Source organism: Emys orbicularis, chromosome 2 (genome assembly GCF_028017835.1).
Source record: "Emys orbicularis isolate rEmyOrb1 chromosome 2, rEmyOrb1.hap1, whole genome shotgun sequence".
In the NCBI taxonomy this organism is placed as follows: Eukaryota; Metazoa; Chordata; order Testudines; family Emydidae; genus Emys; species Emys orbicularis.
In genome coordinates this window covers 4,344,894-4,921,609 of record NC_088684.1, presented here as the reverse complement: position 1 = coordinate 4,921,609, position 576,716 = coordinate 4,344,894, and the positions used below count along the sequence as shown (strand labels likewise).

At 49.0% G+C, this 576,716-nt stretch overlaps 2 protein-coding genes across 2 annotated transcripts; both read right to left on the bottom strand.

Moving 5' to 3' along the window:
- Positions 1–170,756: 170,756 nt before the first annotated feature.
- On the bottom strand, positions 170,757–171,642 carry MAFA (MAF bZIP transcription factor A). Its single transcript, XM_065399567.1, is given in 2 exon segments — positions 170,757–170,802; positions 170,804–171,642. Coding segments are annotated over 2 exon segments (885 nt in total).
- A 42,547-nt stretch (positions 171,643–214,189) lies between these two features.
- Positions 214,190–572,926, bottom strand: ZC3H3 (zinc finger CCCH-type containing 3). Its single transcript, XM_065398821.1, has 12 exons — positions 572,859–572,926; positions 569,227–570,664; positions 565,858–566,051; positions 428,959–429,115; positions 349,299–349,492; positions 326,613–326,697; positions 322,358–322,513; positions 314,072–314,141; positions 302,359–302,490; positions 259,080–259,264; positions 252,649–252,851; positions 214,190–214,461 (listed from the first exon to the last, which is right to left on the bottom strand). The coding sequence occupies exons 1-12, from the start codon at positions 572,902–572,904 to the stop codon at positions 214,430–214,432; spliced, it is 2,892 nt and encodes a 963-aa protein (XP_065254893.1). The 5' UTR covers positions 572,905–572,926; the 3' UTR covers positions 214,190–214,429.
- Between the last annotated feature and the right edge of the window lie 3,790 nt (positions 572,927–576,716).

Here is a 576,716-nt window from a genome sequence, read left to right as displayed (position 1 = left end):
AATGGAATCCTTCCATACGGGACCTGGGTTAAGCAGAAGGCAAAGTCTGCGGAAAGAGGGCCCGGTGTCTCTCACTCCTCGATGGCACATTCTGCCTGCCATGCACCCAGGCCATAGCATGGTTCCCCATGGACAATACATCACTTTACTCAAATGCACACGGATCCTGCATGTTGTATCCATGCCCCAGGTGTAAAATCCCATATGTGGCTAGGCGCTAGGCTGCCTACGCGTAACATGTACTATCTGCGCACCTAAGGAACCAGTCCTGCATTCGGTGCTCACCCACTGCTCCCAAGATTGTCAGCTTGAGCCCTAAAGATACACATCGAATGTACCACAGGTCAGATCCTGCACCCATATAAGACAGTGAGTGGACTGGACTGCATATCTACAGCATGGTGTATTGCCCGCAAGTGCCCCCCCGCCCATTATTAAGGTTGCCAACACTTCCCATGAAATGACCCTGTTTCCACTTGCTTGTAACTTTGCCAGACTTTAACTGTCGTGGCTGAAATTTTTCAGGCCGGGTGTCTCTATGATGACCAGACAGCAAATGTGAAAAATTGGGGCGGGGATCGGGGATAATAGGAGACTATATAAGAAAAAGACACAAAAATCAGGACTGTCCCTACAAAATTGGGACATCTGGTCACCCTAGGTGTCTTCCTCAAGCGGCACGATTTGGGGAAATTTCAGACAAAATGGTCCAGCCCTTTCCCAGAACAAGCCTAGGGGGAAAGACTTTCTTTTGCCCATGTTCAAAAATTCTGGCAACCGTTTCTTTGACCGGCTCTAGTGCCCCTATGCTGTGGAGAGGGAGCTGCAAAATGGGCAGGCGGGTGGCTTTTTGATTAGGGGTGGGTGTTTTGCTGTCCCCAGGAAAATCCACCCTGATCTGGACAAAGTCTTTGAAAAATCGCAGTTCACACCTGCTCAGTAGAAATTTCTTCGATTTTTAGCAGCCAAAAATCTCTGAAGAGCCCTTCCACACTGAACATGGCCCTGCCTTCCACAGCTCCTAGTGCTGACCAGACGGCCTGTGTGCCATCATCACAGCATGTCTGAGCATGCTCCAGCCCCAGGTTATGGGGGCTTTCCCTGTAAAGGCTGCTCCAGGCGGGGCACAAAACTCACAGGAGGGAGCCTGTCTCACCTGTGTGCTCACTGATGTCCCCTGTTTGGAGGAGGAAGCTGCCTGATTCAAACGCAGAGGAGACAAAAGCTGGACCGGGGAGGGATGGGAAAGGAATGGACTGGGACAAGGAGTTGGGTGAGACATCTGGGACTGCAGGGCAGGGAGAGAAACGTTGACTGGGAATTGGTGAGGGGAGGCTGGGACTGGGATCCAGTTAGCCGGAAGGGACACTAACGGGGGTGCAGGGTTAGAACCGGGATTAATCAAGCAAAGAGCCTGGGACAAGTAGCCAGGGAAGAACGAGGCTGTGGCAAGGAACCCGAGATGGGGTAGCGGGAGACTGAGATTGGTCAAGGAGCCCAGAAATGGAGACTAGGACTGAGAGCCAGTGGATGGAAAGGAGAGAGAGATTGGACAAGGAGCTGAAGAGGGCAAAAGGGGACTGTCTGGGCAAAGGAATAAGAAGTTCGAGAAGCAGAGACTGGGAGTGGCTAGGAAAGGAAAATGGGAGGGCCCAAAGAGCCTGGGAAGAGACAGGACTGAGACAGGGAAACGTTGGAGGGGAGGGGACAGAAAAGTCTGCGCCCACTAGAGCACACTCCCCTCCAGAGCATGGAACCCACGGTTCCTGAGTGTCACCATCCCTCTGCTATCAGCAAATATCTGTGAGTCCCACTGGCAAAATGTGTGTCTCACTCCCTCGAATGCTGGCCAGCAAAGGGGTTAACAACCTACTACTGCTATCAGTGACTTCATTCGTTTAAGTGGCAGAGGTCTGTGGGGTGAATCTAAAGGTTCCAAGCCTGCTGACGAACCATGGGGGTGATGCAAATTCTATTTTTTCACTTTGCTTTTTTTTTTTAAAAAAACCTAGAAATTACACACAAAAGCTACATTCAAAGAACATTATTGTGGTTGCCAGGGTCATGCCTTCAAAAGTTAGGAAAAGCCAGAGTTAAGGTTGCCTGTGCAACCTCATTTGAGCCACCTTGTGCGTATGCATTATAATATCATCTTTAATTACATAATGTGACAGACCCAGACCAGTGGGGTACAGGAGTCTGGTAGAGGGCAAATATACTGGTCACTGGATGAGTAGTTTTCTGTTCCCTGAGTGACCAGAGAAAGGGGCTGCACTAGAGTAATCAGGAACCTGCTAGAACCAGTTAAGGCAGGCAGGCTAATTAGGACACCTGGAGCCAATTAAGAAGAAGCTGCTAGAATCAATTAAGGCAAGCTAATCAGGGCACCTGGGTTTTAAAAGGAGCTCACTTCAGTTTGGGGTGCGAGTGTGAGGAGCTGGGAGCAAGAGGCGCAAGGAGCTGAGAGTGAGAGGGTGTGCTGCTGGAGGACTGAGGAGCACAAACATTATCAGACATCAGGAGGAAGGTCCTGTGGTGAGAATAAGGAAGGTGTTTGGAGGAGGCCATGGGGAAGTAGCCCAGGGAGTCATGCAGCTGTTACAGGAGGCACTATAGACGGCTGCAGTCCACTGGGCCCTGGGCTGGAACCTGGAGTAGAGGGCGGGCCCGGGTTCCCCCCAAACCGCCCAATTGATCTGGACTGTGGGTTCTTCCAGAGGGGAAGGTCTCTGGGCTGTTCCCCAACCCACATGGTGAATCTCTGAGGCAAGAAAATCCGCCAATAAGCACAGGACCCACCAAGATAGAGGAGGAACTTTGTCACAATAACCACAGACTATTTTTCCACAAAACCCCTCCCCACCAAGCCTGGCCCTTTCAGCCCATCCACTCCAGCCAATCCCAGCTCCCGGCTCCCCCCACTCCTCATCCTACTCCCGATCCCACAACTGGCCAGACCCAGGGGCAGGTCTACACTTAAAAAGCTGCACTGGCACAGGGGAGGGCTTAATCCACCTCCCTGAGAGGCGGGAGCGGTGTCTATGGGAGACGCTCTCCCGGAACAGAGTGCTGTCTACACCGGGGGTTAGGTCGATATAACTATGTCGGGGGAGGGGGTAGTTGTACCGATATAGGTCTGTAGTGTACACCTGGCCCCGGTCTCCACTCCTGAGGTGCTCAGCACAGTCGCAGGGCTTGTCTACATGGGGGCATAGTGTGCAGAAAGGGAGTGAATTTAAAGCCCCCTCGCTATGTCACACTGACTTCCCATGTGGACTCTGTAAGAGTGCCCTCGGGTGGTTTAGCTTAATACAGGCGAGTAGCATCTTACGCGGGGGTTAGGTTCTAAAGTCAGGATGTAAGGCGAAAATCACATATAGTCAAAATTACCCTTGAAAATCCCTTAAATTGCCCATAAAGTACAGTATACTGTGCATGGTTTTGTGTATACTATACAACCCTGTACAGCAGGGGTCGGCAACCTGCAGCACGCAAGCTGATTTTTGGTGGCACTCTGCTGCCAACCGGTGTCCCGGCCACCGGCCCCACTCAGCCCGCTGCCAGCCTGGGGATCCAGCCACCGGCCTCTGTAAATGTAAAATGTATTATTGGCATGCCAAACCTTAAATTAATGAAGACTTGGCAAGCCACTTCTCAAAGGTTGCCCACCCCTGCACTAGAATCACACTCAGCGCGGCAAGATGCTCACACTATGGGTATGTCTACACTACCCGCCGGATCGGCAGGCAGCGAGCGATCCAGCTGGGATTGATTTATTGCGTCTAATCTAGACGCGATAAATCGATCCCTGAGCGCTCTCCCGTTGACTCCTGTACGCCGCGAGAGGCACGCGGGAACTGAGACCGACTGAGGGAACAGCAGATTCACATCTAAAAAAATTAAATTAAATTAATGGAGATATCCCATCTCCTAGAACTGGAAGGGACCTTGAAAGGTGATCAAGTCCAGCCCCCTGCCTTCACTAGCAGGACCAAGTACTGATTTTGCCCCAGATCCCTAAGTGGCCCCCTCAAGGACTGAACTCACAACCCTGGGTTTAGCAGGCCAATGCTCAAACCACTGAGCTATCCCTCCCATCTCATACTTACTCCGGGGCATACGCTTATTGAGTGGAATGGTGGGTGAAATCGTTATTTTTCCTTTTTTTTTTTTGCCGAGCGCGTATAGTTGAAGTCGCATAAGTTAAATGCGCGTATGATGCAACTCGCCTGTACACTTCCAAAGTGCATTGTGGAGTAACTAGTGCTCACTAGCTCCCAGGCCCTGTGAACCCCAGGCTCCTTGTCCCAGTTCTCTTGCCCAGTGAGTCCAAGTTCCCCCACATCTTATCCCTTTCCCACTGGCTCCCAGTCCCCCCCACACATACATTTCTCCAACCCCCAATGGCTCCCAGTCCCAGTCTACTTGCCCAGCCAGTCCCAGTTCCTGCCTCCACCTGCTTCCAGACCCAGTTCCCCTGCCTTCCCACAGGCTCCTGGTCCCAATCTATTCCCTCCTTCCCCAGGTCTGGGTCTTGTCCCTTCTGCTGCTTCCTCCTCCATGCTGCCTGGGTGCCAGTAGGGGGAGCACTCGGCGCAAGAGACAGGCTCCCTGATCTTGGTTGCTGTATCTGGCTCCCAGTGGAGCAACAGCAGAGAAAGCCCTACTGAGCCTGATTAGCCTTGGGATTGAGCATGCTCAGACACTCTGTGGGGGGTGGAGCATGTGACAGGTACGAGCTCTGAGGGGCTGGAGCATGCTCAGTGAAGACAGAATATTTGGAGAATTTAGCTGCCAAACTCTAACAAGCCTCTACTGAGCATGTCCAAACTGAGATTTGTTGAGGGAGGAGAGAGGCGAGGTTACAGCCTTACGCACACTGGCTGCTACGTGCAATCTGGGGGACTTGACAGACTACCTAATCCAGGCTGGGATAGTCTCCGGCATGTGGGCTCACCCCGGTGGGAGCGACGGCTCCAGGAAGGCGATCTCACGCTAGACAGCTGCTTAGACGTGGTGCGTGCAGTGGTAGCCTCAGGAGAAAGGAGGAAAGCCCGAGGAGGCGCAACACCCCCAAAAGTACATGCAGTGAGACACCAGCAAAGGAGAGCAGGTGCCCAGGGTTCATCTGCCCTGCAGTTAAACAGCCCCTTAGCCTGAGCGCCACAAGCCTGAATCAGCAGCACGGGCCAGCCGCGGGTTTTTAACTGCAGTGTAGACGTGCCCTTAGTGAGAGGCATTTACTGTGGGACAGAGCATGAGCGGCCCCACTGGGACAGCACTGCAAGGAGTGTGGCCAGTTGAACCAATTTAGCAGTGTGTGGGTCCCAGAACAATTCAGTCAGACTTGCACTAATGGGGGAGGGCCCATCAGACAGCGGTGTGACATCACGGCACTCTCCCTGACAGCAAGTGCACATCAGGTTGTTGGGACAGGACGGCAGCAAGGGACGATACCGACCTCCGTGCAGGCGCCGGTGTTAATAGGGAAATTCGGCTGCAATTCCAGCTGGATCGCGGGGCCTCCTGCAATGCGGTTCCTCGGGGTGAACTGGACTTGAGCCCACCCGTAACCAAAAGCAGGTGAAATCTAACAATACACAATGGGCACACAACGCAGCTCAGAGGAAAATGGGACATCCGAGTAACTAACCCAAAACAGAACAGGCGGCCCCAAGTCTGTGGTGATGGATGGCAAGCATCACAGACCCCTGATGGGGAGTGCAGCCAGACAAGCCAGGGAGCTGATCGGGGAGCAGCGTTGGAATGTTATAGCTGCAGTGCCAGAAGTCAAAGGGGAAGTATGAAGGAATAAGGATAACATTCCCCCGGGCTCCGGAGGCTGGAGCTGGCCTGGTTGCCTGATTAGCCCACCCCCTGCACCAGAGGAAAGAGGTGGAAGTTAATTAGCTGAGCTGTACAAAATAGGGCAGCAGGGATGAGGGTGAGGAGACAGCAACATCCTCCAGGAAGCAAGTGCCCAGGCGGTGCTCCCAATGGACTGCCACTGGAGTTGCTGTGGAATGGAGCTGCTGCAAGAGATGGGAGACTCTTGGGGAAGCCCCGGAGGGCTGTGGCTATGAGGTAAGAACCAGGAAACCTTGTTCTGGGACTAACTGATGTGAGAGATTGATTTGGGGAAGGGACTGTTGTGTTAGCACAGACTCTGAAGCAAGACCCTGCGGGGGGGTGGGATTGTATTTGTTAAGGAGAATCAATTAAAGAAACTACCCCCAGCTGAAAATAGTTTCCCTGGATTCCTTGAGAAGCACAACCAGGGGTTATCCCCAGGGAGTGATCTGACCCAGCAGAATACAGCTAGGTCCAACAGGTGGAGGGTGAGTCCCAATCTATTGCAAAAGAAGCGAACATCATTCTGGGCTGTATTAGCGGGAGCGTTGTAAGCAAGGCATGAGAAGGCATTCTTTCTCCCTACTCAGCACTGATAAGGCCTCAGCTGGAGTATTGTGTCCAGTTCTGGCCACCACGCTTTGGGAAAGATGTGGACAAATTTGAGAAAGTCCAGAGGAGAGCAACAAAAATGACTGAAGGTCTAGAAAACATGACCTATGAGGAAAGATTGAAAAAAAACCTGGATTTGTTTAGTCTGGAAAAGAGAAGACTGAGAGGGGACATGCTAACAGTTTTCAAGTACGTAGAAGGTTGTTATAAAGAGGAATGTGATACACCAGGGGTAGGCAACCTATGGCACGTGTGCCGAAGGCGGCACGCGAGCTGATTTTCAGTGGCACTCACACTGCCCGGGTCCTGACCACCAGTCCGGGGGGCTCTGCATTTTAATTTAATTTTAAATGAAGTTTCTTAAACATTTTAAAAATCTTATTTACTTTACATACAACAATAGTTTAGTTATATATTATAGACTTATAGAAAGAGACCTTCTAAAAACGTTAACATGTATGACTGGCACGCGAAACCTTAAATTAGAGTGAATAAATGAAGACTCAGCACACCACTTCTGAAAGGTTGCCGACCCCTGTGATACACTATTCTCCTTATCCACTGAGGACAAGATAAGAAGTAATGGTCTTAAATTGCAGCAAGGGAGATGTAGGTTAGACATTAGGAAACACTTCCTAACTATAAGGGTAGTTAAAAAATGGAACAAATTACCAAGGGAGGTTGTGGAATCTCCATCACTGTTGGTTTTTAAGAACAGGTTAGAGAAACATCTGTCAGGGATGGTCTAGATAATACTTAATACTGCCTCTGTGCAGTTCACTAGACTAGATGACCTATCGAGGTCCCTTCCAGTCATACATTTCTATCATTCTATAATTCTATTCCAGGGCGGCACACAGACAATGGAGACAATTTTAAACGCATATGGAGATGGGTGCCTCAAAGGAAAGCTGCAATTGGAAGAAGACCCCACAGTGGAAGTTGTGTGCTTACCATGAAGGAAAATTCCAGTGGCACTATGTAATCTAGTATGCCAGGAGCTCAAAAGTCTGCAGAGCAGGGATATCACAGCATCTGAAGAGACCAGTACAACCTGGGCAAGCATCATGATGATGGTAAAGAACCTTTAGGCAAATGATGCATCTGCATAGACCCAAAGTAACTGACAAAGGCATTTAAAAGATGCCACTATCCACTGCCTACAATTGATGACATCGTGCCAGAACTTTCCAAAGCCAGAATCGTTATGGTCTGTGATGTGAGGAATAGGTTTTGGCGCATAAGCCTGGATAAAGAGTCCAGCATGCTGACAACCTTTACAACAGCATTTGGTGGCTACAGATGGCTGTGCATGCAGTGGGCACAAGACCAGCACCAGAGCTGTTCCAGAGAAAACTCACCCAAGCACTAGGAGGACTGCCTGGGTCAGGAATCAGGGCCTGCAGCGGAGCTAGTCTCCAGATAGCCTCCTCACTGCAGCGGCTGCCTGATTAGCCAGGCAACCTGAGCAGCTGCCAAGGCCAGCAGGCTGGCTCTTAAGCCAGTAGCAGCAGCATCTTGCTGGCTTCTCAACCTTCACTGTGCTTGCTCCAGCGCTACCTTGTTCCTGCTGCACCCGCCTTGCACCCAGCCTTGCCTCTGTCCTGCCCCTGCCTTGAGCCCCTCCTTGCCTGCTACCCTGCTCGGTCTAGTTCCTGACCTCCGGCTTTGACCCCTGGCTCTGGCTTCTGACCGTGGCTTGACCCCCTGGTTCTGGTATTCAGTTCCTGATCCCTGGTTTTGACCCTTGGCTCTGGTGACTGACCACAGCTCTGACTCTCGCCACTAGGCCTGCTGCCCTCATCCCTGTCGGCTGGCAGCCTGGGATGAAAATAACGGCAGATGATATCCTCACTGTAGCTGAAGGGAGCAATGATACAGATGCTGAATGAGACTATGACAGAAAACTACACGCTATTCTACAGTGATGTAGGGAAACGAGCATAAAACTCAACCCAGAAAAAAAATACGACTCAAAGAGCGCGAATTGACAGACATTGGACAGCTGCTTGCAATAGAGGGACAGAAAGCAGATCCCAACAAGACCAAGGCACTCAGAGACATGCCTGCTCCAGGGGATGTGAAAGGGGTACAGCGATACATTGTCTGTCCACACCTGGCTGCAGTTGGGGAACCCATATGGCAGCTCACAAGGTAGGACGTTGGGCGGAACTGGCCAGGTTCCCAACAGCAACCATTGGACACACTGACACAAATCATAATGGATGCCCCTGTCCTGGAGCACCAACAGCCAGCAGAACCAGTGTGATGCAGCGGAGGGACGACTGGGCATTGCTCTTCGGCAGCAGCAGCTAGTGGCTTCTGCCAGGAGAGCCCTGTCAGAGACTGAACAGGGGTCGCCCAAACAGAAAAGGACCTTTGGCTGTGGTATTTGGAGTGGAGGGAGTCATCAGTGAAACTAGGCTTACCCACTAAGGTCTGGTCGATGCTACAGACCTAAATCGGTATCACTGCAGCACTCAGGGGTGTGAAAAATCCACACTCCTGAGCGACGTAGTTATACTGACTTACCCCCCGTGTAGACAGCACTGTGTCAGCAGAAGAGCTTCTCCCGTCAACGTAGCTCCGCCTCTCAGGAAGGTGGATTAACGACACCGATGGGGGAGCTCTCTCCCATCAGCTTAGAGCGTCTTCATTAAAGCGCCGCGGCGTCGCAGCTCCATGCCAAAGCAGCGTTTTAAGTGTTGACCTGCCCACAGTCATGGCAAAGCCCCTTCGTAGGCACTGTCTACACAAACATTTAGCTCGCAGCTGGGTTGTGAAACTACCCTGCACTAGCCCGACTGTCCCTGTCCACCTGCTGACACCTATTAACGTTCCGTTAATGTGCTTTGATCTAGTCTTCTCAGAACTTCTTCTGTTTCCTTGTCACACCCCAGCTTGGCATGAACCAATTGTTTGGGTAGACAAGCCCGTAGTTCTCCAAAGAGATTGCAGGGCATGTTGATCCCCCTAAGCACTACCAGACAGAGATCAGATATTCTCCTGGATGATTGCTAGTGTTAGCTGACACCTAAGCTGGACATATATATCCAGCATCAGCAAATTGGGGGAAGGGGATCAGGACACGGAATCCATTAACATGTTGCACTGTCTCCTAGTTTCAACAGCGAAGCTGATGGATATCAAAGAGGCTGGGGGAAAGTACATCCAGCTCTAGGCTGTCAAGAGATCAATCTTACCAGGGTGGCCAGAAGACAAAAGCCAAGGACCGGTAGGAGCAGAACCATACTTTCAAATTAAAGATGAACTGAGTGTGCAAGAATGGAATCATATTTCCAGGCCAGGGAGCTGTTGTCCCCACCTCGTTACGTAAGGATGTCATGCAAAAAAGACATGCCTCACACCTGGGCATTGACAGCTATCTGACACCTGCCAGCTGTGTGAAAACCACCAGCAAAAAGAGACACTGTTTTCACATGAGCTGCCTACCCGACCATACAACAAGGTGGGAGTGGACTTATTTACCTTCAAGGAAAAGCAGTACTTGACCACAGTGGACGACTATTCACATTTTTGGGAGGTTTATGCCCTGCGTGAGTGATTGGCAAACTGAAGTCCATTTTGCAAGATACAGCATTCCAGGCACTGTATTCATTGATAAGGCTACGCTTTAGTCACGGGTATTTTTAATAAAGGTCATGGACAGGTCACGGGCAGTAAACAAAAATTCATGGCCCGTGACCTGTCCATGACTTGTACTATATACCCCTGACTAAATCTTGTGGGGGAGGCAGCCCAGGGATGCCGTGGGTACTCTCGGGGGAGCAGGTGGTGGCACACGGAGGGGGACCCCCACTGATGCTGGGGGAGGGGGGTTGGTGGGGCTGGCAGGCTCCCTACCCAGCTCCCAGAAGCGGCGACATGTCCATCCCTCAGCTCCTAGACGGAGGCATGGCCGGACGGCTCCGTGCGCTGCCTCTGCCCCGAGCGCCAGCTCTGCAGCTCCCATTGGCAAGGAACCATGGCCAATGGGAGCTGTGGGGGCAGTGCCTGCGGGTGGAGGCAACACGCGGAGCCGTCTGGCTGCGGCTCTGCCTAGGAGCTGAGGGATGGGGATGTCACTGCTACCAGGGAGCCCCCCCACTGAGGTAAGCGCTGCCCAGACCCCTCACCCCTTCCCACGCCCCAGCCCTGAGCCCCCCGCCCAAACTCCTGCTGCTGCTGGGGGGGCGGCACAGTGGCCCAAGTCTGCCCCAGCAGTGGCCGGTGCGGCTAGCCCAGGGGTTCCTTGGCCCGCCGAACCGGCTGCTGCAGAAGTCACAAAGGTCCCAGAAAGTCACAGAGTCCATGACCTCCATGACAACCTCACAGAATAGAATAGAATCTCAGGGTTGGAAGGGACCTCAGGAGGTCATCTAGTCCAACCCCCTGCTCAAAGCAGGACCAATTCCCAACTAAATCATCCCAGCCAGGGCTTTGTCAAGCCGGGCCTTAAAAACCTCCAAGGAAGGAGACTCCACCACCTCCCTAGGGAACCCATTCCAGTGCTTCACCACCCTCCTAGTGAAATAGTGTTTCCTAATATCCAACCTAAACCTCCCCCACTGCAACTTGAGACCATTGCTCCTTGTTCTGTCATCTGCCACCACTGAGAACAGCCGAGTTCCATCCTCTTTGGAACCCCCCTTCAGGTAGCCTTATTCATCGACAACAGACCCCGATTTGCTTGGAAAAATTCAAGGAACTTGCATGCAAATGGGAGTTTGGGCACCACACTTCCTCCCCAGCATGCCCAGAGAAACGGGAAGGTGGAATCAGCTGTGAAAACAGCCAAGAGACTGTTACAAAAGGCTGTTTCTTCTGCTTCAGACCCCGGTTTGACATTTTCGGCCCATGGGAATACCCCATCACAAGGGTGCCAAACAGTCCTGCACTGACACTGGTAGGGTGAAGGATCAAAACCCTGCTACCAATGGGGGAGATGTGTTGCACCCAGAAGGATGGAGATACCACCAAGGGGACGTGGCCAACAGTCAGCGAAAGCAGGTATTACAGGTCAGCCAAGGACCTGCCGGCCCTGGAGACAGGCGCTCCAGGGAGGATCCAGCCATTAGAGAGACACAAGATGGAGTGGACTATAGGAGCCATGAGAGGTGCAGGGGCACCCAGGTCATATAAGGTGACTATGCAAGAGGAACGCATGCTGTGGAGGAACAGGAAGCTCTTACGAGCCAGCAGATACAACATCCAGAGAGATCCTGCGGCAATACAGAGATCATCCCAGACCAGAGAGACAGAACCACCCAGAGGCCAACCCCAGAGGGCTGGAAGAGACTCCACAGAGAGATCATTTGCTAGACTCAGACACAGGGGACAGGGAGACAGAGATAGGTCACTCCCGGTGTGGTCGCCTGTTGAGGAGCTCAAACCATCTCAAAGCCTGTGTAACCAACTGAGTCTGTGGTAAAAACGAGTCCAACTGGGCTACCTTCTAGCAATCTCTGGCCGAAGGGACCTGGGGTGGGGCTCTGGACATCACTTATTTGTTTTTAATGCTTATACTAAACTGTTTGCAAAATAGAGAAGATGTCTCATGCTCAACGGAACTAGAGTCGGGTGGCCCATGTTTCCTTGCAGGGCTGTTATGGATGGGACACCGGGGGAGCAGGGTCCGCAGGGAACAGGGCTGGAAGCACTGCAGCCATATGGACAGAGCTGTGGACGGGGTTTAATACAGTCCCACTTGTTCAACGTAACCATCTTTCAGCATCACTCTTGGTGAATGAAACAGTGCTTGGGCGTGCAGCCAGCTCAGGAATGCTGAGTCCAGGGCTCTGCCACACCGGACATCTGCCACTATGGGTCCTGGGGCTGGTCGGGGCTTCTCAGTAGCTCCCCCACCCTGATGGTGGTGGTACCCCAGCCCGGTCCCTGGGCTGATCTCCTGCTGCGTCTCAGGCTGTGTTGGTGCCAGCTCATAGACTCATAGACTTTAAGGCCAGAAGGGACCATCGTGATCATCTAGTCTGACCTCCTGCACATTGCAGGCTACAGGACCTCACCCACCCACTCCTGGAATAGACCCCTAACCTCTAACTGAGTTACTGATGTCCTCAAATCTTGGTTTAAAGACTTCAAGTCACAGAGAATCCACCATTTACACTAGTTTAAACCTGCAAGTGACCCGTGCCCCATGCAGAAGATGAAGGTGAAAACCCTCCAGGGTCTCTGCCAATCTGACCCAGGGAAAAATTCCTTCCGACCCCAAATATGGTGATCAGTTAGACCCTGAGCATGTGGGTGAGACCCACCAGCTGGACACCTGGGAAAGAATTCTCTGGAGTGACTCAGAGCCCTCCCCATCTAGTGTCCCATCACTGGCCATCGGAGGTATTTGCTGCTAGTAGTCGGAGCCCCGATTTAGTCCCATTAAGCTGTTTTAGTTTAACCTCCACCTCGGATGTGGTAATTTCTACTTCCATATCCACGTTCCCATTAGCCTCCCTGCCACTCACTAAGCTCTTCATTAGCCTTATTAAAAACCGAGGCAAAGTATTTGTCTAGGTGTTGGGCCATGCCTAGATTATCTTTAATCTCAACTTCCATCCTCAGCATTTAGCAGCCCCTCTTCTTCTTTCCTTGGTTTCTTTTTATTTATATGGCTGTAAAACCTTTTACCTTTTACATCTCTTTCCTGCAGTAGCAGCACCTCCCCAAAACCACACAGGGTCCCAATCAGTCCTGTCTTTTGCTGTCTCTAGACCCGCCCCTGTGCCCTCCAAATGGCCCAGAACCAGTCAAATGGCCTGAAGCCAATCCCCCATGCCCAAGTGGCCAGGGCTCCAGACTCCTGCTCTGGAGTGAAATTCCTTCCTTTCAACAAGAGGCCAGCAGGATGCTGGGGTGGGATTTCCTCCCAGGGCTCTGGGGCTGGTCCCCTAATCAATCAGAACCCTTTGAGGCAGGGCTCTCCTTTTAACCTTGTTCCTGTTCTGGGCTGTGGCGGCCCCTTGAGTGTCTCAAATCAAGCACCCAAAAATCACTGGTCGCTTTGAGAATCTTGGCTACAAAGACTGGTTGACAATGATTCGTGAATGGAGAACAGGACTCAGTCAGCAAGTTAATTCCTTCCCAGCTCCTCGTTTGGCCCGGCGATCGTTGACGTCTTGCATGGCGTGTGTGCTACACTGGGTGCATGAAGGATGGACTGTTGTGTATTTGGTTGTCGTGGTAATAGAACCTTGTTGTTGCTATGGCAACCGGGTTCGATTATTAGGGGATAGCCCAGCCAGTTTTGGCTGGTTTGGTTAGTTCAGTGTGTGGCAATCAATGGCTGCTTTTAAGGTTTACAGCTCTCTGTGTCTCAAGTGATTTCTTCCTAAAACTGCTGCCCCCAAGGACACAACATGGACCATGGCAGCCTATCTCCCCACGCTGAGAGCAGCTGGGTACGTCTGGGCACAGAGCAGCGTGATCTCGGTGCAAGGCCTTGGACTCTGGCTTGTCTGTTGGCCAACTAAGCCCGAGTGTTTACACTCCAGGGCATGTTGCAGGACCTGCAGGCTTTTCAGTGGAGGGATCCTGGGAGTGGAGAGTTGAATCTCTCTGGCTGGTGAATTCTTTTTGAGGTCACGTCACCTGACATTGGGTCAGCATCGTTACAGTTCCATGTGCATGGGTTTTAATTAGGGCTACCATATGTCCGGATTTCCCCGGACATGTCCGGCTTTTCGGTCTATAAATAGCCGTCCGGGGGGGATTTTTAAAAATCTAAAAATGTCCGGGATTTCCCCCCGGTCGGCTATTTATAGATAGAAAAGCGGCGGCCAAGCGCTGCTGGGCACCCAAAGCCCCTTCCCGGCTCCCCCCATCCCCTGCAGCCTTACCATGCTCCGGGGAGGCGCGGCCCTGGCCGAGCGGCTCCCTCCGGCCCGGGCCGAGCGGCGCCCGGCTGCCCCAGCGGCTCCGGCCCAGCTCGGGCCCCAGCACCCCCAGCCCGGACCCGGCCCGGCTCGGGCCCCAGCAGCGCCGGCCCGGCTCGGGCCCCAGCACCCCCAGCACCCCCAGCCCGGACCCGGCCCGGCTCGGGCCCCAGCAGCGCCGGCCCGGCTCGGGCCCCAGCACCCCCGGCCCGGACCCGGCCCGGCTCGGGCCCCAGCAGCGCCAGCCGAGCACCTCCGGCCCGGCCCCAAGCCCCGCAACCCCGGCCGGAGCGCAGCCCGATTCCTGGGCTCTTTAAAGCCGGCCCTGGTCAGGGGACAGGGAGGGGGGGGTTGGATGGGTCGGGAGTTTGGGGGGGGGCTGTCAGGGGGGCAAGGGTGTGGAGAGGGGTTGGGACAGTCAGGGACAGGGAGCGGGGGGGTTAGATGGGTCTGGGGGGGCTGTCAGGGGGGCAGGGGTGTGGAGAGAGGTTGGGACAGTCAGGGACAGGGAGCAGGGGGGGTTAGATGGGTCTGGGGTTCTGGGGGGGCTGTCAGGGGGCAGGGGTGTGGAGAGGGGTCGAGGCAGGCAGGTAGCAGAGGGGGTTGGATGGGTCAGGAGTTCTGGGGGTCCTGTTGGGGGCGGGGAGCAGTTGGATAGGGCATGGGAGTCCCCGGGGGTCTGTCTGGGGGCAGGGGTGTGAATATGGGGTGGGGGTGTGGATAAGGGTCGGGGCAGTCAGGGGACAGGTAGGGTCGTAGGGCGTTCTCAGGAGGGGGCAGTCAGGGGACAAGAAGCAGGGCGGCTTAGATAAGCGGTGGGGTCCTAGGGGGCAGTTAGTGGCAGGGGTCCCAGGAGGGGGCAGTCAGGGGACAAGGAGCGGGGGGGGTTGGGGATTCTGAGGGGGGCAATCAGGGGGTGGGAAGTGGGAGGGAGTGGATGGGGGTGGGGCAGGGGCGGGGCTAGAGCAGGGCTCCTTCCCCCCCCCCCCCCCCCCCAGTGTCCTCTTTTTTGCTTGTGGAAATATGGTAACCCTAGTTTTAATATGACGGCTTCTAAAGCCTGCTAGATTTGGCGGAACAGGCAAGGAGACTCCCTGTCCACAGGGGAGGAAAATGGGCCAAATTCTACCCTTGTTTACACTGAGGCAACTCCAACTGAATGTGATGGGTCTGCTCAAAACCGGAAACCATCCAACAGGCGTCGACCCCACTGATTTAACAGGCCACTCCGGCCCTGGGGAATTAGGGAGAGTGGCTATTTCCCAGCAGCGCCCCTTCTGGCAGACTCAGGAGCAGCACCGCCAAAAGGCTCTGAACAGAAGCCCCACCTTGCCTCCCCTTCCCCTCTCATAGCAGGGCTGTATTGAGTGGCCGGGCCGGAATGGATCACCAGCATGCGGCACCAGCCTCTCTCGGCAGCCAGGAACACAGGAGAGCCACAAAGAAAGACAGTGCAAAGATCCTGGGGGAGAAGCCAGTGCATAGAGGGGAAAGGCAGGGGAAGATGGAGGGAGAGGACAGAGGTGAGAGCAGGTAGAGCGGCAAGTTGTAGATTGTCATGAAGATTTTGTTGCCAAAGGAAATTGGTGGAACTTGGGGGTTTTAATGACATTTCCCTTGGAGGATGAAGGTCTTTCCTTTCACTAGCTATCCTAGTGCTTCGTCTCCACGAGGCCCTTCTCCCTCACATCTCCCCACCTCCAGCTTCAGACCTCACAGCCTCACTGATGGGAGCAAGAGCCAACCACCAGTATCTACTGGCATTTGAAGCCCCTTTCCTCCAGACCTGCCCAGATCAAGGTTAGACAACCATGTGGCTAGACAGCACTCAGCCCCGTCTACACTAGCGCCACTAGTTGGTGTTGGTCCTGCTTTGAGCACGGGGTTGGACTAGATACCTCCTGAGGTCTCTTCCAACCCTAATCTTCTATGATTCTATGATTTACTGGGAAATTGCAACACATAGTAACAGTGGGAAACTGAAGAGGAAAGGGCTCAGTGGAGACCCAGCCAAGCAGCATAAGGAGCAAGACTTCCTCCTCTGTGTGTAGGTATCTGATACGGTCACCGGTACAGAGGGGAAGTGCAGAAGCCTGGATGGACTCAAGGCTTGGCAGGTATTTCAGTTCAGCCTTAAAGGCTGGTTCTCTTCCGAAAAAGGGTCCTGTAGAAATGGCCTTGGAGGGCCTTGCACGGATTCCCGAGCAAATCTGATCGCTGTAGAAGTAAAAGGATGGTTTTCCTAACTGCCAGCCCCATAAACTCCCCCTGGGATCTGAGAGTCAAGCTGGCCTGTTTCTGGCTCCTGCCAGTAGTAAAGATCCTGTGGGCTGAATTCTGCCCTCTGTTACACCTGTGAATCCCAATGAACTGGGGCCAGCACAGCTAAGGAGAGCTGCGGGAAAGGTGGCCCCCCTCCATCCTGGCCAGGCCAGAGCCTAAAGGCTGCTCTAAGTTATGCCAGCGGCAGTTGTCCCATAGGGACCACTGAAGCAGCTGAGGATCACGTGCTCTGTTCTGTTTCCTCCTGCCACTAGAACGTCTTACTCCTCCCTCCTACGTTGGTGGGGAGAAATGTGTGGCAGGGGACAGGCTACACCAGCTTGCGGGAGAGTCTTATGCAACCCCTCTAGGGCAGCTTTCCAGCCTCCAAAGCAGCTCCAAGTGGCCGGCATCAGGGCTCACCCAAGTTAGCGCTGGTGTTGCCAGGGGTAAAATTTGGCCGGTGGGTTTGGAAGCCAGTTAGCAATGCTGTTAGTGATGCACGGGCCAGAATGAACCTCAGCTCCCTTCCCCAGAGCTCCTGGAGAGCAGTAAAAGCCAGGTGACACCAAACAGGTCCCCGAAGAGAGACGCACCCCCTCTGAATAGCAGGGCCACTGAGCGAGAAGCAGCCACAACATGCCCAAAACCATCGAAAGGGGCGAGGTTTGGTTCTGCCTTTTCCCTGCAAAACTAGCAGAAAAGTGGCTTTTTGGTCAGGTCCGTGCATTCCAGGAGCGCCTCGAGGCCGCAGCTGAGATCAAGGCCCCCAGGTGCTAGGCCCTGTACATCACATGCTAAGAGACCCACCCCTTCAAGAGCTTACGCCCTAAATAGGAGAACCAGAGGTGAAGTGACTTGACCCAGGGTGCCCGGAAGGGCTGAGAAGGAACCCAAGGAGTCCCCTGCCTCCCCATAGCTCAGCGACTGCACCCCACTTTCCTCACCCCTTCCTTCCGTGTCTGCTTCCTCTCTCTAGTGCCCTGTCTCAATCCCGCCTTTTCTCTGGTTATTTAAACAAAATGAGGAGTTTCCCAACCTCGGGGTTTTGTCTGGGACAGTCAAAAATTGAATCCCTCCCCACCAAAGGCATCCCCGAGGAGCTCAGCCTGGCACCCATAAGGGGCACGGGGGGGGGGGGGGGTGAATTCTCATTGTTTGCTTTCCTGTGTCTCTCTCCTGCAAAAACAAGCAGAGGGGAGGGTGAGAGAAGCCAACGAATAGAGACAAGGGAGATGTTTAAATCCTCCCCTAGCTTCATTTGACAACCCGGGGCCCTGATCCTCCAGACCAGTGGTTCTCAACCTGTGGTCCATGGGCCACTCGCAGCCCAATCAGCACACAGCTACGGCCCGTGTGAGATCTTCAGGGCCATACACGTAGTATTGGATGCGGCCCACATAACACCTTGTGGGCTGCAACAGTAAATAGGTTGAGAACCACTGCTCCAGACACTCAACACATGCCCAGTGTTAATGGCAAGAATAGCCCCTTAAAATTGGTGGCACTGCGCACATGCTGAAGGTCATAGATGCAGACTTTTACTTTTCCCCAGGGGTGCTGCACCCCGAGGCCCTGCCCTAGCTCTGCCCTCCTCCCCGAGGTCCTGCCCCCTGCTCCACCCCACCCAAGAGGCCCCACCCCCCATGAGGCCCCCTCCCCCAAGGCCCTGCCCTCGCTCCGCCTCTTCCTGCCCCCACTCCGCCCCCCTCCCCGAGCACCCAGCCCCGGAGCACCCACGGAGTCGGCGCCTATGCTGAAGGCTCCGCACAGGTGCGCTGGCAGGAGTCTGAAGCAGCCACAGGTGCTGCAGCATTAGCCACCCACCCAGCTGCCTTCTTACTTCTTTCTTTCAGGCTATTGACGCTAGAAGGAATGAAGCCCAGCTCCGGAGAGAGGCTGGGGGAAGGCAGGGGAGAAACACAGAGGAAGGGAGAGGGCCCTATTTCGGAACGCCCACTGAAGCCAGTGGGTGCTCTGCACGCCCCGCAGGCTAGTCCTCAATGCCCACCGGTAAGCACAATTCCAGACAGCAGCGCGAGATCAGGCACCTGCTTCTTGCGAGGTCATTTGCTTGCTTTGCTGTTCTCTCATCTCCCTCGCCACGTATCTCGTCGGCTCCTGGAGCGTGAGTCTCCATCGCCTCGTGCACTTGCTTACGTTGCTGCCGCACGGGGGTTAAAGCGCCACTGCTGGGTAGCAGTTTGCACCCGGTTTGACGCAGCGCGGCGAGTGGTTGCAATGAATTATTGGGCCCATTGTGTTTTATCATAACCCAGAGGGCAGGGAGTGGAATTCTCCCGCATGACTGTACAGAATCCAGTGCCCCGATTGGTGCCCCAGGGGGCTATTGTCGTACAAACAATACAAGAGCAATCATAATTCTGCCGCTTGTCGGCATGCAGCTCTCACCAAATTCAATGGGCTGGCTGCTCCATGGGCCTGCCCCTTTCACCATCGCAAAGGGAGGCTCAACTGTTCCCGTGCTGGGGGTTAGACTACCTGACCCTTGTGGTCCCTTCTAACCCAGTTTGCACTGGGTTTGCACTAGTGTAAATGACAATGCAGGACAATGGAGCCTTGTGCCCAGTAAGGAATCGTTTGCACGTACAGGAGGGCAGAATTTGGCCGTGTGTAAGACAGAGAGGAGGCTCCGGGGAGGGGTAGGGTAGATGGCTAGGGTAGAACGAACAGGCTTAGAGAGGAAGAGACATTGAGCCAAATTCCGCCGAGGCCTGGGAGCTGCGTAAGTGGGAGAAGAAAGAATTTGATCTACTGAATGTTGGAGAGGGGAGAGGGAGCTGGGACATTGTCTCACTGTCTGTCTCTCTCTTTGTCACGCTTCCTCTCGCTCGCCGGCTCCCGCGGCCCCCCTCTCAGACAAAGGAGCGCATTACGTTGGCAGAGTTGCGACGGCGGCATTGGGTGTCCGATACAATTACTCACCCGCTGCATCATAATTACAGCAAATGGCCCATTAAAGGAAAATTATCATCACTATGATATTATCAGACAGCGGGTAAATGAATAAAGGAAAGTGCTTAGTCTTCCATTGTGCTGTTAATAGAGACGTCTGAGATTGATAAAGTGAAGCGCGCCGTTATCGCCGGGGTCAGCGCTGACATGCAGGGCAGCTGGGGTGACGGCACCTAAGGGGGCTCTTCTGGGGAAGGGAGGGGGGGCTATGTGCACAGTCGTGCATCTGATGGAGGGTGCAAAGGTGCACCCCATGCACCCAATGCACCCCCGCTCTGCCCTGCAGCCCTGCCCCCATTCCACTCCCTCCCCCAAAGCCCCGCCCTCGCTCCGCCTCTTCCCACCCCTGCTTTGCCCCTCCCGCAAGGCCCTGCCCTCACTCTGACTCTTCCCACCCCTGCTCTGCCCCCTCCCCCAAGGCCCCGCCCCCACTCCGCCTCTTCCCGCCCCTGCTCTGCCCTCTCCCCCAAGGCCCAGCCCTCACTCCACCTCTTCCCACCCCTGCTCTGCCCCCTCCCCCAAGGCCCTGCCCCGCCCCCTCCCCAAGCCCCCCCCCCCGCTTGCTGCTCTCCACCCGCCCCCAAACCCCTCAGTCCCAGCTGCTAAACAGCTATTTGGCGGCGCCTCTAACTAGCTAATGGGTGTGCCGCCAAACAGCTGCGGCTGGTGGGTGCTGAGCACTCACTATTTTTTTTCCCCATGGGTGCTCCAGCCCCGGAGCACCCTGGGAGTCGGCGCCTGTGAACCGAAGCCTTGCGCATCACGCCGACCTCCCGTTTCTGCAGCGCGCTGGGCTCTCAAACCGTGACGCACTCACCAGGCGCAGGGGTGACTCTTTCATCATGCCCGGTTGTCGCCTAGCTGCGGACGTGGCTTCGCACGTCAAGCAAGCCTGACGCCGAATGGCCACAAGGTCGCCAGCTATCTGTGCAAACGTGGGCTCCGATTCAACCCAACTCGCTTGTGGCACAATTTGGCCTAAGCTGGAGGGTAGCTACCAAGGTGTTCAAATATTATGATGAGGACAGGAGGACCATATGAAAGCCTAGGTAGATACGGATGGGTGCATTGGGGATAGATGGATGGAGAGAGAGAGAGAGAAAGAAAGTGGGTGAGTAAAGGGCTGTTACATCCACCAAGTAGGGACAGGATGGGGAGCAGAGAAAGTTTCCTCCACCATTCCCAGCCTTTGTGCCTCAAACCTGAGCTGGAAGGGATGCATCTAGCAGGTCCAGCCTCAATGGCTCCTGTCCTCGAGGAACCGGACTGAGATACAACCACTCTCTGAAGGCAACAATGCTACAGACTTGGGCTAGGCCAGTCCTGTATAAGGGAGTGGGTGTGACAACCTCGTGTGCATTCGTTGCCATACCTCCTGCACGGGTTCCCAGAGGGGTGACGCTGCTTTCACTGAGATGCTACACGCGTGCGAGGAGGAATGAGCCGACGAAACCAAGCTAAGGCAAAGGCAGAGGGAATCCCCAAGCGCAACTTCCTCTTGGCGTGATCAGTTCTACGGTGGCCCAGTCTCTCGAAGAGAGGTGGTGGAAGCCCCATGGTAAAGGGGACCTCCAGTAATAGCTCTTTCTCTGACCTGTAGGTGGCCAGATGCCGTGGTGATGGGCACCCATGTAAGATTGCAACGAGATTGCCCAGTTCCGATGGGACCCAGCATTCCTCTCCAGATCCCCGGTCTCCTCTGAGAGCCTCGTTTCTTCGGGAGGCCTGGGATATGAAGTCTTCTGCGAGGAATGAGCTTCGGAATTCAGGAGGAATAAGCCCCGGTGGGCCAGGTCTGGCATCGGTCTCAAGTGTAAAATAGGCAGTTAGGGGAGTAAAGAGGATCTGCTGCTATTCATTTCACAGCTGTAGTGGGATTAGTGGAGCGAGCGCGCGGGGGTAAGCTGCCCCTTTTATCTCATTCAAACATGCTGCTAATTCAGCAGAGCACCGCGGCCAGGAGCGGCTCCCAGCCTAATGGCTGTGTCATTCTCACCCAGCGTGAAGAAACGAGAATTTTAATCCGCTCCCCCCCCCCCGCCTGCCCAATCAGCTGCTCCAGCAGGGCTCCTCCTGGCCTAACCATGCAGAGGGACCCCTGGCGCACCGGGCACTGCCTCGCCCGGTCCCTCCATTTGCGGGACCTTCAGTAGCCAGGAGAGGAAAAGCCCAACTCCTCCTGTCCCTGCCCAGTGTCTCGAATGGGTCTTTGCTTTGTCCCATCTGATCCCTGGCTACTGGGCCGTCAGCACGAGGCTCAACTGGCGAAAGCTTTACTGATGGCAATAAAGTTTTGCTGATTTACAGCAGCTGGGAATCTGGCCCAGCCTCAGCAAACGTTGGAGATCGGTGGGGCTCTTCAGTGATTTTAAACGGGACGGGACAAAGCAGTGGGGAACCGTCCTGCCGTGGTGACCACAGCAGGGACCAAATAGGACCTAACTCCTCTGGGTGGATATATGAGCCGTTGAAGGAAGCAGATAAGAAAGGGGAGGAGAATTTGAAAGGGGCATCTAGGAGTCGCCGTGACACCCTGCAGCTCTCATGGCTCCCTGTGGATGTGTTCTAGCTACACTTTGATACTAAGGTTAATAAGCCTGACTCAGGGCTTAATTTGTGCCACCTCTAGACTTGGCAGTTCCTATCCCCGGCATCTCTGAGCTTGGCAGTTACTAGCCCTGGCATCTCTGGGCCTGGCAGTTCACGGCACCTCTGGGCCTGGCAGTTCAGAGCCCCGGCACCTCCGGGCCTGGCAGTTCAGAGCCCCGGCACCGCTGGGCCTGGCAGTTCTGAGCCCCGGCAGCTCCGGGCCTGGCAGTTCAGAGCCCCGGCACCTCCGGGCCTGGCAATTCCAAGGCCCGGCACCTCTGGGCCTGGCAGTTCCTAGCCCCGGCACCTCCGGGCCTGGCAGTTTCCGAGCCCTGGCATCTCTGGGCCTGGCAGTTCAGAGCCCCGGCATCTCCGGGCCTGGAAGTTCCGAGCCCCGGCACCGCTGGGCCTGGCAGTTCAGAGCCCCGGCAGCTCCGGGCCTGGCAGTTCAGAGCCCCGGCAGCTCCGGGCCTGGCAATTCCAAGGCCCGGCACCTCTGGGCCTGGCAGTTCAGAGCCCCGACATCTCCGGGCCTGGCAGTTCCGAGCCCCGGCACCTCTGGGCCTGGCAGTTCCGAGCCCTGGCATGTCCGGGCCTGGCAGTTCAGAGCCCCGGCACCTCCGGCCCTGGCAGTTCCTACCCCCGGCACCTTTGGGCCTGGCAGTTCCTAGCCCCAGCACCTAATTGCTTGAGCCCTGGCACCTCCTTCATTACAAATTAAGCACTGGCCTGACTTATCCTCTAGCGAGGATTGCACAACGCGCAGTTAGCCCCTGATTTTCAGAAGGTCCCGAGCGCATCCTTCGACCTGGCACGCACTTCTGTGTGCCCCAGCGCGTATTCAGACACTAACGGGATCACCGTGTCCATTGTAACCTGACCTCTAACTCAGAGCAAGGGCTTGTCCCTGCCGCGCCCAGCCTGGACTCGCAGCAGACAATACACCAGACACAAACGTACGTACGTACCTGTGCGTACACACGGCACACCCAGTCAGATGACTGGCTGCCCAAGTACTGCAAAATGGACCCTCGATGATTTGCAATCACAATTTTTTGTGGGTGCAAAAATGAGGGTGGAAACTCAGAGGTCGCCTCTGAAAACTAGGTCTTTAAAAGGCGTGCAGAACGCACCCAATTGCATGCATGGCCGGTTCCCCAAAATAATGCTTTCCCCTTAGCCTTTCTATTGTCTTTTCATCTGTGGATCTCAAAACACTGTACAAAAGAAGGTTAAGAATCCCCTTTTACAGATGAGTAAACTGAGGCACAAAGCAGGGACAGGACTTGCCCAAGGTCACAGACTTGAGTCCCTGGCAGAGCTGGGAGTGGTATAAAACCCTAGGACAATATAGAACCCAGGAGTCCTGATTCTCTGTCCTATGGCATACATCTACTCAAACATGATTTGTAAATTCTACTGTAGACCCTACGCAAACGTTTGCTCCAGGACGCAAATGTTTGTTCCTACTTGTGTTTAACCCTAAACAGCAGGAATTCAGCTAGAAGCAAATGTGTCTTTGCTACACTGGCGTGGGCATGTGTTAATTAACCTGTGATTAAACCATGGCTCCAAACTAAAATATAGACATATCCACGTTCTTGCAACGACTGCTTCCCTAGGTGTGGCGCTCCCCCCAAGTGAGAGCTGTACACGCAGCTCAATAAAACTGAGTCCAGCCGGGGCTAGTGACGTGGGAATAACATCATAAGAAGGACGCTTTGCTGCTATCAGCAGGAGCAGCTATCAGTCAGAACCAGGACTGCGGAGAAGCTGCTGCAAGTCTAAGGGTCAGATTTTTTAAAGGTATGCCAGTGTCTAACTCCCATTGACTTCAGTGGGTGTTGGCAGGGACGGATTAGCCATTGGGCCAGTGGGGCCCATGCCCAGGGACCCTGGCCAATTGGGGGACGCCTGGAAAAATGGGTGCCCCCGTGCCCCAACCCGCTCCACCTGCCCAGCGCTCCTGCCAGGGAGCGGGGGGAGCCCCTCTACTCCGACCCTGCTCCCCGGCAGGAATGCCAGGTGAGGGGGTGGGCCAAGCTCCGGTACCGGGGTGGGCCAAGCCCCGGTGCCCTGACCCCATTTCCCTGACAGGAGCACCTGGGGGGGGTACAGGAGGCTGTAGGCGGAAGGGGTGGGGGGGCCCTCACTTGCTCTGGCCCAGGGCCCCACAAACCCCTAATCCGTCTGTAGGTGTTGGGTGCCTAAATACCTTTAAAAAATCTGACCGGAAATAAGTTAGATTAGGTGCCACCCACCTACCAATGGGTGACCTGTACAACATGCTCCACTAATCCCCATGGCCCAATTCAGAGGTAACAGTAAATGTAAACACACTGCCAACCCCGAGCATTCAAACGTCACAGGTCAGGCCCACAAAGATCTTGAGGATGGCTTGAAAATCACAGGATTTTTTTTAACATCGTATATTTGGAGATCTTTTATTTACCTTTCAGTTTTGGAGCCATCAGAGTGCGATCGCGTCACATTTTCTATGCCAGCAGGAAGGCTGGAAACATACTTTTCATTTTCTTAATGAAGCTGAGATTCTTATGTAATCAGAGGATTCTGAGAGCTGGGGCTTTAAGCAGAAACCAGAATTCTGGTGCTGCCATTGGCCTGCTGGGTGACCTTGGACAAGTCACCTTTCCATGTGCTTCTGCTTCTCCATCTGTGAAATGGGTATATTTGCCTCCTTTGTGAATTTCTTAGAGAGCTACTAATAAAAATTACTAGCTAACAGGTTTTTTGTTAGCTTCTATAAAATTTAACAGAAAATGATCACTTTGTATAGATTTTATAGACGATTCCTTATTGATCAATAGAAAATTCTCTCCCCATTACAAAATTATATGGTTGTTTCTAGAAGCTTATGGAAAGGATCCTTGTTCTCTGTTAAAGTCTATAGGCTTCTAAAGCAAGGTTGGTACAGTTTTATTAAACATCTATAGAATGCTATTGGTTTAATCCAGTAATTCTACAGGGCTTTTCCATATGAGCTTTCAAGATGGGCAGATTAATTCATCTTCATTATTCACCTCACTTTCCTGACACACAACAGGACCATGTTTCACTGTAAAGTCGCTGGTTCGTTTCTAGGGTAAGTTTACATCAGTCACTTCCAGCCTCTCCCTTAGGAAAAGCGTTGGGTGAGTGTGTTGTCACTTCTCCCAAGGTCGCCTGCTCAGTGGCTTGTGACGCTGCCCCTCCCCAGGATCGCGGTTTCACATCAAGACCTTATTGCACGTCCTCCGGTTGGCGGCTCTCACCCGACAGCGCCCACGCCTAATCTGGTGCTGAGGCAGCAAAGCCTCTCGCCGCACGCCCGTGAGTTAATTCGTTCAGACAGATGTGGGAAATTATGTCAGATCTTCTGAGCGTTAAAGTTTGGACTGGATTATTGCCTCTTCGAGAGAGATGGGAGCTACTGTGAAATGGGCACAACATACAGTGGCCTGGGGCTTGTCTAGACTAGGGAAATTTGACCTGGTGTTAAGTGCATCCATATAACCCAAGCCCAAATGTAGACACATTGCGCCCATACAAAACGGGGACCGTGCCATTTACCAGAGCAGGCCCTGTCTCACGCTACGGCTACACCTCCACCCTGGAGGCCTGCACTATGCCAGTGCAGGAAACACCAGTGTGGACAGGACCCTGATCCACATTTTCACGCAGCATGTGCCTGTAGGATCAATCACGGAGCGGGACGTGTGACACACACGGACCAGCAGGTCGCCTCCATCTTGAACACAGGTGCTAGGTGGCAACATCTTGCGTGTGGCACAGATGCAGTGTGATTCCTGGAGCTGTGCATTCCAGCTGCCAGCCGTACCGCTCCGTTCACTGTTGTTCCCCGGCACGGTCCCACCTGCTGAGAGACGCGGTGTGTTTCACCTCCCACGTTGTGCCCGCAGGGGGGAGTTCTGCCTGGCTCTCCAAGCGAAAGCCTGCCGTGCGTCTCCAGGATCCTCTGCAGCACCACGAAGCCGTCGCCATAGGGCGCCATGCAGGCTTGCTTGAGTACGCACGCTCCGAAGCGAACCAATAGCCTCGGACGAGACTGGGCCCTTATGTTACTCAATCAAGAAGGGGAGTGGGAGGCAGCTGAACCCTCCCTGCTCAGCCAAGTGAGCCCCCATCTCAGGACACTCCCCACTGCAAGCCAGTGGGGCAGGGGTTGGAGAGAGGTGGGGAGTTCCAGTCCCAGTCTCCAGCCCCCGTCGGCGTCACACCCCAGTCCCAGTCTCCACCCTTGGCTCCCTATCCCAGTCCCCCCAGCCCTAAACACACACTCCCTTTGGTTACTCATCCCAGCTTCCCTCCACCCCGGCTCTTCATCCCAGTCTCCTGCCCACTCTCTTTGTCCCTGTCTCTCCCCCCAGCCCCAGGCCCAGCTCCTCACCCTTCTGCATTTCAGTCGGGATTCCTTCACTTCTTCCATGCAGGTGAAACATTGAGAGTGCAATGGAGAATCTTGCTCTCCGTTTCTGTGCCGGACGCCACCCTGGCCAGCCTCAGCTGCGGGCAGCAATCGCAGGGGAAGTCCACCTCAGGCCCTGCATCCCTGGGACACAGCATGCTCAGTGTGAGTAGACCCTGCTGGGACTTTAGCAGCCAAACTCTAACAACTCTCTACTGAGAGAGTGCAAACTAAGATTTTCAGAGGCTCCTAACTTGGATACATTTGGGCGTTTTTTTCCGGGAACAGCCAAATGCACCTGCCTGCCACTAAGGCACCCGCCTGCCACATTTCAGATCCCTGCTTCCAAGTACGGAGGCTCCAGAGCGTCTCACCAAAACGGTTGTAAGAGTTTTTAACAGGGGCAGAACAATCTCTTTTTTCCCTGCCCTCGTTCTGAACCGCTTTTGAGGAAACTTTCCAGAGCAATTCAGCCTGCGGCAGACACCCAGCAGGGGAAATTTCAGTCTCAGTGGTTTAAGCTTGGCAAAGTTATACACAAAGGAAAAGAAGGACTTATAAATGGAAAGTTTCACGAAACCTTAACTAGGACATTGCTACCTGGGCTGCCTGGCATGAGAGCCAAGAGGTAACTCTTGGTGCTGGGGGATCAGCAACAGACACATAACCAGTTAACCTGTGGAACTCCTTGCCAGAGGATGTTGTGAAGGCCAAGACTATAACAGGGCTCAAAAAAAGAACTAGATAAGTTCTTAGAGGATAGATCCTTCCAGCTGATTGCCAGGCCGGAGGTGCGAGGAGGGAGGGGGAGGTGCTGATCAGTGGGGCCTGCCAGCGGGCGGCAAACACTGAGGGGCAGGGGAGGAGCTGATGGGGGGCTGCCGGTGGGTGCTCAGCACCCACCATTTTTCCCCTGTGGGTGCTTCAGCCCCGGAGCACCCACAGAGTCGGCGCCTGTGCACTCAGCCGTCTCACACACAAGGCCAAGTGGAATTTTATCACATTTCTCTCCCTTCAATATAAAAGGGAGGCTGAGAACAAGCACGAGAAATTTCAACCCCAAGTGTTTGATTCTCCTCCCCCTCCCCCCACCCCCCAAAAAACCCTTATAAACGCTTTATGACAGGGGCTAAGGAGGAAACGCTTCCTCCTTGGCCATGACAGCACCATCAACTGCTATCATACCCAAGGGCCTGCTCTAATGTGTACCTACGCCGAGGAAAAGACTCCCCTGAACTTTAATGGGGGTTGAAGCTGGCCTATAGGGAGGACATACTGATGGGGTGGTGGGTGATGGACCTGTTGCATAGCTGGCCCAGGTGGAAGGGTGTGGACAACATCCCATGCAGCTATAATCTGGAGCTTAGTTGAGGCACAGCGCGGTCACTCTGGAGAGCGCGGGTCTCTTCCCCTCTCCGCCACCGTCTCACTTTGTGAGCTGGGCAAGTCACCGCCCCTCCTCCCTGTGCCTCACTCTCACCTACCTGTGTCCCGTTGTGTGGGTGCAGCCGATCAAAATGCGTATGGGCGCCGATGCGTTTTCCCCTCACCTTGGGCTGAAACTTCCCCAGCGTGGCTTCTTTCAAGAGAGTCTGGCTGCGTCTGAGCCAAATGGAGGAGCAGGCCCCTGCTCTTTTGGGATCCCGGGTCCCGTTCAGCTCCGAGCACCTCCCTGGCCCAAAAATGTCAATTGACCAACTCCTAACCACATAGAAGTCAGCAGAGAAACCTGCCCCTGGGCTGGGGGTAAGTTACAGAAAGCACCAACACCTCCAGGGCCTGTAACTTCCTACCTGACAGAGGGGCATTGATAACACTGCTCTACAGCCAAAATGCTTCTGAAATAAATGTAGTCAAACTTTACTAATTCTGGGTCACTGAGAACGAACATGATGCTTAAAATTGTTGATTGGCTCTAGTTTTCAAGATATGCTATTGGGTCAGTATATACAACCCTTGACTTGGGAATGGCGGAGGATACGTGAGTTATAAAGGGAAGGGATCTCAATTTAAACCAGAAATGACTAAAATACATCTTTGACTGGATCTATGAATAAATCTATGACTGGGTTTGGACAGTACTTGCTTTTTAGGCAAAACAATGAATGATGCAATCTGAAGCTGGTATTGCGTCAGTCATGATATGAATTGCATCATGTTATTCCTAGAAGTCATGGATGATGCAATCCTAACGAAGCTTACATCACTCTGCTGAACAAATTGCCCTATATCAGCTCTAGAAATCATACAGTGTCGTGCTCTCTTATTTGTCAGTGTTTGATTTTGCAAAGGGACACATTTCTGTTTAGCCAAAGTGAGCAGAGATGCCCTGTACTTGTGTGAACAGTGCAGATAACTTCTGCTATGTTTGTGGTGAAGTGACTTTTGCATCACAAAAGCGCAGTATAACCACTATGGTTAAGAAAGCCTATCACCTTTATTTTGGCTGCAAAATTGGAGAGCAGGACAAGAGGTGGGCCCCACACATATGCTGCAACACTTGTGCAACAAATCTTCGCCAGTGGTTGAACAGGAAAAGGAAATCTATGCCTTTTGCAGTGCCAATGATTTGGAGAGAGCCAACAGATCATACCAGCAATTGTTACTTCTGCATGGTGCCTCCAGTTGGGAAAGGTGTGTCAAAGAAGAAAAAGTGGACTGTGCATTATCCAAACATTCCATCAGCTATACGCCCAGTACCCCACGGAGAAGGACTGCCGGTTCCTGATGCACCAGAATCATTCTCACTTGAGTCAGACGAGGAAGAGGATGAAACTTCTGGTCCCGAACCATCAATGTCACAGGACCCACATTTTCTCCCATCCTCCTCCTCTGAACCACACCTCATAACACAAGGTGAACTGAATGACCTTGTCAGGGATTTGGAACTACCCAAGAGTAAGGCAGAGCTGTTGGGCTCCAGACTACAGCAGTGGAATCTCCTGGCAGGTGATGTTAGGGTTTCCATGTTCCGTGACCGTCAAAAGGATCTTGTCCCATTCTTCTTCATGGAAGGTGATCTTGTAGCCTGCAACAACATCGATGGTGTGATGGCAGCCCTCAACATCGTTCACCATCCAGATGAGTGGAGACTGTTCATTGATTCATCGAAGACGAGTCTTAAAGCTGTTTTACTGCATAATGGCAATGTTTTGCCATCAATTCCAGTTGGTCATGCAGTCCATATGAAGGAAACCTATGACAACATGAAACAACTTTTGAGGTGCATAAACTATGACCAACATCAGTGGCAGCTTTGTGGCGATTTGAAGGTTGTTGCTCTTTTGCTTGGTCTGCAGACTGGATACACAAAGTACTACTGTTTTCTCTGCGAATGGGATAGTCATGCAAGAGATTCCCACTACATCAAGAAAGATTGGCCACTCCGACAGTCATTGGAGCCTGGGAGGAAAAGTGTTCAGCATCCACCACTTGTTGAATCAAGGAAGATTTTGTTACCACCCTTACACATCAAGCTGGGTCTGATGAAGAACTTTGTCAAGGCCATTGACAAAACACAAGCAGCTTTCAAGTACCTCCGTGGAAAATGTCCAAGGTTAAGTGAAGCTAAGATAAAGGAAGGTGTCTTTGTTGGTCCTCAGATTCGTGAACTTCTTTGAGATGATGCATTTGACCATGCACTGCGTGGCAAGGAAAAGACAGCATGGAAAGCCTTCCAGTTAGTGGCAATAAATTTTCTCGGAAACAACAAGGCAGACAACTACAGGTTGTTGGTGGAAAACCTCCTCAAGGCATACAAAAGCCTTGGTTGCAACATGTCACTAAAGATACATTTTTTGCACTCTCATCTAGATTTTTTTCCCACCGAACTGCGGAGCAGTGAGCGACGAGCACGGCGAGCGATTTCACCAGGACATTGCAACAATGGGGAAACACTATCAGGGCAAATGGAGCCCATCAATGCTTGCAGACTATTGCTGGACAGTGACAAGAGATGCTCCATTTAATTAATAAAAGAGACAAGCCAAGAAGCGCCGAGTAGACATTGAATAGGACTAAACTATGTACATAATAGTTTTTTGCCTTTTGTTTCATAATAAATTTTATTTATATAACCCTTTTGCTGATTTTTAAAGTGTTACATAAACAGGACATGTGAAATATTATCATGTAAAGCAACCATAAACACATGAAAAGACCTAGGTTTACAATTTATGATTAAAACTCTACTATCTACACAATATACATAGACATAAAATGTAAAAACTTAAATATCTTAGAAACAGTAGCCAATCAGTTGTTTTAATTGTCATATTTGAATTCAGCACATCAAAATACATAATAAATAGCACATTTTATCTCTGAAGCAGATGACTTCTCAAAAATTGTAGACCAGTGTAATACAGTAACGGGGACATGCTCGCAACTATAATGCCCAATCTAGGCGCTTATCAGAGAGAAGGCCCTGGGCTGGGACTCAGGAGATCTGGGTTCAGTTCCCAGCTCAGCCACAGCCTCCCTGTGTGACCCTGGGCAAGTCACTTAGTTCCTCAGTGCCTCAGTTTCCCCATCTGTCAAATGGGGATAATGATACTTCCTTTGTCACGGTGAGTAATGTGGGCTATAAGCAATTCCCAGCTGGGATGTTGTTATCCATACTTGTTAAATGATTCGTATTGTCGTAGCACCTAGGGGTCCTAGTCACGGGGCAGGACCCTGCTGCGCTAGGTGACATACAAACACAGAACAAAAGGACAGCGTGTACAGCGCAATGGAGCCCCAATCTTGGCCAGGGCCTGCTGGCATTTCTGCAGTAGAAATCAACACGAACCATCATATCTTGAGCCTCAGCGAGATGCACCACTCAGGCAGTAAATCTGGATCTTCCGTCTCATTCACTAGCTCTGCTGCAGGGAAGATTCACAGCATAAAGCAGCATTTGCCCAGCAGATCCAAAGATACTGTCTGGGTCACCGGATGGCATGCAAGGAGCAATAGGCCATGTTCAGGAGCCTCTATTGGATTCAGAAGTCATCTTTGCAGAGAAAGCACCCACGGCTACAGTTGTGCTCAACAGATAGGCCAGTGCCCCCCGTGGGGAAGTTGTCAAAGCCCTGAGGAACTCGCTGGAAGAGTTTTTGGCTCCATTGCCTGCCAGCACCAGGCCAGATCCTCACGTGCACAGAGCCACACCAAGTTACTCCAGCTGCAGATCTGGTCCAGTAGGACTGAGCTGCGAGGAGGATGCTTCCATCTGATTGCAACACCCCAGCGCAGCCCGTGGCCTTAGAATCATAGAATATCAGGGTTGGAAGGGACCTCAGGAGGTCATCTAGTCCAACCCCCTGCTCAAAGCAGGACCAATCCCCAGACAGATTTTTACCCCAGTTCCCTATATGGCCCCCCAGGATTGAACTCACAACCGTGGGTTTAGCAGGCCAATGCTCAAACCACTGAGCTATCCCTCCCCCCTACTCAGCTGGATTGCTGGGATGCAACGGGGTGAGTGCCAACCAGCCAGAGAGAGGCACCGCTCTCAACCCAGGCAGGGGGAAGCACCTGGCAGATTTATACTCGGCTGGATTTATCTGTCTCAGGGAGGCAGAGGCGGATTAAGATTTCCTGGGGCCCTGAGCCAGAGCAAGTGGGGGGGGCCCTCCCCACACCTTCTGCCTGTGGTCCTGCCACCATTCCACCCCTTCCGCATGCGGTCCCGCCCGCAACCCCACCCACCCACCCCTGTTCCACCCAAGGTCCCGCCCCATTCCGCCCCCCCAAGGAGGGCTCGCAACCCATTTGCCTCTTTTCTCCCCCCAAGCCTGGAGAAGCTCTGTCCCCCCTGCCAGGGCCCCAGGGCTGCAGTGGGGAGTGGGACCTCCCCCAGTCCCGGGGCCACAGCAGGTGTCTGGGTGCTGGGGCTTCCCCGGTCCACCCCGCCCGGCGCTTCTGCCAGGGACTGGGGTCGGGGCACGGGGACTTCCCCTGCCACCCCACGCCTTCTGACGGGGACAGGGACAGGGCACTGGGGCTTCCCCCCCCCCCCCCCGACTTCCGCCACCCAGCAGCGGATTTCTGCTGGGATGCCTATTTTTCCGGGGGGCCCCAATTGGCTGCGGGGCCCTGGGCACAGGCCCGTTATATAATCCGCCACTGCTTGGAGGCATGGCTTGTACTGCAGTGCCCAGCCGGCCAGCCCCACCGAGCTGAGAAACATTCTTCTTCTCCCAATCTGCCCAATGATCCTTTGCTTGCAGACCCCCATCCCCACCCCACACTGGATGGGATCAAGCTCTCTCTGGCACGGATAAACACACACCCAGCATGCAGCCCAAACAAACCCATGCAGACATTGCCCTTACACACACACACACACACACACACTCAGAGTACCCCCGCCTCATGCAAACAACACTGACCTGGTGACCTGTCCCACCCAGTCTAACGCATGCCCGCTGTCTCTGTCTATTCCCAACGGGCACCTCCCCTCCCCCTGGAGCCCGCAGCTTTGGCATCGAGAACATTATGGGCTGGGGCCGGGGTGCCTGGCACCCCGGGGGCCTGGTCGAAACCCGTTTCCGGCGGTGTTTTCCTTCCCTCAAATCCCCTGAAACTACTTCAATTGCACACCAATAAAAAGTGCATTATTAATACCCCTCTGTCTCCCGCTCCCTCACGCTCTCTGATGGGCAATGAAATCTCTCTGAATTATGCCACTCGGCACTCTTACAATTTAATTACATTTAAAGTCAATCAGGAGCTCCTGGAGCTGAGAGATGCTATTAAGGGGGTGGGCAACAGAGGGGATGGAAAAGGCCCTATTAGCTGCCTTGCTGGGTTCACTAAACCAGTCCCTGGCCTTTGTCTCCTACCTGCCTGGGACGTGGGGAGAGGAGGGGGAGGGGACAATGGGGTCTGCCCTGATGATAAATCCACAGCATGACCGCCCCCCCATCCATTCAGCAGCCCCACCCACACATCCATTTCCCTCCCATGGTGCCCCCTGCATCATCACCACCACATTGGCACGAGGCTATTCCCCAAGCCCCACGCCGCCCCCCACCCTCCAGCCTGCCCCTTTGGGTGGCGGCATCCCCCTAATCAAACCATGGCAAGGGAGGATCCTCCAGCAAGAACTGGGGGGGCTGCTGCTTGCAGGGCGGGGGAGCCCTGCTGGTGGGGCCGGGCAGCCAGCGAACCTTCCCTCCCCCCTTGTCATTGAGGGATGGCACGCGTCTCGGTTTTAATTAGATGGAGGTAATTGCCTCGGTGGAGAATAACATTGTTCATGCCAGTGGGAACCAACGGGGCGTCAGGCTTGGCTGCCCCGCGGAGCCGGAGGAGGGCTGGGCTCTGCTCCCGGGGGAGTACAGCCTTCACTGAGCGATCATATTCATTCATTACTCCAGGAGGGCAAGGGCAACCTGGCGAGCGCTTAACCCTTTCACCCCCAGCCCGCACAGAGCCCGCTCATCTCACTGCAGAGAGGGACGGAGCCCAAGGGAACTGGGTGAGGGAGGTTTGCAGCCTCAGTAGCCATCGGGTAGAGTCTCTGGGGTCCCCCTTTAAGAGCAGAGGACATGCCTCGCCGGATCAGCACGTTGCCCCTCAAGTCCTCGTGTTCTACCCTTACCTGCAGCTTTAGAGGACGGATGTGGGAGGGCCCCATTCGGTGAGCCAGCCCCCGATGGCCTAGGCACCGTCCAGACAAATAACACAGAGTCCCTGCCACAGAGAGACCTAGCTAAGACAACTATTAGCATCCCCATGGTATAAAGGGGGAATGGGGATACAGAGTGGGCACGGAACTTACCTAAATTCATGTAGGGAGCTGGTGGCTGCACTGAGACTAGAAGCCAGATGTCCCAAGTGCCTTAACCTCCAGGCCAGCCTTCCTCTCTTCCTGTACATGGGGGTACATTCCTTCCTGACCCTTGCAAGGAAGCAGGGTGTGCCCTGAAGCCTCATATTCGATGACCCTTGTCTTTGTCTGCGTAACAGCAAGAACACCTAGGGCTAAATTCTGCTCTCACTTACACCCAGGTAACAGCATGAAAGCCAAGAGCATTAGTCCAGATTTACACTGCTGTAACCAAGAGTAGAGTCTGGCCCTTGTACAGCAATACTTCATGTAGCTTCAATGAGCAGTGCTGTCATTAATGAATCAACCCTCACAGCGTCTCGTGGGGTAGGCTTATTAGCCCCATTTTGCAGGCAGGGAAACCAGTACACAGAGAGACAGACCCAGAGCCGTCCGCTGGGTCCGTGGCAGAACCCCACGCGTGACTTGCCGGCTCAGGTTCCCATGTGCATTGCCACTCCCGAATGACCTGAAACGGGGGATGTTATAGTGACAGATTTTAGAACTGATAAAAGAAGAAACGCTTGTTAGCCTGGGAGACTCACTGCCACTAGATATCACTGAGGCCAAGAGTTTAGTGGGATGGCAATAAAAATATCGTCGGCAGCTCCACTAGCTGGATAAATATTTATAAGGAATCTCAGCCCTTCTGTTTCAGGATACAAGCAAAGCACTAACCACCATTGGGAAGAAACTGCCCCCCCCCTCCCCGGCATGTTATCGGCTAAGTGTCCATTACAGGGTTTTTATACTACTCTCGGAGACAAGATATTGGACAAGATGCCGTTGGTCTGAGACACTGGGGTGATTCCTGTGGTCCTGTATCATTGCTCATAAAATTATCCATCCCTTTGAAAAAAATCCATCGACTGTATTTAACTCTGTCCTGCCCTGCTGTGCTGGTGCATTTCTCAGGCAGCATCACTGGCTGGCAGTAACTGGTGCTGATCATGTTCTTGTTGAGACACTGCAATCTCTCCAGCAGTGCAGCCTAGGGACAGAGCACTAGATTGGGACTCAAAAGATGTGGATTCTGCTCCCGGTCCTCCAATTGGCCTGCTAGGTGACCTTGGGCAAGACACGTCCCCTCCTTGTGCTTCAATTTCCCCACCTGTAAAGTAGGGATAATGAAACTGTAAAGTGGTTGGCGAGCCACTGGTAAGAGCTAGGCAGGGTGGGTATTGTCTCACCTCTTGCACTGTAAGCGCTTTGAAGCAAGGATCGGTTTTTCATCCTGTATTTGTACAGCCCCTAGCACAACAGGCCAGGGGGCTTCTAGGCACTGATCCAATACAAATAACACACACGAATATTAAGAGCAACATGAAGATTCTCAGACTGAACTGGCCAATTTCACCTGACATACCTGATCAGTTTCATGGTCCAGCTGCCTACGGTGCAGGTGTGTTGCAGTCACATTTCTAACAGGGCAGCAAATGTTTTATGTCCAGAGGAATGCTTTCAGTGGGGGCTCGGCCCACAAGAACAAGGGGATGGTCATTGAAATCGAACAGCGGCAAATTCAAAAGTGATCAAAGGAAATATTTTTTTCCATCCCCACTCTGTCCCCAGCTCTGCTCCGGCCCTACCCCCAGCCACGGCCCCAGTTCCTGGCCACAGCTCTGCTCCCGGCTCCACCCCCAGCTTTGGCCCTGGCCTTGGCCCCTGGTTTCTGACTGCAGCCCTGGCTACCAGCCCTAACCCTGGCCCAGCCATGATCCCCAGCCACGGCTCCGCTCCCAGCCCCAGACCCACCCCCAGCTGTGGCCACTGGCTCCCAGCCTAGCCGCAGATCCGGCTCCAGCCTCAGCCCAGGGTTGCCAGGCGTCTGGTTTTCGACCAGAATACCCAGTTGAAAAGGGACCCGGGCGGCTCTGGTCGGCACCGCCCACCGGGCTGTTAAAAGTCCAGTTGGCGGCACAGCAGGGACCCGGGGCTAAGGCAGGCTCCCGGCCTGCCCTAGCTCCACACAGCTCCTGGAAACAGCCGCTGGGTCCTTGGCGGCCAGGGACTGGGAGGCTCTGCGCGCAGCCCCTGCCCCGAGTACCGGCTCTGCAGCTCCCATTGGCCAAGAACCTTAGTCCCCTCCTGCACCCCAAATCCCTCATCCCCTGCCCCACCCCAGAGCCCACACCCCCAGCCAGAGCCCTCACCCCCTCCCGCACCCCAAACTCCTCATCCATAGCCCTACACCCATCCAGAGCCCTCACCCCCCCACACGCCCCAACCCCCTGGCCCAGCCTGGAGCCCCCTTCTGCACACCAAACCCCTCATCCCCAGTCCCACCCCAGAGTCTGCACCCCCAGCCCAAAGCCCATACCCCCTCCTGCACCCCAACCCCCCGCCCCAGCCCAGTGAAAGTGAGTGAGGGTGGGGAAGAGTGAGTGACAGAAGGAGGGGGGGATGAAGCAAGTGAGGGCGTGGCCTCAGAGAAGGGGCAGGGCAGGGGTGTTCGGTTTTGTATGATTAGAAAGTTGGCAACCCTACCTCAGCCTCTGGCCCTGACTGGAGCTCTGCTTCCAGCTGCGGCCCCACTCCTGGCCCCGGCTCCCAACCGCGGCTCTGGGGGGCGGGGGCCGGACAGGGGTAAGGGAAGACAGCGACGTCAAAAGTTTGGGGACCGCTGCTCAAGATGGACTAGCCCCCGGAAGGGACATGATACAAGCTTCACAAGAGCATTACGTGTGCATGCAGTCATGTGTGTGCCTGGTACCTTGCAGACACGTAACATATTATGGTGCCTCCCTCAAGGCATTTGCGGTCTAAAAATGCCCAGAGAGCTACCTTATGATGGTGGATGGGTGGGGGGGCAGAAAGTGGGGGGAGGTGGGGAGATGCCAGAAGACTCAGGGTGGAAGTGCTGTCCTCAGGAGATGAGGTGAAGGTGTAGGGAGCAGATAACTTTAGGGAACGCTTTGGTTTGTATGTGTCGGGCTTGTTGTGATTTTAACAGTCTTGAGGGGCTTACGTGGCCGTTCCCTGTCACTGATTGAAACGTCTTCCCTTAGCGGATCATCAGCGGCGGCTCATAGACATACAACCAGCTATTCATTAGTAATGATACAAAATTGTGCAACTCGGCTGCTCCAGCCGTCCCCTGTAGCAGCAGAGAGGCATCAATTGGCACTCCAGAAATGGATGGCTGGCAGGGCCGGTGCAAGGAAGTTGCGCGCCCTAGGCGAAACGTCCAGCTTGCGCCGCCCCCCCCCCCCCCGCCCTGCGGCAGCTCCCCGCCCCCCCCCTCCGCCCTGAGGCGTCCCCCCCCCCCCCGCGGCAACTCCCCCCCCGCCGGGGAGCCGTGCGGCAGCTCCCCACCCCAGCTCACCTCTGCTCCGCCTCCTCCCCGAGCACACCGCCCCCGCTCTAATTCTCCTCCCCTCCCAGTCTTGCGGCGCCAAACAGCTGTTTGGCGCCGCAAGCCTGGGAGGCGGGAGAAGTGGAGCGGCGACTGCGTGCTCGGGGAGGGGGCGTAGGAACGCTGTAAAAAAAAATTGGGGGCACCGCTTTTTGGCGCCCCCAAATCTTGGCGCCCTAGGCAACTGCCTAGTTTGCCTAAATGGTAGCACCGGCCCTGATGGCTGGATAAATGGAGAGAGAGACTGGGTCCAGTGCTACCTGCCTGCCCTCTACCTGTCCAGCTTACTGGCTGGGAACTACACCTAGGCTGCCTTCGAACCGGAACTCTAGCGGCTCCCATAGGATGATGTCAGATGCCTCTAAAGGACATAACTCCTCCAGTTCTCCTTGGGGACCCACGTGTAGCCAGCATTGTAAGGAACCATTAAGATACATTAGTGCTGTGCCTTAAGCAGCGACTGCCTAAGTGAAGCGTCAGTCAAGAGCTCTGATCGCTGAGCGGAGCAGACACGCGCAGCACTTACAGACATCCACTCACTGTCTAGTTAGATTGCAAACTCTCGGAGATAGGGACTGGCTCCTGCGCTGGGTCCATGTGGCACCTGGCACAACGGAGCCTGGTCCTGCCTGGGGCTTCTGGGCACCCCCGCCATACAAGGAATAAGGAGCAGTGATTATTAAATAAAGGATTTCTCGGCTGTAAAGAGCCTGAACTGTCCATTTCACTCATCTGCTGTCAATCAGGGGAAGCCACACAGCTGGGATCAGACTTAGCTATTTGTCCCCTTGCAGTACAGCTCACCTGGGCATCAACTGAAGCTAGGAACAAGCTTGTACATCTTCCATGGAGATGTCATCTTACACTTACAATGCATCTCATCCCAAAGCACGTTACATGCGATGCGATACAGGAATCACTTTCCCTCCCTCTGAAATGCAGCCATCTCTGGGGTAGATCGCAGCAGCTGTTTAACAGCACACAGTAATGCCACCCAGCACCTAAGAGCAGGATGCAAACACTGTATCCTGTAGGGGAGCCATACAAAACTGGCATTTGGAGGAAAATACTGGCATTTACAGCCCTGTGCTCTAGGAATTATTTGGGGGAAGTTTGATGGACTGTGTTATACAGGAGGTTAGGTTGATCACAATGGTCCCATATGGCCTTGGAATCTCTGAAGCTATTCTTGAGATATTTAACTTGCCTAAGAGAGAGAAGGATCTAGTGATTTGATCAGTGTCTGGAGACTACGTTCATTTCCTGCCACTGACTCGCTGGGTGACCTTGGGCAAGTCACTTAATTATTGTGTGACTTAGTTTCCCCATTGTAAAATGAAGATAAATGTGATCTATGTACTATGCAGAGGGATAGAGTAGAAGCATGGTCTTGTGGGTAAGGCACTAAAGTGAGATGCTGGGGCTCTGGATTCAGACATCCCTGCATGACCTTGGGAGAATCACATCCTCTCATTTCCCCATCTGTACAATGGGGCTAATAACATGTTCTTTGTCGGCCTTGCCTATTGCGATCGAAAGCTCTTTGGGACGTGTCTGTGCAGCGCCCGGTCCAATGGGGTCTGATCTCAGTCGGAGCCTCTAGGCGCTGCTGCAACACAAGGCACAAACAGCTGGGAAGCGCTTTGAGATCCCCCGGAGGAAGGTGCTATCAGCGTTCGCATCCAGTGTACCTGGACAGCACTGCCGAGCAGCTGGCGCTGGGCTCCGTCCCCTGCATCCGCCCGCGGCTGTAATATCGTAAGTGCTGTTTCATGTTGTGTTTCTCCGGCTTTCCGGGATCCGAGGGGGGACTCTGACATGCAGCATTTATCTCAAACGGTTATTGATCCCCAGCTCTATAAAAATGATTACACTTGACCCCGGCCTGCACTCCCTTCACTGTCTCTCCGACTGATAGAGAGCAGCACACAGTCCGTGCGCGGGTGTGAGCCGTGGGGGAGGGCATGAGAGCCAACAAGACACTGGGTGATTTATCCACAGATGAAAGGCTAAAAGCTGCTGGATTCCCCTCCCTTCTCCTCCTTCCCCAGGCCATATGCTCACCTGATAGAGCCCATCTCCTCTGAAGCTCCAGGAGCCTGTGGATTTGCCCTGTGGCACCTTATAGACTAACAGACGTATAGGAGCATGAGCTTTCGTGGGTGAATACCCACTTCTTCCGATGCATTCACCCACGAAAGCTCATGCGCCAATACGTCTGTTAGTCTATAAGGTGCCACAGGATTCTTTGCTGCTTTTACAGATCCAGACTAACACGGCTGCCCCTCTGATACTGGATTTGCCCTGACAGCTCATATTCGATTACATCCAAAGAGCCGTCGGGTTTCTAAGTCAGGCTTGCACCAGTTTGGAAATGCCAGGATTCAGGTGGCCAGGCAGCCCCTGATACACTATGATCCAGTCGTTAATTCCATGCTCACAGCCTATATTTTCTTTCCTGCAGGACTCTTGCCTCATTCAGCAGACGGGTTCAATACTTCTCTTCCTCCTCATTCGACATGGAGCCGTGGCTTCGTTTACCCCACACTGGGCAAACCTTGCACTGACTCCAGAATTCTTCATTTCCTCCCGGTAGGGGCAATGGAGAGTTCCGAATAGTGGTGGGGGGGCACGAGGCCCCACCTCCTCTGTGGCCCCGCTCTGCCCCACCTCCTCTGTGGCCCCGCTCTGCCCCACCTCATCCCCGAGGCCCCGCCCCCTGGAAGCTAGAGCCGAGTGGGGTAAGAGCCATGCGGGCAGCTGTGGGCTCCTTCACCTACCGTGGGCACCTGCCCAGGGACATGGGCCGGGGGCTGCTCTCAAGTCCCCCTACCCCGGGCAGGTGGAGTGTCTGCAGCTCCCCACAGCTGCCTGGGATCCCCGGACTAGACTCCAGCTTCCAGCCTGGCCAGGGGGTGGGGTTTGGCGGGAAGAGGAGGGGCAGGGGACCGGGCCCATGGTGAAAAGTGGATGGGCCAGGCCCATCCACTTTCAAAAGTAGGAGGGCCGTGGCCCCCTTGCCCTCCCCTGTTCTAGCGCCCCTGCCTCCTGGGCATTTCTATGGTGCTCTCCTCCTGGGATCGGAGGGTTTCCTGACCATTAATGAATTTAGCCTCACAACAGGCCTGGGAAATCAGGCGGTATTATTCTACGGATGGAGAACTGAGGCCCAGAGAGACTAAGGCCAAAATGTCAAAAGCATTCCGTGATTTTGGGTTCCCAACCTGCGACATCTAGGACCTGGATGTTTCCAGAGTCTGCAGCATCTTTAGCGCACGGCATCCGTTCAACAAACAGCTCCCCCTGGCTTCCGCTGTCCCCGGGAGTGCTCAGCCCGTCTGCAAATCTGGCAACAGGTGTCTCCCGGTGGTTACCAAACAAAATGAGGAATTAGGAGCTGCAGAAGTGCCCTAAAAGTTGGGGGGCTACTGGCACCCAAACCACGGCCCCATCCCTTCCCCATGCCGCGCTGCCCCCCACAAAGCCCCAACCTCGCACCACTCAATCCCCCCAACACCCCACCCCCTGCTCGCTCCTCTTCCCCCCACTCCCCCAGTGCTCGCCCTGACCCCCCCCCATTCCAGCATCCCTGCGAGGAACACCCCTGCCCCAGGTCAGAACCCCCTCCTGCACCCAAACTCCCTCCCAGAACCTGCACCCCACACCTCCTCTTACACCCCAACCCCCTGCCCCAGCTCTGAGCCCCCTCCTGCACCCCAAACCCCTCATCCTCGGTCCCATCCCAGAGCCCGCACCCCCACCCAGAGCCCTCATCCCCTCCTGCACCTCAGCCCCCTGCCTCATCCCAGTGAAAGTGAGTGAGGGTGGGGGAGAGTGTGCGATAGAGGGAGAGGGGATGGAGTGAGTGGGGGCGGAGCCTTGGGGAAGGGGTGGGGCTTCAGGGAAGGGGCAAGGGTGTTCAGTTTTGTGCGATTGGAAAGTTGGCAACCCTACACCCCAGTGTTCTTTTAACATAGGAATTTTTATGTAATTTCCTAATTTTTTAAAACACAAACTGGAAAACAGAAATTCCATCATGTGGAAACATATTGACCCTCAGCCTGGGTCATTAGCAGCGTCTGGACCTTTAGATTCATCGCACAGACCTTTGCCGCTTGAGCTAGTAGCAGTAGAAGGCTGTTACGGTGTGGATCAGCTATTGGAGGAGGATGAGACATGGAGTGTTCTCTAGTGGTTATAAACTCTCCTGCACCTGTGACCCCAGGCTCTTCCTGTCCCCCTCTGCTCCTATCCACCCACTATCCTGTCCTATCCCTCCAGCTCCTATCCACCTCCTTCCATCCACACCCACCCGCCCCACACCTATCAGCCCCCTCAATCCCTGGCTTTTCCCCCTGCCCCCAACATTCTTGGAATTTCTCAATATTAGCGAAGACAATTTCCTAACTCACAAACTGTTGCATCCAACATGGGGGAATTCGATATCAGACTTTCTCTTCACAGATAAAGAGGAACTGATCACAGAACCAACAATTAATGGTAGCTTAGGCACAAGTGATCACGACTTGATCGCATTTATAATGTGAAAACAGAATAAAGTCCAGACCAGTAATATATATAGCTGGTGCTTTAAAAGAGCCAGTGTCACAAAGCTGAAAACAATTATGAGCCAGAAGAATTTAATCAGAAAAAGGGGAATGATAATTGGGAATTGTTTAAGAACACTTTACTAGGTGCCCAAAAAGCCACAATCCAACAATTGAACAAGAAAGCCGTATTGGTTAAAAAACCAACCTGATTTAGAGATGAAGCAAAGACAGCTATAAAAAATAAAAATATATAAGAAATGGAAGAAAGGGGAAGTTGACAGTAATGAATGTAAATCAGAAGCTAGGAATTGTAGAAAATTGATAAGGGAAGTAAAGGGACACAAAGACAAATCTATGGCTAGCAGAATTTAGGGCAATGAGGAGGAGTTCTTTAAGTTGTGACAGCCCCAGACCAGTGGGGTACAGGAGTCTGGTAGAGGGCAAATATACTGGTCACTGGATGAGTAGTTTTCTGTTCCCTGAGTGACCAGAGAAGGGGTTGCACTAGAGTAATCAGGAACCTGCTAGAACCAGTTAAGGCAGGCAGGCTAATTAGGACACCTGGAGCCAATTAAGAAGAAGCTGCTAGAATCAATTAAAGCAGGCTAATCAAGGCACCTGGGTTTTAAAAGGAGCTCACTTCAGTTTGTGGTGTGAGTGTGAGGAGCTGGGAGCAAGAGGCGCAAGGAGCTGAGAGTGAGAGGGTGTGCTGCTGGAGGACTGAGGAGCACAAGCGTTATCAGACACCAGGAGGAAGAGGGGAAGGTCTCTGGGCTGTTCCCCAACCCACATGGTGAATCTCTGCGGCAAGAAAATCCGCCAATAAGCGCAGGACCCACCAAGATAGAGGAGGAACTTTGTCACACTGGTGTCAGGGGGGGATCTTGGGGTGCACAGCGCGGCAGAAGAAGGAGGGTGATTTAAAAAAACAAAACAACAACAAAACAAAAAAAGGGAGAGGGTTTATTTTTTTTCACCACAATGGATGACGTAGTGCGGGCACTGATACAAGCTACGGCAGCCCAGCAGGAGGCTACCCATGTCCAGGCAGCCGCCCAACAGGAGGCAGTGTGGCTGCAGCAAGAGACTAATCGCCTGCTGATGGACCAGGCTGCTCAAGACCGAGCTATGTTGCGGGAACTGGTAAACCAGCTAAAGTCCCTTACAGAGCTGAATCGCGGCCATGATGGGACGCGGCTCATACGGGCCAGCCATTGGCTGCAGAAAATGACACGGGAGGATGATGTAGAGGCATACCTTCTGGCCTTTGAGAGGACAGCCCTACGGGAGGCCTGGCCTCGAGATCAGTGGTCTGGCATCCTTGCCCCATTCCTGTGTGGGGAGGCCCAGAAGGCCTACCATGATCTGCCTGAAGAGGCTGGGGCAGACTACCCACAGCTGAAAGCAGAGATCCTGGCCAGATCTGGGGTAACGACAGCAGTGCGGGCCCAGCAGTATCACGGTTGGAGGTACCAGGAAGACAAAACCCCGCGGTCCCAATTGTATGACCTCATCCATCTCGCACGAAAGTGGTTGCAAACAGAGTCCCGGAGTCTGGAAGAGATACTAGCGGTTCTGGTCATCAACTGATACATGAGGGGACTACCACCAGACCTTCGTGCCTGGGTAAGCCAGAACGAACCCTCCACCTATGACGAGATTGTCGCCCTGGTAGAGAGGCGAAGGACAGCGAGGGAGCTGACCCGACCAGTTAAGGAAGAGGCACCCCGGGTTAAACTAGCAGCACCAAGCCCTAAAGTTCGGGTGACTGGGCCACCAGGAGGGCCCAGGTGGAAAAAGAGAGAGGCTGAAGGCCCATCAGAGGCCACAAAGAGTCGGAGCACTGAGGGAGAAGAGGATCGTGATGTTAGACTGCCCAAACCAAGAGACCGGGGAACGCCTAGGGCTCCATACAGATGTTATGCCTGCGGGGAGTGGGGACACATAGCTGCACAGTGTCCCAGTGCTGAGGAGCCTATGCAGTGTAACCTGGGGAACTGGGTAGATCCATGCTCCCTAATCCACCTTGTGGGGGTCTCACTAACCCCACATATGTATACCAGACCAGTGAAACTAAATGGGGTAGGGACCACGGCACTGGTTGATTCGGGGAGTGCTATCACGCTTATCTCAGGGAAGCTCGTGAAGTGTAGTCAGCTGCTACAGGCTAAACGTACGGGGATAACATGTGTCCATGGGCCAGTTAGTTACTACCCCACCATCCCAGTAAAAATTGAGATCCAAGGGAACACTACTGAGGTAGCAGCAGGTGTAGTCCCTAAACTCCCATACCCAGTGCTCATAGGGAGGGACTTCCCAGGGTTTGGAAACTTACTCCCAGTAGGGGGATTGGAGAAAGATGGGGACCCTAAAATTGGTGAGGCATCCACAGCAGACTGTCAACCCCCAATCTTCTCTGAAATATCCCCAGATTTGTTCTCCACTCCCAGACAGGGTAGAAAGACAAAAAGGGAAAGAAGAGCAGCTAAGGCCTTGGGAACCCGAATACTGACCCAAAGCCAGAGGATCGCTCTTGTAGGTAGGCGGACCCGCGCAGCTGAAAAGGAGGCCACGCAGGAGGGAGAAGCACCTGAGTCTGATGCTTCTGAACCAGTAGAGGCAACAGAGACTGGGCCCCTAGATCTTGGGCAGATTAGCCCCGGGAGAGGAAATTTTGGACGGGACCAGGCAGAAGACCCAAGGTATGACAACATTAGGAAGGAGGTGACTGAAATAGATGGGGTCCCCGTGGAAGGGAAAACCCAGGGACCAGGACCCTACTTCATAATGAAGAAGGATCTCTTATACCGGGTTGCACCAGTACAGGGGCAGAAGGTACAGCAGATCCTAGTACCTCAAAAACACCAGAACGCTGTATTAAGTCTTGCTCATAGTCATCTTTTTGGGGGGCATTTGGGGGTAGAGAAGACCCTGGCACGAGTCCTACGACGGTTCTCCTGGCCCGGAGTACATGAAGAAGTGCGGAGGTACTGTGCCTCCTGCCCAGAGTGTCAGCTGCACAGTCCCCGTCCCCACTTGAGGGCACCTTTAGTACCCCTTCCCATCATAGAGGTCCCCTTCAAGCGAATAGCCATGGACCTAGTGGGACCCCTGGAGAAGACAGCTCGGGGCCACCAATATATACTTGTTGTTTCGGACTATGCTACTCGCTACCCAGAAGCCGTCCCCCTGCGGAACACGGCCTCTAAAACTATAGCCAAAGAGCTGGTGGGGATCTTTGCCCGAATGGGGCTACCGAAGGAGATATTAACTGACCAAGGAACCCCATTTATGTCGAAGCTAATGGAGGACCTCTGTACGCTGCTCCATATACATACCCTGAGAACTTCGGTCTACCATCCGCAGACTGATGGGTTGGTAGAAAGGTTTAACCGAACCCTCAAGGCTATGATAAGGAAGGTGGTAAGTCGGGACGGGAAGGATTGGGACACCCTACTACCCTACCTTATGTTCGCTATCCGGGAGGTACCTCAGGCCTCAACTGGGTTTTCCCCCTTCGAGTTATTATACGGGCGTCACCCCCGTGGCATACTACATATCGCCAAAGAGATCTGGGAAGAGGAATCCAATGAGGGGAGAAATATAATAGAGCATGTAATGCAGATGCGAGACCGGATAGCCCGGGTTACCCCTATTGTACGGGAACATTTGGAGAAGGCACAGGAGGCCCAGCGAACCCATTACAATCGCCAGGCAAAAGTGCAACAGTTCCAACCAGGGGATCGGGTTATGGTGTTGGTACCCACGGCAGAAAGCAAGCTTCTGGCCCAATGGCAGGGGCCCTATGAGGTGGTTGAACCCGTGGGGGAAGTAACCTACAAGGTGCGGCAGCCAGGACGCAGAAAACAAGAACAGATTTATCACGTTAACCTTCTGAAACCCTGGCATGCACAAGAGGCATGCACAACGGTCCAAAAAGACCTAACCCAGGAAAACAAGCCTTCCAAACAGGTGAGAGTGTCTCCCGATTTAACACCAGACCAGAAGAATGAGGTATCTGAGATGATCTTCTGGAACCAAGATGTGTTCTCGACAAAACCGGGTCGAACAACCGAGACATATCACCACATCGTCACGAGCCCTGGGGCCAGAGTAACAATGAGGCCCTATCGGGTGCCAGCGGCAAAAAGGGAGGAAATAAAAGCAGAAGTAAAAAAAATGCTGGAGTTGGGGATCATCGAAGAATCCCACAGTCAGTGGTCCAGCCCAATCGTGCTGGTGCCCAAACCTGATGGCACCACAAGATTTTGCAACAACTTCCGGTGACTAAATGAAGTATCCCAGTTCGACGCGTACCCCATACCTTGCATAGATGAGCTAGTGGACCGTCTGGGTAATGCCCGGTACTTGACTACCCTAGACTTGACAAAGGGGTACTGGCAGATTCCCCTTGCAGAAGACGCAAAGGAAAAGACTGCGTTCTCTACACCAGAGGGTCTTTTTCAATATACTGTCCTCCCTTTTGGACTACATGGGGCCACAGCTACCTTCCCGCGCCTCATGGACAAGCTATTACGCCCGCATAACAGTTATGCTGCTGCCTACTTGGACGATGTGGTCATTCATACCCCAGACTGGGAAACCCACCTGGAGAAGGTGGAGGCAGTCCTCGCTACCTTCAGGCGAGCTGGCCTTACAGCAAACCCTGCCAAGTGTGCTGTAGGGTTTACAGAGGCCAAATATCTTGGCTACATTGTGGGAAAAGGTTTGGTAAAACCCCAAGTGAACAAGTTAGAGGCCATCCAAAATTGGCCCCGACCAAGTCGCAAGAAACAAGTCCGGACGTTCCTAGGTGTGGTGGGGTATTACCGACGATTTATCCCCCACTTTGCCACAAGGGCAAGCCCCCTGACAGACCTAGTGAAAGCCCGTGGACCTGATCTGGTGAGATGGTCTGACGCAGCAGAGGAAGTATTCACAGACCTATGGACTGCCCTCTGCAGTAACCCCGTACTGATAGCCCCTGATTTCACCAAGGAGTTTATCCTGCAGACGGATGCATCGGAAGTAGGGTTGGGGGCCGTTCTATCACAGATGGTCGGGGAGGAGGAACACCCAATTCTATACCTCAGTCGGAAACTCCTTCCAAGGGAACAAAAATATGCAGTGGTAGAGAGAGAGTGCCTCGCTGTAAAATGGGCCATGGAAACATTGCGCTACTACCTGCTCGGGCGCAGATTTGTCCTCGTGACCAACCATGCCCCTCTTCAATGGATGCAGCGGAACAAGGAGAAGAACACAAGGGTGACCAGATGGTTCTTATCCCTCCAACCTTTTCAGTTCCGTGTGCAACACAGAGCAGGGAGCCGTCATGGCAACGCCGATGGCTTGTCGCATGTGCACTGTCTGGCGTCCCAAGCTGCCCAACCCCTTGGCGTTGAGCAGGGGGGAGGGATATGTGACAGACCCAGACCAGTGGGGTACAGGAGTCTGGTAGAGGGCAAATATACTGGTCACTGGATGAGTAGTTTTCTGTTCCCTGAGTGACCAGAGAAGGGGTTGCACTAGAGTAATCAGGAACCTGCTAGAACCAGTTAAGGCAGGCAGGCTAATTAGGACACCTGGAGCCAATTAAGAAGAAGCTGCTAGAATCAATTAAGGCAGGCTAATCAGGGCACCTGGGTTTTAAAAAGGAGCTCACTTCAGTTTGTGGGGCGAGTGTGAGGAGCTGGGAGCAAGAGGCGCAAGGAGCTGAGAGTGAGAGGGTGTGCTGCTGGAGGACTGAGGAGCACAAGCGTTATCAGACACCAGGAGGAAGAGGGGAAGGTCTCTGGGCTGTTCCCCAACCCACATGGTGAATCTCTGCAGCAAGAAAATCCGCCAATAAGCGCAGGACCCACCAAGATAGAGGAGGAACTTTGTCACAAAGTATATTAAGAAAAAAAGGAATCCTAACAATGGTATTGGTCCATTACTAGATGGAAATGGTAGAATTATCAATAATAATGCAGAAAAGGCAAAAGTGTTCAATAAATATTTCTGTTCTGTATTTGGAGAAAAAACAGATGAGGTAGTCTTATCATAACAAGACTCTTTCCATTCTGTTAGTATCTCAAGAGGATGTTAAACAGCAGCTTCTAAAGTTAGACATTTTTAAATCAGCAGGTTCAGATAATTTATATCCAAGAGTTTTAGAAGAGCTGACTGAGGAGTTTGCTGGACTGTTAACGTTGATTTTCAATAAGTCTTGGAACACTAGGAAAGTTCTAGAAGACTGGAAGAAAGCGAATGTTGTGCCAATATTTAAAAGAGCTAAATGGGTTGACCTGGGTAATTTTAGACCTGTCAGCCTGGCGTTGATCCGGGGCAAGACAATGGACCAGCTGATATGGGACTCGATTAATAAAGAATTATAGGAGGGTAATATAATTAATTCCACTCAACATGGGTTTATGGAAAATAGATCCTGTCAAACTAACTTAATATCTTTTTTGATGAGATTACAAATTTGGTTGATAAAGGTAATAGTGTCGATATAGTCAGACTTTCGATTTACAAGCATTTGACAACATTTTGATTAAAAAACTAGAATGATATAAAATTAACATGGCTCATGTTGATAAACTGGAGAAGGGTCAAAGAAGAGCTATGAGAATAATTAAAGGATTAGAAAACCTGCCTTATAGATAGACTCAAGGAGCTCAATTTATTTTGCTTAACAAAGGGAAGGTTAAGGGGTGACTTGATTACACTCTAGAAGTATCTACACGAGGAACAAAATTTTAATCATGGCCTTTTCAGTCTAGCAGAGGAAGATCTAACATGATCCAATGGCCAGAAGTTGAAGCTAAATACATTCAGACTGGAAATAAGGTGTAAATTGTTATCAGTGAGTAGTTAACTATTGGAACAATTTACCAAAGATCATGGTGGATTCTCCGTCACTGGCAACTTTTAAATCCAGATTGGATGTTTTTCTAAAAGGAATTATTGGGGGGCAGTTCTCTGGCCTATGCCATACAGGAGGTCAGACTGGATGATCACAATGGTCCCTTCTGGCCTTGGAATCTCTGAAAAGCCCCACAGCATCGGCAAAGCCACCAGCTCCACACTGAAAGTGAGTGATATGGAGTTTCCACTTTTCAGAAGAAGCAGGAGGCGCTGAGAGAGACCAAGGAACCAACTCCAAAATCTCTGTCAAAGCCCCACCTCCAGGTAGCTCCATAGTGACGTCTGGAGCCTTTCCCTTCCTGTATGCCAAGCAGAGAGGGAGACAGTGACTCCTCATGGCAGCTCATGCTCAGTGACCTGGCCCAGTCAAGGCAAAGCACAGGTTCCCCCAGGGCATCGCAGGCCATATCTCCCAACCTGCCCGTGAGAGTCAGGGGGTTGGGGTGGCTACACTCATAGTGCCATGCCCCGGGTCCCTGAGCCATGGAACTGGCAAGCTGTGCTTTAGAAACAGGAGCCAATTCTGCCTCACAAACTCCCGGTGAGCTGAATAACTGTTATCACCCACATTTCATAAAGAGGGAAACTGAGGCTCGGAAAGGGGGAGGGACTGGCCTGAGAGCAACACAATTAGCTCCGCCCCCTCCGGCCCTGAGCCAAGTCTCTCGCCTGCACTCCCAGGCACCAGGTGGGGATGGTCAGGAATTGAACGGCACCTGCAGAGAAGGGACGTGCAGACCAGCCACCTGGGGTCCCGGGGCCGGCAGGCGCCCGCTCCCCATCCCCTCAGCAGGAAGCTCCTTCTGAACCAAAACTTCCCAGAGCTTTTAGGAAAACATCCCATCTGGATTTAAAAATCGCTGATGATCCCAGTGGTCCCCGCTGGCTTTATAATCATCGAACCTATAACCTACGTTGTGGACCAGAGGGCGTCCAATTGAATGGGAAGCAGGGAGCAGGGGCTGGATCTGGGAAGCTGGATCAGCTGTGAAGCAGTGACCTAGACTAAGACCAAGTCTGCCAATATACCCAGCCCCTCTCACGTTAACGGGCCCCATCCTGTAAGGTGCTGAGCCCTGTCAACGCCCCCTGACTGCACTGGGAGCTGAGAGCACTCAGCATCCCACAGAATCAGGCCCACTGTCTGGTACGGGCCTAGGGAACCTCATTTCCCCATCGCTTGGCTGCTTCTCGGCAAGGCAGAGACCAACCCCCTCGGGGCTCCGGGCTGGAGAGGCCACGGCCAGGCTTGATGCAGGGTGGGGGATGAGGAGGTGTCACTCCAGGGGACAGGTCTGTCTCTGTCTGGGACACCCCGGCTTCCCTCACAGGGAGAAGCTCCCTGCAGCCCCCCCAAGCTGGGTGAAAAAGGATCTTGTCCTTGGTGGCTCTTTGACATTTCTCAGCGCTAGGCCACCTGCTCCGGTTCCCCAGGGCGGCGACCCTCCCCCTCCCCCGCACACCCGCTGGTCATGGAGCACTAGGCTCGGCCCTGCGTAGGGTTACCACACGGCCGGATTATCCCGGACATGTCCGGATTTGGGGGGGGGGTTAAATAGCCGTGTGGGAGGACATTGTAAAAATCTCAAAAGGGCCGGGATTTCCCTCCCAATGCAGAGTGCGGCGCGGCTGACAGAGCGGCCGGGCCGGATTGAGCCACTCGCATCAGGGCCTCCAGCAGCCAGAGCCACGCCCCTGCTCCCCCTCCCCACAGCCAGAGCCACGCCCCTGCTCCCCCTCCCCACAGCCAGATCCACGCCCCTGCTTCCCCCTCCCCCGCAGCCAGAGCCACGCCCCTGCTCCCTCCTCCCCCGCAGCCAGAGCCCCGCCCCTGCTCCCCCCTCCCCCACAGCCAGAGCCCCTCCCCTGCTCCCCCCTCCCCCGCAGCCAGAGCCACGCCCCTGCTCCTCCCTCCCCCGCAGCCAGAGCCCCGCCCCTGCTCCCCCCTCCCCCGCAGCCAGAGCCACGCCTCTGCTCCCTCCTCCCCCGCAGCCAGAGCCACGCCCCTGCTTCCCCCTCCCCCGCAGCCAGAGCCCCTCCCCTGCTCCCCCCTCCCCCGCAGCCAGAGCCACGCCCCTGCTCCTCCCTCCCCCGCAGCCAGAGCCCCGCCCCTGCTCCTCCCTCCCCCACAGCCAGAGCCCCGCCCCTGCGGCTACAGGCCTCCAGCACATGCGCGCGTGCACACACACACACACACACACCACAGGTACACACCGAGTGCACACACACGTATACCACAGATACACAATGCGCACACACATACATCATAAACACCAGACACAACACCTCACACACCAGACACACACACAACATATGCACAGAGCGCAGACACACACCATAAACCCCACACACAAACATAACATGCAGCCCCATAAATACAGACACAAACGCCACAGGCTGACACACAGACAGCACCCTGGCATGCACATATGCACACTACTCTCAGGCACAGAGACCCACACAAGTAGTTCCTATGCACACCCTCATCATATAGACACACCCATACAGCTAAAATACACACGGTCTCACACAAAGAGTCCCCACTGTGCACACAATAGGATGCAGCCAATCACACCCCACAAACAATACAAATGTGGTGACATATACACACACTGCCCTGGCTCACAAACCCACAAGCACCTCCAAACACAACCAGTCACATACACAGAAACATCACACCCAGTAACACACACAAACACTTCCTATCCATAACATCCACTACTCCCACAGACATATCCGTGTCCCCAAATACACACGGAATCACAGTCGATTTCAAACAGCCATGCACACTCACCCTCAGGCCCACCACCAAGCACACCCGTATCCACGCAAACACATTTCAACCTGTGCAGAAACACACCCACACAGTGCGGTCTCACAAACAGCCCTCTGCACACCGCACATGCCCAAACACACACCCTTGCACAGACAGACCCATGCATATCCATAGGCCCCACACACACACACACACAACCCCCCCCACACACACACAGGCAGAGCCTCCTAGCAGATAACTTGTGAGACTTCTACATTCTCTCCCTTAGAAAACTTGCTCTCCCAGACCAACGCTCAGTCATGTCCCCCTTTTGCTCGTGTGGATGTTTGACCCCATCATGCATTTCTCCTTTGCTCTGTCACTTTAAGGGAATCCCCTCTGTTCTGGAATTGAAATCACAGGGGAAAGTGTCACCACCTCAAACCACTTTTGCGAAGGCAAGAGTTCATCTGGAAGGTTGCCAGACTTTGGCAAGTTTCCCTAACCCTGCATTAGAGTATTTGCAGCCCAGGGCAAAGCATGCTCATTCTAGGAACAAAGGGGCTAATTTTGCAAACCTTACTCATGCAAGTAAATCTCCCTATTCCTGGGAATAGCCCCTTCAGAATCAATGGGACCCGTCATAGGAGGCAGGACTGCTTGTGAGCGAGCAAAGGGCAGGATTGGGCCCCGCATGAGCAGCTAAAATAATAGAAAGGCAGTGTGGTTTACTGGTTAGAGCAGCCAACTGGGAGTTGAGAAACCTGGGTTCTATTCTGGACACTGACACTAGCTCACTTTAGGATCTTTGGGCAAGTCACTTCCTGGCTCTGTGCCTCGGTTTCCCATCTATGCAAGAGGGATAAGGACCTTCGCAAAGCCCTTAGGATGCTCAGGGAAAGGTTGTGTTGGAGAAGTGCCCAGTAGGGGGCAGGAGAAGAAAGATGCTCTGCCAACCCAGTGCGGGACAGCTGGGGGGGAAGAGGGCATGTCTTACCCCTAACATCATGGCTCTGTGCAGTTAGTGCTGGTGAAAGGTGCCAGGTTGCCATATGTGGGGGGCTGGTGGCACCATTTGGGCAAGCTCACAGCTTTTAACAAAGGGCTAGCCAGCGCCAAACGGCGTCACCTGAATGCTTGGAGCAGCCGGAGGCAGTGAGAAGCTGCTGTCCACCAGCCCTGCAAGGGCACCGGCCATATACATCCAGTTCTGCTTGGCTTTATATCCCCTTCGTGTCACTGCAACCAAGCCAGGAACTCACAGGCTGGTGAGAGCCAGAGCTAGGGGCCCTGAGCTGCCGGGGTTGTTTGGGGGTGTCCGTTAGCACACAGTGTCCAGGAGAAGAGGGGTATGCACAGTACAGACACACAATACACAGCCCCGGCCGCTCTCTTCTCAACCTCCACAGGGGGCATGTGACTTCTCCCCCCCCCCCCCCCCCCATCACAACTGGACCCAATATGGTTCTGCTCCTCATTTCTGTTTCTTTGGCAATGGTGGGCAAGTCCTTTATTCCTCAAAAACAATCACTTTGGTGAGGGGAAGAAAACAAGTCTAGCACCTGTGAGCGACCCTGCCACAACCACCCAACTGGTTCTCAGAGCAACCCTCCCCCAACAAACCTCCTTCCCCCTATAACACCCTCCCACAGCAAAGCAGCCGGCACTGGGAGCCTGCCACCTGGCCAACACAAAGTCACCAGCATCCAGCAGCAGCCCGGCCAGAACAACCCAGACGGTGCTCAAGAGCAGCCTTCAGCAACAAGCGCCTAGGGGGAGCCCGAATCTCACAAGCCAGCCGCACAGTCATAAATCAGGGCATACAGCTCAGTGTTCATGGACGACCTGACAAGCGTGTCTGCCCAGGCCTCAGGAGCAGCCCTGCAATCAGGGCCGGCTCGAACTTTTTGGCCGCCCCAAGCAAAAAAAAAAGAGTGCCGCCCTCCATAGCGCCGCCATAACACACACCCTCAGCACCCTTGCTGTAGGTTTTATCGGCTGAGTGCTACGTAAAATGCCTTGGCCGCGTCCTGTCTATCTGAACCGGCTTCTATACAATATACAGGGGAAACACCGATCTTTTTGCTCCCGAGAGCTCCCCCCGCCCCGATGGGCTGTCTCCATCTCCGAATTCCTGGAGGTACAGGCTGCCCAGCACACACTTGTGCTAGGAAAGGTCAAAAGCAACAGGGAGCAGAGATCCATTTACACTGCCCGGAGTGGGGAACTCACGGCAGGGAGCCGGGGACAGCTGCAGCAGGTACAGGTTCATTAGGGGACAAAGGGTATCAGACTCCAACTTGGTATGAACGGGCCTGCCCCACCAGAGGGGGAGCATGTGCCAAAGAACCAAAGGTTAAAGTAACAGGTGGATCAGGTGCTGGAGTGTCCGCTAGCCCAGTCATTGCGGGAGGGAGATCAGTACTGACAACTGAGGAGCAGTCCCATGGGCTGGCCTTTGGGAATCAGGAGGTTGATCGATCTATCTATCCTGTTGCAGTGCCACAATGGCTGGTCTTGCTGCACTGCAACACTGTATGTCCCCACTGCAACGTGCTGTTCCTTTACCCTGCCCCAATGAGACGTCGCCCAGGCCAGTTGCAGTGCACACAGCGCTGCGTGGCCCTGCCGTGACGTGATGTCGCAAAGTTGTGGTGTATGGGCTCCCTGGAATGCAGCATCCCTGGGCCAGCTGCAATGCGGATTCACGTCGAGAGCAGGGCCGGTGTAACCACTAGACGAACTAGGGCGCCAAGATTTGGGGGCGCCAAAAAGCGGTGTCCGGCGTCATGGGAGTCAGCTGAGCGGGGCAAGGTGGGGAGCGAGGCCTCCATAACAAACCCGCCCCCGCAGCGAGGGGCGCCGCGCAGGATGGTCAGTGGGAGCCTGCGGCGGAGCAAGGAGGAGACAGCCGGCCGGACGCGGCGACCAGTGCGGCCGAGGGACGGAGCCATTGGGGGAGGTAGGACGCGGTCCTGAGCTCAGGTGAGCTTCACCCTCCAACGCGCCGCGCCTGGGGCCGGGCGCAGCCCTCTCCTGGGGCGAGGGAAAGTGAAACTAAACCCCGCAGCACGACGGAGGGGAAAGCACTGGCGCAGGTGCCACTTCCAAACACCGACCCCCCCCCCCCGTGGCACTGTGCCAATGCGGGGAGCCGACCCTGAATCCCCAGGGAGATCCTCACCTGCTCCCTGGGAGAGCCCGGCTCTGCCCTCCTTGCCCCTGGGTCCCGCCCGGAGGGCGAAGTACTGTACTCAGAGCCTGGGAACGTTTAGAGACCCTGCGAGCTCCTCCTTCTCAGCCTCCTCCTTGCTCATCGGTTCCCACAGGCCAGAAAGGACCTTTGTGATCATCTCCTCTGACCCCCTTGTATTAATTCTAATGAACAATGCCACATTATGCAGTATTCATTTATAATAAGCGATGCTCCGGGCGGGGGGGGCACGCAAGGTGGAAGTTTCGCCTAGGGCGCAAAATATCCTTGCACCGGCCCTGGTCGCGAGCCATGGCAATGCACTGCACTGCAGCACGGTCCCATCGCGCTGCACTGTCCCATCTGCACTGCAGTGTTGCGTGGCTCCAGTGCACGGCAGCACTGCATGGTCCTGCTGTGACGTGATGCTCCACCCTCCCACCGCAACACACTGCAATCCTGCTATGATGCAACCACCATGGTGCTGCGGCACCAGCCCAGGAGATATTTCAGGATGCCTTTCCCTCACGCCGGGACATGGACCGGCCTTGCCGGAATCAGGACTGGCCCGTGAAAACAGGGGGCAACCCCACAGCTGGGACCGAATGTCCTGGAACTACCCCCTCCCCAGCTCGGTTTTCCCTGCAGCTGCAAACGGAGGCAGGGAGGTGGCTACCGTTAATGTGCTCAGATCCACCGCCGGCTCTGCCACTTAATGGAGTCCAATTGTCTATTTTTCATTATTGAACAATTTCCTTTATTGGGCTTTTTGGCTCGTCCAGGAAATTAAATCAATAGAGTTCTCAGAGGGAAGTGAGCGAGAGAGAGAGAGGCGTGCGGCTCGTAATGGGCTCCTGAGACAAAGGCTTGTATTATCATTCCTGTCCCCACTAACGTAATGACTCAAGTGCCTTTTCTGCCCCCCGTATGACACAGGCTGGGTGCTGCCCGGCAGACCAGGCCTTCCCCAGAACCAGCCGCAGCTCCAGCAAGGAGGGGAAGTGTCCAGCTTGCACTGGCTGGAGGGCAGCATTGAGATGCAGTGGGTGGGAAGAGCTGGGCGAGATCTCCTGACTCCAGCTGGGACAACCCCTACTGTCCCATCCCGCTGCATCCGAGATTCGCCCTCACTCAGTGGCGTAGGCTTAGACCACCTCTACCCTGGGCATGAGGCTCTGCCACCCACATCCCCCACCACACCCTGCTGGTGACACTCACTGGCCTAGCTGACCTCTGGCGATGGGAGGGTGGTCCCCAAAATGGCTTCCCCCCCTCAGGAACGCCAATGGCCGCCCTCACAAAAAAGAAACCAAGGTCAGCTAAATGTGGGGGACAAACGGATGGGGCCACAGGTGGAATGGGGACACTGAGCAGAGAACCCCTGGCAGTGCCCACCGCTCTGAGAAGGGGGGGGCTCATCGGCCGACCCCCCACAGATCTGGATGCGTGAGTGAGGGCAAAGGGACCAGCCCTGTGGTCACGGTGACAGCTGCTGGCGACAGGACCACGGTGCGTTGTGGGAGAGCTAGCTGAACGGTCTTGGCTAGTCCGCACGGAAAGGCCTGAGGCTGGGACAACTGAAATGCCATCACAGTTAGCCCAGGCTGTGGGGAGACGTGAAGAGGGCCCAGCTGGTTACAAAGGGGACACAGGCTATGGGGCATAGTACATTTTTCCAGTGTGGACAAGGACAGGATGGGAAGCAGTGTTAAGAAAGGACTAGAGCAGTGGTCCCCAAACTTTTCAGGGTCACGCCACCTGTTACCTCTGTCTGCACCCCCCTCCTTCCGGAGCCAGGAATACAGACAGCGGTAAGGGGGTCAAGGCTGGGGCCGCAGATGGGGGCAGATCTGGGGCCAGGAGCGGGGCCAGGACTGGGTACAGAGCTGCAGCTGGACCACAGTCAGGAGCCGAGGCTGGGAGCGGGGCCAGAGCACAGCTGGGAGCAGAGTTTGCAGATGATACTAAACTGCAAACCAAACTAAACTAAACTGCAAACCAAAGTTTGCAGATGATACTAAACTGCTCACGATAGTTAAGACCAAAGCAGACTGTGAAGAACTTCAAAAAGATCTCACAAAACTAAGTGATTGGGCAACAAAATGGCAAATGAAATTTAATGTGGATAAATGCAAAATAATGCACATTGGAAAAAATTACCCCAACTATACATACAATATGATGGGGGCTAATTTAGCTACAACTAATCAGGAAAGAGATCTTGGAGTCATCGTGGATAGCTCTCTGAAGACGTCCAGGCAGTGTGCAACGGCAGTCAAAAAAGCAAACAGGATGTTAGGAATCATTCAAAAAGGGATAGAGAATAAGACGGAGAATATCTTGTTGCCCTTATATAAATCCATGGAACGCCCACATCTTGAATACTGCGTACAGATGTGGTCTCCTCATCTCAAAAAAGATATACTGGCATTAGAAAAGGTTCAGAGAAGGGCAACTAAAATGATTAGGGGTTTGGAACGGATCCCATATGAGGAGAGATTAAAGAAACTAGGAGTTTTCAGCTTGGAAAGAGGAGACTAAGGGGGGATATGATAGAGGTATATAAAAGAATGAGTGGTGTGGATAAAGTGAATAAGGAAAAGTTATTTACTTGTTCCCATAATATAAGAACTAAGGGTCACCAAATGAAATTAATGGGCAGCAGGTTTAAAACAAATAAAAGGAAGTTCTTCTTCACACAGCACACAGTCAACCTGTGGAACTCCTTGCCTGAGGAGGTTGTGAAGGCTAGGACTATAACAAGGTTTAAAAGAGAACTGGATAAATTCATGGAGGTTAAGTCCATTAATGGCTATTAGCCAGGATGGGTAAGGAATGGTGTTCCTAGACTCTGTTTGTCAGAGGGTGGAGATGGATGGCAGGAGAGAGATCACTTGATGATTACCTGTTAGGTTCACTCTCTCTGGGGCACCTGGCACTGGCCACTGTCAGTAGACAGGATACTGGGCTGGATGGACCTTTGGTCTGACCCAGTATGGCCGTTCTTATGTTCTTATAGCAGGACTGGGTGGCGCTCCCTCCCCGCACCCCCGTGGGAGCCAGGCCCCGCCGCGCCCCCCTCAAATGTTCCTCCGTGCCCCCTAAGAGGGACGCATCTCACAGTTTGGAGACCTCTGGACTAGAGGTTAATATTGAATAGCTGACACTGCCATTATAGACACAGACGATGCCCCATACTGTATTTGGGTGTCTGTATGCTGGCAGCGTGTGTGCGTCCTGTCCAGTTCTGGCCAATGGAGAGGCAGAAAGAGGTGGCAAAATTTGCAGATGATACAAAATTACTCAAGATACGTAAGTCCCAGGCAGACTGCAAAGAGCTACAAAAGGAACTCACAAAACTGGGTGACTGGGCAACAAAATGGCAGATGAAATTGAATGTTGATAAATGCAAAGTAATGCATATTGGAAAACATAATCCCAACTATACATATAAAAGGATGGGGTCTAAATTAGCTGTTACCACTCCAGAGAGAGATCTTGGCGTCATTGTCAATAGTTCTCTGAAAACATCCACTCAATGTGCAGTGGTAGTCAAAAAAAAGTGAACAGAATGTTGGGAATCATTAAGAAAGGGATAGATAATAAGACAGAAAATATCCTATTGCCTCTATATAAATCCATGGTACACCCACATCTTGAATACTGTGTGCAGATGTGGTCTCCTCATCTCAAAAAAGATTTATTGGAATTGGAAAAGGTTCAGAAAAGAGCAACAAAAATTATTAGGGGTCTGGAACAGCTTCCGTATGAGGAGAGATTAATAAGACTGGGACTTTTCAGTTCGGAAAAGAGACAACTAAGGGGGATATATATGATAGAGGTGTGGAGAAAGTAAATAAGGAAATGTTATTTACTCTCTCTCATAACACAAGAACTAGGGGTCACTAAATGAAATTAATAGGCAGCAGGTTTAAAACAAACAAAAGGAAGTATTTCTTCACACAACGCACAGTCAACCTGTGGAACTCTCTATCAAAGGACGTTGTGAAGGCCAAGACTATAACAGAGTTCAAAAAAGAACTAGATAAGTTCATGGAGGATAGGTCCATCAATGGCTATGAGCCAGGATGGGCAGGGATGCTGTCCCTAGCCTATGTTTGCCGGGGGAGGGATAGCTCAGTGGTTTGAGCATTGGCCTGCTAATTCAGGGTTGTGAGTTCAATCCTTGAGGGGGGCCACTTAGGGATCTGGGGCAAAATCAGTACTTGGTCCTGCTAGTGAAGGCAGGGGGCTGGACTTGATGACCTTTTAAGGTCCCTTCCAGTTCTAGGAGATAGGATATCTCCATTAAAAAAGAAGTGGGAATAGAGCGACAGGGGATGGATCACTTGACGATTACCTGTTCTGTTCATTCCTTCTGGGGCACCTGGCATTGGCCACTGTTGGAAGACAGGATACTGGGCTAGATGGACCTTTGGTCTGACCCAGTATGGCCGTTCTCATGTTCTTCAATGGACAATGGTCAGCAGCTTGGGAAATACTTCCAGATTGGAAAGATCATTAGGACCTGGTTGTTAGGGTACTGTACATTATTAGGACCTCATGTGGCGCTCAGTGGTGATTTTATCACAAGTCTCCTGATTGTGGGTGGTTTTCTTAAAGCCCCCATATCAGGAGTCAGGTGATGACATGAGAACTGAAGCCGATGATGTGCCATGATTTTGACGCCATTCATAATTTTTCAGCGCCCGACTCGTGATTTTTGAATGCTTGCGGGTGGCGATGCTGACACTCTTTCATGTCCATCCGAGTTCAGAATGTGCCCATGTGAGCGAAGCATATGCCTCTCTGAGTTTGTGTGTGTGTTTGGGGATGGGGTGATACCATCCCGCATATGGGGGTAGTGGTGTGTGAGAGGTGCAGGTACACACCTGTCCGAGGCTGGGGGTCAGTGTGCATGTTCTGGAGAGTGTCTGGCTGGTTGTTGTGAGACTGCGTATACGCTGAGCATTTGCCTGTGCGGGGAGGCTTCTGCTGGTTTGGGAAACAGGCATGTGTGTGTGTGTGTGTGTGTGTGTGTGTGTGCTGTACAGTGCTTGTGGGGGTTGGGGTGAGTGGACATACTGTACAGGAGTTGAGTGGGTGTACACTGTATAGCACTGTACAATGGGGGTGTTTGTACTGTATAACATGGGGGGTACTGCACAGTGTTTGGGGGGATGTTGAGTACAGCATTAGAATGTGGGGGTGTATACTGTACAATATCTGAATAGGGGCTTTGGGGGATTTACAGTGTTTGCAGGGGGGGGTGTATACTGTACAGTGTCTGGATGGGAGTGTACTTTACAATGCCTGAAAGGGGGCATTGAGGGATGTTCAGTGTTTGCGTGAGGGGGTGTATGCTGTACAGTGTCTGATGGGAGCATAGGGCACAATGTCTGGATGGGGATGTTGGGGTGTACCGTACAGTGTGTGGGTGCGAGGGTGTTTACTGTACAATGTCCAGCTGAGGATTGTACTGTACAGTGTCTGGATGGGAGTGTATTGTACGATGTCTGGATGGGATGCTGGGGAGTACTTTACAAGGTTTGGGTGTGGGGGTGTATACGGTACAATGTCTGGATGGGGGTGGAATGTACAATGTCCAGCTGGGGATTGTACTGCACAGTGTCTGGGTGATGTATACTGTATCTGTGTGGGTGGTACTGCACAGTGTTCTGGGTGGGTGTTTAGGGGCTGTGTATACGCTGTGCTTTGCCCATGCAGGGCGGCGGGTGCCAGTCCCCCCCGCCCGTTGCTGAACGGGAGCCTTCTGCCTAATGAGTTGTGCGTGTGTTTTGTTTTGCAGGCAGCATGGCAGAGGCGCGTGACGCTGCGAAGCTGCCACATAACGAGGTCCCTGTCACCGGCTCACTCCTGACAGGGCTTTGTAATTACCGTACAGGCCTCTGCGCTGTGCTGGCAAACGTGTGTCGAGCTGTCAGCCTCCCCCGTCGCCCTCTCTCTGCCTTGGCTTCCCCTCCCATTGCTTCCCTGCTGCCCAGACCCACCACCCAGCATTGCCTGGGGGGAGCAGGGCAGGGGAAGGGAGCGAACCCTGCCTGGGTCTCTGCTGCTTCTCCCCCTGCACACCCCTTTGGCAAAAGGCACTTCCCCATGCACAGGGCACAGCATTCACAGCCGGCACTGGTCGCAAACAACGGCACTTCAACGAGACGTGGTGTTGTCATCATCAAACACCCTGACTTCCAGCACCTTCCGGAGAGACCGCCCTCCCACCTGGGTTTGGGACACACACGCACGCGCGCACACACACACACAGCAGCTCAAGTTCTCATACAAACATCTACACACACACACACACACACACACACACAGAGCAGCACACATTCTCACACAAACATCTACACACACACACACACAGCAGCGCACGTTCTCACACAAACATCTACACACACACACACACACAGCAGCGCACGTTCTCACACAAACATCTACACACACACACACACAGCAGCGCACGTTCTCACACAAACATCTACACACACACACACACACAGCAGCGCACGTTCTCACACAAACATCTACACACACACACAGCAGCGCGCGTTCTCACACAAACATCTGCACACACACACACACACACAGCAGCGCACGTTCTCACACAAACATCTGCATACACACACACATACAGCAGCGCATGTTCTCACACAAACATCTACACACACACACACACACACACACAGAGCAGCGCACGTTCTCACACAATCTACACACACACACCCCTCACAAACGCTCTCCCACGCAGCCTGACACAACCAAGCACAGCATCACCCCAAATCCATCCCACCGCCTCCCACCCAAAAATACAAACGCACCATCTCACAAACTCCCTCACCCACAGTCTCACACCCACAGATGAGGTGAAAGGCAGTAGCTACCGTACATAAATGGAAGATATTAGCGCTGCGTGCTGCTCCGAGTGACACCAATGCAACACCGTCGATACAGAGGGGACTGGATTAGGGGAGCAAGAGCAAAATTTGGCCGTGTGTTGAAAATGCTCTAACATGAAGCGCTAAAGCAGAGTGTGATTATTTACCAGCCACACACGGTTTCACCCCAGCTGGCAGGCAATGATATCACAGCATCCATGCTACTCCTATCGCAGGGAGCCATTCCATGTAGAACACCCCCGCCACACACACACAGAGGCACCCTATTCAAATGCTAATACTTTTCCCTTCCCTGACCTTTTCCATCTGAGACTATCAAAGCACTTTACAAACACTAACGAATTAAGCCTCACCACCTCCTTTCAGGTATCACTATCCCCATTTTAATGAGGGGAAACTGAGTCACAGAACGAGGGAAGTGACTTGGCCAAAGTCACACAGCAAGTCAGTGGCAGAGCTGGGAATAGAAACACCACCCCCCCCCCATCTGCCAGGCCTCTACCCCCAGAACGCAGCTAGAGCATTTAGAGCATTTCACCGTTTAAAAAGGATACAGAAAACAGAGGGGAAATGGAATAAAAGAAAAAGGACAAACAAGCAGGGAGGTGGCTTAAATTTGTGGACCAAAATGATGCTCTTACTGATATGTTCTAGGTTCCTAAACACCCTGGTGATGGGCGTATTGTAAATGCCTTGTGTTAGCAGGTGCCTTTCCCCCCCTGCCCTGAACAGAATCAGCACACGCTGTCTTTAGTTCCAATTCACCCCCTTTCCCACGGGTTAGTTAGTGGTAACTCAATTAAAATACTAACCTCAAACTAAGCATGGCTATCCCCGCAGAGACCTCCCTGTGCCAAACCCTGCTTCCGAGTGACCAAAGAGCCAGGCCCAACTCCCTTATATACACGGTGGAGTTAACAGGCTCCGCCCAGTGCCTACCACAGCCAATCAGCAGGAGTCAGTTCCCCCTCTGTCAGACTCCAGCAAAGGGGGGAGAGTCAACACAAGAGCATCCAACGGGACACAGTAAATGCTCAGCCAATGCAGTAGCCAGCATAGAAAGAGCAGCTACTGCAGCTAGATGGACTTTGCGCTTTATAGCCAGGTTTCCCCTTGAGTGGGTCTCACACAGGAGGTTGCCTGGGGTCTCTCTCTTTCTTCTCCAGACCTGGCTTGATCAGCCTCTGTCACCCTCGGCCCTCTTTTTCCTTCCCTTCCAGAACAGAGTCCTTGTCTGAACAGCACGGTCACGTTCTCCTCACCTCCCCAGATGAACGCTGTCACGAGGCACTGACGGGATGAAGCAGGCCGTGCAGTAGCCCTGAGAAAGGGCATTGTGGGGACAGACAACACAGCTCAGCAGAGGCCCGCCATGAGCGTCAGCAAGACAGCCCTGTCCGGCGTCCTCCCTTTGCATGGAATTTCCTCCCAGCTGGTTCTCGACTCCGAAGGAGGTGGCATTTCTGCTGCTGCTTGTCTGGGTGCTAAGGCATCCAAGTCTGCTCTGGCTGGGGACGCAGCTGATAAACCCCATGGGAAAGCAGAGCAAAAAACCAGACACCTACAACCTTCTGGCTAGAACCAACACATAGCCCAATAAACCCAGTCGGAGCTGTAGCCTTGGAACTGAGGAAAAGATGACAGCCCATGGTAGTCACAGCTTGGCCTGCCTTCATGTTCTGGGACTGACAACAGAGTCTTTCCTGGTTAGGGGCTTAGTGCCATCTTTTCCCAATCAGTTCCGGGTGCCTCAGGGCTTGGAGGCCCACCTTTAAGACCCCTTGAGCCCGACAATCTGAAGTGCTGAGGACCCACACCTCCCATTAACTGTCACTACAGTTATAGACGTGCAAGGCCCCTGAGGATCAGGCCCAAAGTGTCTCCCAACTGGACACCGGAAAACACAAGGCACCCCACACCGGAGGCTGCGTTTGACAAGTCACTCTTTGTCCTTAACTGGGCCCTTTATGGCCCACTCGCCAGAGCGGACTGGGATTTTGCATCTGATCTCTTCAAAGACTAGTGCTGCTGGCCCCACAGCCAGGATCCCGGCTGTCAGCCCTGCACCCAGAGCTCCACTCTCGGCCACAGCTGCTGACTCCCCACCCAGGGTCCTGGCTGCTGGCCTTGGCCCCCGGCCTCCGCTGTGCTCCTACCTCCACCCCCAGCTGTGGCCCCAGCCTCGGCCCCCTTACCTCTGTCCCTGTCCTCCCCCTCCCGGAGCCACAGCCCCACTCCAAGTCTGCGGGGGGGGTGAGGAGCACGGACAGGGGTAAGAGGGGGCGTGAGGTAAAAAGTTTGGGGACTACTGGGTGTACAGCCACAAAATGCTCCATCCCACCTGCCCAGTGAGCCTTGTGAGGATACCCCAGGATTTCCTTTCCTTTCCACCATCACTAGCAGACTCCCGATCGGCCTGTCAAATTCTCCTCCTTCAGGAGGAGACGACAGCTCTAGTAGCAACAAGGAGACCTGTGCCAACATCTCTGCTGCTCAGCGCTCCCACCAACCCTGACACCTGTCAGACACACCTTTGGAGGCCAGCAGAGAGGAGGAAGAGAGGGTGACATGTCAGGAGAATGGGGTGGTTTCATTGCAGAGCTGTTCTGAGTCCCAGCCAGACACTCCAAGTGAAAAATTGCAGTGGGTTTCAGTCAGCCAGCTAGATTCTAGACAGCAGAGGTCCACCGGTTTGGGCAGAGCAATGGTGCAGTCATCTATCGGTTCCTGAGCCTACTGGACTGCCAGTGACATCAGAGCTGCTGTGGAAATGACGGGCCTGCCAAATGATTCCAATGGAGTCGACTGGGGTTTCCACTAGGGAGGCATTAGTGCATCTTAGACCTTCCATCCTGTGCTTGACACTTATCCTGATCTAGGGGTGCCCAAACAGTGACCAGTGTGCTTGCTAGGAGCCCAAGTGTCAGTGCTAATTTGCATTTTTTTAAAAAGCACAAATTGCAGCCACTCTCCTTTTGAATAAGAACATAAGAACGGCCCTACTGGGTCAGACCAAAGGTCCATCTAGCCCAGTATCCTGTCTGCCGACAGTGGCCAGTGCCAGGTGCCCTAGAGGGAATAAACAGAACAGGTAACATCCAGTGATCCATCCCCTGTTGCCCATTCCCAGCTTCTGGCAAACAGAGGCTAGGGACACCAAACCTGCTCATACTAGCTAATAGCCATTGATGGACCTATCCTCCATGAATTTATCTAGCTTTTTTTTGAACCCTGTTATGGTCTTGGCCTTCACAACATCCTCTGGCAAGGCGTTCCACAGGTCGACTGTGCGTTGTGTGAAGAAATACTTCCTTTTGTTTGTTTTAAACCTGATGCCTATTAATTTCATTTGGTGACCCCTAGTTCTTGTGTTATGAAAAGTAGTAAGCAACACTTCCTTTTCTACTTTCTCTACACCAGTCATGATTTTATAGACCTCTATCATATCATATCATATAATAAGAAGGTGCAGTCCTCCGGGACTACAGCTCCCAGCAGGCAATGCTCCACCTTGATGTGATCTGGAGTGGCCTGCAAACAGAACTGGCTGGAGCATTGCATGCTGGGACCTGTAGTCTCTGCAGATACCGCCTCCTCCATATCGAACCTCGTGATAGTGGCTGTGCCAGAGGATCCGATGGAAGCATTTTAACCATCCCTCTTGTAACGAGTTGCTGGGGTTTTCAGGCCACGTTGCCATTCCAGGTAATTATGCTGCTTGTTCGTAGACAACCTACCCTGCTGGATTTCCTGGGTTAGATGCGCTGTGCCAGTGAACTGCAACAATTTTTCCCAACAACCAACCTGGGGGGAAAATCCCCCAGGAAATTAACGGTCCCCATAGAAAAGGTGCGACGCACAGGTGGGCTGGGACTGTTACGTTAGGGGACGGCAGCACCAGCTCTGGAGAACAAACCTCTTGCACCAACAGGGCGAGATCCCGGGAAGGAACAAAGCGGAAGCTGAGCCGAAGGAGCAGGACAGACCCTTCCCTCTGGAGCTACCCTTCACTGGAGCATCACTAGGGCCTGACACAATTCAGCAGCCCCCCAGGCCCTGCTCACATCTGCCCCCACTCCCCCACACGCAGGGCCGCCCAGAGGATTCAGAGGGCCTGGGCCAAAGCGGGGGAGCTGCAGCTCTTGTACTCACCGGCGGCGGTCCGGGTCTTTGGCGGCGGGGGGCCCTTCAGTCGCTCCGCGTCTTCGGCAGCACTGAAGGGCCCCCCACCGCCGAAATGCTGCTGAAGACCCGGACCGCCGCCGGGCCAGGGCTCACGGGGCCCCTGCGGGGCCCGGGGCAAATTGCCCCACTTGCCCCCCCCTCTGGGCGGCCCTGCCCACATGCACACACACACTCTCCCTCCCCAGGAGATGCGAAGGCCCCGCAGTTCAATCTATTTATTTGTGTCTCTGAAAGGAATTGCTACTTACGGCTGATGCACAGCTTGTGTCTGAGCCAGAGGCTGGCAGGAGAAGGGCCCAGGCACTTTGAGGATTAAATACACTCAGGTTTATTGCATGGAGGAGGGGAAGGAGAGGGCCACTGACTTCCTGCATATCAGCGCTGTCTATAGGTGGTGTTTCTGCCCCTGCGCCCTGGGAATGGGGGTGGCCCTACTGGAATACGTCTCTTGCCTCTTGACGCTTCACGTTCCGGTCACGTGCCAGAATGGGTCCTGGCCTCCGGGTGCCTGGAAATGGGCAGCATTTCCTACAGGGACAGGAAGCCCCTGGAGGGTTAGACTTCGTTGAATGTGGTATTATTCACAGGGGGAATGGGAGCAGCTTTCCCAACCCCAAGCGGTCAAAAAACCCTCAAACCACGGCCACAAAAATCACGGGACTGGCTTAGCAATCCTGAGGGGTTTTTCTTTAAAAATGTGTTTGTCCAGCACCTAGCGCCACAGGGCCCTGGTCCATGACTGGGCTCCCAGGTGCGACTGCAATACCCATGATAATAAATAATGATCCATCTTGGGTTCTTTTTATTTTTCTTCTAGTTTCGGAGCCTTTGAGGGGCCACTCGGGTCCCATTTTCAAGATTCTCTCTGCAGCATAGCTCACTTACTCAGTTCCCGGTCACTGTAGGGGCCTCATGCATCGGTGCACCTTGTGCTCTGCCAGCGGCACACAATAGGTCAGTCTCCCGAGGGTGTAATACTTTGGTCTAATTCTGGTCGTTGGGTTTGGTGAGTGGGTGCCGGGTGGGGTTGGTGGCCTGTGATATACAGGAGGTCAAGCTAGATGACTTTTGGCCTAAAAATCCAGGGATCTAACCAGGAACGCTAGAAACTTCCTCTGTTTAAATGACATTCTCCCCGTATGATATGACTCCAGCTACTGGGGCTTCTAGAAAGACACCAAACTTTACGAGGCTGGTGCAAAAACCTGCACGGTGGCAACACGAACCAGATTGCGTTAGCTAGCTCGAGTGAGCGGACGCTTTCCAGAACGCTAGACAAGGTAAGTTGTACTTCAGCACCTGCTAAGCTGAGCCGTTTGAAAGCATAGGGGCACCCGCTAACTCAACCAGCATTGCACCTGGTACAACTTGCCTCGTCTAGAACACAGGAGAGCGTTAGATCAAGCTAGCTAACGCAATCCCCAAAGGCACCTTTAAATCCTAGTCTAGACAATGCCTTGGGGAGGACATTTTCCCTGTGATGCCTTTAAAATGATCAGAACATAGAGAGCTAGTTTAGAAACAAGGCAACAATAAACATCCTACTCCACCTGCCAGAAAATATAAACTCTCAGCAACAAGGGTAACTGTTTATTTAGGACTTACACAGAAACACTGGACTAGTTCTCCTCTCTCTCATGCCCGTGTCAAGCGGGTGCTAAATGCTACTAGCCCACAATTCACCATTCACACCAGTTGTGCCATTTACTGACTCCCAGTTCCCTCCTCTAACCATTAGACCACACTCCTAACCGGGCAGCTGCTGCATTCAATATCAGTCCCCCTGGGCAGGCAGCAATTTTAGGGACACATGTTCAAAGGTAGGTGCTCCAAGCTGTGGATGCACAACACACACACACACACACACACCCGAGAGGGTTAGGGCATGGCAAGGAGGTGTTTCTAACCTGTCCTAATTTATTTTAAATGTGTCTCTAAGGCAGGGGCTCTCAAACTTCACTGCACTGCGACCCCCTTCTGACAACAAAAATTACTACACAACCCCAGGAGGGGGGACCGAGGCCTGAGCCTGCCCAAACGCTGCCACCCGGGGTGGGGGTCCAAAACTGAAGCCCAGGGGCTTCATCCCTGGGCGTGGGGCCTGTAACCTGAGCCCCACCACCCCCGGCTGAAACCAAAGGCTGAGCCCCAAGTGGTGGGGGTCGGGCTTGGGCTTTGGCCTTGGCCCTGGGCTCCAGCCAGTCTAACACCAGCCCTGGCGACTCCATTAAAACGGGGTCGTGACCCACTTTGGGGTCCCAACCCTCAGTTTGAGAACCGCTGCTCTAAGGCAAAAACCAGCTCCTGGGAACTCAATGCCTTATGGGGCAGTATAAGGCGCTCAAGCTGTTTAACTTAACAAAGAGAAGGTTAAGGGGTGATTTGATCACAGTCTATAAGTACCTACATGGAGACATTCAATAAAAGGGCTCCTCAGTCTTTTAGACAAAGGCTTAACAAGATCCAATGGCTGGAAGTTGAAGCTAGACCAATTCAGACTAGAAATAAGGCAAACATTTTTAACAGTGAGGGTCATTAACCATTGGAACAAGGTCATGGTGGATTCTCCATCACTGCTAATGTGACCAGACAGCAAATGTGAAAAATTGGGACAGGGGTGGAGGGTAATAGGAGCCTATATAAGAAAAAGACCCAAAAATCGGGACTGTCCCTGTAAAATCGGGACATCTGATCACCGTAATCACTGGCCATGTTTAAATCAAGGTGGGATGTTTTTCTGAAAGCTCTGCTCTACTGCATGCAGGAATGAATTCAGAGACGTCCTGTGGCCTGCTTTGGGAAGGAGATCAGATGAGACCATCACAATGGACCCTTCTGGCTTTAGAATCTCGGAATAGATCTGTCCCCGGTGTTTACTTAGGGCGAAACTGTGACTTGGACTACGTGACTCCCCATTCCCTACATGCCCTAGGCCGACCACATGGGATCCAGGCACATAAAAAGCAGAGCTGTGAACCCTAGCCCACCTCCTCAAAAGTATTTCTACCTTTGAAGATCCAAGAAGGATCTGAGCCCCTTCCTCAGCTGGACCGACCACTCACCAGTCACCCGGTGGAGCCCTGTACAGACTGACAGACTCGTGGGTGGGCAAACGGACTGAAAAACAGAAGGTCAGGCAGACAGACGAGGTGGTAGACAGAAGCGTGGGCTGGGAGATAGGTCGGTAGATAGCAAGAAGGCTGAGCAAATATAAGATAGATACCATCGTTGGATGATTGGTAGCTAGCTACATACAGCCGGCAAATGGATGCAATAGAGAGATAGTGTACAGCAAAAGAAACGTGTCAGATGAACAGGCAAATAGATACATGTTGTAGGTGGATAGAGGAGTGATAGATACATGCTGTAGACAGGCGAATGATAGATCCTGTAGGTAGAGGGATACTGTACATAGATGGAAATGTGTGTCAACCGCAGGAGTGGTGTATAATCGCCTTTCCCGTGTGCACTTCACTTTCAGATTCACTTGCCTGCAGTACCCTAGGGTCCTCTTTAAAAGAGCACTTCCAGAACCTGCTTCATAAACAGAACGGAGGGGGTTCATTCCCAACGTGCCAGGTTGTCTTCAACAGAAAATGATCCTTAAACAAATCAAGTGCAGTTTATCTGGGCTTCAAACGCATACGCCAAAAAAAAAAAAAAAAAAAAATTCTAAAAACAAAAAATCAAAAGTAAAAAGAAGAAGGGGGGGAACAGCCCCACATTTCAGAGTCAGCTGAGAAGTGACAAAGTAATTTGCTCTTGGCAGTCTATCACGGCTGTCTAATTCCCAGTGACACCATTCAGCTGCTGACTGCACTAACTGTCAGAGTCAATTAGCCGGGAGCCAGCAGCGCAAACTGTTTACGGGTGCTAAAATTCACTCCACACGCTGTGCGGAAGTGAGAAAAAATTACTTTGAGGGAAGGGGGGAAATTCAAGCGGCTGGTTTAATGGTACAGCTGCCTCTGCCGAGCCCGGAGAAAACAACGGGGACGCGAGGAAACAATGAAAGCAACTCAGTAGCGCCCCAGCCATGGCGAAGAAGAAGGGGTAGGAGCTGGGGGGGGGGGGGGGAGTTTGGTTGGTTTCATTAATGCAATGTATAAATTAACCTGCAGAACTCACCGCCACTGCATAGGAAAAGACCTCAGGCCCGGCTGAGCCCCCTGAGATCAAGTATGGAGGGGACAGCCTGTCTGAAGAAGGGAGTGGTCTTATGGCCCTGTGGCAACTCTGCTCCCTTTCTTAGACTGTGTGAACATGGCGTAAGCAGGTGGGCGCCAGGCAGGCCATAAGAGAAACAGGTATCACCCCACAGCGGCCGCTCAGAGATGTCCTACCCCTAGAGCTCTCCTCTCTGTGGTGAGGAAGGACCTGCCCTTCTGGTCTCTCCCTGTGACACACAACAGCTCATTCTCCTGAGGACCGTGATACTTTGGTCTAATTCTGGTGGTTGGGCTTGGTGTGCGGGCGCTGGGTGGTGTTGATGGCCTGTGATCTACAGGGAACAGACTGGATCTGGTGGTTCCTTCCGACCTTAAACGCTGACTCTTTAAGGGCGGGGCACATGGCAGCTACTGGCCGCAGGAGCCCCAATCAGTACAGATCCGCCGCGTCGGTGCCAGCCAGGGAATGGGTGTCAGACACAGAGCTGGCGCGGGGGTAGGTGCTGGGTGCAGGTGCAGGCAGGGGAGGCAACCGGGCAGCCTGTACCTTGGGAGGGGGAGAAGTCAGATTTCTCCTCCATCACTGCTTTTCCTTGGGGTGGGGGAGGCAATCATGGTGCGACAGAAACCACCAGATTGGTAATACATGCAGTTCCAAGGGCACTTGTATGAATGAGAGGAGCATCTGCTGTGACTCCAGAGAAAAAGGCCTGTCAACCTGTAGGCTCCAGGGCACCGATGAGAAACTGAGGTCAGGAAGACCCTCCATGACATAACCCAGCACAACAAGGAACACTTGGCAGCAGGAGACGGGATGGGTACCCCACTCTCTGATGCACCCAGCACTGGCCACCGTTGGAGACGGAAGCCCAAACTCACGGACCATTGGTCTTTCCCCAGTTCCTACATTCTTAAAAGGAAAAGTCAGTTATGGCCGGAGGCAGAGGGGTGGCGGGGCTGAGGTGGGGCTGCACTGGGTCAGTGAGGAGAGCCACAGTGCAGTATGGTACATCGGGCTGGCACAAAACTGGAATTTCACTAAGGAGGCTGGAGTCAGTTCTGGCAATAGGACCCAGCCCCGTCACTTGGCAGCTCTGCATACAGCATCACCATGCAGGCAGGAACTGATACGGTCCCAGGGCAGATCACTGCAGCCCTAGCTGGGGCAGTGAGGAGGCCATGGGCTCATGCCCTACAGAGGGGATGGCTCAGGCCAGAGCCACAGGACTACAAGCAGAAGAGAATTGGGAGCTCCCCTGAACTTTCCCTTCTTCTCCAAGTAAACCCGCCCACCCCTGCAATAAAACAACATTGAAACAATACAGGGACCATTACCCTGTCAATCTTAAAGCTGAGGTCCCTCCCACCTGTGTGTGGCCATTAAAGAGATCGCAAGGCTATCCCAACAGCCCCAGTGTCTTGACTGCATTACATTGGAGGCACAGTACGTATATTCCACCATCTTAAACTGCCCACTGCAGGTTTGGCTGGATACAGGGTTCTTCCTCACTCCCCATCCTAAACTGCGACATGGTGTTGCTGTGTGCCGTTCAACAGCTGCTGCCTTCCACCCCAGAGGCAGCTGCCTTTGGGTGACTGGTGGAGCTGAATATTAGAGCTGAGCAGGCAACGGTTTTCTAAGCTGAAAATGTGAAATGTGAACGCACACAGGAAAATGATGAAAGACAAAAACACCACATGACATCACCTGTCGGGGAGCACTTTTTCCAAAGCGATCACTCTATATCTGACCTATCCGTCCTCATCCTCAAAGGAAACCTGCACAACACTTTCAAAAGATGAGCCCAGGAGCTTAAATTCATAACTTTGCTAGACACTAAAAATCATGGACTGACCAGAGACACTGGATTTATGGCTCTATAACCCACTCATAGCCACCCCCAGCTGCCTCTTTTTTCCCCCTCTCTCCTTCTTTTCCTCCCTTCCTTCCTTTTCTTCCCCTTCCTTTCCTCCCTATGACTGGAGGGGTGTTAATGGGCCATTTCACCTTGAACCGTCCCTTGAAATATGTTAACCCTTATGCTAAAGAATCTGTTCCATCTTGTATTTAGCGGTGACGCTCTGAGTACGTTTCCCAGATCTGAAGAGCTCTGTGCGGCTCGGAAGCTTGTCTCTCTCGCCACTAGATAAAGATCTGACCTCACCCACCTTGTCTCTCTAATATCCTGGGACCCACACGGCTACCCCAACACTACAAACAACTTATTTCAGTTTTGACCTTTTAAAACTGTTTTAAATTTTTTTTTCTAAAAATGACTTCCATTTCGAAATAAAACACTATTTTGAACAACATACCCCTGAATTTTTTTCATTTTGAAAATGTCAAACTGGGACATTGCAGCCATTTCAAAACGAGAAATGCGTCAGAACTGACCTTTTGCCACAAAAAGTTTCCATTTAGAAAAATCTGCCTTTTTTTGAGAGAGAAAGAGAGAAAAACATGTTATCAAAAAAATGCTGACCAGCTCTGCTGTATATATATTTGGCGGACCCACAGAAAAATAGTGTTATTAATCCTCAGCCTTCCCCCTTTGAGCGGAGGATCTCAGATCAAGACTGGCTGTTTTTTCTATAAGATATGGTCTAAGAATGATTTGGGGGCTGTTCTCTGGGCTGTGTTATGCAGGAGGTCAGACTAGTTGACCACAGTGGTCCCTTCTGGCCTTGGGATCTAAGAAATCACCTGCAGCTATTAAGGAATCTAAACCAGAAAACTAGGTCAGAGCAAATCATTGCTTCTCCAGTTTCACCCGTTTGTCACGCTGAGAATCACCCGCTAACAGTTTGCAACGTTCTGAAATATTCCGAATGGGGCCGGAGAGCATGAGGACGGTTAAGATTTTGTCATGGTTATTTTTAGTAAAAGTCACAGTCAGGTCACGGGCAATAAACAAAAATTAATGGAAGCTCATGATCTGTCCCGGACTTTTACTAAAAATAACCCGGACAAAAACGAAGAGGGGAGGTTCCAGCACCGATCCCATGTCCCCCCACTGCCCACAGTGGCTGAGAGTGCCGGGGTGCCCCCCGCTACCCATGGCAGCTCAGAGCTGTAGGGGCCCCCTGCCACGGCTTGGAGCTCTGGGGCCAACAGCTGGGAGCTGCGGGGTCCCCCCATCAGCCGTGATGGCTGAGAGCTGTGGGGCCCAGCCAGCTGCCAGCTCCAGCCCCATCGCCCCGGGGACTGAAGTGGAAAATGTCACAGAGGTCTCTGGAAGTCACTGAATCTGTGACTTCTGTGACATAATCTTAGCCTTAAGCCTGAGTGAGCCCCGAGCTGATGGGTAATACAAAGAAACTTTCCCAGGGCAGGTTATCCCATAACTGCAGGGTTTTATGTGCTTTCCTCTGATATCTCTGGTGCCGGCCACTGCCAGAGACAGGACACTCAACTACATGGACCCGGGGTTTGATCCAGTCTGGCAGTTCCTATGTTCCTAACTTCTGCAAATGAATGTTGGCCTGGGGCTTGCTGAGTGCCCTATTCAGGGCCGGCTCTGGCTTTTTTGCCGCCCCAGGCAAAAAAGCCTCCGGCCGCCCCCCCCCCCCGCCCCCCCGCGGGGGGGGGGGGGCGGAGCCGGGGGGGCGGCGCTCTCCCGCCGGGGGGAGGGCATCTGGAGCCCCGGGGTGAGGGTGGCGAGCCCCGGCGGGGGCTCCGCTCTCCCCACGGCGGCCGGGGGCAGGGCGCCGGGGGGGGCTCCGCTCTCCCCCCGGCGGCCGGGGGGAGGGCGCCGGAGGGGAGGGCGGCCGGAGCCCTGGGAGGAGGGCGGCGAGCCCCGGTGGGGGCTCGGCTCTCCCCCCGCGGCCAGAGCGCCGGGGGCAGGGCGGCGAGCCGCGGCGGGGGCAGAGCGCCGGGGGGGGAGGGCGGCGAGCCCCGGCGGCCGGGGGGAGGGCGCCGGAGGGGAGGGCGGCCGGAGCCCTGGGAGGAGGGCGGCGAGCCCCGGTGGGGGCTCGGCTCTCCCCCCGCGGCCAGAGCGCCGGGGGCAGGGTGGCGAGCCGCGGCGGGGGCAGAGCGCCGGGGGGGGAGGGCGGCGAGCCCCGGCGGCCGGGGGGAGGGCGCCGGAGGGGAGGGCGGCCGGAGCCCTGGGAGGAGGGCGGCGAGCCCCGGCGGGGGCAGAGCGCCGGGGGGGAGGGCGGCGAGCCCCAGCGGCCGGGGGGAGGGCGCCGGAGGGGAGGGCGGCCGGAGCCCTGGGAGGAGGGCGGCGAGCCCCGGCGGGGGCTCGGCTCTCCCTCCCCCCCCCGCGGCCAGAGCGCCGGGGGCAGGGCGGCGAGCCGCGGCGGGGGCAGGGCGGCGAGCCCCGGTGGGGGCTCGGCTCTCCCCCCGGCGGCCAGAGCGCCGGGGGCAGGGCGGCGAGAGGGCAGCGAGCCCCGGCTGGGGCTCGGCTCTCCCCCCGGCGGCCAGAGCGCCGGGGGCAGGGCGGCGAGAGGGCAGCGAGCCCCGGCTGGGGCTCGGCTCTCCCCCCGGCGGCCAGAGCGCAGGGGGCAGGGCGGCAAGCCCGGCTGTGGCCCCGCTCTCCCCGGCAGCCCGAGCGCCGCGCCGCCCCCCTCCAGGTGCCGCCCCAAGCACCAGCTTGGTTGCCTGGTGCCTGGAGCCGGCCCTGGCCCTATTCAAAATTAGAGAACAGTTTGTTCTGCCTGGATGTGGAGCTCACGTGGGTATTTGCCCTGCTCTGCTCATAAAACCCCTGTGTCATAGGAAAGTATAAACCAGGGTAGGCAACCTATGGCATGATCTATGGCACGCATGCCAAAGCCGGCACGCGAGCTGATTTTCAGTGGCACTCCCACTGCCCGGGTCCTGGCCACCGGTCCGGGGGGCTCTGCATTTTAATTTAATTTTAAATGAAGCTTCTTAAACATTTTAAAAACCTTATTTACTTTACAGACAACAATAGTTTAGTTATATATTATAGACTTATAGAAAGAGACCTTCTAAAAACGTTAACATGTATTACTGGCACGCGAAACCTTAAATTAGAGTGAATAAATGAAGACTCGGCACACCACTTCTGAAAGGTTGCCGACCCCTGGTATAAACCATCCCCGGGATCCACAAAGCAGCCAATTTACCATCCCCCTGCCGGAGCTGATCAGGTGTAGAAGAGCCGTTCCACAGGCCCAGCCCACAGACCTGGCCCTGTAAAACTGCACCTTTCCTCTGGGCAGTTTCTGGGTCCAGCTGGGTGAATTGCATTGCACAGCGCTGAGTTCCTAGAATAAAAGAGAGATTTCCCCCTTCCCGCAGGAGGCATTGTAACAAGTCAGGACTGAGTACCACTTTGTAACGTACATGGCACAGTTCACCCCAAGATCGCAAATCACCTTACTACTGCTGCTTTAGTAGGCTTCTCAGCCCACCTGGGAATATCCCCATTTTACAGATGGGCAAAGTGCAGCACGGGGAAGGGAAATGTCCTGACACAAGGAGTTGAGCAGCAAAGGCAGGGCTAGAATCCCAGCTTCCAGTCCAGTCCCCTGCTGCAATGCTAGCCCAGGAACAAAACCGTGCATTGTACCAACTCAACCCTGCTCTACATCTAGGGTGACCAGATGTCCTGATTTTAGGGACAGTCCTGATATTTGGGGCTTTTTCCTATATAGGCTCCTATTACCCCCCACCTGCTGTCCTGATTTTTCACACTTGCTGTCTGGTCACCCTATCTACGTCACAGACGGGAGACTGGCAACAAGGGAGCACATGCCGAGCAGACTCGGGTGTTTGGGGGGGAAATCTGAATGTTTATAGATTCATAGAGTTTAAGACCAGAAGGGGGAATTAGCTCTAGGCCGACCTCCAGTGTATCACAGGTTGTTTTTAAAAGCTCAGGTTCCCATTTGTTCCCATTCCTCTCGTTAAACCTTTATTTTAAATCTTTTTATTCATTTCAGAAAGCAAAGAGCAAATGCTCCCCACAGACAAGGGCAGTCAAATACCAACTCACCAAAGATCCTTATCTGGCCCCCTCACCATCACCCCGGAGCCCCTCACCGCCTTGAATGGAGAGCTGGTACCAAGTTTGTTTGTTTTCCTCGGCAGAAATTTTTTGACTGAAAACCAAAAGTTTTTGTCCGAAAAGCAATATATTTCAGTTACCGACGTTCTGTGTTCAGCCAGATTGACAAAAAACCTGACATTTTTCACAAAGAGCAGACACTTTTCACCACAAAAAAAAAAAAAAAAGTTGATTTGAAAACCCAGTTTTCCATCGAAGAAGAGTTTTGACAGAGTTTCTTCAACCAGCCCTACTTTGATGTCTGTCTCCTCACAACCCCCCGGCCAGGTACGGTATTGTACAGATGGGGAGCTGAGGCAGAGAGGCAAAGTGACTTGCCCATGTTCAAACAGGATGTCTGTGGCAGAGCAGCAACTCCAAGTCCTAGGACAACGCCCTGTCCATGAGCCCATCCTCCTCTCTTACCCATACGCACGACATACCAAGAACCAGAGCCAAGTGAATAATTTCGAGTCAATAATCCACCTGGCAAAGCATGTCCTGGTTCTGCTCATAGAACCTCCACCAGCCGATTGACCCCCATGGCCTCAAATTTATTCCTTTGGTTATTTAATGATTTGGGACGGGAAGAGGACTTTGCAGTTGACACTATTTAAGCGGCCTTGGTTAGCAGTGATTGGTCAGTTATGCGGCACGGTCCTGATTGGGCGAGCCTGAGGCATTAGTAGTCATGTGTACCAATCGAACGCTCGGTCCGCGTGAATCCTCACGCATGGGCCTGTGGAATTCACTTTCCACCAGCCTCCGGGCAAGGGCAACTCAGCCGCAGGGAGATGGGAGGGGACAGAATTTGTATCATCGTAGCACTGCAAAGCCCCGGCTGAGATCAGGGCCTCATTGGGCGGGGTGCTGCGCACACGCATCGTGCGAGACAACCCCAGCGTGAACGGCTCACGACTGATGTTCACAAAGAGCCACCGCCGACGTGGATCACTGCCAGCGCCCATCCGTGTAAAGCCCCATGGCAGCAAAGAGTGGAGTCCTGGCCCCATTGACGTCAGTGGCCAATTGGATTGGGATTTCACCTGTCGCTTTTACAGCCACATCCCCTGCTCTGTCAATAAATGGGCCAGTAGACACCACCTAACCCAAAGCAGTGACACACTGAGACCCCCAATTAGGGGGACTAGAGAGCAGGTGTGAAAATTCAGGACAGGGGTGGGGGGAAATAGGCATCTGTATAAGACAAAGCCCCGAATATTGGGACTGTCCCTATCAAATCGGGACATCTGGTCACCCTACCCCCAGCGAACAGCTGGCAGGGAGGAAGGGAATTGGAACAGCCAGCAAACCCCACCGCTCCACAGACCCAGTGACAATGGTGTCATCCAGACCTTGGTGCACATCAGAAGGAAAATTCAGACCCAGGCGCTGCTTGCCTGGAGCAGATCCCCTCCTCCTGTTGTTTTCTGCTGTCTCGCTGCCCCCATCTGTTTATGATTCGCTGTCTTGTTTAGCTAGGAAGTTAGTGTACTTAGATTTCCAGAAAGCTTTTGACAAGATCCCTCACCAAAGGCTCTTCCGTAAATTAAGCTGTCATGGGATAAAAGGGAAGGTCCTTTCATGGACTGAGAACTGGTTAAAAGACAGGGAACAAAGGATAGGAATAAATGGTAAATTTTCAAAATGGAGAGGGGTAACTAGTGGTGTTCCCCAAGGGTCAGTCCTAGGACCAATCCTATTCAACTTATTCATAAATGATCTGGAGAAAGGGGTAAACAGTGAAGTGGCAAAGTTTGCAGATGATACTAAACTGCACAAGATAGTTAAGACCAAAGCAGACTGTGAAGAACTTTAAAAAAATCTCACAAAACTAAGTGATTGGGCAACAAAATCGCAAATTTAATTTAATGTGGATAAATGTAAAGTAATGCACATTGGAAAAAATAACCCCAACTAAACACACAATATGATGGGGGCTAATTTAGCTACAACTAATCAGGAAAGAGATCTTGGAGTCATTGTGGATAGTTCTCTGAAGATGTCCACGCAATGTGCAGCGGCAGTCAAAAAAGCAAACAGGATGTTAGGAATCATTAAAAAGGGGATAGAGAATAAGACAGAGAATATCTTATTGCCCTTATATAAATCCATGGTACGCCCACATCTTGAATACTGCATACAGATGTGGTCTCCTCATCTCAAAAAAGATATACTGGCCTTAGAAAAGGTTCAGAGAAGGGCAACTAAAATGATTAGGGGTTTGGAACGGGTCCCATATGAGGAGAGATTAAGGAGGCTAGGACTTTTCAGCTTGGAAAAGAGGTGACTAAGGGGGGATATGATAGAGGTATATAAAATCATGAGTGATGTGGAGAAAGTGAATAAGGAAAAGTTATTTACTTGTTCCCATAATATAAGAACTGGGGCCACCAAATGAAATTAATGGGCAGCAGGTTTAAAACAAATAAAAGGAAGTTCTTCTTCACACAGCACACAGTCAACCTGTGGAACTCCTTTCCTTGAGGAGGTTGTGAAGACTAGGACTATAACAAGGTTTAAAAGAGAACTGGATAAATTCATGGAGGTTAAGTCCATTAATGGCTATTAGCCAGGATGGGTAAGGAATGGTGTCCCTAGCCTCTGTTTGTCAGAGGGTGGAGATGGATGGCAGGAGAGAGATCACTTGATCATTGCCTGTTAGGTTCACTCCCTCTGGGGCACGTGGCATTGGCCACTGTCGGAAGACAGGATACTGGGCTGGATGGACCTTTGGTCTGACCCAGTATGGCTGTTCTTATGAAGTCCCTTGGGGCAGGGCCCTTGTTCTCTGTATTGTACCACGCTCACCGACAGTCCTATCTAAATAATACATCATAACCACAGCACCACGTCACATCTGAGCCAGATGGAAACCACCCTCTTGGAGAACAATGTTTCCGCTGCTTTATTCGGCACGGAGGTGCTGGGTTCCAAACGAACAGGCGGGTGTTCGCCAGGGAGACTTTCCCTGTCTGCCTGTGAATGCACCTCGAGCTATATCTGCAGCCCTCCCTCACCTGCGGTCCCAGCCCGGGGCTCACCATACAGTCCAACACACAAGCCCAGGCTCCCCATACACACAGCTCTGCTGATGCCCCTCAATCCTGACCCACAGCCCCCTCTGCTACTCCGACCCCGGCTTTCTAAGCAATGCTCTGCCCACACGTGGCACTCTTAACCTGCTACAGCCACGCACAGTCTCAGCTTTCATGCAGCTGCACCTCACAGCTGACTTTCAATCCCCCCCTCCCCGCCCCCATTTCCAGTCCTGCCTTCCCACTCCACAGTTTTCCCAGCCACCACAAGCTCTAACCTGCCCTTCCCTTTCCAGACCTCCTCTGGCTCCAGGTCTCGGGTGGCGTTATAAAACAGGCCCATGAGAACAGGGGCCAGCCCCTTGTCGTCACACTGAGCCCAGATTTAAACCCAAGTGTAGACAGGAGAATGGACACCCACATCGCCACTCTACCCCCCCCCCCCCGTGCATTCAACCCCACCAGCCGTACACCCCTGGCATTGCCCAGCCCCGTCCTGGTGACATCCTCCGACCGCACGGGAGCCTCACCCAGCTCCTGGTCCCCCTCAGGCAGTGTGGCCATGACTGCGTGGCAGGGACAGGAAAGCGACCCATCCTGGGGGGGAAACCAATGAGGACAGGTGGGCAGAGAGAACAGAGTCGCCGGTCGCCCACCCCCTGCGTGATCCTGGACCCTTCACCACTGGCTGGGTCTTTGGGGCACCAAGTATTTATTGCGTTTGGGTGATTTCTCCTCCTGAGGACATCGGCCTGCTGGGTCCACCTCCCTTTTCGGGGCCTTGGGCCATGTTTTGGGGGTCCCCACCACTGGATATTAGGCTGGTGGGTGGATACGCTTTTGGATCCCCTCCCCTTAGATAACTGCATCCTTCCCTGGCTTTGGGGCAAACGGGGGCTGGTACCAAGGCCCCTGCGGCGGGCATGTGCAAAGGGGGCTGGGGCAGTGCAGGCAGGGGCATCCTGCCCCCCAGGAGAGCTGCAGCATAGGGCTCTGTGCCAGGTCCTAAAGGCACGTGCAGGAGGGAGTCAGAAGGGACGAACTACAGGGTCACAGATCCAGTGGCTCAAAATCCCCACATGGGGGGCCATGGCGGGACAGCAGCTGCTATCTCTGCCCCTAAGCTGTAATAGTGTCTGTGGAGAGGATGGATTGCAATCCCCTGGCTTGCCCACAGGTTGGGGAGTAGATTCCATCCCCCCCACTCCCTCCGAATTTCCTATGCAATGTTCTGGAAGGTAGCATAGCTATAGCGCACAGGGCTGGGAGTCAGGAGACTCGATGGAAACATTTGGATAAGGCACGGGGCTGGGATTCAGGAGACTTGCATTCTATTTCTGACTGCCACTGACCTGGTGTGTGACCTTGGGCAAGTGACTTTGCCTCTCTGTGCCTCAGTTTCCCCTCCCAGCCTTTGCCTGTCTTGTCTCCCTGGACTGTGAGTTCTTCAGGGCAGGGACAGTCTCTTACTATGTCTATGTACCGCACCTAGCACAACAGGGCAGTGATCTTCAAAATGCTACCATAATAAAAACAAGAGTATTGTGATGCAGTTTGGTGTGTGTTACACAACCCCCTCTAGTGCCTGGTCCACAGAATATAAGCGTCCCCCACCCAGCTTTTGAAAACAGCATTAAAGGGCAGTACTCTGTTAGGCCTATGATATTATAATGATCTGCCTGATCTAGCCATCCTTGCATGTCTGTCTCCATTGCTGGGTGCAGGTCCACAATTCTGATTTTTATTATTCATTTTGCAGGAGTGTTTAGAAGCCCCAACCAAGCTCTGGGCCCCATTGTGCCAGGCTCTGCTCAAACACACGGCGAGAGACAGTGCCTGCCCTGAAGAGCGTCCAATTTAATAGACAAGACAAAGGAAGGATCATTATCCCATTTTACAGATGGGGAAACTGAGGCATCGAGAGACTATGTGATCAAGGTCACACAGGCAGTCTGTGATAGAGCTGGGACTTGAACCTAGATCTCCTGAATCCCTGCCCGGTGCCGTCACATAGGGCTATGGCCACATGGCACCGTCTCATATAAAGGACATTTAAAAGTCCTCAAACATGTTCAAATTGGCTAAGTGTCAACATGAGACATAAACAAATGTAAAATTATTGTACTGGACCCCAAAGGGACCTTCCCCAGGGACTGCACTTGACATGGGCGGCCATCTTGCCTGTTCCCATGAGCCCGAGGGCTATGCTGGCAGGAGTATAAGTGATAGGGCCACCCGTGCCAGACAGCTCGAAGGGTAAGAGTCAGATTAAAGGCAATCCACTGGTCTTCCTCATACGGGATTGGGAGGGTGCCAACAACCCGCTCCTTTAAAAAACAAAGTGGTTATGGAAACCTACCATACTGCTCAGATGAACACACTGAGCTCAGCGCAGTTGGCCGTAGAAGAGAGATGATGAAATGAAGTGGCCGAACTCGCAAAGAAGCTGTTCCCCTGAAGAATTTGCTCTCTCCTCAACGCTGTAACTAAACTCGGCACACGGACGGTGCAGACACAAGTCTGGTACAACGGTCCCAGTAACACCAACGTGCACTAGGCAACTCACAGGACAGCTAAACCGCACATGGGCCTTGCCTTGTGGAGCTCACAGGCTGGGATCTCTCAGAGAGGAATGAGTAAAGACAGCTTTTCACAACCATGCTGGGTCCCACAGGCAAGCCAACAGCACCATAACCTCATGGCTGCCCACCGACCCCAGCAATACCAGCAAGGATGACTAACCCTTTTCCATAGCCCTGTGGAGATCATCCGTCGGCTCAACTATTCACATTTCTGCACCTTATCCAGGTCTGAGCCAGGGTCTAAGATGCTGAATCATAGAGTTAAAAGAGACCACCAGGGTCATCTCGTCTAACCCCCTGCCAAGATGCAGGATTTGTTGCATCTAAACCAACAGACAGGTTGGCCTAACGTCACCTTCTTAAGAAGGAGACATTTCAGACAGGGCAGTAGTTGGAAAAGCCATTGCTCGGTGGCATTGGCCAGTACTTTCCTGAGTGCCGACCAGATGCGGAGAGTATCTGACGACACAGACTTTCAGGAGCTCTTCCAGCAAGAATGGCCCAAATTCCACCCACGTGGAAGTTTATTTATCAACTTTTTTGGACACAAAACCCTTTTTGAACCATACAAAAATGTTCACGTTGTTCAAGGTTTTTTAATTTCTGCCAAAGCAACATTTTTCATTTTGATTCAGTGCGAAAATTTTCATTTCAAATCAGTATGAAATGAACAAATGAATTTCTATTGGAATTAAAATGAACATTTTGTTGTTTAGGAATTGGAGGGGGGTGGTTCCCCTTTACAATTTCTTGTTCCTTTCCCACCCCAACTCCTTTTCTAATGGAAAAAGAGGGTAAAAAGGGAGAGCAGGATGGGGAGGAGAAACAAACCAAACAAGAAAGATTCATGTTGACAATATATATAGGCTTGGAAAGATTCAAGTTTTATTGGTAAACGGCGGTAAACATAGATTTCACCGGACACACACGAATCAATGAAAAAATATTTACATCGATAATAAAAATTTACAGATGGGCGACATAAGAAAAATGCTGCTTGAGAACTTGTTAGAGTTTGATGTAAGGACATTTACTTTGTATATTTTGACATGGGTTGTTGACAGTTTGTGTTTTAATGGTTATAAAGCTTTAACTTTCTGAATCTCCGCTTCTCCCGTCATTAGATAATGATTGTCTGGCCTCCCCATTAGCTGGTCCCCCCATAATTTCCTGCAGTTGTGAAAATGTAGATCAATAAAAAAATTAAAATGCTTAAAAATAAACATTGATATTTTCCATCGAAATTATAAAAAAAAAAAAAATTGAGCTCTGCCAAGCCTAGATATGAATAAATCAGTAGAAAGTTTCAAATGAAAGAAAATGTCTCTCTCTTTTTCCCGCTCCAAACATACTTCTTTTTTTTAACCCACGCCCATCCCCATGGAGTTTGGTTGGCTTCTTGCTTCAATCCCGCCTCTGAATCCTTCGCTCTGGACAGAACGCCCTGGATTCAACTGCCCTTTTCCACAAAGTCAAATGCTACCTGCTCAGAACAGGAGGCAATCAGGGGGCATTGACTGGCCCCACTATCCCAAAATAGGCCTTTTGGACTAGACTTCGCAGAGGCGGTGGCAGGAGAGAAGGACCCCTTGGTACATTGCACTCGGGTAGCATAGCATTGCCACCTGCTTGGTTCTCATGCCCTCCTGTTTAAGTTGTCAGAGCTCACCAGTGAACCTGTGGGCAAGAGGGCATCCATGTCTACAGACATATGAACCGGTGCATTCTCACCAGCCCCGGAGGGGTCAGCAGACGATCACGAAGGTGACTTGACCCTCCAAATCCCACAGCTCCAAATATCACCGAGCTATTGCCTGGTGGGGAAGGATGACCCGACCGCCACGGAAAGGGGGGTGGGCACCAGAGGGAATTATAAAAGGGGTGTAGCAGTGTTCAGTTTATCAACACCCCACGTTTTTAGTCCCATTTCCCTGTAAACTCTCTGACCTCTCAGACAAGTCCACGGATCACCCCCAACTCTGCCCAAACTCGGAACCTTTCCCCCAAGGTGATTGTCTCTCCTTCTGCCCGTTTCTGGAGCTGGTTTTCCCCTTGGCACTCCTTCAGCATGCAGTTTTCTTGGGTCTGAGTATTGCTCCCATTTAGGGTGACCAGATGTCCCGATTTTATAGGGACAGTCCCGATATTTGGAGCTTTTTCTTACAATAGGCACCTATTACCCCCCCACACACACACACCCCACACCCATCCCAATTTTTCACACTTGCTATCTGGTCACCCTACTCCTGTTCCTCCCTGGAATGAGCTGGGTCTGGTGTATATAGACCCCAGTCCCGTTCCACTCCCAGCAGCCTCTGAGAGGATTGGTTACTTGGAGTCAGCTGCTTGGGATTCTTTTCCCCCCATGCGACAGTTCACATTGTCACAGCTCAGTATCTCGTTGTATAGTCCGACAATCTACTACCAGCCCGGTCCAGGGCATGGCAGAGAATTTTGGGGAACCGATAGGATCTATTCAGCTCATCTGGCCAATTAGCAAGGGAACATTTAACTACTAATTGGGATCTTTGACATGCTAGCATTTGCAAGCATAGGCAACGTAAGGGCGGTTTTCTCTTTTTAAAAAAACAAGGAAATGAAATGCAAAAAAACGATGTCAATGCAGCATTAAGAGTAGACAGTTAAAAGAAGACAGAAATGCAAAAATTAAAGTTCCTACAGGAACGTGGCTATGTTGCACATGCTGTATATTTTATGGTGTTCATTTTATAGAAGACAAAGTCCTAACAAGATCCATGTCTGGAAGCTGAAGCTGGATGAATTCAAACCAGGAATAAGGAGCAAAATTTTAACAGCAAGGACAATTAATCACTGGGATGACGTACCTAGGGATGTGGTGGATTTTCCTGCACTTGGAGGCTTTAAATCAAGGCTATATCCCTTTCTAAACCATGCATCCTAGCTCAGCTAGCACATATAGGCTTGATGCAGGAATCACTGGGTGAGGTTTTTCTGCCTGTGTTATGCAGGTCAGATTAGACTATCATAATGGCCCCTTCTTGGCCTTAAGAATGATGCATAATGTATTGAACAACAAGAAAAACAGGAAAAGGAAAAACTGCATAAAGTAGATGGGTGAAATTCACCCCAGTGCAGGGGGCAGCGCAAGGCCCAGGAAGCACTGAATTCCCCCAGGGTGTAAGTGGGGCCCACACTTGGTGCCTGCCCTCGGCACTGGGGTGAGTTTCATGAAAAGCCATCAGCTAAGTTCTGGGAGCACAAATTATTCATCAAACAGTGACAGACAAACGTGTCAAAGTCACCGACTGTTCCCAGGTGATTTGTAAGCTGAAATAAAGGGGCTAGGGTCCTGAGATAAATTAGCTGCAACTAATAACTCAGTCAGCTCCGCCCAAGGGAAATACTTTAACCACAAATGGAAATCGTTTCATTATTACACATGCTTGAGTTCTCTTGTGATGGGGAGGGAGCAGGCGACTGGATTCTATTCCCTGCTTTGCGACCTTGGGCGAGTCACTTGACCGCTCTGTGCCTCAGTTTCCCCTCTGTGAAATGGCAGTGATAATGCCTCACCGGGGACTGTGAGGATTGGTCAGCAAATGCTTGGGGTTGTTACATGTATGGTGCCGTACAGTACAAAGAATCCACAGCGCCGTAGGGCCTCACAGCCGTCACTGTGTTGCATGCCACAGCTACTCACAACTTCATGGTGGCAGGGGGATTAGAACTCAGACCCTCATGATGCAAAATGCTCTGACCACTTCAGCTAAAGGAGAATCTCTGTTAGCAGTACGGGGCTTATGAGGCACAACTGAGCAGTTCTAATTGCATCCAGTAGAGGGCAGTGGAGACAAGTTACATACCAGCCAGCTCATTAGGGTGGAGCGAGAGGCGACATACTATGCTCAGATACCAAAGTGGTGGGCCTGGGAGAGGATGGACGGAGAGGTGGATGGGCGGACGGATGGACAAATGGGTGGGTGGATGGCCAGACAACTTGATCCTGCAAGATCATACTCACAAGGATAGTCTCATTGAAGCCAGAGAGTAAATTACCCAGGTGAAAGGGCAGGAGGGAGCAATGTTTTGGAACAAGTAGCAGCTTGTCCCATGGAGGAAACCCGCTCACATCCACCCTCCCAGGAAAACAAAGAGCACAGCATTTGGTGGGCTGCCTAACCAGCCACGTCCAGCTGCTTCCGTGTACCTCATCCATCTCCAGTTTGCGCTGCTGATGGCCACCTGTGCATCTAAAAGAGGAGCCCCCCCCCAGAACGTTGTGCCGCGTGAGTCCAGGTCTCCTGCCCGCCGTAGGGAGCTGGGGAGGAAAGCCTCCCCCGGCACTGCCAACAGCAACAGGGGACGAGATTCAAACAGCAGCTCTTCATGGCTGCCTGAACCGTCCAGCGACAGTGCCCAGAAATCAGTGCCACGGAGAGCTGAGTCCCTGGGGTCTGGCTGCCACGGGCCCTCGGTTGATGCATTAACTTCCACTGAAACGATGGAGTCTGCCCAGAAGGTGGAAGGTGAACATGACGCTGACGCGGCTGCTGATCTGACACCGGCTGCCCCCCCACAGGCCTAGTTAAACATGGTGGCCCCTCCGACATGGGATGGGAACGAGGTGGTGAAGATCAGGGGCGGTCCTGAGGGGGCCCTGTTGGTACATTGCCAGGTTCCTGATTTGCGTCAAATGGAGCAGATTGCAGACTTCCTCGCTATTAATAGAGAGGTGAGGCCCAGGGAGACGACCACTCCCAGCATGCAACACTCCATCTCGATCCCGGCAGCTAAGGATGTAACATGCCGTCTGGATCCGCTCAGCTCCCGTGGCAGCACTGCTGGACACACTGGAAAGTTATCCAGGTGCCCGAGTGGCAGCTGAGCCCCGAAGAAAACCTGGCCGTGCTGGCGGGTGCGGAGTTGTTCTGAACATCTGGCCCCACCTGCGCAGGTATAGGAGAATTGCACGTTCCGAAAAACCCACCAGCAGGTATCACGTCTGCATTCTCACGGAAGCGTTTCACAACTCGCACGTTCCCCAGAGCCGCAGCCCCAACCAACGTCATCCTCGCTGCTGTTTTACAGTCACACGGTTTCCTTTGCCATCCCAAGCTGGAACAGGTCTGGCTTGGCTGAAAGCCCAGCTCACACAGAACAGGTCATGACGCCACCCCAGAGAAGGCTTCACAACCCTCCCCGGGAACACTGATCTAGTGGTTGGAGCACAGGAAGGAGGCGACTTGCCAGTGGTCTGTCACCGACTCACTGTTCAACCTTGGGCAAGTCACTGCCCCGCTCTGTGCCTCAGTTTCCCTTTCTGTGAATGGTGATAATGATACAGACTCGCCTGTGCAGGTGTCCCGTCATCCGTCAGCTAGAGCGGGTATGTCTACCTGAGCTGGCAGTTACACTTCCAGCTCCAGTGTGTAGCCATACCCTAAACGACATGCCCAAGATCATGCAGAGGAATCCACAGCAGAACAGGCAGTGGGACCCAGAACTGCCCAGTCCCGCTCCCGTGCCCTGACTATGCACCCGCCCGTCCTCTCTTTAATGCTAATAAGACAAGAGACAGTGGCAGAACCAGCCCGGGTGAAGGCGGGCGAGAACGCTCCCAGAATGATTCCCGACTAGGCCCGTGACGGGGGTTAAGAGGAGGAGGGGGAGGTAAGGCGAGAAAACACACACGACAAGCTTGTCAGTTGACTTCTTAAGTAAAAGCCAGCAAGCCAGGCAGGCAGACGCCGAGTCGGGTTTCTCCCAATTAAATTTAACAAGAGACGCCCCTGAATCTTTCATGAGCGTTCAGAAATTTTAGTCCATCTGGCTTCCTCTCCCCCCTCACTCTTCTAAACGGCACAACACTTTGTCTATCAGCCGTGGCTTTTTGTAGCAGCATAAATAATTTCCGAGGGATTTTAAGCCTCTAGAAGACACGGGGAGGTGGGCCCGGAGGTAGGAATATGACGGGCTCCGGTCCTCTCACTCCACCCAGCAGCCTGGACAGGCAGCCCCCTTCTGGGCTGTTTTGACTTCATCATCAGCCTTACCGTCATCTTCCTCCTCCTCTTTTCCCCCCTCGGTTCCTGCCTGATCGATTGTCACTTTAATTATCTATCGGCCCCTCAACGTGCCGGCAGGTAACCCAGCCCTAGTCAAGCTTCAAAGTGGCTCCTGGGTCTCTGTGTGTTTGTGTGCAGTCTACGCACAGCATCAGTTGCTTTCAATTAGGCTCTGAGCTAACCTGAAAGAGAATCCGTGGCTGCTGCCAGAGACAAGCAGAGCAGGTGGGGGAGCAGGAGGAAGGGAGGAGCATGTCATTGGGTTAACATTTTAGGACTACAGCAGAGAGTGGTTGGCTTAAAGAGGGTGAAAGAGCTGATGGAGGCGTCCTACCCACACAGGGCAGACGCCTCCAGGCGGTGCTGTATGTTACATCCACGTCATACACACAGAGACATTAGATAAAAACATCAAATACACTTGCTGGACGGTTGCAACATGACACTATTTGATTTGTTAGAATTCAGAGCGACCCCAAAACAGAGAGAGACAAAGCAGGCTGCTCCCTGAAACAGAGTGGCACAACTCACCACCCATCTTACTCTAGACGGTTTCTCTGCAGACTGATTGCTGAAAGACCCAGATTGCATGTTTGCCTACAGAGCCCCCTAGCCTACAGGCAGGGCCAGGAACCTCTGAGGTTTTGAAGTGGCAACCCTGCAAATCCATCACACCACATCATACACTTGGACAGGCGGCCCGCTTCCGGGCTTTAGAAAAAAAGGTGCATCCTGCGATTCTTCTAGCGCTGCCTTCCAAAGTGCTAAGAGTGGACAGGCGGTCACTCACATGCTCAGCCTGATCATACCCTCTTGGGGGCATCAATCACCATCAGTAGGGCTAGCTGCCTTGCTCTCAGTGGGCGAAAGAGAGCCAGCACGTGACCTAAGTACCACCTCAGCCCTTTGGCTGATACGGTGAGGGATTTTACACTGAGGCTGCTGCCACAATGCAAGCCACTAATGTCAACATGCTGCACTCGGGTAGCAAAGCCGGGCACGTTGTACACGTCTAGGGGTTTGCACACTGGTGTAACTACCCAGATACGAAGATCCCCAGCGGAAACAAGCCCTTGATCCCTCAATTGGTCACCTCAGTGGGTTATGAGCCATCAGCTGCTAGAGTTAGGTGAGAATGGACGTAAGGTGGTAATCAGAATGACGTGATTTTTTAAGGTCTTCTGTCTTGTGACCTGCCAGGACTAGGGTAACTTTGATGGATCAGTAAACTCTTCCAACCACTGGTCCTGGATCAGTGATCAGAGCTAAAAATGCTGATTTCCCTGAGGGATGGATGAGAAAATCAGTTTGGAAGTGTGATACAGGAGGGCCAGGGAGCAGTGGGAAGTGGTAGAAGGGAAGTATATAAACCCTAGGTTAATTAAGGCGTGGTTCCCTGTAGACTAGGGAGGGTTGCTACAGGTTAATTGGAGCACCTGTAATCAATTAAGGCCCTGTTAGAAACCTAATAAAACCCCCTGCTTCAGGCAGTCAGGGGGAAGGAGAGAGGACTGGAGCTTGGAGGTGTGCTGTGAGACTTGGAGGAACAGAAAACCGGAGTAAGGGAGACCCTGCCCCAGCAGGGGAGGGACATTCCCTCCCCCAGCGTTTAAGGACTGAAGTTACCCCACCCAAGGGGGAAGAGGGTAAGAACCTGCAAGGGTTGAGAGGGGCTGGGACTCAGAGTAAGGAGCAAACCCAGACCCCTCCCCCGCTTCCCTCCTTTACCACCTTCCTGGGCTGCTAGTGGGGCCCTCGGTGCCCCAAGAGCAGGGGTAAGGGGTGGTATTTTAGCCCCCCTCCCACCAAGAAAAGCGCAGGACCCACCATACTATATTGACCATCTTGTCACAGAAGAAATAACAAGTCTACCCAGAGCTAAAACAGAACCTTATTTCTTGTGTAAGAAGTTTGTCGCTCTTGCCTTTAGTTTGTTTATTTCTTGCTGCAATGCAGGCACCCCTCTGCATTTCACGTTCCACCAGAACAGGAGCCGAAGCACTGAAAGATTTTGAGCAAGGCCATTGTAGCTGCTTTCCTGCCCCAAACAAGACCTGTCTAGGAATCACCAGGAAAATTGGTCCCCATAAGGCTCCCGGACAAATGAAGCTCAGAAAAACTGGAGATGAATTCCTGAAGCTTTGCCTGTCGCTCTGGACAGCAAAGTACGCTGACTCAGCCTTTTCCTTCCTTCCCCTTTCCCTTCCTTCCTAACCACACCCCCACGCACTCGAAGGAGGCTGGAATCACCAACATTAGGGATAGAAAACAGCTATCTACTGTGTCGTTTAGTCCATCCCTTGCGACCATCTGCAAGGAGGCAACACACTTTGCAATCATGATGATAGATGTCAGCCACCCTTGGGAGCCACTGCTAGATCCATTGCCCCCGTTCTTTGGATAGTCTAGTTGCAAAGGTCTCTTTCCTAAGCAGCCCGCTCCACAGTCCAGGAGATCTTCCCCGCAGGAAGTTTTTCCCAGTATCAGGTCCGCTCCTCAGATCAGCATTAGCTGCATGGAAGTTAATGGAGAGACACTGATACCAGCAGACAGTCTGCTTCATTCAGACAAAATGTCCCTTTTCTTAATTCCATCCCACTCGCCCTAGTAACAGCCTGTCCTACTAGCCTAAACCATCCCTCTCGGAAGCGAGGACAATCCAGATCTCTCGGGTTGTACTTTCACAGCTCTGCTGCTGTCTTGGGCAAGTCACGTCCGCTCCTTGGGCGTCTGCTCTGCCCCGTGGGTCAGTCGAAGTGATTGCAGCGGCTCCATTGTCAGGTGGCGAATTTCACTTCTTTTTCTGCTGGAGAACAGACCATAAAATTCGCAACTCTGTTGCCTGAAATTGCTCATCAATTTCTTTATCAGCAGTAAAGTAGCACTGGGAGGCCTTCACTGCAATCCAGGCCCCATTGTGCTGGGTGCCGTACAAACAGGGCCGGCTCCAGGCACCAGCCTGGCAAGCAGGTGCTTGGGGCGGCTGCTCGGGACAGGGGCGGCACGTCCAGCTATTCGGCGGCAATTCGGCGGACGGTCCCTCACTCCCGCTCGGAGAGAAGGACCTCCCACCGAATTGCCGCCACAGATAGCGATCGCGGCTTTTTTTTTTTTTTTTTTTGGCTGCTTGGGGCGGCCAAAACCCTGGAGCCGGCCCTGGGTACAAATGCATAGTAAGAACAGTCCCTGCCCCTGGAGCTTACAATCTAAGTAGAAATCTACAGGCTTTACAATCCAAATAGACCTAAGGGTCTTCCCTCCTTACTCATAATGAATAGCTCACAAACTCTTCAGAGCTCAGAGATTGAAATCTACACTGTGCTGGCTAGCTGGATGAATCACATGGCTTTATTTCCATTCTCTGATTGGGCAGCATATGTGACTAATCAAAATAGGGAAAATTGCAAATGTTGAATATTGCAGGCAAGTGCACAGTGTGGCTAATTTTTGAGCATTTGAACTCAAGCCTTCCCTGTCGCCCTTGAGGCAGGTCAGTATTATCCCCATTTCATAGATGAGGAAACTGGGACACAGGGGTTTCATAAACATCTATAACAGAGCTTGGATCAGAACCCAGAGGGCTTGTTTCTGAATGATCTAACCACCAGTGAAACTGCCCCCACCTCAACATACCACTTGAAACAAGTTGCAACCCAGGAGGAAACGTCCATTTTGCATACCAGAAAATAGACACAAAATTGAACATACCCATAGAGAAAACAGAAAGGATATGGCAAGATTTCTTCATTAATACCTATGCTAAGTAGTCTTAGCAGTGAATTAGCCAATGATTCATAAGAAGCCAAGAGAAATTTGGGGCTGAATATCAGGAATAACTTTTCGATAGCAAGATCTACTGAAGTTAGACATTTTTAAATCAGAAAGTCCAGATAACTGGCATCCAAGAGTTTTAAAAGAGCTGCCCGAGGAGCTTACTGGACTGTTAATGTTGATGTTGATTTTCAATAAATCTTGGAACACTGGGGAAGTTCCAGAAGAATGGAAGAAAACCTAATGCTGTGCCAACATTTTAAAAGGATAAACAGGAATACCTGGATAATTATAGGCTTGTCAGTCTCACATCGATCCTGGGCAAGATAATGGAGCATCTGACACAGGACTAGATTAATAAAGAATTAAATTAAGATAATCTAATTAATGCCAATAACCATGGGTTCATGGAAAATAGATCCTGACAAACTAACAACATCTTTTTTGCTGAGATTGCAAGTTTGATTGATAAAGGTAATAACAGCGACATAATAAACTAAAATTTCTGTAAGGTGTTCAGCTTGGCACTGCATGACATTGTGATTAAAAAACTAGAAAGATATAAGGTCAACATGGCACCCAATAAATGGATTAAAAACTGGCTAACTGATAGATCTCAAAATGTAATTGTAAACAGGGAATGATCATTGAGTGCACGTTTCTCTAGTGGAGTCCTGCAGGGATCAGTTCTTGGCCCTGTACTATTCAATTTTTTTTTATCAATGTCCTTGAAGAAACCATAAAACCATGACTGATCAAGATTGCAGCTGACACAAAAATTGGGAGAGTGGTAAACAAGGAGGAGGACAGGTCACTGATATGGAGCAATCTGGATCACTTGGTAAGCTTGGCAAAAACAAACAATATGCGTTTTAATACAGCTCAATGTAAATATATACAGCTAGGAACAAAGAATGGAGGCTGTACTCACAGCATGGGGGGCTCTACCCTGGGAAGCAGCGACTGAAAAAGCTTTGCGGGTTGTGGTGGATAATCAGCTGAACATGAGCTCCCACTGCAACGCTCTGCCCCAAAGAGCTAATGCCATCCTGGGATGCAAAAACAGGAATCTCGAGTATAGCAGAGAGGTTATTTTACCTCTGTTTCTGGCACTGGTGCGACCGTGGCTGGAATCCTGTTCTGGTGTCCACAATTAAGGAAGGAGGTTGATACATTGCAGAGGGTTCACAGAAGAGCCACAAGAATGATTAAAGGATTAAAAAACCTGCCTTATAGTCACAGGCGCCAACTTTCTCCAGCGCCGGTGGGTGCTCGCGCCCCCCCACCCCTGGCCCCGCCCCGACTCCACCCTTTCCCTGCCCCTGGCCCCTCCCCCATTCCAACCCCTTCCCCAAAGTCCCTGCCCCAACTCCGCCCCCTCCCTGCCCCTATTGGATCCCTTCCCCAAATCCCCGCCCCAGCCCCGCCTCTTCCCCCAGCACGCCGCGTTCCCCCTCCTCCCCCTCCCTCCCTGCCCTGCGAAACAGCTGTTTCGCGGCACAAGCGCTGGGAGGGAGGCAGGAGAAGCAGGACGTGGCGGCGCGCTCGCGGAGGAGGCGGAGGCGGATATTCAAGCTGTTGGAACTCGGAACTTTAGGATGATATTAAAAAGGTTAAATACAGAGGAAATCTTCCCACCAGGGAGCTGTATCGAGTCACGGGACAGTCCTCCCAAGGGATGCAATGCCCGGCCACCTTTCAAACTCAGCCGCCGTGTGCTTGCCTTAACAGAATGGGTTCTTTAATAAGGTCGCCATCTCAGTTTTCACTTTGCATCCGAAAGAATGTAACTTCAGCAGTAAGGTGCCCCTTGGTGCCATGCCTTAGAATTGGCTCCAGACTGTCCCCTAGGGAGATACTGGCCCCACTTGCAGACTGAAATGCGTTACTTGTGTACTGTGCTGGAGAGGGGTGGACTTAAACACTTGCTTGAAGTGAACCTTGCGCTTTGGTGTTTGGCTGAATCGACGCCTAGAGCATTCATGTTTGTAAAGAAGTGCAAGGCCCTATTATGAATTCACTCCTTCCTCCCCATCATTCATAAATACACCGAGTGGCAGCTGCCCTCCGGCAGATCTCGGGCGCATCCCACTCGTCCCACAGTGAGCACCGGTTGTTTGTTCTGCCTCGGCTGCTTCTCTCTTCACCAGCTTTTAACCCAGGAATGTACATCTACACTCCAGAGCTACCACGTTTCCTTCACCGCCCCTTGGGAGGGGCTCGATCCAAACCCTTTTGAAAGGCTGAAGGAAGGGCACCCGCTTTTTCTCTTCTAGCCTCTAATTCCTTGGAATTCCTGGCCTTGGCATGCAAATGGCCTCTCTAAAGAAATCTCTCCCCAAACATTCCAGCGGGGTCAGAGGTCCAAGGCTGGGGCTGCAGCTGGGGGCAAGTCTGGGTCAGGAACGGAGCTGCAGCCAGGGGCTGAGGCTGGGGGCCAGGCCGGGGCTCAGGGCGGGGCTGGGAGTTGGGCCTGGAGTGGGGGCCGCGGCTGGACCAGAGCTGGGGGCGTAGCGGGGCAGGGTGGCGTTCTCTCCCCACTGCCCAGGGGTGCTGGCACAGGCACACTGCACACCCCCCCCCCCGGAGGTTCCTCCACTCCCTTCTCGGGGTGTATGCCCACAGTTTGGGGACCACTGCTGTTGAGAGATGATATTCAAACATGGCCTATTGGCTTCCTTTCAAGCATTTGACCTTGACATAAGCAAAGCCTGAAGGGTCAGCAGCTAGTTATATGCTCATGAGGATAGACAAGAGGTCAGAAAAATGGACCAGAATGCAAGAGCAGTCTCAAGAGAATATATGAAAGGAAGGACGGGAGACCAGACAGGTCAGGGAATTGTCAAGAGGAGGCAGAAGCTCTTGCCACTGGTTCAAGTCCAGCCCCAGTTTGGTGCTAGGGAGCAAAAGCCAATATCAGCGGGTGCGCAGTGGCCACGTGGGACGAATTGGCAGGGTCTCCGTTCAGTTCCGAGACAAAGCGCGTGGGAGTCTTTCCATCCATGTTTGGCTCAGGCCATGGAGCAAAAATCAGCATCCCAAAACCAACTGCCAGCGGAGCGGCCGGGGGCTGGATGAGAACAGAACTGGACCTACATACGCTCCCTCCAAGCCCTCAGCATGTTTGTGGGGAAGCTCGCACCTGCCGGTGCCTGGGCTGTATCTCCTGTGCGAATGGCTAGAGAGGTCCTGCCTCCAGCGACTGTCAATCTGGCACCTTTCACCCACGCTCCGTTCACTTACGTTCCCTCCCGGCTGCCTCTGCAAACCCAGCGCTGGCTTGAAACAAAATAATAAAGAATTAATCAAGACAAAGCTCTTAGCAGCATCCCTGCTTCCCAGCTCTGTAGCCACCCTGCGGAAGCATTTTGAATGCTTGCATCGCCTGATGAAATAATCAGGATGGAGCGGCAGCTCGCACGGACGCCTCATCCTCGCACGCTGCAGCGGTCGTGCCTTTGAGTGTGCTACTGCACGGGGCTTTCAAAGACATCGCTCCATCATTTCATCAGTAAACAGCTCATGATGCTTCCCACCCCCCGACCCTCCCAAACCTTCCTTTCCCCCATGTCACGGCTGGTGAGACGCCATCTGGGAATGGCCCATTCCTTACCTGCCTTAGCACATGACCTTGACATCCTCCTCACCTGCCAAAGGCCTGATCACCTCCAGTCCAGGATCCAGCTACGCTGACACTAGTTATTCTGGTGCCCTCCTCGTGTAGATTCTATGTCACCCAGCAGGACAGACTGCAGCGGACTTGCTGACTGTCACTTTACGTCCCCAGGAAGCGCGCCGGAGAGCACGAAATCTTGTCTCTTGCACCTTGCACTAAAAGATATTACACCTCCCCCATCTTGGCCATGTGGTCCCAGACACTGTGACATTTCCATAATGTCACGGCTGAAGAACTGCTAACAGTGATCAACCACAGGGCAATACGACCTGCAGGCAGACCCCAAGTGTCATTAACATCGATGGAGCATCAAACAACCTATCGTCAAAACGGCAACCATGGAACTTTAGCCTCAGAAGACGCCCGTGGAGATCTCAGCTGGCCTGTTCTGACCAAACAACAACATCTACAGCAGAGGTTAACTCTCTATCCAGCCAGCCATCCTAGCATTTATATGGCCCCATTGCCACAGTATCAGAGAATCTCCCCATCTTTAATGAATCCCTGGAGGAGTGCAACTCAGAGGAAAACATGCCTGATTTAACAAGCTGGGCCACAGATGTACCATAGTACGCTACAAAATTCAGAACTGATAAAAAAAATCTTTTTCATACAACATGTAACTAGACTGTGGAACTCACTGCCAGAGGATGTTGTTGAGGCCAAGAATTTAGCAGGATTCAAACGGGAACTGGACATTTCTATGGATAACAAGGATACCTGGAGTTATCAGAGTCAATGCTAACACACATTTTGGAAAGGATTAAACCTCCTGTTTCAGGGTTTAAGCCAATCTCTACCTCTCAGAGACCAGATGGAGACCCAGCACTGGGGGCATCAGCTACTGCAGGATTCTGACACCTTCCTCTGAAGCATTTGGTGCCGATCACTGACAGAGACAGGATACTGGATTAGCTGGACCTGAGTTGTGATCCAGTCTGGCAACTCCTATGTGGACACACATGGGTGTCCACCATATGGACAAACACAGTGATCTACATATATGACCGATGCATAGGGCAATGTATATTACCACCCTATGGACATGTAGCCTGGGCTTTGCAAGGGAATACAAAGGAGCTTAGATATGCAGATCTCACTGAGAGTCCATGGGAGTTGGGCACCTCCATCGCCCCAGACAGCACATAAGGCTATTACGTCTTTTGGGGGTTGAAACACACGGGCTACACGGGAAGATGTTGTATCCAATGAGGCTGTTCACAGTCCAGCTAGACAGAGCTACGTCATCAGAAACTAGCCCATGCAGAAGGGAAGTATTTTCTGATTGGGACCAACTGCCTATATAGGTGGAGGGATAGCTCAGTGGTTTGAGCATTGGCCTGCTAAACCCAGGGTTGGGAGTTCAATCCTTGAGGGGGCCACTTAGGACTCTGGGGCAAAATCAGTACTTGGTCCTGCTAGTGAAGGCAGGGGGCTGGACTTGATAGCCTTTCGGGGTCCCTTCCAGCTCTATGAGATAGATAGGGCCAGTTTCTGATTTGACCCCTCCAGGCTCAGGAAGGGAAGAGGGCAAATCAATGGGAGATTTTATTTCTCACTTTAAAAAAAAAAAGGAGCAAATATTCTTCCCCTAAAACAGGCTCCGACCGGCTCTGCCTATGAGATGTTCAGTGATCATAAACACTCCGCTTCCAGAGAGAGAACTCTAAGTAGACAGCTGACCAGACAGGACTGGGAAAACCTCCATTTGGATAAGCTTTCCTAAGAGGACACTGATGAGGGATCTTCCATAAGGTTTACAGTCATTTTGTCCTCTCTGGGTACATCTGCACTGCAAAAAACAAAAAAAACCCACGTAACCCTTCTGGCAGGTGGAGCCGGCAACAACCAAGGCCGCGTTCAATATCTAGGGGTTCCTTTCCATTGATACAACACAGAACCAGCTCGGGCCCCACCCAGCATCCCTGGGCGCCTCGGAGAGGCAATACTTCCCCCTCGCAAGCACAGAGTCTGAGTGTAGAAAAGAAACTTTTAATAGAAGGAGGGAAGTAACTGGGCGTTAATTCGGGAACACACCGCAAACAGGGCTCATAAGCATAAACCGTGAGTAAAAGACCCACCCCCAAGTAAGCTGGGCAGTGTCCTTTTCCCCTTCAGTCCAGCAACCCACAAGTCCCTTTCACGTGCCTGTCCCTTCTCTGCACCCCACTCTCAGTTGCTGCCCTTGGTCAGTGCAGCCCCAGAGTTCAGAAGTGCATCTGAAGAGTTCACCTCCCCCCTGGGTGGGATAAAGAGCTACCTTACTTGCTCCGCTGCTCGGGCACTTGCTCGCACCCCGCTCTGCCGGCCACGCTGCTGGCCGCTCACCGGCAGCCTGCTCACCGCTCCCGCCACACCTCTCCACCAGCCGCCCTGCTGGCCACTCATCACGCCTCTCTGCCCCACCAGCCACTCGTTCACCAGCTGATTGTCAGTCGCCTTCTGCTGCCACCTGCCTCTCGGCTGGGACCTCCGCACCTCAGTCTCTTTGCAGGTTGGGCTGAAACACTGCCCCATCTCAGGTGACTGCAGCTCTCAGTGACTTTTAGCTCTTAGCAGGCAGGGCAGAAGCACAGTCCTACCACAACTGATTTCAGCTCTGATTGGGCATTTACATGACAAAGAGGTTCCTAATGAAGCCTATTTAGCTTTATTCTTCGAACAGCAGAGAAGAACAGGTTACACTCATCTAGAAAGAACCCTGAAGACCCTGAAACCTCCAGGCTGAGGCTATCACTCCCCACGCCTTTTATTTTCACAGGCCTCTGACATTCGAGCCCCTACTTAACATTACCACTACAAACAGTGCTTTTTCTCTCCTGCTGATAATATCTCACCTTAACTGATCACTCTCCTTATAGTGTGTATGGTAACACCCATTGTTTCACGCTCTCTGTGTGTGTGTGTATATATATATCTTCCTACTGTATTTTCCACTACATGCATCCGATGAAGTGGGCTGTAGCCCACGAAAGCTTATGCTCAAATAAATTTGTTAGTCTCTAAAGTGCCACAAGTCCTCCTGTTCTTTTTGCGGATACAGACTAACACGGCTGCTACTCTGATACTTAACAAGGTTCTTTCAACTGAGGGTGGCCCCCCTCATTTGGGCCAGGTTAAGCACAGTCCTGCTTTCCTGTATTCCTACAATAATTACAACATTGGGAACCATATTTCACGACCCCTGCATTCAGTACTAAGGTCATTTGTACCCAACACCAGCCAAAGTTGATCCTTGGACACAGCTGTATCTGATGACTATGTAAACAGAACAGGAGCAAACTGTATTTACATAAACACACCCCTAGTCTCTTCCCCTCCCGGCTAGCTGTCAGGGAACCATTCATTCAGACCCTGCTTACAAACAAAAAAACCTGCAGCAATGAATCTCAGAGCCAAGGTCTACAGATTCGGGTTCCCCCTACAGTCACATAGACGATCCTGCTCAGGCTCTGAGACGCACCGCTCTCACCGGGTATCAGCACCCAAGAGCTCCAGCCCGAGAGGGAATGTCTACGCTGCTCTTTTGAGTGCCGTAGCATGAGCCCCACTCTGAGGTCGGGCTCTGAGATTGGCTGCCCCGGGTCTGTTTTTGCAATGTCGACGTACCCTCTGTTCCTTATCAGTTCCCTTGGAATACTTGAAATTAAGGTGTGTTCACTTGCTGAAATTTGGTTCCCTTCATTGCACACTGCTTTCTTACTGCTGCGTGGAACACACGGGTCTGTTCATGAAGGCTAGGCCTGCATGCGCCAGATTGTTACTGTAGGGTTGCGGAGGCTGCTATTCTGCTGACTGTGACAACTTTCAAGTGCATCAGAGAATTACATTCTCTTTAGAAAGAACCTGCAAAAACATTGCACGGACTTTGCAATGGGATCTAAGGAGCAGGGAAAAGGCAGGTTAGAGTCCGGGGCCTTCGCTTCCGCCAGCTCAGCGTTTATTGTCCCTTGAAAGCAAGCTGGGTTTGGAAAGGCAAGAAAGTTTGGCTCGTCAGGCTTCTCCATTTAATTTCTGTTTGGTTTGGTTTGTTTGCCTCCCGATTGTCAGCCGGTGTGTGTGTGTCACTGGAAATAAGAGAAAGACCCCTGAAGCCTTCTGGAGACGATAATGCAGACAGATTGTTTTCAAGTCTCACTCCCTCTCTATAGGAGATACCGTCTCTCTCGCCTGCTTCATGAAATAACCTGTATGAAGATGCAACCCTGTTACAATAAGCAGCTTCCCGATGGATTTTAATAGAGCTCGCTGACTCGGGCTCTTTCATTTCTAAACGCCTCACTCTTAACAGCTGGTGAGAGCCTTGACAGGGCTTCATTTGGGCGAGGGAAGGGGGAGGCTGTGAAGCGGCAGATAAGAGGGCTTGGAGAAAACATCAAGAACAATGTTAATTATTTGATGGAGGCGGGCGGGGAACAATACTGCAGCCGGGGATTGACAAGCTGCTGCGCTGTCGCACCAACCCCCAGAGACGCTCCCTGGAAACCTCCTTCCAAGAGTCCTGCAGGAGCTGGGGGCCAATCAAGCACTCTCGAGTTAAGCCTTGTCTATACACACACACACACACACACACTTGCACCCTCCAGGCAGAAGATCCTTTTCTGGGAATGAGGGGTGCTGGGCTTCCAGAAGGAGTCACTCAGTCCCACCCAGGATCGGGCCCATGGTTTTGCCACAGGAGCGCTCCACTAGCCACTCCCAAAGCGGCTCCGGTATCGCCCAGCAGCCGAGATCTGACGCCGAAAGCAGTCGCCAGAAACGGACCCCAGCCAGGCAGTTTTGATCTGGATCCAAGTCCAATCATCCCCGAGGTTTGCGTGCATTCGATCCAGGGCTTCGGCTCAGCCCTGCGTGGATCTAATAGAGGACCCTGCCACGTAGCTGGGTGAGGGGGGCCAAAACCCACCAAACTTTGCCCCCAAAATCCACCCAGTAGCATCCACTCCACATGAACCAGACTCTGCATTTCCCGGACGTCAGTTTCCTCAGCTGTTAAGTGGCAATTAGGAGGGGGACAGAAAACAACAGGGAAACTTGCTGCGTAAGTCATTTTCTACACCAGCGCAGCATCTGTCTAGCTTAGGTACTTGTCTGGCCTCCATTAGCACAGAACCATGAGCACGTCACAATCTTTAACGTATTCATCCTCACAACGCCCCTGTGAGGCAGGACAGTGCTTTTAGCCCCACCATCCAGGCACAGAGAGACTAAAGGACTGGCCCAAGTTCACCCAGGAAGTCTCTGGCAGAGCAGAGAATTGTATCTGCATCTCCCAACACCATGCTAATGCCCCCACCACTGGACCATCCTTCCTCTCCATGCCTACAGTTGGGGGTTGTTCCCATCAGTGCAAAAAACAATTACAAATGGCCAAATTTGGGCAAACCCCGAGCTGAAGCACCGTATATAACCAGCTGAGCGCTATTACGAAATGTTCACCGTGACGTGAAATTGGCCTGATTTGGGTTTCCAAAACGGGCTCCACAAAAGAGGGGCATGTAACAAAACTAAACCTACTCCTGGACACTGGGCATGGTACACGAATAGGAGTTGCATCAAGTTCATTTCAAAGAAATCTTGACAGGCAACAGATTTGACCTCCCTTGACAGCTGCCCCATTTGCTTAGCTCTTCGCTTTATGGACCCAGGCCAATTTTTGCTTTGTTTGCTTAAATAGCTCTTTTCTTAAAGTGAATTTAGAGCTGGCGAAAGATGCCTGATTGACAGTCCTGGAGACGCTTTAGCCACAGAACACATATAAGCAGATGCTTCATGGACAGGATGGGGTGAAATAGAAGGCTGTGTTTGAAAACACAGGCTGCGATGGGTCGTAAGAACCGGTCTCCGCCTTTAGTTGCGTCTTTATTATGTATAAAATAGCCTGAAAGATTTGTTGTTGTTGTTGCTGATGGGGTTTTTTTCAAACGATTATTTCTTCTGTTCGTTTATTACACCAAATGTTCAGGCCTTCTCTACACAGATCTTCCTGGACGATTCTATGGTTGACTGGAGAACTGGCCCGGTAATAGCATCCGAGTTGCTAAGCCATGGAAACCTTATTGAAAGGGGCAATGATTTTTATTCACTCCATTTCAGAGTCTTTTTTGTTGTTGTTTTTGGTCAACCCCTATTTAACACAAACACCCAACAGACAGCTGGGAGAAAAAATCTCGCAGTTAAAGATTCAAAACGCTCACCCCTTCCGTTCAGAGTCAATTCACTTTTCTGGGACCTCCAATGAGTTCTCCAGAAAAATCAGGAAGGGCCAGATTTGACATTCCTGACAGTCTAGGGGCTTGTCTACCCAGGGGGTTTAAACCAGATCAAGTCAAGTTAATCTGGTTTGAGAATGCACACGTACCCATGATGCAATCCATCCCAGCGCACTAGCTCCACATTTGCTGCGAACTCTGGAGCCCTCTTGCAAAGCGGACTAAGTTTGCTGTGAACTGAAATGGTTCGGTGTATTGTTGGAGTGCACGCAAGTGCTCTGCCAGGAGCGGCGCCAGGGTTTTTGCCACCCTAGGCGGCAGCACTCCTCCTCTGAGTATTCAGGGGGCCTGGGGTCTTCGGTGGCGGGGGTCCTTCCACTCCGCGTCTTCGGGACACTTCGGCGGCGGTTCCCAGAGCGAGTGAAGGACCCGTCGCCGAAGACCCGGAGCAGAAGGACCCCCCGCAGCCGAATTTCCGCCGAGAACGGCAAAATGCCACCCCCCAAATCCTGCCGCCCTAGGCGACCGCCTAGGGTCGCCTAGTGGAAGCGCCGGCCCTGTGCTCTGCACCACTTTTTGCACATCTCCAGTGGCTACCCCCGCTGCGTTGCAGGTGACTGTTCCCGACCTGTCTGCCCTCCCCTGCTCTGGTGTCAAGTTCCCAGGACGACCCCGCCCCTATTTAAAACCTGGCACAAGGCGAGATTTTGACCATTTGCTCCTGGATTGGAGCGTACCGGCAGGCTTGTGATACTGCTGCAGTAGCAGTTCAGAATCCCCACAACAGGCCTCATGCAGCCACCTAGAGCTAGCCAGTGCTGAGACCCTGGACCTCATTGTCATCTGGGGAGTGCATCAGTGTAGGAAGTTCTTGTGGCCTGCTCCGAGCACGAAGCTCTGTTTGTGGACATGGCAAAGCAGATGTCCACGAGGGGTCATGACCCGGAGGGCGAGTAGAGTCAGAGAAAGAGCAAGCAGGATCTATATTAAAACGAGGGATGCAAGGTAAACAGCCAGCAGGGGACATGGGACCTGTCCATTTTTTGAGGAACTGGACAGCATTGTGCACAAGTACATAACCCAGAAAGCTTGTGTAACCTGCTGTCTGCTCTCTTCCCTCACCGCCCCCCAAAATATCCGGCAAGACCCATCAGAGGATGAGCAGGACAAAGCCGGAGACGAACTGTCCCCTGACAGTCAGGATCTCTGGGTCTCAGGACCTGGAACTGGCCAGGATGAAATCCAGCCCGATTCCTGGCCTGCAACTATGGTGCCCGATTCCTGCCCTGCATCAGCCAAGCCCAAGTCCCAGCCATCAACCCCTGCTGGGACCAAAAAGGCAGATCCTCTGATGGATGTAAGTACCTGTCTCCATTCCTCCCTCGGCCCACACTGTCTGCTCGGCCCACACTGTCCATTCCCAAGATGGCCCACACCCTGGCACGCTCATGCCCAGCCACCTATTTTCCTTTCCCCTTCCCTAATCTGTCCTATCCAGTAAACAACCCTCCCTCCCAGCACCCCTTTGCCATCTCCAATTGGTGGCCGGCAGCCCAGCTCTCACCGCAGATTTGACTGATGAAAACATCCATTTGTGCAAAATTCAGCAGTTTATCGAGACAGCAGTTGCAGGCAAAAGAGTTTGGTTAGCAGCATGGCATGCCCATAGAGGTACAACCACTACTGCTCCCCACTGGGGTGAAAATGCCTCGTAACTCACATTCTTACAGGAAAAGAGCTGACAATCACTGCAGAAGCCGACAATCACTCTGCCTTTTCACCACGTCTGCAGGGGAGATAAAGCAGAACTGAAGACCAAGAAATGGCTCGATTTTGCTTCACACATTATAGGGCATGACGGTGTGGTCATTGCCCCTGGAACGGCTCGCACTCCTGCAGCACTCCGGGGGGACCACCCTGGGAATCGATTCAGAGTATCTCTGCCCTTTGCCTTTTTGAATAAGGCCGTTCTCTGCCTCCTGGGCACACTGCCTCTTCAGTGTAACGTCGCCGAGAGTCAGGACAGCCTGAAGGGGGTGGAGATGGGATTACTAACCCCCTCTCCCCGATATCCCCCTTACTCCTCCAACCGACAGCACAGAAGTGCCTCAGGGAATACCAGGAACATAATTCCACCCCCCACGGCACAGCAGGAAGACCAAACAGCAATGCAACCAGCACCTTTCCCATGCACACCCCACTTACCGGCTCTGAGTTCCCCAGGACTGGGAAGACTTCCAGGGAGGTAAAGTCAGAACTGCGCACGCACTAACACACACACACACACAAATGCTATCATGCCCTGTCTGGAATACAAACGATAACAGACTGTTTTTCCCACACTCCCCCAGCCACACCACCTGCAGCAGCCAGACCATCGAGGGCAGGGGCTCTGCCAGTCGCAGAGCAGCTGCCTACCCCGAGGGGGCCAAAACGTAAGACTCGCGATGAGCTGTTCTCGGAGCTCACCACAGGGTCCCAAAGGAAAACCAAGGGAGCTCTGGCGGAGGCACCATACGAGGACGCAGAGGAAACAGAAATGGCGCTCTCCATGGAGATTGTGGAAGGGGCCAAGGACAGTATGGAAGCTGCCACAGAAAGCATGGCCATGCCGAGATGTGCCACACGGTGGGAGATGCAGAGGCCATCCTAAGCCAAAATGCTCTGCTCCAAAATGCTGGGCAGCAGGTGCTGCAGTCCTGTACGCCAGGCCCCACCCGTGTTCTTCAGACCCTGGACAATACGGGTTACTGGGGACGCCAGCGACTCCTCCCTGCTCTAACAGTGCTCCCTATACTATCCCCTTGCAGAGCCAACCTCGGGGCACAAACAAAATTTGCACCAGGAGCCCAGCTCTTTTTGAGCCCACCGTGATCCTAAGGGCAGAAAGTCCCTTCTCCATTAATGCAAATACAACTGAGCTCTGAAAGATCTTAGTGTCGTGAACCCTGCCAGAGCGCCCTGCAGTGAACTGATCCCGGTGGTTAGCCAGCCCTTGGAGCACCATGGAGAAATACCCCTTTGTGTTTTCAAATCCTGCATCTTACTGGGGTGGGAGCGGATGATAGGCACATGGGTTCCAGCAGGTGGCCCAGTACAGTCTGAGAACCCCCCCAGTGTGCAAAGACATTTGAGCCCTGATACATTCAAGCCACGCCACTCAGCCCCAGAAGCCCCGCAAACAAAAAGAGACAGAGCCAAGCTGTATCCTGGCCCCCCACCCAACACCATTGTGCCCTGTACGCTTGCACTTTAAGTAAAACATCAGTGAAGCCAAAACTGAAAGGTTTCTTTTACAGCTCTTACTTAATAGGCTTTTTTTCCCCAATGTATTTCCCAATAAACTATTGTTGGTTTAGCGTTGGCTCACATAAACCTTTATTTTTGGTCTGTTACTTAATTGATTGCTGTTTCCTAATAAAACCCCCCGACGAGGCCTCAAACCGGCATTTCATGCAGAAAAAATCTGTCAGGCTAGTCTAGGCTACTGGGCTGCCTCGGCACAGCTGCCCCGGTGAAGACTGCGCTATGCCCACGGGAGAGCGTCTCCTGCCGACATAACGCAGTGTGGACACCACTTCAAGTCGATGTAACTTGTGTTGCTCGGGGGGAGGGGGGCTTTTTCACACCCTTGAGCGACGTGCGTTGCATCGACATAAGCAGTAGCGTAGACAAGCCCTCTAATCCCAAGGAAATAATTCATGGGGTTTTACCATCCCATCGCCACGGCCCTCCCAGCCCCTTCTCCACGCACATTCGCAGGCAGGAGACTCACTCTCAGAACAAGAAGCAGCCCTGAGACTCCTCCCTCAGCTGTTTCCGTTTCCTTTGCGACACCTTCCCGGCTGCTCAAACCACTGAGCAAGTCTACACCTCAGCCTTCCGCCCAGCGGCGAGGTTTTCTCCCTTACCCACACAAGGAGAATGGTTGAAGTTTCCTCCTGCTGCCGCCGACCTAGTCCGCAAACAGCACCGCTTTCCTTTGAAATGGCCCAACGCACATGCCACTGCCGCTCTGCCCTAGCCGAGGCGGGAGTTAAAGAATTCCTGTCTTCTGTCCAAGTGGCCTGTGAATGGCTGCATTAGCCAGGGAAGCAGGGCACAAGCTGGGTCCTCCCAGAATAACCAGAGCAATCTTCACACACCATTAGTGTCCACCCCATCCTGGGGACAGAAAGTCCCTTCTCCAGTAATGCAACTACAACTGAGCTCTGAAAGATCATAGCACTGTGAACCCTTCCAGAGCACTCTCCAGTGAACTGATCCCGGTGGTCAGTCTGCCCTCGGAGCACCATGGAGAAATACCCCTTTGTTTTTATAAATCCTGCGTCTGGCACTCTGGGGCTGGGGGCACTGGGAACACTTGGGGCTGGGGGGGGGGGGGTTGGCAACCATGGAGGGGGGTGGTCTGGTCTCCGGTGGGGGCGGGAGGGCAGAAGGGGAGGGAGAGGAAAGGGGCCTCGAGCAGAAGGGGAGGGGCTGGGGCTAGCCTCCCTCAATGACCGGTTCACCCACCGCCCGTGCCGGTAAGACAGTATCTGCTCCATGGCATCACACACCAGTATGGCAATGACCCCAACAGTTGGCCTCCCCCTGCTGAATCAGTTGTCTGTGGACCGGTAGCTTGCCGGGGTGGCCAGTGTGGGGACCTGCTTCTCCAATGGGCATGGGGCACCACATGTTGGTACGTTGCCGCTGCAGCTCCAGGGTCAGTTCAGCACATATCTCCAAAAAGGCAGCCCCCCCCCGTGCTAAATTTCTCTCTCTGCTGGCCCAGGTCCAGAGAATGACCCTTTCCCATCAGTCCATGCTGCTCTGCCGAACCCAGAAACGGCGCTGCACCCTGGGAAGTTGCTCCCGGAACCGGCCCTCTAAAACCAACTGGTCAGTGCCCTCCTCTTCTTCATTGTCCTCATTCTGCTTCCATCACCGCTGAATCTCTGCCGGCTGCTGATGCCGCAGCATCTGCTCGGTGGTGCGACGGGCAAAGTCGAAAGCCGAATTCGTCCGGATCTGAGTGCTGAAATACAGCCCAAGCAGCCTTTGTGTCTTGGTGGGTATGGAGCGGAGCATTGCTGGTAGGGTGACCAGACAGCAAATGTGAAACATCAGGACGGGGGTGGGGGGTAATAGGAGCCTATATAAGAAAAAGACGCAAAAATCGGGACTGTCCCTATAAAATCGACATCTAGTCACTGTAATTGCTGGCCAATAGCAATTCGAAAATAGCACTGTCTCCACCCACAAATGAAGCGTGGGGCGGAGCGAGAGGGAACATGGGATGTTTTTTTTTTAAAGCTTGAACCTGACTGGTTTCTGCTTTGCATCCCACAACTCCTAGTAAAGGAAGCAAAGGACCATGGGACACCCTCCAAGAACGCCGCATGCCTAGCACGCAGCAAGGCACTGCTGTGTAGACACACAGCGCACACTGAAAGACAGACCAGGCGCGGCGCGTGCATGCTATTTGCATGCTGCACATTACCCGAGGCATGTCAAAAAGCTTCGCAATAAATCCCCCCTGTAGACAAGCCCTAAAGTGAAAAATAAGGGGGGGGGGAGGGACCTTAACAATTATTGGAAGAACATTCAGACTTTCTTTATAGTTATTACATTTCTTTTCTTTTGCAAGGCCACCTCAATATCCCACTGGAGTTCTATACATCCAAGCGCTTTCACAACGGCCTAGCCCTTATTAATATTACTATTTGATTCCCAGTGCCCTGCCCACTCGCTCACACGGCCTCTCCGCTTAACTGGGCAGGGGCTCTTCTAACAGGTCTAGCCTTGTCTGCCACTCTGCATTTCTTAGAGGGGCCCAAGTCCCCCGGATAGCAGATTGACAGCTCTCCCCGATTCCTTTCTCCTCTCCCCTTCAGCTTTATCCCGCCTGGTGTCTCTCACCACGCAGCGTCCCGCTGCCTCTTACACTGTTAATACCAGGGAGCTGAAGCTGAATAGTGAATAATCGCAGGGGGGGGGGGGTGAGAGAAATCAACACAGTGCTGCCAACACTTGCAACGTTGTTGTGATTTCAGGCGGCTCTCGCAAGCAAACAGGCATCTTGGGACTACTGCCTCAACCCCCTGCAGTTTTCCCCTCTGGCCCCGAGAGACGGGCAGCTGGGGCAGCGGGCAGGAGACCAGAGACAGCCCCCACCTGCACGCTGGGGACAGCTGCAGGATCCTTATATACCAGGGGACTGGCGGCTGGGGGAGCTGCTAGGAAGTGTGGAGAGCTGGGGAGCGCTCTGGGCAGCGCGAGGGAGCAGCTGCAGAGGAGGCTGGGCCCATCGGTGTGTGCACATCTTGTGTTTATTTTGGTTGTAATTTACACACACACAGAGGGGGTGCCGGGAAAGTTCATAAACCAGAAGACAAACCCAAACCACCTGATTCCTTTCCCCCCACCCCATAGCTCACAATTTTTCAGCCAGTCTCGTGATTACTGGGGTCCCGGCCCAGGGTTTGTGGACGAGGACAGAGAAATGTGCCTGCTGAGATCTGGAATATGAGGGAGGCTCCATGAGGCCAGGAAAAGCTGATCCAGACAGCAGGAGCTGCAGAGGAGAAGGCTCCCACACCAACCCCTGGTGTAGAGGGGCAGAGAGGGGACGGGGGCTAGAAGAGCAGAGGGAGTGGGGATGACAACAGAGGGAAAAGAGGACAGGCTTTTCTCGCTCCACATTCTGGTCATATCCCCATTGACTCCAGGGGTGTAGTGTCAGTATTCGGGATGAACGCCTGGCCCCATTGAAGTCAATGGCAACACTCTGGGGGCCTGATCCAAAGCCCCATTGATTGAAAGGCCCCATATGCCCTGTACAAGTCAAAGAAAGCACAGTGCGAACCCAGTCTCTGCAATGGCCTATAGCTGCATTTGACTAAATGACCAGCAATTCCGTACACCCCCACCCACTCTGCCTGAGCGACTACAGCCCGACACTGGGAGCCAGGACTCCTGGGTTCTTTTCTAGACTCTGCCAGTGTCTCAGTCACTTAGGCCCACTGAGTCAGTCACTTAGGCCCAGTTCCTCAAAGGGGTTAGTTGCCTAACTCCTGTTGGGCCTAACCCAAGGTCTCCTCTCTAAAATGAGGACAATAATAATCCTCTGCCTCACAGCGGGGAATTAATGCACTAAGGCTTGTGAAACTCTCTCCTAGGGTGACCAGACAGCAAGTGTGCAAAATCGGAACGAGGGTGGGGGGTAATAGGTGCCTATATAAGAAAAAGCCCCCCAAATCGGGACTATCCCTATAAAATCGGGACATCTGGTCACCCTACCCTCTCCCCAAGATGACTGGATTGGAAGGTGCCACAGAAACGGAATGGGTCGTCACTGGGAGACTGGTCAGAAAAGCTAAGCGCTGACCTGTCCAAAAGATGGAGCTGCCACGAGCCGGTATCCCATTTCCAGAGGGGACAGACAGCTGCTTCTCTCATCTAGCTGTGGAAGCACTGGAACGAGAGCGGAAGATGTAGCAGGACCCATCCCTCCTGCACACCACCCTGTGCACTATCAGGAGATGGCACAACACAGGTTTTACACTTTATAGTAACAAGGCTGGGCAAGGGCACAACTAGAGTCTGTACTAGACATGATCCCCAGCAGAAGGGAAAACAGTAGTATTCCCCTCAGGAATGCCGCCAGCTTTTCTGCTGCCCTAGACGGCGGAAGGTCCCGCCCCGAAATGACACCCCCCACAGAGGCGGCGGAAGGTCCCGCCGCCGAAATACCGCCGTGGCCCCGCCCCCCCAAATTGTAGCGCTCTAGGCAACCGCCTAGGTCGCCTAATGGGTTGCGCCGGCCCTGGTTCCCCTGCAGTGATAGAACCAAGATGGAGATTTCCCCCAAACCTCCTCCCAGAATGCCACAGTGCTCGGAATTCTGCCCCCAACCCACTCCCAGAATGCTGCAGTGCTCAAAATTCTGCCCCCAACCTCCTCCCAGAATGCCGCAGTGCTCCGAATTCTGCCCCCAACCTCCTCCCAGAATGCTGCAGTGCTCAAAATTCTGCCCCCAACCTCCTCCCAGAATGCCGCAGTGCTCCGAATTCTGCCCCCAACCTCCTCCCAGAATGCTGCAGTGCTCAAAATTCTGCCCCCAACCTCCTCCCAGAATGCCGCAGTGCTCCGAATTCTGCCCCCAACCTCCTCCCAGAATGCTGCAGTGCTCAAAATTCTGCCCCCAACCTCCTCCCAGAATGCCGCAGTGCTCCGAATTCTGCCCCCAACCTCCTCCCAGAATGCTGCAGTGCTCAAAATTCTGCCCCCAACCTCCTCCCAGAATGCCGCAGTGCTCCGAATTCTGCCCCCAACCTCCTCCCAGAATGCTGCAGTGCTCAAAATTCTGCCCCCAACCTCCTCCCAGAATGCCACACTGCTCCGAATTACACACAGCGCCTGCCCCAGAAATGCCAGAATTCCATTAGCCCCTTGCCTGCCATTTAGAAGCAAGCCCCAGGCCCCCAGAGGTTGGTTGTCCATCCTTTGCCTTTACGCGGAGGGATTTAAAAATAATGAATTTACAAAAGCAAGGGGACAGCGCAGGGGGGAGAGGGGGGGTTATACGTTGTCCAGCATGGAGCCCAGGAATGTCCCAAGCCTATTGCTAGCAAGGCCATTGTGTGTGTGTGTGTGTGTGTGTGTGTGTGTGTGTGTGTGTGTGTGTGTGTGTGTGTGTGTGTGTGTGTGTGTGTGTGTGTGTGTAGGGGTCGCTGCGGGAAGAGGGGACAGTTAATAACTCTGCGTTAGTCTCTGGAGGATGCCACAGAGCAGGCGGCTGGAGGGAACGACCCACTAAAGGTCCTTTGCAACCCAAACGATTCCTGGTTTCAGGTTGCTATTGTAACGCAAGGGGAGGGGGGGCATGAGAAAACTGCCGACACTGGGGAAACATGAAAAATAGCAACAACAAAAAGAGCAAAATCAAAGAGAATAAGTGAGTGCTGCTTACTCCACAACACAGCGCGGGACTGGGACCGCTCCCCCCGCACTCACCCCCTCCTCGGCCCCCCTGCACGAGCCAGTGTCCACAGGAAAAGGCACAACACAAAACCAAAACGCCACAGTCCTGCCACAGTAGCACAGGGATTAGAACAACAGAGAGGCCTAGACAGCCTTATGAGGCAATGCCAGGCCTCATGCAGGATACCTCCCTCCTACTATCGCCCCGTGCTGTATCAGCCACGCCTGCCCCAATACCAGATCCATTCCTCCTGTGCATCACTCTGCACTGTATCAGTCACCCCCACCCCCTGGCAGGCTCCATCCTTCCTGCGCATCTTCACTCGGTGTTGTCTCCTGACCCAAATTCAGTGACCCACACACCGGGGCGTCCGCTATTTCACTCAGGAGACTATTCCGCGGCCCCACAGATCCCACTACTGGGATGCTTGTTTGGGGATAGGAGGCCGGAGGTCTGGGTTCTGACTGTTAGTGCTATAAACCCCCTAGGAGACTCAAACAGAGACAGGGGGCCTCCTTGTGCTAGCTCCCCCTCACACACACACACGGTGGTTCCTGCCCCAACAAGCCCTTTAGAAAGATTCAGTTGTCAATACATTGGGGGGGGGTTACCCCATGGATCTCAAAGCACTTTACAGAGGTTGGGCTGTGCTATCGTCCTCATATTACAAATAGGGAAACTGAGGCACAGAGCGGGGAAATAACTTATGCAGCATCCCATGCTGAGCCAGTGGCAGAGCTGGGACTAGAAACCAGATCTCCCATGCACGGGTCCTGGCCCTGGCCCCCCACTGCCTCTGCCAGGAATACTGCCTCACCCTGCAGGGCTCTTGTGAGGCGAACTACTTCAGTGCTTGTAAAGAGCGCGGTGATCCTCAGCTGGATGGTGCTGTCTTAGCACAGTGGGTTATTGTAATTATTTACTCTGTGCACTGGCCACATCCAGCTTCCAACTAATTCCTTCACTCGCCTGCTGCAGCCTTGGCCGAGGGTGGCGGCCACCCTAAGGACGAACAATAAATCAGCATCAACTAGAGACCCCCCCAGGGCCACGTGTGAGCCCCACACCCACTTAATTAGGGCAGCAGCCAGAGGACAGACTCGTGCAGCGACCGGTGCTCGCCTGGTTCAGCAGCACGCCCTGCACCGCCCGCTTGCTTGGCGCCCGATTTCCTGCTCCTGCTAATACAGGTTGGGGAAGGGCTTTGTGCCCCTGGCTCTGCCAACCACTCAATCAGCTCGTGCAATAACAGGGAATCTCTCCTGGCATCATTCAGTGAATCCCCAAAGCAGAGGACGCCATCTCCATCGGTGTCGGGGTCTGGGCCCACCTGAACCTCAGATTCAACAGAGTCCAGCTCCGCTGAGATTTCTCCGCACCCGCCAGGAGCTGGGTCAACAGAAGCCCCTGAATGGGGAATTCACTGAGGCACACCTGTACCCCACATCCCCCCCCCGCTGGCGCACTGAAGCTGAGGGCTCCCAGGGATAGGTCACAGCAACCTGACCGCTGGAGAGGGTAGTGCTTAGCCCAGTGGGGCTGCTCTCAATCTCCTGACTTAGCAAGGCTCTCCCCGAGCTGCAGCAGTGGCAATGGGCGACCCTAGGGGTCTTGCCATTGGGGATTAAGCTAGTTTAAGCCACTGGATCAGTTTCAGGGTAGAGCCACCAATGACCTCCGGAGTGGCGATCAATGCCAGGCGGTGCTAGAGTGGATGGAAAGCAGGGCACGGGGGAGAGACGCAACAAGCAAAGTTCTTCTCTCCAGATTCAGCCTGCTTGCAAATCGGGGGTGCTGGGAACAGCTGGGAGTCTGCAATGCGCCTGCAGGGTTTTTTTTTGGGGGGGGGGGGAGGTGTAGAGATTAGGGACGGAGGGGGTGGAGTTTGCTGACTGCACGGCTGGAGCTTATTTCCCAGGATGCAGCCACAGCTGCGAGCATCGGGAGCCTGCCAAAGTTGGATAGAAAAACACTGATTAATATCATCGTACCATGGATCCTTCGCTGCAGATGTGCGGGCTGCTGACTCTGCAACTCCCGGCCTCTCCTCGCAACAAGGCGACCTCGAGCCAACAATGCCTGTGTGTGTGTGTGTGTGTGTGTGTGTGTGTGTGTATCACAGAGGTGCCTGGACCAGAACCCCACACCCCAACACCACCCAGAGTTGGAGGGATGTGAAATCTAACTGTAACTCTGAGTCTACACCCTTTCTCTAGCATGTGTGTCTGTGTATGGCAGGGGGGCAGGGCCGGTGTAACCACTAGATGAACTAGGGCGCCAAGATTTGGAGGCGCCAAAAAGCGGTGTCTGGTGTCATGGGAGTCAGCTGAGTGGGGCAAGGTGGGGAGCGAGGCCTCCATAACAAACCCGCCCCCGCAGCGAGGGGCGCCGCGCAGGACGGTCAGTGGGAGCCTGCGGCGGAGCAAGGAGGAGACAGCCGGCCGGGCGCGGCGACCAGCGCGGACAAGGGACGGAGCCGTTGGGGGAGGTAGGACGCGGTCCTGAGCTCAGGTGAGCTTCGCCCTCCAACGCGCTGCACCTGGGGCCGGGCGCAGCCCTCTCCTGGGGCGAGGGAAAGTGAAACTAAACCCCGCAGCACGACGGAGGGGAACGCACTGGCGCAGGTGCCACTTCCAAACACCGAACCCTCCCCCCCCGTGGCACTGTGCCAATGCGGGGAGCCGGCCCTGATCCCCAGGGAGATCCTCACCTGCTCCCTGGGAGAGCCCGGCTCTGCCCTCCTTGCCCCTGGGTCCCGCCCGGAGGGCGAAGTACTGTACTCAGAGCCTGGGAACGTTTAGAGACCCTGCGAGCTGGGGGCATTCTCAACCTCCTCCTTGCTCATCGGTGCCCCTGGGCCAGAAAGGACCTTTGTGATCATCTCCTCTGACCCCCTTGAATTAATTCTAATGAACAATGCCACATTATGCAGTATTCATTTTTGAAAGTTTATAATAAGCGATGCTCCGGAGGGAGGGGAGGGGGTGCAAGGTGGAAGTTCCGCCTAGGGCGCAAAATATCCTTGTACCGGCCCTGGGGGGGGGGGGGGCAGTATGCCCACGTGTGTTTGGGTTTGTAAGCATGCATCCATGTCTACAGGCTGCGTGCATGCAGAAATACCTGTCCATAAGGCTGACACGTGTGTGTGCACCCACATGTCTATCGCATGTGCGTGCATGTGTTTTGTGCATATGTGCACACCTGCATTCTTGTGTCTATAGCATGTGAATGCATGTATATACGAATCCATGACTATGGTGGGTGCAGCCATGTATGTCCATCGTGTGTGTTCATGTCCGTGTATGTACCTGTGCTGTGTGTGTGTGTGCATGGATGCATGTCTTTAGTGTGTGTGTCAGCATGCGTGTGCATGTATACAGCGTATACTGTTTTTTACACTAGCTTGTCCTGCCCATTGTTTCACTGGATTTGTGTTTGCATTGCATTTCTATGGCTGCAAGTACGCCATGTGCATTTGTGTTTGTGCATGCAGCTCTGTAATATGTGGGGGGCACGAGCAAAGTCCCTCGGGTGCCACGAGCAAGCTGGAGGTGCATCAAACTTCAAAGGCGAAGCAGATGCCGCCACAAGTTGGCTAGGCAGCTGGCATGTCGCAACTGCTGCATATTACACTAGTCGGCTCACGTCTACTGTGGGCTCCCTGCTTCTGTTTGCCGCAGACCCCTGTTTGTTGTGTCCAGCGCTAGTGCAATGAGGGGCCTCAGTCAGGGATCAGGGCCCAAGTGCTACTGTCACAGAATAGGGCAAAGGACTGGCCTAAGATCAGCAACACATTCTGCTTTCCACGGTCCCCAGAGATGTGGGCTCAGCCTAGTTAATCATCCACATGATAGCCACAGTTCTTTCGCAAAAGTCAGAGCACCATGTGGCTTAGCAAAGTGTGGCTTGATCACAGGCTAGGAGTACCTACTTGGGGAACAAAAACATGATAACAGACGGTTCTTCAGTCTAGCACACCAAGTATAATGAGAACCAATGGCTGAACACATTCAGACTGGAAATAAGGTGCACTTCTTTAACAGTAAGGGTACCTGACCACTGGAACAATGTACCAAGGGTCGTGGTGGAGGCTCCATCACTGGAAATTTTTAAATCAAGCTTGGCTGTTTTTCTAAAAGATCTGCTGTAGGTCAAACAGGAATTAATTCATGGAAGTCCCACGGCATGTGTTATACGGGAGGTCAGACTAGATGACCACAATGGCCCCGTCTTGCCTTATACTATATTCAAGTGTAGTCATTATGATTCAGAGTTAACATCTCATTGAGCTGGATGGGGCTGTTCACACCTATCAGAGAGGGCGGCAGGCTCAGGCACGTGACACTTTTCATTCAGTTCACGTTTTGGCGGCACTATTTGTAACCACAAAGACTGGAGACTTCTTTTTTTAAAAGGAAAGCCGGGATCCCAGAGCACAATTCTGAGACAATTTAAAAATAATCCACCATTGTGCATCCTTATAATAACAAGCATCATTATTATTATTCCATTCTAATTAAATCAGAGACACACCCCTCCCCCCCCCCAAACGAAATAACCAACTGGAAATTCATCAGCTGTGAACAACGCCAGAATGAAAATGAGAGAAAAAAGTTTCCATCCGCTGAACCCTGGTCCGATTAGCCCTGAAAATAAAGTTGCCTGGCAAAGAAAAATTGCCTCCCTTCCTTTTGACCTAGAGTAAATTGATTTCGGAATGATAATTAGCTCAGATACAAGACGAAGGGAAATCATTTGCATAGGAAAATACAAGGAGCAGTCCTCATCAGCTCATTATCTTGATGAAGAGCTGGTTTTTAATATACACCATCTGTGAAAGCCCGTCACTAAGGGGGTCTTCTCCTCTTCGTCGTCCCTGGGGAAGGAGGGATTCCCATCAACCAGGAAGGACACACACAGGGGATTTGAACACAGCTAGCAAAGATCTGAGCTCACCCAGCCCACTTCCACGACCACAGCGGGAGTGGTCCTAGCTGTACGTTCTCCAGTGTGCCAGGACACCCTCTGGGGAAACCACTGTACATCCTAACACATCTCACTGGCAGGAAGCTTGCCCCGGTTCTCTTACATTTCCACCTTTCCAAATCCTCTCCCCAGAGCTGTAACGAAGTATTTTAGTGCCCCGGGGCGAGCAATCCTCTTTGCACCTCCTAGAGGCAATGAATGGAAGGGACGCGCTGGGTCACGTGTCCCCCCAGATTTCTGCCTCCCATTCAACACAGAGCTTTTCAAACTGTGAGGCGCGCCTCCCTAGGGCACGGTGAGAGCCAGGGCGCTGGTTGGCTGCCTGGCAGTCCCCCCTGCCCTGCTCCCCGAGCCACCTGCCTCTGCATGGCCGGGCGCTCCCCACGATGCGCTCTTGCCTGTGCCCCAAAGGAGCTCAGTGCCTGCCTCTCAGGGGACCTGCTATTGCAGCGGGGTCGCTCTCCCCACCCTCAGAGGGGAACCGCCCCTTGCTCCGCTTGCCTGCCCTGCTCCAGCCCCGTGGCTGCCGGGCTCGCGGTCACATAGCCCGAGCTCTGAGCTCGGCGCCCAGCCCAGGCACTGGGGGCAGGAGGCTGCTGGCAGGGCGGACTCGCTCCTGCCAGCTCCAGAAACCAAGGCTGTCAGAACGGAGCAAAGCCCTAGGGTTACCGTATTTCAAGCTCCCAAATAGAGGACACTGCCGGGGGGGTGGGAAAGGGGAGCTGAACAGGGTGCTGGATGGGGTGTCTGTGTACTGGGAGTGATATTTGGGGGGCGCTGGAGGGGGTATTAGGAGTGCAGTGGAGGGGGTGCCTGTGTCAGGGGCAGGGGTAGCCACTGGAGGTGGGCTGCCAGTGCTGGCAGGGAATGGGCCGGCTTAACGGGGCAGCCCCAGCTGCTGCTGCCAAGGGGATGCTGCACGTGGGGCTCCCGCTTCCCCCCACCCCATTCCCTTCTCTTCCCCATCGTCCCCTCCCCCTCTTCCTTCCCCACCGCCTCTTCCCCCCACCTCATCCCCCTTCCCCCATAACCCACCCCAGCCCCTACCCCCCGACCGGCACTCACCATTGTACAGACAACAGGATGCTGATCAGGCACAACCCTAATCAACTTCACTGGATAACTTTGCCCAAAATGTGCACAACACTTAACGGCTTTCAATCAATGGGCCAAATTCCCCAGAAGTCAGCCAGGAGCTCCGACTGACTCTTTTCTCATGGAGCTAAAACTAGAGAACACCTGGTGAAATTTGAGGACAGCACCATTCAAGATAAATGAAGAAAATCCATCGTTGTTTTTTTAAACCCAAACATCACTGGCCTGTGGAACTCTCTGCCACATGATATTGTCAAGGCCAAGAGCTTAGCAGAATTCCGAAAAGGAGCAGTCATTTATATGCATGATGAGATCATCAAGGGTTACCTTTAGACAGGATACCAATGGAAAAGGGATTTAAACTCTCATGCTTCAGGGCAAAAGCCAAGCACTAACTGATGGGGTTTAGGCAGAAAGTTCCCCCGTGAGTTGGCGACTCCATTATTATCCATGATGGGGCTGCCTGCAGCTTCCATTGAAGTACGTGGCACTAGAGTTAGGTGGACAAAGGTCATTTGGATTCCTGGAGGATTTTGATATTTCCAAATTTGGTTTTGCTCCAATTCAGAATGAAAAACCAAACATTTCAAAATTCTCGGTGAAAGGGAATGGAGCCCCAGCTCTGGCACAGTCTGCCTAGTGGGCTGACCTGGTGCCATGGACCCAGGGGTCCGCCGTGACCCCAGGGCAGTCCTCGTGGCAGACTGCCGAGGAGGCGGGGCGGGGGGTGGGGGCTGTGAACTGGCAGGAAACCTGCCTGTCTTCTATGGGAACTTGGTCACGATCATCTCTGCAAAACACGCCCATTTCAATGAATCGCCAGAGTCTGACAAAAACGTGTTTCATTGGGATGCTCCCAACCAGCCCCTCTCACCTGGAGGAGGTCGTACCCGTGAGCTGGACCACCGGCAGTTCCCCTCATCCTGTCAGTCACACCCATCAAACCCGTTGACTTCGATGGAGGAGGTCACACGAGGGGGGATTCGGTCATAGCTGAGCAGTAGCATCTCTGCAAGCTACGAAACGTCCCCCCAGCTCCCCTCCTCATCGTCTCCTGCAGGTTTCGACGGGGAGAGAGATGCGGCGACAGATGGATCTGGGTGTTACAAAAATAGGATCATGCATCTTTAACTACAGCCCCAACTTTGTCAGGCTGTGCATTTTTGATGGCCGGGGGAGCTCGAGTGCTGTGCCGGGGAGGTGCTGGCTCACCAGGGCCCCCACACTTGCCTTCCAGAGCGGCAGCAGCATGATGGGGATGAATATTTCATGCCTGCCCTTGTGTTTTTGGCAGCCTTTGGCTTGTTTATTGTAGCAGCTTTCGCTCTTTCCCCTCTGCTGCCTGTCCAGTGCTACTTCAGCCTGAGCTAATGCCCCGTCCCCCAGAGACGAGCCACTTCAACTCCTGAAATATTGATGGGGCAAGCAGGCAACACAGGCACTGGCCTGGTGGGCTTCGGGAAGAATGTGACACAGGGTGGTCCCGCTGGATGTGCATGCCCACACCCGACTCTGCCAGGGGGGGCTCATGTGGAGGGGAGAGGGAAATAGGGCAGGAAGGGAAGCAGGGGGTAAGGTAAGGAGGGTATGAGAAAAGGTAAATGGAGGAATAGCCTGGAAGGAAGAGGGAGGGATAGCTCAGTGGTTTGAGCATTGGCCTGCTAAACCCAGGGTTGGGAGCTCAATCCTTGAGGGGGCCACTTAGGGATCTGGGGCAAAATCAGTACTTGGTCCTGCTAGTGAAGGCAGGGGGCTGGACTTGATGACCTTTCAGAGTCCCTTCCAGCTCTATGAGATAGGTATATCTCCATACAAGAAAGAAAGGTGTAGGGAGGAAGCAGAACAAGGACAAATAAAGATGGGATGAGGGAATTTAAAAAAGAAGGGAAGTGTATTCTACCGGAATGCCAGGTGACCTCGCTCCTAGCTCACCACCCTGAAGCCCTCTCCTGTAGAAGGTTTTTGAGGCCGGCTCTTGCCTCCATCACAACCCAAGGCTTAGATACTGCTCCTCAGTGTAACGTGCCAAACAGTGGTACCCCGCTACCCTGCTCCCTGCAGACTTCTCCTCCTCCTCTGCTCCTCAGAAGCCAGGGAGAAAGGAGAGCTCTTGCTACAGAGCAGGGCACCATGTACCAGGCAAAGGAGGACCCTGTTGCCCCGCAGTTGGCCAGGCCCCTCGCTCTCATGAGAGGTTGTTGCTTCACCTCAGCGCAAGGCCAGCTTCAGGTCTCGTACTTCTCCCGAGTCGGAGGCATGCTGTGGGTCACAGTGCTGAGAGCTTGCTCTGACACCCTTTAAAGGGGCTATCTCGGATTTTATATGGCCGCTCACCACTGTGGTAGCTGGGCACCTAGATCCCACTTTTGTGAATGGATAACAGGAAGCGCGCCTTCATGCAACATAGCTAACCCGTGGAACTCACTGCTGCAGGAAAACACCTCAGCAAGTTTCCAACAAAAGACTAGCTATTTCTGTGACAAACAACAACATCTACAATAATACCAGCTAGGGTAATAAAATACCATCCTCCTCCTCCTCCTCCTCTGTCATTCACTGGCAACCTGTATGCAGGGAGCTCAAGGCATGTCACAAACAACAACAAAAATCAAGACTTGAGCCTCACAACAGCCTTGGGAGGCAGGGAGATGTTCCCCATGTGGGGAAACCGAGGCACAGAGCGAGGAGGTGACTTGCCCAAGACAGCATCGGGGGCAAGAATAGAATTCAGGAGTCCTGGCTCCCAGTCTTGTGAATTAGGACAGAAAGGGTAAGCTTGTGCACAAGACTGGGTGCAATTTAGGGACAAGTCCTGTTCCCCATCTCTTCCCCTGGGGCATTCCCAATTGGCTTGTTCCAGCCCCTGGGCTGAATGTGGCGACCCCTGCTGGCAGGAACCAGGCTTTGCAAAGTGTCAATCCCAGTTTCCCAAAGGAGCTCCATGGGGCCCAGCCATGCCCCTTCCTCAATTGCCTGACTAGCCACAGGCCACGTTGCAGGCAGCAGCCTACTCCCTAGCATCACTTAATATGCCCCTTACTCCACACCACACAAGACCCCTTCCCTCCAGGCCTCACCCCTTCCCCGCCCCCTTCCCTGAGGCCCCACCTCTGCCCTGCCTCTTCTCCTGAGAACACGCCCCTTCCCTCCAGGCCTCACCCCTTCCCCGTCCCTTCCCTTCCCTGAGGCCCCACCCCTGCCCTGCCCCTTCTCCTGAGAATACGCCCCTTCCCCCAGGCCTCACCCCTTCCCCTCCCTTTCCCCGAGACCCCCGCCCCTGTCCCGCCCCTTCTCCTGAGAACGTGCCCCTTCCCTCCAGGCCTCACCCCTTATCCTCCCTTCCCCCGAGGCCCCACTCCTGCCCCGCCACTTCCCCCAGAGGCCCTGACCTCCTTTCGCTCCTCTATTCCCCTCCCCCCATAGCTCGCTGCTCTTTCCCTGCGTGGGTCAGGAGGGACTCGCCTGCGGAGCCGGGGCTGGGCGCTGCAGCCCCCCGATGCAGGGAGGAGGCGGCCCCGGCTGATTAGGGACTGCTGCGGGTGATGACTCAGCACCTCCCGGCCTGCCCCACCTGCAGTAACCAGACTTTGGGTGTCCGGTCAGTAGTTCTGACCGGACCCTGTCAGGTCCCCTTTTCGACCGGAAAGTCCAGTTGAAAACCGGGCAGCTGGTCACCCTGGAGTCCAGGGAGTGCCCGACCTGCCAGGCGCTCGGTATCTCGCCGGATCGGGGCCATAGGCCGCCCAGGGTTTTTAATTGTCATGGAGACCAGCACCCTCACCTGTGACTGAGCTACTGCGGCATGCCTCACCTCTGGAGCAGCACTGTGAAAGGACCAGCCCCTCTGCCACGCTACCATCTGGCCTGTTAACTCCAACCCAGGCACTCTCGGTGTCCCGGGGAGCCTCGGTAAAACCCCGGGCTATGGATCTCAGCTGCCTGCTGTCCCTACTGAAACTTTTCCCCTGGACCGTCCTTTCCTTCCTGCTCTGAGCAGCGAGACTTGCAAACCCCCACGACTCCCCCAGGGTCAGACCCCCGCCGGTTCAGAGGCACAGGCCGCTCTCATCCAACTGTGTGATGCTCTCTCCAAGGGGAACGGCAGCCTTGCCCCTTCTGCATGGGAACATGGCGAGCCAGTGGCACTTTTGGTAAGAATCGGGGCATTCACCCCCGCTTTGGAGCATGTCTTTGTATAAGCCCTTAGCACAACGGGGCTTCGCTCCTGCGTGGGACCGCTGGGCGCTACCGCCCTCTCAATATTAAATCATAATAATCGCACTGATATTAGGAAGACAGACAGCGCTGCAAGAAGCAATAAGAGCTCCTTAATCGCTCATTTGCTGCATTGCAGGGCAGTGGGCTGGGTCTTTTCCTCACTGATGCAAAGATCAATCCCAGGCTGCCAGGCAAAGGGGAAATGTTTCAAAAGTGCCCTAAGTCCCACTTGAGGTGCTTGTCACTGGGACCCGGGCCAGTGGTCTTTAGGTGCCTAATGACTATTGAAAGCAATCAGTCATTGGCTGTGGACGCCTACGGAGCTCTGAGAATGCGGCCCTGGGGCACTTTTGAAAATTGTACCCAGAGTGACTTTTATTCTATACTGAACAAGACTTGTGACGGGAAAAAGAATCGGGGTTGGGTCATTTTTGGACTGTGTGGTGGGTTAAAAAGGCCAGACCGGCCTGTTTGGGGGTGAATTAAAGGGTTGCAAAGTAGGGTTGTCAATTTTGGTTGGACGTATTCCTGGAGGTTTCATCACATGACAGAATCGTTAATTCAAGATTAACTTTAATTCCTGGAGACTGCAGGACAATCCTGGAAAGTTGGCAACCCTATTGGGGGGGGCTTCCACTCTGCTTGTTTTTTCACATCAGCAATTCAGGTCTTGTCTACCCTCCTCCTGGGAAACTCTCTGGAGCACGGGAGATTGGCTGAGATAGAGGCCTAGCGTTTAAGGCCTGAAGAGACTCCCCAGCATAGGCGCCGACTTTTACTTTTCCCTAGTGGTGCTTCACCCCCGCTCTGCCTGAGGTCCCGCCCCCACTCCACCCCTTCTCCCATGGCCACACCTTTGCTCCGCCTCTTCCTGCTCCTGTTCCGCCCCCTACCCCGAGACTCCACCCCCTTCCCAAGGCCCCCACCCTGCCTGCTGCTCACCGGTCTCCACTCTCCCCCAAGCCCCTCTCCCCAACAGCTATTCGGCAGCCTTCTGGATCAGCTGTTTGCCGGCGCCCCAAAATAGCTGATCAGCAGCACCACAGAACAGCTGTGGGTGCTGAGCACCCACTATTTTTTTTCCCATGGGTGCTCCAGCCCTGGAGCACCCCCAGAGTCAGCGCCTATGCTCCCCAATTATCTGGTCTGACCTCCTGTGTAGCACAGGCCACTAACTTACACCCAGCCCAACAACCAGAATTAGACCAACGTATTACAGCCCTCACGAGGCAGAATTGTTGGGTGCGGCAGGCAGAGCACATCACCGGCACCCGAGCGAGTGAAACACGGCAGCGTGACAGGGCTGGCGATCGTTAGTCAGATTGTTTGAGGGGGGTTTGTCCCATTAACCCCTATTTCACGTAAACGCCTGAGCAGCACTTGCCAGTAAAGCTCTCTCGTTTCAGGCTTCAGCACCCTCCTCTCCTTGCTGAGCCACCAGGGAGCCCGCCCCAAAACCAGGGCTGACCACAATCGACCTTCCCCATAGGGCCAAGATCGCAAACCACCAACTGCAAAACCAGGCTCTCTCTACCCACCAGGACAGAGCGAGAGAGGCGGGGCACAGGCCCATGTTCCCATCCTCAGCGTCTCACCTGCGAGAGCGCCCGGTGGCAGAGCCAGAAACAGCCCTGCGCCCACTCCCTTCCCTCCGCTCGCTCGCTCCCCTGGCAGGCTGTGACTCCGGCTGGCGGAATTAGCAGCCAGGGTCAGGCCATGGCTTGGTGGTAGCAGAAGCTGCCTGGAGACATGCCAGAGTGTTTGTTCCCGACAATCTAAGCAGGTCGGGGAGGGACGGATGGAAACACCCCCTCAACCAGCACGGAGATGGGACTCGAGTCTATAAACTTGAGGGTGCAGCAGCCTACCCAATATCCCCTGCATTGGACCCCAGGGGGGCTTACAGCAGAAGGGGAGGTGGGGGGGTCAGACGTGACGGGGAGAGACTCCATGGGCCATCTCTTTCCTAGCAGCTGGAGCCCAGCAGCACACCTGGACGGCTGGACCCTTACTTAAAACTTAATCAGCAGCCAATGAATATTTCACAAAGACAAACAGGCCAGGTACATAAGGCGAATCTTTTATTTATGACCCTCCGGCGGGAGGGAGAGAGACACACACAGAGGGCACCAGACGAACACAGGCTCCACAGGCCCGAGCGTGCTTCACTACCAGAGCTGGCAAAGCCAAGAGACTGGGACTGACGGGCCCGACTCCCCCCTCGCTTACGCTGGTTTCACACTGGCCTCAGGGGAGCTATTCCTGATCAACATCAGCGGGAGCCAGCGAAGAATCGCACCGAGGGTCTGTTATAAGCACCCATCCACTGGAGCTCACCCTTGGCTTTAGGAACAGAGACCCTGACTCAATGTAATAAACAGCAGTGGCTGCACCACAGTTCTTAGGGAGATTCCCAGTCCCCGCAGCCCATGGGACGTACGTACACACACACATGTCGTATTTGGGAATTGCTGCTTATGAGGTGTGGCTCCTTTAAGAAACCAGGAAGTGGAGCCAGGAGGGGGGGCCCCGGTGGCAGTCATAAGAACAGAAGAACGGCCATAATGGGTCAGACAATGGTCCATCTACCTGGTATCCTGTCTTCCGACTATGGTCAGTGCCAGGTGCCCCAGAGGGAATTAACAGAACAGGCCATCGTGAGTGATGCGTGTCATCCACTCCCAGCGTCTGGCAATCAGGGGTTGCATCTCTGAGCATCCTGGCTAATAGCCATTGATGGATCTATCCTCCATGAACTTAGCTAGTTCTTTTTTGAACCCTGCATTAGTCTTGGCCTTCACAACATCCTCTGGCAACGAGTTCCACAGGCCGATTGTGTTTTGCGTGAAGAAATACTCCCTTGTGTTTGTTTTAAACCTGCTGCCTATTCATTTCATTAAGTGACCCCTAGTTCTTGTGTTATGTGAAGGGGTAAATAACACTTCCTTGGTCAATTTCTCCAGCAGCATTCGTGATTTTACAGACCTCTGTCATATCCCCCCTTACATCCCTGGAATAAAGTTTGTTCTTCTTTGCATTTAAACCTAAGCGGTCTTCAAGTTATTGGGATACCACAGTGGCGAGAGGATGTCGGACCCACGTGTGCCACTGCCTGCCGTGCAATTCCCAGCTTCTGTGCCTGCATCTGCCCCGTTCCTGATGCTACCACGGGACCCACCCTTGCCATGGACTGGATGGATCGCAGCATTCGATGTGTCCTTGATGGTGGCTGGTCTGGAAGAGGCACCTGAAGTGTGCCGACGCACGCCACATGCTAGGTACCAAAGGCTTTTGGATCTTCTCCACTCTGGAGACAGGCGCAGCGTACCAGGGGCGGTAAGGGCACTAGCAGGACACTTTCACCCCACGCCCAAGGCTGCACTCAAACGTCTTATGTTTCGGTGGCAAGCGCAACTCCCCGGGGAATCAGTCTGTCAGTTTGTAGCCAGCCTCTGGGAACTGGCAGTTATGTGAAAATTTGCAACCCTGACTGATGAGATGACTCAGGATCAGTTTCTGGAGTGGATTTCGTCCCCTTTCCCCCCCACCCCACACCACCCCACCCCCGCTTGCAGGAGCGCCTCCTACTGGAACCAGATTCCCAGATGCTCCACAGGGCGGTGGAGATGGGCTGTCAATTTGAACATGTGTAACCCTTCTGCCAGGCCAAGTTGATAACAGCAAGGGCCAGGTTCAGTACATAGGGATCCCCTCCCAACAACGAAACGCAAAACCAGCTCGAGCCCCCACCCAGTGACCTGGGAAAATCTTACACACATCCCTGGGCGCCTCGAAGAGGCAATACTTCCCCTCTCGCAAGCACAGAGTCTCAGTGTAGCAGAAAATGTTTAACATGAGGTAAACGACATAGCATTAAATTGGGAAAACACCACCACTAGAGCTCATAGACCAAACCATGAGAGAAGACCCACCCCAGCAAATTGGGCCGTGTCCTTTCCCTTTGGTTCTGGAATCCAGCAACCCAAAAATCACCCAAAGTCCCCAAAGTCCAACAACCCAAAAGTCTCTGTCCCTGGTCAGTGCAGCCCCAGAGTTCAAAAGTTTATCTGCAGGGTTTTACCCCCCAGCCTGGGTGGAAATGGAGGGGGGGAAAGGGGGCACGCAGAGCGTTAAGGGGCACCTTACGTGGTCCGAGGCTGACTGCCCGCTCTCTCCGTGGGGTTCTGCTGCAGCCTTCACCACGAGCCACTCCACTCCACCAGCCTCCCACGAACCACTCCGCTCTACCAGCCGCTCCACTCCACTCTACTCCTCCAGCTCACCGTTCCATGGGCCGCTCCAACCATCCCACAAACTGCTCCGCTCTGCCAGCCACCCCGCAAACTGCTCCACTCTGCTCCGCCAGCCACTTAGCAATACAGCTTCAGGCTTCTCCACTAGTTAACACAGCACTCAGTGATCTCAGCTCTTAGTAACCTTAGCTCTTTAGTGATTTCAGCTTGTAGTAGGGGAGCCCCAATGCTGGTGCACCATTGGCCCAAAGTGAATTCAACTCAGCAGCCTATAACTAGTCTCCTAATGGAATTAAAATTAGCTCTGACATTCAACAGTGGAGAGAGGCAGAGGTACAATTGGTGTTGCAGGCTCACGGGGGGGACCACCAGATACAAATACCTGCCCCCAGCCTCTCTCTCAATTCACTGGGTTTTGGAACCCATGTCCCTTCTCTAGCAAGTGCTACATAGTTGATGGTGAGACCCTCTGTCATAGAACAGTTTCATTGTCCTTGATTCACATAATCAGGGTAACAACACTTTATTCCTCTTGCCCCAATAACAGAGAAACTGGGGATCCCACAGCAGCCAAAGTGACCATTTTGGACTGCTCTGGGCTCATGCTAAGCAGGGTGGGTGTGCCTATGCAAACATGACCAACCCCTGAAGTTCTTTTCCACACTCGCCACAACTCACCACCAGATGTCAGGGTAGAGCTCATCCTGACTCTGCTTACACATGCAACCTAAGAGCCAAACTCTGACAGGTTCTTCTTCTTCAGGGGCGTCCATCCACTACCGCAGCCACCCCAGTTCAGCATAGTGACCAAGTTCAGGTACCCACGTGGGTGACAGAGGGGATCGTCTCAATCAGCAGCTGCGGCAACTCTGGCTGAGCCCCTCACCATCAGGGGCTCCAAGAGTGTCCAGTCCAGGGACAAATGCACCAGCAATGTGGAAAACTTCACCATTTTGCCAGACGGTGGATAGAAAGCTGGCTAGATCATCGGGCTCAACGGGTAGTGATCAACGGCTCCATGTCTAGTTGGCAGCTGGTATCAAGCGGAGTGCCCCAGGGGTCGGTTCTGGAGCCGGTTTTGTTCAACATCTTTATTAATGATCAGGATGATGGGATGGATTGCACCCTCAGCAAGTTCGAAGATGACACTAAGCTGGGGGGAGAGGTAGATACGCTGGAGGGTGGGGATAGGGTCCAAAGTGACCTAGACAAATTGGAGGATTGGGCCAAAAGAAATCTGATGAGGTTCAAGAAGGACAAGTGCAGAATCCTGCACTTAGGACTGATTAATCCCATGCACCGCTACAGGCTGGGGACCGACTGGCTAAGCAGCAGTTCTGCAGAAAAGGACCTGGGGATTACAGTGGATGAGAAGCTGGATATGAGTCAACAGTGTGCCCGTGTTGCCAAGAAGGCTAACGGCATATTGGGCTGCATTAGTAGGAGCATTGCCAGCAGATCGAGTGAAGTGATTATTCCCCTCTATTCGGCACTGGGGAGGCCACATCTGGAGTATTGCATCCAGTTTTGGGGCCCGCACTACAGAAAGGATGTGGACAAATTGGAAAGAGTCCAGCGGAGGACAACGAAAATGATCAGGGGGTGGGGCACATGACTTATGAGGAGAGGCTGAGAGAACTGGGCTTGTTTAGTCTGCAGAAGAGAAGAGTGAGGGGAGGATTTGATAGCAGCCTTCAACTACCTGAAGGGGGCTTCCAAAGAGGATGGAGCTAGGCTGTTCTTAGTGGTGGCAGATGACAGAACAAGGAGCAAAGGTCTCAAGTTGCAGTGGGGGAGGTCTAGGTTGGATATTAGGAAACACTATTTCACTAGGAGGGTGGTGAAGCACTGGAATGGGTTACCTAGGGAGATGGTGGAATCTCCATCCATAGAGGTTTTTAAGGCCCGCCTTGACAAAGCCCTGGCTGGGATGATTTAGTTGGGGTTGGTCCTGCTTTGAGCAGAGGGTTGGACTAGTTGACCTCCTGAGGTCTCTTCCAACCCTAATCTTCTATGATTCTATGGTGCCACTCTGCCCCAGCCGTCACCTACCCGAAAGACCAGGGGATGGAGGAAGATTCCATGCCTGAGGGGATCAACTCGGTGACATGGCACCAGGAGAGTTTTAAAATCTGCCCATGCCATATAGCAGGTGTGGAGATACCACTACTGGTGGACACTGGAGCACAAGTCTCACTCATAAACTAGACCGAATACCATAGATATTTTGCCTATTTCACCTTGCGGCCAGTGCAGTCCAACCGATCCAGATACGGCAATGCCAACTTCGCTTTGCTGGGGATGGTGGATCTCCCCATGACGTATCATCAACAAGACGTGGGAGAGTTCCCATTTTACGTGGCCCATTCTGGGGCCAACCTTCTTGGGCAGGATCTGTTCCAGGCACTGGGCTTTAAAGTATTAGGCTCACAGAATACAGAAATCCACCTTGTGGGGAATGATTGGAGAGACGTACTCCCTGAGGTCTCCTCTGGACTCAACTGTTGCCGTCGCTATAAGCATCATCCATGGGTGGATTCACTGGCCAGCCCAATTATACAGCCATTCTGCAGCCCTGCCCTGGCATTCAAGTATGCCATAGTCACAGAGATTTCTCGCTTGCTCAAGGAGGACATGATAGAAGCGACTGACTCCCCACCGTGGGTGTCGAACCTTGTTGTTGCAAAAAAGATAGAAGGGGAACTACGCTTTTGTGTGGGCTTGCGCCAAGTGAACAAGGCCATCAGACCCGACTTCTATCCTCTACCGATTGTAGAAGAACCGGCAGCACAATGTCTTGGTTCAACTGTGTTCACTAAATTGGATCTACACCAGGGATATCTCCAGATACCGTTAGCCCCTTACTCATAGAACCTCATAGAACCTCAGCCACATGGGCTCTTTCAGTTTCAAAGGATGCCTTTTGGTTTATCTTTGGCCCCTGGCTGTTTCCAAAAAGTCTTCACCTCACTGTTAGCAGGCATTCCTGGGGTGGCCATCTAGCCAGATGACATTTGGTTCACAGGTCATCTTCTTCTGACCACGATGCTTTCCCCCATGCAGGACTAACCCGATTTAAGGACCATCATCTCAGCTGAACATGGAGACGTATGTTTTTCATCTGGATTTTGTGGGTCATCATTGATTGATTTTTCCTTCCTGACCCTTTACTGATGAGCACATTACACCTTGATGCATGCGATCTGGTTGCGGTCATGGTCTTAGCAGGGCTAAACAAAAATAAAGAAATGAGTTGTTTCCAAGGATTGGTGTTTGGGTTCTGCAGGAAGCCGGAACACACCCGGACACCTCAGTGTTTGAACCTGCGTTTCGATTTATGCCATGGGAGGCTATTTCTGGGCCTGAAATAAGCTCTAAACTAATGGTGTGGTGAGGCCAGAGAGGTCAGAAACACGGGCAAGGAAGAGAACGCGCCTGGGGGAAACACAGCTATTGGATGGGGAGGGGAAAGCTGGGGCATAGTCATGGTGAAAGATTAAACAAACTAAGGTCCTGCTCCAATGCCCATACAAGTAAGTGAGTCTTTCCATTGGCTTCCAGGGGGTCTGGTTCAGGCCCTAAACTGCATAGTACAGCTAACACAACGACTAGCTGTGCGACATGAGAGCCCATCTCCAAACAGTGGGATGGTCCAGAGACAGAGGGATCATTTAGGCAGGAGGAACGGGATGAATATCGGGGGTACCCTTTGACTGTCAGACCTCTGCCTGGGAAGGGAAGTGATGGAATCCCAGCTCTGGGAGCACTGGGAACAAGACACACTCTAGGTCATATACTGGCAGTCCTGTGTGCGCTGGCCGTGGCAGGATGGCGGGCCAGCCAGGGGCCACAGGGACTTTGCCTGAGGCCGGAGAAGAGGATTGAGATGGGGATTTGTCCTGTCTCTAATTCCTGTGGGGCTGATCCTGAGAGGTGCTGAACCCCACAGTTCCCAGTCAAGTTCGTTTCTACGCGTTGCTATTAATGTGACAAAACCGAATTAACTTAAACAAATCATTTGAATAGTCAGGAACGATGATGTTGCGGTTAAAGCGCGGACTGGGTTTCAGGGCTGCGTTCTAGTCCCAGACTTCCTGGGCGAGACTCTTAATCTACCCCCTGTCCCAGGGCAGGTCTACACTTAAAACGCCGCACAGCTGCTTCAGTGAAGATGCTACTACGTCAGCGTCGTTAATCCACCTCCACGAAAGGGGGGCGCTACGTGGATGGGAGACGCCCTCCTTGTCGTCCAGGATTGGCCTGGAGTCTCCAGGAATTAAAGCTTAATCTTTAATTCCTGATTATGTCATAAACAGAAACCTCCAGGAATACGTCCGACCAAAATCGGTAACGCTACCTACGACCAGGGGTTAGGTCAGCATAACTGCGTCACTCTGGGCTGTGGATTTTTCACACCCCTGAGCAACGGAGTTATACCGCTGGAGGTCTGTGGTGTAGACCTGGCCCATCTGTAAAATAGGGATAATAAATCTGGATTGCCCGTTTAGATTGTAAACTCTTCAGGGTGCCAGCTGCCTCTTTGGTCTGATCTACCCGACAGACCTCTATCGGAATAATTACGTTGCTCAGCGGTGTGAAAAGTCCACACCCCTGAGCGATGCAGTTGCACCGACCAAACCCCGCATGTAGACAGCTTCTCCCACCGACATAGCTACTGCCTCTCGGGGAGGTGACTTAACTACGCCAACAGGAGAGCTCTCCCATCGGCATAGAGCGTCTTCATTAAAGCTCTATAGTAGTGCAGCTACGCCGATGCCGCGATTTCAGTGCTAGCGTGCCCTTAGTATGCATAAGTACAATGCCTAGCACAATGGCGCCCTGGCTGTAGCAGGGCATCTAGGCATTCTTAAATAATACCCTGGATGCTTTTTATTACACCAAAACCTAAGCAGAACATATATCGGAGGCTTATTCACCTGCTGCTGAAATGCAGCCCCCTGTGAGAGGAAACATGGCAACTGTTTATAAAGAGATCACGCACCTATCACTGAAGTGCAGCCACCTCTGAGATGGAGCATGGCAGCTGTTTATACAGGGATCACTCAGGTATGACAAGCCTGTGAATGTAGTTATCATGTAACAAACAAATCCGTCTGTAATACACATGTAATTAAAGCCAGCATGGCCCCAAAGACAGGGCCGACATTTAACTGGCATCAGGGAAGATGCTAACTAGAAAGACGTTAATTACCCAGCTTATCAGATGTCCGCATTGTTAACATAACCCTGACGTAATTAACTTGATACAAACTAGCCCACAAATATTAATTGCCTAAAACTTCCTTGTAACTCGACTTGTATTAATAAGACCGTCATTATGTATGGATTGCATAGCGGTGGCAATTTGATTTGTCTCGCAGAAACACGATAAACCCAAGGAAGTGTTCTCCGAACAATCAATTGATATTTAATGAACGGACACAACCTGTCGGAGTAAATCTAAATTACACGCCCGCGACATCTCACTTAAAGTGTTATGACAAAGGCTTCCGAGCGCGCGGCAGGTGGCGCCCAGACCTGGGTGATGGGAGGCTGCAGAGAGAGACAGCAGGGCAGGATCCTGGGAGGCACAACAATTGCTGCTCGCTCTTCAGTGATCACAGGAAAAACCCGTTCAGTGACCTGCCGAGGCAGCGCCAAGAAGATTCCACTTTTTCCAGGGGTGGAAGGCAAAGGCTAAGGGAAGCTAAGGAATCCAAGTTACCCGCTGTGCAAACTCACCTGCTCCCATCACCTCTTCCCCCCACCCCACCCCACACTTCCGCTTCTCATGTTCATTCATCAGCCCACTGTACCTCAAATTTTAGGCCCCATTGCAGGACCGAGACCTTCGCTCGTAGGGATCTGTCTCAAAGTGAGCTATATGTACAGCTCCTAGCACCCCGGGGCACTGATCCCTCGGGGAGCTACAGCCAAAGTTACAGTAGTAATACGCTTCCTTCTGGTGCGATGGTCCAGTCCCCTCCCCCATCACCGATGCTGATGAATGGCACCAAACGGCCCTATTAGTACTTGGCAGCCTGGGCTCCTGGAGCAATGGCCATTGGCTCCGGCTCTGCATTAGGCTGAGCTCCAAAGCCTTCTGCAAATCCACTAATACGCTTGCTGGCCGGTAACTGGCTGGGGAGTGGGGGAGGGGGCCGGCGAGGTGAGGACGGGACAAGCTTCGGAGGGTATTTTCCTTCAACAGGCCCAGGGAATCAGTCTCCCCCTGAGGCGCTGGGCTCGGCCCCCAGCCCCACAGCTGAGGGATGCTGCGCCAGCGGCCGTGGGGGGCAGGAATACAGCATGGCCTCGCCCCGAAGCTCGGAGCGGGGCGGGAAGTGTGTCCCCCTTGCGAGCTCTCCCAGTGTCCTGCGAGCTATCATGAGTGGGTAGGTGCCCCTGGCAGCGAGGCCATGGGCAAGGAAGGGGTTCCCGGGCATAGGAGCCCTGGAGATACCAGAAGCCAGCAGGGGGCGCCCTGCCTCCCTCGTGGCTGGTGGCCACTGCCGCCGGGTGTCTGTAGGCAGCTGTTTCAGGGCCCATCTTGCCAAGGGGACCCTGAGCAGCTCCAGGTGGCTGCTTCTTTCCCTGGAACCCGAAGAAGGAGGGAGGAATTTTAGAGGACCCAGAGCAAGTCACTGGAGAGCGGGAAAAGGGCTAGCCACCCTTTAGACACCCCAGCACCCCTCCTCCTGCCACTTCCCCATGGCCTGCCCAGCCCCCCCAGCTCCGCCAGGAGCATGATCCCAGAGCACCCTTGATGCCCATTCTGCGTCCCCCTGCCCTCCCACCCACTCCCACTGCAGAGTCTGCCCCCGCCTGCCACAGGCTCGCACCCCTACTTCACCTTCTGACGTTCCTGTCGGTGAATCCTGCCACTCGGTCCCGGCCCCAGCGGGGCTGGAGAGACGCTGCCCATCCACTGCCAGCAGCAGGCCAATAAATGGCCATGAATAGAGACTGACGCAGCCTGCCCAGTGTCCGGGGCGTAGGGATCCAGGGAGGTTGGTCAGCGCCGGATCCCGGTTTTACAGGTCGGTGCTCAACAGCGACACAGTCAATCGACAAGAATGTCCATGGCTGGCTGTGCCCATCGCCAAGCTGCCATTCCAGGCCTCAGGCACCGAGGAAAGACGCAGATCACTGGGCCAGACTGTCCATTGTTATGGCCCCATCACCAGGCACCTCCCAAGCAATTAAAACAAGAAACAACAATGACAATTTCCCTCTGTCTTGTCCAAAAAACATTGGCTTGGTTAATGGCGTGCAAGAGGGTGGGCATGTGTCTACAGGGGGGCGGGTGAGAGGTGGACGTGGATAGCATGTCTACAGGGAGGAGGGCAGCACATGTCTCTGGATGGGCATCAGGGCCGGCTTTAGGCCGATTCGCCCGATTCCCCGGAATTGGGCCCCGCGCCTAAGAGGGCCCCACACCAGGGCCCTGCGCCTTAGGCGCCTTTTTAATGTTTTTTTTTTTTTACTTACCCGGCAGCGATCCGCTCCGGGGCTTCGGCGGCATTTCGGCAGCGGGGGAGGGGGGGTCCGCTCCAGGGCTTCGGCGGCATTTCGGCAGCGGGGGTGGGGGTCCGCTCCGGGGCTTCGGCGGCATTTCGGCGGCAGGGGGTCCTTCGGTGCCGCCGAAGCCCCGGGGCGGACCCCCCACCACCGAAGTGCCGCCGAAGCCCTGGACGGCCGCCGGGTATTCAAATCGGGCCCCGCAGTTAGTAAAGCCGGCCCTGATGGGCATGCAAGAGGGTGAACGTACGGAGCGCGAGGCAGGAGTGCAAGACAGTGAGCACATAGCGTGAAGAACTCATTGAGGAAAGGCTGCGTCTCAGAGCTGGGTTTTGCATTTGGTCCTGACTGCGGCGAGGCCCGTGGTCTCTTGTGGCCATGAGTTCCTCAGTCTCCTTGGAAAGTTCTTTCTCCTGCACTCAGCCCCTCCCCATGGGCCAACGGTTCCACTGTCCCAGTGGAGCGTAGCTGTACAGGGAACTCATGGTCATGAAGGGAAGGAGACAGGGTCACTAGGACCAGTCCACAGAGGGCTTTGAATAGCAGTACTGAGACCTGGAACTGTTCTCTGTCCAGTGGGGATCCAATGGGGATCCAAAGGGCAGAGCCCTGGGTGATGCATTCATGGGCCCCGTATGCCTGAGCTTTGCACCACTTGCAGTTGTGATTTGCACCAGTTGGTGCATCTTCAGGGCATGTGGCTTCGTTCCTAACTCTGATGTGAGCTGCAGCCTGGAGGCCACGGACACATGGTGCGCTGTGGCCAGGTCTGAGGCTGATAGGACGGGGGCAGCCATCTCAGTGACTGGCACAGGGTGTTTGCTGTTTGGTCACCCAACAGTGGGGGGGGGAGTCCAAAGGGCTGAACACTGGGCAGGCAGACAGACAGGGAACAGCATTGCAGCGCTGGGAGGCAAAGAACATTGGGATCCCATGGATGAAAGAGGCTGTGTAAATCCTCAACTAGCTTGGGGCCTTCTACGGCCCCCATCAGGCATCTGGGGCACAGAGCCACTAAGTGACTTGCCCAAGGAGTCTTTGATGAAGCTGAGAATTGAATCGGGGTCTCTTAAGTGCTAGGCTAGCCACCAAACGACTGGGCCGATCTGTCTCTGGCTGAGCTAAACGCCGTTCTCCTGCTACCAGTGGATTTAAACCGGCTTGCAGAGAGCCGAACAGGGTATTCGGTATCTGCTCATAGCCAGGAGCTTTTGATAGTAACTATTTGCTACAGTCGCTGTGACACACGGCAGGCTTCCTGCTAAACACAGCTCTGCCGATCTCTGGTCCAGATCCTCCCATCCTCCCAGGCTGTACGTGCCTTGCTCCCGTGCCTTGATTTCTGTTTGGGTTTGCTTGGATTCAGTGCGGGTCCGAAGCTGCTCCTTGGAACACAAGGGAATCTCTCAAACCCATCTCCGGTAGGCAGGCTGGGCCTGGCTTTGCTTTATGATGTCATTATTGATGTCTTCTTTGGTGGGGGGGGAGATCTGTCCATTTGATTCTGTCAAATGCATGGCGGATGGCTGTATATCCACTGCTAATCGCAGCCCAGAAAGCCCCCAAGTCCAGCTATCCACCAGCCACTGGATTCAACAGCCAGAAATATATTTTAAAGGCAGATGGGGGGATCAAAATACAAATCTATCTCCGGCTTTTCCTCCCCAATTCCTTATTTCCTGATGAGAGCTGACGGGATTTGCTGGGGTTGGGTTTCCCCCCACCCTCCACATCTCATTTCTTTTCCATTAAAGGTTTTTTGCCTCAATTTGAATCCCTATCAATAACATTTAATTGTTGGCCACAATTAAATCTATCAATACGGAATAAGCCAAAAAGCTGACGTGCTGCTTCCTGCCTTCGTTCGCTGGGAATAGAGAGTTGGGGGGGGGGGTTAAGTGAAATGCTAATAAAAGGACTGATCCGATTCTTTGTCAAAGCGTATTGAGCCGCTAGCACAAACAGAGCCCTGAGACGATAGACAGACGCCCCCAGCCCGGCCGGCTTACGTCAGTCTTAATGTACCCGGAGTATCAGATTGGTAATTGCTTCTGCTGTTGTCCCCTTCCCTGGCGGATCTCAAAGCACTTCACAGACATTGGGTCAGACTCCCAGCCTGACAAGGCAGGGTAGTGTTTTAGGGGGTGGGACTGGCCCTCAGAGACCCAGGTTCCTGGATTCCTAGGGATCATTCTGATCAGCTAGTCTGGCCACCGGCATAAACAGGGGTCCCAGCGTTCTGTTTCTGGCTCTGCCACTGACTTGCTGTGTGACCCTGGGAAAGTCTCACGTCTGCGTCCCCTCTCATCCTGCACCTGCCTGGCCTATTTAGACTGTAAGCTCCCTGGGGTCGGGGGTGTCTCTCACTCCATGTCTGCACAGCACCTAGAACAATGGGGACCTGGTCTTCAGATGCTACTGGAACACCAATAAAACAGCAGCCACATCCCTGGGAAGGGGCTCAGTGCTGTTATCCCCATTATCTAGACAGGGAAACTGAGGTATGGAACTAAGCCAGGAAGAGAACCCAGGAGTCTTGGCTCCTACTCCCCTAAATGTGGGAGGCCTTCTCTACAAATTCTCACAGCTCCCTGCTTAGCATATGGGAAGATGAAGTTGAATGTGAACCTTATTATTCATTCAGCACCATGTGCTCACAGTGCCTCAGTATGTGAGCCCCTCTCTCCGCCCCAGGGAGGTGCTGTTATCCCCATATTACAGATGAGGACACTGAGAATATGTGATGCACCCAAGACCATGCAGCAAACCTGTGGCAGAGCCAGGAACCAAGCCCAGATCTTCTGAGCCAGTGCTCCCTCCACCCTGTAGGCCTTGTCTACATGAGACATTTTTACCAGTTACACTGCTATAGCTGTACTGGTTAACACCTGGGTGGGCACTTTTATTCCAGTATAAGAGTGTCCACACTGGGGCAATACCCGTGTACCTACGCTGGTTTAAATTCCTAGCCAGGCTTCCGCACAAGATATGGTCCCCGTGTGACCTAGAGACCGGTTGGTGCCAACTGGCAGAGGGCACAGGGCATGCACAGGGATTTACAGGGATCTCCTGGGTTGGACGCATGCATGATAGTTCACCAAAAGGTGGCACGTGAGGTCTCTACTGAGACAAGTAGTCTCTACCATGGGTCGATATAATCATTGCCAAATGTACATGTGGATACTATATAAGGAGTCCTGTGTCTATACCAAAAATTATGTTCTTAAGGTCTTGGAATTAAAGCCGGTCACCAGGAGGGGACATACCTGGGAACTGTTCCTTTCAGGTGGGAGGCAGCCACCACCCAGCCCCCGGTCTGGCAGTTGATTGCACGCTGAGGCAGCTACCGATTAAGAGATTGCCAAATTGCAGGCGAGCAAATCTACTGGAAGCAAGTCAGCAGGATGGTGCCCTGCGCATGAATAAAGCCAGAGGATTGTTCTGGGAGAACAAAGTGACACACTAGATCTTTCACCTAGCAGCATGTGTGTCTCATGAAAGGAGGGTCGCAGCCAAGGCTGGCTGTAAACCGCTGCAGGGATCTTGGGTGAGCGATACGTTATTAGACACGAGAGCATCTTGTTAAGCAAGTCTAGGCTCTAGCATGCAGGTTATGATTTTATTTTATATGGAACCGTTTGTTTCCAACACTTGTACTTGCTACTGCTTGAATCTCTTGTGCTTTGTTAAATAAACGTATGTGTGCTTTCACTATAAACATACCTAAGTGCTGCGTGGTAAGAAGAGCGAGAAGCTGAGCTGGAACTGGTAGGCTGGGCAGCCCCGTTTGTTTGGAAGCAGCAGAGCTGTGAATGCTGTGAATGCCCAGTGCACCGGAGCCAGACACTCCAGGCCGACGTTCAGAGGGGCCGAGGGTGGGAGCGTGCCTATCACTGACCTGCATAGTAGCAGCACGGCCTGTGAGTGCTTGTATTGCCCGTGGCCAGAGGGAGCTGGTGAGTAAGGGCTGGTGAAAGTGAGGGGCCTCCCAACACTGGGTACCCCGGGAAGCATCACAGCCTGCCCTAATGAGGCCCCAGTCTCAACAGACAGACACAGCCCAAGCCAAATGCACTGGGAGACCCAGAGGAAGCCTCTAACTGAGCCCGTCTCCCTACCAGCCTCATTCTCTCTGAGGGTGGGGAGTGTTTGCGAACAGTGCTAGAGGGTGAGCTTGGAAGTGGGATCTGAATGAGAGAGAAGGTGCCCAGACAACTGGGCTGGGGAGGGACTGCCAGACACACCTGGGGGTGCAGTGTGAACAAAAGCACTGAGACGGGAAGGACAGAAAGGGGAGCAGTGAGAGAAGCAGTGAGAAATGAGAGCACTGGGGTAGATGGGAGTGTAGGTTCCCCAGAGCTCGAGTCTCCGCTTTGTCTCCTTTGTTTACCAGTGACCACACCTTGTCTGGAGCTCTCTACAGCACACAGAGACCTCTAGTGGTCAAATAAGATATTACAAATAAACACCCCAGCCACCATACGGGCTCTTAATTCTAGGCACTCCCATCTTCCACCAGGCATGGGGTAGGGGAGAGAAGTTGCAGCCTCTGCTCAGAGGTGAATGTAAAGATCCCTGCCCACCTCTCCCTTCTTTCCAATGACAGGGGGGTGAACATGCTGGTGTCCCTGACACTTTGACACCCTCCCCGCCGCCTCCAGACCCCCTAAATACAGCCAGCTCCAGACCCAATCTTTGTTCCTATTGATGTCTTCAGGTTGTGAGCCCCGCGGAAATCAGAAGGGAAAGTCACTGCAGCTGTGCAGGCTCAGGGTAGATGTGTTCAGGGGCAGCCAAGCAGGGCCAGGGGAAATCACGGGGCTGCTTGCAAACCCAGGAACAGACCCGCAGGCAGTTGGCAAGCAACTCAGCTGATGCGGGGCAGGCAGCCTGTGTGATCTAGCGCAGGAAACTGCCCACCCCCGCTTAGGTGAGGCTAACGGCTTGGGGAGCCTGCTCATTTAGTGTCTGGGGGCGAGGGCAGACGAGGTCCTCTACAGAAAATCCCCATGGCCCCTGCCAACACAGGTGAACTGTGGGGCGGGAAGAGAGCAGGCCAAAGCTGCCCTGGTGGAAAGGGAGAGGATGGGGGAAGGGATTGCACTTCTACAGACTAGGGACCGAGTGGCTAGGCAGCAGTTCTGCAGAACAGGACTTAGGGGTTACAGTGGACGAGAAACTGGATATGAGTCAATAGTGTGCCCTTGTTGCCAAGAAGGCTAACGGCATATTGGGCTGTATAAGTAGGGGCATTACCAGCAGATCGAGGGACATGAGCATTCCCCTCTATTCGACATTGGTGAGGCCTCATCTGGAGTATTGTGTCCAGTTTTGGGCCCCATGCTACAAGGATGTCGAAAAATTGGAAAGAGTCCAGCGGAGGGCAACGAAAATGATTAAGGGGCTGGAGCACGATGACTTATGAGGAGAGGCTGAGGGAAATGGGATTGTTTTGTCTGCAGAAGAGGAGGATGAGGGAGAATTTGATAGCTGCTTTCAACTACCTGAAAGGGGGTTCCAAAAAGGATGGATCTAGACAGTTCTCAGTGGTACCAGGTGACAGAACAAGGAGCAATGGTCTCAAGTTGCAGTGGGGGAGGTTTAGGTTGGATATTAGGAAACACTATTTCACTAGGAGGGTGGTGAAGCACCGGAATGGGTTACCTAGGGAGGTGGTGGAATCTCCATCCTTAGAGGTTTTTAAGGTCAGGCTTGACAAAGCCCTGGCTGGGATGATTTAGTTGGGGATTGGTCCTGCTTTGAGCAGGGGGTTGGACTAGATGACCTCCTGAGGTCCCTTCCAACCCTGATATTCTATGATTCTATGATTGGGGCAGGAGGAGGTGGATCTCAGGCTGCATTGGTTGGGACCCAGATCAATGGAGTGGGGCCTGCGGTGACGGGGGAGCAGGAGGGCAAAGCTCAGAGAGGCCGCAGGGGACTCCGAGCTCCCAGGAGGATACCCTATGGGATCTAGACTGACCAGCGCTCTAATGGCCAAACCAGTCGCTAACTGTGACCCTCTGAACACAGAGGGGTTTGCTGTGGATGTGAGCACATGCTAGCTGTGAGCCCCCCAGTTGCAGCGGCAGGGAAGAGAAGCAGCAAACCTCTCCTCTGCCCCGTGGTACATGCCAACACCCGCGCAGGCATGCCTGACTTTGCAAAGCTAGGACCCAGCGAGCTAATTCCCTGATCTGCTGTTTCTGGACACTAGGGCTGTGAAATGAGTTTTCAGGTCTCAGCCTAGTCCCTATGAGACGTTGGCTCCCATCCCAGAAGTCTGCACTCAGTGCAATATGCTGAGCTGTCTCTGTTCACCAGAAGCCCCATGCTGGAGGAGCCCAGCGCTGGAAGAGCAGGGGGGCTGCGAGTCAGGGCTGAGGTGCATCAGCAGAACTATCTATGGGGGGAGAGAGGAGGAGAGAAGATTACAGAGGGCCTGCCTGACGCTAGCCTGCACCATCCACCCCCTTCCAACCTTTCGTGAGCACTCAGTCCAGGGTGGAAGCCAAACCCTTGGTCCTTGGACAGGAAGCCACCACTCCCAAAGCATCTGTCAGAGAGGAGGCACCATTGTCTAGTGGTTACAGCAGGAGGTGTAGCTTCTAACCCTGGTTCTATAAGTGACACCCCTCCGTGCCTCAGTTTCCCCCTCTGCAAAAGAGGGAGTGAGTTTATCTCCCTACAGCTGAGGGAGGCTGTGAAGTGCTCAGAGCTGCGTATTAACGCCAGGATCTCGCTAGGCACACGCCACAGGTTTGTTAACAGTCTATTAAACAGGGCTTGTGCATTAAAACTCCGCCCTTAACCCCTCATGCTGTGCAGACGATTGCATATTGTCTTGGCGGGGGCGGGGGAGAAGGGTAGACAGGCCATTAGCACTGGGGAGGGCGGGAGGAGCAGGGGGTGCTCAGGGTGGGTTTATTTATATTATTCGCCTCTCAAGGACTGACAGTCATGCTGGGCTTTTTTTCTTTTATGTAAATTGAACATGACAATTAGTTTATTTTGGTTTGTGTAAATTACAACTGGCTGCTCCCAGAGAGCTGCCAAGGCTGCGCTGAGCTACTGAATACGCTACTGCTCGCTGAATAAACCGGGGGGAGGGGAAATGCGACAGACTCCCCCCTTTTCCCAACTCCCTCCCCCTTGGGGCTCAACAACAGCGCACAGCTCCTGCTGGGAGCAGTGACCACCAGGCACGGAGGGCATCCGAGGTGCTCAGATACCTCGGTGATGGACAGTACAACAAACCCCAAGAGATTCAGAGATTTTTAAGGCCAGGAGAGATCATTCCATCCTCTGCTCTGACCTCCTGTATCACACCAGCCCTTACACTCCACCCAGCTGCCCCTGTATGGAGGCCAATACAAACCAGTTATGTGATGCTCAGGTCCATTCCAAGGACAGCCGCCGGAAGGTTTTTCCCCTAGCGGTCCCCATCAGGCCGATCCAGGCGCCCCCTGGGGTCGTGCCTTTATGGCGCTGCTTATAGGGCCCTGCCAATCCACCACCTCTTCGGTTCCTTCTTACCGGCTTTGTTCTGACAGAGGGGGCGGCGGGTGGGTCTTGGAATGGACATGAGCAACACATCTCAAAGAACCACAGTTACGAGCGGTAGGTAACCGGTTTTTCTTCTTCGAGTGATTGCTCGTGTCTATTCCAAGTAAGTGACTCCCAAGCAGTTCCCAAGAGGAGGGGTCAGAGCGCCCGGATTCGTGGATTGACGCACCGCTCTGCCGAATGCATCCTCCTGGAGTATGCTGTCAGCGCGGGGGCTGGCACCTTTGCCAAGTCAGAGCAAGTTCGGATGCAAGACGTGATCCACGAAGAAATTCTTTAGGCGACACCAGAAGGCCCTTCAGTCTGGTTTGTTGGGTTTTTAATAGGTTTCTGGCAAACCCCACCCAGCTTAAACCCTTGAGACCGAGGCATGCCCGGTCTCAGGGAAAAGAAGGGGAACGGGGTAGGGAACCCCGGGATGGGGATTGTAATTAAGAACTAGACTACCATTTAAAAACTACTGACAACCGTTTGAACTATTTACAGATTAAAACTAAGAGTCCACTAGAGGATCGCTCGAGAGAGAGAGAGCGCCAACGATCGTCATGGGCAGTAAGAAGGAACTGAAGAGGCAGGGGGTCGGCAGGGCCCTATATGCAGCGCCATGAAGGTGCAACCCCAGGGGACGCCTGGACCGACCCAAATGGTACCACTAGGGGAAAAACCTTTCAGCAACTGTCCACGCGGGGTACACACGCCTCCTTGGAATGGACCTGAGCAAGCACCCGAAGAAGAACTTGTGTTTGGCTAATGCATCACTTCCAGAAAGGCAGCCATTGGGGTCTGAATCATAGAATCATAGAATCATAGAATATCAGGGTTGGAAGGGACCTCAAGAGGTCATCTAGTCCAACCCCCTGCTCAAAGCAGGACCAATTCCCAACTAAATCATCCCAGCCAGGGCTTTGTCAAGCCGGGCCTTAAAAACCTCCAAGGAAGGAGACTCCACCACCTCCCTAGGTAACGCATTCCAGTGCTTCACCACCCTCCTAGTGAAATAGTGTTTCCTAATATCCAACCTGGACCTCCCCCACTGCAACTTGAGACCATTGCTCCTTGTTCTGTCATCTGCCACCACTGAGAACAGCCGAGCTCCATCCTCTTTGGAACCCCCCTTCAGGTAGTTGAAGGCTGCTATCAAATCCCCCCTCATTCTTCTCTTCTGGAGACTAAACAATCCCAGTTCCCTCAGCCTCTCCTCATAAGTCATGTGCTCCAGACCCCTAATCATTTTTGTTGCCCTCCGCTGGACTCTTTCCAATTTTTCCACATCCTTCTTGTAGTGTGGGGCCCAAAATTGGACACAGTATTCCAGATGAGGCCTCACCAATGTCGAATAAAGGGGAACGATCACGTTCCTCGATCTGCTGGCAATGCCCCTACTTATACAGCCCAAAATGCCGTTAGCCTTCTTGGCAACAAGAGCACACTGTTGACTCATATCCAGCTTCTCGTCCACTGTGACCCCTAGGTCCTTTTCTGCAGAACTGCTACCTAGCCATTCGGTCCCTAGTCTGTAGCAGTGCATGGGATTCTTCTGTCCTAAGTGCAGGACTCTGCACTTATCCTTGTTGAACCTCATCAGGTTTTTTTTGGCCCAATCCTCTAATTTGTCTAGGTCCCTCTGTATCCGATCCCTACCCTGTAGTGTATCTACCACGCCTCCTAGTTTAGTGTCATCTGCAAACTTGCTGAGAGTGCAGTCCACACCATCCTCCAGATCATTAATAAAGATATTAAACAAAACCGGCCCCAGGACCGACCCTTGGGGCACTCCGCTTGAAACCGGCTGCCAACTAGACATGGAGCCATTGATCACTACCCGTTGAGCCCGACGATCTAGCCAGCTTTCTATCCACCTTACAGTCCATTCATCCAGCCCATACTTCTTTAACTTGGCGGCAAGAATACTGTGGGAGACTGTATCAAAAGCTTTGCTAAAGTCAAGGAATAACACATCCACTGCTTTCCCCTCATCCACAGAGCCAGTTATCTCATCATAGAAGGCAATTAGGTTAGTCAGGCACGACTTCCCCTTGGTGAATCCATGCTGACTGTTCCTGATCACTTTCCTCTCCTCTAAGTGTTTCATAATTGATTCCTTGAGGACCTGTTCCATGATTTTTCCAGGGACTGAGGTGAGGCTGACTGGCCTGTAGTTCCCCGGATCCTCCTTCTTCCCTTTTTTAAAGATGGGCACTACATTAGCCTTTTTCCAGTCATCCGGGACCTCCCCCGATCGCCATGAGTTTTCAAAAATAATGGCTAATGGCTCTGCAATCTCATCCGCCAACTCCTTTAGCACCCTCGGATGCAGCGCATCCGGCCCCATGGACTTGTGCACGTCCAGTTTTTCTAAATAGTCCCGAACCACTTCTTTCTCCACATAGGGCTGGTCACCTTCTCCCCATATTGTGCTGCCCAGTGCAGCAGTCTGGGAGCTGACCTTGTTCGTGAAGACAGAGGCAAAAAAAGCATTGAGTACATTAGCTTTTTCCACATCCTCGGTCACTAGGTTGCCTCCCTCATTCAGTAAGGGGCCCACACTTTCCTTGACTTTCTTCTTCTTGCTAACATACCTGAAGAAACCTTTCTTGTTACTCTTAACATCTCTTGCTAGCTGCAACTCCAAGTGTGATTTGGCCTTCCTGATTTCATTCCTGCATGCCTGAGCAATAGTTTTATACTCCTCCCTGGTCATTTGTCCAATCTTCCACTTCTTGTAAGCTTCTTTTTTGCGTTTAAGATCAGCAAGGATTTCACTGTTTAGCCAAGCTGGTCGCCTGCCATATTTACTATTCTTTCTACACATTGGGATGGTTTGTTCCTGCAACCGCAATAAGGACTCTTTAAAATACAGCCAGCTCTCCTGGACCCCTTTGCCCTTCATGTTATTCTCCCAGGGGATCCTGCCCATCTGTTCCCTGAGGGAGTCAAAGTCTGCTTTTCTGAAGTCCAGGGTCCGTATTCTGCTGCTCTCCTTTCTTCCTTGTGTCAGGATCCTGAACTCGACCATCTCATGGTCACTGCCTCCCAGGTTCCCATCCACTTTTGCTTCCCCTACTAATTCTTCCCTGTTTGTGAGCAGCAGGTCAAGAAAAGCTCTGCCCCTAGTTGGTTCCTCCAGCACTTGCACCAGGAAATTGTCCCCTACACTTTCCAAAAACTTCCTGGATTGTCTGTGCACCGCTGTATTGCTCTCCCAGCAGATATCAGGGTGATTAAAGTCTCCCATGAGAACCAGGGCCTGCGATCTAGCAACTTCTGCTAGTTGCCAGAAGAAAGCCTCATCCACCTCATCCCCCTGGTCTGGTGGTCTATAGCAGACTCCAACCACGACATCACCCTTGTTGCTCACACTTCTCAACTTTATCCAGAGACTCTCAGGTTTTTCTGCAGTTTCATACCGGAGCTCTGAGCAGTCATACTCCTCTCTTACATACAACGCAACTCCCCCACCTTTTCTGCCCTGCCTGTCCTTCCTGAACAGTTTATATCCATCCATGACAGTACTCCAGTCATGTGAGTTATCCCACCAAGTCTCTGTTATTCCAATCGCATCATAGTTCCCTGATTGTGCCAGGACTTCCAGTTCTCCCTACTTGTTTCCCAGGCTTCTTGCATTTGTGTATAGGCACTTAAGATAACTCATCGATCGTCCCTCTTTCTCAGCATGAGACAGGAGTCCTCCCCTCTTGCGCTCTCCTGCTTGTGCTTCCTCCCAGGATCCCATTTCCCCACTTACCTCAGGGCTTAGGTCTCCTTCCCCCGGTGAACCTAGTTTAAAGCCCTCCTCACTAGGTTAGCCAGCCTGCTGGCGAAGATGCTCTTCCCTCTCTTCGTTAGGTGGAGCCCGTCTCTGCCTAGCACTCCTCCTTCTTGGAACACCATCCCATGGTCGAAGAATCCAAAGCCTTCTCTCCGACACCACCTGCGTAGCCATTCATTGACTTCCACGATTCGACGGTCTCTACCCAGGCCTTTTCCTTGCACAGGGAGGATGGACGAGAACACCACTTGCGCCTCAAACTCCTTTATCCTTCTTCCCAGAGCCACGTAGTCTGCAGTGATCCGCTCAAGGTCATTCTTGGCAGTATCATTGGTGCCCACATGGAGAAGCAGGAAGGGGTAGCGATCCGAGGGCTTGATGAGTCTCGGCAGTCTCTCCGTCACATCGTGTATCCTAGCTCCTGGCAAGCAGCAGACCTCTCGGTTTTCCCGGTCGGGGCGGCAGATAGATGACTCAGTCCCCCTGAGGAGGGAGTCCCCGACCACCACCACCCTCCTCCTTCTCTTGGGAGTGGTGGTCGTGGAACCCCCATCCCTAGGACAGTGCATCTTTTGCCTTCCAATCGGTGGAGTCTCCTTCTGCTCCCTTCCCTCAGATGGGTCATCTAGTCCACTCTCCGCATTAGTACCTGTGGAGAGAACATGGAAACGATTGCTCACCTGTATCTCCATTGCTGGTGCATGGACGCTCCTCTTTCTCCTTCTGGAAGTCACATGCTGCCAAACCTCTTCACAATCCTTCTGTCCCTGCTGTGCCTGCTCTGAATCTTCAGAACATTGTGGCCGTAGAAGCATCTCCTGACGTCTGTCCAGGAAATCTTCATTTTCCCTTATGCAACGCAGTGTTGATACTCGTTTCTCCAGCCCTCGAACCTTCTCTTCCAATATGGAGACCAGCTTGCACTTTGTACAGACAAAGTCGCTTCTGTCCTGTGGAAGAAAGACAAACATGGCACAATCTGTGCAGGTTACAACAGCTGATCGCTCACCTTCCATATCCCTGTCCTCTTAAGAGCTTCCTCAGCTGTTGCAGGAACTACTCAGAGAAACCTGCAGATGAAAGCCTCAGTGAGCTCTCTCCAGGCGAGCTCCCAGGCAAACTCCCTCTGTTAGCCTCTGCTGTTCGCCGCTCAGTGACACCAAGAGAAAGACAATCCACCACTGCCCTCGGAGGTTTGTTCCAACGGTGAATCACCCGCACTGGTAAAACACTGGGCCTTATTTCGAATGTGATTTGCCTGGCTCCCACTCATGGTTCTCGTTATGCCTTTCTCCACTAGACTGAAGAGTGCTTTGATACCCAGTTTTTTCTGCCCAAGAAGGGACTTATACGCCATAATCGAGGCACTTCTCTGGCCTTTCGATAAGTTCAACATCTTTAAGTCTCTCGCCGTCAGACGTTTTCTCCAGCCCTCGAATCATTTTTGTGGCTCTTCTCTGCACCCTCACCAATTGCCCGTCCTCCTTTTTCAGAGGCAGACATGATGATAAGGTTGCGAGGAGCTAGCTAGGGTGCATCACTGCCCTCTCCTGGATGGAATCAGAACTGCTCAACTGTGTGTCATAGGCCCTACAGTGCTAGTGCCAAATGGAGATGGTTCCTCTAGCTCCGGGAGAAGGGAGCTGTTCTTTTGACACAGGGGAGTTGAGTTCTAGTCCTGCTGTTGCCATGTAGGGGAAGGTGAGGGGTTTAGGTGGCTAAGGGCAGGCTAGTGTAGTACACAAAAGGTCCCGTTTATGTAAGGGGAGCACATACCGTTCTATAGTGTCTTGCATCCGAAAAGATCCTGCCCGGGCTTTGTTATCTATCCATATACGTCACATCGTCCATCCTTAGGGTGGGATGGGGCAGCTGCTTATCAGGGCTACCCAGCCCTTTAGGACAGGAAGTGAAGGTCAGGTGATCCAATGGAGGACGGTCACCAGAGCTAACACTGAACACTTGCCAAAGGCCCATGGGATCCTTACTACTCATCACCGGTCTAGACCTGGCCTTTCCATCTTGCCTCAACCCCTCCAGCACCGCAGCCCCCCTTAATAAATAAATTAATTAATTAATTAATGGAGATATCCTATCTCCTAGAACTGGAAGGGACCTTGAAAGGTCATCGAGACCAGCCCCCTGCCTTCACTAGCAGGACCAAGTTCTGATTTTGCCCCAGATCCCTAAGTGGCCCCCTCAAGGATTGAACTCACAACCCTGGGTTTAACAGGCCAATGCTCCAACCACTGAGCTATCCCTCCCCCCCCTTGTGCCATGCCCAGGCAATGGGTCCAGGCCTGGATGCGAGCAGAGCAGAGAAAGCACCTGGAGCTGCAGCAGGAGTCACTCCAGAGCCGGCCCTAGCGGGGAAATGCCGTTTGCTTTCAAACCACCTCACCCCAAGAACCGGCTGAGGATCACTCAGCTCGTTTACCGCTCCCCTACAAGACCCCGATCTCTGTCATTCCCAGAACTGTCCGAATGGAGCTGGGGCCGACGGGAGGGAATGAGCAACGGGAAACATGGGCTGAATGGCAGGGGAAAGCTCTTGCCGGGAAGACGTTGATGCTCCCAGATTCTCGTGGTGAGCGAGGTTGCCCGAGACCCAACCTAAATTCCCCTTTGTTCATTCTCACCCCCTTGCTCCTGGTCCTGCCTTCTCCCCTTGCTGATGCTGGGCCCAGCCAGCCCAACCGCGCTCTCTCTCTCCCCCCTGCAGCCAGGCCCTCCAGCCCCTGCACCAGCGTGGATCATCTTCCCCCAGTTCCCGCTGGATCTCTGGCCCCCGGGCAGGTGGAGGCTCTTCCACCGATGGCACTGCAGGGAGGCAACATCATGGGTCAGCGGTGTCAGCAGCAAACCCCCCGAGATTGAGAGAGACACCCCCCCATCCCTGCCCTGCCCTCACCCCCTGCTTCCCTGCCTCCAGCACCAGGGCAGTCCCTGGCACCTGACCAGCAGCTCCTCCTCTCCTTTGCAAAGCACACAGACGTCACATGCCTTTTCCTGCAGCCACCATCAGCACCTTGAGGCAGGTGCAACCTTCCCCGCTGCTGCACGTGAACCTGGCTCCCCTCTCGGGGTCTGCAGGGACGGGGGCCCTGGATCTGAGCAGGCACAATTCTGGCTTGGGTCAAACGCCACGTGCATGGGGGAGGATCATGTGACCAAGCCTAGGCAGGCGGTGAGCCTTGTGATGCACATGACCTCAGCCAGCCTGGTGGGAGTTTCAGCACCTCACTGGGTGGAGGCTACTTGGGGGGGTCTCAGAGAATGGGCAGTTGAACGCCACCCCCAACCCCCTTAGCAGGAGCCACTGGCATGGGGCAGTTGAACGCCAGCGATGTACCTGGCATTCCACCCCGCTCCCCTGGCCCCACGGTGGAAATCACAGAAAATAAAGCTCCCCCGTGAGGAATGCGCCAGGAGAGCGACACGGCCGCTGGAATCCAAGCCCCAGTTCTTTTCACTTGTGCTCGAGTCATCCTGGATCCAGGCCTGGAACAAGCTGCTGCGTAATAGGCAGACTGGGCATAGGAGAGAAATCGGTTTGCCTATAAAACCCAGTCAAAACCGCCAGCAAAGTATTGCCTGGTTTGTAGGAAAGCCTCAGGGAACCATTGGCGCCTGGCTGGCGTGTTCCAATTCTCCCCTTCCAGCTCACCCCAGCAGCAGTCGCACCTAGCAGCAGCTGCAGCTTGCGTGTGTGCAGCACTCACCCCCCGGCACTAAGAACCTTTTAGCCTTTGTAACGTGCATCATCCCAGGAGTCAAACACAGACCGTGATCAGCAGGAGGAAGGCCCAGGCCCCTCCCCTGAGCTGGCACAAATACAGCTGGTTTGTTTGTTACCTTCAGCCCTTCCTAATGAACCCAGAGACTCACCTTTCCACAGCAGTGGGGCAGGTTCTGTCCAAAGTTACGCTGGTGTAAATCGGGCAGATCCCACTAAAGTCGACGTGGCTCCTGTGGATTTACACCAGTGCAACCAAGATTGGGCTCCCGGGTCAGCATCTCTCAGCCTCTTCAGTCACTGGAGATCCTGGTGCAGCCCCCTCCCCCCCCTAATCGCCCAGAGGCAAAGCCACACCTACCTTGCGGCCAGGGTGCCACATGAGAAACAGACACCAGAGGAGAACGGATGTGGGGCAGCAGCCTCGTTTAAGTCCCTCCCATCAGTGTCTGGGCTGTTGATTTCCTCTTAGTGGAGTGGAGGGTTTTACATGTCTAGGTACTGAGTTTCCCCTTGCTGATCTCAGCTCTCCAGGTCACTTTGATCCCCTTGGAGGAGAGGCTGGAAATCCTAAGAGAGAGTACCGGGCAGGGCTACAACAACCACGTTACCAACCCCATACATTCAGAAATCATTAGACAGGCCCCCAAAATTGCGAGATTGGCTTCAAAATCATGAGATTTTTAAAAGAATAATAAATGTCGGGGTCTTTTTTTGGACCTTCCAGGGGCACCGGGGTCACAGTTTCAAGCTCTCCTCTGCAACAATGGCTTGAAACAGACTTCGTTTTTTCCCCAGTGAAAGCCCAGATTCTCATTCCTCCAGGAGCTGGGGCTTTAAGAAAGACACCGGATCTCATGAGACGAACGATAAAGTCGCGAGAGCTGGCGACACTGCAGTGACATGCCAGTGGGATAGGCGCCAGATTGGATTAGATCACGTGGGTCTTGCACCCAGCATCAGACAGATGCTGCCCTGCGGAGTGACAAGACTCGGGCGCTTAGGGGAGCTGTAACAATAGATTCCTCCTAGCAAGCTGCTGTTGCCCCTGGAGAGTACAAAGCCCCATGGCAGAGCGTCCCCATCAGCAATCAGCAGCCTGTCCTGTTCCGCTCTTCCTCGGCCACACTGCCCGGGGAACCTTGCATCTCCGGAGATCACATGCAGGTTTCTTGGGTCCCCTTGACCCACCAGCTCAGTAGAGATTCAAGCAAGGTTCTGCCACAGGGACACTTGTTGGTTTGGAGCTCAGCAAATCCCACGGCCGTAGTCACGGGGAACGTAGGGCAGGAAACGGCCTCGGGCATTTAAAGCAGCTGGTGGGAATGTGTAAAACGGCCCCTTACCCATAGCAAGATAAACACGTTTGACACATTCCTTCAAGGAACCCAAAGATGTTTGCTGGAGATGAACCGGTAACAAAAATGCTACTCTGTGGTCACCTCAGGCTTCACTAGCTCACTCTGATGCAGTCCGGGGTCATTCAGAACAGCATGCCAGCAGAGACAGGAGTCAGATCCTCCCGTCCCAAAAGCACAGGAGGCCCTTAGTAGGTGATCTAAAGGAAAATCCCCCTTAACTGTTAGCAGTATAGGGCTTATGACATATGAATTGCCAGACCGGATCAGACTGATAGCCCATCTAGTCCAGTCTTCAGTCTCTGACAGTGGCCTACACCAGCTGCTTCACAGGAAGGAATACCCCATAGTAGCAGATATGGGGTAATCTGCCCCCCACATTAGGTCTCCTCATCCTAATACAGAGATTGGCTTAAGCCCTGAAACAGGAGGGTTAATATCTCTTCTATGATATTTTATCATAAATAATTATAATTCTGAATATTCCTGATCTCCATATAAATGTCCAATCCCTTCTTGCATCTTGTTAAATTCTTGGCTTTAATGACTTCCAGTGGCAGTGAGTTCCATAGTTTAATCACACATTGTGTGGAAAAGTATTTCCATTTTTTTGTTTTGAATTTCCCACTTTTTAATTTCATTGAGTGTCTCTTGTTCTTGTGTTATGAGCCAAGGAGAACCAAACTTCCCCGTCTCCCTTCTCTAGACCATTCAGGATTTCATAGACTCTTTTGTCCCCCCTTATTAGTCTCCTTTCTAAGGTAACAATTTCAACCTTTCCAATCTCTCTTCACGGGAGTTTTTTTCCAGGCCCTGGATCATTCTCATTGCTCTTCTCTGAATGCCTTCTAGTGCATGAGTGGTGTGGAGAAAGTAAATAAGGAAGTGTTATTTACTCCTTCTCATAACACAAGAACTAGGGGTCACCAAATGAAATTAATAGGCAGCAGATTTAAAACAAATAAAAGGGAGAGTTTCTTCACACAACGCAGTCAACCTGTGGAACTCCTTGCCAGAGGATGTTGTGAAGGCCAAGACACTAACAGGGTTCAAAAAGGAACTAGGTAAGTTCATGGAGGATAGGTCCATCAATGGCTATTAGCCAGGATGGGCAGGGATGGTGACCCTAGCCTCTGTTTGCCAGAAGCTGGGAATGGACAACAGGGAATGGATCACTTGATGATTCCCTGTTCTGTTCATTCCCTCTGGGGCATCTGGCACTGGCCACTGTTGGCAGACAGGGTACTGGGCTAGATGGACCTTTGGCCTGACCCAGTGTGTCTGCTCTTATGCTGTAATATCCCTTGAGATGGGGTGCCCAGTACTGAGAGGCAGTGTGGTCTAGTGGACAGAGCACTGGCCTGGAACTCAGTATTTCCAGCTGTGCCACTAGCCTGCTGGATGACCGTGAACAAGTCACTACCACCCCGTGCCTCAGTTTCCCCAACTGTACAATGGAGATAAGGCTACTTACCTCCTGTGTAAAGGGCTCTGAGAGCTACTGATGCAGCTAATCTCTTATCTACTGCTAAGCGGTAGGTATTATTATTACTGCACACACTAAAGCCATTGCTTTACATAAAGGCATTAAAATATTCTTCACCATCCCATTCTTTATGCCCCTCACATCCTGGTTCGCTTTGTGGGCCGCAGGTGCACACTGAGCAGAGGTCCTGGATGGGCTCTCTATAGTGACATCCAGCCCCCTTTCATGGGTTGATACCTGCTCGTTAGAACCCTGCAAAGTATAGGAGTGGTGTGATGGGCTGCACCTGGCCGAGACCCCCCGCTGGAGGCCCCATGGTCCTACCACATCCCACCCAGGAAAGGAGCCGTGAAGGTGGGTCCAGCAGTCCTGCCTGGAGAGGCTGCATAGAAGCAGCCAATCAGAGCCCAGCAGGCTCAGATAAAAGGAGCTGCGGGGGCTGAGCAGGTCAGTTCGTGACCACGATCAGAGCTGCTAGGAAGGGTGGTTGTGGCTGGTCACAGGCGCTCAAGGAGAGAGCCAGAGGACGGGTTCCGGTGGTACTTGCAAGTTGCATTCAACAGGGAGGAGGAAGATTTGAGAACTTCAGGGTGAGGAGAAAGAGGCGACATGGGAAAAGACCCAGGGAACAGCAGGGTGAGGAGAAAGAGGCGACATGGGAAAAGACCCAGGGAACAGCAGCAGCGAACGGAAGGAAGCAGCATGCGGCTGCAATGTACAGGATCCCTGGGTTGGGACCCGGAGTACTGGGCGGGCCCAGGTTCCCCCACCGGCCACTGGCAAAGTGCCCTAAGCCACAAGAAGGGGACAAAGCTTGGTGAGACGCCTGAGTGTTAAAGGGCCCAGAGACAGGGCTGAAGACCCTGGCAAGGGCCCTGTGTTGAACCCTGTGATACTGAACTTGCTGGCCGGAGAGCTGGGGCAGGGAGAACCTGGGAAGAGGAAGTATCTCCAGGGACAGAGCCCTGGGAGCAGTGCTCAGCAAAGGAGCTAAGGAGAACTCTGCAGGGCCCAGGAGAAGGAGCAAAGCGCCGGGAACTTCAGCGAGTGGCGGACTGTGGGCGGGAGGGACTCCCAGGAACACAGCCTCGGCTCAGTTGCTCTGTAACAGGGCAGGAAAGGACTCAAAGTTAGCCTGGAAGGGACTGAGACCTGAGCCCAGAAAGCAGGCTGAAAACTACGCCAAAAGGAAGAGACGAATCCTTTGTCTGGATGTTTGTTTAGACTTTCAGCTGGGCTTTTATTACCCCGGAAAGGGATCATCCATTTTAGTCTCTGTGACTTGGCCGGAGCGAGGACTGAGCCACTGAAGACCCATCTAGTAAGGTCAAGAACCTACCGGGGGTGCCTGAGGCAGGACAGACTGCAGCACCACACCCAGACTCCAGGAGGCACTCACAAGAGGCGACGTGTCCCGTCACACGTAATTTACGTTTTTTCCTCCGACGTGCATTACTTTGCCTTTCCCAACATTGAATTTCCTTTGCTGGCATGTTGCTAAGGTCTCTCTGCAGTTCTCTCAGGTCCTGACCTAAATAACTTTGTATCATCTCCAGATTTTGCTACCTCGCTGCAGACGCCCCCTTTCCAGATCATTACTAAATACATTAACCAACACCGGACCACCTGGAGGCCTCTGCTGTTAACCTTTTGCCATGATAAAAACTGACCATTTAATCCTATTCTTTATTTTCTGTCTCTTAACCAGTTCTTCATCCAGGACAATACTTTGCCTCTCACCCCATGACTACTTAGGATACTTCTTTAGTAGCCTCTTCCCTGGGACCTTCTCAAAGGTGTTTTTTTTTTTTTTTTTTTTAATATATGGAGATATCCTATCTCCTAGAACTGGAAGGGACCCTGAAGGGTCATCGAGTCCAGCCCCCTGCCTTCACTAGCAGGACCAAGTACTGATTTTGCCCCAGATCCCTAAGTGGCCCCCTCAAGGATTGAACTCACAACCCTGGGTTTAGTAGGCTAATGCTCAAACCACTGAGCTATCCCCTTTTGGAGGGCTCAATAAATTACTTCATCCAGTTTGCCTTTATCCACCATTTTATTGAGATGTTCAAGGAATTCTAAGAGATCAGTGAGACATGATTCTCTTTGCAGAAACTATCCTGGTTAGGCCCTATCATGCCATGATCTTCCAGGTGTTTTGTTATTCTGAATTTTATTATAGTTTCAACCAGTTTGCCAGGTATAGCTGTAATGCTTACTGGTCTAGAATTCCCTAGCCTTTTTTCCCCAATATGGGTACAACAGACACTACTCTCCAGAAGAGAAGGATGAGGGGGGATTTGATAGCTGCTTTCAACTACCTGAAGGGGGGTTCCAAAGAGGATGGAGCTCGGCTGTTCTCAGTGGTGGCAGATGACAGAACAAGGAGTAATGGTCTCAAGTTGCAGTGGGAGAGGTCTAGGTTGGATATTAGGAAACACTATTTCATGAGGAGGGTGGTGAAGCACTGGAATGGGTTACCTAGGGAGGTGGTGGAATCTCCTTCCTTAGAGGTTTTTAAGGTCCGGCTTGACAAAGCCCTGGCTGGGATGATTTAGTTGGGAATTGGCCCTGCTTTGAGCAGGGGGTTGGACTAGATGACCTCCCGAGGTCCCTTCCAACCCGGATCTTCTATGATTCTCTGACTCTCCACACTTCAGGAACAGTGGCTGTTTTTAAAGAGTGGGTGCATATTTTTGTTAGCAGCTCAGCTGTTTCATATTTAAGCTCCCTCAGAACTCTTGAGCAGACCATGTGGGCCTGGTGACTTACTGGTTTTTAAATTATAAATTTGCTCCAACAAATTCTTTTGCTTCTGATACCTCCATCTCTGAGAGGCTCTCATGTTTATTATCAGGAAAGAGCAAATCGGGGTAGATATCTCCTCCACATCCTCTGCAGTGAAGCCTGATGCAAAGAAATCATTGACTTTCTCAGCGATGTCCCTATTTTTCTTAATTGGTCCCTTTGACCCCATGATGTAATGGACCCACGGATTCTTTCACAGGCTTCCTGGTTTTGATATACCTAAAGAATTGCTTGTTTGTTTTTACATCTTTAGCTATTAGCTCTTCGAAATCCATTTTTAACCCTTCTAATTTCCCTCTAATACACCGGCTTATTGACTTCGATAGGGTCACATGTAGTTGAGCAGTTCTGATTCCATCCAGGAGTGGGAGGTAGCATGCACATACACAAGATCATTCAGTAAAGCATTTTTATTTTTTTACATTAGCTGGGATGGGGCGAGAGAGATCATTTTAAATTACTGGTGTGATAATATTCTGCTCCTGTAGGATTTGGGAAGTTTTTCTTTGTTTTCTAAGGAAAGGGAGAGACCTTAAAGTTTGCTACTAAAAAGTAACCAGTTTTATTCCTCCCAGCTGCAAATATACACCCCCCTCCCCAGATCTTTCCACTATGGATTCCAGATAAATAAGTTAGAAAAGGCCATTTCCTATACCGAGAAATGTATAAATAATATTACCACTAGAGGGCATTCAAAACACCATGTGCATGTGTCGCATACTGGATTCACACAGGACAAACGCAAACTCGGATTCCCTCTGTTAAAAATACCAGATTCCTTTTCAAGAGCTGCCTAGCAAGACTTTATACTATTTAAAGACAAACCCCTATCTACATTGGGGCATTTTAGGAAACAGAAAATAGACTTGCAAGGCCTTCAGGGCAGGGACCCTGTATTCATGGTCAGTAAAGCACCTCACTTGCTTTGGGCGATATAGTAATAGCAGCTCTGACCACACAGTTATCAAATGTAGATGGCTAACGTTAGGCACGTAAATTCGTACTCAGGCACATTAGTCATGATTTGTATTGCAGCCGTGCCTAGAAGCCACGGCACAGAGTGCGACCCGATTACACTGAGCACTGCACACACAAAGGAAGGCTACGTCTACCCCACACACCACTTCCGGTGGCGTGTAGGATACGTGTAGCTACACATGGCAGTGAAAAGCAGGCTGCATCCACGCTGCGGTGTGTACTAACGTGTCAGCGACAGGCTCTTCCCCACTGTTGAAGCCTGTCCCTGCTGCCGGAGGCTTTTTCTGCAGCAGGGAGGCAGCAGGACACCAACCAGCTAAAAACAGCAGTGTAGACGGGAAGTGGGCTGGTAGAGCCTGTTCTCTACTCAGCCAGGCCTCACCATACACAGAGCTACTTAAACCTATACTGGGGGGGCCACCCGAGTACGTACTCTCCTGCCCGCTGCCGAAAGAAGTGTGCCGTGTAGACATGGCTTAAGAGCCAGTCCTTGCAATCTAAACAGAGGAAGGAAGTCATTCCAGGCACTTACCTTTGAAAATTTTGGTCTCCACGTTTATCTTCCATTTTCACATGTGGCCTCTTCTTCCTTGTTCAGGATCACCCAACTGGACAAGATGCTGAAATATTGTACCACGACAATGGGTGCAGAATAGATTGGACAGATAGATTATTATAAACAAATGGAACCACTACAGTGCTGCAAGCCCCAGCTGCTGGAGTCATGGGAATATATGGGAGTTTCATTTTTTAAGGAAGGAAAAATGTGACTCAAGTGCTTCTTAAGGGTTTCAAAACAAGAAGGTAAATGAAAACAACTCAGAATGTGAGTTTTTTAATTTCATGCTTTTTTAGCCAATGCCATGATTTTGCAGGGCCAGGCTCATGATTGTTTAGTGTCTGGGGTTGGAAACAGTGCACTTATTTGTGTTTATTGTGTGCATAAAGCAACAATAAAATAAAAGGGCTTTCCAGGAAAATTCCCTATTGGTTACTAAACTCAGCTGAGATTATTAAAACAGAAAGAAGCTTACAAAAAAGCCCATTAGAGTTGTATTTTGTTCACCCTTTGTTCTTCACTCAGTATGGACAGAAAAGCTAGCCTGGCCAACTTCATGGTCAGTTTCTGGTCAGTTTCACTTTCTGATTCACATGACACCTGGGTCCAAGGGATGATCCAGGTTACAGGACAGCTAAAGAAGGCTCAGTTCTCGCCCCATCTACAAATAACTTCACTTACTCTCAAACGACCATTTTTTAAAAAAAGTCAAGAGTTTTTTTATTCTTTAAAAACTGTTTAGGTGTCAAACTTTTGTTTTCATTTAGACTCCTTGAGAGTTTCCCTCGAAGGCTGATGAAAAAAAAAAAGAACTTTGGACCAAGTATCTTCTACCATTTGCATTTACTTTATGGCCCCTTTTCTCCATAAATATCTTTACTTTCACTCTATGCATCCGAAGAAGTGGGTTTTTACCCACGAAAGCTTATGCCCAAATAAATCTGTTAGTCTTTAAGGTGCCACCAGACTCCTTGTTGTTTTTGTAGATACAGACTAACATGGCTACACCCTGTTTCTTGAAGGGGGGTTGCCTGTTTGTGGATTTACAACTTATTGGGTTAGTGCAGCAGAACTGGTCCTAACTGCAAGTCTGCTTGATGCCTTCCTCCTTGGACACACAGTGGTGCGCTTTGCTAAACATTGGTTTGCATGTAGTGAGAGACAGACAGACAGACAGACCGACCTGCAGACTGCCACAGGTCCGTTTGAAAACTGATGAAACGAACACCTCTCAAACCCACGATCAATCAAAATCAAATTAACTCTGTTTCTCGACAGGCCACAAAGCAACATGTCTCACGTGTCTGACAGTTTGTTTTTTAGGTATAAATAATGGGGGGGCGGGGGGTAGGAGGCAGGCATGCTGTGGGGAGGTGTAAAAACAATATCTAAACAAAAACAGAATTCAAAGAACTGGAGAAAATTAAAAAAGTGTGTAGGGCAAAATACATAATCAAAACAGCATCTCAGGGTTATATACACAAATACATACTCTCTCATTGGCCAGCTCCTGGTCTCAGTTATGCTGGTTTAAATCCAGAGTAACTCCACTGAAGCCAATGGAGTTATACTCCAGATTTACATCAGTATAACTCCGTTCGTAAACAACCCCATCACCGTTAGCAGTTAAAATAATTTTATAATATACGATCAAACTTCGTTAGTGTTTATTCAGTCTTCTCGAGTTCACAAGTTCCATAATCCACGTATCCCAAACAGTCTCCTCGCCCTGCTTCTCGGCAACAATTTAATAGCCGAGTGTCGTAGGATGCTCTCATTTTACTAAGACGTCATGACTTCTGCAAAATACACTGCAGTACATTCAGTCGTATAACTAGGGAATATTAGTATCAATAATTAAAACTGAAGCTACACTTGGCAAATGAACGAGCAAAGTGTATTTTGTGGTGCATCATCGATTGTTTTATCTTGGTTGTCCGCTTATTTGCAAAATCTGGGTATCTACAATGATTTGTCTAATCATTCGTGCGAGATGACATGTGTTTTGCACACAGAGAACAATATATTTAGCGCACGCTCACGATGCACCGTCTCAGAGCATCACGGACATTTGAGATGGGAAAGCTCAGTTAGGTCATTTAGTCAGATCCAATAGGCAAGGCTGGGTTGCTCTTGTGGTTAAAGTACAGGAGTGGAAGTCATAAGAGCTGGGTCTACTCCTCGCTCTATCACTGACCTACCTACAGCCTGACCTTGGAGACGTCACTTCACCTCTCCAAGTCCCAGTTCCTCCATGTGCAACAATTTAATTTTGTACTACAATCTAGGACCAGCCCAAAGGTTTCCACACCTCAGCACAGATCTGAAAGCAGTTGTTTAAACCAATAAACTGCAGGACTCCCAACCAGAACGTGAAACTGATCGTAAACCAGCGTGAAACTGACGTCACTGCTCTCCCTTGTCCAAAGGCGGAGACGTGCAAAGGGCAGACACAGTGAAAAATAAAACTGAACGTTTAGAGTCTTTTCCACTTCAGTAATACAAGGTGATGCCCGTTATGCAGGGGCAACAATCCATTTATTCACAGTCTGGGGGGCCAGATCCGTAGCTGGCGTGAGGGAGCATCACTGGATTGACTTCGGTAGAGCTATGTCCCTTTACACCAGCTGGGGATCTGGCCTGTGATTTTAAGCTGACAGTGGCCCTTTAAAATTGCTCTCCACACCTCTGGTGAGGCTTAATGAAAGCTTGGAAAGCCCTAGAAAAGCCTCCCATGGAAGAAGCCACGTTCGTCATCAGTCATCCGCAGGAGTTCCCTACGGCACTTTCTCCGGTGCTTCGTCCATCCTAGTTTGAAATGACCCAGCCGCTGGGATGAGTCTCTAAGGCCTGATCTCGCTCCCATTGACGCCAGGCGTTCAAAGCCCTAAGGAGCATCCTTCAGAGTTGCAGCCCGAGGGAGGATGAAAACAGGCCCGGCCTACACAACAGCCTGATGCAAACATGCAGGGAAAGCTGGAGAGCGCTCCTGTCAGCTGTAAGACGTCTTAGTCCTCCACGCTGACTCCAACATGCGGAGGGGCTAATGTCCTAGCCTCAGTCCACTCGAGTCCTCAGCTCAACGAGGGAGCGTGGCTGCCAGTGGGAATGACTTATGGGGCCACCCCATCTGGGCCCCAGGGGATTTTTGGCCAGCCCCTAAGAGACACCATCAAGTCACCATGCCTGGCAGTCTCTCTCCAACAAAGCCTCCAGGACTGGAGGAGCAGGGGGTGGGCTGCAGAGTTGGGGGAGCCCTGGGCTGGTATAGCAGGTGATGGTGCAGGGTAGGTTCAGGAAGTATTGGCAGAGTAGGGAGGGGAGCCCGGGACTGGAAGGGCAGGCTGGCTCCGCTGGAAGAATTTGCACAGGCCCTGTCTGCGTGTGGCCCTCTAGTTCACCAGTTTCAGGGTGTCTTGTCCACTGTGCACATTTTACTCTTCAACTGAGGTACCCGGGTTCAGGGGCCTGAGGCCCTGAGAGTTTCCTGTGCTGTGTTCAATGCCCAATAAACCCTCCTGTTTTACGCTGGCTGAGAGTCACTCCGGGCTAGAGAACAGGGTTGCATCAACCCCTTTAGGGGGTGGAGGCCTCGGGGGTCCAGAGTGAGTGGACTCCCTGAGGGGGCCCACAGCGAGAGACAGACGTGCTACGGCTCAGAGAGGTGCGGCTCCAGGAGGTGGAGGGGCCTGATCCCAAGAGAGAGTGGACCCCCTCACTGAAAAGGGCACCCCTCACGGACCGCACGGGGCCAAGAGTGGGCATGATCTGTGAGTCCGTGACAGGTGTCTCCTGCATTACCATCACAGCCATGGCGTGCTCACTCCACTCTCTCTGCAACAAGACAGAGCCACATTCACGGGGTGCAGGTCAGAGAGATGCCCCCAACTCATTGCTCCACCAACACCACTCACCCCGTGCTCCGCCTGCTCCCCAGCAGACGGACGTGCAACGCACAAGAACGCTGCAAACTCCAAAGTCCCCTAGGGCTCTTCCAAAGCGAAGCACGAGATGAAGGGAAACCAGAGGGGCTACTGCCCCTTCCACATGATGGCTTCGCTCGGGGGAAACTGAGGCCCCCTTTGGCATGGGTGACATTGCAGGTGATGCTGTTCCTGCAGCACTACCCCTGTGCGGACAGTGCCGGGGGCTAGTGATTAGCTAGGGAGGGTGAGGGAAGAGCTGGGGAAGAAGACACTGCCCAAGGCGGGGTTAGGTGGCAGGAGGCACGTGATCCAGGGCAATGAGAAAGGTCACAGCTCCTCTTAGCCCTGCCAAAAGCATGGACACTGCAGGCTAATATCCAGGGAGAGGATTCCCGAGGGAACTTACAAGCCAGCAGCAAGGAGCCCTTGGGAACCGAGCTCTGAAGGGCAACTGCTGCTCGCAGCCCCTTGCTCAGACCCAGCCTGGGGAGAGCGACCTGATGGGAACCTCACACGCCGGCCTGGAATTGGGCTCAAACTCGGGGGCATTGTCATTCGCCTGCCCCATCCCCGCCCGAAGCGGATAAAGGCCCCGGGAGCATCTGAACGCTCGCCTTCCCGCCGGCGCTCAGAGCCCAGGGGTCAACGTGGCCTCTGTGAATCGTGCCCACTCTGGCCGTTGCTTCTACAGCGCCTTTCCGCCCGCAGCCACGGGCCACCGGGGAGCTGGGAAATGCAGCCACCCCGCATGTGGCATGGAGCAGCCAGGTGGCCAGCATTCTGAGCGGGAGGGGAAATCCAGACCAGGACACGGGGAAAGCCCTCGAACGCCCACACTCAGAGCCATGGATCCCCAGGATGCTGGTTTTTAAGGTCTCGTCTGACCGATCCAGACAGTGGCGCTCCAAGGGTTAAACGGAGTGCTTCCCCTCCCCACCCCCAACGGGGCCCAGAATCTGCTCTCTGCCTGGGGCGAGTGCGCGGAGAGCAGGATCCCAGCCTCGCTTGTTCAGGCCAGAAGAATTCCCCCGGCCCGTCAGGACTCCAGCAGCTGCCAAAGGCTGTGCGGCCTGCCAAGGAGGCTGCAAAACTCACCCAGCCTGTCCCCCTCCACGGAGGGGGCAGGGGACACAGACAGCAGGAGAATTCTCTGCAAACTGGAGCGCAGCCTGCCCTGCATTGGGGCTGAGCCAGGCCAGGATCTTGGCTGGCCCCTGTCGACAGCCAGGAGAGCTTAAAATAATATTGTTCCATTCCAAGAGCCGGAGTCAGGGCTGGATTATTAAGGGGGCTATTTTCAACGGGGAGGCTGGCCAAACCCCCAGGAGCTGACTCGGGCAGGATTTCGAGGGGGAAGAAGGAAGCGAAGCCGCAGCGAGAGCTGGGTGCATGGCCAGAGGAAGGGAGGGGCTGGTAACTCGCTGCAGCCTGTTACACGACTGGACCCCATCAGGGGAGTTCCACACAATCTATAGGGGAGGATAAATCACACTCCGCGCGCGGCCTGCACCAAACTCCCAGGCAGCGGCACTCTGGGGAACCAGCGGCTGTTGGTGGATTAAGCAGGAGGCGCTCAAACCAATTCCCCTCTGCTCCGGGTGGACAGATGTGTGCGCACCAGCTCGCTAGCCGCTCTCAAGCTTGTGGGCATGTGTGTTCGGGGAGGGCGGGGGGCGGGAAACCCAGGCCTAGGGGAGCAAGCTGAGAATGCACATACCGTTGTGTGCCTGGAAAATCGCTCACATAGTTGGGGTGTTTTCCAAGGACAATTTGCACAAGCAGTTTTGTGCATTGAACACAAGGCTCTTTTTACACATGGAAAACTTGGCGATAGATGGGGGGGGGAGGGGGGAGAAGAGAAGAAAGCCTAATGACCCAAGAGACTTCTTCCAGCATATTGTCTGTGTGCAGGCGTATACAATACTGTATGATAGTCATAATATTGTAGCTAGGGAGAAAATGCTGAAGGGGGATGATCTTACAGGCAAAATACACAACTAATATCGGGGGAGGGGGGAGCTCAGCAGATTTCAGCAAGGGAGGGGGGAAACTAGCACAGTGCCTTTAGTTGGGGGGGGGGGGGGAGAATTGGAGAAGGCAGCGGAAACCCCTGCATTTTTCTAACCCCCAAATGAGATTTACATCCCTTAAGAGAGGCATCCAGTGTGGTTTGGGACTTTCTAGCTTGTCGTGAGAGGGAGGGGGACACACGCTTTATAGATGTGATTTCACCCTCACCTCCATTTATTATTGGCATTACACAGCGGAGGAAAGAAGAATCTGTTGTCTACGAAGGAGAGAGAAATTGAAGAGGTGGATCCGAATCTGCCATCTGTAATACACTGACCCAACTCGGGCAAAAAGAATTTTTAGCTGAACTGTTCCACTCCCGGGGGTTAGGGTGGGGGAAGTGGTGGCTATTCATTCTACTGGGTCATTTGTTGGCGTCGCTCCGTGCATTGGGAGATTCAAACCTGTCAAACTGTCGTTCGCAATTTCAAATAAAAGACATTAGTCTTGTGCCAGCCCCAAACCACCTCCCTGTGGTTAAAATCAACAAAACTTTACGGACAGGGGAGGGGTTTGAATTTTGGAAGCACCATGTTTCAGACACAACCACTCGCCCCTGTGCCAAAGCATATCGGCACTAGGTTCATTAAACAGGGCTTAATTTGTGCCGGGTCATGCCTGGGCCGAGCCCCGGCGCCTCTAGGCTTGGAAGTTCATAGCCCCGGCGCCTCTAGGCTTGGAAGTTCATAGCCCCGGCACCTCTAGGCTTGCCGTCAGTTATGAAAGTCAATAAATTGCTTTAGCCCCGGCACCTCTTTCATTACAAATTAAGCCCTGTCCTTAAGCCATTGGCATGGAAGCCCCTCTATTTCTATGGGGAAAAGTCTCCGTTCCCGCCCTCACCCTAAGACTCCTAAGGAAACCGGCGACCCGAGAGACTGGCCCACGCGCCAGCCTGCTGAAGTTTAATGGGGGGGAAACGTGGCGTATGCTTTCTTTTGCTGTATGCAAAGGCATCACATTAACCCAGGACTGAAACAGGCAGGGCTAGAGCTGCGGCAGCATTGAGGGGTTACGCTCGTCTACGCCCAACCAGGCAGTTGTTGGTGGTTGTGCTGACGCTTGTGATCAGTTTTGAATTGCAGCCTGGAGGGTGCTTTCTAATGCGAGGCCAGGGGACAGCCCGGTAGCGGGAGGGGGGTAGGGCTGGGCAAAGTGGTTGGGAGAAAACGGAGCCGGGGTGTTGTCTTGTTTTCAGTGTCTCAAGCGAGACTAGAGCGTAGGGCCCAATCCCGGACTGCTAGGGAAGGTGGTGGTGACGAGCAGGCTTCCTTCCACCTCCGTAGGATCGGAGTCTGGTTAGGCCTGGCCGGAACCTTTGCCTCAAACTCCATTTGAATCCGTCTGAGGCTGGCTCACCAGCCGCTATTGGCGGCACGGCAACTCCGAAACAGCCCGGCGCGAACAATGCGGCTCCGGCTACAAGGCCATGCTTGGGATGCAAGGCCAGAGAGGAATCCACAGGGCACCCGCCCTGCCCCACACATGGGCACACCACACAGTCACAGCCCTTTCCTTTTTTGGAGGCAAGTTTCAGGGACAACATTGGGAAAAAAATAAACCAGAGACCGAAAAGGCACAGCTGCTGCTGCTGCAAGGGGACTGGTCATCTCCCCTAACGCCTCCTCTCCCCTCCCCCCGCACCAGGCCTGCCCCTGGAACCTGTCCGGAACTCAGTCGTGGGGGTCTTGGATACATGGACAAGCCTCCCAGCCTCTCGCCCGCCGGCCAAAAAAGGACTGTGACTTAAAGAGCAGCTTAGACGCAGTTAGGAAAGGGGGTTCCTGGGTAGGTGAAAACCAAGGGCTGTTTCTAGCAGAGAGTGGGGTTACTCGCCACTGAAGCACGGTGGATTGCTTGGCTGTTTTCCTAGAAGACCTGCTCTAGGAATGACTGGGAGCCGTTCTCGGGCCTGTGTTACACAGGGGGTCAGCCGACACCATCACCTTTGGCAATGGAAGCTAGGACTCGCTTTTGTCAACAACCTTCTCGGAAGTCGGGTGGGTCGGCAAAGTGGGGGGCAAGCCCCAGGGAACTGGCGTACCATGGCACCCCCTCTAGGGCCGCCGAGAGGCCGATTGCACTGGGTGGGAGCTGATACGTTCCCGTTCCATTTCCGCAGGGAGTCAGGAGGCCTTGCTTCTATTCCTGGCTTGGCCACCGACTTGCCGTGTTGCCTTAGGCAACTCGCTTCATCTTCTGTTGCCTGTTTCACCATCTGTAAAATGGGGCAGCGGTGGGTACCCGCCCCTGTGAAGTGGTCTGAGGTCTAGGGATGGAAATTGCTAAAAATTATTAGACACATTCCCCCCACCCCACCCAGCAGAGCTGCAAGAATCAGACCCCCACAAAAGGCTCCTGCGTTCGTTAGGTAGGTGCTGGTGAATAAACAGGCACCAACATAGGGGCAGAAACATTTCAGCCCTGACCCCCTGGTTCCCAGAGTCTGAAGCAGGAGGCCAGTGCCCATTCCCCAGCACTGAGAGCTCAGGCCATGCACAGAGAAGGAGAAATCACTGGGTATTTCTCAAATCTCTCGGGCTGCTCAGGAAATGCATCTGGGCTCAGCTCCGCTCCCATCAGAATCAATGGCAAAACTCCCATTGATTTCAACAGGAGCAGAATCGGGCCCACTCCCACTGGATATTTTGTCAGTGTGCTGAGAAAAGCAGCAGCAATCACGCAGGCCAAGTGACGATGGGAGCACTTGGAGCCAGGAAGCCTAACCATGAGCTAAAACCCAGGAGTTTCTGCCCTGCGAATGAATGCATTGTGCATTGCACGGGGCTGTCCTGTATCCCGGGATGGCCAGCGAGCTGGGTTTCTGACCTGACTCGACGCAGTTCTTCTTTCACTGGGCCGTGTCCTGATTTGCTCCATTCCCTCGAGCTTTATTCCTGTTACTTCCTCACAGCGGGTTTGGCCACAAATTACCCAGTTCAAAAACAAAGCAAGTGTTTAGCTCCAGAGCTAAAGATTCAAAGAGAGAGGGAGAGGGAGAGGGACCACAACTCTCAAGGACGGGGCGGGGGGCAGGGTTTGCCCCTTACTAATAAGAAATAAATAGAGCGCATGAATATACACAGAGAGACGGGATGGAAAATGTCACTGTTTATGTAACTCTCTCTTTTGTGTGCCAGTAACGAGGCAGGAACTGTTCGACACACTCCCCCTGCCCTGTGCCAGGCAGAGCTGGACTCTGAAAATTAAACCGGAAGATTTCGGTAATTGACTAGCGTACCAGTCCGCTTGGCGTGTGTCTATAAATATATGGGGCATATACACACATATATAGGCAAGTTGTGTCGCTACCGTGCCCTGCGTAGGCATGACCCACGCCGACGCTGTGTCTGGATCAGACCTCGATTTTCGGAACGTCTTTTCTCCGAAACCCCATTCTCTGAAATGAGGCCACATCGCCTTACACAAATCATTTACATTCCCCCCCCCCACACACACACACACACTTCGCTGAGATCAATTAACTTCATGTCCCGCAGTTCCTTGGATAGTATATTATGGTAAGCTGAGGGCTAACGCCAACCGCCGTTGTCACAGAGAACGCACTACAGCAGGGAGACCGCCACCAATGTCCATCGGACGTGGGGGCACGGAAAAGGGAGTTGTCACACTTTAACCCAAAAGGTACAATGGAGTCACTGTGTAAGTCAAGATTTCTGCTCACTCAGACGCTCTAAGGGCTTGTGGTTTCATTGGGTGATCTGGGAAGCAAGGTCCCAGCTCAGCCCAGAGACGAAGCGCAAGCAAGTCCGGATTGAACCGGATTAAATTGTATTTGGTCTTTTATTCTGCTCCTGTGGGCCATGCCCTTGAGCAGGGGTGTGATGGGGGAGTGAAGACAGTCATGTTAATACTAAATCGCATGTAATAGAGGGGAGAAATATTCGCCGATAGATTTCAAGCTAAAGAACGGCCAAAAAGCAACTCAACTATTCCTTCTGCGGAAGAAGTAGTCACAGTTCCTGGGCCTATCCGAGCACGAGATATTCTCACTCAATAAGCAACTAGACTAAGTGACTATTGACTGGTCTATAGGCAGCTGAATGACCGGTACGCTACTTAAAAAAGACTGGATTGTAATGGGGAATCCATGGAGTTAATTAATGCTTGAATATCATATGCGCACACGCACCCACAGTAAAATTGCCAAATGTGAAGTTAACTGATCTCAGTGGAGTGCAAGGGAGTAAGTGTACATGATTCACGGAGGACCATGTACACACACACACACACACACAGAGAAAGCGGCTAGATCACATGGGACACAATCCAAACAGAGAGTCAGATCCACAATGGAGCCAACCTAATTTTCACCAGAAGATGATCTAGCCCAAAGACGGGCAATATTACAAACCCCTTCTTTGTGGGTGTGAAAACTTTCCTAGCCTTTGTTTTCAGAGACACACTTTTAAAGTCCTATCAACTCCAATCGGGCTGCTGTCACGCAGCTTCATTTTCAGTCGCTCGCCTAAAGAGTGATTGCTTCGGAGCTAATGAGTCTCAAGTCATTATGGTGGGGGAGGGGGAAGCCCCTCTCCTAGAGTGAAACCCCTTTCCCTCACCAACTTTTCCGCTCTCCTTATTTAGTAACACCCACTGGCTTGGGCCGGGACCGCTGGCTGAAAACGCAGAGGTGGGGGTTAAGGGTGGAAAGATGCAGGGGAATGACGAGGGACTTCTATTGCAGGGGCTTGGGACCCAGCATAGACTAAGTAAACGTTGGGGATCTGACAACCCACAGTCACCGTCTCACAATGAAATGGGGAAATTAAACTAGAATTGAATAAAAACTAAAAAAAAAAAAGGCTTCAGGGTCATCACCACCAGGGAAGGGCCCTGAAACAAAACAAAACAAAAAAATAGGCAAAGCAGCAAGTGGTGCAATTTACAAGACGAAATTCGATGATCAAAGCTGGTATCCGTTCCCTGGCTTTAAAAGAAACAGCGCCAGTTTCCTTCCCAAAAGGCTTCCTCGTTGTTAACACTTGCGGCCGTTCATCAAATCCGAAAGACTGACCCAAGTCCAGCACAAATTACACCTACCCAGGCCCTGCCCTGTCCATTTGAGAGAAACCATGCCATTAACACTGTCCGAATCCCCGTGGGGTGTGTGTGTGTGTGTGGGGGGGGGGGGACACGGACTTCCACATGGTAAAAAGACACCAAGAAGACAGAAAACAATTCTGGGATGGACTGACTGATGTGTTTCCCCCCATCTTTGCCAGGGATACTCGCGTGCTCAACCTGCACCGGCAGGTTTTGCAGGAATCTTACATTTTTACTTTCCTAGAGAGCGTCTTTCTATATGTTCAGGGCCCAATCCTGCTCCCACTGAAGTCAGTAGCAAAATTCACCAGGATGTCGGAGCAGAATCAGGATTAGGCCCTTATCTATATAGCATATGGATCTCTCTCTCTGTGGATATTAAACCTCTGGATTTCGAGATTCCGATCTAGTCTGTAGCGGACACACAACAATCTCTCTCTCTCTCTCACACACACACACACACACACACACAGGGCGCCTGCAAATCCACAAAAAAAAAGGAATCTCGTTAACTGTCCATATCATGAGGCAACAAATATTTGCCTAAAAAGGAGCTGAACGATTCGGGGAGAGAAATGCCCACAATATTTAGGACGGTGGGAGGGGATCGAACTGGAAGGGAAATTAACAAGGGGAGAAATTTAGGCTGAGTATTCAGGGTGGATGCCCCCTCGCTTGGGTTAGATAAACTAGGCTGGATAAAGCACTAGGGGAAAGAACAATACAGACCAAGCCTGTCCTGGCCAAGAGAATGAACTGGATGAGCTAATCAGTCTTTCCCATCTTTAACTTCTGTGACTGATCTATAAAAGGTGCCAGGCAGGCAGCCGCACCAGCAGCATTGCCACGCTCCCATTCACCCTCCATCCTCAGTCCCAGCGTCACATTTATTGCCATTTTCCCCTCCCATTAAATAAAACTGGTGCGATGCCGAACAGATGCCAAGCGTCCATTTCAGCTTCCCTCAAGCAAAAAAAACCCTTCTTCCTCCAGGCCAAGGAGACTGTCCTCGGGGAACGGCTTTCCAACTCTGCACCCTGAAATGGAACCAAAGCCTCCAGCCAGCGATCCATTTCGCATCTGCAAAGTGAAGCAGCACAAAGTCTAAAGCAAGCCCGCCAGACTCAGAGAAACTGGGGAACAATTCAAAAATCAGACTGAAAAAGGGACCGGGGCGGGGGGGGGGGGGGGGGGAGAGTTTGTGCCAAAGCAGAAGCCTTCTGGTTTATTTTTTTAAATATTTGAAACACTCAGATTTTTTCCCATTTGTTTAGCACACAAAAAAAAAAAATCAATTAGTACTGGGGATTTTAATTGGCACCCAAAAGATTCCCTCCCGTGAGGATCGCCACCACAGGCATGTTTAACAAACAAATTAAATCCACTATATTTCTGGTCATTTTATAGTAATTTAAAGCCATTCACTGCTTGTTCTTCTATTTTTAAAGTGCAGTTTAACATATTAGTTTGGGGAGGATTTTTTTTTTTAATTAAAAATTCTTAAACAATATCCAAAAGGGGAAATTAAACCATTTATTGCCATTTAAAATAAGTCAGTCAATGGACTGATTTGGGTATCAGAGAGAGACAGCATTAAACACTATTGAGAGCATTCGTTTGGTGTGGAAATAATTCTTTGTTTAAAAAGAAAATTATTTCACTGGTAAGTGCGGAAAAAATGCTCCGATTTCTGATCAAATCCTTTATCATTCTAAATCTCAGCACTCTGAAAATTAAAATGGAGATGTAAAACATGCACTTAAAAAATGTTCAATTTAATAGTCCTTTTTAAAAACAAACTTTTTAAACAAAGCATATCCCATATATTGAATGAGTCAGATAAAGTGTTTCTGATTTTTTTTTCTTTCAAAGTGTAAAACCACCACTTAATTCCAAGGACTCTCTCCCAAAATTTAATTTTTCAGCATTTAAACAAAAAATAAATCAGGCTAATAAACTGTGAGGTTTTAAAATTATTTCACACCAAATCTTTGGAAATGAAAAAGTACCAGAAATAGCACTAAAATGTTTTCAAAATTTTCCCCCCATAGATGAAAACTTGGGAAGAAAAATTATGAGCCTAAACGTATTTTTTTACCATTAATATCTTGCTTCTCCAAACACACCAACTGTATTTTTAAAGTGCTGTCCTTTAAACTAAACTAGAAAGCTAAACATCACCCACAAGAATAAGAAAGTGCATCTTTAAAAATGGACAAAATATTGATGCATTTGTTTAAAAAAAAGTGTCAATTTTTACCATGCTTTCCAAATATATCAATTTTTTGGGTTAATTTTTTAAACTGGAAAACGAATTTTTAATGTGGGAGTTTACACGGTTTCATCTATAGCCACCAAAACAAAGTTAAAATAATTTCCTAACTATTCATTCACAGTCCAAGGTTTGCGATTGCATATATTTCCCTGCCTTTGTATTTAAACTCAAACTCACATTTGGATTAATCCATCACATTTCTTTCTGGTACACAAAGCAAAGAAACGAGTGTGCTTTAATTTCCCCCAAACATCTAATCCGAAAGAGACAATCACCACTGTCACCAGTGCAAAAATTTCAAATGATGTCCCCTCCCTACAAAAACTAGGAAGGCAAAAAAAGATAGGTATGTCTAAAGAGATTTATTTTTCGTTCGTCCGTAGCAAATGAAAGCTAAAATGAATTTTTGCATTGATGCCTGAACACAAAGGAAACAATTCAAAGAACAAACAAAACAAAAAAAAGATATAGGTGTTTTTGAGGTTGCAATAGCCCACAAGGCTCAACAGCAGTTTATATAAAAAGACTTAACTGAAGCTCTAGATGAATATAAGTTCTATCTTGATGCAACACAGTTAAAACCATCAGAAATTGAAACAAACTGGTTATTTAAAATGCTTTGCACAAGCAGCACCTAAAATGCACCAGTTCACACGTGGTTTGTTTGTTTTTAAGACTTTTACAGTTTTCCCTAAGATTTCCTTTTTTAAAATAAGCAACTTGTTAAAAACCCCAACTGCTATGCATTTTTTTTTTTTTACTTTCACACAAAGCATAATTGCAAGATTGCTTTTTTTTTTTTTTTTGCAAGAAATAATGTGCATTTTCTTTTCTTTTTTTAAATCATCAAGGTTAAAATAATATTGTTTCCCAGGGGTTAATAAATAAATCTGGTGCATAGTGATATAGCAGCCAACTGATTGCAGTCCATATATTACTATATTGCCTTTCAGGTCATCTTAGAATGTTAACTTTTTTCCAATATTTTTAACAGCATAGATAATTTTAAATCTCTATAAAACAGTATTATTTAATCCAATTGATTCCTGTATATAGTGCATTCGGCTTTTTCAACATAATTAAATTAATTAATTCTTATATTATTTGCATGCTATTACATACAAACTTTCATTAAGACTTGTGATTTTTTTTTTTAAGTTTTTTTTTTTTCTTAAATCACCAAGCAAAATATAGGCTCAGAAAAAAAAAAGGGCAAAAAACTAACTAAATTCTACATATGTACAAGTGGACACCTTTAAATAAGTTAAGTCTGGCTCAGGTTTCCTTTTTAAAACAACAACAAGAATTATTAGTAAGAAAAGGAAGGAGATAAAAAGCAGGTAAACTCAACTCTTTTTTGGAGTCTGAAGTCCCAAGATATATATTCCAGTCCCTTTTGTGAGTGTTTTGCTGCACTGTTCCACTGAGAGAGAAAACATCACTTTGCAAACATTTTAAGACTATTTGTTATTTAAGATGCACCCAAAAAGAGTGCTGCAAACTAAAAACTGACCGTTGGGAAAAAACAAACAAAAATATTACCAAGAAAAAAAAAACTGGATCATGCTTTTTCTTCATCTGTTCTAGTAGAAAAGAAGGGGAGATTATTGAAATACCATACATGTCCTGCATGCAGGATTGCTTAAAAAGTCTTCTAAGAACCACAGCTAAGTTGCGGAGTTCCTTGGGTGCTGCTTTATTAATTAGTACGATTATTAAGAAGAGTATATAGGAGGATTTCATTATGATGCACCTTTTCTCCCAAAACGATTTTGGTTGGTTACCCAGTTTTCCAGGAGGAAAAAAAATTTCAGAGGTTTGCTCATTTCCCCCCCTATTGCTTCAAGTCTTTGAAAGTTCAGTTTGTCTCTCCCACCAGCCAAAGCTTTGTCTGATCTTGGGGGGGGGGGTGGTTTTTTTTTAAAGTTTTCGTGATCACAATGTTTTAAGACTCGGGAGTGAGCGTGTGACGGTGTTTGGAGGCGGCTCGCACCTTGCTGCCTCGCCTCTCCAAGTCCTAGAGACGTACAACTGCAGGAGGAGGCGCTGGGGGAACGGGCAGGACCCCGGGGCTCCGGCTGGAACGGAGGCGAGCTCACAGCGGGGCTGAAGCTTTGGTGGGCAGCCCAGGCGGGGAGGGAAGGAGACGCAAGCGGGGGGGACCTTGCCCTGCACGGGGTGCGCGCCTGCTGGGTGAGTTTGTTGGCAGCCCGGAGACACACACAAGAACACGAGTCTATGTACAGCAGCCAGCCCCTCTATGGACACGGCGGGCGAGTCCCGGCGGGAGCTGGGGAGGGCGAGGACCCCCCCTTCCCCGTTCACATGAAGAACTCGGCCGAGGCTTTGGGGGCAGCCTGGGGGGGGCGGCTCCCGGGGGAAGCCGCGGCCGGCCAGCTTCTCGTACTTCTCTTTGTACAGGTCCCGCTCCTTGGCCAGCCGGGAGACCTCCTGCTTGAGCTGCTCCACCTGGCCCTGCAGCTGGCACTTCTCGTTCTCCAAGATGTGCCGCTGCTGGACCCGCTTGTAGCGGCAGGACTGGGCGTAGCCCCGGTTCTTCAGCGTGCGCCGCTTCTGCTTGAGGCGGATCACCTCCTCCTTGCTGAAGCCCCGCAGCTGGCGGTTCAGCTCCCGCACCGACATGCTGACCAGCTGCTCGTCCGAGAAGCGCTCCTCCAGCCGCAGGTGGTGGTGCGGGTGCGCCGCGTGCGGGTGCGCCACGTGGTGGTGGTGGTGGTGCGGGTGGTGGTGGTGGTGGTGCCCGGCCGGGGCCGCCTCCTCGCCGGGGAAGCCCTGGCCGCGGAAGCCCTCGTAGCCGTGCAGCGGGTGCGGGTTGCCGATCAGCGCCTCCACCGCGTCCTCCGGGGTGAGGTTCAGCGCCTCCGGGTTGAGCGGGTGCTGGTAGCCCGACATCCAGTAGAGATCCTCCAGCGGCGCCTTGCCGGCGCTGCCCGGGTGCGGGGCGGCGCCGGGGCCCGGCTGCCCGCCGGGGCTGGGCGCGCAGAAGCTGGGCGAGGAAGGCACCGAGGAGCAGGGGGTGCTGAGCGGGGTGGAGGAGAGCGAGCCCGCGGGCAGGCGGTGGCAGAAGCGCTCGGCCTCGGGCGGCTCCTTCTTCACCTCGAACTTCATCAGGTCGAAGTCGTTGACGTACTCGATGGCCAGCGGGCTGGTGGGCAGCTCGCCGCTCATGGCCAGCTCCGAGGCCATCTCAGTCCATGCACCGGCGGCGCGGGGCTGGCCCTGCCCGGCGGGGGCTCGGCTGCGCCCGCCCAAGGGGCCCAGGATCTGCCCGGCGCAGCCCGCCTGCAAAGCGGGGAGCCGCTCGCCTCCCGCTGGAGCTGGGACGGGGCCGGGTTACTGAATAGATCGAATGGTGTGTGCCGTTCAAAGGCTCAGCGGGGAAAGTTGCACCCGGTGCATGGGGGGAGCCGCAGGCAGAGAGGCGAGGGGAGAAAGCGACAGACGCGAGCTCGGGGGGGTGTCTTCAGAGAAAAGTTGCGCTGCCGGGGAATCCGGATCGGAGGGGCTGCTGCGCCTGGTCCCCGCCCGGTGGGCAACTGCTCTCGCACCAGTGGCTTTTTGGTGCCCGCCTCTCTCTTCTCGCCTCCGGCTTTGCAGACAAGAGCCCCCCGAACTCTGCCTTGCCACCCCCCCCCCACGGCTCTGCAGGCAATGGGCAGCAGCCCTCTCCCCCCCCCCCCCGGGGCTGACTGCTCAGTGCAATGGCCCCCCGCCAAGACACAACGCTGGGCAATCGCCACCGAGGGGGTCTCTGCCTGTGGCCCCCTTCCCCTGCGCCCCACGCTCAGCTGCGGCACCGCCCACGGGCACGTCTCCCGCTTTGCCAGTACTGAAGTGCTGAATGGAGCACTCTGCCTTTTATAGGGAGCAATGCCTGGCCCCGCCTCCCCGGGCGGGGGCAGCCGCCTCCCCACCTATAACAGCCAGTGCAATTTGCCTATCCCTATAGCAACCCTGGGGCCAGCTGTCAGTCTCCTGCGGGAACAGCTGTAAGGGAGGGGAAAGGGAGGGCAGGGAAAAGGTCCCTCCAGTGGCCATGCACGGGAATAGCATAAATAGAGCTAGGAATCTACTCTAGTGTAAGTGGCTGCTCCCCAGTCCCCCGCCCCCCTCAGTTCTCACAGCAAATCCAGAGCCCAGGGCTCATGGCACCCGGAGATTCTCTGAACAATTCGTTTAGCCTTAAATGCATGCCACAAGCCCAGGCATTTTTATTTTACTGTATGCAAAGATCTAGTCTAATACTAGTCTCCCTTTGAATTCATCAGCCCCAGGGGCAACGGGAAGAAATAAGTTTGACAATAAAGACAGATTTCTTGGCCCTTCAGAGCCAGCTGTGCTCCTTTACCAGGACAGTAAAACTGGGTTTTCACTTTGTAACCTTGCTATGCACCCGCAGGAAAGGTCAATGCAACTCTTCCTCCCTCCCCCCCCCCCCCCATACAAACCCATCCTCACGCCACTCCCCCCCCACCCCCCAACACAAATACATAAGCAGGCAGGCACACCCCAAGTGTGTCCACGTTTGTGATGCTGTTACCCATAATAATTATATTCCAAAAGACACCTGCTCCGATACGCCCCACAGTTCTCCCAACGCACCTATGGGGATGTAAAAATGACTTGCAAACCACACACCACAACACAGGTGCACACGGCAGGGCAATGCATCCCTTCCCCCCCCCTCACACTGTCTCTCTCTCTCTCTCTCACACACACACACACACACACACACACACACACACACACACAGAGCCCTCTGCATTCCTGGAGCTCTGTACAATAAAAACACAAACTTCAATACACATATTGCATCTAGCTCCATAGGTGTACTGGGAGATATCACATACATCTTAATACCCACAGATTGCACACATCCAAGACACATTTCAATACACAGTAGGTGCCACACCAATTGACACACACCCCGACACTGTATTTTTTCCCAGTACCCCAAAGGGCAGCAAGCAGCCCAGGCATACATATAGGCCCTGCCTCTACACACACACACACACACAGGTCCAGTCCACCTGCCTCAAATCCCACAACCAATACATACAGGCTGACAAACTGCAATAACCAAAGGCTTCCCCCTCTGAGGGTAGGCAGTTCCCATGTCATACGTGTTGGCAGGGGGGTTCGTTGGGGTTGTCATAAGCTAGTTAAAATGCCCTGCCTTTGCTCTCAGCAAATTGTAACTTTCCGACCAGGCCTCGGCCAAGCAAAAGGAAAAACCCTCCCTCAAAAGAGAAGGGAAAAACCCAGAACGTGGCTTATTGATTTCAAATATCTGCAGTGTCAGATTTCGCATGAATTAGAGTCTAACAACCCAGCCCGCTGCAGGGCTCGTTGTCTCTCCATCAATCCCACGTTCCCTGGGCCAGCACCAAACCCGCTCCCCGGGTGCAGCAGGCTGGCACGCCCCCCAAATCCCGTGCCAAAAATCCTCTAGCCACTGGCCAAAATCCCACAGCCCCAGATTTAGCCAGGGGGGAAATAACACAGCCACGCAGTTCCCATTCCCCTCACCAGTGTCAGTTCACAGAGATAACAGCAGGATTTCCAAGTGGGGCGATTCACTGTTCGTTTCGCACCGCCGCCCCGGCGAGGTCGGGATTCATCTCTTTTTGCCCACACCACACAGCTGAGTCAGGATCAGGGGCCGAACCCCAGCGTGAAGGCCCAGAGACCTTGTCCGTTGCTGCTCCAGGAAGAGTGCCCGTTCGTTCCATGCATGTGGCCAGTCCACCCTGCAGGCCGGGCAGAACAAGCAACGGGGTGGGGTCCTGGTGTCAGAGAGGCCAATCAGGAGCGTATCTGGACTCTGCTCCCAGCAACCATGCTTGGGGAGGGAGCCCTTGGCCTGCACTGAGGGTTTGGGGCTGGAAGCGCGTCCATGGGAAGATGACCAGAAGCTCCCAGGTCTGACTTTACTATAGAGTTTCTCCACAATTTAGGGAAAGGATCCAACCCTGAGGGAGGAAAATTATCCCAGCACAGTGTCCCCCAAGCCAGGTTATAGTCATGGCATGAACACTGCAGATGGCATGATTTAGTTGGGGATTGGTCCTGCTTTGAGCAGGGGGTTGGACTAGATGACCTCCTGAGGTCCCTTCCAATCCTGAGATTCTATGATTCTATGATCACTACTGGAAGGTGCAGGGTCCTCTGGACTGTTTATGTAGCTTATCCATTCTCCAGCCATGATCCACGCTGCATGGGTGAGCTTCAGAGCTCACCATGGTGGTCCATGAACAAAACATATTGAAAACCATAGAGCAGGGGACTGTGGGAGAGGGGGCTGATGGTCCCTTGAGGGCTCTTAAACTTGCAAAGTTGTCCACACTGTGAAAGAGCTGGGTAGTTTCTGCTCTGCCATATACTGCGGTGCACTGAGGAGAACCAGGGGGACAGAATGACTGGCAAGGAGAGGAGAACTGGGTGCTACATCCAGTTCTGCTGCCCAATGGCTGCGTGACCCTGTGAGAGTCACTGCACTGCTGTGCCTCGGTTTCCCCTCCTATGCAATGGGAATAATGAGATACTTACCCAGCTTTATAAAGTGCTTTGAGATCTACAGATGGAAGAACACTAAAGTATTAATAGATTAAAGGAATTGAAGATTAAAAGGGATTGAAAAGATGGGGACAGATTAGTTTAGAGGGAGACAAATAAGAAGGCACAATAGAGGTTTGGAAAATAAAGAATGAGAGAAAAGTGGTGAATTGGGCGCGCCTCCTGTTTAGTCTCTCATATGCAAGAGCAAGGGGATGTCCAATGACACCAAAGACAGAAAATTTAAAATGGCTAAAAGGAAACACTTTCATTCAGTTCCTGGTTAGCCAGTGGAACTCACTGCACCATGATATCACCAAGGTCAGGAGCTGAGCAGGATCCAAAGAAGGACTGGAGAGTAGTCACATGAGGTCAGATTAAACATAAGGGAATGATATCTGCAAGCTTTAGGATATAAACCAATCACTAACTGAGGAGAATAAGGAGGGAAATTCCTTTATCAGGTTAGAATCACAGGGTTAGAAGGGACCACAAGGATCACCCTAGTCTAACCCCTGCCAAGCTGCAGGATTTGTTGTGTCTAACCACCCCAGACAGCTGGCTCTCCAGCCTCCTTTTGAAAACCTCCAGTGAAGGAGCTTCCACGACCTCCCTGTTCCACTGTCCATAGCTGTCCACTGTGGCATTTCTAGTACATCCCTCTGATGCATCTAGTGCTGGGCAGTGTCAGAGACAGGATACTGGACTAGATGAACCAGCCTGGCAATTCCTACGTTCCTAAGGCTCACTGGGATATGAAAGCCCAGCGACAGTCAGTCCGATCCGTGCAGAGTCTAACGATGCAGCCACTCCAGTAACCTTGCAAGATCCCAGCTCAGCAGTATTCCTTTAAAACAATACTCCAGTATCCTACCTTAGCGGCCCCAAGACAGCCCGACAGTAGCGCAGCTGCAGGCTGCGTTGTTTAGAAGCGTTCCTGAAGAACACTCAAATGGCTTTTAAAAATAAGGGCTCTCTGTCCTAAGCCCACCAGACGGGCTGGCCTGGATTCAGAGAGGAAGAAGCGCCCCCGCCTCGCAGTTGTCACTTGCCCCTTGATACGGAGTGAGATATCTGCAAAGCAAAGGCCTGCAGCTCAGACAGGCTCTGCACGGCTCCTGCTGGCTCAGCAAAGGAGGACGCAGCGCTTGGTTGGCTCTGTGAGCCAGAGCTGCCATCCTGCAAGAAACCCAGTTCCAACCTCAGCTGGGGTGAGGTGCAGGAAGAAGGATCTTTGTTCTCTCTTCTCCTCGGATTCCTGGGATTTGTTCCAAAAAAACCCAACCTCTCCTTGTCTTTAGCAACTGCAATGGCGGGTGGGCGCAGATGGGTTTTCTTCAATTAATGCTACAAGCTGCTGTATTATGGAGATGTATTATTTGTTTAACCATAGCAGCTAGGAGCCCCAGTCATGGAGCAGGACCCCATTATGCTAGGCGCTGTACAAACACAGAACAAAAAGACAAGCCCTAGTTTACAATCAATCAAAGTACAAGATCTTCTGGCAGATGGGCAGGGCCGGTGCAAGGAAGTTTGTCGCGAAACTTCCACCTTGCGCCCCCCCCCCCCCGCAACCCTGTGGCAGCTCCCCGCCCCCCCCTCCGCCCTGAGGCCCCCCCCACGGCAGCTCCCCCCCCCGGGGAGCCATGCGGCAGCTCCCCACCCCAGCTCACCTCTGCTCCGCCTCCTCCCCGAGCACGCCGCCCCTGCTCTAATTCTCCTCCCCTTCCAGGCTTGCGGCGCCAAACAGCTGATTGGCGCTGCAAGCCTGGGAGGCGGGAGAAGTGGAGCGGCGACTGCGCGCTTGGGGAGGAGGCGGCGTAGGAACGCTGTAAAAAAAAAATTGGGGGCACCGCTTTTTGGCGCCCCCAAATCTTGGCGCCCTAGGCAACCGCCTAGTTTGCCTAAATGGTAGCACCGGCCCTGCAGATGGGGTGCAGCAAAGTCCCAGAAAGGCCTGCCTCCTTCCCCAGAAATCCACTCTCCGGAGCTGCCCAGTCTGTGACGTTCCACCCACAGGAATTACAAATCAGAACAGCTCTCAAAAGCCATTTCAAACGGACAATTCTAGGGTAGTTCGGCACAACACTGAGCACGCCCCGCTCCAATTGAAGCATTATTCATTGGAGCTTTGGAACATTAGCTACAGTATTTGGGCACGTAAAGAGACAGCAGGAGAAATTAGAATCAAGAGTACCGCATAAGCTATTAATCCCTTCACTAAATGGATTAAAAGCTGACTAACTGATAGGTCTCAAAATGTAATTGTACGTGGGTCATCATCATCGGCTCTTGGCCCTCTGCTAGTTAACATTTTTGTTAATGACCTGAAAGAAACCACAAAATCATCCCTGATCAAGTTTGCAGATGACACAAGAATTGAGGGAGAGGTAAATAATGAAGAGGACAGGTCACTGACGCTTGGTAAGCTGGGGCCAAGCAAACAATATGCACTTTAATCTGGGTAAATGTAAATATATACGTCTAGGAACAAAGAACACAGGCCATGGTTACAGGATGGGGGACTTTCTCTTGGGAAGCAGGGACTCTCAAAAAAAAGATTTGGGGATTGTGGTGGATAATCAGCTGAACATGAGCTCCCAGCGGGACGCTGTGGCCAACAAGGCTAATGCGATCCTTGGATGTGGAAACGGGAATCTTGAGTAGGAGCAGAGAGGTTATTTTACCTCTTTACTTGGTATTGGAGTGACTGCTGCTGGAATCCCGTGTCCAGTTCTGGTGCCCACAATTGACGGAGGAGATTGATAAATTGGAATGGGTTCAGAGAAGAGCCACAAAAAGGATTCCAGGATTAGAAATCTGCCTTATAGTGATAGACCCAACAAGGAGCTCAATCTATGTACAAAGAGAAGGTTAAGGGGTGACTTGATCACAGTCTGTAAGTACCTACACAGGGAACAGGTATTTGATAATGGGCTCTTCAATCTAGCAGAGAAAAGGTCTAACATGATCCAACGGCTGGAAGATGAAGTGAGACAAATTGAGACTGGAAATAAGATGTACATTTTTAACAGTGAGGGTAATTAAGCATTGGAACAATGTACCAAGCGTGATGGTGGATTCTCCATCACTGACCATTTTAAAATCCAGACTGGCTGTTTTTCTAAAAGACCTGCCGTAGGAATGACTGGGGGGCAGTTCTCCGGGCTGTGTCACACAGGGGGTCAGACGAGCTGATCACAATGGTCCCTTCTGGCCTGGTAATCTATGAAGTCCAGAGGAACTGGCAGTGCTCAGCACTTCTGAAAATTCATTCCACAGAAAGTGTCACTTTCATCTAGCACTGAACAAGGACCTTTATTAGAACAAGGAAAACCGGGTCATTCCTTCAGCTGCTCCCACGCCACTTCCCTGTAGTGCTTCTGCCTAGGGCTCACCCCACCGCCCTTCCGGCCCAGCCCCGCTGGCACAGATTTAAAGAAACAGCGCATGCATCCTCCCACCCATCGCTGGAGCCTCTAAGCACTGAACCCAGCAAGTGGATCGGCAAGACTAGAAGCTCCAGTGAAAGCGATCATTGCTACAGGCTGTGTGAAAGGCAAAGAAATAAATACAATAAAGCACGGGTGGCAAAAAAGGGAATTTGATTTTTAAAGTGCCTTCAAGTTTAAATAAGTCTGAGGCCGAAGGAAATTTGTTTTGTTTCGAAGGGAATGGGCTAGATTTTCATACCACACATACCATTACGAATAGCCAGCCCCACGTTTTTAATGTGCCGGTGACCTATAAGAGCATAGGCCATGCCACAAGTAAATCGCTGTTTTCAACAGCCCTGCGCTGGAGGGGCAATGCTCTTCCAGGATACAAGCTCAGCTGTAAAACACCAGCTGGGAGAGTAAACTGTCTGACCTAAGGCACTGCTTCCCTTGCAGAGCAGCAATGCATGTTCTAGGACTCTGCAACAGCCCGAGAAGTGACCGCCCCAGAGAATCCCTCCTGGCGTTTTCCGGAGCCCAGTGCATCCTGGGACATGACTTTGGGAGTTGAGCAAGCGCTGTGTGAATACCCAGGCAGTGCAGGGACAACTGGCACATATCTCACCAGCGAGGCTCAGTCTCCGGGTTTAAAGAGCTGCCGGTAACTTGAGACATAACAGGGTGGACAGGGCCTTCCAGAATGAAGGGTAGAGAGGGTCAGTTTTGCTCTGAGCTGCACCGTCAATGCAACTTCAGCGGAGCTGGCGATTTCCACTGGCATAATGAGAGTAGCATTTGGCCCCCCGAGTTCGGATCCAAGCTTAGCTGTCTCACCCAGCCACCTGAAGCAAGCAGCCCCGCAGACCCCCCAGCCGCTCTGCTCTACAGCTCGCTTTGGCCCGAGCAGATCTGCAGAGGCCTTTGAAAGGAGTCATGCTGGCCCGACTAACGGGGAGCCAGTCTGCCGGTCACCTGAAGCAGCCCGTGGCCAAGGTCTAATCAGTTCCCAGCTATGCCAGGGGAAGCCTCACCAAAAACCAATCTCCCCACGTCAGCGGTTCCACCCGGAAATCAGAGACTCCTTTCTACACTGCCTGGAGATCCACAGCCCAAGAGATATGTCCATAGCCCCCCTCCACCTCAGAGACTGCCCATAGTACTTCATTCCCAGCTAAACCTCGGGCTATTAAATTAACCCTTCGCGAGCTGCAGTCCGAGGACAAGTGCCAGCTTCAAAGGGGAGAAGGGAGCAAAGGATTGTGGGAAATGTGGGAGAGTGTCACCGCCGAATCGAAGTCAATTGGACTGAAGAGCATTCAGCACCGTGTAGGATTGGCCTTTGACGTGGCCGGAGCGGCTGGAGCACTGCCATCTTGTGACTATTTAGAGATGTAGCATTCTGCCAGGATGGACCCTGCTTTGTCTCCGACAGCCCCAAAACTGCCTGCAATCCAGTCCCACGTGGCTCAGCAGTGGCACCAGCGCTGCTGCTTTGGTGAAGCTCCTGGAACAGCAGTAGGTAGCCAGGTGCCTGCACCAAAGTCCGTATAACCCTTCTGCCAGGTGGAGCCGGCAGCAACCAGGGCCGGGTTCAATACCTAGGGGTTCCTTTCCATCGATACAACACAGAACCGGCTCGAGCCCCCACCTGGGACAATTACACACCACCCCCTGGGCGCCTCTGAGGGGCAATACTTCCCCTCTTGCAAGCACAGAGTCTGAGCGTAGAAAGGAAACGTTTAATGAAAGGAGGGAAGTCACCCGACACTAATTAGGGAAAATGCCACAAGTAGGATTCATAAACCTAAAACTGAGCAGGACGCCCACCGCAGAGTGCGTGGGGCAGAGCCTTCCGCCTCGTGTTCTTGAGTTCTACAACCAACAGTTCCTTTTCTGTGCCCCCGTCTGCTCCCTCACCACACCCCACTCACAGGGGTTGTCCTGGGTCAGTGAAGCCCCAGGGTTCTGAGGTGCATCTGGGTGAGTTCCCCTCCTACCCAGGGAAGAAGGCACCTTGCTCGCTCTGCCCTCTGAGCACGTGATCTGGCTGGTTGCCTAGCCAGCCGTGGTTCCTCTCCGCTGACCGCCCCGCCAGCCGTGGTTCCTCTCCGCTGACCGCCCCGCCAGCCGTGGTTCCTCTCCGCTGACCGCCCCGCCAGCCGTGGTTCCTCTCCGCTGACCGCCCCGCCAGCCGTGGTTCCTCTCCGCTGACCGCCCCGCCAGCCGTGGTTCCTCGCCACCCGGCCGCCCCGCCAACCACAGTTCCTCGCCACCCGGCCGCCCCGCCAGCCGTGGTTCCTCGCCACCCGGCCGCCCCGCCAGCCGTGGTTCCTCTCCGCTGACCGCCCCGCCAGCCGTGGTTCCTCGCCACCCGGCCGCCCCGCCAACCACAGTTCCTCGCCACCCGGCCGCCCCGCCAACCACAGTTCCTCGCCACCCGGCCGCCCCGCCAACCACAGTTCCTCGCCACCCGGCCGCCCCGCCAACCACAGTTCCTTGCCGCCTGGCCGCCCCACCAGCCACTGTTCCTCGCCGCCTGGATGCCCCGCCAGCCGCTGTTCCTCGCCACCTGGCGTCCCCGCTAGCCACGGTTCCTCACTGCCTGGCCGACCCGCCAGCCGCAGGTCCTCTCCACTGACTGCCCCGCCGGCCGCTCATTCTGCTCGCACCTTCTGCCACCCGCCTCTCTGCTGTGACCTCCGCAGGTCAGTTTCTTGAGAGTCCACCCAACTCTTAGTGACTGTCAGCTCTTAGTGATGCAGGCTGGGCAGAAACGCTGTCCCACCACAAGTGTTTTTAGCCCTAGTGAACACTTTACATAACAAAAGACTCCTAATGGAGCCTATTTAGCTCTATCTTGGAACAGTGGGGGAGAAACAGGTTAAACCAGACCAGGAACCCTTACGGAGAGTCCACACCGCCTAGCTGGGACACCTGTCCCCACCCCTCTTCCCTTCACAGGGGTCTGGCATTCGAGCCCCTGGCTTAGCGAGTCCCTTTCACCTGAGGGTGACCCCTCAATTGAGACAGGCTCAGCACAGTTCTACTCCCCTTTACTCATACAATAAAGATAACAATACTGATAACGTTTCACTGCCCCTGCATTCAATACTACCGTGATTTGTAACCCAACACCAGAGTAGGTGTGTTCATGTAAATACAGTTTGCTCCTGAGGTCTCTCCCCCTCCCCAACTAGCTGTCAGGGGAGAGTTCATTCAGACCCTGCTTACACCTGCATATTTGCACAGGAACACGGGACCTTCCCATGCAGAACCCTCGTGCACACCAATCCCATGTACACAAACGTTTGTGGACAAGAGGGGTGAACACAGGCAAGTGCAACAATGATCCAGAATACAAGGAAACTATCGTGAGAAAGGGTTCCTGGGCCAGCAGTAGCTCTTGATCTTCAAGTGGGTTCGGCTCCATCGGCGCACACGCCAGTTCCGCTCTCTAAGGGTATGTCTACACTGCACACTAAGCACGGGCAGTAACTCAGCTTCGAGCACAAGCCCCTGTTCCGTCCACACACAAATCAGTCTGACTCTGGTCAGCAAGCGCTAGGACCCTGCTGGGAGGGGGGAGGGTGTGCTGGGTCAGAGCCCGAGTCCTGCTGTGACTCGGGTCCAAGCCCCGCCACTTTGCAGGGTGGACGCAGGCCAAGCTGCAGCCCCGAGTCAGAAGGGCTGCGTGGCGCAGTATGAACATGATGGCACGGCTGTGGGACCCAGGTCCAGCAACTGTAACCCCAGGTCTCTAATGCAGTGTTGGTGCAGACATACCCATAGGGCTCAGCCCTTGTGAGCTGCTGAAGCAGCTTTCAGTGTCTGGTTTGTACAGCTCCGGCTCCTCGGGACAGCCTTCGAGTGTCAGCAATGCAGACTGACCACAATGGTCAGGACTCTGAGGGGACACCCGACTACTGCACTGCCCCAGCTCCCCTTAGCAAGGATCGGCTTGGGCCCCAAAGCTCGTCGCCAGGGATCTCCTCCCATGGGGCCCCATCAAATCTCCAGGGTCTTTTGGGGCCCTCCTCACTACAGTCTCTGAGCATCTCACAAGCATGAATGAATTTATCCTCCCTGGTCCCCTGTGAGGGAGGGATGGATTTTACAATGAGGCACAGAAAGATGAAGCAACTTGCCCACGGTCACAGAGGAAGCCAGTGGCAGGGCCAGGAATCCAACCCAGATCTCTCAAGCCTCAGTCCCAGGCCTTAAACCGAAGACCAGACTTGTTTCTGAGTAAATAAAACAACCCTAGTGAGTCAGGGTCTCTCCCTCCTTTGCCTAAATCCCGTTTGCTTTGGGCCTTGCACTCATCCGAAGGATGAATTGGAAGAAGATTTCAGTCACTTCGCACCTGGGGCAATTTGTAACAAAAACTGGCATTTCTTCCTCATTTAAAGGAGAAAACCAGCCAGTTATTGACATGCTAAATGCTGTGTATCAGAATTCATCAGGGGTCGTCCATACAGAGGGAGGATCTGAGATGGCTTTTGGGGGTTAGGAAATTAGCACCAGTTTATAGACATTCACTGATCCTCATTAGATCTGTGGGTAATTTCTTGTCTCTATCCCCTGTTCTTATTTTTAGTGCTACAAAGCTCTCAGCTAGCTACCTGCTGCCTGTCACTTCCAGCCACAACGCTTCGGGGCGGCCTGTCAACACCACAGTCTGGATGAGTGGACTAAGCACAGGATGGATTAAGCAACAGCTGGGTTCTAATCCTAGCTCCGGCACTGACTCCCTATCGTGGCCTTATTCAAGTCACTCAGCCTTTCTGCCTCAGTTTACCCATCTGGAAGGTGGGTGTTAAAGCACTGAGCTTTCGCCCAGGATGACTGAGTTCGAGGGACGGGATACAATTCATCAGAAAGTGCCCAAAACTCTACCAGCCCCAAGACCCTAGTTCATTTGGGGCATCAGCAGAGCCAGGGATGGGAGAACAGGATGGCAGCTGCTGGGAGAATTGGGCGCAGACAGACCCCAAACTTTGCTGCTGTAGCGACAGGCAGCCCTGAGAGTAATGCCCAGTCCAGAGCACCCCCAATCTGCTGCCACTTTTCTTTCCACCAGCAACATGATCCGAAGGGCTCGGATCCCTGCCGCGGATGCAGCATCACCACCCATCTCCAGGCTTCCCTGGGTGTCTCCAGCCAACAGCGCAGGTTCCCTCTCCTGGCCATGGAGAACGAGAGGCTGATGAGACACCGAAGGCAGCCAGAACCAGGAAATGTTTCTAACAGAGGAGAGGAAAGGCGAAGGACCCCAGCCCCGCTCTGGCACGTGAGTATGGCCACACACCCACGTGCAATCTGCAGCACTTGGCGTGCACACCCACGTGCGACGGAGACAGCCACCATCTGGGCCGACTCACTGGGGACTTCATAGGGATAAAAGCAGGTGCCTCCAGAGACCACGCTGCAGAGCCAGGCTCCGTAGCTGAGGATTTTAACAGACCCACGTCCTCTATGGATTCAGTGGCAGCACGTAACGCACGCTGGCCAGTGGGTTGCACAACTTCCCTCACGCTTATCGACCCGGGTGGGTGTGTGTGCACATCCCCCACACACCCCTACCTCTGCACACCCAAGCAGGCGCACGATCGGAACGCAGCCCTGTGGGGCAGAGATGCACCTGCGCCCATCCACCCCCCTGCATGCCCCTACGCAGGGGACACGCTACCCGGCCTGCAGCACTCTCCAATGCTCAGGAAATCGCATGACAGATCCTGTGACACTTCTCAGTAACAGAGTGGGCACCCAGCCCAAACCCCAGGAGTCCTGCTGGAGCGTTACCTGACAGTCACTCAGGGGCTTTCTCCTTGGAGAACATTAACCCTCTACAGCCCAGCCGCCACCTCTCTCCCTCCTCTTCCCCCCTTTCTCCTGGGAGCCTTTTACCTTCGACTGCCTGTGTCAGCTGCCGGAGAGCTCAGCCCTTAGAGCGTGTAATGACTGTGCTGCCAGCACAGACCAGGGCAGTCCCGCTGAGCGCGGCCCGCCAGGAGCTGCGCTCTTTGATAAAGGCACCGGCCCTCCGCTGGGAAGGTCACGGGGGGCCAGGTCGTTACCTGGCTAGCGGGCTGCATAGAGGTACAGCGGGACAATAGTAGGAGGGTTCTCAGCGTCACCGCTCCTTTGCACTGCTGGTGGGTGACTGAGCAGGGCCTACTTTCCGAAGACACTCAGCGGTGACCGAATAAAGCAGCCCCCTGGAGCTTTGAGATCGAGACGGTTTTGTAAGACGACTTTACACACACACACACACACACACACACACACACACACACACACACACACACGCAAAACCTGCAAGCTAGGAAAACATTACAGAAACCGAGCAGGTTAACCCCATACCCAGCTGCCCCCAAAACTCCCAGTCAACAAAAGACCAGGCACAGAGGGCCTGGTCCTGCTGGGCTCCCACTGATATCAGGGGAGTTTTGCCCAATTAAAAACTTCAGAATCAGGGCCACGACCTATCACCATCCTTGGTCCTGTCGGAAAAGTCTCCTTCGTGGTTATTCCAGCAATGGCTTTGCAGATTCACGCAGGAAAAGCCAGAAAGGATCACCAAGGTCAACAGAACGTACCAGGCCCTTGATCAAATTTCCCAGTTTGGCCCCATGATTCTCCTCGACTTCTTGTCCCAACCTGTGCCGACGCTGGGCTCTTCGAAAATGGCTATCACGTTCCACTCCAGAGGTGGCTGCACTTGGGTGGTGGGGAAGGCGATTACTCTACGTATAAAGGTGAGCAAGCGATTAGGGATTCTTTGGGCTGAGGAAAAGCCACGTAAATTAAAGTTATTATAGACCGGTAACGTGGCTATTAGGGTTTACGTTCTCCTCCGCCACTGGAGGGCGATAAGTCACGTACATGTGCACGGAGCAGGCAATGGAGACACCTGGACGTGTTGACAGATTGTTACGTCGCCACCGACATTCTCACTCTGCAGTGTCACACCCACTACTGATGATTCTACCAGTGCAGCAGCGGGGAAAGCTGGCAAGTAGAAAACATCAGCCAGGAGTACCCCAGATACACCACAGTGTCAGGAGCTCAAGGACTCCCAGCCAATTTGCTCCTCATAAGGAATTCGGAGCTGGAATCCATCCAGCCTCACTTCACTTCACCCATGCACCAAGTACACAGAAGGGTCTTTGCTAAGGATGTCTGGAACTCAGAGCACTAGCTAGAGGTAGGCATGGTGTAGGCTGGTGCTGAGCAAAGTTCTCCCCACGGTTCTGCTGCTGCCCCTCAACCCTGAGCCAGACCCACCTGCTATTCCAGTGCTGAGCTCCCCATACCCCGCTGCGCCGACGCCTCTCGATCCTGATCCCACGTGCACCCTCGTTATTGCAGTCCTAACCACCCCGCACCACACACGCAGCTCTGCTGATGCACCTCAGTCCCGACGTCGCAACCCCCTGCTTCTGCAGCCCGAACCCACCCGCCCACAGCTCTGCCAATGCACCTCAGTCCTGCCTGCAGCACCCCATGTCTATGGTGACGAATCACAAGAGTAACTGTAAAAGCAGAAAAGAGTCCTTTGGCACCTTATAGACTAACAGACGTATTGGAGCATGACCTTTTGTGGGTGAATACTCACTTCTTCGGATGCATGCAGGAGTAACTGTCTAACTCTAAATCTACAGCAGAAAGCTGGGCAGGCGGTTGGCTGGAGAAGGTTCTAGGCAGAAGTTGTACAGAGACGTAGTTTTACTTAGTCTAATAAAGTTCCTTGTCTAAAGAAACAGGTCACATATCCTCATGGAACCATAGGGTTAGAAGGGACCGCCAGGGTCACCTAGTCTAACCCCTGCCAAGATGCAGGATTCTGTGTGTCTAAACCATCCCAGACAGACGGCTCCAGCCTCCACACCCTCCCTAGGCGTCTGTTCCACTTTCCTACTGGTCTTACAGTTAGGAAATTTTTCCTGAGATTTACTCTAAATCTGCTCTGCTGTAGTTTGAACCCATCACCTCTTGTCCTGCTCTTTTCAAGAGAGAACAACTTTTCTCCATCTTTTTTATGGCAGCCTTTCAAGTATTTGAAGACCGCTATCATGTCCCCCCGCAATCGCCTCTCTTCCAAACTAAACATACCCAGTTCCTTCAGCCTTTGCTCATCTGGCCGGCATTCCAGCCCTTTGATCATCTTTGTTGCTCGCCTCTGGAGCCTTTCCAGTTTCTCTACATCCTTTCTATACAATGGTGACCACAATTGGACACAGTACTCCAGCTGAGGCCTAACCTGCACCGAGTAGAGCGGTACTGTCACCTCCCGTGATGTGCATGCTGTGCCTCCATTAATGCAACAGAAAATTGCATTTGCTTTTTTTTTGCAACAGCATCTCATTGCTGACTCATGTTGCGGTTGTGATCCACCACAGCTCCCAGATCCTTCTCAGCGGTGCTGCTGCCAAGCCAGTTATCCCCCATTCTGTATTGGTGCATTTGGTTTTTCTTCCATGAGTGTAGCACCTTACTTTTGTCTTTGTTGAATTTCATTTTGTTGTCTATAGCCCAGTTCTCCACTTTATCAAGATCCCTTTGAATTTTAGCTCCATCCCCCAAAGTGTTTGCAACCCCGCCCCTGCCAGCTTTGTGTCATCTGCAAATGTGATCACTGTGCTCTCTGTTCCTACATGCAGGTCATTAATAAAGATGTTCAACAGCACCAGACCCAGAACAGATCCCTGTGGAACTCCACAGGAGACGACCTTACAATCCGACATTATTCCATTCGTAGTTACTCTATGTGGTTGTTTAACCAGTTTAACTTAATGGTAGTTCGGCCAAGCCGGCATTTCTCCCCCTAGGTGTTCCAGTACTCAGCCTCTAAAAACCACCACAAACCTCATCACCTTTCGTTCCAAGTACCAAGCAGACCTGTTCCACCTGCCTTTGCTAATGACAACACAGAGCAGAGTTTACATGTCATTTTAAATCTCATGCAATTTCCCCCAGAGAAAGGAAGGAAGGACGGATGGATGGACAAACCACACGTGACAGAGGCTAGTCACATCACTTAATGTACTTCTGGAAGGTGCTCAGACAGGAGGGGATGAGGGTTGTATAAGGGATGGGACAGGATATAGGATGAGATGGAGTTGGATAGTTTTAGGATAAGATGGGACTGGCCAGTCCTGCCGCACTGTGCGAGTGTTTTGTGACGCAGACAAATGGGAACATGTCAAAGACTCGCCAAGCTCATTGCACGATTTGGGTCCACGTCTAACGTCCACACTCAGAAGTGAGCAGCTGGGGGATAAACCCAATGCACCCGCTTCCCTCCTCCCTCACACACAACCCCCAAGGCCCCGTCCGCGGACCTTCTAGCTGGGGGAACTCAGCCGTGGAGACTCAGAGGGAGGCAGATGGCATGGGGAGGAGGAGACGGCTGGGAAGAGCTGTGCAGGGAACACCCAGCCTGGGGATAAGGGCACGTGAGGGGTGGCTTTGTCTCTACACCCTAAACACGTGGCTTGAAGCTGCTCCAGCGTGGTGGCCTGGGGGCCTCAGATGTTTTAGCATCCTCCCCCCTCTCCCCCCGTCTGAAAGCCTCCGACTTAATGCACCCCGTCCACCCACCACCATGCGCTAGAATCAATAGTCGCTCCCTTGAGTATTACATAAACACGAGATCAGCCCTTCCCGGGAGACACGTCAGGGGCTCGGAGGAGCTGGTTTCGGTGCTCGGACCTTCAGCTGAGGACAGAAAGAGCAACACTGACTGGAGCCAGGCAGTGACCTGGGACCAAACCCCTCACACTGGTCCCTGAGTCCCCACAGACTGTGTGCGCGTCACCCTCTGTCCCAACACGTTTACTGCCCGTCTCACACCCACTCTGCAGGGTGCTCTGACGGACGGTCCCCGCACGTGGAACACCCCAGCTGACGTCAGAGGCACTTCCTCTCCGGGGGGCGCTCCAGCAGCCTGGCGCGCTCTCTGCGGGCAGGGGCAGGGGGCGGGTTCCTTGACAGACGTAGATCTGAGAACCTTGGCAGGGCACAGGGCTCAATGCGGGAAGAAAATCTGGGCGCCTCCACAGGTTACAAAGGTGGATGGGATCTCAAGATGGGTAGAAGGGGGCTCAAGGCTTGTCCTGATCCCCCTCCCCCAGCCTGCCCCAGCCCCAAGGAGCCACCAGCCCAACCCAGCCTGTCCCCGCTTCCCTCCCGGTCTGCCTGAGCCAGCCTGCAGCTGGCAGCCCACGCCTCCATCCCTGCCTGGCCCCTTAGTGGCCGGGGAACCTCAGCCCCATCCCAGCCCACTGCAGGATGGGTGCGAGCGATGGGGGGCAGGCTCACAGGGCTCTCACATATGGTCCCAGGCAGCCATTCACGTGGGCTCATTTTCAGCTGCCCTTCCCGCCCCCCCGTCGGCTCCTGCCCCAGCCCCCCAGGCAGAGTCCCTGCCCCAGGCACTGATGGCGTCTGGGTGCCCGCGCTGCCGCGGCCAGGGAAGTCCTAGCAGCGCCAGGGCCATGGGGGCTGCTCTAGAGTTAAACTCCCAAGTTCCTCCCGCAGCTCTGCCACTGCCTCCTCTGTGGCCTTGGGTGCACCCCGAGGGAGCGTGCACGCGGGGGAGGGGAGCGTGCACGCGGGGGAGGGGAGCGTGCACGCGGGGGAGGGGAGCGCTTACAACCCTTTCAGTTCTGCAGTGAGTACCAGGGTCACCCAAGGCCTAACGTGCCCTCAGGCAAAACGCTACCCCAGCCCCCCATTGGGGGGCATGCTGCACCCACTGCCCCCCCAAGAGAGGGGACCGACGCAAGGCCCAACAGCCAAAGAGCCCCCAGGGCCAGAGGCCCTCCACCAGGTTGGCTCCATTGTCATGGCAACCCCTCTCCAACAGCAAGGTGGGCGGCCCCTGGTTTGCATTACTCACGCCCTGCACCCCGCAAGCATCCACCTCTTCCACTCGCCGACCGCCCCTTGGAACAGAGCGTCGGCAAGACGTCCCCTCCAGGCCTGCGACTGGCCCACGCACACGACCCATCAATCCCGGAGCACTGTGCCAGGGCGGGACACGGACACCGTCCTCCAGGGAATACAGCCCCAAACCATTTCCCCTCGGCGCATCACCCCGCCAGAGCCCAGGACGCAACACGACATCCGGCAGAGGCAGTGGGCGCCTCGAGGGACAACGCCTGACATGGCTGCCCCGTATTCCTCACAGGCTGGGATCTCTCCACATGGGAGCGAGCTCGCAACGCCAAGCAAACGACGCGCCGTGCGGCTGGAAAGCACTCGTCAGCCCTGGGCTTTCACTTCACTGGCCTCCTGTTGGAAGGGGGCATGGGGCACGGAGGCAGAGCTCACCGAATGACACTGCGGAAAGAAACCGGCTTCTCCTATTGCGAGAAAGGCCAAACGCACGCTTCCAACCCGGCAAAAAAGCTAGCGCCTGGCCACCCCCCACATCGGCTCTTGCCCAGGCTGAGTCACTGTTTGCATGGGAGACTTCCAGGGAAACCCAGGGACTGAAGGACAGGGAACTCTTCTCCGAGTCAGCAGTTAGCTCAGGCCCTGGCCTGTGATCAGAGGACACTGAGGTGCTGGATGAGATATGAAACCAGATGGTCATTAGAGACCCCTAGATTCACTGACTCCATGGACGGAGTAGCCTACACGGCTCTTCACACTGTGACCATGCGGCCTTCAAGGCAAACGGCAGAGAGAGAAATCAGAGCCTTCCGTTCCCCACACACAGGCCCTCACCCCTGGAACTAAGGGAGAAACTCATCCTGGGTTAGTTCCCCTGGAGGCCCCTCCCTGGAGGACAACCCAGTAATTCTTTGCCCTTCACTAGAGCTGCCCAGCAAACAGATCTCAAAGGGCTTTGCAAACCATAATGAATTAGTTCCTCCCAAATGCCCCCCTGCTCCCGGGAGGTGGATATTGTTAATCCCATTATAAAGATGAGGAGACTGAGGCCCCAAGTGACTTGTCCAGGGTCACGAATTGAGTCAGCAACAGAGCCAGGGATAGAAGCCAGGTGTCTTGGAGAGAGCGAGCGAGCGAGCATTGTCTGGTGGATGAAAACGAAGACATAGGACCTCCGGACCCCAAACCTGAGGTCTTGCTATTACCCCGATATAGCCACGCCTGCCCAAGCAGGTCTGCCATTCTATCCAGCAGAGGGCAGCGGTGCCACACACACACACCCCATGTGGCAGAGCACAGCCCGTTTCTCAGGAGCTGGGGGGGTGAGCTCTGGTGACTTGGGCAAACGCGCAGGCTGGGTATCAGTTTGCCACGCTTTGCTCTCTCCATTACAGGGAGCAGCAGGGAGGAGAGAAAGGTGGGGGAGAGCGTCTCCGGGCACTCCTTAGCTAGCTCACACAGCTAGAGCCCTTAGTGCTCTTTGACCAGCTTAAACCAATCAAAGGCTTCATTCGATCAGTTTCAAGAGGCTTCCTTAAGCTGCTTTCAGCCTTTAGATCATTGTAAATTTCAATTAAAAAAAATTTCCATCACACTCAGCGGCTCCAACCTCTTGTAATTTGGCCGTTTGTCTCCTTACTCCATCTTTCTGGTACCGATGAGCGCAGGGCTTCGGCATTCAAGGTGGGCCTGGGAAAGAGAGAAGCTCTCCTGTCCGTGTGGCAGCAGCTGCAATCCCAGCGCACCTGCTGCAGGGCTGAGGTCAGCAGGCCATGTTTGGCTGACTCACAGAAGCATCCAAGTTTTGGGGGACTGATGACCCCAAATAACCCAAGCAGGACACACCAGAATCTAGTTAAGAAAAACCCAAGCTTCAGATTCCAGCAGCGATTCACACAGAGGCTTCCTGGAGGGAGGGAAACTCGGAGAAGCTAACAGGCAACCCAGAAGCGTGCTAGTGGCAGCTACAGGAAGAGATCTAAACAGGGGCCAGAGGAGAAACAGCAGGCGGTAGGAGTAGCCAGCCTGGTGACTGGCCCGCCAGCCAAGACTCATGACCTGTGAACTCAGGGCTTTCAGAGCCAAACTAGGGTGACCAGATGTCCCGATTTTATAGGGACAGTCCCGATTTTTGGGTCTTTTTCTTATATAGGCTCCTATTACCCCCACCCTCTGTTCCGATTTTTCACATTTGCTGTCTGGTCACCCTAATCCAAACACACACAGGTGTGCGAGCTAAAGGAGCCGCTCGGCCACTAGAGGGCGCCGCTGCACAGGATGGGGACGATCCTGAGCCGGTTGAAAAGGCTTCAAACAATAAATGGCTTGTCAAAGGAAATGAACATTCCCGGTGAAAATCAAGATTGGGGGCGCGGGGTTGCCAACAGAATGAAATGAAAAGTGGAGGGGTTTTCGAAACTAAAACATTTTTAGTTACGTTTTCCCCTGCCCAGTCTGCTCCCTGGCCCACGGAGATTTGCTCTCAGGTCTGCTTCCTCTGCTGGGGATGGAGATCAGGCCAGCCCAGGAATGACATGGATATGCAGCCACCCACTGTGCCGTCTCTCAGTCCTGGCCCTGAGCAGTGTCATGCCCAGAGACTCCCTGCCAGGCAGAGGCAGCAAGCCATGTGCTTCATGTGAGGAGCTGGCAGGGTTAGCCGCGGGCCTGCTCCTCTGTCTTCCCAAGCAGGGAGCATGGGGCCAGGCCAGGATGCTGCACTTGACCTGGTCATGTAGTTGCCTGTTTCCATCAGCAGCCAACGCTCCCGGGCTGCATCAGTGTCCGTCACACGCAAGGCTGGGGGAGCTGAGCGAGACATGAGTGGGCAGGCGGGGCTCAAACTCAGCAGCTACCTTTTGGGAGGGGGAGAGGGATGCAATGCGGGCTGGAGGGGGAATAGCTGGATGTCAACGGGGGTTGTTGCCAAGAAGGCTAACGGCATTTTGGGCTGTATAAGTAGGGGCAGTGCCAGCAGATCGAGGGACATGATCATTCCCCTCTATTCGACATTGGTGAGGCCTCATCTGGAGTACTGTGTCCAGTTTTGGGCCCCACACTACAAGAAGGATGTGGAAAAATTGGAAAGAGTCCAGCGGAGGGCAACAAAAATGATTAGGGGGCTGGAGCACATGACTTATGAGGAGAGGCTGAGGGAACTGGGATTGTTTAGTCTGCAGAAGAGAAGAGTGAGGGGGGATTCGATAGCTGCTTTCAACTACCTGAAAGGGGGTTCCAAAGAGGATGGATCTAGACTGTTCTCAGTGGTAGCAGGTGATAGAACAAGAAGCAATGGTCTCAAGTTGCAGTGGTCTAGGTTGGATATTAGGAAACACTATGTCACTAGGAGGGTGGTGAAGCACTGGAATGGGTTACCTAGGGAGGCGGTGGAGTCTCCTTCCTTAGAGGTTTTTAAGGCCTGGCTTGACAAAGCCCTGGCTGGGATGATTTAGTTGGGGTTGGTCCTGCTTTGAGCAGGGGGTTGGACTGGATGACCTCCTGAGGTCCCTTCCAACCCTGATATTCTATGGGTGTGGGGGGAGGGCTATCTGCTCAGGCTAGAAATAGGTTTAGCTGGACCATGTCAATGGGGCTAGAGCAGGGAAAATAACGGGTCCACACTGATCACTGGGCCCCTCCAATGGAGCTGTTTGAAACCACTTCACGGGACACGGCTTCAGTCCACGGGCAGACAGGGCATCCGCCCTCTGGATTGCAATGACCCGTCACCCCAAAGTGCAGCTCATCTGGCAGGCCAGGGCAAGACGCAGGTCTGCAACAGAGATCTGCAGGGAAGGATGCTCCAGAGATTACGGTGCTGGCCTGGGACTTGGGAAACCTGGGTTCAAGCACCTGCTCCTCTACAGACTTCCTGTGTGACCTTGGGCAAATCGTTTAGCCGCTCCGTGCCTCAGTTTCCCCTTCTAAAATGCAGCTGACGGAGCCGTGCTACCACACAAGGGTGTTATGAGGATAAGCACATTAAAGAATGTGAGGTGCTCGGACACTACAGCAGAGGGGGCCAGAGACGTACCTAAGATAGATCGGTTTGCACCAACCGAACTACATTGACCTTATATTGGTGCAAGCTTCCCTGGTCTACACAAGCCCAAAGTCATCCAGTTCCTTGATCCCGGAAACACTGTGGGCCGAGTGCTGGATCCTGACCTCTCAGTTCCTCCCAGCACATTATGCAACGACGGCTCCCGAATGTCTTCCCAGCTGGGCCAATGCCACTGGCCGGAGCACATGCCCGGCCAAAGCCTGGTGAATCCTGTCTGTGCTGGAAACAGCAACTCCCATGGGACACCGGCAACGAAGCTGTCCTCCCGGGGATGAGCTGGAAGACACCCGGTGTCACGGCTGGGCCTCCGCCTGCAGCCCCCACTGAGCAGGCTTGGATGGGAGACTGCCAAGGTGCTGCACGGCTTGGCACTGGTGATTCTGTAGATCGGGGAGCTCTTTTCACAGAGGTCAGGCGGAAACAACACCTCCACATGGTACTCGGTTGTGGTGCTTTTGGACGAGATCTAGCTAGGCAGTCCTACGGCCCCACTACCACCAGAGCATCTGAGATGCAACACCAACAACATAGACCCTACGGTGCTTAAACAGAGGGTGTCCTTCCGAGCAAGTAACATCTCACTCCACCCAAAGTCCTCCTGCTGTTTCAAGTGGCTACACTTTTCGTCTTCGCATTGTGTGCTGTTGAACAGCTGCTGCATTCCCCCCCAGAGGTGGCTGCATTCCAGCAGCGATCAAAAGCGCCTCGTGTGCCAGTTTAAAAGCCTCAGGCTGTTTGGGATCCTTTGCAGGGCCAGCTCCAGGCACCAGCCTGGCAAGCAGGTGCTTGGGGCGGCCGCTCCGGAGAGGGGCGTCAGGTCCAGCTATTCGGCGGACGGTCCCTCACTCCTGCTCGGAGCAAAGGACCTCCCGCCGAATTGCCGCTGCAGATCGCGATCGCGGCTTTTGGGGGGGGGGGGGGCTGCTTGGGGCGGCCAAAACCCTGGAGCCGGCCCTGATCCTTTGGCACGAAAGGCTCGAATGGAAGGTGAGCTCCCCTGGGTGGAATATCGTAGACGGGGGCTGGGGCTGGATTCTGATTTGCACTTTGCCTTCCCTGTGGTGGCCAGGCCCAAGAGGGGTTGAGAGAAGAGGCTCCCGGGGATGGGTTAATTCTCTTTCCCTGGGATGTGGGGTCCAGGGATAAGGAAGGACCGGCAGGGAGGGAAGGGGAATGGAGTCAGAGTAACACCTCCCTCCACTCCTCCCCAAGTGTCCAGAATGCCGGGACTCTTGGCCTGGAATCCCCTTCCTTGTGCAGCAGTAACACAAGGAGATTAGCAGCTCCTTTCCCTGGGACAGGAACACACGTCAGCACCTTCCCCAGAGCTGTATTAACAGCTGCCTCCCTGGCTGGAAATGAGACATTAAAGGATTAGGGCTGGGCCGGGCTCCAAGGAGCTCTGTCACTCTAGGCCCAGGGAGTGGGAGTGTATTTATAGGCGCTTTGCTGCGGAGCCAGTGGCATCTCCCCTCTTCCCCCGCCCCGGACCAGGAGCCAAGCGGTTATCTAAGTTTGCGCACAGGAGGGAGAGTGACATAACCAGTTGGAGGCCCGGAGATGGCAGAGCGCTTGCATCATCCCCTCACTTTTAGAGGGACGAACAAGTGCGCGGATTTAACTCTTGGAGCCGTTCTGCGCTGAGGACCCACTGTGTGCCAGGACGCCTGGGTTCTTTTGCGGGCTCTGCCACCGACTCGCTCGGTCTCCCCAGGCAAAATGCACCGTGCCTCAGTTTCCCCATGTGGGATTGTAACACAACAAGTCCAGACCCTCACAGCTATCACTACACCCACTCAGACCTTCCCGGCAGTACAGAAGTCAGAGCTTTCTGCTTCAAAAGCGCCAGCAGGTGCCACCCTAGGCTCTGTGTCTGGGGTAACCTGACCATGGCACTACCATCAGATTAAATAGAATAAAGGACTTTCCTCTAGCAGTATGGGGCTTATGACACACAGCTGAGCAGTTCAGCGGCCAGGCGCTAGCCGGCAGCAATACTGACATGCTAACTCATGGGCGGTGGTATTTGCTATCCAGTGGCAAGAGCATGTTCTGTCCTGTGCTGACATGAACAGAGCGTGTGTCCCGGCCCGAGCGCAGCTCAGACACACGTGGTCCATCCGACGTGGAGGGGGCTATTTCTTCTTCCCACCCATCCCCTGGGAAATCACAGGCTGTCCAGCCTGGCACGCCCACCCTAACCTCTTACCTGCGTTTTCCAGCCCCAGTGACATCCACGGGACATTGCTACGAGTGAGTCTCTCTCCACTCATGCCCCAGGCCCACGCCCTTCGTCCGCCCACCGGGTCTGTCCCGGCTTATTCAGCTCATGAGATCACGTCCCCCCCAGTCATGAGATGATCAGTCAGGGGCTTTCATCAAGGCGTTGGAATCCAATTAATAACCACCAGAATGAATGGCAGCCGAAGAACTAGGACTCCATACCCCGGCCTAAGTGGAAGGAGGGGCTGTGTTCCCAAGCCTGAACCCCCGCCCCCCAGCTCCCAGCCCAGCCCCCACTCTTCTGCCCCCGTGTGAACCAGTGCTCCCCCCAGATTTACAGATGTCTCCCTCCAGGAAACCCGGCGCTGAAGTCAAACAGCTGGGGGATTTTTTCTTTAACTGTTTCCCCCACAATTTCTCTCCAAAGCTCCCCAGGCAACATGGGGAAACTTCAGCCAAACAATGAGTGCCTTTCAATCTCTGGCCAGCTGCCTTAACATCTGGAACAGGTCACCAGTGACACGAGTTTGGGAGGCTGCGTGTAATTCTCCCCACCCCCGAAGATATTCCCCCAGCTCACGAACCCACCACACAATTTGGCTCGCTGGACCGTGGCTGCCCGAGAGAGAGGTGTCCGGAATTGGAAGAGCCGGAGGAGCTGCTGTTCTTTCTCTCTCTCTCACACACACCGGTGCCAGCTGGATATGGGGTCCATGCGCAGTAGGGAATAACCCACGTGACTCAAACCCAGGGATAAAATTCCAGCCTGCACCTCCTGCTGCATCTGCGAGGGTCCCACAAATGCCCCTTTCCACAGCAGCCTATCCGTGGGTTAACAGGTCCCAGGACAGTCATCACCCCCCTCCTGGAGTTGGCTCGATCTGGGTCACACCTGGGATTTCCATCTGCCCCTTTCATCAAAGTGCTCTACGGGCCATAACGCAACGCGCTCAGGACATGGGCAAGTGTTACCCTCATTCTACAGCTGGGGAAACTGAGGCACGGTGAAGGGATAGAACTTGTCCCGCGTCACTCACATCCCACGTTGGCAGCAGGAGCTGGGCACAGACTCCAGAAGTATCGACTATCCTAGCCCCACCCCTTATGGCCCCGGGCAGGAGGGGTGGCTCCCCCCGCCCCCCGGCACATCGGGAGCAGACTGGCAGATGGGAGAAAAGTGACCCAGGTACTTACAGGATTCCTCAGAGCCTCCCATGCCAAGAAATGGAGCCAGCCAAAGGAAGGGGAAACAATGGGATGGCGTCTCGTTACATCGGTCTTCAACAAAGCCAGCCCCGGCACCTCACTCACCACGATACCTGCCGTGGGCAGCCCAGCCAGCTTCTCTGGGGCATGGGGATGCGCCAGCCACGCCCTGCACCACTGAGACCGGGCGGGAGCTGGGTCAGGCCCTGCCCACTTTGGGCTGCGGTTCCCATTCCAGCTCACAAGGCCGGGGTCAGTGTTTGGATGGGAGACTCAAAAGCAAACCCCAGTGGGGTGCAAGGGAGCGGTAACGGGGTACAGCAGGTGGTGCTCTTTTCTCCAAGTCTGTGCCTATGAAACTAATACTTGGCCTTTCCAGAACCCTCTCCACGTGCCTCCCAGACACTAATGAGTTTAGCCTCAGAACCCTCCTTCAGACTATGGTAGCGAGTGTGAAAAATTGGGACGGGGTGGGGGGTAATAGGCCTCTATAAGAAAAAGCCCCAAATATCAGGACTGTCCCTATCAAATCAGAACATTTGGTCACCCTACTTCAGACGGGCCCGTTCCCCATGACGCAGCTGGTGAAACCGAGGCCCAGAGAAATTCAGAGACCTGCTTAGCAGATGGGTGGAAAACTTTTTCACTAGGAGGGTGGTGAAGCACTGGAATGGGTTCCCTAGGGAGGTGGTGGAATCTCCATCCTTAGAGGTTTTTAAGGCCTGGCTTGACAAAGCCCTGGCTGGGATGATTTAGTTGGGGTTGCTTTGAGCAGGGGGTTGGACTAGATGACCTCCTGAGGTCTATTCTATGATCTGTGGTAGAGCTGGGTCTGCAAGCCAGGCATTCATCACAAGTTTCGCTTCCCTGCAGAGCCACTGCCTCGACCTGGTGCTTGAGGGCCCCGCGCTCCGGAGCCGAGACCCTCACCCCTCAGACACTCACTGTCCCATGGAACTTTCGGCAAAAGCGAGACCCCCGGTTTCCTGGCTACATCCCACCTACCTAACTCCCAGCCTGAAGTTCCCGCTGGATGCAGGGCTCTCCTTCACTTCCTGTCCTGAACGCTTGTGCAGAGGCACTGCAAGCTCGCTGCTCGCTTCCACCCCAGCAGCGGCTGCATCATACTGCGACCGCTAGAAAAAGCAGAGAAACGGTTTCCATTCTAATTCCCTCCACAGTCAATTCCTTTGGGCCTGAAAATGCCCACCCAGGGCCTTATCTCAAAGGGAAATTGCTCAGGCCTGCGCTAAAACAGCCGAGGGGCTTGGGAGTTCTGCTGTCTTATTTGCCAAGTGCCTGGGGATGCTGTAGAAAGCTGGAGGATGCTGCAGGGGGCGGTAGTGTGCTCCACCCCATAAACACCACTGTCCTACAAAAAAACACCCAGGGCCCTTGCCTTTCAGTTCCTACTAACCCCAGGAACTAGGTCTCCTCTCTAGCGGAGATGCATTAAGCTCCCTCCATGCTCACCTCACGGCCAGGTCTCCCAGTCGTCATTAGCCAAACTGGCTGGTCTTCAGCATATTTGAGGCATTTTGCCGGCTGCAGGCTGAGCTGGCGTCGGGCTTAGTGCCGTGACCGTGGGAATGCCAGCGCTGGTACAGGGCAGCCAGCCCCCAGCCCATTGCTGCACTTCACCTCTAAGAGCAAGAGCCCAGCTGACACTAAACCCCCAAATTGCCCTTGCCACAGCACGGGGGGGTGTGTGCACATCCGAGTGGTCTGGGGTGCGGCTTGGAACGAAACCCAGAGTTGTGAGTTCAATCCTTGAGGGGGCCACTTAGGGATCGGGGGCAAAATCAGTACTTGGTCCTGCTAGTGAAGGCAGGGGGCTGGACTCGATGACCTTTCGGGGGTCCCTTCCAGTTCTATGATATATATATATTTATTAGCAGGTGTTCCCCCTGCTAGGATGTCCCGGAAAGGGGGAATCTCAGTGTAACTAGTCCAGGGCTCGGCAGCTCCCCGAATTGCCTGGAAAAGCCCGAGCAGGGCTCATCTCTACCCAGGTTTGTGCACCGCACCCAGCGCCAGGAACGAGGCGCCCCGAAGAAGTTAACTGGCTGGGAACAGAAATGAGTCAGTTGTCGTTTCTCCACCTGCGAGGGGAGGCTGGAGGGAGGGTGCAGGGGTGTGCGCATGGGGGCTCGCCCTGCATCTTCCAGGCTCACTGCAACCTCCTGGGGTCCATCACTCCCCCATCTCCCCGCCCTGGGAAGCTCCCCCTACTTATCCGATCTCGTCTCACCACAGCGTGACCCGCTCCCTGCTCGGCAGCTTCTCCCTCTGTCTATGTAAACGTGCACCCCAATCCCAGATCCACTGGATCAGCCACCACCCTGCCCCCCTTCCGATCTTCAGAGCCACCTCGCTCCTGTGCTGGGCCTAAGGCGGATGGGGGCCCCAAACTGTGAAGCTTCTAAATGGGGCCCTTGGCTGAGAATCGCTGCAGCCACAGGTCCCCAGCAGTCACCTTCATCTTCCCCCTCTCTGTTTACACCCCCTGTTGCGTCTTGACCCTGTTTCAGTTGTACGTTCTTTGGTGCGAGGACTGCCTTTGGGTATGTCTGTCCAGCACTCTGGAGTGTCCCAAACGGGCCTCTAGGCCCCCCCTCTAATGCAAACAATAAATAAGGATGATGTGAGGGACCTGGAGACCCTTGACCCTGGCACAATCCCCCAACACCGGGCAACCAGAGGCTGCGGAAGTGTGTAAAGTAGCAGCCAGGGCAACTGGAGAAGACAATTATAACCAGAGAGAGGAGGTGACCCCAAAGGCCCGAGAAACCTCCCCGGAGCTTGGGGGGGAGAGGTGCTGGATTTCACAGCTTCAAAATCCTGCCTGCTGGCGTCACAGATAGCTCAGATGCTCAAAGCAAGGTGGAGGGGCCTCTCCTGGGCTCCCTGGACACAAAGGCCTTCTGATTCGGGCTGTAGCCCCAGAGCTGGGTGAAGAAACAGCCCAGAACTGCCCTGGGACCCCACCCCAGAGCCAGCTGCAAGCAGCTAATTCCTGCCCAGGGCTGGCAAGCAAAGCTGCTAAGGGCACCACCACCAGAGCATCCGCAACTCTCAGTCTCTTCCCAGACTCCCAGAGAGGCAGCTCAGCGCCAGACAGGTAAGCGATGTCCTGTAAGTCATAGGGCCATCCCTGCTCCTGCCACACTGGCCGGGGATGGGCCTGGGGCACAGGCTCCGCTGGGCAACTGGTGCAAGACGACTGCACCGACGCGACCCTTGGGATACGGCGTTGGATCCACAGGACCTGAACTCACAGCAGCCCCGCCGGGCACATCCCAGCACAGACCGTCCCAGCCTTTATTCCTCGCTCTAAACAGCTTGGAGACACTCTGGAGATTCGGCAGGTGAAGCCCTTCCAGCTGACGCCCTGTTCTGTGATTGAGGGGACCCCGTGCTGCGTGGAGCGGTGTGGGTGGGTGACTGGATAAGGGGAGTTCTCTGAACCATGGAATATCAGGGTTGGAAGGGACCTCAGGAGGTCATCTAGTCCAACCCCCTGCTCAAAGCCCCAGACAGATTTTTGCCCCAGATCCCTAACTGGCCCCCTCAAGGATTGAACTCACAACCCTGGGATTAGCAGGCCAATGCTCAAACCACTGAGCTATCCCTCCCCCCCAGGACGGGCCCAACACCCCCGCATCACACTAGGGGACGCTGTGCTGCAGGTGTGGCCGCACCGGGCTTCAAGCCAAGGTCCTGACTGCTAAGTGTCGTTAATGAACTCCTAGCCCTTTTTTTTTTTTTTTAAATATGTGGAGGGTTATTGTCCCTCATGTCCTAGCCCAGTTCTGGGTCATTCCGTTCTGCCTCCCTAAAACCTCCTCCCCACAGCCCAGTTTCAACTGGTTACAATATCCTTCGTTTGCATCCCAAACTGTTGTGCAGCGTTGCTGTGGGGTACCAAAGAACGGTTGTGTTCCACCCCAGAGATGGCTGCACTCCATTGGTAGAGAATTCCTGTTCACAGATGCTGACAGGCGAGGACATGAATATGAACAATCATGATTGATACAAAGAGCAGGAAACCTAAGATCCACCTACTCATAATACTGACCCAACTCCCAGGCACTGTCGTATCAGAACTTCTCCCAATCTTTAATGCATTTATCTTCTCTACTCCCCTGTGATGCAGGGCAGTGCTGCAATCTCTATTTCACAGGTGGGGAACTGAGGCACAGAGAGGCTAAGTGACCCGCCCACAGGGACATTAGCAGGATTGAGACACAGATGGGAGGGAGGAGGGGGCCTGACGACCAGGGCCGGCTGCCTATTGCCTTTGCTTCTCCACCCAGGCCTGCCTGAGGGGCGTGGGATCATTTGCCTCCTCCCAGCAATGGCCTGCCACTGCCAGTTTGTTGCCAGGAGCATTAAGGCTGCTGAGAGCACCGGCGCCTCCTTCAGCCTGCGCCTTGCCTCTCCTTTCGCCTGGTGGGGAGAGCTTGCCGTGCAGGGAACGTGTCCAACAGCTGCAGCTAGTACTTTGGCTGGCAAGCCCATGCGCCCAAACTTGTTTATATGCCTGAAATCCATCTCCCAGCCCGAGGGGCGGCATCGGGTTTCCACGGGGCCTCTAGGAAGGTGGGATCCATCCCAAGGCAGCATTGCCCACAGGGCATCTCTAGATGACTGCAAGGTGTCAGGAAGCTCCCGAAATGTCATCCTGGCTTGTGCCGAACACCTAACACCCTCCCTGGAAAGCAGCCCTCCTGAACCTCGTCTCTTGCACCAGCAGAGGTTCTTACCCTGACTTCAGCACTGGGTGAAGGGGCTGGCTTGACAGGCAGGAGATTGATGGCCTCCACCTCTCCCGGCCAGGTTCTCATCCTGCCCACGTCACCATGGCATCTGGGCACCTTCCAGTCGTGCGGTAACAGTAGTGACTGAGATCTGTCACACGTGGTTCGTTCTCTCTCCTCCTCTCCCTGGGGCATGTCCCAGGGCAGCCCCGACTGGAGTGCCCCCTTGCTGCAGCACGACAAGTGCATCTGCCTCAGTTTGCTTCCTTCAGAGTCCCCCAGTAACTCCCCGCTAGCTTTCCTGACTCATGCCCTCCTTGGGACTGGCTTATTACCAAAACATAGTTCAAAAACTCCATAACAAAAGTCCTAAACAATTCATTTCTCACCCAGCGAACACAGTCCTTAAAATCCTCTAATCCATTGACGTGGCCCGTACCCTGCTCCAGCATCTTCCACCACACCTGGGCTCCTCTCCAGTCCTCTCCTGGCCTTTCATTAAGACAGCCCTTCCAGCTTGGGTGCAAACCCGCTCTTCCCCCTGGAAACCCCCACAGCTTCTCTGCTGGGAGTTCCTCCTCACCAGGTGAGCATCCTCCCTCCCCCAGCCCTCAGACTTCTCCGGCCCTCTGGCTGCAGCTCTCCTGTGTGGACGCACCAGAGGGTAGCTCTCTTCCAGGCCCTCTGCCCACTCCAGTTCTCCAAGTCAGCAGGCAGCTCCCTCTGCCGCTCCCTGGTCTTCATCCCTCCGGCCCTGGCTCTCGGAGGCGTGATGGGGGGTTCACCCCCGCCCCACCAGAGTGAAGGAAGCACCAAGGGGGCCAATTAGTGAAATAGGGCCCACATGAGGGGTTTAGGCTGGAGAAGCAAACCCTGATTGGAAGATGGGGCTCTGGTGCGCAGGCAAAGGCTGGGCTAGTCTAAAGCCAGGAAATGGACAACAGAAATGGCAGCGGAAAGTCTGTCTGTGCATTGGAGAGGGAAGGAGGGAACCCAGGGCAAGAATAAGACCCTGGTCCTGAGGGAAGGGCATACCCAGAAGAGAAGAGGGAGGAGAGGAAAGCCCGGGGGAGACTCTCTATCCCCCAGCCAGGCCATGATGGGGTACGTCAGGAAGAGGAAGCTGCAGCTCCTGGAGTCAGAGAGGGGCTGCAGCGTGAGAGAGGACGTGAGAGGGGAGATGTGGCGCCTGGAAGAGAGCTAATCCCTAGAACAGCCAGGAGGAGCTGCCGCCTGTAGCAAGCAGAGCAACCTGTGATGGGGGTCAGCCGGCAAATCCGTCTTGTTGCTTTCTTGCCTTCAGCTTTCCCCCAGGAACATCCTCCAGCTCCTGGTCTCGGCAGCTCTCACCTGCCGACCTGTCACCCCCAGGCAGAGCTCACCTTCCCCTTCCCTGGCTGAGTCCTTTACAGGGCCCAGGGGCCTTCTCTTCAAACCCAGCTGGCGAGTCACAGGTGCGCTGGCCTCTTCCTTCTCAAAGGCCTGCCACCCCGTGATGGGGGAAGAGTGGGTGCAGCGGAGAGTTTTGTTTGGGGAGGGTTTGATTTTGGGGGTGTTTTTACATGGCCAGACTGCCCTGCGGTCAGACGACAGAGCACGGGCCAGAGAAATGCACTGTGCGCTTGGAGTGGAAGGGGGGGGGGAAGGGGAGGTTTTTGTGAGGAGCCTGGTTCCTGGGGAAGTTCATTCCAGTGTCTGGGACCAGCTTCCCGCACAGACCAGCTTTACCCGTATGGCAGAAAGTCCCATTGGGCCTGAGGAGCAGAGCTGCCCAGCATGGTCTTCGTCCCGGAACTTTAGATATGCTGGGCCCAGCGCCTTGAAGATAAGGATGGAGGCTCGTTAGTCCATGGGAAGCCAGTGGAGAGAGGGCAGGACAGGTGTGATGTGCTCACAGTAGCCCTTGGTTGCTGTGGAATACTCTGCAGAGCTCAGTACCAGCTGGGTTTTCCTAAGAGCTGATGGCTTCATGCCAGCTGTTCTGCACTGAGGCAGGCCAGATGCGACGCACAAAGGCATCTCGCTGAGGCCAGGCGTTTGTCCACCAGGATGGGGTGGAGTCTCCTAATCAACCAGACGGGGTAGGAAGTGTTATTTGTGGATGCTGCTAGGTGAGTGACGATGGCCACGTTGTTAGGATTGGTCGCCCCCCATTCTGGGGGTGGTGGTGGTGGGTTAATGGAGGACGTCAGGCTCTTGATAGGTCCCTGTTTACCCAACATCTAATTCATTGTTTGTGCTGCCAGAAGCTGCGTCTGAGAGCTCAGTGTCAGCGAGGAATCCAGTGCTCCGTGACTATGGACTGAATTGACCAATTTCTGGGTGTGTCCCTTCAACCCCAAGAGACCATGGCTGCAAACTCCTCCGAGTGCTTTCCTCTGCCCACCAGCATCACCTCGGTCTCGCTCGGGTTCAGTGTCAGCCAGCAGTTCTTCATCCACAAGCTGATCTCATCCAAGCACTGGGCCATCTTGCTGGCAGGGGTGTGGCTGTTGGCGGGGAAGGACAGGTGGAGCTGTGTCTCATCTGCAGATCGGTGGCACTGGAGCCCATGTCATCTCACCAGGAGGCTGCATGCAGATGCTGACTAGGACTGAGGAGGCATTGATCTTTGTGGGACTCCACAGTAGGGGGGTCTAATTGTGGGGGTGCAGTTTCCCATCACTACTCATTGGGGGCGTCTCTCCAGGAAGGACTCAGACCAATTTAGTGCATTACCCTAGATCCAGCCACCTCTCTTAGGCAAGACAACCATGTCTCATGATGAACGGTGCTGAATACCGCTGAGGTGCCCAGGAGGAGGAGAGCGGGGGTCTGCCCTCCATCCATCAACAGCAGGTCATGCATCCATGCTGTTTTGTGTATTCCTAGAGCAGAGGTAGCTGCAATGCAAACTTCCCATGCACACCTCCTCCAGCCAACGGGCTCCCTGCCTGCACTCAAGGACCGCCTCCCCACCACCAGCAAGGGGTGTACAGTCCCCATGGTCCACCCATCCTGCTGGGCAAAAGCAGTACAGATGTCCCCACAAGGGCAGGGTAATCGCACTCCTTACCTTAGCAAAGAGCAGTTCCTCCGGCAGGGAAGTTCTAGGAGTCCTGGCCATGGTCACTAATGAGAAGCTCCTGGACGGTATTTTCCCAGTAATACACACATGCACTTTGCTCTGTAACACACTAGGTGAACATCCTGCAGACAGGCGTGGGGTCTGTAGCTGGGAGACATTCCCAGCTCTGCCACAGAACTTTGGTTGGCCTCGGACACATCACTTACTCTTTGAGTTTCACCAATCCATGTTTGTGAAGCGCTTGCATGCTACGGCGGGGAGTACCACAGAAATGCCTCTATAGAAGAGATGATTGTTCAGAGACTGCTGCTTGGACCTTGTCGTTCCACACCCCCCTCCCCCATCTTTGATGTAGCCTCTTGTGGTCTCGTCAAGAACGTTAGCTCCTTGGGGGAGGGACCTCCTTTTTGTTACATGAGTGTACAGCGTCTTGCACCATGGGGCTCTGATCTCTGATTGAGGCCTCTCGAGGCTACCTTGATGACAGCGATTCCTATTACAGTAGATCCCTGAATTAGTTCGGTTCCTTGGGCCTCTATTTCCTCATCTTTAAAATGGGGACAGGGATACCAGCCGTATAGGGGGGTGCAAGGCTTAAATGTGTGAAGTGCTTTGGGATCCTCGGAGGCAAGGTGCTGTGGAAACGCTAAGTATTATGGTTAATAAAAGCGCACTCACACTACCTACCTTTCCCTGTGATGACCGGTTCAGTTGCAGTGAGATATCTGTATTTTTTGGGGGTCCACGCAACCATTCCCATTGCTACCACCTCCTCTGGCACTGCGTCAGCATCTCCATCATAAACACCAATTTCAACGGCGTGGGACACATCACCGCCACCACCCCAGGACAAGCTCCCGTGGAAATATCACAACAGAAAGCTTCTTGGCAGCTTCTGCCGCTCTCTCGGCCTCATGAACTTCTCCTCTGTCCAAACCTGGGTCTCCCTGGCCAGTTCAGTTCTGGGTCGCCCGGCTACCTCGGTGATGGGCTTGGTATAACCTGAATAGACAGACACTGAATCTTTAACCTGGTCGCTGTGTTTAGCTCCACTAAGGGCTTTGAAGTAGTTTATAAGCCACCCAAAATAAAAGCTCCTTGCACTAGACAAGGGCTGTAGGCTACAGGGTCATCTCCACGTGCGGACACGTAGCAAGTGGGGCTGTATCCATTTGGAACGGGACAAGAATTTTCAGTGGGGGAAACGTGGGAAGAAACATCCAGTAACTGGTATCCTCTGGGCCCAGCGACAGCCCGAAGGAGGACTTCGCCTGCTCTCGCACTGAAATTAATCACCTCCAAGCATCTATTTAATGGCAGCCGGCAATAAATTACACCATTTCTTGGGAAAGGAGTGGAGGCACCGGGGGCGGTAGAACGGCTGCACTAAATGAGTGAGTAATTTCCTAGCTTAATTATTTCAGCATGATTCTTAATCCCCATTACTCTGCTCCTTAAGGAGCCTTCACTGCTGCTCCCAGCGGTGCCTTCTGCTCACGCTGCCTCTGAGCTGTGTTTATAGATCCAGCCGGGCCAATCCAAGCCTCCCAGCTGCACTCCGCAGGGTGACACAGAGGTAGGAATCTCAGCTCACGAGCCATCCATGACACAATACCGCAAAATTACCCGGGGCCTTACAGAATCTGTCCATGAAAGGCCCTGAGGGTGCTGAGCAGCTAATTTAACATCAAAAGGAATTGGAAGAGTCTCAGCACCATACTGGATCCAACCCAAGACAGACCAAACAAAGAGATGATGACTTTGCCCTTAGCGTGAACGAGGGCAGTTGTGTTTAAAAACGTCGAAGCTGGTGGTGGTGCTGAGACTTAGGGTCAAATGTGGTAGCTGGTAGGTTAACCATGACCAGCTAATTATGTTTTTAACACAACTGTCGTCCCCCAAAAGGACAAATCGTGATGTGATCTGGCAGACAGACATAACACGGCCCAAGGGCGGGAAGCAGAAGCTAGACACATCTAGACTAGAAAGGAGGTACACATTTGTAATAGTTTGGGTGATTAACTTATCCAAGGGGGCGGTGGATTCCTTCCCCCCCCCCCCCCCCCCATCCATGTGGGAGCCTTTAACCAAGACTTGACATCTTTCTAAAAGATCTGCTCTAGCTTAAACAGAAATGAGGGGCTTGATGCAGGAGTCACTGGGCAAGAGATCAGACCCGATGATCCCAATGGTCTCTTCTGGCCCTGAAACCTGTGAATCCAAGAACCATTGAAAACTGGCTTTTACGCTGTGCTGATTCCTATGGTTTAATTAATGTTTCCTAACCCAGGATTTCCCCCAATACAAAATAATGCCTAAGTCAGAGCGGTAAGTAGAACTAAGGCGTTCTAGACTCTCAGTCCCGTGTTTGGACCACGTCACCATGCTGCCATTTAACAATTCCCTCGCAATCTTGCAGGAGACAAAACTAAACCAGAATCCGTCGGGAAGAGGAGAGAGGAGGCAGACCAATGAAATATAAATGATGTCAGTAAGTTCAGAACAACAAAATGTAAAGGGGATCTTTTCGGAGGGAGAAGGATTTACTTACCATGTACACATCATCTCCCCAGGAAAATGCCTTCTGTGTGTTGGGTAATTTCAAGACAGTTCTATAATCTCTACATACCGTATGTGTACATTACTTCTTCTAGACAAATGTACAATCCAGTCCTCTGCACTCTGCGTATGCATTCCTTTCCTAAACACTCATGGACATTAGATATTTAGACACCATCAACTAGAGCTGTGCAAGTGACTACATTTTATTTTCTGCTAAAAATGTACAAAACTGAAATTTTTGTCAAACCATGTTCATGGAACTCTGGTTTTTATCAAAAACTCCCCCCAAAACTGAACATTTTGGGATTTCAGTTGTCAAAAGCCACATGTTTTTCAGGTTTTTGGTCAGTCAATAAAAACCTGAAAAATTTCAACAATGGAATGGTTCTGACAAAAATGTCTGCTTCATCCCCTGCCCAAAATAGGGTTTTGATGAAAAATGTTCAGCCAGGCACTACCTTGGTAACGCTGGGAATAAGGAGAAACTTTTGATCATACATCAGAGAAAGAACAAAGCCACAAAGCAGCAATTTGTTGCACAAACTCTTCATTCACCTTTATTTAAATATCAAAAAGCACCAATTAACAAAAGCCATTTAGTATCAACAGTGACTACGGAATTCTTTATTCAAAATAGCTTCCTTTAAAACATAGCTAAGAGTTTCACAGCAAACAAAGCCCAGCATGAGCATAGAGACCACAAAGCGAAAGGTAGTTTTGAACAGACTCCGTTTCATGGCTCTTCCAAGGAATGTCACCCCAGCGGGGATGGACACCGATTCTCAGGCTTCAGAAGCCTGTTCCTGCTGCCTTAAACCCTATGCTGCCCAAGTCAGTGCTGTGGGTCCACTTGATTTTGCAAGTGGGTAGGACAGCATATTGACATGGAGGGCAAACCCTTCCCACTGAGTGGCACTACGTTCCCATGCCGGCTAGTTCAGTTAGACGTAATTGCTTCTCTAGTAGGGGCCTGGCCTAACTTCCTCCACTCCCTTGAAACAAGGCAGTACGATAAGGCTGGATCCCCAGCTGGCGTCGACACGTCTAGCTGTGCCGAGGAGCCGGCCTGATTCAGAGGATGCTCAAGATGCTTCCCATTGGCACGGGAATGAGGAGCAGTGGCAGGGAGTTGACTGCAGCCTTCAGAGCTTACATCTGAGGTTCGCTCCCATTCGTTTACCCACGCACCGGGGAGCAGCCCTCCCCCTCCCCACAACCAGACTGGGTGGAAGGGGAGAGCGGGCAGCCTCAAAGTAAGTTTGGCTGTAATTTAGACTTTTTAAGGTGCCTTCGCCCCTCCGAAATCCGCCAGCTCTCCCCTGTTTGCTAAAGATCTTCCGGACCAGCCCTCCCCCAAACCTTGGTGCTCCTTAGCAAACTAGGACACGCCAAGTGGCTCTCACAAGGTATGTCTACGCAGCAAGGAAAAACTCGCAGCTGGCCTGCACCAGCTGACTCGGGCTGTGGGGCTGTTTCCTACAGCCCAGGCTGCAGCCCGAGCCCAGATGTCTACACAGCAGTGAAACAGCCCCGCAGTCCGAGCTCAAGTCGCCTGGCACGAGCCAGCCGCGGGTGTGTAGTTGCTGCGTAGACGCACCCAGGGAGGAAGGACATTTTTTAAGGGGGAAATTCGAAGTCATTTCCACGTTGCCACAGAAAGCTGGAGTCACAGTTCACCGGGGAGGGAGCATGGCATTTGCTTCTGAGGGCTGCAGCTAGGTGGGCTGTGTTATCTGCATGCAACCTTTGAGCATGACCCTTCTTGGTGGCTTATAATACACGGCATGATTAAGGGTGTAACCGTCAAGCACTCAAGAATCTTCTGCCCAACGTTCTCATCGGTCTTTTTAAACACTGTGCAGTGACACCACTGCCCAGTGGTCTGCACCATCAGCAAGGCAGCAGCAGGGCGCTGTGCTGATTGACCACTCGGATGACAGTGTCCTCGTATGAGGGGTTGAGGTGTGACAATGCCTGGATGGGTTGTCTCACTCAAACCAAGGATGCAGGACGCAACGGGGTCTGCGTGGCAGGTGTACAGTAATCACAGAATTGTTGAGAATCCCAAATGGTTGAATTTAGTGCTGTCGATGTCACCGTGTTTCACAACAGTGTGTAACACCACAATGAGGAAACTGAGGGGTCACGTGCCCAAGTCGGAAGTGGGAATAGAACCCAGGTCTCTGGACTCCCAGTCACCTGCTCTAACCACTGGACCATGCTCCCTTCCCTGCCGCTACAGAGCGCAGAGCGAGCCCACAAAGATAGCAGCGATATGTGCCAAAGCGTTCAGGTTTGGAAATTAGTTACATGGCAGCTTTGGTTGTACTTCGTGCCAGTGAATGTACACAAGCCGAGAGCTGATATGCTGGGCAGTTGAGCGACACACTATCTGTCAGTCCCTCCTGGAACAAATCCTGCGGTGTAACTCACACCCTATAAACAACCAGCCTCAGCCCCCTTAAAGAGACGCTTCTTCCTGGAAGTTTCAGAGTGGCAGCTGGTACTTTGAAAAGTCAGAAGCTCTCTGGGCTACTACAGTTTTCCAAGCCTCTGCATATTTCATTCCCCCCCTCCAGGAATCTCAGTCCTGCCCTGGCAGTAAATACAGTGACGTTAACATCAAGCGCCAAATCAGAACGATACGGTTACAGCATAGCAACTCCATCCCAAGCCAGTCCCCACCCCAACACCTGAACTGAATTGATCCCCAAGGAATCTAACAGGCCCACAATTCCCACTGCCGTGGATGAGGGCAGGGAGCTAGAGTAGAACATGGGCCTGGTGCGGAAGGTGGGGAGCACCACATGTGAAGGCCATCACCAGGAGTCGAGGGTGCTCAGATCCTGGCAGGATCAAGCCCATTGTCCCTAAAGAGCATCGTTAAACGTACATCATCCTACCCTGGAGCAGAGCAAATGAATGGATGAGATAGCCAGGGGCCCTGGGTGTTCACTCAGCCTCGACGGTGCACCAGCGGGGTCAAACCTTTCTAGACGCACGTCTCAGCGACGCTGACTCCCGGGTAACGTGTGGCGTGGCTGTAACACAGGCAGGCATGGACAGACCGGGACAGCCATGATCTCTACCTGATAAAGTCAAGGAAGGAGAACACCACAGAGCAGAGTCCCACTACAGAGACAAGCACTGTCCAGGCAGGGACCTGTAACACGAGCAGAGCCTAGGAAGTCTCTACGGTACAGAACACACAACAGCTTGGCTATAAAATATACATCAAGGCAAGAAACTTCCCTGGATCTAACGTCAACCAGCTACTGACTTACTATGTGACCTCAGTTTCACTCGGCCTCCTAGCATCTCTGTCGCCCCTGCAAGAAAATGGGGTAAAAAGCAGTTGAAACCTTAGTGGCAAGACACATAGACATTACAGACCCCTCTGCAACCACTGCAAACCTGAGGGCGATGCATCTGGCGGTTGCCTGTCCCCAAGAGAATACATTACAGGCCCTTCTCCCGTTACGGTGAACCTGAGGATGCTGCACCTGAGAGCTCGGCTCCCCCAGGGAAATATGTTGCCAAAAGACCTTGAAAATAAAAAGTGCCTGGCTATTGGATTTCAGAGTTCACACGCTACCTCGGATTTCTTCCCTTTCACTGAGAAACACGCAGACCTCGCAATCCAGGGGCTTCAACAGGGGGCATGCTGGCAACGCCGGGGCAGCCCAGTTTGCTCCCTGGATATGCAGGAAGTGAGGCAGCACTCGGCCGGCACGTATGCGCATCTGTATTTTACTGACACACAGCAGTCCGTAGGCTTTAGGCAGGCGCAAGGGTGAGAGATTTCGCTAACCTCCCATTGCGTGTGTCGCCGGCTGCTGCCCGTCTGAGGAATGAGAACCGAACCAGCTACGTGATGCGAAACCGTCATCACCACCTGCCCCAGACTTCCATTTAATGATACCATGCTACTAACTATGCCATCCTACTAGAAGAGGGAGGAGTTTGGAAGGAGACAGGTCCTCGTGGTGCTTTCCTGGGACCTCTCAGTTCAGGATTTTTCTTTGCCCTGGACACTCTGTATCTCCCCACATCAGGAAGGTCTAATGGGGAAACTGAGGCTGGTTCCTGGCCATAAGGTGAATTAGCCTTGATAATATTTACTTCTCCAGCCTCTATCTCCCGAGCAACAATGATGGTCAAAGTTTGCCTTCAGATACTCCCATTCAGCCCCCATTGTCTTGCATAGGAGTGACCAAGAGACAAATCCGGCCCTAAGGTTCACTATCACTGAATGCTTAGACTAGCCTCTGACCTAACTCCAGGGAACCTCACCGAAGCAACGTTCTCACAGACCATTCCCTGCGTCTGACGTCTTACTGGGGATCTCCCTGGCTGCTGTAGATGCTTTCGATATTGAGGTCCTAGCGCTCCCATGATGTGACGTGTCCTGTATGGACCTCCTTGGCTTCACTGCAGAGTACATTATGTCACCGGGATTCCTTATGGGGTTCTTCGTGCTTTTTGCAAGCTGGATCTGATGGGAATTTCTGGATGTGATGGGAATGTCTGGAGCTATCCTTGGAAACTTAGTGACACCCATTAAAAATCACCTCCACCCCCTAAAGTTTAAAATGATGGAGACAAAAAAAGAGAAAACCTTCCCCTGCAGTTCTCCACGTGCAGCGCCCTCGGTAAGTTGCCTGGCCAGCACTCCTCAGCTCAGTGGGAACACGCAGCGACAGGATGCTAAATCACAGAGATAAAGAAACGGAGTGGGGGAAATAAAAACAGCCCAATCAACTGGGTGTTTGCGAACGACCCACCTCATGCTCCCTTCGTCCCTCAGTGCAGCGAGGAGCCGGGGAGGAAATGCCGACCTCGGCAGATTGCAATTATAGTTACAATCAATCTTTTATTAGCTTGTTGCTCTGTGGTGAAGGGAGGAGATGAGCCAGGCAGATTCACAGAAGGGGGGAAATTTCACCGCTCACCGCAAAAATTTCAATCAAACTCCGCGGCAGCTGGCTTGATATGCAAAGTGACCGAGAGATGCTACTGTGGTGAGTAACTAACACCCTCCAGGAGGGTGCTGCTGGAGCAACTTTGGACGATCAGACCTCGTGAGAGAGAAAGGCATCGACATGTGATAACCGTGCCTTTATCCCAGCTCCAGGGCATCTCCTTGGGGGCGAGAGGGATACGTGACATAAAATGTGTCAGCGTCAAGCGATTTAGTGCCCACATGCTGAGAAGTTGCAAACTGGTTTAGCAAATGTGTCTGGTTTTAACTAGAGACGGGTGAAGGCTGCTAAGTCTGGATCCTGATTCTGAATGCTCCAAAGCTGGGCTTTGGTTGGACCTGTTTAAAGAGAGTGAAAGTCAGACCCAGATCACACTTTGGACTTGGAATGTTCTCAAGTTTGGGGTATCTGGATCCAGGGGCCCGGTTCGGGCCAATATCAGAATAGGAGCCGTATGTAAAAGGCAGAGCTGGTGCAAAGGTGTTCGGCTCTGGGGGTTTGGTTTGGGTCAGCTCTAGATTTAAACCAAATGCTTGTTGTGTTTATATCATCACTGGGGCTCCATTTCAGTAGAGTCTGACCCACAGCAAACACACCAGTTAAAAATAAGGAAACCCAGGAGTTCTGAATATTACAAACTCCTCTCGGGGGTGGAGGTGGATTGATCCAGGTGGGCATTTGGCCTGTACATTTGGGAACTAAGCAAACAGTGTCTCTGATGCACTAAACAATCATGATATGAACCTGTCAGATCATTAGAGAATGCTGGCTTCTAAACCAAGAAAACAGGTGATTTTCCCTGGCCCTGAACTGAACGAGCTGGAATTCAGCAAACGCTGAGAAGGGCACTAAATCCTAGGTGGGAGCCTACATTCCATATAGACCTGTCTCCTTGCACCCTGCTATTACCACAGTGGAGAAGAGGAGAAATCACCATTAACAACGGTCTAATTCGGAGTCCTTGGCTCCTCTCTTTTTCCCGACTCTGTCATCCTTGGCTTTTACAAGCCTAGTGGTTTCCCCTGGAATACTGAACCAGACTGCTTTCCTCGTCTCTTTGCATGAACCAGATACAGACGGGAAAAGCAGTGGGATCACAAGGCAGTGCTCAGCATGGAACCCACTACGCTGACTACAGACTTCACCTTCTGTCCTCAGTCTCACCGCAGCTCCTTGTGGTCTCCTCTCCTCTTGGAGGGGAAGATGATCGCCCTGCAAAGCCCCACCGCACACTGCGGGATCACAGGATCTTCTTAGCCCCCTCAGCTGCAGACAAATCACTAGCAAACAGACTCCTCTGCGTGCATTAGATATTAGGGAGCTTGCTTTTCAATTCAGAAATGCTTCCTTCCCCGCTCCCCCCCACCCCCCACAATTTCCTGGCACAAGGGCATAACTGTTTCTCTGAAATGGCTTCAGAGCTCACCTCATGTGGCTGTTCTGTTTGGGTCACGCATTTCCCTTAAGCACATGGCTACCAAAAGCCACAGCCCCCTTGCACACCCCTCACCCCCAAAACAAATTCCTATCCTGATGGTTGTAAGAAGCTCACATCCTCATTTCTAGGCAATTGCTGCACTTCTTGGCTGGCTGAAGTTCTCCAGCCTCTCATCATGCAGTATAATTTCCCACTCACAGACAGTGCTGTTGAAATATACCCAACTGGGCAATGCGGCTTCCCGGCACTGAAGAGAAACAGAGTTAGGTTTCTTTAACTCCTGTCCCTTCCTCAAATCTCTGTGAGGAGAATTACTGCAACTGCAAAGCTCCAAAGACGGCACCAAGAACCCGGGTACAAAGGGCTGCAGGTCTGATCAATGGGCCCCATTTAGCCTAATCTGATCACAACAGTTCATTCTTGCTAACTCAAGAATGACCGGGCAAGCTGAAGTTAAACAGGGGCTTGGGAAGGGGTTTGTTTTAAATAAACCAGATTAAAAGATCATTTATTCCAAAATTAAAAGGCTTACAAAGCCGCCTCTCTGCACGACCGGGCTGGGGGAACCTGAGTCATTTACTGGTACCAGGTTCCAGGCCAAATGAACGTATCGAAACGGAACACAAATCAGGAGGAGGCCTCCTCCCGTCTTGCTGTCCTGAGGTAGGTGCCGGGCCCGGCCTGGCCGCTGGGTTTCCTGAGGTGTTCGGCTGCTGGACTGTTGAATGGACCAGTGCATGAGGCGGGCGGGAGAGATGCTGAATCCAGGGAGCTGACCTCACAGCCTGGGCTTGATCTGCAGCGGCTTCCCTGGAAAGAGAAGGAGAAAGCGGAAGGTGAGGAGTGTGGGGACGGTAGTAGCTGGCAGTTGGGGAATATAAATCTATGGCAGAGGAAGCGGTTAGAGGTGAGCCCAGATGCACTGTGGGAAGGACAGAGGGGCCACAACACTGGAGAAGATAGCTATGCACATGCTAGATTTATCATTTGGGCTTAGAGGGGCAAACTCTGCTCCCTTTTCTGTGGCCAGGCCAGGGCCCTGCCTGCACAGGGGAATAGGATTCGGAGAGCACCACCTGGACACTGTGCGGGAGCACAGCCACTGGCCATGATCTCCACCCCCCCAATGGAGCTGTGATAAGAACAGAGGTTAGCCTAGATCTAAGGACAGCGGAGCTCCCTGTCCTCATCTTCAAATCCTCCGCTGGGCCAGGAAGCTGCTAGCTCAGGGGCCATCTCACCTTCCAAGCACACTGCAATGTGCACCTGGCCCAACAAGCCACCTCGCAGCGACACCCAGCACAGAAGGAAGCGGCCACCAGACCCCCCACCACTAGCCAACCCTACAATTTGTTTGCCAGGGAACCGAACCACAGCTTCCAAAACGGGGGGGTCTAATGTGAGCTATGAAGAGTGCCTACGGATGCTCTGGGCAGAGCAGAGCATAAAGCTTGTAAGTGGGAAGCTAAACTCTGAGCAAACTGCGTCCACGTGGGCTGTGCCAATGCAGGGTGCATTTTAGACAGTCTAGTGCAGGCCTGCACAACTCGTAAAGCGGCGAGGGCCATATTACTCCAAAGAAAACAGCTGAGGGCCGAACCTCCCTCCAGCGCCGCCGAACCCCTCCCCAGCGCCACCCAGCCCCCCTGAAACACAACACCCCCCCAGCCCCCCTGAAACAACCCCCCCAGCACTGCCAAAACACCCCCCCAACGCTGCCCAGCCCCCCCCGAAACAACCCCCCCCCAGCGCCGCCCACCCCGCGGAAACAAACCCTACTTCCCTAGCGCTGCCCCATCGAAACAGCGTTATTGAACCTTGGTAATATGTTATAGCGGGCCCCTAAGGTAGTATAATTAAGGTAAAAGAAAACTGTCTTTTTGCTAGAAGTAGAATAAGATCTTCCCCCCACTTTGTAATCAATTGCCCTGTTGAATGAATGAGGTGTGAATGAGGAAGGCATGGAAGGCAGGCACCTCCAGACAGCTGCAACCCTTGGAGAGGGGATGGGAGCCAGACCAGATCAGTAGAACAGGTCAGCCACCGACTCGCCGCTCACCTCCTCAGCCCCCCACCGCCGCCGCTGGCTCACCTGCCCCCCCGCCATTGCCCACCCGCTCGCCTTCCCCACCGCTGGCTCACCTGCCCCCCCCCCCCCCACTGCCTGCCCACTCGCCTCCTCAGCTCCCCTCCCCCGCCGCCGGCTCACCTGCCCCCCTACCACTGCCTGCCTGCCTGCCTCCTCAGCCGCCGGCTCACCTGCCCGCTCGCCTCCTCACCCCCGCCACTGCCCGCCTGTTCGCCTCCTCACCCCCGCCACTGCCCGCCTGCTCGCCTCCACAGCCGCCTCCTCCCCCGCCGCCGGCTCACCTGCCCCCCTACCACTGCCTGCCTGCTTGCCTCCTCAGCCGCCGGCTCACCTGCCCGCTCGCCTCCTCACCCCCGCCACTGCCCGCCTGCTCGCCTCCTCACCCCCGCCACTGCCCGCCTGCTCGCCTCCACAGCCGCCTCCTCCCCCGCCGCCGGCTCACCTGCCCCCCTACCACTGCCTGCCTGCTTGCCTCCTCAGCCGCCGGCTCACCTGCCCGCTCGCCTCCTCACCCCCGCCACTGCCCGCCTGCTCGCCTCCACAGCCGCCTCCTCCCCCGCCGCCGGCTCACCTGCCCCCCTGCTCACCTCCTCAGCCCCCCGGCTTGCCTACTCACCCCCCGCCACTGCCCGCCTGCTCGCCTCCACAGCCGCCTCCTCCCCCGCCGCCGGCTCACCTGCCCCCCTGCTCACCTCCTCAGCCCCCCGGCTTGCCTACTCACCCCCCGCCACTGCCCGCCTGCTTGCCTCCTCAGCCACCCCTTCCCCCCGCCACCGGCTCACCTGCCCCCCCGCCACTGCCCGCCCGCCTCCTCAGCCCCCCTCCCTCACCCGCTGCTTGCCTACTCACCCCCCGCGGGCTGCACAGTGAGCCCACCCACTCAGCCCCCGCGGGCCGCACAGTGAGCCCACGCGGGCCGCATGTTGTGCAGGCCTGGTCTAGTGGGTAAGACGAGGGGTAAGAGCTCAGGGTTCTGTTGTTGGCTCTGCTACTCGTTGGCCGTATGAGCTTGGGCACGTCACTTAACACAGTACCATTCTTTCCTCAGAGCCTCAGTTTTCTCCTCAATACACTGGAAATCCTCTTTCCATCCCTTGCCACGTTAGTGATTGCAAAGCGCTTTGCGATCCTTAAATGGAAGGTCGCCTAGATGAGCACTGAGTTACAGCTCTGACTAGGGATTGTGTATGTATTACACACACACACACACACACACACACACACAGCACTAACCCATATTTCTTGGCAGCTGTGAACCACTGGAGAATTCCAACCCTTGGGCAGATGCCATCCAGTTGACTCCCAAAACAAATTAGTGGCATTTAGTGGGGGCAGCAGCTGCTGCTAAGCCAGTGTGACTAACCCTCTTTCACTGAGCTGGAGGTGGGGGTGGGCAGGCAGCGTTACTGGGGAAGGGGCGAGGAGGGAGAGTTCACATCCATTCGCACTCTCGGCCCAGCCCCCACGGTCCCGCTCAGTCCCACCTGGGCCTCCCCTTGCTCTGCTGCTCATCCCCCTTGGTTTCCTTCTCCTCCCATCGTCATGCCTTCCTCCACGCTGTCTCCATCCATGAGCCACCTCCCAAACCGGGCCCGCTGGGTTCCCAGCCTCTCCTCAGCAAACCTTCCCTAAAGGCTCGCTTCTAACACCATCCCCTGGCAAACCTCTTCCCCACCCAACTTCAAATCACAGGAAGGAGGAAGATTGGAAAACCGAAATAACCCTAAACGTGGATCTCCCAATGTGTCTAGTCTTACCCGGCAGGGATTGGCTTGGCAGTGCCAAGCTCACGATCATTAAATGAGATTCTCCATAATAGGGAGCCTCTGCTAATGAGGCTAGTGAGAGAACAGGGCTTGGGCCAGTGGTGTGAACACAGGGGTTCTAGTCCTGCTTCTGTCCCTGGAACAGACGACTGGAAGGGACCTGCTGGGTCACTGAATCCAGTCCCCTGCTATCGCAGGCAACCCTGTCAGATCATCCTGGTCAGAAATTTGCCAAGCTCCATCTTACAACCAGTTCAGTTATTTGCCCCCCGCTGCTTGTGTTGGGAGACTGCTCCACACCCTCACTCTGAGGGGTAGAAGCTTCCTTCTAATTTCCAGCCTCAATGTATTGATGTTCAGTTTATTTGCATTTGCTCATCCCACCCCCCATCCATGGTCTTCTTTTTCTGCCTAGTGTTGTTCTGCCACCAACTTTCCCTTCCAGTGCCCAGAAACATGCATCGCCCGGGGACCTCTTAAAAGTATCCTGCAAATCAAATCTTTCTTTACGTAAGATTGCTCACTACTGTTTGCCTAGTTCCAGTCATCGCCAAAACCTTGTCACTGGTTACATGGTATATCCAGGATATTTTCAGAATTCTTCTGTAACACCATAATTTGAAGGACTGTAGTTTGTTTACTATGGAGGGTTTGAATGTCTACGTTTCACAGTCGTAATTTAACGCCAGCCACATGTAAGTTTTTAAGAGTTGGAATTTAGTCTTCAGATTTATGACGCTTCTCATCAGATGTTTATTCTTCAATGATGTCTCTTCCAGTTTTGCTATTCCGGTGCTAACTTCAGTATCCGATCTTCCATCTTCTGTAAGATACCATTCCCAAACCCCCCTTTGGCTGGCTCCACAGAGAAGATGTGACGTTTACAGAAACCAGGCTTGGATGATTCATTTTCATTACAGTGATGATTCTGCCTTAGTTCCTTACCTGCTTATACCAACGAGCCAATCTATGTATATAGGTACCTCTGACCTTCACAGCTCTGTGATACTCAGAGTCCCCGAGCGGCTACGTTAACAGCTGTGGTTTCCTGATGCAGCGAATTTATCAATTAAGGGTTCAAAAAGTTGCAGCTAGTTTGCTGGGCCTGCTCTGTTCTGAAAGTACAGGAGGAAAAGAGCTGCTCCTTGCGCAGAAACTACGAATTGCCTGTGGGGATAGAGCCTGTGTCTAAAACTGAGGGCTCCCTGCTCTCAGCCACATAGGGACTTCCCCAGGATTTCAATCACTGCTTTAATATCATCAGAGATTAAACATTCCCATATTAAAGAGTGAACTTTATCCAGCTGCAAACACCAGCCGTGGAGAGGGACGGAAAGTGGCAATAACACTTTGTGCTGCTATCACCCCTTTCACGTGAGGATCTCAGAGTGCTTTAGAGACCTGCATTCACCTGCTCAGCACACAGGACGAGACAGGCCATTTCGGAGAGTTCAAAGCCCTTCTCGGACTCCGGGGGAGACAAGTTCTCTGCTTTCGAGAGCACATTTCACCGAGAAGCCATCACATGGATACTGATTGTAGCTAGTCCCACTTCTTCCATGCCCTCCTCCCCTTCCAGCTCTTCACCACATCATCATTGCACAGGGCCAGTATACCCAGACTTTCGGTACAAGACAATCAACCTCATCAGAAGGCACCACCTCATCTCAAATCATCTGCTGCTACATCAAACAGCTGACGCTCACCTTTGCCAAGGGGGAGGCTGACATGACACGGCCAATTATCTATTAACAACTCAATAAGGACATTATAAGAGTGACTTCATGGGGCCCTCAGTCACAGTGTAAATCCTCCAGCTTCCAAGAAGCAACTGCCGTCAGTTCTGTGCTATTACTGCTGGGGAGGGGACAGATGGAACAGCCTGAATGCAAATGACAGCACTTGCTAGCCCCAGGACTAAGCCTGCTAGCCCAGGTGAAATGACAGGTCCCCACCTTTGCAATGTTGAACGGTGCATTACCAGTCCACTTGCTGGTTCATACACTTTGCAAACAGAGATGGGCGTTTCTTTCTGTTTTTCTCCACATTGTCACGCCCATGTCATTTTCTGCAGTGTTTGAACATGTGTTCTTCCCTCTTTTCCTTATCTACCCTGCCTGCTTCCCACCTTTCTGCTCATTATATACAGGTTAGGTGCAGCCCTGGGCTTAGGGGACAGACACCCTCCCTAAGTACTCCAGCATGCAGGGAGCTAACATTGGTTTCTTTATTTGCTCTGCTGTATTTCCTGTCCCTCCTGCTTTCCCCCGCAAAGATCCCTCTCTCTGCGCTCTGAACTACTTTTTAAATGTGTCCTCCCTCGCCCCGAGTCAAATACCTATCTGTGTCCTCTCACATGTACGCACCCCCCCACACCTCTCTACACCCACTCACATCCCCCCACACCTATCTGCACCCACTCACCCCCCCACACCTCTCTGCACCCACTCACATGTACGCACACCCCCACACCTATCTGCACCCACTCACCCTCCCACACCTCTCTGCACCCACTCACATGTACGCACACCCCCACACCTCTCTGCACCCACTCACACCCGCTCACACCTCTCTGCACCACTCACATGTACGCGCACCCCCACACCTCTCTGCACCCACTCATCCCCCCACACCTCTGCACCCACTCACCCCCCCACACCTATCTGCAACCACTCACATGTATGCACACCCCCACACCTCTCTGCACCACTCACATGTACGCACCCCCCCACACCTCTCTGCACCAACTCACATGTACGCACACCCCCACACCTCTCTGCACCAACTCACATGTACGCACACTCCCACACCTCTCTGCACCCACTCACATGTACACACACCCCCACACCTCTCTGCACCCACTCACATCCCTCCACACCTCTCTGCACCACTCACATGTACGCACCCCCCCACACACCTCTGCACCCACTCACATCCCCCCACACCTATCTGCACCCACTCACATGTATTCACACCCCCACAGCTCTCTGTACCAACTCACATGTACGCACCCCCCACCTCTCTGCACCCACTCACCCCCCCACACCTCTCTGCACCCACTCACCCCCCCGCCACACCTCTCTGCACCCACTCACCCCCCCGCCACACCTCTCTGCGTCCACTCACATGTACGCACACCCCATCACACCTCTCTGCACCCACTCACCCGCCCACACCTCTCTGCACCCACTCACCCCCCCCGCCACACCTCTCTGCACCCACTCACCCCCCCGCCACACCTCTCTGCACCCACTCACCCGCCCGCCACACCTCTCTGCACCCACTCACACCTCTCTGCACCCACTCACCCGCCCACACCTCTCTGCACCATTCACACCCCCACACCTATCTGCACTATTTACATGTACGCAAACCCCCACACCTCTCTGCACCCACTCACCCGCCCACACCTCTCTGCACCCACTCACATGTACGCGCACCCCCACACACCTATCTGCGTCCACTCACACAACACACATGTGCATACGCACACCTATCTATGCCCACTTATACACAACTCCCCCCCCCCCATACACACACTTATCTGCACCCACTCCCCTGCATAGGCACACGTATCTGCACCCAATCATACACCCACACCTACATACACCCACACCCCTATCTGCGCCCACTCAACCCCCCGCATACTCACACCTATCTGCGCCCACTTATACACACACCCACACCTCCATACGCACACCTATCTGTGCCCACTCACATGTACACACACCTACCTCTGCATATATACACCTATCTGCATCCCCCCCCCCCACTCACCTCCCTACAAATGCTCCCAGGTTTCGTCGTCCCCCCACCCCCCGTTCTGCTCCCTGGCCCTACTCACCCCGGACAAGAGGGTCAACGGGTTCGCCAAGCCCTGACAAGCAGGCAGCAAAGCATTTGCCTGGTCCAGCTCCCCCAGGGATCTGTGTCCCCAAGAAGTTGCCATGGGCAGTAGGTCGGGGGCACGCCCAGTCCTCAGCATGGGGAGAAATGCTCCAAAGAGGAACTAAAGGGGGGGACTAACATTGTCTGAGTGCTCTGAGAATGATATAGTGGCAGGGGCTGGAAGCTGCATCTGAGCACCAGCGAGCAGAGAGTTAACGCCGGTGTTCTGGGTGGTGTAAAAAGGCAGCTTGGGGCAGGGACAGTTCTTCCCCCAGCTGCAGTGAACTCGCAATGCAGTGCAGACAACCGGGCCTTAACGGGACAGAGACCTGGGGAAAATCCTGCTGCTCTGCTCCCAGCCACACACTGCCACAGAAAGCCAGTGCCCTGGTGAAGGAGGGAACCCCAGAAACACCCAGCAGGAAGCCGATCCCGTCAATGCACCCCGAGGCTGCGCAGCAAAGAGGAGAACAGCTCAGCACACAAGGGCGCACCTGTAGAAAGAGCTGGGAGGAGGTGGCGCTTCAGGGACTTTGGGGCCATGCATCTGATCTATTTTACTGCCTAGCAATGACAGCTCAGCGATAAAACCCCAACGCCCCTAGAACATCGGGCTGACGCTTTGGATGCAATACAGGGGATGGGGATTTTGTTTGTGCAAATCAGGCAATGCTATTACGTATCTAGATCAGTGGTTCTCCAACTGTGGGTCGGGACTCCATTCTAATGGGATCACCCAGGGCTGGAGTTAAACTTGCTGGGGCCCGGGGCCGAAGCCCAAACCCCACCACCCGGGTGGTGGGTCTCGGGCTTGGGCGGGCTCAGGCTTCGGTTCCCCTCCTGGGGTCGTGTAGTAATTTTTGTTGTCAGAAGAGGGTCGCGATGAAGTTTGAGAAACCCCGATCTAGACTGATTCCTTCCAACTGATCCATATGAGCCCGCGTGTCCTCCTCCATCCAGAACCGTGTCTCTCAATGACCGGTCCATGGACCGGCACCGGTCCCTTTGATCTCCCTGACGCAGTTTAGGAAGGCAGCAAGCCAGTCCCTGGTATCCGGTTGAGAACCACTGGCATGAATCAACCACTGCCCTGGGCTGTGAGAGACGAGTTTGGTCCCGAAGCATCACAGGTGCTGGACCCTTTGCTCTTCATCAGCTCTGCTGGGTATTCACAGATTTTAAGGCCAGTAAGGACCATTAGATCAGCTCATCTGACCTCCTGGATAACACAGACCCAGAACTTCACCCCATACTGAGCCCATTAACTTGTATTTGGCTAAAGCATCTCTTCCAGAAAAGCAGCCAGTCTTGCCTTAAAGACACCAGGAGATTATTATTTATCATCATTTGTACTGTCATAGCACCTAGGAGTCATGGTCCTGACCCAGGACATCATTGTGCCAGGCGCTGTACAAACACAGAACAAAAGGACAGCCCCTGCTCCACAGAGCCGACAATCTAAGTATGAGACAAGAGACAACAGATGGAGACCGACAGAGGAGTACAAGGAAACCATGACCCAATATTGGTCAGCATGCGAGACAGTGGGCTCTGGATGCCAGCAACCTAATTGTTGTCCTGATTCTTGGTGGCATCACAGCAAAGGAGAGTTTTAAGGAGGGATGTGAACAGTGAAGGGGCTTGGCAGAAGTTTACAGGAAGTTTCTCACAGGTGTCAGGGACAACATGGGAGAAAGGTCTAGGGGTTTGTTTGACAAGTCAGCAATTGGGCAATAGATGCGGGTGTGCTACTGACTGAGATGGTAGGTAGGGTGGGCACAGGCCAAGAAGTGAAAGTGAAGACAAGCCGCTTATGTTTCAAGCGCTAGAGAAGGGGGGAGTCACCGGTGGAGGGAGGCAAAGAGAAGGCTCAAGGATGGTCCAAGCGATGGGCTAGGAGAATGGATATTCTCAATCGATAGGACTGGGGGCAAGGTTGTCTTCGTCAAGGCTGGAGAACAGGATGTTGCAGTAACTGAGACTCAAGACAATGAGAGCTTGGACAAGAACTTTCTCTGTGTGGATGGATAGGAAAGGCAGGACCTTACAGATGTTATGCAGAACGAATCGGCAAGGCTTAGACACAGAGTGGATGTTTGGACCTACACAGGGGTCAGAATCAAAGATGATGCCCGGGTTCCGGGCCCGATGGTGCTGTTGACCACAGTGGTCAAGAAAGGAGGTAGCAGGAAGGATGTAGGCGGGGGACGGGGGACAGACACAGATTAGGAGCTCTGCTTTAGCCACATTGAGCTTCAACTCATGCCTCGACATCTACACGATGGACAAAGACAGGCTGAGACTAGTTTGTACAGAAGGTGGCAGGCCTGGAGCAGAGAAGTAGATCTGAGTCATCCGCATAGAGACAGTAGTTGAATTTGTGTTTGCAGATGAAATTACCCAGAGACAAGGTGTAGAGGGAGAAGGGGACTAAGGACAGAGCCCAGAGATAGAAAATCCACCGCTTCCCTTGGTGGTTCATTCCAATGGTTAATCACCCTTGCTGTTCAAATTTGTGCTTTATTTCCAACTTAATCTGTCTGGCTTCAGCTTCCAGACGCTGGTTCTTTCTCTGAAAGATTAAAGAGCCCTTTAGTACCTGGTATTTTCTCCCCGTGTAATCAGATCACCTCTTGATCTTCTTTTTGATCAACTGAACAGATTAAGCTCTAAGACTCTCACTGTAAAGCATTTTTCCAACCCCTGAGTCCTTTTTGTGGCTCTTCCCTGCACCCTTTCCAATTTTTCATCACCCTTCTTAAAATGTGGACACCAGAACTGGATGCAGTCTCCAGCATCAGTCTCCCCAGTGCTGTTCACAAACTCCTGCTCCCTGGTCCATACATCCCAGGATTGCATTAGCTCTCTCTGCCACGGCATTGTGTTGGGAGCTTGTGGTCAGTTCTTTGTCCACCATGACCCTTCAAATCCTCTCCAGAGTCACTGCTGGCCAGGATATAGGCCGCAATTCGCAGGCACCCCTACAAGAGGCCATTTCCCTGCTCTGGGGCCTCTTCTTGGTCTGGTGCCAGCACCCCTTGCGAGTCAGCCAGATGTGAGAGACCACAGCTGTTGAGCTGGGAGAGAGGGAGAGATCAGGGACAGGAATGGAGAATGATATTCTGTGCAGAAGGCTGGGCCAAATTTCCAGCTTCCGGATGTCAGGGGCTGGGCACAGTCTTCTGCATTTTGTATGGCGTCTATTACCCTGCATCTGTGCACTGGGATAGTTTGGCTCTGCCACTCAACACTTCCTGGACCGCTTGGGAAGTGACAGAAGAGCCAAATGTCTGATGCCTGGAGTGAGTTACTGTCTAAAAGCATTTGGCCACCCCTTCTGATCAGCTGAAATCTCCCGAAGTACCTCTCAGTGCCCTGCATTAGCAATGGAAACAAGACTGCCGTGTGGCCCTAGTGCATCACTCTACATCAGAGACCTTTTCCATGGGGACACAGAGCCTCTCAGCCAGCTAGCCCAGGAAATGCTTAGACAGTTCCAAAGCCTACTAGGTAACAGACCCGCCCCCCAGGGAGAAGGAGGGCCAGTCCCATTGGTGGCTCCTTCTGGAAAGTCCCCTCTTCACCCTGCCCTTGGAACCAGAGAGATGGGACCATTTGAGACCAAACTGGATATCGGCCATCCCCAGAGACAGGGAGTATTAGATCAAAGCCAACGCCCAGACAAGCGCTGCACCTAATGGGCCCATAATGGAGCAGGGTGCAGCTGTCCTGCCTTCCATGTGTGGGTGCAGCTCAGAGAAACCACAGTCCTGCTGTGCAACGCTCCATCCGGAGCTGAACCCTGTTTATTAAAGAGAAGGGCAGGTGCAGGCTGCATTTAGGTTGCAGACCACGCTCCTGGAGTCCCTGCTTTAGCGCTAAGCTTAACCTGTCGGAGCAGCGTTTCCACAGCGAAGGACTCCCAGGCCCCCCTGACCTCATTTTCCTTGTAGCCCTCCCCACTCCCTTCCCGGCCCCCAAGAGCTCTTCAGAGGGGACATGAAGTTGCAACGCTTCAGCTCTGCACACACCAGCTCCAGCCTGCTGGCTGGAATTCCGCAGTTCTAGGAATCCCGAGGAATGAGGCTCCTCTCTGCTGGAAGCCAGTAGGATTCAGTTACCCTGTTCCCAAGCACGATGGGTGCTGGGCTGTACAGCTGGCCATTCCTGCTGACAGCGTCCGCATATGGCAGGAGGCCTGGACCCAGAGGCCACAAGCGAGCGCTCAGGACGCCGATTAAAAACGCATTACAGCTTGCACGCCGGCAAGCCGAGGGGGAAATGAGAGAACTAAAAGGTTTTGAATGTGTAGAAACAAATGATCCTCCCGCAGGAACACAGTCGGGGATGGACGTTGTCAAGGGAGTCTCTGGGGCGATCAGGAATTTGCTGCTTCATTAGACAAATGCACAGTTGGAAAGGGCTGGTTGGGTTTGTGTGGGCCTGCAGGTTGCACCGGTTCAGACTGCAGGAGACTGGCGAGCCAGGAACCCCATAAGCAAGGGGAGCAGATGGCTCCAGGCTCTGGAGCGCACCCCCTGGAAGGTTCTTGGCCTGCCGATGCTACAGGGGTTCAAGTCTCCATGCCCCAAGGGCAGGAGACCCCGGACCATTTACACAACCTGAGCCCAGGTTGTCACGGCCCCTGGAGGAACGTCCACGAAAACGTTGCCTTGCATTCGCGGGGTTCCTCCCTCGGACTCTGCTGGGATTTCGTGTGATGAGGGGAGATGATTACGGGTCACGTCAGGTGCCTCAGCCCACTTGGCCCTCCAGTGGCCAGGGGTGAGGAAGTCTTATTTGTCTTCCCTGTTAAACTTGGAAACCAAACGTCCTCACTGTCAGTGGCATTGATTCATGACTTTTGAGCTAATTTATGTAAAACAAAGAGGGCTCATTTAGCACCTTTCCACCCTTAACATAACACCCATACATCAGAGGGACGCACGGCCGTCACTGGGGACTCGGCAATTAGTCACCTGTGACGTGGACTAAGAGCTTTAAAGGCACAGTGGCAGAGAAACAACCAACCCCATGGGCCTCCCCCCACAAAGGGCAGTATCATATACCGGGGCATTTACATGTCTGCATAGGGGCACCTTTTCCAGGCTATCCCTTCTGCAGAAAGGCCCTAGAAGCACTTGACTAAAATGATAATACTTAGGTGCTTATGTAGCGTCTTCCATCCAAGGATCTCAGTGTGGTTCTCTCTGGGAGATAGACGATTATCCCTGCTTCACGGGTACAGGGAGGGGAAGTGACTTGCCCGAGGTCACACGCGGAGTCATCGATAGCGCTGCGAATAGAACCCAGGAGTCCTGATTCCAGGAGTTTGATTTACCAGATCAAACTTCTTGCCCACACTTTATTGGGCTCTTCACCATCCGTTCCTGAGCTATGAACATCCACACCACGAAGTCTGCTCTCTCCTGGCTGGAAGACACGCCACCAGAAGCCTCCTTGCCAATACTTTAGAGAACCCAAATAAAACTGGACTGGTCAGGGCATGGAGACAAAAGGATGGTCAGGGAGGGAGGGAGCAAAGAGGAGAATGGCATGTAGGTTGCAAAGTCCGCATTTCCAATGCTTGAGTAAGAAAGAACAATTAACATACCGCGTTGATTGAATGGAAACCCATCTGTGAAACTCACAAGCACTGCACTTACTGGGGGGAAGAAAGGTGGAGGCAAGCAACAGCCGATGGCAAAAGCAGAGTCTGCAAGAACTCAGTGAATCTGCACCACTAAGGACTAAAACCGGGAGCCTCCAACTAGAACTGCAGTCAAGCCATCCGACTCAATCCACTTCAGATGGACTAATTAGTGGTGGAGAGGGAGCTGGGGAGGGGGGATGGAGGGGAAGAGCAGAGGCAACCCGCCCTCCCCCCCCCCATCCAAGGCTGGACATTAAATATATAAAGAAATAAATAAACAAAGATTTATTGCTGCAAAACTAGCCTGGCAATATTTCTGAACGATGGTATTGGCAGGTTAGTTTATGCCGGAAGATGGTGTAGAGTAAAATAAACTGAGTGAAGACCACATGATTCGAGAGAGTCCGTCCATAGAGGATACTTACCTTAAGAGAATGTATTTACCATTCTTGTCAGCTGTGTTTTCTTAGCCATCAGCGGGGGGATATTTAATCATGCTGTATGTTTCCTTCCTCTGCTGAAGGACAGCACCCAGCGTCAGACCCACAGCCATAAATTCACGCGCGGGGTGTGTGTGTGTGTATATTTATTTATTTTTTATGAGGAGCTATGAAATTCTTAGAGGCATGTTGTAAAATCGCCTGTCACTTCCCCCCAAGAGGCTCTGATGGGATGTTAATCGCTAAAATCCTTATCTACGTGCGGCTTGATCTTAATTATGAATCTCAAACAGAGGAGAGGTAATTTAAAACCAAAAAACAACCAGGAAAAACCATTTGTCATCTTGGAGGGACAAAAATGTTCATAAGATTTGTACTGATCTGCTATCCTATCTTCCCCAAGAGAGGCTCTGTGTCGTCCCCTTGAACACACTTTTCACACTTTCAAAAGCACAGCAGGAACCATCCAAGAGTCAGGGAAGCTTTGACCTCGGACAAACTTTTTTTTTTTTTTTAAACTAAGGACACAGTTGAGAATGTAAATAGCTCCCACTAGCCCAGCATGGGCAGGTACCAGGTGATCCCGACAAAGAGCAGGTGGCTTCCAGCCTTAACACTTCAGATGATTGCTAAATCACGATTACACCGCTGCAATTAGTAGTAGTCAGATCACAGAAACCACTGTGACGAGAGAAATGATTTCCTCTTGTCTCCCCAGGCAGCAGGGGGACTGAAGAGGAACATGGTGAGGGAAGTGATCTTTACTGCTACTGAAATTCCAAAAGTGAAAGGGGTGAAAGCTTTAATCCAGTCTCTGGCTCCACTTGCCCTCCAATCCAGTGGCCCGTCTCTTCCCAATGCGTCACGGAACTCCCTGGCAGTTATAAAGCACCTGATTATCCCAACAGCGCCTTGGTGACAGCAAACCAGTGGCTCTGGAGAGAGTAGTGGTAATGTGTGCTCTGCCCAACGCTAACCCAACAAGGAACTTTGCCCCGGTACTGTCTGAACCCACTCTAGGAGGCAGAGGGGAGTTCAGTCTCCATGACCCATTCAGCCTTTGAACGAAGGACCGGCAAGGCCACTCCAAACGTGCATCGTAATGGTGGTTTCCGTCACGTGGATGCCGATCCGCCAGAAATTGCGCTCAGTCCTGGCAATCGATTTTGATCAGAACTGACCACAGCTGGATTTGAACCTGCAACCTCGAGGTTAAAGGCTTAATTCCCAATCCCCCGCAGGTAGGGTTCTCCTGTCTCATACAGTGGTGAGTTTCGTTCACTGTATTTCTGAGCCAATCATGGCATTTTTTACATACTGCACACAAGGCACGGAGAGTAAAGGTTGTTTTCCTGAATGAGCAACCTGGGACCTAAAGGAAGAAGACATGAGACCAGGGTATCCAGTACTACGCATCATCCCACCAACATGTCTGCAAGCCTTCCATGGATTTCCTAATACCCTCTTTGTTGGCTTTTATTTGTCTAACTCACTCTTCCTTTCTTCTTCTCTTCTCCATCCCTTTCCCCACCTGTTTAGGGCTCTTTTCCAACCTTCACTTTCATTTCTTCTTCTGTTGTATTTTCCTCAGCACCCATTTGAATGGAACATGACTTTAATATCTTGTGGCAGTGAGTGCTACTAGTTAACAATGTGCTGTGCATACAAGTTTTTCCTTTTATCAGTTTCAAAGGAAAACAGGGATAATATCAAACAGCCCAGTTACCTCAGAGCAGGGTTGTGAGACATTGTTAGCTAATACCAGTACAGTACTTTGAACTTGCAAAGAGCTATCTAAATGATAAATATAATGGACGGAGAAATTTAGAGATTTTTTTGAAAACATCTTTACGAAACTTTTGTTGACTACATTTAGCTTCCAGATCTTTGTGCACATTTTTAAATAGTTTGGTTGGATTGATTGTCAGTCCTATATTGTATACACTTGGTTTTAAAGATTACTTGGTGCTTTCCTGTGTGAATTTTATTATAGAATTAACTTAGCATCCACAAGTGCCTCAACTAGTGCTTCAAAATACACAAAATTCAGAACAAGTGAGAAGCTGTTTTTATGTTTAAACCAGTTTCTCAACTCTGACACTGACTCCAGCCATTGCCTTGAGAAAAAACCCGCAATCTCTCTGCCTCAGTTTACCCAGCTACAAGAAGCAGGAGGGGAGATAATATTTGCTTCCCTCAAAGGGGTTCGGTGAGGGTTCAATCGTGGCACGGTGCTTTGAAGAAGACGCCAACTGACTTTAGCGTGAGTTGGACCAGGCACCGTAGGTCCACGACTGCTGAGTGAATGGCAAGTCCAGTCATTTCCAGCACATCCCCATTCGGCTAAACTGGCTGCATCGCCTCCATCCTCAGGTGTTGAGTTAGCATCGGAACGGTCAATCTACCACTTTTCAAACGCACTGTCAGGCCCTGAGGGGTGTACTTCGGTGGCTCACTTCACCACAGCATCTGAGCACCTTGCAGTTATGAATGGATTTGACCCTCACAACAGCGCTATTATCCCCATTGTACAGATGGGGAACTGAGGCATAGAGAAGTTCCGGAACGTGCCCAACGTCACCCAGCAAATCTGTGGCAGAGCAGAAAACTGATCCCCAGTCTTCTGAGTCCCCAGCTAGTGCCCTAACCACTGGGCCATCCTTCCTACCCCCCGATCCTGCAATCCAATCCATGCAGGTGGACCCGTAACACCTCCATGGCGTCCCACTGAAACCTACAGGCAAGTTCCCCTTAGGACACAGGTGCTCTCTTTAGAGCTTCTGGGGTATCTGCGCTCCTTTGCCCCATTCATTGCTTAGGTCGGTCCTTGCACTAATACATTTCAGACCTCCCCAGGACCATAGGGGAGAGGGTTTTCTCTTACATGTACGAGCCCTGGCCTCCCCTCAAGCCTGTATGTGAATCAGTGTCAGACAGGCTTCAAATCTGTCAGGGGATAAATTACACAATAATCCCTCCCTCTTCTATGGAGCTTTTCACCAGCAGATCTCAAAGCAATTCATAATCTTTCATGTATTTCCCCACCGTACGCCCCTGGGAGACAGGGCAGTGCTGTTATCCCCAGTGTGCACATGGGAAGCTGATTGGAAGTTCAGCGCCCAAAATACCTGTCTTCCCCACGGTCACACAACCAGTCTGTGGCACAGCAAGGACTTGGACCCGGGTCTCCCAGTTCCTCCCCAGGAGACACATGGGGCCATTGAAAAAATTTTGCTTCCACCTTGAGAAACCCGAAGTATATGAATTATCTCCAAAGCAATAAAAAGTTTTTAAAAACCCTAACCCATCTAAATGAACAATTGCTTTTAAATACAATGTAATCTAATGCACATGGGGAATTCAGCCAAATAAGGGAACATCCAGAGGATGGAAAGCCTGCACTGACTGGAACAACAGGCTTCACAGACATTCTTTTAATACACAGTTGACAGGGTTGGAATTAATTTCTGTGTGATCCTACAACACATTGGTCAAAACTTGACAAAGGGGGCTGAATTTTACCTCTGCCCTCTCCCATATCTTTGCCCAGAGACAGAGAGGCCCGACAACTGCAAACAAAAATATATTCTCTTTTTTTGTGCATGGTAGATTCTGCAAATTGTGTGATCAATCTTGTGCCGCATTGTGCGTGCCTTCACTCTATACCACCCTCTGTATTTCGGGAGCAATGCAATCTATCTTCCGGGAACCAGGTATATAATTTCTAGTTAGCGAAAGCTAGGATAAGAAGCCCCTTTTTCATTATGATGATTGAACTGCTTCCAAAGAGAAGAGCGGGGCTGGATCGCCAGCCCTTTGTGGAAACCTGAGCAGCTTTTGCTGAGCTTGTCAGCATCACTGGAGAATTAGTACTTCCAATGCTCTTACTTTTGATGAAAATCAACATTTATTTTGCCTAAGCCTAAGAAGGTGTCAGGCAGACAGAGAAACTTGCCACTTTTAAAGGGAAAGAGAGCAAAAGAAAGAAATCTAATAGAAATATATTATCCAGTCCGAGAAGTGGGCCCTGCAGTAAATTACACTTCAGGTGGCACCATTATATTTTTCAATAAAAAAGTACTTTCTTCAGACACATCCACAAGGGCTTCTTCATCTGCAGCCAAAGGGAAAGTTAAACAAAATGTGCTTCAAACAGACACTGCGAGATGGGGAGGGGGGGCAGATTTACAGGGACACTGCCAACGTGAAAGCTAGTCAATTTACAAATAAAAATAAACCCAAGTGGGCAGCAGCTTTGGATCCCACACCTGCTACTGAATCCCCTGGCCAATTTCTGTAAGTGCATCGTCCTGGGTTTTCACACACTAGTCTCTCCCCTCCTGCTCTGTGAAAGACTCAGACTCTCAGTCTTTAAGGCCAGAAGGGACCATCCTGATCATCGTCTGACCTCCTGCACGTTGCAGGCCACGGACCCTCACCCACCCACTCCTGCAATAGATCCCTAACTTCTGGCTGAGCTACTGACATCCTCAATGCTAGATTTCAAGACCCTGATGAGCAGGGACACCTGACAGACCAAAGTGCTGCCACAGGCCACCCAACAGGGAGAAGCACCAAAGCCTCCATGAAGTCCACTAGGGACTTCATTGTTGCTAATGATTTTACGTGGAAGGTGCCCAGAGGCTAAGGTGATGGGAGGCAGCATAAAACAGAGAGCGAGAGAGAGAGAGATGCAGTGAAAAAGAACCCCTCCTGCTAATCTCTTTCAGTCACTGCAACGTTCCAGACAGAAACACGGCTTCTCCATTGATGCATCATTCCCTTTAGGCCTTCCTGGCCAATCTTGAGCCAGACAGAAGATCTTTGCAATCTTCTAAACAACTCCCCCCTCCCTGAAGGAGAAGTTGGCTAATGAGATGGCTTTAATTAACAGTCAGAGCTCAGAGTAAGACAAACAAGGCTCACATTATGATTGTAGTGAGAGCAGCACTGAACTCGGTAAGGTAGCAGAAGGTGACATACTTGATCCTCTACTCGCAGTCACTCAGCACTTCTTGAAACTTTCCAGGATCAGGCTCTGCCTTAAAAGGGGCATTTCCTCTGTGCGTGTGAAGTGTGAATGAAAACCATTTTTGAATGTGAGGAAAGTAACCCCCTCCCCCCACATTTTTCCCATTATAGAAACATCTTTTTCAAACCACCCTGTGGGCTAACTTGCAGGGAGCTGCAAGGTGAAATTTGGCAAGGCACTAGCCTTTACTTTCTCAGGGGAAACGCACAGCCAAATCAGCTGAGGAAAAGTTTCTATCAGAGAGGGCTTGAGGCCCTTTTAAAAGGAAGAGCAAAGAGAGGCGGAAGGGTGAAAATTAAGAGTTTTCTGCACAATCTTTTACATAAAAGCATAAGAATGGCCACACTGGGTCAGACCAAAGGTCCATCTAGCCCAGTATCCTGTCTCTGATAGTGGCCAGTGCCAGGTGCCCCAGAGGGATGAACAGAACAGGTAATCATCAAGAGATCCATCCCCTGTCACCCATTCCCAGCTTCTGGCAAACAGAGGCTAGGGACACCATCCCTGCCCATCCTGGCTAATAGCCATTGATGGATCTATCCTCTATGAATGTTACGGTTTTTCTTACTGGTGTTGTCCTACTGTCTCTCCTATTTATTTCCCCTTCCCCCTCAATTTTTCTTTTTGACACTGGAAAAGGGGGTGCGGGAAGAAGGGGAACCCCCCCCCATACTCATAACCCCAATGTAGAAAAGTAAATGATTTTACACTGAATGATGAGACAGAGTTGCATCAAAGCGCTAGAAGGCGTCAGGAGCAATTTCACATGCTGTTGTATATAGTTAAGGCAGGCAGAGGATTATAAATCATCGCACACAAACAGGAACGGTCTCAATACCCCGAATGTGGAAATAATAAATACACAGGTGGCAGTCCCAGCGTTCGTGGGGAGCAAATGATATTGTTGACAGAGTTCTGCGTTCCGATCTCACTTGCCATTTTCAGTTGCTTTTAAAACTCTCTCATACAAATTGCTTTTGGGTCAAATGCTTCCATCCATAGGGTCAGCCCAAAGGTGGACTTTGTTCTGGAAGATTTGAGCTAAATCAATTCAGCCATTTCTGAATTACACACTTGTTAACCACCATAAAATAAAATACCCTGTTAGGATTAAAACTTCTGCTCCTCTGTAATTCCAATAGCTCATGCCAGAAATGTCAAAGCTGGCTTGTTTCAGAGTCCTCATTCAGGAAGGGAAAAAGCTCAAATGTGAAGAAAACCTGTTCAATATTTTAAAAGTTAGGGAGGTTTAAAATTGGTTTATTTGTTAGAATATTTTCTACTAGCTTTTATGCTACTGTCGTTCAGAGGTGGGTGTGTGCAGGACATCTGCACTTAATGTGTCTGCCACTTTTCCGCTGATCTTTAATCCTCCTTTCATTTCTTTGTCAAAAGTAGGTAGATTAAATGACAATAAAACCCACTGTTAATGCAACACTGTGAAGTCAGAAATGATAAGTTTGATTTTCCTAAGGCAACCCCAATTTAGCCACACGGCACGTGGGAAGAGTTTCCTTTTGATGGTTTAATTGTTAAATATAAACAGTGTATTATTTTGTGACATTAAACATCTGCCACAAAAACACACAGGTCTTGCAACAAGACCAAGTTAGCACAATAGACATCTGTCTGACTTGTGCACTTGATTTCTCAACCTTAACGTGCCATTCACTTTAGTTTTTTCCATTTGATCCCCAAGCAGGGGAGTAAATACCATGGAAAGTGAAGAGCTATTTAAGGTAAAGGACAAAGTCGGCACAAAAACAAATGGGGATAAACTGGCCATGAACAAATTCAGGCTTGAAATTAGAAGGTGGTTTCTAACCATCAGAGGAGGGAGGCTCTGGAGCAGGCCCCCAATAGGAGTTATGGGGGCAAACAACTTATTTAGTGTTAAGAGAAAGCTGGACAAATTTATGAGTGTGATTGTATGACGGGTTTGCTTGGCAGCTTTGTGGCTCACTTCCAGTTTATGTCTTCTGTTCCCAAACGCTCATGCTTCAGGGTTTCAGCTGGCCAATTATGGGGGTCAGGAAGGGATGCCCCCACCCCTTTGTATTCTGTTGGGTTTTATATAATCTCCTCCCACTGAAGCATCAGGGATGGCCACAGCTGAAGACAGGACACTGAGTGGGGTTCGGTCAGTGCTGCTGAACATGCACTTTCTCAGGTGCTTGGCTGGCTGATTTTCGCTCATATGCTCAGGGTTCTAGCTAATTACCATAGCTGGGGGGGGGTGGGTTTCGCCATCCTCTGCAGCATGTGGGTGGGGGTCACTCGCCAGGATTATCTGGGTATATCTCACTTAATCATTGCCCCGCCATTGTGGGGGCCTTGAGCACTGGTGCACCTCAGTCCCTCCTGTAGGACAGAGAAGTCCAGTCTCCTGGGGCCTGGGATACTTTGGTCTGATATTGGTTGTTGGGTTTAGTGTGCGTGTGCTGGGTGATGTCGGTGGCCTGTGAGATACAAGAGGTCAGACTGGATGACCTGGTGGGCCCTTCTGGCCTTAAACTCTAGGGCTCTATAAACAGAGTGTAACATCTAACGCACAAGAGAAACAATTTGTTTAAGTTGCAGTTTTTTAAAAACATCCCCCACAGATTAAGCTGGAACCCTGAACTCGGGGCACTCCAACCCGAGATGGGACCACTCCGCTGGGTTGGGATTCATGGTCACGAACACGGCTCTTTTCGCACGGCAGTCACATCAAGCACAGAGGGTAATCCCTAGCAGAATGATTGTATCCTAAAAATATTTCTGGGTGGGGAGGGAGAGGAGCACATGTCTGCTGCAGAACTGGCTGAAGGCTTCACAGCCTCTCAATTCTAGTTGTCAACTCTTTCACAAACACAATGGTTCCGTTTTGCGACTCAGTGACCAGAAAAGCTGGCAGATGAGCACCCTGTCTTATCTCCCTGTTATCTGACAAAAAGCATCCACAGAGCAAACACCCAGGAGCGATCGATGACTTGGGAAGGTAGTCTATTTCACTCAACCTCCTGCGCCATATGGAGCGGAGACCTGTCTGTCCAGTTCCAGAGCTTTGCCTCCCCAACCCCACGCACTAAACCGATTTCGCCAACATTTTGATTCAGATTCACGCAAGAGGCTTTAATCCAGTTTTGAGCCTGTCTACAAATACAGTTTTGTGGGTTATGGTAGCACAAAAGTACACTGATCATCCGTCTGTTCAAATAAGTTCTCAAAAGCTGCAGTGTTGCACCAGATTTATCAGTGATGAAATATGACGCTTACAAGCTACAGGTGAGACTTCCTTGTACCACATCTAAGGTCTGGTCTACACTGGGGGGAGGGAGGGGAAAATCGATCTAAGTTACACAACGTACATAGACCGCCTCACCGCGGTGTCTTCACTGCAATGAGTCAACTGCTGCCCCTCCCCCTTAGACTCTGCTTGCGCGTCTCGCGGCGATGGAGTACAGGAGTCGACGGGAGAGCGCTCGGGGGGTCGATTTATCGCGTCTAAGATAAATCGACCCCCGCTGGATCGATCGCTGCCCGCCGATCCAGCGGGTAGTGTAGACATACCCTAAGAAAGAACGCAATACTGGGGGTATTTTTATGTTCTGTTTGACACAGTACACAGCAAGTCACTTTAATTCTTCTTGTCTAGGATCGAGCATAGTATTAATTTAATATCAGACATACGCTCTACCAGGGGGTGATAGTTTATCCTGAAAGGGGAGTGGATTTGATGATCTCAGAGATCCTTTCCATCTCTAATTACTATGAGACTAAATAACTCAGGTGGGGAAATTGCAGGGCTGTCAAGCTGTAAGAATCTGAGCAAGAGCGATTTCCAAAGCGCCCAGGTGAGTTTTTCAAAGGTCTCATCGCCAGGCCCTCCACCACAAGAGGAAACGGCTTTTAAACACATGTGGAAGATTAATCCGGAAGGAGTGAGTCTCAATCCCAGCAAATAAGCGAGACTTGGCAGGTCTAAAACTTGTCTGCAAATCAATAAGGCCAGAGGACTGGAAAACTGCAGACAATTAGATCCCTGCAAAAAAATAAATCAGCAAGCGTATTTGCAAATGTCTTGCTGTGGGATAAGAAATGAAGGCTCTGGTTCAGACCAATATGGAATCAAAATGCCCTTCACATTTAGTTTATGACTGGAAGTTTCATTTAAAGTGAGCGACTCAGTGCCCCTTGCAACAACAAAATCAACCGTGAGCGCAGTTGTTTGCTTCTGGACTTTCCCAGAACTGCAAAGGTGCAGTGAGTGTACGACAGAAGCACAATCGAGATCCGGGCCTATCAGCACTGCGCACTGTACAGACAGTCCCTTGGGTTGGGGAGCTCACCATCTAAAAGGCAAGACAAAGGCTGGGAGAAAGGCCATATTGCTCTTCTCACTTCACAGCTGGGGAACGCAGGCACGGGTCGAGGAAGTGACTTGTCCAAGGTCACAAGGAGTCCGTAGCAGAACCGGGAACCCCGCTCTCCTGAGTCCTAGCCCGGTGTGCTAGCCATCCGGCCTTCCTTCCTCTCAAATACGTCTCTCTCCAACAGAGGGGAGCCCCCATTATCCAGCTCTTTTCACAAAGTTAGCATCCAGAACCAAAGGAACCAAGAAAATCACTCAGAGCAGCTAAACTCCTAAAGCTTTGGGGAACACTGGCGGGCACCCCCAAAACCACTTCATCCACCTGCCGATGGCAGGACTAAAGGCTGCAATCACTAATGACCTGAACAAACCCAGCGTGCCGAACAGAAACCAATTAGACTGACATGCAGTGCCCGGCCGCAGGAAGGAGCGTGTGCGCACTACCTGCAACCCGATAGGTTTTGCATTAGAAAAGCAATTATATTAGAGGTTTGTTAATTCAATTATGAAAGGAGTTTTGATGCTTTCCAATTAGCTTGTTCTGAATGCTTGATGGAACACGTATTTCCTGGGTTCCCTGGGACTTGCCCGCAGAAGCCAGATGAGACATCCGATGGGAGTTCATTCCCTGGAGTGCAATTGGGGTAAGCAAAGCTGGGGGGCACCCACGAGCATCCCACCCACCACCTCGTGGGCAGTTAACAGGATAAACTTGTTCAATTGCAAGAGAAATCTGCTATGGTCAACTAACCACCGCGGGCTCAGCTAAGGCCTTTGCAAAGGTGGCTGTCCAGAAGTGCACACGCTAAGGGGGACAGCGAGATCAGGGACTACTCAAGGGTCCTCCGCAGTGGAATTTGCTTGTAACCAGAAAGATACTGAAGAAGGTTCTCAGGTGGGGGTAGTGGGCCCCAAGATTGGGGTGGTTCCCTTGATAAGCTCAGTCCCTGCCTCCGGATGCTGCTAAACCATCCTGGCCAGTCAGGCGACCTCTGGAGAAGGCAGGAAATCAGCTGGCTATAATACTTTGGTTGTTGGTTTAGTGGGTGGGCGCTGGGTGGTGCTGGTGGCCGGTGATGTACAGGAGGTCGGACCAGATGATCTGACGGTCCCTTCCGGCCTTAAGCTTTGTGACTCCATGACCACACTGGAGACTCCAGATGAAGCAGTGATGCACCCAACTCCCTTTTCTGAAAGCGGAAAAGACCATCCCCAGGGGCCCACACTGGTCCCTAGAGATGCTAGAGTGCAGTTACACCCTGGGCCACCATTGCCCTCAATGACCCCTTTCCTCTGCCCTCTCTGGACTCCCTCCCCAGCGCCGTGCTCGCTTCCCCTTCTTACAGAACAGCTGCACGGTAGACGGAGCCCACGGCTTCTCCGGGAAGTGAAGCAGCCGTCTGGGTCCGAAGTGCACACCGAGCTCTCGGCACTTGGAGCTTCCCCTTGCTGGGGAAGAAACAAACTGGTCCAATCTGCTGCCACGTTGACCAGCTGTTTTAGTCTCTGACTCAAACTTTCTACTCAGGAGCAAACTTGGCCAATGTTACTGCGTTGCCATTGAAATTCCCTGTGTAGCAGGCCAGCCTGGCACTGTCTGGCCCAGTGACTTGTGATGCTAATGGGGAGACCTCAATTTCTGATGGTCTGGGTACTTATATGGCCCCCGTTACCACAGTACCTCACAATCGGATGCATTTATCCAGTGTCTCCTCATTAGAGACGGGCTCTTGAGGGCACAGACCACCTGTGTTCTGGGTTCGTACAGTGCCTGCACGGTCCTGGTCCGTAACTCAGGGTCTCAGTCTCTATTGAAATAAGAAAGAACCAGTTCCCTCAGGACATCTTGTAGGTGCAGAGCACATTCTATGCAAAGACCTTATTGTGCTTTGCAGAAAGCCTCACAACCGCCCCACGAGGGAGGGGAGTATTAGCCCAATTTTACAGGTGGGGAAACAGAGGCAGGGAGGGTGAGTGACAACAGCAAGTGAGTGGCCACGCTGGGAATAGAACCCAGGTTTATGCGAAGGGTTGAGGCACCAGACTGTCCGTCCTTCCTTCCAATGGGGGGAGGTGACTGGAAGTGTCACAGCTGCTAAAGAGGGGAGTCGGCTGGGTCCAAAGCCGGCCACGCCCATATCCTCTGCACTGATGGGAAGAGATGGCTACAGTACCGGAGTGGCGGATGTGAGTACAGACAATGAGCTCTCAGACCACACAGGGACAGGCTCTTACCCTAGCTTTCCTCCGCCCAGCGTGGCGTCTTCTCAGCAGGTTGTGCCCCTCTGGGCGCTGGGCTGCAGATGTTGTTCAGCCCGCCAGAGGAGAATGAACGGCCCTGTGTCCCTGCGGGGGTAGGGGCTGGCATGGCACAGCAACTCGCCCACCTGGTTGCAGAGCAGTGCTGAGCTGCCCCTCAGCAAGTGCAAGGGTGGGGAACTGAGAGGCAGTTCATTGTATGCACATCTGCCGGCGTGATTGAGGGCTTACGGCAGGGGCCACGAATGGACGTCGCCTTTTTTCCCATCCCTTTATATTTGGGATCTGATCCTGTTCAACTTCACGTCAGCAGCAAGATTCCTATTGCCTTCAATAGGAGGACAGGGTCCCTAAGGGATGCTGGGTGGTTTTTTTTCCCCTTTCCCCCTTCTCTATTTTATGGCCCTTAGCAGCATCTGCTGCAGCAGATCTCAGTCGTGGGAGCCCCCGGGGTACCAGCTTGCTCCTCTGCCAGCACCTACGCTGCTACAGGAGGCAGATGGCACAAGGGATGCAACAGCGTTAGTGTGGTGAATAAATGCAGGGCTCTGGCAGCCTGCCCAGTGGCTCTCGCTGCAAGAGACCCCAGACAACTCCTGAAGTGGGAACACACTCCTGCTAGGGCCTGGAAGGCTCCCGGCAAAGTTAGATCCCACCGCAAACTGGGGATCGGGAGACACCTAACGAAGGCCAAGTACTCAGAATAAGGTTTCTGTGCAAAGACTCCAGCCCTGCCAGTGAGCTCAGAAACCCAGACTAGGGTGGAAGGCACAAGTCAAGGGCGGCAGCAGCCCCCTGCAAGGAGGGGACATGCCCAAGGGCACGTGGTGACTGGCAAGCAGCAAATTAATGCACCTACCTGAGATAGGGACAACAACGTGTGCTCCTCTAACCATGGGTCTCTAAGCACACTGCACCCACAGAATTAAGCCTGAATATTTCTGCCATGTAGGGAAGTACTCCTTCCACTTTACAAAGGGGAAACTGAGTCACAGAGCAGCTACAGAGTCACTTATGTTAAAGGCCACCCTTCCATCTGAACATTTGTACTTGTTATAGTTACACACCAAGCCCGAAATGACTGCACTGGCAGAGGTGAGGGCAGCTATCGCTCTGACCTGGCAGTGTGTTTATTTAGTAAATGTGACTGCACTCTATGTACAGTCAGGGTCGCTCTTCCCCCGGCATAGTCAGTTCATCTCACGCATCCGCCCGCCCCAATTTGTGTGGGTTTCACACAGCAACAGGCAAAAACCCGCTCTTCTTAACAACAACAACAAAAGGGTCACAAAATGCAAAAATTGGCAAAGTGATTCAGGGACAGGCGCTCAGTTCCACTACCCATCACTGTGGCACCTAAGCCCCAAGTTAGGACTCAAAACCACTCTGAACTCATTTTTTTAAACGAATTAGATTTGAAGTCCATGGTATCCCCGTGGCGTGTCCGAGGTCACAAGAGAAGCTCGCGATCGCGTGGAGAGAGCTCAGATCTTGGACTCTCAGGCCTGGTCTACACTACACAGGTCGACGTACGCCAGCGTACGTCAACCTAATTATGTCAGCGCACACACGACAGCCTTGTCCCGCTGATGTAAGTGCCCTACTACACCGACATAACTATTCCGCTCCCACGAGAGGTGCAGGGCTTATGCTGGTGTAGTTAGGACGACGCAGTGTCTGTGTAGACGCTGCATTAGGTACATCGGCTGTCAGCTGTCTTAGCAATTTCATGGCTCCATGGTGGAGCCGTGAAATTGACAAGAAAGCTGGACAGCTAAAGCCCAGCTGCCCCTGGCTCCCCACTCCCAGCAAGGCTGCTACCTCGCAGCTCCCAGCTCAGAGAGCAGAGACGCCCAGGCGGCTGCCCCCCACTCCCAGCGGGGAGCAGGGAAGTGAGAAGCCTGGGGGGCAGCCGGGCTCCCAGTGGGGAGCTGTGAGCCCTGCCTCTCACCCCCCACACTGCCCCTCTTCCATCAGTGGATGTGCTCCTGGTGAGGACACGCACCCTGTGTGTGTAACCCTGGAGTCTTTAACCCAGGAGGGGAGCGAGAACATCAGCCACTGCTGTAATCACTGCGGTGGCTGTAAGTCGACTGTAGTATAGACATGCCCTGAGTCATGTGCTTTACCCATTGGCCAATGCTTCCTTGCTGCTGACATTAGAAAACTACGATTTAACTACCTTGGGTTAGAAACTGATTGTGTTACACTGGGGCCACTCCTCGAGTGTGAACACTTTTGCTCTGGTTCAAGGGAGTCGTATCAGTTTAGCTTAAGCCTGTTGTTATTTATTCCTTGTATTACTGTAGTGCCTAGGAACTGCCGTCACGGACCAGGACCCATTGCGCTTAGCGCTGTAAGCAAATTGGGGTAACTCTTACCTGCCTCCCGGGGCTGCTGGGAAGTTAGTTAATGCCTGTGAAGTGCTTGGGAGATGAGAAGCGCTAAGTGCCACATTCTTGGGAGGTAAAGATATTCCAAAGTGGCATTAGAGAGACTCCCAAATGCTATTTCCTACGGTGGCCTGGGAGGGTCATTAGAGGAGAACACAGGTGAGATCCTTCCCCAGGGTGAAAGCACTGGCTCCACAATGTGCCCAGGCCTTGCCTGGCAGAAAACAGGAGACCAAGGCTACCTGATCCTCTGCTACCACGGCCTCACCCAGCTGGCCTGTCCCACCCAGTGCCGAGCAAACTGTGAGAGCAGCGGACGTCCAAGCCCAGCTGAGAGGAGAGTCACGGGGGGTATGGCATTCAGGAACGCCGGCAGGCAGAGGGAATCCTGATTAGCATTTCTACATGACCAACGAGAGGGCGCCAGAAGCACCCAGACTAATGGCAATTTGCTTGCCTGGAGCTGTACGTGCAGCATGGCCTTAGGGTTAGGAGGTGTGTGGTCTTTTAAATAATCACATTATTTCTTGTGCAAGATGAGGGGGGGAAAGAGAGAGAGATAGTGTGGAGGAAGAAATAAAAAATAGCCACTGAACTGAACAATAGATAGTGGCTTTGAGAGAAAAAGATTTTTGCTGTCTTAAAATTTTACACTCCATCATGATGTGGGGCTTGATGAATACAATGAGAGACAGAGAGACGGGCATAGTCCCCTCCTATACCCTGCTTGATTCAGGGCTACTGATCTCTAGCAGGTCTAGAAAGTTTTGGGGAGAGACTGCACTTGCTACAGCCTGGCTGCTCGTGCTTTCACCACTGCAACCCCTCACCTGTGGCAGCAGGTGAAGGGAACACGTGGCTGGTCCAGTGAGAAATGGGAACATTTAACCCAGGAAGGCAGCGCCCGTGTGTGTAACCCTGGGAGCCGGGGGAGCCAGGAACTATGAACTGGGTTTGGAAATATGAACATGGCAGGGAGGTGTGCGCGTGGAGGGGATTCGTGTCTTCAAAGTTATTCCTCCAGAAGTGAAAGCTGTAAACAAAAACAGAAGCACTGCACCTCAATGAATTTTCCAAAGCAAAAGTGTTTGAGCGTGCTCAGCGGAGCCATTAAAAAAGACTGTAGCGAGCATCTTCCATTAACGTTACGACCGTGAAATATGACAATAAAATGATAGCCGTATGGTCGCAAATTTGCAGCCCGCCGAGTTGCTAGGGGTTTATCGTCACTCAAACGTGCAGAGAGCTGTAAAATGTTTACAGAAAGGGTCGTTTGCAGCTATAAAATCCTCTTTTCTCTCCTAAACAAGGCTGAGTGGAGCCATTTACAAACCCCTGAATGTTCATCGGGGGAAAGGGGAACATCTGTTCTCTCCAGGAGTTTTCAGTGATCTTCTCGAACAAATTAACTAAAATGGGTGCTTTCTAATTAAATTAGCACTCGATTGGAATGGTTTGCATTGGTGCGCTTGGTTACAATTATCGCAGGGAGGACAGTTAGCTCCAGCGCAGGCTATTTAACTGGAAGGTGAAATATGGAAAAGCACATTACCTGGAAACACTTCCAGGAGGGGAGGGTGGCTAAGTGTATCCCCCCTCCGGAAACACTTCCAGGAGGGGAGGGTGGAATAGATTTACACCCCCCAACCCCACACAGATGCTTCCCCAGTTTTGTAAGAACAAAACAAGGTGAAGAACACGAATGTTGCAACTAATTCCAGGGGGCAGCTGCTCTCCCTGTGTCCCCTGTGCCTGCTGGAAAGGCGCTTTCTCCCTGCCGCACACAGGAAGGGAAGGCTGCCCAATGAGCAGAGCTATTCACACAAAGGCGGCGCTGAGGAAGCACTGCCCCGCTCTAATCTGCTGCCGCATTGGCACAGCCGGGGGAGGAAGGAGTGCTGTGCCTGTACGTAACGCTACACGATGCCCCATAACTGGGCACAGCTTACAGCCAGCGTCCAGGGCAGCGGAGCAGGAGGCCCACTTCCTGGAGTCACAGAGCAGGCTGCTGGGAAAAGCCCCATATCACAGTCCTGCAAGGCACACGGGTCCCCGTTAACACCACTCCCTGGGAGCGGAAAGCAGGTCCATCCCAGAGCTAGATGAGCTAAAGTCACTAGCAGCTGTAAGACCCAACGGGGATGATCACCATCGAGCAGAGGCTCTTGGTATGTGTCAGCCCACGTTCTGTGTCAGCCTCGTGGCTCAGACAGTCACGGCACTGAGATGCTGCACAGGAGACGGGTTCAACATGACACTGGACATGCCTAGACTAGCTTGAAAGCTGTGGCTAACCCCTGGGCCCCTCCACACCTAGGGTCGACCCCTACCAGCTCATGCAAGTTCAATACAACTTGCCATGTCTACACTAGAGTGCTAGAATGTGTTAGCTGACATGTTTTAGAAGACGCCTTTCCCCATTTCTGGAGTACACTGGAGAGAACAATCCCACATTGAGAGGGTTGGGGAAATGGACCAGATATCCCCAGAGGTCTGTTCAGTCTCTAACTTCTGAGACTGTATTAACAGGGACAGGTCACTGAGTCCACGCTGGGCCATGGACCACACCAAACCCTTCCCCAAGCATGCACAGGAAAGGGCATGAAAAGGGATGGGGTGGAGTTTTCAAGAGCACTAAAGGGGTTTAGGAGCATTAATTCTAGGCACAAGTCACTGAGGTGCTTCTGAAAACCCATCTATGATGCACCAGGTACGGCCACCCCAGCAGCAGATCACTTCTAAGATTGCAGAGGAGTGAGTGTGAGTGGCTGAGACGGTGGGATATAGTCAGGCCTGACACACAGGGGCAAGGCGACTTAGCAGGAGCATGCCAGTCATGGATGAAAAGCTAATACAGACTCAGTCACAGAATCAGATAACAGGGCTGGAGAAGGCCTCTGGAGGTTAGGTCTAGTCCGTGTCCCATCATGGAGTCTCTGCTCAGGGGGAGCGACCGATCCCTGCTCCTACAATCACAGAAATTAGAGACTGAACAGATCTCTGGAGATATCTAGTTCATCTCCCTACCCCTGTCAGGGTGGGGTTATTCCCTCCGGCATACTCCAGAACTTCTTCCGCTCCGCCATAAGGGATTCGTGAGATGGAGCTTCCACCCTTTCCCTGGGAAGGCTGGCAAAGGAGGCAATGCCACCCGGGATTAGAACAGCTGACTTCCCGCCAAGCCCTTGTGGGTTCTATTCCGGTCTCTGCAGCTGGCTCCGTGTGTGGCCATGGGCAAATCACTTCAACTCTCAGTGCCTAGGCTTCCCAGCTAGGGATAGGGAGATAGGGACAGCAAAGCTGACCTGCCTCAGAAGAGGGGAGTATGTGCACGAATGGACGTTTGTAAAGCACTTCCAAATTCTTGATTGGAGGTCTGTATAGAAGTGCAAAGGGTCATTACCAGCCTAAACTGCAAAACTGAGACAGAGGAGAAGAGAGCCTGCAATCTGATGGCCCAAGGCCCTGCACTGAAAATAAATGCAACAACATTTTTCTTACAGTCCTGATTTTTAGTACAAGCATAATATTGTCCACCCTGGAGCATGCACGTCCTATTAAATTGATTGGGGCTCAGGTCATAAACCACATGAGCCTTCAGTCCTCTCTCTTAAAACACCCAATACACACACATGACTTTTATCTGGGTGTTCAGCGTCTGCTGGGAAGTTAACTGCATGCTCACAACAGAGGCCAGCTGGGCTGAATGTAGAGTGGTGATATACTTGTTCCCAACTCCACTCGCTTCTGCAGAGGCACAAATACTTTAATTTTCTTGTACACTGCTTAGGCCGACAGATCTTCCACACACAGGGGATGTGCTTAAGCAGTTCTCCTAGTTTGAAAAATGATGCTGGTTTCAGAAATGTTTCCTGTGGCAGCTTCAAAATCTTTAAAATGGGGAATTCCATTACGATCTTTCCAGCTGGAAGAGTTTTTAAAGCGCGTGCACCAAATGATATGTTTCATAGATGCGCGCACACACATATATATGCACACACATTTAATAGAGAACCTCTGATTGTGTGGTGTGATAAAGATCTTATCAGCCCATGTTTGAGACTGTTGCATTACAAACGAGCAGCCATCCCGAATTCATACCAATCACGTCTCTCTGACTCCCCGCACCCCATGTATGCCACATAGGCCAGCTATTATAAAAAATCCTCCCTTACATTTCCAAGTATGTAAGCATTTTTAAAATACAGATATAGATACACACACACACACACACACACACACACAATTTCTTATAGCCCTCTACTGGTAAGTCACCAGGAAGGTAGAAACTAACAAGGTTAAAGCTCCTTTACAAATGGCCTGAAATAATTTCCTGTACACAAAAATGTCCTGGCTTTATCTCTGGGGACCTGCAAGAGCTGAGTATCCCACTGGACAGCTGAGAATCTCACAGACTCAGAGACTTAAGGTCAGAAGGGACCATCGTGATCATCCAGTCTGACCTCCTTGTACATTGCAGGTCACAGAACCTCACCCACCCACGCCTGTAATAGGCCCAGAACCTGTGGCTGAGTTACTGACGTCCTCAAATCCTGGTTTAAAGTCTTCAAGTGACAGAGAATCCAACAGTTACACTAGTTTAAACCAGCAAGTGACCCATGCTGCAGAGAAAGACAAAAAAAACCCAGGGTCTCTGCCAATCTAACCCGGGGGAAATTCCTTCCCAACCCCAAATATGACGATTAGTTAGACCCTGAGCTTGTGGGCACGACCCGCCAGGCAGATACCTAGGAAAAAATTCTCTGTAGTAACTCAGAGCCCTCCCCATCTAGCGTCCCGGGTCCAGCAGTTAGGGATTTTTGTTACGGCAGTCACAGATCAGCTACACGCCATTGTAGGCAGTCCAATCAGACCATCCCCTCCAGACATTTATCAAGCTCAATCTTGAAGCCAGTTAGATTTTTTTTGCCCCCCACTGCTCCCCTTGGAAGGCTGTTCCAGAACTTCACTTCTCTGATGGTTGGAAACCTTTGCTTAATTTTGAGCCTAAACTTGTTAAAGGCCAATTTATAGCTTCCCCTCTTCAGCGGCGTGAAGTTCCCATGATTAGACCTTCAGGGCTGAGAGATATTGGACCTTTAATCAGTAACTACTGCCATTCCTGCCTCCCAGACCAGTCGAACCGGGGGGCTGTTGGTGTCGGATGGCTGCCTGCAGTTCCTCAAGGCTGTAGGGATGTTAGAACAAGGCTCAGGGAATCACAGAATCATAGAATATCAGGGTTGGAAGGGACCTCAGGAGGTCATCTAGTCCAACCCCCTGCTCAAAGCAGGACCAATTCCCAACTAAATCATCCCAGCCAGGGCTTTGTCAAGCTGGGCCTTCAAAACCTCTAAGGAAGGAGATTCCACCACCTTCCTAGGTAACGCATTCCAGTGCTTCACCACCCTCCTAGTGAAAAAGCTTTTCCTAATATAGTGAGTAAAGAGAAGGGAAGGTGGCCAAAACGGCATGACAAATGCAGTTCACCACTTATCTAATAATTAGACAAACATGGCAACCCGTGGAATTGACCACCCTACTGGGCAACCTCTTGTCTTCAGGGATAAGCTGAGGTGGTTTCGTAAGTGTGGACAGAGCACAGGTCTGCTCCCCCGTGACAAGACAACCATCCACCATGAAACATGGGAGTTTTTGGTCTCTTGAGTGGTTGCTGAGGACACACCCACCGTGAATGAACAGAAGCAATGACAAAAGTTGCAATTCTCCATTGTAACTGGCTGAGGACCCTTACTGTGCCCAGATCGCCTTTGAAATGCGGTTCTCACTGCAGGATGCATGCTCCGGCAGCGCAGGGATAGGGCAGCAAATATGGAGGGGAGTCCCCCCCGCCCAGTCCCTTGGTGACAACCACAACCAGAGGACAGCCCCACCCCACCTCCCCCAGCCCATGTGCCAAGCAAGGCCTGTGTGTTTTATGGATCAACGGCCTGGCAATCACTTCATCTCTGGCAGGAGAACACACTCCCCCTCAAAATGGTTTCTATACAGCTGCAATTCCCTGTTCGCCCCAACACCCACACTTTCTCCGAGGAGTCTCCAGCCGCCCCACTTCCAGCAAGGGACTGCCCCCCTGAAACCGGAGGAGGGGCAGGTGTCTGCCTCAGAGGGAAGGGAGAGGGAAAGGAATGCAGAGAGGGGGCTACCAGTCACATCCTATTGCACTTGGATCTCCGCCCCTCGCATCCTGTCTCCACCAGCTCTGGCAACTCCCCCCGTCTGGCTCTCTAGCACAGCCCCATCTCCGAACGCAGGCGATGCTGATTTCTAGAGGCTCTAGGGCCCACCGCGCTACGAAAGCCGTTCCCTCGTCTCCAGAGAAGGCGAGCAGGAAACGATGCGTAAGGCACTGTGCGGCGCGTCACAGCCAGTGCTTTCGCTAACGTAGGGGGAAGACGGGGAAAGAGGAGGAAGGAGCCAGGTGCTTCCATTAGACAAGCCAAGACAAGCTATACCACCAGCTACTTTCTCTGCACGCGCTCTCCTCCTACGATGACCAAAAACAGGAGTTAGAAAAAAATGCTTCTTGCCCCTCCCAGATGTCCTTTCTGCTACTACATCTTTATCCTCCATCTGACACCCATTCCCTTGACCCATTAGAGGCTGAGTTACTCCAGGCTGACAAGTGCAATTCATAGCATTTCAACAGCTTTCTTTCTGCGGATTAATTGCTCCATCTTCACGGCAGAGATAAAAAAGCCAGATTAACTCACTGGTTCAAGAGCACTTCCCACAGCAGACAGCAGCCGCCCTGCCACTGAGATCAAAAGGAGTTGAAACGGGGCCAAGAGGAGGAAGGAGGGGGAAGAAATCACTGTGATTCAAAAGGGAAGCCAAGCACTCCTCTCCATGTTGCGTCGAAAAGCCTTTATAGCAGCAATGATCCTTGCTGAAAGGGCACCGGCTGCCCTGCGCGCCCATTGCTTAGCATTCACTAGCATGCAGCCAAGCAGCCATTCTTCCGAACACACATGCTCACCAGTGACCTAAGGAATATGTTGCTAATCCCGGGAATTCTTTTCCCCAAGACATCAAGATGCCTTGAAACTTCCCAGCCTTGAAGTGGGTTTTACACTTCACTGCCAGGCTGATCACAGCTCCAAAGTTCCATTAAGCAGAAGAGACTTTTCTTTCCAGCACGAGAGGCTGGAAGGGGGCTCACGTGAGCTTTCAGCTGGCCCTCATTGCAGGGTGATCTCACCGCCATTAGACACGAGATACAGAAGGCACTGCAGAAACATGACATGGAGCTGAGAGGAAAAGTTAAAGAAATGGATTTGTGCTCCTGGCATGGCTTGTTTCCCTGTGTCCCTTCTCTTTGTACAGACCCAAGCCATGGGCCATCCAGTCCAGCAGCCGCATTTGGCATGACTGGCTCCATAAATCCTCCCGGCTGTGTCTTGTTTTAGGCAGGTCTGATTGGGTGACCTCCAGAGGGCTTTCTCCATCAGCAGCTGACGGGTGGAGTTCTCCAGCATCCTCGGGAGGCAGCTCAAGACTCAGTTCCCTTGTGGGTGTTTTACTGAACTGGGTGAGTTTGCTGCGTTTTGCTGGGACGTCTCAGGCTGTCCCCGCTCTGGGATCTAACTGGGGCATGTGGCCAGTTTGCTATAACCGACTGGCCTGATTTTCAAAGCTTTCGAGCCCCACCCGACTCCCACTGACTTAACGGGAGACTGCGGGGCTCAGCGCCTCTGAACATCAGGATACCGCTGTATGGGGACTTGGATACCTAACTTTAAGCACCCGCTTTGGAAACTGTTGGTTTCATTCCCTAGATCAGACACTACAGAAAAGGGTGTAAGAGTGAGAGACAGAAGCAGCCAACATGGCAGAACACTATTTACACCCCTGCCTCCTCCTGGATCAAAGGACGTCTGAGTTAGGGATGTCCCCCCCACCCCCCCAGACAGCATGCCAAAGGGGGCCCTCAGCACCCTGACACAGCGGCCAAGTAATTCTAGGCAGGCTGAATTGGTATTGGCATTGCACGAGCACCCAGAGCCCCATTGCGCTAGGGGCTGTACAAACACACACCGTCTCAAAGAACTTGCAATCTAAGTAGATTAAAAGGTGCCTCTTGGGTTTTGTCCTATGCTGCATTCTGGGCCCCTTCTCATTATCCCCCCCCCCCCACACACACACACACACAACATGTGCTAGGGACCTTCACAGAGCGCTAGAAAACCGAGGGACCTTCTTGGAGACAATGTCCATGGCCCTGGAGTTAGCAATGTCATCCCTGGCTGTTTTCAAACCTGGGCGCCTACAGGTAAGTGCCATCGTTAGGCAGCCCATTCCCATTTTGGGTAGAGATGGTCAAAAGAATTCCATTTTATTACCATCAGAAAGTTTATCTCCAGATTTTTCTTGTGAAAACGTTTAATTTTTGAGGAACATTTTCAAAATTAAAACAAAAACCGTGTTTTCGATTTTAGTTCAACATGAATATTTTTACTTGATTTTTTTCTTGAAAAAAAAAACCCCAAACATTTCACTGAAATCAGCCTGTCTGCAAAACAGTTTGATTTTGACGAAACGGCATTTTTCATTGAAAAAAATTTTCAGTTAAAAACAAAGTTTGGACGAGCACTAATTTTAGGGTCCTAAATGGACATTAGAATATTTGGCCCCCTGTGCCCTCCCCAACACCTCTCTTCTTCTAAAGTACTGCACTGTAACACACCGAAAGAAGCATAATTAGTTCCTCTCTCTAGAGGAGCTGGGCGCTAAGTAGGAGTAAGGAATCGCTACAAATCTCCAAATGACTTACTGGAGACAAAATGAGAATTAAAAAAAAAAAAAACCATAAAGGCAAAATCCTCTGCCTCACTTGGGAAGATTTTGCCAGTCCCAGGGGAGCTGGCTGCTCTGCTGTTTCCGAGACATCACACCCCAGCCAGGGGAACGGGCTGAATGCATTCGGAATGGAGTGATCCCACACAGATGGCTTTCTGTGCATTTAATGGGGATCTCGTCCCCCAATTTCAACCTAGCGTTCTCTCCATCATCTTTCACTCCGAGGAAAGTCTGATTCTCTTTTGAGTCTCTCCGCCTCCCTTAACCTACCACGTACCTGATCTCACAGCACAACAGACCAGTTGTGGCAACAGGGGCCGGAACTACCAGTGCTGTTGCTCTCCCTGGCTTGAAATGGTTTCCATTATATACAGCAGGGGCCGGCAACCTTTGGCACATGGCCCATCACGGTAATCCGCTGGCAGGCCGTGAGACGTTTTGTTTACGTTGACCGTCCGCAGGCATGGCCCCCTGCAGCTCACAGCACATCCCTGCGGCCCACGCCACTTCCCGCAGCTCCCATTGGCCGGGAATAGCGAACCTCAGCCACTGGGAGCTGCAGGGGGCCGTGCCTGCAGTCGATCAACGTAAACAAAACGTCTCGCGGCCTGCCAGTGGATTACTGTGATGGGCCATGTGCCAAAGGCTGCCGACCCTGATATCCGGGGTTAACAGTTTGGTCAATGGCTCTCAGCACCCCCACTATAAAAACTGTTCCAGCCCCCCTGTGTCTAAATAAAGAAGCTTTCAGTGAAGAGGTTCAGACTAAGTAGAAATTAGTCCAAGAGAAATGTGTGTGTTCCTCCGTTTTCCAGGGAAGGGGAGGAGGGCAGGGAAAATACTGTAACCCCACTGCCAACCTTGAATCTCCATGCCATGACGGCCGGGCTTCTAGCAGAGGAGAAATGGACAGGATTCACTGCGGAGCCAGCCAAACATTGCTCCCATATCAGCAGCTGGGTGACCCTTAACTCTCACTCCCCTTCGCCTCGGGGCTGCCTTGTCTTAGTCAGCAAGTTGATTTTGGCATTTGAACCAATTGCTGCTGAAAGCCCCACCCATCACCGTGTTTATTCTCAAGTGTCTTAGTCAATTTCACACTGCTGAAAGGTGCATGATGGACAGCCCCGGAGCCTGGAGTCGTGTGTTTATCTAAAGGTGAGGGACAGCATGGGGCAGCCGTATAGCACACTGCCCTGTCCTCACCTCTGAAAGTGCCCCTCAAACCCTCATGGGTAGTCCCCATGATCCATTCAGTCCTTGACCAAGAAGGGGGGAGGTGAGGGCAGCAAGAGGTGGTGCTAGTCTTTGTGCTATCCATGCTGCTCCACATGGAACTGGACTGAGACCCTGGTCATTTCATACAGGCCTAGGAACACCAGAAGAGACTCCGTTTGTTCACCTCCTGTTTTACTGCTTGGCTTCACACCGAACAAGTGGCTGTTTCTCTTTCACAAAGCAGGCACTGGCCCCAATAGTAAATGCTGAGAGATTTGTAAAGGACAGCGAAGGGCTAAGTAACTTTCTGAACTACCGGATCTCTAATCCTAATTCTGGAGAGAATATACCCTGGTCTCTCCTTCTCACACACACTGGAAGCTGATGAGTTATAAACAGAAGGGTGCTTGATTGGAGTTTATTATGGCGTGACCACAGATGGGACTGCAGTTTGGAGATGTCCTTCAAGGTAACATACGGGACTAGATTTTGGGAGGGAGGGGCCTAAGAAAAGCAGTCATGCTGCAAACGCAGCTGTAAGCTCAGTGCATGCCGTTCGAGGGAATGTGGTGGTGGAATGGGTTACAGGTGTCTTTCATCTCTGGACACATGGGTTCTAACCCCGGCCCAGGCTTCAAGTGAAATGTATTTGTTGGTGCCCAATGGACTCTTGGTCCCATCAAAACACTAGCACGCAATTCTCCAGCTGATCGCACCTTCTCCCTAAGGCCTGGGTTTAGAACAGCATGGGTGTAGCTGCAGGTCAGGACTGCAGGGCACTGGCAGAGCTGTGTCCCCCCCAGGAGTGGACAAGCAGGAGGAGCCAAAGCCAGGATTAAGGTGCACTGACAGAGCTGTGTAGGGATGCATGGCTGCACCATCCCAATTCTACTCCCGTTCTCCCCTTTGTGGAGCCCTGAATTCACACAGCCGGGCTGTCCCTTGTCCTGAAGGGCGTACTGTGCCCAGGGCAGGGGCAGCTAGAGAAGTGACAACCGGGACATGGCTCTCACTCGGCTTTGGCTGATGAACCACAGGGAGCCCCAGAGCTTGTGAGAATGCAACACAGAACAACAGCCTTGTACCTGTATCCTCCCCTGTCTTGTCTCTGTCAGCTGTGCATGCCACCTCGCTTGGAGAGGTAGGTGACTGGAGAGAGATGAAAGACGGGAGCTTCTGAAGTCTGCTGCATGCTGGGGTGTCTGTGTCACTCCAAAACTTTACCCCCTGCTCTGCGCTGGAGGGTCCAGGAATCTCCCCATCATCCTGGAGGTGGGCTGCATCCCTCCTAAAAAACACATCCATATAAGTATGAAAACAACAGCAAATCCCATGTGAATCAGCAAGCGACGTCAGCATAGAATATTAAAATAGGTTATAGCAAGATAAGACTCAGAGGATAGAGATGAAGAGACTCATTAGCTCTTCTAGCTACCAGGCAAGGATTGTTCCCGATGGTCTACTTCCAAAGGCTTTGCCTTCTCCGGTTTGAAATGACCCGAGTGATGCCATGCCTGCCCCGTCACCTGGAGGATGATCCCACAGCCTGATCCATCCCACTGCTAGCTTCTCTCTGGCTGGCCAGATCCCCTTACTCCTATTTACATCCCAGAAAATCCGCATTCTCCCCTGAAGGAAGTTTCCGCCCTTCAGATATGTGCTGCTGAGCTTGTGGCCAGAATCACCTACATTTGTTTGGGTCACAGATCCGAGCCAAACCGGAAGGGAGTGGGGAGTGGGTTTAAGGTAGCAGGGCTGGAGCATTAGGCATGGGGGTGAGCCAGGTGCGTACGGGACTGAGCCGTCTCCAGTTCCAGGTCTGGCTGCGTCAGTGTTCTTGGCTCACTCCTCAGTGCACAGATGGCTAATGGGACATTTTATCTAGCTTGACATCTACATTGATGGCGCTAATAAAGGGAAAAAAAGCTGGAGCAGTTTAAAGCTTCTCTGAACCCGGCGTCTTCTCTCTCTCGGGCAGAGGCTGCTGCCGGCCTTTCCAGGAAAAGGGGATGGAAAGAGCCGTGCATAGCTCTCCTCCTCGCTGGCCAGCTCTGCACTTCACATTCCCACCTAAAAGGAGCAAGGAAATATTTTACACCTCACTCATCCAGGGGCTGGATGTCATTCCAAGCTTACTGTGTCACCCTAGATAGCTTCGCAGAGCCCGCTGCACATTCACTCCCCGGTGCTACCATACAAGGGCGGGCCTTGGACTGCTGGGACGTGTCTTGGGGCCGGATACAGAGAGAGCTGGTGCTTCAGCTCTGCCCGTCTCCAGCCAGGTGACGAGGACTGATTTGGGGGGGAGGGAGAATGAGCATGGCATAAAAACCTGTATAGAACAGAACAGAGATGGCTGAATCCTGGCTCTCACGGAACGACAGGGGCAAACAACCAAATACATCTAGTCCCTTCCCCAGGATTCAGCATGGAGTTGTGCCGTATGGTCCACTTCCTAGTGCTTTCCCCATCTAGCGTTCGTGTCCGTAAGCAGTGAGCTTCCGTCACCTCCAGAGCAGACTAGTCAGTGACCTGCGGCCGGGAACCACTATGGAGGAGGCCGCATTGCCTAGGCCCAGGATACCGACGAGGGGAGTGCAGGGGAAATGCTGCTGGAGGGACAGGAGGAGGGAGGCAGGGTTTCCTGCCCAGGCTCTGCGTGTTGGGCTGATCCTCGTTTGTCTCTTTCCCTGCTTAGCTACCTCGTGGGGTTTGTGGGTATGAAGATTCCCCCCCACCGGCTCCCAGGTACCCACTGGAGGGTGTTAACAAAACAGTCCAGAGAAGTGACGCAAACGGCAATAGACAAATACAAACGGAGATGGAGCCAGGAAGTGTTTGGAGCCACTGCACTGCTGGACCCAGACGACAGGCTGCTGACAGTGATGGATAAAGCGAGTCCTGCCAACAGGGCTGTAGCCATCTCCTTCTATTCTAGTCAGGTCTATTAGCTCTGCCTTAAAATGACGATTTATGCAGGGCTAGGCAGCCCCGGGCTCGAGTCCTTTATCCCTAAGCCCTGGATGCAATCGCAGACTCAGTAGTGGCCTATGGAGACAGATATTCCTAACACAAAAGGCACCATTCAGTTTGGGTATCGAAGGGCACCATTGCAGGCAGTGCTAGCCGAGAGACTAAGGCATGACTGAGTCTGAACACTGCCCGGTCCCCACTAGAAGCTGGACTCTCCAGACAGCTACACAGAGAAGCCTGCACAGCTACTACCCCTTCTGTCCTGAGGGGTCAGCATCCTGGGTCGGCATCTTCACCAGCGCTACCTTCATTGATAAAAAGCCGCCGCCAAGGGCTGTTTCTGGAATCACTCTTCAGCTTCCTCGCTCCCTAGAATTCACAGCAAACACTACAGGCAAGAAAACCCTCTCTGATCACTTGCCTGGCACTGGCTGGGCAAGCTTTGCGCCCAGTGCTTGTGCCGGCACCTTCCCAGAAACGCCGGGAGAATGAGTAAGGCCATCCCATGGCTGAGACGATGATGGGGGGAGGCCAAAAATATAACTGGGTTCAAAAAAGAACTAGATAAGTTCAGGGAGGTTAGATTCATCAATGAGTATTGGCCAAGATGGTCAGGGATGCAACCCCATGTTAGGGTGTCCTTAAACATCTGACTGCCGGAAGCTGGGACTGGACGATGGGATGGATCACTTGATAAACTGGCCTGTTCTGTTCATTCCCTCTGAAGCATCTGGCACCAGCCACTGTGGGAAGACAGGACACTGGGCTAGATGGACCTTTGGTGTGACCCAGTGTGGTCATTCTTATACTAGTCACACACACGTCTGCCCGTACACAGCCTGACTGAACCAGCCTTCCCTTTGCCCCACACTGCAGTTGCAGCTAGGCAGCTGTAACACATTGTGTAGATATTGTGGTATCGAAGTGTAACCCACAGACCTCCTGGGTGTGGTGTTCTGTCCCATCCCATCTATGGGCACTGAGATCACTTGGAGAGAGAGAGAAAATGAGTCTGCTCTACAGCCTTAGCTACCAGCCAGTTGGCTTTTAGCTGATGCTGTAGAGGCTCGTGCACTAAGCTCCAGAGGTCCCCGGTTCGATCCTGCCTGCCGACGACCGGGGTCTGTCAGCGTTATAGAAGCACCTCGCAGCAATTAATCAGCACTGAGTTTGCCTTAAAGGCAATATTCTCATAGCTTCCTTTGTTCCTGGCATGACTGGTTTCTTGTGTTTGCTTCTTGCCCTGCCCTCTACTTTCCTGGCCCAGGTCCCTAAGTGCGGGTCAGTCCTAGGAAGATGCCATTGCTTCGGGAAGAGGGGCAGCTCCTGCACTTAGCCCTGAACACGATCAGGGACGGCTCCATCTGGGAAGGTATTCCACTGCTGGGGTCCCACTGCCGATCACCCTCCGTCTCCTTCTTTGTATTACCACAGCGCCGAGGAGCCCACCGTGCCAGGCGCTGTGCAGGCACAGACTAGAAAGACTGACCCTCTTACAGTCTAAACATGACACCAGAGATGGATACAGACGGCTCGAAGGAGGAGCGCAAGGAAACAATATTGTCCCTTGCACCGTAGGCCCATATAAGCTTCCTCAGACTGGCCTACAGCTGACCTCAGTTCTGGTCCGACGAGACCATTTCCCATAGAGGTAAGAAGCTCATTCTTCACATTGGGTCAATCTCCTGAGCGGAGGCTGCTAACCCGTGCCCAACTGTGGGATGGGTATTGTGATGTGGATTCCTGTCCAATGATGGTACAGAGACAAGCCCCCCAAACTCAAATGCCCTCAATCTCAACACAAACCTTTTCCCCTGAAAGGAAAGGCAAGTGCTTTAGCCACCACCCCTGCCTACCAGCCCGCCAACTCCCGGCATCTGAGTAATTCAAAAACAAGGCCAGCTTCCTGGCTGTGGCCGATTCTGGAGCTCCTGCATTGGGGTGGAGGTGTTCAGCATCGCACCGATTGCCCAGTCCCCGGCTGACAAAGTGTTAACAATTCTCCTCTCTATTACAATGCAGGGAGTTAATAACACTGGAGATACCTCTGGGTGCCAGGCTTGGTGGATTGCCCAGTTAGGTAGCTTGCAGCCACACAGCATTATTAAAATTGAATAATCAATAGACCCCCAAGGGCACATAGGACAATGACCTCTACAAGAATCAGATAGTCATTTTATGCTGATAGTTGCTGATGTGATTAACAAAAGTACCCAGCACAACAGCAAAGACATTCTGCACACCTATTATATTTCCACGTCCTTCTCCACCTCGGCCTCCCCTAACGGCTGCCTCTGCATGGGTAGGAGGAAGGCAGGCAGTTGCCCCAGATCTCGGATTGTTCTCTTTTCCTTGCCTTAACTTAGAACGTGGAGTGATCAGGATCTAGCGCTCCTGTTCTGCACTCGCACGCAGGAGAGCTGGATACGAGTCACAGTCCTACCACTTCCCAAGCAGGCAGGAGTGCCAAACGAGCCTCGGAGAGGAAGGATAATCTTGTAGTTATGAGAACTGGGAGTTCTGAGGTCAGTTCCCAGCTCTGCCACAGATTTCCTGCATGACCCTGGGTAAGTCGCTTCCCCTTTCTGCGACTCAGTTTCTCCATCAAGCACCCCATCCCCTGCTCCTATGGCAGGGGATGGGGTGCTGCCTGCCACTCCATAGCCCCACTTGTAGACTACGGAGATAGCTGATGAGCTCCAGCAGGGACACAGCAACTCGTTCCCACTCCAGAGCAGAGAGGTCAAACCGCTCTTCTTTTGGCAAGTTCTTTCATCCAGGCCCAGGCGGTGGGGGCTGCTGTCATTTTTTATTTGTTTTACATGGAGTGAATTAAGTGCATTTGAAACCAGGGGACTACAAGCACCGGACAGAGCCAGACGGCGCATGGCTCCAGCCCATACAGCCCTGCAGCTGCGTTTCAGCCCTGGCCTACAATAACCCGCTGGAATGCTCCGGAGCGGGGCCTGCCAACGCTGCCAAGCTTGGACAGCTCTGTGATGGGACCGACGTGTCCGAGGGACAGGGAACAGGCTGTGGAGCTCGTTTTCCTTCGTCCCTAACAATAAAGGTGGCAGTGGGTTTGGTCTGACAGCGTGAGATTTCCCACAGGGAGAGAAGAGGCCTCCAAACACTGGTGCAAAGGAGCCCAGATGTGAGAATGCACCAGAGCTAGATTCAGAGGGCACGGCTGTCCTGCTGCCCCCCAAGACAGGGGATCTTGCTTGACAGGGGGGAGATGCCGTCAGCACCGAGTTGGCGTTTGACACCTTCACAGCAGGAGCAGGGATTTCTGGACACCCACGTCCATCGGACACACTGGTGACAAGAGGAAAGCGAAGCTGAGCTGGTCACCCTGCCCCGTCAGGAAGAAGTGGGCTGCAATGGGTGTGTGGTAAAAGGGGTGGCATGGGGGGTGCATTGGGTTAACACACAGAACTTCCACTTCAGCACAAACTTGGCCTGGGTCCTAAACCAGGGACAGTTTTGAACTTCAGGAGCCCAGAGACTCTGTTGCACATGAAGAAAGTACTGGACAGCTGGGCCGGACTCGCCATCTCTGCTCAGGGCCGGAACCTCTCTAGAGCCCCTTCCAGGCGAAGACGCCAATGTGCCCAAACTGCAGAATATAAACTACACAGACCCACAGGGAGCACTTCACCCATCGATGAAACAAAGCCCCACTCCAGGGAAGAAGCCAGTAACAACTCAACAGCTCACAGAGGTTCTACATATTGAAGACAGGAGAGCAAAGAATACAGCCTCCACCTGGAACTCCAAGAGCCACCAAGAGAACAGGTGGACAGAAAACAACTCCAAGAGTACAGGTGGACAGAAAACAATTAGCCAGGACATCAGAGCGAATACTCCTGAACCCTGGTCAGAAATGCCAGAGGTGTTTCCTAACTACAGGTGGCGGAGGGCCAGTTTTACATCTCTCCTGAAAGACAGTAAGTCTAGCAGCACAATGCCTGTTAGGGTCAGTGCTAACTCAGAGAGAAGAGTGACCCCTACTAATCAGTAGCTGTTTCTTGGCTGTCTCCCGCCCAAGCACTGACTTGACTTGGCTGATAGGATCTGTTGAGGTTGCCAAAGCAGCAGCCCCAATCTGTTACACACCTTGTATAAGGCACTTTCAGCATGGTTACTCATACAATCACTAGCCCAGCACCAAAACCAAAGCTTTTTCTTATCAGCCCTGCAGAGTTACAGAGCAAGTGGCAGTCTCTGAAGTCTTGTGGGACCTTTGACAAAATGGCTAGGGGTGTCCTGACATTGGAATCTGTAGTTTGGGCTGTTATGGTTGGAACTCAAAAGGCGCAGCTTGAATTTCAGGTACCAGAGCAAATTTGAATTGACGACACTCAGGAAATTGGTTTAGCCAAAAATCCCCAAAGAAATAGGATACAGCCAGATTCCTGAAACTGCAGGGTAAATGCATCACACCATGCGCAGATGAAGAGAAGCCCACATGGTGTTCCCGAATTACAGACTAAAGGGATTTACACAAAAGAAAGAATAGGAGTGTTTTAACTCCACTTACCTCACTGCCTCCTCTCCCAGCCTCTTCCACTTTGGTGATGACCTGCCCTGGTTGGAGTCACCTGAGGTACTGGGCTGTCTGAGGTGATGCTTTCTCTGGGGATGCTGGAGTTTGCACTGGGCGCCCTTTGGACAGATGCCGGATTTGGAAAAGTCTGGGCACACCAGTGTGTGTTTCTTCTTGCACTGAAAAGGAAATTACACAAATCTGTGAAAAACTTCCTGGCACTGCAGCTACATACAGAGATGTGAACAAACATAATGCCACTACTCGCTCTGCAAAATATCTGCAAGGAATGTTAATTAACAGAGGCTGTTTCCTTCAGGTGGCACCAACAGATCACTAAAGAAAATGGAAAATGAGTTACCTGATGATTTCCTTTCTTCAGGCCAATACATAGGGCTATCCCTCTTTTCCTGCAAATCTGGTGGGCAGTTCAGACTTGTCCACTGGGTTCCAAATGCTTAGTCATTGAAATCCTTAACTTTATCTGTAGCTAATGGTAAACTCTTGACCGTAAAGCTTTCCCCAGGAAGAGGCTATTATAGAGGGACCCAAAGAAGTTAACTTGGGTGGCGTGAGCTGGGGAAGAGGTCAGTCCCAGAAAGGAAATTAGGAAACAAATTTTCCATTCTGGGATCGTGACCTCTCCTCTCAGGCGGACATCTGGGATTCAGTGAGCAGCGAGGAAAAGTGACCAGGGAAGGAGTGATCAGCAGGAAAGAATAAGCGTCCCCCTCCTTAAAATTCACCTAGTTTGGGACCGCTGCCTGGAGCACCTTCCTGCCAAAGAAGGCTGCTGGCGAGGTTCTGATCTGTTATGGAGGGTCCTCACAGGGGGTGGTGGTGTCAAAACTGCCTCGCCCTTCCCACACTGCTAAATGGCAGGGAAATCCAAGCTAGATGGAAGGTGAGTCTCAGGGTAGTCCGGAGGCGGGGTGGGGGGGGACTCAAGATATGGAAAAAAGGGTTCCAGAATAGCAATGGTTGAGAAGCATTGTGTAATGAAATCAGTGTCTGTAGCTACAGAGGCTTTAGAGATGCAGCACTTGATTCTTCTAGCTACTGACGTTTCAGGTGCTTTCAAGCCCAGGCATTTGGGGATGAAAGAAAACAAATAAAGACGATGAGTTACTGGACAGTTCTACTAGGGTGAATCTTAACAGTTCTTCTCACCTCTAGCACATACAACCCCTTTTCATTTGGGTGCTGAAGCTCTGGGGGAAACGAAGGTAGAGTGATTTACTGGAAGGCAGTGACGAGTTAACCTGCTGAGGGATTACTTGGGAATACGCATCTTGTCCTTGCAGGAAGGCTTCTAAGAGCAACTATTTCAGAGACTTCTGGCCAAGGAGACTGCAGCCTGGAAGCACGTTTTTATGGAGAGGAAAATACAGGGAATGGTTCAAAGGGATGGGCAGTGAGAGTTTGAGGCAATGTGGGTAGATCAAAGATCAGGAATACAGTCTGAAATGAGGGCCTGGATAGACATGCTGCTGTAGGAACCTTGATACCATCAGGAAATCGAGCAGGAAGTTGAACAAAGCTGGGTTTGTGGCCCCATTTAGAGCTGAGATGCTAGAAGTGGGGAGGGATAGCTCAGTGGTTTGAGCATTGGCCTGCTAAAGCCAGGGTTGTGAGTTCAATCCTTGAGGGGGTCATTTAGGGATCTGGGGCAAAAATCTGTCTGGGGATTGGTTCTGCTTTGATCAGGGGGTTGGACTAGATGACCTCCTGAGGGCCCTTCCAACCCTGAGATTCTATGATGTTCTATGAAGTGGAAAGTCTCAGGCCAAATCTAGGCTGTTCAGAAGAGCTGGCACATCAGGTTTCCTGGAGCTGACTGATTTCCATGGCAGATTTTCTGCAGCTCCTGAGAGGCTAGTCTCATTTTGGAGACAGAACTCCAGATATTAATCCTCTAGGGGTGTGGAGAGGGAGGTTTGGCTCACTCCTGCCCCAAATACGCTTTACAAGCAGGGATGCTAGTGGATAAGGTGGGGACTGCTGAGTAGTGGTGCTTTCTGTGCCATTCGAGGCAGAGATTCTGATGCAAGGGGCCTGGCTAAGCCCCATGGACAATGTGAACTATCTCCAGTATTTGCAGGAATAGAGATGCAGTCCACGTGTCTCATATAAGAATGGCCATACTGGGTCAGACCAATGGTCCATCTTGCCCAGTATCCTCCCTCTGACAGTGGCCAGTGCCAGAGCTTTGAGGGGAACATACACAACAGGGTAATTTGGAGAGATCCAACTCCTGTCTTTCCCCGCTGGCAATCTGAGTTTTAGGGTCGCCCCGGAGCATGGAGTTACCTCCCTGACTATCTTGGCTAATAGCCATTGATGGATCTCTCCACCATGAGCGTAGCTAATTATTTTTGGAACGCAGTTACACTTTTGGCCATCACAACATCCCTTGGCAATGAGTTCCACAGGTTAATTGTGTGTTGTGTGAAAAAGTATTTCCTCTTGTTTGTATTAAATCTGCTGCTCTGGTGCCTGTTAATTTCATCAGGTGACTGGAGGTTACTTACTGTAACTGGAAGTTCTTTGAGATGTGTGGTCCCTATCTGTATTGCCCACATGGGGTACACATGCGCATCATGTGCCCGAGTCTGGAGATTTTAAACAAGCAGCGTCCGTTGGCCTGCACATGCACAGTACATCTTGTGCTCCCGAGCAAGGGTATAAGAGGCAGTGCAGGTTCCTCTCAGTTCTTCTTACTGCGAATCCAGCCAGATCAAAGCAGAGGGGGTGGAGAGCAGGTAGAGGAATACAGACAGGGACCACAGTAACCTCCATTTCTTCTTCAAGTGCTGGTCCCTAAGCGTATTCCACATGTGGGTGATTGGCAAGCAGTACTCAGACTGGAAGTGGGTGCCAGGAGGCCGGCAGCAAAGATGCTTGCAGTTGCAGTTCCCACCATTGCATCCGCAGCAGAGACCTGGATCAGTGCATAGTGTCTAGCAAACATGTATGGAGCTCCAGGTGGCTGCGCTGCATACGTCCTGCAGCAGGACCTTGTGCAGGGAGTCTGTGCTCTTGTGGAGTGGGCTGTTATACTACCAGGAAGCAGGATGTGACCTAGCCTGTAGCACTCAATAATACAGCCTGAAACCCACTTATAAATCCTTTGAGAGGCGATAGCTTGGCCATGGGATCTATCTGCGATGAAGGGGAGCTTCTGATGGGTTTACCGGTAAAAGGCTGGTCCATGCCTGATGTCGAGGGAGTGAAGTCCCTTCTCTTTGGGAGAAGCGCGGGGATTGGGAAAAAAGACAAGTAACTAAATACACTGGTTAAGGGGGAATTCGGACACAACCTTGGGTAGAAATTTAGGGTGATGGCAAAGGGATACTTTTGTCTTTGTGAAATACTGTGAAAGGGAGGTCTGCCGTGATGGCTCCCAGTTCGCTGACCCTCCTAGCTGAAGTGATGGCCACTAGAAGTGCCACCTTTATGGATAGGTGGGATGTGGAACACGTCACTAAGGGATAAAACAGAGGCCTAGTAAGTTTTGACCGCACAAGATGAAGATCCCATAGTGGTGTGGATTTAATGACTGGCAGGAAGGCTTTGGTGAGGTCATTCATGAACTGAGTCATAGTTGAGTGGGTGAAGACAGAGTGCCTGTTTACTGGAGGGAGGAAGGCACGAGTGTCTATGAGGTGGACTCGTAACAAGCTGATTGAGAGACTGGACTTGTTTAGAGACAGGAGGTAGTCTAAAACAATCAGGATGCTTGGAGGGACTGGCTAAGGCTGACTGTGCTGTAGTCAGCATAGAAGTGTTTTCATTTAGCTGAACAACAGGTTCTGGTCAATTCTTTCCTACTCTGGGTAAGTATAGCCTGGACAGAGGAGAACAAGAGCAATCAACTTCCAATGCCCACCAAACACCAGGGCACGAGAGCTCCGACTGGGGTGTTTGACCCTGCCCTTGCCCCGCGTGAGGGGATCTGGGAAGGGGTGTATCCTGACTGGAGGGTGGGCTGACACCAACAGAAGCTCTGGGAACCAAAACTGCCTGGGCCAACAAGGAGCTTGAAGAAGGACACTGGCCCTGTCACAACGTGTCTTTCTCAGCACCTGTGGGAGCTGGGGGATGGGAGGAAAGGCATATCCAAAACCGCTTGTCCACGAGACTAGGAAAGTGCCGCCTTGGGAGTCGTGGTCTATGGCTCCCCTGGAATGTAGGGGGGGGGGTTTGTTCGTTTGCGATGCAAAGGGGTCCCACAGAGGTGTGCCCCACCGCGTGAAGATGTTGGTCAGAACGGAGTCATGGATTTCCCCACTCGTGGTCCGCTGAGAAATGGCGGCTGAGATCGCCTGCTAAGTACACCTCTACCTCGATATAACGCGACCCAATATCACACGAATTCGGATATAACACGGTAAAGCAGTGCTCCGGGGGGGCGGGGCTGCGCACTCCGGTGGATCAAAGCAAGTTCAATATAACGCGGTTTCACCTATAACGCGGTAAGATTTTTTGGCTCCCGAGGACAGCGTTATATCGAGGTAGAGGTGTAGTTGTGAATACCCACGCTGTATGCTGCCTGGATGGCAGTGATGTGCCCGATGCACCAGTTCAAAAGCCCGACTGCCTCCAGACAAAGGAGAACTCGCTCCTCCCTGTTTGTTTGTGTAGACCACGGCAGTGATATTGTCTGACATCACTTGGCTGTGAAGGGAGAAAAGGAGCGGGAGGAAGGCCTTGCATTCAAAGGAGATTGCCTGCAGCTCCAGGATGTTGATATGTAGCCTGCCTCCTGCATGGTCCATGTGCCCTGCGCTGTATGACTGTTCAGATGGGTGCCCCACCCGAGAAGGGACACCTCCATTACCATGGTGGCACTGGGAGTGGAGTGGAGAAGGGAACTCCCACTTGTACCTTGTTGGGGTTTGACCACCAAGCCAAGGAGATAATGATCCTGGTGGGAATGCATCTGAAGAAGTGAGGTTTTTACCCACGAAAGCTTATGCCCAAATAAATCTGTTAGTCTTTAAGGTGCCACAAGACTCCTTGTTGTTTTTGTAGATACAGACTAACACGGCTACCCCCTGATACTGGTGGGAATGGTCACCTTGGAGTTGATGTGGTGTTTGTTGAGTGAGCAGACTGAATTGAGCCAGGCCTGCAGGTAACATAGATGAAGCCTGGCAAAGAGTCTCACATAAGTACATGCTGCCATCTGACCTAGAAGCGATAGGCACAGAGAGGGTAAGTCAGTTCATCAGCATGAAGAGATGGTTTCTTTAGCACATTCCTAGTTGTGCTTCATGTCATTAGGGCTACATTTTTACATATGTGCATAAAAAACCCACAGGCATAATCTGTTCAATTATTGCAATTACACACAGAGAGACAATAACCTAGCATGGAAATGAATAATTAGACATCCAGCTGGTCATTTGCACATGCAGTTGCAATAACTATGTGAGCAAACCATGCAGACACAGTCACAAAGAAACCTCATATTCCAAAGCATGAACTAGAGAAGCCCTAAGGCTGCAAACCTGATGGCTGCACATGACCATAATACTGTAGAGCAACGTAATGCAATTTTAATTTCAGCATTTGTACTGAGGATTTGCATTATTACAACTATACGGATAAACCATTAAAATAACCACTTTAAAAAGTATGTTACCTGTCCAAAATGGCTAAAGATCATAAGAGGAAAAATATACCATTGTGAAAACCTGTCCTCCAGTACTGGCTTGGCCCTGTATCCAGACCTGAGTTCACCAACAATAACTTGCAGCTGACCCGACTAGGAGGAAAAGGGCAGTCACAGGGTCGTTCATTTGAGGACTTGGTGGGCTCAGCTTTGGGCGCACTTGGGGAGAAAAGAATGCATGTTCAAAAGCCCTGGCCAAGTGGAAAGGCTACAGTCCGCTGATGTTCACTGGTCTGACTACAGCTGTATCACATAGGACAAAAAACACCTTCTCCTATTGAGCCCAGGGACATTGCCCCTTCCCAAGCCCTGTGTCCCACAGTGATAATACTCCAGCATTTTACAGCATCTTTCACACAGGCTGTCCCCCTCAGTTTCCAGAGTTAAACAACAAACTGCAGCAGAGGGAGAGAGAAATTCGCAGGCCCCAGGAAGGCAGAAGAGAGCATTTCAGAGATTTCCAGAATAGGTGGCTGGGTGAGTCAGTCAGGTGGATGAACATCTTCCTAATTACATCTCTCCATGTAAGCGCCCCTCCCTTTGAGCGTAACTAGGGTGACCAGATGAGAGGAAGAAAATATCGGGACACATGGGGGGAGGGGGGCGAGGGTCGCCGACAGAGCAAAACAAAAAACAAAAAACCGAGTGCCGCGAAATATCGAGACAAATTGCGTCCCCACCAAACATCGGTCGGGACGCGGGACAAACACCTAAATATCAGGACAGTCCCCATTTTATTGGGACGTCTGGTCACCCTAAGCGTAACTCTGTGCTAACACACTCACTCACTTCTTCAAAGAGTCAACAGAAAAGTTGGCCAGGGCTAATCGAAAAAGCCTTCTAATGCTGCCAACAGGAAAGCAAAGCGTGAACGTCTCCCTGAGCTATCCAAGCCTTGTTCATGCCCACCATGCGGAAACCCTGACTGTGTGTGGCCACTTACACCCATCTGATGTTACGTTCCGCCTTTGGGTTCCAAACATGTTTTATTACCTTCTCTTTTGCTGTCATTTCGAGTAGCCAGGTGCACTCAGGAGTCACAAACACACACTAAACAACAATACACACTAGCAACCTGAGCTAGATAATACACAACACAGCAGCATTTCAAATATCTTTACACAGCCTCTTCTCTTATAGCGAAGTCCTATATATCTTTTTATAGTGAAGTCATCCCCTTGCTCCCCCAGAACACCTTCTGTCCACACCATGGTTGACAACACATTAGCAACAACAGCAAAATATGATCTCACCTCTCATGGGGGCAGATCCATAGAGTAGCAAAAGGCTTCCCCACGACTAGGATTACAGTCTGCACATCGCACTCAATTGCACTCTGGCCCATTTCCCTTCTCCGTGAATGGAGCTGCATTTGAGCTCTCTCTAAGGAGGTCCTTCCATGTTAGCATGTGAACATGCCCCTCAGTAGGATATAACAAAGCTTCTGCCCTTTTTCTCCAAGAGACTTTGGGGTATTAGGCCGCACTGCTGACCACTGGAATTACTCAACAGTCCATTTGACAGGTACAAGCAGTGACAGATCAAGGGTGTCTCTCTTTGAAAGGGAAGAGGGGCTTTGTGTTTCTACAACCCAGCAGGGACTGCTGCAGTTGACAAGCAACCAAAGAGGTGGTCAGCTAGAGGCAGAGGGTATTGTTAAACAGCAGGAGAGCTGGGGATCTGGGATGAAACAGACATCAGCTACAGTGGAGAGATGGCCAGAAATTAAAAACATGAAAACCAGGGGAACACCCTGCAGGAACAACATAAGGCAGAGCAGCAGCAGAACCACTTTACATGCCCAGACACTGTAAAAGCCACAGAAACGGCTCCAGCGGTTTTTCACTCTACCTCAGAGTGATTCTCTGACAAAGGAAAAAATAACCCTGGTGGTTCATTTAAAGTGCAGCAGGCTCCCTCCAAAATGGAGCGCGGGGTTACACTGGTCCAAGCTCCAGGACTTGCTGTACTCAAGGACTGGACCAGTGCGGGAAAAGTATCACTAGAGCAGTGAAACTCAGACCTCAGTGGTTCAGCAGCCACATCAGTGATCAACATTACCCAAAAGAGCCACAGTCGTGTGAATTCCGTGTTTCATTTACTAGAGTTCTATAGAATCACGGCAGGGGAAATATTCAGTTTTTATACATACATATATTATTCTCACAGCAAAATGACTAAGTATTGTTAATAACCTAGTAAAAGCCTCCTGATTGGTTAATAATTAAATCACACAGGGTTTTAATATCACGTGCTGCAAAGAGCTGCAGGAGGCACATTAAACTAGAGTCATTTGTGGCTCACAACCCTCAGTCTCACTGCACTCGAGAGCCCAATGCTGGGCTGACAGAGCAGTAAGATCCTATATGCTGTCAGGGCTAGACACCAGGTGAAAGCTGGCAACAACACTAGTCATGGTATGAGGCAGGATGCTGGACATATAAAATCCACGCCCACCTTTGGAATTCACACAGGGACCATCCCTCGAAGAGGAACCTCCCATTCAGTTTCTAAAACGTCTTCAATTCCAACATTTTAGCAGCTGCTACCTCCTGAACCCCTGGAGCTAGAAATGAAAGGTTTAAAACCAGCTCGGAGTTGGACGCCCAGCTTTCGAATGACCCGGGACGTTTCTTTCTAACGGGTGCCGGTCCTGAGACTTTGGCTGCTGGAATTCAATGGAAAAGGCTAATATGAAAAGTTCTTTGGGAAGGCTGGGACACTACAGCCAACCGTGGATCAGTGAAAAGAAAGAAAAGGAAAGTCAATCCTTGTAATGCTTTAAAATAAAGTGAAGCAAAATTAGCCATGAACCTGCATCCCGGGAGAAATCTAAGCGATAAGTAAAGTAAGGCAAGGGGGTTACTAACCACTGGGGTCAGGAATGAAAAAATACAGAGCTATTTACTAAGAAGAGTAACCAACAGGCTCCCAAGCCTTTGCTCCAGTCTGTCTTGCTGAAGGTGGACTGTCTGTATGAATGGGATATTAGACACCGGGTAAGGGGCTCCCTGGGTTCTGAATCCTGCTGTCCCTTCCCACCCGTTACGCCCTGTTCATCAGCAGTCTCCTTGCAGTTCTGCAAAGCGGTTTAGTCTCTCTCTCGTCACGTACTTTGAACCACTCGGTCTGGGGGCAATGGCTTTTGCTTGATAGATCTCAGTGGAGGGTGCTGCCCCGCCACAAATTATAGGGTTCTCATGGTCTATTGACTAGAGCAGGGGGTCTGAAAACCAGGAACTCGTATTTCAATCCCAGCTCTGACAGCAGACTCCCTGTGTGGCCGTCGGCAAATCCCCTAGTCTCTCTGTGCCCCAGGTTCCCTGGCTTCAAAATGGGGGATAAAAACCCTGCCTGTCCGGAAGTGTTGTGAGGATCCACCAGCTCGTTTTCACGCAGCGTCCTGAAATGCTGGAGCATCTGGGGCTGCCTGCAGATTTTGCTCTATTTAAAGTTTGCTCTATCTAAACTTTGCTCTATCTAAAGTTTCACTAAAAAAGTCTCTCTCTCTTTTGGTTGCCAAAAGCCGCAGTGACATCAGTGACACCCTGTTAAAATGCTGAGCCTGCAGCCAAACCGACTGAAACAGCAGCACTGAGATGGCATGAACTTCACGCAGATTAGAGCTGGGAAAAACCCCTTAGGCCTTAGCTCATCTAGTCCGTAGCCAGGGAACCAGGGCAGGATTGCTCCCTGCAGTGCATCCTCCAGGCTTGTACTAATTGTCCCAAGGTGGGGCTTCCTTTACTCCTGCTGGGAGACTTTCCCACCATTTAATTCCTCCCATACCCCATTCATCTCATTAGGGTGTTCACTTGGAAGCCATTTAAATACCAGGGCTTGACCATGTCCGTACCAGAAGTACCCAGGCACAGTGCTTATCCAGCAGGGCTGGATGGTCCACACTCTGACCTCCCATCCCCTGGAAAGGATGTTGCTAGGAATAAAGCTATGGATTATATTGAAGATGACAGAGTTGGAAAATCAAGGTGAGCAGGGCTGGGTGCCTGAAGGACCAGGCCATCCTCTGTAGCCGCTGGCAGTGCCCTCCAGCCAATGCTATAGAAGATTCATAGACTCTAGGACTGGAAGGGACCTCGAGAGGTCATCGAGTCCAGTCCCCTGCCCGCATGGCAGGACCAAATACTGTCTAGACCATCCCTGATAGACATTTATCTAACCTACTCTTAAATATCTCCAGAGATGGAGATTCCACAACCTCCCTAGGCAATTTATTCCAGTGTTTAACCACCCTGACAGTTAGGAACTTTTTCCTAATGTTCAACCTAGACCTCCCTTGCTGCAGTTTAAGCCCATTGCTTCTTGTTCTATCCTTAGAGGCTAAGGTGAACAAGTTTTCTCCCTCCTCCTTATGACACCCTTTTAGATACCTGAAAACTGCTATCATGTCCCCTCTCAGTCTTCTCTTTTCCAAACTAAACAAACCCAATTCTTTCAGCCTTCCTTCATAGGTCATGTTCTCAAGACCTTTAATCATTCTTGTTGCTCTTCTCTGGACCCTTTCCAATTTCTCCACATCTTTCTTGAAATGCGGTGCCCAGAACTGGACGCAATACTCCAGCTGAGGCCTAACCAGAGCAGAGTAGAGCGGAAGAATGACTTCTCGTGTCTTGCTCACAACACACCTGTTAATACATCCCAGAATCATGTTTGCTTTTTTTGCAACAGCATCACACTGTTGACTCATATTTAGCTTGTGGTCCACTATAACCCCTAGATCCCTTTCTGCCGTACTCCTTCCTAGACAGTCTCTTCCCATTCTGTGTGTGTGAAACTGATTTTTTCTTCCTAAGTGGAGCACTTTGCATTTGTCTTTGTTAAACTTCATCCTGTTTAACTCAGACCATTTCTCCAATTTGTCCAGATAAATTCCTTTCCTCTGCAACACCTTTCAAGGTACGTCTACACTGCAGGCTTCTTTGGGGGGCACACTGAGTACATACACACATGGGCCGCTAGCACAGGTATGAAGAGCTCTGTGGCCAGTGAGACAGCTTAGGCAAGTAAAGATATGCCCTAAGGGTGTGGGTAGGTACGTGAGTACACACCCACACCCTACACGGCTCTCTGCTCACCCTAACCTCCCGTCTACACTGCTATTTTTAGCAGTGCAGTGTCCTGCTCTGCAGCCTCTCTCCCTGCCAGAGCATTTCCTCCCTGCAGTGAAAGGCTCTGGGCAGCAAGGAACTGCTGAAGCTTTTCCGCACTGCCCGCACCAGATCCTTTCACTGACACACGTAACTCTACACCGGAGCGTGGACGCAGCTTGCTTTTCACTGCGGCGAGTTGCTACACATCCCTTGGTGCTGCTGCCCGTGGTGTGTGGTGTAAACAATCTCAGAAGAGGATTTTGAAGAGCTTTACAAAACTAACATTCAACCTCATAACCTTACTAGGAGGTAAGTAAAATAAATGCTACACACAGGTCATTTTGCCCACCAGTGAAATGCAACCAGTTCTTGGGAGGAACACAGCCACTGTTTAAACATCCACATATCGGACTATGCCAGGAAGCGAAGAATATTGTATCAAAATGAAACTGCAGTGGCAATGGATGTCGAGCGAATGAGATTGCCGATCTCCGGGGCTAACATTCCTCCTCCTACACAAAACACTGTAGGATCTTCAACAACGGCAAAGGTTCAGGACTTGGGTTTTATGTCTCAACCAAAAGAGAGAGAAAGGGAACTCTCAGGACCATCCAAACTGGGGCTAAGGAGTGAACACTTTTGACTCTGATGATAATGGGAAATTATTTCCTTTATTTTAATTCACATGTGGACATAGCATTTCCTGGCTGGTTGGCACGCTCTTACATAAGGGAATGCTCCAAAGTTTACTAGCGGAGAGCTCTCTCTAATATTTACCATACGTTTGCTCTCCATATGTTTTGGGGACGATGCCGCCGTGAAAACCACGCTTTGCTTTCAAGCCAGTGCGTTACTTGCCATTGGCCACTATCACATCTTTGCTCTGGGAGATCCGCATTCTGCCAACACGCAGACCTTGGTCTGGAATAGCTAGAGGGCATAAGAAAGCAAGACCTCTACTCCCCATCTCACCACCGTAAAAGATGCAGTATGTTTTCCAAGAAGTGCATGTGGAGAGTTAGCCAGGAGATTCCTTTGGCTAAATTCCCATGTAGTGCTTTATACATATGTTCTCGCTTGTCCATTCACTCTCTGTAGGATCACCACAGGGATTTTCACACCCAGAAACCATGTTATGCCATTACCATGAATAACGGCCTTTCAGCTCTTTTGCAGCAGGTGAAAAACACTGCATCCGGCTGAGCTGAGATACATTCGCTCTCTCTTACATTTATACAGTGCATTCCATTCCCCAGGATCCCACACGGCTTCATAATAAACAGAGCAGAATCCATTCACTTCACACATCACTGCCGCTCATCAGCCATTATTTGTTCCATTTATTCAGTCAATTTCATATACTGTTCAAATTATTCAGTGTTTCCCCATTTACAAATATATTCATAAATGATTAGTTATAATCACTCGTATTACAGTAGCACCGAGACTGCGGCCCCATTGTGCGGGGTGCTGTACAGACACACAATGCAGGACTGTCTCTACCTCAAAGCGTGTTCAGTCACAAAGACAAGGCAGTCAGAGGGTGGAAGATGAAACGGAAGCACGGACAAGTGACATGACTTATATAAGGTGTCACAGCTGGTTAGCAGCAGAGCTCAGAACAGACCCCAGGCCTCCAGTCCAGTATCCTACCCACTGGACCATGTGGTCACCCCAAATCAAAGTAGCAATCTGATGAACTTCATTATTTTTTTCAAAATTAAACCCTGCTGTACCCTCCCCCCCTTATTTGCCCATCTCTACCTATCACTGAAGGGCAGCCACCTCTGAGGTGGGATGTAGCAGCAAGTGTAGCAGCACAGAACAGTTTGGGAGGAAATGTGAAAAACAACAGGACCCAACTGAAATGGTAGCGTCAATGACCGAAGCTGGAATGTGCACGTGATAGCAGGGTTCAAACCCCCCAGTGCTTGTGAATTTTGCCATAGGATCTTTAAGGATGGGACCACATTCAATGTCTTGCCAGTACAGTGCCCCCTAGTGCTATGCAGGGCACTTGTTCAGTGGTGATGGAGGGAAGAGCACCACCTACTGAATTCCTTCCTGCCACACCTGGGTTCTCCTGGGCGGTCTCTCGGCTAAGTACGGACTGGGTCCAGTCTCTTGGAGGCGACGAGAGCTGGAAAGCTCAGAGCCCTACAGGGCAGATCAAAATCTGCATTAGCGTATAGGTCATTTTAGCATGCTGCTCAATGGCTTAGGGGCCCGCTATTTGCTGGGAATCAAGAGCAATGAGCTCTTCTTAACAGCCTCTAAACGTGGACATTTCTTCCCCGCACGCCAGCGCACAGTTCAAAATACCTCCAGGGGATGGCGTTCTGCACTGGCATATTCGCAAGGCTCTCACCCCTTCTCTTCTGCTTCCCATCTGCGAATGATACCTCATGTCTTTTGTCACCTACTGGGGTAACCCCAATGGAAGGTGACCTTTGTGGCCAAGGAACTGCCTATGTTTACTTTAGCAAGTTAAGTCCCCACTGCCCCAAATAACTCTCCAGTTATAAATCTCGACGCTAATAATTGCATTAAGGTATGCTGATTGGCGCCTTTTCCAGTATACGCTTTATAAAGAAAACAAACCGCATGTCACTAATTCCAAGGTTGGGTCCCGGGCTCAGGTTTCTAATGATTTTTCCAAGCCATTCTTAGCTTGGCTGTGCTAGGCTATGACACCACGCTTGGCCACCTTTCCACAGCACTGCAGACCTGCCCTGGCCCTCTGGCCGTGCACCTGTCAATCCGCTTAGCCTGGGACCACAGGGCAGGGAGGCCAGGGAAGTGGGGCTGGTTCTGAAGTTCTGTGCACTCTGATATGCAGAGCAAAGCCCTGCTTGCTTTCCAGCTGAGGACGGTGGGGTATGGAGAAGCCCCTTTGGGAGGGGAAGAGCGATGTGAGATGTTCTGCTCTTGCCCGGGGTATTAAAACCAGATAAAACGTAAGGATTGGGTTACAGTAAACCTGCTTGCTGCCCCGCACATGTCAGTTGAGGTGAAGAGGAGGACTGGGTTTAGGATGGCAAGGGAGCAACCTCATTCCGTAGGTCATCCGATCCCTTCCACCTGTCAGTGCGACTAATTATACGCACAGCGGGATCCCGGCCAACTAGCAGGTTGTACCATAAAAAGAGAAGACGATCTGGTCATTCTCAGAAGAGTTACGTGGAAATTCCAAAAAACCAGAGACCTCCCCAAAAAGTTGCTGGGAAGTGGGGAAGAGAGACAAATACAAAGGGGCTAAACCACCCACTAGGGTCTCGGAGGGGACGAGGATGCATCTAGTACCAACGCGATGGGGCTCCGGCAGTATAATCACCAGGGACTGCATGTGGAGGTACGACCTGAACCAAAACCTTGCCTCTAAAGCAGAGGTGGGCAAACTTTTTGGCCCGAGGGCCACATCTGGGTGGGGAAATTGCACGCAGGGCCATGAATGTAGGGCTGGGGCAGGGGTACGGGAGGGAGTGTGGGATGTGTGGGAAGGGGCTCAGGGCAGGGGGTTGGGGTGCAGGAGGCGGCTCAGGGCAGGGGGTTGGGGTGTGGGCTGCAGGAGGGGTTCGGGGTGCGGGCTCCGGACCGGCGCCGCTTACCTGGAGCGGTTCTGGGGTGGCAGCGACATGCATCGGGGCCAGGGCAGGCTCCCTGCCTGCCTGCCCTGGCCCCGAGCCGCTCCTGGAAGTGGCCGGCACCGCGTCCCTGCGGCTCCTGGAGAAGGGGGGAGCAGAGGGCTCTATGCGCTGCCCTCTCCTGTGGGTACCTCCCCTGAAGCTCCCATTGGCCACAGTTCCCCATTCCTGGCCAATGGGAGGTGCGGGGGGGGCGGTGCCTGCAGGCGAGGGCAGTGCGCACAGCCCTCTGCCCCCGCCTCCTCCAGGGGTCTGCAGGGATGTGATGCCAGCCGCTTAGGATGACCAGACAGCAAATGTGAAAAATTGGGACAGGGGGTGGAGGGTAATAGGAGCCTATATAAGAAAAAGACCCAAAATCGGGACTGTCCCTATAAAATTGGGACATCTGGTCACCCTATGGCCGCTTCCGGGAGCAGTGCGGGGCCCGCAGTGCCACGGGGGTGGCAATTCCGCAGGCCGGATCCAAAGCCCTGATGGGCCGAATCCAGCCCGCGGGCCGTAGTTTGCCCACCCCTGCTCTAAAGACTTCCACAGGCTGGGGGGTATCAGCTCAGACCCAGCTCAAGTTGTAGGTTAGAATTTTCCCTAGTACATTTCATGCCCCAGTCTGCTGAGACCAACTAGATACAGCTCCCTGCAGAGCTGGTCAGGAAGGTAATTGGTCAGCCACATGGAGCTCCCTTGCCCTTCGAGAGGGCGCCTTCTGCTTCTGTCGCATCCCCAGCCTGGGCCCACAGTGCGTCACAGCTGGGACTCTGCCTCCACACTGGAGACCAGTGAACTCTGGGCGAAATGCAAGGTCTTGCTCACTATGCACAAAGCCTTAAATGGTCTAGAGCGCAGCTGCCTCAGAGACCGTCTGCTTCTTCCTCTGCCCTGCACCGGAGCATTGAAGCAAACCCTCCCAAGGAAGAAACTAGAGGGGGCCAGCTGCTCTTGATGGCCAGTTCTTATTTATCATGGGAACCCCCTTCTACCTGGAATTTGTTGAAGTTCAAGACCTCTACACCAAATCCTCACATAGCCACTGGCTTAGTTTCCCCCATCACCTCTGGCCACATCCTTCTTGATTTGTCCATTTTAGACTCCTTGTGCCAATGGGGTGGGGGTGAGAGGTTTACACGTTATTAGCTCCTTATGTATGGGAATGACTGATGCCTTAATATAACCCATGTACAATGTGCCCAGAGGCAGTGGTGATGGTTGCCATACAAATGGCTGAAACAAATAAATACAATACTGATAAAATAGCTGACTTGACCCTGCCACTATGTACTCACAGTGTATCTGGCATTTGTAGTGGGCTCGGAACGCCGCTATGGCCCAGCATACGCGAGTGGGGAGGTGTCAGACAGAGATAAGGGCAGCACGGTTTGTAATAGTTTTGGTTATTCCCTCCTCAAACCCCCCAAAACCAGATCTGGCTGAAATACACAGTGCCCCCAGGTTCACGGGGTCCAGCTGGTCTGTCCCCCAGGACTGAGATGTATTAGTCGTATTGATTTTGTGCACCCTATGTTAAGCCATGGGTTTCCCTGTGCATATTCCCCCAAAGGGGCCACAACAGAACCAGGTGTTTCCAGACAGTACGGATCTGAGCGCCCTGGCCAGCTGTCTTGCCCTTTAAACGCAGGGAGAGAGTGTGGGAAGCAGAACAAGGTATGTTTGGTTTCAGTGAGCGTTTGCTCCTCGCTTTAGTTTAAGCAGGGAATTTGGGGCCTTCCAGCTTCTCATTTCCCCATGGCCTACCCGGCCCCGGGACCCTCCCAGAACAGTGATTCCACCCACAGAAGCCAGGGGGAGCCTTCCCAGGTGCCTGACATGATTCCCCCACCTCTGCAATGTGGACTCTAGATTTGCTTTCCTTGTTGACTGTGTATCACCAGCTTCTTCCCACCCTCTACAGCCCCTTCAGCTGCCCAACCCCACCCTCCTCCTCCTCACCCTATTTCCCTCTTCACCTCCCTCCAACTCAGTGCCCTGCTCCCTTCTCTTCCTCCCACAATCCTTTCCTTGTCCCAACTCCATAGTAAGATGTCTGGGGTAAATGTGTCTAAACTGTGTTACACAAACCATGGAGTACCAAGCCCTGATTACTAAGCCACTTTGCTCGTAGGTTATGTCCTGTTCCCCCATCCTGCATCTGTCTCTAGACCGTATGCTCTTTGGGGGAGGGATCACGTCTTCCTGTATGTTTGCACAATGCGCCTGGCATAATAGGACCCCAATCCTGAGTGGAGACACTGAGTGCTACCATAATAAAAGTTCCCTGTGTCTTTAAATCGAAAACTGGGTGCCTCAAGTGCTTTTAAAAGCCACACCAAACATCCCCGAAGCTTTTCTGAGCTGTTACAGGTAGAACCATCTCCAAGTTACAGGATTAACTGGCTGGATTGATGTCAGGCTGTTTTAATGTACCTCTTACCCACAACTTCCTAGCGCTAAGTGGCTGTTGGGAAGCTATCATTGGAGGTGGAGGGGCTGCTTTCTGAAGTCGTTCTGAATTGACAGCTAGTAAATAGCTTTTTTCATGGCTTTTTTATAATTGGGTGCAGATGGAAGCAGCCTTAAAAATTCCAGCTCCCTGTCGTTAAAACCTGGAAGACAATACATCTGAACATCGTACAGTCTGTGGAATAATAATGGAGAAATTTATCCAACACATGGAGCACTGTTTGTGCCTTTTCATCTTCAGCTGCAAAGAGCAAAAACCTAGTTTTTTACTTTCTATTTTATACTTTCTTCCTGACACGGAGCTGAAAAACCAACCCCTGGGAGATGTTAAAGGCTCCCTGGTTAGAGCACCCAGCCAGCTCTATCCTTGGTGCCCAGCTACAACAGACTGCGTTAATTACCTTCATTATTTATAACCACCCCTCTTTACAGCACTCTGAGTGCTCAACTCCCGAGGATGCAGGAGTAATAAGGTGCGATGCATGCTTTAATATTTCCATTTTACAGTGCAACCCTCAGTTGCCTTTTTTTGAAAGCAACTAATTAGTTACCACTGGGAACCACGTAATCACCTAATACAGGGCAGTGGAGCTGGGTTTGTGCTGGGAAAAGTAACAAGCAGGGCTCCACTTTACCCAGTAGGAAGCAAGTGAAACTGAAACTCACCCCGTTGAGCCTGGGCGGGGTTAACAGGGTGAAAGACCACTCCAAGCTCAGAGAGCTTTGCAAGACTAGGGCACAACAGGATTACATTTCTGAGGGCATTTCAACATCAACACAACTCTTCGGCTTTGTTGAAATCTAACCCTTATATTAAGGGTACCTTTGGGGCTTACTTGTCTTTTTTAAGTCGGTACAAAAACAAGGAACCAAAGAAAAATGTGAAACCCAAGTTCTTTGGGGAAGGGTCTGTCTTTTTAGCGTGTATGTGTGTGTGTGTGCGCACGCGTGTGTATGCACACACACAAGTGTCTGTACAGCTCCGAGCACAACAGGACCCTGATCCCTGCTTGGGGCCTTTTGGTGCCACCTTAATACAAATAAGTAATAATACAGACGCTGTTCATCTCTCTGTCGTACGCCTGTGCTTTAACCTGTGACAGAATCCTGTTCCATAGCCCTGGCCTAGGTGATTGCCTAGATTCCAGTAGTAACCAAATAGGTCTGTTGTTCTGAAGTAACTGAGTTTCCAGAGGTGTTGAGCTTCAACCAGAGTTAATGGCAGCTGCATTGCACAGCATCTCTGTACAATCAGGTCAGATATCAAATATGGCTGTCAAGCAATTAAAAAAATTAATCTCAATTCATCGCGCTGTTAATAATAGAATACCATTTATTTCAGTATTTTTGGATGTTCTCTACATTTTCAGATATATTGATTTTAATTACCACACAAAGTGTACAGTGCTCACTTTACATTTATTTTTGATTACAAGTATTTGCACTGTAAAAAAACCCAAAAGAAATAGTATTTTTCAATTCACCTTATACAAGTACTGTAGTGCAATCTCTTTATCATGAATGTTGAACTTACAAATGTAGAATTATGTACAAAAAACCTGCATTCAAAAATAAAACAATGTAAAATTTTAGAGCCTACAAGACCACTCAGTCCTACTTCAGCCAATTGCTCAGACAAACAAGTTTGGTTACATTCGCAGGAGATAATGCTGCCTGCTTCTTGTTTACCATGTCACCTGAAAGTGAGAACAGGCGTTCTCCTGGCACTGTTGTAGCCGACGTCGCAAGATATTTACGTGCCAGATGCGCTAAAGATTCATATGTCCCTTCATGCTTCAACCACCATATTCCATAGGACACGCATCCATGCTGATGACGGGTTCTGATCAATAACAATCCAAAGCAGTGCGGACCGATGCATGATCATTTTCATCATCCGAGTCAGATCCCACCAGTAGAAGGTTGATTTTCTTTTTTGGTGGTTTGGGTTCTGTAGCATCAGAGTGTTGCTCTTTTAAGACTTCTGAAAGCTCCACACCTCGTCCCTCAGATTTTGGAAGGTACTTCAGATTCTTAAACCTTGGGTCAAGTGCTGTAGCTATCTTTAAAAATCTCACATTGGTACCTTCTTTGCGTTTTGTCAAATCTGCAGTGAAAGTGTTCTTAAAATGAACAGTCATCATCCGAGACTGCTATAACATGAAATATATGGCAGAATGCAGGTAAAACAGAACAGGAGACATACAATTCTCCCCCAAGGAGTTCAGTCACAAATTTAATTAACACATGATTTTTTTAGCAAGCGTCATCAGCATGGAAGCGTGTCCTCTGGAATGGTGGCCGAAGCATATGAATGTTTAGCATATCTGGCATGTAAATACCTTGCAATGCCGGCTACAAAAGTGCCATACAAACGCCTGTTCTCACTTTCAGGTGACATTGTAAATAAGAAGCAGTCAGCATTAGCTCCTGTAAATATAAACAAACTTGTTTGTTTTAGTAATTGGCTGAACAGGAAGTAGGACTGAGTGGACTTGTAGGCTCTAAAGTTTTACATTGTTTTGTTTTTGAGTGCAGTTATGTAACAAAAAATTACACTTATAAATTGCACTTTCACAACAAAGATTGCACTACAGTACTTGTATGAGGTGAATAAAAAATACTATTTATTTTGTTTATCATTTTTACAGCGCAAATATTTGTAATAAAAAATAATATACACTTTGTATTCTGTGTTGTAACTGAACATAAGAACGGCCATACTGGGTCAGACCAAAGGTTCATCCAGCCCAGTATCCTGTCTTCCGACAGTGGCCAATGCCAGGTGCCCCAGAGGGAATGAACAGAACAGGGAATCATCAGGTGATCCATTCCCTGTTGCCCATTCCCAGCTTCTGGCAAACAGAGACTAGGGACACCAAATCTGCTCATCCTGGCTAATAGCCATTGATGCACCTAACCACCATGAATGTATCTAGTTCTTTTTTGAACCATGTTATAAATCTTGGCCTTCACAACATCCTCTGGCAAAGAGTTCCACAGGTTGACTGTGCGCTGTGTGAAGAAATACTTCCTTTTGTTGACTAAGTGCTTTAGCATTCTGTTTACCACAGGGAATCTTTTGCTCGTTGGATTAGATGGTTCCCTTGATGTTGTACACATCAAACGTATGTTGGCAAAGCACTAAGAGTCCTGAGTTAAACTGACAAAGGCAAATACACTCCAGTCAAGCTGCCACTCACCCTCCAGCTCCCCTGGGCTCCGCGTAGGTATCTTCTGGTGATAAAACAGCATACGATATTAAAGACCTCCTGAGCTGCAACAGGCACAGGGAAGTTGCCTCATCCTCACTGTTAGTCTTTTGGTGCTATTTTAAAACTCCCAAAGAGCAACAGAAGTTGGAGATGGAAGACACCTAGCAGCTTTCCCTGGGGAATGGAGCAGGACTTCTCCTCACAGTATGATCTCCAGGGCTTTGTCCAGTCTAGATGTAGGTGGCCGAAGCAATGGAGCTTTCATCTGTTTTGCTATTCTAGTGTCTCCCTGGTAACAAATCTTTCCTGATGTTCAGTACTTGTCTGACTATTTCCTCCCGTTGCCCCTTATATTGCTCTGCCTCCCTCTTGCTCAAGCCTCTTTGGCATCTGTGTTTTGCTGACTCTTACGTACGATATTTGTGCTAATAGAGCATCTGCAGGGCACAGTGTCCCCTAGCCTGGTCTCACTGCTGAAGAACACACTGTACAGCTTGGTGCATGGGCATCGGGTTGCTGCTATTGATCTAGGATGGCTTTTTCTCTAGTATTGCTTTTCATCTCCATGGCTTGTCTGCCAGGGACACTTCCCAGAAAACGATGCCTATTCCCAGCCAGACAAGGCCCCAAAGTGAGAAGCAATGAGTGACAGAGACCCAAAACAAGGGACACCCACAGAATTATTTACACAGGAAATAAAGTGCCGGGGAATCCCTTTCCTCTAGTGTCAACAACTCTTTCTATAACATCAGCTTCATGATTCTAAATAAAGTTCAACAGTAAGTGTGGAAATAGCAAATCTGTGTGGCACATGGATGACTCTCAGGCTAAACGGCATGATGTCCCTTGAACTCACGGATACTTGGGAGTCACTCTATCCGTTCCCAAGCAAACATGCATCTTTGGAAGTGGGGAGGGAAAAAATGATTTCTTCAAGATTTTGGAAACAAACTGATCACTGACATGGAAGTTCAATAAAACTCACAGGGCGCGGGGGGGAAGAGGGAGAATGATAATAGCCTTTTGATGAACTGCCCAACTACGACTATTTCAACCTGGATCAGCCGATTTTATACTATGTCCCTTAACAAATTCCTCTGTAGCTGGAATGTTCCATATAGTAAAACTGTGTCAAAGATGATTATTCATTTAACCTCTTCTGCGTATGCACATGACACATACAGGATATGTTAAGAGCAAGAGCCAAAACGTCATCATATAGAGTTTACATCATATCTTCTTGGCTGGGAATACTTTCCAGGCTAATTCTACAGCTTCGATCCAAATCCCCGGCAGGTTTCAACTGCTTTGTTTCTAATGGGCAAGGATCACAATCTGGATCTTTCTTTGCTTGGTTTTGGTCAGATTAATATTTCTCTGTCAGTCTAGGAGGCTGTCTAGATACCCCTTTCCAAGGGTCCCTCTATACTTTAAGGAGCACATCCACAAATACAAAAAAGGACAGAGGCACACCAATGACAACATCCACTCCTAATTCTAAAGCACTCGGCACACGTTGGGTATTGTACAACGAATGCTAAGGATGTAAGACGGAAAGGAGAAACCAGCCAGAATGAACCCCCTCTCTGGTGGGAGGTAACTGATGACATTCAGCAAGAAAACCAGTGCAGGAATGATTGCATGAACTGGTTTGTTGCCTCCCTTTATTCAGCACACATCTCTTCAGCAACACTGTTTCTGCCGGAGCAATTTTGGTACATTCGCCCAACGTGCCGTACAATTGTGGTGGTACCAGTGCACTCTGGGACCCCTGAAGTACCCATCGGTAACGCTCAGCACCCACGTTGGGAGCAGGGACTCATTTCTATGCACACGGCTTGGGATAGAGTCGGGAGGATCAGCTGAACAGCTGCCGCTACATCACTTACAGTTTCCTCCTCACAATGGGAAGAAACCATCCCAGACTGCACTGGTTGAGCCAAATACCTTTTCCCAGGTGGTACAAGGAACTGGTCAAGCAATGCTCGTGAAATAGCTGGGATGGTGGTTTTGACGCGTCATGCAGCCAATGTTTTCTGCAATGTCTTTTCGTTTAGTTCGACAGGGCTGATGGGACACAAAAGTTGAAGAATGGGAAGGAGATTGAACTGAGCAATAACAACCTCTTTTGCAAAGTGTTTTGAAATCTATTGCCCAGAAGTGCTATAGCAGTATTATTATTAACCTCAGACCTAGTGCCACAAAATTCATGGGTCAACCATAGTAGTGTCCGTCTCTCCACAGATACTAAGAAGTTAAGGTAGATATCAAGAATCCTTTGTCACACTAGCACATCCCCGGGTACTAAGCAGCTGTGATTCAGAGACTACCCTTACTCTGAAAAGTATTTGTAGACAGTCAGAACTTCTACATTTTAGTGTTTCTATCAGTGTGTGTGGAGCACCATTTCCTAGAGGGATACTACAATGCTGGAAGAGAAAGAAAAAAAAAAATCACAGACTGCTGTCAAAATGTTTTTATCAAACTAGCCCAAGCTATTAAGTGGTTCAAGTTTGCCCTGATAGGCAACATCTTTAATGTACGCAGCTGAATGTTGTAGAAGATACTACAGTTAAATTAGAGTAGCAATAGGAACACTCATTATACCATTACAACATATGGAAAATAAGATGCAACTGAAACCCACAAAGATTTCTGCAGAGATACAAAGATAGGATTGGATGTACAAGAAATCTGATTAGTCTTTAAACCTCTTATATAGTTTACTAAGCATTTTAAATGAAAAGCTTTCATTGCCAATACTGAGGTTTCTCTGTTACTAACAGTAATACAATTGTTGTGGTTGTTTTAATTTTGTACAGTTGAGAATCAGTCTGGTGCTCAAAAGGGAATGACTGGCACAGTTTACAAGAGCTAAGCATAGTGCAAGCAGGGACTGTGTACGCCCTTCCACACAATTCTATCGGTGTCCCACAATCCTGCCCACCACAGCCTCTGCTAGTTCCGTTCTGTGACAGTTCTCCTAGCGCACCTCTGTTCTGAGCTGCAATACATTCCGTCTCTCATGAGCGAAGACAGCCAGTCAGTCTAAATTATGCCCAATACTGTAGCCGTAAGGGTAAGGGGTGGACAAACTCCCAGTAGGATGAAACCCTAAGCTCTTTCTGTGTGTTGTGTCCTAAACCAGCATTTTAACCCACCCAGAGGTGACAGTCTGTGCATTTCCCTCTTATGTTCCCAGGACAACACAGAATCATTCACTCTCTATAGCAAGCCAACAGGTGCACAAGTGGACATGTCAAACCTAGCATCATTAACATTCTTGATCTTGAGAGCTGACATTTGTAAGCACTAAGCAGCCTACTCCTTCTTTTAAAAAAAAACATATAGAATTTACTTACGAATCAGTTCGTTGACTGAAAATATCTGCTACACATTGTAGGAAAAACAAATTAAGCTGGCTGGGTACTATAGTACCCAGAAAACATCTGTTAACCAAAGCCAAAATTAAAGATAAACAAAATTAAGTTGCCTTTGTAATTGATTTTCATACAGCTGCACTGGACTATAAAAGAGCTATCAAAGGCAGCGCTATCCATCAGTTACTTCTGAACAACTTGCGAATGCAGGGCCTAAACCTCCAATGGTATCCCTAGGAAAGTACCGCTAATCTTCAGAAATTGTTGGTAAGAACTGCATAACTTGTCATCAGTCCAACTCCTCTGCTCTGCAACTTTCAGGGGAAGTGCTTCCTACCTAAGGTCAAAGGGAAATGATTTAAAGGCACATCTTCATGGGGAGCTTTTACAATATTTCTAACAATTGGATGGCCAAGAGGAGTAATAATAATAATAGGATTCAGAGCCTCTTGGATCCTGGCCACTGGCTAGAATCCAACCCAGGCCCCTAATCACCAAAAATCATTATTCCCTCTGACAGCTGCTCGGTGGCCTACGAGTTAGTGGGACTTACTCCAGTTCCTAGTGGACTAGAGCATTAATTTGTCCCTTTGGTGGCAATCTCAGCAAACAGGCCAAGGACTAAATTATTCTTTTATAGCCGCTCAATATGCTGATGGATTGACTGCTAGGAGAGAGAGACACAAGGATCTGGCCTACAAGTGCATCTGGGGCATCACGGGAAACATACAGGAAACAGGAACATGCTACAGAGATCTTACAATCTCAGCAATGGACATGAAGGGAACAGCACGTAGTAGGGAAGAGAGTGGCCAGGAAGGGTTACACAGATACAGTGACCTAGTTGCTCACCGAGCATGCACGTTTCAGTGGGTCCATTTTTTTTAAAGCCATCACTATAGGTGATGCTGCAGAACTGGGTCTTTAGGTGTGCTAGGAAGAGGTGAGAGAGGAAGGGTGGGCCATACATAAGGACCAGTATGGAATCGAAAGAACTGAATTCTCCTCTCCCCCGTCAAGGTGGACCGTCGCAGTCAGGGTGACGGTCTGTAGTGGGGTATTGCTTGCACAGCTTTTGTCTGGGGTGTGCCTGTACTATGGATAAGTGAAGGATGTCAGATCCCACAGCTGACAATCTGGCAGCTTCACCGTACTGATTTTAAAAAAAGTTTAGGCTTAATGAAGAACAGGCAAAGTGCCCTGCTACAAATCTCTCTCAGTAAATTCATTATTCACCCTCACCCCATGCACAAGTACCAAGCTTCTAGAGACGGTCCCAGTATGACAAAGCATTCCCAGATCACGTTTAGTAACGTTTCTGAGCAGTCTTACTGGCTGTATCACAAACTAACGTCCAGCCCTCCAAGACCCAAAGTGTGTAACAAAGCCCTAAAGAAATAACAAGGGGAAGAAAATAATGCAGAGAGTTTACAATGATGAGCAATTCTTTTCGTGTGTGTAAGTAACATCTCTATAGCCATGTTCAACACTTTTGACGACAGTCCTCAACTTGAGACAACATCACCAGGTGTAAGTGGGAAAGAGATTATTTTGAATCTTAAATGGCTCTTCACCCCTCGCACGGGGGTCAGTCATCCAAGACACTTTGGGTATGTCTACACTGCAATAAAAGGCCCGCGGCACAGCCACACCTGGCCAGGGTCAGCTGACTTGGGCTCATGTTGAGGGGCTATAAATTGCAGGGTAGACATTGGGGCTCAGGCTCGAACCCAGGCTCTGAAATGACGTTTTAGGGGTGGGTCTCAGAGCTCAGGCTCCAGCTTAAGTCTCAATGTCTATACTCCTATTTTAGCCCTGCAGCCTGAGCCCCAAGAGCCTGACGCCAATGACCTGGGCTCTGAGACTCGGAGCCACAGATTTTTTTATTGGAGTGCAGATGTATCCTTTAAGGCTACAATTCTAATCGCTCTTGTGGAAGTGTAACACAGAGATTACCTCCATAGAAGAGGCAACTCGCAGAGGTATGGATCCCAGAATGCCTAGCCGCCAAGGTTCAACAGAGGCAGACAGTTCGACTATTTGTTTTTTAATTCTTATAGGAGCATAGTGGATTTGAGCCCAATTTCAGGATCCGTTTGGTGACAGCCAGCTATGGAATGGCCAGATTAGTGCATCAGAGCTGTACGAGCCCCTTGCAAACCTGATTATCTTGAAAGATTTTGCCAGGAAAGGAGAGAGAAGGAATGTGTATCTGAACAGTGGAATAAGTAGCACAAGGCCTACTCCTCCTCCTCACCCCTTGACAAGGTCACCCACTAAATTGATTACAACATCAATGAATACCATTCCAAGCTACCTTGCTTCCAGACTGTTGTAATGTCAGGAGGTCTATGGATTCACTTTACAAGAGAAATGCTTCTGTGACCCTCCTTTGCTATACAACCCTCCCAGACCTCCCAAACACTAGCTTCCAGAAGATAACAGCTCTTAGCTGGTGAAAGACGCAAGCACACCCTATCCTGCCGTGGCTTTTTCTGCATCAAAGAAGGGCAGAACTAGGAAGCCACTATGATGGGCATCATAGAAAACAAACAAACTTGGAAATGGTCAATACAAAATTCAGGTGAAGCTCTGCACTTAATCCCCTTTGCGCACACACTTTGCTAAGACTTGCTGCATTAACAACGATAGCACTTCAGACGCCCCCTGTAACACACAAGCACCGAGGGACTTCTTTTCAATTGAATTTGGCATAATTCCGCATCACAGCTTTAAATAGCTCTGAAATACCTGCTAGCAGGAAGTCTGGGCTACAGCACAGAGTTCTCTACAAATTTCTTGGTGTCAGCAGCAGCCAGATCCTACAGGAAAACTATTCTCCTCGCTGATCCTCAGTTACACGTTGATCCACAGATGTTGCAGGCGTAGTGTAAAGGGATGTGCCAAATAATTCACTAGATCAGGGGTCGGCAACATTCGGCATGCGGCTTGCCAGGGTAAGCACCCTAGCGGGCCGGGCCAGTTTATTTACCTGCTGATGTGGCAGGCCCCCACTGCCCGCGGTTCGCCGTTCCGGGCCAATGGGGGCGGCGGGAAGCCGCGTCCAGGACATCCCTCGGCCCGTGCCGCTTCCCGCCGCCCCCATTGGCCCGGGACGGCGAACCGCGGCCAGAGGGGGCCGCGATCGGCCGAACCTGCCGCGTCAGCAGGTAAATAAACTGGCCCGGCCCGCTAGGGTGCTTACCCTGGCGAGCCGCGTGCCGAACGTTGCCGACCCCTGCACTAGATAGTTATAGGTTTCAGAGTAGCAGCCGTGTTAGTCTGTATCCACCAAAAGAACAGGAGTACTTGTGGCACTTTAGAGACTAACAAATGTATTTGAGCATAAGCTTTCGTGGGCTACAGCCCACTTCATCAGATGCATAGAATGGAACATACAGTAAGAAGAAATATATACACACAGAGAACATGAAAAGGTGGAAGTTGCCATACCAACTCTAAGAGGCTAATTAATTAAGATGAGCTATTGTCAGCAGGAGAAAAAAAACTTTTGTAGTGACAATCAAGATGGCCCATTCCAGACAGTTGACAAGAAGATGTGAGGATACTTAACATGGGGAAATAGAGTCAATGACCCAGCCAGTTAAGCGTTTATGGTCTCATCAAATATCCAAAGTGCCATAGGGAAAGGAACATGACCGCCATCCCCACACCAGCAGGAAGTCAAGAAGTCCCACATATACAGCACAAACTCTTCCCTAAGGGAAGCACATTTGCAGGAACATTAATGCTCACTGTGCAGTCACACACACACACACACACACACACACTGCCAACACATTCCCCAATTGTTTTCTTTGTAACTCTAAGCCCCAGCCTGTCAAAATGCTAGCATTAGCCGTTAACCTGGAGCAAGACACCAGATAGTGGTGTTACATCGTCTCTTGCTGCAAAGTCAGGTGCACTTTCCTTCCCACTTTACCAACACCTCCAAACCCTGGAGCCTCAGTCAGAGCCCTCTGAAATAACTACAACTTCCGGAAATCAAACAGTTCCTGGGAAGAGTTCTGGCTTCTGCTGCTAGGGAGCATGCTCCTACTTCTAAAATGGCAGAGCATGGGAGGAGGGAAAGAGCTCTAGCTTTCCCATTAACCAAAAGGACAGAGGCCGAGATCTTCGGGCTGGCATAGCCTTCTGGGGGTGAGGATGATCAGGAATGGTGCACACCACCACAAGGGTCATCAGAGTTGGTGGTAAAAGAGAACAGCAAGAAACAGCAGCCACAAATTATTTAAAACAGATTTCTAATTAGCATCTTATTAATTAATAGTAATTCGTTGTTATTCATTATACCTGCGGCGTTTCTATCATCCAAACACCTCAAAGTGCTTTACCAACAATAATTAGACAGGTCTCCCGATGCTCTTGGAATAAGATGGGGATGACTTCACCCATCTCCAAGATGGAATATGACAGATGTGTAACAGAGCCCAACAATAACAATACTTTAGGACAGGAAGTGAAAAATAATGTATCCAAATGAAACTGCAGGAGGAAATTAGGGATGGAGAATGTAATTACAGAGCTGGAATTTGGCCAGGAACGCCTCTGTTCTTGCAAAAAAGTACCATGGGATCTTAAATGAGCCCACATGCTCAGGGCTTTGGCTTTATGTCTCAAGAAAAAGATGTCTCTGCCAGTAGCAGAGTGCATGCTAGCAGCAGGCTGAGGAATTAACTCAGAACCGATGCAGAGAAAAGAGAGCCACCTATTGAAAAAGGAACACAACGTCCCTGCAGAACAGTGGTGTTCCTTGATGATCTCCCATCGAAAATGGTGATAAAGCACAGCACTGCTTAGCTTGTGGAATCTCAACAAATTATAGAACAGAGTGGAATACCTGTACGCCACAGAAATGAGTGAATACAAAGGAAATTTATATTAACGGAGCGCTAGCCGACAATGTTGTTGGCCGACAGTTATAACACAATGACCAAAGAGGCACAATGCTTCCAGTTAGCTGACAGCAGGGGACATCAAAATGGGGTGGGACAATGTAACCCACAACCATCTTCATCCTGCCACCCAAAGAGACTGGGGTTCCCAGAATGCAGTGCTCCATCTTGAGCCAAACAGTGGTTATTTGTTTAAAAATTCATATTACTGGTAGCTGCGGCTAATTAAGCTAGGGCTGATTTTCCTGGAAGTGGAGTGATTTTAAATTTAGTGCGTTAGACGCATCTGATAAACGTTATTAAGAATCTGTGAAATTTCCAATAAAACAGGACAACTGCGCTAAGACTTGATGGAACTAGATGAATACAAAAGAGAATGAGGTTTGAGCCACAACGAAAGTCACCTATTGAAATTGTTTGCAGAGAATAAAGCAGTTTGCTGCTAAACCATAAAACATTGCATCTGGGGATGTGGATGGTTTTCTTTAGAAGTGGTAGTTCCCTGAACAGACTAATTAGGAAGCACTGGTTAACTAAACTTTATTGGCCAATGGTGATTTATTATAGTTTTATGTAAATAAAATCCTGTATAGGAATTTGAGACCCATCACTTGGGTGACTCCTTTCAGAACCCAACATTTCTAAATTTAAATGCAAACGTCTATCGCTGGCCTCTGATATAAACTCAAACTAGACCTTTTTTAAAGGGTGATTGTGGACTTTCCTGGTGTGGCATGGTTTCCTCTGGGAACAAGACCTAAAATTACCGGACTGGGTAAAAAGCTTTAAAGAGCTGCATTTGTATATCAACCTGCTCCACCTCAATCCAGACCTGCAGAGCGAAGGCTCCTTTTGTCCTGGACACTCTATACAGCTCTGCCAAGGCATTTCAATACCAACTTGCAGTAGCTTTGCTATTCCACTGCCTTCTGGCTATCTCAGGGTCTCACCACTACACTTCCAGTCTCTGCTGGTCACAATGGGAATCAAACCTGTGTTTAGTGTGACAGCACAGAGCTACCAGACAGGCCAGGTGCAAGAAAGAACGAGCTTGGAGATTTTCATCAAACTCCAGCATGGTTTGCCAGTTAGCATCTTCTACCACAGTAGAATTTGCCTCAGGGTTAGGCTCTGCCAATAGTATCTGATGAGCAGTGGCAATCTGTTTTAAATAGTGTTCTTGTTCTGGACAGGAAGGGTAGCTGGCAAACAACAAAGTGCACAGATCTCCACTTCACCATGATGTATTCCAATGCACTTCCCCATGTGTTTTCACAGTAGCCTGGTTGTTTAATCTCACCATGTCTCAGCGTTTAACAGTTCCGGAGGGGGAACAATGTACCCACAGGCTTCAAAGCAACTGATGGAAACAATATGAAGATAGGTATTTAATGCACCACACTTGCTAACCTACACCACGGGGGAGTGGGGGAGAGCGGGGGGGGGGGGGGGGAGCTTATTTAATAAAAACAGCTTTACAAATGCAGCAGTTGAGGGAGACAAAATTTAACCCACTTGTCTTCGCTCTGATGTGCTGTGGGGGGTGGGGTGACTGACCACAGAAAAGCACATCAGCAACCCAGGATCCAAACTCCCAGCCCTATAGATTTTCCCGCAATCGCTGTGTGTTTTGGATGTGTTGCGTTTAGCTCAGTGGTTCTCAACCCGCGGCCCAATTAGCACACAGCTGCGGCCCAGCTCAGCTATGTGCTAAAGCGCGGCCCGCATGCTGGGGTCTGCCAGGGTCCCGGCTGCCCAGTGTGGAAGGGTCTGGGGCAGCCGGCCGGCAGCACACAGTGGGGGTCCAGGCTGCCGCTGCCCTGCCCAGGTAACACATTGTGGGCTGCACGTATAATAAGTTGAGAACCACTGGTTTAGATTGTAAACTCCTCTGATACTGGGTCTTATTTCAGGGGTCCCCAAATATGTTGCTGTCCATTCAACACAGAGGTTGTCTCACAGGTCCCTCCCTACCGCTTCACAAGTGTGAAGATCCCCCTCCCTACACACACCCACACCAGCCCATTCACGATTGCGTAATAGCTCCTTTGCAGCTGCAGCCCCACCTGGAAAGTTCATTTCAGGCAAGTATTTAGTGCATGTGAGCCAGCTTTTAATGCGATACAACTGGGGGGCACAACGAGGAGAGTCAGCGCCATCTGACTCGCCCGCTCTCTGGACCACCGGCAAGTCATCCTTGGAGCACAGTTTGAGAACTGCTGTCTTCTTCTAGTCCAGCCATGGCACAGCTGTATTTAAACCACATCCAGGGGTGAAAGTGAGGCGGTACGGGCCAGTCGGCAAGGACCCGCACCGGCCCGTACCCAGCCCACATTAAAGTGCTGCCGCGGCAGCTCTTTAATGTCCCTGCCCCTTTTGCCTCCCCCGTTGGCGGCCCTGCTGGTAGGGTCCGTACCGGCAGGGCTGCCGCCGTGTGGGGGGGGGGGGGGGAAGGGAGGGGGCAGCACAGCAATGTTAAAGCGCTACCGCGGCAAAGGACCCTGCAGCACTTTAACATCCCTGCCCCTTTTGCCCCCCTCGGCTGCCAATGGGCGGGGGGAGCAAAGGGAGCAGCTGCCCCGGGGGCGGCAATTTAAAAGGGCCCGGGGCTCCGGACGCTGCTACCGCAGCAGCGGCGTCCAGAGCCCCGGGCCCTTTAAATCACCACGGGAGCCCTGGGCGGTGCAGGCCAGGTGGCCTGGAAGGACTGGCTGGGGGGTGCTGATCCCCAACCCCACCCCTTCCCCCTGAGGCCCTGCCCCTTCTGGGGGCCGGAGCCGCCCCGGCCCCATACCGTTAAGTGTCCTGAGTTACTTTCACATTCGTCCACAGAGACACATTTATAAACATCTCTCTTAAGATTAGTCATCCAGGGCCAGACCGTCAGTGTGTGTAAGTAAGTATAGTTCCTTCCAGGCTGATTTACACCAGCTGAGGATATGGTTCTCAGTATATGTAGCACACAAACCAGCATCTAACTACTACAGTGACTAGCATTCCATAAACACCTACGACCGATCTGTTGGAACAGCGCCGTCTGGTTCTAATTTAGACTGCACATTCCTCTGATCAAGGCTGGAGTCTCTCTCTATGGCTGCCCAGCGCCAGGCATACAGAGCAATGCTAGGCTATAATAATAATGGTGCCTGCTGGAGTGGCAGCAGTGGATACGGACGTCCTGACTAGCCTGCCATAACCTGACACGTAAGACTCGAGCTGGAGGCCAGGAAGACGTTCATGTCCAGGGCTCGGATAATGGGACAGCCCGTATGTGGATCAGCTCCATTCACACGTCTGTCAGAACGGCTGCCGAGGGAAGGCTTTCAGGCCCTATCAATGGAAATGTTCAGAAAGAGATTAGGTGGCGCCCAGAGGGGGTGGGTGAAGAGCAGGGCCTTTCATACACATTCATCACTGGCGAATATTCTCAAGAGAGAGGTCTTCTTGTGGCAACCTCGCCACCCAACCTACATGTAGGCAACAAGAGTGCTGTACTGTGTGCAGTTCTGGTCTCCTATGTTTAAAAAGGATGAACTCAACTGGAACGGGTACAGAGAAGGGCCACTAGGATGATCCGAGGAATGGAAAACCTTTCCTATGAAAGGAGACTCGAGGAGCTCGGTTTGTTTAGCCTAACCAAAAGAAGGCTGAGGGGAGATATGATTGCTCTCTTTAAATATATCAGAGGGATAAATACCAGGGAGGGAGAGGAATTATTTCAGCTCAGTACCAATGTGGACACGAGAACAAATGGATATAAACTGGCCGTGGGGAAGTTTAGGCTTGAAATCAGACGAAGGTTTCTAACCGTCAGAGGGGTGAAATTTTGGAACAGCCTTCCGAGGGAAACGGTGGGGGCAAAAGACCTCTCTGGCTTCAAGATTAGGCTAGATAAGTTTATGGAGGGAATGGTTTGATGGGATAACGTGATTTTAGTCAATTAGGCAATAACGTGTCATCGCTGGTAAAATGAGGGTCCGGCTGGAGAATCTTGCCTGTATACTCGGGGTTCTACTGATCGCCATATTTGGGGTCGGGAAGGAATTTTCCTCCAGGGTAGATTGGCAGAGGCCCTGGAGGTTTTTCGCCTTCCTCCGCAGCATGGGGCAGGGGTCGCAAGCTGGAGGATTCTCTGCGACTTGAAGTCTTTAAATCACGATCTGGAGACTTCAACAGCTGAGTTAAGGGAAAGTGGGTGGGTCAGCTTTTGTGGCCTGCATCATGCGGGAGGTCAGACTAGATGACCATAATGGTCCCTTCTGACCTTAAAGTCTATGAGTCTATGATGTAATGAAGGGGCAGCATTAAGCAGCGACTATTCTGGGTTTTTAGCTATGCCTCGCTTCTTATTTATCTTTAACAGCATGTCAGCTGTTTACTCCCTCGGGTTCCTTTATTAATAAATACATTAGCCTTGTGGTCTGCAGCCCTCCTGCGCTCAGATCTCCAGGTCACTGAAGCTGTTCCCCATGTGTCTCCTGCCCTCTCTCATCTGGGTCTCATCTCAGTGCCCAGGTTGAGCATGGCTGAACTGACATGCAACAACCCACAAAACCATGCAGGGAAGGGCTTTTGGCTTCTTTTGTTAAAATAATCTCTGGAAACTCTAAAGAAAGCCCGGGACCAGGCTGTATCTAGCAGAAAGCATCTCTGCCTGCAGAGCGATGGACTCTTCCCCACTGAGACAGAAGCAGTTTCACAGTGAAGTTCAGACTGAATGACATATGGACTATAGCTTGAAAATCTCTAAGGAATGACACGCTATGGATTGGACATGCCCTGCGAGGTCTTTTCCAGCCCTGTGCATGTAAAGGGGTCATGGAACAATTGTTTCCTGCTCCCCTGTCATTCTTCTCTGAAGCATTGGGTAGAAGCAACTGTCAGAGAGACAAGATATGACTGGATGGATCAACCCTGGTGCGATGTAGCAATTCCTATGTTCCTGAGAGCCAGCAAAAGCCAGCACATTCCTGATGATGGGAGAGAATGTGAACCATGGCAGAGAGTTTACCATGGAACGTTATCACATCATAAAAAGTTCCAGTCCAGATGTGGATTCGCATGGTGCTAATTGCCAGGAGCAGCTCACTGGGAATCCTCAAATCCTGGAGTAAGGGAGTCGGTGAGTGTTACATTCTTTTTCTCGTATGCAGACTTTGGGGCTCGATGTCCAGGTTCCGTAAGCAGAGGACAGCCTCTGTATCAAGGGAGGCTAGGTGTTGTAAGCTGCTCTCCAGATGTCGAGTTGGGCACTTTTCCACCATGTGAGTTATTGCCTGCAAAGCTGGACCATAGTAGCAGCATGGAGAGGAAACTGGGCCAATCCAGTGCATAGTTGTGGCAACTTCGGATGAGCCAGAGCCTCTTGAGCCTGGTCAAAGGTGGACAATCAAGTGGACAAGGAGGCAGTGCAGTGATGGACTCCTGAATGTACTTAGTGTGTTAGACTCTTTCCCCCAGCGATGCTTCCAATCTATACAAAGGTTGTTTTCAGCCCCTTGGAGCTGCTGATCATACATGCATGGGAAAGGGCCAGAAGCGCACTTGTCCAGGACTACGTGAGCTGCTGTAGCAAAAGGGTGGAGAGCGCAGCCGTGATGTCCCACCCCTGTCTGCATGAGTGGGATTCCTCCCTTGGATATGAGCAGACCTACGAACTGGCGCTGCATGTTTCCTGTCCAAGAATGCGGCATTGGTCAACAGGAAATGTGACAGTTTGGTTCCATCTGTCACAGCTCTCCAGGCAGATGTAACAGTAATGGCATCTCCTCAAAGGTCTGGTGGAGTTCTGTGAGCTAGCACATACAAACTGGAGGTTGGTGTAGAATTCAAGGAGCCACTAATAATACAGGTTGCCAAATTCAGCTGTGTCGACAAACGGAGTGTGGCAACTGAGCCCCAAACCACAGAGCAGCCACAGCTGGAGCAAACAGCAGGGCCAATACAGATTTGTGAAAGACCGAAGGGTCTGCTCGCTGGGCGGTTCCTGCTAGTTTTCGTATCGAGGCAGTACGGAAAGAGATCTTCATTTTCAAGTATTCCAGGGGAGGCTGATATGTCAGGCTACAGTTGAGGTTTACTCCCAAGTATATGACAACTGTTTGGAACGGCAGTAACTGTCCTTGTACATGTACCAAGAGGGGACGACTGGCAAGAGCGTTACATGAGGACTGGAGTTATGCCATCGTGAATGGGCTGGGAGATGTGTGTGCGTGATCTGCACAACAGTGAATGGTGGAGATTTGCAGAGGTGAGTGGGCAGGAAGGATCCACAAGACAATCTCTCCACTAAGCTGCTGTGCAGACTATGACCTTTCTGCACTTTATCAGCAAACTGTCGGTGACAGATGAGAGGCAGAGATGGAAGGGAAGACCACACAGTACAGGCCTCGTATTTCATTTATTTTTCACACGTGGCGGGGGCAGCCCAGGGAAGGAAATGAGTACTGACCCTGGTATAGTGGCAGTTTAAAGTAGGATTGCAGAAACCTACTAGAGACCCGCTGGAACTGGTACAAGACCCCCAGCAGGAGCCAGCAATCTGCATACCCTTGCCCACCCCACTAAAGTTTACCCAGGCAGCAAATTAGCTTTTTAAGGGATTGGGGGTGGGAAGGGAGTCAAACTTTGAGAAAGGGGGGTCACATTACAGACTTATTCTGGCAGGGGTGGAAACAGAGAAAGGAAGAGCCGGTGTTTCCATGGTCTAGCCACACAACTGTACTTAGCACCAAGCTTGGTAGCGTACTCAAAGATAGTTCAGGAAGGGTGCTTACAGAGTGAACGAACATGCATCTGAAGGGATGGAAGCAATCAGATGCCATATTGCCAACCTTAACCATTCAAAAATCATAAGACGGACCCACAAAATCATGAGATTGACTTATGAGATTTTTTTTTTTAAATAATCTGGGTTCTTTGTATTTGCCTTCTAGTTTTTGAGCCTGTAGGGTTCATGTTTTCAAACTTTTCTGTACAATTACGAAGGCTAGAAACTTACATTTTTTTTAAAAAGGGAACCTGAGAGTCTCACATATTCACAGGACTCCAGGAGCTGGGGCTTTAAGTAAAACACAACATATTGCAATATTTGCAATAAAATCATGAGAGCTGGCAACACGTTTTACAAATTCATTTCTGCTCTTATGAAGCCAGCAAACACATCAGTATTCACACAGTGAACTGTGCACTTAGGTACTTACCCATGTCACATACACAGATCAGTTTTAGCTATAACTGCCTTCAGCCACCAGAATGAGAGGGTTCGTCTTAATATTATATGGACCTGTGCTCAGGTGCCAACATTTCTAAGGGTAGAAGAAGTGCTTTACAAAACTTTATATGACTAGACATTTTTTCATGACTTCAAAAATCCAATTCATACTATTTGTATTTTTAAATTTCAACATTCCCTTGCCTCATGCTAGTATATGGGATCCAGGAAGAAAGATGGACTGGAAACAGGAAGTGAAAGTTATCAATCTAGCTTCATTCCCCAAGCCTAGTAAAGGGTAAGAAAAGTGAACAGGAGGGTGTGGTGCTTAATGATTAGAGCAGAGAACTTGGAATTAAGATTCACGAGTTTTAGTCCCAGCCCTGACAGACTCACCATTTGCCCAAAGGTTACCTGGGCGAATAAAGACTCCCCTTCAGGCTGACCCATGGAAAGCCATGTTGAGTCCATCGTTCCTGGAAGCTGCTCTTTGTATGCATCTCAGTTTTAATGTCTAGCCTTTTCTATTTGGTTTTGCAACTGCGCACAACTCAGAAGCAACCTCAGAAGCTTCCATGATGTTCTGTTAACATCATGACCCCCGTTAGGTCCCGATCCTTCAACCTGATTTACGCCCATGTAGAGTCCCACTGAAGTCAATTGGGCTTAGCATGGGTGTTGGGGGCTGTCTATGAAGATTTGATTTAACACCTCAAACATGCATGTGCAATATTTTTTTATTCCAGTCACCAGACCCTTTCTCCAGAGTCCATTCTGCAATACACTGACAGACTTGCATTCTGCTTTGAATGGCATTTCACTCTCTCAGGACTCAGCAAAAACTTCACTGTAGTCCATTATTTTCAGGCACCCAGCACTCTGGCATCTGGCTTCTTGCTTTGGTGTTTAATTTAATTGTTCCCAATAGAGAGAAATAGCACTCAACCTCCAACCCCCTGCTCCACAGAAACCTGTCATGGGAAAACCCTCCTGAAGCTATGACCCATAGTCAAACAAGTAGCTGACCGAAAAGATATGCCTTTTGCCATGCTGAGAAGGCCGGTAAATACAGACTCTGATCTCCAGTCCTCCAGAGCACACCTCTAAGAATCACTCAGCTAATGCCAGCTATCATAATGGGGTATGGAGAGAGAGGCAGTCTAGTTTCTAAGGTAGGACAGCGTGTAATATGGAGAGGGTCTCAATAATATCACAAAGCGTAGAGTTAAGATACATACAGCATCGTGTTTAAAGCTGATTGTACTATCAGATAGAAGAGCTCCTATCACCATAGGTACTGGAACTAGGGGTTCTGAGGAGGTGGCAGCACCCCCGACTTGGTTTCCATCATATACAGGTGTCACAGTTTGGTTCAATGACTCTCAGCACCCCCACTATGCATATTGTTCCAGCACCATGAAATCAGAAGAGAAAAGTATGTACAATTATACTTTCACTGACTGTTTAGCCACCATGATATTTGTTTCTGTGCTCCCCTTTAGTAAGTTACACGAAGGCCCTAGCATGAGTCTTTCCACCACCACGACTTAATGTCTTTGCTTTGTTAACTCAAGGATAGAGCAATTGGCTAGGACCCCTGAGATCCAGGTTCTAGACTCACTACTAATTCCATCCTGTATATTATTAATGGTGTGTATAATGCTGCCTTATTAAGGACTTGTGTGTACATTTGTATAAGAATTGTTCCATCTTTAACAGATCAGATGACTTCTAATCTCTACGATTTACACGACTACAAATGGGAAAACATGTTGGCAATTTGGGAAAGAAAGATTAGGGCTCCCTCATCCCATCTCATTTCTTAGCAGTTACTGTTTAAGTCACAGGGCACAGATACTGTAAAACAACTGGCATAATTTTCATTAAAAGCTCATACGTGTATGCGCCGTGTGCAGCCCAAAGCTATAACCTGGGAGATGAGCAAAGGTTGAGCTTATCATCCTGAGTGTTCTGGAAGAAATTCTGAAAAGTACTTACGACGAGACACTGGAAACAGCGTGCAATAAATTATAAATAATAATGGATATTTTTATGGGCATCTAATAAAAATCAGAAGTGGAACTTCTTCAGTGAAACACTGTGAGGTACACATGAGTGCAGGGAAGAGCAGGAGAAGCAGCTTAGAACCTCGGTACCCAAACAGCTAATTTTCTAATCACTGAACATCCTTTTTTACCTTTATTTTTACATGATGCTACATCGACTCCAACCCCACTTCCTTGCCTTGTCCTTTTACAGGTAAAATTGCAGACGGTTGGGCTATGCTGCAGCTCGGACACAGAACGAGAAGCGATTTACTCTCGGCCTAAATTATTCAAAAGAAAAGGGACTGCGCATCTTTAACAAGCCATCATTTTATGAAGCAAGGTTAACATTTTTACTTGATTCAGTAGAATATTATAAACTCTCTCGGGTCCATTTGAGGACTTTCTTCTTGGAGCAAAAGAAACAGACTCAGCACTTTTTATATTATTTAGAGAATAAAATTAACCCTCAATGGCCCAAGCTGGTATTACTCCTCCCCAGTTAAATATGGCACGCTCAGCAATTTCCCCCCCATATATAATTACAGGCTGCTATCCATCATCTGTAGGAGAATGCTTTTCTGACACTCCAAAAGTGACGCTGTAAGCACTTTTACTAATAGAATAAATATTCTAAATATCTCTTTTATATTTTCATTTAAATTGGAATATTTTAAAATAATTGTACACATAGTGCCTGGATGGCTAGTACTGCGTTTAGAGGGAGATTGCAAGATTACTTTATTTCACCTGGGAGGGAACGTTTACTCTTCACCCAGTCCCCTCCCTGTACTGCTACAAAATGTAATTAGGCCAAAAGGTTAATTTATTAGCATTTTTCTCCTCTGCTGCTGCTATTCCACTCACCTTATAGCTCTTCCTTTTCGCTTTCTTCCTCCCTTTTGATCGTTCTGCTTTGCAGTTCTCTCTCCTATGGAATCTGTATATTTCATGCTGCTTTAGCAAATCCATCCGGCACAATCCTATGTCACAGCTGAACCGCCACATGGTCTGTGACAGTGCATGTGCCTGCTCCATTAATGGGGAAACAGTGGCTCCCTCCCCTCACTGCAGAATCTGAGGACCTGTTGCTCCAACTCTGCCTCTCTACTCCCCACAACAAAATGTATCTCTACCCACCCTCAAGAGAAAAGCCCACAGCCACAGTTATGGGGTTATGCCCTGGGAGTAAATCTACTGGAGCCTTCGTCCCTGTGGGGCTGGACTCCACTGCTGCAGAAACAATCCCAGAGCAGAGCAGCAAATTTCTGGATTGTAGCCTTATTTGCAAGAATTGTAACCTCAACCAAAGGCAGGAAAAATGAATCAGGCCTCCTCAGGCTCCATTTCAGAGCAGCACATGCTCAGATATACAATGGTTAAGTCCCCAATGGATGGTAGCCTAAAATGTAAGGGGGGAAAACTTCTAAGACCAACAAGTGTGCAAAACTGTGCCTAGGCAAACACTTATTCATGTGTATCTATGAAATGCAATAAAATAAGGTCATCCTACTGGGATGGCGCCCTGAGGTTTGGCAGACCCAATATCAACAAATTATTACTTCATTAGTAGTTTGTTTTTCAGCCGAAGAGCCAGTGCAAAGCACTGTTTGCAAAGTTCCTGTCAGGTTTAAATATGGTGTCCAGGTTCTCTAACTAGGAGAGGTGGCTTTTCCCTGAACTTCATACCTGACAGCATATACACCTCCTTTTTCATGAACGAAAGCAGCTGTGGCAAGAGAAAAAGCCCTTTTGGAGGCACTTATCTGACATCTTTTCTCTATCAAAGGCTTCCAAATCATGTCCTATTATGGGGAAATTTCATGGACAGGAGTAGACGACTTTTCTTGGCAGCCTAGGTGAACAGAAGCTAACTGAATACGTGTAGGATTCTACAGGACAGAATGACATAATGCAGACAGTGGTGAAATGGCCTGTCAGAAAACCCACCGCAGTAGCCTATGCTAACGGTTCAGATTCATAGTGAAAGTGCATAACGAAGCGGGGGCTGGATGTCTTTCAGAATCTTTGCCGTTTTCAGCCAAAGACATTGTTTATTCTGTTTGAAAATTAACTGCCCAATTCTTTATGAACTATGACTTCCTGCTTCCAAAGCAGGGAGGGCTCTCACATGACAACATCCTTGGAAAGCATGGTCTTGCCTAAAAGGGTTTGAGATGAGAACGAGAGGGCAAGAAATGTCGGTTCATATCCTCGCTCACCACAGCGGTAAGAGATGGGAGATGAAAGGGAAACTTATATTAAAAGGTGAAGCAAAGCCCGCAGAATTAATGTGAGTAGATTGAAGGGAACCTTAAACAAAGAAAGGAGATCTCTAGCAGCTACATCTAGCTCTCGAGTTAGAAAGCCATAAGGGTTCAGTACCGCAGGAGGCACCCTGCAACGTTCTACAAGGCTGGAGGCTTGTGAAAATGTCTCCAATCCCACAAAGCGCGGGTTTGAAAAGCAATATGACTGAATGGATGGGAAAGGAATTACCACCAACCTGCCTTTCCCATCCAACAAATCTGCAACAGCTACAGGCAACATTCTAAATGAGAGGGCTCTCTCTGAAAGACACATTTGTTTTCTGTCTAATGAACGTTGAACCTCAAACAGTGGCAAATCTATGGTCTAGAAATGCAGCTGGAAATTTCACAAGATCAGGCTCTCACCAGAATTTCAAGGACAGAAATACCATGGAAACGACCTCTTCTCTTAGCATGTCATATTTCTACTTCATGCCCCAGCTGAAGCTAGCAAGTGCAAACACAAGCATACCAAATTCTAAACAGAAGATGTTCCCTGAATAATTCTGAACTTCAAAAATAGTTTGGGGCAAGTTCTGGACAAATGATCAGGTCTGGTCTTACTTGAGTCAAAGTGTCCATCCTTGTTTGTCTGCCCCCTCCAGGCCAAAGTGCTAAATACCCAATGGGAAAGCCGTGAGCCATGTTAAAAGTGAAAACACGAATCTCTTGATCACACAGATATGATGTTACCTCAATGTGGCATCAGTTTGAAGTCTATAACCTTTTAACAAATTAATACCTTATAGTTACTGAATGTGTAAGAGAATGTTGGTCTATTTCAGTACTTCCCAAGCCATGGTCCATGGACCACGAGTTATTCAGAGTTCTAGCTGGTCACATGGTACTGGCTCTCCTTATTTTCATTTGCTATATCACTTTAAGACCATTTATAGACATATTCAATACTTCCCTGATATTAAATTTCCCGCAATTGCAGGAGTTGCCTTAGGAATGTTATAGGATCAGAGGGGAGGCAGTCTCCTAAAAATTATGTGATGACGACGGGAAGGGGGCACTGGCCTGTGAGATGTTGGATGGGAGGAGCTGGAGTCCATGAGAGATGCTCTCTATTACAGCATGGATTAGACCACGAAAATGGTTGGGATCCCCTAGACTATAACAGCCATTATCTGGCAGGAGACTTTAGACTTCTAGAGGATTGAGTACTGAGCTCATTGGTTTTATCACAGCTTATTCAGAAAGCTTTGATCACCCTGTTTAAAATTCATACATTCAATTGTGACACTTCCATCACAACCATTTTATTTTCTACAGCTTCCTCGGATTGACTTTTAATGTCTATTTCCATTAATCAAAATGTATCAAAGTTCAGAGTGTTCAGACCTTTAGGTAAGACTGGAGATCACGTGCATTTGTGAATGATCTTATAATTATTACTTTGTTAACAATAATTAGTTAGTTTTACACTGTCACTCTCATACTAGAAACCTGACTCAAATTCCTTTCTATTTTTGCATCTGTAAATAGCTGCTGGTACAATTTTGCAGGTGCAAATTCATTTGCAAATAACATAAGTTAAAAGCATTTGTGTCCGCATCCGTGCCTGCAATTAACACAGTAAATACAGTGTCGCTTCACAAGCACCTGCGAAATTGGACTCGGTTATTTGCTAGCACAAAGTGGAGGCCAAGGTAAGATGCCTTTTAAAAAGTTATTTGTGTAACTGAGCCATGTAATTGCAAGACCCCATTGAAAATCACTGCAGCTTTTAGCCAAAGCAACAGTAGAATGAACAGAACTACATAGTAGTATGTAAAGCCATGTGTCTTGGCACAGTGGGGAAAGGGAAATACTGGCTGCCTTTTTCACTTAGTTCAACCAAGCCACGTAACAGCCGCACAGAAAAGAAAGCTCTATAAAGCTGTGAAGCAGACAAAGTTCCTGGTGACTAGTCTAACCAACAGCACAATTTGGGTGAAGAGGAGCTATGCAGGCACAGAATCTGAAGAACAGAGCTCTCCCGTGCATTCCTGCGAGCACAGGTTTCCCTGTAGACCAGATGGGGCATCTCAGTGACTCACACCGTCTCCAGTCCAGCCCTTTGAGCAGGTTTTGGGAGGTGGAGGGAGGGGCCCACCTTCCATCCCCAAAGCCAGGCATTTCTGCTAAGCTCTGGCTTTACCAAGTGAATCTTCGCAGCCTTGCCAAGGACAGCATGTGGGGAACAAAGGCGATGCAGGCTCTAAGTAACTGAGAAATTAAGCAGACTTTGGACCTCTGGGTAGCATACTCCTTAAGCAGCAGAGAGAGACCGTGGAAGGTCTCAGAGTGGAAAGATGTCAGACTAAGCTCAACTTTTATTTCTATTGCATGCTGCCCAAATCACTCCTTTTTAGACGGAAGTTTCTGAGACTTCTCCATGTCTCTCTCCAGGATGACCATGTTCCTTTATGCTGCTGCTCTTCCTACGCATAGGGTCATCAGTTGAAGTGTCAGGAGCTTGGGGACAGCTTTGCACATCCACTCTAGATATCTATGAAGCCCACTAGGGACCTCACTATGGCAATCTGATTAACATGGGAGGCATCCGGACATGATGGTTATGGCCACCAGGACAAAACTGGCAGACAGATGGCTAGAAATGCAAGTTAAATTTACAAGTCCTATGATGTTTCACAACACTGAGTTTTCAATGAGGAAAGGTGGCCTCAAAGAGACAGGGCTTCAGGTCTCACCTCTGCCACAGACCTCCTGTGTGTGCCCTTGGCAAGTCACATAGAACCTCTATGCCTAGGTTCTCTCTCTGTAACAGGGAAGGAATAAAACCTCCCTTTTCCCACCCCTTGTCTGTGTTATCTACTTAGATTGTCAGCTCTTCAGGGCAGGGACTCTCTCTTACTATACATACAGCACCTTGCACAGTGTGGCACCGATCTCAGCTGGGCCTTTAGGTGCAACGGTAATACTATACAACCGACAACAAACAGCACTAAGTGTTGGAAGTTTTGCAGAACCTCTGAAGAATTCCACCCTGGTGGCTCTGATAGGAGAATACGCTGATGGCACCATACTGCAGCCCTTTTGCTTCTTTTCTGTGTGTGTAAGGAAACAGCCCTTTTGCCCATAAACCTTTGGAAATGCACAGGGCTGCTGTTCATCATGTCCAGGTGTTCCACAGCTTTCAGCTCTACTACTCCCCTCGGTGTCATAACCAGCATGAAAAACAGCTTGTGGGTTACCAATACACCTACCTTCCCTCCTGCAGGGACTCAGCACTGCCTATCAATCACAGCAGTCAGCTGAAACCGAGAAAGACGCACTGAGAGCCAGTCACCTCTTTACCTTTTCGCCCAGGGGGCAGTAGCCTTTGAGGAAATCCTGGCACACTTCAGCTTTCCTGGACACGTAGACGTGGCTGTAGGGGCAGTCGCTGTTGTTGCAGATTCCTTTCAGGAAGTATAAGCACACTGGCATCTGCAAGGGTAGAAGATGATCAAACGGTTACCCCTCCCGCGTAGATTAGGAGCCGTTCCAACACCCAGAACTGAAATAAAACCATGACATGCATACAATTAAGATATGCCTTTTGCCAGCCACTGATCCCGGGGGTATTTTTAGATCTTCTATCGGTCTCTTGCAACAGAGCTCTCTGACATTACATGGTCCCAGTGTATACACGCAGGGGGCACACACACTGCTTTAGCATCCTTCAGGCTAGCTCCGAATGGGGTGGAATTAATGAAATTGCAATCGTGGTGAAAAGTGCCCCTTTACAACACAGTGAAGTGATGGGGGAGTCGCTAATAACTCATAAACATCACTGGCGGGGCCTTACTGGCACAAGCTCCGTGTCAGATTGAACTTCCTTTGCCACCATAAAGCTGCCAAAGCTACTGAGTAACCTTGAATTGGAGAGAAGCAGGTTGCTGCTCTCCAAATGCTTTCAATGTTTTTAAGCAGGTCTCAGTCTCACTGTCCGGGGCTTAAACTTCATTTTCAGGGAACACTGAGTCCGGCATTCCCTGGAGATGGAACTTCAGGAATCTCAGACAGCTTGGTCCTAAAACAGAGGTTCTCAACCCAAGGGTCATGACCCCCAGAGGGTTGAAACAGAGGCGTCTCACCTTGATCTTTCCTGTTGCTAATCAGGAATGAGGGGGTGGGCTAGAAGGGAAAGGGCCCCATCAAGGGGTCCCGGGATGGAGAAGGTTGAGAATCACTCTTCTAACACATTTTAAATTTTTCTTTCACCAGCAACTGTCTCGCTTCAAACCCAGATTTCAGAACCGTTTTCCCTAGGTGTGTGACCTGTGGTGACCTAGGCCACTGGAAGTCTTTGTCTTGGCTAGAAAAGGAAGAGGATACACACTACAGTGTATGTTTCTTTACTTTAAAAGGCGACCATGGAGCAGAATGCCATGGGGAACACTGAAAGGAAAAGGACAGGTCTGATTCTTTCCCCGGGGCGCTCTCGTTCTGCAATGACATACAAGTGTGTCAGACAACCGGTGCCTCAGATCTGCAGGCAGCTCTCGACAGAATGCACATTCCGGAAGCCATTCTTTACAGTCGTTTCGCGATACTACAAGCAAAGTGAAACCGTGAGAAATCAAGGATCCTTATGGTCATGCCTCAAACCACAAACTTTACCTTCACACAGCTGTTATAATTAAAAACAAATTACCAGCCTGCTGTGATATTTCAGATTTTTCAGTCACCGGCTACTGCATTCAACTTCCAAAACTGACTAGCCAGTTACAAATCTGTGCTTTAGCCCGTAAGAGAACGTAGCCCTTTGGATCTGTGCCGATCCCCTATTCGCAGATGGCAATGTGCAGTTTCCGAAGCTGCTGTTATGGTCCATTTGTCCTCCCCTCTCCGTGCTTTGCTCTTCATTCCTGATCCCCCCCGCCCCACAGAGACACACTGCTCACCTAAATTCAAAATTTACTTACTGCACGGCAGCATATCAATCCCTCAGTTCACGGGTATCATCTTATTCCTGCAGGTTCAAATATCCCCAACCCAATATTTACAATTCTGCAATAACTGCAGCTGATGTTCTATGGAAAAGTCCATTTCCCTGAAGGACAGATTAGGGTTTTCACTAAATGGGCTCACTTGAGTGAGACACACAGGGGGGGGGGGGGGGGAAGCAGAAAGGAAAGAAAAGAAAAGGGAAGAGTTTATTTTTAATTGTCTTTTAACTGCAGACATTAACATAAAGGACAAGGCTCTAGGGCTATCTTTTTTGTTGGTGGTGGTGGTGACCGTAAATGATTCCTTTAATGTAGTTTTTGATATAGAACCCAAATTAGCTCTAATAAAAAGGGATAATAAAGCCGGCTCTTATACAAAAATAAACTCCTCCTAGCTGTCAAGCCTGAACCATTATCAAGAGGAAGCCACATTCTCATTTCAATTAACCTTGTTTGCACCCCACTACGTCCACGCAAATAACAATAACATTAATTCAAGGCACTGGTGCGGGGCCTCCATATTAGACAGCTTTGAATATGTACATGCTTTGGAGCTGGCAGCTAATGAACCCGAAACTCAACGTGAATTTCCAAATTGCTCACAACAGAGTTTTGAAGCTCTATTACGGAGAAAAATGCTGATTCTTTTCGAGTTCCTCAAGGGGAAAAGCTGTTGTAACAGCAGCATGCCTCTGCCCAAGTCCTAGCCTCTCGCTAACCTTCATTCGCAAACCCATTCATTCACACTTACTGTTCTCCAGGAAGAGGCAGGGCCTGCTTGTCCACATAGCCCCACCCCACAACACAACAGCAATTTCAGATCCACTCTTGGCCAAGCTGGATTTGTTCTGGATGCCTGCTCCTCAAAGGGGCTGCGGCTGAACCTTCATCCCGCACCTTTACCTGCCCTCCTGTCAATACCTTCCTCGCTTTCTCTGCCATTGATACTCTAACAGCAGCTTTGCTTTTCAGACTGTACGCAGGGTACCAGTGCAAATGAAACTGATCTCCCTCAAGGTCTACTTAATCCTGCCTCAACACCGGGGATGGACTAGGTGCCTCAACTCAGGGGATGGACCTCTGGAGGTCCCTTCCAGCCCTACATTTCTAGGATTCTCCCCTTACCAGGACAGCAAAATACCAAACTCGTCCTAATCTCTGCTTTGAACAGCCCCATGTCGTGCCTGCCATGTGATCTAGGCTAGAGGGAGTATAGCTTATGACCATGGAGAAGAATCTGCTATAACCCAGGGACCAATTGGTGCCAACTGGCAGAGGGCACGGAGGGTTTTACAGGGATATATACATAATAGTTCACCAAAGAGTTGCACGAAAGGTCTCTACTGAGAGCCAGTAGCCCATTATACTCATTACAAAACGTACATACGGATATGATTTCTGAAGTTATGTATCTATCATGAAAATTATGTTCTTAAGATCATGGAGTCAAGGCCCGTCACCAGGAGGTGACATATCTCGGACAGGTTCCTTTCCAGCAGGAGATGCCAGACACTGATCTCCCTGTCCGATCATATGTGTATTATCTGCCTCCCAGTGGAGGCCTATTTGCATACTGAGCCAGGTGCCAGTCAAAAAGTTGTGAAATCTAGAAGAGAAAATCTATAGGAAGAAACAAAACAGTGGGGGAGGGAAGTGCCCTGTTTACAAATGAAGACAAAGGATGGGACTTGTATATCTTGGAACGCAAAGGAACACACTGGGTCCTTCACCTAGGAGGTAACCTGTCCGTGTGTCTGTCTCATAGAAGAAGGATCCATACCAAGCCTGGCTGTAAAAGGCTGCAAGGACTTAGGGTGAGCATTATTCTATAAGACATGAGAGTAGCTAGTTAACTAAGTCTAGGTTATGGAATGTGTGTTATGATTTTACTTCATATGTAACCATTTGTTTCCAATACATCTCCTTGGTATCACTTGAATCTCTGTGCTTTGCTAAATAAACGTATACCTGTTTTCACTATAAACATTGTGATGTTACACTCCATAATCTTCATGGAAAGATTGTTATGATATGAATATGGCATAACTAAGATATGTTTTGTGCAAGACGGGTCATGTGAGATATCATTGGAAAGGTTATGATTTACTGAATGTGATTATCCAGTTTGTATGCATGCATCATTTCTGTATCTAAAGGTAGGAATATTGACTATGTAACAATTACAACTATGTGTGTACTTGGGAAACACCCACCAGACAACAGGCATCAGCCTTGATGGGCCATTAAGGAAGAAACCATAAGACTTTGAAGATACTAATATCTCTCCTTCCTGAGAAGCTGGTACATTGCTTTGACACTACAAGGTCAGGTGGTCATGTCACCTGGTACTAATCACCATCTTGGACTTCTAGGGATTTTCCACTAAAAGCGGGGGAGAGTTGAGTCCAGGCTGAAAAAGGGATCTGGTCTGTGAATACGGTGTCTGAAGATTTAAGCTGCAAGCAGGGTAGCTAACCTTCACGAATTTCTGCATCCTGCTCAAAAGCAACATTTAGGCCTGGTCCACACTAACCCCCCACTTCGGACTAAGGTACGCAAATTCAGCTACGTTAATAACGTAGCTGAATTCGAAGTACCTTAGTCCGAACTTACCGCGGGTCCAGACGCTGCAGGCAGGCTCCCCCATCGATGCTGCGTACTCCTCTTGCTGAGCTGGAGTACCGGCGTCGACGGGAAGCACTTCCGGGATCGATCCCAGAAGATCGATCGCTTACATCCGGACCAGGAAGTAAGTATAGACATACCCTTAGGGTGAGAAATTACTTCTTGAAACCAGTCTCTAAGATCTTAAGCTTAGTATGCATGTTTTGTTTTATTTGCTTAGTAATCTGCTTTGTTCTGTCTGCTATCCCTTATAAGCACTTAAAATCTGCCTTTTGTAGTTAATATCTATCATGAAAGTTATGTTCTTAAGATCAAGGCATCAAGGCCTGGCTTTGTTTATTATAAAACCCAGTTTGTGCAATTTATAACGGGGGGGGGGGGGGTGAGGAGGCAAGAAGTTGTGCATATCTTCCTCCATATTGAGGGAGGGGGCAAATTTATGAGCTTACGTTGTATAGATTTCTCTACAGCGCAGGACAATATTATTTTGGGTACTTTCCAGAGGGGAGCTGCACTTGAGTGCTGGGCGATTTCCTAGCTGAGTCTTCTCATAGAGAGCTGCCTGCAGACTCTGTGTCTGTGTGTGTGTGTGCGCACTGCCAGAGGCCGGAGAGCCTGATTCAGCAAAACAGGGAGAGGGAGCCCAGGCTAGTGGAGCAGGCAGGCTCAGTGAAACCCCAGTACATCAGGTGGCATCCCAGACTGGGGGTCCAACCAGTCACAAACATATCTAAGTGCTGCATGTTAAGCGGAGTGGTGATCTGAGGCGGAACTGGTGAGCTGGGGTGCACTGTTTCTTTCGAAGCAGCGAATCTGTGAACGCTGTGAGTGTCTAGCACACCAGGGGCTGGATGCTCCAGGGAGATGCTCGGAGCGCTCAGGGGTTGGAGTGTGCCAATTGCTAACCGGTAGAGAGAGAGAGAGCAGGGCTGGTGAGGCCTAGAGGGGAGTGCTTGTATTGCACTCCCCTCAAGATGGGCAACAGAGTCACAAAGCAGATGAAGTGATTTGCCCCAGGTCACACAGGAAGTCTGTGCCAGAGCCACAAACTGAACCCAGGTATCCTGAATCCCAGCCCCATGGCCTAACCACTAGCCCATTCTTCCACCGCTGGATAAGGCCCCCAAGGAGATTTCACGTTACCTCAGACCAATACGGAACAACGGCTCACATGTGAAAATGAGCAGGGCTATTCTGGTGGGGCCCTGAGCATCTCGCTCCCACTCAGAAAAACAAAAGGTAAATCAGAGTAAAATAAAGGGAGCGGCTGCAAAATCCCATGCACCGCTCACAGCCATTAGACTGCTTATTATCTGGTAACCAACCAACAATGCACTAAGGTGCTTTCAACAGAACAGCTTCTCCCACATAAAGGCTACAAGCAGAGCAACCGCTCCATTGTCCCGAGAATATCGTGCCCATGTGCACGTTCCACAGCTGCAGTAACTTTTCCACTGACTAGCCCGTCAGCTGCAGCAAAGGACCAACGGGCGCTTCCTTACAACGCGCCGCAGCATCCACCGATCACGCTGACCTAGAGCTGCCCCCGGAGACGTCAGCAGGTAAAGGAATGCGCCGCTCACCTTGCCAAACTGGTGGATTTTCAAGGGTGGAAGCAGCCTGGATTTGTGCGCCTGTTTTCCTGCAAAGCTACGTGAGCTTTACGCACATAGAGCTCTAATGAGCTATAAAATCCATGTGCTCAAACACCAAAGTACTGGGCATGTTAGAAAAACCTACTGTGCCCAGACAATGCCTGGGCATGCTCCCTCTACGTACGCACGCTTCTGCGGAGGAATATTAATGACAGATATTTTGGAGCATTGACAAGCCTGAGTTACAGTAAACCACATTAACTGCCCTCATCCTTGTGCTCTTTTTACATTCACTCGTGCTAAGGGGAACCATCACAGGAGACGTGCTGCTCCCAGGTGAGCTGGTGGGAAAGGTGCATTTGGGAGCATCAGTGGCTGAGAGTGGTGGGTTAGTGATTTCTGGATCACTACCAGTAACAGCCGCAAACTATGTGGCACAACGGGGAGGAGGCGAGGCTTTAACACGTGAAGGTGCAAAATGGACGTAGTGACACTGCGAACAGCTGATTTAAGCAGCACGATCTAAACTGGGTATATTCCAGCCTGTCTGAGGCATTGTACATTTCTGTAAGGGTGCTGGAGGACCACCATCCCCGCAGGAGAGGGCAAGACGGACAGCTGTAAACGCTGGAACTGCTGGCTAAAGCAGGATAGGACTATGAAGCTTACCAAGCAGAGGGTACCAGCAAGTGTTGTGTATGTTCAGAGCACAGATATTTAGGGGTGGACTGATGGGGGTGGGGGCAGCAAGGGGGAAAGAACCTTATTACCCTACAATTTAGGATGATTTACACTGATTTCCTGGCAATTTACTCTAAAAGAATCTGCCCAGTGATCAACCCCAGATCTGATATGGATGGAGACTGGTACCTCTTCACCCACACCCTGCTTTGAAGTTAACAATGCCAAGAGAAAGTCACATTATCAACAAACAAAAGCTCAGCTCGAATAGTTAAAACAATAAATAACCACCCAAAACTGCTCATTTGAAGAGGAAGTGGAATTTGCCCTGCCTGGCAAATTCCAAGCAGCAGAAAACCACTTTCCTTCCTTTGCTGAATGAATTCACCTGTCTCTCTCTTTGGGTTTGTGTTTGATAAATGAGGCTAACATCACCTTTGCTAGTAATCACACAGGTTAACAGGAAGCTACAGAAGTGAATGCCGGAGTCGCCTCTTGCTTTGGGGAGCCTGCTCCCTGCAGCCATAAATCACAGTGAATGGGCTCTGCACTCAGCAAAGAAGGCTGTTTCTCTTCCAGCCCACACTGACTACAAGATGGCAACCGGGGACCTTTGAACCGTTTAAGGGAGACTAATGCTGGGGACAGTCACTTTCCCCCTTTGGTAGCACAATGGACATTTTGGGAAATGCACTTACAATATTGGTTTTTCAGATGTACAGGAAACCCTGCATGCTCTTCTATGTCCAAGGCTCACTGCTATGACAGTTACTGCTTCTGGGTGGAGAGACGGCTTTGCTGACAAAACTATCCCCGGTAAAGGAAACCTACAGGTGGACCGAGTCCAACAGAAGCCTACAATCCTGTTCTTCTATCAGGGCACTGTTTTGTGGGAATGATCTTGCCACCTTTCCTCACACAAACTCCCTTTGAAGTCATTCTGCTCTCCAACACCTGAATACTATTTATTTCTAAATCAAAAAATGCCAGCTGCCCAGCACTCGGGGAGGGGTGTGAAATCCCAAATGTATGTAATAAAACCCACTTGGGATACCCTGCGTGACACACAGGGACAGGACTTTGGCCAGGGACATATTAAGGCCCTGAATCAGGAAAGCGTCATCATTCAGGACAGCACTTAGGTACGTTCTTAACTTTAAGCATCATTATTATGCTTCAGATTGTGGTGGCCCCACTCAGGATCAGGGCCCGTCGTGCTGGGAGCTGTACGAACACAGGACACAGTCCCTTCCCTGGAGTCAGAGAGAATAAGCCTGTGCTCCAGTGCTGACTGGAACAGGGATGGCTAAGGCAGGCCTCTAGAGGAAACAGAGGGGTGCTGGGAAAGGTGAGGAAGTGGTCAGGAAGCCAGGAGGAAGAGACTGGGTAAGGTAAGGACTGTGGACTTTCCCAGCTGACACAGCTTAAGCTTTATGCTTGCTGGGGGAGGGGAGTTTGGGCCGGGCTGCAGACAGCCCCAGGTCCTGATTCTCAGTAGACCAGGGTAGCGAAAATGCCCTGCACAGGATTGTGTGCACCTTAAAGTGACCATGCAGTATTTTCTCTCTTTTCCCGTGTCACCCACATCCCATTCCTGTGGCCTATAGCCCGTGCGGCATTGTCCCGAGCTATTTTCGCATCTCCACCCAGAAAGGTCCAATAATTTTAACCTGTGTTTAGAAATAAAATCTGACCTGCTCCTGACTGAAGGCATGGATTGGGGGTGAGTGGGCAGGACAGAGGGGGACATGTGGGGGAGGCAGGGATGGTGAAGTGGGCAGTGGATGAGAGGCACACAGACTGGAGGTGAGGGACTGCATGGCATGGAGCTGTGCTACCTGCTCTAGGAATGGGAGATTCTCACCCTTGCCCTTTAATATGTGCAAACAGGCAACAAAAGGTCAAACTGTTATTTTAGGGGCACAGTTAAGATTGGGTGGGGGTGTACATTGGGTGGAGGGAACAGGGTGGCTCTGGGGAACTGGCTGATCATTTCCAGCCATTTCACTCTAAGGGGTTGGACACGTTCAGTAATGCTGCCTGGGGTGTTCACAGGACTCCACTGAAACACTTGCGACAGTCACTTAAAAAAAAAAAGAAGAATAAGGCTGCTTGTTTTAACCCTCACTGTCCCAGCGTTCCTGAGAGCCCAGAGACAAGCGCTCGGTCAGGGTGGGCATGTAGTAGAAGGGGGAAAATGCTAAGGAAATGTTACAGCTTCAGGCTTACAATGTAGCAGAGATTTTAGGTGTGATTAGATATGAGAAATGCCTTCACAACATGCCTCTAAGCACTGCAGGATATATACACCCACACCAGCATGACTACAGATCTGGATAGTTCTACTCAATACACTAGTGCTAATACACTGCCTGACTGGATCAACCCCAGGTCCCTCTAGTCCACTGTCTGGTCTCATAGCCATCGGCACCAGATACTTCAAATGAAGCTGTCAGGAACCCGCAATAGCAAATGTGGGATAAATGTCCCCTCACATTCGGTCTCTTTCTGATCTCTAATAGTTGGAGATTGGGTCAGGCTCTGAAGCATGAAGTGTAATTTCCTTCCAAAACGGTTGTTAGCTTTAACTGTAACAATGGATATTATTGATCTCCACATAAGCATCCAATCCCTTTCTGAATCTTGCTAAGTTCTTGGTCTCAACAATGACTTCCACAGTCCAGTTACACACTGTATAAAAAAATCACTTTTTATCAGTTCTGAATTCCCCACCTTTTGAAGTCATCAAATCTCTCCTTGTTCTTGTGTTCTGAGACAGGGAGGACAGAAGTTCCTGATCTGCACTCTCTAGACCAGAGATGGGCAAACTGCGGCCCGCGGGCCGGACCCTCCTGCCCAGCCCTTGAGCTCCCGGCCGGGGAGGCTAGCCCCTGGCCCCTCCCTTGCTGTCTGCCCTCCCCCACAGCCTCAGCTTGTTGTGCCACCAGTGCTCTGGGCGGCGGGGCTGCAAGCTCCTGCCGGGCAGCACGGCTGCGAGAGCCGCCAGCCTGCCCCGGTGCTTTAGACTGTGTGGCGACGTGGCTGGCTCTGGCCGGGCAGCGCAGCTGTCAGCCCTGGTGCTCTGAGCGGCATGGTAAGGGGATGGGGAGAGGGGAGTTGGATAAGGGGCAGGAGGCCCTGGGGGGCAGTCGGGGACAGGGAGAAGGGGACGGTTGGATGGGGTGGAGATTCTGGTGGGGGTGGTCAGGGGATAGGGAACGGGGGGGTTGGATAGACGTGGAGGTCCCGGGGGGCATGTCAGGGGGTAGGGGTGTGGATAGGGGTCAGGGCAGTCAGGGGACAGGGGGGTTGGATGGGGCAGGGGGTCCCGGGAGGGGGTGGTCAGGGGACAAGGAGGGCAGGGGTTGGATGGGTCAGAGGTTCTGAGGGGGGGGGCACTCAGGGGGCGGGAAGTGGGAGGGGGCAGGGGCCAGGCTGTTTGGGGAGGCACAGCCTTCCCTACCAGGCCCTCCATACAGTTTCGGAACCCCAATGTGGCCCTCAGGCCAAAAAGTTTGCCCGCCCCTGCTCTAGACCATACACAGTTTTACATACTGGTGATTAAATGACTGCTCTACAAGTGCTGTGTGCACAAAAAGCCCCACAGGGCACTTTGGCGAATAATTCAGAATACGAGTCAGATGGCCTTCAGGATAACTTCGGAGCTACCCATCAACCACAGCCAGAGAGAAAGAGAAACAAGTAAACTGCACCCAGAGATGAGAGCTGTTGAAAATGGTTCTGTTTCAAACACTGGTTAGACATGGGGGGCTGATGGTTAAATCCTCTGGCGGTATCGCTGGGTTAGTTAAAGCTCTGTGTAATACATTGTGATTACATAAATGGCATGATAGACTATGAATGGAACAGAGAGACATTTAACCAACAGGGAATGGAGAAAGGAGAGACCAGAAGGTGACATCTCCAGGGTGATTTATGATGGTATCTTTGGATGATCTGTGGGACAAGCAACAAAAGCAATGCTTCCTGATCTGACAGCTCTCTGGTGCTTTGATTCCTGTAGTTAAAGTTGCACTAAAGCTGCTTTAGGCAAACTACATGCCAGAATTATACACAGTGGGGCTGGAACAATTACAGAGTGACATGATGGAGGGGGGAGGCATAGTGTTTATGGACTTTTGGGGAGGGATCTTTTCCCTTTCACACCCCAGCCTCTTGCACCTCCACCACTAGAGCGGAACACGAAAACCGAACTGCTTCTGATACCGTGATCCCTGCTGCTGTGGGACCATGGGTTCCTAGGGGAATAAACCCTTCTGGATGGACATTAGCACCTCTAGTTTTTGTTCTGACTCTCTGTCTAGGGCTTGAGAACTTCTCTCTCATTCATACAGGCCCTGACTCAGCAAACCACTTAAGTGTGTGCTTAACAGGGGCAAAGTCCATCCCTCCTCAGCAAAGAACCCAAGCATGTAAGTTAAGCACATTCTTAAGTCCCAGGGTTTCATTTAGGCATGTGCTTACGTGCTTTGCTGGATTGGGACCTCAGAAGTTACTTCCAATTTGAAGTCCTATCCAGCGAATGAAGATTAACCTGCTAAATTATCAGCCAATAATCGCTAAAAGAAAATCTAATTATCTCTCAACCTTAGTCTGTGTAATAAAACGAAAGAGCTCCGAACACTTCCAAGCAGAGTGAAAATGATGAAATTAAAAATCATTCTGCCAGACAGTTTCATTGTCTAGTTTTTCTTTAAAAAAAAAAAAAAAAGTTAATTTATGTCTCCTAACTACAGTACGTTCCAACATTCTCTCGGTCTGACCCCAGCTGTGGAGTGATTTAGAATGAATCAGAGTCTTAAAGAGATGGCAAATGCTCTGACTCCGTGTGCTTGCGTTCTGATCTCAAGAGCTTAAATACCCCTTAACCAGACACGTTACCAGCACTGCAAACAGCCCCAGGTGCTCTAGTCTCAAATTCGCTGCTTAATGCACTAATATACTGATTCACCAAGTTGGTTTAAGAGGCACACTCTTCTTTCATTATAAGGTTGGACCCCGTAATGAGCCTGAACAGCTTGGCAAGCAAACTGCAAATGAACTCAATTTGAAACACTCTATAGCATAGACTTCCCTACAACCAGCAGAAGTGTTGCTTCCTTAGGTCAACTCTCTCATAAAGCTGGAATGTGCTCATTAGAAAACCATACAGACCTTATCTTTAGAAACTTTGTGTGAAAATGAACATGTCCCGTCAGTCTTCTTGCATGTGCCACGGAGAAATCTGCCAAAGAACCGGAAAGGGGTTTAGAGACAGATCCGGAGTATTACAAACAGTTCACAGAAACACGCTATTTTAAACACAGAGACTATCCCCGGACTCACCATTTCATACTTGTATTAGCCTGAGGCACAGTTCAAGTGAACATTACATAACTGCTCCATACATTTCCTATTAAAGCCCATTTCACACATTAAACCGGTACTTATCTTTCCCCCTAAAAGAGCAAGTGATGGCTCACGAAAGATTTCTAGACAACTAAGTTACAGATCAGTAACCAGAGGGACAGGAGCTACAGACTACAGATGGAGTGTTTGAAACCCTGCGGTTAGCAGGAGGATTATTTATACCTTGGCAGTGCCCAAAGGATCCAGTCACACTGGGGCGTCATTTTGCCCGGTACTGAACAGAAACAAAGGAAGGCCTGGTCCCCCTGTCAGGGGTGTTTAAGGTCTGGATTCAAAAGATGGCGGGGGGAGGGGGGGATCAGATATGAACTCGGATGAAGATCAGAGCTCAAGATTCTGAAAACAAGCCCCTAAAATATGTGTAGGCATTTAGAGCCAGCGTCTTCCGATGAATCAGTATTTAGATACCACAGCGATAGCGGATTTTTAAATTCAGATAGACACATTCAGACCCAACTCTGTCAGTTACTGGAATCCTCCAAATACAGTCTCCAGATGCGATGCACCCTCAGAGTGACACAGCACTGCTTGTGCCGCTATGACTGAAACGACATTTATTGCAGCAGGGAGCGTGCCTTCATCTCGGTAAAGCACGGTGTAAGTTTATGGATGCGATCCAAATGATTTCTAGCAGCAGGAGTGGGGATCTGAAGAGGCATTTTCTTAAAGGAGAAATGATTTAAGATGACTTTTTAAAAGAATAATATCATAACATTAACAGTTGGGTAAGAAATGATACTAGCAAAACTGTTCGTTTTTCAAACGTTTTACAGCAATGGGGCAAGTAAGATGAGCTGGGAACAGTCTTCAGTGCTTCTCTGTAATAAAGTAATATCCCTTCCCGGCTACACAGCATCTCAACCTGTAGCATCCCCCAGAACTTTCCAGATTGCAACCGATACACACAATTCAGTTCAATTCAATGAGGTTTTATTGGCATGACAAGCTCCACAAGTGTTGCCACAGAGAATGACTCCTCAGGTCAGTGGTAAGTAAGATCCACACAGGTATGATCCCCTGCATCCATTGGCTATTACTCTCCACTCCTGGCATGTTGCTACAAAAGGATATGTAAGGAGACGGCATCCTCTGGAGAGGAACATCACAATGTGCAGCAGCATTCAAAATTACACAGTTTAAATAATCTGCCATATGCTACTGGAGACTGCCGCCTGTCTTTGGAGGAAAAAATAATGGATTTACTGGAGGTTTTACATGAAGTCAGACTAACCCTGGGGAAGAGGCTGCCCGGACCATGGCTTAAATGTTTAACAAGCACAGTACAGACACTCCCCGGGTTACGCAAGACCCGACATACGCAAATTCGACCTTATGCAAAAAGTTCCATAAGGCATAAATAAAATTTTCGAGTTGCAGAAAATATTGCCTAGTGTATGGGAATGCATAGTAACTGTAGTGCGGTGTGTGGAGGAATACAGCGGTAGCATCTCCTACAAGGGAAGGCTTTGCGCTCTCACAGCCTCTCAGTCTCATGTTATTTCAGTGATACTGTATTTCTGTTATTTCACCCTATTATTTCATTCAAATCATGCCCGTCTCCTCCTCTCCTTCCTCATCTACCAATTAAACCCATTGTCATCCACCACCAAAATCAGCCTTAAGCGTGTCAGGGTAACAATAGGATTAAGGTAAATGCAATCTTTTTGTTGTCATTGTTTGTTTTTTATACTTGCACAATATACGTTTCTGACTTACGTCAAATTCGGGTTATGCAAGGCTTTCGGGAACGGAACGATGGCATAAGTCGGGGAGCATCTGTACTGGCATAGGTGGGAAGTGGAGTATAAAACAGGTGCACCACAGACCCCTGGTTTAAAAAATGTTTCATGTCTTTATTTCAGACCTGCTACCCCACCATCTAACGCCACATGGCTCATTTGCTAGCACCCAGAATCGTAGGGCTCAATCCTGCAAGGCGCTGAGTGCCTTAATAATGTCACAGGATTAGGCCCCAGGAGGAGGCATGGGGAACGCCGGTCTGCAATATGTTACTTGTCTAATCAGTCATTTGTAAAATCGTTTTTTTCGGTGGAGTGTGTAGGACAATAAGCAAGGCTGGAGTCAACACAATCACTGTGTGACAGTGTAGTGAGGCGGCCTGGCTCCCGACGGCCCATGAGAGAGAGGAACCAGAACAGCCACCCAAGTGGGCGGAGCCACCCCCACCTGTTCCCGCCCCCCGGAAGTCCAGGGGCGGGACCGGAAGTATAAAAGCCAGGCCCCAGCACTCAGTTGGGGCCGAGCGGCTGGAGAGGACAGACGCTCCTGCTCGGGCTCCTGCCAGACTGAGCCTCCCCAGAGCCAGGTACCCTGACGCCGACGGACCGAGCCTCCCCAGAGCCAGGTATCCTGACGTGGGCTGGCCGAGCCTGCCCCGAGCCCGGTACCCCGAGGTGGGCTGGCCGAGCCTGCCCCGAGCCCGGTACCCCGAGGTGGACTGGCCGTGCCTGCCCCGAGCGCGGTACCCCGAGGAGGAACCCGAGCATAAGCCGGACCCGAGACCGGAGGAACGGCCCGACCTAGACAACCCTCAACAAACCGAGGAGCCCATGGTGTGTGACCCCGCTGCCGAGCCCAGCGATGAGCAGGTACCTATGGAGGAGGAGATGGGAAGTGGCCCGGGGATAGCAGACCCCGAACCAATGTCAGTGTGTTGCGGTCAGGATCCCCACTGACCCCGTGGCAGACGGACTGCTGCGGATAGGGCCCCGGGCTGGAACACAGTGGAGTGGGTGGGCCTGTGTTCCCCCCTGCCACCCCACGCCGGGTGGCAGTCTCTCCTCCTCCCTAACCTGGGCCTCTGAGAGATTGGTTGCTTGCTGCCCCGCCCTGACCTAGGGCCTGGGCTGCCACAAACTGACCCAGCCCCTGGTTAAGGGCCTGGGCCTCTGAGAGATTGGTTGCTTGCTGCCCCGCCCTGACCTAGGGCCGGGGCTGCCACAAACGGACCCAGCCCCTGCTTAAGGGCCTGGGCCTCTGAGAGACTGATGGCTTGTTGCCCCGCCCTGACCTAGGGCCTGGGCTGCCACAAACGGACCCAGCCCCTGCTTAAGGGCCTGGGCCTCTGAGAGATTGGTTGCTTGCTGCCCCGCCCTGACCTAGGGCCGGGGCTGCCACAAACGGACCCAGCCCCTGCTTAAGGGCCTGGGCCTCTGAGAGACTGATGGCTTGTTGCCCCGCCCTGACCGGGCTGCCACCAACTGACCCAGCCCCTGGTTAAGGGCCTGGGCCTCTGAGAGACTGATTGCTTGCTGCCCCGCCCCGACCTAGGGCCTGGGCTGCGACTACTTGTGTGCTCACTCCCTGCCTAAGGGTTTGAGATCTGAACTACTACTGGTGCGCTCAGCCCCTTGCCACAGGGCCTGAGTTTTTGAACTATTACTGGCGCTCAGCTCCCGTCATAGGACCTGAGGCCCCCCGGAACTATTGTTTGTTGCCCCGCCCTGACTAAGGGCCTGGGCCTTCTGACTTTGTTAGGACTCAGCTCCCGCTGCAAGGACCTGAGCCCTCCTGAACTATTGTTTGTTGCCCCGCCCTGATTAAGGGCCTGGGCTTTCTGACTTTGTTAGGACTCAGCTCCCGCTGCAAGGACCTGAGCCCCCTCGTCTATTGTTTGTTGCCCCGCCCTGACTAAGGGCCTGGGCTTCCTGACATTGTTAGTGCCCCGCTCCGGCTGCAAGAAGCAGAGCTTAGGACTGGTTTGCTGCCTAGCCCGGACTGAGGACTGGAGCTACTGGCAGCGGCAGGCTGCCTTTTGTATAGCCCCGCCCGAGGGGCGGAACCCCGAGACCTCCCGAACCCGAGGACTGATTTGGGCCGGGTAGTGAGATGGCCTGGCACCCGACGGCCCCCTGAGAGGGCACGAACCCCACCCCCCTTTCACCGGACTATTACAGACAGAAAGCAAACCACTAACACCAAACCTTCACTCTAACCTTAGCAGCAGCAATCTGTAGCAGCTTTGGATGTGTGAGCACACAGCTGCAACGAGGTCTGTTGGTGCTGTGTGATGAGCAGGGGAGGTCAGAGTTGGAAGCAGAAGTGATGTCTGCATGTGGATCACTGACAGAGATGTCCAGGTGGCCTGGAATGCTGGGAACTTTTCCCTTAGCTTGGCATTCCCCTGTTCTGAAAGGCCTGGGCCAGAGGATGGGTCCTGAAGCAACTTTAACTGTTTGTTACCTGGGATTAGCTATAAAACAATGTCCGACTGCAGCACAGTCTCTTTCCCATCTTAGAGGCATTTTCAAAACATCCCCCCTCAAGACTCAGAGTCACGGAGTGGTTTGTTCAGAGGGCCTAGCCCACAGTGAGGGGCGCTAGGAAATGTGTTTGCGTGCACAACGTCTCAGTTCCAGGAAAACAGACTGGGCTGAAAGCAGGAAGGTGGTTGCAACGGAGTCCAAATATCTTAGGTCTTCACATGCTCCATCAAAGGGAAAACCTAACCTGAGAGGCAGAGAAGCTCACGCCTGTTACATGTCAAACCAGCAGCTCTTCCTCCTTTACTGAATTCTAGATACGCTCCCCAGGAGAAGTGTTTTATAATCGATCTCCTTAAAGCCATTGGTATAGAATAAACAAGGGAAGGGAGGAAGAAGAGGATAGACTTTTGTTAAGTGCAGGCTAACAAGTCCTGCAGCTAAAACCCCACACTGCTCTGACGTCTGTGTCACCTGCCCAGTTCGCCTAGTGGCGGCATGGACATGTTGAACAGGATTGGTGAAAGAACTTACCCTTGTGGAACTACTCCCCGCCTTGCGTAAACCATTTACTCTCTGCCTCACTTTCCCCAGCCACCAAATAGAGACAATATTTGGCCTCATAGAGGTGAGAAGAATCAGTGCTTGTCAGTAAGTTCTAAGCTTTACTATTAAATTTAAGGGATGTAGAACTTCACGCTAGCCAGCGTACATGTTGATTTAACATTAATGCTGATTCTTAGACAGGCTACACGAGTTACTACCTTTGATCTTTTGCCATAGGAAAACAACTTAATTATTATGGAAATATGATCTAGATGAAATTACAAAAGGTGGGTGCACAACTCGTTGAAAGACTGTACTCAAAGAGTAGTTATCAATGGCTCAATGTCAAACTGGGGGTGGGGGGTTGGGGAGGGTAATATCTAGTGGGGTCCTGCAGGGGTTTGTCCTGGGTCTGGTATTATTCAATATTTTTCTATAATGACTTGGATAATGGAGTGGAGAGTACACTTATAAAATGTGTGGATGACATCAATCTGGGAGAGGTTTCAAACACTTTGGAGTATAGGGTTAGAATTCAAAACAACCTTGACAAATTATAAAAGTGGTTTGAAATCAACCAGATGAAATTAACTAAAGACAAGTGCAAAGTACTTTGCACTTAGGAAGGAAAAATCAAATACACAATTACAAAATGGGGAATAACTGGTTAGGCACTGGTACTAATGAAATAGACCTGGGGGTTATATCGGATCACAAATGGAACGTGAGTCAGCAATGTGAAGCAGTTGTGGAAAAGGTAGTACCATTCTGGGTGATTGTGACTCTATGCACCCCCGTATTCACACCCTACGCACTATGGTAATAATCTTTGTACAAAATATGCCATGTGAGGCATCATTTGAAAACTAATGTGTCACCGACCATTAATATTGATTAACCATTGATATGGTCTCCCACAGTATACTTGCCAGCAAGTTAAAGTAGTATGGATTGGACGAATGGACTATAAGGTGGATAGAAAGCTGGCTAAATCATCGGGCTCAACGGGTAGTGATCAATGGCTCCATGTCTAGTTGGCAGCCAGAATCAAGCGGAGTGCCCCAAGGGTCGGTCCTGGGGCCGGTTTTGTTCAATATCTTCATTAATGATCTGGAGGATGGCATGGACTGCATTCTCAGCAAGTCTGCAGATGACACTAAACTGGGAGGAGTGGTAGATACGCTGGAGGATAGGGATAGGATACAGAGGGACCTAGACAAATTAGAGGATTGGGCCAAAAGAAATCTGATGAGGTTCAACAAGGACAAGTGCAGAGTCCTGCACTTAGGACAGAAGAATCCCATGCACTGTTACAGACTAGGGACCAAGTGGCTAGGCAACAGTTCTGCAGAAAAGGACCTGGGGTTACAGTGGACGAGAAGCTGGATATGAGTCAACAGTGTGACCTTGTTGCCAAGAAGGCTAACGGCATTTTGGGCTGTATAAGTAGGGGTATTGCCAGCAGATCGAAGGATGTGATCATTCCTCTCTATTCGGCATTGGTGAGGCCTCATCTGGAGTGCTGTGTCCAGTTTTGGGCCCCACGTTATAAGGATGTGGAAAAATTGGAAAGAGTCCAGCAGAGGGCAACAAAAATGATTAAGGGGCTGGAGCACATGACTTATGAGGAGAGGCTGAGGGAACTGGGATTATTTAGTCTGCAGAAGAGAAGAATGAGGGGGGATTTGATAGCTGCTTTCAACTACCTGAAAGGGGGTTCCAAAGAGGACGGATTTAGACTGTTCTCGGTGATACCAGATGATAGAACAAGGAGTAATGGTCTCAAGTTGCAATGGGGGTGGTTTAGGTTGGATATTAGGAAAAAACTTTTTCACCAGGAGGGTGGTGAAGCACTGGAATGGGTTACCTAGGGAGGTGGTGGAATCTCCTTCCTTAGAGGTTTTTAAGGTCAGGCTTGACAAAGCCCTGGTTGGGATGATTTAGTTGGGGATTGCTCCTGCTTTGAGCAGGGGATTGGACTAGATGACTTCCTGAGGTCCCTTCCAACTCTGATAGTCTATGATTCTATGATATTCTTGTATAAAATAAATAAATTAAAAATAAATTAATGGAGATATCCCATCTCCTAGAACTGGAAGGGACCTTGAAAGGTCATCGAGTCCAGCCCCCTGCCTTCACTAGCAGGACCAAGTACTGATTTTGCCCCAGATCCCTAAGTGGCCCCCTCAAGGATTGAACTCACAACCCTGGGTTTAGCAGGCCAATGCTCAAACCACTGAGCTATCCCTCCCCCCTGTGTGATGTATGTACTTGGTGTGTATCAAGACTTATGGATATATGCTGGAATTATTACTTATGTGTGTTTAAACCGGGCATGTCAGTGTGGATGGTAATTGTCCTGCTCTACTTTGCCCTGGTGAGGCTTCAGCAGGAGTACTGTGTCCAGTTCTGGAAAACACACTTCAAGAAAGATGTGCACAAATCAGAGAGAATTCAGAGGAGAGCAACAAGAATGAAAAAAAGTTTAGAAAACCTGACCTAAGGAGGAAAAGTTAAAAACCTGAGCACGTTTCATTTTGAACAAAGAAGACTGAGGCAGGGTCCTGATAACAGTCGTCAAATATGTTAAGGACTGTTATAAAAAGGAAGGTGATCAGTTGCTCTCCATGTCCACTGAAGGTAGAACAAGAAGTAATCGGTTTAATCTGCAGCAAGGGAGATTTAAGTTAGATATTAGGAAAAACTTTTTAACTATAAGGATAATTAAGCTCTGGGGCTGGCTTCCATGGGAGGTTGTGGAATCACCATCACTGGAGGTTTTTAAGAACAGGTTGGACAAGCACCTGTCAGGGATGGTCTAAGTTTACTTGGTCCTGCCTCAGCACAGGGGGCTGGACTTGATGACTTCTTGAGGTCCCTTCCAACCCAACGTTGCTATGATTCTCAGAAATCTGTGTGTTTGTGGTTCCTGTTAAAAACTTACCAAAGAATGTTCTGGCATCCTTTGGGATGAAAAGCAATCTCCGGATTTAAGGCCATCATTATATTTAGTAAAGTAAATCCCTCTCCCTCTCTCTCACTCACACGCGCCCCGGTTCAAATAATGTTTTACTGGCATGACACGCACTTTGAAGATGTAAAATGCTATGCTAGTTCAAAGTATTGCTACTGTTTGGTCTGTTTCACTAAAATGTGTGACAGAGGCAAGGACAGACTGCAGGTGAGTTCTGTGTCCAACCATATTGAGATGAAGCACAAGTATGCGCTTGTGACGAGAAAAGTTACGTGTTCATGTGCCCACCTGGTGCAGACAGCTACTTTTTCCGGATCATGGATGTAGGGACAGCTCTCCCCACGGTTACATTTGCCAAAGCGGTTGTAGTACATACAATACTCCTTCTTCACTTTCTTCTGCTTGGCCTGACGAATGATGGCTAAACTCCGCTGAACAGCTCGGCTAAATGGAGGAAGAAAGAGATATTTAGATAACATTCCTAACTTCAAGGCAGCATCCTTACAACATACTGGGAAGTTTTCTTTCCATCAAACACAAGAGTCTAGGGTAAATGTTTCAAAAGCACCTATGTGACTCAGAAGCCCAATCCAACTTTCAAAAGTGATTTAAACACGTAGGAGCCCCAGTCTCATTGAATTTCAATGAGCTTCAGGCTCCTAAGTCACTTAGGTGCTTTGAAAATTTTACCCAGTATTTCTAAAAAATTGCACTATGAAGTCTGTTGCAGGATGCATCTGGGATAGGGGAAGAGTTGACTGCAGCTTTGAAGAACTACAACATATTTTTACAAACACTACATAGCACAGATCACAGCTAGTCTTGCTCTGTGCGTATACAACACACAGTATGTGAACAATAATTAAGGTCCCGATTTGGAGGGTATTTCAGCACATGACTAACTTTAAGCATGAGATGTTCCACCAAGTTCTCATGTGCTTAAAAGTAGGCACGTATTTAAGGGCCTCAATGAATTGGGACCTACATGTTCCTTGTAGGAGCACACGGTAACACCAAATATCAAATACCCACTACCTGCAGATACCAGAGGAAGCTACCAAGTATTTCAAAGGTTGCTTAGCCCACATTTTGTGACAGTTGGAGCCCGTGATAAACTTCCAGCTGAGGAGACAGAAATATCCAGGTACAGGAAAAGCTTTGTTATCCGGCATGTTGGGAGAATGGGGGGTGCCAGTTAGTCAAAAATTCCAGTTAACTAAGAGTTATATTTACCAATGGAGGGAGGGAGTTTGGGTGCGGGAGGGGGCTCAGGGTGGGGGTGCGGGGTTCGGGCTCGAGGAGGTGACTGGGGAGCGGGAAGGGGCTCGGGGTGCCGGATCTGGGCAGTGCTCACCTCGGGCAGCTCCTCACAAGCTGCGACATGTCCCTGCTGCTCCTAGGCGGAGGCACAGCCAGGCGGCTCTGCACGCTGCCTCCACCCGCAGGCACTGCCCCTGCAGCTCCCACTGGCTGTGGTTCCCAGCCAATAGGAGCTGTGGAGCCAGCGCTCAGGGCAGGATGGGGCAGCGCACGGAGCCCCTGTGACTGTTACTCCACCTAGGAGCAGCAGAGACATGTCGCCGCTTCCGGGGAGCCACGCGGAGCCAGGGAGGGAGACTGCCGGCTCTGAGCCAACCGGACTTTTAATGGAGATATCAGAAATGCCGATTTCTAGAGCTTTATGGTTGGTAAAGTGCCGGATAACACAGCTTTACTGTAGTTACCCGGTGACTATAGAGTTCCCATGTTCCAGGAGATCAGTAGGTCCAGAGGATGCATCGAGATCTGTCTCTGGTAAAATAGAGTGAGAGGGCTGATGTTTGATTTCTCTGCGTGCAGCTAATTACGTGGAAGAAAAGAGCTGAAGAAAGCTTTTAGAGGGCACAATACTTCTGATGGGTGCACACAAAACTAAACTCCTCCAATTCTCTTCCCATTTTGCATGTGTTGCTTCTTCAGAGATCAGGGATAACCATATCCCTCCCAAGTCTTGACTTCCCAGTCCCACTGAGTGCCAGAGTATGTACTAGGCTGATAACATTGATATCCCCCAGGATCAGCATTGACATAAGGAGTCTACCTGGGGAAAATACATTTTTAGTCAATATTTACTTGCTGTCTAGCGTTCTCTGAAGTTAAACTCCCCCCCACCCCCACCAGCTCCCTGTTGCAGCAGAAGAGGAGTAGTCAACTTTTCAGCTGCAAATGGCTGTCCTCAAAACGTGTCTTGGAAAAACATGTGTCAAGGCAGACTAGCAATTGTAGATTCGTTGCACTGTTCGCCAAGGAAGGCAAGGCAAGTGACTGTTTGGCTTTAGGAGCATCCAAAAAGAGAGAATTCTTTAGTGAGACTGGTCGGAAAGTGATTATTTAAAAACAGCTCCTTCTTACTCAATAGATCTCCCTAATGTGTATCTAGCCAGAGCTGCTGAATTTACTGACCTAAATAAGTGACTGTTTCATTTTCTTCCAATGAGACCTGCCCAGTCACAGCGCAGTTGGTGAGCTGGATTCTATTGTTGGCTAAATTCGGATGGCAGATTTTTTGTTCATAGTAGTGACGCACAATCAAGAAAAGAACCCAGCTTGACTCTCCGATCCCAGGGGAAGCTTTTTAGGCAGACTAAAAAGCCACTCTTTAATTTTCACACTGAGGAAATTTATTCCGGACTCATCAAGACACAAGTAAGGAACCCCACAATGCCTTTTTCCAGAGTAATTTTTCAGAGGATAATCTCTCTTACGCAGCATATACCTAACAGTCAGACACCTGATGGACTATCCAACAGTGCTGAAAACTACTGGTGCATCACTCGCCTTCTAGAAAGGTCACAACAAGATGCAGCCAGGAATTATGCTAGGAATTATACCATGGAAATCAACGCAACTCTAGAGCAATTTTAATCTATTATAAGCAAAAAGAGCATTGCCTGTATTTGAAAATGCTTAAATAGTCTATGAAAGACTGCGTGTCTGTTGCACAAAGGAAAGGACAGGCACAACCAAGGTCATCAGGACATTACGTGGCTGGAATAGGCAATCTCGTTCCCTTTACACTTTGCTTTCTGATTGCCAAGGCTGATGACCTGCAGTTTACTGGTAGCAACAGCACACGTATTGGCACCCTGATCAACAGGTTCCACCAACACATGCAACATGGCTTGGAAAAGCCACCCAACTCCTTCATTAGGGAGCTGGAGAGAAAGGGGGGAGCATAGACATTGACAATGCTAAAGCAAACTGGGCTGCATTCAATAGCCATCCAGGACATAAGAACGGCCAACGACTGGGTCAGACCAAAGGTCCATTTGGCCCAGTATCCTGTCTTCCGACAGTGGCCATTGCCAGGTGCCCTAGAAGGAATGAACAGAACAGAATCAGAAGTGATCCATCCCCTGTCACCCATTCCCAGCTTTTGGCAAACAGAGGCTAGGGATACCATCCCTGCCCATCCTGGCTAATAGTTTATGCTCCTTTCTATTTTCCTCACTAGGATTTAACTTCCACTTTTTAAAGGATGCCTTTTTGCCTCTCACTGCTTCTTTTACTTTGCTGTTTAGCCACGGTGGCTCTTTTTTGGTTCTTTTACTGTGTTTTTTAATTTGGGGTATACGTTTAAGGTGAGCCTCTATTATGGTGTCTTTCAAAAGTTTCCATGCAGCTTGCAGGGATTTCACTTTTGGCACTGTACCTTTTAATTTCTGTTTCACTAACCTCCTCATTTTTGTGTAGTTCCCCTTTCTGAAATGAAATGCTACAGTGTTGGGCCGCTGTGGTGTTTTCCCTGCCACAGGGATGTTAAATGTAATAGTATTATGGTCACTATTACCAAGCGGTCCAGCTATATTCACCTCTTGGACCTGATCCTGTGCTGCACTTAGAACTAAATCGAGAATTGCCTCTCCGCTTGTGGGTTCCAGGACTGGCGGCTCCAAGAAGCAGTCGTTTAAGGTGTCAAGAAACCTTATCTCAGCATCCCGTCCTGAGGTGACATGTACCCAATCAATATGGGGATATTTGAAACCCCCCATTATTATTATGGAGTTTTTAATTTTTATAGCCTCTCTAATCTCCCTGAGCATTTCACAGTCACTATCACCATCCTGGTCAGGTGGTCAGTAATATAGCCCTACTGCTATATTCTGACTATATGATGACTATTGAAATATTCAAGACAGAGATACAGCTGTCCCATGAGAACACCCAACCTGGACCTCGAGGAAAGTCATTGTGAAAGGGGTTATTCAGAAGGGGCAGACATGTAACTTTGCATTCTGTGCCCAGGACAGGAGTTGGGTCTCAGCACAGGACACTGCCACTAGAAAACATGCAAGCTTCCAAAATAGAAACCATGTCATTTTGTCTCATTTATTGCAACCTCATAGCAGACGGCAGGAGAAAACCAGCAGCTTAGCAACCAGAAGCCCCATCCACTAAACGGCCAGTTAAACAGCTGGATATCAGGCTTCTTGCACCAATATGTGCATACATCATGGGCACCCTGTGAAAGGGGATCTTGCCATTCTTTCTTGGGAGTACAGACCTTGCAATGTATCGGCTCGTAGCTGATCTGTGCAGACAGCTGGGAGGAGAATAACCGAGGCTGCTGGCTGTACAATCCAACCTTGCTGTTCAGAGAGAGAAAGAAACACAGACACACTCATTACAATTCATTCAGAGCCAAGAATTTAGCTGGAATTCACGAGACACTCAATATCTTATTGATTAACATACAGGAGGTGGCATGCAAAGTTCACACAGGGGTGAATACGCTCTTTGTGGGCTTGGATGCTGCTGGTGCCTCAGGAGATTCCAGGGCAAGAGAGAAGGAAACTGGGAGAGGGCTGGGTTGGCACTGGAGCAAAAACACTCTGGACCTTCAGCTTGGTGTGAAGGAGCATCGCCAAATCCTCCTCTGAGGAGCAGGTAGGGTATCAAATCGACTCAAAGGACACACAGTCCTGATCTAGTAAGCCCCTCCCTGCCTGTGTAAGGGGCATCAGTGCCTGAGGGCCCCACTATGGCAGCTCAATGATTAAGTACCCAGGTAAATCCCAGCAAGTGACCTGTGCTACCAAGGAAGGCAAAACCCCCACAAGGTCCCTGCCAATCTGACCTGGGGCAAAATTCCTTCCTAACCCCACACAGGGCCCTGAGCATGTGAGCAAGAACCAGGCAGCCACGTGCCTGAGAGTCAGAATGCCTGGTGCCGCTTCAGAGCCCTCCAAATCCCTGTTGTAGCAGCCGTGGGGATGCCCTGCGCTCCCTCACGTTCAGACTGATTGACTCGTGTACGTGTACACACATAATTAAATTGCCCTTGACTGGCATATGAAAGAGGGAATTAAAATCAAATAAAAAAAGGCCTGTATCTTGGAGTTCCAGGTGGTAAGAGTGCAGCGCAGTCACTCACCTGCCAGCCCGAGTGTGTTACCGAGTGAGCGAGTGGAATTTGATAGCGTGTCAATGAGCTCTCCCATCGCTCGAGCTGTCACTCGGCCCGCCGGTGACGGCACAGCCCCATCTGTTCCGTGTGCAAATAAAACGCTGGCGCAGTCGCAATCCAGGAGTGGGTGTCACATGCCTGTCTATCAGAGGCATCAAACATCCCAGCCATGGGGCGAAAATGAAAGCAGTCAGTCACTGCGAACATCTGGCCGGCTAACAGACGGATACAATTTGCCGACAACTGGATTTGGTTTTGCCGCAATCTAACAGAATATGAACCGGACGCTTAAGTTGCAGCTGCATTTATTGTGCATCTTTTTTTTTTTTTTAAACTTTACTTTCTGTTCGTTTCCCCCTTCCCCCTTCCGCAGAGCCTGCCTCGCTGTGGGAGTTTTGACAAGAACAGCCAGGCACCTTTTCAAATAGTTTTCAGTGTTAAAAAATGCACATAAACTAGCTTGCTTGAAAAGAGGCACTAAAACCAAAACATGTCGGAGTGGAAAGGTGCTAAAAAGTTCAAGCAAATCTGTACTGAACCTAAAGAGCAGAAGGTGTTTAGCATTTTGCAGAACTTTCACTTCTTGGGGAATTAAAAAAAGAAATCCATGTTTAACTAAACGAATAAATAAATAAAACGCCTCCTGACTTTCTAGTTTAATCGGGATCCCTGCGCAAGGCTCCTGAATGTGTGTACATGGCACAAACCCTAGCATGAAGCTGAGCCTACATAATGAACTGTATGTTATTCCCTGCCACAGCAATGCAGTCCCTGGAGAAGGGACACTTAGAGCAGAACAAATACAGCTCACACGCTCCTTTTGAAGTTACTTGTACATTTCAGTGAGAGCAGTACTTGGAATCTGCCATGGGTATGTCTACACTGCAATTAAAAACCCACCGCGGGCGTGTGCCAGCTGACTCCAGCTTGGGGGCTGTTTAACTGTGGTAGACGTTCAGGCAAGCTCTAGGAGCCTCCCACCTCACTGGGTCCTAGAGCCTGTGCTCCAGCCCAAGCCCGGACGTCTCCCCCGCTAGTTAACAGCTCCTTAGCCCGAGCCTTGTGACCCGGAGTCAGCTGGCACAGGCCGGCCGTAGGTGTCTAACTGCAGCGCTACGTAGCTATATCCTAAGATTAGGGCCATGAATTCAGCAAAGCCCTTAAACAGCTGCTTACTTTTACACTGGTTTCAGAGTAGCAGCCGTGTTAGTCTGTATCCGCAAAAAGAACAGGAGTACTTGTGGCACCTTAGAGACTAACAAACTAAATTTGTTAGTCTCTAAGGTGCCACAAGTACTCCTGTTCTTTTTACTTTTACACTGACGTTTAAATGCTTTGCTGAAGAAGGGTGGACTTTAAGAGCATGCTTAGTGCTTTGCTGAATGGGTGGCTAGAGCTTGTGCTGTAGCTTAGGGTACTCCTACACTGCAACTGAAGGTGTAACTGCAGTGAGAGTGTGTTACCCATGTTAGATTAAATCTAGCTAGCATGAAGACATGGACCCCAGGGAGGGCTAGCTGCCCAACTATGTATCCAGAGTCCCTGGCACTTGTACTAATGCCGTTACCTCCGCCAGCTACATTAAAGCTATATTTTAAAGCCAGTATCATTACACCTTCAACTGCAGAGTAGGCCTACCCTTGGTTCCAAATGCAGTAGGGGTGTAACAAGGAGAAACCACCGTTTTTAGAGGAACAATCTCTTGATTTCATGAGCCCTGTTTGCAGAAAGGATCTTTACCAATGACTGTGGTTTTGGTGATAGTTTCATAGAATTGCAGAAGTCAGAGGTGGAAAAGATTAACCAGTGCATCTATCTGCTCAGACACCAGCTGTCCGTGCAGACAATTCCCTATCACATGCTCCAGTGTTTTGTATTATGGTTTCAAGTATCAGGGGGTAGCCGTGTTAGTCTGTATCTACAAAAACAACAAGGAGTCTGGTGGCACCTTAAAGACTAACAGATTTATTTGGGCATAAGCTTTCGTGAGTAAAAACCTCACTTCTTCACTTATGCCCAAATAAATCTGTTAGTCTTTAAGGTGCCACCAGACTCCTTGTTGTTTTTGTATTATGGTTGGTTGTCTCTCCTCTGCAAGAGAGGTAGGAAGCCCACTTACAGCTTTCATTTTTCTTTCCCCTTTCCTCACCTGCATAATACTATCTGCTAATGAAGAGTTATCGCTCTGCACTTCTATAGCACCTTGGATCCAATCATCGCAAGGGGTTTTACAAACACCACAGAAGCGTCAAACTAAGAAACATTATCATCCCTATTTTACAGAAGAGGAAAACTGAGGTACAAAGAGGGGTTAAATATCTTGCCTCAAGGTTACACAGTGAGTCAACGGGAGAGCCAGGAATAAAACTCGGGAATCCTGGCTTCCAGACCCTGACTCTAACCACCAGAGGCAGGTCTGTCCAATTGGTCTGATTCCACCCAGGCCGCATGCTGAGCCCAGCCCCAGGTCGGGAAAGGCAGACCATCTGCAAGCAGCGAACATCTTGTGAGGCCTCCAGCAGCCAGGTAAGCATTTGACTCGACAAACCTGATGCTGGGGGAAAGACAGTGGCCAGCTCTGAAGGGACAGTCCAGTGCTGACACATAGCAGCTGCGGATGCAAGCGTCTCTTAGCAGGGAGACAGTTTACGTTGTAAGGACTGACTTTACGGAGACAAATGGGATTCCACCAGACAAAGCACTAGGCCTGGTGGTGCAATGCCATAGACTGAGCTGCTAAGTGACAAGCCGAGGATGTGGAACGAACTTGTGCCCTGGGCCACGGAGTGATCTAGAAGGGGAGGTCAGGCTGCCAGGCTCTTCATCGCCTGCTGTCAGCCAATCTGCGGAGCCACTCTCCTCCTGGCTCTCTCAATCTCCCCCCTTACCTCTCTCAGGCTCAACTTAATACGAGTGCGAAGGAGGTGATCGTGTAGGGACCTTCAGCTAGGCAGAGGCAAAACCGATCTCAGCTCAGCCGCTGGGCTCTTAAGTGAAATCACATTTATCAAACAGGAGGACAAATCCAACTCGTGCTGAGTTTTGCCAGCCAGGCCCAAGGAATTGGGGGGTTCTCTTATTTGGGGAATTAAGGCCCATTTGTGGGACGAATAATGCTAAATTTGAGCACTTCCCTTTGCGCACAACCACATAAGCCTACTGGAAGCTTGCACACATAGAATAGCCACTTGAATGTTCCTCATCAATAATAAAGACTACAGGGCACTTACAGAATGTCTTTCATCCAAGAACCTCCAAACACCCTCAGAGTGGGTATTGATTTATGATCTCATTTTATGGGTGGGGATACTGAGGTACACTGAGATGAGGCGAACGGCAAATAAGTGGCTCAGTTGGGACTAGAACCTAAGTTTCCTGATCTACCATTAGAGTCAGACATTTTAAAGCCAGATGGGACCATCAAGATCATCTAGTCCATTGGTTCTCAACCTGCAGCCCACGGTCCACTTGCGGCCCAATCAGCGCACAGCTGCGGCCCATGTGACCTCCTCATGGCCATACAGGTAGTATATATATTGTGTGGATGTGGCCTACATAATACACAGAGAGCTGCATATGCGGCCCACAATGGGAAATAGGTTGAAAACCACTGATTTAGTCTGACCTCCTGCATAGCACAGGCAGAGAACGTCACCCAGGGCCGGCTCCAGGCACCAGCCCAGCAAGCAAGGGCAGCCAAGGGGAAGGGGCGGCACGTCGGGCTGTTCGGCGGCAATTCGGAGGCGGGTCCCTCTGGGAGGGAAGCACCTGCTGCCGAATTCCCGCCGAAGAAGAAAGCAGGGCGGTGGAGCTGCCGCCGGAGTGCCGCCGATCGCAATTGCGGCTTTTTTTGTTTTGTTTTCCCCGCTGCTTGGGGTGGCAAAAACCCTGGAGCCGGTCCTGACATCACCCAGTGATTCCTGCATCCAGCCGAATAAGTTATGGTTGAGCTGGAGCAGATATTTTCAAAGAACACCCAATAGCTGGATTTAAAGTCAGTAAGTCATGGAAAATCTACCCCTTTCTTTGAGAAGCTGCACCAATGGTTCATGACCTTGACTGTTAAATCACTTCCCGTTTAAATCTGTCTACATTAATCTTCCAGCGACGTGCTCTCGTGATGTCTGGTAGAGATCAGCTCCCTCTTCCCTGCATAGGTGCTCACAGCCTGGGATCAAGAGTCACCTAGTAACTTTCTCTTTGATCAGCTAAGCAGATTGTGCTCCTGAGGCTCTCACTGCAAGGCCTGCTCTTCAGATCTGGAAGGATTTTTTGTAGCTCTTCCCTGAGCTCTCGCCAGTTTTTCAACATCCTTTTTAAAGTGTGGACACCAGAACCGGACAAAGTGCTCTCACCAATGCTGCATAAAACGCCTCTATTTGATTCTCATCTGTAATCGCATGCAAATGTAGACTGTCAGTTGCATATGCATTTCTGTGCTTGCAAACCTGCTTGCTGTTTGAAGTAATTTGACCCACCAAGTCTTCGCCAAGAGTCACTATGAAAAGATAGAGCTAACAAGTTCCACGTAGCTGATTTTAAATGTCTATATGCAAAAAAATCGATCTATGGACTAATGCTATTTACACAACTTTTGTATTCTTCTAACATGCGGTCTGGCAAGGAGCCACGCCATTATATGGACATTTAAAACTGTCAAGAGATTAAGGATTAAAAACGTGCTGCGATGCATGAACAATGCATATTTCCCCTTAAGAGATTTTACTACAAATAACTAACATCCTAAACACAGAGTTACAACAACCCAGAGTCATTCTTGTCTATTGCAAAAGTTAGAAAAATGTGTGGCTGGAATTTTTAACTGATAGAACAAAAACCAATAGACCGATAGCTGGAACAGAAATCGCTTCATAGCGCTACTTGCATTTCAGAAAGCTGCCTAATTATTTACCCAAACTGAACCTGCTCTGAAAACTATTTAAAAACTGCCTAAATATTTACACAGTTGGAAACAGTCCATTGCTTACTTAATGCTCTTGGTTAAAAAAACTGATTCATTATGTATTAGCCTTTTAACATTTAACAGTCTGGAAGTGGGTTTAATACACTGGGCTTTTACCCAGGACAAATGTTTTCAATCTCAATTTTTTGAAGTGTTTCCCTTGTGCAAAAAGAATTTTAAAACACATGCAACATATTTTGCAAATCTTAAAAAAAAAAAAAAAAAAAGGACAGGTCAGGGATACAATCTGTGGCCACAATCCTGCAAGTGGATCCATCTACCTAACAACCTAATCTCAAATCTGATTACTGACTTTAGAGCCGTTTATCACAGAATCACTGAAACGTTGGGTTGGAAGCAAGAATTTGGAGCAATCAAATTTTTAAATTGCTGCGCTCCATCTCCAGGCAAAAACCTACTGGTCCACGCTCCGCTCCAAAGCCCTGTCTGGAAGGGACCTCAAGACGTCATCTAGTCCAGTGGTTCTCAACCAAGGGCCTGGGGGCCGCAAGCAGGTTTCAGGTGGTCCGCCAAGCAGGACCAACGTTAGACTCACTGGGGCCCAGGGCAGAAAGCCAAAGTCCCACTGCATGGGGCTGAAGCCTGGGGCACTGAGCCCTGAGCCACCTGGGGCTGTAGCAGAAGCCTGAACAACTTAGCCTCGTGGGGCCCCAGTGGCGTGGTGCCCCCTGTGGCGTGGTGCCCCCGGCAATTGCCCTGCTTGCTACCCCCTAACTCCGGCCCTGGCTTTTATCTGCAGAAAGTCAGTTGTTGTGGCACAGGTGGGCCGTGGAGTTTTGAGGCATGTCTTGGGGGGTTTCAGAAAGAAAAGGGTTGAAAACCCCTGATCTAGTCCACCCCCTCATGCCGAGGCAGGATTAAGCATACCTAGGGTCACCCCTGGCAGGTGTTTGTCTAGGCAACTGTAAAGGGGTCTGACAAATCCTGAGCACCTGCCCCCTGGAAATTAAGCCCTTTAAAAGTATCTCAAGTCAGTCAATCAAAAAGTGAGGCAGTTAAAAAAAATCACAAAGTTTGGGCTGCTAATATTTAGTATTTACAAGCCACTTTTCATCTTCAAAGCACTTCAATTATTAATGGACATTACCAACACCGCTGCAAGGGATAGATTATGCCTATTTTGCAGATGGGAAAACTGAGGGAGAAAGGTTAAGAACCTTGTCTAAGGCCATAGCGGGAGTCAGTGCAAGACCAAATATTACAACTCGGCAGTTCCTGGCTCCCAAAGCTCTGCTCAGAAAGGGTGCCCCAGGTAAGCCATCGTCACGGCAGAGTATACACAGAAAGGCCCAGCCGCTGCACTGCACGTTCCTGCCGCTTCAGTGGCATCAACACAGCAGGTGCAGGGAGCAGGGGCCGGGTTAATTTAGTAAACAGTGGTAATGACTCAAGTCGTTACTTTCTTGATTCTTCTCACTACTCTTGCTAAAAGAACCTGCTAATGCTGGTGATCACGGTGCAAACACTTACACAGAGCTCGCCCTCACCTACTCAGATGTCTCTGAAAGATTCTGAAGTCATAAACCCTCCTCAATTTGGGGGGCAGAGGGGGAAGGGGGAGAAACCCAAAGGCAGCTCAGTGCTGATGGTCAGAGCATGACAGAAACAGGGTGGAGACTGGACTAGCCCTGACATGTCTCCTTCCCATCCAAAGCATTGTGTGAGTGATGAAATCAGAGCTGGCCTTGTAAAATTTCTGCATATTGAGCTGTATTAGAACCAGAGATGGGAAACAGGTTCCTTCAAGCTTTAGGAACACAAAGCTGTAGTGATGGGTTTAGATCCAGGGAAAAGCCTAGGGCTCCCAGGTGTCATTATTTATACAAATAAATAAGAAGAAGATCAGATTCCGATTTGGGCCTCTCTCTAAATGACATGCGCCTCTCAGCAAGTTGGGAGCCACGAGCGGATTCAACAATTGGTCTAACTTCAAATCCAGGAGTAAATACCGCTCTTGGATCTGCCTGGTAAGTCACGCATGCCAGATTCCGCTTTCCCCCATAACCTGGAACGCTCCTGATGTACTGATGGAAACAGATGCATATAAACTCTCCTTCCCAGGCGTACGCTCAGAAGGCAGCAGTGAGCACAAGAGGGAAAAAAGAAAAAAGGCTGCTGCAGATTGCATCAAGGAACTGCACGTTAAGGAGTTTTAACGGATTACACACAGCCCAGCCGCAGCGGCCTTGGTGTTTTATATCTTGCATAAGGGGCTCCTGTTTATCTTTTTTCTGAATTAATGATTTTGTCCATCTGAGGCACATCATCTGTAAGAAAATACGCAGCCCATGTAAAGGGACTGTTCCTCTTAATACATCATCTGTCCCTGACACTGCCTGCTCTGGCAGTTCTCAGCGTTAGCAAGCAAGTGCGCTGAAAAGTGATTGTTGTACCTAACTCAGCCGCGAGACTCCGCGCGTCCCTCCGGAGGGAACAGGAGCTGTCATGTTCATTAAATGCATGATTACAGCTATGATTAATAGTGGGGTCAAGAGCCTAACGACTTTTCTTTCAATCCTTTGAATGAATCATCAGCCCAACTGCACAGTAGCCTTGTCCTATCAATCCAGGCACTCGAGGCTTTTCTACGGGGTCTATCACAAAGCATCTGAACTTTTGGGTAATTTTTTTAAAAGGACAAAGAAGTCTGGATTTATCTCTGCTTAAGCCGTTCTGCAACCACAAAACGTATTTACAACCAGTGGGCTCCAAGGCAGTGTTTCTCCTCCAACACCATCACATCAATGCCGACCTTTGCCCTTAAGGTCATCCCAGCAACTGTGACACAAATAAAGCTGATCAACAATCAAGAGATCAACAGAGGGTCCTGTGGCACCTTTAAGACTAACAGAAGTATTGGGAGCATAAGCTTTCGTGGGTAAGAACCTCACAAGTCTTGCATCTGAAGAAGTGAGGTTCTTACCCACGAAAGCTTATGCTCCCAATACTTCTGTTAGTCTTAAAGGTGCCACAGGACCCTCTGTTGCTTTTTACAGATTCAGACTAACACGGCTACCCCTCTGATACTTGACAATCAAGAGATCCTTCACTATTACCCTCATCTCCATAGCCCCTGGGGAGGGGCACTGGATAATTTCACAGACAGCCTCATGGGTGCTGTCTGGGAGAAAATGTTCAGTGTCTTACAAAATGTGTTGGCTAGAGAGCTGTATGCAGAACCTTCTTAGGGGCTGATCTGAGACTGTGGAATGAACTCCCCCAGGAACTAAAGGCCCATCACAAACCTCACCACACCAAGTCCCAAAATAAGACACTCCACTGCACATGCTGCTTCTCCTGGGGCAAGACTAAGAGAACAAAAAACATGTGACATATGTAGTCACATTGCTTAACACACTACTGGAAGGCACTCAGATACTACGGTGATGTGTGCAGTATAGGAACTGATATTGAATAGATCAGAATAGACGGAAGGTCAATTAACACGTCACTTCAGGAGTCTGTGGCGATCAATAGATTAAAAATGGGGGAGGTATTTAAATGTCATCTTAATGTTTTTATGATTCATATATAATCTTTGAAAGTGATTCATATATATACACACACACACACACACACACAGGATGTACATTGAATATTTTCCTTTGCACCAATATTAGTTGTAATTATTGCATGGTGTTAGCTTGGTTAATTATCAGTCCAATTATTTAGGAAGGAAAGAATGCCAGCATCCAAGATGTGAAGGACACTTTGTATACGCTAATGCTTTATATATAGGGAAATCAGATTTTCCATAGAAAAAGCTTGAGAGGAGCCGATGGAGGACTGACTGAGTCAGGGATGCCTAGCACTGGAGGAGGGTACCATACAAAGTTAACATTCCCATTTACCAAAAAAGATTGGGAGAGTCCCTTGATAGGAGCACTTTAAGAAAGCACAGCTGGTCACCACATATAGTTGCAGCAGAGATCAAGGAGCGAATGGGCCACAGACGGAACTCGGCTCTCACCTCTGGAGGCAGAATGCTCCAGGTCAGAGTGGAGGCCGAGTGGCCGGAGTAAAGGCCCCACCCTGCCAGTTCTGTGGAGAGAGGACTTTGGTGCCCAGGGCTGTCGTTTTCTACAATGTTTCACCAGCAGAAAATCTATTTTATTTGTATAAATCACCACAAAGAAAGTGAAATTAACGTCCGCACAGGTGATCACAGTTGACGGATGCTCCCTCTGATGGGCTTCTCCTTGGATTACCTTAATGGGTTTTTCCAAGGCTTCCATTATTTTGCCTACTTCTAAAGGGAAAGGGCTTTTGATGCAGCTCCCACCAAACAGCGCAGCTTTCATCCGTTCCCCGTACGGTACTTCTGCACCATTAAACGCAATTTGTTCTGCTAAACCTGTTTAATGCATGACCTTAGCACCCAAGAAGAATATTCTTTTAACCACAATGATTCCTTTAATAGGTCACATTATCATTGTTCCTTTCTCTTGTGCTGCACAGGCAGCCCTACTCCTCGTGCAGCGAACGAGTCAGTGCAGAGGGCTCTGGCTTTATTGCTGAACAAAAACTTTTTAGGTTGGTGCTGAGGAAATTTATTTCTTTAATTATTATTCATTTAAGTGGGTTCCACCGTTTCAGATGATCAGCACTAGCGGCTGCTGGGGGTAATTTATTTTACTCACCAGACAGCGAGAGGCCTCATTCCCTACAAGGTAATGACAAAACAAGGTAGAAGGTACCATTAAAGCCAAGCAGCCACACTTTCCTCCTTGCTGACCTAAGTGAGCTGCATACAGAGTCCTAAGAGGAGCACGAATGTCCCTGATACAAACTACATCCCGGAGCCTTTTGTTATTACGGAAACACGCCTGAGATTAAGTTAATAAAAAACCACTTGTTTGTTTCCAGGTTATTAATATTATGGCTCTGGAAATCTCTGCAAGGAACCCCCAAACCACCCAAAATGTTCAGGATTTCAGGGCAAACTCCAAACTGGGCCGCATGCAGCCATAAGATTATTATTTATGATGCACTACAAAACCGCAAGTGCTTTATAGACAATTAGGTGACAAGGTCTCTGCCCGCAAGAGCTTGCAATAAGGGTACTGTCTCTAGTACATCTCATCATATTGGAATAAGATGGTGAGACATCAAGTTGGCTGGCAGGATGCTGAGCACAATGTACCACTCAGCATAGACCAGAGCAAGTCGGGTTCAGCCCTGAGTCAGCAAACCCTGATTAAACCCTTCTGGGATCAATTCAAAGCACAACTGTAGGCTCGGGAGGCAAGGCTGAGCCCAGCAGAAGCGGTGCCAAAGTTGTCTGCACGAGGCTCTGCAAAGCGAAATCGCTGAAGGGCGAACGGGGTCTCACTATTTTCAGCTCTTCCTAGTGTATTTAGGAGCTTGTAACAAAGCCTCTTTCCTCACTCCGACACCAGCACAATTCATCAGGCTTCTCCCCGAAACTGAAATGTATAAGAAATTAAAGGGTTTTCTTGCTTTCTGCCCGGTACCCAGCCTCCTGCAGGTATGAGAGAGCCTATGCAGTACGTACAATGGCTGTGGCTAGGAAGAGATGCGGACACCTGTTTATATTACCAACTCAAGGGCAGAGCTGGAAAGGCCTCCATGCACAGAGTTCCCATTGACTTCAACTGGGGATCTGCTAGCAGTACTGCACCCTTACAAGTTAGCCATTTCTTGCAGCCTTGAGGGTGGCTGGACACCTACCTTGTGGTACTAGAGACAGATGAGCACTGAAAGGCAAATCATATTGGACTACAATTCTTTTGTGAGATGGCTCAGAGTTAACAACAAAAACATTCTGCCTTTACATAGCACTCTACATCCATTTAGCCCTCCCATAATACCCCCCTCCCTGGAGGTATTATCCCCATTTTACAGAAAGAGAGGCAGAGAAGTTAGTAAATTGCCCCAAACCAGAGGTAGTCAGCATCTGAGATGGGATTAGGACAAGGAATCGTCAGCTCACTGATCAACTGTGCTGTCTCTGTGATTGAGGGGCTGGCATCGTTCCTGGGCTCAGAAAATCAGTAAGAGCAAAAATTCAGGTATTGAACTAAAAGGCACAATCGGGGCTAGGGCAATATTTAACAGGAGCAGACATGGAGCCCACAATTCATTTGTGGAAAGTGTCTCTGCATGTCAGAGCAGCAACTAATAGAGCTTAATAAGAAGAAAGAAAAGGGGGCAAGTTGTGGAGAAAGCACTTCAGCTTTTTAAACCTTTTTTTCTTTTTTCTTTTTTTTAAAACAAATTAAACTCGAAGGGCTGGCCTAAAGCCAAGGAGCGAACTAGAGAATGGATTGTTCACACAAGCCCTCGGTGACATCATCAGCTTGGTTGTGGTGCTGAGCACTTTATCATCTGTGCAAATGTGGAAAGTGCATTTCTGTGGCGCTCAGCACTTCTCAAATTAGTTGGTAAACAACCAGCAGATAGTGCACTTTCTTCAAATGCATTCTTCCCTGCTACGGAAGCTGACAGCTTGGCTCAGAATTTTTTTTCTTCCCCTTCCTTTCACCCGAGTATGGAGTTCCCCTGCTGGGTCTGAAATCATGTTTATTATTATTAGTCGTCCTCCTCTGGCACCATCCAGCTGAGGATCTCAAAGTGCTCTGCAAATGGTAATGAGTCTTGACTCCTTAATGCTACTGGGGGGGGGGGGGAAGAGGGGAGGAGGGAAGTATCGTCATCCTCCTTTTCTGTATGGGGAAACTGAGGCCCACAGAGGGGAAGTGGCAGGCCCAGAGTGATGCAGCGAACCCGTGGAAGGGCTGGGAATCTATCTAGGTATTTACCCAGCACTTGTGTACTATTGGAACATATCCAAGTATTTATAAATAATACATTTTCCCTCTCTCCTCCTTCCCAAAGTGTGGGAGAAATCGCCTTGTTGCCAAATTCTCGTGATTTTACTCTGAGTCTCGTGATATTTTCTGTTTTTCTTAAACCTCCAGCTCTTGGAATGATGGTAGAATCTCAGCCTTCATTAAAATGAAAAAGATAACTTTCTAGCCTTCGTGATTATAGAGAAAAGCTTGACATTCAAAAGGCAAATAAAAAGAACAAATTAAAAACAAAAAACAAGAACTCATGACTTTTCTAGTCCTGACTCTGGATTTTGGACCATTTAGGGTGGGCTGTACTGAAACAGCCTGGGGGAAGATGCTGAAGGACTAGAAACCATATCTTCTGACTCCCAGGCTCGGAAATCTATGCCAAATGTTCACCTTTAGAACACTCTGCGAGACATCTATAGAGGAGATAAGAGGGGTTTAAAATCTTGCACGGTTGGCCAAGAGGGGGTTCTGGCATGGCCCAGAGGCCAAATCCAGACAATTGACTTCTGTGTCTTTAGTACACAGGTCAGGCCCATGGACTAAACATCCCAGCCTGCAAATCTGCATCCTGAGCAACATGGAAATGGAACATTGCATGCTGGGACTGCAATCCCCATCCTCTGCCCTTCTGTATTGCAGACAAAAAGGGCTGCAATCTGTTCCCAGCCAGGTGAATTAGGTGCAGCCCTCAAGCTGTTATATCTAATACATGCTCCACTGGGTATAGTCTGAGTGCTCCAAAACCATCACAGCTCTACCATCTTGTTTTGCTCTGACTCCTTCCTTTCGCTAAGCTCCCTCTAGTGTTCTCGTGTATGTACTGCATATATTCCCTCTGGCTCTATTCAATTAGCATTAACTACAACAAAAGGGGCCATTTCTCATTAATCACATTCTGCCTATAATTGCCCTTTAAACAAAACTGCAAGCACTGGCCATTGCTTCAGTTCGCCTCCTGAATTTGTAGTAGGGTTGGGTGGGGACTCACTCAATCGTATCTAACAAAGGGCATCAAGTGGGTAAATATGGACAGGGGGACTTTACAAGGATGAGACCCAGAAACTAAACAGTGCATGGAGGAGAGCCTGAAATCAGCTTGCCTGCCACAGATGCCTCTGTGCACCTTCAATTCCATCATGTTACCAATAGCTTTAACTGTAACCAGGAGCAGTTCTTTAATAGATTGGGGTCAGGGCTGCTTTCCGGACAAAGTCAAACCTTAATTTTGTTTCTGCTGCTTTCAATCTTGTACCGGGGTTGTTCTTTTTTCCTTTAGAATTTATGAAAAAAACAAAGGGTACTTTTCCAGGACCTCTTCCCCATTTCCACAATGGGACATGGAAATTCCTTAAGTGCCTCAATTTTGTTTTGTAAGATGTGAAAAGAACAGAGGCAAGGTTCTTTGTGAGCAAATACAACTTATCAGTCTGTCCAATTAGAGACACATCTAGCTGCAAAATATGTGGGTGTAGATTATTTTAACCTGCTGCCCAGTTCATACTCCTTGATTTCAATTCTGTTTCTGAAACAATCTCTGTACCCACCACTTTGAGGTGAGAATGCTACCTATCTCATAGAACTGGAAGGGACCCTGAAAGGTCATCAAGTCCAGCCCCCTGCCTTCACTAGCAGGACCAACTACTGCTACTAACGAAATGAAATTTAATTGTCAAGACGACCCCAAGGTTAGAGGTTCGTTCGTTTCTGACTGGCATGCCTCCAACACGCACTGGGTGCCACGGATTAGCAGAGTGACTCTGTAACCAGGTCAGCATTTTTATTTGCATGTTTTCCCCCCGAACCGTTTAACTCAATGGTCTAACCATGCTACATCCATGTTCTGATCTGTGCTGGCAGATGGATCTTGTAAGAGAATTTTGCTAAGCAAACAAAAAAGAAAGCTGAGAATGATGTGTGAGGTAAGTGCATACACACACACACAGAGCGTGGTCATTGAATCCACTCCCTTTATAGGCATATCCTATCTTAGTTCAAAGGAAAATCACATTTGTTGAGAAAGAACATTAAAATGCCACTACAGTCAGATGAGGGTCTATCATAAAAATTGCACTTTCCATTCAGCCTGGAGATCAGATCTGTTGACTAACAGACTTGATCTGATCACTCTCCCACACAAACATGCTTTTTTATAAGCTTTCACTTCACCTAGGCCTGCTGAACCACCACCACTATGGGATAAGATGGTCTAGTCTGGCTTGTATATCAGCAAAATAAATGGTTATGTATGTTCCAATTACAGATATTTTGACTAACAGCAATAATGCATGAGCCAGAAAGAACCCAGCTTGGCTTTCAGATCCCAGGCTGAATTTGCAGTTGGCAATGGAGCCAACAGTGCATTAAAGTTTATCATGATTCTGTTCATAATAGTTCCAAAATGCTTCCTAAACTGCTGAACTCTTCCACTGATTCCAGGACAGGAAAACTGGAATAACTTACCAAACCAGACAAGGGAAAGAAACTTTCAAGATATATACTCACCTACAGCCTAGGATATATTAAGATTTCAGGACAAATGCAAAGATAACTATACTATCTTCATATGGTATTTCTGTGACAATCAGAACCACAGTACTGTATCTGAGGGTTATCACTACTTTGCATGGTCAGAACTCTGCACCAGTGGATTTTGAGAATGGGAAATTATGAAAGTTGAATAGAAAGTTAGAAGGGTGAGAAATGATGGCCTGATGGTTAAGATACAGGACTGGGAGGCACAGCTCTGCCACCGACTTCCTCCATGACCGTACTCACACTTTGGCTAAAGTTTTCAAATGTGGGCACTTAATGTGAGGCTTCCAAATTCATAGATATGTCAGCACCTACATCAATGGCCTGATTTTCAAAGGTGCTGAGTCCTCGCCGACTTGGAAGGGAGAGCGTGGAGAAGGGTAGTTAATTATTGTCTGTAAAGAACATTGAGATCTTTGGGTGAAAGGTGCTATGTAAATACAAGGGATTATTATTATTGGGTTACAGGTAAAAATTACACAATTATTTCACCATTAGCAGGTGAACGTTTGCAGAGCTTTCATTAAAAATACAATGCAAGTGAGACACTCCTGTCCTTCAAAATGATCTTTTTCTTGCAACGAGGAGTAGATTCCCCTACCCAGGTCCTCGGTATTATTGCAAGGAACAACAGAACAGTAAAGCGGGGCTTTACATGGACAGGACTTCTCAATCTTATTATTAAAGTCTTCCCCAGTGAGGCAAAGAAAAAAAAGACTACCTGAGTTGTAAGAAGCTTTCATGTTGCTTAACAGTATCCCTGTAACTAGGCTTGGGAGGTAGCTAGGTACGTTTACTGCAATGGTTTGAGCTAGTTGGGTTTCTGTTCCTGCTGTTTGCCAGTTTCTTCAATAAACAATCTGTACTGAGTTACTGGTGACTTCTCACCTCTAATACCGCAGGACACTCCACAGGGAAGGAAACGGAATTCTCTGAGCTCTGGGAGGCCTCTTACACTTAGCCCCACCTCAAAGAGCTCACTGTCTATCTGTGCTCTGTTTGTACAACACCCAGCACAGTAGGGCCCTGATCCAGGACTGGGCCTCCTACATGTTACCGTAATACAAATAAATAATACATCATAATAATAAAGGGAGGCTAAGGGAACATCTAAAAATGTGATTAAGGATGAAAAGTTGCAATTCCCTTGCCAGAGGCCACATCTACGCAAGGGAATTTCAGAAATGACTTCCTCCTGGGTTCACACTAGTTGAGCCGCACAGGCAGGAGCTCTATCGGCTTCTGATGTTTTAGCTGCTGTATTGATGACAAAGCCCTGGTCCAGGAGAAAGGAGGGACAGGTCTTTCTCTCACACTCCCCAGTCGCTCTCCTTACCAGCCTCGACACACCCATTTTGAAAAAAACGGCAAGGGATTCCTGAAAGTTGTTAGAAGCTTAATGCTCCTTTGAGAGCTGGAGGAAAGGGGAAAAGGTGGATGAAATCCAGCACCGTGCAGGTGTGATTGCCGCCGTCACCCCTCCACCATACAGGGAGCCGTGAGCTAGGCACACTGAGATGCTGCGGCGTTATTGGTGGCCATTCATTGGAATGGACCAGACTTTGCTTTCGGTTCCCTTTGTGCAGTCTCCGCTGAAGTCAGCGGGACTGTATGGATGTAAGAGCAAAATCTGGCCCTGGTTCAGCGGTAGTGGAAGGGTGCGATCTAATGGCCATTTTTAGCTGTGCAGACCAGTCCTTTTCTTGCCTGTGTGCATTCAGTTCAGGTTTCGGCATAAAGAAACCCACATAAAAAAATAAATAAATAAAATAAATTAATGGAGATATCCTATCTCCTAGAACTGGAAGGGACCTTGAAAGGTCATCAAGTCCAGCCTCCACTAGCAGGACCAAGTACTGATTTTGCCCCAGATCCCTAAATGGCCCCCTCAAGGATTGAACTCACAACGCTGGGTTTAGCAGGCCAGTGCTCAAACCACTGACCGATCCCTCCCCTCCTCTGCTCTCCTGCCCAAAAAGTGCATGGCACAAAGCTTACCACTCTCCGTCTTCATGGCAATGAGGTGGATTGCAGACAAGCAGCAGTAAAACTCCTGGTTTCCCTCTCGCTTAGGGAGACAGATGACTTGCTTTATCACTTCTGGCAGCCTTGTGATTGGCCACTGAGATTGTATAGGGCTGGAATAGACGCAGCCCCAAGCCCAAATTCTAGCCTGCTACAGCGGTTAAAGTAGGCATTTGGCCTGGACGGCAGAAGCGAATTGGAATGGTCCAGCTGCCTGGGGGGGAAAGGTTGGCAGAGCACATAACGAGATAGTCTGAACAAAGCGGACTAAATAATACTCAGTAACTCTTGTCCGTTGCTGTCATACAGTGGTGGCAGATGACATGATGGAATGAAAGGATCACAGTGTGGCAACAGCGCATACAAAGGGAGGGACTCCTGGATAAAGCAGTAGCCTGCCTGGTTTGTTTAGCATTAACTAGCTACTGAAATTCAATATTTGGCTTCTTGTCTGAGGCGAACATTGAGAAAACACTGCCTTGAACGCGAGACCTGTGGCACCCGCTCCCAGAGCATATCGCACAAAGTAACTCCTTCTCCCTTCTGCTCTTTAGATTTCAGTGTCTGCTCGCTAGAAGCTACTCTGGCGCACAGCACAAGATTAGTGGCCCATCTGATTTGCAGATAGGGACATGTCAGAATTTTATCATAACTCTAATTGTAGCCATGACTGGAGGAGACGAAATACTGACCCAATAAATTCGGACGAAGAGCAGAATCACAAGGCAAAATTATAACCCACTTTAAGTAAATTCCAAGCTATTAAATTGTCAAGAGTGTTTCCCATCTCCTTGCTAGCCCAAAACTATGCTTTGCACTGAAGGGGAACTGAAAAGCTCTCTTTTAAATATACCTTTTAAAGTGCTTAAGATCAAGCTTAAGCGGATGTGTAGAGTCTTATACACGACAAATAAATACGATTTTGCAGCCTGACAGCCCCACCTGTCCCGAAGGAAGGAATTCTGATATTCAATGGAATTCACCCTTTCCAAGCAGGAGATAATGTGGCTACATTCCAAAGGAGGGCTGAAAAGTCACACAAAGAGACCGAGCTATAGGGGTATAAACTGAATGTTTCAAATGGCAGGGGTAAAAGGGCCATTCAGAACAGAAGGGATTCAAAACTAAGGGACCTTTACTAGTACTGAATTCCCCCAAATCAGAGATCACCCACTCACCACAGCATTCACTGTACAGTAACTCCTCACTTAAAGTCGTCCCAGTTAACATTGTTTCGTTGCTGATCAATTAGGGAACATGCTCATTTAAAGTTGTGCAATGCTCCCTGATAACGTTGTTTGGCAGCCGCCTGCTTTGTCCACTGCTTGCAGGAAGAGCAGCCCGTTGCAGCTAGCTGGTGGGGGCTTGGAACCAGGGTGGACTGGCAGCCCCCCATCAGCTCCCCGCTCCCCTAAGTTCCCTGTGCAGCAGCCACCCAGCAGGCTACCAATTGCCATCAGTTCAGCTGTCCCTCCCGCCACTGTCGTGTGCTGCTCCTGCCCTCTGCCTTGGAGCTGCTCCAGGGAGCCGCCTGCTTGCTGTGCAGGGGAGGCGGGGAAGATGGGGACTAATGTCAGGGTGCCTCCCTCCCCCGTACTCCTGCCCCCCGCTTACCCCTTCTCCATATAGAGCGGGGGGAGGGGGGACACGACAGGGGGCAGGACTGAGAGAGCTTGCTGGCCGCAGCTGCTGTCTCAACTTCCTGATCTTTTTAAAGGCAACGTACTTAGAGTGGGGTCAGCGTACTTAAAGGGGCAATGCGCGTCTCTCTCTCTCCCCCACACACAGGGTGTGGGTCTCTCTCTCTGCCATGCTGTCTCCCCTCCCTCCATTCCTGATGCCTTGTAGAGTGTGAGGCTACATTAACAACCAGGTGTTAACCCTTGAGGGCTCAGCTAGTTCAACGTTTAGCAGTAAGGCATTCCCTGGACATATCCCACCCTCTTCCTTCACCACCTCAACCAAGCTTCAATCAGCATTGCTGTGTACAGTATTAAACTGTCTGTTTAAAACTTATACTGTGTGTGTATGTGTATACACACACACACACACATATATATATAAAAATACTGTGTAGTTTTTTGTCTGGTGACAAAGATTTCCCTTTGGTCTGTGGTTTGGTCCACCTGCTTCCCCCTTCACAAAGTTCCCCCGTACCTTTTCCCACACACAGTAGCAAAGTGATGGGTCAACAGCTTACAGGTGGGATCAAGTGCTTTTAAACCAAACAAGAACCTGGCTGTGTGGGTGCAGAGACAGCAGCAGGGAAGACACTGTACAGTACCTGCCTGCGTAGCCAGCCACAGGGTGGGTCTCTGTCCTGAACAGGCCTAAGTTGTGAAAATGCCAGCTACAGCTTCCTTCCCAAACTGCTGGCCAGACTTCTTTTAATGCTCTCAGAAGGCAGATTACCTGGAAACGATGCTTCATCAACTTTCCACCCCTCTGACCTCCTCAGCATCATCATCTCTGGCATTATCTGCACACTTCTTCATTTCCCATCAGCAGGGCCTGGGAAGCTAATCCCTGGTTTAAGCTAAATCTCCGCCCTCTTCACCTACGGAGATGATGTGCCGTAAGCATTTCTCATCGCCGCGGTTACTTCTCCAGCCTAGCCCTAATTTCCCACTCTCAATTTTCTCTCTCTCACATTTACGCCTGCATGTAAGCTGGGGGAGAGGGGGAGGTGTTTACTCTTTGTTGCGATGTTGCCATTTGCTCTTAATTTCTGCCCATTTTTAAAAACTTTCCGAGGCTGCTCAGTTCTTCTGCTGACAGGATTTTTGTGCCTATTCAAGGCTCTCTCACTCGCTCCCTCTCTAATCCTGTTCTTTATGGGTTTGTTTAACCGCACTGCCTGCCAGCGTCCCTTTTAAATATTTCATTTGCCTTGGGCTTTTGCTCTCTTTTGGGTTGTTTTCAAGGGGGGAAAGAGGGAAATTAGATGTAGATTGATTTTTTCCTGAGTTAATTTGGACAATAATCGATTCCAAAGATTTTCCTTCACCTCATCCTGCACTTCTGTGAAGTCAGGGGTTGTGGGCGCGCTGCCGAAATGCCACTTTCAGATACAGTGAGAGAAGCATTTCAGTTTTGTTTACACTGTAATCAGCAGGCCCCAGGTGCTCACCAACTTCTTGTTTATCATACCTCAGTTATTTCCGTTGACCAAGAGAAGGGAGAGGAAAAACCCTCCTAAAAAGATGGGATGTTCCCCCAACTATGCCAGGCAATAGAGCTGTATGAGATCCTCTGGGAACGTCTCCCCTTTAACTGATTCCACTCTAGTTATCCCAATCAGTGTCTGGACAGTTGAGAGGTCCTCCCCCTCAGTAGCCCAGGCCTTTCAAATAAGCTTACTGTATCCACTTTCACATGTCCTGAGCTCTCTTTTTAACCTGTCAATCTCCCAGTGTTTTAAATTATATTTAAAATTAAATCCTCACCTTTGTATCAATTCATAAAATCATAGAATATTAGGATTGGAAGAGACCTCAGGAGGTCATCTAGTCCAATCCCCTGCTCAAAGCAGGACCAACACCAACTAAATCATCCCAGCCAGGGCTTTGTCAAGCCAGACCTTAAAAACCTTTAAGGATGGAGATTCCACCACCTCCCTAGGTAACCCATATCCAACCTAAACCTCCCCCACTGCAACTTGAGACCATTGCTCCTTGTTCTGTCATCTGCCACCATTGAGAACAGCCGAGCTCCATCCTCTTTGGAACCCCCCTTCAGGTAGTTGAAGGCTGCTATCAAATCTCCCCACATTCTTCTCTTCTGTAAACTAAATAATCCCAGTTCCCTCAGCCTCTCCTCATAAATCATGTGCCCCAGCCCCCTAATAATTTTCGTTGCCCTCTGCTGGACTCTCTCCAATTTGTCCACATCCCTTCTGTAGTGGGGGGACCAAGTCAGATCCAAGTATAGTAACATTAATTTATACATCCACCCTCCATCTCTCCAAAACTCAACCCTCTCCCACCAAAAACTCTACATACTAACCATTTGACTTAGCCGAGATTTATTATAGTTAGCACGGCAGAATGGTCCAGCGGTTAGGGCACTAGCTTTGGACTTGGCTGCGCCCCTGTAAAGTCTCCCATGTAGCCGCTCTCCCGTCAGCATAATTCAACCACCTCCAATGAGGGGCAGTAACTATGTCGGCAGGAGAGCATCTCCCGCCGACATAGCACTGTCGTTCAGGGGTGTTTTTTCACACCCCTGGCAGACAAAAGTGCCAGTGTAGACATAGGCTTAGTGTCTCTGTGCCTCAGTTCCCCGCCTGTACAATGAGAAGGGAACTTCACAACACCTCAGTGAGGTTGTGAAGATAAATACATTACAGACTGTGAGCGGCTCCGGTATTACAGTGGTGGGGCCACATAAATACTTGAGAGAGACAGCCAGATTATCCTGTTTTTCCTTTACGACAGTGGTTACAGAATAAACACCTGCTGAGCACAGACAGAAATGGAGGAAAATGCACAACAGGTCCTCAAGCCCTGGATTGCTTAAGAGAAGTACATAAGACTAACTGTCAAATACAACTGGGATAGGAACACAGGCCATTCTAGACTAGGATACTGGTCAATCTAGGTTTGTCATTTTACCTCCAGCAGTAACCAGCAGCTGACACTTCTATAACAAAAGCGACGAAGACGTGAAACCAATGTTATTGGGACAAATATCTCTAGAAGCAATTAACAGCCACGGCTGATCTACTTAGATCAGTATTAAGTTTAATTTGGTGAACCCAACAGATGTCTTTGGGCTGGATGAGCCATTTACAGGAAGCACTATCTTAGGTAGCTATAGGGTGCCCATCAGAGTAGTATCTCGGCACCTCTGAGTTCAGGCAGTCTTCCCTTTGTCTGGTAAAGCGGCTATGGGTAGGGCTGTCGAGCAGGCTATGGGAGGGTGGCAACCAAATAACAGTTCAGGCACATGGTCCTGCAGGATTCTGATGTGTTTGGGAAGAGTTAAAATAGTCACACCGAGTAGCAGAAAGAGTGTCTGGGGAGAGCAGCAGTTGCGGGAACACTGCCGGGCTGGCAAGCTTTAATACAAAGTTGTGATACATTTCTGTAAGCCTCACCTTGCTCTTACCATCTCATAGCCCCGTTCAGGAACATCTGTATTTCTCATTCAATCAGACTAAAGGACACAGTATCCATGGCCTGCGTGGCTGCATTAGTTCGCTTCTCTCCCACTTTGATTTCTGGTTTTTACTGGCCCCTTGGTGGCTGGGACCCTTCACGAGCAAGCGGGGGACACAAGCGCAGTGGAATGTGCCACACGATGGAGTTGGAGAGATGTGAATGCGGACACATGTTGCTCAGTTTGTCTCACCGGGAATTCACACACACAGATGTGCAAACTCTCAGCACAGAACACAGAGGCTGTATCATCACCTACCTGTTCTACCGTGGAGCTTGTTACTCGGGTCGCCACCCCTGACTGGGGAGCTGGAGGTTTTGGAGAGCTTATTGGCTGACACCCTGTACATCACGCCTCCTATACAGCAAAAGCCTTTGTTCCTCCATCTCGGCTGCAGCTGCTGGGATTTGCCGCCTAGGGGTGACTGGCGCATTGGGTTTAATACCAGAGATCTGCAAAGACAAAGAAAGGCCACAAATGGGAGAAGTGGTGAGCTTTGTATCCAGAAAGCTGTCCAATGAAGCTTCACTTTGCTTCAGATTTCATGGACAAACCTACAGATGGAGGGAGTCTCCTGGGGATGGGATCCAGCCCCACCTAGGGCCACTTGCTGTGCTAGCTGGATCCTTCCTGCTCATGCTCCGTACTACCAGAATGATGGAGAGCTCTAAATAACTAGAGGAATTTTTTTTATTTTTATTTTTTATATGGAGATATACCTATCTCATAGAACTGGAAGGGACCCCGAAAGGTCATCGAGTCCAGCCCCCTGCCTTCACTAGCAGGACCAAATACTGATTTTTGCCCCAGATCCCTAAGTGGCCCCCTCAAGGATTGAACTCACAACCCTGGGTTTAGCAGGCCAATGCTCAAACCACTGAGCTATCCCTCCCCAGGGGCTCTCTTCTCCTGCAGGCCGGAGGAAAATCATAGGTCCCCCACGCCTCTTGTTTAACATCTATTGACTACTCCCTTTAAGGCCCTTCCGCTCCTCAGCTCAGGACACAGTACATCTTCATTCCCCCTTCCCTACAGGGCTGAGCAGCCCCATCCTCCCCAAGCCGGAATAGAAGTTTGGGGGAAGTGCTGCTGGGAAGAGAACTCTGGGTCTTGAAGCTGGCTGAGGGGCACTAGGGGACATCAAATGGCTTCTCAGGGCACCCTGGCTTTGGTTGACCCAGCCCTGTTCATTGGCCCTAAATATTGCTGACTGATACCGTGGACCTCCAACGCTGAACCCAAAGTACAGCTAAAACCTGGGCTGTATACGTGGCCATTAGTGCATGACAGCATATCGCACAACGAGGTTTCTGTGTGCCTTCTAAATACAGAGCCGACCTTACTGCTACCAAAATACATGCATGTGGGGACAGCCATCCCAGTGAAACTGGGCACAGGAGCACTCAGCTGCCCGGTGGTTTGGAACATCCTGTCCCTAGCCCTGGCTCATGGAAGAGCCATAGCTGCCAAGCTCAATGGTTCATTTAAAGCCAGAAGTTGGCTCTCTCGGAGGAGCCCCCTTTTCCAGGTTGTCCCTGTTTTGCACCAGTGCCGGAGAAGATGCCCTCTCTGCAGAATCTCCCCGAGAAAGGACGCCCTTCCTAGCCAGATGGAAGTGTTGGGGCAGCCCAGATGGGGCCGGCAGCCCAAGACCCATCTGCAATCATAATAGCTGGCAACAGATGTAGGCCTGGAATTCCACGGACAGGTGGGACAAACCGTGACTGGATTGTGCCCCACTACTGCAGCTGAACAGAGTCGAACCAAACTTACTGGAGCCCTAAAGCTGTAGGAAAGTGATCCATAAACTGTGGCCCTTCCGCACCTCTTTAGGTGACCTGCCTAGGGCCTACGTAGCAGAGAGCGGAGACTGGGAACCAAAAGACATGGTAGCACGGACAGCTACTGGGACCAACTTCCCAGCCCCTTTCCCCTCTGCTGTAAGAGTAGATCTTGCAGCCAGTGAGAGGGATGAGAATGGAGTGACACCCCTTACTTCCCAGCACTCAGAGGGAGAAAGGTTAGCACAATCGCATGGCCCTGGTGCTTTTAGGACACTGGGATACAATTAATCTAGGGCCTGTAGACAGCTGCATGAGATGAACAGCAGCTGATAAAGGCTGTGAACTAACACCTTAGTACCAACTCTACCCTCCCTGTGCTCATTCACTGCAGGAAACCCTTCCAGTTGACAGACTGACTTTTCCTATGTAATGCCAGCTTGCATTCAATCTGTGTAAAGCCGTGCACCTCATTTTTGTACAGATGCTGTTATGCACACAGAGCTGTTGCGGCCAAATCAAATCCACTCAAATATCAAGTCCTCTTAACCATTTACCACTAATCCAAACAGTAATTTGTTTATGCAAATTACAGCTCTAATTTTGTATTAGTACAATTTATGCTCCTAATGCTATTAACAGAACGTATATAAACCGCGCATTACTGAAGACTATCTGTAAATTAAGGCCTGGCATCCTATCAGCAGAACGCAAACCCTGGGAGCATTACCTTTAAATGAAGATGTGCTGCAAAGAAAGAGAGAAGTGTAAAATGTAATAGTTACATTTATTAGTGCTTAGTTTGACAGTCTATTCATTTAATACGGCTGTTGCCATTGGCTACCAACCTTACATATCAGCTTGCGAGTTTCCACAGATGCAGGGCGGGAGAAACCTTAGAATGAACGGTTATGCTGCAGCAATCTGCAATCGGATTCTTTGGCAAGCCCTTCAATGTGCCTTTGGGACGTACTCGTCTTATTAAAGGTCTAAAAATCTGTGTTTATAGCAAGGGACTCACATGAAATGGAGAAAGGAACTTCCCTATCATCCTTGTACAGTGAAGTTAGCATTTCTAATGGGGCTACAAAGAGCATAAGCCCAACGGTGGGATCTCTGACTGAATAGACAGGTGTGTGTGGATTGGATCGTGATGCAGAATGAAAGAGAGCAGCACCTGATTTCCTCCTGGATTCTCTCCACGGAGCTTCTCACCTCTGCCGTCTGTGATACAGTGAGAAGGAGGACAGCCCAATGGTTAGAGCAGTAGCCTGGGAACTGGTTCAAGACCCTGCTCTACCACAGACTTGCTGTGTGACCTTGGAGAAGTCACGATCATTCTTTGCCTCGGTTCCCTGTGTGTAAAATGGGGATAAATGCGCTTCCCCACCCTACAGTGGTGTTGTGAAGATAAATGCATCAAGATTATGAGGCACTCCATTACTATGGTAAAGGGGGCAATTTAAGTACCCCCGATAATAAGCCTGACTATGGTAGGTCACAGCCTAGTGATCAGCCTGCAGATGGGAAACAACCCCTATCTTTTGCATTTCAGAAGTTTGTCAGCTTGGTTCCAATCTGTTTTCTCGGCTCATCCAGACCAAAAATCAACGTGAAAGTAATTTTCTCTCTAGAGAGATCTAGCTCCACTGGTCTGTGGGGAACAGGATTCTTTAGAGATCAGAGGTGCTTGGTTTGCATAACGTTTGGTTCTTAAGAAACCTCTCTAATGTCACTAGGAGATCAATGCAGAGCCTGAAATTCACCAGGCCTGGCAGGAGTGAACCTCATCTCCTCACCGCCGAGCTACACTACACTGCAACGTGTGCTATGTGGCACTCCCCTGGTGGGGCATTTGGAAGCGTCAGCTAGTGCAGGATGCAGCTACTCTCCTTTTAGGCAGGGGAGATAGGACACAGCATAATAATCGCATGTTAATCCCATGCTCTTCCTGGTGCAATTCAAGACTTTGATCAGCCTCTAAAAGGCACCTAGTGCCTGTCTCAGGAACCACCTCTCCTCCCCCTGAATCCCATCATGGCAGGGGTAAACAGCCAAGGCTTGCTTTGTTGGTTCCCAGAGTGGAATTCCAAGGACCTGCGGTCAAGGCCTCTCAGTGGCAGGGCTTCAGCTGTCAAATTCACTCACAGCACAGACATATCAGAGCCAGAGATTTATCTTCAAGGTGCATCTACTTTGTGTGGGCCCTAGCAAAATTATGAGTATTAGCACCCCCTGGAAATTAGTCTCCCAGCTGGTTAGCTCCTCATAAGAACGGCCATACTGGTCCATCTAGCCCAGTATCTTGTCTGCCGACAGTGGCCAATGCCAGGTGTCCCAGAGGGAGTGAACCTAACAGGTAATGATCAAGTGATCTCTCTCCTGCCATCCATCTCCACCCTCTGACAGACAGAATCTAGGGACACCATTCCTTACCCATCCTGGCTAATAGCCATTAATGGACTTAACCTCCATGAATTTATCCAGTTCTCTTTTAAACGCTGTTATACGCTGTTAAACACTCAGTCTGGTCTAAGGGAACCGAACTAGATGTTTTGAGAGGATGCACAGAGTTCTAATGTATATACATTAAGAATGGATCCTGATACCTTAGTGATGGACACCTTATTATGTTAACACACAAATAATACATGTTAAACACATAATAAAGTTTTCATAATCATAAAGCAATATCAACACTCCCTGGACAAGAGAGACCACCTGAACTGCACACCTCCACTTCCTTCACTCTAACAGCTCCATATTTTAATCTGGAGAGACGCATTGTCAAGTGGGCCTATATGCTAATCATTCTTACATTCCCATTTTGCATTAGTCTTGAGCTGTGGACCACAGCCACTGACAGATTTGTATTCATGCAGGGGCTCAGAATAAAAAACAACAACACACATTTTGAGTCATGGCATCTACATTACACCTCCACTTACGCTGCCTACTTTCCACATCCAGGAAATATTAAAGATAACCATGTTGCACAAAATGAAATGAGTCCAGAGCTAGATGCTATTTATACAGCATTTGTAGCTGGTAGACTAACTTCCTCACTGCAAAACCACAGGTTCTTTGAAGTCACACACCTTTTGCATGGGCCACTGGAAACTCAAAGCTAAAGTGAAGGTTTGAATTTACAGGAGAAGGGTGATTTGGGGGCTTAAGAATTGAAAGGAGTATGTGGGGTCTATTCCCAGTCCTGCCCCAAACTATGTGACCTTGCAGGCATCGTTTAAACTCCGTGCCTCAGTTTCCCTCATCTGTACCAACAAGAAGGCTGAGTGGCTTAAATGTTGTAATGCTTGTAAAGCGCTTTGAGATCCTTCTATGAAAAGCACAATAGATGCTCAAAGCATCTCTCTCATGTACCTATAAAAACACACACCTTCAAAGAGCACAAGCCTCTTTCAGAGCTACACAATGGCTTGCATAGACAGGCCTGTACCTAAGGTATCAATTAGTTTGTTGTACTTTGAGGGCTCTTTGCTTCGATTTGCATTAGATTGCAGGGTTTTACTAGGAAGATCCTTAATACAGACACCTGCATTCAGTATTGTTCTAAATAGAGACTCAGTAAACCTTTCTCTGGAAAACATGCCCAGAAAAGGCCTCATTAAAGCTAGCCATCCTAAAGTGGTTGGTGCAGTTAGTTTCCTTTAAATAAAGTATGCTAGCTAAAAGGTAAATGCTGCCTGGTTTCACTAGCTGTGATAGTTGTAATATGCTACAGCTGTGATTAAAACTAACCACTACAGACAAACAGCTTTTTAACAGAACATGGAGTTACTTCCACCTGAGCTAAAACCAAACCCAAGTGTAAAAACTAATCAAATATCGGAACCTTCAAGTTAGCAAATATTGTTTGAAGGTACTTAAGCTGCTTTCCCACAACTTAATTGGAAGTCACGTATAACAGCAAAGATCCTTACAAGAAAATTCCACCCAAGAGATCTGCCTACAAGAAACTAAGAACTACACACACTTGACACTATAAAAGGAATTTTGTGACTGTATGTTGTTAGAAACAGAGTATTTGCTTGCTCAGAGAGATAGGGATGTATCCATAATCCCTATATACAAGCAGCATGGTGGGAATGGTTGGCGATATGGGATGTATTTTCTTCGATTTCTACATATAAAACATCAAAGAATGCCTATAAAACGTCACTGATCGAGACACAAGGCCCGGCTATCACAAAATTACTCTGATACAGGAACTTTCAATATTTTCTTTTAGTCTCTGATAGGAGAAAAAACCCACATGCTCATTTAAATTTCCATCTCCGGCTTGCCAGCAGAGATGCACGGAATTCAGCGAAGCTGATGCAGTGCTCAGGGCATATAGACGCTGCTGTGTTAATATCTTACATCTATCATGTTGCAAAGCACACTAAGAGAAGCTTACTGAAAGTTACGCTTATTTTTCTCCCCGTGTTAGCAGCAAATTGTGTGTATGCAAACTGCTGAAGTGAAAGCTGTCCCTGTCAAGACACTAGGTAATTCTCACTGGGGGAAAAAAATGTATATAAGCCAAGCCACTTCCTGCGAGTTGGAACTGAATGCTGAAAGCGTATTAATCTCGGTGGAATCACTTGTGGCCCCTGTCTTTGCTTTTCTGACAAGTAACTTGGTTAATTTAGCAGTTCAACGATCACTGAACTGTGTTGTACACTGCTTGGCGTCTGAAAAACTAACATCCACTTACACACAACACAACATGGGTGAGTGAGAGAGAACTACAGGGGAACAGAGTCCTGGCTACACTGGGAGTAAAATCCTTTTACCCCCAAAACGTTCATTCAGGTCACGAAAAAAAGTGTTTGTACCTCATCTGTATTTGGAAGATCAACATCCTGAATACAAAGCCAAGAGCTGCCGCACTTCCGTCCGCATGGTTATGTGCACACAGCGATCGGGTTGGGTTTAAAGCACTTTTAGCCCATCAGTTCAATTCTCTAGAATAAATGCAGCATCAGTGACAGGAGCATGATTTCTGTCTCCTACTTGGCCCTATTCACACAGGCTGGCTAAGCTATGTTTAAGTGGAGCTCATTTAAAACTGGGTTACGTGACAGTTTTAGGGGCTTGCGCTCAATGCAGTTCAAACCATGCTACCAACAACCAGCCTAAGCCCAGTTGTTGCTCCCAGAGTTCCAGCAGTTTCCCTGACTATTCAGGACAATGATTTTCTCTTTATCACAGTTACAAGCTATTAAATGTTTACAAATTACAGTGGTCCCTGTTCAAAAGACACCATTTGCCCAATAGTTACCACTCCATGAAAAACACCACAGGTTTCCCTTGTATCTGAGCAGAGAATAACTGTACAGTACCTGCTGGCAAATACTAACTCCTTCATAGCAACCACTGCAGTTTATAAATATTTAATTCTTTATAAAGAGAAAGCAGTAGTCAGCGCCCAGAACATCCGAGGGAACCAGGCTAGCATCTTGGGAGCAACAACACTACTTAAATGCTATGGATAGTGTCATAGTTTGGAGAGTTCCTCAGTGTGCTTTGCCTTTCTTAACTAGCAGGCAGAGTTTGGAATGTAAGCTTCAGAACCACCGACGGGCCATCTAAGCTTCAGAACCACCGACGGGCCATCTAAGTTGACTTCCCCCAGTTGGAAATGTTCCACCACAGTGACATCTGGAGGGCTTCTGAAGAGAACACCAGGCCAAAGACAATCACACATCACATGAGAGATCCCAGAACAGGATAACAGCACTGTTCCTCATTCTGCCTTCCGAACCACTAGCCAGACTGCTGGAAACTTGGCAAAAAATTGAACTAACTTGAAAGGATGAAGGCGTGGTATGTTTAAGTGGAACTACACAGGCAGACCATGCGCTTGCATTGTTCCCGTTGTGGGACTGAAGCCTAAGTGTGGGGCCCATTCAAATTCAGCTAGGAGAAAATCTCTGGGACTGGTAGCTGAGCGTGTCAGATTCTGCTGGGGTTGAGAGATCCTGGAATTGACTAAGCTTCATAGCCAATTGACCAAATAATATTTCAAGTGCTACAGGAATCTTTATCTTTCTTCTGAGATTAGAGACTCAGTGCTGCACTTAGAGTGTGGTGGGAGTGGCATAGTAACAGATAGGCCAGACAGAGAGGCCTTTATACTGCATTCTTAGCTCCTCCATTTCGGAATATAACATGGTCCTTCCAAGTCCCTAGCAGTGAAATCTCAGCAGCACTCCAAACACACACACACACACACACACACACACGTTAGCGTACATGCTGTGTTTGCATACCCACAGATTGTGCTACCAATGTGGGTGAAACACATCTGAAGACACTGTGGGGACAAGATACATACAGTCGAAGTCTAACCTGAGGGCATGACAGTGTTGGTGGCCGAGGGAAGCTTTGTGCCACAGCAGTGACGGTTGGAATCATCTCTGCCTTTGTTCCCATTCTCTCTGTGCCAGGAAGACTCTGAATAGTGACTTCTCTGAACACGGCTTCCACCTGTGCCCTATGCCCACAGCCCCAGGACCCTAGGAAGACCGGGTCACCTACCAGCTAGGGCTTATGACCTGAAAAATGTTTATTTCTAGAAAAGTCAAAGTTAATGGGGGGAAAAACTCCCAAATGGAGTTGTAATCTGCTCCAATAACCTTTAGAGCTGTTTCCCCCGCTGGAGACAGAAAGACTGAGGGAAAGGCGCCAGGAAGTTACATTACTGCTTCAGCAGTTTTATTATCTGTCTTCACCCTGCTTGCAAAAGATACAGTCCAGACTGGTGCAGGGAATGCTACAGAATACCTACGGTACATGGAGGTGGGGGGTGGGAGAGCAGAAGACTGAATACATTCTCTGCCTGAATTCACCTTACCGCACGTAGAGCACTAGGCATGGGAACCCTGATAACCTATGGTTACACTAAACGTGTCGGGAGTTATTTTTAATTTCTGCATTTCACGCTGCACCAGGAGGTTAATTCCTTCGCCTTTCACCCTCAGGAATCCTAGGTTTCTATCTGGCTTGGGTTACCAGTCAAATGAGTCTGGAGGATTCAATCTAGTCTCCAGTGGACACGTGTCTGCAACAGAATTTTACACAATCAGGTCTTTTCTTAGGTAGAGGGCTGTCTAAGATCACAGGTTTGTGTGCAAGGAGGCCTGAATCTCGCTGTGAGAGATTGGAACGGGAAGCTCAGACACTGCCTACCTCTGTTCAGCTCTGGCCCCAGCTAGCTTATTTTCAGGTGGCATAAGATATCCAGAAATTGACTGGGAAAGATCCATTATGTGCCACGTACCAGAGGAAAAGAGAGAATAATGATGTGAATTTGCTGAGCACATATAAGCCATTCCCATACAGAAGGGAGAGGGTGTTGCCTAGAACTTAATTGTCCCAATCATGCCTTTATAAAAGCCGCCTTCCATTCCTACAGCAGGCTCTACAGTTTTAAGCTGGATTCATTGGTCTTCCAAATGGGTATTTAGCTCTGGCAGTAATATTCGGCTTGTCTCTCCTACACCTGCTTAAAGTGACATTCGCCTCACCCGGCTAAAAGTCTGAGCAAAAGGCAGAGACAGGGGCAGCATGGGGTGAGCGGGGGCGTGAAGGAAGGAAGACACATCTAAAGAAGGGCAGGGTGCCTCTAAAAACAGCGTGTAGCTTTTAATTCGCAGCAGCATCACAGCACTCTACTCAATTGTTACCCTAATGGAAAGGATGGCCTTTGGAAACTAACTGTATTGAGAAGAGAGGATAAAATTAATGAGATAATAGCTGGGCCAAGGACCTGAAGAATACGCCGGCCCTCAACATGAGGGGCTTGTAATTCCTTTTCTACAACACAAGCTCTCAGATCTAAAGACTTTTCCCATCCGTCCAGCAGGCCTGCTCCGGCAGGAAATTTCATTAACGCTGGAAAATAGGAAAGGTATTAAGCGTGGATAATGAAGGCCAGAGAGGGAACAGTGCCTTAAGATAGTCTTCTTTCTAGCCTTTGTAATGGGAGGCATGAACTTTCCCTTCAAATCCATTTCTAATCCATTTGAAATACTACAGCAAATTATCTTCCCTTCAGCCCGAAAGCGGCCAGCCAATTTACTCCGAATAGAAGTGACAATGCAACAGAATTTATCGCCATAACCTTGACTACACAAGGTTGAGGGTTGTCTTTCCCCCACTCCTGCGTAGGGGAGGATGGGGGAGGGGAGAATACAATTTTAAATGAAAAAAGGGGGAAGAGGGACACTACAAAAATATATGTTTAAAAACAGTGTAGCAGCTGTCAAAGATCAGCTGCCAATAGCAGTGAGAGCTTCAAAAGCAGAATCCCATGGTCTGTGTTAACAATGGTCAGCGCCCAAGTCTTGCTCTAGGAAAAGGTTTGATTCCTTGAGAGTTAGGCAATGATTGTGTCTGGGCTTTCCCCTTTAAATCCACTGACTACTCAACAGTAATAACTTCACTAGTGACCTGAGATTTTAGTCGGTCCCATCATAAATCACACACTTGGCCAAGTTTGATTTTCTTTCTTCCATTTTCTCTACTTAAAACACTTAAGAGTCTGTGTTTTTCCTCGCTTGTTTTCTGTAAGATTGAATTCTTGCAAATATACTTTCTCTTCCAACAGACCAGAAAGATTCAAGTGTCAGTCCAGGCTAGCAGGAAAGCAAAGGACTCAGCAAGACAATGTAGCGTTAAGCAGCACTAAAGTCTGGTCAGCTAATCAGATTGCTTGGCTCAATGAACTGTCCAAACTATTTACTTGTAAACAAAACAAACTTGGTTGAAAAGAGCTAAGACTGGACCCAAAAACAATGTTAAACTTTCATTGCAAAAATACTCCTTCATAAAAAACATTATTCCAAATATCCGATCAAACAAGGGTGTATATACAGCCTTTTCCTCACTGCCAAACTTCACTGCCCACTATTACTACTTATTTAAAAAACAGTTTTTGGTTTGGGAAATTCCTAGGTTTTCTGAATGAACATCACCAATTAAATTAGGTTGGTGTGTAAGTTGCACATGAAAGGAATCCTGCTCCAACAAACCTTACAAGGCCCATTCAAAGCAGAGCTCCCCTGCTACAGACTCCTCCCCATAAGGCCCTCCCATCTATGCTCTATATATAATCCCACAATTGAGGAAGACGGCTGTGCTGGTTAACAAAATGACCTGGTTTATAGAGGGAGTGAAGGCAGCTATTAAAAAAATAAATAAAAATAAATGGAAAATAGGGGAAGTTGATATATCGGAATACAAATCAGAAGCTAGGAATTGTAGAAAATTGATAAGGGAAGCCAAGGAACCCAAGGAGAAATCTATGGCCAGCAGGGTTAAGGACAATAAGAAGGAGTTTTTAAAAACATATTAGGAACAAAAAGAATCCGGACAATAGTACTGGTCCATTACTAGATGGAAATGGTAGAATTATCAATAATAATGCAGAAAAGGCAGAAGTGTTCAATAAATATTTTTGTTCTGTATTTGAAAGGAAAAACAGATGATATAGTCTCACTATATGGTGATGACAACACTTTCCATTCTACTAGTATCTCCGGAGAATGTTAAACAGAAGCTACTAAAGTCAGACATTTTAAAATCAGCATGTCGAGATAGCCAGCTCTTTTAAAACGCTTAGATGCAAGCTGAGGATCTCATTGGACCATTATTGTTGATTTTCAATAAGTCTTGGAGCACTCTGGCAGTTCTAGAAGACTGGAAGAAAGCTAATGATGTGTCAATTTTTAAAATGGGTAAATGGGATGACCCAGGCAATTATAGGCCTGTCAGCCTGACATCCATCCCAGGTAAGATAATGGAACGGTTGATACAGGACTTGATTAATAAAGAATTAAAGGAAAGTAATATAACTAATGCACATCAACATGGGTTTATGGAAAATAGATCCTGTCAAACTAACTTGGTATCTTTTTTTGATGAGATTAAAAGTTTGGTTGGTAAAGCTAACAGTATTGATGCAACGTACTTAGACGTCTGTAAGACATTTGACTTGGTACCACACATTTTGATTAAAAAAACGAGAATGATATAAAATGACACGGCACACATTAAATGGATTAAAAACTGGCTAACTGATAGGTCTCAAAATGTCATTTCAAATGGGGAATCATCATCAAGCAGGTGTGTTTTCACAGGGATCCCACAGGGATTGATTCTTGGTCCTATGCTATTTAACATTGTTATGAGTGACCAGGAAGAAAACATAAAATCATCACTGATAAGGTTTGAAGATGACACCAATAAATAAAAGGGGGAGTGATAAATAATGAAGAGAACCAGTCACTCATACAGAGCTCTGGATCGCTTGGCAAACTGGGTGCAAGCAAACAGTAAGCATTTTAATACAGTTAAATGTACAGGTATACATCTAGGAACAAAGAATGTCGGCCATATTTACAGGATGGGGGACTCTATCCTGGGAAGCAGTGACTCTGGAAAAGATTTGGAGGTCACGGTTGATTATGAGCTGCACATGAGCTCCCAATGTGATGCTGTAGCCAAAAGAGCTAAGGCATAAACAGAGGAATCTCAAGTAAGAGCAGAGAGGTTATTTCACTTCTGAATTTGGCACTGGTGTGACTGCTGCTATAATACTGTATTCAGTTCTGGTGCCCACAATGCAAGAAGGATGCTGATAAATTGGAGTGTTCAGAGAAGAGCCATGAGAGTGATTAAAGGATTAGAAAACCTGCCTGATAGATTGAGCTCCTTGAGTCTATCACTATTTAGCTTCACAAAGAAACAATTAAGAGGTGACTTGATCACAGTCTGTTAGTATCTATATGGGGAACAAATATTTAATAATGGGATCTTCGATCTAGCAGAGAAGGGTCTAACATGATCCAATGGCTGGAAGCTGAAGCTAGAGAAATTCGGATGGGAAATAAGGCGCAAGTAATGAACCACTGGAACAGTTTACCAAGGGTCGTGGTAGATCCTCCATCACTGGCAATGTTTAAGTCAAGCGTGGATGTTTTCTGAAAGATCTACTTTAGGAATGATTTGGGGCAGTGCTATGGCTGGTGTTATTCAGGAGGTGTGATTAAGTGACTATAATGGTCCCTCTTCTGGCCTTCGAATCTATGAATTTCCTCCCCAACCAATCAACACTGAGTTCAGCTCTTCCTCTAGCACAGGGGTGGGCAAACTACGGCCCGCGGGCCAGATCCGGCCCCTCAGGGCTTTGGATCCGGCCCGCAGTGCCACCGGCACCACGTCCCTGCTGCCCCTGGGCAGGGGCGCACAGGGCTCCGTGCGTTGTCCTTGCCTCCAGGCACCGCCCCCCGCAGCTCCCATTGGCCGGAAATGGGGAACCGCGGCCAATGGGAGCTTCGGGGGAGGTACCTGGAGGCGTGGCAAGGGCAGTGCACACACAGCCCTCCGCCCCACCTCCCCCAGGGGCCACAGCACTTCCTGGAGCGGCGCGGGGCCAGGGACAGGGCAGGCAGGCAGGGAGCCTGCCCTGGCCCCAGTGTGTGCCGCTGCCACCCCGGAGCTGCTTGAGGTAAGCGGGGCCGGAGCCTGAACCCCGTCTGCACCCCGCCCCCCAACTACCTTCCCTAAGCCCCCTGCCTGCACCTCGCACCCCAACTCCCTGCCTTGAGCCCCCTTGTACACCCCACACAGTACACCCTCCCTGCACTCCAACCCCCTGCCCTGAGCCCCCTGCTGCATCCTGCACCCCAACACCTCCTGCCCCGAGCTCCCTGCTGTACCCCTGTGCACCCTAACCTCCTGCCCTGAGCTCCCTCCTGCACTCCACACCCCTCCTGCACACCAACGCCCTTCCCTGAACCCCCTCACGTGCCCTGCAACCCTCCTCTGCGCCAATCCCTTGCCCTGAGCCCCTTCCTGCACACCGCACCCCCTCCCACACCCCACACTCCCTCCTGCACCCCAACCCCCTGCCCTGAGCCCCCTGCTGCACCCTGCACCCCTCCTGCACCCCAACCTCCTGCCCTGAGCCCCCTCCTGCACCCCTGCCCTGAGTCCCCTCCTGCACTCCGCACCCCTCCTACACCCCAACCCCCTTCCCTGAGCCCCCTCATATACCCCGCACCCGTCCTCTGCCCCAATCCCTTGCCCTGAGCCCCTTCCTGCACACCACACCCACTCCCACACCCCACACTCCCTCCCGCACCCCAACCCCCTGCCCCGGCCATGCATACTATTTCCCCACCCAGATGTGGCCCTCGGCCCAAAAAGTTTGCCCACCTCTGCTCTAACTCCTCTACTGCTTCAGGCTGCATGTACACAAAGGCCTCATGACATAGCCAGAAGCTGACATTCGCACTCTGACTCTTATGGGTCCCCTCTTGGGGTACTGAGGAGTACAAGCACCAAGGAGGAAGAGGAATTATTTAGGGATGATCCTTTGAGTATAACTAGGGGTACTGGATTCAATTAAGACAGGGGGAAATTAGAATAAACAACAGGAAAAACTTCCTCAGAGTGAGAGTGATCAGACTATGCAACAGTCTCCCAAGGGAAAGGGTGGAAGCTGCAGTACCTGAGGCACCCAAAACTAGAGTGGAAAATGCATCTGGAGATGTACAGTAGAGAACAAACCTGCATCAGCCCCTGGAGATGGGCTAGCTGCCACCTAGCTAGTTTCCTTCCACCTCTCACATCTACAAGCACGGTAAGGCGACGGATATGAAGCAGTGGAGGCTTCCCAGACAGGGCTTGGTCTCCAGGAGGGACCTTGCAGGGAGAACGCGGTAGGCCTGCAATGCCAAGTTCCCTGTGCTGGGAGGAGAGGAAAGTCTGAAAGTAGGAGAGAAGGAGACTGGGGAGCACAGTAAAGGGATGGCGAGATGGGGGCTTGGAGAGGAAGAATGCTTCTAGGCTCTGAGAGCAAGAGATTTTGGGGCAGGGACACTGACATTTTGGTGGGGACCCCTGACTAGCAGCCCTCAGTGTTTGGGGGGCACCCTTACTGGCAGCATCAGTATGGAAGCCAAGGATGAACGGGCCACACTTCCCGAACTCCCTTCTCACCCTTAGGGTTAGTTCCCCCAACGGAGGCTCATGAGACAGCACGTGGGGAGCCGGCACCGCTGCTGCTAAGGCTGATTTCACTCTGGAGGCATTAGCCTTCATGGCTGTCAATCTGGCACCTATCACCAGCACACAATTCACTTTGGAAAAGAGAAGAGCAGAGCTGCCGGGGAGGGTGGTCCCTAAAAGCCCTCCCAGAGCAGCACCGGCAGCTTTCTTGTTAACCACACGTAGCCTCACAGGGATTGGAAAGGGAGCTCTTTTTAGAGAGTAAACGGCTCAGAAGGCTCACAGCCCCTCACCAAATCCCCTTGGCTGCTGCATAACAGGGTAAGTCTATTCAGCAGTTGTGTGTGGAGCAAACCAGCATTTCAGCAGAAAGTTTTCCCTCGGTGGCCATTTGACTAACGACTGGTTTTTTCCTGAAGACTCTGCAACAGACGCTTTGCTCTCCCAAGTTACCAAAGCAGGTTTGTACCCTTTTCTGTAAGGCCCTCAGCTGCAAGTTTACTCTCTCTGGCAGAGACTAGAAAAGTGGGTCCCCCATTTCAATGGAATCTGTTCCAAGCACCCCCTTTAAGGCACATACAACCCCCAGCTGCTAGCAGTAGAGCAGTTTAACACTAACAGGGAACTCCAGCCGCAAGAGCAGAACCACTGGGATCAACTGTAAATAATACAAATTGCCTTTGAAGCATCTAATATTTTCTTCATATTTTTAAAACCTTTCATAGATTTCCTGTGTTCTCCTTGCCAATATTTATAATTGAAGCTATCTAAAGAGTTTTCTCCTTCGCAGCTCAACCTATTACTTAATCTTGCAATCAAAACTATCGTAGTCATTTTTATGGCTGACTGTTATATAACAAACACTTGATTATACCTGCAATGCAGATTTGGGGGGAGGAGTGGGTTGGGCAGCGGGATGGTGGTTCCACATTATCCACATGAAATATGACATCTCCTCCTTTTCCTACATGCTGGGGAAGTTCCCTTCTCAAACAGGTACAACTGGAAACAGCCAGGTAATAAAACAACAACTCTCCCCATATTGACTGGGTACGTGTCACCTCAGGACGGGATGCAGAGATAAAGTTTCTTGACACCTTAAATGACTGTTCTTGGAGCAGCTGGTCCTGGAACCCACAAGAGGAGAGGCAATTCTTGATTTAGTTCTAAGTGCAGCACAGGATCAGGTCCAAGAGGTGAATATAGCTGGACTGCTTGGTAATAGTGACCGTAATATAATTAAATTTAACATCCCTGTGGCAGGGAAAACATCACAGCAGCCCAACACTGTTGCCTTTAATTTCAGAAGGGGAGACTACACAAAAATGAAGAAGTTGGGTAAAGAGAAATTAAAAGGTACAGCAGTGTACCACTGTGCAAACTGCATGGAAACTTTTTAAATACACCATAATGGAGGTTCAATTAAAATGTATCCCCCAAATTAAAAAACATAGTAAGAGAACCACAAAAGTGCCACTATGGCTAAACAAAGTAAAAGAAGCAGTGAGAGACAAAAAGGCATCCTTTAAAAAGTGGAAGTTAAATCCTAGTGAGGAAAATAAAAAGGAGTATAAACTCTGGCAAATGAAGTGTAAAAATATAATTGGAAAGGCCAAAAAAGAATTTGAAGTACAGTTAGCCAAAGACTCAAAAAGTAATAGCAAAATTTTTTTAAATATATCAGAAGTAGGAAGCCTGCTAAACAACCAGTGGGGCTGCTGGACGATCGAGATGCTAAAGGCGCACTCAAGGACGATAAGGCCATTGAGGAGAAACTAAATGAATTCTTTGCATCGGTCTTCACGGCTGAGGATGTGAGGGAAATTCCCAAACCTGAACCATTCTTTTTAGGTGACAAATCTGAGGAACTGTCCCAGATTGAGGTGTCATTAGAGGAGGTTTTGGAACAAATTGATAAACTAAACTATAAGTCACTGGGACCAGATGGTATTCACCCAAGAGTTCTGAAGGAACTCAAATGTGAAATTGCAGAACTACTAACTGGAGGATAGCTAATGTGATGCCAGTTTTTAAAAAGGGCTCCTGAGGTGATCCCAGCAATTACAGGCTGGTAAGTCTGATTTCAATACCGGGCAAACTGGTTCAAACTATAGTAAAGAACAAAACTGTCAGACACATAGATTAACATAATTTGTTGGGGAATAGTCAAGATGTTTTTTGTAAAGGGAAATCATGCCTCACCAATCTACTATCATTTAAACCAGTTTATGTACCAGATGACAGGAGGATAGTTAATGTGAGGCCAATTTTTACAAGAGGTTCCAGAGGAGATCCCGGCAATTACAGGCTGGTAAGCCTAACTTCAGTACCAGCCATGAAACCATAATAAAGAACAAAATTGTCAGACAGATAGATTAACATAATTTGTTGGGGAACAGTCAACATGGTTTTTGTAAAGGGAAAATCATGCCTCACCAATCTACTAGAATTCTTTGAGGGGGGTCAACAAGCATGTGGACAAGGAGGATCCAGTGGATATAGTGTACTTAGATTTTCAGAAAGCCTTTGACAAGGTCCCTCATCAAAGGCTATTAAGCAAAGTAAGCTGTCATGGGATAAGAGGGAAGGTCCTCTCATGGATTGGTAACTAGTTAAAACAAAGGGTAGGAATAAAAGGTCAGTTTTCAGAATGGAGAGTGGTAAATAGTGGTGTCCCGCAGGGGTCTGTACTGGGACCAGCCCTAGTCAACATATTCATAAATGATCTGGGAAAAGGGGTAAACAGTGAGGTGGCAAAATTTGCAGATGATAACTATCTTGAGTAGTTTGGTAAGTTCCAAAGTAGACTGAGAAGAGCTACAAAACGATCTCACAACACTGGGTGACTGGGCAACAAAATGGCAGATGAAATTCAATGTTGATAAATGCAAAGTAATGCACATTGGAAAACTATACATATAAAATGATGGGGTCTAAATTAGCTGTTACCACTCAAGAAAGAGATCTTGCAGTCATTGTGGATAGTTCTCTGAAAACACCCACTCAATGTGCAGCGGCCGTCAAAAAAGCGGACAGAATGTTGGGAATCATTAAGAAAGGGATAGATAATAGGACAGAAAATATCATGTTGCCTCTAGAATCATAGAAGATTAGGGTTGGAAGAGACCTCAGGAGGTCATCTAGTCCAACCCCCTGCTCAAAGCAGGACCAACACCAACTAAATCATCCCAGCCAGGGCTTTGTCAAGCCGGGCCTTAAAAACCTCTAAGGCTGGAGATTCCACCACCTCCCCTAGGTAACCCATTCCAGTGCTTCACCACCCTCCTAGTGAAACAATGTTTCATAATATAAATATATAAATATAAATATATAAATCCATGGTATGTCCACATCTTGAATACTGTGTGCAGATGTGGTCACCTCATCTCTAAAAAGATATATTGGAATTGGAAAAGGTTCAGAAAAGGGCAACAAAAATGATTAGGGGTATGGAATGGCTGCCATATGAGGAGAGATTAATAAAACTGGGACTTTTCAGCTTGGAAAAGAGATAGAATCATAGAATATCAGGGTTGGAAGGGACCTCAGGAGGTCATCTAGTCCAACTCCCTGCTCAAAGCAGGACCAATTCCCAGACAGATTTTTGCCCCAGAACCCTAAATTGTCCCCTCAAGGATTGAACTCACAACCCTGGGTTTAGCAGGCCAATGCTCAAACCAACGAGCTATCCCTCCCCCCAGATGACTAAGGGGGGAATATGATAGAGGTTTATAAAATCATGACTAGTGTGGAGAAAGTAAATAAAGAAGTATTATTTACTCCTTCTCATAACACAAGAACCAGGGGTCACTAAATGAAATTAATAGGCAGCAGGTTTAACACAAACAAAAGGAAGTATTCTTCCACACAACGTACAGTCAACCTGTGGAATTCTTTGCCAGAGGCTGTTGTGAAGGCCAAGACTATAACAAAGTTTAAAAAAAACCAAAAACAAACAAACAAACAAAAAACTAGATAAATTCATGGAGGATAGGTCCATCAATGACTATTAGCCAGGGTGAACGGGGATGGTGTCCCTAGCCTCTGTTTACCAGAAGCTGGGAATGGGCGACAGGGGATGGATCACTTGATGATTACCTGTTCTGTTCATTCCCTCTGGGGCACCTGGCATTGGCCACTGTCGGCAGACAGGATACTGGGCTAAACGGACCTTTGGTCTGACCCAGTATGGCCGTTCTTAAGTTCTCTGCACTTTGCACTATTTTTACAGTGCCTTCCATCTGAAGACCTCAAAGTTCCTCACACAAAATAGTTAAGTCACAACACCACTGCAAGGTAGGTTGATGTCATTAGACATATTTTACAGACAGCGTAGAGAGGTTACATAAATTGCACTAGGTCACAAACAGCTGCAGAGATTAAATTAGAACCCAGGAATCCCAACTCCCAGCTCTCCTGCTCAATGGGCCACTGGACCACACTTCATCCCAATAAAAAGAGAGGCCAATAAATCCATTCATATACAGGCATTTACACAGAGTATTCCTAGGTGGATCGAGCAACCCGGCCCCCCATAGAAGGAACAAGGCCACTAGGTGGGCCTTGGAACATCTCTGCTGACTTTCACTAAATGCAGATATTTGATATGTCATGCAGGGTTAGAGACTCCAAAGTCACATTAAAATTACTGTGATGTTAAACTGACTGGGAAGATTTGTATTTTAAAAGCCCAGATTGAAAAAAAATCTCTGAATCTTTCCAAGTATGTCCTAGTTTAAAAGTTGTTTGCACATAAACAAAATGATTATCCCAAACAGCTTCCCTCTTTCTTACTTATTCACCCAAAATGAAGTTACAAACCCCCTGGCCAAGGCATCAATATTCCATTGCCCCATCAGCACCTAGATTATGGCAACAACTGAATCCAAGGCCCTCGGTCTAAAAAAAGAAATAAAAATACAGCACAGCTATGGGCTACGATGACAAAACGTGACCCTCAATCCAGTGTCCCCTCTGTATGGCAGGGTCTGACTGTGGGGGGAAGCAGGGACGTCACATTCAGCTGCATCCCCCACTAAAGCTCTTCCTTTCCCCCTGGGTTGCTGGCCGGGAGCTATAATCCAGCTGCTCTGTTCCCACCGAATTTATTTCAAGTTCTCTCTTGAATGCGTTTCAGCGCCACAACCGCTTTTCCCTTTAATTCCTCTATTGCTCCTGAGAAAAATCACAGCGCAGAGTTTAAACCGCAGTTGGCAGCATCGCTGTGTGTGGAGATCTCAAAAGCACAGTCCAGCTGGAGAGCGTGCCAGTCGCCTCTACCGTTTTGTGGTGGAGATGCTACATGCCATAGCACTGACACGGTGCTTAAAGCACGCTAAGCACTTTAGAAAGCAGAGATAAGACATGGCCCCTTCCGCAAAGAGCTCACTGTGTAACTGTGGACACACCCCAAATCACTCCTGATCGAGGCCTTGGGGTCAATTCCCTTTGTTTGCTTGCAACTCCACTGATCATGAGGAATACAAATGCCTTCTTATACAAGACTGCATAGAGCCTGGCTGCACAAACAGCATTGTGTACAAAGTGCTGTGCAGGGAAGCCAGGTGAAATGGTTTTCAATTACTACACAGTGTCCCACTGCGCCTGAGACCCTCCACAGTCACTGGGGGAGGGACAGAATGTGCCCCTCGATGAGCAGCTTGTCACATTTCAATAGCATTTGAAAATACCAGGGTGGGATTGTTAAGAAGCTGGTGGGGTTCCTGAAGTCTCCATCTGGGGGTGCCAGGGAGGGCTAGTACAGCAAGTTGAGTTTACATGGTTTAGTCCAAGTAAGGGAGAATTTACGAAGTATTGATCATAACTAGCCCCACCCAGCGAATTGCTGACTTCAACTTTACGCTGCCCTAGATACTCATCATGTGAATCTTATCCATATTACTCTGTTCCATCTCACACACCCTCCCTCCCTGCATAGCGATATCTCTTGGTGCTCAGAGTCCTTTATGCCTGGTTAAGGAGAAGCACTGAGATTCCCCAAAGTGAGGCTCTTCCAATCATTCTCCACCAGCAGGATGGAGGTTGCAGCATCAGCTGTATGTGTGTGGGGAGTGCTGAGCATTCCGGGTGGGGGCAGAGCTCCAAAAAGAGACGTGAGGATCCACAGGGGGGAACTTTATGCTTTTTAAGCCCCTCTAAAAACCGAACTATGAAAGGCTCTGGAACAAAGTCTAGGCTAAGAGAAGTGGCTTCCAGCAAGCTCAGTATGGGTAAGCACTGTGCCAACATTCCCCACACCGCTCTAACCAATGGACCCAAAACCCATAATCAAGCCTAGGTTGCTTTGAAAGAAAGCAGGCAATTGCACCGAATTGTATGAGTCTGTGCAAGGGTTCCATGAGGCGAGAGTACAGGGATTACAGCAAAACCAAATTCACTCTGATTTGTGCTCCCAGCCAGGACTTCACCCCCTTGTCTGCCGAGGTGTGGTGCATCAGCTCATTACATTCCCAAGCTTCCGGACAATGGGAACAGAAGTGCCAAGAACCTTTGCCAGGTGATTAGGTAACAGACTCTTTATGTGAACTACTGTTGCCCTATTACAAATAAGTCACTCAGGGCTTGTCTAAACACAAGTTTGCACCAGTTTTAATTAAACCTCTTTAGCTTGCCTACATCAATTTTACAGCTACCTCTATGTAAGCCAGGTGTAAACTGATTTAATAGTGTCCATACACAAAGCTGCACGGAATTAACAATCAATCAGTTTAAAAAAATCACGTCTTCAGTTCAACCTGCGCAATGATGTGTGTAGATCAGGCCTGAGATTACTAATTTAGCATGGTGAACAATATTTTACCACATGCAAGACCTGTCATCCTATGTTACACTCCCTTTTCCTTCTCCACTGTAGGAAAAGAATGTGCAGACATGCTCCGGAAAGATTTTAACCTGAGGCTGCGTGTCTGTTCACAGTATCATTTATTGGTCAATAATAGCCAAAGAGTATAAGGGAGCTTAATAGCCTGAGCAGCAAAATAAATTGAAAGGAGCAGATAACCTTTATGTCCCATGTCATGTTCAACCTCCTCACTACCATGGTTCTTTTACATCCCCTGTACACCTCTACCCCGATAGAACACGACCTGATATAACATGAATTCAGATATAACGCAGTAAAGCAGTGCTCCGGGGGGGGGGAGGGGGGGGGCTGCACGCTCCGGCAGATCAAAGCAAGTTCGATATAACGCGGTTTCACCTATAACGCGGTAAGATTTTTGGCTCCAGAGGAAAGCGTTATATTGGGGTAGTGGTGTATTTCCAACCGTTATGCAAGACAGTTGTGTGTCAACAGGCCTTTGACAATCCCTGCAATTTTCCGGTTATGAGTGCCCCCAGCTGCATCCCATGCAGATTGAACTGTATGTTTGGGGAATTTACAGGAATGCTCCAGATTGCCTTAAAGATCAAAACAAAGGCCCCTCTCTGATTTACAGATGTATTAAATCTGTTGGAAACTGCTTTCTAAAAAAAACTCTACATGTTGTCTAGTGGATAGAATTCTGGACTGGGAGTCAGGACTCCCAAGTTCTTTTCTCAGCTCTCCCATTCGCTTTGTGACCTTGGGCAAGTCACCTCACCCCTTCTGTGCCTCAGTTTCCCCTTATGTAAAGTGGGGATATAATGCTCACATAAATGCCACAGGGTGCTGGATCTATTGCTGTCTATGGTATTTGTACAGCCCCTATTACCACAGTATCTGAACATGTCACAATCTTTAATGTAAAAGACGGTCTCTGCCTCACAGTGCTTACAATCTAAGAGACAACAGGTAGCTACAGACAGAGACACAGGGGAGAACAAGGAAACAATGAGACAATACTGGTCAGCATGATAAACCGTGGTCTCAGAACACCAGTTACCTATTGCCAATGAGTGGGAGAGGAGAGACTAAGGCAATGTGGGTAATGGAAGACACTTAGGGGGGGAGACTGCTGCCTATCTAGTCAAACCCATGAAGGCAGGTGAGAGGCCAACAGGCAAGCAAACCCAACAGAGGGCTGTACAGTTCTGGTTGTGAATTCTGTGTACTTGATACACTAATCTCAGACATCACCTGCCAGCTGACCCAGAACTACCCTCTCTGAACTCCTCCATCAGGGAGGACTTTGCAAGTCAAAATAACAAACCTGTATGTCAGCAGTGCTACCCTGTCCTGAGGCGATCTTAAATCCCAATCTTTGCAAGAGGCTGCAGCAAAGGGAAGTGAAAGAACCAAGCATCATAGAGTTAATATTTCTGCGATGGAATACTGCTCCACAGTAAGTTTTCAGGCAAACAGAAACCACTGTTAGAGTCAAAGCAGAGTATTTTAGAAGGATATTGACACAGGGGTTTAATAACAAGGGAGTTTCTCCTCTTAATTTGAAAGCATTGTGGATATCAGTTATTTAATTGCAATGATCTTGTCTAATACAACCTGAATTGGGCAACCAAACTCCAGTGCCGGGCATAATTTACTGATTGTCAGTTGTTAAAGTCATGGAGCTAGCTTAAGATCATTCTTTGCACCAAATAGAACAGGGCCTATGTACCTCCCTAAGCCTTTCAAACAAGGACTGAGTGGGATTTCAATGATGCTCAGGGCTTGTGCTGGCCCCTCAGCACAGAGGCAAATTTCACCCCCAAGCGAGTCGCTTTAAACGTCTCAGATACATGAGCATTTTCCCCTCAACATGCGCTGCAGCATTAGCAGATTTACCTGTGCTGAGGCTCCCCTCTGAGCTAGAACAAGGAAAAATGAGAGAAAATGTTCTACAAAGCCTACTGAATTTCTCTGAGGATTTCTTGTCTCTCTCTCTCACTCTCTCTCCTAGCAGGATTGACGGATACCCTGGTGAAAGCGCAGTCCCACGGGCAGTCCCCAGTTGTCCTTAGCTTTCTTAGCTTAGGGTAGAATCCCTTTAATACTTTATGAGCCCTCTAGCAGCCCTTGTTGTCTTCTGTGTTTCAGAGGCCACCAGCAGAACCCTGCCAGAGCACCCCGCCCCTCGCCGCAGTTGTGTGGTTCCTTCAAATTACATATGCTGTGTAAAGAGAAAATGACAAGAGATGTCATCGCCTTCCTCTCCAGACTGAATAGTTCTTCCAGTTGCCCTTTCTAGACATCGGTGGCAAGGCCTCAGGACTATTTTGTCGCTCAGTGTTTTCTATAGAACCCATCACCACGGTATCTCAGTGCTTCTTCTCTTCCTTCTCACTTTAATGGACTTAAAAAAAACAAAAAAGTCCTTCCTCTGAGCCTCCCCTGCAATGGGAGGGGGCCTGCAATACCCTGCCAAATGTATCCGTAGAACACCATTGCTCTCTGCAGGATGCCATTTCTACCTGTAATTAATATTTCATCATTGCTCTTGAAAGCAAACAGCTGCTGTGATCTCAATCACGCATCTTCTTGTGGCTCTTGCTTTCCTCAGGGGTAACGGGGATCATGTCAACCCTCTTATTTTCAGCTTTCCTCTGTGATCTTGCACAACTTGGTTTATTCGACACCTCGTGACCAGAGCGTCTCAGACCCAAGATGCTTTATGTTCACGCTTTACTTGCCTTCTTAGCATACGGCTTGCTTGCTGCAACTTTAGCTTCACACGCGTCCCCTTCATGGAGTCTCTCACCAAGAGCTTATTCTCATGTCCTCCTCACCCGGAGTTTGGAAGCTATTGTATGTCTAGCGACTAAACCGCAGAGATTTAGTATTGCATCCGCTATTTGCGCCTGCTTAATCTCGTCTTCCATGTGGGCAATGCTGGCTGGGTATGCCATGGCCTTTTGATTAAATTCTCCTCTATGCCTTCATCTCCTCTTGCTTTGACTATAGTGATTCCCTTCTCTGGAGCTTCCCAAAGTCCCATGTGCAGAACCCAGCTGCTCCATCATGTCACACGTACAAAAATGTATGATCATATCCCAGCCTCAAACCATTGTGTGAACTCCCCATTCATTTCAGGATCCAATTCAAAATTATACCCCTTGTCTTTAAAATACCCGTGGATCCCCACTCTCTGCTGTCCATGAACACTCTGCCCCCACTGTTTGGAGTCAGGGAAATGTTTTTTTAAAATGGTTCACAGTTTACTTAAGTCTTCTAATAAATTATAAGTCTTAACACTTTAAAAAGCTTCCCCGCCATTGCAATAGTCATTGAGAGAAAAAGATGGAAAGACTCCAGCAGCTATGACTGTCTAGACTAAATCATTTTCAAGGTAGGTCAACTTCTAGCCTAAAACCCATGACAATGTCCCATTCAACTGCTTAAGCCAAGATTTAGAATGGAAATAATGACAACTCCCGAATATGTAGCTTTGCAAAGGCGAAGTTCTAATACTATAGCAGATCAGTAATTATGCTAGGAAGGCCAGGGGAGTACCATCCCCTTTAATTAACTTTCTTTTACCCCCATTAGCTCAGCTCAGAAGTTGATTATGGTTTATTTCAGGTTTCATGAAATGGATCTTTTCCGACACATGCTGCAGTCAGGTGCTATTGGCTTCGGAGCATTTCTGAAATACACTCTGCTCCATGTGAGGGTCTGCTCTGAGAACCACAAGGAACTGCCTCTTTGGATCTATCTGCTACTTGGGAATAGAAGTTTGTTTCTTTTTAAGCAGCACGTTCACTCTCTCAGGTTAGTAATATAGAGTCAGAAGAAAAGTGAAAGCAAAGAAATGTCTACATTCTTCCACAATGACACATAAATGACATTTATCCACCAACTAATGCCAGAGGCTAGCAAACTATGGGTATGTCTACACTGGCAGAGTTACAGCGCTGCTCAGAGAGCGCTGAAGGGAAACCGCTGTTGTGTGTTCACACTGTCAGCTGCCTGCACAATAGCGTGTTCACTCTTGCGGCACTTGCAGTGGTATTCAGAGCAGTGCACACTGGGTAGCTATCCCACAGAGCATTTCTTACTCTTCTGCCGCTAAGAGTTGTGGGAAGGCGGAGGGGGTCGCGGGCCATCCTGGGTCCTGTCCCAATGCCCCGTGATGCATTGCTTCACATCCCAGCAATCCCTGTGCTTCTGTCCACATTTGGCGCCATCTTTCAACGGTTTGTGTACTGTGCGCTCTGCCTCTTCAGTCTGACCACTGCACGCATCGCTGAGCAAACAGGAAGGGGACTTTCAAAATTCCCAAGGAATTTAAGGGATGGGGCTCACGGTTGGTCACCTGAGGGCAGGGCAGTAGAGTTCAAACCTATGACCAGAGAGGCGAGAACAGGCATTGTGGGACACCTCCTGGAGGCCAATCGCAGCACTGTAATTGACCAGGGTGACACTGGCACCGCAACGCTGTAGCGAAAGCTGTACGTCTCTTGTTGGTGTGGTGTTCTACAGCGCTGTAACTGCGAGTTTCTGCGCACTAAGTGGCTCAGCAGTGTGCACACCTCGGGAGTTACAGCGCAGAAAGCTGCTTTACTGCGCAGAAACTTGCCAGTGTAGACAAGGCCTATATTTCAGTCCTCTGGATGTGTTCCAACTGGGGTAGCTCATGAAACAGAATTTGTATTTTGCTGCTTCCCTTCTAATCTACTGATATGTAAAATGAGCCTGGGATTTTGACAGGTGTAAGTCTCCTTTTGTAAAGTGCTATGTCAGTGCTAAGTGTTATTACCACCTTGATGGAGTATGCATCCAAACCAGCTCAACAATACATTGTGGGAAAACAGATGCTCATGTGATTTTGCACCAATGCGTATTTTTATGTTCAAGCTACACTCACCACTTTGCAAAGCCTAATTGAAAACTACCTTTTAAAATCCTAAACAGCAAGATAAATCCAATAAACTAGAGTGCTATGACAGAACCTATTTTGACACTGTATCCATGGCAGTTGCGTAATCTTGGAAATGATTAAAAGTATCGGTTATGATGTCTGAAGTAACCAATCCAAATGACTTGCATGTAACCCCATCTTTGAGAAACAACTGCAAATGTTCTCCGAAATAATCAGCCAAAGACAAAGGGATACCCTAAATCAATGTTTTCCCCTCTTCTCCAGTTTCCTAACATGACTCAGCATGTTCATTTTCTCCACAAGTGCATTCTTTTTGAATGCCATTCTCCCCATAACCTAAAAAATATGTAACTTAAATGTATTCATTAATAGAAATAAATAATATTTTAACAGGCCAGCAGTTTTTGCCTATAACCCACACCCTACTGTGGTAGGTGTTGATCCTGCTACGAAAGGGTTAAGAGCGTTCTGCGGACTCATGTAAAAAGGGACTCATTACCACACTCAGATAGGAGGTAGTTGAAAGTGGCTGCCTGATGAGAGAGGATCCAGTGTGTGGGCTGAGCAGTCCTTAGGGATGGACCTAGGAATCACCAAGCTTGGGAAGAAGGTTTGAGACTGAACTGTAATAACAAGGAAATTAACACAGTCAAACCCCAGTAAGCAGTAAGTTTTTAATTCTACTCAGTGTGAGGACTTTGCTTTAGAGGAGGCTGGCAAAGATACCTGCTCACAAACACTTTGGTTTCCTATAGCACCTTCCATCTAAGGATGGCAAAGCGATTTGTAAACATTAATTAATTAAACCTCATCCCCTCTGTGAGGCAGGGTAAGTACTATTCCTATTCTATAGACACGAAACAAACACAAAGGTTAAGGTCAACATTTTCAAATCGTCTATTAAACATTGGTGCCCAATTTCTGACTTCTTGGGTCCTTGTTGAGAATGGTGACCAGCCCTCTGTGGAGAAAGAAGTGGTTCGGGACTATTTAGAAAAACTGGACGAGCACAAGTCCATGGGGCCGGATGCGCTGCATCCGAGGGTGCTAAAGGAGTCAGCGGATGTGATTGCAGAGCCATTGGCCATTATCTTTGAAAACTCATGGCGATCGGGGGAGGTCCCGGATGACTGGAAAAAGGCTAATGTAGTGCCCATCTTTAAAAAAGGGAAGAAGGAGGATCCGGGGAACTACAGGCCAGTCAGCCTCACCTCAGTCCCTGGAAAAATCATGGAGCAGGTCCTCCAGGAATCAATTCTGAAGCACTTAGAGGAGAGGAAAGTGATCAGGAACAGTCAGCATGGATTCACCAAGGGCAAGTCATGCCTGACTAACCTAATTGCCTTCTATGAGGAGATAACTGGGTCTGTGGATGAGGGGAAAGCAGTGAACATGTTATTCCTTGACTTTAGCAAAGCTTTTAATACGGTCTCCCACAGTATTCTTGCCAGCAAGTTAAAGAAGTATGGGCTGGATGAATGGACTATAAGGTGCATAGAAAGCTGGCTAGATTGTCAGGCTCAACGGGTAGTGATCAACGGCTCCATGTCTAGTTGGCAGCCGGTTTCAAGCGCAGTGCCCCCAAGGGTCGGTTTTGTTCAATATCTTCATTAATGATCTGGAGGATGGCGTGGACTGCACTCTCAGCAAGTTTGCAGATGACACTAAACTGGGAGGAGTGGTAGATACGCTGGAGGATAGGGATAGGATACAGAGGGACCTAGACAAATTAGAGGATTGGGCCAAAAGAAACCTGATGAGGTTCAACAAGGACAAGTGCAGAGTCCTGCACTTAGGATGGAAGAATCCCATGCACAGCTACAGACTAGGGACCGAGTGGCTAGGCAGCAGTTCTGCAGAAAAGGACCTAGGGGTCACAGTGGACGAGAAGCTGGATATGAGTCAACAGTATGCCCTTGCTGCCAAGAAGGCTAACGGCATTTTGGGCTGTGTAAGTAGGGGCATTGCAAGCAGATCGAGGGACGTGATCATTCCCCTCTATTCGACATTGGTGAGGCCTCCTCTGGAGTACTGTGTCCAGTTTTGGGCCCCACACTACAAGAAGGATGTGGAAAAATTGGAAAGAGTCCAGCGGAGGGCAACAAAAATGATTAGGGGTCTGGAGCACATGAGTTATGAGGAGAGGCTGAGGGAACTGGGATTGTTTAGTCTGCAGAAGAGAAGAATGAGGGGGGATTTGATAGCTGCTTCCAACTACCTGAAAGGGGGTTCCAAAGAGGATGGATCTAGACTGTTCTCAGTGGTACCTGATGACAGAACAAGGAGCAATGGTCTCAAGTTGTAGTGGGGGAGGTTTAGGTTGGATATTAGGAAAAACTTTTTCACTAGGAGGGTGGTGAAGCACTGGAATGGGTTACCTAGGGAGGTGGTGGAATCTCCTTCCTTAGAGGTTTTTAAGGTCAGGCTTGACAAAGCCCTGGCTGGGATTAGGTCCTGCTTTGAGCAGGGGGTGGGACTAGATGACCTCCTGAGGTCCCTTCCAACCCTGATATTCTATGATTCTATGTTATCAGAGGTGCTTAGCACCTGCAGTTCCCAGTTACTTACAGTAAGACCCAATATGTCTCAAGTTGGGCACCCAAAAACGGAGGCACTCAAAATACATGCCGTAGCGATTTGCCCAAGGTCACAAAGGGCAAATCCAGAAACAGAACCTGTATCTCCTGACTCCTAGTCCTGTGCTTTAACCACTTACACATACACTTTGGTTAGAGAAAAACAGATCCTGCCTCTTGTGTAGCTTCTCTTTTTACCTCTTGCAACCTTCAGTTATTCTTTCACTGTCTCACGTGTCAGAAAACTGTAACTCTCTCTGCTTTATCAGCCTGGCTCTCCTAGGTCTTCACATAAACTTTGCTTTTTCTCTGTAAATCACATCCGTTTTGGTGTTGACATCAGGCAGTAATATACAATTTTTAATTAAGGTTTGATGACTACTTTGGATAGGCAAAGTGCTCTATAAACACTAATATGATTCCCCAAGAAAGCTGGGACAATTGCTCTAGGTCTTAAATTCCTAGGAATCTCACGCTTCTGTCCCAGATTTAGTTCTCCAAATTCACACGTGGTCAGTCCTTATACCAAATCCATCACTGCACTATCTGAGCATCTGATACAAGGAAGCCTAAAGTTGAAACTGTATCAACAGAGCTGGGTTGGGGAAAGCTTGTGCAATGCTGTCTTGCCCTGTTCCTGGCTCCTTACCCTATACTGTTACCTTTACATTAACCAAGATCTAAAAAAAATAAATAGAGGAAGTTTAGGCTCCACTTCAGAGGGAAAGAAAGAGAAAGAAAGATATAGTATCCTCGAAAGAGAATTGCACGCTTCTGAGGGCTTCATTACTCGTTGGCTAGATACTTAAAGCAAGTTAGTCTGCTTGGTTTCTCTATACGCTGTAATGTATAAAAATGATTCAAAGGCACCCATCAAGGGGTAGTGTATTGGTTGGCAATACTAATTGCACTGCCTACATTACAAATGATATTGCTCCATTATTAAAGGGTCGGGACAATTTTATGTGCTCGCATCTATTCAATTGGTATTTCGATCAATGGATGCATTACAAGCTTTCCCTTTAAGAGCCTAATAAACAACAAGATGGAAAGTAAAATTCTCCATAATATGACACTTTTAAAAATCCATTTCAGCTGGAGCTATTGGTACTTTGCAACGCAGGCTGCAAACCAACCAACCACAAAGAGATAGGGGTTGCTCTTAAAGTTAGAGAGTTCAGAATGTAACTCTGCAGAGCTGCTTCCAAGGGTTACGCTGGATATTCCCCTATGAGGGGAACAAAACTCAATTAGCAGAACACAGGAATAAGGGAAATGTTTGCCACCCCAAAGAGAATGAAGTGAAGATTCCCACTGACTTCAGCGGAAAGAGGAATGGGGTCTCAATTCAAATATTATTTGTATTATGGGAGCGCCTAGAAGCCCCTGCCATGGACCATCCCCCGTTGTGCCAGGCGCTGTACAAACGAGGAACAAGACAGGCCCTGCCTCAAAGAACTCACAATCTAAGATAACTCCTAAATTTGAAAATGCAGACAAGCATCATGTAGTTAACAAACTGCATCACTCCAGAAAATTGGCTGGCACAATTACTACAGAACACATCTCAAATCCGACTAGTGCTCTGAAGTGAACGCAGCAATCAGTGCCAAGTCAATATGCCACAGGGCAGAGGTATTTCCTGGAATGCACTCATCTTGGCACTGCTTGGATCACACTGTTTTGGGTTTTTTCAGGGAGCGGGGTTCGTATTTTTACAGAATCGCTTTTTTTAGAAGTCTGAACTTAATTAAGCAACACAATAGATTAGCTGCGACAACCACTGTCTAATGAAGTTTGTTTATGCACATACAATCCATTTCACTGGGGTCAGGAGAATAGTTCAGCTGATCCCAACCAGCATGAAAATAGCGGACTTGGATTTTCGGATCAGGACTCACTCAAGCTTTTTTTGACTGCATCAACGCAAGCAAACCAACAGTTAGTCTTTAGGGGACACTTTCTAATTCCCCAGTGCTTCTACCACCTCCAAGAACCATTAAAAAAATTAGAGCACTCACAAAAGCAAGAACCTGCAGAGAAGAAGTGGCCAATAGGCATGTTGCAGCTGAATCAGTCATTTACTGGCTGTATTGGGAACCTTTCTGCATAATTTCTGCCAGTGGGGTTGCTCTTTAAGGGAAGACTTCACGGGTGCCTGCAACTTCTACATCAACTAGCAGGATGTTTCCTTGTACCTCTCTCTACTGGAACTCTAAACTCTGAGGCCTGCTTATCGGGGCCCTTGAAAAGCACCTGCTGCAGTTGTACAGGCTGTTCAGAACATTCCCAAAGTCTTTAGATGACTCTTTGTTAAAGCCACCGCTCACACGTTACTAATATATAGAGCCCTGGTAGAAACAAAGAGAAGCAACTTCATCCTTCTGAATGATTTAGGGATGTATTTTATCAAGGGCTTTCTGGCGACAACAGAAACTACAAGAGCAAAGTGATGTAGTGACTGTGACGTTCCCTGTGAAATATAAGTCTGCAAAAGCCTGCTGTGTTCGGGCTACATCAGGTACTCATGCAATTTAAGGGAAATACACCACTTCCCCAATATAACGCTGTCCTCGGGAGCCAAAAAATCTTACCACGTTATAGGTGAAACCGTGTTATATCGAACTTGCTTTGATCCGCCAGAGCGCGCAGCCCCTCCCCCCCGAGAGCTGCTTTACCGCGTTATATCCGAATTCGTGTTATATTGGGTCACCTTATATTGAGGTAGAGGTGTAGTTCTAATGAGGCCACCTGATCATACAAGCATTCTGCTTAGCACGCCCAAGATGAAAACCCCCCTACACCCCACTTTCAGCATCTCAGGGCTGCTAAGCTATTGTGTGTTTTAACACATACAAAAATCCTAAACAAACCTGAAATTCACAGGTATTCTGTGATTAAAATTAAATTAATTCTTCAGCCTTCCCTGAGGATGACTCATATAGAGCTGTCTCCCCCTGCTGGAAGAGAATGAGAGCAACTCGATTAAAAAACAAAGCACACAGCAAAGCTTTACAAACTAAAGGAATTCATGATTGTAGTGTCCCGCCCAGTGCACTGATATGATGGATGGTGGAAAGATTAGGTCTTGTTAAAGTAGGCTTTAATTTACAGTTACAGCCACATCTATAGCATAATTAAACCACATCTTAGGTTATAAAATTCCACATAATGGCAGATATGCGAGGAAGAAAGTGATAAGTATTTTAACTAAAGAGGATCCTGAAGCAAAACTCCAGATCCCAACACCCCTGAAATCATGGAAAGCATGGATCCAAATCTACACTTTACTTCTTAGATCAATCCTAAAATCATAACTCTTCCTGCAGGGACCTTGATAGCTCCAAACAAACACACATTCAACTTCATACAGCACTACGAGTAGTGGCTGATCAATCATTAAACGTTTACTGGTAAAAAGCACTTTGATACTACATTGAAAACCTTAAGGTAGATAGGAAAAGAACCAAGCAACTCTTCAGAAAGGGAAGTGCACAACCAAAGCAGAAGTGTGCAGATTTCTTACCTTCCCCATCTTGTATGTTGAAACTTTGTTGGTCATGTCAGAGAGGGCTGGACCGTGCAACTGCTTTCATGGGGTCTCTGAGGAATTTGAATTAGCAGCACCATCGGATCTGCCAGAAGCCAACCTTCAGTGCCACATCTGAGAGACCATTAGTCAGTCAGCTGGCAGTCAGTGGTGCATGGGGCACTGAAATTGGGGCGGCACGAGAAGCACCGTGGGGAATGCAGAAAAACAAACCCACATGGACAAGAGCTGAGACTGGAGGATGAACAATTGAGTGAAGGGAGAAAGGGGCTGCGCGTCAGTCACGGCTGCCTCCAGAGAGAAATCCCTCAGAGAGAGTTAACAATCGCCGCATCGTTTGTGGTAATGCTTAATAGATTGCAGGGCTGTGTCACACCACAGACAGCACTGAATCTAATTAGCATGAGGTCTTCTCCAGAAGGCCCCTTGTGTTTGCTGTCCCTCAGCCTACAGTGGAAAGGAAGGACAATATGTAATGCTTGCCTAACGAAACAGGTGCAACACTTCAATCCAGCTCCAAGGGAAGAGCAACAGCGGTCACATGGCAAGAGTGCCTTGTGCGGACCACGGTGACGGGGAGCATGCAGTCACACGGACATGAAATTCACAGGGGCACCACTGCCTTCTGTGCCACTATCCAAGGGAGAAAGGAAATGCTTGTCTGGTATAAAGATTCCAGCTTAGCCGAGCCTGTTCCAAGAAGAGCCCAAGATTCCAGGCCGAGAGCATTTAGGAGCCTTTTATACCAAATCGGTGAGTTTCGAAAGTCCACGGTTGCCATAACCCCTGGAGCCGAACCGGCTCTGCAGCAGCCACGCCCCAACCGGCAGCCTGCGGATGCTTGCTTACCTGGGACCCATGAAGCCCAGCCCCAGTTCGAGGCTCTACCCCTGCAGTCCTATTGGCAGAGTCCCAGAACAGCTGACTGGCCTGCTGATCCTACATAAGCCAGCAGCAGGAACAGGAAGCTGTCCAACCAAGTGGGCTCCACCCTGTTCTGGACTGTGTGCCTTGCGCTTCCTGACCCTGCTCCCCCGGCTTGATTTCCAGTTATCCTGACCCAGCGATGCTACCTGTGTTCCTCACTAGGATTCCTCTTTTGGGTGAGGTCCTGACTGCGAGCAGTCATTAGAAATCCTGTGACACTTTTCCCAAGAGTAGGGGTGTTAAATCGGGTGGTCCTGGCCCAGTTGCTAGACGAATACTTGGTGCTTATCTAGCTTTCGATATATTCATAGCACCGTAGAAACACTAATCCTCACAAGAGCCCTTATGGGTACAAGCCTTGATTTTTCAGATAGGAAACTGAGGCACAAAGGTTACAATGGTTCCATTTTTTTCAAACCTCATCAGATTAAATAACTTTTTCTCCCTTGCCCAGATCTCTTGATTTCTCCCTCCCGCTGCTATTTTTCTTGTTTGTTTATAGGTTTTCTTAGGGCGTTTTTTTAATGTGGTGTATGGGCACCTCATAAACACTAATGAATTTTATTCTCATACCACTGTGAACTAAGGGAGTGTTATGCCCATTTTACAGGATTGCAAGTTTAGATCCAGAGAGATTAAATGACTTGCCCAGGGTCACAAAGGAAGTTGGTGGTAGAACTGGGCCCCAGTCCTTTGCCTCAACTACAAGACCATAGTTTTGTCCCCTTTCAATGCTATAAGCATTATGGGATGCAGTTTGCATGCAAGAAGCTGTATAAAGAAAGTTGTACAGTGTTGTATATGAATAGGCCAAGACTGCATACAAGGAAACACACACATTCCTTTTACACTACAACCCAACTTCTCTGGGCTCAGTTCTGAGTGCTCCCAAAAAAGGAGGTTATGAAGCAATTGCAAGACACAAATTAATTAAGCTCCATCAAGGTGTAACTCAATTAGTTTCCTTTACCTTCCTGGACTCAAGCATCTATCTTAATTTAGTACATCAAGCAAAACTAAATCACTTCCCATTGGGGGAATAAAAACCACACTTCCCCACATGTGACCAGTTGCATGCATGCAAGCCAGGGCTCCAGTGAAGATTTCCCTTTGTGTCATTAGAAAGCCTCTTGCAAACAGCAGTGCCCTTCTCCCCTCTCTTCCATCTCCCCACCCCCAAACAATCGTGTTAAAGATGTATGCGATCAGAGAGTCATAAAAGAGCACAGCCTCCACCAGCCCAGGGAGGGGAAAAAATGAAATGCATTATTGCAACAGCAGAGCAATTACCTTCCTTTCTGTATCCTTTTGAAATCAATATTTAGCCACTAAAACTGATTAGGCCAAGTCTGGTGGTGCCCCAGAACAGATGACACAAATTGGTAAAGGTGCAGTTCAGAAGATCGCTCCTCTCTATGCAGATCAGCCTGGGTCCTTCATCATAAAACAGGGCTGGTAAAGGCACAACCCCATGTGAATGGGTGGGCTGAGGTGTGGGAGGGGCTGAAGGAGGAGGGAGAATGGAGACTGAGACGACAGTGAGATGGTTATAATTTATACTCTCCTGCCTATACTTTATGGCTTTCTTAATTCAGCTCCTGCTACTATTAATGTAGTTAATGTTGAGATTATATCTATTTTCTAGCGTCAGGCGGTGATTTATTCAAGCCATTTTTCCGGTACTGGCTCCCACGCTGTTAAATCAAGCGACTTGCCAATTAAGTGCTGACTGGGGAAGTGGATGCAATCTTAACAGATATCTAACCACAAATTAAACTGGGGGTTTCTTACCCTTTGTGGTGTGCGGGGCCAGACCACTGAACCCTGCTGAGTTGGAAGAAAAAAATAAAACGAAGCAAAGAACTAACAACAACAAAAAGAGTCTGCTTCCTCCAAAGGCCCAGCGGTAGAGCATCCTACCCCAAACCGGCCCAGGTGGGCTTTCCCCATTCAGATGGAGGAGATCACTACAGACCCAGCTGCATACTGGTGGTCATTAAAGATTCGATGCAATCTGGACGGTAAAGCCTCCCAGCTAGGCTGAGCAGTGATGTCCCCTCATTGTCACGCAATATGTAGCATTCCTATAGATGCTTGGGCCTCTTCCAGGCTCCTGTCAGCAAATCACTAACTCATCTCCTCAGCAGCAGGTGATGCTTGCTCTGAAAATGTTAGTCATACAAGCCTCGACTGCCCGGTGCCTTTTGGTGAGCCCACTGCTGGCAACTGACAGATTAAAAAGAGCCAACGCTCAGCAACGCAAGCTCAGGGAAGACGTTTTTAAAAAATACAAAGACTATTTTGGAGAGGCCCCCAGTCCAGCACCGTACTGAGCCCTTAGGAGCAGAGATCCTTCCTCGCTGCTTCTGGAGCGCTCTGGTCGGCACAAAACTTCCAGATCGTTCTCAGCAGACATGCTCTACGCGTTCACAAATGAGAAAACCATTACGAGGTTTTCAATGAGCACTGAAGAAGCTGGACTGCTTGCCCAGGGATTTATTTTTTACAACAAAATTTAAAATATCCCTTGAATGTCCTAATGTCCTAAATGATTATATGAAATTAGGAGTAACCAGAGTGTCTACAGATGTAGTAGATAGCTCAACATATTACCTGGCTAGGGTTGATGACACTACGATGGAACTGCAGGGGGCATTGCACTGTCTCAGGGCTCATCTACCCTCGGAAATTTACCAGAATGGCTACTCTGGAATAGTTATACAGGTATAAGTTCCTGTGTGGACACTCTTATTCTGGAATAGCTATTTTGGTAAATTTCCAAGGATAGATGAGCCCTGAGCTACTGCCCTTACGAGGAGATGTTTGGAACTGGAAGATGGGAATTCTAGGGCACTTTTCAAAAAAGTAGGAGATACCCCCTGGTGTCCTAGCTGGCCTGCATATTAATGATATTTACCCACTTGGGTAATGTGCTTTGAGACCCATGGATGAACGTTACAAAGGACTATGCATTATTATTATTACTAATAATTCAGAATAGCTGACTGGGATAGAAGGAATTCAGGATACAATAGGTAAAGGTTTTCATGTTCTTACAGCCCTAAGTGGGGCATGGTTTTTAAAAAGTCAAAGAAACAAAGTTAGAAGAGAATGCCATGTCATACAGGTCACCAACAGAAACCTCTCAGAACCACCCACAGTGATAGTATCTATCCCAAAAGGCTTAATCAGATGGCAAGACTTCGGCGTCTGCACCAGGGATTTTCAAGAGGATCTAAAGAAGTTAGGTGTCCAAATCCCACTGATTTCTACTGGCCCCTTTGAAAAACCCAACCCACAGTGGTTATGAAGAGAATGTTGATGGGAAAAAAGCACATTTAGGAAGACAGTACACTTAAAATAAGTTTGTGAGTTAGCTGTGGTGGCATCAGTGCTAGTATGTTTTATATGCCATATGTAAAGATCTATTCAATTTCATCCTCATTGTATGCAGAACTTGAACATTACTCAGCTGAGTACCTGTGCTGTCATGACCCCTGAAACCATGTCCTCTCCATCCTGTCCCTGAATAAATTAATCAATCAATTCTGGGATCCTCCCCACCGAATTCATAGAGTCTGGCCCCCTGCCTCACTGCAAGTCTCTTCTGCTGCTGCTAATCACACGGCTGCTGTCCTGGACACACAAGAGGTCCTAGTCCTCTAGTCACTCTGTCCTCCCACCTTAATATCCTGTCACTTTGTTCCCTCCTCCTGCTTCTCTCCTGTCCTCCTTACAAAAGGAGCTAACTCTCCAGCCATTCTGTTAGAATCATAGAATATGAGGGCTGGAAGAGACCTCAGGAGGTATCTAGTCCAACCCCCTGCTCAAAGCAGGACCAACACCAACTAAATCATCCCAGCCAGGGCTTTGTTAAGCCGGACCTTAAAAACCTCTAAGGATGGAGATTCCACCACCTCCCTAGGTAACCCATTCCAGTGCTTCACCACCATCCTAGTGAAATAGTGTTTCCTAATATCCAACCTAGACCTCCCCCACTGCAACTTGAGACCATTACTCCTTGTTCTGTCATCTGCCACCACTGAGAACAGCCGAGCTCCATCCTCTTTGGAACACCCCCTTCAGGTAGTTGAAGGCTGCTATCAAATCTCCCCTCACTCTTCTCTTCTGCAGACTAAACAATCCCAGTTTTATAGATTCATAGATTCTAGGACTGGAAGGGACCTCGAGAGGTCATCGAGTCCAGTCCCCTGCCCGCATGGCAGGACCAAATACTGTCTAGACCATCCCTGATAGACATTTATCTAACCTACTCTTAAATATCTCCAGAGATGGAGATTCCACAACCTCCCTAGGCAATTTATTCCAGTGTTTAACCACCCTGACAGTTAGGAACTTTTTCCTAATGTCCAACCTAGACCTCCCTTGCTGCAGTTTAAGCCCATTGCTTCTTGTTCTATCCTTAGAGGCTAAGGTGAACAAGTTTTCTCCCTCCTCCTTATGACACCCTTTTAGATACCTGAAAACTGCTATCATGTCCCCTCTCAGTCTTCTCTTTTCCAAACTAAACAAACCTAATTCTTTCAGCCTTCCTTCATAGGTCATGTTCTCAAGACCTTTAATCATTCTTGTTGCTCTTCTCTGGACCCTTTCCAATTTCTCCACATCTTTCTTGAAATGCGGTGCCCAGAACTGGACACAATACTCCAGCTGAGGCCTAACCAGAGCAGAGAAGAGCGGAAGAATGACTTCTCGTGTCTTGCTCACAACACACCTGTTAATACATCCCAGAATCATGTTTGCTTTTTTTGCAACAGCATCACACTGTTGACTCATATTTAGCTTGTGGTCCACTATAACCCCTAGATCCCTTTCTGCCGTACTCCTTCCTAGACAGTCTCTTCCCATTCTGTATGTGTGAAACTGATTTTTTCTTCCTAAGTGGAGCACTTTGCATTTGTCTTTGTTAAACTTCATCCTGTTTAACTCAGACCATTTCTCCAATTTGTCCAGATCATTTTGAATTACGACCCTGTCCTCCAAAGCAGTTGCAATCCCTCCCAGTTTGGTATCATCCGCAAACTTAATAAGCGTACTTTCTATGCCAATATCTAAGTCGTTAATGAAGATATTGAACAGAGCCGGTCCCAAAACAGACCCCTGCGGAACCCCACTCGTTATGCCTTTCCAGCAGGATTGGGAACCATTAATAACAACTCTCTGAGTACGGTTATCCAGCCAGTTATGCACCCACCTTATAGTAGCCCCATCTAAATTGTATTTGCCTAGTTTATCGATAAGAATATCATGCGAGACCGTATCAAATGCCTTACTAAAGTCTAGGTATACCACATCCACAGCTTCTCCCTTATCCACAAGACTCGTTATCCTATCGAAGAAAGCTATCAGATTGGTTTGACATGATTTGTTCTTTACAAATCCATGCTGGCTGTTCCCTATCACCTTACCACCTTCCAAGTGTTTGCAGATGATTTCCTTAATTACTTGCTCCATTATCTTCCCTGGCACAGAAGTTAAACTAACTGGTCTGTAGTTTCCTGGGTTGTTTTTATTTCCCTTTTTATAGATGGCCACTATATTTGCCCCTTTTCCAGTCTTCTGGAATCTCTCCCGTCTCCCATGATTTTCCAAAGATAATAGCTAGAGGCTCAGATACCTCTTCTATTAGCTCCTTGAGTATTCTAGGATGCATTTCATCAGGCCCTGGTGACTTGCAGGCATCTAACTTTTCTAAGTGATTTTTAACTTGTTCTTTTTTTATTTTATCTGCTAAACCTACCCCCTTCCCATTAGCATTCACTATGTTAGGCATTCCTTCAGACTTCTCGGTGAAGACCGAAACAAAGAAGTCATTAAGCATCTCTGCCATTTCCAAGTTTCCTGTTACTGTTTCTCCCTCTTCACTAAGCAGTGGGCCTACCCTGTCTTTGGTCTTCCTCTTGCTTCTAATGTATTGATAAAAAGTCTTCTTGTTTCCCTTTATTCCCGTAGCTAGTTTGAGCTCATTTTGTGCCTTTGCCTTTCTAATCTTGCCCCTGCATTCCTGTGTTGTTTGCCTATATTCATCCTTTGTAATCTGTCCTAGTTTCCATTTTTTATATGACTCCTTTTTATTTTTTAGATCATGCAAGATCTCGTGGTTAAGCCAAGGTGGTCTTTTGCCACATTTTCTATCTTTCCTAACCAGCGGAATAGCTTGCTTTTGGGCCCTTAATAGTGTCCCTTTGAAAAACTGCCAACTCTCCTCAGCTGTTTTTCCCCTCAGTCTTGATTCCCATGGGACCTTACCTATCAGCTCTCTGAGCTTACCAAAATCCGCCTTCCTGAAATCCACTGTCTCTATTTTGCTGTTCTCCCTTCTACCCTTCCTTAGAAATGCAAACTCTATGATTTCATGATCACTTTCACCCAAGCTGCCTTCTACTTTCAAATTCTCAACGAGTTCCTCCCTATTTGTTAAAATCAAGTCTAGAACAGCTTCCCCCCCTAGTAGCTTTTTCAACCTTCTGAAATAAAAAGTTGTCTGCAATGCAGTCCAAGAATTTGTTGGATAGTCTGTGCCCCGCTGTGTTATTTCCCCAACATATATCCGGATAGTTGAAGTCCCCCATCACCACCAAATCTTGGGCTTTGGATGATTTTGTTAGTTGTTTAAAAAAAGCCTCATCCACCTCTTCCACCTGGTTAGGTGGCCTGTAGTAGACTCCTAGCATGACATCACCCTTGTTTTTTACCCCTTTTAGCCTAACCCAGAGACTCTCAACACTTCCATCTCCTATGTCCATCTCTACCTCAGTCCAAGTGTGTACATTTTTAATATATAAGGCAACACCTCCTCCCTTTTTCCCCTGTCTATCCTTCCTGAGCAAGCTGTATCCATCCACACCAACATTCCAATCATGTGTATTATCCCACCAAGTTTCAGTGATGCCAACAATGTCATAGTTGTATTTATTTATTAGCACTTCCAGTTCTTCCTGCTTATTACCCATACTTCTCGCATTTGTATATAGGCATCTAAGATACTGGTTTGATCTTTCCTCCCAGTTTTGTCCTGACCCTCCTTTCTCTCTGCCAATATAGCCCACACTCCCTCTCGTTTCCGACCCATCTCCCAGGTCTCCATGTTCCCCACTTACCTGCGGGCTTTGCTCACCTCAGCCCGCAGGTAAGTGGGGAATTCACCTCAGTTCCCTCAGCCTCTCCTCATAAGTCATGTGCTCCAGCCCCCTAATCATTGCCGTTGCCCTTCTGTAGTGTGGGGACCAAAACTGGACACAATACTCCAGGTGTGGTCTCACCAGTGCCGATGCATCCCTCCCCCTCATCACTTCAACCTTGTCCGCTCCCTGCCTCCCCATTCTCCTCCACAGAAGGAGGCAGCACACTCTCTGGCCTCTCACCCAACCAAAATTCCCACGTGCCCTGAGCAAACAGGCGAGGGTGTTCTCAAGCCTTAAGAATGTGGAGCATGGTGATGGTTTGTAGGAGATTCCAGGCATTTATGTGGCAATGTCTGATTAGAGAACCCAGAGTCACATCCAGGCTATTTCGAAAGTATGAGAAGAAACGATGAGGTGGGCTGGGGTGTAGGAGCAGTAACAAGTCGCAGAGCCTTTCACCTCTAGATTACTAGTTCTGATCCAAGCCAGCCCTTGCTACTAGTGACCAAAAGGAGAAACCACCTAGTGGTTGTCCATTGGCCTATGGCACATGAGCTGCTGATTTCAACGCAATCCCTTGTGGGCTGCACCCAATCAACGTACACCACCTAACAATCAGAGGCAGCCTCAGCAGTGGGCACAAGGACTGAATCTATCCTCCCACCAGAGGAGGGCTGAAATACAGTGATGAGCACGAAGCAAGCTTAAATTATCACTGGAGTTATCTATGGGAAAGATCTATTAAGGTGTCTCGCTCATATTCCACGGCCATTGCCTGTGATATGTCCGTTCTGTGGGTCGAGGGGTCCTTAATACAGTCCCTTTCACCAGAACCATTCCCCACCCCCCACACACACTCTCCCCTGACAGCACCTCAAATTCCTCAATATTTTGAGCTAATCTTTCCCAGAATGCTGTTATCCAAATTCCATTTATCCCAAAATGCTACTTCTCTGAATCCAGAATGCATGACCCCTCTGCAAACACTTCGGATTCAGATAACTACGAGAGCAATTTAAAGCAATGTGTCTAATTTGTGCTACACCCGTGCAATGTACCCACTCCAGATGTGGTGTTCTGTGGCTTCTGCATCATGTCCAGGGAATGGCAGCCCAGGTAACTAGCTGTATCCACAGCTGCACCTCTAGTGAGCGCTGCTCTCCCAACACGGAGCCCTGTAGCTCAGCTCAAAAGAAATGCCTGTCCTCCCGAAAGTTTCAGCTGTCCCCCGGGCCATTCGGATGAATAGGAATGGGCTGTATTTAGGAGGAAGGTCGTAAAAAGGCTTCTTAAAATGACCTTCAAATAATTTTTTAAAAGATTCACTCCACTTCAGCAATATTCATCAAGCAGCCTGCTTTGGGGCAGAGGCATATTTAGCAAAGTCTTAGTTAAAAATTAAGAAGTGAAAATCAATTGCAAGACATATGCTCTGAATTCACCGCACCTATCTCCCACTGCTAACACCAAAGGAATTTGGGGAAAGTGATTTGTATGTCACTTTTAATGCAATGGTCTCTACTGCTTTCCAATGAATTGATAAGCAGGGCCACGAAAAGTGAATCGTATTTTGGGCAAGATTAGGTCAGCAAGCTTGAAATATGCAAGTAGTCTAACGTTCTATTGATTACCTTAAACATGGTTTACTACTATCCTTAAAACTAGAGTAAAATGGTATTTAAAACAGTGTTTAATTATGTAAGCTGGCTAGATAGCAGTGTGTATAACAAGTTCTGGTCTATCTTTTAGCAGGATTTTTTTGGTAAAGTCTCTTCTGGGTTCTTTTCAGCTATGTCATTACTTATTTTTGGTTAAATGCCAACAGTGTGTTCACTGCTGTGCAAAACACAAAGTGAAGAAAGTCCTTGCCTCAAAGAATCTGAAACATAATAATTCATATGTCACTCTGGACTCTTAGCCAAACACTCTATTCCAATTGACAACATATTTTAAATCACATATTAATATTGATTCAATTAATGCAGCTCTGGCTAAATCCAATTGATCATCCCTAAGCCTTGTGGTCATAAAAATATTCCTAGTTGCATGTAAAAGAAGCAGAGAATGGGAAACCAATTTGAATTCCCCCCTGCCCTCATATTTGTCAAAATATTTTGCCCCAGACAGATGGTTTCTTCCTCAATTAACACTTTCTGTGTTCGCTATCAAACTGATTAGATCAAAAGGCTGACAAATCTCAACTGCTATATTATAGGGATGATTGTCCAGGTCAAATCCATCAGTGTCACCAAGAAATTTAAGTATCAGGGGGTGCATCTGAAGAAGTGAGGTTTTTTACCCACGAAAGCTTATGCTCAAATAAATCTGTTAGTCTTTAAGGTGCCACCAGACTCCTTGTTGTTTTCAAGAAATTTAAATGGTTTTTAAAACGCAGATCTGCTCCTTCTGAAATCCTTTCAAAAAACCAAGCACAAATTAAGGGGGACAAAGGATAATCAAGATGATCTAACAGCCACTAGGAACCATTGCTATCCAAAGGAGCCTCTAACATTACCCATATTGTGCCAATGGCATTTAAAATGTAATGCAAAGACATCCAATGAGTGACACAATGGAAAATAGAGAAGGGAGCTAAAAATAATGTAGAATTAATTCCTTTGACATGTATAAAGTTTTCAAGAACCCTCAGTTCCATGATTCAGAACTTCTGATTGGTAATTCACAATAATGAACAGTGAGCACAACAGGTCTGTGGATGAGAAACAGAAATCTGGATCTCAAATGAGCACCCACTGGCACTTCATAATCAAGCACAGTGGAGATGTACATAAGCCCCAACCTGAAGCATTTGAAACGGTGATTAAGAATTCCATAGGCACCAATTTAAAAGGGGCATGGCTCCCTAGATTTTCACATTCATAACACAAGATTTTATATACACTATAAAATGTAAATATCTGACAAGAAAGTTAGAAACAAGACTTTAGTTAGCAGGTCAATGGAAAAAAGGAACATACAGGGCACATACACACACATCATCATAATTCATAATTAAAATCATAATTCTGAATCCAGATTGGCTTAACAAGGGGTCACATGATCACAGTTTTGCAATATCCCAGGTGGCTCAATTGTCATTCAGGAAGTATTGACATTTCTCCAACAGGTTTAGAGATGACCACATAGTAAAGAAATTAAGTGCTATAAACTCAAAGAGCAGGCCACTTTTCCCATTGCCGAACTCCACACCAACCCTGGGCCTTGCAGGCATTCCTATGAAGAAAGTTCCTCCCATCCAGCTTCCCCACGCTAAGAAAAATACTCAGAAAGCTTCAGGTCATGCCTCAGCCCTGACTTTAGGCACCCAAGTTTGAAAGTGTTGGCCTAAATCTCCTCGTCACTGATCCGAACACCCCTGAACCTTGATCGCCTCTCCAGCACCACACAACCAAGCACAGTCAGAAGGCTCCAGAAGACTTTAAAAGGAACAAGTGCTTTGGAAACATTCCATTAAAAATGGCTAATGTCTCTACCTTGAGGAAATTAGCATACAGCTGGAATGAACAGAATCAGTCCTTCACAATGCTCTGCAGATGACTCTGGTTCAATTTTTTTTTTTTGAGTACTAGCTCACTGGGTCGATTAGGGACAGGAGAGCTGGGGAAGCAGCATGAGACCAGATGGGGTGTGAATGTAAGAGCCTCATGTGGTTCAACAGTTGAGTGATACTGAGAGGCATTAAAGAGTGTCGTGCTCTTCCAGGAGGGTGCACCAGGATACCTGGAGGATGGATGGGGTGTGAAACAGGTGGAAATGCTAGGTCCCATAGGACTCCAAGGAACCCCTCCACCACACAGGAAATGGCATTCACACACTATTTGACTACACACCGGCCCCTGGTGTCATCTCAGAAATATTCTGAATGCTTATTTAACTCCATTTCCCAGCTAGATACACTTCTACAGCCTCAGCACAATGTTGAAGCAGCACTTCAGGAGTTGATTGAACTGGTTTCACGTAGCGATTTGTCAAGAAAATTTTGATCGCCGGTATGTGGCCTGCAGCAAACAATAACTCCACTGCTAAAGATGCCGTTATACGATTTCTAATTATGCCGGTCAGATTTCTCTCTCTCTTTTTGTGCCTCCTCTCTTGTTCCCCTTGACACCTGTAAACAGGACCCTTTAGTTCATGCAAAATCCTGGGACTCAACGGAGGGAGAAGCCTATGTTATCTCCCTTCTAACTGTGCCATGGCAAGCCAGCTCTATTTATCCTGCCTGTCATTCACATGCTCCACCGTGGCTGAAGAATCGAAGGAAGAGACCTACATGTCTCAGACTAAAAAATAAAAAATCCTTTGAAAGTGGTTCCAAATTAAGAGCTGCATCCATGCTGTCAAGCCCCTGCTAGCTGAGTCTACAGCACCTTCCGTGCAAAACTGTAGTTCAGCCCATTTATTAGAATGATGAAAGCAAAGGGATCTAAAAATTGCACTCCTTCCTTAATGAGCAGCCAAAGAGATCGGTAAGCATAATTTCAGAGGCTAGTAATATTTTATATAATCGCCGAGTGGTTTAAATTGAAAACCCCCAACTGAATCAATATTTACTGCATTGAAACGAAATGAATAGTAATAAGTCACTAAGCTCCCTGTCCTGTTTCATAAAATAAAAAATTATAAAAATGAGCACAGGCGCAAAGAGACTATCACATTAACTTTTACAGCACTTGGGGAGTCGTAACCGACTATTCTCATCAAATAAAATTTTAAAAAACCTGCCGGAGGAAGCCTTGCTTCAGCACTGCCAACAGAAAAGCAAAGAAGGAGCCAAAAGTTTAAAAATACAGGCAGAGATTTCTCCCACCAGCCCACATTCCACTCTCTCAGCATGGCTACCTCTGTCCCCAGCCACCCAGAACAAACCCCTCAGACAAGGGCACAGCTAGACAGGCTTCCACCAGTCAGGATTACTGCCCACGCCTACACTCCTTTGGCTCCCCACTCCACAGACACACACTCTGGGCTTGGCTACACGGGAAATGCGACAGCGGCACCACTGTAGCGCGTCAGTGTAGACATTACCTATGCTGAGGGGAGGGTTTCTCCCATTGGAGTAGGTAAAATCAACTCCCAGAGAGGCGGTAGCTAAATCGATGGAAGATTTCTGCCACTGACCTAGCGCTGTCTACACCGGAGATTAGGTCGGCTTAACTACGCCATTCAGGGGTGTGGATTCACATCCCTGAGCTCCACAGTTAAGACGACTTAATTTTCTAGTGGAGACCAGGCCAGACAGACACACATCCTAGGCTTCCTGGGTTCTCTGCTGTTTCACAGGTTATAGTTCAACACAGTATAGGTTCACTATTATTTTCATAGTGTGAGCTTTGTACTTCCAGTGTCCAATCAGGGTAAATTGATTCCTACCTAGTTGCGTGCAGATGCTAGCATTCTGCAGATGGAGACACTGGCTATTCAAAGCATTTCTCTCAGATCCAAACCTCTGGAACATTCTGGGCATTATTATATCTGCAATGTCTATTACAGTCAAGGAAAAGGCCCAGCTCCTGCTTCCAACTGCAGATCAAACTTTCCAGAAAGGGAATGATACACTCATTGGGCTGAAGTTTCTCAATCCAGAATATTTTTTTTCTGGATGGTTTGGTAAGCATCTATTCAAGCCTTTCAGTTACCCCAGAATGTTGGTTTTCTACAGTTTGAAAAAAATCATTCATAAGCTTGTCCGAATACCACACCACTTTACAGTGCAACTGTATGGAATGCAGCCAGGACATGTCTGGAGTGCTGCACCCTGAAATAAATACTTAGATTGTGAGATCTTAGCGGCGGGACAATAACATCATGTGTGTCTGGGCAGCAACCAGTATATGGAGGGACTGCCGGAATACAAAAACAAAGGTGTGCTGATGTTCAGTGACTGCATGTTCAATATACACATTCTGCTGGCTCTAATCAAGTTTCCCATGGTGTGAGCATTTTATTTATTTTTTTAAGTTTGGATCCTTTATTTTGAACACTCTGGAAATTAAATGCAGTGCCAGAGTCAAGGTTATTATAAAACACATTTCTACAGCACCTTTGATTCATGAAACTCAAAGCAATTTACAAACACCTCCATGGAGTAGGAAAGTGTTCACCCCACTTTACAGGCGCAGAGAAGTTAAGTGATTTACTGAAGGACACCCAGGTTAGTGGCTGGGCACAGCTGGTAATGGAATCCAGGAGGCCCAGCTCCAAGTCCCCTGATTACATTTCCCCTTTTTAAACGCACAAACCCCCTAGGAAATTCAGTTATGGATCCCACAGCAACTCTAACTTAGTCTCTTTGACAAAGACAACAACATACACAGTTCTCCATACATCTGAGGAAGTGGGTCACAGCCCACAAAAGCTTATGCTCTAATAAATTTGTTAGTCTTTAAGGTGCCACAAGACTCCTCGTTAGTTCTACAAAATACTCCCTCTCTCTCCAGAAGGGTCTGAGATACTAGTGATTGAAGGGTAGAGTGGTTTGTGTGCACTGAAAAATTGCCATGTTGTACTGTGATTTTTTCCAGGACGTCTTGTTTCTTCTGGTCATTTATTCTCCTTCCCTCAAAACATCTTCAGCTGCTTTCCTGACTTCTCATTCTTCTTGTCCACCTTTAAGGCAAAGCTTCAAACCCATCCAATCTCACCAACAACAATGGAAAGGGCTTTTAAAAAAAAAATGAAACACTCCACAGAAGTTGCTGTTTGTTCTGTGAGCAGTTCCAACGGGGTGGAAACAAACCCCCGTAACCTTGTGTGAGGACAGCAGTTAACTTTGAATGCTGTGCTTGGGCAAATCACCATGCACATCAGCTGTTTCTGTGGGTAAGCGCAGTTCTGTTTGAAATGTAATTGGTTGGCTGATTTATGGGCAGAAGGGGTCTAGGGTTTGTTGAGTGGTTTCCTCATTGAAATCAATAGGAAAGTGTTCCTGACTGTGATCCCAAGAGCCGCTCAGTGCCAACTGGCAGAGAGCCCACACTTTTCTGTAACACCTAGCAGGCCTGACATACTCACTACACCTAACGCATTGCTGTCATGGTATTTCTTTGTAAAGTGTCATGTGAAACATCAAATGAAAGCTGGTGACACTCTAGTCATTAATATCATTGTGTGATGTATATACAGATGGTATGTCAAGATTTACGTATGTGTGCTGAAAATATGTTCTTAAAATATGTTTTGGGGACAGAGTTGATAAACATGTTTGTCCTAGAGACACAAGGTGGGTGAGGTAATATCTTTTATTGCACCAACTTCTGTTGGTGAAAGAGACATGCTTTTGGGCTTATATTGAGCGCTTCCTCGGGTCTGCAAAAGATACTCAGCATGTCACAGCTAAATACAAGGTGGAAAAGATAAGGAGTTAACACATATTGCAAGAAATTATTTAAGGTGAAATTGGCAGTTATCACCCCTAAATCATAGGGTTCGTGGATTACAGATTGTTGGAATGAGTCATAATTCCAGTGACTTTATTAAGTCTGATTTTGTGTGTCTAGCAGAGGTATGAAATTCAAGTTCCCAGGTTCATCTTTTGAAGGTGTTATGTAAACTTCCTTTGAGGACAGGGACTGAGAGGTCAGATATGGAGTGATTGTTTTGTGAAAAGTGTTCACCCACGGGTGATATGCTGTTTTTGTCTTATTTTTCCATGCAAGTTCATTTGATAGCACAGTGATTGTCTGGTTTCACCCGCCCAGTTGTTACTAGAGTATTTAGTGCACTGGATGAGATACACCACATGTTGCAATAGGCACATGTAGGAACCATGGATCTTGAAAGGTGTATTGTGGGGGGTGTTGATACTCTCAGCAATGGAGATATATCTACAGGTTTTGTATCTGTTGTTCTGGCAGGATCTGTTGTTGCTTTGAGTTGGTGGGTCCTGGTCTGTGGAGAGCTTGCTTCTGATGATGAGCTTGGCTAGGTTGGGGGCTTGTTATAAGGCCAGAAGAGGGAGGGCTGGGAAAGATTTTTTTCAGGAGGAGATCCCCATGGAGCATAGGTTGTAATTGCTTAATGAGACCTTGTACGGGTTCCAGTGTGGGGTAGTAGGTGACAACTAGGGGGTGTGTTGTTGGAGGGTTTTTCCCCCTTGTATAGCAGGTTCTCTCAAAACATTTGGGTAGCCCTTTCCATGATGCAATCTACTTCTCTGGTGGAGTGTCCTTGTTTGGGAAAGGCAGTTTTAACTGTGTTAAAGAGTGTATCCTGGACTTTCTCGCCAGAGCATATTCTGTGGTATCCAAGGGTTTAGCTATAGAGAACAGATTTCTTGGTGTGTTCGGTGTGGTTACTGGATCTGTGAAGGTAAGGATGGTGATCTGTGGGTTTCTTGTATGCAGTTGTCTGTAGGGTTCCATTACTGAAGCGGACTGTGGTGTCCAGTATCAGGGGGTAGCCGTGTTAGTCTGTATCTACAAAAACAACAAGGAGTCTGGTGGCACCTTAAAGACTAACAGATTTATTTGGGCATAAGCTTTCGTGGGTAAAAACCTCACTTCTTCAGATGCATAGAGTGAAAGTTACAGATGCAGGCATTATATACTGACACATGGAGAGCAGGGAGTTACTTCGCAAGTGGAGAACCAGTGCTGACAGGGCCAATTCAATCAGGGTGGATGTAGTCCACTCCCAATAATAGATGAGGAGGTGTCAATTCCAGGAGAGGAAAAGCTGCTTCTGTAATGAGCCAGCCACTCCCAGTCCCTATTCAAGCCCAGATTAATGGTGTTAAATTTGCAAATGAATTTTAGTTCTGCTGTTTCTCTTTGAAGTCTGTTTCTGAAGTTTTTTTGTTCAATGATAGTGACTTTTAAATCTGTAATAGAATGACCAGGGAGATTGAAGTGTTCACTTACTGGCTTATGTATGTTACCATTCCTGATGTCCGATTTGTGTCCATTTATTCTTTTGCGGAGGGACTGTCCGGTTTGGCCGATGTACATGGCAGAGGGGCATTGCTGGCACATGATGGCATATATAACATTAGTGGATGTGCAGGTGAATGAGCCCTTGATGGTGTGGCTGATGTGGTTGGGTCCTCTGATGGTATCGCCAGAGTAGATATGGGGACAGAGTAGGCAACGAGGTTTGCTACAGGGATTGGTTCCTGGGTTGGTGTTTCTGTGGTGTGGTGTGTAGTTGCTGGTGAGTATTTGCTTCAGGTTGGGGGGTTGTCTGTAAGCGAGGACTGGCCTGCCTCCCAAGGTCTGTGAGAGTGAGGGATCATTTTCCAGGATAGTTTGTAGATTGACACCTCCTCATCTATTATTGGGAGTGGACTACATCCACCCTGATTGAATTGGCCCTGTCAACACTGGTTCTCCACTTGCGAAGTAACTCCCCGCTCTCCATGTCTCAGTATATAATGCCTGCATCTGTAACTTTCACTCTATGCATCTGAAGAAGTGAGGTTTTTACCCACGAAAGCTTATACCCAAATAAATCTGTTAGTCTTTAAGGTGCCACCAGACTCCTTGTTGTTTTTGTGGTGTCCAGGAAGTTGACGCTGGTGTGGGAGCGCTCTAGAGAGAGTTTGATGGATGGGTAGTGGTTGTTGAAGTTGTAATGGAACTCTACAAGGGAGTTTAGGTCATCTGCCCAGAGGATGAAAATATCATCAATGAATCTCAGGTATTTCATTGGTTTCGTGGTGCACTTGTCCAGAAATTCTTCCTCGATGTGGCCCATGAAGAGGTTGGCATATTGGGGAGCCATCCTAATACCCATGGCTGTTCCCATGGTTTTTACAAAGTGTTTGTTGTTAAATGTAAAATTGTTATAGGAGAGGATTAAATGGATACATTTAGCAATGTGTTTGTCTCTTGTAACATGTGTTAACTCCATATCAGTTCCACCTTGCATTTAGTGGTGACTCTGAGTACATTTCTCAGACACAAAGAAGAGCCCGGTGTAAACTCAAAAGCTTGTCTCATTCACCAACAGAAGGTGGTTCAGTAAAAGGTATTACACCTCACCCACCTTGTCTCTCTAATATCCTAGGACCCACATGGTTACTACACTGCTAACAAGTTTGTCCTTGACAAAGGAATGTTGATTTGCCTGTTTGCCTGGGTCTCTAATGTAAATTGAGCATGGTGATGCCAGAGGCAATGGGCAGTTCATTTGCAACCGAGGTAAATACCAGTTATCAGGAGGATGAGGAAACAGCATGGCATCAGCACACCAGAGGACACATCACAATGTGAACCCCAGGGGGCCATCTTGACTTGAGACAAAGATAATGAACTCTGGGGAATATATGGAGAAGCAAAAGGATATCTTGTTATCCATCATTGAGGGAACAAAGAAGTTACAGCTCTTTGCATCTGAGAAGGTAAGAAAACTGCTTTAGACAAAGCTTGGAGCCTGCTCCGGTTAGAAGTAGTCTCTCAGAAGAGTATTATACTTTTATTTTATTTGTGACCATTTTCTGTTTCTATTATTTCTGCTTGGTGTCACTCTAATCTCTGTTCTTTATCCATAAAGGTATTCATGCTTTATTACCAATTCATTGCAGGGCTGTGATAGGAAAGTGAGGTGAGCATCCTCAGCTGAGCCAACAAGCTGGTGTATATTCCGTCTCTCTGGAGACAGCGGACTTGGTATATCTGTGGGCATCAGAGACAGGGGCTGGATGATGCAGGGAGATGCTTCTGGGGAGTTTGGGAACTGAAGTTCAGCCATGGTTAGACCGGCAGAGTCCTAAGGGATTTGTCTGGCTGGCTAACAGACTGGGGCAGCGGGGAGCTGCCACACAGTATAGCACCAATAAATCCCTCTTGCTAAGGCAGAAGGATAACAGGGTGGTTTACAATCCTGCATGTCCTCAGAAAGCAACACACTGTCCATCTCAGTTACGACTGCAGCCTCCACAGAGCAAATGACAAGCCATGCAAAGCCATAGAACTGCTGGCATTTCCACATTTCCTCCTCAAATTATTAATATAGTCTTTTAAAAATAGGTTTAAAATGAATATTTAAGATCTCTTTAGATTATAAGATGATTTAAAATTTCAAGTAGGGACTATCTTCTTTTATGTCCTGTACAGCCCTGAGCGCACTGTTCATGCTTAACATTAAATTTATCCATACAAATTTTGATGAAAAAAATATTGGAGTTTCCTTTAGGGCCCCCCCTTGAAGACTCCCTCCCCTCTCTGTTTCCGGTCTAGAGGAGGAGAGCCTCTTTCAGTTACTTATATTTGAATTCACTAAGTTTTAATTTGATAAATGATTATGAAGTTCAGGTGTTGTTCCACAGCAAGTGAAATTATTTGTTCTCAAAATGGTCTGCAGCTTGGAAACTGCCAGCGCTTTTGGACAAGCAGCTACTGCACTTGTGCCAAGTTCAACCCTTGTGCTCTTTTGTCACTTTCCCATATTTAACAGCTGTGACCTTTAAGACCTTCCTATGTCCATCTGTAAATCCCTTCTTCAGACAAGCCTGGTGGACAGTGCAAGACACAGATGCTGCAGGGGTCAGCTAGCACTCCGGGGGCCCCAGTCAGATATCAGGAGTACAAAGGGAGCAGAGAAGATGCTGACCACAGATGTTCTTCCAATACACGGCAGTCCCACGGTAACTTACTTCACGGAGGCCTCTCACCAGCTCACTGAAGTTCGGCTATTAGCCAAATGGAAATGAAACAGCGTGCCAAGTTTAGCCTGGATTCTGTAAATCTCGTGCAAATCAACCTACCAGTACTGAGGAATCACTGATTAACGACAGACCACCACCCCATCCGTGACATCCCATTCAGCACATTTCACAGCCATGCTGAGGATCCTGCCTCAAGGGAATGCCATTTACCAACCCAGTGGAGACCATGTGCATCGTGGAATCTGTGTGGGTGGCAACAGTTCCGGCCTCCTCCCCTCTATGAGCACCACATACCGGCTGGTTAAAGAAGAGATTTGGATGTTAGTCCTAGGACAAGTCCCATTGTTAACATGGGTAGTCAGGGTGGGAACAGAAGACTATAGCTATATAGAGGTAAATCAGTTGCCGCCTCTACACACACACACACACACACACCCCGCAAGTTTGTTTGATAAGTGACTAAGAAAAGGACTACTCCTTATGCAAGACAATTGTTATCAGTTTAGAGGTTCGTGGTATCTGAGGTTAGCAACACATACAATATGTTGTACAAGTTTCTTTTTTGGCTTTCTTTGATGTAACACAATCCAACATAAAAGCCAGAGAGATTTCCTCTAGTAGGAAAGAAGGCCTATAAGTCATACCACAAATTGCAAAGCTTCACCACACTGCTCTAGAGGGCAAGAACTTCCATAGTGGCAGGCAGAGAATTTGCATCTAAAAAAAATAAAATACTTTACCAAGGCAAGGATTAAAAACCACAGATGAGTGCAGCCATAAGGAGTGGATACAGATACCTCCTGAAACGACTGAGCCAGACATCTTTATGATACCTCAAGGTGGTACTTATTCAATACTAAACAAGTTAATTCTGATCATCTCAAAAGCAGCTGAAGTAAATAAATTCACAGTGACTGAGGAAGCCGATTACATTGTTCCTCAAAAAAAAAATCTAGGAGGGGGGAAAAGGCAAGCCAGAGGCTCATTAGCACGCACAAGACTCCAGCTAGGCTATGGAGGTACAGTGTACTGAGCGATACACGCTCCCTCTTGATTATTGGGACTCTGGTATTAAGCAGATATTAAGAGGCAAATATATCCCACCACAAATCCAAAAGGTCTACTGTGTTTCCCAGTTGACTCACCTTACTGCCAATTCCTCTCTTTTTCATAATACAGAAATGTACGAGTAATTACTTGGAAAAAATATTCCACATTGGAAAGCCCAACATTTGTTAAAATCCAACTTAAAGCGTGTGTTCCTGGTCCAAAGGGCATAAACGGTTTGCCCTAAAACATAGGATCAAATGCTAAATCCTGATCTTCTGCCCTGAGGCCGCTGTGCCTGATGTAAAGAACTTCCTATGATTCATTTACAGTAGCATTCACTCTGTTACAGCTACTTTCCAAACCCTGAAGAAAGCATGCCCGGCGCACAGGTGCTCACAATCTAAGAACAGACGAGGAGACAGGTGAAAGAAAAGGAAATGGGAACAACATCCCATTTATATACAAATCTACTTGATTCATTATAGTTGGTTTTGGACCGGGACTTAACTGTGAACCAGGCAGGGGCCTTGTGGATAAGATGCGGGAAGTTGCACCATCCATAGGGGGTCACATGGAAGGAGTTATGGAAGTGACCATGTGAGAAGCCAACAGACAGACAGACAAACAACTGGGAGCAACTGAACAGCAAAATTTTAACCCTCATCATTTTGGTCCAAGCAGAGATACCATAATACAGAGGAAGAGATTTCCCCTGATGCATTAATCAACGTAAGTATTTCAGTCTGAACACAAGACTGATCAGCATAAAACAAGCGTCCTTCCAACTGTTACATGTGCCTACGAAGAAGCGAGGACATCACCCTTCTCTTGTCAAGAAGAGTTTATACTAGGAATAACTTTGACATTAGCTAACCGGCATTTGCAATAGATAAGAGGTCTTATTTATGAGGGTGGTAAGTCATGCTGCTGCGTCTCCTGGAAGACACCAGCAAGCTGGGGGGCTTCTTCACCTGTGAGTTGCACCTGCCTTCCTCCAAGCCATGTTGGTGCACACATTTCAACCCTTAATGCATTCATGCCAAAGTCAACTATGAATGTCGGCTTGTTACAGTGCAACATTTCAAATCCCTCTGTGGATGGCAATTAGCTACTCAGAGCATGGGTAGACCAATGGTCTAAAGCTTGGGTCATTATTAGAGCCATATTGGTCCAATGCATAGGACATGGGGGCTGGGACTTTAAGACCCAAGTTCTGGTCCTGGCTCACTTTGGGCAAGTCACTTCCACTCCCACCCTTTCGTCCATCTTGTCTACTTAGACCGTAAGCTCTTTGGGGAAGGATCTGTCTCCTACAGCACAGTGCCCAGTGAAAGGGAGTCCCAATCCTGGTTGGGGTCTCTAGATACTACTGCAATACAAATAATGATACTGGAATAACCTACTGCACTGTCAAAGGTTATTATAGACACACATGTGATTTCAGTCTTCTCCAAGCTCCTACTAGAATTGTGCCAGCGCATCCTTCGGAAAGTTGCTTTGTCGTGTCTTTATTGACAGAGATCTGTGGATGGAAACTAAGATCCTAGTCTGCAATGCAGTAGTCATCCCTACTCTTCTTTGTGGGTGTGAGACATGGGTGGCCCTAAGTGTCTGGAGTGGTACCAGCAGTGCTGCCTATCAGATTGCAAGATCGTTGCACCAACACCAGCATTCTTTCTGCAGTTAACATCACCAGTGTTGAGGTGAAGATTATGAAACATCGAACTTTGTTGGGCTGGTCATTGTGTGTGGATGGCTGATACTCATCTTTCGAAGCAAGTCCTCTTTTCTCAACTTAGTCATGGTAAGACCACCTGCGGAAGACAGAGGAAACGTACGAGGATGCCCTGAAAGTACATCTTAAGAAGGGAGGCATTGACCCCATGAATTGGGAAGAGCTGGCTGGCAATACACTGCAGTGGTGTCACACCATGCGTCATACACCCAGCCTCAGCCCATTTTGAAGGGAATCAGCTTGCTCAAGAGGCTGAGAAACAGCAGAGGAAGGAACGTGTACAGCATCCTGGCCAGCAGTTGTGCTCTCTCCAAGCAACCACCTGTCACATATGCAGAAAAACCTGTAGAGCACGGATTGGACTCCTCGGCAATCTTAAGTCTCATCAATGACTTTTCCCCTGGCAGACATCAGCCTCGTATCGAGGGACAGCCAACGACGATGACTAGATTTCTACCCTAAAGAAAGCTACTCCCTCACCACTCATTGTTATAGATCAGTTAAGCTGTCTGTGATTCATTCATGCTGAAATGCCAGAATTAATGTTAACTATCAGTTACAGAATGTTATAAGCCTTGTGTCTTTAAAAGAAAACTGAGCTCTTAACAGGGTGACACCTCCCCAGGCAAAACAATGAACATGCCAAAGCATGGTCAGTAAGGCCAGCACCACAGCTAGACAGCCTTGGAGAAGAGAGGATGCTTATTTGGGGATATAAGAGGCAAATCAGAATGGGACAGCAGTAACCGATATCATGCTGACATCCGCAGCACTAGCACAATTATGAGTTAATCTGGCGACAGACTACCCCAGGAAACACCACTTCTTTTTGGCAGAATGCGTTCTATGAGAATAAGCCAGACACAATGAAATCTGAAATGTGCACTAGGGCTGAGAGAGGTAAGTAAAGCCAGGGGACCACAGATGCCACAAAGGATGGGTCTCTGACAAACTGCTCTGCGGGAAGGGTCAGAGGAGAAAAGGCATTCTCCACAAATGCAAGGTATTCTTTGTTCACTGGAGCTAACCCTAAACTAGGCCTAACAAGATGGGCTTTTGCAGAGTGTCCGGTCAGACATGCTATGCAAACCATTTCTGTTTTAACTTGATCTTTTCTCTCTAGTCTTAATTAATTTCAATATTAATTAGGCCACTTGGGTCTTAGCTCATTTGGGAATTTCACAGCCACTCGGATTCTCAGTCAAAAGGGCATGAACTAGAGACCTCACTCATAAGGTGTGTTGCTATCAGGTCCAATGGGTGCGCAGGAAACACCATCATGGATGAGAACCCAGATTAAAGGGCACAAGCTCCTCCAAGAGCAAGTTAGTACTGCTAGAGCTGTCCGCATCCTGTGGCTCAGTCTGAACCCTGACTGTAAAGCATCTGGGATGGTGGTGGGGAGCAGGCGCTATTGGTGTATAACCATTGCCACAGTTCCAGTGAGTTTGCTCAAGAAAAAGGACCGATTATCTGCCGTTCTTCCCAGAACTACCTCGCCATCCCTCAAAGCATCAGTCACGCAGTTTTTCCGACTAAAAGGTTTTTTATCCAGATTCTTATCTTTCTTAATAGCCTCTGAAATAACTCTGCTTTCATTTGACTCCTGATTAATCGAACTGGGAAGAAATGCTCAATCAGCTTTCATCTTCTACATTCAATTTGTTTTCAATGTAATTTAGAAGCCTTTGGTTTGCACCAACCCAAGCTACCGGTCAGAAGCAGCACAGTACCCCTATGACGAGAGACATTCATTTTTGTTTCCAGGCCTAGACCATTTCAGAATCGCTCTTTTACATCCACAAATCCAGGAGTATTTCCAGGGGTTTTATAACATTTTTCTCATGCCAGGAAGAAACAGATGGATCCATCTTTCAGCCTGAAAGAGGACTAAATGTTTGTCTAGCCTGGAAAGAATTAATCAGTTGAAAATTAAGCCCAAGTACTTGCCAAGTGGTCCGACCTTCCTGCCCCCAGAAACTGGTTAGCTCTTTTTCGAGGCCTGAGACTTCCCCTGTCACTCATCTGTAACATGTTGGCAACGCAGCGAGGTACAGCCCAGATGCTAGCAACAGTTGGATATGGCTCAGTGCAACAGACCATGGTGGGGCTTAGAGGAAGGTACCACTATTTAGCTGCATTTGGTAGCTAATACAAACTGATTAGGGTCACTGCTGGAGGGCATTGATCTGCCATTCAGCTGTGTTCGTTTTATTGCAGTATGTTAGGACTTTTTACCAACTTCCACGCCAGCAATTGGTGCCAAACTTCTGGAACTGATCAATTGAAAGCCAGAGAAGTTACTGCATTGTAGCAAAAACCACTCGAAAAAAACTTGCCATTGTTAATTTCCCAGTCTGGAGTAGAAATTAAATACATCACTCATTCCGCTGTCATTGTCAGGTTAAAAATCAGATTTAAAATAAAATGTCCCTTAACTTTGTAAATATCCAGGATTGAAACAAAATATTCTCAAACTTCTTATACTGTTAGGTAGGATTATTATATTTATATAACTGCTTCCAGAGGTTAAAAACGCCTTTTCAAAAGTGTTTAATACACAAAAACAAGATGTGCAATTTTGCAATCTCTATTCCCATCATCTAAAAATGCTCAATTGCACCGGAAGTCCGGCTTTCAAAGGGTGGATGCTGTCACCATATTAGAAGTATATTTCCAAAGGCATAGATGCCATCTGGGTGATTGGGAGGGGACAGAAGCCTAGGAGGAAGCGTCTGCCTTGACAAAGTCCATTTAATCTCTGATTTCCTGTACAGGGAAAAATAAATAAGGCTACGTTTTAGTCACGGGTATTTTTAGTAAAACTCATGGACAGGTCACAGGCAGTAAACAACAATTCACGGCTCATGACCTGACCATGACTTGTACTATATGTACCCTGACTAAATCAGGGTGGGATGGGTGGCCCGGGGGTGCCACAGGTGCTGGGGGGGTGGGCGGCCCGGGTGCGGCCTGGGACCCCTGATGGTGCTGGGGGAGGCTGACAGGCTTCCTACCTGGCTCTGTGCCTCCCCGGAAGCAGCGACATCCCCATCCCACTGTTCCTAGGCGGAGGCGTGGCCAGGCAGCTCTGCATGCTGCCTCCACCCGAGCACCAGCTCCACAGCTCCCATTCCCTGGGAACCGTGGCCAATGGGAGCTGTGGGGGCGGTGCCTGCGAGCAGAGGCAGCACACAGAGCCAGGAGCTGAGGGAGGGACAGACATATCCCCACTTCCAGGGAGCCCCCCCGAGGCAAGCTCTGCCCAAAGCCCATGCCCCAGCCCTGAGCCCCCCACACGAACTCCTACTGCCGGTGACTTCTGTGACCTCTGTGACAAACTCGCAGCATTAAAAATAAAACACCCCGGGACTGAATGTGGACCAAAAAGAGGAAGGATGGTCTTGTCATGAAGGAGTGGATTAGGATTCGGGAACTCTGGGTGCAATTCCTGGCTCAGCCACAGATCCTGTGTGACTCCGAGCAAGCCACTTGAACTTTGTGCCTCAGTTTCTCATCTGTAAGATGGGGATAACAATATTTCCTTTCTCCTGCACTTTGTTGGCCTTGTCTACTTCGAGTGTGAACTCTCCAGGGTATAGCCCATTGCTTTGTGTGTGTGTCTGTATGGCATCCAGTACAATGGGGCCCCCTTTCTCAGGTGAGGTCTCTAGGCAATACTGCAACACAAATTCTCGTCTGTCACAGATACAGGTGGCTACAGAAAACTGCATGTGTGATGGAGAACTCAGAACAAGGACAGAAAGTAGCCTAGGGACCTGGGAAGCTGAGGTGGGAAATCTTGTTCTCAGTTTTTTCCTTCTATAAAATAGAATTCTAGCCTACGCCTACAGGTACTTGCCATTATCAGGGAGGGAGGGAGGAACATTTATTCAAATTAAAAAAAGAAAATCTACAAGGGGAGAACAGAGATGGAACATGAGGCAACATCCTGGCAGTTTGGTAAAAATGAGCTATCACCTCATGATTGACAGGCTGCAGCTATTGTAAGTGACCGGGAAGCATAAAATAAAGAAACAACAGTCTTTTCAACTGCCTTATTTTTCAACCCTTGGATGGCTACAGTGGCATCACAAGCTAATGAGAGGATGCAGAAGTATAGACTGCTACAGGTATATAACATCCCACCATGAAATCTTAAGGTGTATGAAAAATTTTATCTGTATGGCACTATGGCCTCTTAGAAAACACCCTGGGTGTGGGGAGAGTGTTGGAGCTTCCATCATCTCCCACAGAGATCTGGAAATCTACAAATCTCACCTTCTATTACTGGAGATAGGAATTTAATTATTTAAATTAACCAGTTTTACTTGTGCGCTAGCCTTTGCACAGTATTTCCACATGAGACTCTCTAATGAATAAGGACAAGGACCGGCTCCACGTCACCCACACACTGCACAGAGAAAGTCAGTAGGGGTTCTTCAGGGCAATACCCCTGCACTTAAAACACTGCACCAGTGCAGCACTTCTGTGAAGACACAACCTACACCGATAGGAGGGCTTCTCCCATCAGCATAGTTAATCCACCTCCCCGAGAAGCTACGTCGAGGGAGAATTCTCCTGTCGACTCACCGCTGTGTACACCACAGAGTGGGTCAGTATAACTAATTTTTCATATCTCTGAGTGACATACTCATACCAACCTGATTTCTTAGGGGAGACCTGGCCTCAGACCTATTCCAAAGGGCACGAGCAGCCACTTTAACTGCTAAAAACAAGGCCCCAACTTTTCAAAACTCCCTCACTAATTATGGGTGCCTCTCTTTTGGGGTACCCAATGAGCCTGATTTTCAGAGGTGCAGAGTATCCCCTTTACTCCAGTTGCCAGAAGCTGTGAACGGGTGACTAGGGATGGATCACTTGATGGTTACCTGTTCTGTTCATTCCTTCTGGGGCACCTGGCATTGGTCACTGTCAGCAGACAGGATACTGGGCTAGATGGACCATTGGTCTGACCCAGTGTGGCCGTTCTTATGTTCTTAAGTCAATGGAAGCTGCAGAAGCTCAGCACTTCTGAAAACAGAACCTTTGGAATCTGACGTTGGTTGCCCAAAAACAGAGGCCGATTTCAAAAGTTCAGGCCAGGATGACTAGTACACTCTCCTAGGTGAGCTCATGCATGCAGGCTGCATAGGCAGGAATTTGGAGAGGCAGGTTCACACCTCAGCCAAACCAATTTTTAAATCCTACGGAAGTCTCCTTGTTTAAGAAGATTCTATAGATTGTCTTCTATGTTTGGTGGCTATTTCCCTGGAATCTGCCTGTTAGTTGTCTTGTTAAACATATTCTGTGTAGGTATTTCCAATGCCTCAGTGTAGTATCTTCGGCACAGAATCACGTTCAACCTATAAAACTAGAATACTTATTTGAGGGGGTATTTTCACAAAGACCTACCGCAATAGAGATACCGCTGTCATATCCTGACCCTGGGGAAAGAGGAGACACAGCGGAGATGGCACTGTGCTTCGTAGCAACTGGCCACTGGATCAGGAATGGACAATAATGAATAAAGGATAAACCCCACCCCCCACCCCCCAGACACTTGCCCAGTCTGGCTTTTCCTTACTCTTCAGGAACACTCGTATAGTTTGCCACACCAATAATGTTCCACTGGATTGACCTGCATTGCATTGAGAGAGATTTTCCTACCTCTTTTTTTTAAACTTTCGGGTTATTGTTTTTCTTTGTTCCTTTTCTCTGTTAGTCTGGTATCAGAGGGGTAGCCGTGTTAGTCTGGATCTGTAAAAAGCAACAGAGGCTCCTGTGGCACCTTTAAAGGTGCCACAGGACCCTCTGTTTCTGTTAGTCTGGTCGGTCAAGTGGCCCACACGCCAACATGTAAGATCCGGTGCCGCCAAGAATTAAACTTACAAGCGTCATCTATATGTGCAGAACTCCATAACGCTCCATTGACAAGCCTGCTCGACTACATAATCATTAACAGTCTGGTGAAAGGTTTTCACCTGAAGTCGTTTGATAGATGAATCAGTCCAACAGGCAATTAGTTACCTTCTCTTCTCCACTTTACCATACACTGCTGTATACTCCAATTTCCTCTCACATGCAATGAATCAGCAATGGGGCTGTATTAGACATGAGGCTGCTTTTCTTGTCCACCACAGATGGTCAATCAGAAAGTTTAACTAGCATGCCTCTGATCCTTCAGTAGTACTGATTTATTCTGTCCAATGTGAGAGGTTTGCATAATTCCTTGTACCTATGCATCATGTGATTACTGGGTACTTAATGCAATTTACGTAATGAGTTCACCTCATTAGACGTGTCCTATAAAAATCTAACACAAATATTGAAGGAGAAATGTCTATTCTAGACAAGCAGTAAACCTTTGTCTGAAAAAAGTAAAGAAAAGGTTTTACCCAGTAACTATATCCCTTATTGTTGGACCAAAGCCTTGGCTCAGCCTCTGCTGCCTATCTGCCCCCCCCTCCGCCCGGAACCCCTGCCCCATCCAACCCCCCCTGTTCCCTGACGGCCCCCCGGAACCCCTGCCCCATCCACACACCCCTGCTCCCTGTCCCCTGACCGCCCCCGGAACTCCTGCCCCTGACTGCCCCCTGCCGCCCCATCCAACCCCGTCTCCTTCCTGACTGCCCCCCCGGGCCCCCTGCCCCTGACTGCCCCCCTTCACCCCATCCAACCCCCTCTCTCCTTCCTGACTGCCCCCCCGGGACCCCTGCCCCCATTCAACCCCCCTGTTCCCTGCCCTCTGACCGCCCCGACTCCTAGCCACACCCTCGCCCCCTGACCACCCCCCGAACTCCCCTGCCCTCTATCCAACCACTCCCTGCCCCCTTACCGCGCTGCCTGGGGCACCGGTGGCTGGCGGCACTACAGGCGCGCCGCCCGGCTGGAGCCTGCCCCGCCACCGGGCAGCACAGAGCACTGGGTCAGGCCAGGCTCTGCAGCTGCACTGCCCCAGGAGCTCACAGCCCCACCGCCCGGATCGAGCGAGCTGAGGCTGCAGGGGTGGGGGGACAGCAGGGGAGGGGCCGGGGGTTAGCCTCCCGGGCCAGGAGCTCGGGGACCGGGCAGGACGGTCCCGCGGGCTGGATGTGGCCTGTGGGCCGTAGTTTGCCCACTTCTGTACTAGATGCTGTAGATACACATAGTAAAAGACGGTCCATGCCTACACTCTGAACAGACAATATAGATGTAGAGAGGGAGGGAGGGGAAACTGAGGCAGAGAGCAGGGAAGTGAGTTGCCCCAGTAGGGCAGTGGCAGAGCTAAGACTAGAATCCAGATCTCCCATCTCCAAATCTGGTGCTCTGTCTTCTGGGTCACTCCTAGGGTTGCCAACTCTGACTGAAGCTATTCCAGGAGATTATTTTTCCCAACATGATGTAATGTCATTTTCTTAAAATATCCTATTAAAATCTCCTGAATTGCTTTCAATAGGCACTGGGAGACGGATGCCGATTCCGGGAGACTACAGGCCAATCCTGGAGGGTTGACAACCCTAGTCACTCTGCCCACCAAGGGCTGCTTCCCCCGCCATCCTTGTACCTTCAGAACACTCCACCCCACAAACACATACGTGTTTATAGTGGATGTTTACAGTAACAAACATTCACACAAGAAACAAACAGCTGACAGAGCAGAGGGTTCTGCATTAACCAGATTACAGACTGGTTGGGTCTCTCCATTCATTTCCATCCGCCCTGCTACCTAGAGAGTGAAAGGTCAGAGTGTCATGGCAGAAGAAAGCCAGAGCTAGACTGGGATTTTGCATGGAGGGATGGTCTCAATGGAAGCTCGGCCAGTTGGAGAAGAGCCTAGTGGAGGAAACTGCCTCTTACGTACCTTTCATTGATGAGACAACTGTGTTTTGCTGGGGTTTAAGTGTCTCCGTTTAAAGTCTGCCCAACCAGTACCAAACAAAAAGGCACTGTTTTGATTTCAAAGGTGTGCTATGCTCTCCATTTTTATAATCATGCAACTCAGCCAAAAGACAGTCCGCCAGGCTGCAGCTGGGTAGTAAGTTTTGTCTAGCTCTCTACAAACAGGCCAAAACATTGTCATGGGTGCCCCATGTTAGGAATCGGAATGCATATTTAAGCAGCACAATATGCCTGATTTTCAGAGGAGCTGCGAACCTGCAGGTCCTATCGGCTAGCATGGAAAAAGTCAGGCAGCTAGCTTATTTAGGTGCACACCTTTAAGCACCCACATTTTAAAATCAGGCCCATACAAACACATTACATAATGGGAGGCCTTGGGATATTAGTTTTATCCTCATTAAATTAAGAGAAAACTGTGAATCCTCCCTGTGCTGAGGCCAAGGCAGTTGAAGTAGGTCCATCTTCTTCCTCATTAACAGAAACATACAGATACGACACAGTATGTGATGCACACACAAGATGTCCATTTCCTTAAACCTGAAGCGAATTCTTTCTTGGAGGCTTTACAAACCAGGACCTGGTTCTTTACCACCTCCACCAACCACTCTCCCCTGCATGGAACGCTCTAGAGAAGGACGTACATGGAAGGAATGAGCCAAGATTAACACAATACCTTGTCAACTAAATAACCCATAATTGCCTCCCCAGGTTTGAAACTGACAGTTTTATTTTTAATAGAATCAATTCAAAAATCTACTACTCCATTAACCAAAATTAAAAAAAGAAAATCCCATTATTCTTAAGTATTTTCATATGCATTTAAAGCTGGCAGTTAACCTCTGAATCCCATTTTTATTTTGTTTTCATTAGTTCCTCCAAAGTAGAGCTCAATTAGTATGACTGTCTCTTAAAGGAGGAGGAAATTGGGGGGGGGGGGGGTTCTTCTCACCCCAGGCAGACCAGAATTAGTGGATACCAGCAGCCTGGAGGCCAATGGCAAAGCATCATCACAAACCAGTGTTAAAGAGAGAGCAAGAAGGCATTTTATGCAAGGCCTGGGGGTACATGTGGGAAATTAGGATTTCAACCAGCACGGATAACCATGTTTCCCCTCACTTCTTTCTTGGACAGAAACAATCCAAAATATGTAAATGCAGGGGGAAAATGCACATTCCTTTCTTCTCTCAGTCCCCCCTATTTGCTCTGTGCAATGGTGGGTAATGCTCACAGCTGATTGTTTCAGAAACTGTGGTGGGAGTGGGTCAAGGGGAACGTCACCAGAGACTGGATATTTGTGGCCTGAAAGATCCCATGCTGCCATTTTTCAACATCCCACACTGCACAGTAAACGTGCAGGAGTCCAACACTTGGCATCATTATTATAAAGTGTCTCATTCTCGGGGAGGGGGAGCACTGAGCATATGAAAGATTAATGCACAGCTTTGCCAAAAAGAGTCTACATTGTTTTTTAAAGCCTCTAACTAGTAGCTAACAGAAAATGGATTATGTTAGGCCGGATGTCAGGACTTCTCAGAAACAATAAGGGGTTGTGTATCTCATACCATCCTCATTAAAAAGATTAAAAAGTACTTCCTATAGAAAAAAATCATATTTTTAAACTGGAGCCATAGTTTCCCCCGGCCTATAATGTCTCCAATCTCAGCAGATGAATTTTACTGTAATGAGATGTCATTTTTGAGAATGGTTTAACATCCCTTCAAAAAAATCTTATCCCTAAACCTCATAAAACCACGTAGAGATTATTAAAAGAAAATTTACCACCCAGACAAAAAAAAATAAAACAAAATAGAACCCGCCAATTCGCAGAATCCATGACACGGCCATTTTTAAATGTGATGGAAAAGGCTTTCCAAGTTATCTGCTTAAACACAGGGTTTCTGTTTACTTCTCACTTTCATGTCAAATGAATTTGGGAAGAAAAAATTGACAGGAACTTTAAGGACATTAGTCACATTTCAAGTCCCTTTCAGATTAATGCACTGAAAGCTTTTGGGTTGGGGGGATGGGGGAGAAAGAGAGGAGGGGATAAGAACTGGGGTAATAACTGCATATCTTGATAAAATAAAATTAACTCCTAATCCCCCAACTTTTGATCGCACAGTTCTGCGGTCCAAATACAGACCAAAGTCAGGAGGGGAGTCACAGTAAGAAAGGTAAAGGCCAGCACAAGTATCTGAAAGGAGAGAACCATACGCATCTCTCTCAATTGATAAGCACATTAAAGTAACCAAATTCACTCTAATTCTTCCAAGTCAAATGCTTAGTAGACGACTGATCATCATAAAATGCAAGCGCTGCTGCTGCTTTTTCTGGTGGACACCAGGAATTCAGGTATGCAATTGGCTCTGTCCCACTGAAACGATATGGGGATCTCAGATTAGCCAAGGCTAGGGTGTGCTTCATGGCTGGGAAGGATTTAACCAAGTATAACAAAAATAATATTCCAAGTGATCCACCACTCAGCCTCTCGATAACTTCCCTGGAAGCAGCTTCTGATCATTCAGACAGACAGTCTATAAAAACCTACATGAAAGACATTATTAATCTTGTTCAAAACTGACAAAACCCAGGAGAATCCAGAGAAAAGAAGCTTCAACTTGCTCATCTCATTGTCGCCGAGTAAACACTACACATGCACACTTTAAAAAAAAAAAAAAAATAAGCCACATGTTAGCCACAGGGCGGGCTGGTTATCACTGTGGACTGGCACATGGGAGTCCAGTAGCAGATATGCTGGTCTGGGCTTTCACTTCCCCCTCAAGCAAAGGCTTGCACCCTGCAGAGAGCTGTCAAGGACCAAGGGGAAGAGACAGACCTCTACTGAGGACAAATACGAAGAAATCGCCTCACAATATATGTAACTTCATTCGACGCTTCCTGCCCACCAGCACACTCCGTGATTATCAATGTTAACCTCTGTTAACACTTCGCTACCTTTTCTCTGCCACTGTGGAAACGGCACATTGGACTCTGCTGCACCAGAGCAATACGGATCCCATCTATCCGTGGTGCATTATGTTCCAGAATCACACTCTCAACAGTTGCAATCCAAGACCCTGAGAATCGCCCCCCAGACTTGTAAATTCAGCGTGATTTAACGTGTCTGTCCCTTATCAACGTGTTTCACTGCATCAGGATTAAAGTTCCTCTCTAAAGTGACAAAGTGGGAGTAATATACAGCAGTGCTTGAAACTCCCCCCCCCCCAAGAATTCAGGAGGAAACATGTTCTCAGCTTTCCCTTCTCCTTTCCTGCCATGCAGTGTCTAAACATGCATCTTTGTGCAGCTGAGATGGTGTGGACAAGAGATGCCAGATGTATTTACGTAGCCGAGAGCATCAGTTTAAACAAACAGCAAGTTTTAAAAACTGAGAAGGATCTCTTTTCCATGCTGTGCTCTGCATAGCTCACAGAAATGTTTGCTGACAAGGGGCCACTTCAACTAGCTTCTCCAGAAGGTGCATTTGAGAAAATACTCAAGAGCAGAAACTAGCTAGCAACAGAAAGAAATAATTACTTGTAATTTATCTGCCTCTAGCTGATTCTTCTCCTTGATATTTCTTGAGCCATTCTGGTTGTGAATGGAGAGAAAAAATGATACTGCAGCTGGAGCACGCTTAACGCATAATTGTCAGTAATGGCAGCTCAGAGCCCTTATCACCCACATTGATCCAAATCAGAACGCCACGCACACGAGCTGAAACTCCCCATCACGCCGCTTCCAACGCATTACACAAAAAGCACAGAAAATGAACTTGGGAACATGCTGCCACCTAATTCCATTCGCTAAGCTTATCACAAATTAGAATTCTCAGCCTGTGCTACCAAGTCAGTTTACAAGCCAACCACATGGTACACATCCCAGGGTAACAATGCATATGAAGGATGGGGATTCAGCCATGGCAGAGAAGAACAGGATTAAACCATGTTCTCAGTAAGCTAGGGCTATGGAACAGCTTCCATATGAGGACTTTTCAGCTTGGACAAGAGACGACTAAGGGGAGACATGATAGAGGTCTATAAAATCATGACTGGTGTGGAGAAAGTAAATAAGGAAGCATTATTTACTCCTTCTCATAACACAAGAACTAGGGGTCACCCGATGAAATTAATAGGCAGCAGAATTAAAACAAAGAAAAGGGAGTATTTCGTCACACAACGCACAGTCGACCTGTGGAACTTTTTGCCAGAGGATGTTGTGAAGGCCAAGACTATAACAGGGCTCAAAAAAGAACTAGATAAATTCATGGAGGATAGATCCATCAATAGCTATTAGCCAAGATGGGCAGGGATGGTGTCCCTAGCCTCTGTTTGCCAGAAGATGGGAATGGGCAACAGGGGATGGATCACTTGATGATTACCTGTTCTGTTCATTCCCTCTGGGGCACCTGGCATTGGCCACTGTCGGAAGACAGGATACTGGGCTAGATGGACCTTTGGGCTGACCCAGTATGGCTGTGTTTATGTTCTTATGTACTAACATCCCCTATGGCATTCATTTGGAAATATGTTTTTTTCCTGTGGAGCCAGCCAGTTCATCACAGAGAGGTTACACATGGAGACATCCACTGCAGTGCAGGATGATCTACCTCCCAGCCAACACAGCATGCTCTGCTAGACAGCGTATCTGTTGCTGGTCTGTTAAGTCTAGTTTTAAAACATGTCCCAAGTGATGAGGCTTCCACCACTTCCCTGAGGCAAACTATTCCCCAGCCTCACAGATCTCATTTTAAGAAATTTAGGCTGACATTCAGCATACATTTAAATTTAATCTCATTGCTCCTGTTAAACCTGTGGTACCTCACCCACCTGACACCCATCCCAACTAGCACATTGTAGTTTATCCCCCTTTGTTTATGGTCCTTCTGCCAGTTTTCAAGTCAAATGATAATGCTGGTAGCTAAGCCAATTTTAGTTAATACTGAAAATATTATTTTCTGAGTCTCAATAACAAAGGCTTTACTAAAATCCAAATATATTACCACCCACTGCTTTCCCTTCCTTTATTAAGTTTTGTAATTCTACCAAAAGAGCAACAAAGTTTACCTGTAAAGATGTATTCTTTATAAACTAATGCTGCTTATTTGTTCCAATTCCATTATCTTCCAATCATGTAATGGTTCTCACACTCGACATCCATACAATTATTTTAGGAACATAGCAATTTCCAGTCTGGATCAAACCAATGGTGCATAGATTATTATTGTTTATGACAACAGCCAGTACCAAATCCTTCTGACGAAGGGGGTAAGAATCCCTATAATCGACTATTCCAAAATAAGCTGCTAATGGGGGAGGTTTCTTCTTAACCCCCCATCACTTTAGTGGTTATTTAGGCTCTGAAGCAGGAGAATGTATATTGCTCATAAACTTACATTTAATATAACTGTGGATGTTCTCAAATCCATACGTTTAATCCTCTTTCAAATCCTGTAAGATCTTAAACTCAATCTATTGTGTCAATGAGTTCCACAGGTTAAGTATGTATTGTGCTAAAAAGCATTACTTTTTATAGTTTTAAATGTACAGCCCTTCATTTCACTGGATGTCCCAATTTTATTGCAGAGAGAAGTTAGATTTATGGGACATTAGCTGACAGGATTACTTTTCTTTTCCGTTTTCAGTACCAAATTTGCTTTTCTTTTGCCACCTCGGCAGTTTTGCCTGAGTTCTCAAAAATAATTGTCAATGTGTAGTAAATTCAGATGTTAATTCCCATAATACTCTAGAATCCTTAACAGATGCACTGACTTGTGTTTAAAATTCGTATTCCTTTAGCACAGTGCTGCGTAAACTTTTCCAGTCACACCCCCGCTACCATTAACGGAATCTGTCTGCGCGCCCCCACCCTCCATTACTGCACGGCCGAGGCCTCCTCAGCAGCAGAGCTTGGGCTGAAAGTGGAGTTGGAGCTGGGGCTGGAACCAGGGATGGGGACAGAGAGGGAATGAGGGCGGAGTTGGGCTGGGGGCAGAGTGGAGCAGGAACAGAGCTGGAAACTCCCTCCCTACCCCTGTCAGAGCTGGCCTGGGACCCACCGCATGCCCCCCCAAACATGTTTTATAAGGTTCTCCCCACTTCCTAGCAGCCCTAACTACTTTTCTTTCTTTATTTTTTTTGCAGAAGACATTTTTAAAAGTACATTGTCTCAGCCATTTGCGTCTCGATAAATAAATAAATTAATGGAGATATCCTATCTCCTAGAACTGGAAGGGACCTTGAAAGGTCATCGAGTCCAGTCCCCTGCCTTCACTAGCAGGACCAAGTACTGATTTTGCCCCAGATCCCTAAGTGGCCCCCTCAAGGATTGAACTCACAACCCTGGGTTTAGCAGGCCAATGCTCAAACCACTGAGCTATCCCTCCCCCCTAAGAGTTCATTATACTTCATCCCATCCACCAGTGATCTCCTAAGAGTGCCGGGACTAATTCACCAGTAATTCCAGGCTACTCTGGGGATCAGAGCATAACCCAATGCTGGCAGTGCACATCAAGGAAAATCTTACCTTTAATGACAAAAAGTAAGATAGGGCCTAAAGTATGTCCAATGCGGTGCCGCTGGAGCTGCCCTTTCTCTGTAATTGTGCGGTTACACAAAACTAACCAACTGGGGGTTTTTATGGCAAATTAACTCAGCCAACAAGCAGTTAGAAATCTAGAATAGTCTTACGTGCTTTTCAGACTTTTACACAAGTGACTCACGTGCTTAAGTTCCACTGACTTTTAATGATATTTAGGCTCCTAAGTCACTTAGGTGCTTTTGAAAATGTTACCTCTTGCAGCTAAATCACAGGATTGGTAGTTGGAAAAGTTGAGCTCTTCTCCTAAACTCCGTCACAGATGCACTGTATGATCTTGGGCTTAACTTAACTTAACTCACTTAACCCCTCTGTGCCTCAGTTTCCTCATCAATAAAATCTGGCTAATCCTGAGCTTTCTTGCAGAAAGGTTGGAAGGACAAATTCATTAATGTTTGCTATGCAAAGCAAGTTCCTCAGATAGAAGGCATTATAGAAGACACAGTGTATTACCTATCAAGGAAGACAAGTAAAAGCACATAACAGGGATGTGAGGATTGAGTTTTAGGTTTTAAAATGTTCATAAATTAACATGCAACTTAGGTGTGGCCTTTGTGTTCAAAGCAAAACAGCACCGTCACCCACACTCTTATCTAGCACCTTTCATTGGTAGATCTCAAAGCGCTTTAAAAGGAGGTTGGTGTCATCCCCATTCTACGGCTGAAAAAACTGAGGCAGAGAGGGGAAGTGACTTGCCCCAAGGTCACCCTGCAGGCCAGTGGCAGAGCCAAGAATAGAACCCAGGTCTCCTGAGAGCCAGTCCAGTGCTCTACCCAGTAGGCAACACTGACCCCTAGTGGTTCTCCATTCTGCAAAAGTCAGAAAGAGCTATCAGCATGGGAAAGCAGTGTAGACACGCAGCAACAGAACGCACGAGTCCCAGTGTCTCGAAACACAAGAATTCAACTCACCTGAGTCTCAGTTGCTTGACGGTTGAGCTAGCAACTAATATTCCAAGAGTTAACATGCATGTCCCAGCTGACAGAGGGGGAAAAAATACAACTCGCCCAACAAAACAACGACTGTGTTACCGTTTAATCTCCAGTGTCTTGTGAGTGTTCCGCTCACCACGCTCTGGAAGTGTGAAATAGCCCTTTACTTCCATTACAGCAAAGGATAAACTGACCTTTTAAATAGGGCGGTAACAACAATTTCAAGAAGGCAAACTACTATTTCACTCCTCTGAAGAAGCTCGTAACAGGACTGGAGAAATGTCAGCAAAAAGTAGTTCAAGTGGTGAGGAAAATCTCAAAGGACAAACACCACACTGCCAAGATCCAAACGAGCACAGGAGTAATGCTGGAAATATGTGAGCCTGTCAGACTACTACCCTGGGGGCATTGCAAGAAATTAGCTGGAGTAAGCTCACCACCTTTTTCTAGCAAAGCACAGCCGTGGTGTCGCTGGTGAAGCAGCAAAGCCGCAGAACTGCCCGGCCCGATAACCGCCAGGCGGCCTACATTCGAATTATTATTTTGCATTACTAAGGCTCCGCTCCTGCCCTGCCCCTTCCCACCGTTCGCTCCTCTTTCCCCCTCCCCCATAGCTCGCTGCTCTTTCCCTCTCCCGCCCTCCCTGCGTGGGTCAGGACGGGCTCGCCTGCGGAGCTGGGAGCTGCAGCCGCCTGATGCAGGGAGGAGGCGGCCCTGGCTGAGTAGAGGCTGCCGCGGGCGATGACTCAGCACCTCCCCTCCTCCAGTAACCAGACTTTGGGTGTCCGGTCAGTAAATCTAACCGGACACTGTCAGGTCCCCTTTTCAACCGGACTTTCCGGTCGAAAACCGGGCACTGGTCGCCCTACAGACACCAGAAGATACAACATGCACCAGAAGGGGAGGACATACGTTATAAAGATGACACGGTTACTCAGTTTAAGACAGGATAGGAGTAGGTGGAAACATGCATTTTTTGTAGGCAAAGCTGCACATGTGGGACCTGAATGGAGCGAGGGAGGCAGCTGGCTGACTAGATTTCGGAAGGGCATCCCAAGCACCCAGGCAGGGTGGAATAAAAAAAGCACAGTGACACTCGAGCAAGAGAGAGAGCTAAACAAGATAGGGAGGATGGTATCATTGGCAGATCTGAAGCTTCGAGCGCCAGCCCCCTGGGATTGCAAGGGCTACCAGAGCTAGAGAGGCAGTGCCTTATCTCTCAAGCACATCTCTGACTTCATTAGTCACAGTCACAATGAATTCTGATGTCACAAACCCTGGATAAATCACACAGGAGAAGGCACCTGGGTACTAGGAGAAATCTACCAACAAATATACTGACAGGCAGCAATGAAATGATAATGATACCCAGGACATTAAGAGCACTTTACACTCATGAACCACTGTGGGGAAAAAACTAATCAATCCTCAACACTCCGTAAGGTAGCTCAGTATCATCAACCCCATTTCATAGATAGGTAAACTGAAGCACTGAGGTGAAGGCTTGTTATAGGCTAAAGGGAGTCCCTGTGCGAAGGCATGACTAGAAATCTGAAGCTCCTGTTGCCCAGAGCAGTGCTCAGTCCACTGGACCACACTGCTCTTCTTCTTCATAGAATGGAATTGCAGAGGGAAAAAATACAATTTAATCCTATGGTGACAAATATTCTCTCTCCCTAGCTATATTTCTTTGCATGCAGCACTGGTTCTTTAACACTGTTCTCCAAGGTGAACTTCAAAGCTTTCCAAAGCAAACTGCTTGAGCGCCCTAATAAGCGACCGGGTATCTATGCAGACAAATTATACACATGTGTAAAGAACAGAGTTGCAAAGCAGGTGCCCCTTCCCTTCCCTGCCAAGTCCTGAGTTCTAAGCTCTGCCTGTCGCCTACAAGGTAGTACCAGCTGACAATGGCAAGGCAGGCTGCAAGCCATGACTAACACTCAGGCTACGTCTACACTACAGGGGAGGAATCGATTTCAGATACGCAAATTCAGCGACGGGAATAGCGTAGCTGAATTCGACGTATATGATCCGACTTACCCCGCTGCGAGGACGGCAGTAAATCGACTGCCGCAGCTCCCCCATCGACGGCGCTTACTCCTACCTGGGCTGGTGGAGTACGCGCGTCGATTCGGGGATCGATTTCTACCCGCCGATCCGGGCAGGTAGTGAAGACAAGCCCTTAGTGTGCTAAGATAAGCTTGTTTTATAGCTACCTCATTTCTCCACCTCCCTCCCCAATTCCCATTTGCTTGTTTCACCCACCTGTTGTGTTCTGTTGTAGCCTAGTCTGAAAGCTCTTTGGGACAAGGTCTACTTTTCCTTAAGTGTGTGGACAGCACATAGCAAAAACAGTTATAGAATCATAGAAACGTTGGGCTGGAAGGGACCCCGAGAGGTCACCAAGTCCATCCCCCAGCACTGTGGCAGGACCATGTAAACCTAGACCATCCCTGACAGGTGTTTGTCTAACCTGTTCTTAAACCCTCCGATGACAGGAATTGTACATAGCTATATAGAACCACAACTGTATTATATTATAACACCTAAGTTTAAGGACTCCTAAAAACTTTCTTTGACACGATGCCTACAAAAAAATTGACAACAGTTGGGCAGCTGGTGCGCTGCGACCACCGCCTGTCAGACTGACCAATAGCATGTGTCTGTTTTCTTGTACTCCCCTGTCTGTATCCAGCTGTTGTCTCGTCTTATAAGTTACAATGTAAGCTCTTTGGGGCAGGAGTTGTCTTTTTGTTCGGTGTCTGTACAGAGCATGGGAGCCCTGCTCCTTGACTGGCTCCGGAGCACTCCTGCAATACAAATTAATGTCAGCTGCAGAATGGAGCACTCCAATAATAATTATGGCTCCCCATTTCATCAGTTGCTGTGCCTAGCACAAGCAGCCACTACAGCCCAAGTATGCAGAAAAATGTTTTGCATGTGGGTTAGGGTTAAGATTATAGATTCATAGCTTCCAAGGCCAGGAGGGACGACTGTGATCAGCAAGTCTGACCTCCCATACAACACTGGCCTTAGAACATCTCCAAAACAATTCCTGTTTGAAATAGAGCAGATCTTTTTTAAAAATCCAATCTTGATTGAAAAGCCGCCAGTGATGGAGAATCCAGCACAGCCCTTAGTAAATTGTTCCAGTGGTTAGATGCCCTCACTGTTCAAAACTGACACCTTATTTCCAGGCTCAATTTGTCTTGCTTCAACTTCCAGCCATTGGAGTGTGTTAGACCTTCCTCTGCTAGACTGAAGAGCCCACTGTCAAATAGTTAGAAAGTTTTTCCTAATATCTAACCTAAATCCTCCTGGCTGCAGATTAACAGTCCTTGATATATTTGAAGATCTATCAGATCCCCCTCAGTCTTCTTTTCTCCAGACAGGCACAAAAGATTCTGATTTCAGGAAAGGAGGGGGGTAGACAAGGAAAAGAGGTCCTGTTTTTAATGACAGGCAGCATTTCCACATTGTTATCTCTACCCACCAGACAGTCGCAAGCAAGGTGCACTCCCGCCTGACACTCCACTGGCCCCCTCTCCAGTAAGGAAATCTGTGTCCTCTCTGGTAGGTTCCACAATACTGCTGCATCCTCAAATGAGGAGAAAGGCTCCCTCCTCCTCCGAACAAGTATGGAAAAGCTGAAAGGTCTCCTGTTATTCTCAGGGCAGAATCAGAGACGCCCCCAGCAAGTCACCTAATATCAATCAGGCTATGAACCAGGGTGAAAGCAGGACCTCCCGGAGAGCAGCTGGCAAACAAATAACCCCAAAGAACTAGTTACCTCAAGTATCTGTTAATATGGGCTTATGAGTTTAGAGCATCCCTGACATCACCACCAGTTCTTCAAGCTCATCTATGGCCAGAGGAGGACCTGGACAGAGTTACGATGTCCCTGCATGATTCACACAACAACCACATGTGAAGGGAAAAATGAAATTTAAGGCAGAAACCACAGCCTTTCCAAAACTCACCCTGCAAAGCAGGAAGAGATTAGTGGGAGGAGTGAAAGGAGAATCAATAAATCTTAATCTCATTCACAATGATCTGGAGCTCTTATTAAGTAAATTAATTTAAGTTAATTTAACTCGATCATGACTCCTGATCACAGTGATTTAGTGAGGGGGAAATTGCATTAGGAAAGGCCATGCTCACTAGATAGAAGAACGGAAGAAAATTAGATCCACTTAGCAATGTGAATTAATATGGAAATAGCAGGTGTAAATTTAACCTTATCAAGAGAGTGAAAATTATCTTCATAAATTTGTAGAAATAGCCCCCAAGTTGCTTATAAATCTATTTAAAACAAAAATATTACAAAAAGTGCAGTAAAATTAATTTAAAATACACTCCCATCTATCGCCTGCAGAAAAGTCAGCGGCAGGGCAAAGTTTAATGCAATCTAGCAATGAGGGGAGAAAGCAACCAATCACTGAGGAATTAGCACTGGGTGCCTGTGGCTGAGCAGCAGCACCCCGCCCCCCCCCCCCGCCCCTGCTCACGATCCTGAGAGACACATTTGTCTTCTGTCTCTGGCCAACTGCTTCATGGGATTTGCCTGCAATGGAGCGAATGCCAGAGACCCCACCCCGTGCTGCAAACCGCAGGGTGGTTTCCCCTGCAGATGAACAGCGATACTCTTTGCAGAGCCAAGCTTTACAGAGTGTTCGGTGGGTCAGATATGTGATCCCACCAGAAGTCCATTAAAGTGCCATATAAATCAAAGGGATTACGGCAGAACTGAAGGGCCGTTCCCATCCCATGCAGGCCCTGAACGATCTGAATTTTGATCGCTGGGACTTCCCCGTCCCTACGTGCTGCAAGTGCAGCGGCCGCGTGCACCCGGTGCTGCATTTAGAGCTATACTTTACAGCACTGTGGCTCAGGGCCAAACAGACATTAAACAAATGTTTACAGTTCTCGGTACCATATCAAAGGGTAAAACTAAAAGGTTAATAAATCACCGCTGCTTAGCCACTCGACAAACAAGCTGCAACTTCATCTGAAGGAGGGCACTGCGTGTATGTGCTAAATCTAACCACTGTCACCAACACAAAAAGTTGGCCATTATCCTAGCATAAGTACCCCCTGGCCCCCACTTACTGCTATGCAGCAGCAGTCAGACACACCTGAGATCCCTTTGCCTCAAGCTGGGCTTATTCCCAGCATCATTGCGCTCATATTGGGCTGTATTATTTAGTATTCAACTGTTATTTAATATTTACAGTAGCACCGCATGGTCCAAGTCAGTCTCGGGGCCCCACTGACCTAGGAGCTGTACAAACACATGGTTCCTGCCCCAAAGAGCTTACAATTCACTAAACCAAATAACACACAATGGGGGGAATGGAGGGGGCAGAGAAAAACAATGCCAGTCATTATCACTTGCATCATCACTAGCAAACAGGGCAGCAGCGGGGAGATTTTTCAGTGGCTCTGAATTAGACCTCCTTCAAAATGAACCACTTTTTAAGAGTGGGGAAAGATTAAATGTGACTGAAAAGAGGTCGTTGGACCATCGAAACTAGAGATGGATGAGATCCACTCACTTAATCCAGATCTCAATCTTCCTCCAAATAGTGCAGGATGACTCCCTGCTAGAGATGTCTCCAGTGCTTCATCCAGTCCACTTTTTAACAACCCGAACATCAGATCTTCCCTCCTCCTTCCCCTGAGATAGTAGCTCACAGTCTAATAGATCATTTTTTTGTTCCACATCCAGGAGAATGTAATGGTCATTGGAGTATAAGACAAATGTCAGAACTACAGAAAAAGCGTTTGCCATGTCCTGACCAGACGGTCCGTATGATGGATCGCACGCAACGAAGGTAAGAGCAAGACTGAATCAGAGATTTATCACTTCTTTAAAATATAATTGTTTTAATTTGCTGATGGCACTTTATTGAGATCTGTATGAAACAACCATAAGATCTAAGCCACACAATTTAATGAAGTCCAAGATTAATAAGTATAAGATGATTCTACAAGTGGAAGCTCTCATCCAATCAAAACAGAACGATCAGATTACTTCTCTATAAAATGACTGCTCTGTTGAGTAAGACTGATGGTGTGACTCTGTGATCTCTGGTCTTAATCACTGTCTCTAGCCCCGCTCCTCCCCCATTTTAAACACAAGTCCCCTCCTCTCAGTCAGATGCTCAATCAATTAGATGTTCAGATTGCATGGTAATGAGGAGTGTATGAGAACCTGAACAGAATCAAATCGAGGAGGGACTTGTCTCTCCATCATTATGGTTGAAGCTAGCTTCCCATTCTAAGCCTCGTTTTGCCCCATCTCAATAACATCACTGATATTAAACTTACCCATTTCAAATTTGACAGGGCTCATCTTACCAAAGAGCAGAAGCTTTTTTTTTTTCCCCCTGCAAAATTTGGTACAAATACAAGTAACCTTCCTCTTTCTCTAGGGTTGCGTCTCCTAATCCTGAATTGGTCTCATGAGTCAGATTCGCATATCAAGCTTTGTGCAACACGACAACACTCCATACAAACAGTGCTGGACCACCACACAACACCCCCAAGTTGCACTGACTCTGAAAGGGATTTCAGAACCCTGACTAACCAACAAGTAGCGCTTACAGGATGCAAATCCCCCCCACCTCCGTTGATAAAATTGGGACAATTATGGAATCTAATGGTGCCACCCTCTTTCCAGGCCCCAGTTAGAGAAACATTAAGTGCAGAGACACTGAAGTGGCAGTTTTGTCCAGACCCTTCACAGAATATTTATGGTCCCAAAAAAAGTAGAAACAAAAATCAATCTTTGCTCGGGCTTTCAGATAACTGGGCAGTAACAGGGAGAATGGTCATTTTAACAAGTCTGGCTGTACCACATAAAGAAGGAAGCAACTGTTTCAACCAAAGTAGGTTCCCCTTAATGGATTTAAATAAAAGAGCAAGATTCGCTCAATACTGCTTGTTCAGGATGGAAAGATACACTCTCAGATATACCTAACTCAAGCTAGGAGGGGGGCAACTTCCAGGCTGATGGGGATGTAATTGTTTTGGTTGGGGCAAGTTTCCTGCCTTATCACCATTCACTCTAGGGCAGTGGTTCCCAAACTTTAACAACCTGTGAACCCCTGTCACTAAAATGTCAAGTCTCGCGAACCCCCTCCTAAAAATGAATATCTCCAGGGATTTTCTCCTTTACCTGAGTATAAATTATAAAAGCAGTGATCTTGGAAATATAAAATTTGTTTTTATGACATGCTTATTACAAACTATTTATTATTATTATTTATCATTACAGTATTTTTATTACATTATGAAAACAGCAACACTCTTCCAAGATCTCGCTTTCGTAACTTGTATCACTTTGAATAAGCCTGTTATAAGACAAGGCTCCTATGTTTCATCAAGGAGTATCAGATGTGAAACAGCATGAAGGTATTTAAGAAGCCAACTCAAAGAGTTCCTCCTACATATGCATTCAGGTCTTGAACAGTCCAGACAAACAATGCATGTTACGTTACAACAAAGCTTAAACTTGTTCTTCATCATAATTTTAAAAACAATACTAGCTGCCTATTTAATTTTAAAAACAGCAAAAAAATATCCACCTCCGTTTCCATTTCTTATAAGGAGTGTTGAAGTTTAAATCTCCTCAGTGTGATAGATATGCTTGCTTTGCTCTGCTTAGCTCTTGGAAGTCCAGGGGCTCCGGGCTGCTGGCCCGCAGCTGCCCAGGGTCCCTAGGGACAGCTCTGTCCGCCATTAGGGAATTTTTTCCGAGAACCCCCTGTAACATTTCATGAACCCCACCTTGGGAACCACTGCTCTAGGGTCATGTAGTCATTGCAAACAAAATCCCTGCAGATGCACAGAATGATCTGACAAATTGCAGTGTGAATAACAGTTATAGTGGACAACACAGTAAAGAACCCCTTGCTAGTGGCGACAGCTCCAAACAGAAGCGATCAGTTTAATCCCAAAACAATGAAGCATCTGGACTTAATTTAGTAAGCAATTTACATTTAACACTGGAACAAACCTGAAAATAATTTATCCTGAACAGTTTGCTTGGCCACTATTTGTCCTGTCCTCTCGGTTATGATTAAATGGCATTTTATTACTCTGCTCCTCCCTCTCTGTGAAGCTACTGCCAGAACCAGTGTCTACAGCCATGACACTGATGAGAACTTGACAGATTCGATATTATGATTTCAGGGCAGAATCAAACAGAAGATGAGCTATCAGGACTAAACCTTCACTTACATGCAAATATCTACCATTGTAACTACCAACAACAAATTATGAACCTGTGAAATGCAAAGAAATTTAAGGCCTGCTTTACACTACAGAGTTGGGTCGGCTCAACTACAAAAGTTTCACGCCCTTTGTGATGTAGTTAAACCTACCTAAGCCCTGGTGTAGACACTGCTAGGTTGGTGTAACAATTCTTCCATCGAACTAGCTATCACCTCTCAGAAAGGTGGATTTCGTACAGTAAAGGAAAAATCCTTTCCGTCGCTGCAGTAAGTGTCTACACTACAGCGCTCCAGGTGTGCACTGCAGAGTTTCTAGTACAGACATACATTAGGCTAAAATCTCAGGGTATTTGCAAGTTCGCAGTATACAAGCCCCTCTTCAAAACACCAATAAGAGATGTTCTAATTGGGCCAGCCTAGAAGTAGCACAAGGATTGATTTGACTGTGTGATTTACTATCGCGGAATGACAGTCATGGGTATTTGTGGATTCTATATAGAAGATAAAATATGAACATATGATGATATCTTGATGGAAAAGCAATGGGGGGGGGGGGAGGAGAAAGAGCAGGAAGAACCAGTATTTGGTCTGTTTGTGAACACAAAAAGTTGGTACATCTGGTTCATAAAAGGAAGGTGAATTGGAGGAGAGTCCATGGCTCAGTAGATACCTTCCATGAAGTGCAAGAGCAATTTGTAGACTAGTATGGAGAATAGGGCATGTTCCCTGGGGGAGAGTGTGACCTCAGGACCTCTTGATGCCAACTGACAGAGGACACCAAGGTGCATGGTGTACAGGGATCCCATGGGTTCACCAAAAGTGGTCATTGTAAGGGTCTCTACTGAAAGCCTGTGTCACACTGGTTATTTAATCACCAAGAGATGTATGTACGGAAAATGTGTGAGGAGTTGTGTATGTATGCTGAAAATTATGTTTTCTAGGCCTTGTAGTTAAAGGCAGGTCACTCCAAGGTAGCGTGTCATGAGACAAACTTCTCCAGACAGGAGACGGGAGAAGTATCTCCCTGGTGAACCACTATATATTGTGAATCTCATAACAGAAGTCTATTAGCATCCTAATAGATTAGCATAGGCAGAAACGTTACCTGGATGTCACAAGTCGCCTTGTCTTCCAGCTGGGAACAGGAATGCTGAAGGATGACGACGAACTTGAAGGTGAAGCCACATTCTTCTTCACTATCCTATAGCGAGTCTGTACTACTTTATTAGCCACAGGGCTCCTTACAAGGTGCAAGCTGGACCCTGGAAGAAAGTAAGCAAAAGAACAACCTGAAAAGTTCTCATCCTTAGGATGCATGTGATTAAGGGTGGGAAGGAGGCAAGCCACCTACATAACCAGTTCATACTATGCAGAGAAGAGTGGCTTCTAGCTAAGACTAAGGAGAGCTTGTTAGCACTTCAACTACTTATGATCCCCAATTTGGTCAGAAAGTAATGCCCCCCCAAGTGTGCCCATACACACACGTGCACATGTACGGCACAAGCAATCAGATGTATTATGGGGGTGTTCATGTTTTTCTGTCCAAGGTAGGAACTGGACAAAATGGAACATTGTCTGTTGTAATTACTACGTACTGACTGTGTCAATCCTCATTAAGCTCACATAGTCTAGCTCCTGCTTATGGACAAAGAGGTTCTAAGTTTCAATAGGTCATTAATACACGAAGTCTGAAGGATACGACTAGTTAGCCAGATCTGTTTGAGAGAGGAGAAGTGATCGGTCCAGTTTGACAGGCAGAAGATATTTTCATCCTTGGTTATATCATTGCACACTATTGACTGAAGTAGGCATTTCCCCACTGCATCTTAAAGAGTACAAATATTCCAGCCTTCCTACTGCACAATGGTCTTTTGAGACATTTCAAACACATTTAGAAAACACACCTTATCCCTGACATCTACATTCTGATTAGATTTATGTATTTAATCATTTCCATTTTCATAATATTTTGCAAGATGATCTATACGTCAGTTTTTAATGCGGAATGCTTCATGCAATTAACAGTTATATGTTTGACTCTGTTTTTCCTCTCCTTGATAGTTAGCAATTTTTTTTCACAGCTTTAAGGAATGCGTCTAATTGCCTGACTTTTATAACATACAGCTATAACTGCCCAGATAATTAAAGCTGACACTACATGCTGAGACTAAATCCTCTGGTTTTATAACTGATTTAAAGGGCTGGCTGGTTTTTTTGGAGATCTTCTAATTAAAATTATTGCAAGATGGAGAGGGGAAAACCAGACCCCACTTTTGTGTTTGCCCAATGTGTCCCTTGTTGGGAGAGGTGGGACTAGTGCTGCCCACAAGCTAAAATTTAGCATGTGGTAATAACAAGGGTGCTAGGGGCACAGAGCTACCACTGCAAGCGTACAACCACATTCCAGCAGTCGCATCAGTGCTAAGTACTACCATAGGCAGAGCAGGTTTTGAGAATGTGATGGCAATAACTCCTGTGCCCTCTTGCACCAGAGCTAAAATACAGGTACTCATATTTCTAGTTCATTCAGAAGCTGGGTCCAAGAGCTAATTCAAATTCAGCAACTCAGTACCTCTGTTAGGATCTGGAGGGTAGAATAGCAGCATGAATCTCCCATCCCAAATTCAGACAGCGGTAAAAAATCTTTAACACATGGGATACGCAAGAGAAGGCTCGATAGTGCAAAATGTCACTGGAGATCTTAATAATAAAAATGAAGATAGCAACTTTCCCCCTGAATTATAATGGAAAAAAGATGATCACTGACCGAAGAGAGCAATATTTAGGAATACCGAGATCTTCAACTCTGCCTGTTACACGTTGTGCACACTCATGGCGCTATACAAATACTGTCGTCATTCTATACAATTGTGACAATCTGACAAGGGCTCAGTGTAAATAAATCAAGGCAAATCTGGCAGCACATTTCCCATACTGAAGCATATACAATTAGGACAATAATTTTAATCACCATTTTCCCTTCCACTACCTGCAGCTTTTACAGTTATAGTGTAGGTTTTACATTAAAAAATATTCAAATTAGGGCTGTCAATTAATCACAGTTAACTCATGCGATTAACTCAAAAAAATTAATCACGATTAATCGCAGTTTTATTCGCACTGCTAAGTAACAGAATACCAATTGAAATGTATTAAATATTTTGGGTGTTTTTCTACATTTTCAGATATATTGTATTCTGTATTGTAATTGAAATCAAAGTGTATATTATTTATTACAACAAATATTTGGCACCTTAAAAAATGATAAATAGTATTTTTCAATTCACCTCATACAAGTACTGTAGAGCAATCTCTTTGTTGTGACAGTGCAATTTATAAATGTAGATTTTTTTTTGTTACATAACTGCACTCAAAAACAAAATGTAAAACTTCAGAGCCTACAAGTCCACTCAGTCCTGCTTCTTGTTCAGCCAATTGCTAAAACAAACAAGTTAGTTTACAATTACAGGAGATAATGCTGCCCTCTTATTTACAATATCACTAGAAAGTGAGAAAAGGTATTTGCATGGCACTTTTGTAGCCGGCATTGCAAGGTATTTACATGCCAGATATGCTAAACATTTGTATGCCCCTTCATGCTTCGGCCACCATTCCAGAGGACATGCTTCCATGCTGATGACGCTCGCTAAAAAAAAATGCGTAAATTAAATTTGCGACTGAACTCCTTGGGGGAGAATTGTATGTCTCCTGTTCTGTTTCACCGAGGTTCTGCCATGTATTTCATGTTATAGCAGTCTCGGATGATGATCCAGAACATGTTCGTTTTAAGAACACTTTCACAGCAGATTTGACAAAATGCAAAGAAGGTACCAATGTGAGATTTCTAAGGATAGATACAGCTGAAAATACAGTCCACCTTGAGAGAATGCTTAAAGAACTGAATGCGAAAAGTAGTCAAGTCGGATTAAAAATGAACCAGTCGAAAACGAAATATATGAGATCGGATGTTCTGCCAAGAACCCAAATAACTCTTGGAGGAAAGCAGATCCAAGAGGTCGACAAATGCGTTTATTTGGGCCAAGAAGTCAACATGCGCCATGATCAGAAAGGCGAACTGTCGCGCAGAAAAAAAGCTGGATGATGCGCATTCAACAACATCAGGGACATCCTCCAAGGAAAGATCAGCAAAACAACTCATGCAAATCTTTTTAACTCGACCGTGCTTCCAGCGATGCTATATGGCAGTGAAACACGGTCGCTGACGAAGACTGAAGAACATCAACTGTCTGTCACACAGAGGGCAATGGAATGAACATTTTTGGGCATTTCGCTCCGCGATCGCATCCCCAATGAAATAATTAGACAGCAGTCTGGAGTCCGAGATGATGTTGTCGAAAGCAGGCTCAGCAAAATGCGGTGGGCGAGACATGTGGCTCGACTCAGTGACAACAGATGGACTGCAGCTATATCTGAGTGGTATCCGCGAGAACTGAAATGGCCACGCGGTCGGCCTCCAAAGAGGTGGGATGATTTCTTAACAAGGAGATATGGACAAACATGGCGAAGGATGGGCAGAGCAAGAGAAGATAATATATGGAGATCTACCTATCTCATAGAACTGGAAGGGACCTCGAAAGGTCATCGAGTCCAGCCCCCTGCCTTCACTAGCAGGACCAAGTACTGATTTTTGCCCCAGTTCCCTAAGTGGCCCCCTCAAGGATTGAACTCACAACCCTGGGTTTAGCAGGCCAATGCTCAAACCACTGAGCTATCCCTCCCCCTGAAGATTGGAAGATGTGTTGTGATCGGCTCAATCTTAACTGATGAAGGACCGACAGTCTACGCAGTCTACGCAGATACAGCACTCAACCCAAGGTTTAAGAATCTGAAGTGCCTTCCAAAATCTGAGAGAGATGATGTGTGGAGCATGCTTTCAGATGTCTTAAAAGACCAACAGTCCGATGCGGAAACTACAGAACCCGAACCACTAAAAAAGAAAATCAACCTTCTCCTGGTGGCATGATGAAAATGAACTGAGATGATGAAAATGAACATGCGTTCGTCCGCACTGCTTTGGATCGTTATCGAGCAGAACCCATCATCAGCATGGACGCATGTCTTCTGGAATGGTGGCTGAAGCATGAAGGGACATATGAATCTTTAGCGCATCTGGCACATAAATATCTTGTGATGCCGGCTACAACAGTGCCATGCAAACACCTGTTCTCACTTTCAGGTGACATTGTAAACAAGATGTGGGCAGTATTATCTCCTGCAAATTGTAACCACACTTGTTTGTCTGAGCGATTGGTTGAAGTAGGACTGAATGGACTTGTAGGTTCTAAAGTTTTACATGGTTTTATTTTTGAATGCAGTTATTTTTTGTACAAAATTCTACGTTTGTAAGTTCAACTTTCATGATAAAGAAATTGCACTACAGTACTTGTATGAGGTGAACTGAAAAATACTATTTCTTTTGTTTTTTATAGTGCAAATACTTGTAATCAAAATAACTATAAAGTGAGCACTGTACGCTGTATATTCTCTGTTGTAACTGAAATCAATATATTTGAAAATGTAGAAAACATCCAAAAATATGTAAATACATGGTATTCTATTACTGATTAATCACGCGATTAATTCTTTTAATCGCTTGACAGCCCAAATTCAAATGGTTATAATCAGACCAAACAATACTTTTCAAATACAGCAAATGCAGTGGTTCAAGCATGCAAGTAGGAAGTCCTTTGAGAAGACTGCATGATTGAGCTTCTGATGCAAACCAGCTCGTTTTGGCAAGGACATGGCTATTGGGTCCAAAGACTACGGTTTTTGGTATATGTTTGTACAGTGCTGGGCACAAAGGGGCCTTGATTCCTTATTGAGGCCCTTACTTGCTACCACAATGTAAATAATTAATAATAAATGCACTGAAATAATCTTATGTACTGTTATGTCAATAAATAGCCTCAGGACAAAACACATTACAGTGCTTTTTAGGGTGGCGGGATTCTGCTGTAGGGAGACCTACAGATATAATGCAGTCTGCAATTATCAGCAAGCATTAAAAAAAATAGCAGTGCTATACAGTATATTAAATACCAAACAGGGTACATTAAGTTAATGTTAAGTATTAAATACCCACAAAGGCCAGGAAGTTAAAGCCAGCAGCTTAAAGAGCTACTGGTGCCTTTTAGTAAAAAATTCTGCTTAAACAAACCCCCCACAGATCTATAAATCAAATCAAATATTCCCAATACTTTTCTTCCTTCTCTCTTAATTAACAATTATTTACATTAAAAAATGTTCTTTGTTTCCGAGATATTCCAGCCCCTTGTTCCCCACATAGAAGTCTATGGTTTTGACAAGCATTTCCAAATCAACCAGTTCTAAAAGTAACAGGCTGCAGGCAGTGGGGAAATCTAAGGCCCTGTCTACACTTGGGACATTTTGTAAAAATTTCCCATCGCTGCAGACACCAGTTCAGTTCTACCAAATTAGCTATCTTGGGAGTGCCAGTGGAAACAGGTCCCATTGGTGTTTTCAGCACTATCTCATCTCACCTTGATCACAGTGGGTCTAATTGACATGATGTAGCTAAATTAGTGTTAGCAAAGTCCTGCAGTTACAAAATTTCCCTAATGTAGACAAGACCTATGAAAGAAAGATCCTGTTGTGTTGCAAATCTTCCTAGCACTAAAGACTGAGAAAGGGGATCGACTGAAAATGTAGAACAGAAACGGGACAGTTTCTCATCTAAACAGAATGTTTATCAAAGTTTCCCCACACTGGACTTGTTAAAAACGATTGTAAACTCCCCAGAGTAGTGACTGCATCATCCTGTGTGTCTGTAAAGCTGTAGCACGGTTTGAGACCTACTATAATATAATTTCTAATATTATTGAGCCATGGCCAAGTTAGATTGTTTTGTTCATGGACATCTATTTAATTTAGTTATTTTGATTTAAATAATAACTAAAAAACACCTATCCAAGACTTTGGATGCACTAATGCACCATTAACAATATCTCAGCAACATTAACATGATCAATTCAACAGGCGCTCAGCCAGCCACCTACAAAAACTCTTTTCCGCCCCTTCATTATCTAAGAAGCATACCCTCAATCTTCTCCAAAGCCCTATCTAACAGATCTAAACTGTCCCCTGATCTGGCCTATTTCAGACCAAGTGGGGGGAGCAAACTCCAGATTCCTCACAGAGAGCTTTAGTGATGCCAGGCCTTCATATGTTTTGCTATCCTCTAGCAGAAAGTCCAGAGTTGGAACTAAAAAATAAATGACTCCACTTCTCTGAATGGCCTCAAACAAACCCATTCACAATTCATATGAGGACATGTTTCTGGCAAAGCATCTATAATATCACAGAGGTCCACACTGGAAAGCAGTTCTGCCTCTCCCCCTTTAGAAGGGGAATATAATGGTAGGGCTGACCCACTCCACACATTTCATATCCACAGATTTAATAGGACTACACTTAAAATTTCAGTAAAGCTTTTTATGGATCTTAAAAGTCACGAAGCTATTTTACACAGAAGTCATGCAGAAAAGCAGTGGCAAAAATGTGAAGAGAGCCCAGGAGTCCCTGGCTCCCTGTTTCTCCTTGCCAAACATTAGACTACATCTTATTTCTAAACTTTCACACGTGTTTCCTTGCATGTAGAATCATAGAATCATAGGGTTGGAAGAGACCTCAGGAGGTCATCTAGTCCAACCCCCTGCTCAAAGCAGGACCAACCCCAACTAAATCATCCCAGCCAGGGCTTTGTCAAGCCGGGCCTTAAAAACCTGTAAGGATGTAGATTCCCTAGGTAACCCATTCCAGTGCTTCACCACACTCCTAGTGAAATAGTGTTTCCTAATATCCAACCTACACCTCCCCCACTGCAACTTGAGACCATTGCTTCTTGTTCTGTCATCTGCCACCACTGAGAACAGCCGAGCTCCATCCTCTTTGGAACCCCCCTTCAGGGAGTTGACGGCTGCTATCAAATCCCCCCTCATTCTTCTCTTCTGCAGACTAAACAAGCGCAGTTCCCTCAGCCTCTCCTCGTAAGTCATATGCCTCAGCTCCCTAATCATTTTCGTTGCCCTCCGCTGGACTATCTCCAATTTGTCCACATCCTTTCTGTAGCGGGGGGCCCAAAACTGGACGCAATACTCCAGATGTGGCCTCACCAGTGCCGAATAGAGGGGAATAATCACTTCCCTCGATCTGCTGGCAATGCTCCTACTAATACAACCCAATATGCCGTTAGCCTTCTTGGCAACAAGGGCACACCATTGACTCATATGCAGATTCTCATCCACTGTAATCCCCAGGTCCTTCTCTGCAGAACTGCTGCTTAGCCAGTCGGTCCCCAGCCTGTAGCAGTGCATGGGATACTTCAGTCCTAAGTGCAGAACTCTGCACTTGTCCTTGTTGAACCTCATCAGATTTCTTCTGGCCCAATCCTCCAATTTGTCTAGGTCACTCTGGACCCTATACCTACCCTCCAGATTATCTAGCTCCCCCCAGCTTAGTGTCATCTCTGAACTTGCTGAGGGTGCAATCTATCCCATCGTCCAGATCATTAATAAAGATGTTGAACAAAACCGGCCCCAGGTCCGACCCCTGGGGCACTCCGTTTGATACCGGCTGCCAACTAGACATCGAGCTGTTGATCACTAGCCGTCGAGCCCAACAATCTAGCCAGCTTTCTATCCACCTTATAGTCCATTCATCCAATCCATACTTTTTTAATTTGCTGGCAAGAATACTGTGTATTACTGAGTAATATGTACAGATCCCTGTAGGAATTTGCCTAAGCATGCTACTTGCATATTTGAAATATTAGCTGACTCTTTACCTATGTTCTGACCTTATACAATTATTTAAGTTGGGAATTTGTCAAATACATTAAAGTTATTTTTTTTCATTTTGGCACCTTTACAAGCTCTCATAGCTGCTAATCAATCAGACATCCAATCAAACTCTTGCCTGACATCCCTCACTGCCTTGCACTTACAAGTGATGTAAGAAATAGAGGTCCCAAATTGTTGTGGCTTTCAGTTCCCCCTCCCCACCATTCCCAAAACACAGACAGACCGGCGCCTGGCAAACTCTATTCCACAGCGGTAATTGGATGTTGCATTCATACAGTAGCTGCTCTTCTGATACTGCCTGTGCGCGAGTCTCTGGCATTAACCATGTTCTGAAAGAGACTCTCCGAAGCAGCTCAGTTTTCTATTATTACTTGCTAGCTGAGGGGTTTTGTGTAGATAATCATGTTATTTAGATAGGATGTTGGTTTAATTCCCTTCATTACAGGCTCCCAGGGTTGTAATTTTTTTTCGCCGCATGATGTATTCCCTGTGGCACATTTCACTCAAATCAAACACTTTACGCTTTTATTACAAACAATACCCCAGCGCCTCCCGTTATCAGCCCAGCACACACATGCACGCTCCTTGCAGAGATCCAGAGGTCAGTTCTAATGACTAATCGATCTCATTAGCTTTCCTAATTAAAAACTTTACTACCGCAATGGAAGACAAACTACAAAAAAAACTGCTTGCATCATATTTGAATGGGATATGAGCACCATTTATCAGCCAGGGCTCACAGCTCATGCACACCAGAGTGCTCCGTGCATTGCTGAGATGGTGGTTTTACTCCGAGACATGCCTCCCCCGTGAACAATTCACACCAACCACACCCAAGGAGAAGAGGAAAGGAGGAAGGAAAAAACCTGGTGTGGAAACTTAGACACCTTATGGCTGACCTTCACAATGGCACCTTATTGCCATAAAAGTCTTAAAGCGATACTTATGTATGCATCCTTCCCAAGGTTCCTTATGAGCTGATGGAGTCAAAGAACCAAAGCGTGCCACTCTTTCGACTCAGCCTTTTAGGAAGACGTTTGAACGCTGTAACGTCAAGGTGGCAAACCTCTCTGGTTAAGCTTCACAATAATATACTTTGCACTTACACAGCACATTCTAAGTGTGTCTGTGCATTCACTCAGACACACAACACTCATGAGAGCTAGGGAAGCATGCTCCCCATTTTACAGATGGGAAATCTGAGGTGGGGGGGGAGAGAGAATAAACATCCTTTCCTAGCATCACATAGGGAGTCTGTGGTAGAGCCAGGAACAGAACTCAAACTCCTAGTTCTTTGCCTTAACAATGGGATCATTCTCAAGGCTAGTGTTCACCTTCCATCAGCTTCAACCATCAGTGATTTTCATTTGTTTTCATTTTTCCTCCCCCCAAATTAATGAATAGCTAAAATGAATGTTCAAAGTGAGGGGAGAGGCTAACTTTTTTATACAAAGTGACAAAATAGGATTGTTTCCCTAAAACCAGAATTTCTTAGAATGGATTTGTATGTCCACATGTTCACACGTACATGGGTTCATCTTGAGATCTTACATCCCCTCCAAATCGGGTGAACATGGAAAAAGACTACCTCCTTCTTATTTATATAGCACCCTTTATCTCAAAGGCTCCAACCACTTAAATTTTACTTCTCCATAGCTACCATAGAAATCAGAAGCGGGAAAGACATTAGCCAGGCTAGTCTGTCTCCCAGCCAAAGCAGGATTCTCCTCTACATTTTTCAGCAATTTCTCCAACACAATTTTCAATGAACTAAAAAATGAGACTTCCATCTCTTCCTTGGGGAGAATGTGCCATAGTCTGCTGGATCTCGCTGTTGGGCTGAGGAGCCAGAAAAACTTCCTAAATTCTCTGCTGCATAATTTCTTATGCCTACAATCACACAGGAGCTGTACTGACAGAAAGCCAGCACGTAGGACCAGATGATGATAACTCACCACCCTTTGCTGTTTATTTCTGCAGATCTTTGTTCAGTTTACTACGTTATTTCTCTAGAGATAGAATATCGTTGGCACATGCCCAGAGTACCAATAATCAAGCATGGTAAGTAGAGAAAGACAGTAAACTAGCAGCCATTGTTGGGCTAGATTAGCTAATCATCTAAACTGGTAGGGTAAATCCTACGTTCCTAAAAGTGAGAGGAATAAAGTACCCGAATGATCAAGGTACAGTGCAAGGATAAAGTCTGGGAGCTGGGATTCCCAGAGACAACAGATTTCAATTCCTTTGTAAAGGAAAAATGCAAGGACCAAGAAGTGGGCCAGTCGGGCTCTGTAAGATGCTCCAACATCTGAGGGTCACGAGGATCCACACTGGAAACATAGAGGGACTGTGGACCCCTTGTGGGGTCACAAGGGGCCATTAAGACTTGCAGGGAGAGAGCCACAGGAGCTGCCATCAAGACAGTCAGGAAGGGTAGGCACCAAACTGAACCCCGAAGTCAGTGGAAAATGGGCAACAGCAGAAGTGAAGTGTTTATTTTCCGTTACTTGGAACTCAGTTCAGGGTAGGGGAGCCCTCGAGGGCAATGAATGCCAGGGTTAGAAAAGGAACAGCACAGGTGGTACGGCTACAGCCATTCAGGGCTTTAGGGGAATCGCTGGAAAGAAGGATGAGTTAGCATTAGCGTAACAGGCTTCTACAAATCTATCAGGGAAGACAGGCTGGTGAAAAAGCAGCAGACAGATGAAACCAACAATAATTCTAGTGTGGCTGAGCCACAGAGCCGCCTGTTTCAAAGGCAGCCTGTTAACAAGAAAGCTAAAGGGGGGCAAGTATAATATACCATAGATACCGATCCTGGCTCTGATTCTGCTTCCACTGAATTCCTTAGTGCAGAATCAGGGCCACAAATCAAATAAGGGAATAACTGAAAATCTTTACTGAATGAATATGAATGTGTATTGTAGAGGTCACCTGGGGGGTAACCACGAGAGCGAAGTTTACATTGAGACTGTGAGGGTAAAAAACACACACAATCACAGCCATAAGCAGCACAGGAATGCTCGTGTCCGTTTTTAGTGTGGAGCAGGCCTCAATGTGTGATATAAACCAATTTAGTTAAATCAGTGCAGCTGTGTGTGGGAACCTTCCTCCAACAGGCATAAGCAGAGTTATACCAGTATAACTGCACCCACACAAGGGCTTTTTCCAGAGTAGCTACATTGGTAAAAATCACCCCCTTAAATGACAGAGCTAGGTAGGCCAGGCTTTGTACCAATTTCAGAGTATCCACACTAGGAAGGGTTCACTGATTGAGTTACATTTGTGCACAAATTGTGTGTAGATAAGACCTTGGTCTATTTCTCTAGCTGTAGGGACACACTGTACTCCTCCTTCATTTCAATAAGGACATAACGGCCATACTCGGTCAGACCAAAGGTCCATCCAGCCCAGTAGCCTCTCTGCAGACAGTGGCCAATGCCAGGAGTGAACCTAACAGGTAATGATCAAGTGATCTATGAACTATCCACTTCAAAATCCTAATTAGGGCTGCTGAAATGTTAACATTGTTATGCATGTCTAACACATCTCAGGACTTGTCTATATGGTGCGGTTAAGTGCTCTCTGGGGGTGTGATTTCTAAAGCCCTCTAATGTGCTTTGCATGAACTGGTCCACGCAGACCAGGCTGGTGCACTTCAATGTAGTATATTGTTTCAAACAGCACTAAGTTAAAGTGCACTGTTTGAGGCAGAGACTGCTACAGCGAGATTCAAACCTGCGATCCCCTGCATTCTGAAACCACTGCTTTAACCTGTTGAGCTACGAAGCTAGACCCCAGTTCCCCTCAGCAGCGGGAGGAGGTTGTTTAAGGCTGAGGAGTGACACATGACCAAGGAAGGAGCGACGAGCCACCAGTGAGGAGAGATTGAACCAGGGACTGCTTTTCAGGCCCTAGCGAGATTCGAACCTGCGACCCCGGTATTGCGAGACCACTGTTCTAACCCCCTGAGCTATGGAACCCAGCTCCAGATCCCCTCACCACAGGGAGGAGGTTGGTTTAGGCTGAGGAGCGTTGAGCCAGCGAGGAAGGAGAGTGTTAAACAGAGACTGCTACCCACGCCCCAGCAAGATTGGAACCTACGACCCCTAAACCAGTGAGCACCGGCGGGAATTACACGGACCAATTAATGCACCACACGTTAGGGCGCTTTAGAAATCAACCCCCCGTAGACTGTATTACCCTACCGTGCAGATGAGCCCTCAAATGCATTGTGTTTGTTCCCCCAATGCTGCTCCCAGGCGGAGTTCTCTGCTCCCCTGGTACCCAAAATAGACCTTTCTTATCATGCTCCTCCTAGTGAAGGCAATTGGGGTTTCTTTCCATGCTGGACATTTTTTCTCCTTACTATGGTTATTTAATATTATATTATGGTAGCACTCATTGTGCTAGCCACTGTACAAATACATCTGGAGATACTTTCTCTGTACCAAACAGACCACAACATAAGACAATAAATGATTAATAAAATGTGGGGGAGAGGAATACAATCAGATATAATTGTAATGTTTCAAATCCTTACCCCCCGCCACCAATAATAATCAATATATAAAGTACCAACTCTTCCCAACTGCCCCTAACCCCATTAGTGACTGGCTGATTTCCTAAGTGGCACAGGTGGGTCTTGGGCACACATTTCCCAGGTTACCCTGCTTTACAGCAATCACAATTGTGGTGTCTTAGGTGGAGCCCAAAGTGGGCACACACAGTTCCTTTCTTTAGCTGCTGTCCATATCATCTGGCACAGGATTGTGGGGGAGAAGGGGACCTTTGGCAAGACTAAGTTTACTCCCAGGTATCAAGCATGAGGAGTGGGCACCCAAGTCCAGATTTTACCTAGAAACTCCCACTTGACTGTCTGCTGTTACATAACCATTTCAGCAGAACCTGCTTGCCTTGCATTCTCAACGGCTCCATAGATCACATATATTCTCATTTGCAAGCACACCTGCAAAACAGGTTAAGAAGTTGTCCCACACTGTACAGCTGGTAAATGCAATGTTAATGATCTGCAGAACTCTGCATTATTGAGGCAGAAGACTCAGCAGGATTTTCCACAATTTGGCAGCAAAAGGAGCTAATGAAAGTTCAGGCTGCATGCAAAAGGCATCAAGCCACAGAACAAGCAACCGATAGTCCCTTTTTATAAGGTCCCACTGAGGCCATGCCTAGAATCCTACATTCAGCTCTGGGCAACTCAATACCAGAAAGATGTACATAAACGGAAAGGAATTCAGAGAACAGCAGCAAAAATATTATATAAAGGGCTTAAAAGTTTGCTATATTAGAGGAAAGCAAATGAATAACCAGTAGATACCACTCGGCTAAGCAACAATTAAACAGAGATAAGGTAACTGTCTAACCACCACAAGAAGAGGAATTATTTATGGTTGTGCAAGTGGTTACAACTACGAGGAATGGGATGAAACTGAGCAAAGGAAACTTTATGGCTGAATACAAGGAACAATTTCTTACCTGAAGAATAGTCCCATGGGGAAGCAGTGGACGCCTTATTGCTTGGGTCACAAGAGATTAGATGGGACAAAGCAGCAGAGAACATATTATAGGGAACAATCCTGGGTTGGTCAAAGCACTGTTAACTTAATGTATGTCCACACTTCTCAGACTCACTGCTGCAGGGTTGTTGTTTTTTTGCAGTGTAGACACACCTGGATTGACTCTACAGTCTGTCTCTCTGACCTCTATAACCTGAAATTACCTGAAGAATTCTATTGGCTTTGCAACGAGACAGCCTTGAAAGAAAACGATTCACAAAGGCGAGTGCGCTGAACATTGTTCAGTATGTGAGGTACAAAATGAAGAACAGGGAAGGATCTTTCACAATTTTAACCAGTTTTCCTCCTTTCCGTTTTCCAGCACCCGTGGACATAGGCATTGGGGGCAGAAATGAACTGTCCAACATGAGCATTACAGGGCAGAGGGAAATGTACTCATCAGAGCTGCAAGCTGGAGACTTGCTAAATATTGAAGAGCCTGGTACTAACTCTCAGACTGCGAGGGACTCTCCCTCTGCATCTTCAAAACAGGTACTTAGCTCTTCAGGCTTAGACGCCTCCAGAATTTGCTATCTAGTCAAGAATTGCCTCATAAGGGATCTCAAACAATTTCCCCAGATATGCCACAAATTGAATAAGAGACTGTTCTGCACAGTGAATACTACGATGGAAAATTGTTATTTATACTGATTTTTGCATAATATATGAGGGACCCCGCAGAGAGGCACACGTGTGATACTGATCCTTTGAATTGCATAATATAAGATTATGTCAGAGAGCTGATGTTTAAATGATCTGCGATGCTGAGCTGTACTCCTGGAAAAATGTGACAAATGTTTCCCTAGGAGGCACAGGCCTGCTTTCTGAGAAGGTTGGAAATGCAGACTGAGACAGCTAATATCTGGTACTTTAAAAGCCAGAATTCTTATAGGCACTCGGTCAACTTTTTTATTAGCCTACCGTACTTTAGAAATATTTGTTCCAGATGAAAATCTGCCTGACAAAACCTCAGGCCAGGAGGCACCTTTACCTTTACTACCAGCTCTCCAAAACCTCCCAAATACTAATGACAACTTCTCCATTGCCAAATGAGTTTTTTGCTCATCTCACACTGGTATGGGCAGGAACGATCAGTGGCATAGCTCTATCAGCGTGTGCCAAGAGCTTACCTTCGGAGGCTACTTTCAGCTTGGGGAGGTCTGGCAACTCACCAACTACAGTTGAAGCTGCTATCATCCGATGCCTGACAGGATGGGCCAGTGGTAAGGGTGGTAGCCTGGGACCCACGAAAGCCAGATTCAGTTCTCTGCTCCACCACAGACTTCTGTTCGATCTTCAGCAAGTCACTTAGTCTCTCTCTGCCTCGGTTTCCCCTGTAAATTGGGGGGATAACAGGACTTTCCTACCTCACTGGGGCAATTGAAAGCAAGAGTGAGATTTAAGCTCCCATGCTGTTCACTGTGTGGAAGGCAGAGCATACCAGGGAAGGTCATAAGGAGCTTCAGAACAACCTGGGCTGCTGCTCTAAATCTCTGCGCTTCCATCATTGGCTCGTGCGTGATCGAACACCGAATAAGTGACAACCCACAGAGGTAGAGACAGACACTGCATACTCAGAGAAAAGATAATGATCTTCTGCAGCCGTCTGGAGTATTTACCAGTGATACCATAGGGTTTCTCTCTATTAAATGTAACTTCCTCCTTAACCAACTGGTATTCAGTTCCCCAAAGGTCTAAACTACTGACCTGGGTTGGCAACAACATGGCAAAGTGCAGAAATCAGCCTAAAATCCCCACTCGGTGAGGATACAACACAGCTACCGTCTATAAATAACATTAACCTGGATACTGTCTGTTACAGGAGCATGGGCTCTTCTGACGAGATGTGCTCTAGTGGTATCAGCGCAGGTCTGGGGGCTAGGAACTCTGGAGTTCTAATCCCAGCTCTGATGTGGATTTCCACTCTCTCTACCTTCACAGACTTAGTTTTCCCAACTGTAAAATGGGGCTGAACCTCAACTCCCTCCTTGCTATCAGTTCCGTGATGATTAGTGTTGGTGAAGCACTTTAACGATGGAAAGAGTGAAGTATTTGTCTTTAAAATATCCATTAAAGCTTTTTATACAATTACTTTATTTCAAAATGTTAAACTATTTATAGAAATTGAGAGTCTAAGGACTTTTAAGAAAAAACAACATTTCTATATGTTCTCATTTAGAACTCTCTCTCTCTCTCTCAAGTGTAAACAACGTAGATTTTAGGACCTGCTGGTTTATAGGAGTATATGAAAAACATCATTCTGCTCTCCATTAACAGCCGCAGCTGAAATTGATGAGAGAGGACTACACCACCACTCATAGCTGCTAGCTGTTCCTGGCTCGTGTTTTCGTGGCAATGGGCAGGCACTGCATTATCAGACATCAGTGACACTGGATTAGTTGTGTTTTTAAGCCATGGCTTGGGAACAGGTTTGGCACTCAGAAATTACAGCTGAGAGCTGAAAAGGGGTAGGAGCTACAAACAGCACCTGGGAACTGCTGAGTAACTCCATTGTGTGGGCGCCCTCATTCTCCCCAGATAGGTGGGTGTACCACAGCTGTGTTGTGTGTGTATGGTCTGCAAGAGCCCTTATAAAGATCACCAACTATTACTTTTTGAGCAGCCAAGTATCTGCAGAGGCCTCACAATAAAATAATCTGATCCTGCCTTTTTGTGAAGTAAAGTGGGATTGTGTCTTGGCTATCAAAGTTATAGGTGGATGGAACTAAAGGGGCACACTGTCTCCTATAGAATGCTCCTTTCTCAGAAGTGCAATGCATCTGGCTGTGAATAGGCACAGACAGCAGACACCAGCACAAGTTTTCTGGTCTCTGTTTCCACAGTGATCAACGCAGCTCCAAGACCACATGTAAGGTCACATCACAAAGCCACACAGGAGATCACATGCCCAGGAACATGTGGCCCTCTGGGGTGTGAAGTAACAGGACAGGGAAGCAACCGGGGAGAAAAGAACTAGAAGAACAATACAAAAATGAGAAGGGGGGAAAAGGGACAAGGGGGAGAGGGAAAAAGACAAAAGGAGAGAGCAGAAACTGAGCTTGGAAAGCTCAAAAGAGAAGAGAGGTGTATGTGAGGGTGCCCATCCTCAAATCCATTGCAAACGGGGTTTTGACAATTAAAAAGCCAAACATCGGTACACACAATAATGGGACTACGTCTTATGGCATTAGAAGTGTCCTTGCATTTCCAGACTTGGTGTCAGATCCACAAAATTCCTCGCTGGACCATTCAAGGGTTGTTGATCATATGTAACCTAACAACAGGGACTAATTTATACATTAACTTGATTCAAGGTTATCAGAGCTCCTATCCTAACCAGCTACAAATTCTCTTGGTGATTCACTTTCACCCAAAAAACACCTGCAAAACATAAGCGCTGTGCTGCAGAGCTCAAATGTCTTTTGTTCTGGTTACCAAGTTGGCCAAGTCCCTGGAGTTAACAAAAGGATTTGGGATTACTGTAATACTGTTACGGATTCAGTGTGAAAGCAGATACCCAGTATTATGGGATGATTATCACTGAGTATGTTCAATATGTTCACACAGAATGGCACAGCAAGAGGTTAATTATATTGCTACTGGAATCTGCTTCTAAAAAGGACCATCTTTCGGTTTAAGAGGGGAATTTAATTTTCACACTCATTCAGTTCTGAGCTCTTTCAAGAGAGACTGCTACTTATGCCAGAGTGTAATCGATAGTTTAAGATCACAAACTGCTGTTTAATAGGAAATAAATCCAAATGATTAAAAGTACTTTACCTGTGACTCCGAAGCAGGATTGCTGTTCAGACTCTAGATCCACAAAGAACAATAGTGGCATTGGCTTTGCAACTCACACGTCTTATTGGGCTTCACATACCCTCCAACGTTTGCCTAGCAAGGCAATCAGTTTCAGAGGGAGACATTTGGGGAATTAGTACCAAAATCTGCTTCACTAATTCCTTACGTTGAATGGACCCAGGCAGATGAAGCTAGCATAACTTATCAGGAATGACAATGCAGTGGCAAGACAGCACTGGGGTCTAGCAAGCTCCAAGAGAAATACCCATTTTTGTAGCAAAGGTATTAAATCCACGTAAACTGTTAACAGGAAGTGCATCTAGCTGTTAAGTAGCAAATATAAGTTAAGTTTTGCAAATGGATTTCCTGAGCTTCTAAAGAAAGGAAACAGGATTTCTGTCTCCAGGACTCCTTGTGGCAAGGAAACCTTTTCCCGAAGTTCAGGGGCAAACCAAGCTATCAACGGCTCATCAAGCAATAATTTATTAAGAGCTGAGAATGCTGGAGCTACTAGCACCTTCTAACTCACCGGAAAACTATTGGAGGAGGAAGAGAACACAATGGAGAACTACACGACACTATCTCTAGGCAGACAGCGGCAACTGTGATGGCTCTTCAGACAACCACGTACAAGGAGCTGGGCTGAGAATAGCTAACATCTCTCATATTCCACCAAAGCAAAACAAAACTATATTGCTCACTACCAACTCTGGCTGGACATGAACCAGTGAGCAAGAGGTGAAAATCTCAGGATAAATGCTAATTCAGCCAAGGCAATGGACAGAAGGGCACATTTTATTCTTTCAGAAGCTTTTTAAAATACAGATCTGTTGCAAGATAATCAAAGCAAAGTCCTGGCCCCAAACAAGGATGTGCAAAGCCTGTCCTATAACATGCATTACCATCACACACACAAGACTATGGTCTCACACCTTGCAAGGCCCATCTCCCCTTGCTTTGGGGATGGTAGAGAGAAAAATTAACTTTCAGGACTTGCTGAGCTGTTTAAGAAAAGTCTATTATCTTAATTTTAAGACACTGCATTTTTTTTATACTAGTAATATTGCCTGCCTTTTCCTCCCCAAGTTCAAAGCATACTGGTAATGATGTCCATCTTCCTGAAATAAGTGCAACATGCTTAAAAGTATTTATCGCCAAGTTTAAACAAACTGGAGAACAAATAATCACATTTTCCTAGCTGCAGGGCACAGACTAAGCAATAACACTTCTCAAAAACAGCTTCAATTAGGGGCTTTTCATTTAGATGTTTTTGGCAACAAATTGGTTTGAAGCCTGGAATTAAAACAGGACAGTGGTGGTGGAGTAAAATCCCAATATAAAAGGGCATCAGAATGAAATTTCATTGCAATTCTTACCAGATAACTGTGAGGATTCTAATCTTCCCAGATGACATCACTCACTTCCCCCGACTCTCTGCTCATTTCAGGATCCAGTTGAAAACCGGCCTTAGTTTAAAAAGCCTTTTAGCTTTTTTAGTTTGCCACATCGCTCTTCTCCTCTCTTGACTACGTGCCTAACTCTGGCCTGCTGTTTCTCCAGTTCCTCTCCACTCACTATTGGTGCAAACACCCTCCACTGAATTCTCCTGCCATCTTACTGTAGTCATTTCATCAGCCTTCCGCCCCATTTCAATTCCCAGCTGAAAAAGAAAGTCTCCTCTCCTCCTTGTCAAGGGCAGCAGGTTTGTATAATTTTTGGTGGTGCCCAGAACAGGTCCAAGTCCTGCCTCCCCGCCCCTGCCTTGTAAGCCAATATATATTTTTTAAAAGAAATGTAAAAATGTGAGGGCTCTGGGGTGGGGCTGGTGATGAGGGATGTGGGAGGGGCTCAGGCAGAGGATTGGGGTGCAGGGGTGAGGGCAGTGGGGTGGGACTGGGGATGAGGGGTTTAGGGTGTGGGAGGGGGCTCAGGGCTAGAGCAGAGGGTTGGTGTGAGGGGTTCATGAGGCAAGAGGGGGCTCAGGGCTGAGGCAGAGGGTTGGGGTGAGGGGTTCATGAGGCAAAAGGGGGCTCAGGGCTGAGGCAGAGGGTTAGGATGCAGGGGGATGAGGGCTCTGGCTGGGGATGAGGGGTTCACGGTGCAGGAGGGGGCTCAGGGCTAGGGCAGAGTGTTGGGGTGCGGGGGATGAGGGCTCTGGCTGGGGGTGCGGGCTCTGGGGTGGGGCAGGGCCAGGGATGAGGAGTTTGGGGTGCAGGCAGGCTGCCCCGGGGCTGGGGCCAGAGAGGAGGACTCCCCGCAGCCCTCTACCCACCGGCAGCAGCAAGCTCCGGGGGAGGGGCCCCTTCTGCCCCCCGGCAGCACACTCACCTTGCACCACTGTCACTGCATGTGCTCTTAGGGCCCTTCTCAGGTCCAGGAACTCCCTCGCCTCCCCTGTGGTGGGTGTCGGGGGGGGGGGGGTAGGGGGGCTGCCATCACATGTGCACCTCCTCCCCTGCTGCTGCCCCTCACCATAGCCTCACTGGGGGTGGGGGATGGGGCTGCCCCTTGCCCAGCGTGGGACAGGAGCAGTGACTGCAGGTGTGGGGGTCCCCCTGTGCTGGTGGGGGGTCCCACGAGCAAAGGGTCCCGCCGAGGAGGAAGGGCAGGGGCAGGGTCAGCCTGCCCTTGCACTAGTGGATGGGAAGCACTAGGACCCTGTGGTGGCAGTTGATGGCAGCAGAGCAAAGCGCAGTGTGGAGCTGCAGGGGGCAGCCACTGGCTTGAGGCAGGGACGCTCTGGGGTCAGGGGGAGGCATGCGGGGGCAGCAAGTGGGGGCTGGGGGAGACTCAGGGGCAGCAGCCTGGGCCTGGGGAGAGACCCGGCCCAAACATTGGTGGAGCCGGGCCCTCAGGCCCTGAATATTGCTGGAGCCTGGGCACCATGGGCCCATATAACTCACCGCCCCTGCTCCTTGTCTCTCTACTTCTCTCTCTCTAGTATCAACGGGGGGGTGGGGGGGGTCAAATTTCTGTCTGAAACTCTTACACCCACTATAGATCCTAGTAACACCTGAGTTCACTAGAAATGAAAGTCGTTAGTAAAAATATGTTCAATTTGTTCAGTGTTCTCTTTGTGCATTTGACAGCTGTGTGTGTGTTCAGTCAGTTTCACTATTCTGTATGGCCAGTTAGTCAGTTACTCGCTTGCTTTAAAAAAAAAAAAAAAAAAAAAAAAAAAACGTAAACATAAGCATTGAATCATATTGTAGGATTTGTAGTACTGCCGTGCATAGGGAGTCTCAGTCACAGACCAGGCCCCTATTTGCTGCATGAACACAGAACAAAAAGTCTAACTAGCTTACAAACTAAATAGAAGACAAGACAACATATGGATACAGAGAGATGGGGGAGTACAAATAAACAATGAGAGAATATTGGTCAGCAGTGATCTCTGCGCACCAGCCGCCTAATCGTTGTCAAGTTTTTTGAAGGCCTTTTATTATTTTAAAGAGTTTTGGGTTTTTTTAAGTCGGAGTAACTAGACAGTTCTGTAGAGTGATCTGGACATAAGCAAGAGTGGTGTCACCAAATGCTCTATTAGGAGGTAGAATTTTTCTTAAAATTGCTTAAACTCATAAAACTGAGTTGACAATGCCCCTTGAACTCTGACAAACTTTGAGAGACAGTTTGCATAAGAACAGCCAAACTAGGTCAGACCAATGGTCCATCTAGCCCAGTGTCCTGTCTTCTGACAGTGGCCAATGCCAGGTGCTTCAGAGGGAATGAACAGAACAGGTAATCATCAAGTGATCCATCCCCTGTCGCTCATTCCCAGCTTCTGGCAAACAGAGGCTAGGGACACCATCCCTGTCCATCCTGGCTAATAGCCATTGATGGACCTATTCTCCATGAACTTATCTAGTTGTTTTTTTTAACCCTGTTATAGTTTCGGCCTTCACAACATCCTCTGGCAAACAGTTCCACAGGTTGACTGTGCATTGCGTGAATAAATACTTCCTTTTGTTTATTTTAAACCTGATGCCTATTGGGTGACCCCTACTTGTGTTATGTAAATAACACTTCCCTATTTACTTTCTCCACACCAGGCATGATTTTATAGACCTCTATCATATCCCCCCTTCGTTGTCTCTTTTCCAAGCTGAAAAGTCCCAGTTTTATTAATCTCTCCTCATACAGAAGCTGTTCCAGACACCTAATAATTTTTGTTGCCTTTTTCTGTAACTTTTCCAATTCCAACATATCTTTTTTGAGATGGGACGACCAGATCTGCATGCAGTATTCAAGGTGTGGGCATACCACGGATTTATATAGAGGCAATATGATATTTTCTGTCTTATCTATCCATTTCTTAATGATTCCCAACGTTGTTAGCTTTTTTGACTGCCTCTGCGCATTGCGTGGATGTTTTCAGAGAACTATCCACAATAACTCTAAGATCTCTTTCTTGAGTGGTAATAGCTAATTTAGACTCATCATTTTATATGTATAGTTGCGATTATGTTTGCATGAAGGAAACTGTACCAAAAAAGCAGTGATATATAAATAAGGGTGCTTTGGAGTTTATCCTGCTCACAAGAGCTAACAACTCCACATCTACTGTACCTCAAATATTCACTGCAGAAAGCAGCCGTATCTGAAACATCTCTAGCCATCAATATAAGGAATCACAGTGCTAATGCAGGCTAATAGAATAATGCTCGGGAGCAGAATAAAAAGAATGTCATTACAGTGCCTGCATTTGGACTATTAAAAACCAAGACAGCGTGTTAGACAGTAACAAAGCTCTTGGTACAGTGTAAAGCAAGCAATAGTCTCTCTCTCCTTACTACTATTCAAACTCAAAACCAAAGGCTTGGAGCAGCCTCCCCAAGAACTGGACAGGTACATTGGAACCAGGCAGTTCCATGACTATTAGGAATGGATGAATGGATGCCTGGAACGGATCTAGAGAAGTGGAGTGACAGCACTTTGAGGAAGAGAGAAGGGTCTGTGAAGAAAAGTTGACAGGAAGCAGTGTAAAGTGTGGGAAAAGGAAAGGGAATGTGGTTTGAATGAGGGAAATAATAGACATCAATGGAACCAGAACAGTAAGAAACTTACCGGAAAGAATAATACAGCAAGTGCAACCTGAGCAACCAGCAGTCTCTAGCAAGTGTTTGAATAGCAATGCTGGCAGGTTTGTCCTTGGTGAAGGATAAACCCACAAGCTATTTTCCCCCTTGTTGTTTCTGAGGGCTAATAGTTCAGGACAAGGCGATTCAAAGGTATCTATGAAGGGCTGCTAATGCCTTAACAGGAAACTGTGGGGAGTACAGGTCTTCCTAAAATGAGCAGGATTGCATATTCCCTTTGTATAAAATTCAGGAGGGACACACCACCATCTCCCCTCAGTCTGGTTCCCCCTTCTCTGCACCATATAATTCCCTGAAAGAAAGGAGTAAAGTACTTTCAATGCATCTCCCATTTATTCTGTGGGGAGAAGGAGAGTTTAAGTGTGGCTTGCCCACTCTTTAATTGGAACATTTCAACAGCATTCAGCACAGCAAATGTATATAGTATCACCATATCTGATCAAATGTATCCCTACCTTGCACACACCACTAGGGATGGCACACTCAAGAACTACCTCAACAAACTAGTGTTCAGAATATGCAACTTGAAGTAGATTAGGGCAAAAACAAGACAAGGGTTTCCCAGAAAGAACTAGTCCTTGCTAGATCAGCATACTACATTGTTTAACCCAGCTACTTAATAGCATTCTTCTGCTAGCTACAGACCATCTCAGTGAAAGAACCTGTATGTACATTTTCACTATGAGGAAGTTAGTAAGAGATTTAATTAATCTGTCTTTCCGATCTACCTATCTGTCTTTCTGATTAATCCACCCATCTGTTTAATGTACCCAGCCTCCTCTGCAATCAACTTTCCCCATCTGCCTGTGTTCTGTCTACATGTATAGTACAATATAGACATCTGCCTGTGGAATCTACCATTTCAAGTTTGTCAGCCACTGGAGAGCTAACAGTTCTGATATTTCAGCAAACTAACTGTGTAATAGCCCATGTGCTCCTATGGACATGGTATCTCATTAGAAAGGGGAAAGAGGGAACATATGAAGACAGTTTCCAACACATAGAGAATAGCACCCATCTTACATTAGTTCACAGTGCATGTTTACTTCCTTTCTGACCTGAAAAACTGTAGCTCGGTATGACAGGTTGGGTCACAGAAACCCCCTTGGGACTGCTACCTGATGTGCTGAGACTACCTCTGAGCCCGTTTTCCCTGGCAGCTTGGGACTTCAGTACCCTGTCTTGTTGAGCCAGACACGCTAGCATGCTACAAACGCAGACCCAGGTCTGAACCATGCCCCCCAAAAGCTGCAGGCTTAACTGAAAACAGCTTAAGAAGTGCTCCTGTCTCCAGCACCCAGATACCCAGCTCCCAATGGGGTCCAAACCCCAAATAAATCTGTTTTACTCTGTATAAAGCTTATACAGGGTAAACTCAAACCGTCCTCCCTCTATAACACTGAGAGCAGGGCCGATGCTACCATTAAGGCAAACTAGGTGGTTGCCTAGGGCGCCAAGATTTGGGGGCGCCAAAAAGCAGTGCCCCCAATTTTATTTTATTTTTTACAGCGTTCCTACGCCCCCTCCCCAAGCGCGCGGTCGCCGCTCCACTTCTCCCGCCTCCCAGGCTTGCAGCGCCAATCAGCTGTTTGGCGCCGCAAGCCTGGGAGGGGAGGAGAATTAGAGCAGGGGTGGCATGATCGGGGAGGAGGCGGAGCAGAGGTGAGCTGGGGTGGGGAGCTGCCGCACGGCTCCCCGGGAGGGGGGGGTGGGGAGCTGCCGCGGGGGTGCCTCAGGGCGGGGGGGGAGGGAGCTGCCGCAGGGCTCCCCACCCCAGCTCACCTCTGCTACGCCCCCTCCCCGAGCACGCTGTTGCTGCTCCACTTCTCCCGCCTCCCAGGCTTGCGGCGCCAATCAGCTGTTTGGCGCCGCAAGCCTGGGAGGGGAGGAGAATTAGAGCGTGGGTGGCGTGCTTGGGGAGGAGGCGGAGCAGAGGTGAGCTGGGGTGGGGAGCTGCCGCACGGCTCCCCGGGGGAGGGAGCTGCCGCGGGGGGGCGCCTCAGGGCGGAGAGCTGCCGCAGGGCTGGAGGGGGGGGGGGCGCAAGGTGGAAGTTTCGCCTAGGGCGCGAAACTTCCTTGCACTGGCCCTGACAGAGAGAGATATGCAAAGCTGTTTGCTTCCCCAGAAATTACTTACTTACTCTGGGTCAATTAATAAGCAAAAAGTGATTTTATTAAGTATAAAAAGTAGGATTTAAGTGGTTCCAAGTAATAACAGACAAAACAAAGTAAATTACCAAGCAAAATAAAACAAAAACACGCAAGTCTAAGCCTAATACAGTAGGAAACTAAGTACAGATGAAATCTCACCCTCAAAGATGTTTCAATAAGCTTCTTTCACAAACTAGAGACTTCTTTCTAGTCTGGGCCCAATCCTTTCCCCTGGTACAGTCCTTGTTCCAGCTCAGGTGGTAGCTAGGGGATTTCTCATGACTGCAGCCCTCTGTGTTCTGTTCCACCCCCTTTTATAGCTTTGGAATAAGGCAGGAATCTTTTGTCTCTCTGGGTCCCCACCCCTCCTTCTAAATGGAAAAGCACCAGGTTTAAGATGGATTCCAGTACCAGGTGACATGGTCACATGTCCTGTGAGACCCCAAGCCTTCATTCCTCCCAGCCTGACTCACAGGAAGGCTTTCAAGTAAACAGAGTCATCTATATTCAGTAGTCCTAGTTGATGGGAGCCATCAAGATTCCAAACCACCATTAATGGCCCACACTTTGCATAATTACAATAGGACCTCAGAGTTATATTTTATATTCCTAGTTTCAGATACAAGAATGATACATTCATACAAATAGGATGATCACACTCCGTAGATTATAAGCTTTGTAATGATACCTTACAAGAGACCTTTTGCATGAAGCATATTTCAGTAACATTATGTTCACACTTATTAGCATATTTTCATAAAATCATATGGAGTGCAACATCACATCGGACACCTCAGTCCTTCCTATTCTCTGGTTGTGGCACATGACAGTCTAGACTCCTGAGGGCTGTAATACTTTGGTCCAATTTCAGCTGTTGGGTTTAGTGTGTGGGTGCTGGTGGCCTCTGATACCCAGGAGGTCAGACTAGATGATCTGGCAGTCTCTTCTGACTTAAACTATGACTCATAGTGCCAAATCCTCAGCTGGTGTAGGTTAGTGTAGCTCCATGACTTGGATGGAGCTGCACCAATATATACCAGCCAAGGATCTGGCCCATAAAGCAGGTTTCAGAATGAAAAAGTTGGAGACCTGCTGCTTTAGCATAATAATTAATATTCCTCTAGTCGTCTGAGCACCATGTCACTGGACTGCACTGTTGGGGAATTTTTTCATCATACTAAATTAGGCATGTAAATCTTGCACATACTTCTGAAGATTCGTGATGTATGTCTTTTGGTCCTCGAAGGGCTAACACTGATTTAATACACACAGATCTTTACAGATGATTGGTGGCCCATTACACACCAATCGTCAGCACATTATACAACACACATTGCACTACCGTGCATGTTTCTTTGCTTACAGTTTCATATCACTTCTATTCATCCATTCCCACTGCTCTTCTGATTCATACAGCCTAGATGAGTCCCCTTCTCTAGTCACAGTGGCAGTTATTCTGGAAATATTCCTGTCACTCACCTACAGGTACACTCAAATATTGCAGCAGCAGTAAGGCAAGCTAGCCTCAGAAAGGCCCTGTTAACAGCACACTGTTACCAGGGATGCACTTTTCTTGCAATAACGGTTTAACTTTAGTGCAGAAGGAACCCACAGTGCTTTAAAACTGATTTACAAACAAAGTCACTTGAATGCAGAAGCACACAACAACACTACACAGCAGTTTAGATCAAGCAGCAAAGATTTTTATCTAGATTTTAAACTAGAGAGAAGAGAATGTGATTGTCTGAATTCCAACGGCAGCAGGACTCCTAACCCTTCCCAAAAATGCCACGGAATCTTTAATGACTGCAAGTGATCAGGAACTCTGATTGCTTTTCTCATTAAAAAAAGCATTTCCACCAGAAGAACGTTCTCTAGCTCCATGCCAAGTACCTGATCAAAAGGGACTCAGAGAGGAGTCCCACCTTCTGAATCATCTATGTTACTTCCTGCCATACTTAGCTTTTCTAGGGAAAGCTCCCATGTAGGCATTAATAGAGAACCACCCTGCTTAGCCTGTGAGATCCAATGAGATCAGTTCCTGAGTAGGTCTGGGCTTCACTTTCAGGCTGTGATTCAGTTCAATACTAACAGTATAGCATTAGTATACAAACACTAACAACATCAGCAAGGTGGGCAGGGAAGTCCGGTGAACAACTCACACACACACACAAATTAGGTTTTTTTTAAATCATACATTTTGTGGGGTTAAAAACTTTAGTGCCAATACCTAAAATCCAGCTGAATCAAAAATGCAACAGAAACCAAGGGTATGACTTCACTGCCAAGTGAAGGGGTGATTGTAACACACCAAGAGCGTATCTGCACTAGCTTTAATCTAGCTAGCATGGGTAACAATAGGAATGAAGATGCAGCACAACCTTGTACCCACAAGGAACCCTGGTACAGACTCAGGTTGCTAGCTCATGCAGAAGCCCGCACTGCCACATCTTCACTACTACTGTTACCTGTGCTAGCTAAATTAAAGCTAATCCCGGTAAGCTACCGTCAATTGTAGCGAAGACCTACCCTAAAACAGAGGCTCTCAACCTTTCCAGACTACTGTCCCCTTTTCAGGAGTCTGATTTGTCTTGCATACCCCAAGTTTCACCTCACTTAAAAAACTACTTGCTTACAAACCAGACCTAAAAATACAAGTGTCACATCACACTAGTACTAAAAAATGGCTTTACTTTCTCATTTTTACCATACAATTATAAAATAAATGAATTGGAACATCAATATTGTACTTCCATTTCAGTGTATAGTATATAGAGCAGTATAAACAATTTGCTGTCTGTATGAAATTTTAGTTTGTACTGACTTCGCCAGTGCTTTTTATGTAGCCTGTTGTAAAACTAGGCAAATCTCTAGATGAGTTGATGGACCCCCTGGAAGACCTCGGAGTACCCCCAAGGGTACATGTCCCCCTGGTTGAGAATCACTTCCCTAAGAGACAAAATGGCCCTTTCAAGCACTAAAAAACATCATTACTGAGTCACAGATTCCAAGGCCAGAAGGGACCATTGTGATCTAGTCTGACCTCCTGTACATCACAGGTCACAGAACTGCTCCCAAATCATTCCTAGAGCAGAGCTTTTAGAAAAAACATCCAAGCTTGATTTAAAAATGGCCAGTGATAGAGAATCCACCACCACCCATGGGAAATTGATCCAATGGTTAATTATCTTCACTGTTTAAAATGTACGCCTTATTTACAGTCTGAATTGGTCTCGCTTCAACTTCCAGCCATTGGATCGTGTTAGACCTTCCTCAGCTAGACTGAAGAGACTATTATCAAATATTTGTTCCCCAGGTAGGTACTTACAGACTGTGATCTAGTCACCCCTTAACCTTCTCTTTGTTAAGATACATAGATTGAGCTCCTTGACTCGATTGCTATAAAGCAGGTTTTCAAATCATTTAATCGTTCTGGGGGCTCTTCTCTGAACCCTCTCCAATTTATCAGCATCCTTCTTGAGGTGAGGACCCCAGAACTGGACACAGGATTCCAGCCCTACCAGTGCCAAATAGAGCAGTAAAATAACTCTACTCCTACTGAAGATTTCACACTTCATGCATCCAAAGACCACATGAGCCCTTTCGGCTACAGCATCACACGGGGAGCTCATGTTCAGCTGATTATCCAACCCCCACCCCCCCCAAAAATCTTTATTCAGAGTCGCTACTTCCCAGGATAGACTCTTCCATCCTGTAAGTACGGCCTACATTCTCCGTTCCTAGATGTATACATTTTCATTTTAATACACATTTTGCTTGTTTGCACCCAGCTTAAAACTCCCTCACTGCCTCTCTCTGCAAACAAGGGAGAAGACCACACATATTCCCACTCGGGGGGAAAATTGAGGACCCATAATCCCAACTCCACTGGTAGCAGCTGTAACATGACAGGATGCAGCCATTTTTACCACCCGTTTAGATGGCATGGTGTGACATTAGACAACATGGTGATAAAAATGGCTGAGTCCTGCCTACACTGCAGCTTCCATTGCTGCTTCTGCCAGTGGAGAACGACAGGTCCCAAGTCTCCTGGATACGCTGGACCAACACAACAGGAAGGATCAGATAAACTAGTGTCTCATGGATGGATAAGGAGAGATTGTGTGTTTTCCACTCCTCTGCTGCGATTACTAAGAGGTGGTCACAGTTAATACACAGAACACGCATTTCTCTAATAAAGCCCCCATTAAAGAGAGTGAATGGGTCTCTGGAGCATTGGGCCTTGTTCAAACACAACCCTTATTATTATAACAAGGGGGGGTCCCCCCCTTCCTTCAGTGAATGATTATTAATGTGTTTCCAGGAATCCAGTCCATTTCTCTAAATGAGAACAGCGATGGCAGCCGAGGCAGAATGAAGCTTGATAAATGCCCCCCTTCCCCCACTCACCCGGCAGGAGCTGCCAGGGTTCTCGTTCTAACAAGCGTCAGATGTAAGATGACTGGAATAACAAAGTATGAATTTTTATGAGTCTAATAAATCACTCCACTTTTCCTGCTCTTGATCGTTTTCACCAATTCAAACACTTGAAAAACCCTGGCTATAATCAAATGGGTTCATGGATCTTGCATTAGAGATTGGCCATGAGCGGGGGCGTGGGGGAGAGGTCTTCCCTCCGCCCCCCGCCACCCCTCCAATCGCCGCCTTTGGAAACAAAAAATACACCTGTCAGATGCAAAATTAATCTGCATTTATACTTTGGGTTTTTTTCTTTTTTTATATAATGATCAAAAATTTGAATCCATTAGGGATTCCCCACCCCCAAAACCGCATATCAAATTGAAGGCCAGACTATTTTTTCCCCAGCCTTTAACTTTCCTAGCTATCCATTTAAAAGACCCTGCACAGACTCATGCATCAGCAGAAAAACTTGTATAAACTCCTACAAATGGAAGAAAACTTTGCAGCCACTGTTCAAGCCACATCACAAGAGGGTAGGTTTGCAAAGTTCTTTTCATTCTCCCCTTCCCCCCCTCCGAATTTCTGAATAAAAACATTGATGCTATGGACTGGCTATGACAGTATCTAGAAAGAGTAACAAAAAGGGGTCTAATTTTGCCCCAAATTTGCTGGGAGTGTACACATGCAAACACACTTGGCAGAGAAAAATACTTAAAAGGAACACAGAGTCCAAACCTTGACTAGTATGATGCAAACTGAAAGAAATCAGGACTCTGCTCTTGCCAAAGAATTTTCAAAATATCCACTGCACACACTGGAAGAATGGGAGGGCACCAAAATAGAGAGACAATGCTGTAATGCATCTTAAGCATGAGAGAATGCATCCCTCTAGCTGTCAAGTGGCCTTTGGTACCTCAAGATCAAATATGGGTTAGAACCGTAACATGCAACTCCAGGAAGCTTTGAAACAAATCAAAAGGCATCCTCTGAACAGGTGCAATTCCCCCAACACACCAGACAGAGTGAGTGTGTGTGTGTGTGTGTGTGTGGGGGGGGGGGGGGGGGGGGGGGGGGGGGTATGGCCCAGTCCCGTTGTGAATAGGGAGAAGCAGAAGTCCTGCAGTTTGGTAGCTTTATGTCCCAAAGAAAGTTGGTCAAATTGGCTGGGAAACCTGTTTTTTGTCGTCATCATCTGCCTGCACCTTAATCCACCCAATCTGTTTTCCTGCACACTGCTTTTCATTTGCTTTTCCAGCACAGCACTGAATCAAGTAGGGAATTCATCTTTGACAAACATTTACCGATTATCAAATCACAACTGCAGCCACAGACAGGGGCAATAAGTCACTTTAAGCAGCCGTCCGTATTGCAGTCTGAAGAGTTTGGGCAGCTTCGTGATGACAAATAACTCCTGTCAAAACCGCATGTTCCCTTGCGCTCAGAAGCTTTGTTCTCTGTTGTTCCACACTACCTGGTGTTTAATGACAACACTGTCAGACTAAGACGAAGCCTCTGCACTGCGGACTGTCAAAGCCCTATTAGAGGAAAGATTGAGACCCTACTCTTCTTAAACTCACTCAAGCAACACAACCCGCTAGTTTTTATAATTATTGTACGAGAGCCATCGATCGCATGCTGACACCTAACCTAGCTGTATGAAATGGGAGTAGTTTGCTGGGTGACAGTTGCTATAGATTATTGTGGGTGGTTTTTCGTGGTTTTTTTCTTCCCCCCTTTTATCCATTGCTCTACAAAGCCGAAAATGGATAGGAACGAAGACAAAAAAGTGCACAGCTTCCCCCAAAGACACTTTTCCATCCCAGCCCTCTGTGCCCAAGTTGCCTTCGAAGACTTTCAAAGTTGGGAATCCTAAGAACAAAGTAAGAGGGAGCTGAGTTCTGCCCTCCCCCCAATCAATTAACTCCATGGCATCAAGGCAATGGCAGGATCGTCACGAGTGCTTAACATACAGTTAACATCCTCATATTGAGCTCCCTAGATAGATACATTAGGGAGCTCTGAATTTGCAGGCAACGTGGAGCTAACCCATATGGTCACCATAAAGAACCCCTGGGTAAATTTCAGCACGAAGTATTCCTGGCCTGCAGAAAAAGGGACAAAGTCTATTTGCAGGGTTCTGTATTGCACAGAAGATGCTGGCTCAGGGCACTTTTATCAGCTATGTGCTCCTTCCACTTTCCCCAGGTGATCACTGGAATGGATGCTCCACTGGAGCGATGTTCTAACCTGAACGTTGAGCCAAACGCTGTCATCAAGAGGAGGAGGAACTGAATGTCTCCGCTGCTCCATTGTGAAGGAAGAAGGAATTAAATACCTGCCCAACATATGCTGTAAAGCTAGGAACAGAGTGCGCTGATATCAAACGTTCACACAGAGCACACAGAAAGAGAAAACAGTGCTGGGAGAGTTCAAGTGTGGAAAGCCCAAAAAGTAACAAAAAAGATAGGAGGAAGGTGGGCTAGTGGAGAAGGGGATAAAGGAATCGAACCCTCATTGTGCAGCTGCTGATGTAGCCCCAGAGCAAGTCCAGGGTTGTTACTTTCAACTGGTTTGAACCCTGCTTTATACAGTATGCAGCAAAAATTAAAGCCACTGCCAGCATCTCTACTGGCCATGCTGTAACACAGGGGTTCTCAACCTTTTTCTTTCCGAGGCCCCCCCAACATGCTATAGAAACTCCATGGCCCACTTGTGCCACAATCACTGGTTCTCTGCATAGAAAAGCCAGGGCCTGCATTAGAGCTTAGCAAGCAGGGCAATTGCATGGGGCCCCCGCGAAGCTACATTGCTCAGGCTTCGGCTTCAGCCCTGGGTGGTGGGGCTCAAGGCCCTGGGCTTCAGCCCCATGCGGTGGGGCTTTGGCTTTCTGCCCTGGGCCATAGCAAGTCTAACACTGGCCCTGCTTGGCTGACCCCCTGAAACCTGCTTGCAGCCCCCCAGGGGGCCCCGGACCCCTGGTTGAGAACCACTGCTGTAACAGTCACGTCCTCCTGCCACCACAGTGACTGTCTGCATTAGCAGCCTTTTGGAAACCCTCCCACTGATGCACCCCCATTGATGGTAGTCAGTGTACACGGGCACCCACATTTTAATCTCTGTTCTCTCTGGGGGGAGGGATAGCTCAGTGGTTTGAGCATTGGCCTGCTAAACCCAGGGTTGTGAGTTCAATCCTTGAGGGGGCCACTTAGGGATCTGGGGCAAAATCAGTACTTGGTCCTGCTAGTGAAGGCAGGGGGCTGGACTTGATCACCTTTCAAGGTCCCTTCCAGTTCTAGGAGATAAATTATAAATAAATGGAGATATCCTATTTATAATTAAACCCGCTCAGAACATATCTAGATGACTTGGTGGCCAATGTGCCAGTGTCTGCTTGAGCCATTACCTCAGCGCTCACCACTGCTTCCATCCAGGGAGCTGCGCTGGGGGAGGTTGCTCAGAAAAGGGGAGCATAAGCAAGGCTAAGGTGAACATAAGAATGACCCACACTGGGTCAGACCAATGGTCCATCTAGCCCAGTAGCCTGTCTGCCGACAGTGGCCAATGCCAGATGCTTCAAAGGGAATGAACAGAAGAGGGCAGAATGTAGCCCTAGGTATGAGAGAAGGAGACCTGAGAAGATTTAACTTTAAAATCAAACCTTTAGACTTTCCCCATTCAGACACAAAGGCTCCCCGCATTGATTTTAGCAATGAGAGCTGCCGCAGCCAAAAAGGCACTGCTAGAGCGGACATTGACAAGGCTCTGTCTAATCTCTGCCGCACTTAAAGGGCTACTTTATGCACTCTGCTTTCCCATCTAAAAATACAGGCAACGGCTAGGATCCAGATACTCCCGAGGGCTGGGAGGTTTAATTTCATTTTAAATGCTTGTTAACCTTGTCTGCTTCCATTTAACATGGGCTCTACAGTCGTCATTTCCAAGTCTTTTCATTTTACTTGCAGAGAACTACATTTTGGTTTGGCAGCGCATAGAAACAAATCCTTCCGCCAGAATGCAAACGTCTAGTCCAATATGAACTCTCCACTTCGGTTTGTGGATAATTCGCTGAATTCTCAGTTGTATAAAGGAAATCTGAACCATGGGGGGAGGAGAGCTACTCTGAAACAATGAAAATAGAGGTAAGGAAGGAATTCCAATACGGAAAGCTGCATGTTTCAGAGCATGAAGCAGACTGCGCAGCTTATATCCCTTCCGCTAAAAGCACAGACCAAGATGGAACATTTGTCAAAATAACTGTGCTCTCCTACAGTACTGTGTAAGGTGATGAGTCACTCCCGTGCTAGGCTCCAGCCAATCCACAAGCCAGGAACGGGTCTGGTGACTCTCAACGAAGGTACATAAGCCTCACAGGCAGAACAGCAGCTCAGTGTGTTCCATGTCACTCCAGTGCTTGGAACTCTCTCCTGTCTGATCGTGGCAACGGATTCCCCAAGCCTTAGCCTGCTCCAGCCCTGCTCTTGCTCCTGCCCTGTTCCGAGTGCTGCTCTCACTCTGGCCTCACCCCAACCCTGCATTGGGCTCCTGATTCCAGCTCTGACCACTAGACCCAACCATCCCCATAACGGTTTCTGACACAACGGGAGCAAGGACTTAACTCTTCTTTGGAGCTCAGCAGCCTACTGTATATAACTCCTAATAAGGCATACTGGGAGATGTGTGACAGGTCAAGCTGTCTCTTGGGGACAAGGAAAAGACCTTGGGAGACAACCAGCCAATGCTTTGTGAATAAACTTGTCTAGTTTGCCCAGTGTGCGTTTTGATAGGGCCCTCAGAGTAGAGCTCTGGAAGAAGGATGGATAAGAGCTGTCCTCCACTGCAGCATGAGGAGGACGAAGGGTTCCCAGTTTCGAGGGAGTTGACCAGAGAACTGGTCCCAGTGTAAGTGTAACCTTTTACCTGAAAATGGGAGGGCTGAGTTTGTGGGACAGAGTGAGCTAGCTCTGAGGAGTAAGCCACTTAGGGCTCCGAGAGAGGAAAGCCCTGGCTTTGTCACACCTTACAAACTCCTGAACATGCTGCGAACAAGGTGATCAAATACCATCCACTTGGTTCCTGGTGGAGAAAAGAATACAGCTGAGTAAGTGCTGACTCACAGGAAAGTCAAAGGGAAAGCAGGTAGAGACCCTGAAGAGTTCGTTCCCCTCAGTAACGGCTTTGAAACTCCAACAAAGCCCCTGTATGGGGAACAAAGGAAGAAACCCCTCCATATTGTGTCTCTGTCTTTGGGGTACATTGTCCAGAGTGCTACACTTCGCCCTTGGGATCGCTGGTCTCTACAAGCTGTTTTTTCTTCTGAAGTTTTAATAAACACCTTGGTTTTCAAAAAAAATCCTCCCATCTCTTGGCCTTACTGTATTCCACCACTGCACTGGTGGGCAGAGTGATCCCGGCACTTTGCTTCAGCAGGGTGACACCTTGAGCATCTACACAGTGAGGGATTGAAAAATATGAAGCTTTTACTCAACCAGAGAAAAATGATTCATAGACGCCAGCAGGCACTCTGCTGTTTCAACGCGGTCTCCAGTTGGAAAAGAATCCAGTACCACAAAAGAACAAAACCTAGAATGTAATGTAATGTGTCACCCCTTGGTGCTCAGTACAGCGCGCACGGGCCATGGCCAAGCCTCAGTACATCAGCCTCAGATTTCTGCATCTCTCCCCCATAGTTGGATGCAGTGTTGTTGTAGCCGTGTTGGTCCCAGGATATCAGAACGACAAGGTGGGTGAGGTAATAGCTTTTATTGGACCAACTTCTGTTGGTGAGAGTGCTGAGTCTACGTGGAGCTAAAGAAGAGCTCTGTAAGCACGAAAGCTTCTCTCTCTCACCAACAGAAGCGGTCCAATAAAATATATCGCCTCACCCACCTTTATCTCTCTCTCCCATAGTCTGTTAATTTTACTTGACAATTTATACTTCCTCCGCACTGGAGATGTTCCCAGATTGATTTAACTGGATTAAATCCAGGATTTGAGGGCTCTAGTTTCACTGCAGTGTTCCGTGTACCTACTCGCTGCAATATCGAGTGGGTCACACGAACAATACACTCTGGTTGTATTTACTTCTCTTCAGCTCCATAAAAATCATGGATATCATCAGGTTAAACTTATTTTTAAAACAAAATTTCCTTACTTATCTATACCGAATGATGACTACTTCAGGTTACTAAAAGTGAAAAACGTCTCCATCTAAATTAACAGCCCAGGATCAGTGCATGTGGCTTACTTTTTGTATTTCACTGTTTGGACAGTACAGACCAGTCAGTTTCATGCCAGTATCATGCTGATTTCCTCACCCAGGAGGGCCTTCTCTACCCTAAGAAAATAAGGACCCACAATTCCACAACCATTGCAGCTCCAAGTTCACCACAGACTAGAGGACACAGAGGCAGAAACACCTGAGTCCTGCCCATGCTACCACCTCCACAGGACAATTACAAGTCCTAAGCATGCTAGCGTAGACAAAGCCTGGCATAATGCTGTGGGGTTGAGTTGGAAACACTGCAGGGCAAGGTTTGAATGCAAACAAACAGTTCTCTTTGGAAAAAAAATTAAATCATGAGAACACTGTTATTGAGCCTCGGTGCTGTCAAATTCTGCGTTTGCAACGTTTACGTTATGGGCCTATTAGTTCTGTAATTGTGCTATGTTGAAAAGAAGACCAGAGGACTGTAGCCATACAAGAAGGCAATCTTCACTGACTACCGAGACTGCTCACCTGAGCTGTCCCTTATTAAAAAAAAAAAAAAAAAAAAACACCCAAAATAAGCACCATGCAACAAATATACAAGACTCCTTATGCACAGAATTTTGACCCCAACCTCTTCAGGCTACAGCATGCTAGCATAATACTACAAAGAGGACATGCACCTGGTCAAACTGTCTACTTGATGGCTTCTAACTATGGAAGCCAATGGTAAGTTAGAGAAGCAGCAAGAAGGCAAGATCAAGCCAAAAAGTCTGCTGGTACCCAATTAGCATCCCAGCTGCCCGAGTCTGATAACAAAGAGAAGCGTGAGCTAGCAGAATGAAGGGAAAAGTTTCCATTTCCAACCGACAGTGAATGTTGTTTTATCCGAGGAGTCAATAATCCAATCTTTACAATACAATTGAGAGCACTTTGTGTTTAGATTTCAATCCACACAGTCCAATCCATTGGCTCTTTTCCGTCCTTCCTGACAGCACACTCTGAAGGGAGCGATTCTTGTTCTACAACTGAAACACCATGCTGGTTCTGCCGCCAATAAACACCTAATTTTCTAAACCATGAGTGACAGGAGAGCAGAATGCTCCCCTTGTACCTTTCTCAGGATTACCAAATGAAGTCAGTGTGGGAAAGGAGGAGAGGAGCGAGAAATCTCACTTATCTCGCCTCCAAGTTTGACAAGCAATTCTAGACAGTGGTGGTAATATTTGATAAATTCTCATTTTCCCTTCTAGGCTGTCAGGTAATCTTTTTATTGACAGTGCTACAGGAGTTTTTCTGTAGTCTCAGGGAAAGGGCTTACACTCCTGCTTGTTATTAAATCAAATACACATTTCTAATGGAGAAACAACCACCATCCACCCACCCAGAAAAAAAAACCCCATGGATATCAGCTTCCAACTACGCACTTGAAAATTATACACACTGCACAAGCTTTATAGAGAGAATACTTACCACCGTGGTTCCTTGGTCTATGGTTGGGGCTCCAGTCTACATTTGGGGCCCCTAGGTGCTACCACAGTACAAATAATAAATTATGGGAATAGCCTCTGTTTCTTATTCTCAGTCTGTTTTTCCATTACCTAAGCAATTGGGCTTCTACCACTTCCTTGGGGAGATGATTCCACAGTTAACAAATCTCAATGTCAGGAAAATTTTCTGTGACTTAATGTTGCCCTATTATTCTTAAATACACCCACTTGAGGACTCCAGGGGGCGCTGTGCAACATGGTGGAGTAGATCCCTTGAGCTCCAGAGCCATCCACTAATGTCCATTTCCATCTCTAATCCAGGGCCCTGACCAACTCCTCTCCTTCCTGCCAATAAAGGCACAGTTACCTCAAAACTCTGGAATATCAGCAGACAAAAGTTTCCGTCTACAGAGAGCTCTACAAGTAGCCAAAAATCAAGGAGAACGGAGGCCTCTCCACCGCCTGCATAAAATGGCTGTTGATGAGGACACTATCTATAATGGCCCGGCTGGAGAAAATTGCTGTAGACACAGTAGATCTCAAAGCCACAGTAAACTGACTGTTACATCAATTAACTCTGCCAAGGTGTAGTGAAGACTCAAGACTTTTCTTCTCTTAAACCTAAAGTGGCAGACCTCGAGGGAAGGTTTTGCCTCAATAATCTGAGAATTATAGGATTTTCAGAAGGAGTAGAGAAAGGCAACCCCCTAGCATTTGTTCCCCAGCTCCTTTCAGAAGTGCTCAGCCTGCCAGATGATTTTAAATTTGAGTTTGAGAGAGCACATAGGTCCCTGGCTCCTAAGCTAGCCTCAAATGCCAAACCTTGCATCGATTATCAAATTTCTCAGATTTACTGTAAAATAAAATATAATGCAGCTAATTTGTGAAAAAAAGAAATGTTTTGGGGATGCCCCAAAAAGGTAATGATTTTTCAAATGTTTGCAAAAAATATGGTTGAACAGAGATCAGCCCTTAGAAGAAGAGGAGGTTACTCACCCTGTGCAGTAACTGACGTTCTTCGAGATGAGTGTCCCTGTGGGTGCTCCACTCCAGGTGTTGGTGCGTCCCTGCGCCTTCGCTCGGAGATTTTTCGTAGCAGTACTCGTACTGGCCACGCATGCGCAGAGGCTGCCCCCCACTGTGAGTCTAGGATAATAGTACGCATGCGTGGCCAATCTCCTCAGTTCCTTCTCTACAACGGAGGCTACCCCAACTCCGAAGTAGAGGGGAGGAGGGTGGGTAGTGGAGCACCCACAGGGACACTCATCTCAAAGAACGTCAGTTACTGCACAGGGTGAGTAACCTCCTCTTCTTCTTCGAGAGATGTCCCTGTGGGTGGCTCCACTCCAGGTGACTTAAAAGCCGTGTATCTTAAAGAGGTAGGGACTTCGGATCTGATAGGAATGCCGTAGATAGTACAGCCCTGCCCAAGCGTATATCAGATAGAGGGCCTTGAGTAAGGGCATAGTGTTTAACAAATGTGTGCTCAGAGGACCAGGTGGCTGCTTTACAGATATCAGCCAGGGGAACTTTGCGTAAGAATGCTACAGAGGCAGCCATAGCCGTCGGGAGGTGTAACTTTCTTCATCTGATAGCACAACCGGATACACTGAGAAATCCAGTTCGAAAGTCTCTGGGTAGATATAGGCATACCTTTGGAGCGCTCCGCGATGGAGACAAAAGTCTGGAAGAATTTCTAAAAGGTTTGGTTCTATCCAGATAGAAGGACAAGGCCCTGCGTACATCTAGTGTATGCATTGAGGCTTCGAACGAGTTCGCATGTGGCTTCGGGAAAAAGGTCGGTAAGTGTATCGGCTCATTAATGTGGAATGACGAGAGTACCTTAGGAAGAAAATTGGGGTGTAACCTGAGGGTAACCTTGTCTTTGAAAAATAGCGTATATGGTGGGTCTGCCATAAGAGCTGCTATTTCTCCTGCCCGTCTGGCGGAGGTAATTGCCACTAAAAATGCTGTTTTCATCGAGAGGTGTAAAAGGGAGCACGTGGCTAGGGGTTCAAATAGTTGTTGAGTTAGACAAGATAGTACTAGATGAAGGTCCCACGGGTGGTAGGTGGTTTAATGTCTGGGTATAGGGTTTGGAGTCCCTTGAGGAAGCGCTTGGTGATAGGATGAGCAAATACAGAAGTATCATCAATTTTGTCATGAAAAGTTGTAATAGCAGCTAAATGGACCCTGATGGAGCTGAAAGAAAGGCCGAATTGCTTAAGGTCCAATAGGTAGTCAAGTATGAGCGGAAGAGATGCTGACGTGGGATCAAGTTGTTTAGCTGATCACCAGTGTGTGAATCGTTCCCACTTACGTAGCTAGGTGGTGCGAGTAGATTGTGTTCTGCTATGTCGGAGCACTCTTTGAACTTGTTCAGAGCAATCTAGTTCGCTTTGGTAGAACCATGTAGGAACCATGCTTTGAGGTGAAGCATGGATAGGTTGGGGTGGAGAAAACGGCCATGTTGTTGTGATAGGAGGTTCGGGATGAGAGGCAACGGCGGGGAAAACGCATAGAGTAAGATTTGGTGCCATGGGATCATGACTGCGTCTCCCAGGGAATGTTTGCCTAGCGCTGCTCTGGAGCAAAAATTGGGACATTTCTTGTTTTTTGCAGTTGCAAAGAGGTCTATTGCTGGGTAGCCCCAAATGCAGAATACGTTGTGAATGGTGTGCTCGTTTATTTCCCATTCGTGATCCCAAGGGAAACGTCTGCTTAGTTCGTCCGCTGTGGTATTCATCACTCCGGGAAGATAGGCTGCTGATACCCGGATGTTGTTCGCAATGCACCAGTTCCAGAGTTTCATAGCCTCTGTGCACAGCGACTGGGATCGAGCTCCTCCCTGCCTGTTCACGTAGAACATGCATGCAATATTGTCTGTCATTATGCGTACGTGTTGATTCTTGATTAGTGGCAGGAATTGACGGCACGCATTGCGAATGGCTCGAAGTTCTAGGACATTTATATGGAGAGAGGTCTCGGTTGAAGACCAAAGTCCCTGGGCTGTGTGGTGAGACATGTGTGCACCCCAGCCTGTCAGAGATGCATCGGTCGTCAGTATGAGGGATGGAGCCTGCTGAAGAAAGGGGACTCCAGAGCAGAGGTTGGAGTGAATTGTCCACCACTGTAGGGAATCTTTGACTCGGACAGGTACGGAGAGAGAGTCTTGTTTAGAGGGTGCACATTCGGTCTGTACACCGTGGCCAACCACGCTTGGAGGCACCTCGTGTATAGGTGTGCATTTTGGACGACAGAGGTGCACGAGGCCATGTGACCTAGTATTTGCAGGCAGTCTCGGACAGTCACCTGGGGACTGTTGCGAATCCTTGTGGCCAGTCAGCTTATAGAGTTGAAGCGGTCTGGTGGGAGAGATGCCAACTCCGTCCGGGAATCAAGGTATGGCCCTATGAACTCCAGATGTTGGGTGGGGTATAATGTGGATTTGTTTTTGTTTATTTGCAGGCCTAAAGATAGGAAACAATCGATGGTAAGTCGTATGGATCGGAGAGCTTCGTCGAACGTTGAAGCTTTGAGGCGGCAATCGTCTAGGTAAGGAAATATTACGACCCCTTGTTTTCTGAGGTAGGCTGTAACTACGGCTAGGATCTCGGAAAAAACACGGGGGGCCGTGGACAGTCCGAAGGGGAGAACCCTGTATTGGAAATGTGTGGAGCCGAGAGTAAAACGTAGGAACCGTCTGTGGGACGGGTGTATAGTCACATGAAAACAGGCATCCTGTAGGTTGAGGGCTGAAACCCAGTCACCCTGCTCCAGCGCTAGGATTATAGTGGTGAGAGTGACCATCTTGAACTTTTGCTTTTTGACAAATTTGTTGAGCCGCCTCAGGTCGAGGATTGGTCGCCATCCCCCATTTTTCTTCTCTGTTAAGAAATAATGGGAGTAAAAAACCCTTCCCTCTGTGTCGTTCTGGCACAGTTTCTACTGCTCCCAGTTGAAGGAGATGCTGCACTTCTTGGAAGAGTAGTCGCTCGTGAGATGGGTCCCTGAAGAGGGACGGGGAGGGTGGGTGGGTGGGAGGGAGGGAGGGAGAGGAAGGGGATGGCGTATCCAATTGTAACTACCTCTAAGACCCACTTGTCGGATGTAATTTTCTGCCATTGATGAGAGAATGGTTGTAGGCGGTGTCCAAAGATAGGTGTGTCGGCTGAAGTGGGAACGCTGTTTTCTAAACCCTCGACCAATGCTTCAAATCTGCCTATTAGTTGGAGGGGGTTGCGGCGCCCCTGTAGAGTTAGGACGACGACGCTGGAATCTTGGTCTTTGGCGTTGTTGTTGCTGTTGTTGCTCCTGTGGTCTATAGGAGTGTTGTGTAAATGCGGGGTAGTGCAGGCGTTGATAAGGTTGATATCTATATTGTCGTCTTCTGGTCGCAGGTGGCTGGAGGCCTAGGGACCAGAGGGTTGCCCTTGCGTCCTTCATCGAATGAAGCACGTCGTTCGTGGTGGAGGCAAAAAGTTTTTCCCGTCAAAGGGAAGATCTTCAATGGTGCTCTGGACCTCTCGAGGAAAGAAAGAGGAGGAGAGCCATGAACCCCGTCGCATGACCACTGCTGTGGCGGTCGACCTTGCTGCCGTGTTAGCTACATCGAGGGCCGCTTGGAGAGCGGTACGTGATATGGTTTGTCCCTCGGAAACCAGAGCTGTGAATTGTTGTTTCTTCTGCTCTGGGATGTCATCAATAAAATCCATGAATTTATTATAGTTTTTGTGGTCATATTTTGCAAGGACTGCAGTATAATTAGCTATGCGAAATTGTAGCGTCGAGGATGCATATACTTTACTGCCAAAGAGGTCCAGGCGTTTACTGTCCTTGTTGGCTAGAGTGGAGCGGGCGTACTGTTGTTTGGCCCTCTGGTTCGCTGCATCCACTACCAATGAGTTTGGCGCCGGATGGGTAAAAAGGAATTCAGAGCCCTTTGAAGGGATGAAGTACTTCCTGTCCACTTGTTTACAGGTAGGTAGGCTTGTGGCTGGAGTCTGCCAGATGGATTTAGCGGGTTCTAAAAGGGCTACGTTGATTGGTAATGCCACTCTAGAGGAAGAAGAGGGCTGTAAGACGTCTGTTAACTCATGCTGTTGTTCAGTGACTTCCTCCAAGTTAATTCTCAAGTCACTGGCAGCTCTTTTAAAGAGGTCTTGGAATTTTGCATAGTCATCCGACGGTGTTGGAGGAAGGGGAAGTAAGGCTTCCTCAGGCGTTACGTCGGGCTCTGCTGGAATAGGAGCAGGACTCAGTTGCTCCTGGAAGTGTGACGGTGCTGCCTGGTATCTTATGTCACTGACAGGTCCGTCACGTGGCGGTGCTAGACCGGTGTTGCGCCTGGTCGAGGTGCCGTAGCGCACGTGTTCTCGAAGGTAAAATGCCCATGGTGCCCAACATTGCCATGGTGGTGGGTAGGGCATGGGTGGTGCCATCCAGGGGTTCATTCCCCATGGGGCAGGATCCTGAGAACAGGCTGAGGTAGTAGTGGTTTTTTTTGTTTGTTTGTTTGTTTTTTGTTTGTTTGTTTTTGGTAACCTCTGTTGATTGGGGTCTGGGAGTCTTGATATGGAGAAAAAACTGCCTGTGGATCAACTTCCTCCTCACTGGAGGAAGGTTGTTCAGATCCTGACTCAGGCATTGGAGAAAAACAGGCATTTACCAGGGGAGACTGCAGAATAGGTGACACCAGTAGGTCTCTTGCCTGGGTGAATTGAAAAGGTGAGGCTCCTGCCTGAGGTGAAAACTATGGAGGAGGAGATTACTGTGAGGGAACATTCCTCTGAGCAGGGGTTTTGCCTTTGATCTCCCTGTCAGTCTGTGCCGCGGCTGCCGGTGCCGTGGTGGCAACATCCGCCTGCAGAGGGTCAGGCAGGGCGGGAAATGTCGGCACCGCGTCTGTCGCGGTGCCGAACGGTGCCATAAACGAGGCAGGCAACTGAAAGCCTGTAGCCTCGGCACCGGAGCCTCGCGCCGCCGCCGCCGCAGCCTGAGGCGGCTTTCGTGCGGTGCCTGAGGAGCCCGGCTCTTCAAAAGTGCTGAGGCGAGGAAACACAGGCAGGGAAACTGTTGACCTGCCTGAAGAACTCTTGTGCCTCACCAACTTCTTTGTTGGAGAGGGCTGCCCCTTTTTTGTAGATTTCTTCAGTTTTTTTGTTTTTTTGTTTTTGAAGCAGGGGGGCTGTGGCGGGCAGCGGAGCCGGAGCCTGGGTCTGAAACTGACCCGATAGACTTTTGCAGGAGGAGCAGTTTCAGTTTCAGCTCCCTGTCCTTCCGTGCCCAGAAACTGAGTTTGCTACAGTGGGCACATTTTCGGGGAATGTGTGTTTCCCCCAAGCACTTTATACATTGAGAGTGGCCATCAGAGAGCGGGATAGCGTCCTTACACGTAGAGCAGCGCTTAAAGCCTGTGGAGCCAGGTATGGTAGAAGCGGCTGCCACTTGAGAGAAATTTTTTTTTTTTTTAAACAGATAAAAGAACTAATGAACTACACTAACAAGAACTGACAACAAACTAACTACTAGAATAGGTAATTGTAACAAGAGTGAGGGATTTCCTAACGAGTCTGCTGAGCTCCGTCTCAGGCCGGGGACGGTAGAGAAGGAACTGAGGAGATTGGTCACGCATGCGTACTATTATCCTAGACTCACAGCGGGGGGCAGCCTCTGCGCATGCGTGGCCAGTACGAGTACTGCTACGAAAAATCTCCGAGCGAAGGCGCAGGGACGCACCAACACCTGGAGTGGAGCACCCACAGGGACATCTCTCTCTCGAAGAAGGGAACTTGTCAAACAGCGAGGGCTCAAATATTTTATATAAGTATCCAGCTCAGTTTCCTGTCAAGATTGGTAAGGAAGTGTATCTGTTCCAAAAGCCACAAGAAGCAGAACTCTTTTTTAAGTAGCCTGCAGCGACTTGAGTACCTGTTCTGTTTTAGACTAAGTTTACTTCTCATTTGTTTATGTCTCCCTTACTCGCACTCATGAACTTATCCAGTTATTAGGACTTGCTTGGGTTCGCTCTTCTGCTCCAAGGTGATACTTTATTAACTTTTGGGACATGTATATCAATTCTCATCACATGGCTGCATGTGAAGTACCCCAGCAGAGAAGTCAAGGGAACACCTCATCCCAAACCAATCACATGGGAGAGAACTGACTTGGGAAAGGATTTATTTAAATTGCGCATTAGCAATATCAGGTGTCTTTACTCCTATTTGTGTTGGGAAACTAATGAAATATTTGACAATATCCCTAACTGAACAGATCAACGGGAACTATTTATGATTGTAAAAGGCCTTTGTGTTAGCTCAGCACCCATGCACACTGAAGAGACCGCCCGGAGGTGGTGCCACTCTCTGTAGAAATTTGAGAGCTCCAATACCAGTTTTAAAATTGGTGCCAGTGGGAGACCTGGCTGTGTCACCACGTCTAACTGCTGGGTATCTTCAACGCCCGGCCGCTTGACATCCCATGTGCTGGAAGCGCGAGAGGGGGCTCTCCTCCCTGCAAGAGGTCATGGAAACGACCAAGGTATTTGTACCCCTATGGCCACCAACAGAGCAGAGAAGGCCAACGCAGTTGCTGAACTACGTGGACAATGATTTCTGCCCTCCCCATCACCTCCTACTTCTTCCTTGTCACCCTGTCTCTGCTTGTCCCTCTCCAATATCCCCGGCCTTCCTCTCCCGCTATGTCTACCCTCCATCCCACTTCCCCAATCTCTTTCCTTGGCTGCCCCATCCCCCTTTGCCCTAAATCTCTCCCCCACACACAACTTCTTCAGCCCCTTCCCCCACCCTAACACCTTCTATAAGCTCAAACGCCGAGTACATGAACATAACGTACAACATTCTCTGGGGCAGTGCTTTACAATTTGTGGGAGCAGTTTCATTTCTCCCATTGGCCACGTTTAGTTAATATGAGGAAGGGAAATGGAACATTTGGTGGCAAACTAAAAGCGTGAGGGGCCATGCTTCACTTTTATTAGATCCCAATTCCAAAATTTTTATTGAAAAAAAAAATTGGCTGTTCCTGGAGACAAACAAACCCTTAGTAGATGCCCCAAAAGCCACAATCCCACAGCTGAGGAAGAAGGATGTGCTGCTTAAAAAAAAAAAAAAAACACCTGGGTTTAAAGGGAAAGTGAAGGCAGCTGTAAAAAAAATTAAAATAATATACAACAAACAGAAGAAAGGGGAAATTGATAGCAATGAATATAAATCAGATGTTAGGAATTGTAGACAACTGATAAAGGAAGCTGAGAAGCACATGGAGAAATTTATGGACAGTAGAGTTAAGGAAAATAAGGAGGGTTTTTTTTAAATATATTAGGAACAAGAAGAATCCTGACAATGGTAATAGTCCATTACTAGATGGAAATGGCAGAATTATCAATAATCATGCAGACAAGGCAGAATTGGTCAATAAATATTTTTGTTATATATTTGGGCGGGCGGGGGAAACAGATGATACAGTCTCATCATATGGTGATAACACACTTTCCATTCCACTGGTATCTCTGGAGGAGGTTAAACAGAAGCTACTAACGCTAGAAATTTTAAGGTCAGCAGATCCAGATAACTTGCATCAAAGAGTTTTTAAAGAGCTGGCTAAGGAGCTTGCTGGACCGTTAATCTTGATATTAAAAAGTCTTGATGCACAGGGCACTGGAAGAAAGCTAATGTGCCAATTTTTAAAAACAGTAAATGGTATGACCTGGGTAATTATAGGCCTGTCGGCCTGAAATCTAAAATAAGACAAATTTCTAACTGGGAAGATAAATTAAACATTGGAACAATTTACCAAGCGTCATAGTGGTTTCTCCATCACTATTGATATTTAAATCAAGATTGGAGTTTTTCTAAAAGTTCTGTTCTAGGAATTATTTTGGGGAAGTTTTATGGCCTGTGTTATACAGGAAGTCATATGACTTGCTAATTTGGGGGGGGGAGCTATAATTTGGAACAACTGGCTAAGCAAGGGCGTCAAAGGGATGTCCGAGTTAGCGAGGGAACGAGCACCTTGTCTCATTTCTAACACTAAGCAACTACATGACCTGACAGCATCAGTGGAGTGGCAGTACTTACAACTAAAACATTTGCTAGTGATCATCAAGTCTGACCTCCCGCGTAACACGAACAAAAAAACTCCCCAAACCCTTCCTAGAGCAAATCTTTTAGAAAAACAGCCAATCTGGATTTTAAATGGACTATGAAGGAGAATCCTCCATGACCCTTGGTAAATTGTTCCAATGGTTAATTACCCTCACTGTTAAAAATTTACATCTTATTTCCAGTCTGAATTTGTCTACCTTCAACCTCCAGCCACTGGACCATGTTACAGAGGTCACACAGAAGCACAAGGTGTCATGAACTCTCAAAACCAAGGAAAGACATTCAAGTGCAGAAATGCTACCAAGAAAGCCAGTAACAAGGACAAGCAGCTTGGATTCTACATACAACTCCTACGACTCTACTTCATATTCAAATAAGGTTTTGGAGCCTCTTGTCCTTGAGAATCCATTTAAACACAGAAGGATTCCGCACCAAGGTTTGGCTGGCTGGTTTCTGGCTGTCAGATGTAATTTTTGCAAGTCTAAGCTCCAATCTAAAAGAACAAAAGAGGAAGGGAATCACGGATAGCTGACAACCCCATCAGTGATTAAGGCTGGGATTTTCTAAAGCATTTAAGGGAATTAGGTGCCTAAAGCCCACTGAAAAGTGCTCTTAGGCACTTCTAAAAATCCCACCTTTAGAGTTTAAGCACCAACAGTTTATTTGAAAAGCTAGAAGAGAAACATGGCTGCAGATGTAGATTCCAAACACGCTGACACCCCGGATGAGCAGAACTCCACAGCAGCTCCAAGAGTGACACTTTACACAGTCAGACCAACCTGCTACTGTTACCAATCCTCCTCTCCTGCAACTGTGCACAGCACAGTTTGTTTGGGATGAATCTGGCCTCTCTGCCTTCAGAGTCTCCTGCAAAAATCAGCTCCTTTCTCCTGTACATGCCGGCATGGTGGTGGTATTGTCAACCGTACCCTCCTGCCCTCTTACTGCTTGTTATGCTCCCTCCCTCCATCTCGTATAAGCTCTTCAGGGCAGGGACCATATGTACCAACAAGTTTGCACTAGGTCCTATATAATGAGGCACTATTGATTACTTTATTAGTTCAGCCCTGCTTGAGAGAGTGGGTGCACACATCAGATTTACACATGCTCTGCAAAAACTCTGCTAAAAGCTCAGTCACCACCTGAAGGCTTCCCCTTCCAGACAGGGAATGTAATGGAAAATCCCATATAGAAAGACCATGCAAGTTCCCCAAACATCTGCTAATCTTCCTTCTCTTTCACCCCATCCCCCACAAATCTTTTCACATCAAGCTGCTGTCCTTCAAAGGATGTATAACAATACCGTTACAACCAGCATGCCATTTTATATAGGGCCCACATCACTCCCTGGTGGGTCTGTCAAATGGTATCGCTCACGTCAATGTTAGTCCTAGGTTTTATGGTCATATAGGAAAAAATGTTAAAGCCACGACACCAATCACCACCTTCAAGTCACAATTCTGTTATAAATACTGTCCTTCCACCCCCACTGGACAAATCCTCCAGGTTCCCATTTCCTTCCCCCAGGCAATATAGCCTCATGATCCTCAATGGAGCCCCCTTCTTTATTTTTGCTTCCTCCATCCCCTCTTAGCGCTCAGTAGTTCACCTGGCCTTAATTATCCCTACATAGACAAGATTCAGATCCACACCTTACTTTCCACCCTCTCCAATGGTGTCAGCTTTCAGTGCTTGGCTGATGCCTCGTCATGGGTTACTTTAGTTGAATACGGCTATGTAGGGCCCTACCAAATTGACAGCCATGAAAAACACGTCTCTCCCCGTGCAATCTGCTGTTTTGTGTGCTTTTACCCTATAGTACTCAGATTTCACAGGGGAGACCAGCATTTCTCAAATTGGGGGTCCTGACCCCCAAAAGGGAGTTGCAGAGGAGGTCACAAGGTTATTTTAGGGGGGTCATAGTATTGCCACCCTTACTTCTGCGCTGCCTTCAGAGCTGGGCAACCAGCGAGCAGCAGCTGCAGACTGAGGGCCCAGCTCTGCAGGGAGGAGCACAGAAGGGGGCAATACCATACCAGGCCATCCTTACTTCTGCGCTGCTGCTGGCAGTGGCTCTGCCTTCAGAGCTGGGCTCCCGGTCTGCAGCCGCCGCTCTCCAGCTGCCCAGCTCTGGGCAGCAGCAGCACCGAAGTAAGGGTAGCAGTACCGCAGGCCCCCCACCCCCCACAATAACCTTGTGACCCTCTCACAACTCCTTTTTGGGTCAAGACCCCTACAATTACAACATTGTGAAATTTCAGATTTAAATAGCTAAAATCATGAAATGTATTCATTTTAAAATCCTATGACTGTGAAAATTGACCAAAATGGACCGTGAATTTGATAGAGCCCTACAGATATGCCAGAGATTTAAGATGGCTGGCTTGAGCGGTCAGCTCTCCTCCCCAAGGGGTACCAAGTTATTAAAGCAAGTTTGTCGCATCTGCATCCTGTCCTGGTTGGGAGTGCGGATGCTTTTGATTAAAGCTCTGTAATTTCGTTTTCTAATCATACTAGGATGCCAGTGAAATCGTGCTCTGAACAATTTCTATAAAATTCATAAATATCGGACTGCAGCAGCCAAGTTTCTGGTTAAAGCTATAGTCCTCTCACAGTAGGTTCACTGTGGCAGTTTTTTAGCTGGCCTGTTCTGCTCATCCACAACATCTCTAGCATCTATCAAAAATACAGCTGCACATTTAATATTTTTCCTGCATCGTGTAATTCTTATTCTAGCCCTCTAGGGAATTACACTCGTTAGCACCAAAGGATAAGATCTGCTGCAGCATGTTTCATTGGACTCGGCATAGGACCCCCAAACTCTAATCCTATCTCTGGCGTTGACTCAGGGTGTAGCATTGGGAAAATCACTTTGGTGTTGATTCAGCAAGGTACTTAAGCACATGCCTAACTTTAAGCCTGGGATCAGTCTGACTGAAGTCAACAGAACTACTCAACATGTGATAAGTTAGGTACAAACTTAAGCACCTTGCTGAATTGGGGCCTTAACTTTGTGTGTCTGGTGTTCTCACCAGGAAAAATGGATTACTACTCCTCGTCCTCCTCACAGGTTGTGGCAGGATTAATTAAAGCTTGGGCAGCCTTTTGAAGATAATGGAGTATTTTGTAATCTAATAATACTCAGCACTAATTGCTTCAATTCTCTCTTCCTTGCATAATCTACTCTGCGATTATTTTCCACCTCGTGCTCTTTCATCTATTTCTGATTAATTGCCAGTTATTCCATCAGCGGAGTAGCCAAATATACAGCTGCTGAGTACTTGGTCCATAGCTGGCGAAACTCTTCTGTACAATATTGATATCTATTTTTAAGTTAGTCTGAAAGAGTCTCTCTTTGCAAGCTACTTATCGAACAATCTGCTGTTGGTTTTAGTATTTCAGTACCTTTTCGGACAGTACCAGGATACAAGGGAAATGTACTTTGCAAATTACTTTCTAATATACATCTCAACATAGCACCAAATACTGCAATAAAGGTCACCTAATTGATCAATGTTCCAAAACAGAAAATAGGCGGGATATTAACAGAAAACATCGGGTAAGATAAGCATAAAGTGAGGAGATCTGAGACACTTTTTTGTTTCCTCTGATGTTCCATGATTCAGCGGGCTCTTGTTTAAAAGCCCGCTGAATCATGGAACATCAGAGGAAACAAAAAAGTGGAGCTAATCTTCTCAGGGTCTCAGGAAAACCCTGAGAAGATTAGCTCCAAAAAGAACTAGATGTTTACAGCAAACTCCCTGCACAGTTTGCTAGAGAGATTCCATACATGACAAGTAGAGGAGTGGGAATAGCTGAAGTCTGTGTCTGACTCCCTCAATGTTGTTAATTCCTGCATAAATGTAATGTTAATTATCATAAGAATTATCCACTGGTTCCTGCTAGGATAAGATGCCAGAGAGGTCTATGGTCTGATCTGGGGTGGCAAATTCTGTGCTCCTTTGTGGGGGTTCCAGACTAGGAAAACACGTTCCAGGTGAAGCTCGAATTGGCTGACTGTTGTAGGAAAGCTTGCAGAGCATTACTGTCATTGCTATTACAATACCACAACGGGGCCCAGGCCTCTGAGCACTAGGTGCTGTACTGTAACGTTCCCCACTCTGAAATCTCATTTGTGTCAAGATGCAGTAAGTGGATGAAATTAACAAACTCAAGGAATGGAGGAAGGAAGATAAGGTTAACGAGGATGGGAAACGTAGTTAATGTTTTTAATACAAGTTATATGATCCATACTTTCCCTTTTCCTCTGTAGGATTCATACTTGCTTCGGGGGCAGGGGGGTTCACAGCAAATACCACCAGACAACTAGCCTCATTTCTCTCTCATTGTGTCATATCTAAAACTTAGATTATAAACTCCTTGGAGAAGAGACCATTTTTTTTAGGTCTTCTATGAAGCATCTATCAGAATTTTAGGCACTATAAAATAATAGTAGGTGACTGCATTAATGGATGTTAGAACTGGGATCTGACCCAGGATTCCAACCAAGGCTGTATTATCTGTCAAACACTAAGAACTCAGTGAACACCAAGTCACTTTACAACTATGCCATTACAGGGAGAAGGGGGAGAAAACTAAGGGAAAGGAACTTTGAACTTGAAAGACTAAGCAGTTGAGCTTTCTAATCAATCATTCTCAATACAAACGATTACATTTCAAGTCAATGTTGGTGCCTGGGCTAGCTGAGCAGAAATCTTTCTAGATCCAACTGCACATGCACGCGCAAGACCAACACGTCTGAAAATCCAACGTAGATGAAATGATTTCACTAACCACCCTTCTCCTTTTCCCCATATGTTAACTAATGTTATTTACGAGTTATGTCTATGGACAACCAGAGAGAAAGGAACAGGGAGAAGTTGTGTTATGGAAAGCTGTGGACCGAGGTCCCTTCCAGCCCTACATTTCTATGATTCCAGTGGCTACTCAGCACTTTGGAGCAAGCCTCCAAGCCCAGGTCGACAGATTGAGCTCGCGCTAGTGCTCAAAAAATAACTATAATCAGCGCTCTGAAACTGCGGCTCAGGGTCTGAAGCCCACCCCCTCCCTAAGCTTCAGGGCCACAACTTCAAAGCGCTGTTTATACAGCTAATTTTAGAGCGCTAGCGTGAGCCCTGCTACCCACATCTGTCAACCCAAGCTGGGAGGCTTGCCCCAAAATGCCATGTAGACTTACCCTAAGACAGTGGTTCTCAAACTTTAGCAATCCAAGGACCCCCATTTTAATTTAAAATTTTTCGTGGACCCCCCCCAAGGTCCCCTGCTCAGCAACAGGCCCAGGCCCCTCTCCACCTCTTCTCCCCCAAGGCCCCACCCCACCTCTTCCCACCCCCTCTCCATCCCTGCCCCTCTTGTTCCCCGCCTCTTTCTGCCCCCCACGCGCCCCACTCCCGCTCTTCCTCCTCCCTCCTGCGTGCCAGGGAACAGCTGTTCTGCAGTGTGCCGGGAGCACTGGGAGGGAGATGGAGGAGTTGATCAGCGGGGCCAGCGGCCCTGGACATGATTCCGCCCTCTCCCTCCGAGCGCACCCCATCCCCGCTCCTCCCCCTCCCAACACCTCCTGCACACCGCTGAACAACTGTTCCCCAGTATGCAGAAAGCGCTAGGAGGGAGAAGGAGGAGAAGTTGATCAGCAGGGCCAGCGGACCTCCTGGAGTACCCTCAGGGACCTCCAGAGGTCCGCGGACCCCAGTTTGAGAAACGCTGCTCTAACATTCTATAGCAACACTGCCTAGAAGAATAAAACATACGAGAAAGCCCGCGTGCAAACCGGACGTTGAAAGGACAACAGACATGGAGTTCAACAGCTTCAAAGCATGCCCAGTGGGATACGCAAGGCACATACATGACTTTAGCTGTAAAATAAAGTGACGAATTAGAAACTACTCTGTTTACCTACGCAGCTCTAGTACTCCACACACGTCTAGCAGCTCCTCTCTGAATCTCACCAGTGTCTTCCACCGCTGCTATAAAAGCACCTATAGAGACCTCTTCCTTCAAGAATCTCAGCGCTCTTTACAAAGATTTAGCCTCAACTCCCTTGTAGGGCCAATCCACGGGTAGGGAAACAGATATTGTGATTCGACCAAAGTCACTGAGGAATTCAATAGCAGAGCCAGCAACAGAATCCAGGAGTCCAACTCAATGGGAAGCCCAGCTTTTTCCCTTTACGAGATCTAGCAGTACAGCGGTGAAGCTCCAACTGGTAAATTCCTCTTCAGTTTGTTCTATAGACTGAGGCGGATAGTGGCAGCGGCAGTCAGTCGTGTGCAGGGAAAGTATGTCATTGACCAAAAGAGAAAAAATAAAGGGAATTCAGACACGCTTGTTTTATCTGCTTTAAAAAGGTGGATACTGGAGATGACCAAATACAAGGGGAAATCTGATCTTCTCCAGACAGCAGCGCAACATGACAAAATAAAGCAATGTTCTGTGCTGAGCTAGGATCTCCTTGCTAGGCACTTGGCTGGCATCCATGTTTACTACCCAGGGCAAATGAAACAGGCAGCCTCTTGTTTTGGGGGGTACTATTATTCTTTCCTATTAGTTACACTAGCTAATGGTCTATTAATATCGAAAACCAGGAGCAGCCACAGGGCCACCTTACACGCCTTGTTGCGGGCACAGCAGCAGCAGTTTCAAAGCAAACGGCGCATAATAGCCTCGTCCCACTCCAGCACCCTCTCATATGCCAGTCCCTCCCGTAGCAACTCTTTGGGGCATAGTGGCTGTACACGAGGCAGCATGAAACAGATTTCCTAATGTTTCACACTCTAGGAGCTCCTTCAGCATGTGCTCGCTATGTAATCCTCATAAACTGCTTCCAAAAACAGCTGCAGCTCTCCTTAATTAGTCTCTGTGGGCAACAGGCATTAATGATTTCAGCCTGATGCCTAACTATTTTGGTTTAGGTTCCCTCCCCCCCCCCCCCCAAGCTCCTATACACACACTTAACGATAGCCTGGTTGGGTAACATAACCTTTTGTCAATGTCACTGCTCGAGAAGTTAAGTTAAAAAGCATTTAACCAACTGTACCCTTCAGCCACATTAGCAACAGCCATGGGCCCAGCAGAGCAAGGCATGGAAGCTGCAGTTACTTGCAGGTCTTGGCTGAGCTTATGAAATTAACCCAGCAATGTGATTCCTACGGTCCCACTTCTACCTGTGAGAGAGAAGGTGTTAAGAAAAGTTACTACAGCACTGGAAACTGACACATGCTTTCCAAGGTAAACCCCATTCCCTGCCCTATAAAGTGATTTCCATTTGAGTCAAGCACACACAGACAAGCTACAGCACAAGCAGGATCCACCTGTTTGACAGATTTTTAAACAGCAATAAGCTACCATGGTGGGTCTAGATTTGACTGAGTCTTAGAACAACCCTGTTTTCAAAGGTTTCAGAGTAGCAGCCATGTTAGTCTGTATCCGCACTATCAGAGGCTCGTTCACCTGCACATCTACCAATGTGATATATGCCATCATGTGCCAGCAATGCCCCTCTGCCACGTACATTGGCCAAACCGGACAGTCTCTACGCAAAAAAATAAATGGACACAAATCAGACGTCAAGAATTATAACATTCAAAAACCAGTTGGAGAACACTTCAATCTCCCTGGCCACTCGATTACAGACTTAAAAGTCGCAATATTACAACAACAAAAAACTTCAAAAACAGACTCCAACGAGAGACTGCTGAATTGGAATTAATTTGCAAATTGGACACCATTAAATTAGGCTTGAATAAAGACTGGGAGTGGATGGGCCATTACACAAAGCAAAACTATTTCCCCATGCTTAACCCCTAGCTAGCTAACCAGCTAGCAGCGAGCAGCGGTCGGCAAACAGGGCGGCTAACAGGGGAGTTTAAGTGGGAGTGAGTCTCATTGGAGGAGAAGGTATCTGTACTTGCGTCTGTCTTTGTGGTGCTTGTATGTGTAGAGGCCTGTAGGGGCAGTGTGCTGAGCCCCGAGCCCTGATTAGGGGGCGGAGCTTGGCTGATTAGGGGACCTATAAAAGAGGCCTCCCAGCCAAGCAGCGAGCAGCTAGCGGCGGTCGGCAAACAGGGCGGCTAACAGGGGAGTTTAAGTGGGAGTGAGTCGCATTGGAGGAGAAGGTATCTGTACTTGCGTCTGTCTTTGTGGTGCTTGTATGTGTAGAGGCCTGTAGGGGCAGTGTGCTGAGCCCCGAGCCCTGATTAGGGGGCGGAGCTTGGCTGATTAGGGGACCTATAAAAGAGGCCTCCCAGCCAAGCAGCGAGCAGCTAGCGGCGGTCGGCAAACAGGGCGGCTAACAGGGGAGTTTAAGTGGGAGTGAGTCTCATTGGAGGAGAAGGTATCTGTACTTGCGTCTGTCTTTGTGGTGCTTGTATGTGTAGAGGCCTGTAGGGGCAGTGTGCTGAGCCCCGAGCCCTGATTAGGGGGCGGAGCTTGGCTGATTAGGGGACCTATAAAAGAGGCCTCCCAGCCAAGCAGCGAGCAGCTAGCAGCGAGCAGCGGTCGGCAAACAGGGCGGCTAACAGGGGAGTTTAAGTGGGAGTGAGTCTCATTGGAGGAGAAGGTATCTGTACTTGCGTCTGTCTTTGTGGTGCTTGTATGTGTAGAGGCCTGTAGGGGCAGTGTGCTGAGCCCCGAGCCCTGATTAGGGGGCGGAGCTTGGCTGATTAGGGGACCTATAAAAGAGGCCTCCCAGCCAAGCAGCGAGCAGCTAGCAGCAAGCAGCGGTCGGCTAACAGGGGAGTTTAAGTGGGAGTTTACAGGGGGAGGTGGAAGGGCGCGGTGGTCGGTGTGTTTTGTTCCCTCAGAGGCTGCAGGCAGAGACCATAGCAGCCATGAGCCAGGCAGCAGGGGACACAATGCAGATGAAAGCATGTAGCAGCTGCGGTATGTATATAGTCCTAGCAGGTGCACCTGATCAGAGGTATGTTTGTATGAAATGCCGCCTACTTGCTCTGTTAGAGGAAAAGGTTCGGGGGTTGGAGATGCAGGTAGAGACCCTGGTAGAGTTTAGAAGGGGGTTTGAACAGCTAATGGAGCAAAGGCAAGGGATAACTGAAGGGGAATGCTCAGGGGTGCAGGTGGAAGCGGGGGCTATGGTCTGTGAGGGGGGAATGTCGGGGGGAGAACAAGAGCAGTGGAAGCATGTGACCGTGAGAAGCAGGCCAAGGAAAAGGAGGGCTAGTGAGGGGGAAATAGAACTCAGGAACAGGTTTGGGTGTTTGGCTAACGAGGAGGGGACGCAGCAGGTGGTAACTGATGGTGGGAGGCAGAGGAAGAAAAGAAGGGCAGCTAGTCCAATAGACAGGGGGGAGGAGTTGATGGAGACAGCATCAATACTCGGCCCCGGGAGGATACAGGATGGCAACAGGGGGACTATAAGGGAAAATGGAGACAGACAGGAGTTACGGCCGCAGGGAACAGGGGATAGATTGGTAGATTGCGCTGCCCCTAGGCAAAGGCAGGTTTATGTGATTGGGGACTCCTTACTGAGGAGGTTAGACAGGCCTGTGACCAGGGCGGACCCAGAAAACAGAAGGGTGTGCTGTCTGCCGGGCGCTAAGATACGGGATGTGGACCTGCGGTTGAAAAGGATCCTAAAGGGAGCAGGTAAGAACCCCTTGATCGTCCTTCACGTAGGAACGAATGACACGGCTAGGTTCTCGCTAGAGAGAATCAAGGGAGATTATGCCAGGCTGGGGAAGACGCTTAAGGAAGTTGAGGCTCAGATTATCTTCAGTGGGATTCTGCCTGTTCCTAGAGAAGGACAACAAAGGGCAGACAGAATTGTGAGGATAAATAGCTGGCTGAGGGAGTGGTGCTATAAGGAGGGCTTTGGGATGTATGGCCACTGGGAGGCGTTCGGGGACAGACAGCTGTTCTCGCGGGATGGACTTCACCTGAGTAGGGAAGGAAATAGACTTCTGGGAGGGAGGCTGGCTCATCTCATCAAAAGGGCTTTAAACTAGGAACTTGGGGGAGACGGTTGGGAGATGTCCAGTTGATCTCCACGCCAGATTCCAACACTGAAAATGAGGGCGAAGAGATAAGCACAGATATAGATAGGGGTAGAGAATTGGACATTAGAAGGAGGGGGCGGATGGACACTAGGGGGTCCGTACCAAAGTGCATAACTAATGGGAGAAAGGATAGACAGCACACGGTAAGATGTTTATACACCAATGCGAGAAGCCTAGGTAACAAAATGGAGGAACTGGAGCTCCTGGTCCAAGAAATAAAACCTGATATCGTAGGAATAACCGAAACATGGTGGAACTGTAGTCATGACTGGAGTACAGGTATCGAAGGGTATGTGCTGTTTAGGAATGACCGGAAAAAAGGTAAAGGTGGGGGTGTGGCACTGTATGTGAATAATGAACTAAAATGTAAAGAAATAATAAGTGATGGAATGGATAAGACCGAGTCTGTCTGGGCAATGATTACACTGGGTAAAAGAACTACTAGAGCCTCCCCTGAGATACTGCTTGGGGTGTGCTATAGACCGCCGGGATCTAGCCTGGATGCGGACAGAGAACTATTTAATGTTTTTAAGGAAGTAAAAACTAATAAGAGCTGTGTGATCATGGGGGACTTTAACTTCCCAGACATAGATTGGGGAACAAATGCTAGTAACAATAATAGGGCTCAGATGTTCCTAGACATGCTAGCAGATGAATTCCTTCAGCAAGTAGTAACTGAACCAACGAGGGGGGATGCCATTTTAGATTTGGTGTTGGTGAGTAGTGAGGACCTAGTTGAGGAAATGGTAGTAGGGGACAACCTTGGCTCGAGTGACCATGAGCTAATTCGGTTTAAACTAAATGGAAGGATTAACAGAAATAAAACTGTGACTAAGGTTTACGATTTCAAAAAGGCCAACTTTAATAAATTAAGGCAACTACTTAGGGAAGTGGATTGGGCTAACATACTTAGAGAGCTAAAGGCAGATGAGGCCTGGGATTATTTCAAGCTGAAGTTGCACGAGCTGTCCGAGGCCTGTATCCCGAGAAAGGGGAAACGGTTAGTAGGCAGGAGAATTAGACCTAGCTGGATGAGCGGGCGTCTCAAAGGGGCGATTAAGAAAAAACAGAAAGCGTACAAAGAATGGAAAAGGGGGCAGATCGACAAGGAAACCTACCTTATTGAGGTCAGAGCATGTAGGGATGCGGTGAGAAAGGCCAAAAGCCGTGTAGAGTTGGACCTCGCGAGGGGAATTAAATCCAATAGTAAGAGGTTTTATAGCCATATAAATAGGAAGAAAACAAAGAAAGAGGAAGTGGGACCGCTGAAGCATGTAAATGGAGTGGAGATTAAGGATAATCTAGGCATGGCACAATATCTAAATGAATATTTTGCGTCGGTGTTTAATAAGGCTAATGAAGGGCTTAGGAATAGAGGGAGCGGGACAGAGGGGAATAAAGGAGGGGCGATTGACATTACAGTATCAGAGGTGGAAGCCAAACTTGACCAGCTAAATGGGACTAAATCGGGCGGACCGGATGATCTCCATCCTAGAATATTGAAGGAGCTGGCGCGAGAAATTGCAAGCCCCTTGGCGATAATTTTTAATAAATCTGTAAACTCGGGGGTGGTACCGATGGACTGGAAAATAGCTAATGTGGTTCCTATTTTTAAGAAGGGGAAAAAAAGTGACCCGGGTAACTACAGGCCTGTTAGTTTAACTTCTGTAGTATGCAAGGTCTTGGAAAAAATTTTGAAGGAAAAAGTAGTTAAGGACCTTGAGGTGAATGGCAATTGGGACAAATTACAACATGGGTTTACGAAAGGCAGATCGTGCCAAACCAACTTGATCTCCTTCTTTGAGAAAGTAACAGACCTTCTAGATAAAGGAAATGCGGTGGATCTAATTTACCTCGATTTTAGTAAAGCGTTTGATACTGTGCCGCACGAGGAATTATTGGTTAAATTGGAAAAGATGGAGATCGATATGAAATTCCAGAGGTGGATAAGGAACTGGTTAAAGGGGAGACTGCAGCGGGTAGTACTGAAAGGTGAACTGTCGGGTTGGAGGGAGGTCCTCAAGGTTCGGTTTTGGGTCCGATTTTATTCAATCTATTCGTTACTGACCTCGGAACCGAATGTAGGAGTGGGCTGATAAAGTTTGCGGATGACACAAAGTTGGGAGGTATTGCCAATTCGGAGAAGGATCGGGATATTCTGCAGGGAGACTTGGATGACCTTGTAAATTGGAGTAAAAATAATAGGATGAGATTTAATAGTGAGAAGTGTAAGGTGATGCATTTAGGGATGACTAATAAGAATTTTAGTTATAAGTTAGGGACGCATAGGTTGGAAGTGACGGAGGAGGAGAAGGACCTCGGAGTCCTGGTTGATCGCAGGATGACTATGAGTCGGCAATGTGACGTGGCTGTGAAAAAAGCTAATGCGATTTTGGGATGCGTTAGGCGAGGTATTTCTAGTAGGGACAGGGAGGTGCTGCTCCCGTTATACAAGGCGCTGGTGAGACCTCATTTGGAGTACTGTGTGCAGTTCTGGTCTCCTATGTTTAAAAAGGATGAACTCAAACTGGAACGGGTACAGAGAAGGGCCACTAGGATGATCCGAGGAATGGAAAACCTTTCCTATGAAAGGAGACTCGAGGAGCTCGGTTTGTTTAGCCTAACCAAAAGAAGGCTGAGGGGGGATATGATTGCTCTCTTTAAATATATCAAAGGGATTAATACCAAGGAGGGAGAGGAATTATTTCAGCTCAGTAGTAATGTGGACACGAGAACGAATGGATATAAACTGGCAGTGGGGAAGTTTAGGCTTGAAATTAGAAGAAGGTTTCTAACCGTCAGAGGGGTGAAATTTTGGAACAGCCTTCCGAGGGAAACGGTGGGGGCGAAAGACCTTTCTGGCTTCAAGATTAGGCTTGATAAGTTTATGGAGGGAATGGTTTGAAGGGATAACGTGGTTTTAGTCAATTAGGCATTAACGTGCCATCGCGGGTAAAATGAGGGTCCGGCTGTAGAATCTTTCCTGTATGCTCGGGGTACTGCTGATCGCCATATTTGGGGTCGGGAAGGAATTTTCCTCCAGGGTAGATTGGCAGAGGCCCTGGAAGTTTTTCGCCTTCCTCCGCAGCATAGGGCAGGGGTCGCAGGCTGGAAGATTCTGTTGTGGGTGGGTCAGCTTTTGTGGCCTGCATCATGCGGGAGGTCAGACTAGATGACCATATTGGTCCCTTCTGACCTTAAAGTCTATGAGTCTATGAGTCTAACCCCCCCACACACACAGTTCCTCACATCTTCTTGTCAATTGCTGGAAATGGGCCATTTTCATTACCACTACAAACAGTTCTTTTTCTCTCCTGCTGATAAAAGCTCACCTTAACATCACACTCCTTATAGTGTGTATGGTAACAGCCATTGTTTCATGTTCTCTGTGTGTGTATATGTGTATAAATATATATATATATTTATTTATACATACATACACACATATATATATATATATATATATATATATATATATATATATATATATATATATATATATATTCCTACTGTATTTTCCACTGCATGCATCCGATGAAGTGGGCTGTAGCCTACGAAAGCTTATGCTCAAATAAATTTGTTAGTCTCTAAGGTGCCACAAGGACTCCTGTTCTTTTTACTGTTTTCAAAGACAACTTTAACATAGTCCGGCATGGAGAGAAGAGAGGTCTTTTAGCCTGAAAGCAGTTCAAGCAGCATTAAAACTGCCCCAGAGACCTGAAATACTCTCCATCTCCTCCTGCAAGGGTCCTCTGTCTTTGTCTGAAGGCTCCTTTCAACTACATTCCTTTCCAAGAATCACAGCTCCTTCCCATGTGTGAATGGGGCTCAAGGGTCTGAACAGAAGGTAATGGAGGAGATGTTAGCCCATCAAACCATTTTCGTGACTCAGCAGTTTGGGGGAAGCTTTCAGCAAGAACAGTTTGGAATAGTGGATTGTATATTAAAAACCAGAGCAGCATCCCCATCCTTGTACATTCCCAGGCCTCCTACCAGGAGCCAACTTTTGACACAAAGGAACCAATCATAACAAATCATTCAAGTCGACACAGAGCTCTGGGGAAAAAATAGCTTGGAACAACTGCTCTGCCACTAGGAAAAGAAGCTCAGGGTCTGTGCAGCAGTTGCAGGGACTGTAGCATGCAGGAGATAGGAAGCAGCAGTAATTCATTGTAAAATCCAGGTTCTCTACACAGCCTGAGAACTGAAAAACTAGTGCTAATTTTAAGTCCTTCACCAGCATTATTTCATTCAAGGCAGAAGGCAACGAAGCACCACATGAAAACCCTTCCCTGGCAAGTGGAGACCCTACATTAATGCCAGATTGCAGATAGACAAAGATCAGTTTGGCTCCCATGGCAATGTTATCAGACTCCATTAGTGTAGTTTCTCTCCACTACGACCCTATTGTAGAGAAATGGCCTGCAGCCATACAGCTCTGACTTTTGATCCAATCAGATTTTGTAAGATAAGTCATGTCAAGGCCTGGTCAGTATTTGGATAGGAGACCTAAAAGGGATTTCACGTTTCTGCAGGAAGTGGTGTTGCTACATTAGGTGGCGCGCTTCCGAGTCTGTACCAAAGCAATGCCACAGAGTGGTACTGAAGGTGTTGTGTTTCTGAAGGTGCCACCTTCTGGAGGTGTAAAACTTGAGGTCCCGACCACTTGTGGACATTCAGGATCCAAGAGACCTTTTTGCCAAAGTTAATGGCCAACTCGGGTAGCTAGTCTGGCCATCTAAATTCCCCAGAAAGTACTATATGCCTGTAAGAATATTAGAGAAAATACAATCAAGTTGTTTTTTCTTACAAACTCAGCAAAAACTTTTAGAAATTCTTCCAGGGGTCTCTCCTCCTTTTGATATATGTGCACAACTCCCAGAAGCACCTGTGAGCGTTCCCTAGATATCTACCAGCCCTTGCGGGAGAGAAATGAATATGGTATTATTGCTCCTGAGAATTGACAGAAGCAGTGTCACTTCTTGATGTGACGGGGGGGGGGGGGCGGGGGGAACTGATCATGAGACAAACTCCACTTCTAACCCTCTCTCTATCCCCCATCCTTTCCATTCCTACAGCAAGCAGATGCCACCCATACATTCTCACCAGCCCTTCCAGCAACAGTGGGATAACATTGCTGCAAGGCACACAAGACAATGGGGAGGAGAAACAGAGAAGCAGGGTAGGGGAGGGCTGCCCAACTCCAGATGGAGCACTGCACCATGGGACCCATCATCTCCACTGGCTGCACCAACGTATTAAAGGGCCAACACATGATCTGTTATGCAGAGCCCTCAGGCTCCTGACAGTTGTCAAAGCAGCCCTCAGGTGGACAAACCATGGGTGACCTTGTTATTATTAGATTACTTATTACTTAATTTACAACGCTGCTTCCTGATACAAGTCTGATTCCCTCTCGGCTCCCATCACCTATCTCAAGAGTACCACGCTAGCTTGCCTTCCTTAAAGTGTGTTAATGACATACGCTGAAAAGCTGGCGGTTAGCAGACACATATAGCTCAGCCCTTCCCCACTGATTTTGAAATTAAATTAAATGAATAGGCAGCAGGTTTAAAACAAAGAAAAGGAAGTATTTCTTCACACAATGCACAATCAACCTGTGGAACTCCTTGCCCGAGGATGTTGTGAAGGCCAAGACTCTAACAGGGTTCAAAAAAGTACTAGATAAATTCATGGAGGATAGGTCCATCAGTGGCTATTATCCAGGATGGGCAGGGATGCAAAACCATGCTCTGAAGCGTCCCTAGCCTCTGTTTGCCAGAAGCTGGGAGTGGATGACAGGGGATAGATCACTTGAGGATTACTTGTTCTGTTCATTCCCTCTAAAGCAGTGGTTCTCAAATAGGGCCGCCGCTTGTTCAGGGAAAGCCCCTGGCGGGCCGGGCCGGTTTGTTTACCTGCCGCGTCCTCAGGTTCAGCCGATCGCAGCTCCCAGTGGCCGCGGTTCGCCGCTCCAGACCAATGGCTGCCACCCCCATTGCGATCGGCCGAACCTGCGGACGCGGCAGGTAAACAGGGAAAGCCCCTGGCAGGCCGGGCCGGTTTGAACAAGTGGCGGCCCTAGTTTGAGAACCACTGCTCTAAAGCACCTGTCGGAAGACAGGATACTAGGCTGGATGGACCATTGGTCTGACCCAGTGTGGCCATTCTTATGTTCTTATGATTAACACAGATGATTTTGGATGTACAATACAACTAAACTGGGCAGCTATTTATAATAATACACCATCTTTGATTTTTCATATCCATAAAACGTGGAAAAACATGGCAGCCTAAGAGAATGCATACCAATAAAGCTGAAGCAGATTATCAATATTTAGCTACATGGAAATTTATAACAACCTAGGAAGCAATTTCTAATGCAACGTTCAGTAATTTGCATTACATATGATATTAAACAATAGAAATATTTACCACTGACAAAAGCTCTCTCCCCTCTCCAGTGTATTTCTCTCTCTAAAAAGGCATTAAGAGTACAAACCAACACAAAGCAGGTAGCAACAATTTCCTGAAAGTTCAGCCCCAACTGAGACATTTTGTAAATTTTAATATTTCATATTGCAAATATTAAAATGTATATTCTTTTAAGAGGTACCCTATGGAAAAGCTTTAGTCTAGCAGCATTTATTACTGTAGAATGTAAATGGTATACACTGCACACACACTAACCCAATCTTCCTTTGGTTGGAAGGGACTCCTTTCAAGGTTATCGATGCTTCTAAGAGCCACTGTGATTTACTTGTCTAAGCACGGGCCCAGGAAATAGGGACTCGTGTTCCAATCCCTGTTCTAGCAGCAATTCCCAGTGTGACCTGGGTGAGGCACAATCTCTCTCCCATCTGTAAAATTGGGGTAATAGTTCCCTCCCTGTAGGATTACTTATTTGTATAGTACTTTGAAGAGGACTAGCAGGACATAACCGTATTATTATGGTCAAGGCAGCTGGCACAGCTTGCATCAAGAACCCTGCTATGCTCAGCATTTGCAAGACTGTGTCCTATCTGAATTCACACCACTAAATTCTGCATTCTCTTGTCCTTTGAAAGAGTATTTTTTCATTATCGCGGGTTTTGTTGATCACTTACAGTGGTGAACACTGGGGCAACCACACCAACACAGCCCTTAAAAGCCAAACAGCTGCTAGAGCAGGGGTAGTCAAGAGGCGGACCGCGGGCCAAATCCGGACTGCCAGATGCTTTTAACTAGACCCTGAAATATTTTTATTTATTTATTATCATCATTATTTTTTATTATTTTCTCTGGAGTCTGGACCTTGACTATACCTTCACCAAGAAATTTGCTCCTTGACCAAAAAAAAATGGATTACCACTGTGCTAGAGAGTCTATTGTAGTCATAAGGCCAACTAAAATGCTCCAAAGGCATCTCAATAAAAGAATGCTCTCGGAGCCTCCCCAACTTGGTTTCCTGACGGCCTGCACAAAGGGGTCTCCAAAACTGTTTGGTGCACAGGGAGGATGAATGTGGAGACAGTATATTTGGAGAACTCCTATTGTAGGCAAATAACCTTGTATCCATAAATCTGTGCCCACGAGTGCCTTCTCCTGGAGACCAGTGAATGGCAATTACCGCAGAAGTGGGCTGAGTACTCCAAGATAATGAGATGGAATGACCATACAACTATGGGGGGAGGGATAGCTCAGTGGTTTGAGCATTGGCCTGCTAAACCCAGGGTTGTGAGTTCAATCCTTGAGGGGGCCATTTAGGGATCTGGGGCAAAAATCTGTCTGGGGATTGGTCCTAGCTTTGAGCAGGGAGGTGGACTAGATGACCTCCTGCGGTCCCGGTCCCTTCAAACCCTGATATTCTATGATTCTATATGTTCACTTCAGTATCTCCTAGAAAGGCCCCAGCTGAGATCAGGGCCCCATTGTGCTAGGCACTGAACAACTGCACAGAGTTTAAATCTCTGCATGCAAGACAAACCAGGGCAGGAAGGGAAGCAGAGCCACAGAGAGATGAAGTGACTTCACATTGCTATGAAGGCAAAGGCAAGGACTGCCATCAAAATGGTTGTGCTGCAGCAATTGGCAAGGAGGACCATGGAAAACATGCCGTGGAAGCGAGGTGATGTGGTGGAATCAGCCCATTTACCATCCTGAAAGAGCACTGCAGCAATCTGTTATGCGTAAGAGAGATGCTGCTCAGAGGTGACTCTCCAGCATGGCCCTCTTCCCCAACACTCAAAAGAAGGATCTCTGCAGAATCCTCGGAGAAAACAGAGCATTCTTCCAATCTATGCACAATAATACCCAGGCTACGCACTGTGTCAAGAAGGAAATTTTAAAAGAGGGGATCAGAAATAAGGGTCTGAAGCTTCCTCACCCATCTGGCAGAGGTAAGCCACCAAAAAGCAGCACTGAGGGACAGTTACTTAAGGATCTGAAGCTTCAAAGGGAGGAAACTTTGGATTCAAAGGGCAGGCCGAGGAAATGAAAACAGAGGGGGTTCGAATGACACCAGAGCCCCCTGCTGGCTACAAGGAAGGACTGGCCCCGAAGTACCCTACTGCTTTCCAACGCTCCCGGGTCTGCACAGCACAATGCCTGATGGACAGCAGGGATTCATGGAAGCAGTTCTGAAGAAAGGAGTCCAGGCTTTGCTATGCCGGGATATTTTCTCCAATTCCTGAATTCAACAAGTTCAGTCATCTGCCTTATTGCAGTGTCCAATTTTTTCCCCTATTGTATCAAGCTTTAAACAAAGGCAGAAGGATGAGAGAACAATGTAGATGAAGGATCTGTGGTTTTAACTCGGCAGCGTGGCTCCTAGCCCTAGAAACAGACATGGATTTTGTAGCTTACAGTGACTCTCTGAAATAATTCTGTCCATCTGCAGGGCAACATGTGTGAAAGTAGTTGGCATTAGGTTTCAGTACAGCCATGTAAGTTCACAAACCGTACGGCTATTAATACTCCAAGGCATCCTCTCCTGCTGGGAGGGGTTAAACACTAGAACATTAACATGTCATGCCACTTGTGCTTCCAGATTTGTAGCAACTGTGCAAGCAGCCTGTACTAGGGACTGCAGTGTCCCTTTTTTAATGGCTGACAATGGCCACATCTCAGTTCTCCTGCTCCTTTTCTGCCAGCAGCTAGCTAGGTACTATCCTGCCCTCAATAACTGAGTGCGCCCTTCAGTCCAAAACTCCTTGTCACTAGCAGTACACAATATCCATTAACGTGTAACCTAGGCATTATAATCAAATAAACCCTGGCCCAAAGAACCTGTGTATGCTTGGTTAGGAGCTGTTATTCTCGACTGTCCAAATGGGACATTTGAATTTTGTGGCCAATTTTTAAAATGTCCTGCTTTTGAAATCTTTATCACTAGGTTCAAATACATTTAAACACACAGGAACACACACACCCCCCACCACCGCAAATCAGTAACTTATCATACTAGTTCTCCCCAACCATTCGCAAATATGCATCTACCCAAGAAAACAAGAGACATTAGCCATCTGGAGACAGCCAAGTCAATTTGACTGGCATTTTCTCTCATGTGGCTCTCAGGGAAGAGCGGCCTGGTCTACACTTAAGCATTGGGTCAACATACCTACAGCGCTCAGGGATGTGAAAAATTCACACCCTGTAGCACCGTTACTATGCCAGCCTAAACACCAGCATAGATGCAGCTAGTTCAACAGAAGAATGCTTCCATCAACCCAGCTACTGGAGCTCTGGGAAGTGGAGATCCTACAGCGATGGAAAAAACCCTTCCGTCACTGTACGAAGCGTCTACACTATGGTATTACAGTGGCACAGCTGTGGCACCATTGCTGTGCCAATGTAGCACCCATAGCATAGACACGGCCTAATACTATGTCCCTCCATAATGCTTTTCATAAGAGTATCTCAAAATGATTTCTGTACATTATTTTTCGATACCCTCTAAGAGGTTTCTATAAAGGTGAAGAGATTTGCCCAAGACCATACAGGGAGTCTGTGGCAGAGCCAGGAATAGGCCCGAGGGATCCTGGGACTATTTAACTACCCTTCTTCTGTAGAGACTACTTCCGACCTTTCTTCTAATGGTCTACATGGAGGACAGCAGACCGGATGTTTTAAAAGACTGCCTGTAGGGACTCACCGGCACAGTGATTTAACGCACTGCCTCTCACTTATGTTGGCCCTGTTTCATAACCCAAATGCAGTCACCGGTAAAAAGGACTTTTGTTTTCAGTTGTTTTGGTTTTGTTTAGTTTTGGTGGGGCCTCATCTCAATCTCTTCCACAGCATAAAACTATTAAACTACTTGCAACCGTCAATCAAGAGTAACAGTCAACACTCATAAGGTTCATGACAAGTATACGAGATTGGGCTCCCGCTCAGAAGGGCGGTGCTTGGACAAAACTGACTGCAAGCCTGCAGCTGGAACAATACTGTAGGTCAGGGCTGAGATGTATTGGCAGAGCTGTAGAGAAATGCCTATCCACTACACACACAGCAGAGCTGTTGATCCTTCCCTGTCATGACCACTAAACCACTTTCTCCAGATTAAATACATGTTTTTCAATCAATAACTGCACTAGCGTCCTACGCAGCACCAAGGCTGCAGCAAGCACATGGTGGAATGTGATCACAAGTCAGGCACGTTGCCTCCATATATTTGAATTCAGCGATTACAAGGGGCACATCGTTATGCTGGGTGAATCAGTAGTAAGAACAACATTAGCCATGCAGACACACTGACAGTGACAAACAGGATAGTAAATCGTTGAGGAGAATGTGTCTCCTTATCCATCCCACTCAATGGTTGCACTTGTGGAAAAAGATCAGGAATAAAAACCCAGCATTTTACCCATTTAAACTCCGATTCAGCAAAGCACTTAAGCACATTCTAAAAATCTCACTGAAGACAGGAAGTGCTTTGCTGACTAGGAATGAAAAAGCAGACGCCCAGGTGGCTTCCTGAATCAGGGCTTTAACACAAAAAGTGTGATGAAACCACAGGCGCAACACTTCCCATCTAGAATCCTGCCATCCCAGAGTATAGCTAGGAAAGGATGTTCTAACATGTTCAAACACCAACTCTTCCTCAGCTGCGTAAGCCAAGAGGAAGAGGGAGGGAGTGGGAGGGGGGAAAAAACACCATGCAAAGCCCTTCTCAAACCACCCCAACAATTTCCCGGCTCTGGTGAGACTCCCGCCACCTATTAGGGAGTGTGAGAGGATGACAGATTACTGAATCTTTAGATTAATTGCTCTGCAAAGTGAGATGGTCGTGTTTGGCGCCCGACGTCAGCACATCCCATCAATCTCCGCAGCAGAGTGCTACTGTCGGGAGGTTAATCCCCTCCCCTCTCTCTTCTCCAGGCAGGGAGTTCATTTCCACTTCATTACTTCACAATGTAGTGAACCGACGAGTGTCTTACTTACCAGCTATGCTACACAGACACACTGCATTATTTACTACACAGACAGCAGTACCATACACAGACACAGTGCTCTCACGGGGTGCCCACGCTTTGCTGAACCGAGAGCTGAACCAGCAGTCTGATGGGGGCTCAAAGGCTGCACATAATCTGCATAGAGCACAGCAAATTATGCCCATCCTTTTCTCTTTAATGCAGAGGGGGCCTGAAGGGAGGAGAGGCCCCACCCCAGCATGCAATGCTCCATCTTGTTCAATCCTTGAGGGGGCCATTTAGGGATCTGGGGCAAAAATCTGTCTGGGGATTGTTCCTGCTTTGAGCAGGGAGTTGGACTAGATGACCTCCTGAGGTCCCTTCCAACTCTGATAGTCTATGATTCTATCTCCCCCTATTTAAAAACGGGCCCAAATAAAGCACCTGGGGAACATACTGAACAGTCCTGCGCTGGCAGGATGATGCACAAGATGACCCAAAGAGGTCTAAGTTCTGAACTCCCTCACTCTCCTTCTTGATTAAGGGACCTTCCCCATTCTAGGTTCTCAACTTTCCACCTAAAGTAAGCGTCACTGATTGCAGAAATACCAAATGATTTAACTAATGTTGCAGAATACATTTTACTGTCACCGATTTGATAACCACATTCCCCTGTGAACTTCTGGTACCACCCACTGTTACAAGTTATCCCTAAAATCTTTTCCCCAGTTTATTTACTCTGTGCCTTTGAAAGGACTTTGCCTATAATCAGTTTCATTGCTCTGTTGAAAGTCAGGGGAATTGCTGTCTGGTTCACTAGCATGAGACATTGCTCTCAGGACCCTGTATGGAGATGTTACTATTAAGAACAGGAGCAAAGCTGAAACCGAAGAGGCCGCAGGCGGGCATGTGTACACAGAAAGCTGTGACCAGGGAAAACGGCTGGGCCAACCACGTTTAGGATGGCGTTCTCAAGCCTGCCCACTCTCTTCTGTAGGAAAGACACTTATAAATATCAGCAGAGGAGAAAAATCATTAACGTGTTTTAGAATCATAGAAATGTAGAACTGGAAGGGACCTCGAGAGGCCATCAAATACAACCCCCAGCACTGAGACAGGAGCATGTAAACCAAGACCATCCCTGACAGGTGTTTGTATAACCTGTTCTTAAAACCCTCCAATGACAGGATTTGTACATAGTTATACAGAATCACAGTTGAAGTGATTTTTTAAAATTGAGGGCATTTGATTCTATCAGAATTTAATCCCATGCTTTTAAAGTCACAGTATCCTTAAGAGAGAGCTTTACTCCAGATGTGTGTCCTTGAGGGGAAGGGACTGTGCATCCCATTCCCATCTTGTTCTTCCCTTACATTTCATCATTGCTCTGCAGTTCCCCTTCAGCACAAGGTGTAGAAGGGTAACAAAGAACAGGGCTCTTTCCAGCAGCATCATTACTGCTGTGTAATTACAGAAACCGAAAGCAAGATGTCTGTGCATCCAGGTTTATCTACACTATCCCTGTATGCCATTGATTGGCGTGTGGGAATTGCAGTGTGAAACTGTATTTGTTTGGCTAAGAGACAAATTTAGATAGAAGCCGGAACAATGCCAGCCCTTCACTAGCCAGCTAACTTGGTAAAAGCCACTAAATATCCCAGCGTACAGATAGCAGCTTGCCATCTGAATGCAAGGCTCTGTAGCTCTGAGGAGACACAGCAATGAAGTACCTGACTGACTAGCATGTGTACCGTTAAACAGTAGATCCTTTTCCTGAGTTTGTTCTTCAACCACTGAAGATACCTATTTCAGATTTTGGCAGGGGTTTTCTGGCTCCTTCTCCTCTGCCTGATCTAGAGATCAAACCAGAAATACCTAACCCCAGAGACAACAGAAAGAAGGGAGTGAAAAATTTAAATGTCACCTTTTGGACTGTGGAGATTCAGAACGTTGGGCTTGCTTTAAGAAAGTAATAAAATAAGAATGACGAGTGACCCCCGTTGGAATATTAGGAATCAGTTAAGCAGAATTCAGCGTATTATGCAAAATGTAACAAACCCCAAAATAAACAGTCTAATTCTAACACAAAGATCAGATATACCAGGGCAGAAGCTAATTATGGGAGCACCGGAAACAGGGTTTACTCAGAAAGGTTTTCAACACATCTGCAGCAGCTTTGGAGGCATGTGGCTCACACAACTACTACCTCGCATAGTAGCTTTATGCAACAAGCCGCGTTAACTGTAAAAGCAATAAAACTATGTTTAAAATAAAACCTCACTCCGCCACACGTCCCAAATCTGTCAGTGTGACATTATAGCTATTTAAACACCAACAAAGGGTCAGACAGGCACTGGCCAACCCAGGAACCTGTTCTCAGCTTACCAGAAGCATAAGGTTGCACCTTATTTGCATTGAAAGGAAGACAGGCTACGAGTACCAGCATGCCGTGCTCCACTTTGACTTCCGCGTACACTGCTCAGATCAAGGTGGAGTGTTACTTGCTGGGACCTTTATGTTAGACATGGGGGCAGCCACACACATTTCAAAGTCATGGGTTAAAGTGGCATACACAATGTTGTTTGTTATTACTGCTGTTAACCCCCTTGCACACGGGCTCACAAAATTTGGGATGGTTATAGCCACTATTTCTTGTCTGCATACATCAGTCAAAGTTTTAAAACACTGACCTTTCTCCACCTCATCCCATTTAAACAACTGTAATAGTTCCAGAAAATAAGCTTGTTTTGGTGAGGGCAGGGGAGGAAGAGGGAGCAAGTTACTTACAGCACTGCTAAAATACTGATTTCATTGCTGCTTTCCATCTCCATTTCCTTATGAGCCCCAGATCTTAAAGCACAAGTAAAAATAATGTCGGTTAGAACAGTGGTTCTCAACCAGGGATACGTGTACCCCTGGGGGTACTCAGAGAGTCTCCATGGGGTACATCAGCTCATCTAGATATCTGCCTAGTTTTACAACAAGCTACATAAAAAGCACTAGTGAAGTCAGTACAAACTAAAATTTCATACAATGACTTGTTTATACTGCTCTATATACTACACACTGAAATGTAAGTACAATATTTATATTCCAATTGATTTATTTTATAATTAGATGGTAAAAATAAGAAGGTAAGCAATTTTTCAATAATAGGGTGTTGTGACACTTTTGTATTTTTATTTCTGGTTTTGTAAGCAAGCAGTTTTTAAGTGAGCTGAAACTTGGGGGTACAGAAGACAAATCAGACTTCTGAAAGAGGTACAGTAGTCTGGAAAGATTGAGAGCCACTGGGTTAGAACATCTCAAAAGAAAAAGTGGAAACTGTTAGTCGCAATGTCATAAAACGTACTACTGATGGGCAAAAGGCCATGGGTTTCTGGCTAGGCCATTATTCCTTGCTAAACATGTTTATATTTTGCTGTTTCTTTTAGTCCTCGTTTAATTTACCTACAGCCGTTTTCTGAGGAACCTCCTCTCTGTGGCCGCAAACATGTTTTACAAGGCATACACCAGAGCCTAGCAAAAATACAGGCATGTTATGCCCCCTAGAGGGCATTTCAGGGGATTGACTGAAGCTGCTGTTACACACTGATCAGGGAACATCTATACCAGAGGAAGGCACAATACAGCTACAATGCCAGAGGAACTGCTCCATGCTTGAACTCCAGTATTTAATCATTTCACTGCTGAAGTGGAGACGGCAAGACAGAGGAGAAAAGTGCCACGTGCCATTCACTGCCACAGACTCCAGACTCCTCCCCACCCCCAGAATACATTTAAAAGGTAAAAAAAGAAATAGGGAATTTGCAACAACAACAAAAAATACTATTCAGCTTAATAAAGAATTGAGTTTCCTGCATGGAACAGGCTGTGTGAAAATATCATGCATTGGTAGATGTTTCTACAGCTTAACTACATTCCCAGTCAGGAGATATAATTAGTCAATTAAGGCCTGATCCAGAGCTAATTGAAATCACTGGAAGGACTCCCATTGATTTCAAGAGGCTTTGGATCAGGGCCTTGATGAAGTTACTGGGGCATTTCTTGTGATCAGTTCAGATACCAGCACACTGTTTTTGCACCAACCCAATCCCAAAATGCTTTGAGTTAAAGAAGAAAGCTACATTTAAAAGAAAAAACTGATGAGGAGGGAAAGAGAAATTAAGAGCCAAAGGAGAAGAGATGCTTGCAGCTGAGATCTGAAAACAGATGGGAAATCAATGAGGCAGAGAAGTAACATACACAGAGGCTGCTCCTGACTGAAGGATCTGCCAAGGTGAAGGCTCTTGTCCCCATAGTAAGAAGGAATAGAGCACCAGTTAATGCTAAACGAGCAAGAGAGAAGGGGTGTGAGGCAGACTGGAGCAGGTCCACGGAGGGCTATGAAAAACAAGGATGGTAATTTCGGATCCTGCAAAGGATAGGAGTCAGCGAGAGTGCTGGAGGACTGGGGTGATATGGTGGCTTCTCTTTGGGCATGTCAGCCTGTAAGGGGCAGCATTCTGCACAGACAGTCTGAAGAGACAAAGAAGTTGCAATAATTACCTTTCCCTTCTGACTGTCTCAAACACACCCACTTACAATGGCACTTGGGGAAAGTTAGGAATACTCCGCTTCCCAAATGACTGGATGGACTGAGGGCATCTTAGTGCATTTAGTCCTACACACAAAGCCGCATGTGTCCTTTGTGCTTAGCTCGGGGAGGCTAGGGGGAGGTACATACAGATAAGATTGGCTTTAGTTAATCACATGCTTACTAGAATATTGGTTTCTTAACCAAGTGTGGCTGATCGGACACCTGGATTTTTGCAGCCCCTTTGCATTCCCTGGAGTAGAAAGAAAAACATTTGTTTGCTTCCCCACAAGCTGCAGCCTGTCACAAGCTGCCATGCTAAGCAGCAAGATCACTTACAGATGGACTGTCACGCTAGCAGAGCGCCCACCTCAATCCCAAACCATACAGAGCATTTCCTGGAGCCACAGGCTGGGAAAAAGCAGCAAAAGGGACACAAAAAGAGATGTAATGTTTTTAAATCCCCTTTGCTTTGCTAAAACCAAGGTAATCCAGAGCGGTTATAAATTATGACAAGAAACATTGTGGGAGGGATATTCAATTTCATGTTTCAGGGCTTCAAACCTATCTAACTACTGGAGACCAGGAAAAGACCGAATGTTGGGGAGTAGATTTCCCCACATCTGTCTATTGGGGTGTTCTTACACATTCCTCTCAAGCCTGTGGTGCTGGCCACTGTCAGAGACAGGATCCTGCAGAGATGAAACGGGGGTCTGATCTAGTCTGGCAGTTCCTATGTTCCACAGATGAAGGATCAAAAGGAAACAGAGCTACAGGCCAGGCCAGCAGTCTAGCAGCACCTCTGGACAAAATCCGAATTCTGGTCCCAAGCTCTCCAGGCTAGAAGTGTTCTAGAGAGAGCATGTTTAAGCCAAGCAGATGCGCCTGTTCACGCCAAGCAGATGCGCCTGTTCACCAGGATTACTCCGACCCCCCTCCTCTTTGGGGAGAAGGTGACCAGCCCTATGTGGAGAAAGAAGTGGTTCGGGACTATTTAGAAAAACTGGACGTGCACAAGTCCATGGGGCCGGATGCGCTGCATCCGAGGGTGCTAAAGGAGTTGGCGGATGAGATTGCAGAGCCATTAGCCATTATTTTTGAAAACTCATGGCGATCGGGGGAGGTCCCGGATGACTGGAAAAAGGCTAATGTAGTGCCCATCTTTAAAAAAGGGAAGAAGGAGGATCCAGGGAACTACAGGCCAGTCAGCCTCACCTCAGTCCCTGGAAAAATCATGGAACAGGTCCTCAAGGAATCAATTATGAAACACTTAGAGGAGAGGAAAGTGATCAGGAACAGTCAGCATGGATTCACCAAAGGGAAGTCGTGCCTGACTAACCTAATTGCCTTCTATGATGAGATAACTGGCTCTGTGGATGAGGGGAAAGCAGTGGATGTGTTATTCCTTGACTTTAGCAAAGCTTTTGATACAGTCTCCCACAGTATTCTTGCCGCCAAGTTAAAGAAATATGGGCTGGATGAATGGACTGTAAGGTGGATAGAAAGCTGGCTAGATCGTCGGGCTCAACGGGTAGTGATCAATGGCTCCAGGTCTAGTTGGCAGCCGGTTTCAAGCGGAGTGCCCCAAGGGTCGGTCCTGGGGCCGGTTTTGTTTAATATCTTTATTAATGATCTGGAGGATGGTGTGGACTGCACTCTCAGCAAGTTTGCAGATGACACTAAACTAGGAGGCGTGGTAGATACACTAGAGGGTAGGGATCGGATACAGAGGGACCTAGACAAATTAGAGGATTGGGCCAAAAAAAACCTGATGAGGTTCAACAAGGATAAGTGCAGAGTCCTGCACTTAGGACGGAAGAATCCCATGCACTGCTACAGACTAGGGACCGAATGGCTAGGTAGCAGTTCTGCAGAAAAGGACCTAGGGGTCACAGTGGACGAGAAGCTGGATATGAGTCAACAGTGTGCTCTTGTTGCCAAGAAGGCTAACGGCATTTTGGGCTGTATAAGTAGGGGCATTGCCAGCAGATCGAGGAACGTGATCGTTCCCCTTTATTCGACATTGGTGAGGCCTCATCTGGAATACTGTGTCCAATTTTGGGCCCCACACTACAAGAAGGATGTGGAAAAATTGGAAAGAGTCCAGCGGAGGGCAACAAAAATGATTAGGGGTCTGGAGCACATGACTTATGAGGAGAGGCTGAGGGAACTGGGATTGTTTAGTCTCCAGAAGAGAAGAATGAGGGGGGATTTGATAGCAGCCTTCAACTACCTGAAGGGGGGTTCCAAAGAGGATGGAGCTCGGCTGTTCTCAGTGGTGGCAGATGACAGAACAAGGAGCAATGGTCTCAAGTTGCAGTGGGGGAGGTCCAGGTTGGATATTAGGAAACACTATTTCACTAGGAGGGTGGTGAAGCACTGGAATGCGTTACCTAGGGAGGTGGTGGAGTCTCCTTCCTTGGAGGTTTTTAAGGCCCGGCTTGACAAAGCCCTGGCTGGGATGATTTAGTTGGGAATTGGTCCTGCTTTGAGCAGGGGGTTGGACTAGATGACCTCTTGAGGTCCCTTCCAACCCTGATATTCTATGATTCTATGATTCTATGATTCTTTGGTTAGGTAACCTATCCAAGTCCTTAGGCCCCCCGCCACTTTCCCTTCATTACCTCAATGCGGCTCAGGTCCCTTTGAGCCTGGACGCATGTACTACATCGAAGCACAGAGAAATCCTATGTTTTGGATGAAAGATACTTCAAACCCCAAATGCTGATGGAAATCACACTGTTGAACACGTCAGAATCATCTCCGCCTGTGTCAGTAATGATGGTACTGCTCTTCTGCAATATGGCCACTGCAGCCAGAGGGCCTCATTCAACGTCCACTGAAGTCAATGGAAAGTCCTTCATTAATTGCAAAGTGCTCTGGATCAGGCCCACGGAGAAGCTGAAACTTACAGGTATTCGTGGTATTTGGATATCTGTCTTTTTAATATTAGATAAATATACATTTAGGAAACGTCTACACCGTCTACATTGCAAAGACAGTGGCTTTAAGCAGACGTTTTGTAAGTCAGAACTGTATGTCCTGCGGCAGACAAACCCTGGCAGAGAGTTGTCAAGTAGGCCCTTGCATTGGGCGTGTAGAAGGAAAAGGCATCTGTTTGGTGCATTTCTTCCAGCCCTAAGTGTAAATGACTGATTGAAAAGTGGTGCTGAGGAAAACGTGGGGGGAGTGAATCTAGTGGCAAGAGTCAGAGACTGGGAAACAAGGTGCCTGGATTCTATTCCCAGTTCTGTCACCAGCTATTGATCTAGGTGTTTATATTGCACTCATCAGCCTGATATCTGAGTGCCTTGCACATTACGACTTACTGGGTGATGTAAGGCAAGTCACTTAGTTTTTCTTTATGGTGCCTCAGTTTCTACATCTATACAATGGAGGAAGTACTTGCCTGACTCAAAAGGAAGGCTTAACGTGGGTCTCTAGATGCTACGTGTCAGCCATGAAGTGGCTGCAAAGAAGCGAGCAGTGACCCTTAACCTAATCCCCCAAACAAATCCACCACACCACAAAAAAAGGCTGCTTTAACACTAAGGGCTGGTCTACACTTGGGGGGGGGAGGGGGGGGAAAGTGTCGATGTAAGATACGCAACCTCAGCGCACTAAGGGCTGGTCTACACTTGGGGGGGGGGGGGGGAGTGTCGATGTAAGATACGCAACCTCAGCGACGGGAACAGCGTTGCTGAAGTCAACATATCTTATTTCGACTTACCTCGGGTCCTCACGGCGTGGGATCGACGGCCCTGGTGGAGTTCCGGAATTGACGGTGAGCACGTTCGGGGATTGATATATCGCTTCTAGACGAGACACGATATATCGATCCCTGATAGATCGATTACTACCTGCCGATTCGGCGGGTAGTCTGGACGTACCCTAACTGGCAGCTAACTCCCTCAAAGGAGACATTCTATTATCTGTTTATTAGAATGAACTCACACAGAAAAATGATAAAAGACAAACACCTTATCACTCGTGAGCAAACACCTGTCACAGAACAATCACTCTATATCTGACCTCTCAGGAAACCTGCACAACACCTTCAGAAGATGAGCCTGGGGACGCAAATTCCTAATTCTGCTAGACACCAAACATTATGTACTTAATAAAGACACTAGATTTATGGCTCATTATAACAATCTGTAATCCACTAATCCTCCTTTGTCCTATGATCCAAGCTAGATATGTTAACAGTCCACTTCACCTTGAATGGTCTCTTGCAGCATGTTAATTCCTTATCTGTTCCACCTTGCGTTCAGCTGAGGGCTCATCTACACTTCAAATGTTGCAGCTGTAGTACTTCAGTGAAGACACTACCCCTACCCGGGAGGGCTTTGCCTTTCGCATAGGTACTCCACTTCCCCAAGATGCAGTAGCGACACTGACGGGAGAATTCTCAACCTAGCGCTGTTCTGCACCAGGGATTAGGTCGGTCTAGCTGCATCTCTCGGGGGTGTGGATTTTTCACACCCTGGAGCGACGCAGCTATACCAAAGTAAATTCCTAGTGTACATCAGGCCTGAGTATCTTTTCCAGAGCTGAAGAGCTCTGTGTAAGCTCAAAAGCTTGTGTCTCTCACCAACAGAAGCTGGTCCAATAGAAGATATTACCTCACCCACCTTGTCTCTCTCTTAGGAGTTTGAAAAGTACCTGCTCTAAGGACAGAAGTCAAGCACATGCACAGCCTGAGCCTCAGGGAAAGCTATGTGACGTGGAGATCTGTTACAGTGGGCACAGCAGAGAACAGCCCTGCACCGGTAACGGGCATGGGCTGAATGGGACATTAGAGGACTTTCTCCATCTCTGATTCCTATGAATCCATGAAGAAAAGTGAGCCACAGTGCGAGCCCAGCCTGAGACAGGATTGGACCCATCCATGTTTCATGGAGGTTACAGTGAAAGGAAAAGAAAGGCACTGCAGAACACTTTCATATTTCTCACAACACAGCCACTCAGTTACTTCTATGGCTAAGTGTCCTTCAAACCATATAATAGGATTGATACGCAGGACAGTTCGGGACAGTAGGGGACACACAGAGGGACTAGTCAATAATAAAGTGGACATGCAGCTATTAAAACAAAACAAAATTACCAAGTGAAGCTGGCAGACATTAAACTCATTTTTAATGCAACATGATTCCCTGCTGTTCTCAAGAGCCCCAAACCCGAAGACACAAAACAGCAACCCTGTATGCGATTGGGTGCTTTCTAATTTATGGTAATTGCATCTGACGAGACATTTTCATTTGCAAATTCCATCAATTCTATGCACTCAAACCAAATCTTAAAATTGGAAAGGCACCTGTGTACAGAGGGAGAATCTCACGGAGGCTAAGGCAAGGAGGCCAAGCCAGGGCCAGCATGCCTGTCATGAATGGGATGCCACGCTGGATGCTTCTGTAGGGGCTTTGGCTCTCTTGAGCCAAAAGGGGTAAAGATAGCTCTTGCACACCAGAATAAACCTGCAGCTAAGGTTTCTCTTTCAACGCTGTGCTTTCTCCCCTCTCCTCCTCCCCAAATAAACCCACCTTGGTTTTTTGGCTTGTTGCACAGAAATGGAAAGTTTGAAAAGCAAATTGCAAAGGGGATAGGGTTACTCAGAGATCGGGGAGGGAGCAATGGCCTGCTCACAGCTGCCATTCTCTAGCTTTCTCACAGGCAGTTAATTGGTAATTTTCATCACTCTTGCTGTAAACATTTGCTGTTTTATATGGACGCAAGAAATGGGAAAAGGAAGAGACAGAAAAGCAGACAGCCTGCGCAGATGCTTTTACTTAGGGTTTTAGCTCAAATGTTTTTAAGATTCAGAGAAGTCACCTTCCCAGAAGTAACATCTAACAGCCCATCATCATCCAAAACACCTCCCTAAGAATCAGGAGTTCTGGACATTCCTCATTCATTTTCCACTAGCCCATTCAACAAACTAATTCATTGATCACAGCTGGACAGGCTCGACTAGTTCCCAACAAACTGATCAGGTGCTTGATACACACCTTCCCAGCTAAGTACTTGCAATTACACACTCTGTTCTATCATACTGGCTAAGTCAAGTGGGTCAAACCGCAATATTTGGACTTCGCTTCAGGAAGTGGCTGGAGTCGCTTCCAGGAGGAAAAGCAAAGAAACTTTCAGTGATTTCTCTGATGACTGTGAATTAAAGGCTGAATAAGAGCCCACGTTAGCAGTAATCAGAGAGAATGGTGCTTTCAAAGGACAATGAAGTCACTGAGGGGCAAAGCAATGCTAGGTTTGGTTCTGAATTTCTTGTGAACCCAAAACTCCCAACAAAATCAACAGCCCACTCAGTGGGAAACGGGCTCTTTACTCCACTATGGAGAGTAGTTTTTTGTTTGACTGGATGGTTGGTTTTCTATAGACAGTTGTTCTACCACGTAATAAAACTGACAAGGAGAGTCCACAATATCTATCCTCTGTAGGAAGTGCCCGACTCTTTGAATACAACCTGCAAATACACACAAGTCAGTGTTCATTAGCTACGCGGTTGCACATTTTTTTGGTTTGAGCATTTAAGAAACTAACCTCATCCTAAACAAAAGGTGAAATTAAAGCCAGAGAGAGCAGAGTTTTAAAGCCCAGGATTGCGAGCCAGGAATTCAAGTTCTAATTCTGGCTCTACCCTGACTCCATGCTTGACCGCAAGTAACCTCTCTGCCTCGGTTCCCCCCACCTGTAAAATGAGGATGAAAACACTCACCTATTTGGTAAAATATACCTCTTGATTAAAGGCTTAATAAAGCAGCAGTGGCTTAACACAAATGTAGTTTCTTAATTGATACATGTATATGAAAAACTGTATTAAGGTTATCTATGTGATTGTATCCTTCACCTCCTACCCTTCGGATCTCATTTGCCATGTTAGATTGTCAACTCTTCACAGCAAGGACTGTATCTTACTTTGTGTTCATACAGCACACAATGGGGGTCCAACCCTAACTGCAGGTACTTAATGTTAAGCTTCTAAAAATCCATACTTAGGCACCTAAATAAGTGATCTGATTTTCTCAAGTACCCAGAAGTTTACACGCAAGTCAGTCAATGTAGATTTTACAAAAAGCCCACTGAAAGTATCATCTGTTATTTCTATATGCACTTTATCATCTTTGCTGAACAACATGACGGTTGTGTGCAACAGATTCTGTCTCCTTCACACCCATCCTGTTGCTGGGTTCATTCAGAGATTTCAAGATCGAGCATAGGACTCATTACAATTCAGCCCCATGGAAGAGACCGCAAGTGACAAGACATTTATAATAATAGTGGCCAGAGACCCTGACCAGAACTGGGGCCCCATAGTACTAAACACTGAACCCATAATAAGAGAGATTTCCTGTTCTGAAAAGCTTACAATCTAAACAGAGAAAAAAGATGGGGGAGCAGGGAGGGGGGGAAGGGAAGGGATCAGACGTAGCAGCAGAGTGAGTCTACAAATGTTCTTTTAGTTCAACAAGTTTTTTTTTTCCTGTTTATTCTAATTTGGGAGTGAGTTTTTGTTGTTGTTTATATTATACATATGTGCTTTAGTGCATGATAGGGCAGGGGTGGGATGCATGGAACCGTGGCCTCATTGGTTAGGTCTTCACTGCAGCTGGGAGCAAGCTTCCCAGCTTGGGTAACAGACCCATGCTATCAGGGCTTCAACGGGCATGCCTAAAATAGCTGCATGGGTGCTGCTGCTCGGGCTGCAGCTCAGGCTCTCGCTCACGCCCTTATAGTTTAGAAGGGGGGAAACTTTCATTTACACAGGGGCATCAGCAAAGGTGCAGGAAAGACACGACAGTGGAAGTTCCCCCAATACCGCAGGTGTGTAGATGATACCTGGAGAGATTCAGTGTGAAAGTGCTTTTTACCCCAAAGGATCCCTGAACGCTTTGTAAACTACTGAGGGGGAAAAGCAGCAGCTATTCAACAGCACCAATTGCATGGGACAACAGTTAGTATGCCGGTTTGTTCTGATGAGACATTCTGTGAGTTTGCCACAGATTTTTGGAACTAACCAACCAAACGCTGGAACACTTCACAGAACAAGTTAGCTGAGACACTTACAGGGTTGCCACCTCCAAGGCCCAGAAAACCCGGTCACTGGCCGACACCACCACCCCAAAAAAATAGGCACTGGCCACCTCCCGCCCAACAAAAGTGGTTCCAGTACCAACTCTAACTGCTACAATATTTTAGAGAACCAGGTTACACCAAAATAATAGTGCAATGTGTTATTGTGTCATTTTTCTTTCCTTACCTGGACAGCAGAGGTGTGAATTTAGAGCGTTCTAATGTGTACCAAGTGAAAAAACAAACAGCACTAAGTCTTTTAACCAGCAAGATAATACAAAATCCAGTTAAAAACCAGCCAGGCAGCAACCCTACGGTGAGGAAAGCTTCTATCTATAGAACTTGTATGGCCCTTATTACAATTGTACCTGAGCACCTCATAATTAATGTCTTTATCCTCCTCACACTGCTATGAGCTCTGCAAGAGCTGTTATCCCCATGTTAGAGATGGAAAACTGATGTGCCTAGTAGGATTTATGAAAGCGCCTAGGTGCCTAACTCCCACTGATTTCAACCTTTAAAAATCTGGCCCCACGTGACTTGCCCATGGTCACACAGACTTCTGTGGCTGAGCAGGGAATTAAATCTGGCTCTCCCAAATGCCAGGCTGGCATCCTAATCACTGGAACATCCATCCTTTCCCTGCAGTGGCGGCCAGTCTTCCCCTTGTTCGGTGGATAAGCAGACTACTTTAATCTCCGGCGCTGCTACCCCCACACCTTTTGGCAGCACGACATCATTTGGTCTACTTAATAAGTAAATAGCAATAACAACTCCGAGAAGATCTCCGAGAGCGTAACAAAGGCGGGTGCTCGTTATCTCCATATTTCGATGGAGTTCTTCCGGGCAGGAACCATGGCCACATGTAGTTTTCTGAAGCTCCTAGCACAGTTGAAGCAATACTGCCTATATCATTTACAGCTGGGGTATCTGAGGCTTCAAGGGGCAATGTGACACACAAAGTTACACACTGAGCAAGTGGCAGAACTGGATTAACAACCCACTTCTCCTGACTCCTAGTCCTGTGTTCAGTGCAAAGCAAACTGTAACATTAATAGTGTTTCTGACACAGTCCACAATGAGGCACCAAACAAATGCAGAAGTAGGTACGGGCCTTGGCCCAAGAAGTGTACACTCCATAGCGCCAGGAGTTACATGTTACTAACCAGCAGCTTATTACACCGCACACGAGAGAAGATGCTTTTTCCACTCTGCAGTACCTGCAGGGCCTCGTTCATGTCAATGTCACTTGAAGTCAAGGCAGAAATAAGACCCTTGAAAGTTACATTTATTACTTTCCTTTTTAGACACAAAATAGTAACAGTTTTACAAGACAGTGGTTGTTTTACAGACCCCCTAACAACTATGGTATAACAGCCGGTTCCATTTGTTTCAAGGGGCAAATGTTTCCAGGGAGGAGTTAAAAGGTGGACAGAATGGTGAATGAGGGCAAAAAACATCCTAGAACAAATGAAGACAATGACCTCCACTAAAGAGGGGTAAATACTCCTGTCACAAAACATGACACTCTGTCCCATAATGCCGCTTAGCAGCAAATCCCACAAGCAGAACTTGGGGAAAAGCAGAAGGACCTAATCCACAGGAAGGAAATGCTTATATACGGGACAGAAGGGAAGATATTACATGAACACAATTCTATGTTCATTAAACTTTCAATGCGGCATACTTAAGCATTCTATATTAAAAGGACCCCGAGCTGCTTGGCTATTCAGTGGGACAAAAGCAGGAAAAACCCAAGTGTGAACAACTGTCACTCTGGAAGTAGAGCCCAACTACTGTAATCAGAGTTAGAACTGAACCAAAATCCTGGCTGTAAACACCCTCCAACTCTGAAGAAGACTGAAGAGATCTGGATCCAAACTTTGCAGGTTGGAAACGACTCTCGTGCCTTGAGGGGGGTGAGGAAGGTAAGAAGAATGGGCGGTGATGGTCTTCTGTGTGTATACATCTCCCCACATTTACTAATAAGTTATCAGGTCCAGCATGGAACCTCATTCCTCCATAAACCAAAAATTCTCACGATCCAAATATGAACAAAAAGATCCTGGATCTCCAAGTGAACAAAACTCCAAGCCTTAAACACAGTGCCAAAGTCCAACAAGTGAAATCTCATATTGGTTCTGTCCCTCAGCTCTAGATGAGCTCTGAGGCTTCTAGATATATTTGATAACGGAAGAACTCGAATGGAGAACCTAGCCAGTTCCTGGGATGAAGTGCCCTGCTCCTTGGAAGAAGCAGCTCTTCAGAAATCTCAGCTATCTTAGCTCATTTGTTACAATTTGCATTTCGTTCTTTAGAAATATGTATTATTTGTATTACTGTAGCGCCTGGGTCTGGAGCCTCAGTCACAGACCAGGACATGATTGTGCTAGGCACTGTCCATAGAACAAAGACTGTAACTAGGTAATCTCCTCGCTTCCTTAATAATGCAACAACTGCAAGGATAATGGTGGACTAGTTAGTTCACAGTTTTGTCTAGATCAGTGCTGTGGGGCCTTACACAAAAGCATATTCTGAAAGTCTGGCACTCCACTGTTACGCCACAACTGATGCAACTTGACTAATAACAGCAAAGGCAGGAGTGCTAGTGTGGAGACACTACTGATGTTTCAACCACTGTGTTGTCTAGACCAGATCGAAGCAGTGTTCAGCAACATGGGCTACAATGCCAGTGGATAGTTGACATGAGAGCTACAGCTGTTGCTAATAGCGGTGCACAGATTTTAAGGGAAATGCTTGTGCAGGTCTCGGAGAAGGTGAGAACAAAGCTCTCACATAACTACAAACCTTTTGCCACAGAACTCATCTACCTTCTCAGATGGCCACTGTTGTAAAAGCCAATATAATGCCTAGAGGTTTACTGATAAACCTCACAAGAGCTATTTCGATTCTGCTCCTCTTCTCTGTTCCTGTATAAGAGGCAATGGGAAGCTCAAGAAACTCTGGGACCAGGGAATAAACACACGAGGTTCCTAGTAGCTTACGTGTATAATTTACTCCATAGCAGAAGTGCTGCCATTAACAGGAGGGGAATCCTTAAAGAGCAGATGTCCACTTCAGTGGAGAGACATCCCATCTCTGGAAAAACAACGAGGAGTCCTTGTGGCACCTTAGAGACTAACAAATTTATTTATATGCCCAAATAAATGTGTTAGTCTCTAAGGTGCCACAAGGACTCCTCGTTGTTTTTGCTGATACAGACTAACACGGCTACCACTCTGAAACCCATCTCTGGAAAGAGAGCCGCTTTGTCCCTTGAAACAAAGAGCAGGGAGGCCTGGAAAAGAGAGGTGGGAGGGATAGCTCAGTGGTTTGAGCATTGGCCTGCTAAACCCAGGGTTGTGAGTTCAATCCTTCAGGGGGCCACTTAGGGATCTGGGGCAAAATCAGTACTTGGTCCTGCTAGTGAAGGCAGGGGGCTGGACTTGATGACCTTTCAAGGTCCCTTCCAGTTCTAGGAGATAGGATATCTCCATTAATTTAAAATTTTAAAATTTAATTTGACATTTTTAACTACCAAAAAACTCTGAATTCACCATGGCGGAACTACTGCTTCCCAATTCCAAATTAAGGAATTAAAAAGCTTGGGTCTGCTTCCGATGATGGCATCCCCTGTGCCCAATGCTTCTTCATACTAACCGTACTTGGCCCTTCTGTATTATCTCTCATGGGAGGATCCCAGAGCACTTAAACTCACACCAACAATCAGGGTAATTATCCCCATTTTTCAGAGGAATGAACTGAGGCACAAAGAAGTAACTTGCTCTAGGTGACAGAGCAAGTCAGTGGCAGAGAGAAGAGGGCAATGGACCCGCTGAGTCTCGGCCCCCATTCCCTTCTCTCACTAGCAGACCATACACTCTGACTAGAGGACCTGGTCCATCATTGGAACTCTGAGTAGTTTGAACTTTGGGGCCCAAGCTAACTATAGTCAATTTCAATTAAACTAGTCTCTACCAACCTTCCCTTCCCAGCGTCTGCTATAAACAGCCCTTGTGTGTGCACAACCGGATACATTTGTAAATCACCCAATAACCTAGCGTAATTCCAACTGGGGCATTTGGGGTTCACTTTCTATCTGTTCTGCTCTTTTTCATGGGATACGGTTCCTGATAGCTGATCAAACCCGAGGTACTGGTAACCTGACCAGCTCTAGAACGCAGTTCATCTGCCCCCTTCAGTGTGCAAGGTTCAGCTCTCAGGGCTGGTCTTGTATAAAGAATATATTCATAATTATGGAGGTAGGCTTGATAGCTCAGATATACATGGGAAGCCATTCTGAGGTGCTGAATGATTTAAAACATAATTTACCCCCATCCATTCCCCTCGGTGAAGGGTGCCACCTGTTAGCGTTTAGAGCATGAGAAAATACCAAGGAATGAGCAGAATCCAAAGACATGCAGCTCGACTCCACCAACTGCAGTAAGAAAGAACCTGCTAATGACTCCTCACTTGCTACAGGGATTATGTCATAGCTCAAATTGTATTCTCAAGGAATGGAGTTACCACATTCCCACATTCCTGAGAAATGTGCTTGGTTCAGAGGGAGCTTCCCAGCAAGGAAGACAGCTCAACAACCACAGCATCACAACAGCACTGGGCCACATGGCACACAGAACCCCTCAGTATGTGGGGTTTGCAATAAATGGTTGTCACGTGGCACCAATGGCGGCTGACAGCATTAAGGAACCCTTGGCCTTTCCTCTGCTTTCATCACCCCTTCGATAAGGTGTATTTGATACACTCAGGCAGGACAGTGCCAGACCCAGAATATCAATGCAATCTGAACTGTGCTCATCAACTGCGTCAGCTGGGTGCCTAGGGCTGTGGCATAGCTTCCCCCCACCCTTGGCACATCGTCCCATTATGTCAACTGTCTCATTTAGCTTCCAATCCCATTGACCTCAGGGGGCACTGCAGGTGCTCAACAGCTATGAAAACCAGAAGCTCCTCAGAGCAGGGACCGTTATCTAAGGCTACAAAGCAAAAAGCTCAAACTTAAACAACAACGATATGCATCCGACAAAGTGGGCATTCACCCACGAACGCTCATGCTCCAATACATCTGTTAGTCTATAAGGTGCCACAGGACTCTTTGCCGCATTTATAGATCCAGATTAACATGGCTACCCCTCTGATATTTAACAATAATATAGTTTTCAGACAGGAAATAAAGGTGTGATTTTTTGACGGTTAGGGTAATTAACCACTGGGACAATTTACCGAGGGTTGTGATTCTCCATCACTGACAATTTTTAAATCAAGATCGGCTGTTTTTCTAAAAGATCTGCTCTAAGAATTATGTTGGGGAAGCGCTAAGACCTCAGACTAGATGATCACAATGTTCCCTTCTGGCCCTGGAATCTATGAATCCATGAACAATTAACACGAGGCAGAGACCAAGCATGAATCATTAAAGTTATCCGCAGAAAGGGTTGTAATGGAAAGCATAAGGCAGCCTCAGTATAACTATTGCAACTTCTCCACCTATAATTATGGGATCTTAGCAATTTTCTTCTTAGCAATAACATCCTAATAGACAGTCAACCACAATGTAGCAGCACGGCTATTCATTTCTTTTATCACATTCTTTAAACGGTTCCAATTTCTAGGGAGCAGGGCTGTGACTTAATTCATATTAAGCAAGCATGGACAACATTCAGCCATGACAAGGGTTCACCACTTTGGGAATTTAACAGCCGCCCCTCAGTTCTTCTTAGCTGTTTGAAAGTGTTGGCATATGGATATGCATCAAGTGCATGCTACTGCGTAGAAATGCTTGCAAAGCATTGCCCTCTTGTATTTAGGTATAGAATGGAAATAATCCCTTATTATTATACTTAGCTGATTAATAAATAACACTTTCCTGTGTAACAGGGCAGCTTGCCACTTACAAGTCTGGAGGGCCTGGGGCTGGCCAACCCTGATTACTGAATAGGCACACCTGGGTTGGATTAGGCAATTCCACTATACAAGCAGCAGGAAGCTGCAATGGAGGGGGGTTGTTTTGAGAGAAAGAGAAAAAGAGCTGCTGAGACTGTCAGGGAGAGGAAACCCAGCAGTAAGTTTTAGAAAAGACAGGTTTCAGAGTAGCAGCCGTGTTAGTCTGTATCCGCAAAAATAACAGGAGTACTTCTGTTATTTTTTAGAAAAGAGACTCCCTGGGGGCACAGCCTAAGACCCAGCAGGGTAATGGCTCTGGTGTTATTTTCAGTTTTTGGTTTGCTACTTGGAAAACAGAGAACTAAATAAAAACCTGGACAGAAGGGCCGGAGAGCCTGTTTTGGTGTGAAAGTCACTGAAAAGCCCTGAGGGGGGGGGGGCTTGTTAGCAGGACATCTCAGGGGGTCCTGAAGAGGGGAAACAGAGGCAGGGTGCTGCAAAACCACATTTGGCCACAAGGCGGCACTCAGGAAACAGCTGGCTCTGTTACACCCTACCTTATGGGGGTATGCGTATTACCATTTGTGACACCCATAGATATTGCGGTGATGAGAGCCACAAAAAACTCCATAAACAAAGAACGAGGTGTGGTTGTTTCCCTTTTCTTTTTCTACAAGGGAATGGGACTGACCAAGTTCCTCGAATCAGTCGACATTACGATCAGGGAACAAACTGGGAGGAGAGTTTTGAAGGGTTTTATTAAGATATTACTTCCCATTTTATGGTAAATAAAGTACTCAAATGAAAAAATGTATAAAACTGAAATAAATTGTACTGTCCAAATGAAATATTTCTACAAAGTTTGCAAGAAAATAAGACTGAAAATATGATTTAGGCTTTTTTTTTTTTTTTTAAACAACAACAAATCTTAGCACATAAGAACGGCCATACTGGGTCAGACCAAAGGTCCATCTAGCCCAGTATCCTGTCTACCAACAATGGCCAATGCCAGGTGCCCCAGAGGGAGTGAACCTAACAGGTAATGATCAAGTGATCTCTCTCCTGCCATCCATCTCCACCCTCTGACAAACAGAGGCTAGGGACACCATTCCTTACCCATCCTGGCTAATAGCCATTAATGGACTTAACCTCCATGAATTTATCCAGTTCTCTTTTAAACGCTGTAATAGTCCTAGCCTTCACAATCTCCTCAAGCAAGGAGTTCTACAGGTTGACTGTGCGCTGTGTGAAGAAGAACTTCCTTTTATTTGTTTTAAACCTGCTGCCCATTAATTTCTAGCACTTCTAAAATAGACCCATGGTTGCACTGCCAGGACTCTTGGCTGCTCAAGAATATCTCCTGTCAACGCCTGCATCCCAGGCATGCGTATAGGGTGAAATAATCATCCTAGAGGAACACAAATATGCTCCGATCCAGTAAGTATTTCAAGCCAAAACCCACAAGAAATGGAAGCACCCTAAAAGTGGGGCGGCACACACTACAGGCACCTGAACCATGCCCCCCATGCCATACTGCCCCCTGAGGTCACGTACTGCCCTTTCCCCCTGAATCCCCGCCCTTGAACCGGCCCTTCCCAAGACCCCGCCCTCCCCAGTCGCTCATCTCCACCCCCTCCATCACTTGCCCTTATGGCCAGTAAAAAGTGGAAGGGCATAGCCTTCCCACTTTTCAAAGTGATGGGATCATGGCCCTCTGGCCCCCAGTGAACACGGAGTAGAGTTAGGACTGCTCCAGTATGCCAGGTAAGCAAGTTTCCCCAAACTTAGAGAAAGGAAAAAGAAAAGAAAGCAGAGAGATTTGAAAGGGTGACTAAGAAAGCCACTTCAAAATCAGCCAGCCTCGAGCAAAAGTCAAGGTCTTCATTGACCTGGCAGAGAATCAACAATGCACAAGCACAGGAAAATAACCTGTGAGGTCCAGGGACTTTTGGGGCTCCCCACCTTTCCTGCTGTATAGTACCAATTTAAACCGTGTTGAGGAATCAAGCAGTACAGGTTGCTTCCAGGTGGCAATTTTGAAAACAGGCTACAGCTACGTTAGGCTGGTGGCCTCAGACGTGGCTGTGATGTAACAGCTCAGCACGAGCTGCATCAGATGAACTGTAACAGTTCCCAGAGGCACAGCATGCATGTGCTACTGTGCTAGCAAAACATGCTTACTTATTCAGGGGCATGGATGGGATTAGATGAACTGGACAGTTTTCTTACAAATAATCCCAAAAGTATTTGTAGAATTCTCAAAGTACGCCATCTTTGGGAAAGAGTTTCAGGCGGGAAGTATCAGAGGGGTAGCCGTGTTAGTCTGGATCTGTAAAAAGCAACAGAGGGTCCTGTGGCACCTTTAAGACTAACAGAAGTATTGGGAGCATAAGCTTTCGTGGGTAAGAACCTCATCTGAAGAAGTGAGGTTCTTACCCACGAAAGCTTATGCTCCCAATACTTCTGTTAGTCTTAAAGGTGCCACAGGACCCTCTGTTGCTTTTTTCAGGCGGGAGTGTTTAAACATTGTAGAAAATTATCCCCAGAGAAAAAAGACTTCCTGGGTATAGCGAATTGCTTATATCTGCAGAGGTAAGCAGCCAAACATTGGGAGAAAGGGACAAAAGGACACTGGTAACAAAGCTGGGGATTGCTCTGGGGAAAACACATGTGGATTGAATGGTGGAGGGAGGATGAGGAGATGAATTTTAGTGCCTTTTTTTAAAGAATGTGTAACCTAGATGACATCTCTAGGTTATCATCAGGATGATTTAGTTGGGGATTGGTCCTGCTTTGAGCTGGGAGTTGGACTAGATGACCTCCTGAGGTCCATTCCAACCCTGATATTCTATGATTCTATCTCCCAATCACCATCTTGATCACTCGGCTTGTCTATTGTATTCTTCTCCCCACCCCACCCCACCCCTTCATCTTCTTTTCTGTTTGGAAAGTTCCTATCACAATCTGGTTTCAGAGTAGCAGCCGTGTTAGTCTGTATCCGCAAAAATAACAGGAGTACTTGTGGCACCTTAGAGACTAACAAATTTATTAGAGCATAAGCTTTCGTGGGCTACAAAGAAGTGGGTTGTAGCGCACGAAAGCTTATGCTCTAATAAATTTGTTAGTCTCTAAGGTGCCACAAGTACTCCTGTTATTTTATCACAATCTGAGCACTACTACAGTACAATTAAACACAGGCAGAGAAAACCAGAAAGCTTGTAGCTGAAGGTCTTGGGAGATAGTTTTCATCAAATACAGGGCTAATTACATTTTAAACAACCAGAGGCATTTTTCCCTCTAAGCCAGTGGTTCTCAAACTGTGGGTCAGGACTCCAAAGCGGGTCGCTACCCCTTTTTAATGGGGTCACCATGGTTGGCATTAGACTTGCTAGGGCCCGGGGCTTTGGCTTTGCTTGGGGGGCAGGGCTTGGGTGGACTCAGGCTTCGGTCCCCACTCCTGGGGTTGTGCAGTAATTTTTGTTGTCAGAAAGGGAGCGCGGTGCAATGAACCCCTGCTCTAAGCTCTATGGTCTTATCTACAAGGGAAGGTTTTACCAGTCATCCTGATACAGTTACACAGGTCTAAGCCCATTGTGGGAGGGCTCAGTCCAATATAAGAGTGGCTTTTGGGGTTTTGCTTAAACCCTTTCCCAAGTGATTTAAGCTAAACCACTTATGAGTGTGCACATTGTGGGGTGGGGAGATAATATGGTAGAATTATATTGGTTAAGGCCCACCTTAGGTTATACCCAAAAAGTTTTCCTATGTAGGCAAAACCTACACCAGTGGTCCCCAACCTTTTTAATCTGGCGGGCGCCAGACGACGAGCCATGGAGGACCACGGCGGCAGACGAGCATCCGCCGAAATGCTGCCGACAAGCGGCAGCATCATCCAGAGGCGTCGTTGCCGAAATGCCACCGAAAATCGGCGGCGACGCCTCTGGATGACGCTGCTTCTCGGCGGCATTTCGGCTGATGCTCATCCACCGGCCAGTATGCGGGCGCACTTATGCATGGCACCCGCGGGCACCGCATTGGGGACCCCTGACCTACACCTAGGTCTGGTCTACACACAGCTTTTGTACCAGTATAACTACTTCAATTAGAAGTGTAGTGCCTTTTTTAATACCGGAAGTGATATCAGCTCACTTCCTAATGTGGACGGTTATATTGGTGCAATACACCAGTAGAGTTTATTCCCCCTCCAATACAGGACTAGCTGAGCTGGTATAAAGCACCTTTATAAGGCTATAACTAAGTCCACGTGGGGGGTAACTGCTTTGACTATCCGCAAATAGTTTAAGCAGTACAACAATTTATATTTGTTTTTAAACTTTTGGTTAGGCCCTTGAACTTCCATTTTAAATTTTCCTCCTTTCTTTCAAAGGAATTATTTTGCTTGGTTGTGAAAAGTTTCAACAATTTAATCAGCACCCTATTCTCCAGAATGCATTAACATTAAAAGGTGTGAACTGCTCCCACTTATCTTAATGGAAGCTAACTTTACAGCCCAATTATAACTACACCTCTACCTCGATATAACGCTGTCCTCGGGAGCCAAAAAAATCTTACCGCATTATAGGTGAAACCGCGTTATATTGAACTTGATTTGATCTGCCGGAGCACACAGCCCCTCCCCCCCGGAGCACTGCTTTACCGCGTTATATCCGAATTCGTGTTATATTGGGTGGCATTATATCGGGGTAGAGGTGTACTTACATACCAGCACTGATAACCAGATCAACTGGTGGTCACCATACCAGAAAAATCCAATCCAAGCATTTTTCCAGCATAGTAGTCACACCCCAACATCCCACTCATTTGAAGTGTAAGACTGCAAAAGCTTTGAATATGCAAATAGCTACATATGCAACAATTCTTTCCATTATTTAGATAACTGAGACTTGCTATTGTACTTAAAAATTAGGTGAATACTAACAGAAGCTGTTGACATATGCTTTTTCATCCACAGATCTCAGAGCACTTTATTCTTCTCCTTTTACAGATGGGGAAACTGAGTCACCGAGTGGTTAAACTGACTTGCCCCAATATCATACACTGAATCAGTGCCAGAGTTGGGAATGTTAATAACCAGGTCTCCTGACTCCCAGCCCACTGCTCCATGCACAAGTATTTTTTCTATTATTCAAGTAACTGAAATGCTTGCTACCATCCTTTAAAATTAGCTTTAGCTGTAACTTCATCAGTCAGAATGTGCTAGATTCCTCTGATGTGATTCACAGGATTTTCTATAAAACTTGGTCCAGCGGGAGTTATGGCTGTTTGGTTTTAATCAACTAGAGACGTATTTGAATGACAATCCTTGCGTCTTCCAGGCATACTGGATATTAAAATTGAAGAGTACTGCCAAGTGAAACAGAGGATCTCTCCAAGCCATCAGAAATCCCAGATTTGGGAGTGCACGGTGGGAGTGGAATGCTTGCATTTCTCTATTGTCCCGGAGCATGACTCATCCAAGGGCTTGTACGAATCCCCACTTGACCCCGTTCTATTTTACTAGAAAAGTTTTTAAAACTTCCTGTGTCTGAGTGCACTGAAAATAAAAATTGCATCTGGCATTTTTCACTCAGCCGCCACGTCAAATTATGCTCTCCAGGCCATGTGTCAGGTGCTATCTACTGTCTATTTTAATAGCAGGAGAGTCAGACTTCCGACCCCCATCCCACCAGTGACCTGAATGCAGGGGAGCAGATTGTTTATTTCTTGCAGGGTTGCCATTCTCTCCAATGTTGTTACATTCCTTCGGCATGTTAATTAATACACTGCAATTCTATAGCACCTTGCAGCTGAGATTTCAAAGCAGTTGGCAACGATCAAGACGCCCTCTTCAAGAGCAAAGCGCTGAGCACCCTTAATTCCCACCGTCTTCAGCAGAAAGGCAGCAAGCACCTCATAGAAGTGCCCAGCGCCACGCAGGACTGAATCTAAAGTGAAGCAGGGGATTATTATTTGTACTCCAGTAGCACCCACGAAGCCCCATCAAGGGTCCGAGCGCCACTGGGCTAGGCACTGCACAGACAAACAATGGAGCGAGAACCGCACAACACTGAGCTCTCCTCAACGCTTAGATGGATGGCTGGAAGGATGGATACCCTCTGAAGAAACAAAGTGGATGAATTATTTTTATCCAGGGAGTTTACTATACAAGATATAATAGCATACAGCCCATTCATCTCATCTTCCAAGGAGTAGTTTACATCACATCTAACCCCCCCAGAGATCCAGAATACCAACTTGTTCATTTTTCCTCTCTTCCTCTGAGACACTCTCTCTTTCTTTTTATTACTCTTATTTAAGCTTCAGGTACACACTTAAGTAACCCATCAAAAAGCACTAAGGAACACATGAAGTAAGCAGTATTGTGTGAACATCACTTAGCTTTCATGTATGAAGAGCATTCTTTATCCTACCAGTATGGTAAGAGCAAATTTTTGTTTGCAACTGATGTCTGTTACTGCACATGGATTCACTTTAATTTCTTAACGTTTAAAAAGGGGGGACAATATGTCAATATTAGAGGCCACTGACTGGGTTAATGAGAAGTTTTATACAAGGTATTGGCAAGTCCACTTTTGCTTTGGACTCAGAAGACCGTGCGGCTTCATTAAGTCACCAAGCCACTCTGCTCACATGAATATTTAAAACAACAAAAAGGGACAGCATTAGGCATCCAAACAGCCCAGGATGCACACTGAGCTCTTCAAGAAGATGGGACAGGAGTATGCAGGAAGTATCAGCATGCTGCCTTTGGGATAAGAGGCATAGCCCTCTCCTACACCATCTCATTTTAGCATGGAACAAAGTAGCAGTCTCACTGAGCAGGCTGTTCAATGCTTGGGGCTACTCATGCAGTGGAAGGCAATAGCCGTATTGAATCACAATTAAGGGAGATATAATTTTCAAGTATTTAAGGAACATAAACACAAATGAGAAAGAGGGAGGCATGCAGGGGTGCAAGATCAGGAATAATGGGATTAAACATTTCCCCAACTGTGAGGTCTATTATGCCACAGAAAAATCTCTAAGGGAAATGTGGAAAGTCAAATCTCTCCAGGCATCTAATTATTAGATTGGACAAATCACTGGAGGGTAAAATCTTGCGTTTGACAGAGGAAAGAACTGGATGACCTAATGGGCCGTTCCCATTCCTATGTGAGAGAAATGTGGCCCAGAATATCCAGAAGAATAACTGTCCTCATCCATTCATGCATACGCACAGATTTAAGATTTAGCTGGGGTCAGAAAAGAGACTACAGATAAAAATGGCCCCTTCTTCCTTTACTAGCCTGGCCCATCAGTATCAGAGTGACAACTTCAGTCTTCTTTTAAACCTCATTTTACTCCTCTTTGGCTCAGCAGAGACAACACTACCGGAGAGCGAACTGAAGTTTATTCTGGTCCACATATCAAAAGAAATATTAGCCAAGTTCTAAGTGCAGGTTCATATTTTCCCTTAATTACATTTGTGCAACCCACTTGAAGGCAACAGGGTTGTACAGTCATAAACAAGCACAGAATTTGATCTGTAGACTCTCTGGCTAAGATTTTTTTTTAACAGATGCTTAAATTTAGACTCCTAAATAAGTGGTCTGATTTTCAGAAGAACTGCACACTCAGCAGCTCCCATTGATTTCACTGGGAGCTGCCAATGCTCAGAATGTTTGAAAAATCAGGTTATTATCGGCCTGATCCAAACCCCACTGATGTCTACAGCAAGACTCATTCCCTTCAATGGGCTTTGGATCAGGCCCAAATTTAGGTAGGTGTTTAAATATGGCCTTGAGAGCCTAATTTTTGGCACCCATTTTTAAAAATCTTGGCCTTTATTACTAGTGATGCATGAGCCAGAAAGAACCCAGCTTGACTTTCTGATCCCAGAGGGAGTTTGCAAAGCTGGTAGCTAAGGGAGAGGGAAACAGTTTTACTTGTAAACTGAAAAAAAAGTGACCTGGAGTCCTCAAGATGCAATAAATATATACAGTAAAAAAAAAAAAAACTTTAAGACCAGCTTCCCCAGCAAACACTACCACAATGCCTGAAAAATCTGTGGTCACATACACATGTAACCACCGCAGTGCACTTCTCAAAGGAACAATGTTGTGTGCTACATGTTCCTGAACACAGCCTGTTCCTTAGCATATTGCTAGTGAGACTTTGAGTTCATACTCAGTAACACAGACGGACTGTGCCTTGCACAGGCCATACTGTTCAAAGAATCATAGAATATTAGGGTTGGAAGAGACCTCAGGAGCTATCTAGTCTGACCTCCGGCTCAAAGCAGGACCAACACCAACTGTTGCCTATAAGCAGCCAGACAAAAGTCTTATAAGTTTTTTTAATACACGTGTGTCTGTCTCCAAGAGATGGATATTACTAAAGTCAAGGATCGACACCTGCAGCTGCCCATCCCGAACAGGGATGGACGTCTTTTCAAGGATCTCTGGGAATGTGAAATCTGCACAACTGAAGACAGAACGAGGAGGCCAAGAAATCGCCACTGAAGTGGTAAGGTACAATTTTTAAAAGCATCTAAATCCCACTGAAAATCAATGAGGTTTAGGGTTCCTACATCTCTTAGGTACTCTTGAAAAAATTACAGGTAACCTCTCTGGCAGGATACCAACAGCCTCCTGAACAGATGCAAGTTTACCCACAATGCTCGCTGTTCTGAAAAGAAAACATTGCAACTTGCTTGGATGCAATGGCAAGAAAGAGCATGTGCTTAGGACCCTCCACCCAGAAGTCTTTAAGACAAAAAGTAGGAGCCTAGAATCAGCAGTTCTGGAAGCCAGAAGCAGCTATAACTGGGAACAACTGACGTCATAAGGAGGCACAATGTTGTGATAAAACAGAAATCGACCCTTTCACCTTGTACTGAGATAACCACCTTCTATAACAGGAGTAGCAAAACTTACTGACCCTCCGAGCCGCATACAATAAACTTCAGAAATTCAAGAGCCGCAAGACATGCGCAACCTGCCCCGCGGAACGGTGCCTTCTTCCCTGACACCCCTCTGCAGGGCTAAAGCCCTTAAACTTCCCTCCCTGCAGGGCAGAAACCCCTCGTCCCACCACTCCGCCGCAGGGCAGAAGCCCTGAGCTCCCCCCTGCCCAGTCCGGTAGGCAGAGAATGGGGAGGTACGTGGGGGGCTCTGCAAGCCGCACTTTACCTGTAAACGAGCCACAGTTTGGCCACCCCTGTTCTATAAGAGCCCATGAGAAGAGATGACATAAAACAAGCTGCCCGCCTTAATATGTGTTTAAAAAACAAAAAGGAACACATCAGGCTTCAGATTTACTGCTTGTCACTAGTGGGGGTTTAACATCTTGATTTCATATTGAAATTCTTCATTGTATTTTATTACTGGGTTTTGCCTATTTATGTTGCCACTTGCAATGTTCAGGACCTTTTTGAATGGATCCCTCTAATCCTCTCCTGAAGTACAGGCATTAAACGACCCCACAGCTGGACACTGCCAAGTCTGATGACTGTTAACACTGGCACCAAGACAAGGAAATCTCTGGCCTGAGCCAAGGCAAGAAAGCACCAGTCTGCTTACTGGAGAGGCAAAGCAAGATTCCAGCAAGATCGTGGAGACAGGAAAAAGTATCATCCCAGAAGCCTGTGGATTCCATAAACAGAGCCAGAAGGGTACCCAGAAGTTACCCGCTACAGGACAGGCCCAACAAAGAAAGTGACAGAACGCCACTAGCCATCACCTACAGCCCCCAACTAAAACCTTTCCAGCGCATCAGCAAGGATCTACAAACTATCCTGAAGGACGATCCCTCACTCTCACAGACCTTGGGAGACAGGCCAGTCATCACTTACAGACAGCCTCCCAACCTGAAACAAATACTCACCAGCAACTACACACCACACAACAAAAACACTAACCCAGGAACCATTCCCTGCAACAAACCCCGCTGCCAACTCTGTCCGCATATCTATTCTAGGGACACCATCATAGGACCTAACCACATCAGCCACGCCACCAGGGGCTCGTTCACCTGCACATCTACTAATGTGATATATGCCATCATGTGCCAGCAATGCCCCTCTGCCATGTACATTGGCCAAACCAGGCAGTCTCTACGCAAAAGAATAAATGGGTACAAATCAGACATCAAGAATTGTAACATTCAAAAACCAATCGGAGAACACTTCAATCTCCCTGGACACTCAATAAGAGATTCTTCAACAACAAAAACTTCAAAAACAGACTTCAACGAGAAACTGCAGAACTGGAATTAATTTGCAAACTGGACACCATCAAATTAGGCCTGAATAAAGACTGGGAGTGGATGGGTCACTACAAAAAGTAAATTTCCCTCTCTTGATATTCACCCCTTCTTGTCAACTGTTTAGAATAGGCCACTTCCACCTTAATTGAATTGGCCTCATTAGCACTGACCCCCACTTGGTAAGGCAACTCCCATCTTTTCACATGCTGTGCTATATATACTGCTCACTGAATTTTTCACTCCATGCATCTGGTGAGGTGGATTTTAGCCCACGAAAGCTTATGCCCAAATAAATTTGTTAGTCTCCAAGGTGCCACAAGGACTCCTCGTTTTTGCTGATACAGACTAACACGGCTACCCCTCTGAAACCAATAAACTCCTATCTCGCCCCTTCACCTTAGGTACCACACGGTTCTTTATACAGCCTGGTTTTCATCTCAAGTTCTCCCCAAAGGGCATTTTACAAATTAAGCACAATGATCAGCCTAAGGGCTTGTCTAAGTGAAAAATTAGACTGTGGCAAGCTGGGGTGTGAATTGACCCCACACTAGCCTGCCACAGATTAATTGTCCGTGTGCACCCTGCTGACACACATTACCAGTTCATTATAGTGCTTTGAGCTAGTCCTGTTTCAAAAAGGACTAGCTCAAAGCACCCGAAGGAACTATTAATGCACACCAGCAGGGTGCACACGGACAGGTAGAGGATGGCAGGCTAGTGCGGGATGGATTCACACCCCAGTTTGCCAAGGTCTAGTTGCTCCTGTAGACAAGCCCCACATCACCTTTGAAATGTTTACCTAGGATATTTAGCAGCTCAAACATAACTCAGCCAGATCAAACAGCTAAGGTCTCTAAGGTGCCACAAGGACTCCTCGTTCTTTTTGCTGATACAGACTAACATGGCTACCACTCTGAAACCTAAATATCTTAAGAATATATTCAGGCTTTGTCTACACTAGCACTTTTGTCAGCCTGTCCTAGTGCCCTGCCTATTGCAGAGGCTATGAGGATGGAAGATAGGCTGGCTAATGCAGCACACATGGGTATGGCTCATGAGGAGGGACTGTTCCTATACACCAGAATAATCTTTGCTTTTTCAAGATAATAGAAAAGTCAGGAATGCCATTTGACATATACCTGGCGGCCTGTGCATGAAATAAACCCCAGCATCCAAAGCAGAAGAGATGCTATTACAGACAGCACAGCTTTGACAAATTAAGCATAGAGACAACCAAGACCTGAGTGAGCCAGGAGAACAATCCCCCTGACCACTAGAAATGGCCCCTCTAGCATAGAACTGAGACACATTAGCAGAGGGAAGCATTCACGGTCCCTGCCTGTGTTGTACCTCTTGTATCTTTGGGGCTGTTAATCAAGCATCATTCAGCAGCACTAAAGACACAGAGAACAGGAAAGTGAGCTTCCGGCCATATATACGAAATGAGATTTTATCCCTATTACAAAACTATGAGAGACTGACACACTGGCTCCCCTAGCTGCGACAGGCCGGACAGCCTGCGGCTCGTCACTGCAAGATTAAGTGCTACACAAAGTTCTTCCACTGTTCATCTTGCCACAACAAACAGCAATGAAGGGAGACACAAACTCAAGGCAAGTGCTCTGAACTTTCAGCCTTTGCCTTCCTTCCCCTTTGCTTATCTGTTCCTAATCTATATGCTGACACTGTTATTCCAGAATGAGCATGTCCACACATGGAGTTAATCAGGAATAGCTCCATGTGTAGACAAGCTTTACTCTCCATGTTATCTATGCAGAAAAGGACTGCTGGGAACTGTATACAGTGACACCTGTTTGTCTAGGACAGCCAGGCACAGGCTGTAAAGTGATAAACAAGGATATCTAGTTTAAGCCACTTTTCAACAAAGCTTCTTCACCAGTGTGATGCACAAGTGATGGCATGTCACACACGCCCTCCCCTGCCCTGAAATAAAAGTGGTGACAGAGGGCAGAGTCACTGCCCCCCGCCCTCAAAATCTGGAGACAGAGAGGGGGAGGAATTATTCAAACACAGATCACTTTACTAATACTGTACGTGTTGACCGCAACTACTCCCTGTCCCTCTATGCCTCAGCCAAATGTTACTGTAGGGCAACTGCTGCACGGTACAGCTATCCCTGCCTTCTCTCTATTAGCGGTCTCTTTCCAGCACTCCCCCTACTGGGCCATGCAGTTCACTTGTGAGGAGGTGGGTTTTCTAAACAAAGAAGTTAAATCCATAGCACTGTTGCTTCCTGAGCTCCGATAACATGTAGTAAGTCTGTGCTGTTCACACTGAGCAGTACTAGGACTCACTAATCGCAGCAGCACCCAAAGACCTGATCAGGAAGGTGACCCTACTGTGCTGGATGTTATACTAACACATACAAAGGGTACGTCTATACTTACCTCCGGGTCCGGCGGTAAGCAATCGATCTTCTGGGATCGACTTATCGCGTCTTGTCTAGACGCGATAAATCGATCCCGGATCGATCCCGGAAGTGCTCGCCGTCGATGCCAGTACTCCTGCTCCGCGAGAGGAGTACGCGGAGTCGACGGGGGAGCCTGCCTGCCGCGTGTGGACCCGCGGTAAGTTCGAACTAAGATACTTCTCTTCAGCTACATTATTCACGTAGCTGAAGTTGCGTATCTTAGTTCGAAGTGGGGGGTTAGTGTGGACCAGCCCAAAGAGACAATCCCTGCCCTCCAGAGACACAAAGGCAGAGGAGCCACTGCATATTCCAGCCCTTGCAAAGTAAATGATTACGGTGAGGGGGATGAGTAAAGGAATAGGCAAAAGGAAGTAAGTGCAAGGGGGACATTGAGGGGATGGAGAGATACATGGGGAAGATAAGAAGGATTAATGATTACCTCCCAATACTAATTCATGCCCATGTCACTTCCACCAGCCTTGTTGGAAAGAGTAATATCAGGAGTTACCAATCAGCGCGAGTCCTTCGATCACACATGAGTTTTCCACATTCTCCTTGGGGCTCTACAATGGTCCTTATCCTCTGGTCCCACACAGACTCTGAAACCACATTGGTGGCAGTGCAGTGTTACTAGCAGGCACTGGCCTGTTTTACTCACCTCCCTGACACTAGGAACCAGGCAAAACTCAACTTCTCCAGCCAAAGAAGGAGAAAAACTGATGGATTCCAAAAGCTTCAATCCCATCCAGTTATCTCCACCCAGAAGGAAAGTTGCCACAAGGAGAAACTCTGTGCATGTGAAATGGAAAGCGATAGGCAGATTTTCAGTGCTCCTACAGGGATTCAGGAGGAGAACCAACTTTCAGGGCATGGAAAGGATTTATCCATTTAAACTGGACCTGAAAAAAATGTGGCTCCCCACTTGGGCCGTCAAGGAAGGGGGGGGGGGGGGGGGGGGAAAGTCAGGGCACACTACACGCCTCCCATCTCGTTTGGTTTTCGTAGGAGGGGTGATTTGAGGGAGTACGAGTGGCCAATGGTAAATCATTTTAATATTTATAAGGCGATCCTGAATCATGACTGAGCTGTTTGTATTACTGATATATCACCAAGTGGTTCTGGACAGTGAAGTCTGTTTGGATGAAGGATGTTTCCCCTTACTGCAACTTCTAATATCTGTGTAAACAGAGAAGTGCTCTTTATAAATCAAAATAAGTAGAGATTACACTAAAATGTGCTATCAAGTGCAAATTGGTTTTTTTGCAAATATTTGCATGTGTTGCACAAACAGTGTGGCTACTCAGGTGTTTTAACACCAGCTGGGTTTGCACGAAAACACCAAAAGCAAAAGCTTCAAGAGAGAAATGATGTGAACTCCTTACATTTAAAAGCTTCAGTTTCCTCTGAATTAAGGTTCCTTGGAATCTTATCTTTACATCTCAAAGCTAAACCAAAACACACACACCACACAAAATCATCTCTATTCAAACTACCACTCTCATTGTTGGCCACCCATATTTGTTCCACATCATCCCTGCACTGGACTCTTTAGATTGTCAACTCTTCAAGACAAGGATTTTGTTAACTGCCTGGCACATTCTACTGACTGTAACGTGCAATTTACATTTATGGCACTGCATGAGTAATGCCACAGAATGACAAATCATCCAAAAGAGCAAAACCTAACCATAGTGGTCCTACCAACAGGCAACTGTGCTAAGTGAAACACACTGTGAGAGATACTGATCTGTTAAGCAAAATTTGGGATATCAGGAACTGGGCTCCTGAATCAATAACGTCCCTGAAGATGTAAGAACACTCTTGTTCACAGTGATTGTGGAAATGTGTGGTGAGCCTGGGCCAGCAAGTTGGACCCAAGCCACCCTCAAGGCTAGTAAAATTTTTCAGGTGGATTTGCGTCCACTGTGCTTTTGGGCCAGGTCTACTGTAGCCATTTTTACCAGTATAGCAATATCGGTGAGTGGTGTGATTATTTTTAAGCATACTTCTATATCAGCAACAGCTCCTGTGGTGATGCAGTTACAGCAGAATGAAATTGTTTTTGCCATCACAGCTTATTTTTCTTTGGGAACCGGTATAAGCTATATCAGCAAAACCACTCTTTTGTAAGCATCCACTGCATCCACATTAGGAGCGTTATTGCTATACTGACAAACCTTTTCTAGTGTAGGCTAGGCCTTAGACAGTCATCTCTGGGTATGTCTACAGTGTAAATCCAGGGTTTGAACTCAGGCTCAAGCCTAATCCCCTTCCATCTACACACAAATCACACTAAACCAGGGTTTGGAAGCAGGGTCCCCAGGCCCCCAGGGGAGTGGAGGGGCCGAGCCCGAGTCAAGAGGGAACCCAGGGTTCAAGCCTTACTGCTCTGCAGCATAGTTGCAGCCCCACTGCACTTGTTCTCTGGGTGTCTGCCAAAAGTATCCCACAATCCCACAAGTCAACTTCCTTTGTCCTCTGGACAGTCCAGTTTTCCCACATTGCACCATGAACAAAGGGCTAGAGCGGCCACAGTTTGGGAGGGTGCTAGGAAGTCTGGGATAAGGGTGGTTGGACTCAGGTGTGCATAATGCAGTGTAGACACTAGAGTCCCAGGTTGGGACCCAGGGTTCAACAATTCCTAACCTGGGGCTACAGATAAACGTAGACACTCAAGCCCTCGGTTAATAAACCCAGGGTCTATAAACCCAAGTTCTACTAACCCTGGGCTTACAATGCAGTGTAGACACACCCTCTGAGGGCAAGCTGCCATCATCCTTCAAGTGAGCAATTGTTCTGACACTGCTCAAGAAACCATCTCTAGCTACTGAGCATCTTTGTAATTATTGCCTTCTCATTCTTTGGAAAAGATTATTGAAGAGGTTTTGGTGAAGCATTTCTGGTGTTTTCAGACTGCCTTGACCCCTTTTGGAGATGGTTCAGAACTGGGTATGGTACAGAGTCTGCACTTACCCTGTTGGTCAGTGACCTTTTCACAGCCATGGATACAAGTTGGATATCCATGTTAGTTGGCTTGGATACCAACCAGCCATGTGGTACTGCTGACTTGCCTGCAGAACCTAGTGAAGTTCATCCCAGAAAAGATGGAGGGATCCTGGGGTTGAAAGGGAAACACTCAAGAACATGGCAGAGGAAGTATGTGCTCTCTCTCCTGAGTATAGTTAGCTGTCTTGGGCTCTTGTGGGATCCTCACCTCCTTTTGGATTTTCAGGTAATAGCAACCAGCAGGAGAGCTTTTTATTTCCATCTGCATTTGGCTACATGGTCAAGACATTTCCATCACTGTCTGCCAAATTGTTTTATTGCAGTGGGATCCTTATAGGGATACCCTTGAAGGCCACACAAACTACAGCAGTGCAAGATGCAGCTGCCTGCTTACAAACAGAGTACCACATAAGGTGCACATTACACTCATGGTTTGCAGATTGTATTGGCTTCCAATTTGTATCGTTTCCCCCAGGATTCAGTTTCAGTATGTTGAGGGGGGGGGATTTAATCTAAAATCCTTTGCGATTATGGACTTGATGGTCATGTCTCCCTTAGTTAAGGCTGAAGCGTGAACAAATGTATAGCAGAGCCTAGTTCCATGGGCTATTAGAAGACGGTTTTTGGGAGCTCAAATATTTGATATAAAGAGTATTTTTTACAGAACTCAGTGCAAAGCTTGTCACAACTTTTCCACTTTGGAACATTCTACCAGACTGAGCTGCAGGGTCCTTGCACTGTGGTGCACCAAATTATTCATGGAATCATGGAATATCAGGGTTGGAAGGGACCTCAGGAGGTCATCTAGTCCAACCCCCTGCTCAAAGCAGGACCAATTCCCAACTAAATCATCCCAGCCAGGGCTTTGTCAAGCCTGACCTTAAAAACCTCCAAGGAAGGAGATTCCACCACCTCCCTAGGTAAAGCATTCCAGTGCTTCACCACCCTCCTAGTGAAATAGTGTTTCCTAATATCCAACCTAGACCTCCCCCACTGCAACTTGAGACCATTGCTCCTTGTTCTGTCAACTGCCACCACTGAGAACAGCCGAGCTCCATCCTCTTTGGAACCCCCCCTCAGGTAGTTGAAAGCAGCTATCAAATCCCCCCTCACTCTTCTCTTCTGGAGACTAAACAATCCCAATTCCCTCAGCCTCTCCTCATAAGTCATGTGCTCCAGACCCCTAATCATTTTTGTTGCCCTCCGCTGGACTCTTTCCAATTTTTCCACATCCTTCTTGTAGTGTGGGGCCCAAAACTGGACACAGTACTCCAGATGAGGCCTCAACGTCGCATAAAGGGGAACGATCACGTCCCTCGATCTGCTGGCAATGCCCCTACTTATACAGCCCAAAATGACATTAGCCTTCTTGGCAACAAGAGCACACTGTTGACTCATATCCAGCTTCTCGTCCACTGTGACCCCTAGGTCCTTTTCTGCAGAACTGCTACCTAGCCATTCGGTCCCTAGTCTGTAGCAGTGCATAGGATTCTTCCGTCCTAAGTGCAGGACTCTGCACTTGTCCTTGTTGAACCTCATCAGGTTTCTTTTGGCCCAATCCTCCAATTTGTCTAGGTCCCTCTGTATCTGATCCCTACCCTCCAGCGTATCTACCACGCCTCCCAGTTTAGTGTCATCTGCAAACTTGCTGAGAGTGCAGTCCACACCATCCTCCAGATCATTAATAAAGATATTAAACAAAACCGGCCCCAGGACCGACCCTTGGGGCACTCCCCTTGAAACCGGCTGCCAACTAGACATGGAGCCATTGATCACTACCCGTTGAGCCAGACGATCTAGCCAGCTTTCTATCCACCTTACAGTCCATTCATCCAGCCCATACTTCTTTAACTTGGCGGCAAGAATACTGTGGGAGACCGTATCAAAAGCTTTGCTAAAGTCAAGGAATAACACATCCACTGCTTTCCCCTCATCCACAGACCCAGTTATCTCCTCATAGAAGGCAATTAGGTTAGTCAGGCATGACTTGCCCTTGGTGAATCCATGCTGACTGTTCCTGATCACTTTCCTCTCCTCTAAGTGCTTTAGAATGGATTCCTTGAGGACCTGCTCCATGATTTTTCCAGGGACTGAGGTGAGGCTGACTGGCCTGTAGTTCCCCGGATCCTCCTTCTTCCCTTTTTTAAAGATGGGCACTACATTAGCCTTTTTCCAGTCATCCGGGACCTCCCCCGATCACCATGAGTTTTCAAAGATGATGGCCAATGGCTCCGCAATCACATCCGCCAACTCCTTTAGCACCCTCGGATGCAGCGCATCTGGCCCCATGGATTTGTGCTCATCCAGTTTTTCTAAATAGTTCCGAACCACTTCTTTCTCCACGGAGGGCTGGTCACCTCCTCCCCATACTGTGCTGCCCAGTCCAGCAGTCTGGGAGCTGACCTTGTTTGTGAAGACAGAGGCAAAAAAAGCATTGAGTACATTAGCTTTTTCCACATCCTCACTCCTTTTATTCACTCCTTTTCACACATCTCTCTGGAGAGAAGATCTTGACTTTATCACTATTAGGTAAGCTTTAGCCATTATGTATATAGCACTGTGTGTGTACATGACACTTGAGCCATAACAACCCTGATCATTTTTGTTTCTCCTCTCCATCCCTGGATTGCCTCATATGCTTGTCCTTCTTGGCAAGGATGACCAGACAAGACAGCGTTCTGAATCAATCAACAGCACTCTTGAATGACCTGGAGTGGTCACTGTGGAACAAAGCATTCCATCCCCAAACACCAAATTCCCATTTAAGCACACAAAAAAGCACGCTAAAAATATCAACATTTTATTTGCTGGCAGACATCTCTTCTGTCTTGTGATTGTCTATTTATTATTTACATTGTGGGATGTTAATAAAAACCATCTATGGCTGTCCAGAAGTTATTTACATACCAATAAGTCCTTCTGTCCCATTTTAGAGAGATTTATATTCCAATTTTCCACAGGTGTAATATGTCCTTTGTGCTTCTTTCTTTACTGAAGATGAGAGTTAGTTTGACAATTTTGTTCAGGGTAACAGTAATGACAGAATACAGAAGGGTGCTCTGCAAACTGCCTCTCGCACAGCTTTTCCAGTACACCTCAGTCTGACCTGCAAAACCGCTGGTTATTCCAATCCTGGGGCTCTCTATTGGCATGAGTGCTAGACTGAGTAGTGGGTTTTGAAACATGACTGAATATCCTCTTGAGAGTAGGAGTGAAATCCCAGCCCCGCTAGGTCAATGATAAGACTCACATTGATTTAAATAAGGTGGGGATTTCACCCTCTGTTTTAAAAACACCACATTTCTTTCATTTTTAACCCAGGTCAGATTTGAACCAAGGTCTTCAGAAAGCACAGAAATGAGAGTGACAGAAAGAAAATCTATTAAATTGTCATTTTTGGCTACGTTTCCCTAGTCAATGCAGGATTATTCCCTAAAGTACCTACTCCAGAGCTTTGCCCCATCCAGTGGAGATACCCCACCTAGATGGGATTTCTATCATTTCCTTTGGAAGACTATTCTAAGATCTCACGGTCATGCCAGATATTCTTCCTGATTATCTTAATTTTACCCCATTACTCATATCCTCTTGCAACACCCTAAACAATTCCCCTCCATCTTTGGAATTTTCCATCCTTCAAATATGTGGTCGAGAACAACGAAATACCTCTGAACTTCAGGAAAGTTTATCTCCAGACCAAACACAGTGACTCCAGGCCATCTCTAATCTGTGAGCTACTATGTCCCCTCTCGGTTATCACTTTCGACTATACACAGAACCTCAGCATTACGGACACCTCAGGAATGGAGGTTGTTCGTAATTCTGGGGGGAAAATGGTTATTAACCTTTCCATAACTGTGGTTCTTCAAGATGTGTTGCTCATGTCCATACCAATATAGATGTGCACGCAGGGTGGATAAAAATCAATTTTTTTTTTTTAAATCAAAAATATTGTGTTTTTTTTTAAATCGGATTTTTTTTAGAAAATGCTTTTTGAGGAAAAAACCTATCTAAAGATAGTTTTAATTAAGATACATTATAGCTCAAAGATATCTCATCATGGAATAGGGATTATAAATTCTAATTCTATAGTATGAGACAATATATTCATTAAGAAAAGTTTTGTAAATGAGTTCCAATAGCTCATGGATTAGGGACCCAATTTTATGGGGTTCCAGGGGCTTCTGTATAGATTATTTAGGTTAATCTTTCTATCTACCCAATGGGACTCAGTGCTCAGTCTAGAAGATACCATCAGAGATGCTTAGTTTTGCAGTTCTCAAACTGTGGATTTGTGTCTCCAGAGAGAACATGCTTGTTAACTGCAAAAATGTTTTTAAATAAATAACATATACAGGTGAGAAATAACAGACCTCAACCCTACTGTCAATCCCTTACCTCTCTCTAAAAGTGCAAAGTTTCAAAAAGTTCAATTAATAGAAGATTATTGGGGGAGGAATAGATCTGGACAAGCAGATGAATTCTGGAGACAAATGTGAGAACGGAGGGACAGGCAGTAGAAACAAAAGTGAAACTGTCTGAGCAGCATATTCCAGAAGTCTTCAGGTCTTTCTGAGTGTAGCCTTCATTGATTTGAGATCTATCATACCATTTTCTCACTAGAAGGGAAAACCTATAATGGCAGCAGGCCGTAAAAGCAGGGCCGGCTCCAGGGTTTTTGACGCCCCAAGTGGCGGGGTGGGGGGCGAGGGGGGAGAGCCGCTATCGCGATCGGCGGCACTTCAGCGGCAGCTCCACCGCGCCGCTTTCTCGTTCGGCGGCACTTCGGCAGCAGGTCCTTCCCTCCGAGGGACTGAGGGACCCGCCGCTGAAAAGCTGCCGAAGAGCCGGACGTGCCGCCCCTTCCCCTTGGCCGCCCCAAGCACCTGCTTGCAGCGCTGGTGCCTGGAGCCGGCCCTGCGTAAAAGAGACCCAGTCTGGGAATATTTTAATGAAGTTCCTCTACCTGTGAGTAAGACAGGCAGGCGTGCAAAATGAAAACAGTGCAACAAAGAAATGCAAGGCCTGGTTGCCCAAATGAAACAACATCATGAGAAGTGTTCCTTCTCAGGAGGAAGCTGCGTTGAAATTGATGAAAGGAACATGTCTGAACATGCAGGATCTTCAGGTTGGTAAACTTTCTTATTTCATACTTCTTTCTTAAGGACTGCCTGTCTTCCTTCTGGACTCTTCTTGAATTCTCATGTTTGAGCAAAAAATATAGTTGTTACTTTATGGTACTATCATTTTAGATGCAGTTGTGATAAAAAATAAAGAGCTGAAATAGGCAGATCTTCCTTTTACAATTTCACCTTTAAAGTAGTACTGAGTGTCAGTGAATGCAATGAGTAATACTAAATGAGCAGTATGGTAATAATTAAGTAACTGCATTGACTTATTTTGTTTAGGAGAATCCATCCTCAACATACAGGATTCTGAAGACTATCCACCTTCAAGATCACCATCATTTTCTATAGTTTCAGAGTTATCTGCCAATGATAGTGTTTCAGTCACATCACCACAGTATATCACCTCTAGCAAAAAGGGAAAAAAAATCTCCATCATCCAGAAACAATCATAGATAAGTTTGTGATAAGAACGAGCAGATTACAAAGAAGTAATGGATGAAAAAATTGCCCAGTTTGTTTATGCAACAAACTCTCCTTTCCGTATGATTGAGAACCCACACTTCATTAACATGGTTTAGTCATTAAGACCAGGGTACAGTCCACCCAACAGAGCAGATGTCGCAGGCAAATTGTTGGATAAAGTGTATGAAAGAGAAATTAAGCAGTGTGCAAAAGGTCTAGAGGGTAAAATTGTTAACCTGAGTCTTGATGGGTGGAGCAATGTCCACAATGATCCTGTTGTATGTGCTTGTGTGACAACAGAAGAAGGGAATGTCTTCCTTACAGAAACAATTGATACATCAGGAAATGCGCACACAGCAGAATACTTACGAGAAGTAGCAGTAAAAACTGTAACAAACTGTGGAAAAAAATTCAAATGTCTAGTATGCAGCTTGGTCACAGACAATGCTGCAAATGTATCCAAGATGAGAAGAAATTATTTAGAAGAGAGTGAAGAGGTTCATAGCAGAGATGGTGAGCTTTGTAGTTGCAAAGAGTTCTTTCAGAAATTGTTCACAGGTTATAGTCCAACGTCCAAATCTCATATTCAGGTCATACCAGCATAACTGGGACCTCAATCTTGCGACTCAAACTTCCCCCAATGAAGCCTAAGCAGATCTGAGATGACAGAATCAGGACCCAAGGATCTCTTATACAATTTCATGTCCCCTTTGACAAGTTGGGATTTCCTCGGGGAACAAAAGGTCATTAGGATGACTTTGAAGGAGGTCCATTACCAGTACTTAGCTATATGAATTAACATAAGGCCATTTGCTTGTTCCTCCACCATTCACAGTACATTTCAAACAGAGATGGAGCAAAGAGTCCTGTGGCACCTTATAGACTAACAGACGTATTGGAGCACGGCTACCCCTTTGATACTTTCAAACAGAGATGAATACTGAGATATCCCATGTTTACAATTCATTTAAATGGTAGGATGTTCTTTTGATCTCTGAACTATCAGAATACAGCATAGACAGGGACTGTTGATTACATCGTTGACCCTACTCATACATATGTAAATACACAAAAACACAAACATTATCTCCCCACATGTCTTTTGAGGGTTATTTATTTTGCAGGATGTTTAACCCTTTCTAGCTATGGGTCACAATGACCCTCTTCCAAGCACTTTAAACAGCTCTCGTGAGGGTCACTGACTGGCATGTGCTTGCAGCACATCTGCACATACTGTTTCAAACAGCACATACATCACCTGACCAGGACAGTAATAGTGATGATGAAATGCTAAGGGAAATTAGAGAGGCTATCAAAATTAAGAACTCAATAATAGTGGGGGATTTCAATTATCCCCATATTGACTGGGAACATTTCACTTCAGGACGAAATGCAGAGATAAAATTTCTCAATACTTTAAATGACTGCTTCATGGAGCAGCTAGTACGGGAACCCACAAGGGGAGAGGCGACTCTAGATTTAATCCTGAGTGGAGCGCAGGAGCTGGTCCAAGAGGTAACTATAGCGGGACCGCTTGGAAATAGTGACCATAATACAATAGCATTCAACATCCCTGTGGTGGGAAGAACACCTCAACTGCCCAACACTGTGGCCTTTAATTTCAAAAGGGGGAACTATACAAAAATGAGGGGGTTAGTTAGACAAAAGTTAAAAGGTTCAGTGACTAAAGTGAAATCCCTGCAAGTTGCGTGGGCCCTTTTTAAAGACACCATAATAGAGGCTCAACTTCAATGTATACCCCAAATTAAGAAAAACAGTAAAAGAACTAAAAAAGAGCCACCGTGGCTTAACAACCATGTAAAAGAAGCAGTGAGAGATAAAAAGACTTCCTTTAAAAAGTGGAAGTCAAATCCTAGTGAGGCAAATAGAAAGGAGCACAAACACTGCCAACTTAAGTGCAAGAGTGTAATAAGAAAAGCCAAAGAGGAGTTTGAAGAACGGCTAGCCAAAAACTCCAAAGGTAATAACAAAATGTTTTTTAAGTACATCAGAAGCAGGAAGTCTGCTAAACAACCAGTGGGGCCCCTTGACGATGAAAATACAAAAGGAGCGCTTAAAGATGATAAAGTCATTGCGGAGAAACTAAATGGATTCTTTGCTTCAGTCTTCACGGCTGAGGATGTTAGGGAGATTCCCAAACCTGAGCTGGCTTTTGTAGGTGACAAATCTGAGGAACTGTCACAGATTGAAGTATCACTAGAGGAGGTTTTGGAATTAATTGATAAACTCAACATTAACAAGTCACCGGGACCAGATGGCATTCACCCAAGAGTTCTGAAAGAACTCAAATTTGAAGTTGCGGAACTATTAACTAAGGTTTGTAACCTGTCCTTTAAATCGGCTTCGGTACCCAATGACTGGAAGTTAGCTAATGTAACGCCAATATTTAAAAAGGGCTCTAGGGGTGATCCCGGCAATTACAGACCGGTAAGTCTAACGTCGGTACCGGGCAAATTAGTTGAAACAATAGTAAAGAACAAAATTGTCAGACACATAGAAAAACATAAACTCTTGAGCAATAGTCAACATGGTTTCTGTAAAGGGAAATCGTGTCTTACTAATCTATTAGAGTTCTTTGAAGGGGTCAACAAACATGTGGACAAGGGGGATCCGGTGGACATAGTGTACTTAGATTTCCAGAAAGCCTTTGACAAGGTCCCTCACCAAAGGCTCTTACGTAAATTAAGCTGTCATGGGATAAAAGGGAAGGTCCTTTCATGGATTGAGAACTGGTTAAAGGACAGGGAACAAAGGGTAGGAATTAATGGTAAATTCTCAGAATGGAGAGGGGTAACTAGTGGTGTTCCCCAAGGGTCAGTCCTAGGACCTATCCTATTCAATTTATTCATAAATGATCTGGAGAAAGGGGTAAACAGTGAGGTGGCAAAGTTTGCAGATGATACTAAACTACTCAAGATAGTTAAGACCAAAGCAGATTGTGAAGAACTTCAAAAAGATCTCACAAAACTAAGTGATTGGGCAACAAAATGGCAAATGAAATTTAATGTGGATAAATGTAAAGTAATGCACATTGGAAAAAATAACCCCAACTATACATACAACATGATGGGGGCTAATTTAGCTACAACGAGTCAGGAAAAAGATCTTGGCGTCATCGTGGATAGTTCTCTAAAGATGTCCACGCAGTGTGCAGAGGCGGTCAAAAAAGCAAACAGGATGTTAGGAATCATTAAAAAGGGGATAGAGAATAAGACTGAGAATATATTATTGCCCTTATATAAATCCATGGTTCGCCCACATCTCGAATTCTGTGTACAGATGTGGTCTCCTCACCTCAAAAAAGATATTCTAGCACTAGAAAAGGTTCAGAAAAGAGCAACTAAAATGATTAAGGGTTTAGAGAGGGTCCCATATGAGGAAAGATTAAAGAGGCTAGGACTCTTCAGTTTGGAAAAGAGAAGACTAAGGGGGGACATGATAGAGGTATATAAAATCATGAGTGATGTTGAGAAAGTGGATAAGGAAAAGTTATTTACTTATTCCCATAATACAAGAACTAGGGGTCACCAAAAGAAATTAATAGGCAGCAGGTTTAAAACAAATAAAAGGAAGTTCTTCTTCACGCAGCGCACAGTCAACTTGTGGAACTCCTTACCTGAGGAGGTTGTGAAGGCTAGGACTATAACAATGTTTAAAAGGGGACTGGATAAATTCATGGTGGCTAAGTCCATAAATGGCTATTAGCCAGGATGGGTAAGAATGGTGTCCCTAGCCTCTGTTCGTCAGAGGATGGAGATGGATGGCAGGAGAGAGATCACTTGATCATTGCCTGTTAGGTTCACTCCCCCTGGGGCACCTGGCATTGGCCACTGTCGGTAGACAGATACTGGGCTAGATGGACCTTTGGTCTGACCCAGTACGGCCTTTCTCATGTTCTTATGTTATACTGTTTGAAACCCTGGGACCGAGGCATGCCCCGGGGCCCGGGTGGGAGAGCCCCGCAAGATGGATGCTTACCGACTTATCACAATACTTATGCTAACAAACTATTTACACTTATCTACAATTTATTTACAGGAAGACCACTACTGGAATCACTTGCTGAGCAAGAGATTGGAGCGTTCCAGCGACCGCCATGGATGGAAAGAAGGAACTGAGGAAGGGGCAGGCCGGCAGGTGCCTATATACCGCGCCATAGAGGCGCCACTCCAGGGGTCACCAGAGCTGACCCGACGGGTACCACTTGGGGAAAAAAGTCCTCCAGCGACTGTGCACGCAATGCACGCACACCTATACTGGAATGGACATGAGTAAGCACTCGAAGAAAATGTTCATAACTCAACAAAACATTACGGTTGTTCTTTCAAAAGTTTATAACTGAACACTGACTTAATACAACTTTGAAACTTTACTATTGTAAGGACTGAGACATTTTTCTGCAGCCATATTAGGAGAGCAGCAGCCATGAGCCAAGAAGCAGAAAGTCACATCCTATCTGAGGCTTTGTCTACACCACGCAGTTTTTAGCAACACATCTGTGCTGCTACAGCCATGCCGCTAAAAGGCGCACAGTGTAGCTGGTGTTTGTCGGCGGGAGACAGCTCTCCCGCCGACAAAAAACTTCCACCCCCAACAAGCGGCAGTAGCAGAGCGCGCTTCTGCCGACAAAGCACTGTTCACACCGGTGCTTTTCATCGGCAAAACTTTTGTTATTCAGGGAGGAGGGGTGTTTTTCACACCCCTGAATGACAAAAGTTTTGTCGTTCAGTTTCCAGTGTAGATAAAGTCTAAATTACATAAAACAACGTAATATTGGGCTGTTAAGGAGATTCTGTCCTAATAGCACCCACCATCACCAGATAAAGAAACAGATCTTAAGACGTTTAAAGAAAACTTTGTTTGACAGCATTCTGTCTGGCAAGGAATCACTTAACAGTTGTGGGTGTGAAATATCTACTTCGTTGCTGTTTTGCTTTTATGGTGCCCACTTCTCCATTGTTTATCTGTATGGTTTCTGTCTGGTTCTTTGTTTCTGTTTGTTGCATAATTAATTTTACAAGATTTAATCAACTAAGGCGGTGGGACAGGACTGGATAAGGAATTATTTCGCAATATGTTAGGCTTGGTCAAAGAATTATTTTGTAATATTTTTAGTAAAATGATTGGTTAAGGTAAAGCTAAGCAGGACTCAAGTTTCATGATATAAACTGAGGTCCAAGAAGGAGACCAGCTGGGAAGGAAAAAGAAAAAGAATAAGAAGGAAAGACCTGAAAGAAGAACTCACCCCCAAAGACAGCCTAAAGTCAGAGCTGCTAAGAATCCTCTGCACGACTGTGACGTGCAGCAACCAGAACCCAGACGAGACTGATCTTGCCTGATCAACAGGGAAAGTCCGCCTGCATGATCAGGATTGGTAAGTACAGCATTGTATGCTTAGCGCAAGGGAGGCCAATCCGTGGCTCCGGAGCCACATGCAGCTCTTCAGAAGTTAATATGCGGCTCCTTGTATAGGCACCAACTCCGGGCTGGAGCTACAGGGGCCAACTTTCCAATGTGCCGGGGGGTGCTCAACTCCTGGCTCTGCCACAAGCCCTGCCCCCACTCCACCCCTTCCCAACCCCTCCCCATAGCCTGCAGAGCCCTCACTCCTCCCCACTCCCCGCAGAGCCTCCTGCACGCCACGAAACAGCTGGTCGGGAGGTGTGGGGAGAGAGAGGGAGGTGCTGATCGGTGGGCGGGAGGTGCTGGGAGCGGGGTGTGGGGGGGAGAAAGCTGATGGGGGTCTGCTGACGTATTACTGTGGCTCTTTGGCAACGTATACTGGTAAATTCTGACTCCTTCTCAGGCTCAGGTTGGCCACCCCGGCTTAGCGTGTGTATTCTGCTTGGCGATTGTTAATAGAGGAGAAGGATATTACTCTGTGTAACGCTATTTCACTGGTAAAAAGATCCTACAACCCCATAGAAGAGTACGCCCTGAGCCCTAGGAACGGGGTAAGGGTAGCGGTGCCTAAATCAACGGGGTTACGTCTTGAGCCCTAGGAGCAGGATAAAGGTGGGAGCCCCGGGAGTGTGCGGGTAACACTATGCAGAAGAAAAAAGCTGCCTTTAACCATCTTAATTTAAATGAAACAAGCACAGAAAGAGTTTCCTTACCTTGTCAAATCTTTTTTTTAACTCCCCCCCCCCCTTTTTTTTTTTTTTTTTTTTTTTTTTTTTTTTGAGTAGTTTACATTTAAACACAGCCAGGGCCGGCTCTAGGATTTTTGCCGCCCAAAGCAAAAACAATTTTGGCCGCTCCCCCCCCCCGTTTTTTAATTACCCCACCCCCCGCCCCGCCTCAACTCCACCCCTTCCCCAAATCCCCAGCCCTGCCTCCTCCCCCCAGGCTCTCAAGCCTGGGAGGGAGGGGGAGAAGCGGCGCCCGCGCCACGGCCACTCGGAGTGTCCCCCTCCCTCCCAGGCTCTCAAGCCTGGGAGGGAGGGGGAGCAGCGGCGCGCGAGCGGCAGCGGAGGTGAGCTAGGGCGGCCGGGGCACATTTTTAGGGGCGGCATTCTGGCGCCCGCCATGCCGCCCCTAAAAATGTGCCGCCCCAAGCACCAGCTTGTTTTGCTGGTGCCTAGAGCCGGCCCTGAACACAGCACTGTACTGTATTTGCTTTTCTTTTCTTTTTTTTGTCTCTGCTGTTGCCTAATTGCGTACTTCCAAATGAGGGGTGCGGTTGACCGATCAGTTCATAACTCTGGTGTTCGTAACTCTGAGGTCCTACTGTACGTTAGTTAGACAAGCTAGTGCATTAATCTCAAATTTATGTAGGATAAAATTAAAATACAGTCATGTCAGGAAAAAAACAGCTGCCATTTTGGAAGTAAACAGTATACTCCATTCATACAAAAAAATCCAAAATTTTGTTTTTTTCCCACATTGATTGTTCTAAAAAAAATTAATTAGGACAGCTCTAACAATACATAAAATTGCTAGCCTCTCTTTTCATAATTTATGCAAGATTAAAGTATCGCTGTGGTTGCCTTTTCCACTGTCTAATTCAGCATTTTCTTTTTTCCTTATGAAAGCAAGACTCTAGATTTAACTGCTCTAATGCCCTTTTACAGTGTTTGGTGTAGTAAAATGTAACAGCCAGTACAGTACAGCAGCAAAGAAATGATGGATCGCAGCAGCCTAAAGGAGGGGGCTGGTAAAACATCCCCGTTAATGTTCAGATGATGGTGTAAATCCCATTTCACCTATTTCACACACACTGATATTCCTGATGGAACTATCCTTGCCATGTCAAATACCCTTTTGGTTTTTCTCATTGATAACACAGATGCTGGTACACAAAGCACAATTCTTTTCTAATAGTTCAGCAAACAGCTGCAGGGCAATGAAAACATTTCAAAGTCATTGTCACTAGATTAAGCTCACCAGTCGATGGGGAGACCCAGCCAAGAGAAACATCATTTGGGGAGAGGTTGACTTTTGGAGTTGCTCAGTTCTTGGGGTGGGGGGGGATAGTCAAAATTATCCCATAGAGCAGTGGTCCCCAAACTTTTTACCTCAGGTCCCCACCTTACCTCTGACTGCACCTCCTTCCCCGGAAGCAGGGCCGCAGCTCCGAGAGGAGGGGACATGGACGGGGTAAGAGGGCCGTCGCTGGGGGTGGGAGCGGAGCCTCGGCTGGGGCTAGGGCTGCCAACGGTCTAATCACACAAACCCAAACATCCTTGCTCCGCCCCCTTCCCCGAGGCCCCGCTTCTTCTCCGAGACCCCCACCCTGCTCACTCAATCCCCCCTCCCTCAATCTCTCTCCCCCACCCTCACTCACTTTCACCAGGCTGGGGCAGGGGATTGGGGTGCAGGGGGGGTGCATGCTCTGGGCTGGGGCCGAGGGGTTCGGAGTGTGGAAGGGGGCTCCAGGATGAGCCTGGGGCAGGAGGGAGTACGGGGTGCAAATTCTGGGAGGGAGTTTGGGTGCAGGAGGGGGCTCCAGGCTGGGGTGCAGGAGAGGGAAGCGGGGTGCAGGTTCCGGACAGGAAACACTTACCTCAGGCAGCTCCCAGTCGACGGCGCAGCAGGGATAAAGCAGGCTCCTTGCCTTCCCTGGCTCCATGCCACTCCCGAAAGCGGCTGGCACGTCCCTGCAGCCCCTGGGGGAGTGTGGGGAGAGGGGGCTCTGTGCACTGCCCACACCCACAAGCGCCACCCCTGCAGTTCCCACTGGCCGCAGTTCCTGGCCAATGGGACTGTGGAGTCAGCGCTTGTGGCGGGGGTAGTGCACGGAGACTCCCTCTCTTCCCCCCCACCCTCCCTCTGGTGCCACAGGGACATGCCAGCCACTTTTGGGAGCGGCGTGCAGTCAGGGCAGGCAGGGAGCCTGCTTTAGCCCCGCTGCGCCTCCAGACTTTCAGACCTAAAATCTCCCGGTTTGGCTTCAGTAGCCTCCGGGAGATAGGGCCCGATTACAGGAGACTCCCGGCGAAACCGGGATGGTTGGCAACCCAAGCCGGGGCCCTGGGCACAGGGCCAGCGACCAGGGCCAGGAACAGAACTTGGTGGTGCTCCCTCCCAACCCACTGTAGGGACTGGCCTGGGCCTCAGCTGCAGCCCCCCGAACTTTCCTCCACATCCCCCTAAGGGGGTGCGCCCCACAGTTTGGGGACCTCGGCCAAAAAGTATTTGGGCCCTTTGATCTGAGGGCCTCACTTTCAGCCAGACAACCAAACTGGAAAACTCAGAGGTGAAGATAGCAAGCGATTGTCTGATGCATATTGCAATAAGTTAAGCTGTACAATATATTCAGATAACCCAGGTGAGATAGCCATCAAGAAATAGCAGGCCAATTGCTGAGAGGGCTATTGCCACAGTTTTTGCTGGCTATTGGTTGCACATTCTTGACCTGGTTCCTAACTCAGATGCTTCCCTGCAACTCCACAAAACATGAGCATATTCTCCTACAAACAGCAGCAGCTTTTAAATCCAAGGATGGCAGTATGCTGGTCGCCCCTTTGAATCGTCTAATAACTATCTACACTTCTGTCTTTTGTACGGACTTCCACAAATACTACACATGGGTCCTGGCTAGTTTGAGTTATCTGTTCACTAAGGTAGCCTCACAAGACAGCTCCATTTTCAGGAGGGACCCAAGAGCACAGAGACAATAGAGTCTTACAACAGCACACTTCAACACTATTCAATACTATATAATGCTGTAGGACAAAACTGACACAGATGCAAACTTGAAGGTCTGTTTGTACTAATTGACATAAAAAGTCCCTTAAAACCAGACTTTTCACAAGTAGCAGCACCATTCATAAGGACAACTGAAATACACTTATTTCTCTATCACCGCAACTAAAACAGAGCCTCAAAACAACAAAATAGGTGGGATAACATGGTGCATGAGGTTGCATGCAATAACTACTGTATTTAGGAAGCACATACTAGGTGCATTTGTGCATCTGTTACATAGTCAAGGAATTTTACTACTTATTTATATAGCACTGTAGATTCTACACAGCCCTGTACAAGTCAATGAAGGGCAGGTTCTTCCCTGAAGAGCTGCTGAGCCAGGTCAGTTACAATACACTGCTCCAATGATTCATATGCAAGAAACTCCAGTGAGCTCAGGTCACTGAGGAAATCGACACAGGAGGGGAGTTTACAAAAGAAACAGATTTTAGGAAACGTTTTGGAGAACAAGAGGAAGGAGGAGGGCACAGAGCACACAGTGGCTGCCCCGTGGAAAACTTTCCAGGTTTTACAAGCCTATTGTCGGTTGGGATGGGACTGGGGGAATTTTGCAAGTGCTGTGAAGAATATCCATGAAGTATACACATTACCCGTAAAGTGCAGTCATGCACCTCATTACTGAGGCTGCCAGTAACCGGGGACCCAGCTGCAACATCACCGGTTCCCTTGCCTGTTACACGAACATACATGCTGGTTTTCAATCGACAGGAAACAGGAAGATGAAACAAAAAGGAGAGGGGAAAGAAAATAGTAAAGGAAACACAAGAAGGGGAGAAATTTGTTTGCAAACTCCAAGGAGCGGTGTGATTTTTTGTTATTGGTTTTTTAAACATACCCAGCTATAAAACATTTGAAAAGGCAACTAGACTAGTGTTCTTCTAAAGACAACTGCACAAACTGAAGAGACTATGTAAGGGGTCTAACAGACAGTGAGGCTCAGACACTCTGCACAATGTAGAGTGGCAAATAGAGCCGGAGGAATTAATCAGCATGAACAGTTCAGCCACGGTTCATGTTTGTGAACAGTTCCCGATTTCTGCAAATGTATTTGTTAAACATAATTATGTACTGGATGGTGCAGATGAGCAAATTTCACCTTCCAGAGTGTTTGTAAAAGTTATTTTAATAACAGCTTCACTAGAAGTCGTTGTAGCCTTCTCTCGTTATCAGCGCAAGCTATAATGTAGATTAATTTTATTAGTACTTTGCCGGTCAGGATTATATTTGCAAAACTTCATTTTAAAACAGAACTGCAAGACACCCTGTTTGTCTGGCTGCCACTGATGACCAGAATTACTGTGCAATTCCAACACGTGGCTATGCTATGCAGAGTTACAAGTTACAGGCATTAGCTAAGAAGTGGTGCAATGCAAGCCCCCGCAGGACAAATGAGAAGCACACATTGATGTGATAAGGGCTTGTGCTCGGTTTTGATTTGGGGGGAGGGTTTCTATTTTGGTTCCACACTGGGCAGTGCCTGCAAGGTTCAAAATCTTAGTAAAGCTTCCCCCTACCCCACCCCCACCCCAGGGGCTTCAAAATATCAAAGGTCACAGCCAACAAAAGGACGTCATAGGACGTCAAAAGGACGTCAAAGCCAAATATTTTTCCCATTAACCTATAAATACATATTTACCAAAGACCTGCTTACTACTAATAGAATATAAACTCATCCCAATCATACAGTTCTGTGGGTGGCAAAGGGGGCAGGGGCTTCTTTGACACCAGGAAGAGGAGCAATCCCACATTGAACTAGTGGTGGAAGAAAGTCACTGAGCTAGAAAACAAAGGGGAGGAAAAATATACATGGGGATTAAGGATGAACTGGAGTAACGCTCCATAAAGGGCAAGTTATCTTTTTACACTTCCTCTTTCTCTCCCCCAACCCCCATTCACATGAAGTCCATCCCCACTCATTCACCCCAACCTCATGTGAATTTTTCTGTTCAAAGGATTTAGGCTGGGATTTTCCAGGAAACCCAAGGGAATCAGATGCCTAAATTCCAATAAATTCAATGGGAATTGGGCACCTAACTCCCTGAAGTTATCAAACCACTGGTGAAAATGCAGTTGACCCAGTGACGCTCACCCATTTAAAGAACAGGAGTACTTGTGGCACCTTAGAGACTAACAAATTTATTAGAGCATAAGCTTTCGTGGGCTACAGCCCACTTCTTCGGATGCATATGTAATCTGTCACCCATTTAGGAACACAGGCTTCCAGTAATAGAAAACCAAAAGCCTGTTATTTCAGAGAGTTATCAGAAAACAGCATCCCGGCTGCTGGCTGTTTGTAGTTTAGGAATAGCCACCTGTAAATGCCAGGGAAACCCAAAACCGTTACTAATACTGACGTCACAGATGCTGGGGATAGAGCCAAGTATGTGAACTTTAACCAATTACTGCAAGGGACAAACACTTAGCCAGCTCCTCCCCCCTCATCAGGTCCCAGAGCCTAGGCTCCAGCTCGAGCTAGAACGTCTACATTGCTATTTTTAGCCCCATAGCGTGAGCCCCACAAGTCAACCAAAGTCAGCTGACCCAGGCTCTGAGACTCGCTGGCGTTGCAGGGGGAGGGGTTGCACTGTAGACATACCCAAGGACAAGCCAGTGAAAGTCAGAGGAGAGATTTGAGAACATAATGATTTATGAGTAAGGTCAATCCACATAGTATCTGACGGCATGGTTGGTAATGATATTAACCCTGCTGGCTTCAAACAGCAAACCTGTTCACTCTTCAGAGCAGCTCCAGGAAGCATCTAGTCACTCAGGCAAGACTAATGATGGAGCACACCAAATAAAGACATCAGGAACTCACAGGGGTCCCTGCTAGTTTTACACATGTTGCCAGGGTCTCGTTTGAGGGCAAAGATCATAACCTTGGACTTAATTGGTAACATTTTACTGAGACAGGGCACCAGCCTCGCTCATTGGTAACATGATCAGGGATGTCACCTCACAAGAAAAACATACAAAAAAAAATTGTACAATAGATTGATGGGGAGAAAAATTAGAGCAAGCAAAAAAAAAAAAAAAAGGTGTTCTATAAAGAAATAAAAAGTGTTAAAGGGACAGGGGTTAGAAATCCTCTGTTAGAGCTACTTGTTACTAATTCCACCTTACAGTACAGTGTGAAGATTTTAAAAACCTAGCCTGAGGTTTTCAAAGCTGCCAAAGAGAAATGTATACCTAATTCCCAATATAATTAATGGCAATTGAGTGCATGTCCAAATCCCACCCTTAAACTGACCAGTCACTCCTCACACCCGGTTGACATTTTGCACTTCATTGTGCTTGGATAATGAACACTCGTCAGTTTCACTTTTGTCCACAGTCGGTTTCTAGGAGTCCCACTCCCTTGTTCTAATGCACTAGCTCAGTGCTACACTGTTTGGGTTGATAAAGAGTGCAGAGGAATTTGTTTTCCTAATACATTTAAGTTCCATTAAAATTAAATAGGTGTAGAACCACTCTGATGGATATCAGGTCAAAACAAAACTTTTTTTCCTTTCTTAAACAAAAAACTTGGCAGTGTCCCTTTAAAAAACAGATGTTTTCTCTTTTGGTTAATGACTCTTAGAGAGCTCAGTTTTATTTTTTGTAATAGCTGACAGAGCATTGAGAACAAGCTGGTAACAGGAATGGTTTTGTTCGCACAGACAGCCAAGCTAGTTCTGTAGTTTGTGAAGTTTAGAGAGTTATACGCAGGAAGCAGAGCATTTTTAGAATGGGAGAGGCCTGAAATCCTGGGATCTTGGCAGTACAACGAGGCAGTGCAGTTAGTGGACTGAGCATATATGGGATATTCCCATATTCTAACCCCAGGTTTGCCACTGACTTCTTTGCCTTGGGCAAGTCACCATTTTAGTCCTCCATCTATCTTAGGTATGTTTAAGGCTCCCATTATCTTGACACTTGCAAAACAGGAATGTTAATATTTCCCCCTACTATATCCATCTCAAAGGAATCTTGTAAGGATTAGATTCATAGACTTTAAGGTCAGAAGGGACCATTATGATCTTCTAGTCTGACCTCCTGCACAACGCAGGCCACAGAATCTCACCCACCCACTCCTGTAATAAACCCCTAACCTATGTCTGAGCTATTGAAGTCCTCAAATCGTGGTTTAAAGACTTCAAGGTACAGAGAATCCTCCAGCAAGTGACCCATGCCCCACGCTGCAGAGGAAGGCGAAAAACCCCCAGGGCCTCTGCCAATCTCCCCTGGAGGAAAATTCCTTCCTGACCCCAAATATGGCGATCAGCTAACCCCTGAGCATGTGGGCAAGACTCACCAGCCAGACACCCAGGAAAGAATTCTCTGTAGTAACTCCGATCCTACCCCATCTAACATCCCATCACAGGCCATTGGGCATATTTACCGCTAATAGTCAAAGATCAATTAACATAAGAACATAAGAAAGGCCGTACTGGGTCAGACCAAAGGTCCATCTAGCCCAGTATCTGTCTACCGACAGTGGCCAATGCCAGGTGCCCCAGAGGGAGTGAACCTAACAGGCAATGATCAAGTGATCTCTCTCCTGCCATCCATCTCCATCCTCTGACGAACAGAGGCTAGGGACACCATTCTTACCCATCCTGGCTAATAGCCATTTATGGACTTAGCCACCATGAATTTATCCAGTCCCCTTTTAAACATTGTTATAGTCCTAGCCTTCACAACCTCCTCAGGTAAGGAGTTCCACAAGTTGACTGTGCGCTGCGTGAAGAAGAACTTCCTTTTATTTGTTTTAAACCTGCTGCCTATTAATTTCTTTTGGTGACCCCTAGTTCTTGTATTATGGAAATAAGTAAATAACTTTTCCTTATCCACTTTCTCAACATCACTCATGATGTTGCCAAAATTAGGCTATCCCATCATACCATCCTTTAGTTTATGTCTGTAAAGTGCTCTGAACATGTGAAGTGCTGAGTAACAGTATTATTCACACACCAGTACAATTCCATGCTGCTCTCCAAATTAAAGGAACACAGTGAAGTAAAAGATGATTCTCCTAGACACAGCTGAAGAGACACCTTTCACAGTACAGGCTTTTGTGTAACAATGACAAGGACCTGCAATCTAGCTGGAGAAAACCCATTAATAATCCTTTTAAACAAAATTATCTCCTCAACACCCATATTTGCTACACTTTCCCATGTGTCACCCATAAGCTGCTAAATAAAAACTAGTTTAATAAGTAGGTTGGATTGTCATTCACTATGGGCAGAGGAGGTACATTAGCCGTTGAGTTCAGGAGATTTGGATTAGGTCACTACCAAAATGAGCTTGATTCTCTCAGCCTCGTCCCTTTGAGGATATTTCTCTCCATCTGCAAATCCCTTAATGCTTTGCCATAACTGATCCTCTCTGCTCAGAGGCCAGGACGAGAAGAGCAGGAGGTGCTGCCGGTCAGCACCAAGCAGCACTTGCAGAGCTGAATGGGGAGAACCAGTCCTGGGGAAAGTTAATTGGTCTGACTCCTGAGTAACAGACTTCACTCCAATTTCGCAGAACAAACCCATTACCACAGATCACTGTCTGTAAAGAATGGAATTCTGCAATGCGCCTGCTAATTGTGAGGGGAGAAAACTAAGCAATAAAGTCACCACTGTAAATATACATAAATTAGATTACATAGATAGAGTAAATAGATTCTCAATCAGGTGCTTCTTTTCCAAGGTATAAATATTTGTCTTAACCATGCAGATTTGGGATCATAACCATTTGGTGCCGAAGGAAGGGAAGATATGAACCATTTTGAAGCAAGGTGCATATGCTGGCTGTAAAGTACAATGGGAAGAGATAGGTGTAAATCACACGCACACCCAACCTAAGCAGACAGCAAGTACAGTGACAGCCATACAAGCAACAAACAAACAACTCAGTTCAGCCTGTTGCTCCTTGACAAAACCTGCTAAGAGGATAGGGGTACACTGTGTTGAAGCAATGGACTTACTTTTTTTATATGCTGAGTTTGCATGAAGTTATCAATCATGGCAAAAGACAGACACGTTATTATTTAAAAACTCACTCACAATGCTACCTAAGCAGCGTTCCCAAGGGGGATTTTCTCACAGCTTTTAAACATTACACCTCCAAGTGGCTGTGGCCATGTGTGAACGAACCCAGGCAACGAGGAATCCTGCATAGGAAGGGACGTTATAAAGGGGAAGAGACACTGAAGGGCCTCTCACTGGAATCTCTGTAATATTCTGTAATCCCCACAGGCAAGAGAGGCAGACTGCACTGCTGCTGAACAATGCAGTTTTGAATTCAATTAAAGTGATTATCTGTTGTGCCAAATAAATTGTGTACAGCATATATCCTGCAGCATTTTACACCTTCAGGCTTATTATTTTCTAACTGTTTCCTCCTGTTTATGCACTTTCAAATTAAATTGCTGATAATATGCGCCAAAATAAAAAATGAGCGCACCTTGTCTGAAGAAAATTGATTCTCCTTTTTCCTGAACCAGGCGATTGCCAGGTTTTATATACTCTGTTCCTGGCGATCATTAGTAATTCAATTTTCTTTTTATTAGCCCCCTTATCTGCTGAGCAATATAGTGGCAGAGCTGACCTCTTTCACACGGGTAAATGTTTAAAATCTTTCCCCTGATTAATTTTGCCAGTTAAGGAAAAGAGGAGAAATGGCCCGGCTCTTAGCCATCACAATGAATAAAGCTTAATGTTGATTGTGATGGAATTTCTAATGCCAAGGAAATTGATTGAACGCAGCAATTACGCTGCAATAGTAACTCAAGGGAAATGGGATAGTTTTCTCCTGGCCATAGCCTTTTGGTTATTTAAAACAATCCAATTTGCAAGGATAATTATATATTAGTGTTTTATCTGCCACTTGAAATGAACATGGGAGTTTTGATACTGGCCCAGCATTAGCAGGTTATTGCTGCAAATTACTTGATATCTGCTTTCTTTCACATAAAGAGGAAATTAGGCAATCAATTACCAGAAAAAGGTGGACTACGGAGAATACAAGGGGCAAGACTGCCCTCTGCAGGTCAGAGGGGGGAGACATCACGTGAGTCTTTGCCAAAAAAGAGGCAGAGCTACCTTGCTTTCCAGCAAGTCCTGTAATTTATAATCCTGTTTTGATGTGTATATACACACACTCTACATGTGGGTCTGCCAGGAAGTGTTGGGAGTCGTGGATGATATACACATGGGAGCCCGCTTTGACATTTACAGGGCTGCCACTTCTCCAGCAGAAAAGAAATGTTAATTTGACAAGCTTAATTCTATTTATTAATAGAAAATAAACCACAGAAACAAGATGACTGCGCAATTGCACTGCATGCCTGAGGAGAGCTGAATGCCACTGGGAAAGGAGCATTACACAACGGTAGCAGAGCTGGAGCGACCAATGAAAGCGGCAGCATTGATTTTACAGGGGTGAGAAAAGGTTCACAACTCAAGCCACTTGACTGGTTTTACCCTCCTTTCATTAAAGGACAGAGCTCATGAAGGACCTGATCCTGCAAGATGCTGAGCACCCTTAAATGCCACTGATGCCAACTAGAGTTGGGATTGCTCAACACCTTGCAGGACTGGGCCCGTAATTAAGACTACCTGGTAGAAGGGCATTAGCTTGTCCTAGGGGGGTCTGAACACTTCGGGAACTGCACTGTACAGCTGACAATCCTTTGTACAGAAGTAGCGGGGATGTATTATGCGTCTCTGTCAGTCAGATGTTACCAAAAAGTTTTGTTTAAAAAAAAAAAAAAAAAAATGAAGACTGTCTGAAAACAGCATAGTTATAAAACTACAATCCGCACCATCTTGTCCACTTCAGAATAAACAGATTTCCAGTTTGCTGAAGACCAAACACATCTTATCTACGCCAATCAGAATACAGCTTGTCAACAGCACTCCAAGGAGCTGCAGGTATCAGACTGCACCAACCTACAGTTTGCTACTTTATTATTTTAACTGTTTGTTGTAAAAAGTCACTGCAATGGAACACTGATGCAGGATAAACATCTGCAACTGAGACAGTAATAGCTACAAAGTGTCCTAAATGGCAGAAAATTTACTTTTAAAAAACAGTGTGGGAGTCCCCTACCCATCATGCTGACCGGTATTGCCTCATTGTTTCCTTGTGCTCCCATCTGTCTGTATCCACCTGTTGTCTCATGCTTAGATTGTATACTCTTTGGGGCAGGGACAGTCATTTTGTTCGATGTTTATACCGCCTTTAGCACAATCGGGTTCTGGTCCATGACCAGAGCTCCTAGGCAATATGTTAATACAAATAATTATTATGATTTTCTCTCTGTGGCATCTACATGCATTGAGTTTAGCTCAGATGACAAAAGATGCTTCTTTTCAATTTATGACTGGTGGAAACTCCATACAGGATGCAGAAATCAAGTTGGGCTTCCTCTGCTTTGTACAAAAATTCTGCACCTAAATTAAAATAAATAAATAAATATAAATTAATGGAGATATCCTATCTCCTAGAACTGGAAGGGACCTTGAAAGGTCATCAAGTCCAGCCCCCTGCCTTCACTAGCAGGACCAAGTACTGATTTTGCCCCAGATCCCTAACTGGCCCCCTCAAAGATAGAACTCACAACCCTGGGTTTAGCAGGCCAATGCTCAAACCACTGAGCTATCCCTCCCCCCTAAGAGTTTGCTTAGTGATTCACATGCCAGAACTGAATCAAGATCATTCTCCCATAGTTATTCACAGACAAATAATGTTGGGAACTTATAGCGCAAATTAAAAGCGCATTTCAAATCAAGGCAAACCATATACACACAATTTTAAAAACATGTATTAAAAAATACAGAAGTGACAGCATTAACAATATTTTTGCACTTGTACAGCCCTTTCCATCTATAGAAAACAGCTGTAGAGTTAAACAGATACGCTCCCAGGCAAGGTCCAACACAAGACCCAATGAACTCAGTAGGAGTCTTTCCATTAACTTCATCAAGCTTCCAATCAGGTCAACAGCAAGCATTTACAAGCCCCATAAAAGCTTGTAATCAGGGCATGCCAATTATCTACAGATTCTCTTTTTTCATCCCTCATCCTAAAATAAATAAATAAATAAATAAATAAAATGATTGATCCTAGGAAATTAAATGTAAAAAACCACACTAACATTAATGGAACAAGTGCAAGACTAAGCACTGAAGGGTCAAAAAAATCCAGAAAATTAAGACTGCTCTAGAAACATTAATTCTGGCAAACTTCATAAATGGAATAGTCTCTCTTCCTATTTCCCTTGGTAGGTATGTTTTACCCTTTGTTATGAACACAATCCAATGGCTGAAAATTGAAACTAGACAAATTTAGACTAAAAATAAGGCATACATTTTTAACAGTGATTAACCAACCATTGGAACAATTTACCAAGGGTTGTGAAGAATTCTCCTTCGCTGGCAATTTTAAAATCAAGACTGGATATTTTTCTAAAAGATCTGCTCTAGGAATTATTTTGGGGTTCTATGGCCTGTGCCATACAGGAGGTCAGCCTAAATGATCACAGTGGTCTTTTCTGGCCTTGGAATCTAGGAATACATACCGCCACAGGGATGAGTGTGGTATTATAAAAACCTCGATAAACAGGCCATAAACTATACCACAGAGGCATCATGGCTGTATTAACCTTGTCAGAGCAACTTAAATTTGGGGAATTTTCTTAATTACTGAGCACTTGTTAAATGTTCCATTCAGACTAATATATTACAGTTAATTTATAACAGATGTGGAATTTATGCTAAAGACTATTTTGGATAATCTAATAGCCAGACGCCATCATTCTGTGACAATGTTCCATTTTCTCCCTTGCATCGTCATTAGCTCGTAAATTGAAAATGCTGGATGCAAGGCAATTACTGCTTCGTCCCACAGAAGCATCATTATTATTTATATTACTATAGAGCCTAGGAGCCCTAATCAAGGACCAGGACCCCATTGCGCTAGGCACTGTACCAACGTCCCACTGAGTCAATGCTTAGAGGAAACACCAATCCAGGACCAAATTTTAACCTCTGCATCCTACAATCCATCACACAACCTCTCAAATGAGATTTCTGTATATATAGAACTGTGTGTGTAAGAGTCTACTGTGTCCATGCGTCCAATTGCAATACACTATTACAGCCCCTTCCCTGCAACACATGAGGCTGGGTGTACGCTCCACAAAGCATTGCTGTTTAGGGACGAGATCCACCTCCCAGTAAGCACAAAAGACCTCTGATAAATTCAATGAGAGCTGGATCATGCCCTAGACACGACATGTGATACTAATATTAACGCAAAGGGACATTTACACTTCAATTTTGTAATCCTACAATTTTATCAGTTGCTGAAGGAATCAGGTATCAGGGTTTCATTGTGGACTTTCCAGATGCTACAAAATGGGCTGACTTTCCTCTCTAACACGTGCGCCCCTGCTCACCCACACTCACTACCTGCTCTCAGTGGCAGGGGGCTAGGCGGAATTAGTTCCCCCATCCCTAGACCTGTGCATGACAGATGTTCTGGTTGAATTGGGGTCCCATTGGATGGGATCGGTAGTGGTCCCATTTAGGAAGAGGGAGAATTAGGGGGTCAAATGGGGATAACAGCTGTGTAACTTGTTTGGGAAAGGAGTGACCTGATAGGTTTCATTGAGGAACTTGCATCTGGAGGTGGGATAGGTTAGCGGTTGCTTTTTGACCAAGTCATGGGATCTGCTACTCAAGCCCCACGAGGAGGCACCCACTCTTCCTTGTGTAACAGAGCTGGCAGGAGAATTCCATGGGCCTAATTCTGACACTGCTCTGTCCATCAGGGTCTCTGTGAATCTGAGAAAGGAGAAGGGGGGACAGGCCATGCTTTCAGCCTCTGAACCCAAGTGTATGAACCACCCCACCTGAAAGATATGCATCTGAGCTTGTTCTCCTAATGGGAATTTAGAAATCCTGATGGTATATGGACAACACCATTCTCCCCAGAATTCCTGACCAAGCTTTCAGACCCGGCCCAAGACATATTGTTCCACAAAATTTCAACACCCTTGCAGTCCATGTCTCCAGTGCTTGACACATGATCTCATGGTTTCCATGAAAATCATGCAAGCATCCTGGGAGGTTTCTGGCTCAACTCACATGTGTGCAAGCTTTGGAACGGAGCTTCATGTCGGAGCCCAAACGTCTCCCTGCCTGGCCTTCAATCAGGGTTTCACACTGCAGTTCAGAGGCTGTGTAGTCAGCCTCACGAGAAAGGAAGTTGGAGGAAAGGAATTGCCTAAGGTCACCACATAGCAATCACACCTGGGTGGTCCAGGATCATCACGGACAGCTCCACAGAGAACCAAGTCTGGTTCTCCTGACCAAAAGAGTCATCAACGCCCAGCGGCCTGAGAATATTGGGACGAAAGTGGAATGATTTAGCACCTCTCACCCAATAATCTCTTAGAACCTCATAAAACTCTGCATGGCAAGTATCATCCCTATGTCGCTAACGCACAAGAGAGGTGAAATAACTTGCCCGAAGTCACTAAGTCTATGGCACAGTCAGGTATAGAACCCAGGAGTCCTCACTCCCCGTCTCCTGCTGTATAACCGTTAGACCACAGAAAAACTAGAAGATACCGACAATTATACATTTAATTTTTAATATATATTCTGGCAATATAATTTGGGCAATATCTGCGCCTGAGTTGCTCTAGTCAAGTTAGAGACTGTTTTGAGAGCAGTAGTAGTACCGTATTTTCTTTACTCTCATTTCAGGATGTGGGATTGTGCCTTGGCTGTACACAAACCCAGTCAGACACAACACAACCTTTATTGCTGGAACAGCATGGCATCCGCTGTCCCACTAGGGAAACACTAATGGTGCTCTATGTGCATTAGATGTCCACATTAGTGCTTGTTCGTCTGATGCTAATTACCAGAATTAGAAACCAAAAAAGCTTAATAAAGGTGTGATGTCTAACACCTGCAACCACCGCATCTCAGGCTGTTATCTCACAAACGAATCAATCACACTTGGTACTTGATGGGAGATCTTCCTACTCCAGCCCAATAAAGAATGCAAAAACAGCCATACTGGGTCAGACCAATGGACCATCTAGCTCCATATCCTGTCTTCCAACAGTGGACAGTGCCAGGTGCTCCAGAGGGAATGAACAGAACAGGGCAATTTCAAGCGATCCATCCTCTGTCATCCAGTCCCATGTGGTTGGAGGCTGAGACACACCTGGAGTATGGGCTTGCATCCCTGACCATCCTGGCTAATAGTCACTGACGGACCTATTCTCCATGAACTTTTTGGACCCAGTTATACTTATAAAGGAAATTCTATAGTGCTGAAGGAAGTGCTGGTGTAGTCTCATTTTTTAGGATTCATTTTTGGTTGATTTTTTAAGTACAAAAAGGTGAACATTTACAGCTTGTATATGTTTCTGAACACTGCGCACTTCACAGGGTCTCCAATAGAATTAGGCAATTATGCAGTTCCACAACTCATCAAAGCTGCACGACTAGACAATACAAAACCAGACACTCAGAGGGGGGACCTGATAACAATCTTCAAATATGTTACGGGCTGTTGAAAAGAGGACGGAGATCAATTGTTCTCCATGTCCACTGAAGATTGGACAAGTAGTAATGGGCTTAATCTGCAGCAAGGAAGATTTAGCTTAGATATGAGGAAAAAACTAAAAGAGTAGTTAAGCTCTGGAATATGCTTCCAAGGGAAGCTGTAGAATCCCCATCACCGTCCAGCCTGTTTTTACAAAACTCCAAACACTTGCCAAGGATGGTTGCGGTTCATTTGGTCCTCCTGTGGCAGGACCAAATGAACTGGACTTGATCATTTCTCGAGTTCCCTTCCGGCCCTACATTTCTATAATTAAATTTCTATGCTACACAGACATCACACATTAAATTCATTTCCAAGATATCCCAGCAGAGGACTAGGGGGCAGTGTGTCACTGGAGACATCAATTTTCAGATGAGATGAAACCAGAGCCCTAATTGCTTGTGAACATTAAAGATCTCATGTCACTTTTAATAAGAATAGGGGTGTTGCTCCTAGGGTCCTAGCCAAATTTCAAATAAGGTGACTACATTCTACCAATAGTTTAACTTGAAATTTCACCTGGCTACAGGATTCTTCCTCGCTTCCTGTGCTACACAGTTAGGTCGAGTTACTGCATCTTGCTCAACAGCTGCTGCATTCCACTTCAGAGGTGGCTGCGGTGATTAGAGAGACTGTAAAGTGACTGGGGATCCTTCGAGATGAAAGACACTACAAAGATGAAACGCTGACATCGCCTCTGGTAGCACTTCCCAGGTTAGACGCTGGTATGCTGCTAATATCTTATGCTGGAAACATTAGTTGGGAAAGCTGGCCTGTAGGTGTGAGGGAGAAGAGAGTACAAGGGTCCTTCTACAGAATATATTGCTATGTTGACTGCCTGGAGAATATTCCCAGGGAGTAAGATACACAGTCAAGCTCTCCTAGAACTATCCTTTTCGGTAAGAGATGCTCCCGAGAAGATATATCGGTCTGAAATGAGCAAGATCTTCCTAATGAGGAGAACTGCGGAAATGCCTCCCAAGGGAAATGGTGGAAGTTATATGATAGATTCCAAGGCCAGAAGGGAGCACTGTGATCATCTAGTCTGACCTCCTGTCATGTGGGACATTTAAAACAAGACTGGGCAAAGCATTAGAAAACATACTTGCAGGGAGCAACCCTGCACTTGCCCCAGGGTAACACGACCCAATGAGTCTTTTCGGTCTCTAAAATGAACGGATTCTATTACCTGTCAGCAACCCTGTTTCAAGGACAGATGACTGGTGTTTTACTGGATGGTAATTCTTCCCTGGTGAAGAAGGCAGGAAGGAAGTTAGGGAGCAGCTTCATGAACTAGGCGGGGAACTGTCTCTCCTTCATCCTGTAAAGCAGCAGGTATAGAATCATAGGACTGGAAGGGACCTCGAGAGGGAAGGGAAGGGACCACTCATGGCAGGACTATATTATCTAGACCAGGGGTCAGCAACCTTTCAGAAGTGGTGTGCCAAGTCTTCATTTATTCACTCTAATTTAAGGTTTCGCATGCCAGTAATACATTTTAACGTTTTTAGAAGGTCTCTTTCTATAAGTCATTAATATATAACTAAACTATTGTTGTATGTAAATTAAATAAGGTTTTTAAAATGTTTAAGAAGCTTCATTTAAAATTAAATTAAAATGCAGAGCCCCCTGGACCGGTGGCCAGGACCCGGGCAGTGAGAGTGCCACTGAAAAATCAGCTCGCGTGCCGCCTTCGGCACATGTGCCATAGGTTGCCTACCCCTGATCTAGACCATCCCTGACAGGTGTTTGTCTAACCTGCTCTTAAAAATCTCCAATGATGGAGATTCCAAAACCTCCCTAGGCAATTTATTCTAGTGCTTAACCACCCTGACAGTTAGGAAGTTTTTCCTAATGTCCAACCTAAACCTCCCTTGATGCAATTTGAGCCCATTGCTTCTTGTCCTATCCTCAGAGGTTAAGAACAATAATTTTTCTTCCTCCTCCTTATAACAACCTTTTATGTACTTGAAAACTTATGTCCCCTATCAGTCTTCTCTTTTCCAGACTAAACAAACCCAGTTTTTTCAATCTTCCCTCATAGGTCATGTTTTCTAGACCTTTAATCATTTTTGTTGCTCTTCTCTGGACTTTCTCCAATTTGTCCACATCCTTCCTGAAATGTGGCATCCAGAACTGGACACAATACTCCAGTTGAGACCTAATCAACACAGAGTAGAGCGGAAGAATTACTTTTCATGTCTTACTTACAACACTCCTGCTAATACCGTCCAGAATGATGTTTGCTTTTTTTTTGCAACAATGTTACACTGTTGACTCCTATTTAGCTTATAGTCCACTATGACCCCCAGATCCTTTTCCGCAGTACTCCTTCCTTGGCAGTCATTTCCCATTTTGTATGTGTTCCTTCCTAAATGGAGTACTTTGCATTTGTCCGTATTGAATTTCATCCTATTTACTTCAGACCATTTCTCCAGTTTATCTAGATCATTTTGAATGTTAATCCTATCCTCCAAAGCACCTGCAACCCCTCTCAGCTTGGTATCACTTGCAAACTCTATATGTGTACTCTTTATACCATTATCTAAATCATGGATGAAGATATTGAACAGAACCGTACCCAGAACTGATCCCTGTGGGACCCCACTCATCCTGCCCTTCCAGCATAACACTGAACCACTAATAACTACTCTCTGGGAACGGTTTTCCAACCAGTTTTGCACCCACCGTATAGTAGCTCCATCTAGGTTGCATTTCCCTAGTTTGTTTATGAAAAGATCATGTGACACAGTATCAAAAGCTTTACTAAAGTCAAGATACACCACGTTTACTGCTTCCCCCCATCCACAAGGCTTGTTACCCTGTCACAGAAAGCTATCAGGTTGGTTTGACACTATTTGTCCTTGACAAATCCATACTGACTGTTACTTATCAACTTATTATCTTCTAGATGTTTGCAAACTGATTGCTTAATTATTTGCTCCATTATCTTTCCGGGTACAGAAGTTAAACTGTCTGGTCTGTAATTCCCCGGGTTGTCCTTATTTCCCTTTTTATAGATGGGCACTAGATTTGCCCTTTTCCAGTCTTCTGGAATCTCTCCCATCTTCCATGACTTTTCAAAGATAATAGCTAATGGCTCAGATATCTCCTCAGTCAGCTCCTTGAGTATTCTAGGATGCATTTCATCAGGCCCTGGTGACTTGAAGACATCTAACTTGTCTTAAGTAATTTTTAACTTGCTCTATTCCTATTTTAGCCTCTGATCCTACCTCATTTTCACTGGCATTCACGATGTTAGACATTCAATCACTACCAACCTTCTTGGTGAAAACCAAAACAAAGAAGTCATTAAGCACCTCTGCCATTTCCACATTTTCTGTTGTTATTCCTTTCCCCCCCACCTCCCATTGAGTAATGGGCCTGCCCTCTCCTTGGTCTTCCTCTTGCTTCTAATGTATTTGTAGAATGTTTTCCTGTTACCTTTTATCTCTCTAGCTAATTTGATCTCATTTTGTCCCACATACTTGTGTTATTTGTTTATATTCATCCTTTATAATTTGACCAAGTTTCCACTTTTTGTAGGACTCTTGTTTGATGTTGAGATAATTGAAGATCTCCTGGTTAAGCCAGGATAATAGAACAAACCTTCATTCCTCCCTCCCCCAAGCCAAGAGGTAAGTCTCAGTTTTCAGAGAGTGGATCCAATCCAGGGAGTTCTCTGAATTGCTACAACGTGGAAAGCTCAAGCCCCACAGGACCCTTATAGGTTAGTTTTCTGAACAGCCTCCATATTTTTCCTCGTTCTAGATGGATCAGAGTCACCACCACCACCACATGTGCCTCCACTGCGCACATACACAAAAGCCTGCGTGGTTTAGGATGAAGAATTGTTTCTTGATGACACTTCTATGTTCAGGACCCTGGGATTTTAACATGCATGTATTTCCAGAATATATGGCTCTTTGGTGGTTGCTGTACAGGTCCCCGGGAGACATTAGGGCACTGGGAGGGTTTAGTCCATTTGGTCTTTATATTCTGAATTTACACAAGGTTTCACTTCTAACTACGAAATCCTTATATGGGCTTTGGCTGACAGCTTTTGGAATAAATTGTGGTACATTTGTACGGGTATAATTTATGCTTAACAGCCTATCATGAGCATCTACTCATGAAGTGAAGTTCTGCCCTGAAAAGTGATGCTAAAAACAGGGAGATGTGCTACAAAGAAGGGCTCCATAGCTGGCAGACATGAGCAAAACGGATACACACAAAGAGCCCCATTTTGCCATGCTAATGAGAAGATAATGCCACAGTGCTGGTCTATCTGAAGGGCAAATGCTACATGCAGGGACAATCCCGTGGGAGAGTTGGGAGAAAGACAGTCAGAAATAACAGGGCCATCGTGAATGATCTGACAAGCCAAAGAACGTAAGATTTACATGGGGGGACCAATACCACCAGCTAGAACCAGGTACCGTCTTTGTAGGTGACGTGCAAGCTTCGAGAGTGGAGTCATGGACCTCTCCAGAGCAGAAAATGCCAATACGGACACCTCTTGTGGTACTTCTGCAACATGGACAGGTAACTACTAGGTCCTGAGAGATCCCCACGCTCATTTTCATTTGCAGCTCAACCACTGCGGAATTTGAAGCCAGGTTTCCAGAAACGAAGGGCTCAATAAAACTTCATGTCCGGCAGTTAGAACAAAAGAACTAGGAGTCAGGAGAGCGAGGTTCTAGTCCCAGTTCTGCCACTGACTCAGCTCGATGAACCCACGTCCCTTCTCGGTGGCTCAGTTTTCTCATGTACCCGCCTCCTAAGTGCTTTGAGATCCGGGGATAAAGAGCACTTAAAGTGCAAAGGATTACTACAAACTGAACTTGCTGCACCCCTCAAAGCATCTATAGAAGAGCAACTTGTTCCAGCACCTCAGCAGATGCATCAAAATGTTCTTTTTAAAAGAGGTGAATTGTAAAGAATTTTTAAATTTGTGACACCGAGAACATCATGCTGGTGAAAGGTGCCAGATCAACAACTCAGGAGACTGAATGCTGTATATACCCCTAGAGCAGGTACAGCACCCTGTCGGAGGCTTCCATGCAGACCCCACTACTTGAACTAAGCAGCTGTCATTACATTGCTCTTTCCAGCTACCAGCTTTAGCATTCATTTTTTCCTAGATCCTTGCTGCTTTGTGCTCTCGACAGCTTGAGGGGATAGCTATATGTACAGCATTGCAGCGATGCAGCTGTACCGATGCGGCTGTGCCGCTACAGCGCATCTGGTGAAGACGCCCTATGCCGGCAGGAGAGCGCTCTCCCATCGGCATAAAAAACCCCACCTCTGTGAGCGGCAGTAGCTATGTCGGTGGGAAAAGCTCTCCTGCCAACATAGCACTGTGCACACAAGCGCGTATGTCAGTGTAACCTATGTCGCTCAGAGGGGTGGAATATTCACACCCCTGAGTGACACAAGTTTTGCCAACACGGGTTGTAGCGTAGACATAGCCTTAGTCTCCCCTTAGCCTTCACCAAATACTTGTGCCCTCACAGAAACACTCTCACTGACATGCAGTAAAGCCCTGGGCACTCTCCTCATCTCTCTTCCCTTGTCCCTCGGGAAATGATCTCTGAAGAGGCCTTGTGGCTGAACTGTCTTTGGTAAGTTGATTTCCTAAGTGCAATGTGAGCTGAGAGAGACCTTTGGTTCCATTTGCAGCGTCCATGTACCATGACCATCTTTTCCACCCAAGCCTTTCATGTAGGTGCCCTGTCTCCAGCAACCTAAAAGCCTCTCCGGGTGCAATAGAATTTAGAGAGGGAATTGAGAGAAACTGAGCCTCAACTCCACTGCACAGTGACTGGTTTGGTTTCCAGGGGTCTGACAATCACAAATGCTCAGATGGTCAACACATGCAATCATACACCTAAATGCACATCTCATCTCTCTTCACCTTCCTCTCCCACACACTGCGTTGTGCCTTTTATCATGTTGGCTCACTACCTCTGGAACCTCTCCCCACTATACCCGGCACACTCTTCCTGACCACGGGTGCAAAGCAATCTCTCCCCAGATCTCCAAATCCCTCCATAAAAAAAATATATAAAACACCCACTTTCCGCAGAAAATCACTCTTCCCTGCTCCTCACCAACAACCCCGATCCTCTCTCTCACCTGAAGTGTTGCCCTGTTGACTGTCTTTTGTTTGTCTAACAGCAGCATCTGTGCATACAAATGACAAGTTAGACATGCAGCTGCTCTTCTGCACGTGCAGTGACTGCAATTGTGCATGTAAGCCTAGTAATTCCACATGCAAATTAGGCAACTGCACGTGCATTTTCCAGAAAATTCAGGCCCAAGTCATTTTGAGGCCGATTCCTGTCGCCAGAGCACAGAACAGTCCCTTCCAACTCAAATAAGCAGCAGCATCAGTAACAGTAGAGCAATAGCCACACTGTTGTACCCCAACCGGCTAAGTGCACACACTCCCCAGTACCCCATCTCCTCCCACCCACACTTGTTGAAAGCAAGAGTCTTCAAGGCTTGCCCCCTATAGTAGTTTCCATGTGAGGCTCTCAAGTGCTTTATAAACAATACTCGCCCTCCCCACCCCTGTGGTAGACATTAAACCGATTTTACAGAGGAGAAAATTGAAAGCAATGTTAAACGATTTGCCCAAGGCCACACAGCAAGTCAGTAGCAGAACCGAGCCTCCCAACTCCCAGTCCTGTACTGGAACCACTAGATCTCATCTGTTCCATGTTCATGCCAATTAGGTGCAGCCCTCAGGCTCCCGGCAAGTTGCCAATGCAGCAATGGGCTGCGTTATTTGAAAGCTCCTGCTCTGCAAGGAGGGTTATGGAGACAGCTTCCTGTCAACCCAGATCACACAAGAGAATCATATAAACACAAGTTAATGGGCCAGAAATGACACAGAGAGCCTGTGCCACTAACTGCCAAATCTCACCATACCCAGCAGGTGATCAAACCAGAAACACACCAACTTACAAAACAGAGATCTGCACAACGTCCATGTGCATGAGGTCAAATCCTCTAGCAGCTAGATCTAGGGTAAGAGGTGCTTTACAGCTAAATGCTGCTCTACCTAGGGGGCAGTACTCCATTCCACAAACATTTCTTTCTTAAACATTAATTCTTTTAACAACCCTTTGAGAATGTTTAAATTAACCTATTAATTTCAACCAACTCACACATACATGCTTTACCCCTGCAGAGATGCAGCTGTTATGCTCACAGTTCCTAACCATGATGCAGTTATCAGGTAGATTTTTCCTTGCTGAGATGAGCATCTCATGAGAGACACACCGTTTTTTCCCTAGTGGAAAAACAGCGATTATACAATCTTACAGCTGTACCTTACAAACAACGCTTCTGCCACCTCCTCCTTTGAGTCCTTCTTCAAACATACTTTCTCTGTGAAGCCTATAAACTCTAGCCCACTCAAAGACACGATTGGTTTAACCTTTAAACAATGATTTTTGAACTCTCCTGACCATTCAGCGAGTTCTCTGTGTTCTGAGTGTCTGTTTAGATTGCAAGATCTTCCATGGAACAGTCCTTGCCCTTTCCTGATCTAGAGAGTGACAAGGTGACGGTGGTGGAGGAGAAAGAAGGACACAACCGAAATGAACAGACATTGACCAGTCATCATTCAGGTTCTTTTCACACCAATAAGGTTTCTTAAACATGGGGAATGTGGGCCCATCAACAGTTCATATACGTTCAGAGACAGGGAATTGATCCTACACGTGCAGAAGATGACAGTGCTGCACACAGATCTATACACAGTGAAAGTTACTTTACGCCATCATCCACAACACGATTGAAAACAATCATTTGCCCAGTAAAAGCTGGTCTTTAACTGAGGGTACAGCAAACCCATCCTAGAAGCAAGGGGAAGCTTTAGAGTGGTTGTCAATTAGAGGTGGTCCTGAGGGGAGGTTTCACAGTGCACGTGAGGGCAAGATGGGGGAATGCAAGGCTCTAGAGAAGTGGGACCTGGTGAGAAAGCCCTGAGATGGAGTGAAGGCCCCATCCCATGCTGTCTTTTCTTCTCAACACTGACCCTACAACAGTGATCAGCAGGTTTACTTCAGAGGAATGAGCAGCTCATTTCCTACTTCCAAAAACCTACTCCTAAAACTGTCCCCCCTCATGCAATATTCCAGCTCTATCATCACACGTCCAAGTTCTTACCGTCTTTGGCTGGGATATGCATTCTAGAGGCTGGCAGTCGGCATAGCCTGTGCTTGGTGATCTGCACCAGCTCCTTGGGCAGGGTTCTCTTCAGTGGTGCAGGTCTTCCCCGCAGGGAGTTTCTTTTCCTGAGAGAGTAGTGGCTTTTCGGGGGCATTGTGGGGAAGGAGTTGCTCTTCTTATCTGTTGGGGAACTGCAAAGAATGCAACACAGGGAGTTTAAAAAGGGATCACAAAGGTATCAAACAGCAACTCCCCGCCCCCAGCTATCTGTGCTCTCCTTTCTCCACTAACGCAGTGAGACAGTAGCACAGCTGGGATTAGACTCCCGGTCTGATACCTAATCCATTGAACTACGGTGCTTCTCTAGGTAAGAGCAATGGAAATATGCTGATGGATAATGCCAGGTGAAAGGGCAAATTTAACCAATTGCTGGGAAAGCATGAAGAGAGACGGCGCTCTTTGACATCTCAACTCACATCTAGGTATCCTCCATCACTCCCAGTCTCTCCCCTACTATAGCTGTTGGAGGAGGATGTTCTTAAGAGGGCTGAGAAGATCAGGCCAAGCCAGGCAAGCAGATCCCAAACTCTCCTCACCTCACCCCACGGACCCCATCTCCTCAGCACCACTCATGTGGAGACATCCTCACCTCTCTCCAGGAGACAATGCCAAGGCACGGTGGGGAGATTAGTAGAAGATGGACGAAAAGAGCGTCTTGGACATGGGAGTAAGGGCCAGATGCCCCCAAATTCTAATCTAAGCTCTGTCACTGGCGTGTTATTGCGTGGCCCTGGACAAATCAGTGAAACCAAAATTTTCAAGTTCATTCTGGGCATCTCTAGTTTATTGATGCAGTTCCTGCTACACAGCAGCACAAAGCACACCCTTCCCATGACAATGCCTGCACAGTGCTTTCACAGTCACTAGCTTAAGAAGTGAGATACAGCTTGGTCCTGATCTCAAGTCTGTTGCCATTAGACCAGTGCTTCTCAAAGCTGGTCCGCCGCTTGTTCACGGAAAGCCCCCGGCAGTCTGGGCCGGTTTGTTTACCTGCCACGTCCGCAGGTTCGGCCCATCACAGCTCCCACTGGCCGCGGTTCGCCGCTCCAGGCCAATGGGGGCTGCGGAAAGTGGCGCGGGCCGAGCGAGGGATGTGCTGGCCGCTGCTTCCCGCAGCCCCCATTGGCCTGGAGCAGCGAACCGCGGCCAGTGGGAGCTGCGATCAGCCGAACTTGCGGACGCGGCAGGTAAACAAACGGGCACAGATCGCCGGGGGCTTTGCCCGAACAAGCGGCGGCCCGACTTTGAGAAGCACTGCATTAGACCATCAGTCCAACTTCTGCCACTTCCCTGGATGCGTGACTTAGCCCACATGCCTTTTCCCTTCACTTCTGTTTATTTCCACTCCTATTGTACATTACACTTATCAGATGTGCCCACAGCAGAGGTTTCATTGCATATGAATTGTGCTGGATATTTCTGCTGCTCCTGCACACAGTACTCTCCTAGTGGCATCCACCAAAACTGCATGACCACTAAGGGGACATGGATCCTTGTCAATTTCAATCTATGGGAAATTATAAAAGCACCTGCAAAAATTCTTAAAAAGAGAGACAAGGCATGCCCAGGCCCAAGGGATGGTATCATGCTAGACATGTTATGGGATTAACAACAATCCCATGGTACTTTTTGTACAAAGAGACTTTTGCCCTGGTATCCCTTCTCCCCACTGTAATGCGGAGTGCTGTACACAGATCAGCTGCTGCCTACTTCTCCAGAGGCATCCGCATATAAAACGTGTAAACACTTTGGGGTGAGAGGCATGATAAAACAATTAATTAAAATCATTCCTTCTCCCCTCCTCATCCCCTACATCTAACTAAGTCATAGCCTGAAACTGAAACCTCTTTCCTTACTAAAACAACGAGGAGTCCTTATGGCACCTTAGAGACTAACAAATTTATTTGAGCATAAGCTTTCATGGGCTAGAACCCACTTCGTCAGATGCATGGAGTGGAAAATACAGTAGACAGGTATAGATACACAGTACATGAAAAGATGGGAGTTGCCTTACCAAGTGGGGGGTCAGTGCTAACAAGGCCAATTCAATTAGGGTGGATGTGGCCCATTCCCAACAGTTGACAAGAAGGTGCGAGTACAAAAAATAATCCTCTGTTGATACTCGCACCTTCTTGTCAACTGTTGGGAATGGGCCACATCCACCCTGATTGAATTGGCCTCATTAGCACTGACCCCCGACTTGGTAAGGTACCTCTGGGTATGGAAATTGTATGGCAGGCCATGAATGCTCATGAAATTGGGGGTTGGGGTGTGGGAGGGGGTGAGGGCTCCAGCTGGGGGTTCAGGCTCTGGGGTGGGGCTGGGGATGAGGGGTTGGGGATGCAGGAGGGTGCTCCGGGCTGGGACAGAGGGGTTTGGAGGCAGGAGGGGAATCAGGGCTGGGGCAGGGGCACAGGAGGGGGTCGGGATGCAGGTTCCAGGCGTCGCTTACCTCAAGCAGCTCCCAGAAGCAGCAGCATGTCCTCCCTCCGGCTCCTACGCAGAGGCGTGGCCAGGCAGCTCTGCATGCTGCCCCGTCTGCAGGCACCGCCCCTGTAGCTCCCATTGACCGCGGTTCCTGGCCAATGGAAGCTGCAGGGGCGGTGCTTGGGGTAGGGGCAGCATGTGGAGCCCCAGGCTGACCCTATGCATAGGAGCCAGAGGGGGGACATGCTGCTGCTTCCAGGAGCCGCGCGGAGCGGGGCAAGCCCCGGAGCCCGCTCCCCAGCAGGAGCTCAAGGGCCAGATTAAAACATCTGAAGGCCAGGATGTGGCCCCTGGGCCGTAGTCTGCCCACCCCTGGACTAACACGGCTACCCCTCCGAAACCTGTTTCCTTACTGACTTCTTTTCCCCCACTGAATACTAGCTTATTATTGTAGGTCTCTAATAAGAGCTGTGGGCAATATATATTTGGAGGGGGATACGGTTGGGGAAAAAGGAAAGGGAACAGCAGTTGTTTGTGGGAAATAAAGCAGCTGAAGTTTAAGGACTCTCACCTCTCAAAAGCAGCATATTTCATGCTGATCTGAAAGTCCCGTGTTTGGAAAGGAAGCAGCAAGTATTTCTTTGTACTGCGATAGCACCTAGCAAGCCCAGTCATGGACCAGGACCCCACTGGGCTACGCACTGTACACAGAACGTCCCTGTTCCACAGAGCTTACAATGTAAATAATTGAGTATTTGCTCCCATTGAAGTCAATGGCAAGACTCCTACGGACTTCAATGAAAGCAGGAACTGGCCCCGGGAGAAGTGCAAAGAAGGTTAGTACCAGCTACAGAACTTCAGACACAACTAGTAACTTACCAGCAACTCCCCTTTCTCCTGATGATTTTGGTCCGGCTCTTCACTTTATAAGTGGAAAGTGCAGCATCGTTGAAAGATGACTTCAACCCACCAGGACCGATGGATGCGCTGCTTAGAGTCTGAAGGCCAAGGTTGGCTCTGGAAACCTGGGAGACTCCAGCCTCCTTTCGTCCCTCAGACTGCCACCTGAACACTGACTTGGAAGCTGAAGAAGGTGGCTGTAGGCTGGATGCTTTCCACTTGTATTTACTAGGAGAGGCATCCAGCTTCAAATGCCCTCCGGATTTCTTCTGCTTTGCTCCCAAGTCCCCCTTTGGCAGTGGCTTCGCAGTTCTCTCTGCTCCCACAGAAAGCTTCCTAGTGCTTTCAGAAGCTCTAGGGCTGGTCCATCTCTTTACAGCACGAGGGCATTTACTAGGATTTGCTACCCACGTATAGTTGGTTTTCCTGAACTTAGAAGCTTTACTGGAGACTGGCGCTGAGCCAGCTCTTTGGAAACTGGGTAGCTTGTGTGGTACTGCAAACTGGTTCTTCACTGGGTTTATCCCAACCTCTGAAGTCACAGTCTGAAGTGAGCTTGTGTGTGCCTCAGATTTTCCAAGGGTCTTTGGCTCCTTCAAAGTATCTCTTCCTGCCATGACTTGCTCTGAACTACAGTGAGCTGGAACGTGTGCTACTGGCTTCTTCCAGGCTACCAGCCAGCCTGATTCTCGATCAGGAAGAGCTGAAGGCTGTTGAGGCTTGGATTTTAATGCTATGGCACTTTCACTGATAACGTCACGTAACTCAGGGGCACTTTTAGCCAGTTTTGCAGTCCAAAGTTTGCCCGGTTCCTTCGCATATGCTGGGCTTGCGTCATCTCTGCCTCCAGCAACAGCAGGCTGGTGCAATGAACTCTGGGAGACAGAGAGAGACGTTTCTTTGTCCTCTTTTTGAGCAACACTTTGAAAGCTAGAACTTTCATGAACCTTTTCATTTCCTTTTGGAGCAGCTACGGCTGCTTTCATCCCAGAGGAACTCTGCTGGGATCCCAACTCACTAACGTTCCTATTGTCCAAGGCTGAGTTGGTCCTCTGTGGCAGTTTGACTCCTATGACTATACCACCTGTTGCTAAGCCCACTTGCCTTTCTGAGCCTGTTCCCTGTGGCCCAGGAGGCTGGTTATTCCTTTGGCTCACAAAAGCCTGAAGTGCGTTAGCAGATGCACTGCTTCCAGGATGATGTGTTGATGCAGGCGGTCTGTTTACAAGGGAGTATTTTTTCCTCCAGGAGTTACCTTGAGGTGATTGGAAATCCCTTGGAGTTTGCTGAGAATAACTTGCGGAGAATGCTCCCTGACTGTTGAAGGCAGTCTGCCTGGGATTTCTCCACCTTGGAGTCCTGGAGGGCGGGGGCACTGGTGCATTTCCATGGATGTTTTTATGGTCATTTATGAGACCTGAAGAAAGCAAAACAACCTCTGTTAGTTGCATCTTCCACAACAGTCTTGCAACAGCAAGTTATGCAAATTGATTGTCTTCACGTTGCACTGAAAACACCTGTTCTACATGAGCTCTCATGCTCAGTAGGTTTCAGACATCATCACGAATGCTGGAAGAAAAGCTGAGCTATGTAATGATTACAGATTTCTTATTGTGGATCTTTACATAGCAATCGAATACTGCATCATCCCACTTTCTGGCCATGTTTAGTTCCTCTTATATGCACCAGTCTTGAATCCACTACTCTGATCATTGTTCCTGTAGATCACTTGTGGTGAGGGTGACGGTAGGAGGGAGGACAGACAAGAAGGGGAGAAAACTTACTGCTTATTTCTTTTATAGGTATCTTTTTAGCTCTCACCATTGCATCTCTGAGCCCCTTTATAGTGGAGATTGCCTAGCAACCCTAACCTGATCCTGCTCATATACAGCACAATATAGTCCCCTATAGAGGTGCTTATTATTTGGTCTAGGAAAGGAAGGGTAGACTTATTATTAAAGCAAGAGACTAACAGTCAGGAGGCTTGGGATCTAATCCCATCTCCACCACTGATTAACAATGCAAGTGAGTCACTTGGGCAAATCACTTCATGTCTCTGTGCCTCAATTTCCCTATTAACAATAATATGGATGAATATGCTTCCAGGGGTAGAGGGATTGCGAGACTTGTAAAATATCAATATTTATAAAGCACTTTGGGATCTTCAGATGAAAGGGGTTAACAAAGGACTATATCTGAGCCCCACATTATTACGAGGGATCTCTCTGTGCTTTAATGAAGAAAACAAGTTTTTCCTGCTGCCAAAAACTAGACCACATAGCTGCAGAAAGGCAACATAAGCTGACCTGCCAGCTAAACTCCCTGCCCACAAACTGCTCCATTGATGTTGAAATGTATTTCAAAATCCAGCAGCAACAAGACACACATCAAAACACAAATAAAATCTCATGACTTTTTCTGCTGCTCTTCATTCCACCTCCCAGAACCACACTTGGTCTGTATTACATCTAATAAAATTATGAGATCCCCAGAGCAAGGACCGAGTCATCTTACTTGTGTGTACAGCTCCATGCATGCCTGTGGTGGTGCAAAATTAGTCATATGAGACCAGGTGTATCTGGTTGTGTCCAACTCAGACAGTATTGGTATGTCTACACTGCAAAGAAAAATGTGTGTTGCAGTGTCTCAGAGCCTGGGGCTAAAAACAACAGTGTATATGTTCAGGTTCGGGCTGGAGCCCAGGCCCTGAGACCCACCCTCCTCACTGGGTTTCAGAGCCCAGGGGGGAACATTGACACTGCTATTTTTAGTCCTGTAGTATGTGCCCAAGCTGGCCTGGGCTCTAAGACTCTCTGCCACGGGGTTTGGGGTTTTTTGTTGTCTAGAGGTACCCTCGGTCAAAGATAAGAGCCCTGACAGAGGGGAGAGCACAGGTGGATTTGCAGGACCCAAGGTGGGGTTTCTAACACTGCAAATTAGAAAAATCAACCTTGCAACCCACAAAGCAGGGCATCCCTCAGCGCAGGCACGGGATCTCAACTGGTGTCTTTCCCCAGGAACTAGACAAGGTCACACAAACAGGTCCCAGCCTCTGCAAAGGGCCTGAGAGACTGGGGGAGCCTTTTAGGGATCCCAGGGGAGGCAAGGAAGGTGCCCAGTCTTTGCACCACAGCTCAGACTGAGGGGCCACACGACCCAATCCCAGCAGCAGGGACAAGAAGCTCGGGGAAAAGGAGTGTCGCAGCAGGTCAGCTCCCTCCCCTTCCTGCAGTTACCGGGGGTAGCTGGGCCCCTCGCACCGCAGCGGGGGGAGGGGGACAGGACTGAGGTGCGGCGCGGCAGCAGACTGGGGAGGTAGTAAGAGGACCAGGGGGCGGAACACTGGCAGACTGGGGGGGGGAAGGTAACCGGACCGGGGGGGCGGCGCGACAGCAGACAGAGAAGGTAACAAACCCGGGGGGGCGGGGGGAGATGGCGTAGCGGCGGTAACGGGCCCCGGGGGCGGCCCTACCGGGAGTGAATAACGGGCCCACGGAAGGGGGGGGCGGCGCGGCGGGGGGTAAAAGGGCCGCCCTCAGGCCCAACAGCCCGGGGAAGGACGCTGGACCCAGCGATTTGGACCCGTCCCCTCGCGGCCGAGCGCCCCTCACCCTGCAGCAGGCGGATCTGACGCCGCAGTTGCTCCTTCTCCTCCATCCCCGCCGCTGAACCGCCCCCCGTCACGTCATCGCCCTGCGCCCCGGCACCGGAGAGCCTCCCTCTGGAAACGTCACCAGCACGCGACGCCCGTTAACCGGTCACGTGAGGGAGCCTGATCACGTGACGCCGGAGACTGCTGCATTCCGTTCCCTTGGCAACTAGGATGGGGAGGAGAGGTTACCCCGCCTACGGCCTCGGGAGCGGGACCAGGGCGGGTCTCCTCGAGCCGGACCGCGCTGCTCCAGCTGCCCCCTCCGCGCCAGCCCCAACGGGCCCACGAGCCCAACCCAGCTCCCCGTCCCCGTCCCCGAGAGACGGGAAAACCGGCCACGGCCCCGCAGCGGCCTGATCCTCCCCCCGCCCCGCATCGCTGTCACCCCCGGCGTCCCCTCAGCCCCAGCGGCATGACCCTCCCTGGCGTCCCCTCCCCGCGCCGCCACTGCCCGGACCCTCCTAGGCACCCCGTCCACCCTGACGCTCCTCTGCTAGGCACCTCCCAGGTGTCCCCACCACCACCCTGACTCTGCCACGGCCCTGACCCTCCTCTTCCCCTCCCAGACAACCCAGCCCCACAGCCCGGCCTGACCGTCCTCTTCTCCTCCCAGACAACCCATCCCCACAGCCCTGACCCTCCTCTTCCCCTCCCAGACAACCCATCCCCACAGCCCGGCCTGACCGTCCTCTTCTCCTCCCAGACAACCCATCCCCACAGCCCGGCCTGACCGTCCTCTTCCCCTCCCAGACAACCCAGCCCCACAGCCCTGACCCTCCTCTTCTCCTCCCAGGCAACCCATCCCCGCAGCCCGGCCTGACCGTCCTCTTCTCCTCCCAGACAACCCATCCCCACAGCCCTGACCCTCCTCTTCCCCTCCCAGGCAACCCATCCCCACAGCCCGGCCTGACCCTCCTCTTCCCCTCCCAGACAACCCATCCCCACAGCCCTGACCCTCCTCTTCCCCTCCCAGGCAACCCAGCCCCACAGCCCGGCCTGACCGTCCTCTTCTCCTCCCAGACAACCCATCCCCACAGCCCTGACCCTCCTCTTCCCCTCCCAGACAACCCATCCCCACAGCCCGGCCTGACCGTCCTCTTCTCCTCCCAGACAACCCATCCCCACAGCCCTGACCCTCCTCTTCCCCTCCCAGGCAACCCAGCCCCACAGCCCGGCCTGACCGTCCTCTTCTCCTCCCAGACAACCCATCCCCGCAGCCCGGCCTGACCCTCCTCTTCTCCTCCCAGACAACCCATCCCCACAGCCCTGACCCTCCTCTTCCCCTCCCAGGCAACCCATCCCCACAGCCCGGCCTGACCCTCCTCTTCCCCTCCCAGACAACCCATCCCCACAGCCCGGCCTGACCCTCCTCTTCCCCTCCCAGGCAACCCAGCCCCACAGCCCGGCCTGACCCTCCTCTTCCCCTCCCAGACAACCCATCCCCACAGCCCGGCCTGACCCTCCTCTTCCCCTCCCAGGCAACCCATCCCCACAGCCCGGCCTGACCCTCCTCTTCCCCTCCCAGGCAACCCATCCCCGCAGCCCTGACCCTCCTCTTCCCCTCCCAGGCAACCCATCCCCACAGCCCTGATCCTCCTCTTCCCCTCCCAGGCAACCCATCCCCGCAGCCCGGCCTGACCCTCCTCTTCCCCTCCCAGGCAACCCATCCCCACAGCCCGGCCTGACCCTCCTCTTCCCCTCCCAGACAACCCATCCCCACAGCCCGGCCTGACCGTCCTCTTCTCCTCCCAGACAACCCAGCCCCACAGCCCTGACCCTCCTCTTCCCCTCCCAGACAACCCAGCCCCACAGCCCGGCCTGACCCTCCTCTTCTCCTCCCAGACAACCCATCCCCACAGCCCTGACCCTCCTCTTCCCCTCCCAGGCAACCCAGCCCCACAGCCCGGCCTGACCCTCCTCTTCCCCTCCCAGACAACCCAGCCCCACAGCCCTGACCCTCCTCTTCCCCTCCCAGGCAACCCATCCCCACAGCCCGGCCTGACCGTCCTCTTCTCCTCCCAGACAACCCAGCCCCACAGCCCTGACCCTCCTCTTCCCCTCCCAGGCAACCCAGCCCCACAGCCCGGCCTGACCCTCCTCTTCCCCTCCCAGACAACCCAGCCCCACAGCCCTGACCCTCCTCTTCCCCTCCCAGGCAACCCATCCCCACAGCCCGGCCTGACCGTCCTCTTCTCCTCCCAGACAACCCAGCCCCACAGCCCTGACCCTCCTCTTCCCCTCCCAGGCAACCCATCCCCGCAGCCCGGCCTGACCGTCCTCTTCTCCTCCCAGACAACCCATCCCCGCAGCCCTGACCCTCCTCTTCCCCTCCCAGACAACCCAGCCCCACAGCCCGGCCTGACCGTCCTCTTCTCCTCCCAGACAACCCAGCCCCACAGCCCTGACCCTCCTCTTCCCCTCCCAGACAACCCATCCCCACAGCCCGGCCTGACCGTCCTCTTCTCCTCCCAGACAACCCAGCCCCACAGCCCTGACCCTCCTCTTCCCCTCCCAGACAACCCATCCCCACAGCCCTGACCCTCCTCTTCCCCTCCCAGACAACCCAGCCCCACAGCCCTGACCCTCCTCTTCCCCTCCCAGGCAACCCATCCCCACAGCTCGGCCTGACCGTCCTCTTCTCCTCCCAGACAACCCAGCCCCACAGCCCTGACCCTCCTCTTCCCCTCCCAGGCAACCCAGCCCCACAGCCCGGCCTGACCGTCCTCTTCTCCTCCCAGACAACCCATCCCCGCAGCCCGGCCTGACCCTCCTCTTCTCCTCCCAGACAACCCATCCCCACAGCCCTGACCCTCCTCTTCCCCTCCCAGGCAACCCAGCCCCACAGCCCGGCCTGACCCTCCTCTTCCCCTCCCAGACAACCCAGCCCCACAGCCCTGACCCTCCTCTTCCCCTCCCAGGCAACCCATCCCCACAGCCCGGCCTGACCCTCCTCTTCCCCTCCCAGACAACCCATCCCCGCAGCCCTGACCCTCCTCTTCCCCTCCCAGGCAACCCATCCCCACAGCCCGGCCTGACCCTCCTCTTCCCCTCCCAGGCAACCCATCCCCGCAGCTCTGACCCTCCTCTTCCCCTCCCAGGCAACCCATCCCCACAGCCCTGATCCTCCTCTTCCCCTCCCAGGCAACCCATCCCCACAGCCCGGCCTGACCCTCCTCTTCCCCTCCCAGACAACCCATCCCCACAGCCCGGCCTGACCCTCCTCTTCCCCTCCCAGGCAACCCATCCCCGCAGCCCTGACCCTCCTCTTCCCCTCCCAGGCAACCCATCCCCACAGCCCGGCCTGACCGTCCTCTTCTCCTCCCAGACAACCCATCCCCGCAGCTCGGCCTGACCCTCCTCTTCCCCTCCCAGGCAACCCAGCCCCACAGCCCGGCCTGACCGTCCTCTTCCCCTCCCAGACAACCCATCCCCGCAGCCCGGCCTGACCCTCCTCTTCCCCTCCCAGGCAACCCAGCCCCACAGCTCTGACCCTCCTCTTCCCCTCCCAGGCAACCCAGCCCCGCAGCTCTGACCCTCCTCTTCCCCTCCCAGGCAACCCAGCCCCGCAGCTCTGACCCTCCTCTTCCCCTCCCAGGCAACCCAGCCCCACAGCTCTGACCCTCCTCTTCCCCTCCCAGACAACCCAGCCCCACAGCCCGGCCTGACCCTCCTCTTCCCCTCCCAGACAACCCATCCCCGCAGCCCTGACCCTCCTCTTCCCCTCCCAGACAACCCAGCCCCACAGCCCGGCCTGACCCTCCTCTTCCCCTCCCAGACAACCCATCCCCGCAGCCCTGACCCTCCTCTTCCCCTCCCA

Bases quoted from the DNA above. Each gene is read 5' to 3' on its own strand.
- ZC3H3 (XM_065398821.1), bottom strand. From the start codon at position 572,904: ATGGAGGAGAAGGAGCAACTGCGGCGTCAGATCCGCCTGCTGCAGG. The intron at 349,493-428,958 runs GTAACGTTTCTG...TTGTCTTTGCAG, and splicing joins AGGCGACTTGTGACATCCAG to ATCTCTGGTATTAAACCCAA. The intron at 214,462-252,648 runs GTACAAGGCTGT...TTCTCTTTCCAG, and splicing joins CAAGACAGGGGAGGATACAG to GGAAGCCGCTGCAGATCAAG.